Source organism: Choloepus didactylus, chromosome 7 (genome assembly GCF_015220235.1).
Source record: "Choloepus didactylus isolate mChoDid1 chromosome 7, mChoDid1.pri, whole genome shotgun sequence".
Classification (NCBI taxonomy): Eukaryota; Metazoa; Chordata; class Mammalia; order Pilosa; family Megalonychidae; genus Choloepus; species Choloepus didactylus.
In genome coordinates, this window is record NC_051313.1 from 31,130,906 (window position 1) to 31,707,621 (window position 576,716).

A 576,716-nucleotide genomic window follows, 5' to 3' on the forward strand; every position below is an offset into this window, starting at 1 on the left:
TTTCTTTGTCAGCAAGAAGATAAGGTGGCTGTTTGTGGGGAGTTGAGAGATTTTTTAGACTTGACTAATATTGTAGCTTTCCCTGAAGAACACAGGGCAGTGCAGGAAGGGGCTGAGTTTGGCTTGCTGGGGAAAGGCTGGTGGGATCACAGCTTGAATGCAGAACCTGGGCTTGGGAGGGAAGGAACTAACATCTGGTGCGGAGGTTAAGTGGATATATTTAAAGAGAGAAATAACCTGCCCTTAATCACAGAGACTTTACTGCAAATTCTCTCTTAATTGCTGCTTAACTATGAACAGGGCCATGGGGAGCTCCAATAGTTAGAGTATTGGAAGAGAATGAGGATCGAGCAAAGGAAACAGAGGAGGAGTGGCCTGTGACGCGGCAGAAAAACCAGGAGAATGTGGTTCCATAAGCTTCAGGGAGAGAAGAGTTTTTAGAAGGAGGTCATGGTCGGCTGGACCAAATGCTGAGAGGTTAAGCAGAATGAAGACTGTCCTAGTTTGCTAATGCTGGAGAATGCAAAACATCAGAGATGGATAGGCTTTTATAAAACGGGGGTTTATTTCACTACACAGTTACAGTCTTAAGGCCACAAAGCGTCCAAGGTAACACCTCAGCAATCGGGTACCTTCACCGGAGATGGCCAATGGCGTCCGGAAAACCTTTGCTAGCTAGGAAGGCAGCTGGCGTCTGCTCCAAAGCTCCGGCCTCAAAACGGCTTTCTCCCAGGACGTTCCTCTCTAGCAAGCTTGCTCCTCTTCAAAACATCACTCCCAGCTGCACTCAGTGAGTTCCCTCTCTCTGAGTCAGCTCATTTATATAGCTCCACTGATCAAGGCCCACCCTGAATGGGCGGGGCCACGCCTCCATGGGAACATCTCATCAGAATCATTATACACAGCTGGGTGGGGCACATTCCAAGCAAATCCAACCAGCACCAAAAATGTCTGCCCCACACAAGACCACAAAGATAATGGCATTTGGGGGACACAATACACTCAAACCGGCACATTCCACCCCCTGGACCCCAAAATGACATTATCTTTCCAAATACAAAATATATTCATTCCATCACAATATCACAAAAACTTAAATCATTTCAGTAACAAAAGTTAAGTACAAAATCCCATCAAAATCAGTTTAGGCTTGGTCAGTCCTAAGGCATAATTTCCCTCTAGCTGTGGATCTGTGAACTTAGAACAAATTATGTGCTCCCAATATACAAAGGAGAGACATTCATAGGATAAACATTTCCATTGCCATAAGGAGAAACAATAAGGAAAACAGGGTTAACAGGAACAAAACAGTTCCTAAACCCACAGGACAAACTCCCTTAGATTTCAAAGTCTGAGAGTCATTAACAGAACGATGTTGCATCCTTGGGGCTTGAGAGAGCGGGAGTCTAACCCTTCCTAAGGGCCTTTGTGGCAGCCCTTTTCTCTCCAAATGCTTGGATGAGTGCTCCAACATTTCCACACATTGGGGAGACCACCTTCTCGGCCCCACCCTCCTCAAACATCGGGGCAGCTCCCGGATTCCCTTCCATCTCCGGGGCACACGCTCAACCCCTTCAGAACAGTGGGGTGGCAGCCAGGCTCTCCCCAATTTCCTGGAAGTGTGCTCCACCCTCTTTGGGACCTGAGGTGGCAAAACTCTTTCAGAGCATTGAGGCGGAAAGCCCGCCCTCAACCTCCAGGGCAAACTCACCCTTTCCATGCATGTGGGCTGCTCCGCTCTCCCAGCCCGAGACCTCCTGACTCCAGACCTCAACCTCCATGGCTCTGTCTTTGAAAAGATTTTTCCTTTAATTTTTTCCTTGTCTGTCTCCTCCAGTCCAGACTGGCAATGGCTCTGTCTATAAAGATCTCGCAAAAATTCTGTTGGCTTTGCATGAAGCACACAGGGTTCAAAGCCATTAGACAATAGGACTTTCCACAAATCCTTTCTGCTTAACTCCTTTTCCAATCTTGGCTTGTACTGAAATGGCGGCTGGGTTCCATGTTTGGTTACATCCTCATGTTGGGCTGTAGCTTCTGGGATTCCACCCCCTGGAAGCCTGTAATTTTCCAAGCCATCAACTTCTGGTTTCTTTGAACCCAAGAGTTCAGTTCTAAGTTTATCTCTCTCTGCTCACATTTTACTATAAGCTGCAAGGAGAAGCCAGGATATGTCCTCCACACGTAGTCTGGAGATCTCCTCAGCTAAGTATTCCAGGTTGTTGCTTCCAGATTCTTCCTTCCATCTGACACGAGGACTCAATTTTGCCAAATTTTGTGCCACTTTAAAACAAGGATCACCTTTCTTCCAGTTTGCAACAACACATTCATCATTTCTGCTCAAGTCCTCATCGGAAGTATCTTTAGAGTCCATATTTCCACAAACAGTCTCTTTAAAGCAGTTTTGGCCTTTTCTATCAAGCTCCTCACAACTCTTCCAGAAACTCCCCCTTATCCATTTAAAAAGCCGTTCCAACATGTTTGGTATTTGCAAACTCAGCAGCAAAAGCACCCCACTCCTGGTACCAAAATCTGTCCTAGTTTGCTAATGCTGGAGAATGCAAAACATCAGAGATGGATAGGCTTTTATAAAATGGGGGTTTATTTCACTACACAGTTACAGTCTTAAGGCCACAAAGCATCCAAGGTAACACCTCAGCAATCGGGTACCTTCACCGGAGATGGCCAATGGCGTCCGGAAAACCTCTGCTAGCTAGGAAGGCAGCTGGAGTCTGCTCCAAAGCTCTGGCCTCAAAACGGCTTTCTCCCAGGACGTTCCTCTCTAGCAAGCTTGCTCCTCTTCAAAACATCACTCCCAGCTGCACTCAGTGAGTTCCCTCTCTCTGAGTCAGCTCATTTATATAGCTCCACTGATCAAGGCCTACCCTGAATGGGCGGGGCCATGCCTCCATGGGAATATCTCATCAGAATCATTATACACAGCTTGGTGGGGCACATTCCAAGCAAATCCAACCAGCACCAAAAATGTCTGCCCCACACAAGACCACAAAGATAATGGCATCTGGGGGACACAATACAGTCAAACCGGCACAAAGACAAAGAAAGAACCACAGAAATAGAATCTGGCACAGGTAAGGTCTATATGGGGAGGATGAGGTTGAGGAAGATAGGTTGAGGAAGATTTGCTGTCTCAGCAGGTAGGCATGGAGCGTGTGGAAGAGGCATTGCCCCTGGCTGCATCTTTCTACTTATTTCTTCTGTTGGCTGATGGAATTTTCTGTCTTTTCTTCAGACTAGCTTTTCTTTTTTCTTTTAGATGCAATTTTATTGAGATATATTGATATACCAGATAATCATCCAAAGTGCACAATCAATGGTTCATAGTATCATCATATTGTACATTGATCACCGCAACCAATATTTGAACATTTTCATTACTCCAAAAAAAAAAAATGAAAATAAAAATAAAAGAGTACCCAAAAACATACCATACCCCTTATCCCCCCTATTATTTATTTATTTTTTGTCTTTATTTTCTTACTCATCTGTCTACACACTGGTTAAAGGGAGTATCAGTTTCAAGGATTTCACAATTACAGAGTCACACCATAAAAGCTATATAGTCATACAATCATCTTCAAGAATCAAGACTACTGGATTACAGTTCAACAGTTTCAGATAGTTCCTTCTAGCTATTCCAGTACACTAAAAACTAAGAAGGGGTATCTATATAATACATCAGAATAATTAAATATGTCCACATTTTCCCCAGTCCCTCAAGGGGGCTTTGCAAATACTTTTTTGTTCTCTACCCAAATTACTCTGGGATATATTGGGGCATCACACTAACCTGTACACACCAACCAGATCTCACTCCCTGTTCAAGTTTGCATGTAATTACGGTGTTCTAATAAACTGACCATACAAGTTAAATTAGATAGTGTGTTATAGAAAATATACATTTTGCACCAAACAAACATCTCTTCCTTTGGTCTCACACAGAACTTGAAGTTTTAAAACACCAGCAGTATTGTCCTTTACCTTTAGTCCTAACCAGATCAGCTTCATTCATATCTTTAATTGAAGTCTGATCTCTTTTTCAGCTTTTTTAACAGCTGCTCTATGGGGTAATACTGACTTTCATAGCTGCAGAACTTTAGCTCTGACTCTCAGGTGTCACACAGATACCCAAACCCAGGGACTGACCCGGTTGTACACATAGAGCTCATCATCTTAGAATTTAGAAATAACCATTACTACTCAGGAATAGATGTGACTGGTCTAAGAGCTTACAATCTAGGAAGCTTTTCAATAAGCCTTCCCTTGGTAACCTATGCTCTCAAATTCAATTCTCAGAGTTTGTACATTATAATAGTCCATATTATTGAGGCATTATAACATTATAACATCAGGCTTATCTCTCTCAATACACTGTTCAGACTAGCTTTGATGCTGGTGCTGCACAGAGGGGTCTGGAAGCTGCCTGCCAATTATTTCCCATATCAAGATGAGCTATGAATGAGGTTGTCATAAATGTGGACATTTGTTAGAACTGATGAAAGCACATTTTTGTAATTGTACTATTAATTAAAGTCCATGGTTTAATTTAGGATTCACTGTGTAGTGTAGTGTAGTTCCATGGATTTTTAAAAAAACTTCTTCTATTACCATATATACAATCAAATATGTATTTCAGTGCTATTAATTGCATTCACAATATTGTGCCACTATCCCTACCATCCATTATTAAAATATTTCCATCATCACAAATAGGCACCCTGGACATTTGAAGCCTTGACTTCCCATTCCCTATCACCACTCCATCCCTTGGTAACCTACATTCTAGACTCTGACTCTATGAGTTTATGTCATAGGAATCTTATGTAGCTGATTTCATCATGCTATAACCAATTTCCTTCTTGGATACTGAGTCACTTCATTCCTCTCCTACATGCTTCTTATCCCTGGATTGTTATGAATGAAACCTCCTCAGGGGCTTTGTCAACCTGAAACCTTTTCTGACATTTCATGGGACATCTTGTACATCTTGTATATACGTCTCTGAAGTCAATCATACCTGGGTTCGAATCCTGGCCTCATCACTTGCTGACTGTAATGTTGGCTATTTTGCATAACACATCTATATTTCAAATTACTCATCAATGAAACTGAGATGAACTTTACAACCCACCCCAACAGGTTGTTTTGAAAAGTAACTGAGACAACCTTTACAGTGTCTAGCACACGGCAACTGTCGAATAAATGACAGCAGCTGTAGCTGCAGCTACAAAAAAATCTATACTATATTCAAAGAAAATGCTTGTACTGTCCTAAACAACAAAAAACAAAAAATAAAAAACTGAACCTGGATGCTCTGGGATTGGCATCCTTCCCTAATTACTGCTCTACTAATTACTTCAGCTCCACATTACCCACCCACCCTGCAAGTGATGGGAGAGTCTCCCTCCATTGCTAATGTTAGATGATCCGGTCTTGATTTTATTAAGGAGGCTACTGGGTTTCCCGTAGAAAAGTAAATGGGAAACTTAGATTTGGTGAATCCCAGAGTTTTCTTTCGCCCAGCTGAAAAAGGCATTTCTTCCTCCTAATCACAGCTCTAGTTGCATTCAGGAGGGACAAATTAGACCTAAGGACGTTGTTCTCAGGCATTCACTACATTCTGAACCACATGTGCCATGGAATGCTGGGCAAAATCAAGGCCTTTTGTCTTGTTATTAGCTGGTCTTGTGCATCCCAGAGAAATCTTGGAACCCCGAGTTCACAGCTTTGCTGGAGATTGTCAGCTGGAATAAGATGTTCAAATGATGAACACAAAGAAGAAAACATCCCTTTAAGGTAAAAATAGACATAGCTACTAGATCAAGTTGCAAACGAATAGGAGTGGCAGGATTTTTTATTTCTCTCTCCCTGGTGAAAATCACTGTTTAGTGTACATAGCTTAAATAGGATTTAATTCACAATTAGGTGGCTGGAAAGGTGGTCTCAACTTCCCATCTACAGACGGGTTTTGGATTCCCCTACGGTGAGTCCAAATAGCATCATCTGGAATAATATAGGGTAATATAAGGTGCCCAGGATCTATATTTCAGTTAACTTATATTTTCTTCCCACCATCTTGACTCTGCCTCTGTGGGGCACAAGCCTCTCCTGGCTCCTGCCTTACTACATTGGCCAAATATGTGAGCTGAACTAAGTCTGTCAGGAACCTTGTCTCCATCTGTCCATTTGCTGCAAGTGGACCACTCAAGCATTGACAGAACTTGAGTTGGTATAGAAGATCTGACTTTAACCAAAACTTCTGTTTAAGTTTTTTTGGGGACCTCAGTTTACTGCCTTTTCAGATTTCCATCTCGCAAATCAATACTTTGATTATTATATTCTTCTAAGGATAAAGCACATGAGAAAAAAGAAAAGCTTTGAGTTATTAGTAATCAAGATAGCATATAAGTATGAATTATTTGCTACATATTGTTATCTTTACCTGGTCATACTTTCCACTCAAGTGTGTTTCTTTGGATGAATGAAAGAATAGTGCAAAATTCTTTTTTTTTCCTGAAACTTCGGAAGTCAAAATGCAAGAGAAAGAGAAATTAAAGTAGATAATGATCCTACCATCGAAGAAAATAAGTTTTATTCTGCAGGATGGATGGCATGAGCCAACTCTTCTGGCAGTAAAACATTTCGCAGTGTTTAGCTAATATGGGAATCTTGAAGTATAGTGTTGACAGGTAAGGACATTGAAAAAAATAGTAACTTTTCATTTTTGTAAAACCATGATTTGATTTTAAAGTCATTGTCTTGTAGGAGTCAGTGTGTTCATTTAATTAATAGGTGGTATGATAATAGAAAATCTAATTCTATTCCATTTTTTAAAAGTAATGTGCATATGGCCTAGAGACAATATCTGAAATATACTCATTCACGCTCAGTAGAGTCTTCTCCTTTTCCTTAATGGCTTTAAAGACAAAAAATCAAATATAGTCACATTTCAGTTCTAAAGTAAAGAAACCTATTTTTTCTGAAATGCCCAAAGAGGCGGACATCGGAATGAAGTGGTGAAGTAGAAAGTCTAAGATGAGATGATGGCAGCAATGTGGCCAATTATTTCAGGAGGAATAGATAGAAAAAATATGAAGATGCCGCAAAGCAGATGCTAGTACACTCTCATTAGAAGCAGATGGGGATTACACTGTACCCCAAAGAAGATGTTCTACTTTATCATGATAATGTAAATAATGCAAACTGCATTAGTACATAAAGGGCTATTTCTTTACAGTGTCAAGAGTCAAGAAGAGGAGATTGCATTATGAACAGAAGCAATCTAGTCAACAAACCACAAGAAAAAGATGGGCAACTGCACCAAGGAAAGGTCAACTGTCCCAGGAGAAAGAGGTGCTAGTCTCATAGCACTCTCAGGGGGTTACACAGAGACTCACCTGGGCAGGACAGGGCAGCTTTTGCTTTAAAAACTTCTAAACTCTGATGATCCTGTCATTTGATGATTTTTATTTCCCCACATTTTTGCATCACAGGGGCCACTTGGTAAACTTTATTGACTGAGTGATTTATGTTGCTCCAATACTCAGGAAGAAAACAGATGCTCCTTCATCTTACAGTCAAGTTTAGTCTTCACTCAGTGGCAGGTGAATTGTTTTCCAAGGATAGCTGCTTCCGTGATTCTGATGATGGGGGAATACAGGCACTGGCAGCTGGACAGGTAGTACGTGGCTGGAGTTAAGAAGCCTCCACAGAGAAACAGAGGGCTCTCAACTCTTGTCCTAGTTTCTGAGGGCTGCTGTAGCAGTGTACCAGGAACTGGATGGCATAAACAACAGTAATTGATTCTCTCACAGTTCTGAAATCAAGGTGTGGGCAGGGCCATGCTCCGTATGAAACCTGATGAATCCTTCCTTGCCTCCCCTAGCTTCTGGTGTTTGGTGTTAATCTTTTGCTTTCCTTGGCTTATAGACCCATCACTCCCACTTTGACCATCACATGCTGTGCCAGTTTGAATGTATTGTCTCCCCCAAGTGCCATTATCTTTGATGTAGTCTTGTGGGGCAGACGTTTTGGTGCTGATTAGATTTGCTTGGAATGTGCCCCACCCAGCTGTGGGTGATGACTCTGATGAGATATTCCCATGGAGGCATGGCCTCACCCATTCAGGGTGGGCCTTGATCAGTGGAGCCATATAAATGAGCTGCCTCAAAGAGAAGGAACTCAGTGCAGCTATGAGTGATGTTTTGAAGAGGAGCTACAGTCAAGAGGGACACTTTGAAGAAAGCACAGGAGCTGCAGATGAGAGACAGTTTTAAGACAGCTGTTGAAGGCAGACCCTTGCTCTGGAGAAGCTGAGAGAGGACAAATATCCCAAGTGCAACTAAGAGTAACATTTTTGAGGAACTGCATCCTGGAGAGGAACATCCTGGGAGAAAGCCATTTTGAAACCAGAACTTTGGAGCAGACGCCAGCCACATGCCGTCCCAGCTAACAGAGGTTTTCCGGACACCATTGGCCATCCTCCAGTGAAGGTACCCAATTGCTGATGTGTTACCTTGGACACTTTATGGCCTTGAGACTGTAACTGTGTAACCAAACAAACCCCTTTTTATAAAAGCCCATCCATTTCTGGTGTTTTGCATTGTGGCAGCATTAGCAAACTAGAACACATGCCATTCCCTCCCGTGTCTGTGCTGTCTCCTCTCCCCTTCTTTTAAGGACACATGTTGTATTGGATTAGGTCCCACTTTAATCCAATGTGGCCTCATTTCAACTGTCACTTCCTCAAAGACCCTATTTCCAAATAAGGTCACATTCACAGACCAGAGTTAGTCCTTGATCATAACCTTTTAGGGGACACAATTCAACCCATAACCCCTGGCTTCAGCAGCTGCAGATGGACCATTGCAAGCTGTTAGAAGCACATCTTGTTTTGGGAGTCACATAGGCAAAGCTGGACCCGAAGATCCTCTTACATGCATGTGTTGAGCAAGAGTGGGATAATTTCCCATCTGCGAATCTGCCCTAATGGATTCAGTCCAGAAGGGCGAAGGTGGTTTACCTTGGGTGCCTACCAGATGCTTTCCTTTCTTCCCGCTTTGGGGTTATAATCAAGGAGTTTGTTGGTAATAGGGAGCCTCCTAAGGACAATGTATCCAAGATGCCCAAAAAGCTATTTGGCCTCTTTAATGGGAAGGGTTTACTGGGAAGGATCTGCCTTTAGCCCTCTGACCCTATTTTCTGGTGATCACAGGGTGGCCTCTTCAACCAAAGAATTATGCACTATGATGTTATCCACAGTATTTTGCCAGTGGTCATTAAGGCTGTGGCTCCTCACGGCTGAACATCTTTCTGTCTAACTAAACAACCTCCACATTTGCATGCGGTAGAAGATTTGAGATTTTCAATGACCTGATCTCTACTCTTCCCTCCAGTTCTCAAATTCTGTGTCTACGCTTGTGACCAAAATGAAAATGACGTCCTTGTTGTTTGGGAATCATGATTAGGAATTAACCTAACCCAAAGTCTCAGTCTTCAATGACGGTAACAAACTCCCCACATTAAGTTGTCCTCTATCCCTGACAATTTTCCTTTTAATTAAAATGCAGACTGTTAGACAGAAGCTTGGGAACATACAGTTATGTTATTCACTCAACCATTTGTGTGCATGTGTGACCTATTTAGCTTTTAAAATCTTATTTAATGCCAAAAACTACATTAGAGAATTCAAACAAAAGCTCACAGGGAGTCCCGTAATGGGAGTGTTTTGATTATTCCAGTGATTAGCCCATTTCCTCTCTCTTTAGTAATTTCATTTTGAAAAGTATTCATTTTAAGAACAAGTGGATTTTTTAAATTGCTTTTCTAGTTTGCTGTGAAATTGGCAAGTGGCCAAGCATCTGTGTCACTGTAGTTACTACTATTAGTTAACATTTATCAAGCCTTTTCAGGTACTGTGGAAGCAATTCTCCTTGCCTACAAAGACAAGGCTAAGAAAGGCACAAGTGAGACTCAACTTTGTACAAAAATATGAATTATCACTCATGATTCAATCTTTTAGTCCAAAGTCCCAGAAATGGTATTTATGGATACAAGTTGGGAAAATACCAGGTACAGAATGGTTTGGACCTGTTCCCGGCTCTCTGCCTCTTCCTCTCATGACAAATATCCATTCATTCATTTCTGTATTTCTTTGTCATTAGCATTTCTTGAAATATATAGGTTGTGTGGGCTTCTACTGTAATCTTCTATTGTAATTTACTTGTGAACAATTCCACCTGTGCCCTCCTCTTTAGGTTGTCAGGTTTCTTTCTTGTTCTTTTACTTTTTGACACTTTAGCAATAAACAGTGGTGAGGATGTTTGATGTTACCACTGGAGCCCCTCTCACTTCTCCTCCATGCTTGGCCAAGGATGATTCCAAGAAGAAGGCTAAACAGCAAGCGAAGAGCCCTGGCCAGTGCTACCCTCTGGGCATAAGAATCCAGGAACAGCCTCACTTTGGTGGGCAAATGGTCCACTCAGCTGTTCTGCCTCAGACAGTGACATCTGGTGTCAGAAGGACATGCTCTACCACGGGCTGCCCACCTCCATGGTGAGGGAGGTACCAGAACATCTCTTAAAGCTGGGGAGCTACACATCCAGGTTCATCTGGGACAGAACAGGTCTACACCTGTTGTCCAGGAATGATTTTTAATTATTAACAGTATCAATGGATTGGATAATGAATCGAAAGGGCAGTCTAGGTAAAATGCCCTATTGTAGCTCTCCCATTTGTTGGTTGACCTAACACGTATCTTTTTAGCCTGTACCATCACTTTGGGGAAATGAGTTCAGGAAGATTATTCCTCATTGTGTAAAGTAATACTTACCTTTATCTGTGCTGAAATTATCCTTCAAGCACTGTGGGATCATTCCCAGCTCTAACCATGAGACTGGGTGAACAAGCTGGTTTTCATGCTTGTTTAGATTTTAGTCCTATCCACATCAGGCCTTTGTCCATCCAGATGGAAGCCCCTAATCTTAGAGTCTGTTCCCAGAGACCCCCTCCCTCTGATCGTTAGTTTTCCCTGTTAATCAGGCTGCGGTAGTCTTGGGAGGTGACTCATCTGGCTGTCTGAAAAGCAAGGCACAATGGCTCAGCCTTTCAGGGACTGATGAAAAGCCATCTGGTAGGTGTGGGGCTTTCCAGCTGTATTTTAATTTTTTTGAATTAAACATTTTTGACTGCGTAGAGAATAAAGGGCAGAGACCCTGCCTAGGTGGCCCAGAGTGAGCCCTCCATTTATGTTTGCAGAAAGAGGAAAGACAGAAGAAGAAAAAAGTAAAAAAAAAAAAAAAAAAAAAAAAAAAAAAAAAGGAAGAAAGGAAGGAAAAAAGAAAGATCAGTGGACACAATTAAGAAGCACTATTAATAAATTCAGAAACACTATTTGCAAGTAAAAAAAGAACTTTTTGTTGTTTTATATCCTGGGACTGAATGTGAAGGACCAAACATTTTAAGCATTTGTAAAAAATTCCCCAGAAGGATGTGTTTAAGTGGACACATCAATTTCTTGCCTTCCAAGACCAAGATTTTTATGGGGAAAAAAAAAAAAGGGGGCTCAACAGAAGTAGAAGAAAAAGGGAACATTTTTAATAGACTATCTTACCCTTGTGTTTTGTATTTCTGGTTCAGAAGGTAGATACAATTTAAAAAAAGAGGTACATGTGTCTTCTGTGTGCAAAATGGTTTGCTGGGCAATTGAAAATAGATAAGCTGGGTCTGATTTCAAGTCCTGTTATTTAAGATATTATGATTTGTTTTCCTGTGGCATATCAAGACAGTAAATTACAGCTCTTCTGCTGAATTTTAATTGTTTCTATTTGTCTCACATGCTAATAGTCATGAAAATCATTTGAACACTTCCTTGTCTTACCATTGCAAGAACTTTCCAATATTTAGGAAACCCAGTTCTTTCTCTTAAGAAAATTGTAATTCATTGGGGAGACAGCTTAGACATGACACATATATTCATTGTATATAAGATTTGGACCCCAAATCTATGTTGTTTGGACATAGACTAGGTTGAAGTTCAACTTTGACCCAAGAGCTTGCTAAAAAAATGTAAACAAGTCCTTAGAGAAGTCTGTGCACTTTTAAAGGACACACAGTCTTCTCTACTTGTTTATTTCTTGAAGCTTATTCTGAACACAAATGACAAGAACACGTGAATTTATATACAGCCAAGTCTACGTACTTAAAAGGTTGCTGGGTGACTGGAGCTGCTGGTAGAGGGACAACTGCAAGATACCGTATAAGTTCTGAGCAGAAATATGAAGTTTTTGCTTTATAAACATTGTGCTCTGGAGGCATTCTAATGCTTTAAGTTGGGCATCCTGCCAAGGGCAGCTTACACAGAACCTTCTTCTTTATGAGAAACCGTTTCTTGGGTGTACATTTATATTGTCCCACATGTGTTTTAAATGTGGGCTTGGAGGCCGTAGCCTCAGGTGCTTAAGTATCCAGATAAATAATTAATTTTGCAAAATACGAACGAATTCAGTTTGGCTGTTCAAAGCTATAGCTCTGAGACTAACTGTGCCCTGCCTAATTTGGAAATACTTTCTTTCTGATTTTTATTTTGACATGTACCCTGCTATCTACTTTTGCAGCTATTTCTAGCATCCCAAGGGAGCTGCTTCAATGGTTGTCATAGTGCAAAAAAACACTCAAGAAAACCAAGCACTCTGTGCTTTCATAAAGCATTTATTTTTATTTGAAAACATTATACAGGCATTACATTGCCACAGCCAGTCCAGAGGGGAGCATGCAAATATCAAAAGTGGAGAGATTGTTCAACCTATCGGTGTAAATTGCTCTTTTGGTTCATATTTCCCATTTGCACTGTCAGGATTAGTGTGCTTTATTATGTGGCTTAACAATAGAATCCTACCCATGGGGTAAAATTTGTACTGGTAACTAGCTGGGAACTACTAACTGTTATAAATCAAAAAACAAACCCAAAACAAAGAATACTACATACTTGTCAAAAGGTTAATAGCACAAGTTAGCAATATCTAAACTAAACATTGAAACATTTTCATGGGACACAATGGTGCGAATTTTTCCATTGCTTGGCCTACCTGGTTGAGTATTTCAGAGTTTGAAGCTGTGGGAAGGTGGGACCAAGGCAGGGAGTTGGTGGGTAGGAAAGCTGTGGTTGGTGTCCCCAATCGAATTCTATACAAATTGCTGAAGTCTCATTGTTGAGGAGAGTGGCGGTGGATTTCAATGCTGAATTTTTTTGCTGGTGTCTACTGAGGTTATGCAATTTCAGAAACTAAAACAGCTAGAGTTAATGTTGTCCCACTCCCATTTCCTGCCCTGCCCCCAAAGGATCAATGCTTTCACACAGAAAAAGAAAATTTGTCCTTCGCCATTGTCTTTTTTTTCTGAGGGGTCAATCTGGAACGCCTGATCTCAGACAAGTCAATATGTTATCAACTTTCTAAATGGAGACAAACCACACGGTGAGGTACCCCAGAGACATGAAAATCATGTGCAAAGACAATGGATGATAAAGGGTAAAAAGTGAATTCATCCTAACATTCAACTTGGCTTCCGTACAATGGAGTCAATTAAAATATCCTATAAAATAATTCAGATGGCAACTTTTAGCCATCTGTTGATTGCAAACCTTTTTGAAATTTAAATTTAAAAAAAATCCCCAGTCCACTGAAAGGACTTGGCAATACTTTCATCCACTTGTTTCTCAAAAGACTTTACTAAGCGTCTACAAATTAGTATCATAAAACTGAATAAAAAAGACTATAACATTTGGCTTAAAATAAATACTAAAAATGCAACAAATCAAGCAAATTACACAAACCAAAGGAATGTAAACACAAAAATAAAACCACAGTCTTTAAAGGTCTTCGGATCTGAATGGACAAAAATATCAGAGAAAGGTATTTAATTGGTTTAAAAGGTAGCAGAGAGCAGAGGTTGGTGAAGTTGTTTAGATTTGATATAGCTTTAGCATTAAACTTTATTCCACACAGAAAATAAAACTTGGTTCTAAGGGGGTTAAGCTCAGATGACTGTGAAATCTGCATGTTAGAGAAGATACTTTTTCTTCCCCATCTCTGAGGATGGGTCCCCCCACCCTGCTCTTTCTGGTTTAGAGACCCCACTGTTGTTTCACTTTGCTTTCTTGCTTAAGATGTGATGATGTGAATTTCCCAAAGTTTCTTACACATTTATTTATTTTTTTTCTTTACAAGTCCTGTGACTCCATCAAGGATCTTTTTGAATGATACTGAAAGCAACCAAAGGTAAATATTTCATATACTAACAGGTAGAATCTATGTTAAATTATACAGGTCGGTGGTGTTTGTTGATTTCCTGTGTTTGAAAAGAAGGGTTATTTTAAGGGCAACAAAATTAGACCAGTGGCATATGAGGCGAAGCCTTATCAGGACCCTGTAATACTCTTTGTTGTGTCTTAATATATTAGGCTACTGAATGGGTGTCAAATATAACCAAAATGTCAGACTTTTACAACAGTGACATCTTTACCACCACAAAGCGGCCAGGTCAGGTGAGGTATTTTCGGAGACTGCTCCGCATCAGCGCGTTGGCTGTGGTAGGCGGTGGCCCAACCAAAGATGCTCCACAATAGAGGTAATTTCCATGCTGGTGTATTTCAAAAAGTGTTGCACAATTAAGAGGGGAGAGGACTGGGGCTTTTTCAAATGCCTTGAGCAATATCCACATTATCTAAAAAAATCTAAGAGAAGGAAAACAGAATATATTTTTCAAAGAGAGGATATAGGAGGGGCAGATATATATATATAAATTACCCTAAACACATATGATATTATTTCTGGGGTTTCCCATAAGCAACATAAATGGAATATTCCTTATACTTTTATTACAGGGACTTGATTAGCAGAATCATGTGGCACAACAGAAAGGTAATGGCCTGGAGTAATCAGAGACTGAAATATAAAAAGGCTAAAGTGTTTGTTTTATATCTATTCCTAGAATAGAGCATTATATGGTCAGTTGCCCCTCCCCACAGGGGTCACAGCACAAAATACATATTGAGCAGGCAATCCAACAGGTGACAGAGGAAACCACGAGCCACCGGGTCCCTAGGATAAGGAAATGTCTCAGGGGTGGAGTTCCTGTGGCATGCATCACTCAGTCTGTGCAAAAAAATAAAGTGTGATTCTTAAAAAGTGGCCTGCCATAGAAAAGTGGGATTTATGTGAACTACACACGGGTCTGGCAATAGTTCGCATCGGGAGTACAAAACATCCTCCCGAAAATCGATGTGATAACAGTAACAATGATAATACAAATCATAATAACACTTGCTTTTGATTCAAAACTTTTCACAGTAATTGATGCAGGGGGTTCGCGATCAGGACACACACTAGAGAGGCATCTCTCCAAGTCGGGTGGATCCGAGCCTGCGTCTCCAGTGATGCATCCCTTGGTCCTTTTCCAGGCTTTTGGGTTTGCTACCTTGCAGTCCACCTGCGTAGACTGCACCTAGTAAATACCTTTCTCTATGTACAATACAGAGATGTTGGGCGGACACATGGCCCCTGAGTGGTCCTCAGCGGGCAGGCGGCCTCATCCTAGGCCACGCGGACGTGCGGCTCTTCTTCGGACTCCTGGCCCAGGCTGGTGTAGGTGACTGAAGGTTCCACCTGAGCTGTGGTTGGTAAGTCCACGACGGGTCCCGAAGGATTGCGAAACTGCTTGTATACCCGGGGGTCCTGGGCTATGTATGTGGAGGTGGAGGAGTACAGCACCAGCCCAATGAGGATGGTGAAGAAAGACAGGAGGTAAAGTCCTGAAAACTAAAAACACAACAGTAATGTCATTGAGCAGCCACAGTGCAACCACTTAGTATTAATAAGGGACAGAGAGACGGGGTGGAGCTGTGGCTTCTGGGAACAGGCAGCTTGATGAACTGGCCAACGTTCTTGATACAAAGTGAGTTTTCTCTCTTTCCTAGACCCTATGGCTCACACAGAGGAACCCTACGCTAATGGTCTCTAATGCACCCGTCTGGGTGCCCGGTGTGCTGGGAGAGCTAGTTAAACACAAATTAAAATCCAGCAAGTGAAAAGCAAAGAAATTCTCCAAGATCACTCAATAAAGAGTTGGTCGTTTGTGGCTTCATTAAACCCAAAAGAAATATAGATATTACAACTAAGATTACATGAAACCCTAAAAACAGCCCCCTCATGGACACAGCTGTGCTGGGGTGCTCTGGTTTCACTCCAATCTGATTCAGACTGTCTTCCCAGTAAGAATTGTTGTTGACTTTGGGAATTTCCTTTGCAAGATTAGATTATCTTTGGACAGCAGGAAATAGTCTAACATTCTATATCTTCTTTACCACTTTGAAAACAAAACAGGGCTGTACATACAGCATTCTGCTTCATAAACTACTTGCTTGATAATTCATAGAATTTTGTGGGGAAAAATATTTGTTTTTAGAAGTGTTTATGAATTTGCAATGTTTTTGAAAATTTTCAACTTCTGAAATTTCTTAAGTAGTTACAATGGAAGTGGTGACTTCAGTAGTTATTGGTTGAGAGTAAGGCAACATGATGAGTGTTGCCGTTTGTATTATTTCATTCATTCATTCATTCATTCATCCATTCGTTTACTCTTTCATTTAACAAGTGGTTTCTTGTATGCCTTCTCTTTATCAAACCCTGAGCTATGTGCTGGGGAGAGGAGAATGAAAACATATGTTTTCTACCCTCAAGGACTCAATAGTCTCAATGGAGAAACAGGTACATACTGGCCAAGACAATACAATGCAGTTCGGCATGCCAAATCTCATTTTAGCCAACAGGTACTGACCCAGTCTTGACCACATCCTGTATTCATGGAGCAAAAATGGATCAATTTGATTTTCCTATTTTATTTTTTATGCTCTGAAAGAACTTAAAGCTGGTGAAAAGACAAAAACTTAATTGGAAGCTAGAAGAAAGGACAAAAAAAGAGCCCAGAAATTCTATCAAGTTATAAGGTTATAAATAAGTTAAAAGATGGAATAATTGGTAGACCAACAATAGGCAAAGGCACATAGAAAAGTCACAAAAGTCCCTGCTACGGTGGTTCTGTTTTTGTTTTTGTTTTAAACAGTAAGGTAGCTGAGACTAAAGCTGGCTTTATGATTTTTTTCTAGGGCATTCCTCACCCTCTCCCTCAGTTCCTTTATTCTTCACGTTCAAACCATATGATGATATTTCTCCAGGTGGCTTATATACTAGATTCAGGTTGCAACAGTGTCATTTAATTAACTTGAAATAATTAATTCATTTTCCCCATAGGAAAATAAATGTGTCTTATTCCTTGATTCATGAATTTGTTTATTAAATCAAAAAAGTAAAAGGAGACCACTGAGTAGTGTTGTATACCTCAGAAAATCTACCTATCTTCAAACACCTTTTCAACTTGCTTCCTGAAATTCTACATTCAAGAGTGTTATCCTTTCTCTGAACTTTGGTGAGTAAAACAGGTTTGTTCCTAACAATACCATCATTTCAAATATTTTTTGCATTGATGACTTTCATTTACAAAATTCCACTAACGTTTCACCAGTTTCAAGTGAAGAGCCTGGCACCACCCTCTTCTGCTCGCTGCACCCGAGCCTGCGTCTATGACAGAAGATGGAGACAGATTAAGAAAGGGGGGCCTTGAAGTTAGAACTGGATTCTAGCCCAAGAATAGATTCAGATTCTAGTGCCACTGCTTTCTAACTGGACATGTTTCTTAAACTTTCCAGGCCCAAATGGCCTTATCAGTCAAATGGGGACAATAACTGTATCTACTACTTGGGTGGTTATAAAGATTAAATTGAATAAACCATGTAAAGTACTTACTGCGCCTACTTTGCAGCAAGCATTCAATCCATATTAACTTCATTGTTTTTATTGTCCTTGTTATTATTACAGCACTCCTAATGCTCATAAAACCATTGCTTTAATCATCTTTCTCCCTCAGTCCCTTCGCTAAGGGACTGTGTCTTTCTTGACCAGTGTCAAGCACAGAACCTGGCAGAGTGCAGGCATCTAATAAGTGTTATTTGTTTTCATTTTGAATGAATGAACTTAATTATGGGGATGTTGAAGACTAAAGAAAGAAACATAAAAAGGCAATCTTTAGCAACTGTGCATTTCAAATTTTTTAGCTTTAAACGAGACAATCCAATGTCATTTCTCATACATAAAATGTTAAACAAAAACCATTTGAAAGGGAAGTCATAGTAACTGATCCTTAATTTTGACTGCAAAGTCACCTTCAAAGCTGGCATTAGTCAGAAGAGAGTAGTATGATGATGAACTGGGAGGGCAGATGGAGAAGGTAAGAGTCTGGGTAGAGGATGGATCAGTGGGCAGGTGTATGAAGGTGGGGTGGGCAGGATGTGGCACCTGCAGTGAGGTAAGGGTAGAGACTGAAAAGGATCTGATACAGAGCATCCAGCCAGAAGGATCCGAATTCCTTTCCATTTCTGATTTTGGCTCCCATACTCTGTCTGACTTGATCAATAACAATAACAAAGATTTAAATATTTTTGTAAATCTAATGACTTTACCATTGTAAGCAATAATACCTGAATGTACCACTTGAAAGGAACATCTCTTTTTTGGACATGGAACCATCAGGGTGGTGATAAAGTCATTAGAAGGTGATTTCCTGGGACATAGCTTTAGAATGATACCACTTATTTTACTCCCAATGCATTGCTATTGAATACATACAGAATTCACTCTAAAAGTGTTCAAAAGACAGATCGCATGGAATTTTATATGACAGAGGCATCTTGGGAGTCACCCAAGGAGTTTTATTAATAGACGGTAGAGAACGTTTTCATTTAATACACAAGCCCAAAAAAGGGAGCAGTAAGGCAAGTAATATGATTAATCTGGATAAACATTGAATATTAGACATGATGCCAGAAAAGTTCATTTTTTTTGAAAACACAAGAAGTTTCAGTTTTTTTTTTTTTCCTCTTTCTAGAGCGATAGAAAAATATAAAGTTTAATCAGAGGAGACTAATAAAATGACCCCCAGTTCCGGATGCTGCATTTAACCTGACAGAACATTTGTTTCAAAAACTAATCAATCAAACAAAGGTTCTGTATAGTCAAGGCTGCTTAACTTATTAACTGCAAAGAAATATTTCTAGTTCCCCAAGCAATGAGAACAGACACTGCTCTGGAGATGGGACTGAAAGCCATCTCAGAGTTGCAGGTAAGGCGAGTTTCAGGTAAAGGATCTTTGCCTCCATTTAAGAAAACAGGCTGCTGTCCTAAGCGTGCTTCATGGTCCTCTCCCACCCACACTGGCCCATCAGCTGACGCTGTGTATTCCGTGTGGCAGGCACACTTTTGCCTGCATTTTATCTAACTGCAGACACAGTTCATTTTGCTGCTGTCATTTTCCATCTTGATGGATCACTTTGCTATTAAGGGTCAGAAAGCACTCACTGTACATAATGAGAATCCCTGTGTATTGCTTAGAGCAATCTGACTGAGACACAAGCTATTGTACAGAATGGTGTGGTTTGCAAGACCGATAATAAGGCTGCACAAAGCTCTTTAACTTCCAGCTGGGGGCTGAACCTGGTTCTTAACTAGCTGGCATCTCAGTATGATTGCTATTTAGTTAATGGGGCATTCAGCACATCAATTAAGGACCGAGTAAATTCTCACTTTAGTTTTTGCATTAAAAATTTAAAAGTTGAGTTTTAATAAACGATGACTTTAATAGGTCTAAACCTATATAAGTATAAAACCATATGATTTGAAAGTTTTTTCAAAGTGCATTTATAAATATATCAACTAGAATATGTGAGGGAAAAGGCAGTTTCCAAGAGCAGCTTTCTTTTTCTATCTTGGCTAAAGAGATGGCAGGGAAGTAGAATGTATGTGGGCAATCCTCAGAGAGGCTTAGGATGGCTGAACAGAAAGAGACCCCGGGGTTAAGCTCTACTTTTGATGATTCTACATACCAACCACTTCTATATGGTGGGCCTGATTTTTCCTTCTTTCCTGGGAAGTGGACTTGAAGAGTCTTTTATGGTATCTGGCTCAGGACAAAATAGCTTTTCAAAGGTTTCTGATGTTGGACTCAGCATTTTTGTTAAATGACTCTACATGAGTTTATTAATGATCAGAACTAACTGTTGGTTTAATGGTTAATGAAAACTTAAAATCTTTTAGTCTTTATAGAGATGCATTCCTAGTTCCTATCTCCAAAAAACAGATGCAATGGAAAAACAAAACAAAACATGCCATTTGTGGGAGGTAGAGTAAAGAATGGAAAAGAGTAGTTGGGAGGTTAGAAAAGGGGAGTACAGGAGAATGAGACCTTGGGGTAAAGCTCCTGAAGTAATGTGCAGAAAAAAGGAGACATCTAGATCTAACTCAGAGAGCTGGGGAAGCTAGTTGGAAGAAGGGAAAGAAGCAAGTTAGTTTAGAAAGGAAAAAAATATAGATGAAAATTTCTCAATACTAGGAGGAAAGGTGACTTCATAACTGGATAATCAAAAGATAATTCTAAACTCAACCGACGTGTTCTCTCTCTCTCTGTACACAATACACACGCACACACATGCACATTATCTATGAGTCCCTACTTGCTGCCCTCATATGATCTGCCTTTTGAACTTGCATACCTATAATAAAGACATGTTTTTCTTGAAAGAAGATGAGTAGCCTGAGAGAACAACATCCTTGAAGACTTCTAAGTCTGACAGATGAGTGAAGAACCATGCTTTTGAGCCCTTGGGCTGACTATTATGAGTGGAAGAAGGAAACATCCAATATCTCAGACCATAGCTCAAGTACGGTTGCCTCGTTCAAACAAGGACCCTATTGAATCTGTGCTTACCGTTGAAAGAGGCATAACCATTTGGAAACCTGATGCTAGTAAGAGTTAAAACTGGTTCCTGAACTGCATAAGGAAGCAGGACAGAAATGAATTCAAGGGTTATTTTTAAGTGTTCTTAGATATGACTTTTCATATGAAGGTATTTCACACATACAAAGGATATGGGGCCAAAATAATGATTTTCCTCCCAGTTCTTATTCAGTTTGTTATTTTTAAAAAGATACAGATGTAATTAAACCTTTCCAGATTTTTAACTCTTTAGCAGGAAATATCTATGACAGTGGAGTTTGGGAATCTGCAAACTTAGGAGCTGCTTCACAAATAAATGCAACCATAGGTAAGTAGAACAATAAAGGGCAGCTAAAGGTCATTCCCATGGGTACACAGCATGGGCTGGAAAATGTTAGGTTCAAGAGCTGCTGGGAAGAATTTTTATGTGGGGAGATTGGCCTGGTAATTTCAGCAGGCAAGTCATGCTTGGGAAAAATTAGACTTCTAATGAAGTTTGTGAAAACTTTCCTCAGCTTTGCAACATACAACACAGGGTCTTTTCTCCTGTACTTCCACACTTTATAAAACGCACATATAAATTTAAATCAACTGGCACATCTAACCATGATTTCTAGACCAAGAAGGAATAAATAAGCCCAATTCTGTTTAAAACAGAACCAGATTACAGTTTGGAGTGCTTAGCATCAGGGTAGTTTAAAGATCCATCAGTGACTAAATAAAGTAAGATACCAATTAAAAGAGTGATTTTTAAGTGTGAATACGATAGGTTGATAAAATTGAATTTTATAGCTAAAAAGGGAGCCCAAGGTCTCCTGATCCCGATTTAATATGTGACTGAAGGGTGCATCCTTTGGGCAACAGTCTGGGAAGGGAAATGCCCATCAGCTGTGTGCCCTAGGGTGGGAAGGAGAAGACAGGTCAGCCGAGGCCATACATCTCCCGGCAGCCATGGGGGCCTTAGAGGGTTGTGGCCCACATCTTGCTTCTGGGAGTGGAATTTTTGGGAGCAGGAGGAGAGGAAGCTGGTCAGTGCTCTGCCTGGTCCACATATACTTCTGCTAGGTCTCAGCCAATGGCTACTTAGGGCAAGGAAAGGAGACAGACCTGGCTCCACTGAAAAGCCAACCCAAACAAGCTAATGCTTGACCTCCTAGTTTTGGCTCTGCACAAACTAACTTGACCATTTATATTATTATTAAGGTATTAAAACTGCAAAGGCTCTTCCTCTGGGTTTACTGAACTGGGAAAAATGAATTGTTTGGAGAGACCAGAGCTTTTTCAAATAATTTGGAATTCTCCAGTTATTGCTCTGTCTCCTACTTTCATCTCCTTTATTTTACCTCTTCCTCTTTTCCCCCATTTCCATTTTTAGAAAAAAAAAAATAGGCTAAATATCTCCAGTTAAATAATGCAGTACTTCTTTCTTCTAGACTGTAGCCAGAAAAAAAAATGACAAATGTGGGCATGGCCCACAATGTTCTAATACTCAGATTGGTTGTCTGTAGAGACCCAGAATACTGACACCGCCCCCCCCCCACTCCCATACTTTCTCCAATAAGGAGAGAGGAAATCATCCTAAATTCATACTAATCTCATCAAGACAGAAAAATAAATGAGTGAGTCCCTTCCTCAAAATGCCAAGTGATTTCTCTGTCCATATTAAAAGCAAATACACACACACACACACACACACACACACACACACACACACACACACCCAAACAAGGCAGTGCTAAGATTTAAATACTTGGGAAATGGTTTATCTTCCGAGTATTGTGTTGTTATAAAGAGGAGAAGCAGCCACGAGGGTCCTTGCCTCTTTGTGTGCCTGACCTGGTCACCCAGTGCAAGCCTGCGCCCCACACAGCAATTCTCTTTTGGTTTAAGAGGGCTTATGTTTGGTTTGCAAAACTAATTCATTTGGCAGTATAATTCATGCCACCAATCACAGCTCAGGCCAATGAGGGTTCTTTTACAGGCAAATATCTTCCCCTGTGGGTGATTTCACACATGAGTACAGCAACTGGGAGCTAAAAATGGATTTGTGGCATTATCTTTTATATGACAAATATTTTCCCTCGGTTTGATGAATTGATAGGAAAAATCCTTTTTGACGCAAATTTCCATTTTCTGCAGTCCAGCAAAAGAAGACCATTAAAGCCAAGCCAGAAGTGGAACAGAAGGCGCTTACTCTGTGGGAATGTTTAATTATAGGCTCAGTTACAACAAAGGCCACTGATGACTCACTGATGTCACCTTCCCATGCATCGTTCTTATTATGTCTAGTCAAAAAAGAAGGATTTCGTTTCTGTGCCTTCATTTGCATGTTTGGACTCTTTCATCACAAGAAATCCTTTTTACCTCCACACAACATAGAGGTGCGGCTAGCTCGGCTGAGGCGATTTTGCAGGAGACTGAATTTAAAACCGGTGAAACATACTTAGTTTGTAGATGTGGTAATGTTGCAGCTCAATACATCCCAAAGATCACCAATCCCATTTCAATGAAATCAGATTCACTGTTTACATGAAAATTGCTGACACTCAACATCTTTGATGTGAACTTTCAAAGCAGTTTCTCTTGGTGGCAAGTTTTAGAAACCAAGTGCTAAATGATGGGTTCCAGGAAGTATCAAGTGATGGTTCACAGTGGAGCTCTCGAGTCAGAATCCTGGGATTGCATCCATGTGCATTACTCTCTTGCTGTGTGATCTTGGACAAGCCACCTACCTCTCCAAGCTGCAGGTCACTCATCAGTCACCTACAGATAATAGCAATACCTGTCATGTGGGGGCTGTTGTGAGCATTACATGAGGTGATATATGTTAAGACTCTTGGTGTAGTTTTGCTTGGCACAGAGTCAATGTTCAATAAGTGTTAGCTACTGTTATCTTTACATTACAGACAGTAAATATTAAAACAAATATAGATGTAAAAATACTCAATAGCTCTCATTCTGAGAAGTTCAGCATAAATCCAGTTGGATTGTAGGTGCATTAATGGAACTGGCTATTTAAAGGAAGAGCATAGCAGTCAATCCATCTAGAATGGAAATGTTTTTCATTAATGTTGTGGGGACCCAGGGCCCGAGGCCCTCCCCTCCATAGTGGTTTCACATAGCTGCCTACTTGACCAGGGCAGAGGTTAAAAGTCATCAGACCTCCCCAGGGGAGGAAAAAATGTATTGTTAACAAAGCATTGAAACTCCCCTCCCCTGGTCACTGTTGATGACAATCTCCACACCCCTGTGTCACACGCCCCTGCGAAACTCTGTTCTCACACCCTCCTTGTCCTAACCCTTATAAACCACCCTCTAGCACCCCCTGTGCTTTTGCAGAGCACTAACTTCCATCTTTCCTGTCCTGCCGCTGCCATGGAACAAACCATCTCCTGTAAGTAACTCCTATTAAACTCATATCTAGCTCCGTACCTGGTGTGTTCTTTGTCCTAGGGCTAAGCTGGGTTGTGATAAATGCAAATAATTGACTCCTGGTGAATAGGCTTGATGTCTTATTTGTGTTGTTTTCTTAAAATAATGTATAATTCTTCTTTAACTTGTTTATTAATTTTTAGCAACTACTCATTGTCACAAACCATGTCTGAGCATCCATGATTACATGTGAGCAGTTCACTTTTTTTTCCCTCAGTATGGTAGGCTGAAAAATGGCTCCTCAAAAGATAGATACTTTCTAATCCCTGGAACCTTTGAGTGTTACTTTATTTGGAAAAAGGTTGATTGTCGATGTAATTAAGTTAAGGATCCTAAAATGGGAGATTATTCTGGGTTATCTGGGTGGAGCCTAAATGCAATCACATGTGTCCTTATATGAGGGAGGAAAAGGGAGATTTTAGATCCACAAAGGAGAAGGCAATGTGAACACTGAGCCGAGAGAGATTTGAAGATGCTGGCCTTAAGAGTGGAGTGCTGTGGCCACAAGCCAAAGCATGCTGCAGCCACCAAAAGCTGGAAGGGGAAAGGAACAGATTATTCTCTATAGCCTCTGGAGGAAGCATAGCCTGTCAACAGCTTGATTTTGGAACAATGAAACACATTTCTGGCCTCTAGAACTGTGAGAGAATAAAATTTTGTTGTTTAACAAAAGAGACATAATATAGTTTGTGTTAAAACAGAATCACTGTGGCTGTTGGGGAGAGATTCATTGGAATAAGGAATAGTCAGAAACAGGAAGACCAAGAGACTATGGTCTTGGACTACGATGGTGGCAGTAGAAATGCAGAGAAGAGAATCAATTTTGAAGGGGGTCCGTAGAATTTGCTGATGGAATAGATGTGGGGATTGAAAAAAAGAGCGATATTAAGATTGAATTCCAATTTCTGAAGTTGACTGTTTTTAAGACAGTTCTTTTTTTCTCTACTAATCAGTTAGCATAGTGCCTTTACTCCCCCATTTTCACATATTCATCTTTTTAATCAGTGGGCATTTACACTTAGCAACCTCTACAGTACTAATATAAGCTAACTGTGGTATGTTCTAGGTATAATGGCTGACAGCATTCAATCTATAAAGTTCTCCCAATTCTCCATTAATCTCCTTTCTTGTAACTTGAGAATTGTTCTAAGAGGGGAACAATTTTCAGGAAAGCACGATTAATAATGATTCTAAATTAAGCATGATAATCCAGGCAAACAAAGCTACTGTCTACTTCTCCCCTGGTATTTTCATATATATCATCTCATTTCATTTTTAAAACTCAACTCCTCTGAGAGGTACGGTGATGCGCCGAGGCAACGGGAAGTGGGTGGAGGTTAAGTAGTGTGCTTAGGTCTCAGGTCTCAAAGTGACACATGACACAACACCCAGACGCTGCGACCCTTGGCCTGGTTCTCTTACCACACTCTCCTAATTGCTTGTGTACCTGCATCACAAAGTAATTCTTTTTGTTTCTTCCATTCCCTACACGCAAGCTTCCAAGGGTAATCTATATTTCTTCTGTGTAGGGGAAGGACTCATTTAATTCTAACATATCTTGGAACAATCTTAATGGATTATTGATGAACTTGGGAGCTGTTCTTTCTCAATTCATAGAAGAAGTATTATCAGGGCTGGGGTGGGGAGAGGAAATTGTTGAGTCATTGACAAAATGAAAAATGAGCTCTCCTGCAACCATATTGGAATTCTATATTTTCTTCTCTGACATATACCTGATGGTGGCCGGAAAGACAGAAAAATGAAATAAATGGATGAGTAATTTATTTATAAAGATATCATGGTGTGACAGTTGTCAAGGAAAAAATCAATTATACCTTTAAATATGGTTTTAATACTCTTTTTTTCTCAATAAGGAGTCTGTACCTGCTATATACCTGCGACCTTCTTCTGAATAACCCTCACCACTCATTTTTAAATTCCAGAATATCACTGAGGAATATAGGCAATGGGCCCAGAACTTCTGGCTATTCCAGAATAAAATCTTACAATATCATTATTATTGCACTTTCACAGTAGAGTTTAATGCTCAGAATCCATGGAGTACTATAAAAATGTGACCAAGGCACCCACAACTATCAGTTTCTTCTTCCTGTTTCAAATTAAACTTTCTACCTATTACAAAAATAAAATTATCTAATGTCTTAAGACTTGAAAATAAAGTGAAATTTTAGTTATTATACTATTATATAAACACATTTTTCCCTCAAAATCTAGAGGTGTCCTCTAAATTTGACATCCACAGATCAATATATGTACAACCATCACTATGTCTCTCAATATATATAAACTTTTGAGGGAGATGGGAATGGTGAGACCTCAGCAAGCTATAAAGATACTTCTAACTTGGAAAGGACTTTGTGCATATAATAATCTCTTTTCTCTGGATACATGTGATTCTGGGAAAAGTTAATGTCATAATAGTATTGTTATTACTTGACATCATTTGTTTCTTCTGGGACACACTATACGTAGGAAATCAGTTCAAATGCTCTCCCTGTCTCCAGATGCCTATGCTTCCCAAACAGTTCATTGTTCTTTGTAAGCTATGGTTTTAATATCCCTTCCCTCTTGCATCTTAGATCAGGGCTACTGGTTTGCACTGACACAACACTCATTCCTTTAGGTAAAATGAAAAGAGTAAATCAATAAATTTGTGGTTTATTGAAATAACTTTAATAATCTTGATGCTCAAAAACTTTGTAAACATGTTGACCACAAACAGAAGTTAAAAAATTGAGAAAAACATGTTTTTGTAATAAGTGCGAAGAAATGATATGGACTGGCTTGATGCCAGCCAGATGAACACTTATAAAGACCCAGTGTACACGCTGCTTTGCAAATGGTAAGCTGAGGATTGGTGCCTGGTTACTCTGAACCTGGTTTCAATGCCTGTGCTGCGCTGCAAAGAAGTTTGCTGCTGCATGTGTCCAGCACCTCCCATGTCAGCTCTGGATCCTCCAATAAATGTCACGGTGGACCTGGCTCCTGAGCCTGCTCGTCAAAGGTATCCACCTGTGGTCCAGAGACTTTCAGGCCAATTGATCTTAGAGACGCTGGTATCCTCCACCTTTAAATGTATTGTGTACTATGGCCTGGCTATTGTGCATCAATTGTGTTGAAACAATTCCTCCTTTGAGCTTGTTTTGCAAGCCAGTGTAAACTGAGCATGCACAGAAACCTGTACTGGCATCCTTAGATGATCTTTGAGACACCAGGAACTAAAATCATCTCCCTCAGAACCAAAGTTGAGTGAATTGAGAGAGGCATCACAAGCAAATCCAATACAAGAGGTCCTTCAACAAGGAAAATCTGGTTGAAAGCCTGCCTTACCAAGCATGGGCAAATCTATGCCCAGCCAATCAAGCCACGCCAAATCAACCTTCTCCATAGCAGCACCTACTTCCCGTCCCTATAAAATCTCCCTTAGCCTCCAAGTCAAGGAGACAGATTTGAGCCTTCCCTCCTGTCTCCTTACTGGTCAATCTCGCAATAAAGCTCTTTCTTTCATCAAAATCTCCATATCACAGAATTAGCTCCTGTGTGCATCGGGCAGTGAGCTCTTTGCTCAGTAACAATATTGGCAACGTGACTAAGTGAGCAAAAATATTGCATTGAGCATTCAAACTAGAATTGTGTCGATGCTTTCAAGAGATAAATTTACTTTAAGTTTTAATGTGCCTTCATTTTATTATGACTACTACAGTTACATGATAAAACTGAAGATATCTCACTGCATTGTATGCATGCTACAGACATCCTTATAACAAAACTAACAGTGATGGCCTGAGATGCCACCAAGACCCAAACAGGATGCTAATGCTGCACCTATTCTAAAACTGAGTGGAAATAATTACAATTTCCTTCGAAAATGAGTCTTGCAACCTTGAAGTGCAAAGAAATTTGTAACAATATGTGTACAGCTTTTAGCAGCTTTATTAATGGCACACTTTGCAGAGGAAATGGTTGTTTCTTGGTACCGAAGACTAAGGAAAAAGCTTGGAAAGACAGTTATTGTCTACATCATGGGTTAGTAAATTAACAAATCTGGCAGCCTCCTGGTTTTGTAAATAAAGTTTTACCGGAACTCAGCCATGCCCATGGCAGAGCTGAGTAGTTGTGACAGAGAATATATGCCTGCAAAGCCTATAAATTTTACAGTCTGGTCTGTCACAGAAAATTTTGCTGACCCTCAGTTTACAACCATAAATATACAGATATGCAGACATAGCATGTGTGCTGATGATTCATTTCACAATTTTTCTGTGGGAGGTGTGGGAGGTGAAATTAGACAAAATTTTCTCTATAGAGGAGCGTTCTTATCAAATTTTCAACTATTTATGTAAGTTCCATTCTTCATTACCCCCATGGCACCAGTATACAGTAACTTCAGCATTGAACTGATTTCTAACCTCCATGCTCCCTTGAGATGTTCCTAGCAATCCCATCAATTCAGTCAAATAGCGAGAAAACAGTGGTTTGCACTGTGGGATATAAATGTTTTACTTTTCAACTGGCTTCAGCAACTTGAGATAGAAAAGATCTGCATCAATCAAAACTTTTTTGGCTTTTTATGTGAAAATTCCTAGATGATGTTCAGTATAGGAAACTGGAAGTTAACTTCTAGTGTTTCTCATAAGATGAAGCCATTCATTCAACAAATGACTATTGAACATCTGCTGGGCTGGACTCTGTATTAGGACCAGGAATGCAGCAGTGAAGGAGACAGGCTCGGCTCCAGTCATCACGGAGTTTAGTAGTTTAAAGGAGAGCTTGGTTTGTTCACAAAGGAAACCCCGATACGACACCATCTACAACTACTGGGTCCTCCGTAGGGCAACGGAAGCAGCTGCACTCCTGCGTATGACTACCTGCCGCCCTGGAGCATACAGAAAGAACTGGAAATGAAACTGGATATGTAACCAAAATTTCCGTTCAACTTATGGTTGCTAGAATTTGAGGTCACACAGAATGGTTTACAGTGTATTAACTTTAATAAAAGTACATTCAAAAATATATTCAAATGAGAAGGGAAACTCTGCATATGACTGCAAGTTAGTGCTTGGCATTCTAATGAGTGCATAGTTTCAGTTATGTAAAAATGATGAAAGCAGAAACAAAGAAATTCTTTAAGTTTTGTTCATGTGTGTTAATCACAACTGAGAAGAAACTGTTATTATCTTCTAATCAGTGCCTGGTTGCAATTTGTCCCATTTATCAGTGACAGGGAATTGTATTCAGATTTCAGATTTTATTTGAGGAGTTTGCTAGCTGTATTTTCAAAGAGAAAATAACTTCATGGTATTATGATCATAAAAATATTAAATCTTCATATAGTGTTTAAGCCATATATAATTTGAGCAACACTTAAAAGTGAGTAGAACTCGCAATACGAGCACTCAAAATTCTATCATCCTTACTGGAGGCATCATTTATGGAGTATTCAGTGTGTTAGACACTGTAATAAATGATATACTTGTACTATTTCATTTACTCCTCACAATTAATCCTTTGAAATGGATACTATTATGATCCCCATTTTGCTGATGAGGAAACTAAGATTGAGAGAGGTTAGGTAACGTTTGCTCAAGGCTGTATTTCTGGTAGGATCAGGATTCTTAACCAGGGGTCCCTATATAGAATTCAGGGGTCTGGGAATCTGGGTGAAAAACCTGAATCTTTATTTTAATTGATCTCTAACTGACATTAAGCATTTCTTCAATCATAAATACAAGCAATGGGTTGCAGTCATATTAGCAATACCTCAGACTTTTTCACCAATAAAAACCACACATATTTTCATATCGCACTACAATAGCTAAAGAATCTCCAAATATTGTTTACACTCATCACTGCTTTGAAATGACAGTAGTTATTAAATCTGGGTCTAGTTTTGGTGGTTCATACATTACAACACATTTAAAATATTTTGATAACTTAATTTTCAGGTAATTGGCCTATAGAGTTTATTTTAGGCATCTAAAACCATTGTGAAAAGGAATCTCTAGGCTTCACCAGACTGCCAAAGGGACCCACAGCACAAAAAACTTAGGGACCCCCTGTGAGGAGTGGAACCGGAATCCACACCCGTGCCTTCGACTCTGCAGCTCTGTCTGGGGCTCGCGACCACTGTGCCATTCTGCCCATCCTTGGACTGTGTTCACAGTTGGTGAACCTCCTTTCAGACCCTTTCTATGGACACACACACACTCACACACGCTTATGTTTGCTTGTGGATGTGTCAATAAAGGTACTGCTGAGTAGCAGTGACAGAAGGAAGCAGGATCACAGAGCCTCTCAGCACTTAATGGAAGGAACATCAAAGTCAAAACCAGTCAAAATTTTGGGTAGCAACCAAACAAGAAAAGGGGCAATATCTTATGCATAAACTTTGATAAGTGGCAGCCCAGAAAAAGTGCAGAAGATTCCAGCATGACTCAGCATTGCTGCTAACCCAGCACTACCTACTGGATATTCAGGGGAAGGAAGCAGAATTGGTAGACTCTTGAGATATTCTTCCAGTATGGGGAGAACTGATTGAAGTGATGATTGGGCAAACATAGGAAAAAGCCAAGGAAACATCCTCAGGCATGAAAACCCTTACTTCTTTAGATTCTTGGGGAAGCAGGGGGCATTGGGGCTTGCCATTATCTGGGACTCTATGGTGAAATGGGGGAACAGTTCAAGGCTGTACCCCTGGGAATGGGATGTGCCATAAACAAAGGTGTGTTCAAGTGTAAAGATAGCAGAGACAGTCTCAAACAAAAGGAACGCGGGTGATAACGCTTACAGGCTCTTTTGGGAAAAAACACAAAATTACTTAAGATAAAATGCAATCACCCAAAAGTTGGAAAAAGGACTTGTGCTGGGTTCAATTTTTAAAAACAAAAGAACAATGTCTATAAAGCTCTGAGAAAAAGAAAATGTAATCCAGGGAAGTTGTCCTTTGAATACAAAGATAAGAAATGTTTTCAAGGAAGCAAAGACTAAGGAAATACATCTCCTATGAACACTTCCTGACAGAACCACCACTAATCCAAAAACACTTTTGCAGTTGAGGTAAAAAGTCTCCCCTTCTTCGAGAAACTTTACTACTATCTTTTGGAAAATAGCCCCCTATAAATGGGCAAATTGCACTGTGCACAGCCTGTACAACTATACATGGCAGCCCTGCTTCGTGACAATACTAGTAGTAATGAAGTCCAGCCCATTAAGGGACAGAGCAAAATAAGGAATTCAGAAAAGAAGATTCTGCATTTCAGAGACTGGTGGTATAGCAAAAGTAGTAAATATGGAAATATGGCTTAAAAACCATGGTGATTATAGTTACAGAAGTTAACTGTTGAAAGGATTATTGATAAAAAACAATACAACAAAATTCAGGAAATGTGGGACAGGGAAGGATGCATAAAAATATTAATCCTCTTTCATAAAAGGGAGTAAATCAAAACTCTCAAACACTGAAATATATTAGTTGAAAAATGTGTCCCACCCATGGTGCCTCCTGGAGTTGTCTAGAATGGTGACTTTTCTTCAGCCTTTGATGTCTGAGACAATCTTTGTTCTTTACCTTGGTAAACTGATGCTCTCATTTCTGTGAGCTTGATTCATTAAAATTCTGATCCTTGGGAGATGGATCCATACAGGTCTGCTGACAAAATTAAGTATCTAAGTGTGCAGGATGGGGCCAGAATGTGCCCCTTGGTGATAGACACATCTCCCCGTGCATTCCCTGGGGAGACAACTAGCTGGTTTTCCCTGGCTACACCTCAATCTGACCTCTGGTTTTTCCATCTAGCACATTCCATTTTTCCCTTACAGTTTGCCCAGAAGTTGTGAACTCAAAATACCTATTGTGATATGGGGTTGATGAAGAGATTCATGTGGAAGGAACTTAGACTTCTGGTTATAATACTGGGCCTAATTCACAATATATTTCCAACTTCTCCAGTCCTTCCAATATTTCTGGTAAATGGAAACTGCAAGTGTGGTAGAGACTGCCATTTGTTCACTACACCTATTTTCTTTTCTTCCTGAACATATGTCTTGACTACATTTCCCAGCCTCCCTTACAATTAGGTGTGGCCGTGTGGCTGAGTTCTATCCACCGGAATAGGGAGGAGGTTATGTCTGCCATTCTAGATACAGCCATCAATGCCTCAGGTGTTACCCTCTGGGCTCTTCCCCTCCATCTGCCAGCTTGATACAAAGATTCCTGCCCAGCGGTTGGCAACTTTTTTCTTAAAGGGCCAGATAGTAAATATTTTAGGTTTGTGGGTCATACAGTCTCTGTCACAACCGCTCAATGCTGCCATGAAGGATGAAAGCATCCACAAATAACCCGTAAACAAATGCACATGGCTGTGTTCCAATAAAACTTTATTTAGAAAAAGAGGCAGCCAACTCACAGGTCATAATTTGCTGACTCCTGCACTAGAGGATGGCAGACCCACCAGACGGAAGGAGCCCGGCTTCCTGAATGGCTGCCTGGGAAGCCGCCCCTATCCCCACCCCCATCCCTGAAAGCTAGCAAGGAATTCAGCAAGATGGACACACTGTAAGAGGCTATGCTGCGTTACTGTGATGGGGAAAGCCAAGTTCGAACACTCACTGCTCCATCACCTTGGTATTTCATGTGAAAAGTCTTTGGGGCTTCAGTGATGCCAGTTTCCCCAGTTCTCTATTTTATAAGTAATAGTTTTAAAAATATGAAGAGGACCATAAAAAGCTAAGTATTAATTTTAAAATCTCCCATTTGTAATTATATTTGGTACTATGAGTTTAAAATACATAGCCTTTTAAGGTGCCATTCTTAAAATATAACAGGCTACTTTTGAGCGAATGCTTATAAGTAAGATGTGCTGTATTGCTCTTTTGCTCGCGGGCTGCCACAGGTCGAGGCTGCCTGCTCCGGCTTATAAAATGCAGCTACATTACTGACATTACTTGCTGCCACAGAGGATCAACAAGGTGGCCTGGCTCAAGAATCTGATCCACGTGTCATGAAAGATTCCATTCTTAATGCAACCTCTGCAAACTCCCTGGCACTGGCCCTCAGATGTTAAGGATGCTTGAAAGTGCTGTTATAGTCAGGTTTCGGTGGTTTGGAATCTCATTGTTTGTATTATTCTGCCCAGTGATTTTTGGTGTTCCTGTCATCTTTATTTATAAACAGAGAGTGAAGCACCTAGAACAGTGCCTGGTGCATAGTAGACACAGAATAAGTAAATATTTGTTGAAGTTACTTTAAATTTAGTGCATAATAATATATTATTAAATTAACCCCATGTCCAGAGCTACTAAATGTTTCCTGCCAATGTTCTCACAACAAAAACCAGTAAGAAAAAATGGTGCATGCGGGTGAAGGGAAGGGTCAGGGTGGGTCATGGGACTCTTTGCCTGTCCTCATAGGGTGTAAACTGGGTTGCAGGCAACTGAGCATATAAGAAAGTTTTCTGATTGTTTTTCAGAAATTATTCACAGCAATTATAAAAAGTGTTATCTGTTATAAAGATTAGACTGAAGCAAGCAGAATGTTTTCTAATGAAAAGTTTCAGATGAAATCCTAGAAATTTCACATGAATCGTTACCTAGAACTCTTGGAGCAGCTTTCTTGGATAAATGATTTTGAAATCCCTCTTGTCTTAGTTGTGAATATTTTGGATGATAAAAACATTTTCCTGATGTAAGAATACAGCTTCATGGAGCCTTTACCTTCCCAAAATACTACTCTTCAAACAGGACTACCCCAGGTTTCACTGTTCAGGGTAGGAAACCATATAAGCTAATGATCTAAGTGAAGAGTTTGAAGGGGACTTGGAAAAAACTTAATAATGGTCATTTTTCTCTATCAATTTTTAGTTTATTTTGATAAAGCTACAGAAACAAACTCTTCTTATGAAATTATTCTCAATCTTAACAATTATGGCAATTCTGTAGCAAAAAGGTAATGATAAAATGTGTGCAGTGTCTTCTATTTAAAATGTAGGGTGGAAGGTAATATCTTGCATATTCAACATTGGCTGCTATTTTCCTGAAGAATGTTCAGTACACGATGGCCTATGGTGAAAGAATTTATGAGTATTTTATTTTAACAGCTCTTGAATGTTTTGTATTTCTGGTTATCACCTAATAATTCTATTGTAAGCAACAAAGGAGCCAAGGAATTCAGTTGAAAATGACTGATAAAATATTTTCAAAATTGTTATACATGAGACCTCAGTTTTGCCTTTTTAAACAAGGAAAAAGTTAGAACTCACAAAATTTTTAAGGGTTACACATAGTTGCAAATCTTACAGTAGGATTAATAGTAAAAAATGGAATGAAATAGGGATTACTAATCCTGAACCATACATTTAACAAATGAAATGTATTATTGCTAGTCATATTTAGAAAAAAAAAAAAAACAAAAAAACAAAACACCCACTGCATTTTCCTGCTGGCCAAAAAATTAATATAATAAATTTTTAGTATATGGAATAAAAAAAAACTGTATGTGCCCTTAGATTATTGAGTAGTAAAAACAGAACATGTTAGCATCTCTTCCAGAAGGAAGAAGTGATGGGGAAGAACTAATACTCAGTTCTTGCTGTGTGCTTACTATATGCATTATCTTTATTCCCTGCAACATCTGCCTAAGGTGAGACTCATCACTTTGAAGCTTGAAGAGAATAAACAACCGGTCCAAAGTACTTGAAGAGTAAACAGAAGACATAATTTAAATCGGGCCCGTGTAACTTAGAACTCCATGCTCTTTCTGTCACACCATATTGCCTTAATGCACACTTCTCACAATAGATACTTCAGTGGTCTTCCCTGCAATTCATTCTCTCCCCACGTGACTTAGCACTTTCTTTATTAAAATCACATATATCAGCCCCCTGGAACAGCTTTAAAAATCAGTTGGGAGATACCCAGGGGTGTAAATCTCCCTGCCAACATGGTATATGACTCCTGGGGAGGATCTAGACCCGGCATCGTGGGATGGAGAACATCTTCTTGACCAAAAGGGGGATGTGAAAGGAAATGAAATAAGCTACAATGGCAGAGAGATTCCAAAAGGAGCCGAGAGGTCAGTCTGGTGGGCACTCTTACGCACACTTTAGACAACCCTTTTTAGGTTCTAATGAATTGGAATAGCTAGCGGTAAATACCTGAAACTGTCAAACTACAAACCAGAATCCATGAATCTTCAAGACGATTGTATAAAAATGTAGCTTATGAGGGGTGACAATGTGATTGGGAAAGCCATATGGACCACACTCCCCGTTATCCAGTTTATGGATGGATGAGTAGAAAAATGGGGGCAAAAAAAAAAGCACCCAGTGTTCTTTTTTACTTTAATTGTTCTTTTTCACTTTAATTTTTATTCTTATTATTTTTGTGTGTGTGGTAATGAAAATGTTCAAAAATTAACTTTGGTGATGAATGCACAACTATATAATGGTACTGTGAACAACTGAATGTATGCTTTGTGTGACTGCATGGTATGTGAATATATCTCAACAAAAATGAATTAAAAAAAATCAGCTGGGAGATCCAACAAACAGAACATGGAGTGTCTGCAGGGGAGAATGTGCTGTCTTCATTGCCCAGACATGGCTTCTGAACAGCATGTCTGCATGTCCCAGCTTAGAGCCAGTTCACTCTTGTCATCCTGGCATAAATGTTAATATCCTCCCCTGCCATGGTAGGCAGAAAAATGGTGCCCAAAGACATCCAAGTCCTAATCCCCAGAACCTGTGAGTCTGTCACCTTACATGGTAAGAGGGACGTTGCAGATGTGATTAAGTTTAGATGGTGAGATTACCCAGGTGAGCCAAGGAAACTACAAGGGTCCTTATAAGAGGAAAGCAGGTGTAAGAGTCAGCTGGAGGAAGGACCATCAGTCAAGGATGTAGTTGGCCATTAAAAGCTGGAAAGAGCAAGGAAACAGATTCTTCCCTCAAGCCCCCAGAAGCACCTATGCCCTGCTGACACTTTATTTTAGCCCAGAGAGATTTCTGATCTCCGGTAACTGTAAGATAATAAATTTGGGTTGTTTTAGCCACTAAGTCTGTGGTACTTTGTTACAGCAGTAATGGGAAACTAATACCCTTTCAATTTCAAAGGTGTCCTTGTTTGAACAATAAATCTAAGGTGATAGAGTTCATAATAGATCAAGCTCTGACCTTGAAAGCCAACACACCATCAAATTGAAAAGCTTCCATGTAAATCTCCCCCGGGTTCGGTTTTGAGGAGGGGGGGCGGGGCTCTGAGGTCAAGTAAAGCTCATTTCCTGTACATCCTAGGGATTGCTGTAGATTTATGGCTCTCCACTCAATAACGCTCTTTGGTAATAACAGAAATATATAACCACTCCTCACAAGTCTTGTAAAATTAAAGTTTGCGAGAACATATGCAATCTAGAGAGCCTGATTGAGAATGAGGTCGTTTGCCTGCCAGGGTCGTGGGCTTCACTGTCCTGCAGCACAGCGGTCAGCTCTGGATGCAGGAAAGCTGCAGAAATTGGACTGATGGGCAGGAAAAGGACAGATTTTTTCTGAGGATGGAAAGCGAGAAAAAAGCAAATAATCAATATTGGGCAGCAGATTTTCATTTAGTCATTTAGTTCTGGCTGGGGAAGCAATACCTGTGCAAAAATAGCCCTCTCCTGTCAACTCATGTGTCTTTACTATCAGACCAAAAGGGTTTTTGAGTAAAGACATTATGAAGAAGTGCAAGAATAAACCATAACTGTGGATCGTAGTAAAACCAAATCAGGTCTCTGAGGTCCAATTCCCAGGACTGAAGTGTGAAATCACACTTTCACATTATTCCCCTCTGATTCTTGTCCAGTCTCTGCTTGAACCATTCCCGAGACAAGTATCCCACTTTCAGTGGATTAACTGTTAATAATGCTTCTTTACGTTTTGCAATAATCTTAGAACCTTCACTCTTTGGTTCTAGTTTCACCTGCTTGCAGCGATATAAAGCAAGCCTTGTCCTGTGCCTCTCAGCCCTGGCTACACGCTGGAATTACCTGGGAGCCTTAAAAAATCTAATGCCCAGGCTGTACTCCAGACCACTTTATTCAGAATCAAGGACAATGGGACTCAAGCATCAGTATTTTTAAAAAGTCTTCAGGTAGTTACAATGTGCAGCCAAAGACTGAGAATCACTGTTTTAAACCTTCTTCCACACTACACTCTTTGTTTAGTGAAAGACATCCTCATGTGAATTGAAGCATCTCTTCCTTGGCCTGAGACTTTCAACCACTCCCCTGAGCGCAGACAATGCAAGGCAATCAGCAGTCCTTACTAGCAGCCCTGCACAGGAGGGGCCTTAGAGAGCAACCACTGAGTCTTGCCATCAATGACAGTGATGGGACTTACTTGATTCCCTTCATGCTGACGAAAGTATAACCAAATAGACTTTGTCAAAATTAGAACATTTGTGCTTCAAGGACACTATCAAGAAAGTGAAAAAAAAAAACAACAAAAAAAAAACCCATAGAATGGGAAAAATATTTGCAAGTTATATATCTGATAATGGTCTAATATCCAGAATTTATAAAGAACTCTTACAACTGAACAATAAAAATTCAAATAACTCAATTAAAATAGGCAAAGGATCTGAGTAGACATTTCTCCAAGGAAGATATATATAACCAGCTTCTTCTCCCATCTACCCCAAACACATACATATACACCATGACCATTTTTTAATTTTGAAAAATCTATGAAGATTTTTGCATTGAGTACCAATTACTCTTATAATTATAAAAGAATGTTCAATAAACATTATTTTTTAAATGCTGATGTTTCCTAGTGATTGTCACTACTGGTGGGATGCTACCGGGCTGCTGCTAAACATCCTGCAATGCACAGGACAGCCTCTGTAACAGAGAACAGCCAGTCTAAAATGTCAATAGTGCTGTGGTTGGGAAGCCCTGGATATAATACATTCAAGTCTAACCATTCCGTGGAAGACTATTCATTCACAAAAAATAATTGTTTAGATTAGTCATTTTCAACTCTGGCTCTATATTAGGGTATATAATGAATCCCCTGGAGACACTTGTAAAAATAGTGATGCCCAGGGATTTTCCAGACAAATCAGTAACAGAATCTCTGAGAGCTGCACCTGGACACAGCTGTGCTGCATCTTCTCTCCAGATGATTGTAACTTGTGGCCAGCACTGATAGCCACTAATAAATATTAAAATAGGTGGAGAATGTACAGGGTAAACTTAAATTAAGAATGTAACAAAACAGTATGCACAGTGTTATTTCTTTTTTATTAAAATACATGTGCACTGTAAAACGGCACCAATGTTTACTATCACTTATCTGTGTTTTCTGACTTTCCCACAATAAGTATGTATGTATTTGGAATAAATGATGCTAGACCACTCTGGAAAACAGTGTTTGGTCAGTTTCTTACCAAAAAAATGCAAACACCCTAAGACCCAGTGATTGTACTTGGGTATTTTTCCCAGAGAAATAAAAGCCAATGTTCACAGAAAACATGTACGCAAATGTTCACACAGCTTTATTTGGAATAGCCCAAAACTGGGAACACCCAGATATCCTTCAGTGGGTGAATGATTAAACAAACTGGTCCATTCATACCATAGAATATTACTCAACAATAAAAAGGAACTATCTATTGATATACCCAACTACTTGGATGAGTCTCCAGAGAATTATGCTGAGTGAAAAAAGTCAATCCCTAAAGGTTGCATACCGTATAATTCCATTTACATAACATTCTTGAAATGACAAATTTATAGAAATGGAGAACAAATTAGTGGTTGCCAGGGATTGGGAGGTGGGTGTGTGGGAGGCAATTAGATGTGGCTATAAAAGGGCAACATGAGTCATCTTTGTGATGCAAATGTTCTGGATCTTTACTGAATCAATGTCAACAGCCTGCTTCTGTTGTACTATAGTTTGACAAGATGTTACCATTGGCAGAAACGAGGCCAAGGGCACATGGGATCTCTCTGTATTATTTCTTAAAACTGCACTTGAATTTACAGTTACAAAAAGTTTAATTAAAAAAGATAATAGGAGTCAATTTCAATTAGTGTTTTATTGTGGTGGACCAATCCCTGCCTTAAGAAAATTTATGTTTTAAATAACAACCAGACATTCATGCACAGTAAAAAAATCACAATGCTCTAAGAAAAGAAAACATCCATTATACCTCTAAGTTGGCGAATTCAAGAATTTAATATTTTGAATACATGACTTCACTCCTGATGGCATAATGAGTTTTTACTACAGTTTTTTCTGCAGTAAAGTTATTTATCTTAGGTGACTTATGTTAGCAACATGGAAATGATGGGTGGAGAAGATGGATTTGGGGGAGAATTAGAATTTACTTGGTTTGGCAGCCTTCTCAATCCCTGATGCTTATAAAAGTGGAGAACCCAGGTCTAACCAAAAATCAGTGGAAATATGTGTGTGTGTGTGTGTGTGTGTGTGTGTGAGAGAGAGAGAGAGAGAGAGAGAGAGAGAGCCTCAAATAGGAAAGGTCACTGTTCAGGGACCCCTCTCAAAAATAGTGGCTCTCAAAATTTAGAGAGCATCAGTTTCACAGGGGGAGGCTGTTATTAATACAGATTCCCCCAGACCCTTCCCCAATATTCTGGTTCAGTGGCTCTGTGGTGTGGTGCAGGGATCTGTGTGTGTAGCAACCCCCACTGCCCCCCCTCACCACCCCCCACCAGTGAAACCAGCCTTTCAGAGTTGCCACTCTAAGGGACACTGCTATCTGGACTGCCTAGTCTGAACACCAAGAAGTTGACCATTGGCCTCAGTCAAAGCAGTGGGTTTCAGTCATCTTGCCTTAAGGAAGCTTAAAGTGATTCTTCTAGTTCAGGAGCGGATGAAGCCAATTACAGAATCTACTGCTAAAAACAGATCTCACACTAAGGAATGGACTGGATGTGGATGTTTAGTCAAAGAGAAGGGACGAAAAATGGTGGCCACTGCATTGAAGTGATAAGACCACAGCCATGAATGAATGGAAGGTGGTCCCAGTGTTCTGGAAAATAACTGGGGTGCGTGGCAGGGGATCTTTAGCGCAGATAGTGCTCCCACTACCTTAGCACAGTGGGCAGGAACAGCATGAGAGAAACACTATATTATAGTCTCAAGCTTTTACCCTATGAGGAAGCAGAGATTACATTATATAGACACAACAAATGTCAATGTATAACTATTGTCCAGAACTGAACAATTTCTTTAAGCTGTCATTTTTGCCAATGTACTGGGCAAAAGGGCTCCACATAAAATAGGGGCCTAAGCATTTTATCCCTGTCTGCAGTCATAGCAACCTTCTGAACGTCTCCAGTCTTTCAGATCTTCTCCTGGTCCTCCCAGCTATTAACTTTGTTTGCCAGCCTCTTTTCTATTCTTGACTGCCCTTCCCAGTCTTTTTGTTGGCTACGACTTTGGCTTCTCTCAACAATAACTTTGATCATTCACTCCAGCTGCTTTGCCTCTGGTCATCTCAAGTACATATTCTTTCAGTTCCATGTTTCTCCAGGAAACTCCCACCCCAGTTTCATCTTGTTGAAGTGTCCCATTAGTTGGCCACACAGGTGTGATGGTAATGTTAACTGGTGAAGTGCTTTGCTAGAAGTTGCTAGAGCAGTGTATTTTTGACTGCCTCTTTTTCTTTTGCTTGTCCCACTTGGTCTCATCTGCTTGGATGTTCTATATTTGGCCTGCTCCACTTGGGTGGAGGTCCACCTTGATCCTATGGGCCTAGTTAAGAAATGGCATATGGGTCTCTTCTCACATACCAATTCTAATTGATTGTTAATGGTTGCAGTGAGTGCTATGTTAAGGAAAATAGTGTACCTCAGTGTACCATAATCAATCAGTCGTGCCTGCCTTGGGTAAGGACAAGGGTAGAGTCTTGCTGTCCAAGAAACCACCATGTTTGGACTGCAGGGTTTCTTCCTTTCTTCTGGGGTAACATACTAACTGCTAATACTTCACAATATCTTTTTGCATTCCTTTACTCAAACTCCAATTTTTTAGTAAATAAACTATTTCTAATGCAATAACATTTTCCATTCATAATTGTTATAGAAATATCTGCAAAGCAGAAACTGCAGCAACTGTCTTTCCTCCAAAGAGAACATGCTCTGCTAATGCCTTTGACAGAATTCATTTTGTGGTTGTAGTTTGGAGAATGTTACAAATCTTCCCAGCTTTCGGATGACAAAAGTATAGCTTCTGGGCTGGGCTGAATGGTGTCTAAAAATCTGTTCCCCATAATTCAAAAACCCTTTTCTCTATGGCTGATTCTAATCTTTCACTATCAAATATCTGCAGTTACTCATCTCTTGCACCAAAATGTTGCCTCTGTCTCATGGTTGAAATGTGAATACCCAACACATGGGGTCAGCAGAGCAGCGTCGCATTGTCCCTACCTATATGCATTATTTCCTACCAAGCACCATCTTCACAAAGGAGCATCGACTCAACTTACCTTGTAGTGGAAGAGGAACAATCCGCAGAATAGGCTGTACAGATCAGCTGTGAGCAGAGAGAGGTTGACAGAAGTAGCGCTGGTTTTCTTTATGACGATTGGCATGAAGCTGTACAGACCAAACATGCAAGCACTAAAGCCAACATACAGCAGTCCTGGGGGAGAGCAAAGAGAGGGTGACATAAGAGCCTCCTCCAGGGTATCTTTAGTATCCGTGGTGGGCAAAAGGAGAACGGAGTACACCATCTATCATTCACAAAAGGTAGTTTTCCACCCATGTTCATTATTGGGCAATACTTAGCTAAAACATATGATAAAAAAGAGAAATTTGTGTGTGCAAAATGAACTTTCTGCTTCTCACTATGTAGCTGATATCCACTTCTGTTGGGAAGGAGTGCCTCTTAGTGGCTCTGCTCTGAATACTGGGCCAAGACTTCTGAATTCTATTCTCAATTATACCTTAATCAACTTTTGATATCCATGCATTTTAAACATTTTTCATTACTTAGTTTCCTATTTGCACAAAACAAACAAAACTGCTTGGTATCACACATGGCTCCTTAGGATGAATAACTACAGACTTCTTAAAATGGAAGGGCTTACATGGAAAAGAGAGCTGGACTTGGAGTCAGAATATCTGAACTGGAATCCTAACCGTGTGACCTGGGAAAGGCCACTTCATTGCTCCAAGCATAAGAGAATCTGTCATTTTCTCCCAGATCCTTGAATCCTGCCCCTGCCCCACCCCGTCTCCCACCCTTTCATCTCACATGTGGGCTCTGCTGTTTCATAAATAGTAGTTAAGGAAATGCTTTGTAGACCATCAAAGAATTGTCAGGTTTTGCGGAAGAGAAAAGAAAAGGTAAAAAGAGAAATATGCCTTTAAAGAGCTACATGGCCAACCTCCCATTTTCTATAATTCTGTCTCTCTCCATATAGTTAAATCTAGATACACAACTAATTCCATGAGGACTCAATTTTGTAGGCTTCCAAGCAGGAGTTTCTAGCTAAATCTAGTCTTTGTTCATCTCTCCCCAGATGTCCATACAGGGCAAATGTAGAAAAAATAGTGTTCATTTCTCAACCTGGAAAGAATAAGGCAGAGAATAGGCATAAATAATACAATTCAGTGGATCTTTGGGCATTATAATATAATAAAAGTAACTTTTTCAAGGGAATCCTTGTCTGGTGTAGGCCTTGGACAGGCTGCTTCATCTGAAGTCTGTGAATTTTGGAGAAATGAATGAGTACTTGAAATCCACACCATCTGACTATGAAGACAAGTGGTTCCTCCAAAGAGAAACTTGGTTTGTCCATATGAAAAGTATCTAAGGGTATAAATCATCATTCTAGTAAGTTTCTGATCCTGAGTTTAAGGAAAGCCACGTCAACTCTATATAAAAAATTATTTTGAATGTTAAATAAGGAATCTCAGTACAACAGCCCCCTCTAGTGTGGTTGAGGTGGCCTAATCGGAAAATGGAATAATCACTTTCCTGATTCTAGTAATGTAAAAGTCCTCATGTGCATATTCTGTCATAGTAACATATGGGTTTTTGATTCTCCTTCAGAAGTTTTAAGACTTTAAAAATGGTCAATTTTCCTGTACTTGGATTTCATGCTACTTATAATTCATTTTCCTTATAACCAAGAGACTAAAAATGCAATACTAAAATAACTTACGATGAATACACAAAAAGATATAAAAATTAATTTGGTAGTCCTTTAAGGAACCTAGGATTAACAGAATAGGGACAAGATCTATCCTTAAATTAATCCAGTAAACATAATCAAACTTGATCCGAACACAGCACAGATGCCAAAGCCTTTTACATGAGGGCATCAATGATTTGCAGTATACCATGAATGAGCTTTAAAAAATTCCAGAGTCCTCCCCTTTCCTCACCTTACCCAGGCCACCACTGACTCTCACCTGTGGGCTCTGACGTTTTGTATTCACTCATTTATTCATTGAGTGCTGACTATGCTGCAGGCACTGTGCTATGGCATGGACTAGGAATACAATGGAAAACGGGATAGACAAGAAGCTTAGAGTTAAACAACAGCAGATGGATGTTAGGGCTATCAAGGAAGAAAAGGGGTTCTTTAACAGAGAATGACAAGGATGGCCAGGTGAGGCTTCTTTGTGGTGGTGATATTTACCTCAAACACTGGAGAACCAAGAGGAGATTGCCATGGAGGAGACAGTGAAAGAATGTTTTAGGCAGAGGAAGCTGCAAATGAAAAGACCCTGAGAAGCGACAGAGCCTGGTGAGTTTCAGGAGCTGCTGCAGAGTCAGCAGTGACAAGAGATGAAGCTGGAAAATTAGGAGGGGATGGATTATGTTAGGGTCTTGTGGGTCTTGGAAAGAAATGTGTAGTTTATTCCAGCTGCAACAAGCAATGCATTGAGGTGTGTGAAGAAGGTGACTAACATAATTGGATCTACATTGTAAAAAGATGACTATGTCTACTCTGTGGAGAAGGGATGGGAAGGAAACCAGTTGGGAGTGTAGTCTCATAGGCCATGAAAGGGTGCTGGCGGCTTTGCTGGAAAAGGCTGTGGAGAAGGAACGTCTGTGAAGACACAATAAGTCTTGTTGATGGCTGGGTGCAGGTGGTGGGGACAGAAGGTGTCAGGGATACCCATGGGTCTGGCTGGTTTAAAAACTAGATGAATTCAGGCAACATTTACTGACATGGAAAGGACTAAGGGAGGACAGCTTTTCAGGGGGAAATAAAAATTTCCATTTTGAATACATCAAGTTTTAGATCCTATGTGTCATCCAAGGGGTACCTCCAGTAGGGAGTTGGATATACAATTTGGGGGCCTCAGAAAAGAGGTGTGACTTTACAAGTACAATTGGTGAGTGAAACGGATTAAGAAATTAGATACACAGTAGGCTTCCAACTCTACTAACCAGACTACTTCAGGATGCTTCAAGTGTAAACATCCTACATGTAATTAAAAAACTCCAGGAATTAAAACTGGGGATGGGGTGGGGTGTAGGAAATATATACATCATCACTTTGCTAGGTCATCCAATGTTTTTATGTGCTAATAAGTTCTTTTGTGAGCAATGCATTATCAGCCAAATGGACACATCGTTAAATTGGAAGCAGGAACGCAGTTTTGCTGCAGTTTGTTGATTTGCTGTCCTTGGATAAACACTAGCTGGTTAATGGACTTTAGCCAAGCATATGAAGTACCAACTTACTGACCACATAGGGTTTTCAAACAATTGATCAACATGATCAAACAAATGACCTGACTTATTTTTTGACTGACAACTACATAATGGCTGGAATAACTACATTCACAAAGTATGTGTATAATCATTTCTTTATTTTAAAGATGTTATCTATCACTAAAGATAGAATTTGGTCACTGTTATCCTCATTCAGTAAAGAGATTTAAACTGAAGATACTGAAAATAATAATATCAGCTAATATTGATTGAGTGTTTACTATATGTCAGGCACTTTGTATACAAATCAAATGAACTGAATATATATTGAATATATATACGGAATATAAAATGAACATATATATTACTTTAATTAATCTTCACAACAATATAATGCCATTGCTATTATTATCCCCTTTATACAGGTAAGGAAATAGGCTCACAGAGCATTTCCATCAGGAAATAGAGCCCACACAAGGTTTATGAAGCACAGGCTACAAAGGTAAATGTTTGAATAGGTCAAAGGGGAGACAGGGATGGTGAGGCAATGCAGAGATTAGCATGTTACTCTCTCCCTGGGAGCCAAAGAGGGACAGGAAGGAGTCATGTTACCAGAGGTCAGAAGTTAGGGGAGCCCAGCAGAGGCAGAACCACAGAGCAGCCTCAGCCATTTCTAGAGACCTGACCCACCCTAGTAGGTGAGGGCAGCCAGAGGGGGCAGGGAGAAATACCCTGGCTTCTCCCTTCCTCCCGCCCTCCATTCTCCCTCTACTGCCTCCCATTTGCCAAACCTAGCTGGAAGCCAGTTGGCAAGGGAGCCTGGGAAGTGTAGTTTGCAAGAATCAGACTCTGCAATGCAGAGCAGAGCATGATAACGGCAGGAAATGGATCTGAGAGAAAGTAAGCAAAGGGCCAGCATATAGACATTTAGTAACTTGTTCTCAGGTCATGCAGTCTGTGTGACTAAATCTCAAGCTCACAACCACTAACCTATGTTGCTTCATTACTATGAAGAGAAATAAGGCTTTGAAGGGGCATCCTATTTGACTCTAAAAAGCACTTCACTTTATATATAAGATCGATATATACACATATATGGTATATACATGTATATTTTATGCATCAGTGTATGTTGAATATGTTTTATTTTATCTCTTTCCTTGGGATCCCACTGGTGATCTTTCACTTTCCTTTGAGTATACTAGATGTTTAAAATATCTTTTTAATTGTTAAAAATAAAGGCTAGGTAAGAGAACTGAGGTGGTTTGGAGCTTATGTTCCCAGAAAAAAATGTTCTCAAGCTTAATCCATTCCTGTGGGTGTGAACCCATTGTTAAGTAGGACCTTTGGAGGGGGATACTTCGTTCAGGTGGGGCCCAGCCCAGTCAGGATGGGTCTTAATCCTATCACTGTAGTTCTTAATAGGCAGAGTGAAATTCAGACAGAAAGAGAGAAAGCCATGGAAGCAGGAAGCTGAAATTCAACAGAACCCAGAAGAGAATGGAGAGGCCAGAGAGGCCACCATGTGCTTTGCCATGTGACAGAGAAGCCAAGGATGAAGTATTGCCGGCAGCCAGCCCCGGAATGCCACAGTCTTCGAGGAGAAAGCATGGCCTTGATGACATCTTGATTTGGACCTTCTCTTAGCCTCAAAACTGTGAGCTAGTAAAAATTCCCGTTGTTTAAGCTGAACCACTGGGTGGTATTTGCTTGATCAGCCCAGGACACTAAAAGGATGATCTCACAGAACATATGCATTATGCTACGTTGGCAGGGCTTGCTCAGAGAGGGCAAACTAGTCCCATCACAGGCAGCCGTGAGCCTCTTCAGGTCACCTCAGCTCTTCAGGCCTCACATTCAACACTGGTAAAAAGAGAGGGTGTATTCTGAATTATCGTTCAAGTCCTTCTTGCTCCGTGGTCCCACTGTTACACCTTCAGGGGAAGTTATGGCCTCCAAGGACAACCAAAACCCAAACCAGTGATCAATCCCAACATCAAAGCTGAGGAAGCCCCTGTGGACCACACACCTGGGGAAGCCACCCCCCAGGCCACCTTTTCTTTCCTGCGACATTTGACTTCCACATCAGCTTAAATTTGTTTGCACATTCTTTAACACAATATGGCAAAGGGGATAAAGGGAATATTTAGGTTATTTATTAGATTTCTGACTGTGATGTCAACACTTGGGCTCCCCAGGAGGACTTTTAACTGGATTAGGTAATAAGTTTTACTTGGATTTCCTGAGTATATAATCAGAACCAGCCTTTCTGTTCAGTGGAGTAAAAAAAAAAAAAAAAAAACAATAACTGTTATCTTCTTGCTTTTCATTACTCTGTATCTTGCTATTGGCCAATGTTACAGGAAAATAACAGAATCTATTTAAAAAAATGCCTTCCAAGTTCAGAAAATATAAAATGCATTTCTTATCCAATTTATCCTCTTAGAAAAGAATTATTTTACTTTGAAAAAGTGGCACCTATGTGAGTTAGCCAAGAGATTGTGTAAGGTGGATTATTGATTTTGGAGAGAGGGAAAGGAGAGAAACTCACTGGCAATCATGGAAGATGAAGTCAGTCTTGCACTCTGGTCTCCTAAATAAAACAAGTGTGCTCAAGCCCTATTAGGTGACCTCCCAGAGATTGCAGGGATGCTTTGAGGGGATACTGACCCTCCCCTAATGCCTCTCTGCCTCTTTGGTCCATGAGTCGCAGTGAACTTAGTTTCCCAAAAGGGAAGTGCAAAGTCAAGCATGAAGCTTCCTGCTATGGTCTCCACTAATTCCCTTTTGCCTACAGTTTGTGAGATGGGAAGAGGTACGTCAGGACCCATCTTCTCTTCTTGTCATTCATTCATTCATTTATTCACTCATTTCATAGACAATTATTCACTGGATGATATGTGCCTAGAATTGAGCTAAACATTACAACTTGTAGTAGGTCAGGATGAGGCAATGAGGGCAAAAGTGGACTGGTATATATGAAAAAAATTCTAAACCCAGCCCTATAAATGCTTCAGAAAGAAAAGGATGAATATTTTATTTGGCCTCATTTCCCATCAGGAATTAAATAGATGGCTCTGTAATGTGGTCCTTTTATACCACCCTTCATCATCTCTTGCCACAGTAGAGTGACATTTTAATGGCAATAGGAGAGCTCAGAATAAAACCATCTTTTGATGATGCATTTAACTAACACTGAATTATAATAGAACCTTGGTGGATGGGCACATGACATCCACATAATTGGAGGACAAATTCTTTTTGATCATTGCTATTACTATCAATACCCAATTAATTTATACTCACGGACCACTTGATGTGAAGTGTTACCAAGCATGGGCAACATTTCATTTCCTGGTGCTGAGAATCACAAGGGCAAATGCATCTGAAATCTGCAGCTGATTCCTTTCCCAGTTGCCCTCCTCTTCTCTCCCCATCCCCTCCTTTCTATTGATTTTCATTTAATTATAACATTCTGCAGTGCCACTTGAGAGAAATTAAATGGCAGAACTGTGTGACAGATATAAGTGTTGGTCAGCCCTTGAAGTCACCAGAGATAAGCCCCAAGGAAAGCCAACATAATTCTATAGTTCAGAGTGAGCCTTCAGAGGGAATTATGTTAGCAGCAAGTCAGCCTTGGTTGCCTGGGGGTTGGAGGTAGGTACAGTGAGCAGGGGATTTTATACTATTGTTTTCCTTCCTCGAGAATTTGACAGAAGCTGCCAGTCACATCTAAGCTCATATAGCTGGAGGTGGCACAAGCAGTCAGCTTCAGCGTGGGGAGACACCAATATTTTCATCCCCTTTTGTATTCATTCTGCACATATTTTTCCAAGCAACCTCATAAGCCAAGGTCTGTGCTCAGTGCTGGGACCAATGCGTCTAGGTCAAGACACTGAGGGGACATCTTATGGGCTGATGGTATTAAATGTCAGTCCCTTATAAGGTGTGCTGCGTGGGCATTAGAGCACCACTTTGGGTCATAAAGTCCTGCCCTATTTTTTTTTTTTTTTTTTAGAGGAAAAGTTAATGTAGAAACAGGGAAAATCTGAGGTGCCATGAATGACAACTAGCTCCAAATACGAATGATATCTTCCACCAAATCCTTCGGAGGTCAATTAATCTTTTATTATGTGTAAACCACTCCCTTCTGAAAAGGTTTTTATGGTCTCAGACTGCCCATGACATTGTTGTCTTTTATACCTTTTTAAGTTCAGTTTTTCTCTTCACTAAAGTGCACCTTTTTAATGATCACACCAGTTCGGTGTTTACTGCTAGAGAGAATTGCTGTTTTTTATGTCCCACCACTGCCTCAGGGCATTTTTTCCTTGCTTTGGGCTTGAACCTAATAACACACTTCTGTGTCTGCCCTAATGGCATTTTGTCAGTGATAATGGGCAGAAGCTCAATTAGGAAACATTATGAATCACACAGTTCAGTCTCTTACAGTGTGCAGGAATTCCTAAAATGACAAGGGGCTTTCATTTTCTTTCTTTCCCTGCCATTCTTAAATCCCTTCATTGTTCGTGCCCCACTCCCACTGGCAGAGCTCTTCAAGCACTGTTCCCGGGTTCATGGAAGGCAGCATCTTAGGTGAGCAAACCTCTTACCTATTTGCCAGTCCCAGGGCACCTTTAACAGCTCCTTGTGCTCCATGATAGCTCTGCAAATTCAAAGAAAGTGACCTGATGAGCAAGACTACTATGTGCCTGACATCTTTTCCTTTAACTGAACAGATTTTTACAAATAATGAAGCAAGCCATTGAATTTTCAAAAGTAACCTTGGACCATGTGGAGGCAAGTCTAATTAGGCAGCCTGAGGTTCACCCCTGAAGTTCCTCTTTAGCTGTGCCCAGCAGGGGTGAGAGTGGACCAGTGGGCATAGCGGGCTCAAACCTTCCACCGTCTTTCTCTTGCAAACACTCTGCCTATAGCTTTTGTTTCTTCTTGTGTAGTTGCCTTCTAAAAAGTAAGCCATTGATTGCCAGCTTTGATGGATGGATTGTATCATATGTGGATATATCTCAATAAAACTGCTTTTAATAAAAAGTAAATGGCAAGGTTCAGAAAATTCCCATGCTTGCAGGTTTCATCAGTTTTCTGATGGAGCTTTCTGGAGAGCATTGGTTCTCAAACCTTAATGTACATAAGTTTTCTGGAGAGTTTGTTAAAACACAGCTTCCTGGGCCCCATCCCTAGAGATGTGGATTCATAGACCTGGTGGGGCCCATGGATTTGCATTTCTGACAAGTTCACAGGTGATGCCAGAGCTGCTCGTGTAAGAGGAGCATTTGAGAACCACTGCTCCAGAAGGGGACCAAGCAGGGAAGTTGGCACCAGTATGCCAACCTTACTTTGGCTCCAGTGTGCCCTCAAAGTCCCACTTGTCAAACACCCTTATGCTGCTTCCATTATTTGCACACCAGTGGTATAGTTCCCCAAAGGGCTCAGTCAGCTCTCATGGACTGTACCTGAAACAAATAAGTGCTAGCTCTCTGCATATAACTTTTGGTTGCAAGAATAATAGTCCATTGAATGAACCACACATCTACAAAATGTTGGTTATGAATAGTTGAATTAGGCAATTATTTTTCCTCTCACAAAGCTGAAGCACCAGATTTAGGAGCTTTAAAATGCCATTGCACTTACAAAATTAACTAAAATAAACCCTTTTCAGAAGTCTCCCATCTGCATTGTTTGTTATGGAGTTTTTCATTTGTATCTCAGGGTACTGAAATTTGGATGATTCTTAGAATTTGCAAAACATTTTCCATAAATAATTTCAGGCACTGAACCAATAATTACAAAGTACTTGCTTTGTAGAGGGAAATTTGATTATATCAGAATTAGTTGCTTTGTAGAAAGGAATTTAGTGAAATTAGACTAAAGGTTAATACTTTCATTCTTTACCCCTTACCTGAAACTAAAGTATCTGGTCTTTACTTATGGAAGGTTATGCTTTGTTTGACATTATTCTTACAATAAATTTGGAGGTACTAGTTAGTGGTGAATTTTATACACTTCAATGAAGAATTATTGCCAAACTGGGGCCTTTGACTTTTTGATGCTTACTGAGTGCATGCTGTATCTTCTACCTGTTTAAGGAAGATGGAAACTAATTTCCAGGAGATGCATTTGAAATACGTTTTACTTTTTGCAAATCCATGGACAATAAAAGAATGAAGTTATAAAATGGCAATTTTAAACTCTGTTTTCCCTATCAGCAGTTGTCACTGGTAAACAGAATTCCACTTTTCAGAAGGGTATTGAATCATGGCATTTGCTCTTAGTTTTTCTGGTTTCTAAGTAAGAGCCCTCTAGTTTGGGAGAATCAATGCACATCTAATGCTTTCTTTCAAATTATCTTCAAAATCCATGAAATGCTTTATAATAATTTATACTAAACTTATTTAGTTTGGAAGAAATTTACCAATAAAGATGCTTAATAAGACTCCAGTGTAGGAGGTTAGTGACAGTTTACAGCCTTGAATTTTACAAAATAAACTGACAAGCCATATCCCAAGGGAAAAAAATTAAGAATAAGTCCTAATAATTTCCAGTCTGAATTTCTTGTTATTTTTACTTACAATTGAATGCCACTGAAAAATGCCCCGAAGAGTCCAATCATACCCAGGAATTCCACTCGGCTCAGGGTTCGGATGATGTATTCTTCCCAGACATTAGAGATACCATAAAGCGTGGCTCCTCCTAAGACCAGAAGGTCCCCAACCAGCTTATTTTCCCCTGGGAACCAAAAAACAGAGGGAGCTTCATCAACATTTTCCTAACAAGAATCTAGCTTCCTTCAGCTATTCCTGACATGCTTATAGAAGTTCTATGATTTACCAACTGAGATTTAGTGAAGTTTTTTTTTTTATCTGTTCTTTAGATAGGTGCTGATATGAAACAATTGCCTCCATCTCCCCAGCTGGAAATTTTACTTAACTAGGGCAGGGACCAGTGTCCTTCAGACTGCATCCTTTCCACAAAGCTCAAAGTCTTCTGGACAGGTATGTGTCTGAATATATGCTAATACATGCACATGTTATACTGCTTCGGGGAACTTTCCACTTGGTGTGCATATGAAGGACAAACAGAATCTGTCTGAATTCCCACCGAAGAACAAGCAGGACCAGTCTGTATTCCCACTTCTGCTATACAGGAAGAGAAGCTGTAGCAGAGACAGTCAAGACTCTATTTCGATCACAGGCAAAATGTATACCTGCTTATAAAATGACAGTGAGAGGAATTATGGGTTAAGATTTTCAACTCCCCTAAAATAAGTAATGTAAGAATAAAAATATACATAATTCACTATCACATTAGTATTTTCCTTATGTCATATATGTTTGTGGTGGTTTGAAGCTGTATGCATCCCAGAAAAACATGTTCTTAAATTTAATGCCTTCCTCTGGGTGTGAACTCCTTGTAAGTGGGTTCCTTTTGATGAGGCTACTTCAGTTAAGAAGGTGTGGCCCACCTCAATCAGGATGGGCCCTAATCCTATTACTGGAGTCCTCTGTAGGCAGAGTGAAATCCAGACAGACAAAGAAATGCACAGGAAGTAAAAAGCTGAAATCAACGAAACCTGGAAGAGAATAGAGAGGCCAGGAGAGGTCACCATGTGCTTTGCCATGTGGCAAGCTAAGGACCAAGAATCACCAGCAGCCAGCCCCAGAATGCCACAAAGCATTGCTTTGATGATGCCTTGATTCGGAACTTGTTTTAGCCTCAAGGCCGTAAGCAAATAAATTCCCATTATTTAACCCATATTATGGAGTTTGCTTGAGCAGCCTAGTAAATGAAAACAATGTTTTAAACTCAATTTTGGTTAGTTTTAGTTACGTCCAATTTTTAATAAACACTTTGCCCAGATATTTTCTATAATTAGGTAAATTCTTCTCACTCCAGGAAGTGTGGAGCCAGTGAAGGAGGAGAGTGGGAATCAGCAGCTGGTGCAGCCTGCTGGTGGGCTCTGTGCCCAGGGGTCTCTGACTCTGTCATGGGGAGGCCAGTGGCCCTGGAGCTCAGCAGACATGCTGCTCTGGGACAGAAGAGGTGCAGGATGGGAAGGCTGTTATCTCCAGCACGATTCTAAGGGAGAGACTCACTCATCTCCTTGGATTCCCAAAACTGTAGCGCTGGATTCTCACTGTTCAGTTGGGAGCACTGAACATTTTCTAGGGAGTAACTTCATTTGAAAACACCTGGGCAGCGCTTGGGGAAAGGTCCCTTCATGTGTCTGTGGTCACCTTGGAAGATTATATATTTACTCTACATGGTGCCATGTTTTCTAAGGCAACTTTCCACTTCTTGATAAGTTTCAGAGATTGAGAAAGAGCACTTAAAAGGAAATGGTTTGCAGAAATTGCACTCAAGGGAAGGGAGCTGAGATTGAATCTGGCAGGGGTTGGGAGCTCTCCCAGGGTTCATGGGGCATTAGCCATCACTGCTCTGCAGATGAACTGAGAATTTGATGAGGCTCCGATGGGAAACCAAACCTGGAAGGGGGTCACTGGGTGCATCTTCTAGAGAAATTATGGTTGCTGTGTCAGTGTGTAATCTCTGGCAACCTGATTGATCTTTTTATGTGTCAACTATAAAATAATGACAAAACTTTTAATTTTAAGTAGTTCATTTTAGGAATGACCCATAAAATAAAATGTATCTTTAACTAAAATTATAAAATGATAATGAACATGATTCAGTCTCTGCATTCAGGAGACATTTCAGAATCTAGTGATGACATGGGATCATTATTATGGATATCAGTTATTGTTGTACTAGTGAAGTGTGGAAGTGTTCTTGATAGAATTTTTGGTTAATAAAACTAATGTTTTATGAATGGATTCAAGAAAGCTAAATTACAGTGAAATATTTCAGTAGGAATTGGAAGAGTATCAATCCGTCTTTTAAAAGTCCTAAAAAGAGGCCACATTGTTTAAGTGAATCATCTCACCAACCCCTTTTATTTCATACTCTTCATTTACAAAGTTCTGGACTATTCTGCTAACTGGCATTTGATTATGTAAGAAATCAGCTTACCAGCACCCTAAGTCTTCACCAGGGCAGTGCTAATTATTGATAATAATTGATAATAATAATACAATTTTTTTGTAACTTCAAGTTCAGAAGCATTTTCTAAATTAAGTGACAAAAGATTAAATATTAATTTATTATAATGCCACTGTTAAGTGTATTTGCCAATTTTCAAATAATTTTAAAGTTTCTATATCTACATATAGCAGGTATGTGAATTTACTTGATTAAATGTAATGAAATTAATCAGAACATAATTTTAACCAACCATACTAAAAATGAAACATTTGATATAATAAGTATTAGAAAGTACTAGGACTAATATTTCATATCTAAAATTTGTATTTAGTTAACTGGAAATTATAACAAATTACTCCATGTTTTTTGCATTGTTCATGCAGTAAATACTTGACTTGGTGATCCCAGTTTTTGTGTAACGTTCATGGGGAAAATGATACTCAGCAAGCCTGTCATTTATTTATGTATGAAACTACAATGAGCAATAATGTTTTGGGTAAATGGACACATTTGAAATTATAAGTGCATCCAACCCAACACCTTCCCTTTCCTCTAAATTTCACACCATCCATACTTATCTTATGGCACCCACCATACTGTTAACTTCCTGGTCTGCCCTCCACCCCAATTCCTCTTACAAAGTAAGGTTGGAGGGTGTGGACTGTGACTTACTCAGTTTTATATTCCATGTGGTGCCTAGCAAGGATCCTGGCATATTGCAAGCTCTCAATAAATGCCTAATTGAATTAAGCTGATTGAAAAGGTCTTAATCCATCTGTTCTAGTTTGCTAATGCTGCCAGAATGCAAAACACCACAAATGGATTGGCTTTTATAAAACGGGATTTATTTGGTTACACAGTTACAGTCTTAAGGCCATAAAGTATCCAAGGTAACACATCAGCAATCGGGTACCTTCACTGGAGGATGGCCGATGATGTCTGGAAAACCTCTGTTAGCTGGGAAGGCACGTGGCTGGCATCTGCCCCAGAATTCTGCTTTCAGAATGGCTTTCTCCCAGGACATTCCTCTCTAGGCTGCAGTTCCTCAAAAATGTCACTCTTAGGTGCTCTTGGGGTGTTTTTCTTCTCTTAGCTTCTCCAGAGCAAAAGTCTGCTTTCAATGGCCATCTTCAAACTGTCTCTCATCTGCAGCTCCTCTCTTCTCAGCTCCTGTGTGTTCTTCAAAGTGTCCCTCTTGGCTGTAGCTCCTCTTCAAAATGTCACTCACAGCTGCACTGAATTCCTTCTGTTTGTCAGCTTATTTATATGGCTCCAGTGATTTAATTTAGACCCACCCTGAATGGGTGGAATAACACCTCCATGGAAATTATCCAATCAGAGTCATCACCCACAGTTGGGTGGGGCGCATCTCCACAGAAACACTCAGAGAATTACAATCTAATCAACACTGATACATCTGCCCACACAAGATTACATCAAAGATAATGGCGTTTTGGGGGGACTTAATGCATTCAAACCGGCACAGCATCCTATGGCAAAGGTTTTGAGTGGCAACATCCTTCATTTCAGGCAGACTTGGGTTCTAATCTTAAAATGGGGTTACTGTGATAATAAAATGAAATGATACATGTAAAATGCTTAGCATAGTATCTGGCACTTAGAAAGTGCCCAGTAAATGGTGGTTACAATGAGTGAACTAACCAATCCCTAGAAATAACTTGTCACTTTGGGTTGGGCATTCCTCCTTTTGGATTGCTCCAGGATTCTAATAAACCCACTCATAATTGCTTTCTAAGAATTGGCTTTCTTGTTAAATTTTTGTTCAAGAGCTGGAAAAGTCATGATTGGAGGGACATTTGAGTATGTGTGGTGGTGGTGGGAGGAGAAGAGGGAAGGTTGTTTAAAATCACTACCCATCACCAGCTTAAGAAATAAATGCTGAATATTCACCATTGTGGATATTATTGACAGACTGTTGAGAGACAAACTATTAGTACAATTCATGAAAAGGTACCCCTTCCACTGAGTACATTTGAGTCTCAAATAGGCTGACCAACTGTTCTAGTTTGCCCAGGGCTGTTTTGATTTTAGCAGTGAAAGTCCTGAGTCTGGGGAAACTTCTGAATTTTGGGTAATACCGGACAGTTGTTCACCTAATTTACCATAATCAAATAACTGTACATTTCTTAGGAGAGTCACAATTACAGAAAAACAAGGATCAAGTAGATTATCAGAAAGAACACTGGCTAGATTTTACATCTAGGCCATCCCATTTAGTAACGATGTGCCCTTGCATAAGTCATTTATCTTCTCTGACCTTTGATTTCTTCGAGTGCAAAAATGAGAATAAAATATTTTCTTTGTGTAGTTAGGAAAATTAAATGAGATAATGTATGTGAAAGTACTTGATACTAGTGTGGGGTACTCAATAAAAAAAAATGTCACTTTTACTTGATTCTGTTTAATTATCTAGATCCTGGCAAACGTTTCCTTTGAAATAAATGTAAAATGTCTAATAATAAGAAAAACTTTTGTTATAAGCATTTCACGTCTTTGATGAATGAACCATGAGACTCAATAAATACATTATGGTAGAAAAAGGATATTTTGAAAAGCAAGAAATACTTTTTATAATAAGCTATTTTAATGGAGTTCTATCTTAATCCTATAACTTTCTAACCTTCCTTTTTATATCGATAAGTTTTCCCAGGAAAGGAGAAATGGCATGGAGATGTACCTCTCTGGCCTTACAAAGTCATTTTTTATACACTCTAACATCTATAATAGTCTCAGGAGCCACTTTTATCACATTTTTCTCCCCAACATCAGTAAATGCAGAAATGAACTTTCAGAGGAGCCTGTAATGCTAATATACAGCTAAGATGGCAAAGAGAGAAAATACATATATTAGGTACACTGGTTTTTACTAACAAACTTGAAAAGACATCTCCTTTGTACCTTTGACATGCATAAAATTGGAACCTAAGTGTAGCTTGTGTCCTTCCCTTTTTGTACACCACTCCACAGGCTCTCAAGCAGATTACTCCCTTATACCTACTTCTGTCTACAGTGGCTGAACTTACTGGTAAAATTTTCATCCAAAGCAATATTCCTGGAACATCATTCTGTGCCTTGACACTTAAATCTTGTATTTGGATTGTCTGGTGTCATCTAAAAAGTTTCCTTTGGTAAGGCTTAAATCAAAATGAGGAATTTCTGGATAGCTGATGAAGAAATATGCTAACAATGAAGAATTAAAACAGTGTGTTTAATTATGTTAAGGTCAAAATAACTTTGAACAGGCTGATATCAATGTGCTTGAGGACAAAATATTCAAAACTCCAAGCTAAGTTGAACTATGGATCAAACAATATAAAAGGGATCAAGTCAGCATTCTATTTTCCTGTGAAATCTCTTGATCTAGGGATGACAATTTATCTTGGGCTGAATGTCTGATTAAAGTTCAGGTGAGTGTCTGAAGTATTTTTGAAAAGTTTTATGTCCCTGGCTAGTTAATCCAATTGAATCAACTCTACCACAAGGCAAAAACAAATGGAATATATTTGATAATGATGAATAAAAATTTTAGGATTAAATTGACCTCAAAACCAGTGTGTGTGTGTGTTTTCTTTTTAAAACATTTTAATAATAACTTAAATTGCTGGCTAATTTAATGTTTTGTAGAGGGAAATCTGAGTCCAATCCCATACAATTTTTTGAATAATGAGCCTTTGGATGCTGTATTTTGGCTGGCCTTAGAATATAATCACCACGTACTTTGGCACTGAAGGTGCTCCACAACAATAAAAATTAATTCTGTTAAATACTAGTACTTCACAGTCAATAATGCAATGTTGCTGCGTATCTTAAACACATTCACATGAATAGATAAAAAACCACTCTGGTATGTTTTAGCCACATCTACATTGTTTTTTTTTTAAATGATGCCTTTGAAAGGCCCTCAAATGACTGACTTTCTTTTTCTTAAAGAGCACTCTTTTCTAATATCTCATTTGAAAGAAACTTTTTTTTAACAAGATTAGTGAATACAATCTAGTGAAGTCAACTCAAGCTAGCTTAACATTCCAGGCTTACACGTTCAGATTTATCAGGACAACTGTCTTTACTCTGTAAACTACAAGAAGATCTCCAGGGTGAATGACTGGAGTCATAATTATTGAAAGCATAATTTTCATAAATAAGGGGACATGCTTCTATTTAGTTTGTGTTTATATGGTGAGAGCAAAGGGAGAAAGCATAAGTAAATTGTGACATCAGAACAACTGGTCACATTGCATAAGACAAAAACACAGTCTGATTGATCCAAAGAGATTATCCCTATCAGAGTCACTATATGTACAGAGCATAAAATTGGCCTTTTCTTATGAAGTCTATTGATACCCATGGAAACACCATTTCATAGAAGAAAATTTGGGAAATGTTGGCATATGTTTTAGTCCATTTATTGGGGTGGGGACTGATTATTGATTATGCAGTGTAGACTGCGGTTTGTGAGGGCCGAGGCATCTCAGCAACATGGAAGCGGGAAGGAGACCTGGTCTAGTGGCTGGAAGCTTGGGTTCTAGTTCCTGCTCTGTCAACTTGGTGAACTTGGACAAGTCACTTGTCTGGTCTGGGTCTTATTGTTCTCGTGTGTCAAAGAAAAAAGGGGCTGAACAAAGTCTCTTTCAGCAACAAAACTGGTAACAAAAGAATAACTTAAGCGCCACTTAATGTAAAATGACATTCATTTTGGGTACTTCACATGACCTACTCTCAGAAGAGAAATGCCCCAGTTATATCTAATTCCCTAGAAGAAGGGACAATTCCAAGAACTATAGAAATGCACTTCCTATCTCATTCCTGATGTTAACAAAGTGGGGCATTTTAATTTTATTTTAAATTTATTTATTTATTTTTATTAGAGAAATTGTAGATTTACAGAAAAATCATGGAGGAAGATATAGAGTTTCCATATTAAGCCCTACCCCACACAGTTTTCCCTATTATTGATATTTTGCATTAGTATGGTACCTATGTTACAACTGATGAGACAATGTTCATATGATTATACCATTAACTGTAGTCTATAGTTCACTGTTTGTGTTTTACAGTCCTACGGTTTTTTAAAACCATACTGTAACATACGTATATATATATACACATACACATATATATATCCTAAAATTTCCCCTTTAACTACATTCAAATATGTAATTCAGCGGTGCTAATTACAATATTGTGCTACCATCAGCACTCTGCATTACCAAAACTTTTCCATCACCCCACACTCTGTACCAATTAAGCATTAACTCCCCATTCCCTACCCCCAACCTAGTCTCTGATAGCCTATATTCTAGATTCTAACTTTATGAGTTTGCTTATTCTAATAATTTCATATCAGCGAGATCATACAATAATTGTCCTTTTGTATCTGGGTAATTTTGCTCAATATGGTGTCTTCAGTGTTCACCCACATAGTTACAAGTATTAGAACTTAATTTCTTCACAGTTGAACAACATTCCATATGTAATGTACATATTACATTTTACTTACGCATTCCTCTGTGGATAGGCACTTGGGTTGCTTCCATCTTTTGGCAATTTTGAATAATGCCTCTATGGTCACTGGTTTGCAATGTTTGAGTCCTTGCTTTAGATTCTTTTGGGTAGACACCCAGAAGAGGGATTGCTGGATCATATGGTAATTCCATACTTAACTTTCTGAGGAAGTGCCAAGCTGTTTCCCATAGGTGCATTTTACATTTCCACCAAAAATGGACACGTTCGTATATCTCCACACCCTCTCCAACACTTGTAAGTTTTCTTTTTTATTTTTTTAAATAGTAGCCATTCTAGGGGGTGTTAAATAGTATATCATTGTGGTTTTGGGGGACCATTTTTTTTCTGTCCCAAAAGACCTTTGGTAGCATCAAAATTTTGATACATTTAAAGTTATTCATTTTTATTTTTAATTGTTGCAATTCTTTAAAAAGGCTCCTCTAGAAACCATGCTGATCTAGGCTTCCCGTAGCAGATTCATGGTAATTTGTAAGTTAGTCTTGAAGCTTTACCTTGTGATGAACTAGCTGCCTATTGATACTAGTAACCGCTTCCCAAAACAAGCAAACAAACAAACAAACAAACAAAAAAACACACACGGAAAGACTGAATTTAGCTTTCCCTCATAAAAATATTGAGCATTCCTAATCTGGCGTCCAAATGTTAAAAATTCACTGTTAAACCTACATATGGACCTTCACTCAATATTTTGAAATCTCAATCTTTCCCTGGCTTGATATCAGCCTGGCGGGAGGTGGGGGGCAGGCCTCCGTAGTTCATGAGTAAACTGACCCATGGCCATTATCACTAACCACCAGGTTGGCGCTGGTCTCCAACAATCTTCCAAGTGGGCCCTGACACTCAGTTATAAACACTGGATGTTTTGAATTCATGTAGAAGGGGCATAAAATCTGTATTTTGCTTCCTTTGTTCACTCGAGAAACATGTATTAAACACCTACTGGGTGCCACCATTAGGGGGTGTGCCGTTTTGGATGTATTGTGTCCCCCAAAATGCCATGTTCTTTGATGCAGTCTTGTGGGGCCAGGCATATTACTATTGATTAGGTTGGAATCCTTTGATTGAGTGTTTCCGTGGAGATGTGACTTAATCAACTGTGAGTGAAATATTTGACTGGATGATTTCCATGGAGATGTTACCCTGCCCGTGTTAACTGGATCACTGGAGTCGTATAAAAGAGCTCACAGACAGAGGACCAGAGGAGCTGCAGCTGAGAGATGCATTTTGAAGATGGCTGGTGGCTGGAAGCTGACACTGACATTTTGGAGAACACTATTTTGAAATGCAACCTGGAAGCAACCAGACACCAGCCACATGCCTTCTGAGCTAACGGAGGTTTTTGGACGCCATTGGCCATCCTCCAGTGAAGGTACCCTGTTGATGCATTACCTTGGACACTTCATGGCCTTAAGACTGTAACTGTGTAACCAAATAAACCCCCTTTATAAAAGTCAATCCATTTCTGGTATTTTACCTTAAGAACAGCATTAGGAAACCAAACGGGGTGAGGGAGAAAACATGACAAAAACACAGATGCTGGGAAAACCAGGTTGCTTATGTCCTTGTTTCTACTCGACCATGAACATTCCCTACTTGCCTTGCCCTCACAGGCAGAAAGTAACCTGTGAACACCCAGAGACTCACCTGCTCCCTGATGCCTCCCCACAAGCACATCGGCCCCCGCCATGCAGCCCATTCCAAGGATGCAGACGACAATGCCGACGAAGTGCACAGCCTTGTACCGGATCAGCAGGAAGAACCAGGAGAGCAAAATCACCACTGGGATCACAAAGCAGTCCAGGAGCTGTTGGGAAGAAGGTGGATAAACAATAGGAGGCTCAGGAGGGTAGTATGCCATGAGAAAAATAATGTAGCTCTGTAGAAAAGGTTATATGTTCCCCTGAACCTGCAATTTTTGTTTAGACCCAGAATGGTTGCAGTTAAAGCCAACTCTCTGAAACAAGCACAAATTAATCTTACTTTTTCATTTAACTGCAAACTTCTTCCAAGCTTTGAGGGAAAGAGGTGAAGGCTAGTCGATAAGGCAGCTGGGGGCCAAGATTCTACTGCCCCTGCTGTGTCTGGGGCAGCGTGGCCTCTCATCTTCCTCAAAGCTGCACCAGGGCCCACCGGAAGACATGAGGCATGGCGAGAACACGCAGATCTGAGCACAGGAGGTGAGGGTGCAGAGGTCTTTATAAATTATTAGAATTTAGCCAAAAGAACATCTCAAAGTTAAACTTAGTGTCTCCCAGACAACCATCTCCCTACCACCAGTAAAAGTTACTTTAATCTGTCCTTGAAGTTTCACTCTTAAAAGAAAAAAAAGATTGCTCTAAATATAAATATAATAGCCTCAGAAGTTTAAAAGTACTTCAGAAAGACTGTTGTAATGAAGAGTAAAAAAAAAGAGATAGAGCACATAAAAATTACTTTGATTTCATGTCTTACATATTTTGCACAAATTGTGAGATTTCATCTGACCAATGGAAGCCCCAAGAGTTGGTAGAAAGTTGGTGGAGAGTTCGCTCCATCACACCAGTTATGTTGTGAGATATGTGGTGAAATGAGAAGCACCTGGTGCCAGGAGTTTCAGAAGACCTGAATTTTAGTTGTAGATCCCCACTTGAAGTATGTGACCTTTGGCAAAGCACAAACTCATGAAGCCTCAAATTCCGCAAAGCTCAGAGATGATGCATGTAAGTGCTTTGTAAACTACAAGGTCCTCAAAGCCTATCTTCCAAACAGATGGTCTGGGCTCCATGGAACTGGAACTCTATTCAGTCTCTATAACACCCTGGTAAGATGCAGTGAGCTTTGTGTCCCCACTAGATAAACTGGATGTTCCACAGGACTCAAACTCCACGTAGCAAATGAAAAACTCAGGATCTTGTCCCACTGCCCCATATAACTCCTCCTCTAGAATCCTAAACAAGTGGCACCTACGACAAGCAGCCAACCATAGGGCAGTGATCCCTGATACTCTGTCACCCTCACTGTCGATGGCCTAGTGATCAAAAGTTCTGCCAACTGCATCTTCCAAGTGTCTCTCAAATCTACTCACCCCACCCTCACCCACTTCCGTCACCTATACTGGGGCTGCCTTCCTCTTCTACCTGGAATATGCTGTTCTTCCTGCCTGGTGCTTTCACTGCATCCTACCTCCTCCTGAAGGCCTGCACTTCACATCTGCCACCTCAGGAAAGCTGCTCTGGCCTCATCAAGCAAGTCCTGATTGATGCTTTCCTTGTATCCTGCACTTCTTTGTAGTGCCAATTGCAATAGTCCTTAACTATGGAATTACTGGCATAATGTCTGATTTCCCCACAGTATCTGCAAGTCTACGAGGGCAGGATTGTATTCCCAATACCCAGAACATGCCTGACGCACGTGAAATGTCCAGTATACAGTGACTGAACAAATAGATACTAGATTTTTAATGATCAGAAATATCAAAATGGAGTCTCCAAGATTCATCAAAGGCTGAATACTGTTTGTATATTCTCAAAGCATCCCTGAAAGGCTGAGTGGCCTTTTGGCACTCTAAAGAGCATTCAGAGTCCCTCTATCTTTGGAGCTTTTGTGACCTGTGCAGACAATCATGTTTCTCTGTGCACTGGTTTTCTTCTCCTTGCAAAAATGGGACAATCAGAATATTAAGCTCTCCCAGGGTTGCTGTGAGATGAAAAGGTGATGCAGGGGATGTGAATGCTAAGTAGCACTGGGATGGCAGGGGCTGATCCGAGAAGTCACAGCATTCCTGGAGGGGCTATGTGTAGAGGGTGGCATTGCAGATAGCATTGTACTACAGCACATAGTTGCCCACTGCACAGTTAATTAGCAAGTTAATAGTGAATGATCTTGTTGATGCAGTAATCTGCTCTAAGGCAGGTTTTACAACGTGTCACAAATGCTATCTAAACATATTAGGAAATTTCAGTTTGCCAGTGATAACTGTTCACTGGGCATAAAACAGTAGGCATTCTGTCTTAAAAATGGAAAATGATGGAATCAGTAGTTGAAATATTTATCTACATGCTCCACAACAGGGATTGCATTATCTGGCTGGAGATCCTGGGTCAGTGTTGCTGAAGGCCTCCAATCCTGGATTACTGAGAGCAAACCAGGCTATCATCCAATCTTTGGGGAGGGCTGAAGTGAGCCTCTTTGTTTCTCACATCATTAGAAATTTGAAAGCCTTGATGAGCCTGCGATCTATTCCCTTAATGGACTGAGTTGCAAAATCTTTTCAGATGGTGTTGGTCAAGAAGACTTTTAGAAAGAAGAGAAGGGGAAAGAAGGATACAATCCAAGACAGGGTTTCTGCAACACTGAAACTTGGGAAGCCTGGGACTGGGCGAATAGTAGGGCTCAATAATTGGTGGCAGAATGCATTAATGAATGGCCAGGCTCTTGGGATCACTGACTGTCAGGAGGGACATTAGACATCATCAAGGTGTCACTGGCAATTTGGGTGGGATGATTCTTCATTTTGCAAGACTGTTTCTTGCTGTCTGCAGAATATTTAACATTCTTGGGCTCTGACCACTAAAGAAATGCTCCTATACATTTACAAATGTCCCTGGGGGGTGAGTAACTCCCCAGTTTAGAAACACTACAACCCCTTCATTTAAAGTTGGAGGACTGAGAAGTCCGAAAAAGTGAAGTGATGTGCTCAAAGCCATCCAAATTGTTGGTATCAGCAGCTGTTCTGTCATAATGATTTTTTTTAAAACAATATTTTAATGAAGGTCAATGACAAATATTTAGTTGCTATAACTGGAGATCTCAACACTGCATCTGTAACTACAGAAAAGAAACCATTTAGTGGCTGCTGTTAGTAAATAGGCTATTATTTTCTAGTAATTTTTGCCTCCAGCCTTTCCTCTGTGGTCCTATAGCATAAAACAAACAGACAAAATAATTTTTTCAGTAGTTTCTGGTAGCTTAAATCCTTAGCAAAGTCGTGGTTAGAGTAATAGAAGAGAGAAGCATTATAATAGAATCCTATGACTGAGTGTTAAAAAAAAGAAAAATCCCCACCTCTAAATCTGTCATTAATGTGTTGACTAGATTGAATTTTCTTTGCATGTATTTATCTATCTAAAAAAGAAATTATAAAGTATCTATATAAACATACACAAATGAAAATTATTTCATAATCATGTTATGCTCTGAAAAGTTTCAAAGAACAGTGAGAACTCTTTCAGAAGGAATATGTTCATTACCCTTTAGATTTACATAGCATCTTTTGTCATCAGGATTTACAGTAATTTCACTCTTCTTATGTCATTAATCCTCAGGCAATACCTGCTAGAAAGGTGTCCCATCCCAAGGAATCTAATTTTATTGGTAGAGACGCTGAGGCACACAACGGCTTGGGCAAATTCTCTAAAGTCCTGGTGATAATGCAAGGATTATTATTATTTAAGCCTGGAAGTTTTAAATAGGATTTATAGAAGTTTGCTTTAAGTTTTTATTTATAGTTGGCAAAGCACTTATTTTACTTAAATCCTCATAAGGACCCTTTATGGGAGGCCTGACTATATTGAGTTTATAGATAAGGAAGCTGAGGTCCAGGGGTAAAGCAAGTTAGAGTCAGAGTTGGAGCTGAAATAAGTCTCTGGACTTCTAGATTGGAGCTCAAGAGCATCTTTCAGAAGTTACCTAAATTAAAAAAAACATCTGTGCTGACATTGTTTTTAGGTCAACAGACGAGAGTCAACATTAAGTAACATTAAAGTTGTGTGTGTGTGTGGTTTTTTTTTTTTACTATGTTGGAGGATCACAGCTTTATTTACCTTTGTTTTTTTCCCTCTCCCTTCTCTCCTTTTCTCTTTTCAGCTTCAGCCAATCTGTTAACACTGGGTCTTTCCCACAGTCTATAATTACACTTGAGTATGTGCACCCCCACCCCCAACCTCCACCTCCCCCTAATATCATCAAGCTTCTCTTTTCAGTGCTGCCACTATCATTCATTTGCCAGTGCTCCCCAGACCTTGGCAACCTGTGCTCACTCAGGATCCCTCACCCCCACCCTACCATGGTCCCTGCACTTTCCTGGTAGTGACAGTCTCATGGAGATGGCACATTTTCTGTGTGTCAGTGAAATCTGCATTCACAGCCTACCAAGCTTCATTACATGTTGTGCCCTCCCCCCCTTCCCCCGCCCCAGGTGTATCCCGGCATTGCAGAATGTTTTCCAAGTCTGGTCCACATGGGCTCCTAACTCTAAATCTAGGATTCATTAGGAACCCCATCAGGAGCCTAAAGCCTAAAGCAGGGCAAACGCTAGGAACCCCCAGGCCCAGTGGGGGGAGGTGGGAAGGGTAGGAAAAGCAGAGACTCCACTGGGTGGGCGGGGTTCCTGCCTCGCCCCTGCCCATGTGCGGCACCAGGCGCTATAGGCCTCGGGGGGGCTCCAGGTGGAAGCTCCCATATCCACGGGACCCTTACTCTTTGCTCTCTTTCTCTGTTTTTTCTTCTCCGGCCAAGCCCCTTCCGATGGGCTCTGCCAGGGACCTCTCTCTCAGCCGGATAGTGCAGCGCGGCACCCCAACTCTGCGGGCACCCCAGGGCTCGGTGGGCAGAAATGCCTGCACGCACCTGCCCAGCAACGCTCTCGCCTGTGGCCTGTTGCTCTGACCCCACCCTCCTCAATGGTGGGGAACTATTTTTAGTGCTTATTCTCCAGGAACTTCAGTTATAAAGTATTTCTGTGCACCAGGAGCGTTGAGCCCTGCTCAGTGATTTGTGTCTTCGTCCATAAGCTGTAAGCGCTGGAGGGCAGGAACGATTTTACCTGCCTTATCACAAAGCCCGGCTGTGCCCACATAAAGGAGTCTCGCAACAAAAATGTGATAAATAAATGAATGTTGTGTCGCCTGGCAGGATTATGAATTCCCTGACGCTACAGAAGGTGTCTCATTCATCTGTATGTTCCTTCACTGTCTCTGCACCGTCTCTAGGATTTAGCAGATGTGGGATAAATGTTAGCGTAATGAAAGAACGTGCCCCACCTCTCCCCCACCCGGGGTTTATTCATTCTCTAATTTTGCATCTCCCATGACTACCATTCTGCTAATTTTATTTACCATTTCTTGTACAAAATGTGGCTTTTATCACTTCAACTGCAGTTGCAGACTTTATCACTACCAGTGACTTTCAGAGTTTTACCATTAAAGTTATACCCACAAAGACATTATAGAGATATAGACACATCAACGAAATATACTCACAGAAAAAGGCCCCCAGGGGGTTTGGTTGGTTGAGAGCTAACTGGCACTTGCTTGATTATAATGACCTTTTTTTTTTTTTTTTACTTACACAGAATTTCATTGCACAGTCACCATCACGGAATTATAAGGTTGTTACAGTTAGATGCAGTTGTGCTATATGACCCTCAAAATTGATACTCAGTGATTAAATAAAGAAAATAATATAATTCCTGTCCCTATGACATATCTCATGACCACACAAAGCCCAACAACCTCACCTCAGTATCACACTTGGCATTGCATTCCTCTCTGTCTCTGTCTGGCATTGCCAGCAAAACATCTATACCATAGGGCTCCTCTGGTCCTGGCTGGTGAAGGAATTCAGTTCTACTAGACTTATTCTGAGTCATAATAATGTGCTTATTGCAAAATGGCCCATGGTCTCCCATGGGACTTGGTCTTGTTGAAGATTCATCAGCATACAGAAACCCCTTTATTCAAAACAACACTCTTTAGCTAAATATGTATATCTATGTATGCACACACATATGCTTATATTCAACACATTCTACAAATTCAAAAAGTACAGAAAAGTTTAATGAAGAAAACAAAAATCATTCATCATCACAGCAACCTGAAGTAATTACTGATAAGATTTTGATGTATTTCCTACCAGTTTGGAAAAAAGAAATTGAAATCACACTTTAAAAATAAGAGCACACAGTAGATCATTACCTCTTGTTTTTTTTTTTTTTTTTTTAATTTAACCTGAACCTCTACTATAAATACTTTATTATACTATTTGATTTAGCTCAAATTTTTTTATTGAGATATAATTCAAGTACCATAAAATTCACCCTTTAAAGGTGTATAATTAAGTGGTTTTTAATATATTCATAGAGTTGTGCAGCCATCACCACATCTAACTTCAGAACATTTTCATGATCTCAAAAATAAACTCCATACCTGTTAGCAGTCACTCCGTATTCCCCATTCCCTGCAGCTCCTGATGACAGCTAACCTACTTTCTGTCTTTAGAGATTTGCCTATTCTGGGTATTTCAAATAAATGGAATCACACAATATGTGTCCTTTCATGTCTGGCTTCTTTCACTTAGCATAATGTTTTTAAGCTTCATCTATATTGTAGCACGTCAGTACTTCATTCCTTTTTATTGCTGAATGATATTCTACTATATGGATATACCATATTTTACTTACCTATTCTTTAGTTGATTGACATTTGGCTTGTTTCCACTTTGGCTATTGTGAATAATCCTGCAAGGAACACATACAAACAAGCTTTTGTGGGGATGTATGTATTTATTTCTCTTGGGTAGATACTGAGAAGTGGAATTGTTGGGTCTTATAGTAACTCTATGTTTAACATTTGAGGAACTGCCAAACTGTTTTTCCAAAGTGGTTGGACTATATCACAATCCTGCTAGCAATGTTAGGGGGTTTTACTTTCTCCACATCCTTGCTGACACTTTTTATTATCTTTCTTTTTAGTTCTAGCCATCCTAGTGGGTATAAAGTGTTGATTTGCATTTTCCTAATGACTAATGATGTTTAGTGTCTTTTAATATGCTTACTGGTCATTTTTATATCTTCCTTGGAGAAATGACTATTCGAATCTTTTGCCCATTTTCAATTGGGTTATTTGCCAATATTTGTTTTTATAAAGTACTATTTTAAATCATTTTTCTATTTTTTGAACACTATTGTTTGTTCCCAGCTCTTCTTAAATATAAATGATGTTTCAAAGAACATGCTGGTATATAACGTTTGCCTATATCTCTGGATTTTTCCTTAGGATAGATTCCAAGTCAAGATATGACAGCTATTCTCATCTGTGTTTTCTTCCATTTGAAATTTACAGTCATGTTTTTCAAAGTCTTCAACCTTCTCCCCACTTAAAAAAAATTCCCAGGGATTTCACAGAATTTCTACAATACTCATGATCTTGTTGTCAAACATTAAATAAAGCCTTTTGGCAAACATCTACATCTTTCTATAAACTCTTATAGAATTTCAAATTAAATTTTGAATATGGATGTTTGGGTTTATTATAGTTGCTAGAAACATCAGTTGGAGATAAATTTTTTTTTTCCAAAAGGGTGCAGTAATGTTGATGTCAGAAAAACTTGGTAGAGGCTTTTGTTTGTTTTAATCAAAACAGAAATGTAGACGGTCATATAGCATTTACTTAAATGTTCTTTTTTAGGGCTCTTGTTAACTGTTAGGCAAAACTCCCCACCCCCAACATATGCACAACTCACCCTTAGAAGCTCTCCCACAACAGACATGACTTTTACATAATACCCACTCTAGGCTAACATAACAGTCTGAGCAAGGACAAAAAAATTTTCCGTGATGTAATAACCTCCCTGAAGTCAACTCCTTATCCTACCCTAACATCAACTCCTTATCTTACCTTGAGGTCAACTCCTTATCCTATCCTGAACAAACCAATCCCTTGACTCCACTTCTTACTTCTCTATCTTACCCAGAAACAATTATTCCCCCAACCCCCCTCCCAAAAAGCTATAAAAACTGTACTCCCACCTTTGTTCCGGGCTGTTGCCACTCTTAGCCTTCAGCCCACCCGCGCATGGCTACAATAAGACTTTCTCCAATTGAGCTTTGGTCTCTTCTCTTCAAAAAACCTAACATTAACATTCTTCCTTGACTTGGTTATGCAAAGTTTCACAAATTGATCCAAAGTATAAGCAAAATTCATTTTATTTTTAAAAGAATGAGTAACTGCCTAAAGGTGGAGGAAAAGACCAGTAGGCTACTCACTTCCTTTAAGAGAGGAAGTGATTTCTTCCAAGACGTCAAATTTTTAACTTAGATTTTACTACTTTCAAAGAGTTACCTTAATGCATGGAAAAAAAAAATCAGAGAGCTATAAAGTCATTATCTCATGGTATTTTATATTTTCTGACATATGCTTGGTAATAACATGAATGAAAATGACAAGGAAATCTAGGTAACTAACCTGGGAGAACTGTTCAGCAAATTAGTAACAGGCATTTCAGGAAATCTCCATAGCATTCCCATTTTGTACTTAACAAACCTAAAAACTCAGTATGGCTTGTTCTTTACCTTCAATTTATAGCCCTTAGATATCCTCAGAAGAGCTGAGGATAGCATTTCTATAAATTCTGTATTTACAGGCTGTCTTTTGTGTCTAAAATGCTACATGTACCATTTTCGTCTTTAATGTTGGGTACTTATGGTTCCAAGCACTTCTCCTCTCCTCTGGATTCTAACTGGCAGAAAACAATAGCTTGACCCATTTGAAATTTCCTTTTTATAGGTCAAATTGATTGAATACTGGCAATTTCACATGGCTCAACTAAGAGATTCAAGGAACCAAATGGGGATCAAACATCAGTTGTATTAACAATAGACCCAGATTGGAGAATGCTGTTTTCCTCCTTTCTCCTCCTCCAACTTAGCCTAACCCTTCCTAGGCAGATCTACTGGGGAAAATGGTTGCCAGAATTTGGACTCTGTCCCAGAGGTCCTTAAAGCAATCCATAAAGCAGGGAGAAAAGAAAAAATCCGGAGATGGCTCTTCTTTCCTTTTAGTTTTCTTTTAAGGCATAACAACTCCACCAAGTGGTACAATCACCCACTGGCTATCTAAATAGCTATTTCCCCATTGGGGTGGAGCAAGTAAGCAATGGAGAGAGAGAGGAAGCATTTTCTCCCATTCTCCCAGAGTTTAGAAGGGAGTGGAAGTTTAGAAGGGAGTGGAAGTCTTCCCTGGCCCCGGTGGGATCAGGAGTCCCTCTACCTTCCCTCTTTGCCACCCATGGTTCAGGTGACATATGCTCATGTAAGTGTTCATTTCTTGATTAAGGATCTACATATCATAATATTAGGCATAAAAATCTCTGGAAGGAGAAAATCAGAATCTATAAGAACAAAATATTAATAATAGATATCTTTGAATCTGGATAACTGAAGCTTCACGACCCCACTCCCAAATTTTCTGAGGTTTCCAAATTTCCCCTTGTAATAAAGCAACACATTGTGCGAGTATAAAGAACTATAATGGTCGGATTAATCTTTCTCCAAGGAAGTTGCTGGTTTATGTTACTACAGAAAAAAGGGGAGGGGAGGAGATGCTATGTAACTGTTCCAGGTCCAGCAATGCATAATGAGGAGGTGACCTCATCCTTCTTTCTAATGGTCTCTGCTCCTCATTAACTCTCCCCCCTCCGGCGATTCACAGGGAAAAGAGCCCCTCATGCTGCCCAGCTGTCAGATCGAAACCTGAGGCAACTGGTGGGTGGCTCCAGCCAGGAGACATTTCCCTACTCTCCCTTCCTCTGCTTCTAATTGGCAGTGATCCCTTGTTTCTAAAAGTGACATATATTATAAATTCATCTCCAGTGAGTAAAAACTGAAGCGTTAACAGAGACGGATCTTTAAAAAGACAAACTTCACAGACACAGCATAAGTCCTTTCTCACCGACAGTCCAGCCGAAGAAAGCTGAATATAATTTGGGAAATGCACAGTCACGTGCAACCAATAACCATTTAATTCTGTGTGGTCTAGTTATAGCCATCCCAGAGGCATTTTAAAAGCCCATCCTCTGTATAATCCCATGGGCAGCATCTTTCATTTGGCATATAATTTTCTGGAAAACAATGCCTCCCCTCCTATTTTTTTTCCCTGCCAGGGCTATTTTATTCATAACATGCCCCCTCCCCACCAACCAACTGCATACCTTAAGACTTAATGCTTAGGATTTACTGTTTCAAAATATTTATATTGGACAAAGTCATGTTTCTATCATGTTACTCAAGGGACCCAAACTACTAAAATGTGTCATCGTGCTATTTGACAGCCGTTTTCCAGGAAATGTCCTATTTTCAGCATTTAGAAAAAGATTCTCACCAACCCATTTCTTTGCTACTACCGATAAGGATGTAAACATGTCAATTTTATATGTCCCCTTGTGCCAGTCAGTCAGAGCTTCCTGCTTGTTAAAGCATTTCTACTTTGCTTTTTTGGCTCCACTCTCTAAGGGAGGGAGGGGGAGCACTGTCATGCACTGAAAATCTGGGACAAGTACCTGGAAATCTAGGTGACCGGAAGATACAGGTAATTAGAAGTCAGTGCTCTCTAGCTCTGCTGCAGAACAATCTGCCTCAGGTGAGAAAGGGGCTGTCCCAGAGGACAAATTTATTCTGGGTGAACACCATCCAAATGTTAATCAGCTTTAACAACAAGTCCTGATTATCATCAAACCAGATTCCAAAGGAAACAGCAAGGAATTAACATTTACTGAGTATCCACTATGAACCAGATGCAATATTAGGTTCTTATTATTTTTCTCATTTTACAGATGAGGAAATGGAGTCCTAAAGAGAGTAGATAACTTTCTGGAAGACACACAGTAGTAAGAGTCAGAGCTAGGATGCTCTCAGGTCTGCTAGTCTCCTTACACAAACCGAGCAAGCCATCAAGGTCCTGGTGGAGTAGAAACTGAACAGGACCTAGCTGTTACAATTGTCCGCTGGGTCAGCTTCAACTCAATCTAGCAGGCTTGGGGGCTCTCTCCTACACTGACAACACTGATGGGAACAAGAGCCAAGTCTGAGATTACTGAACAATGATCACTGATTGGGAGTACTACTCGGCATTTTTTATATTAAATAGGGTGTAGGTTTATGAGCAAAAGCGTATGAGAATTAGAATAAGTTGGTTTTAATGATGGGTCTCTGACATTGTGTGGCTTCTTGAGTGTGTGTGAAGTGGTTGCCTTAAGTCAAACAAGCACTAATGTGTAGTTCTTATTTATAGAATTCATGAACATAAGAACATTAATAATAACATTAAAGAAAGAACACATTTCAAAGCACATATTGAAGGAAATGAAAGGTTTCTGATAAAATATTAATTCTGCATTAATTTTGCATTACTTTCGATTGCTTCCAGCATTTAAAACAGCAGGGAGAAACAATTTCAGAAACTAGAGGAAAAAATCTTGTACTTTGGGGGTGGGGGTGTCTATTTCTAGGTCTACCTCACTATTATGGATTTTATTCACAGAAAGACAAAATCAGATTTTCATTTCCCTATGCTTTTATTTATTCATTGGCATATTTACTGAATGCCTACTATGTGCCCAGATTTTGCTATAGGTGCAGAGTGAACAAAACACTCTCAGTCTGGAGCCTCATGCACGTTTGTCCTTGAATACACCTGTCTGCCACCCAGTTCACAGTCAGCTTCCTTCCCTAAGGACTTGCCTCTCCATTCATGGAAACCCCCCAGCCACGTTGCTCCTTCCCTTCCTTTCTGCTCTCCCTTTTCTTCCTCTCTGCTGGCCATGTTCCTTTTGCCATGTAGGCACTTCCTGACATCACACTGGATCCCCAATTGCTCTGTAGCTATTTCTCTTTCCCTCTTTGCAGCCAGGCTTCCTGAAAGATTAATCAACAACCACGGCCTCTGGTATCTCGGCCCCCATTCCTTCTTTAAGCTGTGGAAATACTGGCAACTCCCTTTGCCATGATCACCAAAGCCATATTACACAGACGCTTTTGACTTCTTACCTGCTTTTGACTTCTTCTTGGTATTATTAGCCACGCTCTCTTTGAATTCTCTGCTCTCTTGGTTTATCTGACATGTTGTCTCTGTTTTGTTTTGTTTTTTTTTTCCCCTCTCCTATCTCTCTGGCCCTTCCTGCTCTCTTTTGGGGTACTCATTTTGTTCTTTTTGTCCCTCAAAGTTGGTGTGTCTGAGGGTTCAGTCCTTGGCCTTTTTGCTGTCACATTCTACATAGGCCACCCTTTGGCTCTCACCTCTCCTCTTCCTTTTCCACCAAACTTATTGAAAGAATTGCATTGAGCCACTGTCTCCATCCCTTCATCATCCATTCAATCCCTCAACCCACTACCATCTGATTTCTGCTTCCCAAATCCTATCAAAATACAAATACATTCTCTGTTTTTGAACCCAGCAGACACATTTTAGTTCTTACCCTTCTTCTTTAGGTGCTCTTAGCTGCCATGCTTCCACCCCTATGCCCTTCATTCCACCTCTCTGGTTTCCTTCTGACTCCCTGATGGGGTCCTGGTTTATGGGCTCCTAGACCTTTTCTCATCTCTTAAATGCCTGCCCTCACGGCTTTGCCATAGGGTATCTTCTCACATTTCCACATTTGCCCCAATGACTTCACCTACTGCTTTGGCTTTAAAAAGTCATCTCAAATCTGGGCCCATTTTTTAAACTCCATAGTCATATAACTACAGGCTGATCTGATGTGGATGGCCCATGGATGCCTATGGCTCAGCATGGCTCAAACCTAACTCATATACTTGCCCTCAGTTTGCTTCTCCTCCCATGATTCTTCTGTTGGTGAATGGGACCACTAGCAACTTAGTTGCTAGTGCCTGAATTCGAGTGTCTGACATCCAGGGGTCACGCCTTCCCTCTTGGAACACTTTTTCTTGACATTTATAATCATTCTATTGGTAATCTAATCCAGACCCATAACTGTCAGCTCCATCTTTATGAAAGTGACTCCAAATACATAATTCTACTTCCCACCTTACTCCTGAACTCCAGACACATGTATCCAACAAGCTGCCCCAAGTTCTCCCTGGCTGTCTGACAAGAAGCTCCATGTCTATATGGCCAGAGAAGAACTCTAGATTTAATATTCTAAACCTGCCCTTCCCTAGGTTCCTTAATTTCACAGCATAGCGTAACCATTCACCCAACTTCTCAGGCCAAAAACTAAGCAATCATCCTTGACTCTTCTTTTTCTCTCAAACTCCCCCTGCCCCCCTACATATACTCAGAAAATCATGTTGGCTTTATCTTCCAAATGTATCCAGTCACCTATGCTCACCTAACAGGTAGTGCCTAGCTTCAAGTTAGCACCATCTCTCACTCACTGGCCTCCTGTCTGTTTCCAGTCTTAATCCTATACAGTCAATTCTCCATTAGCAGCCACTGTGCTCTGAAATGAAAATCAGATCACATGAATCCTTTGCTCTAGCATTGTAATTATTTTCCTTAGAACAAATCCAAATGCCTTTCCATGACTCACAGTGCCTTATATGATCTAGCCCCTAACTCCCTCTTCAATTTCATCTGTTATTACTCATACCTTCATTCACTCTTTCCGTTTCTTGATCCTGCTCGAGCTCAGAGACTTTGTCTTTATACTGTTTCCTTTGCTCAGAACTCTTTTCCCCATATCTTTGTGTATCTCATTCCCTCAATTCTAGTGGGAGAGTCAGAAAATAAAAACTATGTATACCTTGGAAGGAATGCTACAAGAATGCCACCTTCTTCATGCTCTGTCTCTTGTGTCCATGGAAAAGTGTATACAATATATGCTTGATAAATATTTGCTGAGCCCACAAATGAATAAAATGTGGACTGATCCTTATTCTTTGCATACACATCAAATATGTCACCAAAGCTGTCTTTTTAGCTGTCTAAATTTCCTTAGAATCTCTTCACTTGTCCTGTCCTGCCTGCTGCTTTCTGATCAGGCCACATGAATGACTTTTCTAAACTGCAAATTTCATCATGTCATTTCTACCCTTGAAGCCCTGTTTCCATTGCCCTCAGAATTAAACCCAACTTCCCTAATGTCCTTTTGTCATCTGTCACCGACTACAACTTCAGCCTCTTCTTTGATCGTTTCTTCCATCAAACTTCATGCTGAACCATGAACCCTTTTCAGTTCCTTAATATGCCTTGGTCTTTCTTGCCTCATTTCTTTGCGCATGCTATTCCCCCTGCCTGTAGTTCTCACTCCCCTCTTCTGGACCCCTTGCCTGGCCCACTTCTACTAATCTTTCAGAGCTTGGTTGACAGGATACTTCCTCCAGGAAGCCCTCTTTGGCTCCCTAAGTTCCAATTAGGTGCCTCCATTAGGGGCTCCCACAGGACTCTCTATTACTGAATTGCACTTATCCTGCTTCAACACAGTCTCCCTTACTTGTCTGTGTTCCCCACTCAACTATATGCCCAATAAGGGCAGGCATTGCTCTCTCCTGAACTCAGTTCTATCTCCTATAGCTAGGATGGTGCTTGGCATACAGTAGAGTCCCTATAAATATTTATTAATCCATTAAAAAGTATTTATGGTGCACTCTCTATGTGCCAGATACTGTTCTAGAACATAAAAAATCCAGATAGTAAGATTTCCTGCCCTTTGGAATTTATAATCTCATGGAGTTCATAATCTGGTAGAGGAAGAGGCAGATAATTAAGTAAATATACAGTATGTCAGTGGTGACAAGGACTATGGAGAAAAATAAAGCAGGAGGGGTAGGCGTAGAGAGAGAGTGCCGAATGGGGCAGGAGATTGCAATTTAAACGGTGTGGTCAGGGGAGGATGCCCTGAAAAGGTGATATTTGAGAAAAGTCCTCAGGTACTTATTGCATTGCCTGGCAGCGTTGATGAGTGACAAAGAAAGTAATGAATAATTTCTATCATTCCAAACAATTTGGAGAAGATTTGCTGTCATTGAGATAACTGGTCCTGTAAAAAGCCGCTCACTGGGATGGTTTCTGCCATGAGCAGCTGCAGGTGAGGCCCTGTGTGGTTGCTGTCACGTCATCATCCTCTGGCCCAGAGTGTCCTGGCTCTAAACTGCTCACCCAGCTCCCCACTTAATGACCCCAGAAAATGCTCAGTCACACTCCGTCTTCCTGTTTGAGAGCACTTGAATCGAAAATGGCCACTAACTCAGAGCACATAAACAAGAGGGAGGACAGGAAGGACAGGCACAGAAATTACTCCTGCTATTTTCTCAGATGTTGATGTTTTATGAATTCTCCTTGTCCGAGTCTTACAAAGTCTCAGCAGGCTTTTACTGATCTGTGATTTCTGAACAAACGAATGCATTGCCAAGGGGAACAGTCTACATATTTTTGTTTTGTTTTTTCCTGTTTTAAGGACACTCTCCTAATTTAATCACCTATTACAGACTGAATTTTGTGTAGTGATTGACTCACAAATGAAACCAGTCATGGCACAGAGGTGTTTTTATGTATATTTATCTATGACGACAGCACAAAAGTGCTCTTCCAGGGAGTCCATTTAGGTGGTGTTGAGACAATTGGCATCTTAGTAAGCACTAAAAGAGGACAGCTCTCTGGAAGGATCATTTCAGAATGGAAACAGGAGCAGAAATGGGCAAGAGAAGCCTGTCCTTGCCTCCATGTTCCTGGTTGTTTTTGGAGAAGGTCCTCCAAGGGTCAGGGCCTCCAAACCTGCCTGTAGGGTTGGGAGGCATCAATTTTGTTTCCAACTGTATTCATTTTTTTTTTTAATTGCTGCTGTAACAAATTACTACCAAGGTAATGGTTTAAAAGATCACTAACTTGGGAGAACCTAAGATGGTGGCTAGGTGAGACAGGGCAAAATAACACCTCCGTGAAAAATACTAGATAAAAACCAGAAGGTGACCCAGAATACCGGTTTCAGCGATGCACCAGCTGGACAAGGTCTGCTAGAACCACAGGGGCCGTACACTTGGTGAAACCGGGAGTCTGCATTCTCAAATGAGTGAGTAAGCCAGCTGAAAGACCCGCAGCCATGCTGCAGTGTGGAGAAGCCAGGGATTGGCATTTGGAGATGGACTGGTTCTTTTAAAAAAAAAAACAAAAAGGGAAAAACCCAGGAGCAGCTGCATTTGCGACTGTGAAAACCACGCAGTGAAGCACGGCAGAAGCAGTCTGAGCCGGGCTCTCGGTGAATGGTGTGGAGGATAGCCTGCTGCAGATTCCCTCAAGGCCAGGGGAGCGGAGGGGAGAGCCGGAAGGAGAAAGAAACCCCGCTGCTTGCAGCCACTCCCCAGCGGGCTGGAGACACTCCTGCCCGGGGCCGTGCCCACAGCCCAGAGCAGCGCCAGTTGTCCCGGAGCTGGGAAGGAGGAACTGTGTGAGGAGAGGGGAGGGGTGCAGGTGCCCCATTCAGCCATATTTGCATCAGGCTGAGAGCATCCCTGCACGGCCCGGTGGCCCAGGGCTTCCCTTGAGGGACGGCGTACACTTGTGACGTAGCATAGCCTTCCCTCATCAGAGGTCCTAGAAGATTACAGCTGAGAAGGGGGGCCCACTCAGAAAACCCAGGGATGCTACAGTGGTTTGTGGGTCAGCATCAGAGAGGACTGGGGGCAGAGCTGAAATGGAGGCTTAGACTCTTGCAACAGCCTTGAATCTCCAGGAACACCTGGGAGGTTTGAATATTAAAGCTGCCCTGCTTCCCTAGCCACCCGGACACATGCCTCACATTCAGGGCAGACGGCTCCAGCAACACACCCAAACTGAGTTCACCAACTAAACCCCACAAGAATCATTTCCCCACACACCACAAGAACAAAGTTGAGAACTGACTTGAGGGATAGAGGTGACTTGCAGACACCATCTGCTGGTTAGTTAGAGAAAGTGTACGCCACCAACTTGTATTTCTGAAAAATTAGATTGGTATTTTTTTTTTTTTTTTTACAACTTGAAAGAACCCTATCAAGCAAAGCAAGTGCCAAGAGGCCAAAAACAACAGAAAATCTTAATGCATATGATAAAACCAGATGATAAGGAGAACGCAATCCCAAAGACCCAAATCAAAATATCACAAGAGACACAGTACTTGGCACAATTAATCAAAGAACTACAATCAAGGAACGAAAACATGGCAAAGGATATAAAGGACATGAAGAAGACCATGGAACAGGATATAAGGGACATAAAGAAGACCCTAGAAGAGCATAAAGAAGACATTACAAGAGTAAATAAAAAAATAGAAGATCTTATGGAAATAAAAGAAACTGTTGGCCAAATTAAAAAGACTCTGGATACTCATAATACAAGATTAGAGGAAGTTGAACAATGGCTCAGTGTCCTAGAAGTCCACAGAAAAGAAAATGAAAGAACAAAAGAAAGAATGGAGAAAAAAATCGAAAAAATCGAAAAAATTGAAATGGATCTCAGGGATACAATAGATAAAATAAAACGTCCAAACTTAAGACTCATTGGTGTTCCAGAAGGGGAAGAGAAGGGTAAAGGTCTAGAAAAAGTATTAAACGAAATTGTTGGGGAAAACTTCCCAAACCTTCTACATAATATAAATACACAAAACATAAGTGCCCAGCGAACTCCAAATAGAATAAATCGAAATAAACCCACTCCGAGACATATTCTGGTCAGACTCTCAACTACTGAAGAGAAGGAGCAAGTTCTGAAAGCAGCAAGAGAAAAGCAATTCACCCCATACAAAGGAAACATAAGACTAAGTAGTGACTACTCAGCGGCCACCATGGAGGCAAGAAGGCAGTGGCATGACATATTTAAAATTCTGAGAGAGAAAAATTTCCAACCAATCCAGCAAAACTCTCCTTCAAATTTGAGGGAGAGCTTAAATTTTTCACAGACAAACAAATGCTGAGAGATTTTGCTAATAAAAGACCTGCCCTACTTCAGATACTAAAGGGAGCCCTACTGACAGAGAAACAAAGAAAGGAGAAAGAGATACAGGGAATTTTAACAGACATATATAGAACCTTAATCCCAAATTACCAAGACACTCATTTTTCTCTAGTGATCATGGATCTTTCTCCAGAATGGACTAATATGCTGGGACATAAAACAAGCCTCAATAAATTAAAAAAAAAAAAAAAAAGAGATTGGATATACTCAAGGCACATTCTCTGACCACAATGGAATACAAACAGAAGTCAATAATTTGTGAATTGTAACTCCACTATTTACTTCCTACATGATATAAAATACACGAACTCTAATGACAAATCAGTGGTTTTGAACTCAATGTAAAATATATAAGTTTTGACAAGAACTATATAAAGATGGGGGAATGGAGATAGGAGCATAGTTTATGTGTCCTATTGAAGTTAAGTTGGTATCAAAGAAAAACAAGATTGTTACGGATTTAAGAGTTTAATTTTAAGCCCCACAGTAAACACAAAGAAATTATCAAAGAATATGACCATAGAGATGAAAAGTAGAGTATGGGTTAAGAGAAATGGGGGAAGGGGCAATGGGGAGTTAAGAAATGAGTGTAAGGTTGCTGTTTGAGGTGAAGGGAAACTTCTAGTAACGGATGGTGGGAAAGAGATAGCATTACAACATTCTATATGTGATTAATGCCACTAATGGAATGCTAGGGAGGGGGAAGAATGGGAAGATTTAGGCTGTATATATGTTTCCACAACTGAGGAAAAAAAAAAAAGGACCGTCTAAATAGATGACAATTGAATGCCAAGGATGACCCTGGATGGGTTCTGAGGATGGAGGACAGGAGGCTCAAAGGGACACAGTTGAGACATAGGAAGATTAAAAAAAAAAGGAAATATAGAATGTATGCTTTGTATCAATGTTGAATCTCTAGTACTTCTTAGCTACATTTAATGGGATTGCATAAAAGAATGTTCTTGTTCATGGGAATTGTATATGTGAATTATAGCTTTTGTTCAAGGATGGGTGCAGCTAGATCTCATATGTTCAGAAGACATAGCAATAGATGATGGATGATAGATACGGAGGGAGGGAGGGAGGGAGGGAAAGAAATACCGGAGTGACAGCATGTTAAAGTTGGTGGATTGGGGTATCAGGGGAGGGGTGTCAGGGTATGCTGGAGTTCTGTGTATGGGGTTTGTATTGTTTTTGCAAGTGTTCCTATAGCTTTGAATTTATTTCAAAATAAAATAAAATAAAATAAAAAAGATCACTAACTTATTATCTTACAGTTCTGGAGGTCAAAAATCCTAAAATCAAGGTGTCAGCAGAGCTGCATTCCTTCTGGAGGCTCTAGGGGAGAATTTGTTTCTTTGCCTTTTCCAGCTTCTAGAAGCCACCTGCATTCCTTGGCTTGTGGCCCCTTTCTCCATCTTCAAAGTCAACAGTGTCACATCTTCAAATCCCTCTCTGACCTCTGCTTTTTTTTTTTTTTTTTTTTTTTTTTTAATTCATATCTTCTCTTACTCTGACCCTCCTGCCTTCCACTTTTAAAGTCTCTTGTGATTACATTGGGGCAACTCAGTTACTCCAGGATAATCTCATTGTCTCCAAATTCTTAGCTAAATCACATCTGCAAAGTTTCTTCTGCCACATAAGGTAAGCTATTCACAGATTTCAGAGATTAGGATGTTGACATCTGTGAAGAGCCATTATCCTGCAAATCACACCAGCTATGTTCATGCACAATGAAAAGTATAACTTTAAACTGAGAATATTTTTCTTTTTTAAGGGAATAAGAAAATTGCCATTTTTTAAAGAGCATGGTGTGTAGCTGCTTACATATATAATCTTCTTTTTAACACACTGGAACTCATTCATCCAAACATGGCACTCCCTGGCACTCCCAGATAGGCACTCTGGAAGGTGAAGGATGTATTATAATGAAGCTCACGTCAGTCTGAAATTGCCTTCAGAGTACTCACTGGAATATCGTTAATGGAAACAACTGCTTGTTCTTTGAGTGTAGGTTTTATTTTTTTGGAAAGGAAAAAAATTCCCTAGTAAGCATGATAATATTTCCTGGATCCAAAGAAAGGATTAATTATAAAGAAACTTGCAAGACTTAAAAATTTACTCTGAAGGAAATTTTAAAAGAGAGATTTTAAAATATTTTGAACAATGGTAGCCATATTAGAATAAATGTATAAAATTAAAAGATAGGCAGTTTGAAGGATAATATGGACTTGAATGTATAAATTTTGCTATGTTTATTAAACTACTTTGTTTATATCTTCTATAATGAGTTATAGTTATTACTTCAAGGACATTTTTATTTGAAAAGTAAAAAGATTTCTTCTATAGAAAGATGTTTCTAATGAAACCACATGTAGTTTGCTTGTTTCTTAATTCTCATGTTACATTGCCTAATTATGGGAACTCTTTGTATCAAACCAGCTCTTTTCAAGCTCATTATATTTTCATTTTGTGTCCTCTAATTAAATCCTTGATAGAATACTGCATTAATTTTTAAAATGAGCCCCAACCAGATTATTGGTTTAAAAAATCCTAAAATCCTGCATTCAACACAGAAAATCTTTGACTTTGTCTTTCATCTCATCAATAATTTTAATGTTTCAAGAACCAGTGGGAGAAAATTGTAAGAAATTATCAATGATGTTATTTATTGAATTTTGCTTGGAGAAAGGCAGGGAGGATAACTTCAGATAAATTTTTTTTTTTTTATTTAATCAAAATCACTTTCTGTTAAGACTTACAATGCAACAGTTTTCAGAGTAAAGAAAAAGTTGAGTTTTAAAATTTTGTTTACTGGTCATTATAAAGCTTTGTTTATCTCAACCCTGTGATTTCTCTCTGTCTCTGTCACACATACCCTACAGGCACTCACTAAATCTTAAATTAATGAAATATTGATCAAAACTGTCCATTTGTACATTCACCTACCCACAATCCTATCACATTGTATTCTGTAGAGGACTTTCATGCTCTGGAAGTTTAATCAGTCAATGGCGAACAGTTTAATCTGCCTAAGCCTAAACGGGGGCAATACAGGTGGGACCTACTGTGCATTCCCTTCTTCCCCATCCACACTTCCTCCTATCCACCAAATATGCCAGTCTATGCAATTTGGCCACTAGCACTGAGAACTTAAATACGAAACTTAGCAAGTACCATAATACTGGAAGATAGCACTGAGAACTTAAACACAAAACTTAGCATGTAGCATCATACTGGATGATAGGAGTGTTCCACTTTCCAGTGACTCAGCATATGGAAAGAACACCTAAGGAAACAATGCTGAGTTATTATCCACAGCACAGAATAACTTCTCAACTTACATGAAATCATTGTTGTATTTCTCAATGTGTTAAAAATATGAATCATTTACAAAAACATATTTGGAAGTATTATTTCAGAAACATTCATTGCTGAAAAGGTGCACCTGTACCATAGGAGAAGTTTTCTTGGTTTCGCCCATCAAACACCAACATTCCAGGGCTTTAGAGTTTATGTGGCTCCTGGCACTGTGAAGGCAAAATTCCAAATAGTATATTACCATATTTGCTTGTACAATTTCTCCAGATATTTTCACTTCAAAACAGAGTAGGTTGAAAGAATTTTGTTTGTACCTAGCAACAATCTCATTAATCTTTATGACATTTCAGCTCTATTGCTGGGCAAATGGTCTTACCCAAGGTAACATAGTAATCTGTGGCAAAGCTAATTGGAATCTCAGTTTCCAAACCTTCTCTTTTCAACCCAAGTAAATTCTTTCACCTCCATCACTCTGCATGCAACTGTGGAATTCATTGCTCCTCTTACAATTGCTGTCCAAAAGTGAGAGTGTGTGAGGGGATGGGATGACTTTTTCTTAAATTTGATTAGTTGAAAGGATATATGAAGTGGGAAATACCTGAGTTAAGGGACCTGGTGTTTATTGATCTTCTACTATGCATTAGGTGCACTGCTAAGGTAGTGGGTGGTTCAACCTGGATGACTGTCACAGTGCGTCTCAGACAGGTGTGAGGAGGTTGAGAAGACCAACCGGGGCACTGTTAAAAGGTCTGTCTGTAGGAAGGACTGAGGATGTCTGAGGGTTAGTGTGCCGGTTTGAATGTATTATATCCCCCAAACGCCATTATCTTTGATGTAATCTTGTGTGGGCAGACATATCAGTGTTGATTAGATTGTAATTCTTTGAGTGTTTCTGTGGAGATGTGCCCCACCCAACTGTCGGTGATGACTCTGATTGGATAATTTCCATGGAGGTGCTACCCCACCCATTCAGGGTGGGTATAAATTAAATCACTGGAGCTATATAAATGAGCTGATATATATCTCCATATATATATCACTGAGAAGGAACTCAGTGCAGTCAAGAGCGACTTTTTGAAGAGGAGCTCCAGCCAAGAGGGACACCTTGAAGAACTCACAGGAGCTGAGAGAGTAGCTGCAGCTGAGAGACGGTTTGAAGACGGCCATTGAAAGCAGATTTTTGCTCCAGAGAAGCAAAGACAGGAAAAATGCCCCAAGAGCAACTAAGAGTGACATTTTGGAGGAACTGCAGCCTAGAGAGGAACATTCTGGGTGAAAGCCATTTTGAAACCAGAAATTTGGAGCAGCCGCCAGCCACCATGCCTTCCCAGCTAACAGAGGTTTTCTGGATACCATTGGCCATCCTCCAGTGAAGGTACCCGATTGGACACTTTATGGCCTTAAGACTGTAACTGTGTAACCCAAATAAACCCCTTTTTATAAAATCCAATCCATCTCTGGTGTTTTGCATTCTGGCAGCATTAGCAAACTAGAACAGATTTTGGTACCAGGAGTGGGATGCTGCTGAATTTGCAAATACCAAACATTTTGGAACAGCTTTTTAAATGGATAAGGGGAAGATTCTGGAAGAATTGTGAGGCGCTTGATAGAAAAGGCCTAAACTGCTTTGAAGAGACTGTTTGTGGAAATATGGACTCTAAAGATACTTCTAAGGCCTTGAGCAGAAATGATGAATGTGTTGTTGCAAACTGGAAGGAAGGCGATCCTTGTTTTAAAGTGACAGAGAATTTGGCAAAATTGAGTACTGGTGTTGGATGGAAGGCAGAATTTGAAAGCGATGACCTGGAATATTTAGCTGCTGGGATCTCCAAGCAAAATATAGAGGTAGCCTGGCTTTTACTTGCAGCCTATAGTAAAATGTGAGAGGACAGATATAAGCTGAGAAACGAACTCTTGGGTTCAAAGAAACCAGAAGCTGATGGCTTGGAAAATTCCAGGCTTCCAGGGTGTAGAACCTCAGAAGCTATAGAACAATGTGGGGATTTAACCAAATGTGGAACTGGACTGCCATTTCAGTACAAGCCAAGATTGGAGATGGAGTTTTCCATAAAGGATTTGTGGAAAGTCCTATTGTCTGACAGCTTTGACCCCTGTATGCTTCATGCGAAGCCAACAGAATTTTTGCTAGATTTCTATAGACAGAGCCGCTGCCATTTTGAACTGGAGGGGACAGATAAGGAACAAATTGAAGGAAAAATTTCTTCAAAGACAGAACCATGGAGGTTGAGGTCTGGAGTCAAGAGGTCTCAGGCTGGGAGAGCCGAGTCGCCCACATGCATGGAAAGGGTGAATTTGCCCCAGAGGTCAAGGGTGGGCCTTCCACTTGGATGCTCTGGGAGAGTTTTGCCACCCCATGACCCAAAGAGGGTGGAGCACATTCCCAGAGGAATGGGGAAAGCCTGGCCGCCACCCCACTGCTCTGAAGGGGTTGAGTGTGTACCCCGGAGATGGAAGAGAATCCAGGTGCTGCACTGATGTTTGAGGATGGTGGGGCCAAAAAGGTGGTCTCCTGTGTGGATATGTTGGAGCACTCACCCCAGTGTTTGGAGAGGAAAGGGCTGCCACAAAGGCCCTTAGGAAGGGTTAGACTCCCACTCGCTCAAGCCCCAAGGATGCAATGTCATTCTGTTAATGACTCTCAGACTTTGAAATTAATGGAGTTTGTCCTGCAGGTTTTAGGAACTGTTCTGGTCCTGTTAACCCTGTTTTCCTTTCAGTTTCTCCTTATGGCAATAGAAATGTTTACCCTATGACTGTCCTTCCTTTGTATACTGGAAGCACACAACTTGTTGAAGTTTCACAGGTCCATAGCCAGAGGGAATTTTCCTTTTGGGCAGACCATGCCTGTAACTAATTTTGATGGGATCATGTACTAACCTATTGTTACTGAAATATTTAAGTTTTCGTGATATTGCAATCGGATGAATGTATTTGCATATGGAAATATCATGTCATTTTGGGGTTCAGGGGGTGGAATGTGCTGCTTTGAATGTATTATGTCCCCCAAAACACCATTATATTTGATGTAATCTTGTGTGGGCAGTCAGACATATCAGTGTTGATTAGATTGTAATTCTTTTGAGTGTTTCCATGGAGATGTGCCCCACCTAACTGCGGATGATGACTCTGATTGGATAATTTCCATGGAGGTGCTACCCCATGCATTCAGGGTGGGTCTAAATTAAATCACTGGAGCCATATAAATGAGCTGATAAACAGAAGGAACTCAGTGCAGCTGAGAGTGACATTTTGAAGAGGAGCTACAGCCAAGAGGGACACCTTGAAGAATTCACAGGAACTGAGAGTAGCTGCAGCTGAGAGACAGTTTGAAGATGGCCATTGAAAGCAAACTTTTGCTCCAGAGAAGACAAGAGAGGAGAAATGCCCTAAGGGCAACTAAGAGTGACATTTTTGAGGAACTGTAGCCTAGAGAGGAACGTCCTGGGTGAAAGCCATTTTGAAACCAGAACTTTGGAGCGGATGCCAGCACGTGCCTTCCCAGCTAACAGAGGTTTTCTGGATACCATTGACCATCCTCCAGTGAAGGTACCCGATTGCTGATGTGTTACCTTGGACGCTTTGTGGCCTTAAGACTGTAACTACATAACCAAATAAACCCCCTTTTATAAAAGCCAATCCATCTCTGGTGTTTTGCATTCTGGCAGCACTAGCAAACTAGAACAGTTAGAGACTGCAATAAGAGGTAGTAGCAGAATTAGAACAATGAATGTCTAATTGTTTTTTGAATTATTTTTTGCTTCACGGCTGGTGGAGAAACAGGGGAATACAATGTTACATCTACCTACCACAAGCACACCAGGGGCAGGTTTTTTATTTGCACTTATAGGTGGGAAATCTGACGCTCAGGGAGAAAGAAAACAAACATCTAAGTGTATCTCACTTATTTATTACCTGCTTACATGAGCCACTGGGGCTGAAAATCACCAGGGAACCAAGGGGCCTTGCTTTAATGAAATATTTGTGCTGTCAATAAAACCTAGATTTACAGACCTGGTTCAAACGTCCTCTCTGGTGTCCTTCCTGTCGTGGGTGGGGTCAGTCACCCTCCTCTGTCACCCCATGGCATTTTGCGAACAGCTCCATTTTACCCTTCCTGTTGCATTGCATTTTTTTTTAAAAAAAAACAGATCTATCTTGTGATGACATAGGGATAAAAGTTTGGAAATTTATCCTCCCTCCCTGTCAAATCATGCCTCATGCAGCCTTCTACCTGTGAAACTGAGCCACGAGGACAAAGAGAACAGGTCCCTTATAGAACAGAGAGGCCATTGACCAGCTTTCAAATACAACACTGACTTTCTTGACTTGTTTAGCAAGGAAGACTCTAAAGACTCAGGTTAGGGGAGAGAGAAGAGATTCTAAATACCACAATCCTCCCTTTAACATATCAAGCATTGATAATGCCAACTATATTAGAGTTTTCTTCCAGAGCATGGAAGGTTGCTCTTTCTCCAATCAGGCTGAGGCAGGAGGGCCGGTGGCCCTGGCAGTAGGATGTCCATATGAGAAAGAAAAGAGGAGGAAAGTACTGGTCCATCCTACCCCTGTATTGTGGGAAGAGGAAAGGAAATTGGTGGAGGAGAAAAAAGGGTTGGGTCATATGTGCCCAGAGATGCCCTCTCTGGATGGAAATACCAGAGGGGGAAGAATGTTAGACAGTTTGAGGAGAACCCCAAAGCAAAGTGATGGTTTCCTTAGGGAACAGTCACACACCAACATGATGAGGCCACATGCAAGTATGACTGGAGGTGAAGTGTGGTTAGCAGAGGGAGGGCTGTGCTCTAGCTCCCCAGGAGACTCCTCAGCTCCTGGCTTGCTGGAAGATGTCCAGATGTCTGAGTGCTCCATAAGCGATGCAGGGAAGCTGACTCAAGGTGGCACGGATGATTCCATGTGGCAGAAGCCACTGAGGCTGGGGCCAAGTATGGTCACCACCAGACAGCCGGAGTTTACAGCATAAACAAGAATCTAGGAGGGGCCAGTCAGCAAGGAAGGGTAGGAGACTGCTGAGGAGCAGCGGACACCAGTGGAATGTCAGCAGCAGAATGGAGCAGCTGCTCCACATCGGACGCAACAAGTGAACACCCACCAGCCAGCTGGCTGCTCCACTGTGGACACTAGCCAAAGGATCACCATGAGGCCACGGGTCCCACAGACCTCCTAGAGACACACATGTCATCTGAGAGATGAGTATGGAGGGAAAACCATGAGGCTGAGCATTTGTCCCAAATCAACTCAACTATCCAGAGAGTTTTGAAAGCGGCAGAGGTTGGCAAGTTGTACATCCAAGAAGTCCTTCCCTTCCACCCATGGCTACTCAGCCAGCTTGGGGATATTTTGGGGAAAAGAATCACTATGAAGATCAAGTATAGGAACTAAAGAAGGTATAGTTACTTTGAACATCTAAGTGTAGCCTGAATGAATCTGCATCAATGCTATTCTACAACACTTGGGCTTTGGGACCTGGGATCATTTCTGCAATATCTGTATATCTCCAGAGCATAGTGGAGTGCTTAGAAGTGGTTAGAGTTCCATAAATGTGTCAATATGAATAAATGCATTTACCAACGATAAAACAACTAAAGGCAGCTTGTGTTGCCTTGCCCAATAACTGGCCTCCGGAAATTCATCCTTTCATTTGTGAGCCTATTTATTCAAGTATTAGATAAATTGTAAGCACCTGTTATGTACATGATGCTGTGAAGGAAACAAAAATGAATTATTTTTGTATTTATTCAAACATCAGAAGTCATCCATGTTTATTGTGTACCAGATCCCACCTTCGAGGACTTTACATGCTCCAAGGGGAGAAGAAATGTGTAAACACATTATAATATAAAGTAGAAAGTGACAGTTACCATAAGGGAAGTAAAAATAAACAAATAAAAAAATCCAGGCAGGATCAAATGCTTGGCTTCCTATCCTGCAAAGCTGTTGCAGAGTATAGTGGGGGAAATGGAGAGATGCATTTACCTGCTTTCTGACAGCTTTACCTGACAGTACCTGGGGTCCAGCCCAAGGGTCCAGAGTCAATGGAGGTGGAACATGAAACTTCCCTTCTGTAGAAGTCCCACAGACACATTTACAGATAGACACAGGGATGGGCATCATAAAGGAACTAAAGAGAGAGAACTTTAATGTGTTCCTCTGATGATGGGCAGGGGTACAGCATCAGGACAGTATGGTGACAGAAAACTGCACAGCACTTGATCAAATATTTAGATCTGAACTGCTACATATTTATTTTTATAATCATGGGAACAGGAAGTCTGGACCTATGAAATCTTAAACAGATTCAGAGTATCACATTATCTCTGAGGGAAGAACTTTGTCTGCTTTGAAAGCTTTGCCTTTAAATGTACTTTAAAATATGTCTTGAATAGTCATTAAACTTTGACAGTCCTGCACCAGGGACAGGTAAAAATGGCAAGGATAAGAAGGAATTCAGTCTTAAAAAATTGAGCTCATAAGTGTAAATTCAAGCCCATGGGACCTGTTTCTAATGTACATAGGCATGCTTTCTCTCTGGGCTCATCCACGGAAGTTGAAATACAAGTTGGCTGCAAATAAAAAGTCTGCTTAGTGACTTTCTCTGGTGAGTCACAACTTCTTGACTATGGGCCTGGGACCACAACTACATAAATCCTAAGAAAGGGAGGTACCTCTCTCCTAGGTCTCACAGAGCTGAATTTTCATAACACTAACTATAATGTATTCTGATTGTTAATGTAGCTATCCGTCTCCCCACAGGGCCCAGTTCTGGTCAGTATTTGTGTCTCTAGCACCTTGCCACATAGCACTGGCATTTTCAAATCAGCAAAGGCATATATAGGCCTAGTCTATTGGCATGGTTTAAACTTTAGACTTCAGTGATACATGAGACGGTACAGACTACCTGGCTTTTCTCTGTATCTGATACAGCTTAATTCTTAGCCTACTGAAAATTCTCAAAGTGCCAATCTAGAACTTTCTGATGGGATCCTAACAGACCACAAGGCAAAGGCATGGCCTGCAGAGAAAGTCTGCATTATGTAAAGCAATGAGAGAAGCTGTTGCATATGTTTTACATGTCATGTAGAATTAGTCTTGGCACTGCATGCCACACTGAAACATTGGGGGAAGGTGGCGTTTGCTATGTATCAGCCCCCAAGGTTCAAGTCGATAGACTGGGCAGAGAGTAAAATCATCAGGGCTGGAGAGTTTACTTTCTTGTCCTTTGCTCCTCATGGAAACGGCCTTTAAGAATAGAAAAAGCTCTGACATCTGCAGTGTTGGGGAGGGGATATGGCAGAGGTCCAGACCCCTTAGCATTATTAGTGAGGGTACCGGAAATTGTTTCCAACGTTTGTTAATTTTAATTATCCAACTATCATGCTTGAAGACACCTGTTTTCTTCTTATTGCACAGAAGCTCTAGTTTAATCTGTTTGCATTTTAGTACTGCATGACTGAAGAAAGATGAATAATCTTTGGGCCAGAAGTCATAAAGCTGCTATTTCAACTGAAAAGGTTCATGTAGTACAGTTATAGAAACAGTGTAGCTTTAAAGATTTATCCAAATGTCATTGCTAATCTGTCTCAAAGTCACAGGCACAATTCATTAATTCTCTATAAGTCAAGAGATACAAACCCACAAATATGCTGTTAAAATAAAATCCTTATAAATCCAACATGAGAGTGTTACCATTGTCTCTGTGCACTTTCCAATAAAGATAACAGTGGGGTTTCTTCACTTCAGTGTCTTTCATTCATTATCTTTTTCCTGCATAGATTTTTATCTCTTTTGCCACTATCAACTTTCTTTAGCTGTTGACTACAAAAGTAAAGTTAAAAAATATTTCCCCAAAAGATGTTCAGTATTATTAGCCTTTAAGGAGATGAATATTAAAACCACAATGAGATATCACTACATTACCTATTAGAGTAGCTAAAATAAGAAATGAAAACACCAAATGTTGGCAACAATGCAGAGCAGCTGGATCTCTTGCTTGCCTTGGTCATCAAGACCGGTGAGATCTGGCCCCTGCCTTTCTCTTCAGCCCACCCCAGAACACTCTTCTCTTCACTCTCCTTGTCCAGCCACATGACCTTCCTCAGAACCTCATCCTCACTGTGGTCCTTCTCTCTGGGGGCCTTAGGCATGCCATCTTCTCTGCCAGGACCCCTTTCCCTCCCAACCAGTCTTCTGGAGGGAATGTAAAATGATAAAACCCTCTGGAATTGGTTTGACAGTTTCTTATAAAATTAAAATGCAGTTACCACTTGACCCAAAAATTGCACTCTTGGTCATTTATCCCAGAGAAATGAAAACTTGTGTTGATGCTAAAACCTGCATGAATGTTCACAGCAGCTTAATTTGCAATAGCCCCAAACTGGAAATAATCCAGGTGTCCTTCAACAGGTGAATAGTTATACAGACTCTGGTACATTCAGACCATGGAATACTACTCAGCAATAAAAAGGAACCATTGATACATGCAACAATTTGAATGGGCTTAAGGACTAATTATGCCTCATGAAAAGAGTCAGTCTCAAAGGGCTAAATACTGTATGATTCCATTTTATATAGTGTTCTCCAGATGGCAGAATTATAGTGGTTGTCACATGGCAGACATAGGGATGGTGGGATGGATGTGACTTCAAAGGGACAGCACAAGGGAGTTCTTTTGTTATGTCTGATTGTGGCAGTGGTTACACAAATGTATACATGGGCTTGTACCGCATAAAACTACATGCTCACACACACACCCAACTGGGTATAGGTAAAAACTGGTAGAAAAAGTAAATATGGTCTGTCTTCTGGTTAACAGTTGTAGCAATGTCAATTTCCTAGTTTTGATAGTATACCTCAGTCATATAAAATGTCACCATTAGGGGAAAGAAGGTGAAAGATTCAAGGGACTCTGTATACTATCATTTTATCTATCCATTTTTTTCTTTATTAGAGAAGTGGTATGTTTACAGAACAATCATGCATAAAATACATGATTCCCATACACCGCCCCACCACCAACACCTTGCATTGGTGTGGAACATTTGTTACAATTCATCACAGCACATAATTGTACTATTAATTAAAGACCACAGTTTAATTTAGGGTTCACTATATGTGCAGTGTAGTTCATGGATTTTTTTAAAATTTTTTATTCTGTTACCATATATACAATTTAACATTTCCCCTTTTAATCACACTCAGTGATTAATTTTTTATTCATATTTCATTCACATTTCATATTTCAGTGCTGTTAATTGCATTCACAATGTTGTGCTACCATCGCCACCATCCGTTACCAAAACATTTCCATCATTCCAAATAGGAACCCTGGACATTTTAAACCTTAACTTCCCATTCCCTACCCCCATCTTGTACACTATATTTGAAATTTCCTGTGAGTTTATAATCATTTCCAAAATATATTTTTCCTCTCAAGGTTCATGTATCAATTGCTTGGGTCATTTAACCATAATTGTGATGAATGATGTGAAAGGGCAAGAGGATAAAACAAAAGTGGCTTTCCATGTCTTTTTGCTCTACATCTCTGCTTATGAGAGAAGCAGAAAACAAGAGTATTGGGCACACCGCCAATTTTTAATGAAGGGTCTCTTGTTAAAACATATGTGTTTCAGTAAAACCTGATCATTCCTTTCCTCAGAAACTTTCAGGGCTCTTTTTTACCTACAAAATTGAGTCACACTCTTCAATCAGGCATTGAAGGCCTCCTACAATATGGCCCCAACTTAACTTTTCAGCTGTTAACTTCCAACATCCTCTTCTGAGTACCCATTGCTTCAATCAGTTCTCCACGTCACAGCCAGAGTCATCTTTAAAAGTCAAATTTCATCACATTACCTTCCAATTTCAAACCTTCCAGGTGGCTTCCCATGGCACTTAGCCCAAACAGCCAACTGCTCTCCTTGGTCATCAAGACTGGTGAGGTCAGGCCCTTGCCTTTCTCTCCAGCCCACCCCATAACACTCTTCTCTTCACTCTCCTTGCCCAGCCACATGACCTTCCTCAGAACCTCATCCTTGCCATGGTCCTTCCCACCACAGGGTCTTGGGCATGCCATCATCTCTGCCAGGATCCCTTTCCCTCCCAACTAGTCTTCGACTCCTTCTCAGATCCACCACCAGGTCTTCAGGAACATCTTTTCTAAACTCCCAGTTTAGGTCAGGTTATTTTGACAAAGGTTCTCATAGAACTGTGTTGCTTCCCTTCTGAAAACTTACCCCCAATTATAATTATGCATCCATTTGTTGAATTATTTGATTAAAAGCTGCCTTCTCCACTTGACTGGAATCTCCCTGAGACTATTAGCAGAATCTGTTTTTGCTCACTAATGTGTTTATCACCTAAGAGGTGTGTCTTGAACATATAAGTCCTTCAGCAATAATTTTTTAAATGACTGAGTCAAACTGGGTTAGCCATTGTTCTCCAATCATATTCCTCAGGTTTTCTGCCCCTGTGGGCTTCTGTCATTCTGTTTATTCCATATGCAAAACTATACCCACTATTTCTTCTGCACGTTATGCAATCTATGGACCCATCTCAATGGCTCTATCTTGCCTTTGCTAGTGAGCATGATCTCTGCCTCCTTTGAAAATGGTAGCACTAGCATCTGTTCTCTTGCTGTTTTTGGTCTTACTATCTTTAGACTGTGTCTATTATCCCCTTTACTTGTTCATAAACTTCTGGAGGGCAAGGCTGATTCATTTCTGTTTACATCCTATGCAGTAATTACAGCATTTCTCAGGTGCTCAATAAATGTATTTTCCTTCTTGATTAATGTGAGTAAAAGCTATAGAATGAACACATATTATGTGTTCAATTAATGTTTCTAGAAACAATGGAAAATCATTATAGGTCCTTGTCAGTTCCACCCATTTGCAATCAGTAAGCAGAATTAAATTACTAAACAGGGGTACTGTCATGGCTCCCAGAACAAATGCCTTTGGTTCTGACCATTTATTATTATTTATAGGCTTATTTAGTGTAGGTAGCAAAATGGCTGCAATTAAGACCAGTTGACATTTCAGTGGAACTTTTTTTTTGCCTTACCATGAAATTAAAGTAAATTTGACTTTTTCACAGAATGCAGTATTAAGTAGCGTGTCAAACAGCTAATTTGAAAGACATTGGAGGACAGATTAGTGGCCATATATAACATTTGTTGAAATAAAGACCCAAGGATCAGGAAACCAGCTATGAAGAATAACTTGGTACTGTTCACACACACAACTTGAGGAAAAAAACATAGAATTTAAGAAACCAATAATTAGTTATTGCCTTTCAATGCCCAGCAGTAAAAAACAAAAGTCAACTTGAGACTTTTCTTCATGGGAAGAATCATGCATTATCAAAGGAGGAAGCAATTCCCTCCTCTGGGCTTGTGTAATCAGTTCTGCCATGAAGCCAACATTCTTATCTTCCTTTCCTCATCATACCTATATAGGCATTTCAGAAGCCTCTACATTCAAGTAAAAGACTGCTGGGAGTTTCTGTGTTCCCAAATACTGGAGTGGAGATCAATGCAATTTAATTAAATTATGTAAAGAATTTATTGTGTGCCTAGTATGTGCTGTGTTTTCTACTAAGTCCTTTTTTGAGAGAGAGAAATTGTGGGTTTACTGAAAAATCTTTCATAAAACAGGGTTCCCATATGCCACCTGTGCCAGTTTGAAACTGTTATGGCCCCCAGAAGAGTCATGATCTTTTAATCCAATCTTATGGGGTAGGACCTTTTGACTGAGTGTTTCCATGGAGATGTGACCCACCCAGCTGTGGATAAGACCTTTGATTAAATTATTTCCATGGATGAGTGAACCCACCCATTCGGGGGGGTCTTGATTAGTTTACTGGAGTCCTTTAAAGAGAGCTCACACAGAGAGCACAGGGAAGAAACGCCCCAGGATATGCTAAGTCAGGACCCACAGAAACTGAAAGAGCCGACATAGATGCTTGGAGATACTAGGAGATGCAAACAGAAGAACATTTGGAGATGCTAAGCTAAGAGATGAAACTCAAGAGTTTGCCCCAGAGAAGCTAAGAGAGGACCCCACCCCCACCCCCTCATGCTTAGAGAGAAATGCCCTGGGAGAACAAACAAGGATGCACAGAGGCTGAGAGAGAAAAGCTAAGAGAGACAGAAGTCCAGAGACAGTTTGGAGAAAGCCATTTTGAAACCAGGACCTGGGAGCAAAGGACCAGCAGACGCCAGCCACATGCCTTCCCAGCCGACAGAGGTGTCCCAGACGCCATCAGCCTTTCCTCAGTGAGGGTATCATCTTGTTGATACCACAGTTTGGACACTTTTATGGCCTTATAACTATAAATCTGTAACCTAATAAACCCCCTTTATAAAAGCCAATCCATTTCTGGTATTTTGCATAATGGCAACATTAGCAAACAGGAACACCACCCTATTATTAACGCCTTGCATTGTTGTGGTACATTTGTTTCTACTAATGAAAGCACATTTTAATAACTGTACTATTAACTATAGTCCAAGGTTTAAATTAAGGTTCACTGTGTTATACAGCTCCATGTTTTTTAAAAAATTTATTCTAGTAACATATACAGTTGATAATTTCCTGTTTAAACCACATTCAAATATACGATTCAGTTCTGTTAAGTACGTTCACAATGTTGTGCTATCATCATCACCAGCCATTACCAAAACTTTTCCATCCCCCAAAATTGAAACTTTGTACATATGAAGCATTAACTCCCTATTTCCTACCCGCACCCTGTCCCTTGGTAACTTATATTCTAGATTCTGACACCATGAATTTGCTTATTCTAATTATTTCAAATCAGTAAGACTGTACAATATTTGTTGTTTTGTGACTGGCTTATTTCACTCAACATGATGTCTTTAAGGTTCACTCACATTGTTTAATATCTCAGAACTTCATTCCTTTTTATGGCTGAATAATATTCCATTGTGTGTATATACCACATTTTGTTTATCTATTTTATCTGTTGATGGGCACTTGCGTTGCTTCCATCTTTGGCGATTGTGAATAATGACTCTATGATCTTTGGTGTGCAAATATCTGTTTGAGTACCTGCTTTAGATTCTTTTGGGTAGATACCTAGAAGAGGGATTGCTGGATCATATGGTAATTCTACACTTAATTTTTGGAGGAACTGCCAAACTGTTTTCCACAGCAGCTGCACCATTTTACATTCCCACCAGCAATAAATGAGTGTTCCTATCCTTCCAACACCTGTAATTTTCCGTTTTTTAACTAGTTGCCATTCTAGTGGGTGTGAATGGTATCTCACTGTGATTCCCTAATGGCTGGTGATGTTGAGCATCTTTTCATGTGCTTTTCGGCCATTTGTATATCTTCTTTGGATGGTCTTACCACGGGGCTTATTGAAGTGAGGTGGGAGATAAACTGTGTTTAGATGCACTGCAGCTATTCCCACAGCATTCATCCACCTCACCCTCCTTCAATGGGTGACAGCCATGAAATTAGGTGGGATTAACCCCAACCTGACTTCAGTAGTAGGCGCTGATTGATCTGAGCTGGTGATTCTCAACCAGAAATAGTACCTACCTGCCGGGGGCATGTGGAAATCCAAGGGGATTTTTTTGGTTGTTTAAAAAAGCTGGGTGAGACTACTGGCATATAGTGGTCAGGAACCAGCAATGTTAAATGATCTGCAAAGTAAGGAGCAACCTCACACCATGAAAAACTGTCTCACTCAAAATGCCAGTAGTACTCCCATTGAGAAACACTTGTCTAAGCCAATCAGAAATCCCATCCTGTACTGGTTCAGAGAATTCAGGTCTAAGCCAATTAGCTCACAACTTTCCCCTTGCCATAAGTGTGTTCCAATCAGACTAGCACTCTGGACTTTTGCCCAGTGGCTGTGGGGAAGCATTCTCTCTGTCTCTCTCTGGGTGTAAATGAAGAAGCACGTAGTCCCAATTTGTGCTGGCAGTGCTCTTAACACCAGGAGAGGAGCGAGCTGTAGGATAAAGCCAGCAGAGGGGAAAGAAGAGAGGAGAGATGGAAAAGAATATTGAGTCAGTTGATACACAATTCTGAAGTTAGGTGTTTATGGGGGCAGCTGTAGCGGGAGACAGCCTACTCTTTTTTTTTTTTTAATTCAGTTTTATTGAGATATATTCACATACCATACAGACATCCATGGTATACAATCAGCTGTTCACAGCACCATCATACAGTTATGCATTCATCACCACAATCTATTTCTGAACATTTTTCTTACATCAGAGAGAATGAGAATCAGAACAAAAACTGAGAGTAAAAAAGAACACCCAAACCACCCCCCCACCCATCCCACCCTATTTTTCATTTAGCTTTTGCCCCCAGTTTTCTACTCATCCATCCACACACTACAGAAAGGGAGTGTGATCCACAAGGTTTTCACAATCACACTGTCACCCCTTGTAAGCTACATTGTTGTACAATTGTCTTCAGGAGTCCAAACTACTGGGTTGGAGTTTGCTAGTTTCAGGTATTTACTTCTAGCTATTTCAATACATTAAAACCTAAGAGCTGTTATCGATACAGTACTTAAGAATGTCCACCAGAGTGACCTCTCGACTCCATGTGAAATCTCTCAGCCACTGAAACTATTTCGTCTCATTTTGCATGCCCCTTTTGGTCAAGAAGATATTCTCATTCCCACGATGCCATGTCCAGATTCATCTCTGGGAGTCATATCCTGCATTGCCAGGGAGATTTACACCCCTGGGAGTTGGGTCCCACGTAGGGGGGAGGGCAGTGAGTTCACCTGCTGAGGTGGCTCAGTTAGAGAAAGAAAGAGAGGGCCACATCTGAGCAACAAAGAGGTACTCAGGGGGAGATTGTGTACTCAGGCACAATTATATGCAAGTTTAGCCTCTCCTTTGCAGTAACGAGCTTCATAAGGGCAAGTCCCATGATAGAGGGCTTGGCACATCAAACCACCAGTCCTAATGTTTGTGACAACATCAGCATCAGTCCAGGTGAGGAAGTCCAACTCTTTCGCACTTTCTCCCAGCTCCTCGGGGGGGCCTGTAAATATGTTTTTTATTCTCTGCCAAAATTACTTTGGGATGTGAGACAGCCTATTCTTATACCCTGATTCTAATCAAAGAAGAAGGAGAGAAAGCAAAAGGGGAAATGGGAAGAGAGAGAATATTTTTATAGTGGAAATTTCAGACTGAATTGGACTGAATATCTTAGGGTGATACACACAAAGAAAACAATGCCAATGATTTTTGTTTCCATGATCTTTTTTCAGTGTATAAGCTTCTATACTGGAAAACATTAGAGATTTTAAAATTAAATTTATGATAAATTCACCCATTTCATGAAACAGTATACAGTATGCTAAATTGTTGGTGTAACTATTAAATATCTAAAGGTTTTTTTTCCCCATTTTTAAGCTTTATTGTATGAGAAATGAATAGGGAGGGAGATACCACAACTCCATTCCTGTGAAAGAAGAGATACATGCTTCATTAGTCTCCCTTTGGAATTTGCAAAAACTGCTTGTGTCTTTTCTTGGAATTCAGTGAGGTCCTAATGAAAGGAAAGAAATGTAACTAACTAGTGGAGTACTACAATAATGGATTAACCATATTTATATTTGGTATATTTATATTTAAATACAAATTTATGCATGATGATCTATCAGGAAGATTTATAAATTAATCTAAAAAAAAAGTCATAGTTCCTGCTTTCAAGATGCTTAAATTCTTACTATGAATACTGATGAGAAATAGAGAACAGAGGATGTGAGCATGTTCAAAAAATCTTTTTAACCAGAAGAAATGTTATATACTATATATGCAGGAATATTATGAGTCTCTCTTCCATAGTGGAGAAGATGGAGGTGGGGCAGAGAAAATAGGAAAGCCAACGTCAGGCAGATTAGGGCTTTTAAAGGTGGAGAAAATAAGGTTCCAAAAATGCAGAGAAAGGATTCTATACAGTTAAATAAAACAAAGAGCAGTGCCAGGAGGTAGACCATTACTTCTGGGTGTTCACTGGGCATTCAGCTATTGCCTTGTATCTCTTCCAACATCAGTCCAAAAGCCATGGAATTTTAAGGATTAACTAGGGAGGGAAAGATCAGGTCTCCCTTACTGTTCTCTTCCTGCTTCAACATGCACCATCACTAGGAAACCCACTCCTCAAATGCTCTCAGAATACAGAATGCAAATAGAAATGGTCGTGCCAAAATGCTTCCATTAATCACTTTTATTTCAAACAGACTTTGAAATTTATTTTGGAAATCAGGTGCTTCCCATCCAATCCATACAATCTAAATGTATTCAGGTGCTTTGTTTGCTTGTTTGTTTCTCCATGTTGTTATTATTGTTTCTAAACAAATTAATAGGATGTCAGGAATGTTGTTCAAGTATCAAATCTAAGCTGAATCTAATAAGGCAACAGTGATTTGTTTTCATCCTGGAGTTTTTGAATGGCTATGAAATTCGTAATCTTGTTATGAAAAGAGATAGAAGGGTGATACAGAATAGTCATGCTTATTATTTATAGGGTAATGAGGAATTTAATTGTCTGGCAAAAAAAAATGTGAAAACCTAAGTTAAACTTGGCAATTGTTTATGCATGTGTGTATGCGTGTGTGCATATGTGCACGCATATGAAAACCTGCAGGGAAAATCCCGCCCCTTCAGGTTGCAAATTCTACATATTAAAGAAAGCTAAAATAAAAGATTGTTAAGCACTTTGCTTACTTAATCAAAGTCTGTTAACATTTTCTAAAGAGTTATAAGATTAAAATGGATTTATTTTTATGCTAATAAATAATTCTCTTGCTGACATAAGATTAGTTGGTAGCAGTCAAAGCCACAAATTATTTTCCTACATTGTCAAATGGTTATTGCATTGCTTTCATTAAAAAGAGGAAAAAGATGTTCAATTACACTTGAATTAAGAAATATTAATAAAACATAAAAGTGTTTGTTATTTTTTATATAGCCAATTCCCCTCTTGTTGCAAAACATAGAGTAGTATTCAGATTCCCGAGACTAAATTGAAAGTAAACTCATCTGGAAATTATTGAAGCTGAGAAGGGAAAAAGAAATCTTGGTACCTGGATACTGGTGAGAGTCGTGTACTGGTAAGCCTTGACCACCAGGTAATTTGCTTCCAGGTCTATGAGTCCCAGGATCATATATTTCCACCATCTTCTTCGTAAAATTGCCAGGAGGTTTTCTTCTCCTGTGTTACGAAGTTAAAGACGAAATGGGTGAGGTTCTTGACATAATCAACTGTATATTAAAAAGAATTCTAAAACTTTGTAACATTATATTTTCTAACCATAACTTTACAAAACAGTTTAATTGAACAAATGAATCAATGTGTCAAAAACTCATGAATTTTACTCAGCTAATATCCTCACTGTAGATTTTGGCTCTTCAAGTTACTTTCTTAACTTTCTTAATGACCTAAGTAGGTCATTAGTTCACCATGCCAAACATTTTCTCACAGACATTTGAAGGAAAAAAATTAATTACATCACATGAAAATAAAAAAGGAAGGTGTGCCAGAAAGGCTGCATAAACACAAAGTCCAAATCATCCTAAATTTCAGGACTGTGGCAGAATAGATAGAAGTGAAAAGAGAGTATGCATTGAAAAAGGCTTCTTGGCAGCAGATCTGTAGTAAGGCTCTGAGATGCTTTGAATATTGAATATGGTATGTGGGTACTGAGGGGAGAGAAGAAATTGGGGGACAACAGCTCTAATCTTCAGCATCTTTCCTCTTAAACTAGTACCCTCAGAACAGACTTGGAATCCCTTAGTTACTCGTCTGTATTTTCACATTTATTTCAGGCCTGAAATAAACCTTATTTTTCAAGGAGGGGAGATGATGATGGCCAACAATAATGACTCTCTAGAGTTACTCCAACCTGTGGGGTCTTCTTTGGGGAGGTGGAATAGGTAGAAACTCTCAGTGAATGGTGACACTATTAACTATCTATGGCTATATAACAAATTATCCCAAAACATAGTGGGTTAAAACGAATATTTATTTTACTATAGTTTTGTGGGTCAAGAATCTTGGTACAGCTTAGTTGAGCGTCTCTGGCTCAAGATCTCCAACAACGTTTCAGTCAAGCTGTCAGCCAGGGATGCAGGAAGACAGTCTTTATATTTTATAACCAAATCTCACAAGTGATATCCTACCACTTCTACCATAGTCTATTCATTTTTTTTAAATGCAATTTTATTGAGATATATTCATATAACATGCAATCCTCCAAACTGTACAATCAGTTGTTCACAGTATCATCAAATAGTTGTACATTCATTACCACAATCTTTGAACATTTTCATTATGCCAAAAAATAAAATAAAAATTAAAATAAAAAAGAACATCCAAACATTCCATTCTCCTCCTCCCCCCATTGTTCATGTACTTATTTACATTTTTTAACACTCATTGTTTTTTTAACTTTTTCAAAAAATTACAAAACAAACAATAAAAAAACATTTCAAACAGACCCAAAACAAAGAAATAAGAAAAAAACAACCTAAAATACACTGCTTCCAACATGTTCCTCTCATACCCCAAGAAAATTAACAAACCATAACCGAACAAAGGAATAAGAAAAAGAAATAACCTAAAATAACTACATTGCTTCCAACAAATTCTTACCCTACCCCAAGAAAATAAACAAACTATAACCAAATAAAGGAATAAGAAAAAGATATAACCTAAAAAACCATGCTGGTGCCAAACTGTTCCTACCATATCCCCCAAAAATTAACAAACCATAGTCGTTCCTCAGCATTCCCAGAACATTAAGTTTACCCTCCATAACTTACCTGTTCTTATTAGATTATCATTCCCCCTTCACCATTTGCTGTCTATTGCTAGGTCCCGTACATTCTACAATATAAACCATTTATTTTACATTTTTCAAAGTGTTCACATTAGTGGTAACATACAATATCTCTCTTTTTGTGCCTGGCTTATTTCACTCAGCATTATGTCTCCAAGGCTTATCCATGTTGTCATGTGTTTCAAGACCTCATTCCTTCTAACTGCCGTGTAGTATTCCATCGTGTGTATATACCACATTTTGTTTATTCACTTATCTGTTGAAGGACATTTGGATTGTTTCCATCTCTTGGCAATTGTGAATAATGCTGCTATGAACATTGGTGTGCAGATATCTGTTCATGTCACTGCTTTCAGATCTTCTGGGTATATACTGAGAAATGTAATTGCTGGATCGAAGGGTAACTCTGTATCTAGTTTTCTAAGGAACTGCCAGACTGACTTCCAGAGTGGTTGAACCATTATACAGTCCCACCAACAATAAATGAGAGCTCCAATTGCTCCATATCCTCTCCAGCATTTGTAGTTTCCTGTTTGTTTAATGGCAGTCAATCTAATTGGTGTGAGATGATATCTCATTGTGGTCTTAATTTGCATCTCCATAATAGCTAGTGAAGATGAACATGCTTTGGCCATTTGCATTTCCTCTCCAGAGAACTGTCTTTTCATATTTTTTGCCCATTTTATAATTGGGCTGTCTGCACTATTGTCATTGAGTTGTAGGATATCTTTATACATGCAAGATATCAGTCTTTTTGGCAGATACATGGTTTCCAAATATTTTTTCCCATTTAGTTGGCTGCCTCTTCACCTTTTTGAAAAATTCCTTTGATGTCCAGAAGCTTTTAAGTTTGAGGAGTTCCCATTTATCTATTTTTTCTTTTGTTGCTTGTGCTTTGGGAATAAGGTCTAAGAAGTGACCTCCTAATACAAGGTCTTGAATGTTTCCCTACATTATCTTCTAGGAGTTTTATGGTACTGTCTCTTATATTGAGGTCTTTAATCCATTTTGAGTTAATTTTTGTGTAGGGTGTAAGGTAGGGGTCATCTTTCATTCTTTTGGATATGGATATCCAGCTCTCCCAGCCCCATTTGTTGACTACTATTATGTCCCAGTTCAGTGGTTTTGGGGGCCTTATAGAAGATCAGTCGACTGTAGATCTGGGGATCAACCTCCGAATTCTCAGTTTGATTCCATTGATCAACATGTCTATCTTTGTGCCAGTACCATGCTGTTTTGACTACTGTGGCTTTATAATAAGCTTCAAAGTCAGGGAGTGTAAGTCCTCCCATTTTGTTTTTCTTTTTTAGAATGTTTTTAGCAATTCAAGGCATCTTTCCCTTCCAAATAAATTTAATACTAGCTTTTCCAAGTCTGCAAAGTAGGCTGTTGGATTTTGATTGGAATTCCATTGAATCTGTAGATGAGTTTGGGTAGAATTGATATCTTAACAATATTTAGCCTTCCTATCCATGAACACAGAATACTTTTCTATCTTTTTAGGTCCCCTTCTATTTCTTTTAGTAAAGTTATGTAGTTTTCTATGTATAGGTCTTTTACATCCTTCATTAAGTTTATTCCTAGGTACTTGATTTCTTTATTAGTTACTATTGAGAATGGTATCTTTTTCTTGAGTGTCTCTTCAGTTAGGTCATTTCTGGTGTATAGGAACATTACTGACTTATGTGCATTAATCTTGTATCCGGCTACCTTGCTAAATTTGCTTATTAGCTCAAGTAGCTGTGGCATCGATTTCTCAAGGTTTTCTAGATATAAGATCATATCATCTGCAAATAATGACAGTTTTACTTCTTCCTTTCCTATTTGGATGCCTTGTATTTCTTTGTCTTGCCAGATTGCTCTGACTACCACTTCTAGTCCAATGTTGAATAACAGTGGTGACAGCAGGCATCCTCAACTCATTCCTAATCTTGGAGGGAAGGCTTTCAGTCTCTCTCCTTTGAGTACTATGCTGGCTGTGGGTTTTTCGTATATGCCCTTTATCACATTGAGGAAGTTTCCTTCAGTTCCTACCTTTTGAAGTGTTTTTATCAAAAAAGGATGCTGGATTTTCTTGAATGGTTTTTCAGCATCTATTGAGATGATCATTTGATTTTTCCCTTTTGATTTGTTAATGTGTTGTATTACATTGATAAATTTTCTTATGTTGAACCATCCTTGAATGCCTGGAATGAACCCCTCTTGGTCATGGTGTATGATTTTTTTTTAATGTCTCTTTGGATTCGATTTGCAAGTATTTTGCTGAGAATTTTTGCACCTATATTCATGAGGGAGATTGGCCTGTAGTTTTCCTTTCTTGTAGCATCTTTACCTGGTTTTGGTATTGGAGTGATGTTAGCTTCATAAAATGATGTACGTAGTGTTCCATTTTCTTCAATGTTTTGAAAGAGCTTAAGTAAGTTTGGTTTCAGTTCTTTTTGGAAAATTTGGTAGAATTCCCCTGTGAAGCCATCTGACCCTGGGCATTTATTTGTGGGAAGCTTTTAGGTGACTGATTGGATCTCTTTGCTTGTGATTGGTTTGTTGAGATCTTCTATTTCGTCTCTGGTCAGTCCAGGTTGTTCATGTGTTTCCAGAATGTCCATTTCCTCTACATTATCTAGTTTGTTGGTGTACAGTTGTTCATAGTATCCTGTTATAACTTTTTAATTTCTTCAGGATCCACAGTAATGTTGCCTCTCTATTATTTTATTTGGGTCTTCTCTCCTTTTGATTTTGTCAGTCTAGCTAGGGGGTTGTCAATCTTGTTGATCTTCTCAAAGAAACAACTTTTGGTTTTATTTATTCTTTTTTTGTTGTTGTTGTTCTCTATGTCATTTATTTCTGCTTTAATCATTGTTATTTCTTATACTTGGTTTAGGATTAGTTTGTTCATTTTCTAGCTTCTTTAGTTGTTCCATTAGTTCTTTTATTGTAGCTCTTTCTTTCTTTTTAATGTTTGCATTTACAGCTATAAATTTCCCCCTCCATATCACCTTTGCTGCATTCCATAAGTTTTGATATATTGTGCTCTCATTTTCATTCATCTCTATTTAGCAATTTCTCTTGCTATTTCGACTTTAATCCACTGATTGTTTAGGAGTGTGTTGTTTAACCTCCAGATATTTGTGAATGTTCTAAATCTTTGATGGTTATTGACTTCTAGTTGTATTCCATTGTCATCAAAGAATGTACTTTGAATAATTTCAATCTTTTTTAATTTATTGAGGCTTGTTGTATGGCCCAGCATATGATCTATTCTGGAGAATAGATGTAATGTAATGTTCTATACATGTCTGTTAAGTCAAATTCATTTATAACATTGTTTAGGTTTTCAATTTCTTTATTGGTCCATTGTCTGGTTGATCTAGCTATAGGAGAGAGTAATGTATTGAAGTCCCCCACAATTATTGTGGAAACATCTATTGCTTCCTTCTGTTTTGTCAATGTTTGTCTCATGTACTTTGGTGCACCTTGATTGGGTGCAATGACATTTATGATTGTTATTTCTTCTTGTTGAATTCTCCTTTTTATTACTATATAGTGACCTTCTTTGAATCTTATAACATCCTTGCATTTAAAATCTATTTTATCTGAGATTAATATTGCTATTCCTGCTTTCTTTTGGCTGTAGCTTGCATGGAATATTTTTTTCCATCCTTTCACTTTCAATTTCTTTGTGTCTCTGGGTCTAAGATGAGTCTCTTATAAGTAATATATTGATGGTTCATATTTTTTAATCCATTCTGCCAATCTATATTTTTTAATTGGGGAGTTTAATCCATTCACATTCAATGCTATTATTGTGAAGGCATTTCTTGAATCAGCCATCCTATCCTTTGGTTTTTATTTGTCATATATTTTTTCCCTCTATCTTTATTTCTTTTAATGTACCCTAACTAAAACTCTTTAGTTCTGAGCCCTTCTCTATACCTCTCTCTCCTTTCTTTTATTCTCCGCCAGTAGGGCTCCCTTTAGTATCTCTTGTAGGGAAAATCTCTTGTTAGCAAATTCTCTCAGCATTTGTTTGTCTGTGAAGCTTTAAGCTCTCCCTCAAATTTGAAGGAGAGTTTTGCTGGATAAAGTATTCTTGGTTGGAAATTTTTCTCTCTCAGAGTGTTAAATATGTCATACCACTGCCTTCTTGCCTCCATGGTGGCCGCTGAGTAGTCACTACTTAGTCTTATGTTGTTTCCCTTGTATGTGGTGAATTGCTTCTCTCTGCTTTCAGAACTTGCTCCTTCTCTTCAGCATTTGACAATCTGATCAGAATATGTCTCAGAGTGGGTTTATTTGGATTTATTCTGTTTGGAGTTCACTGGGTGTCTATGATTTGCATATTTAAGTTGTTTAGAAGGGTTGAGAAGTTTTCTCCAACGATGTCTTTGAATACTCTTCCTAGTCCTTTACCCTGCTCTTCCCCTTCTGGAACACCAATGATTCTTACATTTGCATGCTTCATGTTGTCCATATATCCCTGAGATCCATTTCAAATTTTTTGATTTTTTTCCCATTTGTTCTTTTGTACTTTCACTCTCCAAAACATTTTCTTCCAGTTTGCTTACTCATTCTTCGAGTTCATCTAATCTGCTGCTATGAGTTTCCAGGATCTTTTTAACTTGATCAACAGTTTCTTTTATTTCCATAAACTCATCTACTTATTATACTCTTGTAAATTCTTTTTTATGTTCCTCTAGGGTCTTCTTGATGTCCTTTAAATCCTGAGCCATGATTCTGTTGTTTGTGATCCACTTCTTTGGTTAACTGCTCCAGGTTCTGTGTCACCTCTGGTTTTTTGATTTGGGCGTTTAGGTTATCTGTATCTTCTGGTTCCTTCATATGCTTTAAAATTTTCTGTTGCTTTTGGCCTCTTGGCATTTGCTTATCTTGATAGGGTTCTTCTTGGATATGCAGACTTATTTGAACAATTTTCTATAATTTGGTGGAGTGCACTTTCCCTGACTTACCAGCAGATGGCACCCCCAGCCACCTATTACCCTCAAGCCAGTCGTCCCCAACTTCATCTGTGCAGTGAGTAGGGGGTCCAAACCTTGTGGAAGTCCAGTGCACCAATTTTCCATTTGCAGTTGGGACCACCAGCCCTGAGTGTGGGTGGTGTGTCCTGTGCAGTTAGGCAGGGAAGACAGCTTTAAGACCCAGAACTCTCAGCTGTTCCCAGGGCTGCAACTGTAATACCCTGGAGCTATTGCATGAGTCCAACCCTTCAGCTCAGATTCCCCATAGTCTGTCTCTGCCATGGGCCCACAAGTCCCTGGGATTGATGTAGGGCTCTTTGCACTCTCATTGGGACCCCACCTCTAAGCTGTGCACTCTGCAAGCCTCTGTGGAGGAAGCCATAGTTTATTCTTTAGAATAGGCAATAAGTCCAGCCCACCTTTTAGAGGAGAGAATTTCATGAGTGTATGCATACCAGGAGACTGGGGTCACTGGAGGCCATCTTAGAGGCTGCCTACCCAGTGACACATACCTTATTCTTATAGCTGTGCTTCAGCTGCCCCTCAAGAGCTCAAGTGAACCCCTGTCCCCACCTGTCTCTGGTCCACTCTCAGAACTTTGAGCTCCTTATTTTGGACTTTGGCCTGATTCCAGTGACCTCCACATGAAGTGGTCTTCTCAAACCCATGGAGATTTGTGAACACAAAGCTTTCCAGCCACATAGAGAATGTAGCATGGGTCATGGCTAATGGGCAACAGGAGGAAAGGGTCTCTTGAACCTTCTGTAGCCAACACAGTTTTCTCCTCTTGTTTTTCATGCCAAACTTCTCACAGCCAGGCACACTAAAAGTCTTTCTGTCCTGGTGAACTTCACTCCTCACTTTTCTAACTCTTATTTATCCTTCAAAATTCTTATTTATCCTTCAAAATTCTTATTTATCCTTCTCTGGTCTTTTGCCTGACTCCCATCCCCAAACAGGTAATGTAAATGTATGCCCAGCTCTGTATACTGCTTTTACATGATCGTGATTACTTAGAAATTTGCCTCTTCACTGGATTAGGAGTTCCTGAATGGTATATGCCTAGCATATGGGCATTACAGTAAGGACTAGCTACATGTTTAGGAATGAATGAATTAATGAGTTGTAAAAAGTATGAAGTACTATCTATCCAAATATCTCAAGACTCAGTTCTAGAATACAAGTTTTGTTTCAGATGGTGGCTGTGATCCCCAAGGACTTTTCTTTACAAGTGACTCATGTCGACGGTGCTCTTGTACAGCATTTCTGCCTCTTCTCTTGCCTATATTGTTGATAAATCAGCATACCTGGAAAGATTTATCTTGTAAAACAGAGATTCTCAACCTAACTGTGTATTTACATCATCTGTAGAGCTCTCAAAGAATTCCAAAGACTGGGCCCAGCCCCTAGAAATTCTGATTTAATTGCTACGGGGTGGGGCCTGGGCATTGAGCTGAGGATCAAATCAAGGGCTTTCAAACCATTGATATCCCACGGCCATCCTCAGGATGACTTGGGCTAGGAATTCCAAAGAAATACAACTACAGAGCAGTGAAGACTCTTCATACCAAAGAAACAACCTGAACACTTAGCTCAAAGTCTCTGTCCTATAATACGTGCTGTTTTCTTTGCTTGGAACATTCTTCCTCTAGTCTTCAAATAAAGGACCATCATAGATGCTTTCACTTTCTTGATAATCTTACCACCCCAGATCAGGTTGGGTTTCCTTCTATGTGCTCCTGTAATGCTCTTATTTACCCTACATACAGTATTACAGCAAGTATTACAATGACTTGCTTTCTTGACTCTTAACATTCATTAAATTATTAACAATTTGAATAGAATGATGTTGCCTTGGTTATCACTTTATCTCTAGGATCTAACAATGTGTGGTAGACAGTCAATAAATAATATAGAATGTCATATTCAATTATCTGAGAATCTCAGCAATGTTAAATAACATTGAAATTGAGTTACTTAAAATATACCTACTATAAATATTCACATTCCAGACAATGAAAATTGTTTTCTAGTTAGAATGCTGTCAACTTCTGACAAAATTAATTTGGTGAACATTTTACACAAAATATACTGTACACAGGACATAAAAAGGTCAATGGCATATATAACCTCAAAGTTGCAATTCTAAATTCACAAATACAATGAGGTCACTTCCCAGTTAATTTACACAATGCACAGAGAACGGGATTTGCCACACAGTCATACCTCAATATGTAGCACTGAAATCCAGTGCTGCTTGTTCCAGCAGTTGATAACACATAATTCATTACATACATTCAAAGGAACTGTTCTGCTGATGAAGTTTGCAAAGCAACCTAAAAAGATGTTTTCATACTGTTTCATTTCAAGTACCCGAAAACACACAACACACTTTCTTTGCAGAATTATCCAGGAAGGTAAGAGAGTGCTTTTTTTATATATTTTTGGCTGAGTAAAAAATGCAAGTCTTAAAAGGACTGCTTGGGGATTTATCTATGTGATGCCCATTAATAATGATGCACAATAGGTTATTAAAATTATTTCTAGAATAATGAAAATACATTCCTTAGAGCCCCTGTGTCAAACCACTTACCAAACCTTGGGAAACAGGGCCAACCATAAGAAATCCCAGCACAATTATTGGTAGGTCAATGCTTTGAAACACTTTTTTAAATAACTAGGAGAAAGGATGGAAACTTTGAATTATGTATTGGCATTTAAATGCATTCTGTTTAGTTTTCATTTTATTATCATATGTTGAAATAGAAATAAAAAGATTAGGGAAAAATGTAATAACCACTATGTAGCCTCTACCACAATTTAATAAATGTTAATATTTTATCATGTTTGCTTCAGACCCTTTTTTTGTGAGAAATAAAATGTTTCAGATGAAACTGAAACTTTTTTCTGCCCCTGTCAGATTCCATTCCTTCCTTCCTTCAAATCACCATTTGAAATTGTTTTGTATACTTCATGTTAGTGTTTCTGTGACACATTTTCTACATATGTATATATCCAAAATAGTATACAAGTTTCTTTGGTGTTTTATTTTTAATTTGTTATTCTAGTAACATACATACAACTTAAAAATTTCCCTTTTAACCACATTCAAATATATAATTCAATGGTGTTAATTATGTTCACAATGTTTGGTATCAGAACTTCATTTCTTTTTACAGCTGAATATTCTATTGTGTGTATATACTGCATTTTGTTATCTATTCATTGGTTGTGGGCACTTGGGTTGCTTCCATCTTTTGACATTTGTGAATAATGTCGCTGTGAACACTGGTGTGCAAATATCTGTTAAAGTACCTGCTTTCTTTTCCTATGGGTATATACTTAGAATACTCAGGTCATATGGTAATTCTATATTTAACTTTAAGGAACTGCCTGTTTTAGCTTCTTAGGCTGCTCAAGCAAATACCATGAAATGGGTTGGGTTAAACAATGGGAATTTATTCACTCACAGTTTGAGGCTGGAAAATCTGGCATCCCCACCAAAAATGAATGAGCATTCTTGTTTCTCCACATTCTCTCCAACACTTGTTATTTTCTTTTTTTAAAACAGTAACCATTCTAGTGGGTGTGAAATGATATCTCATTGTGGTTTTGATTTGCATTTCCCTAATGGATAAAGATGTTGAGCATCTATTCATGTGTTTTCTGATCATTGTACATATGTTCTTTGGATAAATGTCTATTCAAGACTTATGCCCACTTTTCAGATGGATTGTCTATTTGTTGTTGAGTTGAAGGATTTCTTTATATTTTCTGGATAATAAACCCTTATAGGATATTTGTTTTCCCAAATTTTCTCCCATACTGTGGGTTGACTTTTTACTTTCATGAAGAAGACCTTTGATGCTCAGAAGTTTTAAATTTTGATGAAATCTCATTTATCTACTTTTTCTTTTGTTATTCATGCTTTTGGTATAATCTGTAAGAAACCACTGCCTAACACAAGGTCTTGAAGATGCTTCCCTATGTTTTCTTGTAGGGGTTTTGTCCTTTGGGTTTTATAATTAGTTCTTTGATCTTTTTTGAGTTAATTTTTGTATATGGTGTGAGATAGGATCCTCCTTCATTCTTTTGCATACAGATATCCAGTTCTCCCAGCAGCATTTGTTGAAGAAACTATTCTTTATCTATTGAGTGGACTTGAGAGCTTTGTCAAAAATCAATTGGCTGTGGCCTAAGGGTACATTGACTGATGAAAAGAATGGGGAACAGTGGTGTATGAATACACTAGAATACTGAGCAGCTGCAAGAAGGAATGAAGCTGTGAAACACTCAACTAGGTGAGTGGATCTTGAGGACAGCATTTTGAGTGAAGTACGCCAGAAACAGAAAGACAAACATTATAATGCCTCACTAATCTGGACTAACTATAATGTGTAAACTGAGAATTGAATTTTAAAGAACAGCTTATAAGGAGAACGCTTATTGCAATGACCCCTAGACTGTAAGCTGTTACAGCAGTCATATTTATTCCTGAGTTGTAATGGTAATCTTATTCCGAGATGCTGAGCTCTTTGTGTATAACCTGATTGGTTTTTGGAACTTTCAGTAGCTGTGTGACACTGAAACTCAGAGCTAGAGCTTAGCAGCTATGAATATCAGTATTACCTCATATAGCTACTGTTAAAAAAGCTGAAAAAGTGTTCAGACTTCAATTAGACATATGAATGAAGTAGATCCAGCTGGGACTAAGGCAGATCAGGCCAAAGGGTAAAGGACATTATTGACTATGTTTTAAAACTGCAACTTCTGTGTGAGACCATGGGAAGAGATGTATATTTGGTGCATGATCTATATTTTCTGCAGCATACTAAATAATTTAACTTGTATGGTCAGTTTATTAAAACACCATAATTACATGGGACTTTGAATAGGAAGTGAGATCTGGTAGGTTTGTACAGGTTAGTGGAAATCCCAATACATCCCAAAGTAATTTGGACAGGGAATAAAAATATGTTTGCAGGACACCCCTGAGGAACTGAGGGAAAATGCAGAAATGTTGGACTTCCCCATCTAGGTTATTACTGACATTCTCACGAACATTGAGGACTAACAATTTAGTAGGTTGAGCATTTGATCTTGGGGCTTGCCCTTATGAAGCTTGTTACTGCAAAAGAGAGGCTAGGCCTACTTACAATTGTGCCTAAGAGTCTCCCCCAGAGTACCTTTTTGTTGCTCAGATGTGGCCTCTCTTTCTCTCTAAGCCTGCTTGGCAAGTGAACTCATGATTCCCAGGGGTGTAAATCTCCCTGGCAACACAGGACTTGACTCCTGGGTATGAGCCTGGACCCACCACATCATGGGATTGAGAAAATCTTCTTGACCAAAAGGGGGAAGTGAAATGAAACAAAATAAAGTTTCAGTGGCTGAGAGATTTCAAATGAAGTTGAGAAGTCACTCTGGAGGGCATTCTCATGCACTATGTGGATATCCCTTTTTAATTTTTAGTGTATTGGAATAGCTAGAAGGAAATACCTGAAACTCTGGAAATGCAACCCAGTAGCCTTGATTCTTGAAGAGGACTGCATAACTATGGAGCTTACATGGTGTGACTGTGTGACTGTGAAAACCTTGTGGCTCACACTCCCTTTATCCAGTGTACGGACAGAAGAGTTGAAAAACGGGAAGACAAACTAAATGAAAAATAGGGTAGGATGGGGGTGGGATGGAATTCTTTGGGTGTTCCTTTTTACTTTTATTTTTATTCTTATTTTTATTCTTTTTAGAATAAGGAAAGTCTCCAAAAATTGATTGAGGTGATGAATGCACAACTATATGATGGTACTGTGAATAGTTGATTGCACACAGATGATTATAAGGTATGTGAATATATCTCAATAGAACTGAATTTCTTGTTTTTGAAGTGTCTTCATTGAAAAGTTTGGTACATTTTGTCAAATGCCTTTTCTACATCAATTAAAATGATCATGTTTGTTTTCTTTCTTTGTTCTATTAATGTGGTGTATTATATTAATTTTTTAATTCATATTTATTGAGATTTGTTCTATTAATGTGGTGTATTATATTAATTTTTAATTCATATTTGTTGAGATATATTCACATACCATGCAGTCATACAAAACAAAGCGTACATTCAGTTGTTTACAGTACCATTATATAGTTGTGCATTCATCACCAAAATTAATTTTTGACATTTTCATTACCACACACACACAAATAATAAGAATAAAAATTAAAGTGAAAAAGAACAATTAAAGTAAAAAATAATACTGGGTGCCTTTTTTTTTTCCCCTTCCCCCATTTTTCTACTCATCTGTCCATACACTGGACAAAGGGGAGTGTGGTCCATATGGCTTTCCCAATCACATTGTCACCCCATATAAGCTACATTTTTATACAATTGTCTTCAAGATTCATGGGTTCTGGGTTGTAGTTTGATAGTTTCAGGTAATTACTACTAGCTATTCCAATTCATTAGAACCTAAAAAGGGTTGTCTATATTGTGCGTAAGAGTCCCCACCAGGGTGACCTCTCGGCTCCTTTTGGAATCTCTCTGCCACTGAAGCTTATTTCATTCCTTTCACATTTCCCTTTTGGTCAAGAAGATGTTCTCCATCCCACGATGATGGGTCTAGAGTCCTCCCCGGGAGTCATATTCCACGTTGCCAGGGAGATTTACACCCCTGGGTGTCTCCGAATTGATTTTTAAAGCTGTTCTGGGAGGCTGATATATGTGATTTTAATAAAGAAAGCACTAAGTCATGTGGGGAGAGAATGAATTGCAGGGAAGACCACTGAAGGATCTATTGTGAGAAGTGTGCTTTAAGGCAATATGGTGTGGCAGAAAGAGCATGGAATTCTGAGTAACATGAGCCCAATTTAAATTATGTCTTCTGTTTACTCTTCCTTTGTTCTATTAATGTGGTGTATTATATTAATTTATTTTCTTATATTGAACTACCCTTGCAAACCTGAGATAAATTCACTTGGTCATATGCATAGTTCTTTTAATGTGCGTTGGATTTGGTTTGCTAGTATTTTGTTTTGTATATATATTCATAAGGATTATTGGTCCATAATTTCCTTTTCTTGTGGCATCTTTAACTGGCTAGTAGCATGATGTTGGCCTCATAAAATGAGTTAGGGACTGTTCCCTCCTCTTCTATTTTTGGAACAGTTTGAGCAGGATTGGTATTAATTCCGTGTTTTCCTTTATCTCCTTGAGCATAGTGAGGATCATTTTTTAGTCTTCGGTATGTCCAAGTCTGGTGTTCTTCATTGATGGTTTCTGGATTTTTTTTGTTCCTTTGGATGGGCCATTTCCTCTTTCTTTGTCTTGTAATCTTTTGTTGCATACTGTTCATTTTAAAATTTAAATTGTTAACGCTGGGATTTAGTCCATGGTCTGTTCCTTATGTTTGTATCCAGATAATGACATGACAGAGACTTCCTCGAGTGCCGGGAACCAATCAACACAAAAAAGACCTTTCACAGTTTTTTTTAAATTGGCTCTGCACTGGTTGGTGCTCTCCTGCAGAGTTTAGCCCTCCTATTAAGAAGAATACCCCAAGTAAATGTGACACGCAGGATCCTCTCCCTCTCTTTTGAGCCTGTTTTTTTGTCCTGGGCATGTGTTTGTTTTTAGCCTCAGGAATTCTCTCATTTACAGGAATTCAAATGCCACCCTCTACTCTGAATGAAACAAACCTTCTCTTCTCCCCAGGTGCTCTATGGTATAACTTAAAGCAAGTAATCCTTTGCCCCAAATCACCACTTTGACTTAAACTCCTCTTATATTGCTTTAGCTATCAGCAAGCTGCCTCTGCCTTCGAGGCAATTTCTGGGAAGGCAAACCAGAGATGAGTTTCCTGGTTCAGCCTTTCAGAGTGCCACAGGATAGATTGGCACTGGCAGACAGGCACCATAGTATCTGCTTATGGGTTACTCAGCTCCCTCTGGAATAGGGCCAGGGCTGGCTTCACACTGCACCAGGGATGCTGTGGGTGAGGGGTCAGCGATCGGCCATGAGCTTCCCCTATGAGTTTTTTAAAGCTATCTTTTCTTGATTCAACATTCTCCCAATTACTGTAACCCTTTTCTGGGGTTCTGAGGGAGATGGCTCTCCCAGTTTTTGCTAGTTGTTCAGACATCTGTGGGGGGAATGGAAGGCTCTCTGGTGTGACTTTAAACTTTATGTGAAAGGGCTCATAATGTGCATATCATTCTTCTAGTTTCTTCTGTGGTTAGCATTGTTTTAGAAATTTAACCCTGTTGTTTCATATACAGATAGCTCATTTATTTTAAGTGATGTAAATTATTACATTTTGTGAGTATCGCACAATTTATATGGGCTCCCATTGATGGACATTTAAGTTGTTTCCAGTTCTTTTTGATTGCAAACAATGCTGCAAAGAAAATATTTGCGTATGTCTATCTGTATCATTGGTATAGAGTTTTAAGCTCTTTTCAAATTCTCTTTTCAAAGGACTGTAAGTATGCAAGTATTCACAAACGGGTAAAACATAATTAAAGAAAACTGTTCTAATTTCAAGTAGCAAAACATTTCAGCAACAATAACTACTTTAGGAATTGAGAACAGACTGAAATAACTGACAACCTTGACCTTGTGATTTACATGTAATTTCATTAAGCATCAACAGGATAATTCAAATTGATCAATTTATTTTTAATGAACACTTATATTGTATTTACAAGTGTTGGCGATGTCTAAATGCTTTGCAAATATTAAGTTACTGTGGCAGCCCAAGGCCTGGGCCCTCTCCTAAATGGGAATAAGACCTCAAGCACATAATAAGACTGCTTTAACCAGGACAAAATTCAAGAAAATAAACAATCTCCCAGAGGGAAAAGAATGTAATCATGGATGTAAAATGGCATTGATTGTATCTTAGTCTTGAACATTAATCTTAGGAAAACATCAGGTCTTAAGCCCCTTTAATGATTATACTAGAGGTCCAATGTCCTCATACTACATAGAATGTCTCTGTTCTAAAATCATATACATATTGCCTCTTGCACTCCTGGAAATGTGGATCATTTGTGTGTCGGAGGATGGCAGATAAATCCCACAGAAATACAGGGGCCTTCCACCTCAGTGAAATTTCTAGGTGTCCAGTGGTGTGGGGCATGTCGAGATATCCTTTCTAAGGTGAAGGACAAGCTGCTGCATCTGGTCCCTCCTACGACCAAAAAAGAGGCACAACACCTAGTTAGCCTCTTTGGATTTTGGAGACAACATATTCCTCATTTGGGTGTGCTACTCTAGTCCATTTACTGAGTGATCAGAAAAGCTTTAGTTTTGAGTGGGAACTGGAACAAGATGAGGCTCTGCGACAGGTCCAGGCTGCTGTGCAAGCTGCTCTGCCACTTGGACCATATGATTCAGCTGATGCAATTCTGCTGGAAGTGTCAGTGGTAAATAGAAATGCCATTTTGGAGCCTTTGGCAGGCTCCTATAGGAGAATCACAATGCAGGTCATTAGGATTTTGGAGTAAAGCCTTACCACCCTTTGCAGATAACTACTCCCCTTTTGAGAAACAGCTTTTAGCCTGCTACTGGACCTTCGTAGAGACAGAATGCTTAACCATGGCCACCAAGATACCATGAGACCTGAGTTGCCTATCTGACCTGCAAAGCCATAAAGTTGGGCATGCACAGAAGCACTCCATCATAAAATGGAAATGGTATATATGAGACAGGGCGCAAGCAGCTCCTGAAGGCACAAGTAAGTTACATGAGGAAGTGGCCCAAATGCCCATGGCCCTTACTCCTGCCACCTTATCTTCTGTTTCCCAGCCCACAGTTATCGCCTCTTGGGGAGTTCCTCACAATCAGCTGACTGATGTAGACAAAACTCAGGTCTGGTTTACAGATGGTTCTGCATGATATGCAGATGCCACGTGAAACTGGACAGTTGCAGCACTGCAGCCCCTTTCTGGGATGTCCTGAAGGAAAATGGTGAGAAGAAATCCTCCCAGTGGGTGTAACTTCAAGCAGTGCACCTGGTTGTTCATTTTGCTTGGAAGGAGAACTGGCCAGAGGTCTGTTTGCATAGTGATTCATGGGCTGTTGCTAATGGTTTGGCAGGAGGGTCAGGGCCTTGAAAGAAGCATGACTGGAAAACTGGTGACAAAGAGGTCTGGGGAAGAGGTATGTGGATAAAACTTCCTTAGTGGGCAAAAAAACATGAAGATATTTGTGTCCCATGTGAATGTTCACCAGAGGGTGACTTCAGCAGAGGAAGGCTTTAATAATCAGGTAGATATGATGACCTGTTCTGTGGATACAGTCAGCCTCTTTCCCCAGCCACTCCTGTCATTGCCCAATGGGCACATGAACAAAGTGGTCATGGTGGTAGGGATGGAGGTTATGCACGGGCTTGGCAACGTGAACTTCCACTCACCAAGGCCTATTTGACCACAGCCACTGCTAAGTGCCCAATCTGCCAGCAGCAGAGACCCACCCTCAGTCCCTGATATGGCGCCATTCCCCAAGGTGATCAGTCTCCTACCTGGTAGCAAGTTGTTTACATTGGACCACTTCCATTATGGAAAGGGCAGAGATTTGTTCTAATTGGAATAGACACATACTCCGGATATGGGTTTGCCTTCCCTGCAATGCTTCTACCCAAACTACCATACATGGATTTAGGAAATACCTTATCCACTGTCATAGTATTCCACACAGCATTGCTTCTGATCAAGGAACCCATGTCATAGCAAATGAAGTGCAGGAATGGGCACATGCTCATGTAATTCTCTGGTCTTACCATGTTCCCCATCATCCAGAAGCAGCTGGGTTGATAGAATGGTGGAATGGCCTATTGAAGACTCAATTATGGTGCCAACTAGGTGGCAATACCTTGCAGGTCTGGGGCATTGTTCTCCAGGAGGCTGTGTATACTCTGAATCAGCATCCACTCTATGGTGCTGTTTCTTCCAAAGCCAGGATTCACGCATCCAGGAATGAAGGTGTGGAAATTGAAGTGGCACCACTCAGTATCACCCCTAGTGACCCACTAGGAAAATTTTTGTTTCCTGTCCCTGCAACCTTAAGCTCTGCTGGTCTACAAATCTTAGTTCCAAAAGTAGGAGTGTTCTTACCAGGAGACACAACAATAATTCCATTGAACTGGAAGTTAAGACAGCCTCCTGCCCATTTTGGGCTTCTCATGCCTCTGAATCAACAGGCAAGGAAGGAGATTACTGTACTCACTGGGTAATTGATCCTAACTATCAAAGGGAAATAGGATTGTAACTACACAAGGGAGGTAAAGAAGAGTTTTCCTGGAATACAGAAGATCCCCTAGGGTGTCCCTTAGTACTACCATGTCCTGTGATTAAAGTCAATGGAAAACTGCAACAACCCAATCCAGGCAGGACTACTAATGGTCCAGAAACTTCAGGATTGAAGGTATGAGTCACCCCACCAGGCAAAGAACCACAGCCAGATGAAATGCTTGCTGAGAGTAAAGAGAACATGGAATGGGTAGTGGAAGAAGGTGGTCATACATATGAACTACAACCACATGACCAGTTGCAGAAATGAGGAGTGTGATGTATTTGATATCAAGTTTAATAGTGAATGTTACCTAAGGACTTGCACCCTATTCTGGAAAGATTTAGTCCATTTCCAGTTGTATGTAGAACAGCAGAGTATTGTTAGGCAAAACATATGTCTGTTATTTTGGTCTATTTAGAGATTAAGAATGGTTTAAGATGATGTGTACAGCTGCCAGGTTGACAAGGGGTGGATTATGATGGTTAGGTTCCTGTGTCAACTTGGCCAGGTGATGGTGTCCAGTTGTCTGGTCAAGCAAGCATTGGCCTAACCATTACTGCAAGGACATTTGTGGCTGGTTAATAAATCTAAAGGCTGGTTTATTAAATCACCAGTCAATTGATTGCATCTGTGTCTGATTACATCAATGAAGGGCGTGTCTTCCACAACAATCAGCTGGATTTAATCCAATCAGTTGAAGACTTAAGGGAGAAGAGAGAGAACTTTCACTTTTCTTCTTCAGCCAGCCAGCCTTTCCTGGGGAATTTATTGAAGACCCTCATCGGAGTGCCAGCTCATAGGCTACCCTATGGAATTTCTCTTCTTCAGCCAGCCTCTCCTGGGGAGTTCATCGAAGATCTTCATCAGAGTTGCATCCTTCTCTATGGAATTTGGACTCATACATCCTCACAGTTGCATGAGACACTTTTATTAAATCTCATATTTACAGATATCTCCTGTTGGTTCTGTTTCTCTAGAGAACTCTGACTAACACACTATCAAAGTCAGACAGTGAGACCAGGAGGAGCAAAAAAGGCAGCCCTTTAATGCTCTGGCTTGGGGGCCAAATGGGTATGGATTTGACCACATTCTGATTCTTGCTGTATGGTATTGAGGAACTCAGTTAATGGTGCTGAACCTCAGTCCCTATACTGTAAAATGGGGATCATTATATCTGTTTCAGAGGGCATTTTACATTAAGGGTCATATAAGTAATATGTTTAAATTAATATCTAATGCAAGGTATATGCATAAAACCTGATAGAATGGTGGACCTCTGGAATCCTGGAATCCTTGATCTACCACACACAAGCTTACCATGGGTACATATTATATAAAGGATGCTCCAGGAAAATGAATCCTCTTAATTACTTGCTAGGGCTTCAGTCACAGATCCCTATCTGGTTTGTCTCCTATCTTGGTGAGTTATACTGGATCACACTGAGTGATCCCCTAGATCTTACCACTTGATCTGTGAGTGGAGGCCTTTGAACACACCCCTCTTCCTGAGGCCCAAATGAGAGTTGGCTTTGTTCCCTGGGACCCTGGTCCCACTAGGTCTTTCCAGGTTGGGGGCCTCTGAGGAGGTGTTTCCAAGGTCCCTCTTATTACACAAGTTGTACATGATGGACAAGACTAAAAAGAGGAAACTGCATAGGAAGGAGGGATCAAAGAAAGCCAAGCGGAGAGCGATTTTGCTTCAGTTCCCGTTGTGCTCCCTTCACTTCTCTCACTAATGCTCCTACTGACTATTTTAGTTTCCAGGCTGCTAAAACAAGTACCATACAGTAGGTTGTCTTAACAACAGGAATTTATTGGCTTCAGAAGCTAGAAGGCTTGCTTCCTCCAAGGGTCAGTATCCTCTATCTGGCTGGCAATCTTGAAGTTCCTTGGCTTTACTGTCACATGGCAAGGAATATGGTGGCATCTTCGTATTTCTCTTCTGGGTTCCACTGACTTCCAGCTTCTACCTGTTCCCCATGGCTTCTCTTTCTTTCTGTCTAAATTTCATTCTGCTTATAAAGGACTCCAATAATCCAGATTAAAGCCCCAGCTGATTCAGTTAGGCCACACCATAAATGAAGTAACATTTTCAGCATAACCTATTTACAGTGGGTCCACACCCACAGGATCAGGGAATGGAAACTGAACACACCTTTTTGGAGACATGATTCAATCCCTAATGCTCATCCTCATCCTTCAAGACTCAATCCAAATGCTGCCTTCCCCCCCACCGCATGACACCTCCCCCAATTCTCTATCACCCCTTCCCTAGGTTCCCATGGCACTTATTTTTCTTTTTACGTATCCATGATTTCTACCATACCATACCTATCTAGTGACCAAGACTTAATTATTCGAGGTAAGGCACTGTTATAAAAGTAAGAAAACTGAATAAAATCTTTAAAATCCAGGCAATCATCTGGCTGTTTTCAAGAAATGCATCTGGATGCTTGGCCATCAGGTTGTGGACCAAACAAGTTGATAACCTATGGCATTGTTTTTCCTCTATTCACCTGGATTTTCTGGCATAGGAGAGGCATTGCTCTAAATTTAAATGGCCCTTAGATTTAGGTAACTGTTGAGAGTGATTTATTATCCATATGTCAATTGCAATATATCATATCAGAATATTCACCAACTGGTTGAAACTTCACCAAAAAAAAAAAAAAGAGGCTTATTATTGTTCAATTTCCCCAATAAAATTACTTCATGTCTTTGGCATTTGAGAAGAGGTGGGAATGAATATGTTTGAAAGAACTGGCTTCCTTAAAGCAAGTATTGCTTTTTAAGTAAGAACTCACAGGCATTTCCAGAAAATAAAATAACAAGGCAGATGAAGGCTGCCTGGCTTGTGATTTGGACAGTTTAATATTATTGTCAGAACATAATATTGGAAGGAAAATATGCAAATGAAGGAGAAATTACATAAAATAATGAAGGTTTGGAAAGAGATTTAAAAGCAACTAAAAATGAATCATGATTGCACAAGGTTTGGAAGCAGTTAGTTTAAGATGAGTATGTGAGAAAAACCATATATGCATAGAAAAGTTTGATTACAAGATAGGGTTCTTAACAGAAAGTTTATTTTATTTCTTTAAAAGTTACATTTTGGCAATAATGATTAAAATAAAATATTCTAGTTTAAATTATAAATTAAATCCATTGATTCTCCTGAGACCAAAAAATTACACATTATAATATGAAAATGTATATTTCAATTATGTAACCATTTTTAACATGAACTCTACCATTTAAACCTGAGAAGCCTTTTCTTTCTGGAATAAGTTGTTATCGTTTATGAAGCTAATGTATATGATTTTATGTAGCATATTTGTGTTCTATACTCCTCAAAAATATCCAGACTTCCTACAGTCCTCATGTATGTTAGGAGAAAATACAATTACTAGCAATTTTTTCTTTACTTCAGTATAAAAATGGATAGTAAGTTTGCCCAAATTTTATCATTAAAACAAACAGTTAAAACAAATGCATAGTCAGGCCAACAAACAGGATATTTCAGGATGTTTAAAATCCATACACAGAAACAGCATTTCAACTACAAAACTCTCTGTTGGCCAACACCTATGTGTGATTTGTCATTCTACCTCTTCACGAAAATATTGCATGAAATTTAAACAGCTCCCCTAAGGTGAATTTTAAAACTTGGTATACAAAGAACACTCTGTGAAAGAATAAACTTATTTGATTGGCTAAACACTGTCTCTATCAATAACTGAAGGAGAGAACTGAGAATCTTAAAAATGTTAAGTTGCACCATGATCAAACATGAACCAACACTTCTGTCCCATATTTCCAGTTGCAAGGGACACATTTCTTCCCATAATTCTTCATAAATGTCATCTAACACGTAAAATGTAACCCATTGAAGCTGAGCACCTCTTCCTACCCTAAACTCCATCCCAGTTTATGCCTCTTCTTGAACAATCCCTCCACCCCCCACCTTGGGGGGCATTTTAATTTTTCTGTCTTTTGCAGTTCTTTGTATGTGCAGCTTCTTGTTCTGAAAAGTCTCTTCCTTTTGAATTGGAGAATGATCTGCCAGTTGGTCTTTCCCTTGGGGCCACTGGTTGCATATCCAGGAGATGCCCTTCATAGAGAAGGCCCTGAGAATGGCGCCATGTGGAGTTGGGTAGCTGCAGCAGTGCCTTCTCTTCGGCACTGACACGTGCGGAGAGCACTGGGGTCATCCAACGGGGTCTAATCCAGGCTTTTCCATGCACTGGTTGTATGACGTTGTGACCCTCATTCAGCCTCAAGTTTCTGCATCTACACATTGGGGCTACTAGGCAGGCTGGCCTCCTTCGGTATTTGTGAGAACTAAATGAAACATTTGTACAATTCTTTAGCACAGGGTCTGGCAAGTAGCTTTTGCTATTATTATCTTGATTTTTTTAATCATAGCTGGTCTTTCCTCATGCCAAACCTCTTACATAAGGCAGCTTTATCTCAAATGCAAATTAAATTTGTCCTTCACCTTTTCAAGAGTTGAGTGTATATGAGAGGTTATCTCAGGATAAGCAGACCCCAGAATCCTCCAGGTGTGAATGCAAAGTAAAACAAATAAACTAGTCTCCTTTCCAGGTGATTCAAAACAATGTACATGAGTACTTGCCATCTTGAAAGAGTGTCAAAATTTTTTGTTCTATATCTAAATTTTCTGTCAACATAAAATATCACTTACAGCAGGAAATACTGCTCCCTGGATCAAAATGGTTAATGATAGGTTGGCTGTGTGTGTGTGTGTGTGTGTGTGTGTGTGTGTGTGTGTGTGTGTGTGTGTGGTGGATTCTTCGATTTGAAATTATTCAAAGCAATCATAATGAAAATATGTATTATATAAATCTCTTTCTTTATTTTCTTGGTGTGAACCTGCTGAGAGGAAAGTATATTTGTACTTTTTAATGACAAGAATATTTTCCTTCTCTTCATCCCATTTTGTGAAAAGTGACCCTATTTGCCTTTTGGAAGCTTCTTGTAATTGGCTCTAATATCTCCTGATATTAACAGATGAATCTGTCAGTTTTGTGAATTTCATTTCAAACAAAGAGCTGTGTGGTGGCTAATGACGCACAGTGTAAGGGGAAGAGGCCAAAGCAGGCTTGCCTCCGGACTCTTGCCACTTGCTGAGTATACTCAGAAGACAACATGACAGAAGGTGCCAGCCTGAAGCCTGGAGGGCTGACCCTGGGCTCTGTCGGGACAGCGTCTGTCATGATAGACACGAGGTCATTTCCAACAAGGGAAATTAGCAAGATAGAGTGCCAGTGGGCCAGAAGCCCTAGCCTGCCTCCTCTTTCCTGTCCACCCTCCCATCTCCCATCCCAAATGCCAAGCACAAATCTACCGAGGCTGCTTCTGTTAAATGGCATTTATTTTTTTGTTCAACACCATTTGGCAGGCACTGGGCCAGACACACCATACGTTCATTCTCTCTTTTATCTGTCATCCATATTCTAGGTTAAAAGCATGGAGTCAGAGAGAACCTGGGTTAAAGTACTGACTCTGCCACTTAGTGACTGTGTCACCTCGGGAAAGTTTACTTATTTAAAAAAATGGGACAAAAATTACTTACTTGAAATGCTGCAATAAGGACTAAATGAACAAATGTATATAAAGTGTCTGTCCTCTGGTAAACACTTGATAGATGACAGCTGTATTATTAACAGCCCTATGGGAAGGCAGTTTTCAGAACATGAAAAGGGAATGTAGAAGAAGTTAAATAATTTTTCCAAGGACTGTCTTGGCTTTCTTTTACAAAGTACTCACTACTCACACCCAAGGAATGATGCTTTTCATTTAATTAGCATCTTTCATAAAACAAATCAGATACATTTTTTATTTATACTATCTGTCTGAAATCAAGTTCAATAAAAATGAGAGAGCATCATAATAAGCAATGCGATAAAGGTACGCAGTACTTTTTTTTTGCAGGCAAGAGTACATAAATTTAATATGTTTCCAAATCCAAATAATCTGATAATTTGCCTATTTAGAATTTAAAAATTTGAACAAGAATAGCATTCAAACTTTCATACAAAAAAGGTATGCAGATGCATATTTGTGCAGACATGCAATATACTTGACTTGATCATAACTGCATGCTTATTGCCAGCAAAATGAATTAGGGCCACTTAAATGGCCTGTCTGACCATCTAGGCCCTGCAAAACAATTATAAGCTAGAACTAATCATTGTCCCAGTCCTCAGGCTTTGTGAACTCAGTCAAAGAAATGTGTATTTAGACTTGATGGTCTTTGTGTTTGGCCTGGGCTTCCCCTCTTCTTTCTCTGGGTCCTGCAGAGCTGATCCTACCTCCTTCAAAATCTGTGGTAACCCTGGAATCAGATCAGATGGGTACGCAGTACTTTGAAAATATATATTTTGCTCTTCTGTCTAAGAATATTCAAGCATGTATTTATGGGATTAAAAAGTCTCCACTAAAAGAAACCAGTGGTCTGTGGAGAAATGTCTGTCTGGGTCAGGAAATGTACAAGCCAAACCTGGGACATCTTGTCATACAAAAGAGCAAGAAAGTACTCAAAGTGTACAAGGTTTGCAACAAAAGGACTCAGAGGCCAGCCTGAAGAAGTTTCATATGAAGATAGTAACTGAAATGGATGGAAATGCATCAAATATATTGATATATAACAGAAACAGCAGCAACAAAGACAATAACCAACATCAATAAACAAACAAAAGAGCAGGTCACCATGGGAAGATATCAGTAAATCAACACATTAATTTGGTAAATAAAGGAAAAGAATCAAGGTTTTTTCCCTTGGATTCCTGTATGAACTATACCATGGATAACTAAATAGTGGATGAGGTGAAATTTACTTTTATTTATTTATTTATTTTTTAACCTAGCTAATAAATGGAGCATAAATGAAAGGATTAGCATATCATCATGTTGCAACCGCTAATGAATGATGGATGTAGGTCTTGAAGATCAAACTGCTGGCATTACAAAGAAAGAGACAACCAAGTATTAACTTTCACAGGCCTCCTGATAGAAGAACGAAATACCACCTAACAAAAAAATTAAAAGGTGAACCTGAATGTGATCAAGTCTCTGGACTCAATGATCAATTTAGAGGAAATACAGAGATCAGAGGAATATGTTAAAATATATTAGGAAAGATGCAATCAGGAAAATCCAGACTATGGAATAGGCTATAGCGTGGATAATCAGAGTTGGTTTATGGAATGGTAACAACAGCATCACCTGGGAGCTTGTTAGAAATGCAGAAGCTCAGGTCCCACCCCAGACACAGTGTCCTAGAATCTGCATTTGATCAAGTCCCAAAGTAGTGTCTATGCATATTAAGGTTTGAGAAGCACTGATTCCATAGGCCAAATGACAGTTTCTTCAACAAATAAAAATAAAAGAAGGGAAAACCTATAGAGAAAAACAATTTAAGAAAAATTTCAACTAATTACAATGTATGGGCCTTATCTGCATCCTGATTCAAACTATAAAAGAATTTATCTGTGAGACAACTAGAAATTTTAACATTGGTAGAATATCTGGAATAATTGTTAATTTGAAATGTGATCATGGTATTGTGTGTGGTAGGTTATTTTTAAGTTCTTATCTTTTAGAAGTATGCACTGAAATAGGTACAGATGAAGTGATAGAATGTCTATCTAACATTTGATTCAAAATAATATGGGAAGGGGGAAATGGTGAGGCTACAGATAAAATAAGCCAGACCATGAATTGAGATTTGTTGACACTGATATATTGGCCCATAGATGTTCATTATACTTTCTGTCTACTATTCTATATGTTTGAAAATTTTCATAATAAGAAACTACACAAAGAGTTTCCATTGTGAAGTGAGAGTTTAGCTAGTGGAGTGGAAAATGAATTTTGAGGGTATCCCTGCGTCTGTAGACTTGTCAATCATTACACCGGTGCGGTCACTCTTCTGTTTATAGCATCCTTGAATTGTAGGTGGTATTATTCTCCTTAGCACTTAGAGAATGCAGAAGTTTGAATTCTATTATTTCTATTTCCTCAATTTAGTCTTAGAGGTCAGGACGAACACTTGGCAACTCTTCCATTTGGAAGGTTTTGACAAGCTCTTAATAGCTAAGAACCTGTCTTGTTCATTTCCCTGCACTCCGTGTGCGGAGGTGCCTTGCCCTTGTGCTAATGCCAAGATGTTCCTTGTCGTTTTTATTTCACTTACAAGTGGTCTGTGGACTGCAATAGTCCTTACGGTGTGTTTTAGTTTGTTAACACTGGAAATGTAGGCACCTTAAAATGGGCTGGGAGATTTATTAACTTACAAGCTTAAAATTCTGAGGCTGTGAAAATGTCCAAATCAAAGCGTCAAGGGCAGTGCTTTCTCCTGAAGACCAGCTGCTGGAGATCCTGAACTCCGTTAAATGGTAAGGCACGTGGTGACGTCTGCTGGTCTCTCCCTTCTCTTCTGGGCTTTGTTGCTTTCAGCTTCTTGCTGCTATGTCTGTGGCATTCTCTCTGAGCTTCTGTGTCTTTCTCTTTCAGCTTCTCTTTCTTTCTGAATTTCATCCTCTTATAAATGACTCCAAGAAAGAGGATTAAGACCCACCTGGGGCACTTCTCAACTGAAATAACCAAAAGGTCCCATCCACAATAGATTTACACCCACAGGCATGGATTAGTTTTAAGAACATGATCTTCTGAGGTTCATAACAGCTTCAAACTACCACATGGGGAATCTTTTGTTGGTGCCGTGTAGTGTCTGCAGCAACGACCAGAAACTTCAGAAAGGGGCTGGTGGAGAAATCACTCTTCCCAAGGGTTAGTAGGGCCATCTTCAGTTAGGTAGAGACTATGAAGGAAGGGTCTGCTGAGCACAGTAGTAGCAAGCACAATGATGAGAAATGGTAAGGTTTGAATTGTCAGTGCCAAGAAGCAGGAGGAGAAGAGATGCCAAATAATAAGCTGACGTTCTAAGTGGAGCCTCATGTGTCACATGGAAAACACATTTAGAGTCGTAGATATCACAGGTCACAGTACTGGGGGGTTCCAGAGTGTACTTCTAGACTTAACCACATACCTGGGCCTAGAATAAGGGAGTCACACAAAATAAAACAAAAAAGCCTGTGCTTCAGCTATCTGTAGGACTGTATAAATGTTTATTTATTTCCTAATCAAATCAGACTTTTGCTCCCTACCCCCCAATCCCAGCTTTGTCTAGTCTGGTTCTTAAATTTGAGCTCTTAAATTTCACTCCAATTTAACTCACTTGGGGGAATTTTTAAAACTGCCTAATTTCATTAGGCTCTGCCCCAGACATTCTGACTCAGTAGGTCTGGGCTTGGGCTCAGGAACCTGCATTTATAAGAAGCCTCCCAGAGACTGTGATGCTGGTTGTATCTGATTATATTTTGGCATCTTCATTTAAGCCAACAAAAAAGTGGGACCTATTTATCCCCAATTTATCTCCAGGGTTTGCTATCTGCTTGGCTGGTGACTAGAATCAACTGACAGGTTAGCTTTTGTACAGGGAAAGATAACTGTAAATTTGACTTCCATTCTAAGTCAGTCAGAGCCCAGACAGTGGGGGGGGGATATTTATCTGCAGATGTACTATTAGAAACCTTGTCCCAAATACTGCCTTCTCAGAGAAGCTTTCCCAATTGGACCCATGTTGACATCTCTGAATTCTTAAAATCCATATTCACTGTTCTATTGATTTGGGAACTTAATTATATTCTTCTTTACATTATTTAAATATTACATGTGTGTATTTATTCTACCCTGAAACAATAGTAAATGTCAGGAAAGCAAAGCTTCTGTTTTATAATCTTTTTCTGTTTCCCTCTTACGTCGTAAATTATTGTCTGTTTTACAGATATCTATTGACCTTATACTACAAATAGATCCTGAAAGATATACAAATGTAAATATATTCCATAATACCTGACATCTCTATTTTTATCATCTTCTACTGTTTATGTATCACATTTCAGGGATATTTTAACTTTCCAAAGTTTGTATTCATCTATTTTATGACGTACCAACTATGCTAACAGTGATTCTGTTCATGAGACCTGCTAATATTCCATAAACAAAATGATCCATGTTAAAATTCATAAACTATACACCTTCCAAAGAAGTTCAATTTTACAATATAATAATTAAAAGCAAACACACACATACACACACACAGACACACACACGAAACCAAATAAACAGAACCCTAATGATCCATATTAGCTGACTTTCTTGAAAACTGTTTTCTTTCTCAGACATGTGTCCACTGATAGGATGTAAAGCTCTGAATAAAAGAACAGATATTTCTGAAAGGTGTCGATCTCTGAGACACAGCAGACAGCATGCACGATAACAACTTTCAAGTACTGCTGGGCGACAGTCCACTAAAGAAATTCATTTCCAGGACTTGGGGTTAGTTTGGGCAACCTCTGATGTGAGGGGAATGCTTTGGAATCAATCAAAATTGATCAAATGTGCCCCAGAAATCATGGGCCACATACCAGATTTTAATATGGGATCCCATTTGTCTGTGGATTTTTTAAGACACAGAGAATTAATATTTCAGTAGGAGCATAAGGGTGAATTAAGAAAACTATATATATTTCCAATTAGTAGTCAAGACAGGAGGTAAGGAGGGGGCATAGGCTAAAATAAGGATTTCTAATGTAAATTTGGAAGACAATTCAAGCTACTCTCTTGAGTATACTCTCCATACTAATCCCATCAATCTCTTTGTTTCTTTACTTCTTATTTCTTGGCTCTAATTCAAAGACCTACCTTGGCGTACTGTGGTCCCCCCACCACCCAATCCCCACGTAAATCACCTATGTGTAGATCTGACTGTAACTGAATCCAGTAATCTTTTGTAAAGGATATGACTGGAAGTCTGAAGGGTACCTGAAGGTTGTGGAAATTCACCTCACTAAGGAATGAAGCTACTAAGACTCTTACCTTCTTTGTAGGGAACTTGACTGTGTACAGATAGGGGGACAAATGACATATAGAGTGCTTCTCCCACTGGTTTTCTTGATGCACCGTGCCTGAAAGCATGGTCAGTGCTTCCTCCATTACCCTTGCTTAACTGTTCTCCTGAGAGGCCCCTGTAACTCTCATTTGTTCACTGATAATGAAAACTTAGAACCAAAATACCAGGATTTGAATTTACTTCAGATAAAGATCAGGCCATCTGTCCACTCTGTGGACTCGCTGTCTGTACTACCATCTGTACTACCAGCTCCAACTAGGTCAGGAGAAACTGGGTTTCACTCTTGACATCTTAGTCATGTCCCCAAGCACGTGGGCGGCCTTAGCAAGTAAACAGATAAATAAATAATGCTACAAGAATGCAAAAGAAAGAAACATTTCCAGGAGAGGAAAGTACCAAAATGACCTTGTGGTATCCTACTAGAGTTTAAATTGTGCTGCTGCTGTTGTATTTTTAAACCTGAAATTGGGAAAGGAAAAAGCAGAAGAGCAACATTTCAGCAGAGAATGATTCATGCACTGAGTTAGGATGAGGTGATGGTCTTTTGTAAATTCTGGGACTCAAGAGAGGTGAAGCTGTGGGAGAAATTTTTTCCCCATTGTTTTTGGCTCCTCTTTACAGTCATCCACATAGGATCTTCCAAATCACTAGATGCTTAGGTTAGTTAGATGACCAGTTGGGTTGAATCACTTTGGAATGGAACTCAATATAAGGCCACTCATTGTGGGAGGGGGTGAGAGTGGGAGTGGGACTTGTACATTATTGCATTCACACTGTATGGGGAACCTGGTTAGCTGCTATATTGGTTTTTATCTGAAGTTCTAGAATATACTCATTTGCCCATTTCACCTTGTGTAAAATGTGGTACTTGCACAATCTTGTGAAAAATTATGACTATAATAAAGATAAAGGGCTGCCATGTGTTCAGTATTTTGAGTTCTTCAAATAAAGACAAGAAAAAAAATCCCACACAGCAAATATATTATTGACAGTTAACGAGTAATCATTGCTAATCTTTATGATCTGGGTTTCTTTTAAATAAATTGCATTAAAGGCATCTGATACAATTAATTTCAATCATTTCCTGACCCCATTTGCTCTTCCACACTAAAACAATTAAAAAGCCATCTGCTGACCTGTTCACTTTCTCCAACAAATTTTGGGGGAAAGAAAACCTCTCTCTTTCCCTTCTATGCAATGTTTTATTAATAGAAAAAAGAAAATAAGAATTTTAAAGACTATAGAAATCTAGAACCACCACCAAACATTCAACATCTTTAAAATCTGTTAAGATTCCCCAAATGGACAGTGTTCACACTCCTTTGAAAAGCAATAATATGAAGTACCTTTAACATGTGCTATCATCTGTCAAATGAATTTCACTTTTAAGTGACAACCAAGTTTCTTTTATAGGTGAATGATGGATCTAGTCTTTGGTTCTCATTTAGAATATACCATATTCACTCTGCTGAAATAATCAAGTTTTGCCTTGGCCTATGGGAGTTGTCTAATGTACTCTGAAATCCTGCATCTACTTGCACTAAGAGTCATCAAATACAGACTAGAAAATTGTAAAACTCCCTGCAGGGATAAATAGGACCATTCTACATTAACAAAATTATTAACTGAATCACCCAAGAATTGGGCACATTAGGCAAATCCATCAAGCTGCCTCACCTCTCTCAGTCCCTCATATCTTTATTTCTACCATCTCCTATCATGAGAGAAGCATGTCAGTATGGTCCTTTTTGTGTCAAGAATTTATGCTAAAACACTCGAGTTCATCTACCTTTGTGGCCCACCATTGTTTCCCTGTCTTTGTTGCCTAGCAACAAGACCATTTTATCTATGCAGGCAAATAACTTTTAATATATACGAGTTAAAAGCACCTCTTGGTCTTTCTTTTATTTTAAAAAACTCTCAAAAATATCCTTTTCTCACATGCAGGTTAAATTGCCTCATGTTTTTGAGACACAAGGCAGCAAGGGGAAATTCACTGTGTTGTTTTCAGATCTTTTCTGTTTCATCTATCTCAATACGGTCTGGCCAAATATATAAATTCCCAAGGAACAGAACATGCCTGAATTCCAGAACACACTGTAGTCAACAGCTTCTTTTTTGGCATTTCAGGGACCCTGATCTACCCCAGTGTTCTCCTTGCCTGTTGAAAGGCTTGGTTTCTCCTTTGCCTCCCGATTCCAGGGAGCATATTATAAGCAAGGTCCCTGGAGAAAGGTCTTCAGACACAGCTGTTTACTGAAATACCTACACAGTGCTTGACAATCAATCACTTTAAAAGAGCTGACAGAGAAGGGAGCAAAAACTAAAGAGCAAAAGTCATAAATTTCATAAAAAGAACCAAGTATGTCATCAATTCTCTGTATCCCCCACTTCTACTCTCTACACACACACAAACACACACACAGCTTGCCACTTTTTATCTCTTTGCAATTGCTTACATGCTTTTCACAATGAACCTAGTTGCTCAGGAAAAGGAGCACAGAGAGCAGAGTGTGCTAAATTATGCCAAATTGCCATTGTGTTTGCTGAGAGGTGAATCCAGTACGATGAATGGTGAAGCATCCTCTAAGGTTGACGCCCCTGAGAGCTGAGTGCATACCCCTTTGCCTTTTGAGTTAGTAAGCTGCATACATTGGAGATTCAAATTCCTTTGGATGCCCTAGGAGATCCATGCACATGGATGCACTCAATATTCAATTTAGGATCTCAATCAATCAACATATATTTACTGTGTTTCTACTAAATCACAAGCCTTGCTGGGCAGTCTATCTTGGTGAGTTTTCAAATTCCTGTAGACTCACCAAGTGCCCATATCAATTCCCTTTTCTTTCATTGGTGATTGTGCTAGTTTGGATATATTATGTCCTGCCAAAAGCCATATTCTTTAATGTAATCTTGTGGGGACAGACATATTAGTGTTGATTAGGTTGGAATCCTTTGATTGAGTGTTTCCATGGAGATGTGACTCAATCAACGGCAGGTGAAACAGTTGATTGAATTATTTCCTTAGTGATGTGGACCCTGCCCATTCAGGGTGAGTCCTTGATTTAATCACTGGAATCTTATAAAAGAGCTCACAAACAGAAGAAACTCAGAGAAGCTGAGAGGTACATTTTGGAGAGCAGCTTGGAGAGACATTTTGGAGACGGCTGCTGAAAGCAGAGTTTTGTGACACTTTGGAGAAGCTAGCCCAGTGTTTGCTCCAGAGAAGCTAAGAGAGGACAAAATGCCCCAAGAGCAACATTTTGAAGAACAGACAGGAGCCGTGAGAGGAGCTGAACACAACCCAGGAGCAGCAGATGCCAGCCACGTGCCTTCCCAGCTAACAGAGGTTTGCCGGATGCCATTGGCCTTCCTTTGGTGAAGGTATACTCGTGTTGATGCCTTAATCTGGACATTTTTATGGCCTTCAGACTGTAAATTTGTAACAAACAAACCCCCTTTATAAAAGCCAATCCATTTCTGGTATTTTGCATAACAGCAGCATTAGCAAACTGGAACAGTGATTTTGTCCTTTCCAATTTTCTCTGGGAAAAAGACAGGCTGCTCTACAGATTCTGCCCTTTCTTCAGGCTGATCCATCATCCCCTTTTTAGTCAGGACAGGGGTATGATCCTTCAAATTCTTAGAGATGGCACTGGACTTATTACCCTTCACCTTCCTTTCCCCACTGTAGGTATCTGCAATAATTTGCATTTTTGTTTCTGTTATACCAGCCTAAAGTTCCTGTGGTAGCTGCAAAGCAACACACCCCCAAGGATGTCTTCCTGTGGTTTTCCAGTCCATGTTTGATATAATTTATCCACTTGGACCTAGAGCTGGACCCAGAAATACTATGGAGGGCCTCAACTGCAAGTTTGTGGGCATGCTTGGCTACTCATTGTGTAATGGGGAATACACTATCCAGGTGAAGTCTTTGACCTATATTGATATTCCGTACTTTACATGATGGATGTGTTGCCCCCAAAATTTGGTGTACAGAGACTTTTTTGTAAATATCATCACATTTTATATGTTCCTGGTCCTGTTGTTAGAACCAACAGGAGATAATATATCTATACAGATAAACAGATATATAGATATATAGAGAAAGTAAATATTATGAGATTTTTATAAGCATTGTCTCACACGACTGTGGGACTGGCAAGTCCCAGTTTCGTAGGGCAGGCTGCAAACTGGGAACTTCAGTGAAGGTTGTCAATGAGTTCCCTAGGAGAAGCTGGCTGGACAAAGGAGAGAAGGAAATTCTCTCTTCTGACTGCTGAAATCATCTCTTCTCCTTTTAAAGCCTTCAACTGATTGGATGCGACTTCTCTAAAGGCAATCTTCTCAGTTGATTGTAGATGTAATCAGCCATGGATGCAATCAACTTACTGAGGATTTAAGTCAGTGAAATACCTCATAGTAACAATCAAGCCAGTGCTTGTTTGACCAAACAACTAGCTACCATAACTTGGCCAAGCTGACACATGAACTTTACTATCACAAGCCTATAATGAATTATTTTTTTAAAAAGGGGGTAATTCCTTTAAAAAAAAAATTCCCTGTCAAAGTGCCAATTGCAGTCTCATTTAATCTTTTTAAGTGGTGATTTTCTTGATAGATTTTTGAAAAATTAAGCCCATCTACATGTAATTCCATGACAATTATAATAATCCTATGTCATAAGTCTATGGAAAACATTTCCACAATGAAGCATGACTGAACCCACACATACTTTTTCCAATAAGGACTTTAAAATCCTAAATCTATAAGATCTTTGAGGTCAGGACCATGTCTTACATGACTTCATATTTTCCTATAGAAATGTATATATCCAAACATTGCATCTTATATGTAGCAGGAAAGTAATATATTTTTGTTGAAAAATAAATAAATGAAGCAAACATCTTGTATCCTAAATAGTGGGCCTGAGATGGCTCTTGGTTTTAAAAAACTGAAAAACAGAAAAATGATATAGCAAATTGCCCATGGAGCCACAAAAGAGAACTGGTAATTTTTAACTTCTTGTGAAGTATCTTCAAAATCATTCTTAAGAACAAAGTACAATAAAAAATAAAGTATTCCATATGAAGTTGAATTCTTCATTTTCCTTCATGTCCAATACCATTTTCCCTCCACCCTCAGCAACAACCACTAGAGAATTTATTGTCTCACAATCATTTGTTATTCTTATATATATTTATATATATGTGTATGCAAATGTAAACATACCCAGAAATACGTTTTCATAAGAGTTTTATAAAAGTTATAATACTGTTATCATGCTCTATATAATCATTTTGCAACTTGCTTTTTTTTTTTAAAAGCCAAATTGAGTCTGGGATTTATCCATGTTGCATACAAATAAACCTGGTTCATTTCTTAAAATCTGCTGAATAGCATGCCAACTTTAATTTTCCACTCTCCCCATCTATGGCCTTAAATAGATGTTTTCGCTATTACAAACCACACTGCAATAAACATGTCTCTGCACTTGGGTATATCTTAATGTGGCATTACAGGTACACAAAATATGCACAAATTTTTACATTTTTAGCTCCTACCAAATTACTCCCCAAAGTGTAATGATTTTCATCCCACAGCAGAATTCCCTTTCTCCCCATCCTTGCCAACACAAATCAGACACGCCTCCATGTTCCTCTCACAACAGATGAGAGATGATCTCTCATCGATGATATATTTTTGGATGAAGATAATGAAACCTCCCAGTCCTTAAATGATTGCCAATACAGTGCCAAGAATTATGACATTTGTAGACTTGCTGATTTTAGCTATTTGCTATTAACACAATGGACTCTAATTAAGAGCTAAGCGAGAGAAAGGAGTTAAGAAATGAGAACTTCAACAAAACTGGAGTGCATTCTTATGCATCAATGAATTTTTAGAAGATGCCCAAAAGCATCCCAACTTGCCAGATTGTTAGCATGTTTATAGTAATGTGGTGCAGTAGCCCCTTATTTCTAAGTATTCTTTCTTCATTACTTATGGGTTTAACTTTTTACAGGTGAGATCTAGGTTAGATATGAATTACTTACTAACAGATTTGGTATTTTCTCACTAGGAGAGATTCCAAAGTAAGTTATGGTACCTTGTTCTCTGAGAAAACTGGACTAGTTATTGTTCTAAATGGTTTAGAATAGGATTACTGGGGGAATGTGGTTGACTGCTGACTATATGATTATTTCTGTAACAAGATTTTTATACTTGAAAGCAACAAATACAGTGTTGTTGTATATAGAAAATAAATTGTTGGAAGGTGGGGGGATTAGGTGTTAAAAAGAAAAGTATCAGGACTTCTGGGACATCTATGTAGCAAGAATAGGCCATCTTTTTAGGATGCAACTGCTGGGTGACACAAGACCAACTATTTTTATAGTTTGTCTCACTCCACTCAAGATTCAAAGACCTGGGAGGGAAAGAAACATTGGCCCAGCTTGGATTCCATGTTCAGCTCTTGAACAGGGTAGGACGAAGCCCCTTGAGCAAATTAGCTTAGTCCCCTAAAGAAAATCAGAGATACTCTATCTAAAATAGAAGGAATAAGATGACGAGTGCTCCTAAACAACAAATCTGCTACACGTGGAATGAACAAACATAATTAATGCCTACCGTAAGCCAGGCACTGTGGATGCAGGAATTGCCCAAGCAGACATGGTCACTGTGTTTCTAGGGTTTGTACGAAGCCAGTAGACTTGCAAACTGGGATTTGAGTAGGTCTGTGTGATTCCCATCTAGCTGTAATGCCTCCTAATGTAACCGGTTGACTGCTGTCTTTGGTATAAAAATGGATACATTAAAAACAAGTGACTGTTTTTTCAAAACATATCCCTTGTCCTGCAAATGCTCTTTTCCTTTTATACTTTCAATTCTTGCTAATGATACCTAATAAGTCTCAAACCTTAGAACCACCTTTGATTTTTCCCTTCTCCTTGCTCATTATATTCTACTAATTTTGAAGTCCTGACAATTCTATTTTCATTTCCCTAATCACAACCTCTATAATTCTACTGCTTTTATTCTAGTTAAGTCTTTCATTGCTTTTTACCTAAACTGCTATGCTAGTCTCCTAGCTGGTTTTCCCATTCTCTAATTCCAAACCATTGGACTCCCTTGCATATACCAGTGCTAGATAATTTATTGCCTGAGGAAGGAGAAGAAAGAATCAGGGAGGGAGGGCACTTGATGTTGAGAATGAAAATGTCACATACTTATTGTCATCTATCTTTTTGTTTGACAAAAGTCCATATGCTCTTCCTTCTACACATTTACAGAAATGTCCATATCTAAATAAAATTAATTCATTCCCTCCTTACAAAAGGAAACAAATAAAGGTCTCATCCAGTTATTAGGTTAAAGACTGAAGCTCAATGCTGAAAGTGCTGCTGCCATTGTTAAACCTGGAATTTGGATTTAGATCTATGTGTTCTAAAATCTCTGAGTGATGTGCTAGCCTCTCAGTCAGACTGAGATGCATAGCTCGTAAGGGTCTGGCAACCCTCCAAATGATAAGCTTAACCTCTCCTGACCAAGAAAGAGGCTAGGAAAACTACACTAAAACTTTCATTTGAGAAAGTAGAGAACTTTCTGCCTGGTACTGAAGTACTTCTGGACAGCTAATCTAGCTAATCCAATTTCTGAGGGGGTGGGAGGAGAGAGCTTCTCATGTCCAAGGCCTTCCACAGCCCCTGGTTCTTTTCTAGGGAGACAATGCTCCTTGCCCATGGTTCTGCATGGCCACACGTGAGATGGGCACAGGGGAGGAGTCCTCTTCTGTGGTCTGTACCTCTTTAGTAACCCACTTCCCGGGACTGGTGGATTGCTAGAGAATCAGATTGTCAAGGACCAGGAAGGACAGAATACTTGTCCTTTTTGTCAGGACATTCCAAATGGAAAGTGAGACCTCCAGCTATTTAATATTTTGTGTTGTGCTGTGATGTGTTGATTTGTGTCCTCTCATGATCCAGCTCAAATTTCAATGTTCCAGGACAGAATGTCCCATTGGCTTCACTTTGTTTATGCATCTAACCCTGATTGGGAACTGGGGCTCCCTAAGAGTTACATGACCTGGGATAGGAGCTAGAGTAGATTCCCTGAGAAATGTTTGGCTTCTATTGGAATTAGAGTGAATGGATGGTTGCTGGCTGACTAAAACCAAAAATGTCCACCCCATAAGATTTGTCTATATACAGTTCTGTTTCCTTTTAAATCGTGGATGGCTTTGCATTAAATTTGTTTTGAGAAAACAGTTAATACCCTTACCTGAGAAAGCCAATTATTTATATATCAACTAAGTTCTCAAATGCCTTTACACTCAATTGGGTGCAGTTCTGGCTAAGGTCAGACAAGGAATTTATTATAATAATGACCTGTTACCACCACCAGAGCTCCTAGCCCTACAGGGATAAGCAACATGAACATATTAAAATGCAGTAGTCAGCATAACTTGTTCTTGGCAATAGTTCTCCTCCTCAGGGTACATCCATATGTTCCTGGTTGTGGTTCTTCAATTGATCATGCATTCTTTAAGAACTGACATTTTGTAATGATATATGCCAGTCATCTGGCTCTTTGGGGTCACATTTACTCATTCAGCAAATGTTTATTGAATGCCTGGTGCACCTGGTGCTGCCTGTGTGGTTTATAGCAGGCACATAACAATTATTGGATAAATTAATGACTGCAACGTGGGTAGTGTGAAAATGAATTAGGCTTAGGTCTTTTACAAGAAGACCTTATGGTCTGGTAAGGGAGATATGAGATATAGACACATGCATAATTGTAGTACAAGGAAGAATGTAAGAAAGGCCAAAATAGGCTGTGGATATTCAGAAGAAAGAGGACTTACTTCCGGCAGGGGGTGGGGTGGGGTGGGGTGGGGTTGAATTCATGGGGCGGGGGGTGGGGGGAGGCAGCACTTGGGGTAAGGATCTGCTGTAACTTGACCCTTGCTGACGCACTGCTCTAGGTTGGACACGTGACATAACCGGAACCAAAGAGATACAATAAGTTGGACTCGAGTGACAGGGAAAAAGCTTTGCTCTCCCCCTAAATGACTAAAGCTGGAAGACTAAGGAACTGAGGAAGAGTTCTTGTAATGACAAGGATAAAAAAGGCTTGTCTGAGAGTAGATCTCCCCTCATTCTTAGTGGAAGCCAGAGTAAAGAGATGTAGAAATGGGAAGTTGGGTCCTGATGTGCCATTTGAGCCCAGGATCAAGCCACTAAATGGCCAGGCTACCCAAAGTTTCTCCAGCCTTTCCCTGGTTTTCATTTTGTTTTGTTGTTTTGTTTTTATTCAAGCAAAATAGAATCTGATTTTTTGTTACTTGTCACCCACCACGAGAGTCCCAACTGATAAATACTCCAAAGAAGACTCTCCATAGATTAACTGGTAAAATATTAACAGGAAAAAATATCTTTAGAATGAATTAGAAAATGAGGGGTAAGAAACATTTGAATAGATCATCTGGACAATTTTTAAATGTTGATAATTGTTGAGGAATAATAGTAATATTTTAATTATGTCTATTTTTAATTATAAGGAGGGCAGAAAATTTTTAATCCTTTTCTCATTTTCTGCTAAGTTCCTCAAGGCGGAAGAACTGATTGAACACATGTTTGCATAACTGGGTTCTGTTTCTTCTTTTACTTGCTTCAACTGTCTTGGAATGTCACTGTTATCACTCCCACTGATGCATAAAGAATAGAGGTAACTTCTTTAAATTAAAGTAGCCACTAAAATTAACATTGCCTTTATTAAGTTTAGAAGAGAAAAGGTGCAGACAAAAACCTCTGGACAAGGTAGAATCAGAAATCACTTCTGTTCCTTTTGTCATATGGATTCTTGGGGGATGGAATTGAGAGGAGACTGGGAAATTAGCATCATATTTAAGATAATAAAATATTTGTAAAAACTTGGTTAGGACATTAATGGACTCTCCTAACACCAGGGATATCATGAATTAATGCATTCTTTAGATATTTACGATAATTTTATTGCTCTGCTGGCCAGGAGTCAGTATTTATTTTTAAAGTTCTCAAGACTCCCAAAATGTCATGGTTATCAAAAAGGGGAAAATTGGATTCTCATTCCTGTTAATAGTATTTATTAGACCTCGTTTTCAAAATTCTGGGCATCTCAACACTTAATTGCCCAATTCCTGAGGAATAATAATAAATAAAACTATCATTAACTATTATCAATAAAAGTAATAATTACAATCTGCTTTTTAGAATATTTAACAGTTGCTTTAGAAAGCACTTTTAGAGAGGCTTTGTAAAACAATGTAAAAATGCCTATCATAGAATGATGTGTACACAAAGCAGGTATGAAAATTGTAAACACAGTGGTACTGTACGTAAAATAAAAACTCAAAATCTTAAAAGATTGATAGGCTCTAAAGATGACAACAAAATATTAACAGAGGTTATTTATGATTGGGTGGTGGCACAATGGGCATTTTTTTCTTTTTACTTACATGGATTTTCCAAACTTTCTTTAATAAGCATGAATTGCTTTTATAATTAAAAAGCATTTAGTATGATATTAAAAAATCTGTGCACTCTAAATAATAAAAGGGTTATTTTTAAAATAAATTTTCCTTGCAACATAAGTGTGAACTCCCATAATTTACAACAGATTTGTGAAGAAGGCAGAGAATGTTTTAATCCACAATATCAAATAATAAATGATATCTTGGTCAAAGAAAATTGCAAAGTCATTTGTCATTATTTTATGAGCATTGCTCACACTCTGTGGTAGGTTCTCATTTCAGTACCAGGTGTTTCTGGATTACAGTGATAAAATGACTTCCCAGGGTTGCAAATGAGTGGAAAATGAAAAAATTGGAGATCTCATCATAGCCTGGCTAAGCAGAGGGCATGGCGTGTCACGGAGAACAAGCATTAGCCCTGTGCCCCAGCTCCTGTGTGCACAGGCAGAGGAGGCTGGGTCCTGCATGAGGGCCATGGAGGGGGACAAAAGGGTGTTGAGGGGCACAAATGTAGACAGGCAGAGAGAGCTGTGAAACTCTAACTCTCCCTTGATGCTGCCACTTTCTTCTTCTAATGAATCCATTGCCCCTCTCCAGGGGCCCCGAGCTTTCCAGGTTTCTATTCATGGCAAAAATCATCACCCCAATCCAAAAAAGAAATAGTTTTCTATTATCCTTTAAGTTTAATTGTATTTCATTCATGCCAAGGTATTAACTCTGTTAAAATATTTATTTGTTAAAGACATTTATATCTAACAACATAAAAAGTCTTTACCTCCAATTAAGGTAATTCTAGGTGAGGGTAAAATATATGGGGTAGGTGTCGGGAGAAAAATCTCCTTGCCCTTAAATCAGAATAGGCCTAGTAGATCTGATTTGGAAAAAAAGAACACTACTTTAGCTTTTATTAGGGACCTAAGAAGGCCTGCCAACACTATCCCTCAACTTTCCTCCCTCTGATCCTGAATTTCATTTTTCCCTCCCCTCCTTGGGCCATCACCCTGACCCCATGTCTTTACATAAGTTGCCTTTAAGTAGAAGAGTATATTTCATACATACATATTAGAGAAACATAGCCACCACAGGTTGTTGTTCATGTGTTATAGTTGCTCAGAACTCCAGAAAATGACCGAGTCATATTCTACAGAACACGCTTCTTAGCCTCGTAACTTATTATATATGGATATTCTAAAACGAATTGTTCTTAAAATCAATCGACTAATCAACCAACAAAACCCAGACTCATCTGCTAATTTTTTCCTGATTAATTTAATATGATTTACTTTAATATGATTTTATTTAAATATGATTTGTTTAATATGATTTTCTGATTTATTTTAACATGCCTATTTTTTCTAACATATAACTTAAGAGTTTTGATTTTGATCATTTGTTCCAATCATTCCTTTCCCACAAGAAGCAGCAGATATTTTCTTTTTTTTTTCATTTTTATTGAGATATATTAACATACCATGCAGTCATACAAAGCGTACATTCAGTTGTTCACAGTACCATTATATAGTTGTGCGTTCATCACCAAAATTAATTTTTGAACATTTTCATTACCACACACACAAAAATAATAAGAATAAAAATTAAAGTGAAAAAGAACAATTAAAGTAAAAAAGAACACTGGGTGCCTTCCCCCCCCTCCCCATTTTTCTACTCATCCATCCATACACTGGACAAAGGGGAGTGTGGTCCATATGGCTTTCCCAATCACATTGTCACCCCTCATAAGCTACATTTTTATACAATCGCCTTCAAGATTCAAGGGTTCTGGGCTGTAGTTTGATAGTTTCAGGTATTTACTGCTAGCTATTCCAATTCATTAGAACCTAAAAAGGGTTGTCTATATTGTGTGTAAGAGTGCCCACCAGAGTGACCTCTTGGCTCCTTTTGAAATCTCTCTGCCACTGAAGCTTATTTCATTTCCTTTCACATTTCCCTTTTGATCAAGAAGATGTTCTCCATCCCACGATGCTGGGTCTAGATTCCTCCCCAGGAGTCATATTCCACGTTGCCAGGGAGATTCACTCCCCTGGGTGTCAGATCCCATGTAGGGGGGGAGGGCAGTGATTTCACCTGTCAAATTGGCTTAGCTAGAGAGAGAGGGCCACAGCAGATATTTTCTAAGGTCCCTCTGAGGTCTGTGCTTACAAGCCATGATCATGTCTCTTTTCTTATGCTCTAGGCTTGTCCTAAATGCAAACATAAATTCAAGTTTTTTCCTACTTTACCCATTTATTGTACCGAAAGGATATTTTTCCTGCTCCTCCCCTTAGATTTTCTCAATTAAGGGATTTCTGATTTACTAAGATAAGCTTTGGATTAATGTCACATGTCAGATCTTATATTAATCACTTCAAAGTTATTTCTCACTTTTTAAAGAAATTAAGGCAATCGAGTTGTTCAGAGTATCAGCTTCTCAGCTACAACATGTGATTAAAATCTTTGTATTTTCTAAATACAAAGAGCTTTCATAGGGAAAATCAACATCGATGCAAATGCCATGGGCCTGCCAGTTCACAGCACAGCTGTACTTCCATTTGTCTCCTGGTCACCCACAAAGGAGTGAAAGGTAGAAGTTTGGTTTACCCAAAAGATTGCCTTTGTGATACCAAAGGTGGGGAGGCTCCATCTCTCAAGTGGCCCAACCGCATGCTTGACCAAAAGATTATCAAAGCTTGGGGGAGTATTTTCTTTTTTAGAAACATATATACATAAGGTCAAAGTAGTCACATTGTTGTCCCATGGGGTAAAAAAATCCAGACGTTTCCTATAATTTTGCTTAGAATAATATACTCAATATTCTCAGTATGTGCATAGTGAGAACTCACAACTTAAAAAATTTGATTTCATGTCAAAAGTTCTGTCTGCTGGGGCTCTGCTCCAACCCACAGTGCCAAGGTGAGGCCCTCCCACCAGGAGAAGCCACAGAGAAGCAGCAGCTTTAGGGAAGGGAACAGTATGGCTCCTAAACTCTTTCTCCAAAATTGGCCCTTTATCAAAAAAAAATTTTTAAGTTAGCATGTTAATATAATGGCTAATAAGATGACAAAAAATATGTTAGAGATATGAAAGCCAGATCATTAGATATGTAATGACGGGAATCACGGGGTGGTGGCTCTTTTTAAATAGACTTTATTTTTTAGAGCATTTTTAGGTTCACAGAAAAATTGTGTAGAAAGTACAAAGAATTCCCACATATAACTCCCTGTGCTGGTTTGTATATTTATGTCCCCCAGAAAAAGCCATATTCTTTGAGGCATTCTTGCAGGGGCAGACGTATTAGTGTGTACTGGGTTGGAACCTATTGGTTCAGCGTCCATGAAGATGTGACCCACCCAACTGTAGGTGATAACTCTGGATAATTTCCATGGAGATGTGACCCACCCAACTATAGGTGATAATTCTGATTGGATAATTTCCATGGAGGCGTGGCCCCGCCCATTCAGCGTGGGCCTTGTTTAGTTTACTGGAGCACTATATAAGCTCAGACAGAAGGCGCTCACAGCCAGCTGGAGCTGAGACAGACATTTTGAAGACTGCCGTTGGAAGCTGATGCAGACATTTTGGAAAATGCCATTTTGAAAGGCAACCTGGGAGCAAGCAGACACCAGCTACTTGCCTTCCCAGCTAACAGAGGTTTTCCAGATGCCAATGGCCTTTCTCTGGTGAAGGTACCCTTTGTCGATGAACACTTTAGGGCCTTAAGTGTGTAATCAAGTAAACCCCCTTTATAAAAGCCAGTCCATTTCTGGTGTTTTGCATTCTGGCAGCATTAGCAAATGGAACCACTCCCCTCCCCACACACACACTTCCAGTTTCTCATAATACTAACTTGTTGTATTAGTGTGGTACATTTTTTACAACTGATGAACCAATATGGATAGATTATTATTAACTAAAGTCCATAGTTTACACTAGCTTTTGCTCCTTGTTGTGCAGTTCTATGGGTTTTGTCATGTATCCACCATTAGAGAACCATACAGAATAGTTTCACTGCCCTAAAAGTGTCCTGTACTTCGCCTATTTATTCCTCTGTCCCTCCTGAACTAGTGCAAACTGCTAATCTTTCTACTGTCTTGATAGTTTTGTCTTTTCCAGAATGTCATATAGTTGTAACCATATTAACGTTTTCATACTGGCTTTTTTTTCCACTTAGCCATAAACACTTAAGGTTCCTCTGTGTCTTTTGTGGCTTCATAGTTCATTTCTTTTTATTGTTGAATGATACTCCATTGTATGGATGTACCACAGTTACTTTATTCTGTTGAAGGATATCTTGTTCACTTTCACTTTTTGTCAATTATGAATAGAGCTGCTATACAGATTTGTGTGTAGGTTTTTGGGTGGACATCAGTTTTCAACTCATAGGTATACACCTAGGAAAAGAGTTTCTGGATCATATGATAAGTCTATGTTTAGAAAGAAACTGCCAAACTATCTTCCAAAGTGACCATCATTTTGCATTCCCATCAGCAATGATTGAGAGTTCTTGTTGCTGGATGGTTAGCTTTTATTTTTTTCTGCAACTTTTACTGAGGTATATTCATGCACCATATAATCCATCCAAAGTATATAATCAGTGTCTCACAGTATCATCACTTAGTTGTGCAATCATCACCACAATCAATTGTACAACATTTGCATTATTCCAAAAAGAAAAATTGCAAATAGACATAAAAAAGAGAGCCCCAAACACCCCACACCTCTTGTCCCCCACTATTGTTGACTGCTGGTATTGGTGTGGTACATTTGTTACTGAAGATGAAAGAATAAGAAGATATTACTGTACTTCACAGTAGGTATTCTTTTCCCCTTATACGATTCTATTAACTCTTTGTACAAGTGTCATACATTTGTTCTAGTTCATGAAAGAAGTTTTTTATATTTGTAGTGTTAATCATAGACATTGTCCACCACAAGTTTCACTGTGTTGTACATTCCCTTATTTTAACCTCTAGCTTTTTTAAAGGGTTTCTCCCCCTCCAGTCAACAGCATAGGAGCTTTTCCTCAGCTCACATTCTCTTTAGAATTCCTCAACACTGGTTTGCAATGTCCTATGAGCTACCTTCCCAGCATCATCCTGTCTTTATGGAGGATGGGGAATGTGCAGTTGGGACTGCATCAGGATAGAAGGGGAGCATCTTCTGGGGCTTCCTGGATGTTGCAGAAGCCAAAGAAATCCTGATGAATGAAGTAGAGGTGAGAGACAAGCACCCTTTCTGCTCTACTGGAAGTTCCAGAAGGGTCTTCTCCTGTTAGCCTGGGGCACCTCAGACTATTCATGGGAGCCTCTACTCTTTGGTCCCTCCTGCCTTTTCCTTGGCTTTCAGGGAGTCTTGGTGCTTAATATATGTAATTGACTGGTCAATGGACCATGTAATAAAAATATTCTTCCAACTGTTTTGAAAGCAGACAAAGGACAGAGGACTTCGTGGTAGATTGTAGTAATCATTACAACAGTTCTCAAAGAATCACACATCCTTGTATAATACCTTCCCACACTGATTAGACTAGGCCAGGGGATTTGCCTTGGCCAATGGGTGAATCATTAGCAAACATGATATAAGCAGAGGCTTGAACAGTGTTTGTGCATTGGGGTTTGCTCTTTGTTTGGTTATGATGGTGTGCCGGTTTGGATATATTATGTCCCCCCAAAAGCCATGTTCTTCAATGCAATTTTGTGGGGGCAGATTTATTAGTCTTTTGGTTTGGGTGGAATCTTTCGATTGAGTGTTTCCATGGAGATGTGACTCACCCAACTGTGTGCGATACTTTTGATTAGATTATTTCCATGGAGGTATGGCCCTGTCCATTCAGGGTGGGTCTTGATTAGTTCACTGAAGTATTTAAGAGAGAAGCTAAGAGTTGACACAGACCCAGATGCTTGCTGACACTTAGAGATGCTTGGAGATGCGGACAGAAGGACTTTTGGAGATGCTAAGCTAAGAGATGAAGCCCAGAATTTACCCTGTCCATTTTGAAACTCAACCCAGGACCAAAGGAACAGCAGACACCACCCATGTGCCTTCCCAGCTGACAGAGGTGTTCTGGATACCGTTGGCCTTCCGTCACTGAAGGTATCCTCTTGTTGATGCCTTAGTTTGGATGTTTTCATGGCTTTCAAACTATAAATTTGTAACCTAATAAACCCTCTCTATAAAAGCCAATCCATTCTGGTATTTTGCATAATGGCATCTCTAGCAAACCAGAACAGATGGGAACCTTGAATACTCAACGTGAACAAACTGAAGCAGCCCATTGGAGCATCCATGGTGGAGGACAGAGGTGCTTTAGGTGGCAAGCAGATATGTGAGTGGGATCATCTTAGACTGTTCAGCTCCTGTAGAGCCTTTGGATATCTGTGGCTGCATGAGTGAGCCTAGCTGAACCCAGCCCAAACTGTTAATCCAGAGAATTACGAGCAAATAACACAGCTATTGTTTTAAGTCACTAAGTTTTCAGAGAGCTTGTTATGTAGGGATAGATAATTGATACAGGCTTTTATCCACAATAAATAAAGAATACCAAATCAATAAGAAATGGACATAACCCATTAGAAAAATGGACAGGGGACTTGAACAGGTATTTCATAAAATGAGCTATCTGAATGGCCAATAAACATGTGAAAAGGTATTTATCTTCATTAGGCATAAGAGAAACACAAATTAAAAAAAAATATATTAAGAGCTGGTAAGGACTGGGGACAATTGTAATATTTTTGCCTTGCTGGTCTGCCAGTGGGAGTATAAATTGTAAAACTACTTGGGAAAATAAGTTGAATGTGTCTATTAAAGATGATAATACGTGCACACAAGGCCCTAGAATTTTTTCCTGAGTTTATACCCAGTGATGTACTGCTAAATGTTCGATAACAGGCTCTCTGGGGTGGAGGGTGGGGGTGGCCTGGGTTGAGGAAGACGCTGATTTGTAGTATTTGCTGATTTCCATGGGAAAAAGACTCCCACCATGCCCAATTTCAAGCTACCAACTTGATGTCACTGAACATGATGCTGGGAAAAGATGAAACAATTTGGTCTTGTGAGCTGGTACAAGCCAGCTCCAGCATACCAATGCATATATCCAATAGAAATGCATATAAATATTCACCAAAAGATAGGTACAAGAATGCTTAAAGCAGCACTCTTCTAAATGGCCCTGGAAAATACCCAAAATGCCCATCAACAGTAGAATAGATAAATCATGGCATATCCACACATCAGAATGCCATCTAGAATTTGGAATGAATGAATTATAACTGTATGCAATACATATGGATGAATCTTATAAACATAATGTTGACTGAAAGAGGCTAGACATAAAAGAGTATAAATGGTAATGACTCCACTTACACAGAGTTTAAAAAAAAAAAAAGGCAAAACTAATTGATGTTGCTAAACAGGGTTGCTACCCTTGGGAAGAAGGTAGTGATAAAAGGGATTATGAGAAGAGACTTCTGTTTTGGGATGTGGGTAATATACTATTTCTTGATTTGGATGCTGGCTACATAGGCAGATTCACTTTGAAAAAATCTCATGATTGATTCACAATCCTCTATGCATATTATGCTTCAATAAAGGTACAGAAATTGAAAAAAAACAAAAAGAAAAATACTGCCCACTTTACACATACAATAACTTTGTGATATGTTTATTCACCACTGAGAAACTTCTAGATTCAGTGGCATAAGAGTTTCTGAGTTTTGCAGAAAATGAAAATAGGAACTTTCTAGTAGTCAAGAATCAAGAAAGAATGCCTCATTTGTCCCATTATCACAAGACAGAGTGGCTTTTTTAAAAGGCAAACTTGATCATATTGTTCCTCAGTACAAAAAGCTTCCATGGCTTCCCACATGCAGTTACAATAAATTCTGCATTCTTTACCATAGTCTAGGAGGCTATGATGGATTGAATTGTGTCTCCCCAAAAGATATCTTAAAGTCCTAATCCCTAATATTTCAGAATGGAACATTCTTTGGAAATAGGGTCATTAGAAATAGAATTAGGCAAGCTTAAATGAGGTCATATGGAGAAGGTTGGGCCATTAACCCAATATGACTGGTGTCCTTATAAGAAAAGGAAATATGGACACAGACAAATGAGGGGAAAACGCAACGTGATGGATAAGCCAGAGAACCTCACGGATGGCCAGCAAACCACCAGAAGCCAGGAGAGAGGCATGGAACAGACTCTTCCCTACAGACTTAAGAGAAAGCATAGTTCTGCTGATATCCCAATGTTGGACTTCTAACCCCTACAAATGTGGAAGAACAAATTGCTGTTGTTGTAAGCCACCCAGTTTGTGGAACTTTGTTCTGGCAGCACTGGGAAACTCAGAGAGAGGTGCTGCATGATCTGGTGGTCCCTGCCCACCTTTGCATCTTCATCTTGTACCGCTCATCCCCTTGGTTACTCTGATACAATAACCCAGATCTTCTCCTCTCTGCTTCTCAAGCCCACTTATAGCTCATTCTCCCTTCCACGCCTGGGTATCTGCTGTTCCCTCTGCCTGGCTGTTTCCATGACACTCACACTATCTCTCTCTTTCAATCTCTCTCTCTTGAATTGGGTCTCATCTCAAATGACACTTCTTCAATGAAGTCCTTTCTGACCACCCTGTCTAAAGCAGGCCATCCACCCCCAAAATTACTTTCTATATTACCACCAAATTTATTTCCTTTTTGGCATCTATGGCTTAATGGTCCTCCCCACGAGCATGTAGTTCTCCAAGAAGGCAGGGATGCTGTCAACCCTGCTCACTGCTATATTACCTGACCCTTGAACTGTTCCAAGAGTGTAGTATTGCAGAATGTCTATTTGTTCCATTAATGAATGAAGCCAAGAATGGCTCTAAATTAATTGGTAAAAAACTGGGTGAGAGTGGACGACATCAGTCAACATGTTCTCTGCTGGTATGGTTTCCACAGCACAGTTTCAATTGCATGAGTGTGCAGTTGGGAGTAACAGAGTTTGCAGCTATTTCTCCTCCGGCATCTCTCCACTGACAGGCTTGCCTCCAAATCTTGACAGGAAACACACGTATCCATCTCTGTGATATGGTCACTCTCCTTCACAGAGCAAGGCTTCACTCAAAGGGCCTCAGGTGCTTGGATAACATAAAACGTAAATGAAGCCCTTGGAGGGTGGTGGTTAGATTACAACACAAGGGGATTGTAAGAGGCCCTCCTGAAAGGTGGCAGGATGGAATCAGTGGAAAAGACTAGGGCAAGCCACCTATAGAAGAGGTTGTGTGCCCTCAGTTTGTGAGATCCTGCCTTGGTTTCTGGAGAGGCAGCCCAAAAGGTAGGGCATCTTGTGTCCTTGGCATTCATTCATACACATTAACTGTGATAGCAGAGTGCTAACACTTGGGGGGATCCTGTTGCTCTGAGGAGCCTAAGCTTTGCTAAAGATAAACATAGTCCTCTGAGCCCAATGACCCTCAGACAGCAGCTGGCTCCTGCCTGATTGGGGTTGAATAGGCATGGAGACATGGCTCTCTGTGGGAGTGGATGCTAAAAGGTCTGAACCTCTTGTGAGATCTTGATCACTGTGTGAGGGCAGCTACGGAGCCTTCTTTTGACTGCAGAAACCAATAAGCCACAGGCAGGAACAATGGTCTTTCTTTCTTCGAGGAAGTTAGTTCTGGATTTTTACTTCATTGGGTTCTTATGCACAATTTGTAATAGAAGAGTCAATCTGTGGATTATTGTAGTACTGTTTCCTCTGCTTGGAACTCTCTTCTTCCAGATCTTGGTGTGGCTAAGCTCCTCATTCAGGTCTCAGCTCCAATGTCATCTCAGAGAGGGAGAATTCCCTGATGACCCAACTTAAAGGAGCCTTCCTTTAAGCGCCAGCTACTCTCTAACACAGTGGTCCCTTTGATGGTCTTTATAACATTTATTACTGCATAAATTCATCTGTTTTATTTGTTTATGTGGTTGTCTGCCTCCTTTCATCAGATTATTAGCTCCGTGAGAGCAGGAGCTTTATTGATTTCATAACTTTGGTACTGAGAGCAATGTCTGGCACATCGTAAGTGCTCAATAAATTAACTTATTCACCACCCAGTATGTGCCAGGCATTGTGCTGAGTATTGGAGATTCAAAAAGTCATTAGATAATGTAAAATGGGGCCACCACTTTGGAAAACAGTCTGGCAGTTCCTCAGAAGATTCAACATAGAGTTAATGTCAGATCCAGCAATTCCACTCCAAGATATAGACCCAAGAGAAATGAAAACATATGTCCACATAAAAACTTGTATAGGAATGTTCACAAAAGCATTATGAATAATAGCAAAAGAGTAAAAACAGCCCAAATGTCCTCAACTGATAAATAAATAACTTGTGGTATATTCATACAATGGAAAATAATTCAGCAATAAAAATGAATGTAATACTGATACATGCTACAAAAATGAATGAACCTTGAAAACATTATGCTAAGTGAAGAATGCAATCATTAAAGGCTACATATGGTATGACTCCATTTATAAGAAATGTCCAGAATAGGCAAATCTACAGAGACAGAAAGAAAATTCGTGGTTGCCTAGGATGGGGGAAGGGATTTAGGGGAAGTAGGGAGTGACTGCTAATGGGTATGGGGATTCTCTTTAGGGTGATGAAAATGTTAAAAACTGATTGTGGTTATAGTTGCACAACTCTGTGAATATACTGAAAACCATTGATCTTTATATTTTAAATGGGTGAGTTGTATAGTATGTGGATGATAGCTCAATAAAGCTGTTATTAAACAATTATCAACCATTCATGATGCTTGAAATTATTCATCATTCACTCTTTCAGCATGTTTTCATCCCCTACATTGTGACAGGCTCAGTGATAAATGATGGAAATACAAAGGTCAACAACTGTGGGTACCACCCTGAGGAGCAAATAATCTATTGAATTGTGGTCACTGGGTCAAATGCCCCACCTACTTTCACCTTTTGTAGAAAAAATCTGAATGTAAGAAATGGTGTGTAGTAGAGACTGCTACTCGTTCAGTAAAATCTACATTCTCCTATTCTCTCAGGCACACACCTTGATTAGGTTCTCCAGCTTCCTTTGCAGTTGGGTGGCCATGTGACTATGTTTTAGCCAATAGCTTATGAAGGGAAGCAATATGACACTTCCAAGTCTGGCCTATAAAATCTTCTTTTGCATGCTTTTCCATGCATTTTCCCCTTCTGCCAATGGAATGGAAATGGGCATGCTGATCTTGGAATCCAGATGTTGAAGATGGCAGAATCTCCACCAACTTGGGTCCATGAATGAATACATGGAGCAAATCCCCAATGAGGAAGAAATAAATCTCTAATACTAGGGTAAAGCTCAATGTTACCCTAACTTACACAATGGGGTGTGTGCTGGTTTGAAACTATTATTTACCCCAGAAAATCCATGCTCTTTTAATCCAATCTTGTGGGTGCAGACTTATTGTGGGTGTCATCTTTGGATTAGGTTGTTTCCCTGGAGATGTGAACCCACCAATTCAAGGTGGGTCTTAATTAGTTTACTGGAGTCCTTAAGAGAATTCAGGGAGAGAGACAGCTCAGAGCCGACACAGATCCAGATGCTTGGAGAAGGTGAGAGATGTTTTGGAAAGAAGCTAAGATGTGTAATCCAGAATTTGTCCCCAGGAGAAGCAAGCAAGGACCCATAAGACCTGAGACAAAAGCTCAGAGACATTTTGGAGAAAGTCACTGAAACCAGAAGCTAAACCCAGGAGAGAAGGTTCAGCAGAGCCAGCCATGTGCCTTCCCATGTGACAGAGGAACCCCGGGTGCCATCAGCTTTTCCTCAGAGAAGTAGCCACCTCTTGATGCCTTAATTTGGACATTTTCATGGCCTTAGAACTGTAAATTTGCAACCTAATAAATCCCCAATGAAAAATCCAATTCATTTCTGGTATATTGCATTTCAGCAGCTTTAGCAAACCGCAACAGAGTGTTTATAGAAAAACAAGAATATTGTAGTCTATGAGACAAATCTCTGAGCTTCTCCAGGTCTCTTAAAAATCTAAGCTTATTGGTACTGTTTTCTTCCAGAACAAAAGTAATAGTTTCATCAGACTTTGATTATACAGATGTTATTGCCTTTATTACTTAAACTTGGCTTGGTTTCTTCTACTTGTTGAGGACTACTGCTACTTTGGCAACTGGCAAGGGACAGGGTAGTAGTTGTGGATAAATACAATGGTGCAGGTAGGTGATGTTAAAAGAGAAAAAACATGGTGTTCATGTCTAAATTACTAAGAAAACACCAGGGTGGTGTACTAAAATAATTGTTGCCTCTTCCCTCCTCCCCAATTTCCCTTTCTGATTTACTTTGCCATTTTGTCTTTCATTCTTAACTGCTTTAAGACTAACCTTTCTAGTCATTTAAACCTGATTTCATTCATTATGTCATACCAGATGGGTGACAGACACTCTCCTTGGGATGGATTCTATCTCAGGGACCACAAACAAATTTTGATATTTGTCCAAATTAGTCTGTCAGGAAGATCAAATTGCTATGAAAATATAAAACTCTTCAAAAAACAAGCCACCAAAAAAAAATCAGCTACCATTTTGCCCACTCATTTGTATGAAAAATTGCAAATTAATTCCCATCATAATTTCTATACTAATTGACAAGTTCCAAATTCCTCCAACTGTACAGAAATAAGAGATGGTGGAATAAGTAAACATGGCAACTTTGTTGGCCTTTCACAGGCCACCGATGTTCAAAACCGTGTCCTAACAATCAGAGGGCAAAGGGAAGGGGAGGGAGAACAAGGGAGAGGAAACTATTGCCAGGCCAAGCAGCACCGAGGCTCTGGCTGCCTGTGAGTGACCACAGAGTCCCTGTGCTTGAGACTTCCCAACAACAGCTGCAGATGGAGAAGAGCCACCAGCCACTGCTTGAAGGACTTTCAACCATCACCAACAAAGTAGATGCCCTTGTATAAAAATGTAAATATAAACATGAGGGTGTATGTGTATGTATCGATATCTGCATATATATATGTGTATATATATAATGTGACATATATGTGTATATGTTTCCTCTCTGGGATGATATATATTAAGGTAATAACTGCGATTATCTCTGGGGATGGGAATAGGTTTTTTTTCTTTATGCTTAAATACATTTTCTCATTTTTCTAACATAAATTACTTTTACAATAAGGAAATAAGTATCTCATTCTTTACAATATAGTGGTTAAGAACATTTTAATCTTGCACTAATTTGTTTTGATATTTCAAATTCACTTCCTCAAGTGTAGGTTAGTCCAGGACAGTCCCAGTTTACTCTTTCCCCACCTGTTATTAGGACTCCCTTTCATTCCCCAGAGTGTCCCAGTTTGAAAGGAAAATTTTATGGTCGTTTTACTTCTGTGATATGAGATCACATGTTTACCTTTCTGGATTTCACAAATGAATTCCAAACTGATTTAACTGTCCAAATGAATCAGCAAATGAATGATCACAACATTTCTTGTCATGTACACTTACCATAGTGTAAGAGCCACGAGTCAATTGACTATTTCGGGGCGGTTGGGGAAGCATTCCAGAAGGGAGGATCGATGATGTAAGAATTACTCAATTCATTTTTTTCTTTCCTCTGTAAATTTTACATAACTGCAAGCAATTTACAGATTTTAGGGCCAAGAAGTGGCCTTAGATTTAAAGCAGCCTTTATCTTGTCTGCAAGTTTATCACAGAGATGCCTTTACACATCCTCCCCAGCCATCTCAGGGGCTCTCCCAGTGGGGAACCAGCTGATTCATAAAGTGAGATTTTCAGAAGTGAAGTAGGGTTTTTTCCCTCCTGCCTTCTTCCCTCTGAAAGCAGACAACTTAAAATATTAAAAATTCAACTCTGAATTGTTACAAGGATATTTGTAAAGGCTGAGTACGGTTTGGGCCTCAGACCATGGTCTTTATTCAGGTCAAAGCCTCAGGAGACAGAACATTGATTTTATAAAAATCTATCTTATAAAGCTCAGAATGTTTTATTCTTCTGAATCCTCTGCTATTTTATTAATTATCCTGGAATCAGATAGGGAAAGTTTTACTTAATCCCGAGGGATAGTGAGGTTGGTCTGACACCCTGTACTTTCTAAGACAGCTGGGGGAAAATAACTTCATAATAAGGTAAAACCTCTTTTTATTCATGTATTTTACAATAAAGGCATCACAAAGGCTTATTGATTTTTTTTTAAGAGAAAAATTTGAACATGTCTAGTTTCTCATGTCATCTGATTTCTAGATACTGGGAGAGTCAAGATACCTCTTAGGTTATCTAAGGGGAAAAAGGAAACATAGAAGGAGGGAAATGTTGAAGAAAAACTTTTCACGTAATTTAGGGTCTCACAGCTTTATTGAGCGACTTAGGAACCAGTAGCATCTCTTTCAGAAAGGAGAAAGGAACTCTGCTGAGGGAGTGGAAAGGGGACGCTCATATAGGGCAAACCCTGAGGCAAGCAAGGAAGTGTTCTGACCAGCTGACATTAAGTTTCCATTTTACATGGGGGGGAGGGTCTTACAAAATGAGGAGCAGATATACATTAATTAGTATGGTGTTCTTGTCCATTCTGATAAGCTATCTCTCCTGGACCAAAACTAGTTTTATCACCAGGGGTTGCTTATCTGCAGTTCTGTAAGGTATGTTGCTTTTTCCCTGAAAGTCCCTTTAGGTTGGTTGTTTTTGTCTTCTGGAACAGCCCTTCTTGGACAGGGGTCTTCTCCCCGCAATGCCCAATGCAGGCGGCCATTTTATTTCACTTAGAAGGAAGGCAGGGAAAAGAAACACAAAGGAAAAGAAAGAAAAGGAAAAAAGGAAAACAGGGCTAACAGCTGACTCAGTATCAGGCAAAATAACAAAGGCAGGCTTGAAACTGTTTTTTTCACACACCACTGAGCTACTAGTGCTCTGATAAGCTTAAAGGACTTGAACCAGAAGTATTGTTTTTCTTATACCATTTTTTCCCTTTGGCCAGACTTTAGTAAATGAAGAGGGCTTGAAAGACAGTAGGAACATAAATATAAAAGGAATTTTCTGAGGAACAGAAGAGCCATTCCCAAGATTGATTTTATCATTTTTCTGTGAGTCGTGTTGGTGTCCACAAGAAGCAGCAGATCTGCCCCTTAATCTGTGAATCTAAGCAATACTGTAGCATTATTGCTTATGTTCAGGTTAATGAAGCAAATGGATCCAGCATTAAATTTTTTTGGTAAGAGCTGACTGCTCAACAAGTTGACAGAATCTGAATTAAATTCATTATGTAGTAGTCCTGGAGGAACTGGGAAAGAATTTACGGCGTTCTTCTTGAAACAACTCTTCCTCTGGCAGTGGCGAAGGGCAGTGGCCAGCGTAGGTGTCCTCCCTGTGTGGAGCTGGTGAATGATTTATATGCAGAGAGAGAGAGGAGTTTCTCTGTTGCCTGTAACCAAGACTATTTTTAACTCTCAGCTGAGAAAATTCTGTTTTCTGGCTCTGGCACCTTTTAGATTAATATGCTTCCTAAAATTAAAATGATTCATTAGAATCTGTTCTTTGAGTGGGCTGGAGGCTCAGTGAGCACATCTCTCTTCCGAGAACCAAGAGCCGTTTCATCTCGAAGCCGCTGGAGAAGTCCCTGCAGCTGCACAGCCTCCCACATACCTGATAAGGAGGGGAAACCTGATTATGGGGCCATCAAAGGAAAAAAAAAAAACAACCCAAACAAAGCAAAGTGTAAGCTCCATTATCATAGAAGAAAGGCTGTCATGGCCTGGTGAGACAGTGCAGACAAAATTCAAGTGGCTTCAGCTTCTTTTTGTTGTTTCTTTTTTGGTTCTCTGTTCAGAGAGCTGCTTTCATGGGTTGGTTCGGGTTTTCAGGCCTCTTTTTTCTTATATTCAGGGAAAGGGAAGGTTGGCATTAATTGGCACAGTTGTCAACTTCAGCAAAGACAGTGAGGGAGAAAGAAATGGAAAAAAAAACATGCGTTCAACATGCATGGGCTCTGTTTGACAGAAAAGCAATTCTAGCCTTTGGCATTTTGGGAAAGGAAAAGGAAGAAGAGGAGTAGCGGTCAGTCACGTGCCTACCTTGTGCAAGGAGAAGTTATGTAAATTGTCTCATTTAACAGTAATAGAGGGCATGGACAGTGAACAAATGCCAACTTGTACACATCAGGAGAAAATGAGATCTTTCCAAAACACAGCCAGTTGAGATGGAAGGAGCGAGACAGCTGGGCACAGAAAATGGGGCTGATATGGGAAAAGGGGGCAAACTCTGGAGGGAAATGGGAGTCTTTAGAAAATATCTGTCCATACCAGTTTTAGAAGATGGCCCCAAACCCTGGGAAGATGGATTTGGTTCAAGTTGCCTAGGAAACTTATCATAAGCTGTTAGGAGCTCACTGGGCAGGAAAAGCTATACCTTTATTGAGTTATGGGGAGAGTTCTCAGAGTTCACCAGTTCCCCAGGGATGATCCATTTGTGGCTCCATTGAGGGAATAGGGGTGCCTGGCTTGGTCACCTTTATGGCCCCAGCACCTAGCCCCATACCTAGCAAAGAAAAGCAGCTCAATCAATGCTTGTTGAATTAATGCCATTAATGGTTAAATAAAACACATTTATCATTTGAAAACTGGGCAGTCTCTTTTACAGTAAATTTAGTCAATATGCAATACTTATGTTGTCTTAGGAATGGTTGGAAAAGAAAATAAATGGAGACTGGGAAGAGGGGAATAAAAAGAGCAACTTAGATGGTACCACAGGAAGAAATGCCATGGCAAAGCAGCTTTGGGGACCAGGCAAGATAAAGGAGGCTGAAGCAAAATACATTTGAGACCTGTGCTCCTGAGAAACATATATGTGGAGTGCCTTTTCCTGTGTAATCACTGTGCATGCTTTGGAGGTACAAAGGAGAACAAGACATTTTCTCTCCCCCCATCTGGAGTTCAAATTCTATATGGACAGAATGACATTAAACACGCAAAGGAGACTTAAGATACAGCCAGGGTGTATGTTGGTGTGTGTACATGCACGTGCGTGTGTCTCTGTGTGTGTGTGTGTAGAAGGCAACTCTGGACAGGGTGACCCAGGGGGGCTGAGGAGGGAATGTGACTATATCCTATGTGCTATGTCCTCTCCCTTGGGACCACTGAGGACAAAATTTGTGCTCCTCGATTTTGTACACTGCAGGTGTTGTCATGTAAATATAGAAAATCCTTTTTTTAGGGGGGAACAAAGCAGAGTTGAATAAAAAGAAAATGTTATTTATTTATTTTTGTGGCTTTGAATCTATTCATTGTAGATATATGTAACGAATCCTAATAAATACCAGACACTGTGTTCACTGTAATGAACAAGAGGGTCACAATCTTTGACATCACTGAACTTAAAAAAAATACCTTAGACCAGGGCTCACAAACCCAAGTGCCTACAGGATGGGTAAGAGAAATCATGGCTGTTTTGTCCAAAGGCCAAGCCGCAGCTCACTTCCAGGGGTGGCTGCCACCACTCACGGAGACCAGCTGTAGTCAGTTCTGATTTTCAACAGAAGCTGGAAATCCATATGATGAAAAGAACATTCAGGGTTTTACATGATGCCATGAAGGCCCCTACCCTGCTAGCCAAGGAAGGTTTTGCTAAAGTAACTGTGCGTCTGCATCAGTGTTATTGCACAGGGAAGAAGCCAGCTTTTTGCATTATTTGATTTTCCTTTCCTGTTGACTTTTGTGGCTAGATACTATTTTGAAACTTTTTTTTCCCATCTCCCTGTATTTTCCCCCTTCCCTTTCCCTTATCCAAGCTAGCGGCTGGCTTTCTGTTTTATTGCCTTGGGGGAAGTGTAGCAGGAACAAGGCAGAATCAGCCAGCAAATCTTTTGGCTTTCATTCTCTCAAAGGCTAAAACTTTAGGAGCTTTTTGCAGAAGAGGTAAAGGAAGAAGAATTTCCCAGAATAGGCAGAGTCTTGGATAACAAAGGGACAACATAGCACTTACCTCCTGTCCCAGGCAGGAAAGAAATTCCCCTCAGACTTGGGTGGAGATGATGGGGAGGAAAGGAGAATCACCGTGGGGTGCAGATGACTGAGGAGCCAGGCCCTGCCTCCTGCTAACAAGGTCACTGGTGCATCTAGGCAGAGGGGTCTCGAGGCAGCAAAACAAAATATTCCTGTACCCCAATCAGAGAGCTCCTGGACAAGAAGGGGCCAGGCACACAGGACAACAGATCACTCAGTAATAATGCAATCTCTGGGTCCCCCATGACTCATGGCCATGACCACAGAACCTCTCTGCCATACTCCAACACTGAAAAGATCCTGGAACCATGGCATGCATTTGGGTGGCACCCAAATGCAACCAAGTGACAATTCCTTGTTCCTCATCAGTGGTACCTAAAGTTAAAATAGATTGATCCATAGAAATTATAAAGATGTGTTATTTCCTGCAAATCTGAGAAGGTGAACTGAGGTTTGAACCCACCACAGTTTTTTTATGACAGACACCACACACTAAAGAGTCCATGTTTTCATATAAAATCCCTCCTGGAAGCCTTCTTTCGATTAAACAGATCTGGCACGTATTTATCTTTTCTGCCACTAATTGTATGCCCTGCCCAGCAGACTCCAAAGGCAATACTTGCTGCATCCTCCCTAGAAAGTCAGGTCTTGGGGGGACTGATTGGGAGAAGCAGGAAGGATAGGATGGGGCATTCGTTGCCTGCCCACAGCATGCTCTCTGGGTGCTGGTGATAGATTTCCCTTAGTGTGTTCTTTCCCTTCACAGAGTAGCCAGAAGCCATGCCACACTGTGGTGAAGCTTGGAAACTTCTTGGACTGTGTTTCCAGGAAACCTGCTCTACGTGGTAGAGCTGGATTCCCTGTCATTCAGAAACATTTTTGGAAGTCATGCTCTTAATCATTACTCCAGGATACAGGCAAAACCCAGCACTATCCTAGGCAGACCAGACATAGGGCCTCAAACCCCCACTGTGGAACTCTGTTGGGGAGGCCCCCTCATGGAACATGTCACATTGTGACTTGAGCTCTGGGCCTTATCAGGAAAACATTATCTCCTAGAATATAGCTGGAAATTGCTATTTTCTAAACCACCCAGAGGAATTTGAAACAGTATCCAGGGTAAGTGCTGGGCTGATCCACTGGCAATTCGACAAAAGTCTTTGCTGAAAGATCCACTGTCCCAAGATTGGTGGAAAGATAAACAATTTCTATTTTCTGATACTCAAAGCCTAGGGAAATGGGTGAGGGCTGAAGAGTGGAGTGTATTTGTGCTCTTGCTTGTAAGATGGAATTCAAACAAAAGATAAAAAACAGTAGATTATGGTGGGAAAAAAAATGGGGTCACAGTAATATGTAGAACACTTTGGCTGATGTTCAGTTAATTGCAGAGTTTGTCACAGGTCAACGGTCCACTAAGCCCCATTCCAGAAAGGCATCGTTAGCTAGGTTGGCTCTTCTTGAATTAACTGTTTGAGGTTTTAGGTAATAAAAGCTTATTGAGAAACACATGCTTTGGACTCTAAGGACATATTTTTAAAAGAGTGTTTCTCGATGGCCATTGTTAAGAATTGATCTCTACTCCCATCCCTGTCATTTCATGGGTTCCAGCCAAGTTTTCTTTAAAAAGCAATTTCTTCTTCCACGCATGCCTTAGCACCAGGAGAAATTCTGCTCTGACACCTTTCCTCTCTGTCATCAATAATGGCTCTCAACCACCCAGATGGAATTCACCTCTAACCTTCACTTCAGAGAGTGGAATTTTAGTTTAAATTGTGACCATAAAACACACATACACATGCCCTCCAATCATTTGCTATCTGTCATGAGTTTCAAAGCCACCCTCGTAAGCTGCAGAAAATAAAGACCGTCACTGCTGTAGGTATTTCAGGACATCTAGAGTTCCCATGATGGATTACAGCAATCTGATCCATACAGTTTCTCTCATTTGGAAACAGATTTTGAGAGAAGTGTTTAAAAGTTTTAGAGTCAGACCAAAGGGAAATCTTTCCCAAGTGAGCCCTTCCAAAAGAACAATAATAGGTTTTAGTTCATTCATTTAGACAGAAGAAAGAATCATGAAAATTACTTAAGTTGCACTGTAATGGTCCTTGAAGATTAAATTTGGTCATGAAAATGTACCATCATGGTCATTTCGCACTACAAGGTTTTGATAAAACTATATAAGTAAATAATGTGCTACAAATGTTTTTGTGAATAGTGTACATTACATATATATATAAACAATAATGTCATTTTATAACAATGAATGTAGCCACTCATATCCATTTACCTTTTGATTGTTTTTTAGTTGACTTTATTCTTGGGTTTATTCTGATTTTTAACGGGACTTCTGAAGCCCAAAGAAAGAAGGAAGGATATAATAAAGAATAGGTGGAGAAAACAAGTCAAAGTTGCTTCCTTAAAAAAGAATTAGCAGACACACTTTACATTATTCCTTGATCTATCAATTACTGAAAAAATTGCCCTAAAAATCTCCCACTTTGATGGTTCAATTTTTATTTGATCTATTTTGAATCTATATTACTATGTACTGACAAGTTTGTGTTTATTTAACTTTTTTATTAACTAAAACTGCGATCAGTAGGTAGTGAGCCTTCTTATAACTAACTACTATTTTTGTCTTCAGGTTTTTATCAAATATAGCCACAGTAGCTCTCTTTGTGTTTACTGTTTTGCAAGTTTATTTTTTCCATTCTTTTACTTTCAACATTTTTATTTCTTTCCATTTGTAGTTATATCTTTTGTAAACACCACAAATCCGGGATATCTTTAATTCATTCTGATGATTTTGTCTTTCAATTGCAAATATTTGTGCATTTACATTGATTGATATTTCTAACATATTTTTATTCATTTTTGGACTTTTTCATTGTCTCATTTATTGTTTCTTCTCCCTGCTGCACTTTTGACCTTTTCCTGGAGAAGTCCCCCCGCCCCTCCCAGTAGGTTTTAATTTATGCATTCTATTTCTGTACTTTTTAGAAATGATTACTTTAGAAATGTAATATTTCAGTGTCTAGGATAAATTTTTCTCTTCTCCAAAATAATACAAGGAACTTGGAACACTTTAATAGCAACCACCTCTTCCTGAATTACATGCTATTGTTGCCATTAAAGTTTTACACAATTAATATTTGTAAATCTATTTTTACATTTATCATTTTCTTTACTTACCGTTACTTCTTCCATCTTAGATCTTACTAAAATCATTTTTATTTTCCTGAACTACATCCTTTGAAGCTCCCTTACTGAGGATCTGTTGGTATTGAACTCTATTTTTATTTGTCAGAAAATATCTTTAGTATACTCTTTATTTTTTTCTTTTTGCTAAAAAATTCTTTTATTTCCAGCTAGATAAAATCCTCCAATGGTACACATAAGGTTACATATTATAAGGTCCTTCTTTGATAAATGTACTAGCTGCAAAATCCATGATTAATTATTAAAGGTATACCAGGACAAACATCTTTTTCTCTTAAGATATAATTTAAATGAACCGTTAACATACAAGCCAGAGTCTGGTTGACATAAGTGGAAAGCAATTCTTCACTTATGGTTCCAGAGCAATATCGACCTACCGTTCCATGATGAGATTCCACAGGTCAGCAGGCAGCAAGTGCCTCCAGCTCTGCCTGTTGACCATGTAGATATTTGCTATTGGAGCAGTGACCTGTTTCTTCTGTGAGAAAGAGTTATGTGCAGGCAAATAAGAACTACATATGCAATGTGAAAAGTATTTCACAGAATGCAACCATATTCAGGCAAATTAATGGTCACTAGAATGAAAGCCCCATGAACATAGACCGATCTACTGTTCATACTACTGGGTGTTCTGGCACCTTTTCTCCTGGACACTCAATAAATATGTGTTAAATGAAAGTAAGAGTAAGAGAATAAACTGTATCAGTTGTCTTGGTGCCCAGCATCTGATTTTAAGATTGAACTTTAATTTGTGAGGTTTACTGAGAACCTATTTTTGTTTCTTCAGAGTGAATCCTTCTATTTGGAAAGCCATTCCTTTTCTTAAGGACCTTTAAATTCTTCATTAGCATTTACAGACTCCTTGCAGAGGCCAGTATTGGGGGTTCATTGGCTCCAAAGAAGAGCACAGAGTGGTCCATGGAGTCAAAGTCTTGATTCATCTCTTGAAGTAAAAAGGCTGTTTGGCTCAGAATTTTTAGGATCTAGTTTATTCTTCACACTGTATCTTTCCGTGGCGACTGTTATCTCCCAAGCCCCAAATAGCTTCTGGGAACTCACAGGTTGAGCAAGATACTTCTTCATGAAATCTCATTTTGGTATCAACTATTTCCAGTACCATGGCTCCCTCAAGACTTGAAATTGTTGATTTCTTGAAGTTCTGTCCTTCACAGGGTTCTCTACCTTCTCCTTGAAGGTAAGGTTCTTGTTTCAAGGCTGATGCTGGGAGCTCCCACAAGGGAAATTCCTGGAAAATTTCTATTCGCTTTTGATTCTCACACCATCTCTCTCATTCCCCAAAAGGCTATGGTTGCAACTCTGGAGACACATTGGAAAGTTTCTAAACTCATCCTGGTTAATCATAGGAAGATGTCCCTCATCAACTGGGGTTAAAACTGGCTCTTCCTTTATGAAGTTGAGGTCAAAGTTACCGACATCTTCTCGGGATTTGATTCTGGGTCTGAAAGGTGGTTCAGCTGGGCCTAGTAGATTTCCTTAAAGAAAGGAGTCTCAAGATGGTGTGCTCACCTCCCTGAGTCAGGTTCCCCAAGCGCACAGTGGGGTTCTCGGTCATGAAAGATTTTAGGATCCCTGTGGCATCTTCGTGGAGCCAGGTAGAGTAGACCACTTCATCATTCAGTATGGCCTCAAAGAGGTCATCTTTGTTCTCTGCTTCAAAGGGCACATGGCTGGCACAAAGCATCTCATAGAGCAGCACACCCATGGCCCATCAATCCACCACAGGCTTGTAAAGCATTTCCTGGAGGATCTCTGGAGCAATATAGTCGGGCATGCCACAGAGTGTGGCTGTAGTGACACCATTACATATCCTCTCCTTGCACATTCCGAAGTCTGCCAGTTTACAGTGACCCTCATGGTCCAACAATACACTGTGCAGTTTCAGATCTCTATAGATGATTCCCTTCTCATGTAGGAACATGAGTGCTGAAATGATTTCTGCAATACAGAAATGAGCTCATGCTTCATCAAAACAATGAGGCTTCTGAATATGAAATATCAAGTCTCCACCATTCACAAACTCCAACACAAAAAACAGATGATCAGGGGCAACAGAATAACTGGAGTAAACCCTCTTTTTTAAAGCACAGTTTTATTAAGTATGCAATTATGGGTTTTCTTTCCTGTGAACAGCTGGAAGGTATTATTCGACTATTTTCTGGGTGTTATTCTTTTGTGGGGGAATTTCTAACTCCTCTTTTGTCATTTTTAAGATCTCCGTTATTTGGTGTTTTGCAGTTTTATCATGATGTGTCTAGGTGTGATTTTCCTTTCATTATTTTGCATGATATTCACTAGACTTCCAGAACTTAGAGGTCTGGGTCTCTCATTAATTATGAAAACTTGGTTGTCATTATCTCTTAAATAAGTGCCTCTTCCTTTCTCTTCATAATGCCTTTCTAGAATCAGAGTTCATGATGCACCCTCTTATTCTACCCTCCATGTCAATTAACATGTTTCATATTTTTGTCTTTATATTTTTGTGATGTATCCTGGATAAATTCTTAAGAATTTACTTTAGTTCACTAATACCCTCTTTAGTGAAATCTAATCTGTTGTTTAATCTCTACATTAAGTTTCTAATTTAAATTTTTAAGTTTTTCATTTTTAGAAATCCTATTTTATTCTTCTGCTCAGGTCTGCCTGATTAGTTTTTGATAGTCTCTTTCTCCTTTGTCATACATTGAATACCCTCATTTTCCTCTTTTATTTCTTTGAAAATATTAAACACATTTACTTTATATTCTTTATGATAATTCCAATATCAGTAATCTTTGCAAGTCGGTTTCTGTTGTTTATTGTTATGCTAATTGTCACTCATTGTGGTTAGTTTCCTCAGTTTGTTTAGCATATTTTTTAAAAGTATGAGCTTGTATCCTTAGAACTTTATCTGGGGGGATTCTTTGAGGTCTTCTTTAAAGTGCATTACTCTAAAGGGGATTTGAAATTGTTTATGCCAGCTACCTGGGGAAACTACTAATCTGGGACTATTTAAAATTAAATTTCAGCCTCAGGCTTTTTGAATTCATACAGGTAGTATGATTTCTAGCTCAGATATGCATGTTTGTGGGTTTGTGGTTAGAAATTCTCAGAGGAGAATTTTGGTTCTTTGATTGTGCCCCAGTCAGAGCAAAGTTCAGACAGACACATATCCCCACTCTCTATGCAACAAGTTTCATCCTCATTCATCCATGAGAGGGTTTCCCTTTGTTAGTCCTGGCTTTACTCTGAGTCTCTGATCCTACACCTCACACTTCTTATGTTTTTCTTTCTGAATGCCTACAGGTGGGCCTGCTAAACTCAGGCTCCAGACTAGCAGAATGAGCTGATGTCTCAGGTAAATCAGCACTAGTGTGAGCATGTCCATCTAGATAAGCTTCTGGTCTCATTTCTGATTTCTACAGATTTACAAAATTTCAATTTTACTGTACAATCTTAGGGGTGCTGTACTAGGAAGGATTTCTCAGAATATATATCCTATGTCATGTTCATGAACAGAAAAAATTGGAAATCCTAATGTGACCATTCTGAAAAGTGCTCACTGTCTAGATTCCAGTAACATAAAATAGAGGCTAGACTTGGCAATAGTAGAGAGGACAGTAGAGAAGTAATTCATGTACAGGGGATAGAATTCTTGAAATCAACTCAAAAATTATTTCTGTAATAAAACTCTACTTCCTCAGTCCTCAAAATGGCTAGGAGAGGCTCTGTTGTTCTAGGGTGCTGACACCCAGATCTGTGTTTTGAGAAGCAGCACAGCCTATGCCCCTCTCCTGAAAACTCCTGGGATAAGCCTGGCTCCAGCCAACTTCTCTAGTCCTCAGTGCATGGGAATGGTTAGAGTTGGGATTTAAACCAGAGGCAATTTTAGCTTATTCTCTGCCTAGAAAACAGATGAATCAATTCATTCTTATCTATTATGCACTAAAAAGTCTTCATTAAAAAATTTAACAATGTGGAAATAGCCTCTTTATTATGACTCCCAATAAAAAATTTCTTAAGGAAAATATTCAAGATTAGTTTGCTAATAACCTAAGATTAGTTTTGGAAGACTGAGTAGCAGGACCTCCATGGGTAAATCTGATTATGTGTCAATCACAGACCTGGGTTTTTAGTGCACAAATCTACTCATAGAGGTAATGAAACATCTGGAAAAAGATAAGAGTCATCTTTGGGAGAAATCTTATATCTCTCCAGTGATCATCTGGGTCTCTAATAGGTACTGTCAGTCTTCTCTAGTTGACTATGGTTAGGATCAAGGTCTTCACTGAGCTTAGCATGGGAAATTTTCTCTATATCTAGGGAAGAATGGAAGAGAGAAGGCATCTAGACTTTATTTGCATGCTTCTCCTTAAACTATTTGTGATCCCCCATTTAAAAACAAATGATAGGATATAGGTATTATGAGAAAGATAAAATATGCTATAATTCATTTTAATGTTTAAAAAAAATAACATGCACTAAAAATAAATTCTTGTAAATAAGATGTTTAAAAGAGTTGAATGCAAAAGTAAAAGGATATGAAAACTTCTTAAAAGCAGCTATAGGAATGCAGAGTCCAAAGGTGAATATATCCTCCCACACAAGGTCAATCAGCTGGGCCCTAAAAACAAGGCCCTCTGTCAGACAGGTGTGGAAGTGAGGCACAAAACATTCCAGGGTGGAGAACAAGGGACGTTAAGGAAGGCAGAGAGGTTGGAACTCTTCAGGGTAAGGGTCAAAACTCCAAATCACCAAATCCCAGGAGGTACTGGTATCTAGTAGTGTAAGTATCTGGGGGATCTGAATAAAAAGGACAGGGACCAGTGGTGGGAATCTGGTTAGCTGTTTTTCAGATTTAGGAGACACCTGAGTTGCAAGATTAGGAAAGTTACTGTTGTACGAGTAGCATCTCCACCACTTACAAAAGCATGAGATAGTTCACCACCGCCCTTCCCCAGTACTGCAACAAGATGTTTAGCAATTCAAGGCAGGTAGCAAAGAAATGAAGAGGAATGGGGAATGATGACTTCATAGGCAGCACTTAATCTAGACATTGCTTCCTTCCTGAGAAAAGCCAGTGTAATCTATATGACCACTTTCAAACTGGAGCAAGGGAAAAACATTCCTGGGTAACAGTTCTGGCAGAAACCATTTTTTGGAGTTCATGGTAGAGTCTAAAGGGACTTGGAACCTGCAGGTAGCAAGTTTAAAAAGGTCAATAGAACAACGGTACTATAATTGAGGAAGATTCTGCTTAAAGTATGAATGCTGCCTATTATTTTAAAAGACTGAGTTCTCTGCAATTTGTAACCAGTCTGTCACAGGTCAAGAAAATGAGTTATTCAGGGGATAATTAAAAAGAAAGTGTGGACCGGTGTAGAATAGAAATTTCCCATCCAAGCTTCTGACATTTCCCTTCTTAAGAGGAAAATTCTTAAAGAGATTCAAGAAACATGCAACTCCTCCATGGAGCAGGAAGGGAACTGCTTAACTGAAAAGTAAGGGGGTTGGGGGAAGGGGCAGGAATCCTCTCCTTTACTTTTTTGACCATTCCAGTAAGTTTTAGTTTAGTAGGAGAGAGCAATAAGGAGGTGTTAGAGAATAGTTAAAATAAATTTTATCTAAGATAGCAACAGGATAGGAAGGCTTGCTCAGAAAAGATGAACTTCTGTTGGTTATACTATATTTAGCAGTATATAATTTAGAGCTTCACATTTTTAAGGAGTGGGGAGAGATCAAAGAGAGTCTGGAGGTATACAGTGAAAGCTATGATACGTATAGAAAATAGGAGCTATGAGAAAAGCTTTTAAAAGTGTGTATTGGTCCTTAATCAAAGATGGAAAGGTTTTGGTGATTTAATATGACTTAAGGTGACTCTGAGGAATACAAAAGGTCATTAGGAAGAAGTGAGTTTAAAATGCACGGGCAGAAATTTGGTCAAGAATCAGAAAAAAATCTTTTACCAAGTAAAATGTTATGGAATTAGCTGCTTAGAAAGTTTTTTCCTATTATAAGGACAAAAATATGTAAGAAGGTTAATCAATCACTTTTTCATTTGGAATTACTTAAGTGCAATGATCAGTGAGCGAAATTTAGCAAGTGCACATTTAAAGTGTATAAATAGGAATGCAATATTTAGAAAGAAGGAAGTGATCATTCTGCTCCCACTCTGAACAGCAGGGAAGTGGGTACTTCTTTCGCAAAGGGAAGTGGACTAAATGGAAGATGCTGAGAGGAGAGTAATCAGTACGGTGGAGGGATGAATTTTGAAGGACTGGGGATGTTTAGCCTGGAGGGAAAAACTGCATATGAGGTTTGTCTCCAAATATTTCAATGACTACAGTATCTTGTAAAAGAGGAATTTCGTATTCTATGGGGCCAAAACAAATCAAGCTAAGACAATTGGTAGCAACTAAAAGGAAACAGATTTTAGCTCAATATAAGGATGAAATTTAATGCGCAGGGAAGCCCAAAGATGGAATGCATTTCCCTGGGATGCAATGAGTTCAAAATAAGTATAATCCAGGTCCCAGGAGTGAATGCTGTAGAATTGGAGACTCTACCATTGGAGTAGGTGACACCTAAAGTCTCCACCAACATGTTTTTTTCTCTATTAAGTAGTCTTGCTATAAACAAGAAAAGCTATTTTCCATCATTGGAACTGCCTGAAATTACATTACCAAACTATGAAACTGTAGTCACTACAGATACTCTCTCCAGTAGAGTTGAAGTATTTGGTCAAAACAAGCCTCTTCTCCTGACTTGCAGGTATATATGACTTTATATCTTCTGCTCCAAGATGCTGCTACAATACCTATTGCAAAATGTTGATTTTTAAAATGACTGACCATATTTGCTGGCAATGTGCATGTGTATGACTGAGATGATGTGGTGTTTGTGAAGATGAGGCTGCTTCATGTTACTGTGTTTGAACATATCTAAGTAATGACATGTGGAGTCACAAAATATCAGATACCCTTGGTAGTGGGAAACCACATAAACCTTTTTCTCTTTTTTTGGTAAACCAAATTAGTTTCTTAATGTCACTGTGATCAATTCATTAGAATATTTTGGCCTTTCTGATAGTATTCTTTGAGTTAGAAAGAATTAGAATATCCTGAATTTGTACATTTAAAGCTTTGAATTTATTACGTTACTGCCAATGAGGATTTTTCAGGATGGAGGAGAGCTGACAAGGATTCTTGACATGACTTTTCACATCCCAAGTCTGAGAAATGAGATCAAGGAGAGAGGGCCATGTTGAACTACTCCACTGAACTTGTCTCTCCCTAATTTCTAATTTGCCAATTCATGAAAGACAATAATGTATACGGATGTATGCAGATATATATTATATATGTGTAGAAAACAGAAGGTTATGCAGAAAAATGTTAAAAGTTATTACTTGGTGAACTGCAGGATATGGGAAATGAAGGCTATGATTTTACTTTCTATACTTCTGTACTGATTGATTTTTTTTGAAAAGACCATTCATTGTTTTAACAATAAAAGTAAATTCTAAAAATTAAAACCTTAAAAGCTAACATGCCAAAGACACATGGCAACACACAACAAATATAATGAGGTATAGGCTGGGCTGAACGTGTTGGAAAACATTCCTCTCATTTTCCCCAACAGTGAAGTCATATAGCCCTAGCTCAAATCTTGGCTCTAATTCTTACCAGCCATATGATTTTTACTTGCCTTCATTTTTTTTTAAGATAAATAATTCAATATTTATTATGAATGTTTACACAGTAACATCAAAATAAAGCTCAATAAGTTACATAGTTATTTTCTAAAAACAATGAAAAAAATGTAAAGCTGAAAGAGTAGATATGACATCATACCCAATGTTTAAAAATATAGTCATTTTTTAAACAGATTTGCATTGATGATTTTTATGTGAACGAAACATTTTAAATATCTAAAAACAATCTTTCTTAATGCATTAGATATTATCTAGAGGCTAAATTTTATTGCACTTAACATATATTTGGTTTGGGCTATTTGATCAGGTATCATGCAGAAAATTAAATTATGATTATGAATTTAAATGATGCCTTCTCTTTTAAAGGATATTTTCACTGTATATAGACTTACATGATGACAGCTACTTTTCTTTCAGCACTTTAAAAATGTTGTTACAGTTCTTCAGGCCTCTGTTGTTTCTGATGAGAAGTGTTGGTTTTTCCTGGTGTGTAACATGTCTTTTTTTTTTTTTTTTTCTTTTGTTACTTTCAAGATTTTCTCTGTCTTTGGTTTTTAGCATGTTGGCTATGATATTGCCAGATGAGGTTTTCTTTTCTTTTATCCTGCTCAGGATTCAGTGAAATTCTTGAATCTATAAGTTAATTTCTTTCAACAGATGGGAAAAGTTCTCAGCTATCATCTCTTCATTGTCTCTCTCCTCTTCTTCTGGAACTCCAATAACAACACATGTTGGATCACTTCATATTCTACCTACATCTACATCTCAGATTCTCTATTTTGATTTTGTTTTTTTCTCATTTTCTTCACTCATTTTTCTCCTGTGTTTAAGTTGGATACTTTGTATTGACCTATCTTCAAGTTCACTGATGTTTTCCTCAATTGAATCCTATATTCTTTGTTTCTGATAGTGTTTTTTATTTCTAGCTTTTCCACCAGACTATTTTATAATAGTTTCCTGGATTCTACTGAAATTCCTCATTTCTTCTTAAATGCTGCCAACCTTTCTACTAGATCTTGAGATTTTATTACAGTTATTTTTAAGTCCTTGTCTGATAATTCTAACATTTATGACAATTCTGCTTCCGCATCTATTAGCATCACCTTTGACCATGTTTCACAGTCTCTTGCTTGTTTACATGACTAGTAATGTTTTGTTGGATCTGAACATTTTGTAGTAAAGACGGAAGGAAAACAACATTTATCTTCTAAATAAGAGCATGTCCTTTTTCTTGTGTCAGGCTGCTCAACTGGGGAGGCTGAATGAATGTCATCAGGGGGTCTGGGCTTTATTACAGATTTAGTTTGACAGTTCACTACTGGCTTCAAATTTTTTGAGTGCAGGATCAATACACATCCTTCTTCAGGGCTTGGGGTCTGGGTACTGATGAGGTTCTGGAGACTCTTTGCATTTTGTAACAGCCAAGCTACCAGCCTTGTGAACCACTAAAGGTATATCTCTGCTTTACTGCTCAGCTGACTGCTGTTTGGGGAGCTGGGGGAATTCCCATTGATCTCTAAGCCTGTCTCAGGCTTTCTGCCCCTGTGGAGATTTCTCTCTGCTTGGAATGCCCCAGAGGGATTTCCCTCAGCTCTCCTGCCCTGCCTCCAACTCTTATCAGCTGAAAGTATGGCATGCCTCAAATCAATTTCTCTTGGATAACCTGCCCTGTTGCCCTAGAAAGGATGGCTTCCATGCATTTGAGGAGGCATCCCATACCTCAGGTAAGAGCTCTTTAGCTCTTCTGAATACCTCAGCTTTTGGCACCGCCCTTCTAGCATCAGGTGAAGACCCATGGAACAGTTTGCAGGTGGGTATAGACCTGCTCAGTGGTTGGGGTCTTTCAGAATTGTACTCTGTCATAGCAGCCCACACGTGGCTATCAAAACCTAAGATTTGGCTGTTTTTTTCCCTACCTCTCTCGCTAATGGCTTCCTCCTCTTGCCACTCTGCCAGCATGAGAGGAGCTAGGGATCTTTTCTCTCCTATGATGGGAGTTTTCTGGAATTTCATATATTAGGTTTCTTTTCATTCTTACCTTTTGGGTGGGTTCAGAATCTTGATTTTGTGGCTTAGCTTACTTGTTTTGATTGTGAAAGTGAAAGCGATGAACTTTGTGACTCACTGTGTAATAAACAGAAGCAGCTATGTATTTTTTTGTTAATTATCATTTCCAAGCCCCAGTTGTTAGATCCCAGAAGAAACTAACATGTAGAAGGAGTTTCTGACCCAGGGGCCCCGCAGCTTATCTCACAGAAAACAGGTGCCCCATAAACTAAAGAATGAAGGCTGTTCAAAACTGTTCAAGGCTGTTCCAGCCACAGTGGTGCCTCAAAGGTGGGTAAGGCAAGCTCAGATAGGTCCATAAGACGAACAACCAAAAAGGCCTGCTCTCTCTAGTTAGAGAACGCAGCTGCATTCCTAAAAAGAATATTGTCTCAGAACTCTACCAACCAATCAGCCCAAAACTAGATAGGCACTCACCCAATCGAGGCACGGAACACCACAGCAGACACCCTTCCCAATGTGGCTTCCTTTTTTCGTTAAAAGATGCTGCTCTCAGATAGACAGCTGGACCCATTATCTTTCTTTCTTTCTTTTTTGCTGGCTCCCACCTGCTTTCTTCCCCTAATAAATCTTAAACTTTATACTTAAACTTTGACTTGCTGCATTGTATGGATTCCTGAACAACTCCGACATAACATTTGGTGCCGAAAACCAGGGACGGAGGTTTAACTAAAGCTTGAGTCTCCGGCCCCTCAGAGCAATGGGGCAGCCTTCCAGTCAACTCTGTTCCCTGAACTACACAGCCGTTCAGGTTTCCATGCATTCAGCGGCTTGAGTCCATCAACTCAGACCACCTTGACGTGATGCCAGCTCACCCACACAGCTCTCAAATATCTACAACTAATTCAGCCCTAGCTAGGTAAGTGCCATCTTTCTGTCCAGATTCCCCCTTGAGAGTTTTGTCCGGTGTCCTGTGGACACCCTGGCCCACCTCTGTGTGGTGCCTCGGCTCGCTTTAACGTAGCGCCTGGCTTCATAAGCCTAGGAAAACCTGAGCGCTCAGTCAAAACTCTCAGACACTCTGTGAGTGTCTTTCCCCATTGCAGCAGTCAAAGTAACCTGGGGGACGCCTTGGGCAAAAGACTGCATGCATTTTCTGAACCCCAATAGCAAACTGAGGATGCCTGCTTTGTTGTTGCGGCAGTCGTGTGGATCTGGGCCGTTAGTCTCACTTGAGCAACATTTTGGGTGGCCTCTATAAGCCTCTAAAGGAGCAGGGGGGACCGTGGGGGTCTCACGGGGGATCTCTGTAAGCCTCTGACAAGCAAAGCTCCCTACAAGGAAACCGTAAGCCTCTAAAGGAGGGGGGGGGCGGGGGGGGGGGCTGTGAATCTCCCACAGGTGATCTCCGTAAGCCTCTGACGAGCAAAGTTCCCTAACAAACCTGAAGCCTCTCAAATTTCTTAAATAATCAGTCACTTTTCAGTGACTCCAAAACTGAATTTCCTCCTATATCTACTCCCCTCCGATGTTTAATCCACAATCTTAGTAAACTTCAATTAAAAGGGGAAATAAAAGCAAAAAAACTCATCCATTTTTGTAATACAATTTGGCCACAGTATCCTTTAGAACAACAAAAATGTTGGCCAGAAAATGGCAATTTTAATTGGCAAATTCTCACTGAACTTAATATTTTATTCAGTGCAATGGCAAATGGTCTGAAGCCCCTTATTCCCAACCTTTCTGGACTCTCCGATCTCGGCTATCTTTGTGCCACTCTTTCACCTCCTACCAAATCCTCCTCCTTCACAAAAAAAAACCTAAGTCTTCCACTTTCCTTTCTACAAGAGTTAACCCTGAAAAGCCTTTAAACAGCTTCTGCTTCTTTAACCCTGCAAACCATCCCCCTCATAACTATTCTCTCCCTCCCAATTCCTCTCCAACCACTTCCACTCCCCTTCCCTCGCCCTTAACCCCTTTCGCTCCCCTCTCCTCATCCTTAACCCCTTCCCCTCCCTTCTCATCCCGTCGCCACCATGTCCCCTCATCTCCCACTCCAGCCCTCCTCTCCCAGGCAGGGGGATACAGCGCAAGCCCAGAGTGCACATGCCTGGTGCAACCGTAAGATAAATGAATAAGGCAAAAACTCAAATTACTGTCTCCTGCTGTTTTACTACCAATCCCTTCCTTTCCCAAACCTACCCCCATCCCTAACAACATTTAGCCTCTAATTTACAAAACACTAAATTTACATCCCAGTAAGCTGCTTCAATATATAAATAAACTCCTACTATGCAGTCTCTCCAAAGCCTTATCACAAGAACAGTCACTCTCCTTAACTACCTCCAACAAAAAGGATATAACGTTTCCAAAAATAAAAAAACAATTTTCTAAGCCACAAGTCACTTACTTAAAAATTTCCCTCTCCCCTAACAAAAAGAAAACTTATTTCTCTATTTAATGCAAGATCAGGTAAGCCTAACTATTTAAAACCGTGTTTTAAATGCCCTAATCCATGTCTCGTGGGCTGTAAAGCTCCCCTCAGCTGTCCAGAAATTTTTCCTAGAGCACTGGGACTGGGAAGTCGAGGTGGAAGCGCCCGTCGAAGACAAACACCAAATGCATCTGAGTTAAGGCAGCACTGCAATTGAAACTTTCCCTGTGCTTAGTAAGTGTGTAATTTTTTGTTTATTGTATTCACTTTGCTTTCTTTTGTTTCAATTAGTCTATTGTGTAGTAAGGCCAATTAAGTTAATCCAAGGGTCATGCATGCAAACTCAGTGGGTTTAAGCTCCACTAACCGTAACCCCAGATTTATAGTTCTCCTTTTAAATTTTGAGCAGTTTAAACAATTTGCATTTGTGTAAAAAACCAGTTAAATTTAAACAGCTCCTACTCCTATGTTCTGTCTTGATAATTTCATTTGCTATTGCTCAGCGATGGGAAACTCTCAAAATATGCCAATTACATCTCCCTTAAAAACTATTCTTAATAATTAGTCTGAATTTAGAAAGTGTCATTAAAATTGTTAATGAGCTACAGCTGCAGCCAGCTGGCCTTTATGTGTGGTATGGCTAGCTATAGCAAACTGTCTCAAGAAAGACAAAGAAATCTGTAAGTTAAAAGAAAAGTTGCAATTTAAAAATATGTGGACTTCCACCTCTGCTTTAATATAAAGCCTTCCAAAGCAATTAAATAAAAGAAATAATAATGTAAATGTGCTAGCCTATCAGTTTTTAAAATGAAGAAGTCAAAAAGACCTAGTCAAAAGGGTCCTTGCAATAACCTAAAACTGCTAGAAAGACATCAAAAGTAACTAATACAACTTAAAAAACAGCAAAAGTGCAAATTATCAAACCAGTGTCATAAAGTAATATCTCTACTGAGAAACCTAATAATAAAAACTTTAACTCCCTCTCTCTATAAAAATTAAACAGCTAAAAAGCCTTGTTATTCTCAGCTAATAATTTGTGTTCTGATGGTAAAAAACCAGTTATTCCTTCTAATATAAAAGCATATTTAACAAAATCTCACCCTAAAACACTAAAATACAATTTCTAAATAATAAAAAGTAAAAAGTCTTAATAGAATAACTAAAACAAATGATTCATATCCTCCAAGTTCTATATTAAAAGTTTATACTTCAAGACAAGCTAAGCAGTTAAAAGCCATAAATATTTTTTTTTAAAAAGCCAAAATATTGTTTATTACTGTTTCAAAATGCATTAGCTAAAATGTTTTAAATATTTAGCATCATTTTAACAAGTTTGATTTTGGTGGTAATAGCATGTTGTATTGAAGGTATAAAGAATGTTTTTTTAATTAAGAGGAAAAGAAAAATGGCTTTGTCCTAAATGACTCATTGTTTAGGAATGTGGGATAAAGCCTGGATAGATACAAAAAGTTGCAAAACATTTGTAGAGTAAAAAATTTATTTCTGTAGTCAAGGTTGAAAGATAAATACAGAAAGCTGTAAGAAGTTTGTAAAAACAATTATTTCTGTGGTCAAAGTTAAAAAATGTTAAAAACTACTAACAACACTTCTTAACAATAGAACCTCACAACTTAAAGAAAAAAAAAAGTGGTTTTATAAAACAAAACAGCATTAAATATTTCAACCACCTCCCAAAGCAGTAATTAATATTCAATGTTGTAGGTATGTGCCTAATAATTCACAAAATATAAAACATTCCTCACTGTACTGCAAGCTCCTCACTTTACGGTCTCCTGCTATTTTTATTGAGAAAAAGCTTCCTTAAATTATTGAGGTGTTATTTCTTGATAAAAGATTGTAAAAGTGTTTTTCTAAGTAATCAGTGTAGGATGCAAATAGTCTCTTTTATCAAAATAACTTCTTGCACTTTATGTTATCATTATTATGTCCTTGATCGTTTATTTAAATTCTTTTATTAAGCACTCTTTACTTTTAAATTATTCTCTGTCCCTATACTATACTCTTATTTGAATGGGAGGTTACTTAACAAAACGCAAACTGGCTAAACGACAACCTGATAAAGCTCAGGACTTTTCTAATAAAAACCATAGGTTTAAAGTGTAACAAACAAACCTGTAACACAAACACAAAGTCCCTTTAACAGCCTTGTTTAGCCAGTAAATAAAACTATGTTTACTCATTTTATACTAAATAAAACTTTGTAAATGTATAAAAATATTATTTGTTTTCTAAGCTATCCATGCCTCAAATAAATGTATATAGAGAAAATATCTTCAATTCAACTTGTCATCAAACCTCAAGTATTAACAGTATTAAGTTAGCAAACTACATTAAAAATAATAAGAATATTTTGCCAAGTAATTAATTAAATTAAAAAAAATACTGCTTCAAACCTATTAACTTTTAACATTTTACTTTCTCAAGGTCAAATCTTAAAGAATATCTTTTTATTCCCAACAATTACAAAGAATTTGTTTTTTCACCTTGAAAAAATATATAAACTATTAAAAAATGATTAAATTCACGTAATATGTTATAAGTTGCACAAGAAATGTTTAGACAATGTTATAAAAATTAAAAACTTCTAACCTTTGGGTTACTGATGTGCATAGCATCAAACAAATACGTAGTATTGCTAGTTATAATTTCAGTTATTTTTAAAGTGTTATCTGTCACAAAAACAGCCAAATTTCCTTGTAAGTTACATTGTTTTACTCTAATACTTTTCTAAAAGTGCTTGCAGTTAGCTACAAATCAAAGCTTCATCTTCAACAACAGCAAAGAAACACTTTTAAAAAGAAGCAAGGCAAGTATATAAATTATTTTCTACCCATTATCTAACATAACCCTAGTAAAAATGTAAAGAAAAACTAGACCTCTATTTTAATTGAAGTGCTTGCACATTTAAACCAAGCTCCAAGTACTGTGCCTGCATGCTCTCTCCCCATCAGAGTTATTGGTAAGACCCATTTCTGTGGTCCCTAAAGCTATAAGGGTGTCAACCACATCACATGGACGTGCTCCAAAAGTAGACAGAAACATACTGTTACTGCAAACACCTTTTACTACAAACACCTTTGCCTCTGCCTACCAGAAAAGACTCAATTACTTTAGCTTTTCAGTGGACACTGCCTCCAAACTGGCTCTGCTGCATAGTGCCAGAGGATGCTATAAAACAGCCCAGTGGAACCCTAAAGCCCACCGTCCTGTTTCCCAGAAGACCAACGATGCTGCACTACAACTGGATAAAGAAGATACCTCCCAGAGCTGTAACTGCCAGTATGATGTGTTTGAAACCTAAAAACATAATTAACACCAAAGTCTACTCCTGTAAGGGGACGGCATGTATGGTATTGTAAACTTAACACCCAATACAGCTAAAGAAAAACTTGAGCATTCATTAGCATTCAGTGCTACACATATATACCAAATATCTTCAATATTAAATCATATGTAAAATAATAATAATATTAAAATTATAATAAACTATATGCATTTTCTAAGTGGTTAATAAATTTACTATAAAAAAGAAAATAGCCCTTATTACCATAGTTTTTATTCTGCTTGTCATTTGCTTATCTTGTTGTTGCCTATACTGTATCTGTGAGTTTATGTACAAAACATCTAAATTAATACAAAAACCTTTTCACCCTTGCTCAGCAAAAAGCAGTTACAAGAAAAAAACCTCTGCCCACTTTCCCTTTTATAAGAGATGCTCACAAGAGACCATTTCTTAAGAATAAGACAATGTCTCATAAAAAAGAGGATTTAATTGCTAAGTAAGTCTGAGTAAGTAAGAAATATTCAACAAAACTTTCTCTCAAATTTTCCTTCATTCTTTTCTATGCAATATTCAATAAAACTTTCTCTCAAATTTTCTTTCATTCTTTTCTATGCCTCTACAAGCTATTCTACTCCCCCTTATGGGGCCAGTAATTATCATTATATTAATTTCCTTTTTGCTCCCTGCCTCTTACAATGTCTAATTAAATTTATCAATAGGTGAATAGCAGCTGTAACTTACCAGCAAAATTCCAAAAACATGCTCCTGCTACAACAAAGATTTGAAGGTCTGCTCCTGCCGCAAGAAGGGCCTCACTACCAGCTGGTTCCAGCAGAAGATATCCAAACATCAATTTAATAATGCTAAAGCTTAGTTCAAGGCAACTACCCCCAACTATGACCCCGCCTAGCCAGAAGCAGTTAAAGAAAAGAATGACGCCCTAGCTCCCTGCAAAAAGCAGCCTTGAGCTAAGTTAAAGCCTTAACCCTAATACAGCCCAGACTTTTGCCAATTTTATTAAAAGCAAAAAGCAGGAATATTAGATCCCAGAAGAAGAAACTAACATGTAGAAGGACTTTCTGACCCAGGGGCCCCGCAGCTTATCTCACAGAAAACAGGTGCCCCATAAACTAAAGAATGAAGGCTGCTGAAAGCTGTTCAAGGCTGTTCTAGCCACAGTGGTCCTCAAAGGCAGGTAAGGCAAGCTCAGATAGGTTCATAAGATGAACAACCAAAAAGGCCTGCTCTCCCTAGTTAGATAACGCAGCTGCTTTCCTAAAAAGAATATTGTCTCAGAACTCTACGAACCAATCAGCCCAAAACTAGATAAGCACTCACCCAATCGAGGCACAGAACACCACAGCAGACACCCTACCCAACGTGGGTTCCTTTTCTCATTAAAAAATGCTGCTCTCAGAGAGCTGGAGCCATTATCTTTCTTTCTTTCTTTTTGCTGGCTCCCACCTGCTTTCTTCCTCTAATAAATCTTAAACTTTATACTTAAACTTTGACTCGCTGCATTGTGTGGATTCCTGAACGTCTCCGACCTAACACCAGTGTGCCGGTTTGAGTGTATCGTGTACCCCCAAAACACCATTGTCTTTGACGCAATCTTGTGTGGGCAGATGTATTGGCGTTGGTTAGATTGCAATTCTATGATTGAGTGCTTCCATGGAGATGCGACCCACCCAACTGTAGGTGATGACTCTGAATGCTTTCCATGGAGGTGTGGACCCGCCCATTCAGTGCGGGCCTTGATTAGTTTACTAGAGCACTATATAAGTTCAGACAGAAGAAGTGAGCTTGCTACAGCCAAGAGGGACACTTTGAAGAACACACGGGAGCTGAAAGAGAAGCTGCAGCTTACAAAGATATTTTGGAGACAGCCTTTGAAAGCAGACTTTTGCTCCAGAGAAGCTAACACAGGACAAACGCCCCAAGAGCAACTGAGACATTCTGAAGAGGAGCTGCAGCCTAGAGAGGAACGTCCTGGGAATAAGCCATTTTGAAACCAGAATTCCAGAGCAGATGCCAGCCATGTGCCTTCCCAAGTAACAGAGGTTTTCCAGATGCCATTGGCCATTCTCCAGTGAAGGTATCCAATTGTTGATGCATTACCTTGGACAATTTATGGCCTTAAGATTGTAACCGTGTAACCAAATAAACCTCCTTTATAAAAGCCAATCCATTTCTGGTATTTTGCATAACGACAATATTGGGAAACCAGAATACCCAGTTTCTTCATCTGTAAAATGACCTATAGGATTGTTGTGGAGCCTAAAGATGATGTAGCTGTGTAGTATATGCTCATTTTCTTTCCCTTTCTCCCTTGGGTAGTGCTTGAAGTGCTGCATTGTGTGATCATAAAATCAAACAAACACACTGCACTATTTCCTTCTCCCTCATTTAATTGTTCTCATCTCCTTGTTAACTATCATCCAAACTGTAAGAACTGACTTTTCACCATTTGCTTCAGAAAATCTTACTCATATTAGAGTACAGCTAGTTTTATTCACAGCTCTAGCTTAAGTAAATTAATAGCTGGCCCTACAGAAGCCACATATAATTCAAAACTAACTCTCAAATATCATCAAATAGATTAACATTTTAATGAAACCCTCCAAGTTACCAATTTGTATCTCTGGGGACATACAATGATCTATGTATGTAGATAAATGAATATTATTTGACCACTGTCCTCATTTTTTCAGCCATGAAATCTGAGCCACAGAGATATTAAGGTGACCTGTTTAGGGAAGAAACATAAACCAGAGTGGCGCCCATCCTTGAATGTAATTTTAGCATCCTGATTCCCACAGCAGTCACCTAAACCACACTGCTAAATTACCCTGATTTGGGTTTACTGGAACCTACTGCCATGTCACATTCGTTATTTTCTGAAGAAGATACAAGAGGCATATATATTAACAAATCCACTTCATTTTTTGTAATAGACATTAATTAAAATGCCACAAGAGTGCAGAAAACCATATGTAAATGACACCATATGTAAAACCATATGCAAATACTGAGTTCTAGAAATAGGCAGGATATATTTGGGTGATGGGCACAACCCTGCAATGATATCAGCCAAATTTTTTCTATTTCTCTCCAATCCTTTCCTTGTATTCTGCCTTCTAAGCATAAGAATGTTGTTGTTGTTGTTGTTTCAATGGAGATTCTGATTAAATTCTAGCTAAACTGATACAAGTGTTTGGGTTTACATGATGCCCTAAAGGATTATTACTGATGTCATTCATGTGATCACAAGCTGTGTTTACAGCAATATAGAAAGCTAGGCTTGGGGAGTATTAATTGCCCTACTCATTACATTACTATAAAAAGGTTTATGGATGATATAAATTTCTGTATTATTACTCTAATGCTCTGGCAATGGCGTTCTTCCAGAGGAAGACATCACGGGGTTCGTTTGTTTACCCTTCTTAGCACTAATTCATGAGATGAAAACAAGAGACTGAATGAAAGAAAGAAGGAAAGGAGCCCCTGGGACATCCTCTGATACCAAGAACAGACTGTGCGAGGGATCATTCTCATTTCACATTTTTATTTTGGGATTTAAAATTTATTTCATCTTGCCAATAAATGTATGGCAGGATGTGCACTTCACTGGTAATCAAGGAAATGAAATTTAAAACAATGAGCTATTTTTCATTTTTCATACAGACAAAAATATTACTGATAATATCCAATGTTGATAAAGAAGTGGGGAAATGAGGACTCTCAAATATTGTTGGTAGGTTTTTTGAATTGGTAATGGCTTTTGGGGGAGGAAATTTGGTGGTATTTACCAACATTTAAAATGCCCCCTGGCTCATATAACTTTTTAGAAATCAAAACTGCAAGATATGCTCACGTATATTCAAAGATTTATCTACAAGTTTGTTTGTAACCATTTGAAAATGATTGCAATTTTCTCACATCAAACATTGTCTGAGTCTCTTGGCTTTCTATGATTCTTTTCTAGTATTTAGCAGTATTTACAAAGTGGCCATCTGCCTTAGAAGCAGTCTAACAAAGGTCTTAGAAGATTTAGTTCTTCAAAATAAAGAAAATTTATTTAAATTTATTTTAGCTCTCAACCAAACTTGATTGATTTTAATTGGAAGTTTTATATGAAGCGATTAATGAGGTTCTTTCAGTTTAGCAATAATGATGTATATAGAGAGAGAAAGAGAGAGAGACAGATAGATATAACCAAAGATATTCCTTAGGAAAATTAGTACCTAAAATAGTAAGTTTTTTTTTTTTTTCTATTAGGATGAAAGTCTCCCATTTGAAGTCCAAGGCAACTTGGCTTGCACTTTAGAAGACACTAAGCTCAGAGAACAAAAATCAGAATATTGTATCTTTGGCCTTCTTTCCTCAAGTAGACAGGCTAATTAGAAAGCAGTAAGAGCAACATCCTGGTATCTTGATTTTGAGCTTCTTTGAATCCTTGTTAAAAGACGTTATTTTGGTTCAGAGAATGAAGCAGAGAAGGATTGGACACTGCAAAGAGAAAAGAGTAGTGAGGTGGATGGAAGAGGAGAAGTCACTGCCTTTCCAATAAAAGTTTGGGGGAGATAAGGGAAAGGGAGGCCCCGAAATCTGTGCTCATGCAATTGCAGGGACTCTTTTACTTGTCATTCTTCCTCCCTTTTTTGTGAGCTTTGGGGGAAGCGGGATTTAGGGAGACCGTCTTTACTCAATTTAGTATCCTTCACACCTGGTAGCACAGTGCCTTGACAGATGAAGGCTTTCAAAAAGCATTTGTTGAATTAATGAATGAAATGGAAGGAAGGAAGGAAGGAAGGGAGAAAGGATGGGAGAAAGGAAGGAGGAATAAATGAATGACCAAGGAAGGTAAGAGGACTGAAATTTTAGATAAGATGTAATCAGGTCATAGCCCTCTGGAATGTTCTGTATTGTGTAACCATGGGCAGAACTAAAACTGTAAAACTCTGTATGCTGGAGATGAGGTGGCATTCTTGGCTTGCTTACCAAGTTGACTACTGCAGTTTACAAATACTCTGATAGAGGAACATATTTATCAACAATTTTCCTCTCAGTTGTCTAGTCTACTCTACATATCTGACACCAAATAAACAGAATGAGGGATTGAGAGCTATTAAGTTCCCATATAGTAAATAACTTACTATTTTTTAACAGTGCAGAAACTTCTACCTTATGTCACATAAGTTCTGCCCATGCGTTTCTCTGTTTAAAAGAAGTTACTTACCAAGTTCCTTAACTTTATTTTTAGAAATTGAGTTATTTGCTTACTTCTGAATGATCTTAGTTTCTTTTAGTCTAACAAAAGTTTAAAAATCCATAGCTTGCTCAAAGCTGTGCTATAATGCTCCCGAGTTTAACACTTGCACAGCTGGAAATTTCGACCTCAGCAAATGACATCCACTAAGCCAAAAGTTGAAATGTGCTTGTAGGTACAGAATCTGCTGCTTTGAATTTGGTGAGCCCTAGTAGTCCACTGAGTTTGTCTGCAGCGTGCTCTTCCTCCTGAACAGTGGCTGAGTTAACACTCCATGATCTACGAAAGTGTGGCCATGGTCCATTCTCAGCTATAGGATGATATGCCGGGGGCCACTTCCCTGACTTTTTTCCTCCAAGGTTTTGTGTTCTCTCAGGGCATTTTGCAGCTCTTTTACATCTCATATTATTTTAATGCTTTTCTTCTCCACACTGCTTTTTTTTTTTTTTTTAATCAAATGGTGGTGATAGTTATACAGAGAATTCAAATGATGACGTGATAACAAGTGATGAAGTGACTATGGGAAGTGTTTGTTTTTTAAAATGTTTTAATATTTTGTTAGAGAAGTTGTGGGTTTACAAAACAATCATGCATAAGATTCAGGATTCCCATATACCACCCCACCTCGAACACCTTGCACTGGTGTGGAACTTTTGTTAGAATCGGTAACAGTACTTTATTTATAATAGTACTATTTTTTTTAACAGTAGTTACCTTTGTTACAATTGATGAAAGATTATTAAAATTGTACTATTATCTGTCATTCATAATTTATATTAGGTATATTTTCCCCATATACTACCCTATTTTTAACATCTTGTATTAGTATCATACATTTGTTATAATTCATGAAAGCATTCTTACACTTAATAGTATCACTATAGTCCATCGATAAAATACGGCTCACTGAGATGTACAGTCCTATATTTTATCCTTTAATTTTTATTCTAGTAATATATACTTCCTAAAGTTTCTCCTTTTAACCACATTCACCTATATAGTTCAGTGTTGTTGATTATATTCACAATAATGTGCTACCATCACCACCATCCATTTCCAAATCCTTACCATCAATCTAAATAGAAATTCTGTATAAGTTAAGCATCAACACCCCATTCTCTAACCACAATCTATCTCCTGGTAACCTATGTTCTAGATTCTAACTCTATGAGTTTGCTCATTATAATTAGTTCATATCAGTGAGATCATAGAATATTTGTCCTTTTGTGTCTGGCTTATTTCACCCAACATGAAGTCCACAAGGTTCATCCATGTTGTCACATGCATTAGGACTTCATTCCTTTTTATGGCTGAATAATATTTCACTGTATGTGTAAAGGACATTTTATTTAGACATTCGTTAGTTGGTGGACACGAGGGTTGCTTCCAGCTTTTGGCAATTGTGAATGCCTCAATGAACATCAGTGTGCAAATATCTGTTCGAGACCCTGATTTCAGTTCTTCTGGGTATACACCTAGTAGCGGGATTGTTGGATCATGAGGCAATTCTGTACTTAGCATTCTGAGGAACTGCTAAACTGTCTTCCACAGCAGCTGCACCATATTACATTCCCACCAGCAATGAATGTGTGTTTCTAGTTCTCCACAACTTCTCCCACACTTGTAGTTTTCTGTTTTTTTAATAGTGGCCATTCTAGTGGGTGTGAAATGATATCCGTGGTTTTGGTTTGCGTTTCCCTAACAGCTAGTGATGTTGAGCATCTTTTCATGTGCTCTTTAGCCATCTGTATTTCCTCTTTGGGGAAATGTCTATTCAAGTCTTTTGCCCATTTTTAAATGGAATTGTTTGTCTTTTTTATGTTGAATTATAGGATTTCTTTATACATTCTGGATATTAAACCCTTCTTGGATATGTGGTTTACAAATATTTTCTCCTATTGAATAGGTTGTCTTTTCATGTTTGTGACAAATTTCTTTGATGCACAAAAGTTTTTAATTTTGATGAGATCCCATTTATCCATTTTTCCTTTTGTTGCTTGTGCTTTGGGTGTAAAATCTAGGATACCAGTGCCTACCACAAGATCTCAAAGATGCTTCCCTATGTTTTCTTCTAGGAGTTATAGAGTTCTGGTTCTTATAGTTAGGTCTTTGATTCATTTTGAGTTAATATTTGTATATGTCACGAGATAGGGATTCTCTTTCAATTTTTGTATATGGTGTGAGGTAGTGGCCCTCTTTCATTCTTTTGCATATGGATATCCAGTTGTCCCAACAACCACTTTTTGAAGAAATTATTCTTTCCCAATTGAGTGGACTTGGCAACTCTGTGAAAAATCAATTGGCTGTAAATGGGAGGGTCCATTTCTAAACTTTCAATTTGATTCCATTGGTCAATATAGCCATCTTTGTGCCAGCACCATACTGTTCTGACCACTATTACTTTTTAATATTCTTTAAGACCAGGAAGTGTGAGTCCTCCAACTTTGTTCTTCTTTTTCAAAATGTTTTTGGCTATTTGGGGCCTCTTACCCTTCCAAATGAATTTGATAATTAGCTTTTCAACAGTAGGCTGTTAGAATTTTGATTGGGATTGCATTGAATCTGTAAATCAATTTGGGTAGAATTGACTTCTTAATGATATTTAGTCTTCCAATTGATGGATCAGAATGTTCTTCCATTTATTAAGGTCTTCTTTGATTTCTTTTAGCAATATTTAGTAGTTTGTGTTCAAGTCTTTAAATCCCTGTTTAAATTCATTCCTAGATATTTGATTTTTTAGTTGCTATTGTAAATGGAATTTTTTTCTTTATTTCCTTCTCAGATTGCACATTACTAGTGTATAGAAACACTACTCATTTTTGCATGTTGATCTTGTAAACTGCCACTTTGCCGAACTTGTTTAATAGCTCTAGCAGCTTTGTTGTAGATTTTTTGGGACTTTCTATACATAGGATCATGTCATTTGCAAATATTGAAAGTTTTATTTCTTCCTTTCCAATTTGGAAGCCTTTAATTTCTTTATCTTGCCTAACTGCTCTGGCTAGAACTTCCAGCACAATATTGAATACCAATGGTGACAGCTGGCATACTTATCTTGTTCTAGGTCTTAGAGGTAAAGCTTTCAGTCTTTTGTCATTGAGTACAATGTTAGCTGTGGGCTTTTTATATATGCCCTCTATCATGTTGAAGAAGTCTCCTTTTATTCCTATTTTTTGAAGTCTTTTTATCAAGAAAGGATGTTGGAATTTGCCAAATGCCTTTTCTGCATCAATTGAGAGGATCACATGGTTTTTTTCCTTTCTTTTGTTAATGTAGTGTATTAAATTAATTGATTTTCTTCTATTGCTCCACCCTTGCATACCTGGGACAAGACCCACTTAATTTTGGTGTATAATTCTTTTAATGTGCTGTTGGATTTTATTTGCAGGTATTTTTTGATGATGTTTGCATCTATTTTCATAAGAGAAATTGGTCTGTAATTTTCTTTTCTTGTAGTATCTTTATCTAGCTTTAGTATGAGGGTGATGTTGACCTCATAGAATGAGTTAGGTAGTGTTCTCTCCTCTTCAGTTTTTTGTAAGAGTTTGAGAAGGATTGGTATTAATTCTTCTTGTAATGACTGGTAGAATTCACCTGTAAAGCCATCTGGTCCTGGGCTTTTCTGTTTTGGGAAGTTTTGATAACCGATTTGGTCTCTACTTACAATTGGTCTCTATTTATTCTATAGTCAGTGTAGGTTTTTTGTGTGTTTCTAGGAATTTTTCCATTTAATCTAGGTTGTCTAATTTGTTGGCATATAGTTATTCATAGTATCCTCTTAAGACCCTTTTATTTCTGTGGGGTCAGTAGTAATGTCCCTCCTCTCACTTCTGATTTTATTTGCATCTTCTCTCTTTTTTTCTTTGTCTAGCTAAGGATGTGTCAATGTTATTGAACCTCTCACAGAACCAACTTTTGGTTATGTTGATTCTCTTTATCATTTTTCTTTTTTTTAATTCTCAATTTCACTGATTTCTGCTCTAATCTCTGTTATTTATTTACTTCTACTTTCTTTGGGATTAGTTTGCTGTTCTTTTTTCTAGTTCCTCCAGGTGTGCAGTTAGGTCTTTGATTTTAGGTCTTTCTTCTTCTTTCTTAATCTAAGTTTTTAGGGCTATAACCTTCTCTCTCAACCCTACCTTTGCTGCATCCCATAAGTTTTTATATGTTGTTTTTGTTTTCATTCATCTTGAGGTATTTACTGATTTTCCTTGAAATTTCTTCTTTGATACACTGATTGTTTAAGAGCGTGTTGTTTAACCTCCATATATTTGTGGATTTTCCAGTTTTCTGGCTGTTACTGATTTTGAGCTTCATTCCATTATGGTCAGAGAGAGTGCTTTGTATAATTTCATTCTTGTAAAATTTATTGAGACTTGTTTTGTGACCCAACATATGGTCTATTCTGGAGAATGATGCATGCACACTTGAGAAGAATGTATATCCTGCTGTTTTGGGGTGCAATGTCTCTATATGTCTGTTAGGTCTAGTTCATTCATCTTATTATTCAAGTTCTCTGTTTCCTTATTGATCCTCTTTCTAGATGTCCTACTATTGTAGAAATGACTCTTTCTCCCTTCCTTATTGCCAGTATTTGTTTCATGTATTTTTGGGGCACCATGTTAAGGTGCATGATTATTTACAATTGTTACTTCTTCATGGTGGATTGCCTCTTTTATTAATATAAAGTGTCCTTCTTTGTCTCTTAGAAGAGCTTACATTTAAAATCTTTTTTGTCTGCTATTAATATAGCTATCCCAGCTCATTTTTGGTTACTATTTGCATGGAATATCTTTTTCCAGCCTTTCACTTTCGACCTATTTATGACTTTGGGTCTAAAGTGGGTCTCCTGTAAACAATATATAGTTGGATCATGCTTTTTTTTTCTGTTCTGCCAATCTGTGTCTTTTGAGTTTAATCCATTAACGTTCAGTGTTATCAATGTGAAGGCAGTACTTACTTCAGCCATTTTATCTTTTGGGTTTTATATGTTATATCTTTTTTGTCTCCTTTTTATCCTTTTCATTACCCTTACTGATAATCTTCATTTCTTCACACTACTCCCAGCCATTCTTTCCTGCCTTTTCTGTTCAACTTGCAGAACTCCCTTTAGTATTTCTTGTAGGGCAAGTCTCCTGTTGTAGAACTCCTGCAGTTTCTGCTTATTTGTGAACATTTTAAACTGCCCTCCCTCATTTTTGATAGACAGTTTTGCTGGATAAAGAATTTTTGGTTGACAGGTTTTCTATTTCAGTACCTTCTGTATATCATAGCACTGCCTTCTCACCTCCCTTGTTTCTGATCAGAAATGGGCACTGAGTCTTATCTGGCATCAGTTGTGTATGATGAATTGCTTTTCTCTTGCTTCTTTTAGAATTCTCTCTTTATCTTTTGGCATTTGACATTCTGATTCGTATGTTTCTCAGGGTAGTTCTACTCGGATTTATTCTGTTTTGAGTACATTGTACTTATTTGACATGTATATTTATCTCTTTCATAACAGTTGGGAAATTTTTGGCCATTATTTCCTCAAACATTTTTTCTGCTCCTATTCCCTTCTCTCCTCCTTCTGGGATACCCATGACATGTATGTTTGTGTGCTTTGTGGTACTACTCAGATCCCTGAGACACTGCTCATTTTTTTCCCATTCTTTCCTCTATTTGTTTTTCTGCCTGTAACACTGATTGTCCTGTCTTCTAGCTTGCTGATTCTTTCTACTGCCTGTTCAAATAGTATGCCTCTAATGTATTTTTAATCTCTTCCATCCCCATAATTTCTGTTATTTTTCTATTTGCACTTTCAAATTCTTTTTATGTTCACACAATATCTTCCTAATATCTTTTATCTCTTTAGCTAGATTTTCCTTCATTTCCTTGAATTGATTTAGATTTGTTTGAACTTCTTTGATAAGTTGTTCCAAATTCTATGTCTCTTCTGAAGTTTTAGTTTGTTCCCTTGACTAAGTTATATCTTCCTGTTACTTAATATGGCTTATAATTTTTTACTGATGTCTAGCCATCTGATTATGTTGATAAGTTTACTCTGAATTACTCTCTTGTCCAGAGTTTCATTGTTGATTGGCTTTGTGTTAAGGCTCTTCTTTGATGCTTAATATGCCTTATTCTAGAACTTTAGAATAGCCTGTGTTTAACTGTTATTTTTTCAGCTCGTTTTCATCTTGTTCTTGCCCTAGAAATGCAGCACAATCTTTGAGATTGCATTTATGTGCAGTTGTTTCACCTCAGCAAGCTTCCTTTCCTCTGTTACTTCTCTGGGAATCTTAAAAAATCTGTTCTCTTTGGTTTTGTACACAATTTTTTCTCCAGCTCCTAAGATTTGTTTAAATTCTCTCTCACTCAGTGCTCCATTTTATTTGCAGTTTTCAGTTCTGGGCACCTCCTGTCTTGCAGCAGTTCAATTTAACCCCCCCCCCCTCCTTTTTTTTCTCTTTTTGAGGGTTTTCCACTTCTGGTTTCTTCCCCATTAGGGATTCCACACCAGAGAGCCAGATGGCATGAATAAGTGGGTCATTCCAAAAAATACGATTTGTATTTAGGTGGTCCAGCCAACAGAAACTGGATTGAGTGAGTGCACCATTTTCCTGCTGTGGCTTCTCTTTTTCCCCCTAGAGGCCTTTATGCATGTGGTTCTCTCATGTGGTCTGTGTTCTGCCCTGGGCTTCTACGGACTTAGGACCTGGTTCCTGGATATAAGTGAGGCTCTAACAAGCTCCTCCTAGTGTTCCTAAAGTCTGTGACCATGGTGGGAGGGAGGGATCCTGTCCTGTCCTCTCTGTCTCTGAGGGACTCCCAGGCTGCATGGAACTGAGTGAGGGGAGGGAGTGGGATGGCATTTGGGGATGGCAATTTCCTATCTGATATTTTCTTTTTCTTTGCTTCAGCATTTGTGGAGTTTTTCTCTAGTCTCTACTGTCCTCCAGAATTTTAAGCAAGTGGGGGTGGCCTTCTATTCACTAAATCCCTGGGGAGGTTTTCTCAGAGGATGTCTTAAGTTGCCATTTTTTGATGATGTCACTCTCCCTGATTTTATTTTTTTACTTTAAAATAGAAACAATGTTCTTATCTTGTTAAAAAATAGGAGCAAGATTCCTTTCAATGAGTTCATCCCAAAACAGTTCTGGTCCTTGTAGTAGTTCGTTAATAAGATTAGATCTCTGCTTATAGACTTCTTGAATGATGTTAAAGTATTGTGCTGCTCACTGATTAGTCCAAATAATTAATGGAGACTTGGGGTTTTGATTATGAAATAGTGACACAATTCTCCTTGTCAGAACATATCTGTTGGAATGGTAGGGTCTTCTAAAGCATCTATGGCCTGGTTCCTGAGAACTGATTCCTTCCCTGAAATTTTCAGGGAAAGAAATGCCATCCCTTCTTTGCTTTGGCCAAACCACAATTTCTATTCCCTTAACTTCTCCAGCTGTCATGTACCTGGGTCAGCAGGCTGAATTGGGAATGACCTTCCCAGAGGGTTCAGATCTGCTTTGCTTTCCATATGCATATTCAGTTGGTTACAGTTCACAGATGCATTGTGCACATTGTGGAAGAAAAAACATGCAGGCGAAAATGTGATCAATCTTAGTTTACAACATACTTTATTTTAATTGGTGTCGTTGCTCTGAGCCTTTTCTTGAGCAGGGAGTGGTTATTTGCAGCCATGGCTTAAACTGAATCTGGATTTTCTCTGCAAAGTCAGGATTTGTAATGACAGTCTTGTCTCAGTAAAGGGAATGGAAATGTTTTTCTTCCCATTTCTGCCATTTGTTTATCAGTTAAGACTTTGTGAGAAGAAAAAAGCTGCAGTGAAGAGAAAAAAACAGGAGATAGGAAACACACACACAAGCAAGGGGGTGGGGGAGAGAGGGTGAGAAGGGATTCCACTTGGAGATTTCATGGTCCTAATCAAAATTCTAAAACAAAACACTCCCTCAGTTCTGGGGCAAGTGCTGGTCTATAGTTTATTCTCTTAACCTGGCAACTCTCTCTTCTCTTTCCCACACCTGAAAGTGCAAGAGTGCCTCTGGCTCCTTCTGAACAAAGATTCTGGGTGCCCATTGTTTCTCTCAGCTTGGCTTTCTCTGGCAGAAGGGCCTCCATCTACACAGGGAAGACAGGGGTCTAGAGCTAGTACATTTTAGAGGTAGTCAAACACAAGCATAATGATTATTTTAGGGTGTTCTTTCACTCATATTGACCACAGTAGTGTTAAGAAAGCACATAAAGCTACTACTCTTCTTTTTTTGGATCCCTCTACAAATCAAACCAGTGTCCACTCTGATATACAAGGACATGAGAAGAGCATAAATGTTGGAATATGGCTATTGAATTTCCAGGCCCTTATGGTTGAATTTATTCACATTAAAAGTGATATGTAAAACTTCAGAGTTGGTGGGCAGGAGAATGAACATTTCAAAAACAGATCTGATGCTGATATGGCAGCTCATATTTACTGAATGCTTTCTATTTCTATTTGCCTGCTCCCTGTGTTAGGTGTCTTCCAAACATCACCTCATTCAATCCACATGAAACCCATAAAGCAGTTATTATTATTATCCTGACTTATCACTTGAAGAAATATTGTACAGACAAGTTATGGAAACTTATCAGGATGACTCATTGTCTCTTGAATTTTGATAAAATGGAGAAACAGAAAAAGTATCAACCCCAATTATTTGAAGTTATATTTTAATTTTGTGGGCTTAAGCAAAAATTTCTAAAAATGATTCTTAAATATAGATATTTTCTTAAAAATGACTAATTAGGTAGTTAAAGGTAAAAGAAAGTGCTACTATGCTATTTCTTAGAAAGAAGAACGTGTCAGCCATATTTTAAAAAGTGGCCAGAAACATAAACTCTCATAATATTTTCTTTATTTGGAAGCTATTTTTTTTTTTCTGTTTTTCCCATATAGGTGGCTAAAGGGGCTCAGTCACTCCCATTATAGTCAGAACCCTCCATTTGCAAGCATCACAATTAAACTTCGGTGAGTTACACAATCCTCCTCTTAGTCCTCTAAAATCTCAGAAATTGAAATCAGTGCAACCAGATGATCCAAAAATGTGTAGGCAGTGAATTCTGATCTAAAAGTAATCACACTAATCCTGTGAAGAAGAGAAAAAATTGTTTGCTTCTTCCCGCCCACCCCCCACCCCTGCATATCTCATGCAGCAGACTGCAACAGTGTCTGCAAGATGGCTAACTGCCGAGTCTTTGATTTAATGAAAACTTAGAGAAAGCAATTCAATTCACTGCAGGGACTGCTTTATTCTTCCATTATGATTCTTTTTTAATGAGAAAGATGATTGTAAGGATAAACTCTATTTCTCTGAATTTTTACATTAATTACATACAAAGCACCATTTTGGCAGAAGGGGACTTATCTCCTTCAGGCAATACAGTTATCATCTTGTAACCACCCTTCAATCTCCCACATGAACGCCGGAGCTGCGTGCCAGGAATGAGTATTGCTCTATGCCAGCTCTCAGCATGGATAGATGAATGCTTAAAGATTTTCAGAATTAACAGTCAACACTGACTCCAGATAAACCAAAGAGCAAACCCTCCCAAGCTGTTTGAAATGAAAGAATCAGAAGGGCATCCATTAATGAAGTATTTGGGGAATGAGGGAGGATGATGGATAGTTTGCATGTGTGTATGTTTGTGTGTGTGTGTGTGTGTGTGTGTGTGTGTAAGTTTATATAAAAAGATGGTTTAAGCTTTTATTAAGAGAGGGTGGTGTTGCATACTCATGCCAATTTCCTGCCATCTAAATGCCATTCATTGTTCTAAGTGATACTGAGAGATCTGTGTAAGGTTATCACTCTATCTGAGATTCATACACATTAGTACAAATAGGATATGCACTAGTGGGTACTATCAGTTTGACAGACTGTGGGAGACTCAGTTTTGTGCATATTCACCCTGTAAGCCTGCATATGTTCTGGAATGTGTGTGTTTTATGCAATGTTTAATGGATTATGACTCTGATAAATAACAGTTCATATCACACGAGCAAGTTCCTGGGAGTAAGTACATTTTGGGAAACTGTCTTCAATGTTCTAGTCTAAAATGATGTCACAATGAAGTAGGAAGTTTAAGGTGCTTCCTAATATCCTTAAGTGACTGAAGGAGTAGCTTATACAGAGAGGAAACTCTGGGCCCAATAGTATTCATTCATCGTGGTAACCAGAGAATAACAGTAAACAGCCAATTAATTTTCTTTTTCTTTCTTTATTTGGTCAGTTATGTTGAAGTATACTTTACATACAATAAAATTCACCCCTTTTAAATGTATAGTTCAAAGAGTTTTGATAAGTGTATGTAGTGATGTAACCTCTTCAACAATCAAGATACACCAAAAATTTCCATCAATCTAAAAAGTTCCCTCATGCTTCTTTGCTGTCAATCTCTTCTTCTCCCCACCTCCAGACTCTGGCAGCCACTGAGCTATTTTATGTCCTTGTAGTTTTTGCCTTTTCCAGAACATCACTGAAATGGATTCATACAGTATATAAGTTTTGTATCTGGCTTCTTGCATTTTAGCGTAATGCTTTTGAGATGTATCCATATTGTGGTGTGTATCAGCAGTTCATTTCTTTTTATTGCTGAGTGGCATTCCATTAAATGAATTTACCACAACTTGTTTATCCATTCACCATTTGATGGGTATTTGAGTTGTTAACAATTTTGGGTGATTATGAATAAAGCTGTGATGGACGTTTGTATCCCCTCTTTGTGTGGATGTTATGTTTTCATTTCTCTTGGATAAATACCTAGGAGTGCAATTGCTGGGTTTCATGATAGGTATATGTTTAATTTTATAAGAAACCACCAAACTGTTTTCCAAAATGGCTGTACCACTTGGCATTCCCACCAACAATGAATGCGAGTTCCAGTTGCGCCACATACTGGCAGGTAGTTTTGCTAGAACTGGGTTCTAATTTTCTCTTGTTATTCTCTGTATCAACTTCACAGCATGATATATGCTCACACCTGCTCTTCCCTCTCAAACCTGCTCTTCCCCCTTCCCAGCAACATACACACGATTCCCATGGAGTATCTCCCAAGGATTTATCTTAGAAATCCCCAAGGAGCAACCCTCTACACAATGGGGGCTAAGGCACTCCAATCATACTTAGAAGTAAAAATAAATGTGACCAACAAGGAATAGGAATGATGGTTTGCCAAGTTATTTCCCACCAGGGAGACTTTTTGAGAGGCTCCAATGAATATTACCTCACCAGACTTAGGTAAGTGACAGTAATATTTTGCCCATGACTCCCTAGGGAATGATAATTCCGTATTTACGTTTGCCAAGTGCTTTCTTATCCTGCCAACCCTCGAACAGTCCCTTCTCCTCAGTGATTTAGTCAAGGTTATCTAGAGAATTGGAAACCGAGCTGGGTATGGATAGAACTCAGGATTCTGCTCTGAAGAAATTTCAAGTTCTAATTTAACTTTTTTTCACTGCTTTTGCCTGTGTTTTTGAGCACTTTTGCTAAGCTTTAAAGGAAATTCCAACGAGGCAGGGGGCGAAGATTCACAGAGGTAGAGCAGAACTTATAGAACTGTGGAGTAAGATATGCGGGTGACTCTAGGGCCCAACATACTGGGAAATGTCAGGTACCTTAGCTCTCTGAAAGGCCTATTTTGTTCCTTATGAAGTTCTATTAATTTCTTTTAATAACATAGATATTTTTAATCTTACATTAATGGTAACTGAGAATTTAGCCTAAATAATTGAATGTAGGAAGTGTAGTGTTTCTGCAGAGAACAACTATGAAGCCTGGCTTGGGTTGGAAAAGGCAACAATTAACTTCTGATGTATGCTTCCTCAGCTCTGCTCTACCCACCCCCTCCACCCCCCCAAAGGAGGAATACTTTTTCGGTACAAACTCTGTGAAGAATATTTATGTAAAATGCCAGGGCTGCGGAACTGCATCATTATGTACAACTATTGTGTATAGACAAGGTTGTCATTTTATATATTTATCTCATCTCTTCTGCCCTACTTGAATGCTCTGGGTGAGGAGGGGGTGGGGGGTAGAGGAGGCTGGGAGAGGGTGAGTGCTTGCAATACCTGAGCTAACTTCCTTTCTTCAGCCTCATCCTTTAGACCTGAGATTTGAAACTAGAACTCTAGGATTTCTGTCTTCTGGAATTTAATGTTTAAAATGAGACTATTTCTCATGAAGAGTAAAGCATGCAGTTTATTTTTCAGTACTCTCTCTCTTTGAAAAAAAATCAAAGGGATCATTACACATAGTGAGTTTTCTTTTTTATAAGTGCTCTATTACTACTATTAGAGACTTGTTTCATTTGCACACTAATGCAAAGAAATATGTAAATGATTCAATAAATACTTTAATGTCTATGTTTCAAGAATTTTCTGGAAAGCAAAATTCATGCAATACTCATTAAATTGCTTTTAGCTGGAAGCTTGTTTTTTTTTTCAAATTTGGAATAACTTACAAAAATACCTCTCAATGAAAAAGCAAATGTGTAGAACCAATAACCAGGAATACTGAGGTTGTTTGTACTCTAATATTGCTCAATGAGAGCAACATTTTATTTTATTTCAGGCTGTGCATGTAAAAAAGAAGCAGACACTTCTGATTCTATTCATGCTTTCATTACCTCAATGTCCTGTTTTACTTTACTTAAGGATTGCTCTACAATCCTTACCACCCCCAGCAGTGAATAAATTGTTTGTGGGAAAAGGAAAAGGAATTAAAGGGAGAAGAATTGAGAAAAATGACAGAAGAAGAAAAAGAGGAGGAACTTATTTACTATTTTAAAATTTTGTGGTGTATACATATTCTGAAGGTAAAAACTGTCAAAAGAGGAAACATAGGAATTTATTATTTAAAAACTGCTGAAAGTAGTTCTGGAAAGCATCAAGATTCTTGTAATAATCAGTAAGAGAACTTTATGGGCAAAAAGTTTGATGTTGCATTTTTTTTTTCTTGATGAGAAATGAGGAATTCATCTTTTGAGAATTTTCGATGCAAATCCACAAGGTTTTGGAAGCTTCACGATACCTTCTTAGTTATATTCCCGAAGCTGTTCTTTCTATGTACAAATGAGTTTGGATTTTAGGCATCATTTCAGTGATTACATTTTAATTGCCTGAACAACTTCTCAAAAGTGGTGACAATTAACCTATTGAAGTAATAGCTATCCAAATTTTACCTAAATTCTCAAACTTTACACAATGTCAATGGAACTAGTTACTGAAGTACTTTTCTAGACAGCTCTATTACTCAAATTCTTTGTTATGAACAGCAAGAATTTTAGAACCTATCTGGAAGAAAACCCAGCTGCAACCAAGGAGAGGGCTAGTTTTAAAATTTTCCAGTAAGAAGCAGGTTCTTTAAGGAGACAGGAGCTGAATTCTTGTAGGAATCAACTAATAAACAGGGGGCACATTCAAATGTCCAGTCTGGAACTTATACTGGAACCTGCAATTTCAAATTCTTTTTTCATTAGTCCAATGCAAATTTGATGGGGAAAATTCAAATTAACTTTGAAGTCAAGTTTTTGGCAAAGTTTTGTAATAATATTACTCAATGCTCTTTGAGAGCTTCTTGAATTTATTACATTGTGTTCAAATGTGATGCTCATAACTTTTTAGAAGTTGTGTGATTAAACTTACAAAGAAAGTGTTGATTAAAAACGTATTGCTGTGTCTAACTTCTTGCTGTTATGTGCTCTTAAAGTGGCATCAAATTAATATGGTGGCCCAGCAGAGTAGGTGTTGTCTGTGCCAGAAGAATTAGGAAGACCAGTGCCTTGCTCAACCCTAACCTGCAGCCCTATGGGGACAGTAGTCAGGGGAGCACGAGGAAGGAGAAGAAACTGTGGCTATCAGAGAGCCTCTTCTTACTCACACTAGACCTTCCATTCCCTTCTTCTCCTTGCTGTAGTTTGTTCCCTCCCAGATCTCGAGGTGCAGGAGTAAAGAGAGTATTAAGTCTCAGAACATGGTACTGAATCAGCCTCTACAAAATTAATGTAATTACTATGTTGATTTCCAGATGTTAGCTTAATGCCAGCCTATAAAAGCCTCTAAAGATGAAGCTTAAAACAGACAAATATTCTGAGTAAATAAACACCCAAATAAAGATACCCCAGCAAACGTAGTGATAATTTGAAGGAATGGTAAAAATCACCAAATAGGGTATTTTAGAAATTGATTCCAGCTCCCACCGTCTGGGATGGAGAGTCAGAATTTTCTCAGGCTCCCTTCAGACTTTTCTTTCCAAAGTCGTGCTGTTCCCAGTCCTTGGCCTCTTTCCATTTGTGCCTCCCTCCTAACCCACTTCCCCCTAAAATGTCTATGAAAATAGCCTCCTGGCTTCTCACTAGACTTTGCAACCACAGGGCTGGTTTCTCATTTACGGCTTCAAAATTCAAGGGAAAAAACCCTCCTTTGGTTGAAAAGTGTCTCCTGTGCCCACTCCTCCCTTCTCCCCCCTCTTGCCTCCCATCCCCTGAGCCTTGGGTGGGAGGCAGCGTGAGCCCTGGCTTAGGATGGACCCTCACCACACTTGAGCTCTCCCAATTCCTAATACTAAAGCTTTGAGTGGGTTTCCGAGGCTGACTGAGCTTCAGTTTTTGCATTTATAACATTTTGGATAATAACACTTCTTTCCTCTGGTTTTGAAGGAATAAAAGAGATAATTCACATATATAGTGGCTGTTACATTATAAAGGTTTAATAAAAGATAATATTATTGTCATTAACTTTGGGTCTTTTTCTCCATTGAGATTTCTAAACTTTTCTAGTCTCTACCTGTAACAATGAAATTACTCTCTCTGCCTCTTAGAATGGCTTGATTTTTTTTTTGTTTGTTTGTTTTTCCTGATGCAAGTCATTATTAAATCTCTAGGTGCCTGTCAAACAGGATAGACAAGACCACAAAGACTGCTTGCAACGTCTTCTCTAGTAGTATAGACCATTTGAGAAGATAAATTCACTACTTTCCAATGAATTGGGGGAGGAGGATAATATTAGAATGTTACAAAATTGTTCTTAATTTATTCTTAATATTCTTAATTATAATCCATACTGGGCTAAATAATTCTGTTCTTTTAATATTGATTTATGCATACATCAAGGGATTTTTAAGTCAAACTGCACAGCTCTCTTTTCTAGAAATGTCCAAGCTATACATTCCTCATGCTAATAGTTTCTCATAAGTGAATTTCTAACTATATGCCTTCCCCATTTCCTCATTCCTTCAGTCTTTCTCTGGACTGAGGCGCCAAGGATAAAATTGTGGGGAGAACTTTTAGATACCACATTAGATATAATTCAACATTACCAGCTTGCAAACCACACTAAGGAAACACAACTGAGTATCAGTGTCTATAACTTTTGCTGGGCTTCTCCAGTAGTCTGAGCACCTGGGTTTTAGTTGGAATTTTATTCTTCAAAGTAATTTAAATGTTAAATTTTTTAAAACCGATGTTAAATTTTATAAATGAACACCAATAACACCAATTTTTGAGAAGTAAATGGCATTAGCTTCTCTAATACTATAAAGCAAATCTAAAATTAAACTGGAATTTAGTTTCTACTTGTTCATTTTTATCTCCTCCTCAAAGATGAAATTTAGTATTGGCCAAATCATTGTAAATTAAGAAATATTATTTTGAACCCAATCCAAATAAGGTAGTACAAAAATTAAGCACTGATTAATAGTTCTTATAAAGGTAATAAAATATGATTATGATTAATGTGTACTCTACCCAGTATCCTTATTTATTATTAAGATATGTAATTGTATCCCAAGCTATTAATGATTATTTTTCAATGTATAGTTCACAGCAGATAGCTGCTATTAGGGGAAAATTGTTGGCTATTTTAGAGCCAACAGATTAAAAATTTTTACACCAGCTTCAGTGATGTAGTCATAAAGCTCTGAAGAGTAGCCTCCAGGAATATGCACCAATTGTCCTTTTAAAAGTTTTTCCTGCATTAAATCTTGGAGTGGCCAGTCAGGATTTGCTTTATTGCTTTAGTTATTTTACATTTAGATAGAAGAGCTCGCCTGACTGTTTGTGTAGGTTTTTTTTTTCTTGTGTGATTACTACAGTTATTTGTGTTTACTTCCTTGTGTCAGTTTCCCAAAGACCATTTATTTGTCTGTGATTCCCTTGGATTTCCAGGAGCTAGCATTGTTTAGGACAGCTACATTGGGCCTGTTCAAGATTCTAGGAAAACACTCTATTTAGATTCACTGAGATGTCCAAGGAAGGTTAACAGGAATACAAATAGTGAGCAACTGTACATTTCTGCCTATACATGCATTTCCTACTTCCTGCTGAATTCACACAATCTATGCTTCTTTGTGATTTATTCATTCATTTTGTTGGTTGTATCACTGCAAAACAGAAAAGTGAGATTTGGAGTTTCAAATTGTTTTATGGATGCTATAAGAGACAAAAAGTTACCTGGTCGTGGCTCATCATTCTTATAGCTGTTTCTAAAGGAGAAACCAAACCACATTCTTGGTGTTTCCGCATGCTTACCTTGTCTGACGGCTAGTGTGGTGGTATAGACCAAGAAGAGAAGGATGTAATTGAGGAAACTCTGGAAGACGGGAGTATTGGCATGGAAATCTTCTGACAGGTACTTGCTGGTCAAGCCAATTCCACAAATAAGGAGGGACAACACCTGGCCCAGAGCCACCGAGATTAACATCTCCCTGAGAAATAAAGAGAAACACAGCGAAGATCAGCAAGAAGTCCATTAAAACAAGAGCAGTTAAAATGTAGTAAGCACTTGTGCCATGCACTGGGCTAAGTGCAATCAACGTTATTTCTTTTAATCCATCACAGCAGTCCTATGTAGAAGGTGAAATCATGACTGAGGTTTTTGCAGAGGAAGAAGTCACAGCTTGGAGGGGTTAAGAAATTTTCCCACGGTCACACAGTGAAGAAACGGCAAAACAGACTTGTGACCAAATCTCTCTAATTGAACCCAGCCTTTAGCCACTGCACCTCAGAGCCTGTGCAGAAAATTAACGCCAACTTGATGCCCACCATTGCATTAACAAAGAGTTTAGCAACACTGAGAGGGATCAGAATACTGCCCAAAAGGGACCATATTCCACCCGCACCTCCAGTAAAGGGAGACTATTTCCTTCACAAACCAAATCCTGGATCCAGGAACATTTAGGTGAGAGGGCTGTGCAGACCCCTGAAATCCAGGAAAAACATGTCTTGTCTATTCCCAGACTTTGGATCTCAGTTCACTCTAGAAAGAGTTAGTAAGCATTAGTCTCTGCTCTCCTCTATTCAAGTTACAAGTGCCTGCACATTAAAATTGCTATTCATGAAAGAAATTCTGTGACCAAGGTAGTGTAATAAAGCATTTCAGATTATGTGAATATTTCCTGTGGCTCTTCCATAGGCACGTCCTATACACCACTGGAGTGGGGACGAGAGGGAAGAGTTAAGGGGTTCACTTGGCACAGGGAAACAAATGCCCACCCAGGCTTTATTGTCTTATGTAAACACACACTTAACCACATTTGGAGGCAGGAAGTGCCCCTGGAAATACAAAGCAGGCTTCTGCCCTCCCTGAAAGTCCCATCTGACTTTCTGGATTCACTTATAGAAACACAAATATAAAGCAAGCAAAGAGCAGGACTTCTAAACAAAAAATCTTTAGGCAGAGGATCTGTGGGAATTACACGACGTATTTCCTCCCATGTGGCAGATGTGAGCCCATCACTCTGGAAAGGGTGCAATGACCCAGGCAGTACCTCAGTGGTATCTTTTTTTCTAAAAAAAACATCATTCACATTTTGTTAATTCAATATCCTTCCCATGAGAAGGAAAAATTGTGGCAAGGCAACTGGGCCCACTGGAGAAGAATATCGTGAGGTTCACTCATAATATATTAGTATTAGCTCCTCATTGGTTGCACTGAGTCTGGATATGGGCCCCTGACCTTTGAATTCAATCTCTATAAAGAAGTAAAAAAGACATATTTTTAAAAATATATATTTAGAAACATCAGGCCTATGCTTAAAATCCTACGACGGTTCCCACAGAATTCAGTGACCCATAACGCCAGCAATAGACTGCCTGCAAAGATGGCGGTTAACATTTCCTCCCATCCATCTACTTTCAAGCTGCTCCTCCAAAAGGGAGGTGGGGTCCGTTTCTCCTCCCCCTGAAGCTGAACTGGTCTTGTGACTTGCTTTGACCAACAGTGTGGAAGAAGTGATGTCATGTAAGTGCTGGGCCTAAGCCATACGAAGCCCTGCAGCTTCCATTGCTTTGTCCTCCTAGGACGCAGATTTTATGTAAAGAAACCCACTCCAGACCAGAGTATAGAGAGAACATGTGGAAAGAGAGAGACCCAGTCAGTCACAGCCGCCTCAACCAAAGTGTCAGACATGTGAGTGATGATTTTGTATCATCTGCTCCACTTGCGCTGCACCAAGCCTACACCACAAGCAGCAAGACAAACCATCCCCAGAGATCCTCCAACCAGTTGGAGAACTGTGAAAAATAAAAAAACAGTTATCACTGTTTTAGGGCACAAAGTTTGTGGTGGTTTGTTAGGCAGCAATAGACAACTGAGGCAAAGCCCTCAATACCCTCCCTGCCTTCCCACGACCCCCGGAGCACTGCCTCCTGCTTCCCCATATGACTCTACCATGACAGAGTTCCAGCCCTACAGAGCTGCTTGCACTTCAACAATGAGTCCCAGGCTTCTTTGCCTCCATTCTTTTGCACATGTTATGATTTCCAAAATGTTCATCCTGCCTTTGTCAGTCTGAATTCTGTTCATCCTTCAAGATCTGGCTCAAATGTAACCTTTTTTCAAGCATATTCCCTGCCGTCTCTTCCCTGGGATGTATCTCCTTTATTACTCCTACCCATATCGTAATTACTGCTTTTACAACACTTCCCCTCCGCCAACTTGTACAATATTCCTCATTGTATCTAGAGTAGAGAATACCATTCAGAGGAAGTAGAAAATGGAGGGATTCAAAGACACTGCACAGGTAAGACAAGGCAACACTGAACAAGTTATCGGAATAAAAGGGTGATAAAGGAAAGAAAAGTGGAGGTAGAGAGTAGTACCAGGATTAATTCAAAGGATTTTAAGCTGGCCTAAAAGAAGTGGGATATCCACTTACAAAAAGAATGATAAGGAATTGGTTTTGGTGTAAAGATAATAGCTATTTTAGGTATTTTGAATTTGATCTGCCAGAAAAACTTCCAAATGATCTAGCAATATTAGAAACATGAAATCAGGATTTGATAGGGAGGTGAATCAGGGGATAAATATGTGGAAGTTGTGCATATAAAAATGATGCTAAAGGAGACAGTCGATCATCCAAGGAAAGGAGTGTAGGAGAGAAAATAAGAAGGCCTAGGGGAAATCCTTTGGGAAATCCCAAAATTGGGGTTGGCACAGGGAGAAGGGGCACATCACTGGAGTCAGAAGGGGTTAGAGAGCTATGAGGTGCACCAGGGTAGTTCTTGGTGCCAAGGAAGCCAAAGGATCAGAGACTGTCATGGACAGAATGGGTGTAATATTGAACGCTTTTTGGAGGGTAGACAGAAAGAGGAATGTCAAGAGGTAATTTTGAGGTCACAGTCAGCCTTTAAAAGACCAGTTTTGGTTTGGTTAAGTTGAGGGTACCAAAGCAATACTGGTATCATGGAAACCAAGGAAACAGAGATTGTCATTGAGGTGGTGACCAAATGGATAGGAAGTGACAAGGAAATAAAGTTGTTGACCGAAGAATTTTGAAGAATTCTTCTTTGGAAGAAGTTTGATCTGGCCCCCACATAGCACAATAACAATGATAGTTAAAATAATAATGGTTAAAATGACTTAAAAGTTAATTTAGTGATTTTCCTATAACTGGGTCACTCAGTTATTTGCATAATAACTTACATCCTTAAGTGGAAGAGAAATGGGTACTCTTACAGCTAATGTACCAGCAAGTTGCTCATGATGCTGATCATGTCCACCGGAGAATGCTGTATATGGAGTGTGTGTCTCCTTGGGAAAAAAGACTAAAAGTCACTGCTATAATACAGTAATTCCTACAGATCTTTACATTACAGTCATGGTAATCAAAATCTTGGCAATATCAAGTGCTTTTCCTGAACCAAATCAAGCCCCCCCTTCCCAAAGATAGATTACTTAAGTAAGAAAATAAAATTTTAGTCCTTCTGATGTATATGTGCTATTCTGTTATCAAATAGCCTTCTATATGCCTGATGCTATGTATGCAAAGATGAATGACATACAGTACTTCTCATCTGGGAGCTAGTAAACCAGGATTTTGGAAGTGAGTTCCCAAATAACTTACTCCAAAATGGAGCCAGTTAAGATGAAATAACAATACTTCATTAAGTTCTTACTATGTGCCAAGCCCTGGGCTTAAATTTACACATATTATCTTAATAAATCCTCTTAATAACTTTACAAGGCACACACTATTATTACTGTTTACAATTTATAGATAAGTAAACTGATGCTTACAGAGGTTAAACAAGCAGCCCAAAGTCACAGGGCTAGCAAGCAGAAGAGTTTGGATGGAAACTCGGTTATATGATTCCAAATCCTAACTTCTTAATTAAGATGTGCTATCCCACCATTATGCTTCCAAAAAAAAAAAAAAAAAAAAAAAACTCTTTGTCCTCACAGACCATCAAAAAGCATAGTGCTAAAAACCCAAGTGACTGGTTTCCAGAAATATTCTGGAGAATGTGAAGACAAAAAAAAGCTGGACAGACTCACTCTGATGAAAACTCTTCCACGGAGACATCTCTAAATGCATGCCTTTCAATAAGAGGTCAATGTAAGCCTATTCTTGTCTCCAGCCAAACAACACAGCAACTCTGCTGTATTCAATTTCTGCTTTTTAATTAGCGGCCATGTCATTCAGCTGCTGCTGGTATGATTTGATAGAGAATGCAAATTATGGTTTATTGGTCATGCTAATGAACATGACATGTAAAACAGGAAGGAATGGAAGGAAACTTTTATCAGATTAGTTTGTGTGTCCTTTCCTGACTGGAGTGAGCTAGATTTTGTAGCTATTGCTAGTGAGCTAGTCACTAGAGTCACCTAAGCTAAATAAATAAATAAATAAATAAATAAGCAATATAAATATACCTAAATGTCAACACACTGCTCACTGTATAATGTGACATCCCCACCATACCACTCTCCATCAAATTCTCTTTTGTTCTCTTTTGGCACAGGATGAATCAATTTGGTGATTTGCTTCACAGAATGTTCCCCCTACAATTCTCTCTGCTTTAGGATTTCTTCAGTTCATTTACTGCTGCCCCATCCCTCCAAACTATTTTTTCCCTTAGGTAACCACTGCATTAGATCTGTGAACCTTACATCTAACTTCTCACCTCCTTAAGCACTATCTTCTCCAAAAAGCTACTCCCTGCTCCTGACGGTTGGGTTAATTGTCCTCTTTTGTAAGTCCCTGTGTCTACTTGTATCCTCCACACAGTGTATCTCATGTGCTCCTTCAAAGAAGGAAATGCATTTTATCCATTTCTATGTTCCTGGTGCCTGGAATGTATGAATGAATGAGTGAATGAATGAATTTACAAATGAACAAATATCTGTAAATGAAAATGGTGAAATCTTAGAAGATTTGAAAGACGGCTGCTTGTTTTAGCTTGAAAAAAAAATTAACTCTGAAAGACAAAAATGACCTTGTTTTTACTGTATTCCATCTGCCAGTCAGATACTGAGATTAATAAGCTATTTTATGGAGCATTTCTGAACAAGCCTCGAAAGGTGCTCTCTTGCAAAAATGATGCTAAATACGGTGGCAGGTGGAATTTTGCACAGTGAGCTGTTGGTTATTCATGTACTATATGGAATAGCACAGCAGATGCATTCTAACATACAATATGTAGTTTCTATAATTTTAGCAGCAGAAAAGGAGAGTAGACTATGATGCAAAACATTTTTATCCTCTTTGTTTATACTTTTAAAAGGACATCCTATCCACTTTAAATTCAGAATGACTAGACAATGAAAAATGCATGAATCTCAGGAAAAACTGTGCTTCTGGAAGCTGAATACCTGTTATAATAGACCGGGTATTCATAAAGTCTGACATAGCCATTATCACCAGCACTTTGTTCTGTTAAAGAAACAGACTTTAGAATTTTGTAAATAAACTTGTGTTACAAATTAGATATTCAAAATAATAAAATTTAAAATAAAACAATAAATGAATCTCATTTTCCCCCTTTAGTTATAAGAATACATTCTTTTGAAAGGTATGAAGAATGTCGTTGTCGATATAGTGTTGCATAATCTTATTGCTTTGAAATTCTTTGGCATGAGAATGAAACAGTTACATTGTCATCCTGAATTTGAGCACATCATCCTTTCTGTGGCAACATCTTCATTCTAATAACTAGTCTCAGGCATGTCAATGTCAGAATCTGTGCCGGCATATGAATTCTGCTATGTATTCATTCAGATACAGATACTGCTTTGACTAAAAACAATATGACTTAAACATGGAGAAACATGCATTCTGCTATGTTCTGTGACAGGACTCTTGTTTTCAGAAGTTAGGCGATTGGCTTCTTGAAGCTTTTTGCTGAAAGGTTACATCATGTCAATTAAACCTCTTTATAAACAGGTTATTTGGCAAGAGAAAAGTCCACATCCTCAGATGTTTAGCATTAGTTGTGGTTTCTTTGCCTCAGATTCTGTATTCATGGGATTGAATCTGTTCTCTGATTCCTTGGTATTTTCGTTTCCTAGGCTGCTCAAGCAAATACCATGAAATGGGTTGGGTTAAACAATGGGAATTTATTTGCTCACGGTTTCAGGCCAGGAAAAAATCGCAATAGAGGCATCATCGAGGTGAAGCTTTCTTTCTGAAGACGTGGCATTCTGGGGCTAGCTGCTGGCTCCCTTCGGGCCTAGGTTCATCACATGGCAAGGCGTGGCGCCCTCTCCCGGCTTCTCCATTCTCTTCTGGGTTCCACTGAGTTTTACCTGCCTGCTTCCGTGGATTTCTCTCTCTGTCTTAATTTCATTCCACTTATAAAGGACTCCAGTAACAGGCTCCATCCTAACTGAGGTGGGTCACACCTTAACTGAAGTAGCCCCATCAAAAGACTCTACTTACAATGAGTTCACACCCACAGGAATGGATTAAATTTAAGAACATGTTTTTCTGGGGTGCATACAGCTTCAAACCACCACAAGTAGTATCTGTTGCTTTGTTTTGTATTTCATTAGATGTAGGAGACCAAGAAAGCCACAAAGAAGTCCTAAGCATAATGACTCACTGGATATATGAGGTACTAAGCAGAGACACTTAAAACCAGTGTGGAGAGGACAAGTCACAAATGCACATGTGTGTTCTATATCTAGAGAAGTAGCATAAAACAGTGAAATGAAGTCCCTCGCTCCGTGTGTTTCTCTGCTGCCTCTTCCACTAATTCAGCTCCATGACCTAGGGCATCTTCCAAAATGTGCTTGAGTTTCTTCATGTAAAATAAGGATATGATAATTGTCAAGTGTGTCCGACACCTCTTACGTGTCTCACCTGCCCCCAGGGCCTCTGGACACTTAACTCCAGCCCCAGTCATGCTGCCATGACCTACCATGACCAGCTCTGCATAGACCACAACCAGTAGTGTGTGGCACAATCCAAGGGCCCTGTGCCTCATGTCCATGGGGTGCACCTCATGCCTTCTGACCTGGGCTTTCCCAGTTGATACTGAGGGGTCAGACCTTGTGGAAACCTGCTTGGTGCCCACAGATGAGCATCTAGGAACTGCAGGGACATTACCACACTTGACCAATGGGAAATTAAAGCAGGCAAATACATTCTTCCTCCTTTCTTCCCCAGGCAGATTTTTCCGAGAAGCAGTCGTTTACACAGGCTCTCCAAAAATGACCCTGCCTCCCAGAGCTCTCGGTTGTGGGTTCTGCACCTGTGTGTTGTCTTGGCCTCTTTCCCCTCCTCACTCCTGCTCACTGGATTGCACTCCTTAACAAAGTAGCCACACATAAGCCTCTGCCTCCTTTCTGGGGAACTCAAGCTAAGACATTGAGCTTTTATGTTTCCTTCTACTCCATAAATCTGATTTAGTTTTAGAAGACACTGGTGTCTGCACATTGACTCTTAAAATTATATCTTCAATCTTAAAGTCTATTCCTTTTGTGTATTTGATTGAACTCTTTGGTAGCTGAGATCCCAGCAATGTTTACTCATTTATCATGTGCAAACTCTGTGGGTTTGGGGATAAGCCACAGGGAAATAGATCAGTCCGTAGCATTTGCTAAGGACTGCTGGGTGAAGGTTACGAGAATGAAACACTTGGTCACTGCCTCCAAGAAGCTTAGATGGACTTGGGACATGCATTAGAGAAACTATCTGAAATACAAGAGAACATAAAATTAACCATATGCTCAAGTAAATCTATATAAAACTGTAAGACATTATTGGGATAATTTCAGTCTTTAAAATTGGGTAAAGCAGATCTGAAAATGTTTCATGGAGAACATTGTTTTGAGCCATGTGTGTATGGGGGGGAGGGGGGTTTAATAATGAAGGAGAGATAATTAGGTATTGAGAAGTTGGAATGTCATTCCAGGAAAGAAAATGCCTTGCTGTCTCAGAAGCAGAGACTGACACCAAGTCACTGGGCTGGCCAGGGTATCATCATCATAATAATAGAAGAGATGGGTAAAGAGAGGTATGTGGCAGAGGAACTACAAACAGAATAGTTTTAATTCAGTAGGAATCGTTCTTTGGATTTTCTGAGCAAGGGAAACAGAGGAAGTTTTTGTCATTATGTCCCTAAATTTCTCAACTCATTTCATTGGAACTAAATCCTGCTTTTATTATGGGGAAAAACATTTCCACATGAGGCAAGGCTGAAGAACCAGATATCTCTTTTTGCAAGTGAGGCGTCCTGAAACTCCATTAGTTTTTTTATCTCCCTCCGATTGACGCATGCTAAATATTTCTGCTCTTTCATCCCCAAATTGCAAACCTGCAGGGTTCTAATAGTCATTTCTTCAAACCTTCAGCATGGCTTTCCATGAATCTTTCAATATTATTCTTTGACAGAGGAATGTATTTTAGTCTGTTGCCATCTTGTTTTCATTGATTATTATATAGCCATTTTTACAATGATAGAAAAGAGGAGGAGTTTACTCAATAATATAAGGATTTTGATCCTTTATAAATAAGTAAAAAAAATCCCAGTTGAGGGTAAACACTTATTATTAAGTTTAATGGAGAGAACCTAAGTTGGCGGCTAGGTGAGACAGGGCAAAAAAACACCTCCATGAAAAATACTAGATAAAAGCCAGAAAGTGACCCAGAACACCAGTTCCAGTGATGTACCAGCCAGACAAGGTCTGCTAAATCTAAAGGGACTGTGCATTTGGTGAAACCGGGAGTCTGCATTCTGAAATGAGTGACTGAGCTGGCTCAAAGTCCAGCATCCGCACTGCGGTGTGGGGAAACCATGGGTTGGTGTTTGGAGATGGACTACTTCTTTTTTAAAAAAAAAACAAAACAAAACCAGGAGTGGCTGTGAATACGGTGGCAAGAACCACGCAGTGAAGCATGGCAGGAGTGGGCCTTGCAAACGCCTCAATATCTGGCATGGAAGATAGCCCTTCCCACACACGCTGCTAATTGTCTCAGAACCAGGAGGGCAGAGGGGAGCCAAAAGGAGAAAGAAACCATGCCCCTTGCAGCCATCTTCCTGGCGGGCTGGGGACGCTCCTGCCTAGGGCTGGAGCCACAGCCCAGAGCTGCGCCAAAAAACCCAGTGTGATGGGGAGTGTTTCCCGCAACACACGCAAATGCCACAATATCGGCCGTGGACGGTGGCCTTTAGTGCATCCACAGCTAATTGTCCCGGAGCTGGGAAGGCGGAGCTGTGCAAAAAGGGGGAAATTAACACGCTCCATTCAGCCATCTTTACAGCAGGCTGGGAACGCCCCTGCACAGCCTGGCGGCCCAAGGCTTCCCTGGATGGTCAGTGTGCACTTGTGACATGGCACAGCCTTCCCTCAGCAGAGGTCCTGGGAGAGCATGGCTGGGAAGGGGCGCACAGAAATCCCAGGGACCCTATGACAATACCAAGGACTTGTGAGTCAGCAGCAGAGACAATCTGTGGCAAGACTGAAATGAAGGTTTAGACTCTTACAGCAGTCTTAAATCTCCGGGAACACCTGGGAGGTTTGTTTATTAAAGCTGCCCTGCCTCCCTAACCTCTCAGACACATGCCCCACATTCAGGGCGGACAGCACCAACAACACACCCAAACTTGGTGCACCAATTGAACCCCATAAGAATCAGACCCCACAAAGAATCACACCACAAAGACAAAGTTGGGGAGAACTGACTTGAGGGGAATCGGTGGCTCATGGATGCCATCTGCTGGTTAGTTAGAGAAAGTGTACGCCACCAGGCTGTAGATCTGAAAAATTAGAGATTGGTGTTTTTTCATATCCTGAAAGAACCCTATCAAGTAAAGCAAATGACAAGAGGCCAAAAACAACAGAAAATTTTAAAGCATATGATAAAACCAGATGATATGGAGAACCCAAACCCAAACACCCAAATCAAAAGATCAGAGGAGACACAGTACTTGGAGCAATTAATCAAAGAACTAAAGACAAACAATGAGAGCATGGCACAGGATATAAAGGACATGAAGAAAAGCATGGCACAGGATGTAAAGGACTAGAAGAGCATAAAGAAGAACTTGCAAGAGTAAATAAAAAAAATAGATGATCTTATGAAAATAAAAGAAACTGCTGACCAAATTAAAAAGATTCTGGATACTCATAATACAAGACTAGAGGAAGCTGAACAACGACTCAGCATCCTCCAGGACCACAGAATGGAAAATGAAAGAACAAAAGAAAGAATGGGGAAAGAAATCTAAATGGATCTCAGGGATATGATAAATAAAATAAAACGTCCAAATTTAAGACTCATTGGTGTTCCAGAAGGGGAAGAGAAGGGTAAAGGTCTAGAAAGAGTATTCAAAGAAATTGTTGGGGAAAACTTCCCAAACCTTCTACACAATATAAATACACAAAGCATAAATGCCCAGCGAACTACAAATAGAATAAATCCAAATAAAGCCACTCCGAGACATATTCTGATCAGACTGTCAAATACTGAAGAGAACGAGCAAGTTCTGAAGCAGCAAGAGAAAAGCAATTCACCACATACAAAGGAAACAACATAAGACTAAGTAGTGACTACTCAGCGGCCACCACGGAGGCGAGAAGGCAGTGGCATGACATTTAAAACTCTGAGAGAGAAAAATTTCCAACCAAGAATACTTTATCCAGCAAAACTCTCCTTCAAATTTGAGGGAGAGCTTAAATTTTTCACAGACAAACAAATGCTGAGAGATTTTGCTAATAAAAGACCTGCCCTACTTCAGATACTAAAGAGAGCCCTACCGACAGAGATATAGAGAAATTTAACAGACATATATAGAACATTACATCCCAAATCACCAGGACACATGCTCTTCTCTAGTGATCACGGATCTTTCTCCAGAATAGACCATATGCTGGGACATAAAACAAGCCTCAATAAATTAAAAAAAAAACTGAATTTATTCAAAGCACATTCTCTGACCACAATGGAATACAAATATAAGTCAATAACCATCAGAGACATAGAAAATTCACAAACAACTGGAGGGTAAAAATGAGGGGGAGATGAAAACATTCCCAGATAATCAAAAGCTGAGGGACGTCATCACCAGTAGATCAGTTCTATAAGAAATGCTAAAGGGAATTGTGCAGGCTGAAAGGAAGGGACACTAAACAACTGACTGAAACCACATGAAGAATTAAAGATTTCCAGTAAAGATCACATGGTAAATATAAATACCAATACTACTGTATTTTTGATTTGTAACTCCAATATTTACTTTCCACAGGATCTAAAATACATAAAGTGTAATGATAAATCAGTGGTTTTGGACTTAATGTAAAATATGTAATTTTTGACTATAACTACATAAAGGTAGGGGAATGGAGGAATATAGGAACATAGTTTATGTGTCCTATTGAAGTTAAGTTGGTATCAAAGACAAACAAGATTGTTATAGATTTAAGATGTTAAATTTAAGCCCCACGGTAAACACAAAGAAAGTATCAGAGAATACGACCATAGAGATGAAAAGTAAAGTATGGGTTATGAGAAGTGGGGGAAGGGGCAATGGGGAGTTAAGAAATGAGTGTAGGGTTTCTGTTTGGGGTGAAGGGAAGTTTCTAGTAATGGATGGTGTGAAGGTGATGGCATTGCAACATTCTAAATGTGATTAATCCCACTAATGGAATGCTGGGGAGGGGTTAGAATAGGAAGATTTAGGCTGTATATATGTTTCCACAATTGGAAAAAAAAAAAATCAGTCTAAATAGATAATGACAATTAAATGCCAAGGATGATCCTGGATGGAATCTGAGGATGGAGGAGAGGAGGCTCAAAGGAAATACAGAATGTAAGCTTTGTATCAATGTTGAATTTCTTGAAATTCTTAGCTGCGCTTAATGTGATTGCTTAAAAGAATGTTCTTGTTCAAGGGAAGTGTATATGTGTATTATATTATTTGTTCAAGGATGTGTGCAGCTTGCTCTCGTATATTCAGAAGACAGAGCAATAGATGATAGATGATAGACAGGGAGGGAAGGCAGGAGGAAAGAAAGAAATGGTGGTGTGATAGGATGTTAAAGTTGGTGGATTGGGGTATTGGGGAAGGGGGGTCAGGGCATGCTGGAGTTCTGTATATGGGGTTTGTACTGTTTTTGCAACTGTTCCTGTAAGTTTGAATTTATTTCAAAAAAAAAAAAGTTTAATGAAAAAAACTTCTAAGTAATGGGTTGCATGACTTTAAACATAACCCTTCCCCACAAAAAACCGCAGCGACTATCATTATATCATAGTTGCTTGATTTAAGAATTGCCTGCTTATATTCTGTTAGGTAATATCTCAAGGCATACTTTACACTTAGAGCAAAGTCCGTCTTTAATAAAAGTGGAAGTAAATCCATGTTTAAAATTGTTGTGTTGACAACTACAATTTTTAGTTAATTTTTTTTTTACATTTGATTAGTTTTCATTTTGTTCTACTTTGAAATGTGAGTGATAAAGAAAGTTCAGATTAAGAATAAGAAGTTTTGATTGACCAATTTTTTGGTGATTTACTTATGGTATTGGTATTATTGTCAACTCTCAGCTTTTATGAAGGATCATATTTAAGTCAACTGTCCTCCTTGTGAAGTTTAGTAGGGTAAGTGATATAGTCTCTAAATCTTTTAACTAGACATGTAAACTGGGTGAAGTCAGGGTGCTCCCTTGAACCCTTTCCATTAACAGAACATCCCCTTCTCTGTCAGATAATCTCATTTATATTAAAAAGATTCAGTCATTTAAAGGAGCCAGTCACAAAAGATCACATATTATATGATTCCATTTGTATGAAATGTCCAGAACAGGCAATTCTATAGAGACAGAAAGTAGATTAGTGGTGGCTAAGAGCTGGGGCTGCAGGTTGGGGTGGGGAGTGGTGAGGATGGGAAGATAAGGGAGTAATAGCTAAAGGGCATGTGGTTTTATTTTTAGGTGATGAACAGGTTCTAAAACTGACTCTGATGATGGCTATGCATATCTGCAAATATACTAAAAACCAGTTATTGTACACTTTAAATGGGTGGATTGTATGGTATGTGGATTAAATCTCAGTAAAGATGTTTTTTAAAAGAGAGAAAGAAGAAAGAGAGGGAGGAATAAAAGAGAAAAGAAAAATACAATTAAATGGTACTTCAAACAAAATAAAACAAAAACAGGGACCATCTGACCTACAAACTGAGTCACTGCACCAGTGTCAATCTGTGTGTCAAAAATTAGGAAAGCTTAATTACTTTCTTATTTTTTTCATAGGTAAAATAAAGGTTTTTTTCTTTTCACATAGAAATAATGATAGTATTTTCTTCCTGGGTCCCAGGGGATCATCCTGTGTACCCCCACTTTGCAGACAACTGACTTGGAAGGTAAGTTTTTATTCATTAGCTTGGCACAAAACAGCCTTTGCCCATCTTCCTCCAGAGATCCAGCACACTATGGTGTAAGATTTGAAACTGGGGAGATCCAGATTTGTCTCTTGACTCTGCCACTAACTAGCTGGGACTCATTTTTGTCATCTGTAAAACAGAGATAATAATATGTTTCTCACAGCACTGTCATGAGGATTAAATGTGATAGTTTATGTAAACTGACTACTACAGTATCTGGTTCATGGTAGATGCTCAGAATAATAGCTCTTATTACCGCTTAGTACACTTAGAAATATCAGTACTCTTACTGGTCCTGTAAGATTGTGTTATCATACATTTAGAAGAAAACTAAGGAAAATGTTACCAACATGCATCCTAGACTTATTTCCTCAAATTCTGAATAATAAATTTATACCTGAATACAGAAAATTTAAGGGACACCTGCTCTTCAGAAATTGGAGAAGGAAAGCATAAAATAAACTTACAGTCTTACATGATATGACTATTATGAACCTAACAGATCTTAGTTTTAAACAGGAACTTCAGACTCTAGTTCTCACACCTGCTAACATCTTCTTGGAGAATATGAAAGAGGTGGTGACCTTTTTAGGCCAACTATGTCGCAGTTTTCTTTCATTATGCATTTTTAAATGACTTTGACATTTTCATTACAAAATGGTTTTAACTCTGTATTTTGAATTATGTTAGTGAAATCCTGAAGCCAAATGACAAACATCCAACTTTAAAATCTATTGAATAAATAAAAAACAAGAAAGTATGTAAGTGGTCTGGTGATGCACTCTCTTTTAAAATAATGACCCAGGTCAAAATTCATTATTTTATCACATATTTACCAAATTTTTATGCATGAAGTATAGTGTATTAGTAGTAGAGCAAATTGGGAAAATTAGATTCCACTAAGTGCTGAACTTCTTCACACACACTTAAAACCTGCTCAAAAAATGTGTAATCAACTGAGATCATCAATTATGACTTTTACTTGAAAGAACATGCATGGAATTTAGAGTAACTAAATGGGGAAGCCATGTCTCATTTTAGAAGACAAATGTATCTGGCTTTTGCTTTCATGTAATAAAAGGATTCTCTGACTGGAGGCTAGCTGACATTTCTCTTCATCATTCTTTGGATCAAAAGATGATTCCAATTGCCTTGTTACAAGGACCTGACAATAAAGGAGTAATTTTATCTCAGAATCTCTGAGATTGCCTTGAAAAATACCTTGAAATTATACCAATATCCAATTTTTGCAGCATGAGCTAGACAAAAGTTATTCTAGAGGAAAAGATCTTCTGCATGAACGAAAATTGGATATTTACTATAATTAAATGTTATAATGACTGGGAAGAAATTTGATATGCTGAGATTTCTATTGCAGGTATTATTCTAATAAACAAATCTGTTATTGCTACTCCTGTTCTAATGTGAAAGAGGAAAAGGCAATTAGAAGAAAAGAATGTCCTTAAGTGGGAAATTCCAAGAAATTCCCAGTTGCCTTTAAGATGGAGGAGAACAGAAGGATGTACCAATGACAAAGAAAGCTCCTGAGATAAGGGGATCTATGGAGGATTTTAAAAGACCTGTTGGGGGAAGGGAGGTATGGTACATTGAATCATATTATCTACAAAAGACTTGATCTTAATCGTAATTCCTGTGGGTCTGAACCCATTGCAAATAGTATCTTTGAATATGTTAAGGCAAGTCAGGTGTGGACTCATTTGTAAATAGGATCTTTGGAAGTCCTATTAAGGTGTGGCCAACTGAATCAGGATGGGCCTCAATCCATATTACAGGAAGTTTTATAAAGAGAACAAAACAGAAGCCAGAAGTTAGAGAAGACCATAGGGAGACATCCGAAGTCAGAAGAAACTGGAAGCGCAAACACAAGGAGAGAGAGAGATTGCCATGTGACAGAAGGCAGAGATATAAGTCAAGAAATCCCAAGGATGGTGGCAAGCCAGAACCAGGATGCAGCTCTTCAGTTGAAAGCATGGCTTTGCCACCACCTTGGCTTTGGACTTCTTCTAGCCTCAAAGCTGTGAGCCAATAAAAGCTTGGTATTTAAGCCGACCCACTGTGTGGTGTTTGTCTGGCAGCCTGACAAACTAAGACAGGACGGTTTGTGGAGAGAGAAAAACAATAAAATTAAATTTATAAGTATGTTGGTTGATGGAGAAGATTTAAATCATTTCAACATTTTTAAAGTTATGTAGACTAAGTTTTGCAGTAAAAACTTCAGGCAAAACAAAACAAAACAAAAAAACTACTAAAAACGTCAGAAGATTACAAACCAAGGATTCAATAGAGCTTTTTATTCTGAAAATGAGGACTCCCATTAAATTCATATTCAAGTAATTGAATATTCAAGTAATTGGCTTGCTCACATAGAAGGAGTTACTGCTATGGCTGACAACCAGTCTCAGGTGCCAAGTTGTGTGAAACCCTGCCACTTTCTTTAAGAACGAGGAAGAAAATAAGTGAACATAAATTGTACACTCACATTGCTCCTATTTGAGATCATTGTGGAAAAAACACCTGTTAACATAACGAGGCATGCTTTGAAATACCTGGCTTGGTGAAACGTAGTCCCCACAGCTTCACCATAGCTTTGCTCTGATCTGCTTTCCTCGTGCAGCCCTTTTACAATGTGGACTGGTGGGTAAAGCAGTCACTTATTGCTCTAACTGAGACCTTTACCTTCTTTTCTCTTACTTCAAGATGGGGTAAATCCAAGTAATTCCAGAGTTTTGACACATTTCACCTAGCTCATCTGTTTCTCTCAGTAAAGTCTGCAAAGATGTTTCCATATTGAGGGTAACGGTGGCATCCAGTGTGTGTGGCAAAATGCTAAACGAGAATGTTAAGATTGTGACTTTCAAATAGAAAAATGGTCTCATTCACTTTTTTAAAGTTTCACCTAAGAAAGAAATTAAATAAAACTTCAACAGCTGAAAAATGAACACTCAATAACCATAACAATTTTTTAGTAAAGGTGTACTTTCTACCTAGCTCCCCCTCCACTTGCCAGTTCTAGGAACCATCTAATGCTCCTATGATATAATGGCCAGAGTGTTGCAGCCTGAGAGCTCAGAACCAAGTAGAGGCATCATCATAGCTTTGGCTCACTGGTAAATCAAGAGGGCACTGGGATCCATAAGATGTAGGGAAAAGACATTCTTTACTTTGTTTCTGGGATCACAAAAGCATCTTGCCTTGGAAGATTTCTGCTTCATTAAACTAATCATAGTATCCAACAATCCAAAAGACAGTCCTGTGGTTCTCTCCCAGAAGATGAACTATTCCACAGTCAGCATCTGTGGGGGGTTGAAGCTGTATATACCACACACATAAACATGTTCTTAAATCTAATCCATTTTGATGAGGTTATTTCTGTTAAGGTGTGTCCCACCTCAATCAGGATGGGTCTTAATCCTATTACTGGAGTCCTTTATAAGAGAATGAAATTCAGACAGAGAGAGAGAGAGAGAGAGAGCCACAGAGGAAGCAGCCAGAAGTTGAAATCAATAGAAAAGAAGGAAGAGACCAGAAGACACCACCATGTGCCTTGCCATACGACAGGAACCAAGGATCACCAGCAGCCAGCCCTAGAATGCCACAATCTTCGGGCAGAAAGCATCACCTTGATGATGGTTTGATTCAGACATTTTCTTGGTCTGAAAACTATGAACAAATAAATTCCCATTGTTTAAGCTAACCCACTGCATGGTGTTTGTTTGACAGCCTAGGAAACTAAAACAGCGTCCTTCCAGTAATGCTCAGAGTACCCCTGTAGTGTCAGGCACATTGAGATTGTGTGCACCAAGACCAATTGCATCCAGTAAGGCATGGCTACTCCTTAATGTGAGAAACAATTTCCATACCTTTTAATATTTTGAACTATCCCTAAACAAGAGGCTTTCAAACTCCATCCTCTGTTCCCTTGACACCCTAGAGTTTCATTTGTAACTGTGAAGGTGATTTGAATAGAGTCTAAATATAATTTCTTTTCCTTTATTGATCCATTTATGTATATGTCCAATGGAAAACAAGGGAGGGGATAAATGATGTCCCTTTTGGAAGTATAACTGAACTGATATGAAGTACCTATCTCACAAGTGCACACACTGCCAAAGAGATTAAATTCAAATGAGTTGTGGGTGGCAAGCATAATGAGGAGTACACATTCTGTTTCCTTTAGTGTTCCTAAAGACCAGTTAGTTTACACGTGAAATGGATTATTTTGGATAGAATATTGCAGGGCCAAATAACAAATCCATTATGTCTTTAAAGTAAAAATAGCAAATGAAATGAATCAAGATACAGCATGTAAAATGATGTATGCATTCTGTTGAGTTTAACTGAAATCTAATTAAGTTACTTAGAGTGAGATAAATTAGATTGTTTTTAAAGCATATTTCAGATAAACCTAATGAAGTTCTATGAGTGAAAAAGGCAGAATGGGCCTGGCTTAATGACTCAGTTGCTGATACATTATTTTCTTTGAGTGAATAAGAGGTCAGTCAGAACTTGGGTCATTTCTTCCTTGAGTGAGACAGATATAACATTAACTGGGCTAAAAATAGACCATTTCTTACTTTATGTTGATAGTAAAATAATTTTTTGAGGCATTTAGTTACGTGGTTTGGGTCCTTAGATATTTTTTCCTCTCAGGTTTTGAGTTCCCTGGCATCAAGATAATTTCTACTGCAAAAGGAAATGGGGGGCCAAAGCAAATGTTTATTGAAACATCCTCCTTTTCTGGCTTCTGTTTTTAGAATCCCATGGAGGGGATTTGTGTCAGGGGTAGGGAAGGCAGAAGTTGACCAAAGGGAGGAGAACACAGAAACAGTAAGTTAGGGGAAGTTTTCCCAAGACTAGGGGAGATTCTGCAAGTGATGGGGACCCATGGCCCACCCCTGGAGCCACCCTGGGGAGGGAAATGTTGCTGACATCCAGGCAGAATGGCTTGGTAGGCCATTTAGAGGAGCTCTATCCCAAGAACCAATGTTTCCCAAACCCCAAAAGCTTCTGGATTCCTAGGGTTATGCAAGCTTGGAAAATATTCACACTGGCAGTCCAGTGTGTTTTGATAGGCATAAGACCCTGAGTCATCTGTTTGGTTCTAAGAGTGGGCAGAAGTAGCAGCAGTGGAAGGTGGGTATGGAGTGAATGGGGAGTAGAGTGGGGTAGCCCGACCAAAAGGTCGAGACAGAATTTCCTCTAAGCCCAGAGCTAAGAGAACTTGAAGTCAGATTTAGTTTGTTTTTTGGATGCTTACGGAACAGAGGCTCTCAATTTCTTCCTATCTTTTGAAAAGTTCATTCCATTTTTTTTTATTTTGAAATAAATTCAAAGTTATATGAACAGTTGCAAAAACAATACTAGCCCCATACACAGAATTCCATCATACCCTGACCCCCCCTCCCCTGGTAGTTCAATCCACCAACTTTAACTTGCTGTCACATTGCTATTTCTTTCCCTCCCTCCCTCCCTCCCTATCATCCATCATCTATTGCTCTGTCATCTGAACATGTGAGAGTTAGCTGCACACATCCTTGAGCATTCACTATAATTCACGTATACACTTCCCATGAACAAGAACATTCTTTCATGCAATCCCATTAAGCACAGCTAAGAAGTATAATAGATTCAACAATGATAAAAAGCTTACATTCTATATTTCCTTTTCCTTACATCTCAACTGTGTCCCTTTGAGCCACCTGTCCTCTATCCTCCTGTCCCATCCAAGTACATCCTTAGTATTCGATTGTCATCTAGTTAGACTGACTTTTTTTTTTTTTTTCAGTTGTGGAAACATATATACAGCCTAAATCTTCCCATTCCACTCCCTCCCTAGCCTTTCATTAGTGGGATTAATCATGTTTAGAATGTTGTAATGCTCTTTCCCACCACCCATTACTAGAAATTTCCCTTCACCTCAAACAGCAACCCTACACTCATTTCTTAACTCCCCATTGCCCCTTTCCCCATTTCTCTTAACCCAAACTCTACTTTTCATCTCTATGGTTATATTCTCTGATACTTTCTTTGTGTTTACTGTGGGGATTAAAATTAACCTCTTAAATCCATATCAATCTTGCTTTTCTTTGATACCACCTTCACTTCAATAGGACACATAAACTATGTTCCTATACTCCTTCATTCCCCCACCTTTATACAGTTGTCTAAAATTACGTATTTTACATTGAGTTCAAAACCACTGATTTGTCCTTAGACTTTGTGTATTTTATATCATGTAGGAAGTAACTAGTGGAATTACGGTTCAAAAATTATTGACTTCTATTTGTATTCCATTGTGGTCAGAGAATGTGCTTTGAGTATATTCAATGTTTTTTTTTTTTTTAATTTCTTGAGGCTTGTTTTATGTCCCAGCTTATGGTCCCTTCTCGAGAAAGATCTGTGATCACTAGAGAAAAGTGAGTGTCCTGGTGATTTGGGATGTAAGGTACTATATATGTCCATTAAAATTCTCTATATCTCTTTCTCCTTTCCCTGTCTCTCCTCCAGCAGGGCTCCCCTCAGAATCTGAAGTAGGGCAGGTCTCTCATTGGCAAAGTCTCTCAGCATTTGTTTGTCTGTGAAAAATTTAAGCTCTCCCTCAAATTTGAAGGAGAGTTTTGCTGGATAAAGTATTCTTGGTTGGAAATTTTTCTCTCTCAGAATTTTAAATATGTCATGCCACTGCCTTCTCGCCTCCATGGTTGCTGCTGAGTAGTCACTACTTAATCTTACGTTGTTTCCTTTGTATGTGGTGAACTGCTTTTCTCTTGCTGCTTTCAGAACTTGCTCCTTCTCTTCAGTATTTGACAGTCTGACCAGAATATGTCTTGGAGTGGGTTTATTTGAATTTATTCTATTTGGAGTTTGCTGGGCATCTATGCTTTGTGTACTTATATTGTGTAGAAGGTTGGGGAAGTTTTCCCCAACAATTTCTTTGAATACTCTTTCTAGACCTTTACCCTTCTCTTCCCCTTCTGGGACACCAATGAGTCTTAAGTTTGGACGTTTTATTTTATCTATTGTATCCCTGAGATCCATTTCAATTTTTTCGATTTTTTCGATTTTTTTCTCCATTCTTTCTTTTGTTCTTTCATTTTCTGTTCTGTGGGCTTCTAGGACACTGAGATGTTGTTCGGCTTCCTCTAGTCTTGTATTGTGAACATCCAGAGTCTTTTTAATTTGGCCAACAGTTTCTTTTATTTCCATAAGATCTATTTTTTTATTTACTCTTGCTATGTCTTCTTTATGCTCTTCTAGGGTCTTCTTTATGTAGCTTATATCCTGGGCCATGGTCTTCTTGATGTCCTTTAAATCCTTTGCCATGTTTTCATTCCTCGATTGTAGATCTTTGATTAATTTTGCAAGGTATACTGTATCTTCCAATATTTTGGTTTGTGTGTTTGGAGTTGGATTCTCCATATCTTCTGGTTTTATCATATGCATTAAGATTTTCTGTTGTTTTTGGCCTCTTGGCATTTGTTTTGCTTGATAGGGCTCTTTCAAGTTGTAAAGAAAAAGGGATATCGATCTAATTTTTCAGGAACACAGTTTGGTGACATACACTTTCTCTAACTAACCAGCAGATGGCGTCTGTGAGTCACCTATATCTCTCAAGTCAGTTCTCAACCTTTTTTCCGCTTTGTGTGGGGAAATGATTCTTGTGGGTTCAGTTGGAGAGCTCAGTTTGGGTGTGTTGCTGGAGCTGTCTGCCCTGAATGTGGGGCGTGTGTACAGGTAGCCAGGGACGAGGGGCAGTTCTAATGTCCAAATCCCCCAGGATCCCGGAGATTCAAGGCCACCCCGAGAGTCTAAGCCTTCATTTCAGTTCAGCCCCAGCTTCTCTCTCTCGCTGATCCATAAACTACCGGACTTAGCGTAGCGTCCCTGGGTTCTCCGAGTGGATCCCCCCGCCCAGCCGCGCTCCTCCAGTAGCTCTGCCAAGGGAAGGCTGTGCTACATCATCAGTGCGCACCGTCCCACAAAGGAAGCCCCGGCCCGCTGGGCCATGCAGTGCGGTGGCGCACTCCCAGCCCAAAGCAAAAATGGCCGAGCGGGGCGTCTCAGCGCCCCCCTCCTCGCACAGTTCCTCCTTCCCAGCTTCGGGACTACTGGTGGGGCTTTGGGCTATGGGCACGGCCCCGGGCAGGAGTTTATCCAGCCCTCCGGGGGCTAGCTGCTAGCCGCGGGGTTTCTTTCTGCTTCCGGCTCTCCCCTCCGTTCCCCCGAACCCAACGGTATCTGCTGCAGGCTATCTTCCCAGCCAGACAGCAAGAGGCCAGCCCAGCCCGCTCTTGCTGTGTTTTACTGCGTGGTTCCAACAATTGCTACTGGAGCCGCTCCTTTTTTTTTTTTTTTTTTAAACAGCCAGCTGGTCTCCATACGCTGAACCCTGGCTTCCAGCCAGCTTATTCAGTCGTTTCAGAATGCCAAATCCTGGTTTCACCAAGTATACAGCCCCTCTGGAGCTGGGAGCCCTCATCCAGTTGGTGCACTGCTGTAACTGGTATTCTAGGTCACTTTCTGGTTTTTAGCTAGTGTTTTTCATGGAGGCATTTTTTTGCCCTGTCTCAGCTAGCCGCCATCTTAGTTCCCATTCCATTTTGATTAGCTAAGAAGTCTCTCATGAGTAATACGTCTTGCTTACCTTGCTTACCCCATCTTTTCCTACTGCTTTGGAAAATGTGTAGATTTTATTGTATGCAAGGACTATAGATTCTCTGGCATAGGATGGACAGGGTAAATTCTGAAGGGGTGTGGAGAGGCAAAAAAGGACGATTTACAAAGCCAAAAGACACTTACATGGTGTGATAAAGGATGAATGAGAAGTAGAAAAGGGATCATGTAGAATAATATTTTGAAAAGCAGAACTATTCATATGACATGTGTTTTTTTAAAACTACAGCATATAAAATAGTAAGAGTGTGGGTTAAGATCTTACAAAAGTTGCAAGTATTCCTTCCACAAAGGAAGATCAGTCTTCCTACTGCCTAATCTATATTATACAGCCAATCTGAGAAGGCGAGAAATGAGGCCCTTTAAAGAACAGATGATGACTGCTGTGATACATATTTCATAAAAGGCTGAATATATCTCAGTGCTGTCTGAGATATATTAATGAGAGAGTTGAGAGGTACCAGTTTTTTCACTGACTCACCCTTTCATGTTTGGTGGATAAACTGTCAGTTCAGTTGTCAATCCCAGAACACATCTGCAAGCATTTTCCCATTTGCCATTTATGGAAATATGTATTAAAATCTATGACTAGAAGTAAAGCAAAACTCTTCCTTGAACTGCTTTGGGAGTCTTTAAGAACAAAAAGGGAGGGGTAGGAGTCAATGGGTAATAAGGGAGAAACAAAGCTCCCTCCTTTACAAGTGAATAAATTCCTTCAAGATATAAATACTAAAAGCAAAAAAAAAATTCCTACCAATACATGCAGACATGCATGTTAGCATTAGAGACCTAAAAACCCCAAACAGAGATAATTAAATAAACCAGAGGATACTTGTTAATGAGATATGTTAATGTTTCAGCACTACAGAAACAGTTCTACCACTGTGTCTCTTCAACGATAAAAAAGATTAACAGAACAGTGGATTAGTAACTATAGATTACAAGCAAGGTAAGGGTTGGGAGACTTCTGAATTCTTCACAAATACTCTGAGGTAAATGGAAACTATTGCTAATACTAGGAGGGTTATAAAAGGATATAGCTTCCATGATGCTAATTTACAGTATCCCCTGCCAGCTAAGGGGGTGGTTGGGGGGCATTGTGCAGAGAGATACTGCATGCCCACAACAGGACATCACAGGGAAGGCGCTGTAAGGGAGACCATGTATCTCCATGTTCCTTGGTTGTTGATTCCAACTCCTGTAGTCAAAATGCTGGCAATAACCTGAGGGTTGTGAGCCTATGTTGCCTGGTCTTTCCTGAAGCCCCAGTGCATAGAGTGGAAACCCAGGGAGCTCAGTCTTTTACAGGATCCCCAACCCCACACCATCACCTCCAACTATGTGAGACAGGTGGTTGACACCTGGCCCCATGCTTCCCTCTTTGGCTGTATTTGCAACAGAAATGTGTTGAACTGAATGTGAACTTCACGCAGAATATTGGTTGTACTTAGTGTCAGAAATCACCCAAGTATGTTGTTCAAGCTCCAACCTCCCTTCGCTCCATGGGCAGCAGAGGTCTTCTGAGTATTTGGAAACCAGCAGGCATTTAATATGTGCATATGGAGACAAATGCTGAGATCCAAGTGGACTGCAGAGCCAGTAGGAAATTCAGCTGGGCTGCAAACCAGCCAAGCCAAATTAAGAGCCTGGGCAGGATCCCATAGTATAGCCAGCACAGATGGCCTGTACCCTATCCTACATCTAAATCCTTCCAAGAGTGGAAGTTTCACAGTGCTTTGATCCTCCTCTTTATTTCACATGCTTTCTTTTTTTTTGTTTTTTTTTTTTTGTTAACCAACATACACAATGTTTCTGCTATAGAAAAAATAATACAGAGTCCAAATAGCATTGAGGTTTCTTGAATGATATTTTGGAGAGAATGATAAGATTGGCACACTAGTTATAACCTGGAGAGTAAATATGAAGGATAGAAGGATTAACTTCTTGGTTTGTTAACAGGTTAGTAATGAAGTGACATAATGGAAATTTGTATGTTTCGTGTGTTGATGATGCTCTGGTAAACTTGTGAGTCCTGAACGTACTTGAACACTAAAGATCCAGGTGCATGACAGTATACTTTCAAAGTGCCTAGCATGGTGCCTTAGCGATTTCAAAACTATAAATCATCATGAAAAAGGGACTTGTTTCCCCATAGGCCATAGGAAGTGACATTCTTGATCTTTACTTACTTGACCCTCTCTGTGAACTGATTTAGCCTGGATCAGACCTTCTGTTAAGAAGTAAGCACTGCAATTTTATCCTTCACTTTGTTTAAACAGTTAGATCTCAGATTGACAGAACAGAAAGTAAAAATTCAAGATTGTATTTATTAAACTTGCCTAATGCATGGCATAAGGCTAGAACTCAGCACTGTTTACTGACCAGTCTTCATGAGCCACCTGCTACTGTAGCAGCTTATTTGTGGACCAACATGGTTCTCTTGATACCTTTGCCCCTAGAATGCTGAATTAGAGCTAGAGGCAGACATTTCTAATTCCCCTTTTCCAACTGGACTTGACAGATGATAAATGATAAAGAAAGAGTTCCAAAAGTAGGGAGGAGAATTTCATAGCAAGTAAAGAGAGAAGGGACTAGAAGATGCAAACTATTTTCCACGCCGAAGCAAGACCTTCACCTGGTCTGGCACTGTTCACTCGGAGAAGACCCAACGACCCCCTTGAGGAGTTCACCTATGAACACGGTATCAAGGTCTATCCTGCACAAGCAGCTGCTTCTTTTTTCTGGTGAGGCTGTAGATCCAGGGAGCAAATCACAGATGACTTGTTCTAGGAAAACATCATTTCAACTGTAATGCAAAGACCTCTTGTTCTTATAAACCACATAACTCCTGGGGTTGTTCTTCCCAGGGATTCAAGTTCAGTCCAGTTGCATCTAATATCCAGATGCAATCTTGCTGATTGATCTTTAATAACTTCCAATTTCTTCACTGTTTGTTCTTTCAAAATGGGCTGTGTTTCATCTTCTAGAAAGGACATTGATAGACGGACACACACAAGCACATGAACACATGGCAACCTCACATTCAGGCTGCCCTGATGGTCTTAGAGACACTTAGGAAAGAAAAGGATCAAGGCACGGGAAGGGATGGGTGTTCACCACAAAGGCTCTCAATGGAGAGAAAGGCCAATGCTTCCAAGAGGCAGAGCACTAGATGGTTCAGTTCAACACTACCACGGCAGGCAGTGGACGTTCAGAGTGACCCCCAGTCCTGAGAGTCTAGATAGAGACCATGAGGAGGGAGGTCACAGAGGTGTGTGTGGTCACCTCCAGGGATCGGGTGGCCCATCAGGAAACAGAAGAACCCACTGTTTTGACATTAAAAAAAAATCTATAAAAACAACAACGAAATGGTGTCCTGGATCTCTACCTTATGAGAAGGAAAAGGAAAAAAAAAATCAGAAATTATTTCTACTTCAGTGTTGAGGGTTGTTTTCTGTATATTTATCTCCAAAATCAAGGGAAGATGTTCTTCCCTCTGGTAATTCTGCACAATGAAATATTTCTTTGCCAGGAACATTGGCCTATTTTATTCTATCAATATGATTAACCTTTCTATAAACTTGTTCTAAGTGGAAATTTATTTTTTTCTATCCAGAAATATTGCCATTTATGCATCCAAAAACTAGCTCCAGTGGAAAGAAATGACTCTTTTTTTAAACCTAAAAATAGTTGTGCCACTTAATTTTGCAAAAACCTTCTATGTCAAGGCAACAGTTTTCAGCTCACCGTTAAAATGCATGCATTTCACCACACTGAGAATGCATGATTTTGTAATTGGGTTTCATTTCCTTTTCTTTCTCTCTTTATTCTTTGCCATCAGCCAGGTTCTGTAGGCAGAGCTCTGTGGACCAGATCCTCTCCCTAGATCCAGGGGGCAGATCACAGATGACTTGTTCTAGGAAAACATCGTTTCAATTGTAATGCAAAGACCTGTTGTTCATATAAACCATGTAACTCCTGGGCTTGTTCTTCCCAGGGATTCAAGTTCAGTCCAGTTGCAGCTAATATCCAGATGCAATATGCAGGGAAGACTATGGAGCTAGATATCAGCCCCTTTCCTTCCTTCGCTGGGGGGAACCAACTTCCCCACCATAGCCCCCTTCTCAGTCCTTCCTTTTCCACTCCTACAACTTCCTATAGAAGCAGCACAAGCTCCCGTGTTGTCTTGGCCACTTAAGAAATCCCAATAACTTTATTGATGGCAAGGTGATAGCCGGGTAATATGCCACCTCTTCTACATTTCAAAAGATAGCAAACTGAATAAAAAGGAATGACTACAATTATGGAGCTTGACAAATAAGTAGAAGAGATATTTGAGGACAGGGTCTTCTAGACACTGCTCAAATCATATTCTACAGGTAAATATTTGGGAGCATCTAAGAGAAGGTGCCACAAAATGAAAGGAACTAAAACACCTCTACTCAATCATTCTTTATTGAGAGTAGAAAGTCATTTTGGAGATTTCAGTTCTTACCAGATAGTGATAATAATGATCATATATTATAACAGTTATTAAGCATTTTATATGTGCCGGGCATTCTAAAGGCTTTACATGGGTTAATCCTATGACAACCTTATGCAGTAGTTTTATCATTATCCCTATATTTCAGATGAGGAAACTGAGGCACAGAGTAGTTAAGTAACTTGCTCAAGATCACACAGCCAGCAAGTGACAGAAATGCAATTCAAACTCAGTCTAATTCCAGTGCCCAAATTCTTAACCACACACCATACTGCTACACACAGTCTACCACAGACACACACAACACACACATATACACAAACACATGTTCCACTTCCTTACTTATATCTCCACTTTCATCTTATTTCATTTTTTTTCTCTCTTGTATGTTTTTGCCCCCACTAAATCTGCACTACTGCAATTTTTACATCACTCTGATCCAAAGGGCTATGGAATGATGTGAGATGGGAGCCTGGGAAGAAGAAAGAAGCCATAATCCATTTGGAAAGACCTTTATCTATTTGCTTGTGTTTCTTTAAAGAAAAGCTTCTTAAGAGCGGGGCCTGTCCTGTGAATTATTTACTAAATCTGTATATCCACTTCTTGAGGTCCTTACAAAATAGAAAAGTAAATGATAGATTATGTACTTGGCGCTAAGGGAGTTTTGGGGCTGAGGCTTTCCAAACAAAAGACTTAATATATTATATGGTGTGCTGGTTTGGATGTATCATATCCCCCCAAACTCCATGTTCTTTGATGCAGTCTTGTGGGAACAGATGTAGGGGCTGATGTATTAGCGTTGATTAGGTTGGAATCTTTTGATTGAGTGTTTCCATGGAGATGTGACTCAATCAACTATGAGTGAAACACTTGAATAAATTATTTCCATGGAGATATGGATGTGGGTATTGATTTAATCACTGGAGTCCTATAAAAGAGCTCACAAACAGAAGAACCTCAGAGCAGCTGCAGCTTAGAAAGACATTTTGGAAAACGCCATTTTGAAACACAACCTAGGAGCAAGCAGACGTCAACTATGTGCCTTCCCAGCTAACAGGTTTTCTAGACACCATCCGTGTTCTTCAGTGAAGGTACCCTACTGTTGATGACTTTGTTTGGACATTTGCATGGCCATAAGACTGTAACTTTGTGACCAAATAAACCCCCTTTATAAAAGCCAATCCATTTCTGGTATTTTGTATAAAGGCAGCATTAGCAAACCAGAACATAAGGCATTAATTATTTCTAGAAAAGCTTGTTTAGGAGAAAAAGATCACTGATCTTAGCATGGGATGAAATGTTCATCTGTAGGCTGATATAGATACATATTTAGGTATTATATATTTGCATATGTGTATATGTGTGCATAAAATAATATGTAATGTAATGTAATGCAATGCAATATAATGTAAAAGAGAAAATTCCCCTGTCTTTGAATGCCAGAATGCAAAATTTAGAGTTTCTACATCAGCAAATGTAAACTTTATTCAATTTATACCCATCGAAGTAGAAAAAGTGAGAACATCCATGTTTTAAAAGGTGGGGCAAAAGTTACATTGTCCTGAATTGCTGCTGGCATTGTTTATCAAGATACAATAATGTTTATATTCTTTGACACTCCCAGGAATTCCCTACTTGAGAATATATTATAAGGAAGTCATCCAAAAGATGGAAAATTAAACTTGTGTCTTGATTACTCATAAAATAAAAAATCGGAGATGACCTAAATGTCATTATAACTTAATGGTTCACTAAGTTATAGTGTATCAACTTGATTGAATAGTAAGCAGCAATTTCCTATCATTACCTAAAGATTACAGACATAAAAATGCCTAAAATATAATGCTGAGTGAAAAACACCTTAATACAAATCATTTCTGTGTTTTGATTATAACTGTATTCAATTATTTTGTGCATATTGATAGAGGTTTTTTCTCCTTTTCTGCATGTGAGAAATTTGGTGCAATAAAATATTCTTACTTTGAATCTATTCTCCTCTACGAATTTAAATGTGGAGTAACTTGGAATTGTAGGGAAAATATGATGGGTTAAAAGAATTTGTGTATGTTTGGGGAAAGTATGTTGTTGGAATGATCAGTAGAAATGCCAACTACTCCCAACCTTCTATTTCAGCAAGACTGACATTTCCCATTCATGATGTGGGGGCAATGCTTGCTACTGTTCCATTTCTATGGACATTTTATGAAGATTAATTAGAAGATTATAAAGTGTTCTGAAGTAACTGCATGAAAACTTTCCTAGTTAAAGGAAACATTAAATATTTATAAAATCTTTACATCCTTTCTCCCTTTATTGGTTTTTGTTGTTACTTTTATTTATATGATTTATGGTCACTGAGCCCTTTATTATAATCTACCTTAAATCCTTTCAGAATGTAGCACAGTATAAATTATAAAGAAATAATAACAGTGCTTCAAGCACACAAAGTAGTGGCAGTTGTCTGAATATAAAAATGCGGATACATTAAAAAAAAAATTACTGCTCTGAGGGATATGCATTCCCAGATTCCTGAATATTTGTCATTGTGTAATGTGATTGGCCAACAGGAATTGTGCATTTGGTGTGAACTGCCTGGAAACTACAAATACCTTCCTCTTAAATTACAGCTTCCTCAGAATGCACAATAAATCAGATTATTCTTCCACTGGTTTCTGAGAAGGGCTCTATCTTTATTTTGCAAATGAAGAAACTAAAGCACACACTTCTTAAGAAGCCTGTCTAGACTAAAAATAGCTAAAATTTATAGAAATCATACTATATGACAGGCCCTTGCATAGCACTTCACATATACTAAGTCATTTAATCTTCACAATGACCCACTGAGGAAGGTACTATTGTTAATTTCCACTTTACAGATGAAAAAACAGCTAAAGAAGGGTTAAACATTTTGCTCAAGTTTCCTAAATAGGAAGACAAATGTCTCAAACTGCCCAACATATGATGCCACAGTTGCCCAGAACATACTGCCTAAAAAGTTTTAGAATTACAAAGTGTTTTTCAAATATAATATAGTTTAGAAATATAAGCTACAGTATATTTAGGGGATGGAGAGTTTGGAAGGCTAGTGATGATACATCTGAGGCAACAGGCAACCTGGCAAATAGAAAAATGTATGGAAGTTGCCCAGTATCCTGTGTGCCCAGCATTCAGTGTAGGTATTCCTACATCATGCAGCTTCACTAGCTATTAAATTCTGTCAGACAGCACACAGTATAGGATCCTATGTTTCACTGCATTAGATGCAGATCCTCATTCTGATGTAGTATTTATCGTAGTCATCATCAAAATTAAGGTTGGGACTTTTCATTTCATATCCTCGATTCTTCCCTTTCTCTCACTCCCCAGCTCCAATCCATCTGCAACAAAATTCTGTTGATTCTCTTCTCAAAACTACTCTTGAAATCATCCCCTACCCTCACCACAGCTGCCCATGCCCTGATCTGAGCCACCATCATCTTTCTTCTTGTCCCCTGTAACTGTCTCCCTCTGGTCTCTCTGTGATGGTTAATTTTATGTGTCAACATGGATAGGCTACAGTCCAGTTGTTTGGTCAAACAGTAACCTAGAGGTTGCTGAGAAGGCATTCTATAGACGTGATTAGCATCTACAATCAGTTGGCTTTAAGTAAGGGAGACTGCCCCTGACAATGTGGGTGGGTCTTATCCGATCAGTTGAAGGCCTTACAAGCAAGGAACTGAGGTTTTCCAATAAAGAAGAAATTCTACCTTAAGACTGTAATATCAACTTTTGCCGGAATTTCTAGCCTATGGCTCAGTCTATAAATTTTGGACTTGCTGGCCTTCCCAATTGCATGAACCAATACTTTAAAAAAATCATATATACATACACTCATGTAGGAATATATACACTTCTTGTTGGTTCTGTTTTTCTGGAGAACCCTGACTAATACACTCCCCTCCCTTCAACTTGTTCTCTAATGCAGTAAAGGAATCTTTAGGAAACACATCATGTTAACTCCTTCATTTAAAATCCTTTGATGCAACGAAGACAGAGGGCCTGAAACCTCCTCATTTCTCACATTCCTCTGGTAGTCTGGCTCCCCCACAATGACAATGCCTTCCACACCTGGGCCTCTGTGCCTTCCTAATTCTCTGCTCAGAGTGCTCTTGCTTCACCTCTTCTCAGGTCTTCATGGATCAACCCAAGTGACGCCTCCTTAGAGAAGCCACTTCCCATCTCCCCACCTAACTTAAGGCCCTGATATTATTCTCTACCACTTCCTCACCAAGGATTTTCTCCAAAGCACTAATCAACTAATCACAGTCCATAATTATTTCATGCATTCATTTCTTTACTTATTTATCATGTGTCTTCCCCTATAGACTTTCACCTCCATGACACCCTCCTGTTCAGTGTATCTCACCTACCTAGCTCCTTACCTCTCACATGGGAGACACTTAAAAATACTTGATAAATGATTTAACAATCTAGAAAACATTAGGAAAAAGGAGCAATAAATGTGTTACACGGAAATTCAAAGATGAAATCAAAATGCAGCCTAATGCAGCACTTATTCTGAGATAGGGTCTTTACTAAAAGTTTTACATGAATTACTTCATCTAATCCTCACAACAAGCCTCTAAGGAAAGTGCTATTTGTATTATTTTATATACGAGCACTGAGGCCCAGAAAAGTCAGTGGCTGCTTATTAGTGACTGGAGCACTGGGACTGTTATCTTTGAAGGCTTAAACACTAACTATCCTGTCTCTCCAGGTAAAACTCTGACTGTATATGTTCTGAATTTATTTTCTTAAAGAGTTCTAATCCAGTTTCACTTCTAACTCAAATCTCAATTTTATGGCCAAATTCTAGCAGAAGTGTTATCACCCTAGGAATGAAGCCAAGCAAGCTGAAAGAAAGCACAATGACTATCCACAGGCAGTAGCCCGAGAGCCTCTCCAGGCCACTGGAACCTGCCAGTCCTCCCTGCTCACTGGTGTGGCTGATCGAGAGTGGGCGTCATGATATTAACAAGGTCACATATTAAATATGCCTTATCTCCAAAATATCATCAAAATCGTAGATGTCACCTGGCTCGGCTTACTTCATCTCTGGTACACTGGCAGCACAAACCGCTCATCTTAGACCCATGGAAAGGTAGAACCAGTTTGGGATTCTAGTTATGAGGCTTTCTGCCGCAATGTGGGAGAGTTCTTATATTTTATGAATGTTAATGAAAGGGAGAAACTCTTTGGAGGAACAAGGCTATGAGGCTTAACTGTATATTGCCCAAGTGAGCCCAAGAATCCTCAGAATATGCTCACAAATATCAGGAGCAATCAGAGTCTAGTTCTTGTTCCCCCCAAGACTTTCTTAAGGGCAAAATTTGCTCATGAATAACTATGTATCTCATATAAACCTATTACATGTATGGTGAGCATGTGGTAAAAAAACCAAATAAAAGAAAAGTGTTGACAATTTTGCATATATAATTGGTATCTGTTCCCAAATAATTGAGTAAAGCTAAGATAACATGAAGGGAAAAATGACACATTACTCTCTATGACAATAGATTTTAGCTGGTAGTTTTCATCGGTAGCCAGAAAGTAAAGCTTAATGTCTAATTCTGAAAATACTGTTTTCTTCTTATGTTTGCTAAAGAAATGAGTTCTTGGTTTTTCTTATATACACACACACATACATGCCTGCAACCACCTATTTATAAAGCTGTGTATCTGAAGTCATGTAAGTTTGTGCAATTAAGTTACTTATGCAGCCAAGATCCTGGAATGCGGGAGTAAATATCAGAAGTTGAGCTGCATGATGCCCTTCCAGCATCTCTTTTGTTCCTTGACCTACTTGATCAAGTTTTGCTTCAATACAGTTTACTGTTCACTTATCCTGCTGCCATTTATTTTGTACACTGCAAAGAATGTTGAGTTGTAATAGGTCAAAAGCCATAAAGAACAGCATTTAAATTGTAACTGTTTGTTACTGTTATAGTTTTGCTTTTCTAATGATATCTCTAGAATACATGGAATTTTCTGTAGTGTTCCTCAAACTAGATTTGAGTCTATACACTTGAGTCCTACCCAAGAAGAAGGGAGGAGAACTTGTAAATAAGAATTTGGGGCTTTTTCCAGGCTTAGAACCCTTCATGTGGTCATGACAGGTGACATTGGAGCATCACCTGAAGTAGGTCAACTCACCTGGGCCCAAGCTCAGAAACAACTCCAGGCCCTGAGAGGCCATCCAGGGGGAGAAACAGAGGAGGGCCTCAGGTTCTCACCTTCCTTCAACTGGGGAAACAGGTGTTTTATATTTTTATAATTTTTTATTCCTTTCCTCTGTACGGAAAGATAGGTTTGTGAAGGCTCCAATACCATAGACGGGCCTCTTGGATTCCCAGCCTGGAGAGCACAGTCCTGACAAAGACAATTTTTACCCCAGCACTTCCATGATTTTATCTTTTAATCCAAATCAATCAAATTTAACAGTTCTTGTCTTGATATCAAGGGCAATTATGTGCTCATTTAAGATCATGGGATTTTGAGAGATGAACTGACCTTAAAAAGTGATATATTTCATATTAGAGTTGAGATTGAAACTCCAACAGGCTAAGGGATAATCCAAGGCTACAACTTGGATTAAAGGAGCAAAGCCAAAACTGGAGCACAGATAACCCTGTTTCTTAGTTCACATGCCATTTCTCCATATCTCCTGGAGTTCTAAGTCCTTGAGGAAACAGGCAGTCCCCTGAGAGTATCTCTCAGAGGCAAATTCCACTCAAGATGCAGCTTTTTTCAGGTCTCTGATATGGGTTTCCACTTACGATTGCATATGTCAATTCGTTGCGTACAGGGCTGCCACTTAACAAAAGACAGCTTGTTGTGAGCCCACTAAACAGGCCCCTATGGGACTTGTTTGCAAGGGCATCACTTAGTCAAACTAAAAGTAAATGCCTCTAGCATTTTGATCCAGAGGGTCCAGAAATTGTCCATAAGAGGGTAAAAATGGGTGTTTGGTCCAAGTAAGTTGTTTCAGAGAATGGTGGGATGTTCTGACAAGTGGTAGTAGCTCACTGCAGCCTGCATAGTGTCAATTAAGAATTGTTTTCCATCCTAAACATGGCAGTCTGCCATTCTTTCAAGGGTCATCAACCAAGGATTGCAGAGATGCATCGAGTCCAAAACTGGCATTTTCCAAACCATTAGAGTATAGAACAACAAAGTGCAGAGAGGGGTCACCTGCTTAAAGTGCACCTAGGCAATTTTTTTCTTGTCATTTATTAAATATCTGTCTGTGTAGAGCCCATCTCCATGGCAACTCCGTAATATCTGTCATTAGGTATTGAACTTCTAAGACTGGCCTTTTAACAACTACCAAATATTTTACCTTTGATTGTCAATTCTGCCCAACAATAGCTAAGTGCTGGAGTTAAAAGCAAAGTGCAAGTTTGGGTTGAATTTGCCTATTAATTCAGGCAAAAGTGAGATTGTTTTCCTTTAAATCTTTTGGGTAATTGCCTTAGCCCTCCACTTTAATTGAACCCAGAGAAGTGTTTCTCCCAAGGCTTTGTCTTGAGCTTGTAGGTAGATATTTATTATACACCAGAAATGGAACATAAAACAAGCTAAAACAAACCAAAAAAAAAGGCCTTTTGAAAATAAATCCTATTCAGGCCACCAATTACCTACTCTCGCATCCCTGAAAGTGAAACCTGATCTTTTTTTCCAGCTATTAGATGAGTTTGCTGCTGCCAGCTAGTTGTGTAATTTCATCTCTTCTGTCAGGTCTCTGCTTCTCTCTAACTTCCTGCTTTTAGCCCATAGCCTTGGACTCCTACAAGTTTGATAAATATTCCAAAATTTTCAATGCTCTTCCCTGTGCCTATTCATCACTGAGCCTCTATTAGGTGTTGGGTATTTTATTTTAAAGCCAGCTCTTAATTATTTGGACACCAATTAGCCAGGGTCTGGAATTAACCAGGCTCTTTGCTTTTTCTCCTTTTCTTTCCTGCTGCCTGCCTTTTGGCCACAGCACAGCTTGTTAGTCCCTTCATGAGGGAATGCGGGACAGGATTGGGATGGGGATAAAAGCCTGGAGCCTCAACTAAGTCCACTTTGTTATTTGTTGGCAGCCCTGGTTAAAAGTTTGGTAAGGTAGTGTACTCAAAGCACACAATAAAAGTAAACTTTCTTTATCATGCACATTTCATTTACTCAAGCTCTCCCAGATTCCCATTGCTGGGGTTAAATTGAAAGTTGGCTGAATTGCACTTGGTGCCTTACACGATGGCAGGGAAAATAAAGTTTCTCTGACTTGGTAAAAGTTCATTAATGAGGAGCTTTGCTTGGTACTGAATCCTTTCATGTCAGCAAGCAGAAGGCAATCAGCCACTGGAAATCAAGCCATGACACTGTCACAAGTGCACCACAGCTGAGCTGAATGGTATCAGCTAATAACAGAGTTTATTTTTCTGTGGCATTTTTTTTAATAAAAGGAAAAAGGGAAAAAGAGAAATGAGGGAATTGGAGTAAAGATGCCCTTATATGGGACCTGCTCAATATGCCCTACTAAATTCTTCAGTGACAATATACTATCATATCATAATTTTGCTTCAGACTGAGATTCAAAAATAAAATGCTTCTGGGCCCTAAATTGCATTCTAAAAATAAAGGTAGGAGTTCATTGTAATCAACTTTCCATTTTCTAAGGGTAATTTTCAATTTTAAAGAAAATATCATTTTGAAATGGGGAAATCTCTTCCTTATAGGATTTGATGGCATTGTTGGATTTTGAAAGACTAGAACTGCTATTCAAACATAGGGTCTACAATGAACTTATTCTGAAATCCTCAATTGTACTGCTATTAAATCATCTAATAATTTGTATTTTATTTGTATTGAAAGATCTAAGAATTATATTTTCCCTCATGCCTACTATGTTTGTGGTCAATGTGCCTGAAAGTCTTTCCCTCAACTGAGGAAAAGAAAAAAGAGAAAGAACTCAGAAAATCATATAAAAGATAAATTTAGATATAAAGAGGAATTCTCTACCTTTGGGGAGGATGTTAAGCATCAGAATGCATCTCTTAAGTTCTCATTCTTAGAGATGCATGTCTCATTCTTAGAAATGCATCTCTCGTTGATGTGAATAACTTAAATGTGATTCTTTGTGATGATGGGGCGGTTGGCTGAAATGTTCCTTCAGGAGGTAGTATTTGTGCAGTGGGGAAAAATATGGCCGGAAGAGCTGGGTTCAAATCCTGACTCTGCAACTTATTGTTGCAGAGTGGTGTGACCTTGAGTGACACACATACATAATCTCCATGGGCTTCTGTTTTCTCAACTATAAAATGATGGTGATGATGATAACTCACAGTGGTTCTGTAACAATTAAATTAGATCAGAATAAAAAGTACTTGCTGCCTGTTTCACAATACATTTTCAAAAGGTGACAGTTATTTTTTATTAAGGTCCCTTTCAACTTTCTAAAACTAAGGTAGTGCCACAAGAGTCTAACTGGTACCTCTCAATACTTCCAATCAATGCTTAATAAAATAAAGCAATGAACATCCATCTCCATGTTAATGGTTATCATGGTAAATCAGGGATAGACACAAGCAACCAGTGCAAAAGGAAATCAGTTTTCACCCAATGCTTGGTTTTTTTGATAGCTTATATCTCTGAATTTCTTTTCATTGTTATATATTTTTAATGTGTTTAATTGGTACCCTGTCTATTTACAAAAAGATCTGAGAGCTATTAAAATAAGAAAAATATATTTCTGATGGAACAGTTAAAAACTTGAACTAAAAAGAGAGTTTAAAGGACAGGAGTAAAAAAAAAAATCATCATGCCAGGAATTAGAGATAATGAGTTACTGCAATTGAGACTCGTTTGACATTGAGAGTCCTGGCAGCCAAGGCAAAAAGGCTCCTTTAATTATTAAATTATTTAAGGACCTTAATGGAATTAATTCTGCTTGTATATCTTCAGTGTGGAATCTTCCAAGGTCTTGCTGCTCCTTGCCTGGAGCTTCAACTTATTAATAACCCTCAGCCTCATCAATTTTTTTTCCACTCAGTTCTTTACTTTTAATGTATGATGCATTGAAGGTTTGAGCCCTTGTTCATTATTTTGAATTCCCTTGAGAAAAGGTGAGAATTATGAGTAATCAGAAAATATAAACCAAAAAACTTATGTCCAAAGGGTCTAAACTGTAAGGAGAAAATAGCCAAATCCTTCCCTCCTAAGCTTATATGTTTATATATAAAGGAAAATCTCTACCTTTGAGGGGACTATAAGCATCAGCATGCATCTGTCAGGGTATTATGGGCTTATCTTTAAAGATAAAATAAGCTTTCATTTATTCTTATGATGAGTTAAATGTGATTCTGTGGATGGCTGACATGGTCCCTAAGGAGACCAGAAAAGCAAGTAGACATCCTGGAATCATCCAGATAGCCCAGGCTGCATCAGTCTGGCTTTAGTTAAGTCTATTTATAGCAACATTGCTTGATTTTTAAAAACGTTTAGTTCTGGATGCAATTCTTTGGTTTTGGAGAATTTCCATAGTCTCAGGAATATCAACACCACATTCTACAGACTGCCTACTTCATCATGTCAGGCACTGTGCACTGTGGGAAACCATCTGTGTGCTTACCTTTGGTAGGTAAATTAGCCAAAAAGAAATGCGGAGATGCTCTTGCATTGGGGGCTCATCTGACCCAATCTGAGCCTAGAGGCTGGAGTGCTCCTTTGTTAGAGCTGTGGCCAGAAGCTGCTATTTTGTTATACAAATTGTATTTTCTAGCTTATGTCTCAAAGATTATCCTTTTCAATATGGAATCTTATTATTTTCACCAAGACTTTCATCATGTTTGCATTCCTAACTCATTTGATCTCTTCTCTCTCCATCTGTTGCATTCTCAATTTATTAAGCTTCAGTAGTGTAAAATGTAAGTTATGTAATGTGAATTGGATACTGTTCTAGTTTGCTAATGCTGCTGGAATGCAAAACACTGGAGATGCATTGGCTTTTATAAAAGGGGGTTTATTTGGTCTTAAGGCCATAAAGTGTCCAAGGAAAGTCATCAACAATCAGGTACCTTCACTGGAGGATGGCCAACGGTGTCCAGAAAACCTCTGTTAGCTGGGAAGGCACGTGGCTGGCATCTGCTCCAAAGTTCTGGTTTCAAAATGGCTTTCTCCCAGTACGTTCCTCTCTAGGCTACAGTTCCTCAAATATGTCACTCTCAGTTGCTCTCGGGATGTTTGTCCTCTCTTAGCTTCTCTCAAGAGCAAGCATCTGCTTTCAACAGCTGTCTTCAAACTGTCTCTCATCTGCAGTTAGTCTCTCAGCTCCTGTGCATTCTTCAAAGTGTCCCTCTTGGCTATAGCTCCTCTTCAAAATGTCACTCTCAGCTGCACTGCGTTTCTTCTGTTTGTCAGCTCATTTATATCGCTCCAGTGATTTAATTTAGACCCACCCTGAATGGGTGGGGTAACACCTCCAGGGAAATTATCCGATTAGAGTCATCACCCACAGTTGGGTGGGGCACATTTCCATGCAAACAACCTAATCCTAAGGTTCCAACTTAATTCCCACTACCATATCTGCCTTACAAGACTGCATCAAAGAATATGGCTTTTTCCGGGGGACATAAAACATTCAAACCAACACAGATACCCACAAAAGAAAAGCCACAATGCTCTTGATGTCCCTCAAAAAATATGCAACTATTATTTCATTCTGTAAAAATTAGTGTAATATTGCATGTTTCCTACATACTTCAGGTAAACTGCCATGATGATTGAAATTGTGTTGGGTAATTCCCATGGGTACCTTATAATATACACAATGGTGCTGAATAAATACTATGTGGTAATGTCTTCTAAGCACAAAATTATTGTGCATTAAACAGCATTATCATAGATTAGCAAGTAATGTGTAAATGTCTTTGCTCTTTAAAATGAGAATAAATTGTTAGTGCCAAATTATTTTATCTCATCTTGTATATAAGCATCCTATTTAAAAAAAAATTTTTTAAAGCAGAACACTTAAACCTACACTTCTTTTCTTCTAACATAAGATTTAGTGACCATTTAGAAGTACTGATCTTATTTTTAAATCACTCTGTGCTTTGAGATCTATAGTTGCATAGCTTTATCAACATCTCTCTAACACAAGCCTGACGTTCACCTTATGATATTTTAGAGGAACTTCTGTCAAAAAAGAACAGTTTATTATCTCTTAGCTCAAGAAGAGAATCCTGTCTGGACTCTGTAGCAAAACAAACAAACAAACAAACAAACAAAAAAAAAAAAACAAACCCCAAAACAACAAAAAGCATTATCTATCCCTAGAACCTAGAACCTGCCATTTTCTTCGCAGGCTCTTTTCATTTACATCTTGTCAGGGGATCAATAAGTCATTGGTGTGGAGGACACAGCGGTGTACCTTATGCTGTGCTGGGAGAGAAGGCAAATTAGCTCCAAGTCCTGTCCCTTCCCAAAGAGTCCTGCACCATTTACCTACAAGATTTGTTATTTCCTCCATATATGAAAGGTGTTCATGAGAAATCAGAGAATCCTGGATTCTTTCAAATATCTGCTTTGAAGACAAATAGCCCAATTAGCAAACAGGCAAAAAATTTGAACAGGAATCTCTCAAGATACATGAATGGCCACAAGCATATAAAAAGATGCTCTACATTTCAAGTTCTCAGAGAAATGCACATTAAAACTACAATGTGATACCACTACATACACACAAGAATGGCTAAAGTTATAAAGACTGATATTACCAAGTGTGGACAGGGATGAAGAGCAACTGGAACTTTCATACATTGCTGGTGGAAATGCAAAATGGTATAGCCATTTTGGAAACCTTTTAAAGTTAAACATGCATTTCCCCTGTGACCCAGCAATTTCTACCTCTAGGTATTTACCCAATAGCAATGAAAATGTCCACACAAAAATGTATATGCATTGTAGGATTGTATGTTATGTGGATATATCTCAATAAAATTGCATTAAAAATGTATATGCAAATGTTCATAGCAGCATTATACATAATGTCCAAAAATTGGAAGCCACTTGACTCTTCCTCAACTTGTGAATGGATAAACAAAGTGTGCTATGTCTATACCATGGAGTGCTACTCAACAATAAAAGGTACAAAGTACTAATAAATACAACATAGATGAATCTCATAAACATTACACTGAGTGAAAGAAGCCAAACAAAAAAGAAAGTATTCTATATGACTCTATATGAAATTCTAGAAAAGGCAAAACTTCAGTGACAGAGGTAGATCAGTGGTTGTCCACATCTGGGGATCTGAGGAGGGGATTGACTGCCAAGGGGCATGAAGAATCTTTTAAGGTGATAGCAATATTCTGTTTCTTGATTTTGGTGGTGGTTGCGTGATTATATATAATTACCAAAATCCATCAAACTATACACTTAGCATCAATGAATTTATTGTGTGTGACTAACATTTAATTAAAAATTTTATTCTGGACTGTTTTATTGTATGTGACTAACATTTAATGAAAAATTCTATTCTGGACTGTTTTCTGACTCTATTTATTACAGAGTGATAAAGCTGACTCCAAATTGTTGACTCTAATTACCAAGAAAATCAACTCTTGATAGTCTCAGAAGTGCCCACCCTCCATGAGTGTTCCGATGAAACATGCCATTCCTTTTCCTTCAGCTTCTGCTTTCAGAATGCAGTTCCTACAAGTGTCCATGTCTGGTTCTCCACCCACCCCCCTCTGTGTGTGTGTGTGTGTTCTATGCAATAAGCTCATTGCTACTAGAGGAGTAAGCTGCTCCAGGAAATGTGTATCCCTTCTCTTAGAAAAATGTAGTCAGAATTCTTAAAAGACTCTCTTCTTAAAATGCTTGCCCTGATCGAGGTAATGCTATTTATGACGGAATATATGCAAATCAGGTTGTTGGTACAGCAAAGTATAAAATCACTCATCTCTCACTCATCTGCTGCAGATCTGAAAAACGACCATGACATTTCAGTAAAGGAATAGGAATGAGGCTTACATGAAGCCTCAGATACCAGAACTCGGATCTTTTGTGTCAGTTACAGAGATTGTATATATATATATATATATATATATATATATATATATATATAAACTGTTCGAAATTACAATAGGCTGCCTTATTAAATGGGGAGCCTCCCTTTACTACTGATGAAACAGAGGTTGGAGAAACGCTTGTGCAAATATCGTAGATGTTAGCCCAGCACCAGCTAAAAAGGGAGACTGCACAATTTCCAAGGTCTCTCTCAACACTGAGATTTTATTCTTCAAGTACATCATTAAAGACCTTCTCATCTACAGTTTCAGCAATGTCATGGGTCAAGTTCTAGACTGCACAGGGAATAAGCTGGTGATCACACACTGATCATTTAAGCAAGTTTGAAAAGTTGTCCCTGAAGAGCAGAAAGAAATAAGAATACATTGGCAGGAGTCACAGGGTCTAAACAGGGTCTAATGAAATCCCACCCCTTTTTATTAAGAATGTAAATTTCAGAGACAACAGAGAAGAAGCAATTTGAAAAGAGAAAACTGAAGTTATAGAAAGAAAATGAGAGAATATAGTATAGGTCCCTGTACATGAAGTAAAGTCACTGGGTGGTTGAGAGGCAAAGTTTTCTGAGGAAGACAGGGAGAAAATGAGACTGGAGGACCAAGAAAATATACAATGGAAAACAGATGCATGAGAAGATGTTTGAGCAGATGCAAGTGCCAACATAAAATTAAGCATCATGGATGGGTTAGTCACATGTTCTGTCTCTCCCCAGCAACTCAGAAACAAAGAAATCAGACAGTGGGTGACCTAAGGTTGAGAGTAGAGTTGAGTGCAATCTCAGCTCAAGATCAAGGAGGAGGAGATAATACCAGCTGTGGAACAGAGCATCACTGTTGGAGTAAACTTTGAAGATTAGTGAAGCCAGAAGAGTTTAATGGTGTGGGTAAAAAAGCAGAAGGTCCTTAGAGGTCTTGATGAAGAAAGAGACTAGGAATAATCTCAACAATAACCAACATTTACTGGTATTTTGTCAAGGGGTTTTACACACATGATTTAATTTAATTGCCACAACTTTGTGATGCATCATCTCCTCATATTCGGGTTAGGAAACTGAGGCTTGGGTAGAATAAGCGACTCCCACGAGGTCACAAGGCTCATTTAGTGAGGCTGGGATGTGAACCAGGTCTTCTGATACCAAACAATCCCATTCTCTTCCTTTCAACCCTACTGTCTTTCCTGTGTTTAGAGACCAGTTTCTACTGGGGTGGAACGGAGAGAGAAGCAGCACACTTTTAGTGACACATTTTTCACAACAGAGCTTGCCATGTTCCCCACTGGGTCTTCTGCACCCAGCAAGAAACCCAGCACACAGCAGGTACTCAGTAAATATAAATGAATTAAGAGAGAGGCAGCACAAGTCCTAGAAGGAAAACTGTTCTGTGAAATAGCTTGTATGTCATGGAAATATGCAATGAATTAACCACCTCAAGTTGATGTTCCTTTATAACAAATGCATAAACCATCACCCCCAGGTTTGTGACCCACGCATTTTTCAATCTTTTTATTTGCTGCATTTTTATTGCACTGTTTTATCCAACTTGAAATTTGTTTTCCGTTTTTGTTTTTAAAATAATTGGTCTGTAGAGATGTAACATATTAAAGTCACAGCTTAGAAGGATTAATATGATACTTTTTATCAATTGCATTTAGCATGAGATGGATGCTAAATCACTTTTAAAATAATACGCATTGCCAAGTCTCTTTCATTTTGGTGTACGTTGCTTATTCTATGCATCTTAGATGAGAGTAAATATGGCTTGAATTAAATTATGGGTATATGCCGAGATGGCTTGGAGCTTTGTATTCCAGAAAAACATGTTCTTCAACTCAATCCATCCCTGTAGGTGTGAACCCTTGTAAATAGAACCTTTTGGTGTGGTTATTTCAAGTTGAGGTGTGGCCCAGCTGAATTAAGATGAGTCTTTAACCCTGTTTCTGAAGGCCTTATAGGGAAGGCCACAGCGAGCAGAAGCCACAGAGAGCAGCCAGAAGCTGCTGGAATTCAGTGGAACCCAGAAGAGAAAGGAGAAGCCAGGAGAGGCATCTGTGTGCTTTGCCACATGGCAGAAAAGTCAAGGACCAAAGATTGCCAGCAGCCAGCCCCAGAATGCCACGGTCGTTTGGGAGAAAGCATGGCCTTGATGATGCCTTGATTTTGGACTTCTCCCAGCCTCAAAACAGTAAGCCAATAAATTCTCATTGTTAAAGCCAACACATTACATAGTATTTGCTTTAGCAGCCAGGAAGCTAAAACGCAAGTATTGCATAAGTCTCCAGAAGAAGGATTTTATTTCTATAAATGCCTTCAAAGTGGTCATTAAATTGCAAAATGTTGACACACTTGTATCCACTCTATAATCCAGTGGTCTTCTGGATGTGTGCCCCAGATCTACAAGCTTGGTCATCTTGAAGTCAATCAATGTCCAGATTATCAGCTTCCCTATGAACACTTTGAACCTTTTGTTGAGTGTCAGTCATTCCTTTACCACCTCTCACAATCTCCTTTCTCCCACTTTGCAAAAGAAAGGCATACCTTCCCACCCATCCTACCTCTCATTGTTGCTGAGAGCCTTAGGATTTAAAGAGTTCTTTTGGGAGCTTATTAAAGGGTCCCTTTAAAATACTGTGTCTGACAAGCCTTCTTTTATCATGGCACTGAGTCTGTCTCTCAGTTGCATATTGTTATGTATTTGAATTATATAATTTATTTGAAGTACTTCAACGAAGAAGTGAAAACTTCCATGTTTATTCCCAACAGATCAACACTAATCTTCAAAAAACAAAAAAAAAAAGAACAAGTATGGAGGTAAGTTGGTGTTTCATATTCTCTTTCTATTCAGATATGAATAAGAAACATTTTAACTTTTTATCATTTTAGTATTAACAGTTTTGTTCACTTCAGCCAAATGTTTATTGGACACGTTAAATCCATATACATTTTTTGACTTGGGTAGAAGTCCACTTGCTGAGTGTTTGTCAGCAAATTCTCTGCTCTTTTATTCATCCGTATTCTTTGTAAGATTTATATTAGTCTAACAGAGTTATATTGTGGATTTGGGGGGAAATATGACAAGAAAATTTCAGAGGTAAGGTTAAGAACAAGGAGAACTCTCTCTATAGCGATATACAAGCCCCAAGTTCAAAGCAGAACTTGGTATAGTGCAAAGAACACACCAAACAAGAGGTCTTCTGCTGGCCAGTTTCAGCATCTGTAAAATGCATCATCCATCTTAAAGTCTGGTGATGAAACCCCAAAGAAACCACTGATGTTAAACTGTTGTGTCGACTGTAAAACACTATAAATACAAGCATCTTTATTGTAGAATAAACAGATTAGAATTAAATGGAATCATCATAACCATCATTCCAGCTTTGATTCCTTCCATCATCTCACCTTTTCTCCTTATTAGTACTGTTGTTTTTTTCTACTTCCACTCATCATGGTACACATTCTATCTGCTCCGTACACCTTCCTTCTCTCTAGCAGCTCTAGGAATTTATCCTCTTCTGCAAATCTTCCCTTTATCCACCAAACTTGTGATGGCTTGCTTTGACAATGCAAGCATGAATCACTCTTCCAGGGCACTGTGACAAGCTTGTCAAAGAGGAATTATGGATAAAGTCACACCTGAGCAAATCAGCCGGACCAGCCACAAGGTTTGAAACAAAGCTGTGTCTGAACACAATAGAAAAGTGACCTTGATGGCTATCCTTAAGGTCAAGGCTAACCTCGTTAACTGTAGATGCACTGTAATTCTATTTCACAAAAGCAGTGGTATCTTAGATGCTGCTTTTCTGAGCAGTCGCTTTACTCTTTTAACATTTAAAACCTTAATCCCTTATAATGGTACCCACAGTCTGTTACAATTGTACAGAAATGCACTTGCAGTTATGACCCATCGCTTGATTAGAAGACCTCAGCAAAACTCCTGTCAGAAAAGGTAGCACGTTGTAAATACTATTAGTTCCTGTTTTATATCAATGCAGAACTGTGCTGACAATAAAATCAACTGGTTAATACTCATTGCTATCTGAGGCAAGAACTGAGAGAGCCCTTAAAAGAGAACTGTGAGTTAAATGAACTAATGACTCAGTGAATCGGTTTGGGAAGAACAGTCTGGGCACCAAATTAAAAGTATCTAAAACAAACGCCTTCTGTGCCAAGTTCCTTGCACATATCCCCAGTAGTAGATTTGCATACCTATTAAGTGCAACCATAATCACTCCATTTTTTGACAATTTAACTATTTGCTTACATCTAATGAAGACACCAGATATTTTAAATAAACTGTCTCCCGGCATTGCCCGTGATTCCAATTGAAATAACAAGATAATCCTTTTCTAAACCTAAATGTGAGATGTGGAATTAATGCAAAAGGCAATAAGGAAAGCCTTCCACAAGTTGACAGGCATTTGGTAAACAAGCCACAAGGAACAAGACTTTGATCCACTGGAAGAAAATTTAGGAAGCCAAATATCTTTGAGGTGAAACTGAAGAACAGAAATGCAGTCAACGCCATATATAAGAAGTCAGGGGAAAATAAAACAATAAATCACTTGGGGGCTAAAATATTCCAAGAATATGGACCAGATGTAGGAAACAAGCTGGGACATTATTATGTTGATAATATCAAGTTCAGAAAGAGAGGAGTTAAGGTGTAGTGGTTAAATCTTTGGGCTCTGGAGTCCAACACTGAGTTCAAGCACAAACTCTGTCACTTAAACTCAGCAGCCTTGGCTAAGTTCTACAGCACATCTAAGGCTTAGTTTCCCCATTAGTAAATGGAGAGGATAGTAATACCTCTTTCTTATGAAAACTAGTTCATATAATGCATATAGAAGGGGTTGATTTAAATTAGCTAATAGTATTTTTGCTTCATTATTTGTAGTATTATATATTATATTATGTTGTGTAGAAGACAAACAAGTCATTGAACATTGCAGGAGTGTTTAAACAGATGACACTGGAACTAACAAATATATTAAGTTACAGCATAGAACAGAAGAGAGACAATTATACGCTTTAAATAAGTAAAGTTGCACAGAATTATTAAATGACATTGGACAACTACATATTAATTCTGGGTTCTAAAATATGGTGAATTTGGTGAGGAAAGACAGAAACATAGTTAACAGGTTAGAAAACATAACCTAGGAAGAAAAGTAAGGAAACTCAAACCACACTTGGAAATATAATACAAATATGCTACGAAAAAAAAAAGGCAAAACAAAATATTAAGGGATCTGGGGCATAGCTGGGAACCTGGCTGTTTCTACCGTCCCAGAATGTTATGAGTTTTTGTTCCTTTGTGGGACACATCATGATATAATTGTACATTTGCTTGTGTGGTTTACTGAATAACGAGAGTCTGCTCCATGAGCATCTGTGTTTGTGTTAGTGCTCCAGGGTGTCCCCAGCATCTAGAATGGTCTCCAACAAAGAGAGAAGGTCCTTAATAATTATTTATTGACTGAAGGATTAAAGATGAAGAATAAACGATAAGTTATTAAAAAAAAAAGTTTCCTGAGGGCTGCGAAAGCCCTGGACCGTGTCACTAAGTCAGATGGTGACATCTTCTGCCTGAATGCTGGTGTGTCTGGCATAGTTTCTGGGTTGTCCTGTCAAAGGTCAAGATGGATCAGCCAGTTTCTCAATGTTCCTCACAAATTCCCATCTTGCTCTCTGTGTATTTTCCTCAAGGACAGCTGGACCATATGTACTAAGACAAATTTACATTGTTATGTCTCAAGGGAAGTTCAGTTTTTTATGCCTCAGCATTATTGTCTTCTTTCATTCAACAAATGTTAGCTGAACATCTATATTTGGGACACTGGTGTTCTTTGTTCTAATATATTGCGGGTCGTTCCACCATATATGATTTATTCTGACAGCAAGACAAGGTAACAGAATAACTCCTCTTTCTGCCATACACTTTTCCTAAGATATTTAGCTCGACCTCATTTTTTGTGTTTTCCCATTAAAGGTTCGTACAGTCTCCAAGGCTTACATTCTAAATGTTAGATGTTGGACCCCTAATAAAACCTTCATATGCGGCTGGAAGCCCCCGGCCGCTGGGAGGCCGCTTCAGCCCGACGGGCCGGGGCTGTTGTGAGACCGACCGTCCCGCACTGAGCCGGGCCCCGGGGTCTCCTGGCCGAGGCCGCGCCCTGGACGCCACGGGAGGAAAGGTGCGCGGGGAGGCCACGCCATCCTCGGCGCGGGGGTCGCGGGAGCCCCCCCGCCGCGCTGACCCCTCCCCGCAGCCTGCTCAGTATGGAGGAGGGGGTCGCAGTCGCCCCCTGGGGACACAGCCCAGCCGCAGGTGGGCCATGGTGCGGTCACAGCTCCTCCTGGAAGGACAGCCCAGGGCGGGGCGCAGAGCAGAGCTCCGGGTGCGAGGCCTGGGTCCCCGCCGAGGGTGTGGAGAGCGGACAGACATCGTGGACGGGCCCAGAGCCCCACGTAAACCTCACCAGAGGGCCCCAAGTCACAGGGTTCTTGAGCCTCAGCAGGTAAACGACCCATCCCAGGGGTCCCGTCAGGCCCCCACCCCAGCCTTGCTCAGTGGGCAGGGAGAAGGGCACACGTAAGCACCCCGCTGTGAGCCGCCCCTCCCGGGGCTGGCCTGGCCCCAGCACTGGTGGATGCCGATTTGCCTCGCCGGCCGCAGGCAGCCACGTGGCAGTGAGCTGACCGCCCTGGGCGGCTTCCATTGCGGAGTTTCTAGATTCAGGTGTGTTTGTCCTTCCCACACCAGCCCTGGACCTACCGAGTCCTTAGAGCTGCTGGGGGACCATCCCCACCACCACCCCGAATCCGCAACTAGTGGCTTCATTTCTGAGCAGAGGGACGGGGAGGGGCCGGGGACCCCATCCTGCCGCCCCTGCCCTGGCACCGACGGCTCAGGAGCGGCCCAGCCTGGTCGGCCGAGCTGGTGTCGCCCAGAACCAGCAGAGCCACTCAGGGTCCAGGAGCCAAGGGTTGGAGGCAGCGAAGCTTCTCCCCATCCCGCGCGGCCCTGGGCGCTGCGTCCTGCCCTTCCTCTCCGAGCTGTGCTGTGGGGGGTGGGGCCTGCCGGAGGTCACCATGCCAGCTCAGCGACCAGAGCCGAGGCCCACTGCCCACTCTGGGTTCCTCACTCTACACAGTGCATGGAGCAGGGGGCTTACAGGCGACCGGGGTGTCTCAGGACCTCCCCCCCACATGCTGATGTGTTCATGGGAGACCCTTGAACCCCAGGAAGGCAGGGGCCACAGGGGCTTAGACCCCCAGGAACAAAGACAGGTCGCCCCACCAGGGGGAGAACCCCAGTATCCGAGACACTCGCTGGAGGTGAGGCCAATGTGGGGTGGGGGGGCACTGAGCGCAGAGGGTCACAAAGTGCAGCTGTGGCCTGTGACCTGAGGAAAAGGGAGGGCAGCTTCGGCTTGCGTTTCTGGTCTGGGGTCATATGCATTCATTCCCCCCTTTTCTTTCCACCTCCTCCATCCTCCTGTTGTGTATCAGACGTCTCTGCAGTGGGTGATTCCAGAATCTCCTCCGTGGATGCAGATACTGGGCAGAGCCTTCACGAGAACGTGGAGATGGACGTGCCGAGAGGGTGGGCGTGGGACTGGGGTCCCAGACGCTGCCTCCCCTTGCCACGGCCAGGGTGGGCTTGTCGTCCCCTGCCGGGAAGGGAAGGAGTGTTTTAGCCTGGGCTTCCTGGGCCCAAGCAGGGTCCCATGGAATGTGGGTTTGAGTGTCAGGACGAACGCACGGCTGCCCTGCAGCCCCCCATGCCCACCCATCCAGTAACAGATTCCCCAGCTTCTTAGAGGATGTGCCCTTGCCCTGCCCATGCAGTTCTGGTGAGCTGCCACCCACCCCCTGCCTGGGTCTTAGCTGAGGACAATGGACAGTCACAGACCCCAGCCCTCAGCACAGGGAGTGAGCCAGCAATGAGACAGCCATGTGCCCCACCAAGCCCTTCCCTGGTACTTGCTGTGTGGACAGAGAGAGAACCCCGCTTTCCTCCTGGGGAAACAAGCTGGGCTAGGGCGGCCAGGCCCTGTCTGAGTGCCCCTACCCCATCCTCCTGCCACATGGGGGAAACACCTGCACTGGAGAGAAAGAGATCAAGTCACAGAGAAGCAAAGCCGAGCAACAGAGAGGCAGGGGAAAGCTTGGAGGGACAGACAGACACCTGAGTTCTTGGAGGCCCAGAGGCCAGCGCTGACGGCCATCCCAGGGCTGACCTCTTGGCCCGGCTGCTCTGACCTGGGATTTCATTGCTTGTCACCAAAAGAATCTTGAGGTGTGCTGGCCCTGGCGAGTGCTGCCCTCAGCTCTCCCAGTTCCCAAGCAGCAGACCCACCCCCCAAGCACCCCCAGCTCCAGGACCTTGCAAATACTTGGGGTGTGGGGGCAGCCAAGGCCTGAGAACCAGAATAGGCAGTGGGATTTCTGGAGGCTCCTCCCAAAAGCCCTGCACACATGCTCCAACGCAGACTTCCAGCAGAAAAACTGCAAGACTGCAACTGTTTGACAGCAGGGTCTAATTAAATATGCCACCTTTCCAGAGGCCTGGGCAGAGCCGGGGCATGGGCACAGCTGCCCAGGGGAGCAGTGCGCAGGGCACGGGGGGGACGAAACGTGCATGCAGATGCTGTCCCGTGCATGCGCCGGCGTGGGTGGTAACAACTGCAGAGAGAAGGGCCTGGAAGCAGCTGCCACAGCCCACCCTGGTTCCTCTGGGCACCCACTGCCAGGACTGGCACCATTTCACTTTGGACCTCATCATGTACCTCGGAAATGTGTTGTTGTTGTTGTTGTTTTTTTAACAAGCATATGCCCCTTTGTAAATTTTAATGCAGTGTAACACCAAAAGCACGAGCAACAAAATAAAAAATAGATATTGGAGACCATCACAATTAAAAACTGACTACTTTGTGCTTTAAAGGACATTATCAAGAAAGTAAAAAGACAAGCCATAGAATAGGAGAAAATATTGATAAGTCACATATCTGATAAGGGTTTAGTATCCAGAGCATATATAAGGAACTCTTACAACTCAACAATAAAAGCAAAACCCATTAAAAAAAAAAAAAAGGCAATAAGCACATGAAAAGATGCTCAGTATCATTAGCCATCAAGGAAATGCAAATTAAAACCATAGTGAGACACCACTTTGCACCCACGGGGAAGGCTACTTTTCTTTTTAAAAAAAGAAAAAGAATGAGTGCTGGGAGGCTGTGGACAAACCGGAGCCCCACCCACCATGGGGTGGGGAGTGAAATGGCACAGCCTATGGGAAGGTTTGCTGCTTCCTCAGAAGGTTCACCACCACTTTCCCACAGGACCTGGCAAGTCCACTCCTAGGTGAACACACAAAAGAACCGAAAGCAGAGATCCCAGTGGATATTTGCACACCCACATTCATTGCGGCTTTATGCACCACCAGGCGACCCAAGTGTTCACTGACAGATGGACAGATGAAAGAAAGGTGCCCCTCCATGCAGAGGGATATTATTCAGCCCTGAAAAGAAGGGCAGGTGCTGATACACGCCACAACGTGGAAGAAATGCAAAGATATCATGTGGAGTGAAATAAGCCAGACTCAAAAGGACAAGTATTGTATGATTTCTTTTATATTAAATACTTAGAATAAGCAAATTCAAAGACGGAAAGCAGACAACAGTTACCAGGGTGGGGAAAAGGGGGTGGGGAAAGGGGAGTGGGGAGTGTGCCAGTTTTAATTTATTATGTCCCCCCAAACGCCATTATCTTTGATGTAATCTTGTGTGGGCAGATGTATCGGTGTTAATTAGATTGTAATTCTTTGAGTGTTTCCATGGAATATGCCCCACCCAACTGTGGGTGATGACTCTGATTGGATAATTTCCATGGAGGTGTTGGCCTGCCCATTGGGTGCACTATATAAGATCAGACAGAAGGAGCGAGCTTGCCACAGCCCAGAGGGACACTTTGAAGAAAGCACAGGAGCTGCAGATGAGAGACAGTTTGAGGATGGTCATTGAAAGCAGACTCTTGCTCCGGAGAAGCTGAGAGAGGACAAACAACCCAAGAGCAACTAAGAGTGACATTTTTGAGGAACTGAAGCCTAGAGAGGAACGTCCTGGGAGAAAGCCATTTTGAAACTGGAACTTTGGAGCAGATGCCAGCCACGTGCCTTCCCAGCTAACAGAGGTTTTCTGGACGCCATTGGCCATCCTCCAATGAAGGTACCCAATTGCTGATGTGTTACCTTGGACACTTTGTGGCCTTACGACTGTAACTGTGTAACCAAATAAACCCCTTTTATAAAAGACAAAAAAAAAAAAAAAAAAAACCTTCATATGCAACTCAAGCTTGATCTGGAGCACTGTCTACTTAGAATAGCTAGTAGCAAAAGTTTATACATGAGCCTTGAGCAGCAGCAGACTCTTGTAAAACAATCTATTTTCCCTTACCTCTGGTATGGAAAAGAATCAAGACAAGAGTGGTTAAGGAAAACCTCCTAGATGTATCGGTCAATGCTTTTGGAATCCCAGAAACTAGAATTCCCCAAGTGACTCTAGCCCTTGATTGTGGCCAATGACTAGGCACACTCACAAACCTCTGGACAGCTCAATTTTCCCACATGCACAACTTCCATTTACATGACCCATTTTCAACTCTGAGGAGATAAACCTCTTAAATCCAGTTACTTCTAACATTTACATTTTGATGGTTTGGAGGCTTTATGGACCCCAGAAGATCCTGTTCTTAAAGCTAATCCATTCCTGTGGGTGTAAATCTATTGTGGGTGGGACTTGTTGATTAGGTTATTTTGGTTGAGGCATGCCCCAGGTGGGTCTTAATCCTCTTACTGAAGTTGTTTATAAGAGCATGAAATTCAGAAAAAGACACAGAACACAGAGAGAAAGACATGTAAGCTGAGAGAAAAAGCCACAGAAAGGGAGAGGAAACCACTGAAGCCAGAAGCTGAAAGCAACAAAATCCAGAAGAGAAGGGACAGCCCAGCAGATGCTGCCGTGTGCTTTGCCATATGACAGAGGACCCCAGGATCGCTGGCAGCCTAACTCCTCAGGAAGCAGGTTTCATTTTGATGATACCTTGATTATTTGAACATTTTCAAGCCTCAGAACTGCAAGCTTGTGCACTAATAAATCCCCATTGTAAAAGCCAACCCACTTCTAGTATATTGCATTTCAGCAACTTTAGCAAACTAAAACACACATTTTATCAAAAGGGTTTGCTTTACTTTTTCTTATCTGCTTCCTCTGAGTCTCAAATTTTCTGTTATGATCTCCTGATGATGAAGTTGTTCCTACATACGATGTTGCATTTTAAGTTAATCTGCTCTTTGACACACTCCTTCATTAACTTTCTCTGTTTTCTCAGTTTTCTCAACTTGAAACTGTTATAATTTACCTAGCAGAAATACTTTCAAAGGAACACAGGCATAAAGGACTTTAGAATGATTCAAAACAAAGAAAAGTAGTAAGTATTGCAATTTAATCTTACGAGAATTTTAATTTTCCCAGTGTGAGAAAATAATATGCCCATAAAATGTCATTGTAACATAAGAAGCTAAACTCATTTTCCATCTACAGTTTGATAAGAAAAAAATTAATGGATAGTAGCTGATTGATAGTTTTCAGCATGGGGAAAAACATGGTATAAATGGGCTCCAAAACAATTCCCCAACCTACGCTCTAGTATTGACAAAGTGCAACAGCAGATAAGGTATTTTAGGGAAACAACTGCTCTAGAGAAGAGATTTCCAAGTAATTTCGTTTCCTCTAATAATACACCAAAGGTATTTATACATGCATATATTAGAAAGTATCTGCAAGCAAAGATATCCTGGCACTTTTATATTTTTGAGGGCCCTCTGATTCTTAAAGAACTTTCTAACTTCTCCCACCACAAGAGACACTTGTTATACAGGCAGATTGTCCCAGGCCCTAAAATAGGGGTAAATCCCATCTAAAAAGTCCACAGTGACTTTTTAAGATTCTTTAGGAAATTTATCTAGAGGAATCTTAGGCACTGGCATTAATATGATGTCTGTGAAAAACAAGTCTTGACCTGACAAAATCCCTCTTTGACTATAAAAGAATTAAGAATTAGTAAACCTGTAGAGTAAATATCAAGTTCCAGAGAGAGACTGGACTGGCATGGCAAAAACAATGAATTCTTTGTCATTTGGCAGCAGCAGAGCTTTTTAGTGAATCAAATACTTGAGTTATAAAGAATTACAATGTACCCTAGACACAGACTGCCCATCTCCAAAGAATCTGTGGATAGTACACCAAAAAACTGACACTGTTTATTCCTGTTGGAATGATTCAGAAAGCATTTCAGCCTTTTGCAGCACTTCAGAGTAGGATCTGAAGTTCTCATTCTGCTAGAAAAGTAGGGGAATTAGTGGCTAATAAAGTTCTCATATTGATAAAACTTTTTTGACCCTGAAAATGTCTATAATCCTCCCTTATTTCTAATATCATTCACAGTACCATCTCCACTGACCAATCTCTTACAGACAATTCTCATTACATAAACTCACATACATATACACACGCAGACAACAGACATGCTCATATCTTGTACATGCAAGTAGGTGCATGTGTCTAACTTACACAAAAGTCCCAAAATGGCCAAGATTATTTTGAAAGCATTTTTTATTTGCAGAAAATTTTTTCTAATCTCTATCTCCTTCTCCTCAAATCTAGGATCAAGCTAAAATATTTTCCCAGAGAAAAAGAAAGACTCTAACACTGACAGGTTATGAGTTCATTTTTCTGTCTTTGTTGGGCAATGAAGAAAATCTTCCCTGATCTCTGTTATTATTAGATCTGCCAACATTCCAGCTGAGGGAGGAATACCCAAGGAAAATTAATATTTGCATATGAGCCCCAATTCTCCTCCAAGGTGATACTGAGTCCATATGCAGCCCAAATGACAATCGGAGCAAGTAAAGGAGTCTGGAGTTAAGAGGGCAGGCTGCAGAACGGGGAAGAGAGAATAGAGTAGTAATTGATGCAGTTATTAGAAAGAGGGAAGTGGCTCTTGTTTTGTTTTGTTTATTTTTTGTTTTTCCTTCGAGCAGGTCCACAATTAAACCACTTTAAATGTTGATGGGAAAGATCCAGTTTTTTGTCCATCCATCCACTAATTTAACAGGGATTTCTTCAGCATCTACCATGTATCAGACATCGTATAAGCACTAGAAAAGAGCAAAAACCACAGCAGGCTAGATCCCCACTCTTACTGAGCTTGCCATTTAGTTGGAGAAAGCAGGATAAACAAGTAAGCAAATGAGATTAATTTCAGTTAGTGGTAAATGCTGTGAAGAAAATAAAACAACACAATGTCAGGTAGTGGGGTGTTATTTATATAAAGAGGTCAGAAAAGGCCTCTGTGAAGAAATGACATTTCAGCAGAGACAGAAATGATGTGAAAAAGCCTGTCATGAAATGACAGGAGGCAAGAGCTTTCAAAGCAGAGGGGACTGTGAGGCAGGAACACATATCTTGGTGTGTCCAAAGGGCTGAGTGATCCAGCCAGCGGGTCTGGAAAATGAGGAAGGGGAAATCTGAGAGGTGGGAAGAGCACACAGGCCACAGACTGGACAGTGAAGTCTACTCTAATCAGTACAGAAATGGTTGTACTGTTTTTCAACAGAGGGAATGGAATGATCCTACGAAAGCTTTAAAACAATTAGTCTCCCTGTCACATGGAGACAGATTATAAGGGATCAAAATAAACAAAAACCTAGTAAGACTAATTAAGACAGCTATGGCACTAGCACATGTGAGAGATATGTAGCAGCAAAAATGGTGAGGAGTGATCAGATTTACGTCGAACAATGGATGTTGCGCTAATAGGACTTGCTGATGGATTACATGAGGGTGAAAGAAAGACACAAGGATCCCATTCAGGATTTTGCCATACACAACTAGTTGGCAACTAGGAAAATGAAAACACAGCATTGGGTTGGTGTGGGAAGAGGAATCAAGAATTCTGTTGTACTTCAAGAGTTCCTGTTGAAAGAAAGATATTGATTATAAATTAGACATAAAGGATAATTGATATTTTAAGTTCCCAGAGAAAGCAGAGGGGATAGGATTTAAAACCTAGGTGGCAGGGTCAGCATTAGATATAAGGAGGACCTGCTGTTTTATTCTAACAGGAAGTGGGGGAAGAGGGAATGGGTACTGAGTCATGGGTTTTCAGGCTTAATTAATAACATTAGTAGGAGCAACACTTAATTGTAGGCTTGGTGTTCTAGTTTGCTAATGCTGCCGAAATGCAAAACACCAGAGATGGATTGGCTTTTACAAAGGGGGTTTATTTGGTTATAAAGTTAGCCATAAAGTGTCCAAGGTAACACATCAATGATCAGTTTCACTGGAGGATGGCCAATTGCATCCAGAAAACCTCTGTTAGCTGGGAAGGCACATGGCTGGCATCTACTCCAAGTTCTGGTTTCAAAGTGACTTTCTCTCAGGACATTCTTCCCTAGGCCTAAGCTCCTCTTTAAAATGTCACTCTTAGTTGCTCTTGGGGTGTTTGTCCTCTCTTAGCTTCTCCAGAGCAAGAGTCTGCTTTCAACAGCCGTCTTCAAACTGTCATCTGCAGCTCCTCTCTCAGCTCTCTGTACATTCTTCAAAGTGTCCCTCTCGGCTGTAGCAAGCTTGCTCCTTCTGTCTGAGCTTTTATAGTGCTCTAGTAAACTAATCAAGGCCCATGCTGAATGGGTGGGGCCACACCTCCATGGAAACTATCCAATCAGAGTTCTCAGCCACAGTTGGGTTCAGTGCATTAACATGAAAACAACCTAATCCAAACATTCCAACTTAATCCCCATTAATATGTCTGCCCCCACAAGATTGCATCAAAGAACATGGCTTTTTCTGGGGGACATAATATATACAAACCAGTACACTTGGCACTGCATTGTAATGGCTACGAATTTGTCTACAAAATACAGGGAGTCAAGGACAGAGGATGATTAAGATTTGGGGATACTGAAGACCAGATAAAATCAAGAGGATTTCCAGGTATTGTTGAGGATCCCTTTGAGGTCAATGATCATGAATATGTAGTATCTTCTTCCATGTATAGTTTTTCCTTAAGGAGCACACTGCTGGTCAAGAACAGACATGCATTAAGCATAAAATTGTGTTTTTCTAGAGTTCAACTTTTATCAGATTGGTATGATGAAAATACAGAGAGGGCAGAAATTAGAGGTATTGGAAAGAGTACTACTAAAAAATAGACCTTGGAATCTAAGATGCATAAGGATGTCTGGGCAATGAGGAAAGAGGTCAATGAATTGGAGAGAATGACGGGGTATACAGAATGTCAAAGAATGGTCATGGAGTGAGAAGTGGGCCAAACAAACCAGTAAAAGAGAAGGTTTCAGAACAAATGCAGAATGTTTGAATTATTTACTTTTGAGGGGGTGATGGCAAGGTCCTGGGGAAAGTCATGGAGTTAGGTTTGTGAGATGGCATGTAAAAGATGAAGGAAGAGGGGATAAACAGATGAAAGAACCCAGAGTGTTGAATAGGTTGTTCTCAGTCATTGTGGTCTTACGTGAGGTGGAGATGGAGACTCTGAACCAATTACCAAAGTCTTTAATGAATGTGCAGGAGTGGGAGTAGAGGACAACTAGAAGGGAGGTTGGCACTGAGTATGAGAAAATGGTATGTTCACAAGAAGAGGGGTTGAGTCACAGTCTGGATGCAAGGAAGCAAACAAAGCCGCAGATCTACCACCTCATCCTGAGGAACCACAGATGCAAAATAATATTCAGCTACTCTTTGAGAAGACTAAAAGAAAAGCAGTATCTTCAGAAGAAAGCCAGGTCGAGGAGTAGAAGGAAGGCTTTGAGAACAAGCTGTGGAAAAAGGGATGGGGAAAAGCGGGGGTGAAGGAGCAGGTCTAGAGGATGTAATGGAAGGAGTCAGGAAGGAGAGATGCAGGAGAGGTGAATGTCTAGGACAAGGGTGTTTAGAACATCGTGGTCTCAGTAGAGACCAGAAGGACTGGACTTGGAGAGGAGGAGTTGCTCTATGAGCTTTAAACAGAGGAGAGAGACCATAGCTTTGGCCTCAAGGGTCTTTTTAACTTGGGAGGACTCTGGACTGAATGGCTAAAAATCACTAGACTGGGTGACACTGTTCCAACCCTTTGCAGCTCTGGCCCTCAGGAACTATACTGAGTCTTTCCAAGATGCTACATTCTATTTTCAGCTCTTTATTTATTAAAAAAATAAATCATATTAGGAACTACATTTATCCCCACCCTCCCCCACCCCCCCCTTCTACCTATTTGTCTGACGTAAAACTTCTGTGGTGGCTGAACTTAAGAAATGAATCACAAACACCAAAAATAATGTTACTAAAATATACAATTCTCCATAAGTTGAAAAGGAAAATAGCTAGTATTTATTGAGTATTTATCATGTGCCCAGCATAGTGCTTCATATATTATATAATATGCATAAGGATCTTATGAGCCCAACATTATTATTTACATTTTCTGAATGATGCAACTGAAAAATTATGTTAGTTAAATAATTTGCCCAGGATCACAGAACTAATATATAGTGAAGTCAAGCTTTGGTCTTTGGCAGTCTCATTCTAGAGCTTTATGCTATACAGCCCCAGAACCACACTGGACACACCATCTAATCCCTAAATATCCCTTCAGAAGATTTAGATAGAAGTACTTGGAAATGTAAGACAGAAAAGAAAAAAGAAAGGAGAGAGGGAGGAAGGGGAAAGCCTGACATGATTCTGAACTGGTATGCTGCATTTAAAAGGCTACATGGGTAGCTCTGTGTCTGGATACGCAGTGTTCAAATATGTTTACTTGCTAAAAGTGAATCTGTAGGAGGCATCTGTTGATAAAACATAGTTATCCACTTCAAACTCTGAGAGTTTTTTAGGTAGCATTATTTTTAAAATAACTGCTGACAGAATCGAATGATGGAAAACAAAAATGTTAAACCGAGAAACCATTTCAAGGCTGCCAGAACAATCGCCTGAGTTTGGAGGAGCTGCATTTGTAAACAAAGCAATTCAGGACAGCAACCCACCCTTTCAAAGGTATGCTCTCTCCATTCTCAGTTGGGAATCTGCAAAGGGAAAGGAGCTCAGAGCTCCAGACAAGCATCTTTCTCTGCAAAGACTCGGGCAATTTCATGGATCAGCAAACACAGTCTTGGGTTCATTCAGCAACATGTGGCCGGCAACCCAGGCATTTCTGTGTTCACCAAATGGGCAGAAGGTGCCCATTAGGCTTTTTGGACCTGAGCATGAAGACTCAGCTGGCTAGAGTGGGGGGGCACAATCACCGCTGGTGCCACTGCTCCACCGACTCACCCACGAGCAGAATCATCCTTCTGCTTCCGCAGGTGTCAAGGTAGGAGAGCCAAGTGGCACTTAGGAATCAGCTGGGCTCAGCAGTGGCTGCTTCTTCCTCATCTGAAGCAACCAATTTCAGAGTAAAGGCAGTCATGCCACGATATAAGTGTCACTCAGCATTCATGGGCATTTTAATCCCTCTCACCCAAAGCTGTCACAGTAAAAACACATAGCTGATTGTTGCATCTGAATATTAACCCATCTTTTTTTTTAAAGAACATGACCACAGACACAGGGGACTGGTGGTTTGATGGGTTGAGCCCTCTACCATAGGTTTTACCCTTGGGAAGACGGTTGCTGTAAAGGAGAGGCTAGGCCTCCCTGTATTTGTGCCTAAGAGCCTCCTCCTGAATGCCTTTTTGTTGCTCAGATGTGGCCCTCTCTCTCTAGCTAAGCCAACTTGAAAGGTGAAATCACTGCCCTCCCCACTACGTGGGATCAGACACCCAGGGGAGTGAATCTCCCTGGCAACGTGGAATATGAACCCCGGGGAGGAATGTAGACCTGGCATCATGGGACGGAGAACATCTTCTTGACCAAAAGGGGGATGTGAAAGGAAATGAAATAAGCTTGAGTGGCAGAGAGATTCCAAAAGGAGCCGAGAGGTCACTCTGGTGGGCACTCTTACGCACAATTTAGACAACCCTTTTTAGGTTCTAAAGAATTGGGGTAGCTGGTGGTGGATACCTGAAACTATCAAACTACAACCCAGAACCCATGAATCTCGAAGACAATTGTATAAAAATGTAGCTTATGAGGGGTGACAATGGGATTGGGAAAGCCATAAGGACCACACTCCACTTTGTCTAGTTTATGGATGGATGAGTAGAAAAATAGGGGAAGGAAACAAACAAACAGACAAAGGTACCCAGTGTTCTTTTTTACTTTAATTGTTTTCATTTTAATTATTATTCTTGTTATTTTTTTGTGTGTGCTAATGAAGGTGTCAGGGATTGATTTAGGTGATGAATGTACAACTATGTAATGGTACTGTGAACAATTGAATGTACGATTTGTTTTGTATGACTGCGTGGTATGTGAATATATCTCAATAAAATGAAGATTAAAAAAAAGAAAAAAAAAAGAAAAAAAAAAAAAAAAGTCTTTAACCTTGCTGTAAATTGCTTATTGTGTACTAGTTTACTTCACTTAAACCAGCAGCAAGGGACCTAAAGAGAGGACCTCCACAAGCTTCCAAAGCCACAATAAAACCCCATCTTTCTTTGCCTTGTAGTTAGTGAAGAGTAAAGGAAGCATGTGAATGAGATGGCAAAACCAATCAATCCTGCAAACGTTCAGGGGACTCTGATGCCTGGGCAGGCCAAATTAAGCACCCCATCTCCTCTTCCTCCTTCATGCAGGAAATCCTGATTAAACTCATCAGATTTGAGCAGCTTCCATTTCCAAGAAAAGAGGGCTTGCACATAATAGAAAATCCCATGGTTTGAGTGCGTTATAAACACAAGTGTGTAACCTGTGAATTTTCATAGCAGCCAGCCCTTTAAAATGAAAGGCTCCCTCCATGCCCAACAGGCTCCCTTTCAGAGGTCACCCCCGCCCGCCTTTATTTATACCTCCTTGCTACTTTCTCATTTGCTTGCCCTTATTTGGAAAGACATACACTAATCACATGCAGACAGATTTTCATGGAAGATTGCTTCTTCTGATGTTTCACCCTTCCCCTCCCCCATCCCGCCCCTCATTAATTTTCATTCTAGAAGTCCCTTGGAATTAGAACAGCTCTATCTCTACCCCTATTATTTGCAAGTACCTCGCTACAGTCCTCAGTTCTTCGATAGTCATTATTTTCAGAGTTGCACTGGGTTAATTCAAGCATTTTCTCATTTACATGTGAACCAGCCCAATTCACAAGACCTGTAATTTACATGTGGGGTGTATAAAAGCTGCAGAGTCCTACGGCCCTCAATTCACACAGCGAATCTCACTTGGTCTGTCTGCCTTCGAGTTCACCGCAGTGACTACGGGGCTGTCCTCCCCGGCAGCCTCCGCTGGGTAGCACTCTGAAGCATACTCCTGTTTTAGACACTCTCTCCCCAGCGTTACCTGACTTATTTGTGGAAATTCCATGAGAAAATTCTCCCCCTTTCAGGGGCAGCAAGTCTATTTCCTGAAATAGAAATAGCACTGCTCACCTAAAAAGTGTAAAATTCACACGAGAACTGGCATCCCTGTCCCACCCACCCTCTGTGCTGGGCTTTTTCAGCGGCCTTATTTGGTTCAAAACTTAGGGACTGATTTGTCAAAGTGCAAGAGTGGCGTGCCCTACCCCACCGGGATGCCAACGAAACGGTCTGGCATGATGTTTACAACTTAAAAGCCCAGGCTTTGGCTCTAGATGGCCTTGACCCATATCCTGCCTCTGTCACTTACTGCTTATGTGACCTTGGGCAAGATATCTAACCCCTCTGAGCCTCAGTTTCATTATTTATTTTGAAAAGGGATATTTTAATAATAACACCGACCTTATTAGGTTGTGAGGATAAATGCGTTATACGTACAACATGCTTTCAAGTGCCCATAATTGTTACTTATAGACAAACTAATGCATTGTTTTTTTCTATTAATAATAACCAGGAAACATGTAATACATTGTTTTACCTCTCATTTACTATCATATCAAATCACAGCTTTTAGACACTTAACCAAAGGCTGTTTCCATTGCTATTTTAAGAGGATAAGACAGAGAAAGGTGAATGCCTGCTCAATCCACCATGCCTTAACCACAGCCAGTCATGGTGCATCTTCTCCCAAAGTAGCTGTAGAAGGGGGGATCCACTGATGCACAATGGCACTGGCAGTCTCAATTCGTGGCTGCCCTCAGATGTGCCCTTGGCCCCTGGGCCATTTTCAGTCTGGGGATTCACCTCTTCAGTCCCTTGGCAGTCCGGCTCCATTTATATGAGAGATTGCTTGACTGAGCATTTCAGACACTGAGAGTCAGCTATAATCACTGAGTAAAGGGGATTCTGGGACAGGGAGAGAGAGGTTGGGAGGGAGAGACAGAGATGGGGGCAGGAGGAAGAGAAAGAGAGAGAAGGAACCTGATGCCTTTTCTTCAGTTTGTATAGCTTCCCTAATTGACAGCTGTAGCATCTAAATCAGTAGTTTCAGCAATCTTCCATGAAAATCTGCCTGCATGCGATTAGTGTATGTCTTTCCAAATAAGCGCAAGCAGATGAGAAAGTAGCAAGGCGGTATAAAGTTGGGGGTAAGCTCTCAAGGGGAGTACGTTTTGTGAAGAGAGAGTGTTTTATTTTAAGGTCTGGCTGCTCTAAAGTGAGGCACCCCAACCGGCAGCATTACACCTGCTGAATCAGAGAGTCTGGGGGTGGGGCCCAGGAACCTGTTTCAACAAGTACTCTAGGTGATTCTGATGCCTGCTACAGTTTGAGACACACTGATCTAAATGATTTTGTCATGACAAATGGGGTTGCCATCACATCAGAAAATCTTTGCCTGGCTTCGCTGCATTGCTGCCTGTACCACCATCCTGCTGAAATCTCACAGGCCTCTCTAACCTATAGGAGATGCAAGTCCATCCCTCCCACTATAAGCATAATTTCCTCTGACTTGCCCTTCTTCACATAACTTCCCAAGCAGGGGTACGTTTACTAGTGATTTTTTCTCCCTTTGGCTTATGGCCCATGTCAGGCCATCATTCATCATTCACAGAAAATCCTAGAGGTTGCATGAGCCAGACACCTTACAGAAAAAGCCAAATTCACTGGGGGTGCAGGGTGGGGTGGGGTGGGGAATAAAGGGAAACAGAGAGGGATACACTAAAGAAGGGACAAAAGACCGCCCTCTCCTACTTCTCTTCATGTGGTTTAAGAAAATAAAATGTAAAATAAACATGTGCAATGTCTTATTTTATTTCTTTCACATCAATGGTACCCTTTGTCAGATTATTACAAATTAAATTCCCACCTCCAGTCATTTTACCTGAGGGCATATCATTAGATAGATTAGTTAAGTCATCAAATAAGAATATTTTGGAGAGGATACAGGTAATGGAGGCCTTCTTAGAAAGCCTTTCAAGGATGCTATCTGAATACAAGGAGGGAAATGTAAGAAAAAGACACGAGACAGGAGTGAGAGATAAAAGCAAAATGCTGTCAGAGGTATGAATAAAAAAGCCAACAGAAGAACAGTGGCTCCTTACCATGAGGTCCATTAGCTACTTACTGTACCAGTGCACAAGGCAAAAGGCTTTCTGGCTCAAGGAACTGGGTTTCCATGGAAAAATGGCATCACAGTAACATCAGGAGACTTGAATTCAGATCCTAGATTGATCTAGAGTCTCATTATGTGCCCTTATTTAAAACATTAAGACATGCTGGGCTTGAGTTTTCTTAAATGTGGCAGGAGGGTGATAATTCTTGCCCTATATACCTCACAAGGTAATTGTAAAAATCGAAAGTAGGCATGTATATGAAAGTGCTTTGCAAACTCCTATACATACATGAAGTAATAACATAAGTTCCATGAGCACGGAAATTTGGCTGATTTGTTCATTGTATCCTCAGCACCTAAAACTGTGCCTGGCAAATAATAGATACTCAATAAATATTTATTGAATGAATCAAAATACTATTACTATTATTTAAGAGTATTCATGTCAGAATGAATTTTCTGTTCACTCTGTCACAACACAGTGCACAAGCCATATATAGATTAGTAGACCTATTTCTAGAAAGGAGACAGGTGGTACCTAGAAATGAAACCTATTCATAATTAGATGTGAAAAGATTAAGGAATACCTATACCATGCCTCCTCACTTAGGAAGATTGAATAATTCACTCTGGAATAATTACTAGGTAACTGGTAATTGTTTTGGATGATTATTACGGATTAAGCTGAATGCCATTTTTAATGGATTAGTATACTTTGTTTAAACAATACAAAGTATGACTATTGTGGCATTATGAGCTGTTGGCAGCAAAATAATTCTCTAAATGAGATTTGTGATTTGAATACTATGTCATATAAAGCAATCTTCAGAGATAAAATCACTCTTGTCAGAGTCGGTGCTAGCTGTGCACTCCACTTCTCATTTGTGACATTTAGACCAAAATGGCTTCCATCGCTCTCTGGGTCCAACAGGAAAGGAGACAAAGATAAATGTACACACTCCAAAATATAACTGATTGGAAACCTCTTAGAAGAAAACCAAGGCCTTGGTTGGAGCTTGATAAGACAATCAGAAATGGGGTTGAAGCATTTAAAAAGAAGGGAGCAACTGTCCTCGCCTGGGACCCCTCCTTCCCTTGGAAGCAGGCATTCATTTATTCAGTCAAAAACATTTATTAAGCTGTACCGAAGGTAGCCCAGTGGAGCTGCAGCATAGGACAAAAGGAAGGGGGAAGGTATGAGGCCAGAAAGACAGAGAAGGGTCCAATGAGGGAGGAGCTTGCATGTCTGCTTCAGAGTTTGGCCTTCATTCTGGGAACATGGAATCAGCTGAGTGGATTTTAAAAGGGAATGGCAACTTGGACTTACAGAAAGATCACTTGGGCTGCAATGAGAAAACCCTGAAGGAAGCTTACAGAGGAGGAAAAGAGGCCTTTTAACCAAAGATGAGAGTAAGAGACTTCCAAGATTCTCAACTGAGGTAGAGAGGACACAAGAGGAGGGGATGGGAACAATTCAGCAAATGCTAAAGAAGTAGAACTGACGGACTTCATGACAGATTCTTTGAGAATAAAAGGGAGAGTGAGTCTTCTGCCTGAGTCAAGGCAGGGAATATCGACATAGTGGATAAGAACAAATTTGGAGTAAGAGTTACACCATAAATAACAGAAAATGCTTCCCTTCATGGTTCTGCAGTTTCCTATAATGTTACCTCATGTCAGCAGTTAGACATTGTACTAATAAATGGTCCAGAAGGAAGGCAAGTGGTGTATCTTCCTTAGCTCATTGAAAGTTTCACAATAGCAAAGTCCCAGAATGAAGAGAACAAGAGATGAAGTGTGATCCCTGACAGCCAAGCCTTGGGCTTTTGAAAAATAATGAAGGCCAATCTATTGTGCATTTGAAGGGGATTTTACAACAATGTTTGGGTGACCAGGGGCTGCTCGGTATGAGACCAGCCAACACTGAATCCCCAATCACTTTGGAAACTGGGCCAAGAGAACTATGATTATATATTTATAGACCAGGCTTTTCCAAAAAAAAAGATTTGAGGTGGTTAAAAGAGACAATGTGTCTACAAAGATTTGTTTCACATGTGGTTTCTTTCTTTACAACTCAAATTCACTTTCCTTCCACTATGCCTTAACTAAAGGAAATGTGGATTCAGCTACAGGGTGCAAATTTCTAGGCCACGTTGTACCAAGGCTTACCTAAAAATATCTATTCCCCAAATGTGTTGGTGTTTCCTTATTTTTTCATTACTTATTAATTGCAAATTCAGCTCTGAGTCAGCAAATTGCTTGACTAAAGGAAGAAGAGATTGGAACAGAGAAAGTTCAGATGAACAGGATTTAGTAGGAATATTCAGCTTCCTTTCCCCACTTCAGTGAGAGTATAGAGCCCTCCAAGTCTATGCCTCTCACATGGCACATATTCTCACATTCCTTCTTCTGTTAAAAAGAAAATCTGTAAATTGTATAGTGCTTGGAACTCAATTGATAATTAGATTGAGCCAAATGAACCATCTCAACCATAAAGAGAAATGTTGATGGCGGACCCCCATCTAGTCCATAACCCTCTTCCACCACTCCCAATCCTTCTGCCCCTTTTCAGCTTGCACTTTCTTTTTTCTTCCCTATTTGTTTCTTTCTGACTCCATCTCCATCCTTGCACCATCTCAGCCCTCCAGGGCAATAATTTCAGAGTCCACTTCTTCTTGGGCCCCTGAAGGCCCTTATCAGGTATGTCCAATTTGAACACAGAATCCAGTGATGTTCCTTTCTCATGGAACTAAGTACTGATCTTCATAGCTCTTTACCTAATGACAAACAGGATGAAGAGGACTGACGGCAACTTTTTAACAAATTAAAAAACCTGTGGACCAAGTCGTCTAATTTGATAGGCACAATCGCCCCATGAGTTAGGAAATATCAGCCAAATTTTACAGATGAAGTGAGACTCTGAAATTTGAATAACATGCTCAAGGTTATATATCTGCATTCCAACAGGTTTGAGCCATGCTCTTCAGCCTCTACCCCATGTCCTTTGTCCAGCACCAGGCTCTCTCCTCACGGAGATGTTCAATGCTGACATCTGTTTTGAATAAAGAGCATAAACACAGATTAATGATCACAGACCTCTAGAGGGCATTAACTACTTTCCAGCAATCCAACTCTATTTCCCTGGAAAATCTGCTTTGTCTCTCTTTCTCCTTAAACTTTCAATACATTCTTTCACATTCCTCACTCTCAGTTGATGGCCTTTGCTTCATATTTCACTGAAAACAGCAGCAATGTTGTGAGATCTACATCATTTACTTATCCCATACGTTACAACCCCCATCATCTGCTCACACATACTGTCTTCCCTGATGTTTCAGTGGAAGAGCATTTCTTGCTCTGATCTACACCAGCCTTCCACTTGTGCCCACCATCCCATCTCCTGTCACCTACTCAAGCACTTTCCTCCTGAAAATATCCCTTCTCTCTTTTGTACATCTCAATTCTCCCGTGGATCATTCCCACAGTGGAGCATCATGCCAAAGTGCCACATTAAAACCGAAGTAGCAACAAAACCCCATCCCCTCCAAACCATCACCCCATTTCCCTCCACCTCTCCACAGGAAAACTTCAAAGGCTTGTCTATACTCCACGCATCCACTCAGGCTTTTGTCCCCACCTCTCCACTAAAAATGTTCTTGTCAAGGACAGCCATGACCTCTGTCTTGTCACATGCAATGTTAATTATGAGAGTCCTCTTCTTACTCCTCTCTGCACTTCTTTCCCTTTGCTTCCAGTGTACCTCACTGTCCTGGTTTCTCTTTTTCCTCCCTGGTTGCTCTTCTCCTGCACCCACTAAAGGTTAAGGGCCTTAGTACTTGGTTCTTCAACTTCCCTCTCTTTGTTTCACTCCCTTAGTAACCTCATCCCATGAGCTGTAACAACCCTCCAGATATTAAATGCTAATAGACATCTCATATTAACAAGCCCAAGAGTAAATTCTGTATTTCCCCTCCATTCCCACCCAAATGTATTCTTTCCTCGACTCAATTAAGGACCCAACATTCACCCAGATTTTAGGGCAGGAACGTGTATGTCATTCCATCATCCTTTATCTCTCTCTTTCCCTCACCTTCAAATCCAATCCATCAAAAGTCCTGTTAGCTCTTCTTTCAAACCATATCCAATTTCTAATTGCTTCTGACCATCACACCCTTTCCCTCCCTAGTCCAAGCTTGTCATCTTCTTCTGCCTGGACAACTCCAAAAGCTTCCTGTTTAGTCTCCCTCCTTCCACTTAGGCTCCCCAGAGCCCATTTCTCCACCCAGTAGTTAGAGGGATGTTATAGAAAACATTAGATCAATTACATCCTATTCTCCCACTGATTTCCCATAGAGTGAACCCCAATTCCTTGTGATCTAGAAGGTGGAACTTCATCTGGATTATGCTGACCCTTCTTGCCTTATCTCCTACTACTCTTCTCCATCCTCACAGTCCTAGGGCCCATCGGCTTTCCTGATGTTCTTCAACTATGCCCAGCCCATTCTCACCTCAAGGCCTTTGTATGTTCTGTGGCCTCTCAGGGCAGGATTCCCCCATTGTGGCCACCTGTCTTCTCATTATTCAAAGTTCTGCAAAAATGTCACCTCTTTAGAGCCGCCTTTCCTGAGATCTCAATTTAAATAGCATTCTACCACTTCAGATTTATTTCCAACACAGATCTTGTTACTATGTGAGTTTACATAAGTTCTTTATTTACTAGGTTATTGTCTGCTTCCTTCCATCATGATACAAGTTCAATGAAACAGGAACTCTGTCTCATTCACCACTGCACCCCTATGAGAAGGCGTAGAAGGTTCTCCAAATCCATTTGCTGTCATTATGAGTAAATGGTAGTACTAGGAGATTTGACTTACAGGATACTGACCAGTTAAACTACAGTCACTATGAGTTTCTCTATATCAAAATTCTTCTAAAATTTATACCCCATCTTGGGATGATAACATATGCTAGCCATGGTCCCACAGAGACACAGTCCCTGACAGGGTTTTCATAATTATCTTGACGTCTTTGGGTTCTAAACACCCAGTCTTACTCAGTCTACATCAGAGTCATTTCATACTGCTCAAAAGCAAGCAGTAGCTAGACAGATTTTAAGGCATTCCAACTGATCAATCTGTTTCCAAGACATTACCAGCTGCTGTTTTAATCATTTATGGGCCCATTATAGCTTTTAGGCTTTGAGTCAAGAATTGAGGCATTGTTTTTTGTTTTGTGAAATTGGCTTATGGAAAAAGGACTTTCCTTCCAATTTTGCAAAATCAAATTGCAGGCTGGTGGTTATATGGGAGAGAGCTGTTAACAGAACACTCTGTGATCCAGAGATGCCCCAAGGTTCAAGTCCATGGTGGAAGAGGGGATTTTTACTGGCAATACAGGCATGAAAACAGATGCACAAGGTCTTCCAAGTGTCTATCTCTGAGCAGCACCACTGCAAAAATATGTTAGGTAGCAGCTTGAGGCCTCTTTGTGTTTGCTGTTGATTTTGTTTTTTAGTTTGGAGATTCTCCATTAATTTACTGTTAGTTGTTAATGCCACCCTCTCTTTCTGAGTTGGGTATCCTGAGCAGAGAATATCACAAAAATGAGCAAAAGGAAATAGAAATTAAGTGTAGTGTTTTATAGCCAGAAAGGATTTTGGAGGTATTGAGTACCTAATTCCTTTCAGGACTGAGGCCCATAGATGCTGAATGACTTGCCTAATCTTCCAGACCAGGATCTTTTGTTTCTTTTACAGACAGAAGTATAAACTTTCTTATGGCTGCTGTTACGGTTTGCTAATGCTGCCGAAATGCAATATACCAGAAGAGGGATGGCTTTTACAATGGGGATTTATTAGCTTACAATTTACACTTCTTAGGCCATGAAAAATGTCCAACTCAAGGCATCAGCAGGATACCTGCACTGGGAAGACAGGCTGCTGGTATCTGGGACACCTCTGTCACATGGGAAGGCACATGGCTGGCGTCTGCTGGTCCTTCCCTCCCAGGTTTCATTGCTTTCATCTTCTAGCTTTAGTGGCTTCCTGTTTTCTGTGGGTCCTCTCTTAGCTTCTCTGGGGCTTTTTTCTGTGAGCTTCTCCTAATTTCATCTCTTATAAAGGACTTCAGTAAAAGGATTAAGACTCACCTTGGGGCAACTCTTCAATTGAAATAACCTAATCAAAAGATCTCACCTACAATAGGTCTGTATGCACAGGAATGGACTAAAAGAACATGGCCTTTTCAGGGGTACATAACAGCTTCAAACCACCATAGCTGTTTTATGGGACGCCAAAAATGCATAAAGTGGAAAATCCTCAGGCAGCACTTCTAAGAAGACTCTTTCAAAACAGAACCCTTAAATTTCTTCCCTGCCCTTCTGATCCTCACTCCAGTCTTCCCCATCTTAGTAAATGGCAACAATAAAGTCATCTAATACTCAGGACAGAGTTCTGGGGTCACCTTTCATTCTTCCTTCTCTTTTCTTTAACCCCAGTATCCCACCCATTAGCAGGTCCTGTCAATTCTATCTCTGTGACACAAACTTGCCATAGGCACCATCTTTCTTTCTGCAATAGCTAGTTAAATGTTCTCTCTGCTTCTACTCTGGCATCCAAAACCCTGTGGTAGGTCCATTTCTCCCTAATCCTAGGGCTGCTGCTAGCCCACAGGGCATCTCTATGTAAATTACAAAATGGTGCACCCTCTGAGTGGATGAACCATTAAGCTGGGTCTTGGTGAATGTGCATGTCCTTGTGAATTCACATATCTTTATGCTAATTATGAAAGGCTTTTCTTTCTCCCCTTACTCAGGCTAACACATCTGTATGCCAGGGTGAGTAGCTTGATAAGGCTTGATCAAATTGGTTTGAGCCACATCTCTTTGGCTAGATGTCCTTGTTCAGTGTACAACCTTCACAGGCAAACAGTAAGCCAGCCCCTTACTCTAGCCCATTATTCCTTTTCAAGACACCCTATTTGTTGCCATGATAAGAATTATCACAAATGGAGCTCATTAAATATTTCTTATATGAAAAAAGGAATGGATAAATGTTAACATCCACTCCATGGATGAGGCATGGGGTGAGAAAAAGGCAGAGATAAACTAAGGAAAAAGCTGCTTGGTTGCCGGACTCAATGCTTCTTTCAAATGGGGCTCTTCCTCAGGAAACTAATTTTGCAGCCATGATCAGATGGCACCCTAAAGTAAGAGCAACCCTCTGTGGTCTACCTTGCATTATCTACTGTTTAGTACAAAAGGGCCAGGGATGGAAACATTTACAAGCTATAGACTCTGTTCACCAAGGGATTACGTTTTAATATAAGGGACTGGAAAAAAAATGGATAAAAGAATACTTCACCATGAATAATAAATGAGAAATTAGTGCTAGGAGCAAACAGTGCATTGGGAGTTCAGATGGCAAGATCACCATGAAAAATATATGAAAAGATATACATTTTAATAAGGTCAAATAATTTAAGTAACCATTAAAAGTAACTATTAAAATAACCCAGTGATTATATTAGCCATACCAATGATTGACCATATTGTACTTTAAGAATATATGTAACTATAAAATGCAATTTAAATGTTTATTGCTTTCATTGCCATTCTAAATTTAGGATATGTTTATTGCTTTCATTGCCATTCTAAATTTAGGATAAGATTCCAATCCAAATGGAATATTTGTTGAATGATTACTAGGTACAAAGCAAGTGCTTGATGCTTTAGGGTGAATAAAGGTCAACACGATAAAAGAATGATTTTACAAGAGGCTCCCCATCTTATTTGAGCAAGAGGGGCTGGACACAAGTAATATTAACACAATAGATACAATAAGTAAATATAAATGTTGTCTTACAGAGAACTCCAGCAGCCCAGACCAGGAAAACAATGGGTGGTATTTGAGTTGAGCCTGATGGATGAGTACGATTTGAATCAAAGGGACTGGGATAAAGGCTTGGAAGGCAAGCAGTCAAGCTGCTTTCTAAAGCTGTAGGTAGGGGAGAGTCAAATGAGTTGAGTCCTGGAACACTGGGGTTGAGTCTAGTCAAGAGCAGATCAGCAGAAATAATCTTGCCTTCTTGCTGATATTTCATCTCTAAAAGGTTAAAACAGAGGCCAAAAACAAAGCAAAACAACTACAGGCCTGTTAGTGTGGACCTAATTCTGACCTTGGGTTCCAGCTACTAAAGGGAAATGGAAGCCCTGGGTCAAGGGGTCCCAGCATCTCAGCGTCCCTGGGGGTGAAGGAAAGGGAGACCAGAGGCAGACACACAGAGCAGGCTTTACAAACACAGATAGAAAGCTGAGTCAAGGCAGGCATGATGCATTTTCCAAGACCATATAATTTTGAGTGAGCCTAAAGAGTAAGAAAGGAGAGACCAGAGTAGCTGGGTGAGGAAGCTCCCAGATGAACCTCCAGATTTTAAAGGGACATGCACAAAATATGGAGAGGACGTACAATAAAGGAAAAGTGTCTAGCAGACACAAATTAGAACACTCAGGAAGTTAAAGAGTACAGTAAACTGAGGCTTGTGAAAAATACACAGGTTAACAAGAAGAGCTTCCTAAATTTGAGCTGATATCCAAAGACCATTGGAGGTGGGAAGACTGGGCTGGGGCAGATGCTCCAATGCTACACCCCTACAGTTGCAAGCAGAACTCTTTCACTCCTCTTCTGCTTCAGTCTTTGTCAGTAAGAAGGATATTCAGAAGGAAAAGGAGGAATGAGCTTTGGGAGGAGAGAATTGATATGCAAGGGAGATGAAGGGCTATAAAAGAGCACATAGCTGCTCTAAGTGAGTTCAAGTATACTGACCTTGACAAAGCACATCTCAGTGTAACTGCAGAGCTTGCAAATGAGCAGACCTGCTGAGGCTGATCTTAGAGAAAGCACAGAAAATGGAAGAGGAGAAAAGACAGGAGATGGGAGTATGCTGGCCTGGACAGTTTCACCAAAAGGAAGGAGGAGTCTACAAACTGTAAAATGGACAGTTTGACAGCAATCTCAGGAAAAATTCTCAGATGGGTGAATTATGCAATTAAGAAGGGAAAATTAGATTATCAAAAGTCGGCATAGATGCACTAAGAAAAATTTAGATAACTGTAGAATTTCAGATTTGGAAGGTTTAACCACAAAGCCCACCACATATTTAAATTTCCACAAATTTATGGCCCAACCTGTTTAAACACCAACTTATTGCTTTTCAAAGCAGCTCATTCACCTTAGACATAATCATCCAGAGCAAGGTGGAAAAGCAGTGTAGTAGTCTCAGCACAGCATATCTTGAAGATAAGTTAGAAAACGATAGGCAGGATGATTGCACACCTAGATAAATTTACATTTAGTTGAAATAGCCTTTACACAAAAAGTGTACTGAATGAAAGGTCTTATTCTAATTAGCACCAGGGAGAAACCAAGGAATTTGGCCCAAACTGGAACCAGCAGGCCCCAAAGATGTCAGAACCAGCTGGCAGCCCTAAAAGTGGGCTACTTTAGCCACAGACTTGTCTAGGACTGTCCTGGGCAAGAGGTGGCTTCATCCAGTGGGAAACATTCCTTAGGACCCCTTTGACATGAACCCAGACTCCAGGAGTAAAATAGGCTTTGGGTGTGCAGATGGGCGGGTAGTAAGGCACTCCCCGTCTGGTTCCTGAGTGCCCAGCACGGGTCTCCAGGACCAGGGATGTCCCCCCCAGCCCCATCTCTCAGGCTGCCTATGACTGGCAGTGAGCTGATAAAACAAATCAAAGAACCAAGAAGCTAAAGCTAAGTCTCCCAGTCTTGTGACACTGGCGGAGGACAAGGAAAGGCCTGAACCTCTCAAGACCACCTGCTTGTTTGTTTTCCTAGTACTGCAATTTCAAATTTGCGTTTTCTTTTCTGTTATGATCATTCATCATCAGATGGGAGGAGCTGCTCCAAGGACATTTACAAGAAATGAGGGACAGGATGGGAAAAGTAGGCAAAACAAACCAGGGACAGAAGTGATGAGATCTTGAAAGGCGGGCTGCTGAGTTCCCTGTAGTGCCAGCTGGAGAAGGGAGAAAGTGTCCCTATTTCCCCAGGAAGGCATCCTGTCCACCTTTGCCCTCTGCCCTAAGTATGCCTTTTAGTAATCTGCCCATCCTTTAAATTCTTCTTCTGCATTCAGCCTTCCCTTATCACCAGAGCCAGAGTCCTGATCACCCAACTCTGAAGCCCCAACTTTTTGCCTGGGTACTACTACTTTAGTGCCACCTAACTGCCCCACATACACTGCAGGGTTTTTTTTGTAGTTATTTGTGTACCTGCCTCATCTCCCTCACTAGAAGGTAACTCATTCACAGGCTGATACGGTGTTTAAATTATTCTGTATCTCAACTCATTAGCATACAAAGTAGAGATGAGAGAAATTCAGAGAATAGCCTTATATTGTTCAAGAACTTTTAGAAATGCCAGTGAATGTGCATATGTAAAACTAGAGCTAAAATAAAAATCAATATCTATTACATTTTTGTAAAGTATCTATTCCAGCTTAATATGCAAAATAATCAGATGGAGGAGGGGCATCTGTGATTTCTGTGGTTAGGCCTTTTCACTTAATTTAAGAGATTAAAGCCTCTTTTTGTTTTGTTTTGCTTTGTTTTCTTTTATAAAGCCACAGGTGACAGATAAAGAAGAGAGGAAGGGAGCTGGGGATCAGTGATTCAGGCTTTGAAGCTGGGCAGAACTGGCTTGGAATCTTGGGGGCAGGAAATACTAGCCTTGACCCTGGCCAAGTTACTTAAACTCTCTAAGACAGGAAATCCAAGCCACTAGCTCATGGCAGTTTTGAGCTTAGAATGGTATCTGTCCACACCTAGTGTGCTACAATATGTGTGCTTGTGCAGACAGACAGCAGACTGGCTAAGGCTCAAAATTCCATTCAAAAACCTCAGTATAAATGATGCAATCTGGAGAACGGCAAAGAGGGCTTGCATTTGTGAAGCTGAGAAAGGTGTCTTTAATAACTTGAAGTGCCAATAATGACTGCTCTTAAATGATACTAATTAATGATAGTTAAATTGCAAATTATTGTTTGTCAAAAGCCAGAAGTCCAACTTCAGTTGTACCATATATTGTCAAGTACCAATCAAGATCTACCATAGAACATTGTTAAAAGGCATACCATACAACAAAGAAACTAAGTACGGGAGCATAGCTGGATTTACTAAAAAAGGATTCCGTTAATTATTTGCTTTCAGTATCTGGGAGGAAGTACCTCAAAGAAGATTTTAATGATTTTTGAGTTACATATTTCTTTTTACTTTAACATTTCCTCATTATTTCTTTTCTTATAAGCATCACTAACAGGTTTTAGGAAGCTGTGGACAGCTCAAGTTCAAGGTCATATTCCCTGTACAGGACCACTTCTGCATACATATATATTTGGATAGCATGATTTACTTATTACTTGACCACTTACATCAGCTCATTTATCTTGGAAGAATTTCCAAAATGCCTTTTTGAGTATCTGTCCAAACTTTTGTTTACAGCATCAACTCAGTTTGATAATATTAAACGCAGGAAAATTGTGTTTCCATTTCAGTCACATATCCTTCCATTAAATACGCGCAGCCAGATAAGAAACTTATTTGTGCCCCAGAAGTGCCTGAAGCAGGATTCCCCACAGATTACAAAGTTTAACAAATGCTAGGGTTGGGGAAGGCAAAGCAAAATCATTCAGTTTGTTCTTTTAATGTAAAGAGGACAGAGATCTGTTGCTTTTTCCTGCCCAGCAGTCCCTCCCCTTTTACTTTGGGGAACCACTGTGCTTTACTCCCAACTGGTCTCGGGGGAGACACTGGTGTCCCCAGTCTCTTGTGAGTCCAGGGATGGCCAGGTTTTTCAGGCCAATTGGAGCCTTTGGTAGACAAGGACTCTTTTCCTTTGGGTTGCTGAAGGGACTAGGCTTACAACTGTCGATGATCACCTTTTTTCCTTGCCATTTGGAAAGAGCTTTCTTGAGAATGAAGCCAACACAAGGAGCAAAACAGAGCTGAGAGACAAAGAGACCGAGCTCTACCATTTTTCCATTTCTGGGTTCAGCTGTATCTGAAGTTCCAACTTTTGGTCTTCTATGTTATGTAAAAAGAAAGAAAGAATTCCCTCTTTTGCTTGTTAAACTTGAGTTTTTATTACTTGTAACCAAAAGATGCCTCATTATAGTTCACAATTCTTTAAGGAAAGGACAGGTGTTACCAGTCCTGACTTCACTGCGACATATACTTACATACATATATACATAGCATAGGGGGAAATGCCATTTTAAACTTTTTATAATTCCGTTTTATCTTAACAGTCAGTGTTTAATTTCTTAAGTTCTCTTTTTCTATCAGAGGTAAGTGCGAGGTCCTGTTTGTTCCTATTCCTTTCTAAAACTGTTCCCTGAGCCTTCAAATTTCAATCACTTCTATCAATACCTACCAGCATCTATATACATAAAGACATACACATAGTTTAAAACATCTTTTAAACTATGTTTTGTTCTCATCTGTAAAGAATGGTGAATCTCACTCGGGGTTGGGGTGTGAACTAGAATCACCTATTCAATTTTTAAGAAAATCATAATTGCCAGAACCCAACATCAAAGCTGTCTCTAAGTCTCAAGGTTGAGTTCATTGTAGTTTTGAAAGCTTTGTCAGCATTTCACTTATGTACTACAAGTTTAGGAAGCACCTGTAACTGGTTTAGGCAGGTACCTTCTTGAAAATAAGCGAATGGACTAAGTCAGTGGGTTCCAAATCTGGTTGACCATCTGAATCGTGAAGAATTCTTTAAAAACATATATTCTTGAGGCAGAACCAAGGAGATTTTGATTAAATGAGTCTTTAAAAAATGTTCAATGTTTCCTCAGGTAATTCTGATGATCAGGCAAGTGTAAGAATGACTAGATTAAATGACGGGCCAAGTCCTCCTCAGTTTATGATTCAGCCATTTTGCAAAAACAGCCCTTACAAGATAAACACGGACTGAGAACTCATGAAACTTGGAAGGCCTGGTACTGACATTGTGCATTTACTTGCACAATGCTGCGCTGGGCAGTGAAAAACCAGGCAGAGAGAAGGGGCCAGGTCCTAGCACCCACAAAACAAGAACAGATAAGGTTGTTTTAAAGGAAACATAAACTGAAAGGCAGTAAGTTCGGAACTAGTCAGATTCGTCATTCTGGTTTTTTTCCTATGTGTGCATTCTTGTGTGTGTACAAGTGTTGCCCTAACATCTCTACATTTCTAACTAAACCTGGTAGAGGTCATTTAAGTGAGGAATTTGCTTTTATTCCAAAAATTTCAGTGAGCACCCCTTGGGAGCAAGTGGAGGTAAATGAGAGCAAAAAAAGAGAGAGGATTGAAGAGAACATTCTATCTGAAGCCATGAGCTTCTGAAATTAACCATGATAAAGAGATAGAGCAGAGAAACTTGCCTCACCACTTCTAGGTTGAGACAGGGTTCTGCTCTGAAAATAAACCAACATAGACAATAAAGGAGTCAAGGGGGCTGGGAGTTACTATTCCCAGGCAGACAATGGGTGAAATAAGTAGAAGGGCACTGATGTGCTGCTGGTAGGAATTTCTTATCAACTTTTTCTCTCCCCACTGACTGATAACAGCTTTTTCTGCCTTACTCTCCAGCCCAAAGACATTGGAAATGCTGTATACAATAGCTCACTGTTTTCCTGCAAGATGATGATGCATTTTAGCTCTGGAGCCACTAGGAACCCAAGCATAGCAACAAGGACTCCCACTGTCTTCCAATCACTATTTAAATCAACCTAGATGAGTCCCTGCATATGCTACAAGCACTTTCATTTTATTTCAAACCTGGCTTAGCCTCTAATAGCTCAATTAAGGTCACACCAAAGCCATTAGAAATCAATAATCACGAAAATAGTAGTTTCAACTTCTGCAGTTCTTTTTACAATGAAGTCAATTTATCATTCTTTACCTTTAATCACACTGTTAAGGTGTGAGATGTACTTTAATCTGACAATACTCACCATACCTGAAAACAGACCCTACTGTCCCATGTGCAGAACTGATCAAGCCAAACATGGCCCCCTCTGCACCACAGCAGTGTGGCTTCACCAAAACCAGAGCTGAGGTTGTGGAACACAGGGGCAGGGCAGAGAAAATGACAAAAATTTGGCCAAATAACTGGTTGTGGCTTAGAGCTGTGTACCCCAGAAAAACATGTTCTTCAACTTAATCAATTCCTGTGGATGTAAACCAATTGTAAGAAAGACCTTTTGATGTTACTTCAGTTAAGAAGATGTGGGCCACCTCAATCAAGGTGGGTCGTAATCCTTTTACTGCAGGCCTTATAGGTAAGGTGAGAGAGAGAGAGAGAGAAGGGGGTGGAGCACCACAGGGAACAGCCAGAAGCTGGAGGTCAACAGAATCTGGAAGAGAGAAAGGAGAAGCAAGGAGAGGGTGCCAAATACATTGCCATGTGACAGAAAAGCCAAGGACCAAGGAACTCTGGCAGCCAGCCCCAGAATGCCAATCTTCTGGGAGAAAGCATCACCTTGCTGACGCCTTGATTTTGGACTTCTCCTAGCCTCAAAACTGTAAGAAAGGGTTAAGTTTAGCTTTCACATAGAGATAGCATGGAATAGGGAAAATGGGGGCAGAACCAGCTTAAACAGGCCATGTGGTAAAGGGAAGAAAGAGAGAATCTGCGCCAGCTCCTTATATGGAAAAGTAACCATGGTTACTGGAATGTAAAGAGATATGGGTTAAAATCAGAGGCGGGAATTCCCAGCAGGAAATTTAAACTAAATGAACTCTCTCGGATAGGCTGTACAATTCAAAATCTCAATGATGTCCTAGTTGGCTCTCTCGGATAGGCTATACAAATTAAAATCTCAAAGACGGGCTAGTTAGCGCTCTCGGATAGGCTATAACCTCTGTAGTACCCAGCCAATGGGGAAACAGGGGAGGGGCCTGCACATCAGGAATAGGAGATTAAAACATCGCCATGTTCTTTCTCCCACCGTGCCAGCCCACCACGTTTTTGGCTGCGTGCCCTATCTTGCAAGATCGTAAATAAATTCTTTCCTCCGCTAGAACCGAGTGAGCATTTATTCCCTTACAAGTACCGCTTCATTTCCGACAAAAACCATGAGCTAATAAATTCCCATTGTTTAAGCCAACCCACTGCATTGTATTTGTTTTAGCAGCCAAAGCTAAAACACTGGTATCACTAATGTAATGGGGATAGTAGTTTTGGTACATTACACAGAAGCATTTTTTTTTCCTGCCCTGCAATTCCCCACTTATCGATTTGATGGCACTTATTAGTTCAGGGGTTAGTGGATACAATCTAGGAACAAAGAAGAGCTCAGTTTTGAGTTTCTAGCTCAATGTTCAAAGTGAGATAACAGTTTTGAGTGCCTGGCTTTGTTGAAAGTAAGAGTCTTTCTAAATTCCAAAAGAGCCCCTTTATATATTAAAAGCTAAGTTTGGAGATCTGAGCATGCTTTTCTGCAAGCTTTAACATAAAAGGCAGGAGGATATGGTGCAGGGAAAATTCCTGGCAACAAAAGGGGGAGTAGAAAGTTCTTCTGTTACTGGTGGACAAGATAAAGGAGAGAGGAAGTGAGATTCAAGTAATCAGATGTCACCCCCTCACAGGGCTGAAACCTCAAAGCAGAGAGCTTTGAGGTAATTGCAGAGCAGGGGAAGTTGTGCCTTTGTCCAGGGAATAGCTCAGCAACATTTAAACCCCAGCGTTCAGCCAGTAACAGGACAGCATATGAGAAAAGACTGAGGAAAGGCAGAGAAAAAGATCTAGGAGTCTCACAATACCCTGTACACTTTAACGAAGTATGGAGTCAGCGGTCCAGGTTCTCAGGCCTCGAACAGGAACAAAAAAAATGCCAAAATAAAAAGTGGAAAAAAAAAAAAAAAGTGGCGCCCTAGCAGCCTGAGAAAAGGATCAGAAGGCTGCATAGTAATCGAAGTCCACTGCAGTGACCGTGAACTTCAGCAGTGGATGCCCACAGTACACACACAAAAAAACTAGCTCTCAACAGCAGAGGCTCAGGATGCCCAGTGTTCAGGCAGAGTGAGGGACATTTTCACAGAGGTCAGCAAAGGCTCAAAAGGCAGCACAAGGAGCAGAGGGGCACCAATGCTGAAAGGGTACACAAGCATGCTTGGGGAGGAGAAATGGTAGAGGAGACATTCAACTCTTACTAATTACCCCTCAAGTGACAAAAGTTTTAACTGGGACTGTATTATCTGTGAAAATCAAAGTACACTCCACCACTATGGGAATAAAGTTTCAAGGGCAGGACAAGAGCAGTTGTGTAAAATATGTGTGTGCAGGTATATGTATGTATATTTTATGTACATGTGTGTAAATTTTACTCCTCTAGGCGTGTTCCTCTCTCCTACTAAACCTAGTGTGTGTCTGTAAAGGCTTTTGGCCCTCAGTCTGACATGGTGATATGGTATCTATTGCTATTTTCCCCACACTGTTTCCAAGGCATGTATTCTTTTTACGATTTTTCATAGTATTAAACAACAAAAAACAAGTGAATTTGCATTGTTTCCAAATGTCTGCCCCCAAATTCCATTCATCCTTCTTTTTATTAGTGGCCTATGAGGTTTTCAATCTCTTTGCTCTTTCACTGCATTGATTTTGAGCTGTCTCCATGAAAGGGCATACATTTGCCTTATATTCTTTCTATAAGCCTTAGAAATATAGAAATAATTAATACCTATTTCTCTCATCCATTTATTTAAAAAATAATAAAAAATACTCCACCAATTGTGCCATGCATTTGAGGTGATATCAGTGAAATGAATCATTAAACAACAACAACAACAACAACAACAACAACAACAACAACAACAAAACCAGATCCCACTGCTTTAGTCTTTGCAGGACATCAATTAAAGAGATACAGTTACTTGACTTCCTTCATTTTGTATGTGTGTAATCCTAGAAGACAGAACTTAAATTGACTACCAATGCTAGCTTAACCTTCTACTGAGAAAAAACTTAGTGAGCTAGAAAATTAAAACACAGGCAGACTAGGTGAAAAAAAAGGGTTAAGTAATATATTTATGGTTGGATGTGAGGGTATTGAGACTGTAATTTCTTGCTATTTCAGAGTTTCCTGGGAATTCACTTCCTCTATATTAAATGTAGCTAATTTATTTTTCAGTCTGCTGATTCTGCTTAGCATTGGAACCTCCAGGGGCAGCTGTGTCAGCCTTCAGTGTGCTGACAAAGCTTCCAAATAATGATATCTTAAATTCCCAACCTGCTTTCCAGCATTAGATCATATATTGCTTTGTTGAAATTGAACACTTACTTACCACTTTCCATGTTTGTTATGAGTAAACTAAAATCCCCCAAAGCCTTCTAAGGTCAACTGGACAAAAACGTGTCTTTAAAAAAAAAGTCTTTTGATAGAATTTTATCCATTCTATTGCCAGCAGTGAACCTATAAACTGTCAACTTAAGTTCTTGAAGGTCATTTCCCTGTCTCTCTTATAGACTAGTCAAATGGTTATATCCATTTTCGTACTTGGAAAAGTGATACACTGGAAAACTATGACATGACAACAGAGCTCACAGGTTCTGCATGGATCCTCTAGAGCTTGCTCTCATTCCATCTGCCCACAAGCCTTGACCCACACAATTCCCTGCAGAGTCTTTCCTGAGCCTGGGCTTGGGTTCTCCCCTGCCCCTGCGCACGTGGCACTTCGGACCTGCATACATTCTAGTGCTTATCTTGTCAGTATTGCTGTTTGTTTACAATGAAGAATATGCCAACACTTTATTTGCAAACACACAAAACCAGAAGAGATCAGTTCTCAAAAGTGCAATCCAACACAGTAAGATTTCATAAAAACACAGGATTTGGGGATAATGGTATAGGTGGAAGTGGGGAAGGAAGCTTGGACAGTCATTCCAAAGTAACACTAGAATTCCACAAAAATAGGCAAAAAAAATTCAAAGAAGACAAAAAAAGAGTTAACCCTATATTTGATAAATATAATGAAATAAGGTTACAATAATTAAAACAGTGTAATAAGGTGAAATAATCAATCTTGTCTTCTGGAAAATCATTCTATAATTGCATTTAATAATTTAGTCCATAATAAAGACAATATTTTAAATTCCTGGGGAAAATATGAATTATTTAACAAACTATATTGTAAATAAATGGCTAAACAAAGCATCTCACCTCATACTTTAGATCAAAGGTAAATTTTTAATGAGTTAAATATTTGCAGGTAAAAAGAAAGCACAAAAAATACCACAAGGAAATATAGATGACTATTTCTATAATTTGGGGTAGGAAAAAATTTTCTAAGTATGACACAAAAAGTTGATAGTATAAAGCAAGAATCACAAACTCAAATAAGTACAGGGCTACAGAGATAACAAAAACAAGTGATTGTCAGACTAGGTAAAGAACTCTGGTTTTTTTTCACCATTTTCTTATTAAGCTGTTAGTAGTGAAGGTGACACTTAGCTTCAGTATCAAAGAGATATGAAGGAGAGGGGTGTAGCCAGTGTAGAATAAGGGGTCAGATGCTCCATCCATATAGACAGTTGCGTGTGGAAATAGAGGCTCTGACTTATCAGATCTGGTAAGAAAAACCTATTTTAATTGAGGGTTTAATTTTTAAAAAGTCATTGTGTGGGGCAAAGAAAAACATGTGATCCACCTCATGAATTACTAGTTTGCCATGAAAGAAAATATGGATAAATTTGACAATATAAACTTTATTCACCAGCACAGCATAAAGTAAAAAACAGGTGTGTATAGATAATAAATTTTTAAAATCTATAAACATGAAGAACCGCAATCAGTTTCAAACAGCAATGAGATTGTTTCCAAATATAAAGCAGATAATAGATAAAATATATTGAATTTATGTAACCAGGATGCCCTGAAACTCAAAGACTAATGTACAAACAAAAATACAAATCTGGCTTTAAATATTATATTAGTCAGGGCTTTGCTGCTGTTTGCACATCTAATTACAATATTTGTCACCTTAATCTTTGCATGAGGCTCCTACTGCATCTTGGTTTGCAGTTATGAATTGTTCCTGGGAGAAAAAATCTGGATATATGACCACAAAATCTGAAAAACTGTTTAATAAAATTAAAAAGATGTCAACATAAAATTAAAAGCAGGTTTTCTTTCAGAATTAACATTAGTTTCCATTTATTATGTAGATTGAAGTACTTATTGCCTCACTATTAATGTATTGTGGCAATTAATACAAAACCACTGAAGAAACTAAAAGTCATCTTAAAATGTAATTAGAAGTTTGTTCTGAGTCCCAAGGTATTGTTTTCTGACCATTCATAATCTGAACAACTTAAATAAGATCTTGAATGCAGGTCCAAAAAGAATTCAATTGATCAACTGAAACAAATGTTTGGAAAATTCAAAATTTCCACTATACAAGAACTATGCTTCATTCTCATGCATTCAACTGCAAACATATAGAACAGGGCTATCTGAATAATGCATTGAATAGTAAAGCTCTGGCACTTTGTAGCAAAGTCAAAGCATCTGTCCCAACACCCCACACCAAATATCCACCTTTTTAATCTACATATCTTGAACTAATTAAGTAATCGCAAATCACATTACTTTGTGCTATGCGGAATCACCAGAACCTCAAACTTGCATTCTAATCCTGAATAAGATCCTATACAGAGAATAGGAGAAGACTTGGATGATTCCTTACCACAAATGAAGACAAAATATCGTCAGGTAAATCAAGCTTATGATGTGCTTTTCAGGCAATTACACCCAGGGACAGTGACTTTTAAAGAGAAATTCAGTCAACATTCCATGATGAGAACATGATAGTGTTGCCATTTTCACAACTCAAATTGCCCCACTTCCTTCATACAGACTGGAATTGTCTGGATGTACAACAACCAAAGAGGATTGTAGAGGATTGAAAGAGGCATCAATCCCTTACATCTCTTTGCATATTTCAGGGCACAGAAAGTAGTAGTCTGTAATGGAGGTGAAACTAGAACCCAAATTCCAACTTCTGGTACAATGCTCCTTCCCCACTGCAAGGCATAATTAAAAAGAAAAATACTATAATAGGGAGACTTCAGAGAAGATGGTGGATAGGGAGCTCTAGGACTCAGCCCTTCCACCGAAACAGCTGTTGAACAGTCAGACAACCGTTCTGGGATTCTAGAGGCCAGAAGAACATGGTATAGCATCCAGAGAGAGCAGGAGGAAGAGGCTGATAATCTAAGGTGGAGAAGAATGAGTTGGTCTCCCTAGGCAGCGGTTGCCAGTGCCCCTCCCCCACTCTCATGGTTAGCTCACTGGAGACAGAAAGGGATGCACAAATCCTCTTCCCAAAGAACAAGAAGGACACAACCAATCACTGATCACAGCTTTCGATTAGCAAAGACAGATCACTGGGTCCCAGCACTGAGCTAATGTTTCAACCCACTCTGGACAAAGGCCATGGCAGCCATTGCTTCAACCCCACCACTAACACAGGGAAGGGGGGTATATGTAAAGCACAGTGCTTCCCTCAGGGCTGCAGGTAACAGTTTGCTGAAGGGCTGCATTTCCTGGGTAAGCCAGGGAAGTACAGCTTTGGGAAGCCATCAAAGAGGCTTTTGGCATCCTTCCTGATCCTCTCCCCAGGGTAGTCTGGAGCTGGTCTGTGTCCCTGTCATGGGTCCCTGGCCTGTTTGGGCTTGAAAATACTGACTTGGGAAAGTTCTCTCCAGGGTGACCCTCCTCCCAGAATTTTCCCTCCAGGCAAAAGCAGCTAGAGAAAATAAAAGGAGAGTAAAAAACTATAGAGGCAAAACAGAAACAAACAGAAGTGATCAAGATTCCCAGAGAAGGAACAGAGGAAAGGAAGCTTTCTACTGGCGATGAAACAGTTGCACAAAAAGTTCAACTTTAAAAACTGTATTGCATATCTAGGGCCAGGACCAGATGAAATCAAGCTGACAAAATAGGATCAGTTAAACACAGGTTATTCTAAAGACCTAGAACAAATTGAACCAAGCATCAAAGAAGAACCTTAAAACAAGGCAGTCAAGAATAAAACCTTAGGCAAGAGGGAGAAACTAACCTTCAGAGTAAATTCATCAAGATGATCAGATACCTAGACATCAGCAAAAAATTACAAGCCATTCTAAGAAAAAGGGGAACAAATTAAAACTACAGAGATTATGGGCACAAAAGGCACAGTAATGGAGATTTAAAATATACTAGAGGCATACAGCAGCAGATGTGAACAGGCAGAGGAAAGAATCAGCAAACTAAAAGTAGGACAATTGAAATCTTACAGAGAAAAGAAAAGAAAAATTGAGCAGGGTCTCAGGGATTTAAATGACAGTACAAAGTGCACAAACATACATGTCATGAGTGTCCCAGAAACAGAAGAGAAGGGAATAGGGGCAGACAGAATATCTGAGGAACTAATAGATGAAAATATCCCAACACTTATGAAAAACATAAATATTCACGTCCAAGAAGCTCAATGTACACTAAACAGAATAAATCCTAATAAACCTACTTCAGGACACATACTAATCAGAATTTGTCAAATGCCAAAGATAGACAACTCTGAAAGCAGCAAGAGAAAAGAGAATCATCATATACAAGGGCTCTGCATTAAGACTAAGTTTCAATTTCTCATCAGAAACCATGAAGGTAAGAAGGCAGCAGTATGATTTATTTAAAGTACTGAAAGAGAAAAACTGCCAGCCCAAAATTCTTTATCAGCAAAATTGTCCTTCAAAATTGAGGGAGAGTTTAAAATATTCACAGATAAACAGAAACTGGAAGAGTTCATCCTGAAGAGGCCTACCCTACAGAAAATATTAAAGGGAGTTCTGCAGGCTGAAAGGATAAGTCTGGAGACAGTGGTTGGGAGTAGTGTGAAGAAATGAATATTATCACAAAGGGTAACCAAAAAGGTAAAAGAGAGCCAAAAAAGATATGACATATAAAAATAATTGGCTAAAATGGCTGAAGTATGTATTGCCTTTACAATAATAATACTGAATGTTAATGGAATAAACTCCTCAATCAAAACACACAGATTGGCAGAACAGATTTTAAAAAGCATGATCCAACTATATACTATTTACAAGAGAGTTGCCTCGGACACAAAGACACAAATAAGCTGAAGGAGAAAAGTTGGAGAAAGATATTCCATGAAAATAGTAATCAAAAAAGAGCCGAGGTAGCTATAATAATAGCAGAAGAAACACACTTTAAATGCAAAACTGTTATGAGAGACAAAGAAGGACACTATAAATGAATAAAAGTGACAATCCACCAAGAAAAAATAACAATCATAAATATTTACGCACCTATCCATGGTACCCTAAAATATACGTCAAACACAGCAAAAATGAAGTGAGAAACAGTCACCTTTACAATAAAACTTGGAGACTTTAGTACACCCCTGTCATCAATAGAACATGCAGACAAAGGATCAGTAAGGAAACAGAGAACTGCTGAATAACAAGATAAGTGAACTAGACCTAACAGACATATACAGAACATTGCACCTCAAAACATCAGGATATATACTCTTCTCAAGTATGTGGATCATTCTCCAGGATAGACCACATACTGGGTCACAAACCAGTCTCAATAGGTCTTAAAAAGATAGAAATTATACAAAGCACTTTCTCTGACCATAATGGAATGAAGCTGGAAATCAATAACAAGCAGATAATTGGAAAATTCATAAATATACAGAAGTTAAACATACCCTTAAACAATCAGCAGGTCAAAGAAGAAACTGCAAGGGAAATCACTAAATATCTCAAGATGAATGAAAACGAGAACACAACATATCAAAACTTATGGGATACAGCAAAAGCAGTGCTGAAAGGGAAATTTATAACCCTAAATGTTTACATTAAAAAAAGAACAAGCTAAAATCAAAGACCTAACTGCACTTATGGAGGAACTAGAAAAAGAACAGCAAACTAATCCCAAAGCAAACAGAAGGAAAAGGTATAACACAGAGTAGAGCAGAAATTAATCAAATTGAGAATAAAAAACAAGAGAGAGAATTAAAAACCAAAAGTTGGTTCTTTGAAAAGATCAGTGTGTTGGTTTGAAACTATTATGTACCCCAGGGAAGGGGCCGTGTTCTTTTTTTTTTTTCTTTCAATCCAGTTTTATTGAGAAATATTCACATAGCATATAATAATCCATGGTGTACAATCAACTGTTCACAGTACCATTTTATAGTTGTACAAGTCATAACCCCAATCTATTTTTGAACATTTTCCTTACACCAGAACAAATCAGAATCAGAATAAAAAATAAAAATTAAAAAAAAAAAAAATCCCCTCCCCCATCCCACCCTATTTTTCATTTAGGTTTTGTCCCCATTTTTCTACTCATCCATCTCATACACTGGATAAAAGGAGTGTCATCCACAGGGTTTTCACAATCACACTGTCACCCATTGTAAGCTACATTGTTATACAATCGTCTTCAAGAGTCAAGGCTACTGGGTCGGAGTTCAGTAGTTTCAGGTATTTACTTCTAGCTATTCCAATATATTAAAACCTAAAAAGTGTTACCAATATAGTGCATAAGAATGTCCACCAGAGTGACCTCTCGACTCCATTTGAAATCTCTCAGCCACTGAAGCTTTATTTTGTTTCATTTCGTATCCCCCTTTTGGTCAAGAAAATGTTCTCAATCCCATGATACTGGGTCTAGATTCATCCTCAGGAGTCATATCCCATGTTGCCAGGGGTATTTACATCCCTGGGAGTCAGGTCCCACATACGGGGGAGGGCAGCGAGGTTACCCGTCAAGGTGCCTTAGTTAGAGAGAGAGGAAGGCCATGTTCTTTTAATCCAATCTTGTGGATACAGACTTATTGTGGGTGGAATCTTTAGATTAGGCTGTTTCCATGGAGATATGACCCCACCCGTTCAAAGTGAGTCTTAATTAGTTTACTGGAGTCCATAAGAGAGCCAACACAGACGGAGATACTTAGAGAGAAAACACCCACAGACATTTTGGAGACAGCCATTGAAACCAGAACCAGGAGAGAAGCTAAGAGATGAAATCCAGAGTTTTCCCCGGAGAAGTTAAGACAGGACCCCCAGACGCTTCAAGAAAAATGCCCTGGGAGGAACAAGCAAGGACACACAGAAGTCCAAAGACATCTTGGAGAGAAGGGTCAGCAGACATCTCCATGTGCCTTTCCTAGTGACAGAGGAACCCCAGATGCCATCAGCCTTTCTTCAGAGTCAAGGTATCTTTCTCTGGATGTCTTAATTTGAACATTTTCATGGCTGTAGAACTATAAATTTGTGAACTAATAAACCCCTTTATAAAAGCCAATCCATTTCTGGTATTTTGCATTCCGGCAGCTTTAGCAAATTAGAACAATCAGTAAAATTGACAAACACTTAGCTAGACCAACAAAGAAAAAAAGAGAGAGTGCAAATAAATAAAATCAGAAAAGAGAAAGGGGACATTACTACTGACTCCACAGAAATGAAAAGGATCATAAGAGGATACTATGAACAATTGTATGCCACAAATTAGACAACTTACATGAAATGTAAAAATTCCCAGAAGCATACAAAAATGCTATACGGACTCTAGAAGAAACAGAAGGCCTTAGCAGACCAACTACAAATAAAGAGACTGAATCAGTCATCAAACATCTCACAGCAAAGAAAAACCAGGACCAGATGGCTTCACATGTGAATTCTACAAATCATTCCAAGAAAAATTATTACCAATACTACTCAAACTCTTCCAAAAAAAATTGAAGGGCAGGAAACACTATCTAACTCATCCATGAGGCCAACATCACTCTCATATCAAGGCCAGATAAATATACTACAAGAAAATAACACTGTACACGAATTTTCCTTATGAATATAGGTAGAAAAATCATCAACAAAATACTTATAAATTGAATCCAACAGAACATTAAAAGAATTATACACCTTGATCAGGTGGGTTTTAACCTAATAGCTAGATATGTTGAGCATCTTCTCATGTGATTTTTAGCCATTTGTATTTCTTCTTAGAGAAATGTCTGGTCAAGTCTTTAGCCCATGTTTTAAATTGGTTACTTTGTCTTTTTATTGTTGAGATATGTAGGATTTCTTTATATATTCTGCATATTAAACACTTATCAGATATGTGGTTTCCAAATATTTTTTCCCATTGAGTAGGCTGTCTTTTCAATTTCATGGCAAAGTCCTTTGATGCACAAAAGTTTTTGATTTTGCTAAGGCCCCATTTATCTATTTTTTCTTCTATTGCTTGTTCTTTGGGTGTAAAGTCTCAGAAAAAAAGGGTGGACACAAGGAAATCAATTAATATAATATACTACATTAACAAAACAAAGGGGAGGAATCACATGATCCTCCTGATGGACACAGAAAAGGCATCTGACAAAATCCAGCATCCTTTCTTGATATAAATGCTTTGAAAAATAAGACTAGAAGGAAACTTCCTCAACATGATAAAGGACATGTGTGAAAAACTCACAGCTAACATCGTGTGGAATGGTGAAAGACTGAAAGCCTTCCCTCTAAGATCCAGAACAAGACAAGGATGCCTACTGCCACCACAGTTATTCAACATTGTGCTAGAAGTTCTAACCAGAGCAATTAGGCAAGGAAAAAAAATAAAATAAAAGGGATCTAAATTAGAAAGGAAGAAGTAAAACTTTCAATATTAGCAGATGACATGATCCTATATATAGAAAATCCTGAAAAATCTACAACAAAGCTCCTAGAGCTAATCAATGAATTCAGCAAAGTGGCGGGAAACAAGATGAATCCAAAAAATCAGCAGTGTTTCTACACATTAGTAATGAGCAATCTGAGGAGGAAATCAAGAAAAAAATTCAATTTACAATAACAACTAAAATAATCAAATATCTAGGAATAAATTTATCCAAGGATATAAAGGACTTGTACAGAAAAAACTACAAAACAATGCTAAAAGAAATCAAAGACCTAAATAAATGGAAAGACATTCCATGTTCATGAATTGGAGGACTAAATATCATAAAGAGGTAAATTCTACCCAAATTTACAGATTCAATGCAATCCCAATCAAAATTCCAACAGCCTACTTTGCAGAAATGGATAAGCCAATTATCAAATTTATTTGGAAACTGCCCTGAATAACCAAAAACATCTTGAAAAAGAACAAACTGGAGGCGTCACACTGTCTGACTCTAAAGCATATTACAAAATCACAGTGAGCAAAACAGCATGGTACTGGCATAAGGATAGATATATTGACCAAAGGAATCAAATTGAGAGTTCAGAAATAGACTCTTAGGGTCTATGGCCAATTGATTTTTTTTCTTTTTTTTTTTTTTCTGCATCTGTCTATGGCTGATTACATTTTTTAAATTAAGTTCAGTTTTATTGATATATATTCACATGCCATACAGTCATCCATGGTGTACAATCAACTGTTCATAGGACCATCATACAGTTGTGCATTCATCACCCCAATCTATTTTTTAACACTTTCCTTAAACCAGAAAGAATAATAATAAAAAATGAAAGTAAAAAAGAACACCCAAATCATCTCCCCATCCCACCGTATTTTTCATTTAGTTTTTTGTCCCCATTTTTCTACTCATCCATCCATACACTGGATAAAGGGAGTATGATCCACAAGGCTTTCACAATCACACTGTCACCCCCTGTAAGCTACATTGTTATACAATCGTCTTCAAGAGTCCAGGATACTGGGCTGGAGTTTGACAGTTTCAGGTATTTACTTCTAGCTATTCCAATACATTAAAACCTAAAAAGTGTTATCTATATAGTGCGTAAGAATGTCCACCAGAGTGACCTCTCGACTCCATTTGGAATCTATCAACCACTGTTTCATTTCATTTCGCATACCCCTTTTGGTCAAGATGTTCTCAATCCCACAATGCCGGGTCCAGATTCACCCCTGGGAGTCACATCCTGCATTGCCAAGGAGATTTATACCCCTGGGAGTCAGGTCCCATGTAAGGAGGAGGGCAGTGAGATCACCTGCCAAGGTGTCTTAGCTAGAGAGAGGGCCGCATCTGAGCAACAGAGAGGTACTCAGGGGGGGACTTTTAGGCAGAATTATGCAGGTTTAGCCTTTCCTTTGCAGTAACAAGCTTCATAAGGGCAAGTCCCATGGTAGAGGGCTCAGTACATCAAACTGCCCATCTTCAATGTTTGTGAGAACATCAGCAATAATCCAGGTGAGGAAGTCCAAAATTTCCACATTTTCCCCCAGCTCCTCAGGGGGCCCTGCATATATATTTTTATTCTCTACCCAAATTACTTTGGAATGTGTCACTATTTCACTCTAACCTATACAAACCTACCATTTCTCACTTCCTATTCAAAGTTCTATGTAATTGTGGTGTTTGAACAAACTGATTATAGAAGTTATACTGTTTAGAAAATATAGATCCTGCACCAAATGAACATCTCTTCCCTTGGTCTCACATGGAAGTTGAGGTTTTAACACACAGTCAGTTTCAACCTTTACCCTTTTGGCCAATTTATTTTTGACAAGCTGCCAAATCCACTCAACTGGGAAAGAACAGTCTGTTCAACAAACGGTGTTGGGAGAATTGGATATCCACATGCAAAAGAATGAGGGAGGACCCCTTTCTCAAACCATCTACAAAAATTAACTGAAAATGGATCAAAGACCCAAATATAAGACACAAGTCTTTAAAACTCCCAGAAGAAAACATGGGGAACCATCTCCAAGACCTCATGGTAGGCATTGGTTTCTGAGACTTTATACCCAAAGCACAAGCAACAAAAGAAAAAATAGATAAATGGGAACTCATCAAAATTAAAAACTTTTGTGCATCAAAGGACTTTGCCATGAAATTGAAAAGACAGCCTACTCAATGGGAAAAAATATTTGGAAACCACATATCTGATAAGTGCTTAATATGCAGAATATATAAAGAAATCCTACATATCTCAACAATAAAAAGACAAAGGAACCAATTTAAAAAAACGGGCTAAAGACTTGACCAGACATTTCTCCAAGAGGAAATACAAATGGCTAAAATGCACATGAATGCATATGCTCAACATATCTAGCATTAGGGAAATGCAAATTAAAACCACAATGAAATATCATTTCATACCTAATGGCCTCTGTTAAAAAAAAAAAAAAAAAAAAAAAAAAAAAAACTACAAGTGTTGGAGAGGATGTGGAAAAATAAGAGCAATCATTCTTTGCTGGAGGGGATATAAAATGATGCCATGGAAGACAGTTTGGCAGTTCCTTAGGAAGCTAAGCATAGAATTACCATATGATCCAGCAAGCGTGCTACTAGGTACATACTTAGAAGAATTGAAAGCAGCAATTGGAACAGAGATTTGCACACCAATGCTCATTGTGGCATTACTCACAATTGCCAAAAGATGGAAGCAACCCAAGAGTCCATCTACCAAAGAAAAGATAAACAAGATGTGGTATACACATACAATGGAATATTATTAGGTCATGAAAAGGAATGAAGTTCACAGATGAACCTTGAGGACGTTATGTTGAGTGAAATATGCCAGACAGAAAAGGACAACTATTACATGATCCTACTGTAATGAACTAATTATAACAAGCAAACTCATAGTTAGAATCTAGAATGTAGATTACCAAGAAATAGATTGGGGTTAGAGAATGTGGAGTTGATGCTTAACTTGTACAGAATTTCTGTTTAGGCTGAATGTAAAGGTTTAGATTGGATGCTGGTGATGATAGCACATTACTGCGAATGTAATCAACAGCACTGAAATATATAGGTCATTGTGGTTAAAAGGGGAAACTTTAGGAAGTATACATTGCCAGAATAAAAATTAAGACATTAAACATAAGACTGTACAGCACAGTGAACCCTGTTGTAGATTATGGACCATGCTTATAGAACAGATAGAAGATTCTTCCATGAACTATAACAAATGTATGATGCTAAAATAAGTTGTTAATAATAGGTTGGTATATGGAAAAAATACACCTAATGTAAATAATGGATCATAAATAGAACTATTTTAATAATCTTTCATCAATTGTAACAAAGGTAACTTCTGTTAAAAAAAAGTACAATTAAAAAAATTACGCTATGATCACTTGTACCAAATGTTCCATACCAATGCAAGGTGGTGGTGGTGGGGTGGTGTATAGGAGTCCTTTATTTTATGCACAAACTATTTTGTAAACTCAAAACTTCTCTAATAAAAAATACTACTATAAATGAAAATCACATTGTCTATGGGAAAAAAGTTAACGTAATTGAATTACAGGAAACATTTTTCAATTTTGAAAAGCAACTTGTTCTGACAGCAGAACAATAAAAAATGGGCCATATTTATTTCCCTAAATTTTAATATAATAAATTTTTGTTTGCATTTACATTAGAAATCAATTTTAAATTTGCATTTGTTGGACTAATTTAACAAATTTGTCTTATGTTAGATAAATCATTAGTTAGTATTCTTAAAATATGAGGCTAGAACTAACAATGTATACTATTGTTATTTAAATAATGTCAGAGAATTATTTTCAATATTGACACTGAAAATAATACTAACATGTATCTGTTTTATAGGTCAACTATATTACATAAAGTTTCACTTATACAGCTCATTTTTATTCTAGTCTATATAACTAAATATTTTTTATTTTATGTTCATAACTGATTTACTCATGTTATGTATTTATAGAGAATATTTCATTTGTTCTGTTTCGCTTGGAAAGCCATCATAACTCTATGAGTTTGTATGATAATTAATTTTATGTATCAACTGGGCTAGATTATGGTACCCAGCCTCGTTGCTTCTGTGAAGGTATTTTGTAGATGGGATTGTACATCTGCAATTAGGTGACTTTAAGCAAAGGAGATAAACATCAATAATTTGCGTGGGCCTCATCCAATCAGTTGAGGGTTTTAGGAAAGAGAACCGAGGGGTCAGAAGGAATTCTGTGTCAAGACATGAACTCCTTCCTGAGTTTCCAGACTAAGGAATTTGGACAAAAGACATGAACATCACACTTACTTGAATTTACAGCCTCCAGCTGCCCTATGGAATTCAGATTTGCCAATCTCATATGAGCCAATCCTTATAATAAATTTCTTTACATATATCCTGTATATAATGTATAATATCTATATGTATATCCTGATAGTTCTATGTCTCTGGAGAGTCCTGACTGTTATGGTGGTTATTTTAAGTATGCTCAATCACTTATCTTTAAATAACTACCTCAAAAGTATGTGATGATGATTAAAACTCATCAATTGTGAGAGTAAAAAACATTCATCTTTAGCCATGGAAGGAATCCTGGAAATTTATCTCCTTTCTTAGGGTACACTCCAGGAAAATAAGGAAATAAAGCGTGGAAGTGGAAGAGAAAGACATGAGATCCAGGACTTCTGGATGCAATGCAGGAGGAGAGCAAAGGGAAAACCTAGGGTAACGGCTGTGCAGCAGAGACTAGAGAGGACCCCCCCCCCACCCCGATTGGAGCTGAATAATGGAAGGCTCCAGAAAAAGAGAAAAGAGGCTTAATAGAATATCTACGATGAAGGCTTTGAAAAAAGATACGGATATGATAATGGCAAAATAGGGCAAGAAAAAAACAGCAATTAGAAACTACAGGAAAAGCAAATGGCTTTACAGGAAAAGAAACTTATACTATATAACTGTGTGAATGATATTTACAGTTAATAGAGTATACAGTAATGATCAATTCAAATAAAAATAGCAATATAACCATATTGGAAGGTTAGGAGAGGGAAGATGGACTTGTGTAAAAAACATCCAAATCTTTATCTATCATAGCAGAAAGTTAATAGATGATTGTCTAAATAAAAAAAAAAAAAAGTAGGAGAAAAGCCATACTACTCAGAGATACTGAGGTAACTACCAGAGGAAACAACTAAAACTGCTTAAAATAAATAACTTGGGAGGTGGTAAGCTGGGATGTGGTCCAAAAGGAAGGAATTATTTTCCATTATAAAAATTTGATTTTTTTTAAATTTAAAAAATAAATATGTGTGTGTTTAGTTTTGAGACTGTATATACTTCTTCTTACAGGACTTGTATAGTTCCTATATTTAACTACTATCCAAGAGCTTAGAACTTACTGAAATCGTTTAAAGTAGACTTCTGCCTCTTTATGCAAGATTTATGTTCTCACACCTACTGCACCACAGAAGAAACATAAATGCCATGGGGAAATAAAGCTCGCTAGATAAGATTTAGTGTCAGTTACTGTTTCACTGTCATTACCTCTATCTGAAGGTAGAGGTGAGAAGCAGGTTGCTTTTTTATCCTATCTTAGGTAGACTTTCCTCAGCCTTCACTGCATAATATATTATGCATCAATTAAATTACCTTTAATTAAATGAACATTCTAGCACAAAAGACCTCATTTTGAATGAGTAGCTATATACTGGAAGGCTCTGTTCTTTCAGACACAGCAGGGACAGGCTTCATTTGAAAGTGCTTTATGTTGGGAAAACTGTACCTTCCCTATCGTTCAGAACTGGTAAATAAGTATAATTATTCCTGATACAAAGAATAGTTTAATAGTCAGATATTAGCTAGGGAAACCAATAAATGTGCCTTGCTAATCTTTGCTATGACAATCTTCTGCTTTATTTTTATATGTAATTCATAAAACTGTCAAAGTTGAGTGACAGACTGAAGCTTCAAGAAAATAACTCTTCCTAGACTAGGGAATTTTAGTAGAAACATCTTATTACTTTGGGCCTAATCCTAGACACATTATTCCAGGGGGAAGTTTCTTGACAAAAAAAGATGTTAAATAAGATGTCTGTTTCCTCTCTCCTCTCAAACACATATTTAAGGAAATACTATTGAGTAATGTTGAAGTTCTAGCCCCTGGTACTGCTGAGTGTCATCTTATTTGGAAACAGGGTCTTTGTAGATATAGTCAAGTTAAGAAGAGGTCAAACTGAGTTCTGGTGGGCCCTAACATAATATGATTAGTATCCTTACACAAGCCACGGAAAGGCACAGATTGCTGGCCAAGATTCCTCCTCTAGAGACACTGGGGAGAGCATGGCCCTGCTGACACCTTGATTTCAGACTTTCTATCTTCCAGAACTGTGAGAGAATACTTGTTTCACACCACCAAGTTTGTGGCACCTTGTACAGCAACCCTAAGAAACTAATATAGTGGTCTTCAGATGCAGAGACAAAAAATAATTCCATGATGTCCTTGTGCATCCTCAAGATGGACTTTGAAGATGATGTGGAAGCTTTAGATTTGATCTGTTCTGCAATGAGAATTTAATGCTACCTACATATGAGGGGGAAACAGTCAAAAACAAAATGAATGGGATTAAAAGGAAGAGATGTGTATTATGCAAATAAGGTGGATAGTTAATATCCATAAGGATTAAATGACAACAAGTAATAAGCAAGTAATATCATAATATAATAAGAGACCTCAAGTAAATGTGACTGCTTTATTTTGGCAGAACTTGAAATCATGGCTAACACCTTTTTAAAGGGAAACCATTTATATATCACCTTTTATTCTCTTTACTGTTTCAATTCCACATAGGGAGTCAAAATCATTTAGTTGACTGCTCACCAAACTTCTGTCATTCTAGTACAAATTTATGACATTTGCCATACACTATTCATATTATGAACTCAATATTTTTCTAAGTGATTTACTTAAAATTTTTTAATTTATTTTTTGTTTTGGTAATATATATACAACATAAAATTTGTTATTATAACTACTTTTAAGTGTACAATTCAGTGGCATTAATTACAAATTTACAATGTTGTGCTACCATCATCACCATCCATTACCAAAACTTTTTCATCACTCAAAACAGAAACTCTGTACCCATTAATTTATTGCTTTACTTTTAAACTTAGATACCTACTTGAGGCCTGTTCTAAGAGCAAGATAATGGAATTGGTTATATTTAGTGGTATTCCTATCACTTCTTTGTAAATTCTATAGCATACAGTAAAAAAGTGACATATGAAATTGAGATCAAGCAGATCTGAGTTTAAACCCCAGCCCTGGAGCTTGCAAACAAGGTAACTTAAGTTAGTTAGTTAGCCTCTCTGAGCCTCAGTCTCCTGATATGTACAAAATAATAAAGATACTTTCCTCACAAGGTTGTTAGATTTGGATAAGACAATATATGGAGAATGCCTAACACATGACAGGTGCTTCATAACCAAAGACCCTTTTCAATGGTGTATTTCCCTTTGGATGAGGCTTTCTCCAACTTCTTGAGGGGGCTAATGAGAAAAAAGTTTCTCCTGAGTAAACCTCACCGCCTTCATCTTTTTTCTTCTGAGAAACGGTAAATGCATGCCAGCAGAAGTTTCCCTAAGCAAAAATTGTGCTGTTTTGGTCAAGTTGGAAAAGAGTTCAAATGAAGGAGCATTTGTCTTGCCCCAGCTGGGGGTGGGTAGAGAGGGGGGAGCTGACTCGGAACTCCATCCCAACCCGGAAGCCTCTTAGCCCCTTCCTCCTGGTTTCTCTCCTACTTTACCTGAGACAGAAGAGAAAAATAATTATTCCTCTTATACACGTCCAACCTTAATAGAAACTGTACTGTAGCTTCTGCCCTCTTTATTTCCCTAAATTAAAAGTGCAGAAGCCCAAATCTTAAATTAAAAAAAGAGAAACTCTTCAGTCTAAAAACATCTTCTTCCAGCACTTAATTTTTTGATTCTCATTTTTATGCTCTCCCATCTCTCTCCTTATGTCTTAATTTGCCGAGCTGCTATCACAAATACCACACAATGGGTGGACTTAATAAAAACTTATGGGCTCAAGTTTGGAGGCTAAATGAAATCCAAAATCAAGATGCCTGCAAGTCTTGCTTTTTCCCTGAGTCGGAAGCATTTTGGTGTTGGCTGCCAGCAATCCTTGAGGGTCCTTGACTTGCATCTCTGCCTCACAGCAATCTCTCTCTATGTCTGGTCTTCTGGTTCCCACTGACTTCTAGCCTCTTCCTCTAAGGTCTGCTCCAATTTCTGCCTTCCAGTTTCTTCTCTTTATAAAGCCTCCAGTAAAATGGATTAAGACCCACCCTCATTCAGGTCGGCCACAATTCAACTAAAAATAATATCTTTAAGAGATCCTATTTGCAACTGGTTTATACCCACAGGAATGAGGATTAAGATTAAGAACATATTTAAAAATTTAACTCAATGAACCACCTTCCTGCTCAAACTCACAGCCTCTCTCAATCCCCTTTTCACTTCAGAACTCTGAGTCATCCAATCCTTATGCTGCACTCTGGTTTGTGCCTTTCTAAAGTATTCACATACATGTATGCATATGTATACATAGTTGTTTATAACAAAAAAAAGGGTGTTTCTAACTCTCCATTGGTCAGACATACACTTGTTTATTTTGCCAGCAGTCATGGCTGGCAATTGCTAGTTCAGACTTGCTTTCCTAGTCTCTCTTGTGATGCATTCTGGGACCTGAATATTTATAACCTAACTTAGAGTCTATGCAGAGGGACTAGATTTTCCTTCAGGGCAAATCTAATTTCCATTAAGGGAATAAAACTGAAATCTTGTCCTCGCTGATATGAGATTAGAACAAGTTAGCTAACAGAGACAGACACTTCCGGTTGCCCTTCCAACCTTCTGCTGCCCCCTCTTGTTAACAGAAAACTGTTTTTGTTCTAGAACTGGCCAGCCAGGTACTGCATGCCCCAGCTCAACCCCAGTGTTCCCAAAAGGTGATCTCCTGACCAGCAGGGCAGCATCACCTGAGATCTTGTTAGAAATGCAAATTCTTGCTCCTCAACCCCCTCCCCCACCAACAAATCAGAAACTCTGAGGGTACAGCCCAGCAATCTGTGCCTCTACAAACCCTGAGAACCACTAGTAATTCAATGATTCTCAATTCTGGCTGCACATTAGAACCACTTAAAGCCTTAAAAAAATTCTTAGGCTTGAGTATCTCTCCCAAAGATTCTGATTTAATTGTTCTGCAACTAGGCATTGATTGTTTTTTAAAAAATGAAACCAAGGTTGTAAATCTCTGGTCCTACCCAATAGATGATGATCCTGATCTCTTTGCCAGGAATTGGTTTAGGCATGGACTCAAGATATAAATGGGTGTGGCAAGGAAGGGAGGCACAAGGGTAACAAGAATTCTTCTGGGAAAGCTTTCCTACATTTTAAAAAGGATCACGAGACAGTGAATTCCCACTTCTGTCCTGGATAATGCTGATGAGGACATAATGCCTGGAGGGACTTACAGACATGAGGGGAAAAGCCTAAACCATTGGACTTTTGAATTAAAACCTGAAACTGACAAGCTCAAACAATAAATACTCTTTTAGCTTACTCCACTTTTTTCTTTTTTTTGGTTGGGTATGCTTGTATATAAAAGCTTCCTAACAAATACACCAACTGATCTGAACTTATTAAAGATTTGTGTCTAATTCTGTGCTTTAGCTGAATAAAGGTGATCTTTAGTGTTCCCATAGTTCCAAACTGTATGAATTTTAAAGAGGATGCATTAAAAAAGAAGTTTTCTTTAGTATTGGAAGATGTTCTAAGAGTCATATTTCAGGGATTTTTTTTTTCCTCTAAGAGAAATTGCAATCTAACTTTAAAAGATAATAGTGGATTGAGGATTGTGGCAGAGTAGGAAGCTCCAGGAATCAATGCCTCTACCAGAACAACTTTTAAACAGGCAGGAACAGTCTGAATCAACTATTTTGAAATTCCAAGTCCAGTAGAACACTGTGCAACATCCAGGGACAAGCAGGAGGAAGATGCTAAGTCATGGTAAAAACTGGAGCACTGAACTCTCGGGGCAGTGGCTACCCTTGCCTAGCTCCTAGATTCAGGGTAGGCAGCAGTGAAGTACTCACCCCTGGCCCTGGTGTAGCTTGTTATTGCCAAGGTGGGATACAAAGACCTAGTTCCCCAAGATCCAGGGGTGTGCGGTCCAATAGTTGACAGATGCTTTTGATTAACTGCTTCAGACTGCTGGAGTGCCAGGCTCTAATGACAGCCATTGTTAAAGCAGAAGAGCTTTAAGATCCTTTCCAAAAAACTGTGGAAAACTTTTAAAAGACCTGCATTCACTGGGCAACAGAAACATCCATTCAAAGAGCCATAGGAGAAGCTCGTGGCACCCTCACTGCCTCCTCCCTCACCCCCTTGCCAGGGCAGTGTGGAGCTGGCTGGCACTCCCTCTGTGGATTCCCAGCCTTCTACCAGCTGGGAAAGACTGACCTGGGAAACTCCACTCCAGTTTGCCCTCCCACTCCTTCAGGTAAAAGTAGCTTCAACAGTGAACTCAGGGTTGAATTATGTACCCCAGGAAAAAAACAACACACATTCTTAATTTTAATCCATTCCTTTGGGTGTGAAACCAATGTAAATAAGACCTTCTGAAGATGTTGTTTTTAGTTAAGGTGTGCCCAACTGAGTGCGGTTGGACCTTAATCCTATTACTGGAGGTTTTATGAAAAAAAAGCCACATGGAGGAGCAGAAGCTGGATATATATGGAACCCAGAATCCAGAAGAGAAAGGAGAGGATGTCACCATGTATTGTCATGTGACAGAAAAGCCAAGAACCCAAGGTTTCCACCAGCCAGACCCAACCTGTTATCTCCAGCAACAGACACTTCTGTGCTCCAGGCATGGATTTCAAATTGCCTTCTAACCCTCTACATATATTACTATAGGGCCCTCAAATTCCATATATCCTCCCAACTGCACCCCAACAAATCTGCTCCTCTTGCATTTCTTCTCAGTTTATGACCTCATCAGCCATTCCATTGTCCTTATCTTCCACAAACAGCTGGTCACAAATAGCTCAACTCCATTTTTTCAATATCTTTCAACTGTATCCCTTCTCTTCTGTGCCAATGGCTACAGTCCTAGTTTAGTGTTTCTCAAAGAGTAATTTCAAACAGTGCACCAAAATCCCCTATGGTGCTTGTCAAAATTCCTGGAACCCAAACTAGACTCAATTGAATCAGACTTTCAATGGATCAGGGGGCTAGGAATCTACATTTTAAGTAAACAGCCTAATTGATTTTCATACTTCCAACTTTTATGAACTATTCAGTTTGCTGATGCTGCCTTTTTGCAAAACATCAGAAATGGATTGGCTTTTATAAAGGGGGTTTATTTGGTTAAACAGTTACAGTCTTAAGGCCATACAGTGTCCAAGGTAATGTATCAACAATCAGGTTCTTCACTGGAGGTGGCCAATGGTGTCTGTTAGCTGGGAAGGCATGTGGCTGGTGTTGGCTCCAGAGTTCTGGTTTCAAAATGGCTTTCTCCCAGGACATTCCTCTCTAGGCTGCAGTTCCTCAAAAACGTCACTCTTAGTTGCTCTTGGGATGTTTTTCCACTCTTAGTTTCTCCAAAGCAAAAGTCTTCAAACTGTCTCTCATCTGCAGCTACTCTCTCCACTTCTGTACATTCTTCAAAGTGTCCCTCTTGGCTGTAGCAAGCTTGCTCCCTCTGTCTGAGCTTATATAGTGCTCCAATAAACTAATCAAGGCCCATGCTGAATGGGCAGGGCCACACCTCCATGGAAACTATCCAATCAGAGTCATCATCCACAGCTGGGTGGGGCGCATCTCCATGGAAACAAAGAATTACAATCTAATTAACACTAATATGTTTGCCCATACAAGATTACATCAAAGACAATGTCATTTTCGGGGACATAATACATTCAAACCAGCACACTCCACCCCCTGGACCCCAAAATGACATGATCTTTCCATATACAAAATACATTCATCCCACAACAATATCACAGAAACTTAAATCATTTCAGTAACAATAGTTAAGTGCCAGATCCCATCAAAATCACTTACAGGAATGGTCTGTCCAAAAGCATAATTCCCCTCTAGCTATGGGCCTGTGAAATTTAGATCAAGTTATGTACTTCCAAGAGACAAAGGAGGGACAGTCATAGGGTAAACATTACCATTGCCATAAGGAGAAACTGAAAGGGAAACAGGGTTAACAGGATCAAAACAGTTCCTAAAACCCACAGGACAAACTCCATTAGATTTCAAAGTCTGAGAGTCATTAACAGAACGACGTTGTATCCTTGGGGCTTGAGAGAGCAGGAGTCTAACCCTTCCTAAGGGCCTTTGCGGCAGCCCTTTCCTCTCCAAACACTGGGGTGAGTGTTCCAACATATCCACACATTGATGAGACCACCTTCTCGGCGCCACCCTCCTCAAACATCGGGGCAGCACCTGGATTCTCTTCCATCTCCAGGGCGTACTCTCAATCCCTTCAGAACAGTGGGGTGGTGGCCAGGCTCTCCCCAGTCCCCTGGGAATGAGCTACACACTCTTTGAGGCTTGAGGTGGCAACACCTTTCCTGAGCATCGAGGTGGAAGCCCACCCTAGACCTCCAGGGCAAACTCACCTTTTCCATGAGTGTGGGCCACTCTGCTCTCCCAGCCCAAGACCTCTTGACTCCAGACCTCAACCTCCATGGCTCTGTCTTTGAAGAAATTTTTCCTTCAATTTGTTCCTTGTCTGTCTCCTCCAGTCCAGACCGGCAGTGGCTCTGTCTGTAAAGAGCTCACAAAAATTCTATTGGCTTAACATGAAGCACACAGGGGTCAAAGGCATCAGACAATAGGACTTTCCACAAATCCTTTCTGCTTAACTCCTTCTCCAATCTTGGCTTGTACTGAAATGGCAGCTGGGTTCCATGTTTGGTTACACCCTCATGTTGGGCAGTAGCTTCTGGGGTTTCACCCCCTGGAAGCCCAGAGTGTTCCAGGCCATCAACTAGTTTCTTTGAAACCAAGAGTTCATTTCTCAGCTTATCTCTGTCCTCTCGCATTTGACTATAAGCTGCAAGTAAAAGCCAGGCTACTTCTTCTATATTTTGCTTGGAGATCTCATCAGCTAAATATTCCAGGTTGTCGCCTTCAAATTCTGCCTTCCATCCATCACCAGGACTCAATTTTGCCAAATTCTCTGCCACTTTAAAACAAGGATCACCTGCCTTCCGGTTTGCAATAACACATTCATCATTTCTGCTCAAGGCCTCACCAGAAGTATCTTTAGAGTCCGTATTTCCACAGTCTCTTCAAAGCAGTTTAGGCCTTCTCTATCAAGCTCCTCACAGTTCTTCCAGAATCTTCCCCTTATCCATTTAAAAAGCCATTCCAACATGTTTGGTATTAGCAAACTCAGTAACACCAGCGCCCCACTTCCCTGGTAGCAAAATCTGTTCCTGCTTGCTAATGTTGCCTTTTCGCAAAACACCAGAAATGGATTGACTTTTATAAAGAGGGTTTATTTGGTTACACAGTTACAGTCTTAAGGCTATAAACTGTCCAAGGTAATGTATCAACAATCGAGTACCTTCACTGGAGGTGGCCAATGGCATCTGGAAAACCTGTTAGCTGGGAAGGCATGTGGCTGGTGTCTGCTCCCGAGTTCTGGTTTCAAAATGGCTTTCTCCCAGGATGTTCCTCTCTAAGCTGCAGTTCCTCAAAAACGTCACTCTTAGTTGCTCTTGGAACGTTTTCCTCTCTTAGCTTCTCTGGAGCAAAAGTCTGCTTTCCACGCCATCTTCAAACTGTTTCTCATCTACTGCTACTCTCTCCACTTCTGTGCATTCTTCAAAGTGTCCCTCTTGGTTGTAGCAAGCTTGCTTCTTCTGTCTGAACTTATATAGTGCTCCAGTAAACTAATCAAGGCCCATGCTGAATGGATGGGGCCACACCTCCACGGAAACTATCCAGAGTCATCACCCACAGTTGGGTGGGGCGCATCTCAATGGAAACACTCAGAGAATTACAATCTAATCAACCCTGATATGTTTGCCCACACAAGATTACATCAAAGATAATGTCATTTCAGGGAACATAATACATTCAAACCAGCACACCTAAGGTCAGTTTTCACTACTGGCCTGAACTTTATTCTTTGGTCTTTACATTAGTCTTTCTTTTGCTAACAAATCACCACTGATTACCAGTTTAAAACAACACACATTTATTATTTCATTGTTTCTGTGGGTCAGGAGACCAAGCCTGATTTAACTAGATCCCCTGCTCATGGTCTCTCAAGTCTGCAATCAAGGTGTCAAGCCTCATTTGGAGGCTCAACTATGGAAGAATTGACTTAAAGCTATATGAATAAGGGCCCTGGCTTCTCACTGACTGCTGGATGGAATTTGTCCTCAGATCCTGGAAGCTTTCCAGTTTCATATCACTTACTTTTTAAGCAACGATAAAGCAAAGTTTGTCTTTCTCTCTTAGATGTTCTATTGACTTCAAATAACAGGGGCATGCTTTTTGAAGATGTTAGATATCTGATGCTATTTTAAGTAAATTTCATAGTATTAAATGATTTAAATTAGAAATAAGCCCAAGTCCTAATGTTGCAAAGATGTATTTTCCTAAGGTTAAATAAAAAATATTTCCAAATTCTATGATGCTCTGTAGAAGAATCTCAAGGGGTCCTTGTTAAAAGTGCAAATTCTGGAACTTCCCCTCCTCAATTTCTTTTATTTTTTAGGCAGTTTTATTGAGATGTATTCACATACCATAAAATCCATCCAAAGTGTACAACAATGGCTTTCAGTATAATCATAGAGTTGTGCATTCATCACAATCAATTTTAGAACATTTTCACTACTCCACAAAGAAAACCCTATACCCCTTTGCAGTCACCTCTCAATCCCTCTATCCTGCCCTACATAACTACGAATCTGATTCTATCTCTACAGATTTATTTATATTTACATTCTATACAAATGGAATTACATTATATGTAGTACTTTGTACCTGGCTTCTTTCACTTAGCACAATGGTTTTTTAATTATTTTTTTAATTAGAGAAGTTGTAGGTTTACATAAAATTCATATAAAAAGATACAACATTCCCATTGTGCCAGTTTGGATATATTATGTCCCCCAAAAACGCCATGACCTTTTAACCCAATCTTGCTGGGTAGAACATTTTGATTGAATGTTTCCATGGAGATGTGACTCACCCAACTGTGGGTGATACCTTTGATTAAATTATTTCCATGGAGGTGTGGCCCCCACCCATTCAGGGTGGATCTTGATTAGTTCACTGGAGTATTTAAGCAAGAAGCTAAGAGTTGACACATACCCAGATGCTTGCTGACATTTAGAGATGCTTGGAAATGTGGACAGAAGGACATTTGGAGATGCCAAGCTAGGAGATAAAGCCCAGAATTTGCCCTGGAGAAGCTAAGAGAGGACCCCAAGATGCTTAGAAAGAAATGTCCTCAGAGAAAGAAACAAGGATGCAGAGCTGCTGAGAGAGAGGAGCTAAGACAGATGCCCAGGGACATTTTGGAGAAAGCCATTTTGAAACACAACCCAGCAACAAAGGACCAGCAGATGCCAGCCATATGCCTTCCAGCTGACAGAGGTGTACCAGATGCCATTGGCCATTCTTCAGCGAAGGTATCCTCTTGTTAATGCCTTAGTTTAGACACTTTTCTGGCCTTAGGACTGTAAATTTGTAACCAAATAAACCCCTGTTATAAAAGCCAATCCACTTCTGGTATTTTGCATAATAGCAGCATTAGCAAACTGGAACACCCATATACCCCTATGAAGTTGACACTTTCCATTGGTGTGGTACTTTTGTCACAATTGATGAAAGAATATTAAAATATTACTGTTAACTATAACCATAGTTTGCATTAGGTATATTTTTCCCATATACCACAGTATTATTAACACCTTGTAATAGTGATGTACATTTGTTATAATTCATGAAAGAACATTCTCATATTTGTACAATTAACCACAGTCATCCACAACAGGGATTACCGTATTACACAGTCCCATATTTAACTCTCTAACTTTCCTTCTAGTAACATACAAAACCTAAAACTTCCCCTTTCAACCACATTCACACACATAAATCAGTGCTGTTAATTACACTCACAATAATGAACTACCATCACCATTATCTATTTCTAAACATTTACACTCAATCTTAATTAGAAATTCTGCACAAAAAGCATCAGTTTCCCACTCTATACCCACATTCTATCTCCTGGTAACCTATATTCTAGTTTCTAACTCTGTGAGTTTGCTTATTATAATTAGATCATATCAGTGAAATCATACAATATTTGTCCTTCTGTGTCTGGCTTATTTCACTCAACATAATGTCCTTAAGGTTCATCCATGTTGTTGCATGCATCAGGACTTCAATCTTTCTTACAGATGAATTATATTCCATTGTATGTATATACCATATGTTGTTTATCCATTCTTCAGTTCATTGGCACTTTGGTTGCTTCCATCTTTTGGCAATTGTCAAGAATGCCATTAAGAACACTTATGTGCAAATATCTTTTTGAGTCCATTTTCAGTTCTGGGTATATACCTGGTAGTACAGGTATATAATATATAATATAGTTTAGGAAAGTATATACCTAGAATTGCCAGTTCATATGGCATTTCTATACTTAGCTTCCTGAGGAACTGCCAAGCTGTCTTCCACATTGGCTGCACCATTTCACATTCCCACCAGCAAAGAATGTGTGTTCCTATTTCTCCACCTCCTCTCCAACACTTGTAGCTTTCTGTTTTTAAAATAGCAGCCATTCTAGAAGGTGTGAAATGATAACACATTATGATTTTGATTTGCCTTTATCTAATAGTTAGTGAAGTTGAACATCTTTTCATATGCTTTTTTAGTCATTTGTATTTCTTCTTTGAAAAAATGTCTATCAAGTTTTCTGTCCATGCTTTAATTGGGTTGTTTGTATTTTTATTGCTGAGTTGTAGGATTTCTTTATATATTCTGGATATCAAAACTTTATCAGATATGTGACTTCCAAATACATTCTCCCATAGAGTAGGTTGTCTTTAAAGATTCTTGACAAAGTCCTTTGATGCACAAAAGCTTTTAATTTTGATGAGGCCCTATTTATCTATTTTTTCTTTTATTGCTTGTGCTTTGGGTGTAAAGTCTAAGAAATCACTGCCTACCACAACATCTTGAAGATGCTTCCTACATTTTCTTCTGGGAATTTTATTGTTCTGGTTCTTATATTTAGGGCTTTGATCCATTTTGAGTTAATTTTTGTCTATGGTGTGGGATAGGAGTCCTCTTTCATTCTTTTGCATATGGATATCCAGTTCTCCCAGAGCCATTTATTGAAGAGACTATTCTTTTGCAGTTTAGTGGATTTGACAGCCTTGTCAAAAATCAATTGGCCATAGACCTGAGAGTCTATCTCTGAACTCTCAATTAGATGCCACTGGACACTATATCTGTCCTTATGCCAGTATCAAGCTGTTTTGACCACTGTAGCTTTGTAATATGCTTTAGAGTCAGGCAGTGTGAGTACTACAACTTTATTCTTCTTTTTAAAGATCTTTTTGGCTATCAGCAACCCCTTACCTTGCAAATAAATTTGATAATTGGCTCTTCAATTTCTGCAATGTAGGTTGCTGGAATTTTGATTGGAACTATGTTGAATCTGTAAATAAATTTGGGTAGAACTGACATCATAACAATATTTAGCTTTGCAATCCATGAATACAGAATATCCTCCCATTTGTTTAGGTCTTCTTTGATTTCTTTTAGTAATGTTTTTTAGTTTTCGGTGTACAAGTCCATTACATTCTTGGTTAGATTTATTCCTAGATATTTGATTCTTTTACTTGCTACCCCTCCTCAATTTCTGATTCAGTAGATCTACATTTTTAACAAGCACTCCAGCTAAACTTAATTGAGATAACCTAAGGCTCCTGCTTTGGTAAACACTGCTTATAGGAGATAATGGGAAATAAACATATATGTTAGTGTAAATGTTTTTTAAGACTATAGACAAAATCTTTGAACATTATTATAAAATTACAGCAAAAGACCCCTTTTGATTACATTCGTAACGATTTGTCTACTATCAAAGTTATGCAAAAATGAATACGGAGGCGGGGCAAGACGGCAGACTGGTGAGCTGTATGTTTTAGTTACTCCTCCAGGAAAGTAGGTAGAAAGCCAGGAACTGCGTGGACTGGACACCACAGAGCAATCTGACTTTGGGCATACTTCATACAACACTCATGAAAACGTGGAACTGCTGAGATCAGCGAAATCTGTAAGTTTTTGCGGCCAGGGGACCCGCGCCCCTCCCTGCCAGGCTCAGTCCCGGGGGAGGAGGGGCTGTCAGCTCCGGGAAAGAGAAGGGAGAACTGCAGTGGCAGCTCTTATCGGAAACTCACTCTACTGATTCAAACTCCAACCATAGATAGAATGAGACCAGACACCAGAGAATCTGAGAGCAGCCAGCCCAGCAGAGAGGAGACAGGCATAGAAAAAAAACAACACGAAAAACTCCAAAATAAAATCGGAGGATTTTTGGAGTTCTGGTGAACATAGAAAGGGGAAGGGCCCTGAGGCGCATATGCAAATCCCGAAGAAAAGCTGATCTCTCTGCCCTGTGGACCTTTCCTTAATAGCCCTGGTTGCTTTCTCTCTTAGCATTTCAATAACCCATTAGATCTCTGAGGAGGGCCCGTTTTTTTTTTTGTTTGTTTGTTTGTTTGTTTTTTTAAACCTTTTTTCTTTTTCTAAAACAATTACTCTAAGAAGCCAAATATAGAAAGCTTCAAAGACTTGCTATTTGGGCAGGTCAAGTCAAGAGCAGAACTAGGAGAGCTCTGAGACAAAACGCAATAATCCAGTGGCTGAGAAAATTCACTAAACACCACAACTTCCCAAGAAAAGGGGGGTGTCCGCTCACAGCCATCATCCTGGTGGACAGGAAACACTCCTGCCCATCGCCAGCCCCATAGCCCAGAACTGCCCCAGACAACCCAGTGTGACGGAAGTGCTTGAAATAACAGGCACACACCACAAAACTGGGCGTGGACATTAGCCTTCCCTGCAACCTCAGCTGATTGTCCCAGAGTTGGGAAGGTAGAGCAGTGTGAATTAACAAAGCCCCATTCAGCCATCATTTCAGCAGACTGGGAGCCTCCCTACACAGCCCAGCAGCCCAGAACTGCCCTGGGGGGACGGCACTCACCTGTGACATAGCACAGTCATCCCTCAACAGAGGACCCGGGGTGCACGGCCTGGAAGACGGGCCCACTTGCAAGTCTCAGGAGCCATACACCAATACCAAGGACTTGTGGGTCAGTGGCAGAGACAAACTGTGGCAGGACTGAACTGAAGGATTAGACTATTGCAGCAGCTTTAAAACTCTAGGATCACCAGGGAGATTTGATTGTTAGAGCCACCCCCCCCACTCCCTGACTGACCAGAAACACGCCCCATATACAGGGCAGGCAACAACAACTACACACGCAAGCTTGGTACACCAATTGGACCCCACAAGACTCACTCCCCCATTCACCAAAAAGGCTAAGCAGGGGAGAACTGGCTTGTGGAGAACAGGTGGCTCGTGGACACCACCTGCTGGTTAGTTAGAGAAAGTGTACTCCACGAAGCTGTAGATCTGATAAATTAGGATAAGGACTTCAATTGGTCTACAAATCCTAAAAGAACCCTATCAAGTTCAGCAAATGCCAAGAGGCCAAAAACAACAGAAAATTATAAAGCATATGAAAAAACCAGACGATATGGATAACCCAAGCCCAAGCACCCAAATCAAAAGACCAGAAGAGACACAGCACCTAGAGCAGCTACTCAAAGAACTAAAGATGAAAAATGAGACCATAGTACGGGAGATAAAGGAAATCAAGAAGACCCTAGAAGACCATAAAGAAGACATTGCAAGACTAAATAAAAAAATGGATGATCTTATGGAAATTAAAGAAACTGTTGACCAAATTAAAAAGATTCTGGACACTCATAGTACAAGACTAGAGGAAGTTGAACAACGAATCAGTGACCTCGAAGATGACACAATGGAAAATGAAAGCATAAAAGAAAGAAGGGGGAAAAAAATTGAAAAAATTGAAATGGACCTCAGGGATATGATAGATGATATGAAACGTCCAAATATAAGACTCATTGGTGTCCCAGAAGGGGAAGAAAAGGGTAACGGTCTAGGAAGAGTATTCAAAGAAATTGTTGGGGAAAACTTCCCAAATCTTCTAAACAACATAAATACACAAATCATAAATGCTCAGCAAACTCCAAATAGAATAAATACAAATAAACCCACTCCGAGACATATACTGATCACACTATCAAACACAGAAGAGAAGGAGCAAGTTCTGAAAGCAGCAAGAGAAAAGCAATTCACCACATACAAAGGAAACAGCATAAGACTAAGTAGTGACTACTCAGCAACCACCATGGAGGCGAGAAGGCAGTGGCACGATATATTTAAAATTCTGAGTGAGAAAAATTTCCAGCCAAGAATACTTTATCCAGCAAAGCTCTCCTTCAAATTTGAGGAAGAGCTTAAATTTTTCACAGACAAACAAATGCTGAGAGAATTTGCTAACAAGAGACCTGCCCTACTGGAGATACTCAAGGGAGCCCTACAGACAGAGAAACAAAGAAAGGACAGAGAGACTTGGAGAAAGGTTCAGTACTAAAGAGATTCGGTATGGGTACAATAAAGGATATTAATAGACAGAGGGGAAAAATATGGCAAACATAAACCAAAGGATAAGATGGCTGATTCAACAAATGCCTTCACGGTTATAACGTTGAATGTAAATGGATTAAACTCCCCAATTAAAAGATACAGATTTGCAGAATGGATCAAAAAAAATGAACCATCAATATGTTGCATACAAGAGACTCATCTTAGACACAGGGACACAAAGAAACTGAAAGTGAAAGGATGGAAAAAAATATTTCATGCAAGCTACAGCCAAAAGAAAGCAGGTGTAGCAATATTAATCTCAGATAAAATAGACTTCAAATGCATGGATGTTTTGAGAGACAAAGAAGGCCACTATGTACTAATAAAAGGGGCAATTCAGCAAGAAGAAATAACAATCGTAAATATCTATGCACCCAATCAAGGTGCCACAAAATACATGAGAGAAACACTGGCAAAACTAAAGGAAGCAATTGATGTTTCCACAATAATTGTGGGAGACTTCAACACATCACTCTCTCCTATAGATAGATCAACCAGACAGAAGACCAGTAAGGAAACTGAAAACCTAAACAATCTGATAAATGAATTAGATTTAACAGACATATACAAGACATTACATCCCAAATCACCAGGATACACATACTTTTCTAGTGCTCATGGAACTTTATCCAGAATAGATCATATGCTGGGACATAAAACAAGCCTCAATAAATTTAAAAAGATTGAAATTATTCAAAGCACATACTCTGACCACAATGGAATACAATTAGAAGTCAATAACCATCAGAGACTTAGAAAATTCACAAATACCTGGAGGTTAAACAACACACTCCTAAACAATCAGTGGGTTAAAGAAGAAATAGCAAGAGAAATTGCTAAATATATAGAGATGAATGAAAATGAGAACACAACATACCAAAACCTATGGGATGCAGCAAAAGCAGTGCTAAGGGGGAAATTTATAGCACTAAACGCATATATTAAAAAAGAAGAAAGAGCCAAAATCAAAGAACTAATGGATCAACTGAAGAAGCTAGAAAATGAACAGCAAACCAATCCTAAACCAAGTACAAGAAAAGAAATAACAAGGATTAAAGCAGAAATAAATGACATAGAGAACAAAAAAACAATAGAGAGGATAAATATCACCAAAAGTTGGTTCTTTGAGAAGATCAACAAGATTGACAAGCCCCTAGCTAGACTGACAAAATCAAAAAGAGAGAAGACCCATATAAACAAAATAATGAATGAAAAAGGTGACATAACTGCAGATCCTGAAGAAATTAAAAAAATTATAAGAGGATACTATGAACAACTGCATGGCAACAAACTGGATAATGTAGAGGAAATGGACAATTTCCTGGAAACATATGAACAACCTAGACTGACCAGAGAAGAAATAGAAGACCTCAACCAACCCATCACAAGCAAAGAGATCCAATCAGTCATCAAAAATCTTCCCACAAATAAATGCCCAGGGCCAGATGGCTTCACAGGGGAATTCTACCAAACTTTCCAGAAAGAACTGACACCAATCTTACTCAAACTCTTTCAAAACATTGAAGAAAATGGAATACTACCTAACTCATTTTATGAAGCTAACATCAATCTAATACCAAAACCAGGCAAAGATGTTACAAAAAAGGAAAACTACCAGCCAATCTCCCTAATGAATATAGATGCAAAAATCCTCAACAAAATACTTGCAAATCGAATCCAAAGACACATTAAAAAAATCATACACCATGACCAAGTGGGGTTTATTCCAGGCATGCAAGGATGGTTCAACATAAGAAAATCAATCAATGTACTACAACACATTAACAAGTCAAAAGGGAAAAATCAATTGATCATCTCAATAGATGCTGAAAAAGCATTTGACAAAATCCAACATCCCTTTTTGATAAAAACACTTCAAAAGGTAGGAATTGAAGGAAACCTCCTCAACATGATAAAGAGCATATATGAAAAACCCACAGCCAGCATAGTACTCAATGGTGAGAGACTGAAAGCCTTCCCTCTAAGATCAGGAACAAGACAAGGATGCCTGCTATCACCACTGTTATTCAACATTGTGCTGGAAGTGCTAGCCAGGGCAATCCAGCAAGACAAAGAAATAAAAGGCATCCAAATTGGAAAAGAAGAAGTAAAACTGTCATTGTTTGCAGATGATATGATCTTATATCTAGAAAACCCTGAGAAATCAACGATACAGCTACTAGAGCTAATAAACAAATTTAGCAAAGTAGCGGGATACAAGGTTAATGCACATAAGTCAGTAATGTTTCTATATGCTAGAAATGAACAAACTGAAGAGACACTCAAGAAAAAGATACCATTTTCAATAGCAACTAAAAAAATCAAGTACCTAGGAATAAACTTAACCAAAGATGTAAAAGACCTATACAAAGAAAACTACATAACTCTACTAAAAGAAATAGAAGGGGACCTTAAAAGATGGAAAAATATTCCATGTTCATGGATAGGAAGACTAAATGTCATTAAGATGTCAATTCTACCCAAACTCATCTACAGATTCAATGCAATCCCAATCAAAATTCCAACAACCTACTTTGCAGACTTGGAAAAGCTAGTTATCAAATTTATTTGGAAAGGGAAGATGCCTCGAATTGCTAAAGACACTCTAAAAAAGAAAAACGAAGTGGGAGGACTTACACTCCCTGACTTTGAAGCTTATTATAAAGACACAGTTGCCAAAACAGCATGGTACTGGCACAAAGATAGACATATAGATCAATGGAATCGAATTGAGAATTCGGAGATAGACCCTCAGATCTATGGTCAACTGATCTTTGATAAGGCCCCCAAAGTCACTGAACTGAGTCATAATGGTCTTTTCAACAAATGGGGCTGGGAGAGTTGGATATCCATATCCAAAAGAATGAAAGAGGACCCCTACCTCACCCCCTACACAAAAATTAACTCAAAATGGACCAAAGATCTCAATATAAAAGAAAGTACCATAAAACTCCTAGAAGATAATGTAGGAAAACATCTTCAAGACCTTGTATTAGGCGGCCACTTCCTAGATTCTACACCCAAAGCACAAGCAACAAAAGAGAAAATAGATAAATGGGAACTCCTCAAGCTTAGAAGTTTCTGCACCTCAAAGGAATTTCTCAAAAAGGTAAAGAGGCAGCAAACTCAATGGGAAAAAATTTTTGGAAACCATGTATCTGACAAAAGACTGATATCTTGCATATATAAAGAAATCCTACAACTCAATGACAATAGTACAGTCGGCCCAATTATAAAATGGGCAAAAGATATGAAAAGACAATTCTCTGAAGAGGAAATACAAATGGCCAAGAAACACATGAAAAAATGTTCAGCTTCACTAGCTATTAGAGAGATGCAAATTAAGACCACAATGAGATACCATCTAACACCGGTTAGAATGGCTGCCATGAAACAAACAGGAAACTACAAATGCTGGAGGGGATGTGGAGAAATTGGAACTCTTATTCACTGTTGGTGGGACTGTATAATGGTTCAGCCACTCTGGAAGTCAGTCTGGCAGTTCCTTAGAAAACTAGATATAGAGTTACCATTCGATCCAGCAATTACACTTCTCGGTATATACCCGGAAGATCGGAAAGCAGTGACACGAACAGATATCTGCACGCCAATGTTCATAGCAGCATTATTCACAATTGCCAAAAGATGGAAACAACCCAAATGTCCTTCAACAGATGAGTGGATAAATAAAATGTGGTATATACACACGATGGAATACTACATGGCAGTAAGAAAGAACGATCTCGTGAAACATATGACAACATGGATGAACCTTGAAGACATAATGCTAAGCGAAATAAGCCAGGCACAAAAAGAGAAATATTATATGCTACCACTAATGTGAACTTTGAAAAATGTAAAACAAATGGTTTATAATGTAGAATGTAGGGGAACTAGCAATAGAGAGCAATTAAGGAAGGGGGAACAATAATCCAAGAAGAACAGATAAGCTATTTAACGTTCTGGGGATGCCCAGGAATGACTATGGTCTGTTAATTTCTGATGGATATAGTAGGAGCAAGTTCACAGAAATGTTGCTACATTAGGTAACTTTCTTGGGGTAAAGTAGGAACATGTTGGAAGTTAAGCAGTTATCTTAGGTTAGTTGTCTTTTTCTTACTCCCTTGTTATGGTCTCTTTGAAATGTTCTTTTATCGTATGTTTGTTTTCTTTTTAACTTTTTTTTCATACAGTTGATTTAAAAAAGAAGGGAAAGTTAAAAAAAAAAAAAAAACAAGATAAAAAAAAAGATGCAGTGCCCCCTTGAGGAGCCTGTGGAGAATGCAGGGGTATTGGCCTACCCCACCTCGATGGTTGCTAACATGACCACAGACATAGGGGACTGGTGGTTTGATGGGTTGAGCCCTCTACCACAGGTTTTACCCTTGGGAAGACGGTTGCTGCCAAGGAGAGGCTAGGCCTCCCTATGGTTGTGCCTAAGAGCCTCCTCCCGAATGCCTCTTTGTTGCTCAGATGTGGCCCTCTCTCTCTGGCTAAGCCAACTTGAAAGGTGAAATCACTGCCCTCCCCCCTACGTGGGATCAGACACCCAGGGGAGTGAATCTCCCTGGCAACGTGGAATATGACTCCCAGGAGGAATGTAGACCTGGCATCGTGGGACAGAGAACATCTTCTTGACCAAAAGGGGGATGTGAAAGGATATGAAATAAGCTTCAGTGGCAGAGAGAATCCAAAAGGAGCTGAGAGGTCACTCTGGAGGGCACTCTTACGCACACTTTAGACAACCCTTTTTAGGTTCTAAAGAATTGGGGTAGCTGGTGGTGGATACCTGAAACTATCAAACTACAACCCAGAACCCATGAATCTCGAAGACAGTTGTATAATAATGTAGCTTATGAGGGGTGACAAGGGGATTGGGAAAGCCATAAGGACCACACTCCACTTTGTCTAGTTTATGGATGGATGAGTAGAAAAATAGGGGAAGGAAACAAACAGACAAAGGTACCCAGTGTTCTTTTTTAGTTCAATTGCTCTTTTTCACTCTAATTATTATTCTTGTTATTCTTGTGTGTGTACTAATGAAGGTGTCAGGGATTGATTTGGGTGATGAATGTACAACTATGTAATGGTACTGTGAACAATCGAAAGTACGATTTGTTTTGTATGACTGCGTGGTATATGAATATATCTCAATAAAATGAAGATTTAAAAAAAATAAAATAAAATAAAATAATATAAAATAAAAAAAAATGAATACTTCAAGTCAACAGTAAAATTTTACAAATCTGCAACATACTATGGTGGTAGTTTATTATCTTAGTTTTATTAAATTAGTCTACACTGTAACAATATAATTCTATTAAGTTTAATTAGCTGAAAATTTTTCATCCACTTTTTGGTAAATCTTACAAGAAGGTATCAGTACAATTTTTTCTTTGTTGAATAGCAATACTTTTATTTCTACAGTTTAGCATTTCATACTCAGAATGCATTATTTGGTTGTATTCACTGCCTGGGAGTCAGCATAAGGCAGAATAAAACTACAGTCTACCAAAAACCAATGGAGAAATCTATAAAAAGATACTAAAAATAAATCCAGAGGCAGAGCAAGATAGTGGCATAGGAAGGCATGGAATTTATTTAGTCCTCCAGAGCAACTAGTAAATAGTCTAGAACAACTGTTTGGGGGACATCCATGATTGGACACACATGGTACACCAATCCAGAATAGGTGGAATGGCTGAGATCTCAGCATAAGAACTGGAAACCTGATACCAAGTGCATCCTCCTCCTGAGACCTGGGCCAGTCTGGTTTGAGAAAATCTGATTGGGGTGATCAAGGAAACTAGATGCCTAGATAATAAAAAATTATGAGTGACACTAGGAAAAATGAAGACATGGCCCAGTCAAAGGAACAAAGTTACACATCAAATGAGATACAGGAGTTGAAACAACTAATTAAAGATGGTCAAGCAAATCTTCTAAATCAAATCAACAAGCTGAAGGAAAATGAGGCAAAAAAGATGCAGGATATAAAGAAGATGCTGGGTGACCAACCACAAAGAAGAATTTATAGCCTTGAAAAAACAAATGGCAGAACTTATGGGAATGAAAGGCACAAGAGATGAAAAACATAATGGAGACACACAACAGCAGATTTGAGGAGGCAGAAGAATGGATTCATGAACTAGAGGACAGACCATCTGAGACCTACACATAAAAGAAAGAAAAGATAGGGTAAAGAATGGAAAAATATGAGCAGTGTCTCAAGGAACTGAATGACAACATGAAGCACATAAATATATCTATCATGGCTGACCCAGAGGAGAAGAGAAGGGAAAGGGGGCAGAAACAATAAAGGAGGAAAAAATTACTAAAAATTTCCCATCTCTTATGAAAGACATAAAATTACAGATCCAGGAAGCACAGCATACTCCAAACAGAACAGATCCAAATAGACCTACTCAAAGACACTTAATAATCATATTATCAAACGCCAAAGAAAAAGAGAATTGTGAAAGTAGCAAGAAAAAGCAATCCATCACATACAAGATAAGCTCCATAAGACTATGAGCAGATATCTCATTAGAAACTGTGGAGGCGAGAAAGCAGTGGCATGATATATTCAAGATATGTAAAAAGAAAAATTGCCAACCAAGAGTCCTGTATCTGGCAAAAATGTCCTTCAAAATTGAGGAAGAGTTTAAAATATTTGCAGACTAAGAGACACTGAGAGAGTCTGTGAACAAGATACCTGCTCTATAAGAAACACTAAAAGGATCAATACAGACAGACAGGAAAAGACAGGAGAGAGAGGTTTAGAGAAGAGTGTAGAAGTGAAGACTATCAATAAGGTTAAAAAAAAAGAGAGAGAAAACAATAAAAATAAAATAAGATATGAATTTTAAAAACCAAAAGACAAAATGGTAGACAGTAAAGATTACATTGAGTGAAATTAGCCAGAAAGAATTGGACAAATACTGTATGGTCTCTGTTCTAGTTTGCTAATGCTGCCGGAATGCAAAACAACAGAGATGGACTGGCTTTTATAAAAGGGGTTTATTTGGTTACACAGTTACAGTCTTAAGGCCATAAAGTGTCCAAGGCAACACATCAGCAATTAGGAACCTTCACTGGAGGATGGCAATGGTGTCCGGAAAACCTCTGTTAGCTGGGAAGGCACGTCGCTGGTGTCTGCTCCAAAGTTCTGGTTTCAAAATGGCTTTCTCCCAGGACGTTCCTTTCTAGGCTGCAATTCCTCAAAAATGTCACTCTCAGTTGCTCTCGGGGTATTTGTCCTCTCTTAGCTTCTCCAGACCAAGAGTCTGCTTTCAACGGCCATCTTCAAATTGTCTCTCATCTGCAGCTACTCTCTCAGCTTCCGTGCATTCTTCAAAGGTCCCTCTTGGCTGTAGCTCCTCTTCAAAATGTCACTCACAGCTGCACTGAGTTCCTTCTGTTTGTCAGCTCATTTATATGGCTCCAGTGATTTAATTTAGACCCACCCTGAATGGGTGGGGTAACACCTCCATGGAAGTTATCCAATCTGAGTCATCACCCACAGTTGGGTGGGGCACATCTCCATGGAAACACTAAAAGAATTACAATCTAATCAACACTGATATGTCTGCCCACACAGGATTACATCAAAGATAATGGCGTTTTGGGGGACATAATACATTCAAACAAGCACAGTCTCACTAATATGAACTAACATTAATGAGCGATCGTTGAGAGTGAAAGTAGAGAACACAGGTTATCAGGAGATAGAAAGAGGGTAGAGATCTGGCATCTAATGCTGAAGGAGTACAGACTATTCAACAGTATTGGCTCTACAGATCCAGAAATGGATAGAACAATACCGTGTGATGGTAGCACAATATTGTTAGTACTCTGAACAAAGATGAATGTGAGTATGGGTGAAAGAGGAATGCTAGGAGGATGTAAGACACCAGAAAGACAAAAGATAAAGATTGGGACTGTATAACTTACTGAAACCTAGACTGGCCAATGATGGTGATTAAATGTACAATTATAAGAATGTTTTTACATGAGGGAGAACAAATTAATGTCAACATTGCAAGGTGTTGAAAACTGGATGGTATAGGGGAAAAATACAATCAATGCAAACTAGAGTCTATAGTTAACAGTAGCGTTGTAATATGCTTCTGTTAACTGTAACAAAGGCAATATACCAAAGCTAAATGTCTATAAGAGAGAGATATAAGGGGGTGGTATGGGATTCTTGGTGGTGTTATTGTATGATCTATTCATTATATTTTATTATTTTACTTTAATGTTTTCTTCTACCTTTTATTTTTTTTCTTCATTTTTTCCCTCCTTTCCTCTCTCTTTGTGGAAGAAATGGAAATGTCCTCATATAGATTGTGGTGGTAAATGCATAACTGTGATTATATCAGGAATCACTGATTGTTTACTTCAGATGGATTGTATGATATGTGAATAAAACTGAAAAATAAAGAGGGATACAAGTGCTAAAGCAAATGGGGAGAGAAGGATGTACCTAATCACTGCTGGTGGGAAAGTAGAATGGTGCAGCCCATCTGGAGGGCAGTGTGGTGGTGCCACAGGAAACTAAGTATGGGGTTGCCATGTGGGCTTGCAACCCTGTTATTGGGTGTATACTTGGAGGAACTGAGAGCAGGGACATGAGTGGATATTTGCACACTGGTGTTTGTGGCAGCAGTATTCATGATCTGCAATGGATGGAGGTGGCCTAAGGGTACATCAACTGATAAACGGAATGGCAAACTATGGTGTATCATACAATGGAATACTGAGCAGCAGCAAGAAGGAATGAAGTTGTGAGGTATGCAACTAGGTGAATGGACCTTGAGGACAGTATATTGAAAGAAATTAGCCAGAAATGAAAAAACAAACATTATAATGCCTCACTAATATGGACTAACAATAATGTGCAAACTCTGAGAATTGAATCTGGGAGATGGGTTATCAGGCTTATTGTCAAGGTTCCTAGATTGTAAGCTCTTACAGCAGTCACATCTATTCATGAGTTGTAATGGTTATTTCTAAATTCTGAGATGCTGAGCTCTTTGTGTGTGATCTGGTTGGTCCCTGGAGCTTTGGGTGTCTGTGTGGCACCTGGGACTCAGAGCCAGACTTCAGCAGCTGTCAGTGTTGGCAATGCCCCATGCAGCAACAGTTAAAGAAGTTGAAAAGGAGATCAGACTTTGATTGGAGATATGAATGAAATGGACTTGGTTGACATTGGGGTAGATAAGGCTAAAGGATAGAGGATAATACTGACTGTGTTTTAAAACTTCAGCTTCTGTGTGGGACCAAATGAAGAGAAGTTTATTTGCTGCAAAATCTATATTTTCTGTAGCATACTGTATAATTTAACTTGTATGGGCAGTTTACTCAAACACCCTAATTACATGGAACCTTGAATAGGGAGTGAGATCTGGTTGGTTTGTACAGGTTAGCATGAAGCCCTGCAACAACCCAGAGTAATTTGGGAAGAGAATAAAAAGTATTTGTAAAGCCCCCTTGAGGGACTGGGGAAAAATGTAGAAATATTAAACCTCCCCACTTGGGAAATTCCTGATATTCTCACAAGCATTGGGGACTACAGTTTAGTAGGCCAAGCCTCAATCTTGGGGCTTGCCCTTATGAAATTTGTTATAGCAAAGCAGAGGCTAAGCTTACTTATAACTGTGCCTAAGAGTCACCCCCAGAGAACCTCTTTTGTTGCTCAGATGTTGCCTCTTCTCTAAGCCAACTCAGCAGGTGGACTCACTGCCTTCCCTCCTATGTAGGACATGACTCCCAGGGGTGTAGGTCTCCCTGGCAATGTGGGAAGTGACTCCCAGGGATGAGCCTTGACCTGGTACCATAGGATTGAGAATTCCTTCTGGATCAAAACAGAGAAGAGAAATGAATCAAAATAAAGTTTCAGTGGCCAAGAGATTTGAAACGGAGTCTAGACGTCATTCTGGACATTACTCTTATGCATTATATAGACATCCCTTATTACTTTTCAGTTTATTAGCATAGCTAGAAGGAAATATAAGAAACTGCTTAACTGCAATCCAGTAACCTTGATTCTTCAAGATGGTCATATAACTTTATAGCTTATAGGGTATGACCATGTGATTTTGAAAACTTTATTGCTCATACTCACTTTATCTAGTGCATGGACAGATGAATAGAAAAATGGGGACAAAAGTAAATGAATAATAGGGGGAGTGGAAGGTTATGAGATGTTTTGGATGTTCTTTTTTACTTTTATTTTTATTCTTATTTTTATTTTTCTGAGTAATGAAAACGTTCAAAAATTGACTGTGTTGATGAATGCACAACTATATCATGACACTGTGAACAACTGTTGTACACTTTGGATGACTATGGTATGTGAATATATTTCAATAAAATTGCATTTAAAAAATTCTTTACAATGTTGGTGACAGTAGCACAACACTGAACATAATTAACAGCACTAAAATACATATCTGAATCTGGTTAAAAGGCAAAATTTTAGGTTATAAAACTGGTAACAGAATAAAAATTTCAAAAAAAAAAAAAAAAACCATGGACTACACTACACAAACACAGGACCCTCAGTTAAACCATGGACTATAATTAATAGTACAATTCTAGGAATATGTTTTCATCAATTGTAACAAATGTTCCACAGCAATGCAAGGTGTTAATAACAGGGCTGTATATCAGAAACCTGAATTTATGCATGACTGTTTTATAAACCCACAACTTCTCTAATAAATAAAAAAGTTGAAAAAAACTAATCCAATCCTGTCTACTTTTGATTATCTCTTAGTTTTTTCAGAAAGCAAGTTACATATTTTTGGAGTATGCATTAACATTCTGAATTTACTATCTTGCACTAAAACATCCCAAAATAGGATTTCTTTTTTTTTTCTATTCTGCCTGACTGGGACGTTCTGTGTGACCACATTTAGGGGATACAAATCTAGAGAAGCAGAAGGGACAGGATTTTATACTACTATCACTCTGTACCCCTTATCAATGTCTGGTGGAGGACCATGCAGTAATCTAGTATTTTTCCCTGTGGTAGATAGAGTTAGTTCAGGTAACAATGGAGACCTTCCTCTCCACCTCCTTCCTAAATTATCTAGATTAACTGTGTGATTGTTCTCTATTGCATCAATTCAGGTTGCAAGTTTTGCATAGGTTTCTTGTGCTATGGGTTTTCAATTTAGCACACTTCTATCGACTAGCCAGTAAGTGCAAGGCACTGAGGGGAATGAAAATATGTACCATACAGAGGTTTTTAACAGTTAGAAAGACATGACTGCATATACAAAATATACATGTGGTGTAATATAGAAAATAATCAATTCCTCAGGGCAATTATACAGTTCAGGACACAAGTTCAGAATTTCACCTTTATTATTATTCAAAGGGAATTAGGTCTGAAGTTGGCAGGCACCAGGGGTCACAGGTCACTGGCAGAATCCAAGAAGATCTGGGACTTTCTAACAAAAGCATTCACTATGCACTCATAGGGTCCACTAAAATCCAGCTAGACTGACTCACATTTGACTTTCATTCTTTCATTTTCCCCCATGTCCCCAACCTCCCACCCCCAGCCATCAGCTACATAATAAACTAGTGCTGTTCAGCAGCCACTATCCAAACACCACAGGAACCCAGGACAATTCCGAGGGGTACTGCAGGGTGTAATGGGTATTGGTAAGTGTGCTGTGGTTTTGAACTTATTATCTATGTCAGGCTAGGACACAAAATTAATGCCCAATTCCTAGAGTTCCATTTAATTAAAACAATCAAAACCTGCAAAAAAGCTAAGACCATGAGTCTGTTTTCTCCAATTTAGGCAGACACTTTCTTTATATGATTGGTCATGTCACTCCCCTGTGTATTATTATACCTTCATGGATTTTTTTTTTTTTTTGAATTGATACAGAGTTTTCAACAAAATTATTCCAAGTTTCTTTTCAGGCATTTGCTAAAAACATCAGCACCCTGCTTCTTCAGACTGCAATCAGCAATACTGGAAACAGAAAATCAGTTCCTTCTCCTGGATGAAATTTAGAAGGATTATGGTTATGTACATCAATTACTCACAACAGTCAATACTGAGTGATAATCGAGAAGGAAGAATGATTTCACTGTGTGAGAACACTGGGCACAGTCTGGAACAACTGTTTGGGGGACATCTGTGACTGGACACACATCACATACCAGCCTGGAAAGGGTGAAGGTGCTGAGACCACAGCATAGAAACTGGACAGGGTCTGCTGAGAATTAAAGGCACTACACCTGTTTACACTGGTGGGGAGCTACAGGCTGACTAGCGCCAACTGCAGGGAAAGACAGGAAAAGCACAGAGTCTAGAGGCCTTACAGGAAAATCTGAGAACCTGCTGGGTCTCATCCTCAGGGAAACTTGATATTGATTACATCCTACTCCTGAGACCTGGGCCTGCCTGGTCTGGGAAAATCTGTTTGGAGTCGATCATATCTGGGTAGACCCTCCAAAAAAAAAAAAAAATTTTCCATGTAGGCAGGGAAGAATCAGAGTAACAAGAGTGGAAAAACTCTGATCAGTCAAACAGAAACTATGCTAAGGGTCTAGAATAAGTTGAACTGAATGCCAAAGAACAGATAGAGAACAAAACCAACCAACAACAACCTAGGTAAAAGAGTGAAAACAACCTCTAGAATAAATTAATCAAGGAAACCAGATGCCTAGACATCAACAAAAAATTATAAGTCACACTAGGAAAATGATGATATGGTCTAGTGAAAGGAACAAACTAACACTTCAAATGAGATACAGGAGTTGAAACAACTAATTAAAGATGTTCAAACAAACATGCTAAATCAATTAAAAAATCAAATCAATGAATTGATGGAAGGTATGGCAAAAGTGATGAAGGATATAAAGAAGACATGGGTGAACATAAAGAAGAACTTGAAATTTTGAAAAAATAATTGGCAGAACTTATGGGAATGAAAGGCATAAGAGAAGAGATGAAAAATGAAATGGACACTTAAAACAGCAGATTTGAAGAGGTAGAAGAAAGGATCAGTGAACTAGAGGACAGGACAGGAATGGAAAAATTGGGGCAGAGTTGTCATTCAAGGAATTGAATGACAACATGAAGCACACAAATTACATGTCATGGGTGTCCCAGAAGAAGAAGAGAAGGGAAGAGGGGAAGAAAGAATAATGGAGGAAATAGTCACTCAAAATTTCCTGTCTCTAATGAAAGACTTAAAATTACAGATCCAAGAAGCACAGTGTACTCCAAACAGTATAGATCCAAATAGACCTACTCTAAGGCACTTATTATGTCAAACACAAAGAGAGAATTATGAAAGCAACAAGAGAAAACCCATCCATCACATACAAGGGAAGTTCGATAAGACTATGTGTGGATCTCTCAGCAGAAACTATGGTGGTAAGAAGGCAGTGGTATGATATGTATCAGATACTGAAAGAGAAAAACTGACAACCAACAATTCTAGATCCAGCAAAACTGTCCTTCAAAAATGAGGGAGAGTTTAAAATATTTTCAGACAAACAAACACTGAGAGAGTTTGTGAAGAGTCTGCTCTACAAGAAATATAAAGAGAGTACTACAGAGAGAGAGGTTTGGAGAAGAGTATAGAAATGAAGACTATCAGTGTTCTAGTTTGCTAATACTGCCGGAATGTAAAACACCAGAGATGGATTGGCTTTTATAAAAGGGGGTGTATTTGGTTACACAATTACAGTCTTAAAACCATAAAGTGTCCAAGGTAACACATCAGCAATCGGGTACCTTCACTGGAAGATGGCCAGTAGCATCCGGAAAACCTCTGTTAGCTGGGAAGGCACGGGGCTAATGTCTGCTCCAAAGTTCTGGTTTCAAAATGGCTTTCTCCCAGGACATTCCTCTCTTGGCAGCAGTTCCTCACAAATGTAACTCTTAGTTGCACTTGGAGTATTGAGCAAGAGTCTGCTTTCAACAGCCGTCTTCAAACTGTCTCTCATCTCCAGCTCCTGTGCTTCCTTCAAATGTCCCTCTTGGCTGTAGCTCTTCTTCAAACGTTCACTCTCAGCTGCACTAAGTTCCCTCTGCCCATCAGCTCATTTATATGGTTCCACTGATCAAGACCCACCCAATAGACGGGCCAACACTCCATGGAAATTATCCAATTAGAGTCATCACCCGCAGTTGGGTGGGGCACATCTCCACAGAAACACTCAAAGAATTACAATCTAATCAACAGTGATAACATCTGCCCACACAAGATTACATCAAAGATAATGGCATTTGGGAGATACAATATATTCAAACTGGCACAATCAGTAAGGGTAAAAAGAGAGAGAGAAAAAATAAAAATAAAGATAGAACATACAAAATCCAAAAGAAAATGGTGGATAGTAACACAAAATTGTAAGTTCACTGAACAAAGCTGAATGTGAGTAGGGTTGGAAGAGGAATGCTAGGGGCATATATGACACCAGAAGGAAGGAAAGATAGAAGAAAAGACTGGGACTGTATAACTTAGCAAAACCAAGAGTGGACAATGATGGTGATTAAATGTACAAATATAAGAATGTCTTTACATAAAGGAGAACAAATTAATGTCAATATTGCTAGGTTTTAAAAATGGGATGGTATATGAAAAAGTACAATCAATGCAAAATAGAGTCTAAGGTTAACAGTAACATTGTAATATACTTCCATGAAATGTAACAAAGGCTAAATGTCAGCAGGAGTGGAATATAAGGAAAGGGTATGGGATTCTTGGCGTTATTGTTGTTCTTTTTATTTTATTTTATTTTATTTTATTTTACTTTATTTATTCCTCATTTTCCCCCTTCTTCTTTCTTTGCAGAAGAAATGGAAATGCAAACTGTGATGTATGCATATAATGGGATATTGAGCAGCTGCAAGAAGGAAGTTGTGAGGCATGCAATTAGGTGAATGAACCTTGAGGACAATATGTTGAGTGAAATAAGCCAGAAACAAAAAGACTAAAATTATAATGCTTCACTAATATGGACTAAGAATAACATGCAAACTCTAAGAATTGAATTTGAGAGCATAGGTTATCAGAGGAAGGTTTATTGTAAAGATTCCTAGATTGTAAGCTCTTACAGCAGTCACATCTATTCCTGAGTCATTAGTGGTTATTTCCAAATTCTGAGATGCTGGGCTCTTTTTGTAAAACCTGGTCATTCTCCGGAACTTCAGGTATCTGTGTGACACCTGAGGCTCAGGACTAGAGTTCTACAGCTATGAAAGTCAGTATCACCCCATACAGCAACTGTTACAATGCTGAAAAAGAGACCAGACTTCAATTAGAGATATGAATGAAGCTGATCTGGTTAGGACTAAGGCAAATCAGACTAAAGAGTAAAGGATGATATTGACGGTGTTTTAAAACTTCAACTTCTGGGTGAGACCAAAGGAAGCTATGTTTATTTGGTGCAAAATTTATATTTTCTGTAAGACACTATCTAATTTAACTTGTATGGTCAGTTTATTTGAACACCATAATTACCTGGAACCTTGAATAGGGAGTGAGATCTTGTTGGTTTGTACAGGTTAGTGTGATGCCCTGATACATCCCAGAGTAACTTGGGCAGAGAATTAAAAAAGTATTTTCACAGCCCCCTTGAGGGACTGGGGGAAAATGTGGAAATATTAAACCTCCCCACATGGGGAATTCCTGATATTCTTGCAAGCACTGGGGACTACCAATTTAATAGGTAAAGCCCTTGAACTTGGGGTTTGCCCTTATGAAACATATTCCTGCAAAGGAGAAGTTACACCTACTTATAATTATGCCTATGAGTCACCTCCAGAGAACCTCTTGTTGCTCAGACATGGCCTCTCTCTCTCAGCCAACTCTGCAGGTAAACTTACTGCCCTCCCCACTGTGTTGAACATGACTCCCAGGGGTGTAAGTCTCCCTAGCAACATGGGACATGACTTCCGAGTTTGAGTCTTACCCTTGCATTGTGGGATTAAGAAAGCCTTCTTGGACAAAAAGAGGGAAGAGAAAGGAAACAAAAGAGAGTTTCAGTGGCTAACAGATTTCAAATAGGCTTGAGAGATCATTCTGGAGGTTATTCTTATGCATTATATAGATATCCCCTTGTAGTTTTTAGTGTATTGAAATAGCTAGAAGGAAATACCTGAAACTGTTGAACTGTAATCCAGTGGCCTTGATTCTTGAAAATGATTATATAACTATACAGCTCTTAAGGTGTGACCGTGTAACTGTGAAAAACTTGTGACTGACACTCCCTTTATCCAGTGTATGGATAAATGAGTAAGAAAACAAAGACAATAAATAAATAAATAAATAATAGGGGGAATAAGGGGTATGGGATGTTTTGGATTTTTTTTTTTTTTAAATAATGAAAATGTTCAGTGGTGATAAATACACACCTATATGATGATACTGAAAACCACTGATTACACACTTTGGATGATTATCTGGTATGTGAATATATCTCAATAAAACTACACACAAAAGAAACACACAAATACCACTCACATCCTAAAGAAATAGTATCTTAACATTCTCCTCTAATACTTAAAAAAACAAACCCAATTTTATAGAAATTACCAAATAATTTGTATGTGGTTGAAGCTTTAGGAGTTAATGGTTTCTTCCCCATTTTTTCACTTATCATCCAATTATTTGAACATCATGAACATTCAACTTCCTTAAACAATTAAAATTAGAACATCTGGTATGAAATTTTTATAAGGTGAGGTTTTTCTTTTACTATTTTATATGGTATGATTATTTAGAACTACTCTGTTTGGCTCAAAATCATATATTTTCATGCATCCAAAATCTCATTCTGATGTTCTTATCAGAAAAATAAAAATGGTCTCTTCCTTAAAAAAAGTTCAACTCCTTGTCAAGGACTCTATGACCAATTTTTATGATCATAATTTTTAAAACATAATTCATTCAACTCAGTGCAGTCCAGTTAAGCATTCTGTTACAGAAAACAACTTGAAATAGGTGCAAATGAAAAGCATCTTACAATCCCATTTAAGTTTGTCTCTTTTTAGATTTCACTCTGAGAATATGTGACCCCAGAGGATCACAGCAAATGTTAATTTAGCAATGTTAACACTGACAAGAGATGTGCTTTCTTCTAACTATAAAGGTCTTTAAACTGAAGTTCAGGCACCTTCCCAAAGTGACAGATTCTGCAGACACTTAGTCATTGGTAGGAAAATCAGTCATCAAAAACACTCTGAATGCTATAAATAAACCATTCTTTACTTCTAGTCAATTTTTCTAAATATAGGAATAATTAAATATTTACCTAAAAATAGTGGAAGAGAGGTTTAAAAAGTTTAAACTACATGGAGAAACCCCAAGTCATTTTAACATCAATATTTAAGATACTAAATACATAAACACTTAACTGTAATATCATATAGATACATAAAGATATAATGTATATGTATATCTATACCTACATATAACTTTTATCTATAACTATATATGTATACTATAGGTCTTACAAGAAACATCATGTATCCAGTTTTTTAATGATAGTGTTTTGTGGAATCTATCAAGTCAGCAATCTTTAGGAGTTCATTTTTACTTGCAAATTCAGAAAAGGAAACAAAATACATCAAGAAAAAGCAATTTTAGAGGGATAGGAATTGGGGCCAAACAGGTTGCACAATCTATTTCTTCTAAAAATAACCAACAGAAGGTCTGGCAGCCTATCTTAGTTATCAGCAGTTTTCCTTCATTAAACCTAATTGCTATGCGGAGGCCAATTCAATCGATGCATGTTCAAAGCAATTTCAAGTTCATGATGGTGGCCTCCAGCCTCTCTGGGGAGTAGATGGTCCATTCACCTTTTTATGTTCTCCTTAGTATGGGGAAGCATTTTAGACTACTAATGACTACCCATTCTCTGAGTGTCACTTGGCTTGACCTTGGTGATAAATTTATCACACAGATTTGCAATACATGTGGAATTGTGAGACGCAATGATTTGACTGAAGAGACAAAGAAAAAGAGAAAATGAATGAATGAATGAATGAATGACCAGGCTGTGGTGCCCAGGCTTGGGCTTTCAGGTCACGCTGCCTGGTTTCAACCCAGGCCCTCCTTCTTCCTCTCCGTACAACCATGGGCAAGCTAATTAATCTCTCAGACTCAGTGTCCACATCTGTAAAGTTTGAAAAATAGAAGCACCTGTCTTATTGTAAGAATTAAATGAGTTAATGCATATTGGCTATTATATTATCTGTTTTATGAAATAGCCTCAATTCAAGCTGGTGAAATTATAAGGGATTGTGTCTTATTTCACAAAAATTTAATCTTTTCATGAGTCATTCATTTATTCATTCATCTATTTCATATTGCCTGATTTTATACTGTGAAGCCTCTTTTGCTTATTAACGTGACCATATTTCATCAGGTGGGTATTAATACCTAAGGTTTTTTAATATTTTAGAGCAAATCCAAATGATAACACCAGACACTGTAAATAACAAGCACAATAGGAATGTGGATATCCTTTGTGTTGTGACAGAAGGGCAATTTTTAAACTATTGTTAAAAACAGAATATCACTAAATTTTTTTTATAAAAAAACAGCAACATCAAATGTAGACTTATTTATATTTACCAGGAATAAAGATGCATCATATATGATCAAATGCATTGAATAAATGCCTATCTACATGTATACTATGTTGAAACATAATACTTCGTAGATTACAGTGATATAATAATTACTATTATCATTGAGTGAGTGTCTAGTATGTGGCAGGCACTTTATATCTGTCATCCTATTAAGACTCACAATAACCCAATAGTGCAAGTAGTATTATTCCATTTACAGACAGACAGGTTAAATCAGATAGCTACTAGGGAGGACAGCGAGTGTGTTTTTCCTTGTTTGTTATGTTGACTTTTATCCTTCTTTTATAGGCCCTTATAATTAAGATATATTCCTCCTAACCAGATATCTTCATACCTCCCTGTTTAGAGTACAAGCTATTTGAGAGTATAAACAATGTTTATTTTTAAACATTGCAGCCTTAAAACATTTTATAAACTTTACGGGAGCACAATATAGTGTTTCTTCTCCTACCTAAATACTATCATTAGATTAGTAATACATCTTTCAATCAGTGGCCTTGGTGATTGCTATAAGGGCTATTCACAAATGCTGGATATCTTGCTCTTGGTAAATGGAAGAATTTTAGAATGCTCTGCTTGCTTGAAAGTGGTGTGCTTTTAAGTGGACATGAAAAGAATCACTTTTGGCAGAAACTTCTGGAGCCAGCACATGGTTCCCCATGCTCTCTTCTTGCATCAGCAACTGTGAAATCATGGGTGGAGATGGCACCTCCGTACCTGAGCTCCTGGGTATCCATGACACCAATTTGCAAAGAACATGTAGAGTGAGCAAGAAACAAACACGGTTACGGTAAGCCAATGAGATTTTGGAATTGTCTGTTTCCACAACATAATCTAGTTTTACCATCTGATATAGCTTCTTAGAATCTAATCAATGTGGTATTAACCTTAAGATCCTAATTTAATGTTACAAAAGGTCAATTTCTTTAAGAGAAGAAAGAAAATAACCTTTCCTACAGCACTTAATAGCACTTCACAGGATGGAAGCCCACAGAATAAGACTGCGTCTTCCTTAAACTGTACTCTCTTGCCATCTTCCTCTTTGTGCTACCCTAGGCATGAATTGGATAAGGGCAGGAAGTTGTAGCTAACATAATACAGCAACCATGCTCTTAAGTGTACTCAGTGTACCAAATAATGTGATCTGATATTTACTTTTTTATAAGGGGGTCCAAGGTTGACAGAAGTACCAGCTAATTACCACTGTTCTGCTGCAGTGACGACGACGAGAGTACCAAAATGTGTGGAATGCATCTTTACTGGGCTTAGTGATTAAATGTTATAGTGTATGCCTTCCCACATCCTGAATAACCAATTAAATTATTTTTATATTGATGAATTGCAATAAAATCATCTCTGATGAAAATAACCTCATTGTGGTTAACCTTGTATTATCAGAAGAATATTTTTAAAGCCTCACAAATAATCGCAGTGGGAAATGAAATATTTTGTTCTATCTTGAAAAGATTATGTATAGCTTCTTGGTATTGACAGCAAATTTCTCCAGATTCTATGTTTTGAAGCTGAGATTTTCATTTTATTTTCATTGCACTGAAACTAAATTAAAGCTGATCTTATTATAGAAAAAGAATTGCATTCTATTTTAAGAACTGTTCTCACAATTCCAAGCCACTGTATTATCAAAGGCCAATGGAAAAACAGTAAAGATTTATTAGAAAGAAAAACATGACTACCAATAAATAGCACTTTTAATAAGTTGACTATTTCATGGTACTTAGAAATCCCACAATAGAAATATCCACTTATCAACTGTGAAGTTGCCTTGCAAAGTCCTAATAGCTTGATGAATAATGCATTCTCCAAGCACTTTCATACCCCCCATTCGTTCCATAAAAAACTCAAAGTGGTCGGCAGGAATGCGTACAGAGCAATAGAATTTAAAAAAAAACAAATGAGGAAATGGGGTCTGTTATAGTTTCCCTGCTGTTAAGACAAATACCTCACAATGGGTTGGCCTAAACAATGGAAATTTACTGGCTCATGGTTTTGAGGCTAGGAGAAGTCCAATATTACTGTCAGTTCGGCTGTGCTTTCTTCCAGAAGACTGGCGTTTTGGGACTGGCTGGTGGAAACCTTGGGTTCTTGGCTTTTCTGTCACATGGCAATACACATGGTGACATCTTCTCCTTTCTTTTCTGGATTCTGGGTTCCATATATGTCCAGCTTCTGCTCCTCCACATGGCTTTCTCTTCATAAAGCCTCCAGTAATAGGATTAAGGTCCAACTTCATTCAGTTGGGCAGAAATAACATCTTTAAAAGATCCTATTTACAATGAGTTCACACCCACAGGAATGGATTAAGATTAAGAATGTGTGTGTGTGTGTGTTTTTTTTTCCTGGGGTACATAATTCCACCTGCCACAGTGTCTATGAAAAATTATTGTCTGGAAATAATTTAAGGCCAGGAATGAGATTAGCTCCTAAATTGAAATAATAATTTACACAATGCACAGGTTCTACATAATGAAAACAAATCAGTTCCTGGGTTTCCTGGTTAATGGAATGTCTTTGGAGAGGGCAGGGCTGAGTTATTGGAGGAAAGAGGGCTGTCTGGTCCTAGACCTCCAAAGTTTTTAGATTCTTTACCCCATCAGTAAACATATTTTTTAACATGCACCCCCCAACACACACTACATGTGTGTAACTGTTCATAAATTGTCTACATTTGCATCTGTGCCAATATATTATATACACTAAACTGTGTGAAAAAGAGAATTTATATAAAATAATCAAAGCTATAATATTTTCTTCCTCTGCTCCAGAGAATCATTCCTCCTTTCCATTCCTGCCAGGGCATGACAGCAAGCAGAAAGCACACTGATCTTTCCAGCCCCTCGGTGGAAAAATTCCTGCCAATGAACAATCTCTTCCCTCATCCTTCCCTAGCAGCCCACCTACCTTTTGATGTTAGCGCCCTCAAACATGTGACAGAGGAGGCTGGCTGCCCTCCACAAGGTTGCTATCTCTAAACAATAAAATCCATACCTCAAACGTCTTTTCCTGCTTTTTACACCCAGCTGTCTCCATTCCTCAAAGTTTTCCCTATGAACAATCATTGACTTCTACCAATCAAAATCCTGGGCATAACAACCAGACCTCATTCTTGAGTTTTCCCAGAAGCTTTTCATAAATTGGGATTTTTACAGTATTTTACTTCCAGCATAGCAACCTCTCACTACATCAGAAAAGCTTATTAAAGAAGAGAGAGAGAGAGACAGAGACAGAGAGACAGAGAGAGAGAGAGAGACAGAGAGAGAGAGAGAGAGAGAGGGAGAGGGAGAGGGAGAGAAATGTAGAGGCCAAGATGAAGGCAAAATTTGTTGGCAGATTACTCTCATAACAAATTAGAAAGATGAGACTTGTTATTTGTGGGTTTCTTTCACTACACTTTCTTCGACAGTTAATTTACATTAAGTCTGCAAATTTCTGCTGTACAATTGCTGTGCCAGAATCCCATAAAACTCAACCTAATTCTCAGAATTCCACAGCATCCCTGCCTCCTGCTCGTGGTCATCAAGGTCACTGAGACCATCAGACAGATCCTTTGAGTTGGCGGGATGTTCATCTGTCCCGGGAGCTCATGCCCATGCAGCACTTCCATCTAATTTCCCTATGAAAGCCCATATTAAAGAATTTGAATGGCAAATTGTATATCTCCAGCATGACTTCAGTACAACTGCACAGTAAACACTAATCAAACTAATTCAGTGCTTAATTTCATTTGCCCCTGCTAAATGGTTCATGTGATATGGCAGCCTTAAGGCAGCCTTCTCATAGATTCTGGAGTTTAAATTTACACAGGGCAGAGTTCATCACTCCCAAATGCAATTACCTCATTATCTCCATATCCATATGTGGAGAACTAAATTAGGACCAGCACACGTTTCACCTTTAATTTCTCACTCTCCTTGTTTGCTTATTATTTTTAAGCAATTGTTACTAACAAGGTAAAAAGAAAAGTTGTCCTGCTTGTCAGCACTGCCAAATAAGATGGTCTAATAAACAAAAGAGCTCATTGCTTAACAAACCATTCTTAATATTTTCCTTTTCTTACTTTTTCCAACTGCAACAAGATACAATATGAAGACCAACTGCACACTACCCTAGGGCATTAATTACCAAGAAAGTGATTATCCAGCTCAAGGAAATTCACATAAAAAGTCTTTATATAAATACAAACTATTTTTCTCTTCCACACTTGAATACCCACACTATTCTTGGGTTCACTGAACTAGAATATAAGGTATCAACTTCACCACTTATAATGATCGAGTTGACTGTGGCTATTTTGGTGCCTGAGATGGAACCAGATATGAGTTGCAAAACTGTCTTGCTTCTATCAAGCGTTTATGGATTGATTTAGTATCGACTGAATAGTCATAGTTTCAAAGCACCATCCAGAATGTGGAAGAGGACTGCCTTTCTCTGGAAACTTGTGACCAACTGAAGGAAAGTATCAAAATTTCTTCTTTTATGTTTCTTTAACCTGAAATATTAAATAGATGTCATAAGACTAGCATTGTTCGGGAGATGTATATGAATCTGCTCATACTGAGTCAGGATTTAGTTCCTGGAAGAAACAGTATTAATTTTTAATAAAGGTAGGAGAAGGCTGTTACAGTGAAAAGGATAAAAAACATGAACTAAATTTTATTATTTTTTAAGAATGATTTAAAATTAAAATCAGATATTTAAATTGTATTTTAAGCAAAAGCCATATTAATAGTAAAACCAAACCTAAGGATAATTTTATATGCTAGAGAAAAAAAGATACAGAAAAAACTGACCTCCATTTATATAGAATCTGTAAAGTTTCATAAATGATTCAAATTGGCCATTGATTATTTCCAGTTTTAATTTAACTGTCTTGTTGACAGACTCAATACCCCAAACCAGGATAAACCAGTAATTGATGAATGGGGGATAGGTAAGACACAGAACTAATTACCGTCTTTCCAAAATGCTAACTATAGGCAGAGGACACCATTGGGTGCCCCTTTCCTCAAAGTCTTCCTTGCACTCCCTCCAGGAAGAAGGATTTGCTGATCTCATTGGTCTGGTTCCAAGACACTGACTAGCCAGGCTCATTTGCAAATATAGTAAGAGCTCACTTATGCCAGTGTAGCTCTCTTCTACTTCCTTCTTCCTTGCAGCTGGATTAAAACTCACTCTGGACCTGTCTTTACGGCAGTTCTGGAGTCAGCTTTGGCTTTTTCCTTTTCTCCTGATTCTCCTGTTGGGAACCATAAGGGCTCTCATGAGATTAACCCAGCAATGGCAGATCCTGAGATTTTGGGGTAAACTTAGTAGAAAGGAGACTACCTTTGGAACTAAGTTATGAGCTTCAACCCAGTCACTAAGGAATCATCAAGTAATCAGCCTTTGTCAGTCCTGGAAAGAACCAAATCTCTCGAATGAAGCATCCCCAATATTCTCAGAAGATATATCAGTACTATCTGACCCACTCTGAATTGACTTAAAACCCTTAATATCTTGCTGCCTCACCAGCACTGAAGTCTGAGAATCTTCTTTATAAGGTCCTTAAGTCAACATTCCAGAGACTCTCTCCAGGTCTTACCTGCCGCTGGCTGTTCCAGGTACTCCTGCCCATTTTGGGGTCTATCGAGTCTCCCCTCCTGCCACCAGCTACCCCCATCCTTCAGATCACCACTTCAGTTTTGTCTGGTTGGTTCTTGGGATGTTGCCCCTCCAGTTTCCTGATCTCCCTTTTCTTCTTACTTTGTGGACTGGATGAAACAAGGGAGATGTATTCCTTCCTTGTTCCTACCCACATGTTGTCCCTGAGCTCCTTCTCATTTGCAAAGAGAATTCAGACAGAAATGAAAAGGCCTTGAGCAACTGAGGACCTAGCTAAAACCCAGGGGATTAGGGCCCCTCTTGAGAGCTTTCATGTAGAGGACTGTTCCAAGGACAAGGTTTATTAGGAAAGAGGTGAACCAGCCCAAGAAAATGCCACACTAACTCCTCTTCCTCTGGGAGCCACAGAGGTGGTCCCTAGTGGACCTGTCTCTGACCCTGACTTCTGACTATGAACCAAGGCCCAGCCTGTCATGGACACAGAGCAAATGTGACCCTCGCCTGTGACCACCCTTCAGCCTTCCTGCTTTGGTCATGGGTGCTGGTCAATGATTGGATGCTTTACCAACCAGACTAGAGAAAGACAACCTTTCCAGGAATAATTTATTGGATTGAAGATTTCTCTCACTATTTTATAAGGTAACCAAGCATTATTGTGATTTATGTTGTGATCATCAAATTTGGAGGAAAAATCAAATAAATTCTCCACTTGAAAAGTAGGTCCCTTCCTAAAATGAAAACTTTTTCTTCGAATACACATTAGAGGCCAACAATAATGATTTGAGAGGTACCCAAAACCAAAGAGGCTTTTATTCCCAATGTTAACTATACTACCAAAGCCAGGTTTCTTACATTGAAAATTGCCTACAAAAAAAAAACTCACATTGTAAATATTTCAATATTTAATCAATGAAATAACTGATAAACCAACTAGAAGTATACTACAATGCTTCATGATTTACTGTTTAAACATAATATTCTCAACAATGCATTTAATCATTCAAAACTTAAAGCAGAATTTAAAAGACTAATAAATCTGTAAATACTGATAAAGTAACATCTACTAATATTATAAACCAAATATTAATACCCAAATATTAAAACACAAACACTTTCAATACTCAAACATATTCATCAGTTGATTGAAAAGCTGGGAGATGGACTCACACAATCAACCTAGCAGCAGGCTTCTCTCATACATTTAGGGAAACAGAGCTTCCCAGCATGCCAAACCTGCTTCCATCCGTTGGCATCAGAGAGAGGATGAAGTGACAGGTAAGATGGAATATCAGAGGTACCTGAGGAAACAAATCCTACAAATCTACATGACCTTTGGCGCCAAACTGGCACATTGAGAATGCAAGACTCTGACAAATGAGCTTCTCTAATTTCAGGCTGTAATTGTGCCAAGAGGAGGGAATTACATTCCTAGAAGGAAAATAACCTTTATATGCTATCCCAAAGTAAAAACATTTCAATCACTCAGTCAAAAAAAAAAAACATTCTTTAAGTATTCTGAAATTGCAGTATGATATACGACTAAAACAGTATCCTATTTATTTCCATTCACACAATGGACAGACATTTATAAGAGAGAATTCTATTACTATGCCATCTCACCCCAGCCAAATAAATTCTGTTCCCAGAGCTCCTTCTCTCTGAATACTTCTTTGTCTTGAAAGTGCTTCTTTTGCCCCAAAAGCCTTGCTCATTGCTAATGAATTGCAAAAAGTTATGATGGCCATGAGAAAGAAATCAAGGCTCCAAAAGATAAATGGTTGAAGGATATTAACAATTATCACAAAGGGAGGACAAAATTCAACAAGCACATGAAATGATCTTCAGCCTTACTATCAAAGAAATACACATTAAAACAACAAAGTGCCATTTGTTATATATTAAATTAGAAAAAAAAGAGAAAATGCTCAGTGCTATCAATGCACCACAACAGAAATTTATTGCTGATAATGGTGTTAATACTAGATTTTACTATTTTGGAACATTAAATGACAGTATATATCTATAATCATAAAAGCATTCTTTATCTTTGACCCAGTAACAACTTATTCTAAGAAACCTCTCAAGCATAGTAATATATGCATGGAAATGTTTATTGCATAAATGTCTATGATACCAAACATAAAAACACTAAAATTAGGGAAATGTTTAAGTACACGGAGTCACTTCAGTTCAGTAGTATACAAATATGAAGGCTATAAAAACAACATCAAAAATGTTAATGATGCAGCGTTAAGTAAAAAAATAAATATTCAATTATATGCTCACTATGATTATAATTGGTAAAATATACATATGGATATGGACAAAGACTGAAAAGAGAAAATACTTTAAATGTAATCAAATGTGTTCGGATGCTGGGATTAGGGAGGGTTTATTTAATGACTTTAAGTATTAATATTGTCATAATACTATTTTCCAATTTAAAACAAGTTTTGTTGGGATAAGGAGGAATTTTTTTCTTCCCCAGACATTTGGATTACTTTCCTGAAGGCTAGAGCTGTTTTATTCGTTTCTGTGACGCTAAGCATTGGCCTAGTTCCCTACAGAATCATCATATATCCTCATTTTTCAGCAATAATGTAGATTTCTTACGCATCTTAAAACCTATTTAGTAAAAGAATGCATTCTCACTTAGGAATGCAAGAGAGCAGGGAAATTTCATAAACTGAATTGTTAGTCACTAAAAATCTGGAGTTAGGGGTCCTTAAATGAAATCATCTTCTTTGGGCAAGTTTTCTTATCAGATAAATTTGCTTTGCAAAATTAAGTCTCATCGTGATTATTTATGGAAAACCTTTACACTGACTGATCAATCTGAAATGTGGTATCAAAGTTAATGGTAACTGTACTTGTGCCACACTGATTTAGATAGGGTGTTTTGAGAGAAGGACAAACATTCTTTGAATATGACAGTTTATAGAAAAGACTACCTCTAAAATTTCCACTCATTTAAATGTTTATCTCCTGAGAACCCTATTGTGAATACACATTACGAAAGGACTCACTCAATTTTCCAGAAAAGAGGCTCACTCATATTAACTCAGAAGTAGGTCAGACTAAATAGCTTTTCTCTTAAATTAGAAAAAATAATGTATAGAAGTAATATATAGAAATTGATGTGCTTAATTGCTGATGACAAACTTTTTTCCTAAATCTTCACTTCATTTTCGCTTTTCTCACTGGTTAGTTGAAAGTAATTTGAAAAGAAGGTGATAATGTCCGAGAATGTTAGCTAACAACACATTTTAAAATTCTGTTCTAGTTTCCACTTATATTTTGTATTAACAGGGCTTCTTTTAAATTCACTTTTTGAGTACTATCCCATCCACAACCTACTTCTTCTTGGAGCGCATCTATGAGGTAGTTACTGCGCATTGCTTTTATTTATAAATAAGGAAGTGAGTCAGAATCTCAAGGGCAGTGAAAGTTCAGACTCAGGGACTTCACTTAACTTCTTCGGTCTCCTGTTAGCATTTAGGGATTTCAATGTTTCTTATTATTTCTGTGGTTTGAGATTGCATGTGAAGAAATCTCAGGACCTGCCGTTGCTGGATTCATCTCATGGGCACTCTTAGGGTTCCTAAGCAGGAGAGTAAGGAGAGAAGGAGGAAGCCAAAGCTGACTCCGGAACTGCCCTAAAGATTAGTAGATAAAGTAGCTTTTTCTGTAATGGTTTTGTTATGGGTAGTGTTTGCTATCAAGCTTGTTCAGAAAAATGGTGGTGGTGGAGAGGGGTCATATCTAGAGTAGGGAGGGCATTCTCTGCTAGGCAATGGCCTAGAGAGGAGTGCAAAATGAGAAGCAGATTCCCACCTAGGGTCATGAATTATGGCAGACTGGCTAGAGACTAGCCTGGGAGTGTTGGGGTTGTGATAAAATTAGGAAAGTAGTTTGAAACCAGGTCATGGAGAGTGACTTCAGCAGAGCAGTGACAAAAGAGCTTGTAAAGGAAGAATACAGAAGAGGCCATGCATTGCCTCCACACTACTGCCCTAATTCTCCTTAGCACCACATTTAGCGTCAAGGTAATTTTCACACATAAAACCTTACGCAGCAAAACAAGCCATTAAGACCCAAAGTCAGTGGAGCCATCTCTCCTGCAAGAAGCCTTGATTATTCTGGTTCCCTACTTCACTTTGTGGTTCCACCATAACATTTTTTTTAACTCAGTTTTATTGAGATATACTCACATACCATACAATCATGCATGGTGTACAATCAACTTGTTCACAGTACCATCATACAGTTGTGCATTCATCACCCCAATCTATTTTTGAACATTTTCCTTACACTAAAAAGAATAAAGATAAGAAAAAAAAAATAAAATTAAAAAAGAACACCCAAATCACACCCCCACCCCCCATCCCACCTGTGATGGTTAGGTTCATGTGTCAAGTTGGCCAGGTGATGGTAGTACCCAGGTATCTGGTCAAGCAAGCACTGGCCTAACCGTTGCTGTAAGGATGTTTGTGGCTGCTTGATCAACCAGAAGGTGTGAGCAGCCACCTTCCGGATTTGGCCTAGTAGACAAGCTGCAGCCTGCCCTTGAGTTCCCCCCGCCCATCGAGTGGTGCCAAGATGGCGCCCACATCCTGCTTCCGGCTTCTGATGTATGTAACCACCCGCTGTATTCACCAATCATGCTTGTGTGCGTGGCGTTAGCCTATTGGATACACGCAAGGTTTATAAGAAAGTTCCCGGGCAAAGCTCGGGGAGACAGCCCACAAGGAGCCGTACCTGACGGCCGCATCGAGGTTGTTCTCCCCTGAGGTGTCTCGCCCCGGGTGGAACCTGTAAAGATGATGATCGCCTAGTCCCATTAAAAGTTTATCTGCTTTACCACCGCGAGTCCTGAGTGATCACAAGTGCTCCGGGTAAGACGTTGTCCGCACCCTCTCTCCCCTTATCTCTCTGGTCCCCATCGCCGGCCGACCGAGGACTCGAGGCGGGGCGGAGAAGCGCCGGACAAGTGGTGGCCCGTACGGGGAACTTCGAACCCGCGACCTCATTTGCGTTCCCCTCGCCCCGACGGAGACGTGCTCCCGGGATCCGTGGTTTGACCTCCGCGACTGATCACCGCGAGAAGGTAAGCACCCCCTTTCCATACGAGGACTAGGGCCCGTGGGCGTTCAGGTAGCCCCGGGGACTCGGAAGAGCTCTCCGAGTGATTACAAGACAGTGCCGGCTGCAAGCATGGGGCAGTCCGGGAGTTCACCCCTACTAACCCCCTTAAAGACCCTTTTGAAACAGTGGGGTATCTCAGTTAAGAGAAGCTCTCTCCAGCGATTTTTTGATGATGTGGCCACTTTTGCCCCCTGGTTTCCTTGTTCTGGCAGCCTTAATCTGCCCTCTTGGATGAAACTTGGTCGTGATATAGACCGAGCGCGCCAAACGGGTGTCTGTTTGGACCCGATTCTAGTCCTTATATGGGAGACTGTTCGTGCAGTACTTGAGTTAGAATCAGCCACAGGCCTAACTACGCCTACCGCCTTGTTGCAGGCGCGACATGCACTCCAAGAGGCTCAGTCTGTTTCATCTGCGGAGGGCTCCCATAAGGGCAAGCCGCCGGAGTCGAGTGCTAGTTCTGATAATTCTGACTCAGAATCTGAAAGTGAGGCAGATGAAGGGCCGGAAGCGCCTCCGCTGATTGACCTAGAGGGGCCTCCTGTCTCACCCACGCGGCCCTCCGCCCCACCAGCAACGGCTGCTGCGCCTCAGAGGATGCACCTGCATCCGGTGGATGGTTTCAGCGGTTCCGTAAAGGGCCCTTATAGAGGGCTCCCTCTGGCGGACATGCCGAGTACATACCCTAACCTTCCCGCGCAATGCCCAGAATCCCCACCCGACTACGCGGACCCTCCGCACCCTTCACCCAATAGGAGGCATTTTTGGAGGTGGAGCCCTTTTACCACATTCAGACCTTTTGGCGTTCTTGGCGGCTACCGACCGCTGCTCAATGAACCCGAACCAGCCTCCGAGATGTTCCCAGTCATTATCAATCAGCAAGCTCGTAATCATGAACCCTATGATTACAAGCTCTTGAAGGAGCTGAGGCAAGCCGTCCATCAGTACGGCCCTAACGCCCCTTACACCCTGAATATGGTTGAAAACCTCTCCGCCCTAAATCATACACCTGCAGATATCCTTCAGCTGGCTCGCTCTTGCTTGCCTCCTGGCAGGTTTATCGATTGGAAGGCGTGGTTTGAGGAGTTAGCTGAGGAACAAGCCGCAAGAAACGCTGTGGCAAGGCACGGCGGGTGGAATGCGGATATGCTTTTAGGGAAAGGTGCTCACGCCCAGAATCAGACAGGATACCCCCAGGAGGTTTATGCCCAAATTTTTCGCTGTTTCATAGGGGCTTGGAAAAAATTGACAGGGGAAGGAGAGGCGCAGGCTTCGCTTAGCGGCATACACCAGGGTCCCACAGAACCTTTTGTAGATTTTGTAGCGAAAATGCAGACTGCGGCTGAGAGGATTTTCTCAGATCCAATGGTTGCAGAAACTGTGGTTAAGCAGATGATTTTTGAGCAATGCAATAAGGAGTGCAAGGTTATCCTGGCACAGAATAAGGGAAAGAGCTTGACAGAGTGGGTTCGGCTTTGCAGGGACGCTGGCAGCCCGTTAACTAATGCGGGGCTGGCTGCTATGTTAGCCAGCTCCTTACAAGTAAACACAAAGGACCCCAGAGCTTTAGAGGTAAAGCCAAAAAGATGCTATGGCTGTGGCCAGTCTGGGCATTTTAAGAGAGACTGCCCCAATAAAGATCAACCGCCTGCCGTTCAGCACCTCCGCGGGCCACGTGCAGTCACTAGGCTGTGTGGCCGCTGCCACAAGGGGCCTCACCGCGCCGAGGACTGTAAGTCAGTCTTCAATGCGCAAGGAGTACGCCTTTCTGGTCGTCCTGAGCAAGATTTAAAAAACGGGCAGGGGGTGTCCACCCTTGCGGTGGGCCCCCAAACACACCAACGGACGATGCGGCCCCCATCCAGACCCGCGCATCTCCCGGATCAGCAGGATTGGACCTCCGTGCCACCTCCGGGCTCGTGCTAACCCCAGCTATGGGAGTCCAATTGGTGGGGACCTCTTTCAGGGGGCCCCTTCCAGTAGGAACCGTGGGGCTTATATTAGGGAGAGCATTCATAGCGTTAAGAGGATTAACAATTGTGCCAGGTGTTGTAGACTCAGATTTCACGGGTAATGTCCAGGTTATGGTGCAGTCTCTGCAGGGCACTCTGGTCATTGCAGAGGGCGATAGGTTGGCACAGCTTCTGCTCTTGCCCAGCCTGCATTCAGTCTTTCCAAGCAAGCCAGGACAGAGGGGGAATAAAAGATTTGGGTCCTCCGGAGAAGTTTTTGAGGGTCTTCAGATGTCCCTAGAGTCTCGACCCATGCTGACTCTTAAAGTACAAGGCCGAGCCTTCCTAGGTCTGTTAGATACTGGAGCCGATAGGTCGATTATAAGACAGCAAGATTGGCCCCCCGCTTGGCCAACGAACCAAGCGGAAGACACCATCAGAGGGATCGGCCAAATCTCAGCGCCCATGGTGAGCGCCATTACTCTCCATTGGGAGGATGAGGAAGGGCATCAAGGCAGTTTTCAGCCTTATGTGCTGGCCCTGCCTGTTTCGTTATGGGGAAGAGATATTCTAGCTCAAATGGACGTGACTTTAACCACTGGTTACTCTCCAACTTCTAAACAGTTGCTGAATAGAATGGGATATGTCCCGGGCAGGGGGCTGGGAGCCTCCTTGCAAGGGCGCGTGAAGCCCATTCAGGCTGACTCTAACCCCGGTAGACAAGGCCTGGGTTTTTCCTAGGGGCCACTGAGGGTGCATACCCGCCTACACCTATAAAGTTAACATGGAAAGTTAAGGCTCCAGTCTGGGTACCTCAGTGGCCCTTACCTCAGGAAAAACTTTCAGCATTGCATGCTTTGGTGTCAGATCAGTTGGAGAGGGGGCACATCGTCCCTTCCACGTCACCCTGGAACACCCCTATCTTCGTCATCAAAAAGAAATCAGGTGCGTGGAGGCTTTTACATGATTTGAGGGCCATAAATAGTTGCATGGAGCCTCTAGGACCTGTCCAGATGGGGTTGCCCCTTCTCTCAACTCTGCCGGAGCGGTGGCCTGTTGTTGTCATAGACATTAGAGATTGCTTCTTTTCTATCCCACTTCACCCTGAGGATGCCTCAAAATTTGCTTTAAGACAGACAACGGCCCGGCTTACGTTAGCAAAGCTTTTCAAAAGTTTTGTGATGTTATGGAAGTTAACCTAAAACACGGCATCCCATACAACCCTCAGGGGCAGGGTGTCATCGAGAGAGCGCATAGGACCATTAAAGAACTATTGCAAAAGCAAAAGGAGGGAATAGGTCATGGTCTGTCCCCCAGGGCCCAATTGTAGGTCATGGTCTGTCCCCCAGGGCCCAATTGTCTGCCGCCCTATTTACATACAATTATTTAAATGAAAACGCATCAACCATGACGCCTGCCCTACAACATACCACCCCAGGTCCTCCGCATAGAGGCCTGGTCCGTTGGAGGGATGTTCTGTCGGGGCAATGGAAAGGTCCTGACCCAGTGCTCAGCTGGGCCAGAGGCTCTGTTTGTGTCTTTCCCCAGGAACCAGGACGCCAACCAGTGTGGGTACCGGAGAGATTGGTGAGAACCGTGCAGTCGCCTGAGAACACCAAAGAACTGCAGCCTGACGGGTCGTTAAACCCCCAACGTGACCTGTTGGATCCAGTCCTCAACTCGCGTGATGAGCGGTCAAATGATGTCGACGGTGTCGACCACTCCCCAGCAGACCGGGAAGAGGGCCAGGAATATTGACCTTTTTTCCCTCCTGGTTCTCTTGGCCTAATCTGACCAACTGGGTTCTTCTTGCTGTGGGGTTATTAGTAGGTTTGATCATTGTTAAGAGTTTGCTGGAGCGTTTGTTTCAAAGACAACAGCAATTACGTGTTACCGCCATGATGGCCATGTCCTCTGCCTGTAACCCTCCTGATAACTATAGTCCCTCTGCCCAGCACCCATCCCAACCACTCGAAGCTGGGCATTCGGGGGTAAGGTTCGCAGCTAAGTATATGAAAAAATCTCGTATATAAACATTCGGTACCAGTGGCCCTAATTTTTGTCTCAGGTGGACCTCTTACGCAGAGTCCTAGTTGTGGCCAGACGGGACCCTTGGCGTTTGCACAGAGGCTCCTAGTGACGCCCTCGGCACTGGCTACCTTCTCCTAATCCTCCTGTCCCCCAGTTGCGAGACTGAGTACTGCAAGGAGGGCCACGTGGTTTCCGGCTCACGGGTTCTCCGGTCTCTATATGAAGTGAGCATTCTGGTCGGTGCCAGAGGTCCCACCTTGGTATGGCCGGGACCTAGTCCAGACTCCCCAAAGCACCAAAAAATACGTTGTGGGCCATCTTGGTCCACGGGAGCACATTCATCACTGGAGACACTGGGGCATAAAAAACAAAAAAGGGGGAGATGTGAGCAGCCACCTTCCGGATTTGGCCTAGTAGACAAGCTGCAGCCTGCCCTTGAGTTCCCCCCGCCCATCGAGTGGTGCCAAGATGGCGCCCACATCCTGCTTCCGGCTTCTGATGTATGTAACCACCCGCTGTATTCACCAATCATGCTTGTGTGCGTGGCGTTAGCCTATTGGATACACGCAAGGTTTATAAGAAAGTTCCCGGGCAAAGCTCGGGGAGACAGCCCACAAGGAGCCGTACCTGACGGCCGCATCGAGGTTGTTCTCCCCCGAGGTGTCTCGCCCCGGGTGGAACCTGTAAAGATGATGATCGCCTAGTCCCATTAAAAGTTTATCTGCTTTACCACCGCGAGTCCTGAGTGATCACAAGTGCTCCGGGTAAGACGTTGTCCGCACCCTCTCTCCCCTTATCTCTCTGGTCCCCATCGCCGGCCGACCGAGGACTCGAGGCGGGGCGGAGAAGCGCCGGACAAGAAGGCTGGTTTATTAAATCATGAGTCAACTGGCTGCAGCTGTGACTGATGACGTCAATGAAGGGTGTGTCTTCCACAATGAGAGAATGCAGTCAGCTGGATTTAATCCAATCAGTTGAAGACTTTTAAGCAAGACAGATAGAGGACCTTCACTTCTTCCTCAGCTGACCAGCAAAGCATTTCCTGAGGAGTTTATCTAAGTTGCCAGTTTGTTTCCTGAGTTCATCGAACATGTTCATCAAAGTTGCCAGTTCACTGCCTGAGATGATCGAACACCTTCATTGGAGTTGCCAGTTTACTGCCTGCCCTACGGAATTTGGACTCGCACATACCCACAGTTGCATGAGGCACTTTTATAAATCTTGTATTTATAGATATCTCTTGTTGATTCTGTTTCCTTAGAGAACCTTAACTAGTACACCACCCTATTTTTTATTTAGTTTTTGTCTGCATTTTTCTACTTATCCATCCATATAATGGATAAAGGGAGTGTGATCCACAAGGTTTTCACAATCACGTTGTCACCCCATCCACCATAACTCTTAACTCTTAATAATACTTGTCTTGTATTACCCCTGTTTTTTCCCATGTATAATCTGGCTCATCACCTATATTGTGAATTCCAAGGAATAAGTATTACATATTTTACATCTCTTTTTGTATTCTCTCCAGAGATTTGTACCGAGGTGGCTGTGTGGTGGGCGAATGACAAATTTGTACTTATTAACTTGCCTCCTAACTACGACATTTGGAAATTTCTTTTATTTATCTTTAAAAAAAATGCAAGCATCACACTCATTACAATGTATAATTAGAAAATTACTCAATTATTCAGTGAGGTACTGAGCAACAGTCAAGTGCAAAGCTGTCAACAGTGCTGGCTCCACAATAGACAGTTAGTAAGAATTGGTGCATATTAAATAAAGGAACAAAAGGAAGTGTACCTCAAGCTCACTTTTAAGAAAATTAAATAACATGTTTCTAAGAGAAATGAATTTGGAATGATAATTAAACAGGTACAATTCTTAAACAGGTAATGCTTCATAAATGGTAAGAAGTTGACAATCCAGGTAACTAGGAATTTGACTTTGGAGGTAAATTTTTCATCTGGAGAGCACAAATTCTCAACATAAACGGTCCTTTAATGAAGTATGTACAATTTTTTCTACTACTTCATTTGAGAGCAGAAGGGATGTCAATGCAATCATCTTTAATGTTAATTACATCCTGGGGACACCCAGGAGTCATCTGCTCAAGATGTTTTCTCTTCCCTATAGCAACAAGGAGCCCATACTCATTGTGTTTTCCCTCCATGCCCCAGTTTCTTCAATCAAGGTCAACAGCTAAGGGTTGATAAACATCGTGCTCTGCCTACAGTATCCTTACTATAATGGCCACCCACTTGTCTGAGGTTGCGGGTCAAGCTCCTTAAACACGGTCTACAAAGCCTGGCCTGACCTGGCTCCACCTTTCTCTTCAGCCACAATTCTCCCCATTCTCCCCATTCCCTCTCCCACCCAGGGGTCAACAGTGAATGTCCTCCAGTTCCTCCAGCCTTGTGCTCTCTCTCCTCCAGACCTTTCTGACTGTTGTTCCCTCTGCCTGAAACACTTCCTCCCCTTTCTTCTTTTGCCAGGATAATTTCTGTTCTTTCTCAGCTACCACTTCAAGAATTGTTCCCTGGTCCTGTGCCTCTCTCCCACAGTGAAGTTTAGCAGCACCTCTTCTAGCTTCTCATTGTCCTCGGAATTTTATCACTACTCTTACTCCACTGTGAAATAATTGTCAGTTTGGGGTTTTTGTTTTGTTTTTTTTTAATCCCTCTACCACATAGTAAATTCCATGTAAATTCCTTGTACCACCTTGTTACTGCTATTATGTTCAGTACCTACTGTAAATTCTGATTATTAGACTTTCCAGTGCCTATTGTAAATTCTGATTATCAGGATTTCCTGAAGATAAGGGAGCTGAAGTAGATAAACTCCTGCCAATACAAACAATGATGCTATAGTGGAAGTCACCATGTGCCTTTAATAAAGTCCAGGAAAAAAAGAAACTTTTGATTTCAAGGCACAGCTACATCTTTGAAGAAATGTTTCACGACGTTTACTAAGCCAACATTATTCTTTATCAAAGATAGTATAAGCTGACTACAAAAAGTTCATACCTACTAAAGATTGCTCAAATGCTCTAGAAACATTTAGTAGTTGCAGCCATCCCTCAAGGGCTCAAAGCCTATACTGAGAACACCAAATCTGTTTGGGATGAATGCACTAGAATTATGTCAACAAACATAATTCCCTTTCAAACTGGGACTGGATGATATAAATTCTTTGTACCTAACATCTATAAAGATAAGAACAATAAAAGAAAAACTGCCACATCCCACCTTAACATGTCTATAATAGAATTACCAATCAATCTTAATTAATGGGATAGCAAAACAGCAGAAAGTTCCAAAAATTAAAATAGAACTTTCATTTTTCAAAATTTGTTGTCATCCTGTTTTCAGCTGGAAAAAACAAATGGTGTATAATAATCACTGGATTCTCTGTGAGTATCTCTTTTCCTGGATTTATACAAAACTTACTTAGAAAAACACCTTCAAATCTCCAGATCCTGACATTTAGTTTAGTAAATGACTTGCCCCCCCTGAGTCACAGTTGCTCTCACATGAAAGAAATCCCCTGAAACTGAAAATTTCAGCAGAGAATAAAATGTTTTTCCATGTCTAAACTTTTATTTTGGGAACCATCTCATTACAGAACCAGAGTTCCAGGCAATCCAAAACTTGAGTTTAATTTTAGGTTGGACAAAGTCAACTGGGGGTAGGATTTGGGTTTGTCCCTCCTCATGCACTTTATGTTTGGTTAAAATCAGAGTCACCTAAGGCAGTGAAAGCAGTGGCTCTGGAGCCAGTGGCCTGATTTAGATCCCGGTTGCACTAATTAACAGTTATTTGGCCTTGGACAAGTCATAACCTCTGTGTGCCTCAGGTTCCTCAGGTATAAAATATGGATAATCATGGCACTCATCTCTTTTTTTATCCTTTAAGAACTAAATAATTTACTGCAGGTAAAACACTTAACCTCATATCTGGCCCGGTAATCAGTATGACAAATATCAGTTGGCATTTTGGGAGTTATAAAAAAAATGGATTAGTTGCCAATATTTAAAAATCAGAAGAGTTCCTATAAAAGGGAGATTTCTGACTTCTTGAAAAAGTGAAAGATCAATGTTGTGGATTGAATTGTGCCCCTACAAAGACACACCAAAGTCCTATTTCCTGGTGCTGTGGATGTGAACTCACGTGTAAACAGAATCTTTGAAGATCCTACTTAAGATGAATCGGGGTGGGCCTTAATAAAATGTGACTGGATACCTTATAAGCGGAGGAAATGGGGCACAGTAGGAGTAGCAGACAGAAGGAAACAGATCTCCATGTCAGAGGCAGAGAGTGAGCTTTGGACTGCTGGCAAACCCCACCAGAAGAGTATGGAAGATGCTTCAAAGAAGCATGGCCAGCCAATACTTTGATTTTAGACTTCTAGCCCACAAAACTGTAAGACAATAAATTCTTGTTGTTTAAGTCAACCAGCCTGTGGTGTTTGTTATAGCAGCCATGGCAAACCAAGGGTTCTTAAGAGTGACTGAGCCCCATTAATGCATCTTTTACTGGCTTTCACCCCTTCTCAATCTTACTTCACCTCTCCCTCATCAAGCTTCCTGGGACCAATTCCCAAATAAACTAAACTCTACCCAACTTCTTGCCTGAGGATCGGCTTAGAGAAGAATCACTACTACTCCTTCCCCCAGATCAGAAACTGCTGAGAGATGAATATATGCAGCTCTCCAACTCCCACAGACCTCTCCACTTATATCATACCTGCACAGGCACTTTCCCACACCTAATGTGTTCACTCAATTTCCCTGCTTGCCAGTGTGGACCTGTGAGCTTATGGTACACAAGCTCCAAGTCCCCTTAAATTTAAGAAGGAAACCACTGAGTGCAAACAGGGGCAAGGACTTGGCTGCTCAGACAGAAGCTCGACCCAGTCTAGAACACAAATCTTATGACTCCTAGTCCAGGGACTTTTCCACTATGTTGACTTGCCTCTACCACTCTTTATAAACAGCTGGTGAAAGAGGCCTGATTTCTCCTGCAATCTTTGCTGCTTGTAGCAGGATTTCCTAAGGCTGATGCTTCCATCTACTTTCTTGTCTTCCCGCTTTCCATTTCCTCCTCTCTGTTTGCACTTCAAGTAAAGAAGGCACTAGTTTCCAGGGGAGAAACAAAATATGAGGTAGTTAAGACACAAATAGGAAGGCTTCTCTATTTAGCACACCCAGACACCTCCCCATCCAGCCTTGTATCCACTGATGCTGATGATTAGCAGGGGAAGAGAAGGGTCAGAGCTGGCCAGCCCTAGAGACAGGGCACTCAGAGATCAGGATAAAATTCTGGGAACCTGCAGAGAGGAAAGGAAAGAAAACAGAGATTTTTTTTTTTTTTTTGCAATGAGGTTAGAAGACCAAATCTGATTTTTTTTCTATCTTAAAAATTTTATTTTTAATTGAAAAGTGTGGATAAAACCAATCTTAGTACATCTTAAGAGAGAAATTTGAGTCATAAAACTTAGTATCCTAGTTTCACTATCTAAAAGTCTGTGTAATCTTTGGCAAGTACCTTACACTCTGGGACTCACATGACAGATGGGTATAATATAGTCTCTGCTTTACCCATCTCACTGGGATATTGCTAAGATCAAATGAAATCATGTTTGTAATAGTTACCATATATGGAGACTTTACAATACTCCTGGCACTATTCTAGGAGCTTTACATGTATTTTCTCAGTTAATTCTCATAACTTTGGGATTGGTTCCTATTACCTCCAATTTTTCACATAAGGAAACTGAAGCTGGAGGGGCTTAGCCACAACCCTTGCTCACACAGCTGTGAAGTGCTATACCTGAAATTCAAACACAAGCCATTCAACTCCAAAGACTATGTCCAAAGCACCATAATACTCATTGCAAAAACACTTTGTAATAAGTCCTGACATCATGAAGTTCACATCTGCAGCATTATCTAATTCATTTCTTATTTCCAGGAAAGACTGCCAGTAACTCATCAGAATACATAGGTATGTAAAGGAGCCTCAATAACAGAGTTTATATTGGCTTCATGGCACCATAGAAAGGCCTTCTTGAAGATATGTTATATTGTTATTCAATTTTGAATAGAGTCAGATCTGAGACAGAAATCAAATTTTACTTTGTCTGAAAAAGTAAAGGTATTAGAAAAAGTAGAGGTATTAGTTTAGTCTAGTTTTAGAGATGTCAGACTTTGCTTGCAAAGCCAATTCACTTTCCAAAAGGGCATGTATGTGTAGATCGCTGAATTATTTTAAGAAAGCGTTCACAGATTTTTTAAATGCCTGTGAATATTAAGTATTTGGCTTCAAGTAATTGGAGTATTTTATAATAGAGCATGTTTATATCCATCTGGTTGAGTCATAACTCCACAAAAAAAAATATATTCTGCCTGTCCACCCACTTTCCTCTTTAGTTAACTGATCTCAGAGTCAACCCAAGAGATAACCAACATCTGGAAAAATGAATCAAGGATGGCAATGTCAAAGACAGGAGAAAAATTAACCAATTTCCCCCATTCCCCAATAAAAATCTCAATAGATTAAACTCATCTACATCGTGTATGCTCTTATTTGAGAGGCTACTTATCTATGATACTGGAGTAGGACCTATACACTTAGACATTGCCTCTTTCCCCCTCCTTCCAGAAACACAATCTTAACCACTCGCAGGCAGAAGAGATCCAGTAAATCCCAAAGACGTGTGAGTCAGGTGTGTAAGCTTATGTGCATGTGATGCGGAAGAAAAGGAGGAGTGTGAGATGCAAGTTTAGAGATTCAGACACATAGCTGCGGGAGTTAAATGTCCCAAAGTGAAGACCTGGACTTCAGAGCTACTACCAGTTCTGCTCACCAAACATCCATCGAAGGCTTCCTTTAAGCCAGGCTCTATGCTGTGCTCTTGAGACTCTCTTATACACACATAGCATATGCCGCTTCAGATATTCTTCACTCAGACCACTAACGACTTATGTTCATAGCTAGCAGCCTAGGAAAGCCTTCCTATGTTTTTCTTTTCTAGTGGCAAAGCATGCCTGATTTCAAAATCACTCACTACGAGTGATGCAGCCCTTGCTGGAAGGAACAACTCCAGAATGTGTGAGATTTCATCAATTCTGACATCACAAAATCAATCATTTAAGAGTCAATTTGTCAAACGAGAAGTTCTCTGAAAGTTCATATTTTGCCTCTGAAAGAAATGGCATAACAAAATAATTTAAAATTTTTTTTCTTGGAAAATGCTCTTCATATCCACTAGTATATGCAAGTCTTAGTCTTGAAATATTTATTTAAAACATGAAGTATTCACAAACTTCCTTTCTCCCACAGCTTCTAATTTCCTCTCCATATTCCTAATATCTTAGGTAGAGAGATGGGTTAATTCTACTACATGATAAAGTGCTAAGAAAAAGAGAATGGGGAGAACAAGGTACAAAACGAGTTAACTGGACCGTGGAGGAAAGCAGTTTGGGGTGTGAGGAAAGTGGATGGAGGAGAAAGGGAATTTCATAAGCATGTCTGTGGACTACTTTTTTATCCTCTCCAGCATGATAATTCTTCATTATTTTGGCTATTAACTGTTCATCACTCTGGCTATTGAACTGTGCATCTGACCACACTCAGGCTGAACCACGCGTGTCTAGATGTGATAAGAACTACAGAGAGAAAGGGAACCGCCACCAGCACCTCCCAGTCACAGCCTCTCAGCTGGAGGTGACTCCCGCTCAGAACACCTCAGAGAGCATCTCCCCTAGATCCGAAGGGAAAAGCACTGGAGAAGAATCCCAAGCAGATATAACAGACGTAAAGAAGCCAGAGAAATAGAGAAAAATGAAGAGAGGAAAGAATTGTTTCACTGTAGGAAAGAAGAAGGGAAGAATATGAAGGAGGAAAAAGCGATGACAGAAGCGGGTATAGGGATGCCAGAGAAGATGGTCTTGACTGAAACTCAAGTGTGGTAGATAGAGGTTCACCACAAACAAGGGAGCAGCCCCAAAGGCCTACAAATGGCAGGCAAGACAAGAGCCTAAATAAGCCGTCTCGGCGGGAGGCGTCAGAGCTAGACTGAAGGGGAGCGGCCCGCGGCAGGCACTCTATGGGTGCACACACACTTCCCCTTCAGCCTGCGGAGGCTGCAGGGTAGGGGCAGCATCCTGGCATCTAAAAGCTGCCACTTCATCGCATTTGGTTCAATCAAGAGACCCACGAATCATCCTTTTTTCCCTCCTCCATCAGTAATCACCACAGACTTGTCAAAACCCAGAGGAATAGGTCATACCTTGTACATACAATAGAAAAATCAGATTCCCCTAAAAGATCTGATTTAAAAGCAATTCTGAAGGCAGCAGCAGAGGGAAAAACAATTTTACTTGTGGATCTGAGCAAAGGACTTCAGGATATTTCTTCAGACTGTCTGCCTGGTACAGCTGACCAAGTCAAAAAGTTAAATTTTCTGAAAGTACAGAACTGCACAATACCTTTAAAGGACTTTGAGAACAAAAGAACACTTCTGAGAGCAAGGGAATATGTTTAACTCCCCTAATCCCAGATTTGCATGGAAATAATCAAGAAAATATAAAAACATGGGGAAATCTATATTCATGTTCCTCATTTATTGAATTTTTACTATGCAGCAACTGCAGCTCTAAATACCAGGTACACAGCTGAGCATACGATAGGCATGATCCTTCCTATTCTATCTGGGACCTCAGAAAGATACCACTTACATGCCAGAAACTCCAGCACCTTTTGCTACATAGACTGCAGAAAGGGTCAGATCAAGGAAAACTTCAAGGCCTATTCAAAACTCTCCTCTGCAAAAGAGCTAATAAAACCCACCCACTCTTCCTAACTCAAGGGTAAAGGTGGTTCTTGGGGCAAGTGGATGCAAGGAAAAAGCCAGGCTGGCACTTAATCAATGAATTCAGTACTCTATTAGTGTATGGAGGATCAAAAAATCAGTTAAACAAATTTGTAAACAATAGTTATCAATGCTAAAATTCTATTTATTTATTCTTTAACCTATTTATTGGGTATCTTTTAGGGGCAGAACATGTGTGTACTGCTAAGGCGCCTATGTAAAAGTGAAAGGCATGATTCTGTTTTCATATGGCCAACATTCTACCTAGCGAGATGTCATCCTTACAAATAGAACACTAACCACACAGGATACACAGCAGCATCTGCTAAGTACCAATTGAGCGGTAAACTCAATAAGCAAAATAGGTGTCTTGGGTATGCTTCAGGAACTTCCAACAGCCATGTTCAAAATGGAACTACAGTTATCCCTTCTACATTGTGACTTCTGCCATTGTAGTTTTGATAGATCATGAGTCAGCATAAGAAATTAAATGGGAATTTGGGGGGAGTTTGAGGAAGCCACGATTACAGCGTTTATGAGTCGACAGTAAGGCATATCAAGAAAAAAGAGAAGGAAATACACGAATTGGTTGCTGCAGCTACACCAACTGAAAATCAATTGCATAAACTACGAGAGAAGCATCTCTCTAGTATAGAAAGTGCAACATTCTTTTGGGTGCAGGATTCTAATAAACAAGGCATTCCAGTAGACTTTGGCATCAAATGGAAAAAGTTATGTCCTTATATGATGCCCTAAAGGAAAATGATGGTGAAGGGTCTACCCCTATGGATTTTCAGGCCAGCAAAGGCTGGTTTGAACATTCTTAAAAAAGGTTTAGCCTATGCAATGTGAAAGTAATGGAAGAGGTAGCATCTGCCAATCAAGAGGCAGCTAGGGAATTTCCTGTAACCTTGAAGCAATAAAAATTTTATGTGGATTTTCAGATCACGGGGGCACCACACCCCTAACCCCCGCAATGTGGAAGGGATAACTGTAGTTATTTTTTCCGTTAACTGTGTTCCTCCTTCTCTCTTTTCTATTTCAGTTCATGAAGGCTCCATTCACCCCCTTCCAAGCAAGCCCTTCCAATATGTTCCATATTCAGTTGGTCACCAAAATCTCAAGTTTCTAAGGAAGAACTGTCCCTTAAATCCAGCTTTTCCTGTTCACTCAACACTGCCATTGCCTAAATTCAGGTCCTCATCCTCATTCATTTGGACTCTTCCAACAGTCTCCTCTGTGCCCTCCCATTTTCTTTCTATCCCTTCCAAAGATCATCCTCCATTGTGCCAGCAGGGAATGATCTACATTTCTGTTCTCCATTATATAGAAAGTACAAACTCCTCTGGAAGGCAAGGAAGGCCCTGTAAACCTCCTGTAACCTAATGCCCAAGTTTCTGGTGATCACCCTGGACCTTCCACCATTACTGAAACTCACAATGCCCCTCACGTCATGATGTCTGAAATGGCCTCCCTCACCTTCCCAATTCAGCACACTTCTACTCATCCTCTGAGACTCCATCTCAGAAGGGTTCCCTGACTTCCTCAGATCGAGGTGGTTGTTTCTTCCTCTGTGTCCCTGACCAACATGCTTCCTTTTCCATTGGTTATAGAATTTATCATGCTGAATCATAATTATCCACTGATGGCTATCATCTTCACCAAATAGTGTGCTTCTCAAGGACAGGGGTATTGTGTTATTTTCCATATTTCTAGTGCCTGGATCAGTACCTGGTACATAGTGAGTTCTCAATGAATAACTGAGTTCCAAAGAATGAATGGATGGTTATATAGAAAAGAGAAAAATATGTCATATCAGAGCAGTAAGATAAGACTTCAAGGAAGATCTTGGATTTAAGCTTCAATTTAAAACTGGGATAGGAGTTGGACAAGCAGAAATGAGGCAGAGAGTGTCCATGTAGGGACCAAGAACAAAAAGGTTTAAATAGAGGAAATTTAAAAAATTGTTTTAGAAGCAGAGATCTGTTTGCTTGGAGCAAATGATTGTGAATAAATCTTAAGTTCTCCTGACAGCTGATTAGGGATCACATTACCTCATCTCTGATTACTTCTCTAACCCACCACCCACCCAAACTCTGGCTCCCCTCCACCCACTGTGACCTTAGTTCTGTTCTACCAATACAACAAGCTTTCCTGCCTAGGGATCTTTTTCTACTGCATTTCCCTTTGCCTGACTACAAGATTGTTGAAGGGTGTTTAATGTTGAGTTATAACGTGATCTCTCCAAATGGGCGTTCGCTGCTACCCTCACTAATGTGGCCTCAGCCCCACCTTCTCTATCAGAACACCCTGCTTTATTCCTCCATAACGGTCACTGCTCTTTGAAATTTTTATGTATTTATTTTATTTTTGTGTAATTCCCTCCCACTCCCCACCCACACTGGATTTTTAGTATCTTGATGCTGCCTGGCATATAGTAGGCCTTCAATAAATATTATCTGAATTGCCAAAGTATTAAATGAGGCCAAATATCAGGGTGAACAAGGCAGTGGAGCACTCTGAACTGAAATGTATGGGAGGGGGGGGCATGGGTATTGTACTACACATATTTTGAATGGAAGTAACATTATCAAAAATGTATATTTAAAATTATCTTTGAATAACATATTCAAAATACATTTAAGACAGCAAGGCGCTGAAATAGGCTGCTGAGAAACTCCCAAATATTTAACCTTCTTTATAAATCTTATATATTTTAATCAGTTATCAAAAACATGTTTTTAAATAGCCAATTCAGTTGGGCTTTACTGCCACCACTATAATCAGCCCCAAGGTTTGCATATTCTAGATTAATGGTACCACTGGCTTTGGTTTTTTTTTTTTAGATTAGCATTCTAATATTCTTACAAAAGCACAGAGAATACTCATTTAAATCTTTTCATAATCCTTATAATACTAGTAAAAGTCAGAATAGCAACCAGTGAATTCTAACTTGTATTTATGCCCTAGAACCAAAATAAATAAAATTTAAAATAGGCCTAGCTGATCAAATTCAGTGCAACAAATATTTATGAACAGATGAGGTTTGGGTTCCTTCCCTTGTAAAAATCTGGCCTAATTTTTAGATTTGGGAGTTGAGGAAATGAAACAACACCCACATACCAGACACAGGTTGTGACTTCAGCATATATATGAATATACATAGCAACTGTATAGTTAATCTTAACAGTCGGCAGAGTTAACATAGGTCAGAAATTTCACCTTGGGGCATGATACATAAAATGATGAGGTTATATGAACTACTTTTAAAGTCCTTCCTGTCTCAAATATCTAAGATGCCTAGAATAATCAATTTAACTATGTAATCAGTATCTCCACTGATGGATCAAAGATATTTAAATGCTTCCAGGACTACCTTTGGTATTTATGGCACCTCATCACTGCCTTATTCTTTTCAGAAGTAACTTTTTTCTTTATTCATAAAAGGATACTAGATAATTTTCAGTTCTGTCACAGCAATTTAAGTTCCCTAGAATCTATCCCTCCCCATTGATCATAACTATAACCTCTGAGAAAAACAGAAAAAAACAACAAAAATCCTACTTGCAGACTCTGAAAAGTAAACAAAAGCAGGAGGACTATAGAGGCAGCCAAAACTTGGAGAAGGGACCAGCATGAGGTTAGTTTCCCAGTTATTTTTCCCTTTTATGACATTGCTCTGAGCGTGGGCTCCAGTCAAAGAAAACCTCTGCAGTGTAGGCAGGTTAAACCCCTACAGAAAACTTGCCACCTTTCTAGCCAGAAGAAAAGGAAAAAGGAAACCCTGTCACCAGACAGTGAGAAAGGAATCCGAGAAGGTAGAGACAGCGAAAGAAACACTCAATTCTATGTATACTCACGCATGTCTCAGCCTAACTCCTGAAACATTCATACATGTGGGGAGAGACCCAAACCAAATAGCAAAGGCTTAGGTAACTGAACTGAGATTTGGACCACTGCCAACAGAAGGCAAGACAGAAATTACAATCTGACCCTAATGAAGTTTTGATTGCCTACTAAAATCAAACAACATTCTTCAGAGGATTATAACAGAACCCAAAGTCAACACAACATGACATTCACAATGTCCAGGGTACAATCCATAATTATCTGACATACAAAGAATTAGGAAAATTTAAACGAGTTTGAAATGAAATGATAACCAACAGAAGCCAACCCTGAGATGACTCATTTGTTAGGATTATCAAAGACACTAAGGCAACGATTACCACTATGCCACATGTATTTTAAGGTAAATATACATGAAAGAAATGGAAAGAGAAAGGAAATCACAGTAGAAAAATTAAAAGTAGAAAATTAAAAGTAGAAAAATTAAAAGTATAAAAGTATAAAAGTAAAAAAGTATAAAAAAAGAACCAGCGAGATCTTTTTTAACTGAAAAACAAAATATCTGAATAGCAGAATGGCAATGACAGAAAAAAAGGTAAAAAAAAAACAAAGTGTTATCAATAGAAATTATCCAATCTGAAGAACAATGAGAAAATGGAATGAAAAATGAACAAAGTCTCAGAGACTTCTGAGACAATACAAAAGATCCAAAATACTTGTCATTGAAGACCCAAAGAGGGAGGAGAAAGAAATTGAGGCCAAAAAAATATGTGATGGAATAATGGCTGAAAATATCCCAAATTAGGATAAAAATAAAAACACTGATTTACAGATTCACAAAACTCAACCCCAACATAATAAATTCAAGGGAAGTCATTCTTAGACATAACATAAATAACTGAAAAGCAAAAATAAATAAGTCTTGAAATGAGCTAAAGAAAAATGACACTCTACATAACAGGGGAACAAATATTCAAATAATTGTGTATTTCTTGTCAGAAACCATGGAAGCTAGAAGACAGTAGAATATCTTCAAAGTACTAAAATAAACACACCGTCAAACCAAATTCTATATCCAGAAAACATATTATTCATGAATGAAGGCAAAATAAATATTTTTTCTAGAAAACAAACACACACACACACAAACACATAAACACAAATCTATTGCAGCTAATATATGAGTTCAGCAAGTTTGCAGTATATGACCTCAAGATAAAAAACAGTTGATCGCTAGATAATAGCAATGAACAATCCAAAGATGAATTTAAGAAAACTATTCCATTTACAATAGCATTGTGCCGGTTTGAGTGTATTGTGTCCCCCAAATGCCATTATCTTTGTGGTCTTGTGTGGGGCAGAAGTTTTTGGTGCTGGTTGGATTTGCTTGGAGTGTGCCCCACCCAGCTGTGGGAGATAATTTTGATGAGATGTTCCCATGGAGGTGTGGCCCCACCCATTCGGGGTGGGCCTTGATTGGTGGAGCTATATAAATGAGCTGACTCAAAGAGAGAAAAGAGAGTGCAGCTGGGAGTGATGTTTTGAAGAGAAGCAAGCTTGCTAGAGAGGAACGTCCTGGGAGAAAGCCGTTTTGAGGCCGGAGCTTTGGAGCAGACGCCGGCTGCCTTCCCAGCTAGCAGAGGTTTTCCGGACACCATTGGCCATCCTCAGGTGAAGGTGCCCAGTTGCTGATGTGTTACCTTGGACGCTTTGTGGCCTTAAGACTGTAACTGTGTAGTGAAATAAACCCCCGTTTTATAAAAGCCTATCCATCTCTGGTGTTTTGCATTCTGCAGCATTAGCAAACTAGGACAAGCATCAAATAAAATAAAATATTTAGGAATAAATTTAACAAAAGAAGGGCAAGACTTGTACCAAAAAGTATAAAACATTGTTGCAAGAAATTAAGGAAGACTTAAATGAATAGAAAGATATCTCCTATTCACTGATGAGATGACAATGTTTTTATGATGCTATACTCCCCAGATTGATGTGCAGATTAAACACAATCCCTATCAAAATAAAAACCTTTTCAGATAAAGAAAAGCTAAGAGAATATTTTTTTGCCAGTAGACTTTCTTATGAGAAATGCTAAAGGAAGTTGTTCAGGCCAAAGAGAAATAATATCAGAGAAACACTTGGTTCTTGAAGAATAAAGAAAAAACATCAGAAATGGGACATGTCTAGTAATGTACAGAAGTCTAGGGTTTCCTTTATTAAGTTCTTTAAAATAATCTGACTGTTTAAAGTAAAAATTATAACATTTTCTAGTAGGTTTTTCAATGTACGTAAGATGCAAAACATATGACAACTATAAAATAAAAGACAGCAGGAGGGCATGGTAATAAAACCTATATGACATCAAGGTTCCTATTTTTTAACTGAAGTGGCACAATATTAACTCTAAGTAGACTATGAAATGTTAAGTATGTATATTGTTAATCCTTGGGCAACCAGTTAAAAACAAAGCAGAGACATAGCCAAAGCCAATACATAATTTTAAATGAATACCAAAATATATTCAAATAATCCAAAACAATTCAGTAAAGGGGGAACAGAGTAACAAAAAAATAGCTAAGCAAAAAATAAATTTAAAAAAAAGACCAATACTTCCAAATTTTTAATGATTATATTAATGTTAGTGGTCTAACCTCTCCAGTGAGAAAACAAAGACTGACAGAATGGATAAGGAGTAAGACCTAACTATATAATGTCTAAAAGAGGCAAACTTTATATATAAAGACACAGAGAGGTTGAAAGAAAATTGAAGGAAAAAAAGTATAATATGCAAAGATTAATTATATGAAGGTAGCAGTTGCTATATTAATATCAGATAAAATAGGCTTCAAACAAAAGTATTATCAGACATAAAGACATTTCATAGTGATAAAAGTACAAATCATCAAGAAAATATAGCAATTATAAATTTGTATGTGCCCGATAACAGTGCCTCAAAACACATGAAACAAAAATTAGCAGAATTGAAGTGAGAAACAGACTATTTCAAAATCAGAATTAGTGGATTTAACATCCCTCTCTTAGCAACTGACACCAAGGTAGACTATGGACTGGAATTTAAAGTGAATCCTCATACATTTAAAAGGATCAAAATCATACAGAATTTGTTCTGTGGCCACAATGGAATTTAATTGGATATTGATAACATTAAGATATCTAGAATAACTTCAAATATTTGGAAATTAAACAATGTATTTCCAAATAATACATGGACCAAAATCACAAGAGAGAATAGAAAATATTTTGAAGTGAGTGACAACAAAACCACAACAATATAAAAATCGTGGGACGCAGTCAGAGCAGTACTTTGAAGGAAACTTATGACTTTAATACCTACAGTAGAAAAGAAGAAAAGATCTAAAATCTAAACCTAAGGTTCCACCTTAAGAATCTAGAAAAAGAAAAGCAAGGTAAACCCAAAATAAGTAGAAGAGCAAGGAAGTAATAAAGGTAAGTAAAGAAATCAATGGAACAAAAAATACAGAAAATTAGAAAAGTCAAAGTTGGTTATTTGAAAAGATCAACAAAACTGACAAACACCTACCTACACCAACGAAGAAAAAAGAATAGTGACAGAATCCACCAATATCAGGAAAGAGTTATCAACGCAGATCTTACAGACATTAAGAGGATAGAAGAAAATACTAAGAATGATTTTATACCAACCAATTTGATGACTTAAATGACATGAACAAATTTCTTAAAAACTATAACAGCAAAAATGACACAAGAAGAAACAAAAACTGAATAGCACTCTATGTACTAAAAAAATCGAATTCCTTGTCAAAAGTTATTCCCCAAAGAAAACTCAAGGACCACGTGTTTCACCTACAAATTTTATCAAACATTCAGAGAAAAAATAGCACCAATCTTATGTAAACTTTCAGAAAGTTAGAAGAGCAGGAAACACTGCTCAACTTGTTTTACAATGCCAACATAATTTTATACCAAAACCTAAGACATTGAAAATTATATCTTAATAAAGCTATTGAAAAAAATAAAACACACACAGGGAGCTCAATTACTATGTACCTGTAAAAAAAAGTCTTGGACCTAACACAAATAACTTTAGTTACAGAAAAGCCTGGAAGGTCAGTTATAAAACTGTCTCAGGGAAAATCTATAGCACAAGTTGTGCTCCATGGTTAATATTTTAATGATTTTATTTTATAGTAGAGGTCAGCAAGCTCCAGTCCACAGACGAAATTCAGCCTGCAGCCTGTTCCTGTATTACCTGAGAGCTAAGAATGACTTTTGCATTTTTAAAGGGTTGTTTAAAAAAAAAAAAAAACATGAAGTGATAGAGACTATGGTGGCTCACAAAACCTACAATATTTGCAATCTGGCCCTTGACACAAAAAGTCTGCCATCCCTCATTAGAGTAACAACTTTCTGGCAATAAGTTATTTTATGGTTCCACTCTCAGGAGGGGAGGATCGGCAGAAGTCTGAGACCAGGACTCCTATCTGCCCTCCTGTCTTCTTCCCTTCACTTAGCTTCTGCCCGCCCCCACCATTGATGAATTCATTTATTCAGTATGTAGGAAGCTCCGATTATAGCAGTCACTGTGCCAGTACCAGATGAACAACATAGGCAACCCAGCCTTCAGCGATGTAAACGTGTAGTGAATGAGTCAATCAACTGATCAATTGATCAAGGAAATCAGCACAGTTGTACCAGGACCAGGCGGTTAACAATGTGTTGGGTCAAACTAGGAGGCCTCGTGGGCTTGCTCCATCTTCTCATTGTTGACCCTAACTCTGAACTTCTCCCTAAATGAGATGCTTCTCTGGACCTGAGGTATCTCATTATAACAGAGATAACAATACCCTTCAAGGTAAAGGATACATTAATGCGAATGTATACAGATGCAGATATAAGATAGTGTTCTCACCTTCTCTCTTCCTCAGCTGGAATTTTTTAAATTGTCAATCCTTCTCGCAAACTGAGGCTCCTTTTTAAATTTCTTATTTAAAATTAAAACTAACATTAAGGAACATTAAGGAAAGATAATGCCTAGGAGGTTTTGTTAATGCATCCAAAAATAACTCCCTGTTTTAAAAGTTAATGTAAAACCCCAAATCCAAAGGATATGCATCTTAATGTGTTGAAATCATTAGCTAACATTTATTTAGCCACTGACAATTATTATGGTTCTAAATCCAAAGGGTGTAAGAGATATTATAAAAAGGAATCAATGGCAGAATTAATATTGGCAGAACATAAAATGCCATTCAATAAAATGCAATAAAGGTCATTTTCTGAATAAAGTAAGCTTGCCAGGGTAACATACATGTGAGAGTAATGAATAAAACCATCACGTATACAAGGCAACAAGGGGGCCAAAACAATCAGAATGGTTTGGAGATGCAGAAAAGGTGTTCCCAAAGAAAAAAGAGACACAAGACCAATGGCACATAAGTAAGCTTCAGTCCCCATGAGAGGTGAAAAAGTTAAGAAAAACTAAACAAGAATGATTATAAATCTGAAGAAGTTAATTGAAGGGGAAGAATTTAAAAATGCCTAACATACAGATTGAAGATCAAGGTCAAGAAACTGAGTTGGCTCATGAAAAGCATTTACTATGTAAAGACCTTAAAAGCTTTTGTATGTTGTAGGAGAGCACGGTGACAAATGATAGCCTAAGGAAAAGAAGTAGACTGAATAATATCAAGTTGCTTTAAAAAAAAAATCACCAACAACCTTTCTAATAATCATGTTTATTATGCTGGAATCACTTGTAACAGTTACATCAGGTTGGAAGAGAACCAACTTGCATTGTGTACATAAGTTGTTCAAGGTCTGATTCCTATGATTACTTCTACTCCCAAAGAGTGGGAGAGAAAAGAAAGACAGGGACAGAAGAATGGAGGAGAGATGTTTTAAGTTGAGGCATCTGCACACACACTACTTCCTTTAGGACAAAGATTGTAACTGGTTCACCCTCACATTTCCAGTCCCAAGCACTATGTCTGACATACATGGGTCATTAATCAAGATTTGCAAAATGAATACATTGATCAAATTAATGAAAAATTGACAAATCACTTTGCTTTGTGTCATTACAGCTATAACCTGACCCTGTTCTCACCCCTTCTTCTTTTCTCTTTTTTCTATGTCCAAAATTCAATGATTATAGAAATCGGATTTTAAAATATGAATAAAAAGTGTTTTCCCAGATGGATTACAAAGATGAATAACCAAAGAGAGAAAATGTCTCTGAGTTTATTGAGTCAAATTAAGCATCTGTTTTTAACAACTATGAAATATGATCCCCCCACACACACACACACACACACTTCCTCCCAAATAGCTATCTAGGTAAGAACTCCAGCCATGCTTCGTTTAGATTTGTAATAAGATTTTAGAGTATTCATTCGTCATGTACCCATTTGAAGCCACCTCAGACTAACCAATTGCTATAATAGTCCTTTGATCCAACAGGTTCATCTAAACAACTGGGAATCTAGAATTCCCTCCATCTCAGAGCTGTGTGAACCATTTGCTAAAATTAATCATCTTCAAATTAGCTAGAATTACAACAGATCTCATATCTGACCTTGAAAGTAACATTTCATGCATATGTAACTTATATTTTAAGACATACAGTAACAAAAATTACTGCTAAATTTTGGATGTAAGGGACAAAGAAACCAAGTTTTATAAAAAAAAAAAAAAAAAGTTTCCTGACTGCCAAAACAAATACCATACAATTGGCCGGTTTAAACAATGGAAATTTACTGGCTCACAGTTTTGAAGCTAGGATAAAACCAAAACTGAGGCATCAACAAAGTGATATTTTCTCCCCAAAGACTGTGGATTAAAGCCCAACCTGATTCAGCTGGGCCACACCCCAACTGAAGTAACATCTTGAAGAATGAGGACCAAGACCAAGAACATGTCCAAACTGGGGTACACAATTCAATTCACCACAAATCTGTAGTGAACAGGGGCATTCCAAATCACATCTGTCACAAAAATATGTTAATTTTCACTTCTAATTTCATTGTATTTAAAAATAAATCCCAATGATGTGGATATTTTACATGCTATTGCGGAAAAAATATCAAGGCCTACTTAGAGGACATTTGTTTTCCAAGAGTGGACAGATTGTGGAATGACTCTCTTTTATTAAAGACAGCAGACTGTCTCTTAAAATATAGTTATGAAGAAAGCTTCAAATGGAGAAATAAATCACCAGGGATCTCTAATTTTATAAATCATACTTGATCAAAGACCTCCAACAAATCCATGTTCAATTGTTTGGTAGGAAACCCATAAATATGGGGGATAGTCATTTTTTTCTCTATCTTCTCTCCCTCCTCCCCACCCTCAAAGACCCCCATATTCTTTATCTATTGCTCCCAAACTCTGGTATGTGCCTCAATGTCTCTCCTTTTTTCCCATAGCCTTAGCCAGTTTGCAGTATGCTCTCCTTGGCTTCTACTTGTTTCTCCAGAGTCACACGAAATCATGCTCTGCTTTTCCAGAATAGGTCAGAGCAGAGACCATTCTGGCAAAGTCTCTGCATTAGTAACAAAGTGGAGGATCTGGAACTCTCAGACTCTGCTGGCGGGAATGCAAAAGGTACTGCACTGTATAAAACAGCTTGGCAGTTAAATACACATTTGCCACACAACAGGTATTTACCAGAGAGAGATGAAACAACATCTGTTCAAAGACCTGCACTTGTTTATAGCAGCTTTTTTATAATTGCCAAAAACTGAAAATAACCCTAATGTCCATCAACTGGTGAATGGATAAATCAATACAATGGCATACTTGAGTGACAGAAAGGAATGAACTGATTTCCCTACCCCCACTACTTTATACCCCACCTATTAACCTCCTTTCTCCCACCCCTACCCCAACCCATTCCCAGTTCCCTCTCCTAACCCCAGACCCCAGCCTCTCCCACCAACCCTCCATCTAGCTACTCCCTCCTTCACTCCAGCCCAAGAAAACAAACCCCTTATAGATCGGATTCCCTGGTCGACCCCGTTCAAGAATCCCCATGATACTGTGAGATTTCATCCCAGAAAGAACTAAAAGCCAGCTCCTGTGCAATGGAAACAGCATGACAAGGTGCTAATTTGGACCAAAAACACACTGAGGTGGAAACTGGTGACTGAATCATAGGAAACCCAGGAAGCTAAGCATTACCAGACCTGAGATTGGTCTGAGTTGGATCAGAGCAGGCAGGTGACATCTTCAGCTAGGAGCTGAAAGGGTAGATGTAAACAATTCTATAAAAACTTTTGAGGAGCCAGAGAAAGGACCTGAGTGCTAGAGAATTAGAGTTACTGCTGTGGTCCTCCGAGAAGTCAAAGCAGAGCTCCCTGCCAGCAAGACTGTAACTGGATCCCTTTCAGTGCAGATTCATCAGGGTGGGCAGCCAGACCCCACTCTGGCTCCTGGGACTGGCCGGTCCAAGCCTGCTGAGGGATGAAACCTATTCATGGTGGCCTTTCCCGGGAGATAGAGGGAGGGCTGAAGGCAGTGCTGTAGGCCTGGCCCTTCCCCTGCCTCCTGCTGGGCCCCTGAAGAAAGAACAGCAGCATCACTGGGAGACTTGACAAGCTGCACTGGATGGGCTGGATGAGCTAGATGGCCTGCATGCCCAGACGGTCTGCCCCAGGAGATGGGAACTACCAGTGCTGGATTTACAGTAGCTCATCAGAACTTCTTGAACATAAGATCTGGAACTGCAGGCCCCATGTGTTCTCACTGACTGAACTAGAGGCAGCTCAACCCATGACTAAGAGGCAAAAAGTGGAGTGTTAGAAGATGGGGGCAAAGCAGTCCTTGGCTCCCACGGAGGTGCTAAAGGATCTTTGCCTCAAAGAGGCCACCCTGGACAAATTCCACACCTACCTCATTAAGAAGGTCAAGGAGATAAAACATTAACTGCTTCCATGCCTAAGAAACTGAAGATTCTTGCAATGCCAATCCAATATATTAAGAAGATCCTTAAGGTGATGCAGCCGGACTCTTCTTGTTCAAAATTTGAAAGTAAATTGCACCTAGGGAGGTTTGCTCCTCATCTGAGCCAGAAGGTTAATCTGCACAGACTACTCTTCTCCCACATCCACATTTCCCACATGTCCCAGCGAAAGAGGGGCAAAGTGCTGCCCAGTTCACCTCTCAGTTCCTCAGTCTGCACCATCTCCATGAGTTGCATTTGGATTCCATCTCCTTCCTGGAAGGTCACCTGGACTAAGTGCTCAGGTGGTTGAAGACCCTCTCCATCACTATCTGCTTGCTTTTGGAATCAAACCTGACACATCTGTCCCTATGCCCAAAATTCAGTCAGCTGAAGGGCCTACATCTGAGTGGCATCAGCCTGACCAGTATAAATAAGTCCTGGGCCCCTCAAGATTCTGCTGGAAAGAGCCTCAGCCACCCTCCAGGACCTGGATTTAGATGTGTGGGATCATGGACTCCCAATTCAGGGCCATCCTGCCTGCCCTGAACCACTGCTCCCAACTAAAGGCCCTCAGCTTCTGCGGAAACCCCATCTCCATAGCGGTCCTGGAGAACCTGCTGAGGTTCACTGTCGAGCTGAGCAAGTTAAACCAGGTGTTGTATCCTACCCCTCAGGAGAGCTCGAGGACACCAGCAGGACTCCCCACTCAGGGAGACACTCAGCTCCATGCCAGGCTGGGGTGGATGCTGCAGGAGGCAGGATGACCCAGCATGATCTGGTCCAGGGCCAACTCCTGTCCTCACTGTGGCAACAAGAGTTTCTTTGACCTGAGACCCATCCTGTGCCCCTGTTATATGCCTGTCTAGCTGCGTTGCACACACCAAAACCTCCACTCTGAGCACTTTAAAACTGAAACCCAGGACATAAGTGCATCGTGAAGAAACACACAAGCCTGTTTCAGACAGCTGCTCAAAGGGAATAGGAAAAGGAATGGTGATCCGGTGGGGGCGAGGGGATGATGTTGACATGGGGGGGTTGATGGGACCCAAAGGGACTATGTGTCTCTAGAGTCAGAAATATGAATCCGGCTTTCTAGAGGGGAATTGGGACTTAGTACTACTATCTTGGAGTTCTCCTTGCATGGAAGATTATAAAGAAATGGTGAGAAATAAAGGAAATTTCAATGTAAAAAAGAAAAGAGGAATGAACTACTGATACATGCATCAACAAAGGTGAATCGGAAAGCATTAAGTAAGAGAAATCAGGTACAAAAGACTATATACTATATGATTCTAGTCATAAGGCATTCTGGAAAAGGCAAAATTATAAGAACACAAATCAGATTAGTGGTTTCCAGAGGCTGGAGGGATGGGGGGAAAGACTGACTTCAAAAAGGGCACAAGAAAACTGCTTGAAGTGATGAAAATGACCTATATCTCTCTATATTGTGGTGGTGGTTACACAACTGAATACATTTGTCAAGAATCACTGAACTTTATACCTAAAAAGCATGTGAATTTTACTGTATGTAAATAATACCTTAATAAACCTGACTTAAAAAAAAAAAAATCAGGGTTGTTTCAATAACAGGAAAAGGAAAAGCAAATCTTTTACTTTTCTCATTCCAACTTACTTGTTACTTTTATCACCAACCATCTTCATACTAAAAATAGACTTCCCAACTCCCTAAATGACTACCTTCTAAATTTTTTAAATAATAAAGGCATGGTTAAGACTGGGTCTGAAAGTTTCTTGATGCAAATAAAATTGGAATAAAATTTTACACTGCAAAAATATCAACAACTTAGGGAATCAGAATATTAACAAAACAACAAATTAAGTGGAATGCTAAGAGTGATGTCAATACTGTTATTAACATAGTAGAGTCCAACTGATTTTTCCCATTTAAAAAATGGGCAGTCACAAGCTAAAATTGGATTATATATATAAAAGTATAGCCACCCAATAAATATACTATTTATAAATTCACCTTGAAGAAAACTAGCAGTTCCAATCAAACTGAACTCTACCTGCACCTAGAGTTGCCTTTGTTTCCCCACCACTAAGTCCTGCTGTGTTCCATCTACAGGACCTGCCATCCTCCCATCCAGTCACATCCAAAGTCTTTCCATCCCTCAAGGTCTAGCTCATACATCTATGTCTTTAAACATAAGACATATCCCGATGCCTGTTAACAGTGGGGTGTATTTGTTTGCAAACCATCAGATGAAATATTCACAAATTCAAGTCTTAAGAGATCCCAAAGTCCAAAGCTGGAACAATTTAAACAACAGAATAAATGAAGTAGTATGGAAGTATAACCCAAGGTATCAAATAAACATTCATGAGTCTGTATACGTGTGTGTGTGTGTGTGTGTGTGTGTGTGTGTGTGTGTAATTGACTAAATAAATAAATAGGGGAAAATAGACAAATAGACAAATCTCCCATGCAGGGAAATGCCAAATAATTTATGTAGCGCTTCTACTCTCAAAGAGGTGGAGCATAACTCTCCACTTTGTAAGTGTAAATGTGGTCTATGCATAGTGACTTCCTTCCAAAACCTACAGTAAGGAAAGGGAAGGGGGGTGGTAACTCAACAGTGGAGATATCCAACACACACTACCTCAGCCAGGTGATCAAGGTTTGGTTAATATCAAACCTTACAGTGATGATAAGATGTGTTGATAGCATATACCTGTGAAACGATGTCATGAGAATGGCACTTTTCTTCCCCAAACATGTAACTCCAGTCTAATTATGAGAAAACCATCAGACAAATCCCAATTGAGGGACATTCTACACAATACCTGACCAGTACTTCTCAAAACTGTCAAAGTCATCAAAAACAAGGAAGTGTAAGAAGCTGTTAAACGAGCCTAAGGAGACATGACTACTAAACGTAATGTGGTATCCTAGATGGGATCCTGGAATAGAAAAAGGCATTAAGAAAAAATGGAGGAAATCTGAATAATTAATAATAATGAATAATCAGTGGTTCATGAATTATAACAAATGTACCAAACTAATGTAAAAGATTAATAATAGGGGAAACTGGGTATGAAGTGTATGGGAACTCAATACTACTTTTGCAATTTTTTCTGTAAATCCAAAGCTGTTCCAAAATAAAAAAATTATTTCAAAAATACACAAATTTGAAATGTAAATAGTTATCCTGAAACACAAAATTGTTCTATGCAATCAAGATTTCAGTTATATCATGTGAGATTCATCCTAAATAGAAACACATCCCTGAACATATTTCACTCTCCTGGGACTCTACTCCTGTAGTAAAACTTGCAGATGACATTCCAGAACAAACTAACTTGTATTTTTAATATTTATTCTAAGATTGTTGTATTTAAATACACAATTTAGAATATTGGCTTTATTATTGTGTGTGATTTCAACTTTATCTGCAAAGAATAACTGAAGAGATGAATGATTTCTCTTTTCTCCTTGCCCCTTCCAATTAAAGGGTCATTATATTTTTCTATTAGTATTAAAAAGGCTTTTATGTTCTTAATTTTCACAATCCTTTCAAAATAAGTTGGAAAGAAATTCGACAATGGTAAGATCCTAGTCATTTTCCATTGCTAGAATTATGAGTTTCTCTTTTCGCATCAATTGTATCTATGTAGAAATTAGTGTAGTAAAAAAGAACTGAGAATGGACTGCTTTCTATTTAGTTGGGTGATTTTTAGGATGGGGAGTAACAGAGTATATTCAGATGCTGTGGGAGTGATCCCCTAGAGTCACATAACTCACCTCTGTCTTGCTAACTAACCTGGAGCAAATCACAACACTGGGTCTTAGATTTCTCACTTAAAATGAAAAGATTATAATTCATAGTCATCTCTAAATTCTTTGGAGCTACAGATTTAAAGTCTGAGTATAATTTCACATTTGCCTTTCAAATAAGTGCAGTGAGCCTGATTCCCCAGTAACCCCATAGCCTCTCAAATGTAGATTCTCTTTGAAATGAATAGAAATAGAGATGGGAGTTTATGTCTCCACAATAGAAAACTGTGCTGTAGAAGATATGACTCATTGGGACCAGTATACCTATTCAACTTTGATTTCAAATTTTGTTTCTTGTTCCCTTGACTAGGGAAATGGTGTTCAATAAGCTAAAGCAGCAAAAAGAAGTGAGCATGCAGGTAACTTCAAAGGGAAGGGAAAAGATGAAGAGGAAAGCTTCACACCTTTCTAAGAAAACAGAGGATTTTAAGAAAAGAGTGCTTAAAATGACAATCTTAATAATAATGTTGTTTCAGAATTCACCACAGTCATCACAGAGCAGAAAGAGTGATGTAAAATTTGAGGCCAGACAGACCAGCATTTCCAATTCAACTGACACAGATGAATATTGAGGGGCAGCCCTTAAATATATCATGCCACCAAATTCCTTCCCTGCCCACCACTTCCCCAGCATCCATCATTTTTATTACCTTAGTTATTTGTATCTTTGACAAAAGAGAACGAGGAAGGAAAAAGACATTCAAAGAAAAATGTTCACATTTTTTCTCAGTAACTGTATTCTCCTTCGTCTCCAAATGGTTTCCCTACTGCCAGGACCAACTTCATGTGGGCGTGAGATCTGTGCAGTAACATAGGGCCCCACAGTCAGAAGGACCCAGAGCTTTGGTGTAATGCTCTGCTGTGGCCATCTCAAACTTCTTAATTTCTGAACAAAAGGTCCCATGTTTTCACTTTGTACTGTGCCCAACAAATTATGTGGCTGGTCTTGCCCATTGTCTTTTAAGATGTCTTGTTTTGACTGTCACAAATCTCCACCTACACTTCCTTCCCCTACATTCAGCAAAGAAATTTTACTGACTACCTACTAAATGTCCGGATTGATCCATTGCATTCTCTATGTCTATATGTGGGTGGTTGAGAATTATGGGAAAAAATTCCCCAACTCTGTGGCCTTAAGCCACCCCACAGCCATGATTTCCATTCTCTGCCACGTGCTCTTGACTGTCCAGAAGACTGTTTCCCAGTCAGCCGTCTCCTCTATTCCCAATGATACCAGTTTCCCTAACCCCTATCACCTTCCCTCTCATTCTCAGGTGAGAGCTTTGCCTTTCTCTTCATGCATGTCAAACAGGTCTCTCAGACAACATTTCCCAAACAGCAGTCCTCACCTTCCCACCCAAGCCTCTCCTCAGCCAGTATTCTCTACTTTGAGTCATGTCATCACTTCCCTCTTGACCCTCTGTATTAGTCAGGGTTCTCCAGAGAAACAGATCCAAAAGGATCTATATTTATCTTAAGAGATTTATTATAAGGAATTGACTCAGGCAATTTTGAGGGCTGGCAAGTCTGGATTCCATGTGGTGGATCAGAGGCTGGAGATTCCCAGGGGAGCGATGCTGAAGTCTTAATCTGAGTCTGCAGGGGAGACCAGGGAGGAGTGGGAGGTGGAGTCTCAAGGCAGAATTCCTTCTGACTCTTGAAACCCTCAGTTTTCCCTCTAAGATCTCCAACTAATTAGATGAGCCCACCCACATTGCTGAGGATAATCTCCTTTACTTAAAGTCAACTGCTTGTAGATGCTAATCCCATCTACAAAATACCTCCAAGTAACAACTACGCCAGAGTTTGACCAAACAACTGGAGTATAACACAGCCAAGCTGACCCATAAAATTAATCACCTTATTGTCTCAACCAAAAACTTAGTAGCTGTCCTTGACCTTCCTCCACATCAATTTGGTTCTCAAGTTTTGCCACCTTAAAATATCTTTGAATCTGTTCACATTTGTGAATCCTCTCTGCCAATGCTATAATTAGTACGCCCATAATTACTTTCTTGAGTAACTACAATAGTTTCCTAATTAGTCCCAAGTTTCCAGTCTCAATTTTCTTCCCAATCACCAAATCTATTCTCATGTTGTAGTCATAAAGTATACTGAAAATCTGATTGTGTTCTTTGACATATGGGAAAAAAAGGGCCACAAACTCCTCCCATCTTATATGTACACCCCTAAATTGCTAAAAGCAATTTTAGCAGTCCTTCCATCAAGAAGTAGAGTCTGTTTCTTTCCTTCCTTGGTTCTGGGTCAGTCTTGTGACTTGCTTTGATCAACTGATTGTGGAAAAGTGACATTGTAGGAATTCTGTAACTCAGGCCTTCAGGCCTCCTGAGGCCTTGCAGTGCTCACTCACTCTCTCTGTCCCTCTCTTTCACCTTGGACAGAAAGGCCCAGCCCAGATTATAGATAGCCCCAAGAGCACCAACCACCAAGCATGGGAGAGAGATCATCTTAGATCATCCAGCCATGGTTTAGTTACCAAATGACTATAGCCAGCTCAGCGACCTCAGGAGACCAGCAGAAAAAATGCTCAGCAACTCAAATTTCTGACCCCCCAAAATTATGACCAAATACAACTGTTTTTGTTTTATGTCAGTATGTTTTGGGGTAGTTTTTTATGAAACAATAGGGAGCTGTGTGTGCAGAGTTCCATGAGGACATAAATGAAGGCATGATCTCTCTTATTAGGTTATCCCAGACACTAACTACCCTTAACAAAAATGGTATAATTCTGCATATCAAACGGATCCTCATGTTCTGTCAGAATAGCACAAGCCCTGAGTTCTGGGGTCATGTAGGTATTCACTGTGATAATGTTATGCTATGTCCACCAAGGCCAGGCCTGTGGTGCTGACATTCTATCCCAATGCAGAAAGCCATAAGGATGTGCAGGTTTCTGATCTCACTCAGGATGCTTTGTACTGGTTGCAGGAGAAATTCCTCCAGGCATAGCCATAGCACTGGATGAAAGGTTGCATTTTGTTCTAGTTTGCTAATGCCGCTGGGATGCAAAACACAGGAAATGGATTGGCTTTTATAAAGGGGGTTTATTTGGTTACACAGTTACAGTCTTAAGGCCATAAAGTGTCCGAAGTAACATATCAACAATTGGGTACCTTCACTGGAGAATGGCCAATGGCGTCCCGAAAACCTCTGTTAGCTGGGAAGGCACGTGGCTGGCTTCTGCTCCAAGTTCTGGTTACAAAATGGCTTTCCCCCAGGACATTCCTCTCTAGGCTCCAGCTCCTCAAAAACGTCACTCTCATTTGCTCTTGGGGCGTTTGTCCTCTCTTAGCTTCTCTAGAGCAAGAGCCTGCTTTCAACGGCCATCTTCAAAATATCTGTTCAGCTACAGCTAACTATGAGCTCCTTCTGTCTGAGCATATATAGTGCTCCAGTAAACTAAACAAGACCCATGCTGAACGGGCAGGGCCACACCTCTCTGGAAATTATCCCATCAGAGTTATCACCTACAGGTGAGTGGGTCACATCTCCATGGACACTGAACCAACAGGTTCCAACCCAATCCACACTAATATGTCTGCCCCCACAAGAATGCATTAAAGAATATGGCTTTTTCTGGGGGACATAAATAAACAAAACAGCACAGCTCACCAGTTCCCACAACTGTTTTCCCTATTCATTGTCCTACTTACAGCACCCCAGACTAGGATGCTATGAATTATCGTTGACTCTTACCTCTATTTTATCCTCCATATTCAATTTCTCTAAAATCTCATCACTGCTTGTTTCAAAACGTCTTTGATTTGTCCTTTCTTTTCACTCTCAGGTATCACCCTTCTCTCCATTGTAAGTCTCCAAGTGAATTCAGCAGTAATTCCTTGGTTAGTCTCCAGACTCCAGTCTTGGGCCCTCCAATAGTTTGAAGTATAGCATTCTTGCCAATTTGCTTAACAAACTTCTTTCTACTTTTTCCACATGTAAAAGTCTCTAATAATTCCCTGTTTTCCATTTCATCAAGTCAATACATTCTATTTCACTTTCAGGGTCCCCACCGCATAATTTCACCCTCCAAATCTATCCAAACTTATTTCTCAGTATTCCATTGTATATACCCTTCTCAGCCCTGCAGTCTAATTTTCTCAGCTACACTGAGAGTGCTCAATCCTACCCCCTGCTCTTGGCTGGTCATGAACACTCCTTCATCTATCCTTTGCCATATTTGAATCTGTCCTCTGCCACCAGCTCAAGTCCTACTTCTTCCATACAGTTCTGAACCCTAAATCAGAGACATTCTAATCCTCCCTCTAACCTAAGTAGTTGTATGGACCCAAATGAATGATTTCCATTTCTGCATCTACACTCTAAGGGGATTGACCTTTCAGGTGTAACACTGGAGAATTCAGTAATTCTTTCAAGTCTCCAATCCAGACCAAACCTTTTCTTCCTGGTCTTCCCTTGCATTTATTATAAACATGACCCATTCACTTCAGTCAAGCACTTCTTGTCTCAATGTTTCCTTTATGATCATTCTCCTTGACTTTTCAATCATCTACTATACTTTTGGGGGCTGAGAACACATCATATTCTATTCAGGTGACCTTATGACACTTGGTACATAATTAGCAGTCAGGAGATTCTAACCTGCAAACTAGTAGGTTATAGGCAGATACAACACAGCCTGTGCATCCTATAGGAGGTGGTTAGTGTTCAGTCTGAGTTCCATAATAAGTCCAGCATTATATTTCCCAAAAATGATGTCTCTGAGAAAGGGAACAGAAAAGGCAACAATGAAAAGGACGCACTATGGGTAAAAAGGAGAAATACCATGTCTGTTTTCATTGAGTCTTCGAATGTGCCACAAGCCAGCTTCTAATATTGTTTCAAATGCTGTGACATTTGTCTACCACTTTTAAAAACACTCTTCACTGGGAAAAAACATCCATTTTGGTGAATTAGATCCATCATGATAAAGGGTACAACACAAATACGATGAGGGTTTTGTTAAAATGACTTTTCACTGAAGACAAACAGCAATGGAATCAAACAATATCACCACTGTCCAGCTATTACATAAAAATAGATCTATGTTTTCCCACCAGCATTGCCCAGGGAGTTCCATCTGAAATAAGGGAGTTTAAATGGATGACGGTAGAGTCATTTAGAACAATGTCTTATTCTTTGCAGTATATAATCTGAAACAGGGACAATGGAACTATTGGAAAGATGTATATAAGGGTTATTTGTGCCTAGAATCTAAAAACCAATATTAAATTTTTAAAAGTTTCTCTCCCACATACCTCTTCTCCAACCCACAATATGTCTACAAGAAAGTTTGACCGCATTGTGGATGCTAAGTATCTTCCAATATGCTAATGGAACATAGCTATGCCCAGGAAAAAGAAATCCTTTAACTTGTTTCAACTATCAGTTTCTGCTTAGTAGCTTATTATTCTTTATACATACTTATACAGAAGATACATTCAAAAGGCCATACCACAAAAATGTTGCATTATTTGGCACTGAGAATGTCAGGTAAAGGTTTATATTTACTATATAAAATGAATGTAAACATGATATAAAATGTATTGACAAAGTAAAACACTATTGACAACGTAAAATACCAAATACGCCATATATTTGAAAATATGTGTTCTAAAATCAAAACTGTATTTGTTCAAATCCAGTGCTAGGGAGTACCAGAACTTAGAAAATTTCATAGTATAGAAACCATGTCATAAATTTATACTTGCAGAAGTTTCAAACCATTCTCTTTCCGGAGAAGTGAAAAAGTACACGGAGGTAGCAATTCCATTGTACTTCCTTGAATTGACACATTCAACTCAAAGAGCCAGAATGGTTTTAACAATTTTAAGTCTACTTTGACAGTCCTCATGAAAGCATTACTTTTACAAAGCAAACTGGAATTCTCTGTCACAGTATGTAAACTGGAGTGTCCTCAAAACTGCCCACATTTAGAAAGAGCCAGCAAAGGTCAGTCAATCCAGGAGTGTGCAAAGTGTGGCCTAACAATACAAATTTGGGCATCATTCAGCTGCAATGGGTCCAATTAACCACACATCATCAGTGAGCCCCAGTAGGGTTAGTAGCAGAGCATGGGATTTATCTGATGAGATTTTCCTACATAATACTGCTCACTATCATTATTTTTATTAAGAGAAACAATCAAAGGTCTCTGTAAAGTCTTATGTCTAGATTCCAAAGCATAAAACCCTCAGCTTACATAGAAAGGCATGTTTAAAACATCCCTACCTAAAGAAGTTTGACATTAATAATACTGACAACAACAATGATATGTATAATTTCCCAATTGACAGTGTTTGGGACATACATAAAATAATCAGTCATTTAATTGTATAATAACTCTGTAAGGTGGAGATTGTTGTGCTTATTTTCAAATGATAAAAGAGATGCTAAAAGAATGGAGGAACTTAACACAGCTACTAAATGGTAGTGATTAAACTCATCCTTTGATTACAAGTCTAATGCTTCTTCCACTTCAAGTATCCACATTCCAATAATGACTACTCAGGAGGCACCAGATGAACTGTTTCTATGTCACTTTGGGTTAATGCTGGAGGATTTTAAAAACAAAGTGTAAAATAATGATAAGGCCCATTGACTTCTTTACGCATTTTTAAAAATTGATCTTATATCAAGTTGCTATTAACTATTCTACAAAAATGGTTCACTGCAGTCCTGTCCCTCTCTTATGATGATGATCTCAGAAAACGAAATTAAAAGGGAACTTAACTTCGAGCACTTTATTTAACAAGCAGAGCTTACATAAGTATGCATAAATAATACCCTGGAGCTATTTTATACAAAAGCCACAAAAGATCTACTACAGATGAGTGACAGAAACATAATTAGTACAAGCTAATGCAGTTGCCAAGTTGCTATTATTTAGAAGAGCTCTCTCTAGTTCAAGTTGGGTTTTGCTACCTACTCAATACCACAGTCAGCAGAAACTGAAGAATGGTGACCCAAGTGCCTATGATCCTGCTGTGAATTCCTGGTGTTTTCATTAAGCACTGTTGAGAGGCCTCTAGTGAGAAGCTACATTCCTAGCCTGACTTGCCTAGGACAACACAATGTGACTCCCCCCACCCATCCCCACCCCACCCCACACAAAAAAAGAAGAGGACAAAGGCATATGGGTCATTCCTTTCTTGGGAAATTTAACACCAGTGACAATCCCAAATTCACTTTGGACTTGCTTGCCCCTAATTTCCATAGCCCAGAACTCACCTTGCTTGTGGGAAGGTCCCAGGGATCAATCGTAATTTGGCCATTGGATGTACTCTGTGCCTACAGGAGACATCATTCAGACCACTAACGGTTTCAGTCAGTTCTAGAGTGAGCCAAACTAAGCAAGACATTGCAAGACATTGGGCCTATTCTCCCTCTCCTTGCGTGGCTCCTGAAGCAACTGTTACTTTTCCAAAAATCTCCCTGGGAGGATCCTATTTTGCAGGCAACACCCAAAGTGCTCAAGTATGCTTCCACGGTTTAGTATAGGAGTTCAGAGACCATGTTGGCTCCAATCTCTTTGATCTCTTGAGACAGCCTCAGGTTAAAAGAAAAAAGCCTGCAATTTCATCACAAGAAAAAGAGTTTCGTATTTGAGAGAATTTTTCTGGTTGATGGTGATGGTGGTTGGTGGTGGGAATTTTGAGCACGGATTATCCCTCCAAGGGACAAAATGGCTTGGAGCCTTTTCATTTTGAAATGGTCATTAGAAGACATGCTTTTTTTAATTGATATATGAGGTTTTTTAATGCAGTTTTATTGAGATATATTCACTCACCATACAAACTATTCAAAGTATACAATCAACAGCTCACAGCATCATCACATAGTTGTGCATAAGAAAACCCCATGATCAATTTTAGAACATTTTCATTACTACAGAAAAGAAGCAAAATAAAAAGGAAAACCCAAATCCTCTCTTACCCACCCCACCCCCCTATTATTGACCCACAGTATTGGTATATTATATTTGTTACTGTTGATAAAAGAGTATTAAAATATTACTGTTAATTATAGTCCATAGTTTGCAATAGGTTCATTTTTCCCATATACCCCTCTATTATTAACTCCTTGTAATAGTGTCGTACATTTGTTCTAGTTCATGAAAGAACTTTTTTTTGTTACTGTTAATCTTGAATGTTGTCCACCACAAGATTCACTGTGTTATAAACATTCCCATGTTTTAACCTCCAACTTTCCTTCTGGTGACGTATGACTCTAAACTTCCCCTTTCCACCACATTCACACACTATTCAACACTGTTAATTATTCTCACAATAAAGTGCTACCACCACTTCTGTCCATTTCCAAACATTTAAGTTCAACATAGTTAAACATTCTGCACATATTAAGCAACCGCTCCCCATTCTTTAGCTTCATTCTTTAACCTGGTAACCTATATTCTATGTCTATGAGTTTACATATTATAATTAGTTCATATCAGTGAATGTTTGTCCTTTTGTGTCTTATTTCACTTAACATAATGTCCTCAAGGTTCATCCATGTTGTCACGTGCTTCAGGACTTCATTTCTTCTAACTGCTGAATAATATTCCAAAGTAAGTAAATACCACATTTCATCTATCCACTAATCTGTTGATGGATACCTGGGTTGTTTCCATCTTTTGGCAATTGTGAATAATGCCACTATGAACATCGGTGTGCAAATGTCTGTTCACGTCCCTTTTTCACATCTTCTGGGTATATCCTGAGTTAACAGGACTGTCAATTCATAAGGCAACGCTATAGTTAGAGAACCCATGCTTTTTAACCTCAAAAGTGCTAGTATGTGCCTAAAAGTTTCTTAGATGAGAAAAACCAAGGACACCAGCAAAGAATTCAACACTGATGAATTCAAGCATTAAGCAAATATTAACAACCAGACATGGTGCAGGCATTGATTCCACAGAATCATCTTCACAAAGCAGCTAGAAAGCAAAGTCCTTCTATAAAAATAGAAGTCCTTGAACAAAGAATATTTGCTGTTTGACCCTAAAATGTTGATTTAAGAAATGAATTCTATTCAATTTAAAAAGAATAGGACATAAATCATGCTACCTCTCCTCCCCACCCATGTTGATGAACTAGGCTAGAAAAAATAACTTTTTAAAATGTATAAAGGGTTTACAGAATTCAGATTTCTTATCCTTTTTTAGAGTACTATACCCGTGGAAAACAATACTATATAATGATATTTTTTTTCCTGCACTAAACATGGAACAGTAAATATTCAGCATGTTGATGACTCCCAAGTTTGAAATGATATAAAAGAAGCATGAGTGGTGGCAGTTATAGCTGTAAAAACAGTAATAGCTGTAAAAACACTCACTCAAAATACAGGGGACTGGATGGCCCACTTCAGGTACTACTTGACCCCCTGGGGATGGTGTAGAAGCATTCCATGGGAGAAAACATTAATGCTCAGAACAGAGAAAGATTCCTATAAAAACAGCAAACTGATTCTAAGTCTCAGGTGTGGGAAACATCAAGAGAGTTGAATTCTGCAGAAGCAGAACTCACTGAGCAGGACACTAGAGAATGGGAGCATGTTTCGGAAGTTGGTTAGAGCTCCAAAATCAGTTGTGGTTATCTATATTTGATAAAAGTTTCCTTGATTGAAACTTCCTGACTCCAGAGCTTTAGATTAATTTTGCAAATCATCTTAACAATGGGTACATGCAGATTTATATAGCAAATAATGACTGGGTTTCTTAGCTCTTCAGGGCACTAAGAGAAGCATCAGCTACATCTGAGGAACTGTGTTGAATGTAAACATGCACAGTCCTTGTAGGTAATGGGTTTTTAGTCTAAAAGAGAAGTGTGTGTGTGTGTGTGTGTGTGTGTGTGTGTGTGTGTGTGTGTGTTCCTTAAAAGAATTTGGAGGCATGATGTGATTATTTCCTGCTAGAAAATGGAAGTTTTCATTTGGGCTGGTCCTTGAAGATTGAGGTCAGATATAAATACAAGACTTGACTTTAGGAAACTATGCTTAGAAAACAGTGGGAACCACAGCTCAGCTGGTTAACAGAATGGGTGAAAAGAAGGGAGGCAGTGAAAGGGAAAAGTCAGCCTAGTGATCAACCAGGACATGAAATTCCTTCAGTTTGGAAGGAGGAATTTTTAGACAGGTCTCCATCCTGCTCCTGGCTCTTCAACTCAGCCTGATCTACCTAATGATCATATACCTGTCAGCCAATACCAGTCAGTCGCAGAGAGCAACTAGTATTAAGGCACCCAAGGTCCCTCTAGCTTGCTCTCACTCAGTTTTTATCCAGTGTCTGTGACTCCGAACACTTGCTCTGTGACTGATATCCACATCTTCACTTCTGCTGCCTTCACATTCGGCATTCCCATGACTCTCCCTGAGAAGCAGACATCAGCTCTTGCCTTTAGATTTCAGTTTACTTCCAATTCTGTTCTCAGAGTCCCCAGTAGCCTCAGCCTTTTGAGAAAACCACTTTTGCTTTCTGTCATGACCACCCAGCCCCAAGAAGATACCCAAATAGAACTTGAAGAAGATTACATGAGAAATGGCAACTTTGACTTTGGATTTCAAAAACTGAATATCAAAATGTATTCCCAGTAAATCTAAGTTTGCCCTTTCTTGTGCTCAAAATGTTACCATGGTTAATACATCCTAGTATCATTTGTGGATTTCTCAACAGTTTGGGGTCCTCCATTTCTCACAAGTCACTAAGAGCCCAATTTCAGATTCATTTCCATGAAGGAATCTCCCAAACCACTCCAACCCATGAAGCGCATGCCTTTCTCTGAATCCTGTGAACCCTCAAAATAAAGCACACCTTTTGGGATCTTCATGATAGTCAATCACTTAAGCACCCACGTTGTGCTGGGTGTTTTATATACAACTCATTTTATCCTGACTATGCTCCTTTACAAATGAGGAAAATAAAATTCAGAGGTCAACCACTTGGCTAAAATAACTCAGCTAAGAAATGTTGATTCAAACCCAAGTTTGACTTGAGGCTATTATTTTTCCCACTATGTAGTAGTAGCAATCTTAGATCATTCTGTAGTATTTTTTTTTCTTGTAAGTCTAGACTGTAAATTCCTCCTGTTCTGAATTCTCATAACACCCACTAGGAGTATTTTGGTGCCTAATTAACTATATATGTACACAATATTTAGTGTGACTGGAAATTTGCTATGTTAGCGGGAAAATGAATGTCATTTGATTTCACTTTTATCCACCAACAGTTGGATGGATTTGCCATATAGCTGATAAGCTATGACTACGGGGTGATAAAACAATCTATTCCATCAATTCAAAGTGGTTTTAAGACATTGCATGCAAGATTCTGTGAGGTTTTCGCAATTTGACTGGCTGTGCCAAACCTGGATTCCTGGTTGTACTTCTCCTCAGCAAAGAGCATGGTAAGTATAGAAAAGGGGAAATGCACTTTCTTATCTACAGATATATCTACCTGAGAAAACAATTATTTAAATTTACTTTTTAAAAGCCTCCCTTTTCACCTTAATTGGAAATATCATGGTTTCCCTTTATTCAGGGTGAAGGATATAAGTCTCCTCCAGGGGAAAGTCATGCTAAATAGAAATTATAACATCTCACCTCATCTGACCTCGTAATTCATACACTGCAGATCAGTGTTGAAAGGTCTGCTGCTCAGTCTCCCAAGCGCCCCCAAGAATGTCATATACACAGAAAGCTGGCCCCCGGATGAGCTTCAAAGTCCCCATGTGGGCACAGCGGTGAGCTCATCACATCAGGCTAAAAACCAGCCTTTGTTCAGTGTCACGTCTTGCCTTAGCAGGAGATGGTTTCCTCACAATCACATCCATTCATAAGGGAAGAGCACTGGGGTCCCATGAACAACTCTTCATTGAGCCGCAGAAAACAGGGAAATAGCTGCCGTGTTTTCCCAGTGAAGCTATTAATATTTAAGTTCTGTTCTCTAGGGGAGACCTAAGAACTCAACCCCTAGAGGGCTCTGATCTATTTTCATGGTTACTGCTGCACTAATGAACAAATAGCTCAAAAAGAAAAAAAGAAAAAAAAAAAAAAAATACATATATCCAAATACCAAGTAACTTCCAAAGAAGGCTGGTTTTGGCAAAAAGACGTTGCTTGCAAAACTTGCAGCTACCACTGTGAATCACACAAAAGGTTTTGTATTTAAGGGGAGTGCTCAGCACTAATTTCCATTTTGGCCATTGAACATGTTATTAATGAATGATGATGTTAAAGTGATAACACCTGTAAAATGGTGTATATCTCCGAATTCAGAGCTCCTGCAGTATCTCACCATTCTCAGTGAGTTAAAGAAAGCAAAGTGAAGCTTATTCTCACTTCAGGGAGGTTAAATGATTTGCCAGCAGCCATTTAGCAAGTTAGCAAGTACAAATAAGGACAGCAGCAACAGGACCCATCAATAGGTATGGGCTGACACAGGGACCATGTGATCTCAGCCCATACTTCCAAATCAGGACAAAGCTCCAGAAACGTGGGACAAAACCTTGCTGGCCCTTCTTCCTGCGGTATCCATGAGGGATTTTTTTTCCATTTAGCTTATTTTGTTTCCTTTATCCCAGTCATTTATTCACCCTCTATGCTGTCTCCTGTGATAGTTCCAAGTTCTGGTGGAAAATGAATGACATGACAATTGCTAAGTTTATTAAAAGGTAAACAGTATCCCAAGTCTGGTTAATAAAGAAATACCTACACATTTCACTGTCTTTTCCTCTGCTTTTCTTTGGCCTCCTGTTTCTTTTTTCCTCTCTCTTGGTCAGTGATATTACTAGTAAGAAGATACCACTTTCATAATAGTGAAATATCAAAAAGATGTTTTCCTAATCCTTTCCTTCCAGATTTCTTTCTTTCTCTTGAAATCCTATGCATGCTCTTAACCCTGTTGTTAACAACACTAAAAATATTAACATCATTTTTTAAAACTTTATGATATGTAGAAGGTGTTCATTCTGAAAAGTCAAGGACTATTTTTGCTGATTGGCCTATAAGAAGTGAGACCAAAAAAACAAAAACTAAAACAAAAAACAAAATAAAACCTGATCTCTTCTGCCCAGGCCTTTTGCCTCTAAGGTTTCTCAACCACGGCATTATTGACATTGTAGGATGTTTTGCAATATTCCTGACCTCTAGCCACTAGATGTCAATAACACTTTCAAGTTGTGACAACCAAAGATATCTCCAGACATTGCCAAATGTCCCATGGGCACTGTTTAGAAGCGCTGGCATAGAATCCCTGGCCTAGAACCACTGCCTGCTTGTCTATATGTTTGTGTGAGTTGGACAAGGGAGGAGTTGTTTTGGTTTTTGTGCATGTCATTCTTTTGTTGTAGAATCAGGGAGGTGAGAGATTATCTTCTTTAATAATGTCTACTCACCTCACATTGGTTTTGAGAGAATTGCTGTGAATAATCGATTGACTAAAGGATTCTGAGTGCCCTATAAGAAAAATAAAACCTGAAAAAGAATAGCAAAAGCATTGAAGGGTGAGATTAGTTTATGTTTACTGAGTGCACAGCCCAGATTGTATTTTTGATCTTTTTTATATATTAAGAAGCCAACATTTTGGGGCATCTATTTATTCACAGGCCATACAAATTAGGCCTAATAAAATGGTAAAAATTACTAAGAATAGGAGTTCATTCTGGAATTATCACAAGCCACATTTAGTTTCCCTGTGTTTGTCTTTATCACAACGATGTGTTAGTCAGACTTGGAAACATTAGGAGCGTTTTTTATAAGCAACTAATTAACTCATGCAATGCATTAATATTGAAGGCATCACTGTCATCTTTTATGAGACAGATGTAAAAGTAAGTGGCATTCCTGTTCTGAGATAATACAAACTGATAAGAGGCTCTTGAATAGAACCCTTGTGGCAAAACATCAGTAAATCTTGGATCCATACTTAGGCCTAGGATATAGAGATGTACTGGATCACCAAGGAAAATATACCATGTCAGAGTCTGTAATTAACGCATTAAATACTACACTTTCTCTATGTACTATCAAAATAAAATTTAGTCAAGAAGGATTTTTTAGTCAACTCCCACTATAAAAAAGTACATTTTATTTTAAAAAGAACACCAAATAATAATATAGGTATCACATGGGCACATGATTTCTACCTTCAGGAACTGATTGTCAAATAGGCAAGCAGTAAATTTTCAAGTTGTGACTTCACTAGCATGCAATTTCCCTGTAAACAGAGTAACAATATTGCCTGGAAGCTAGATGCCTGACATTAGCAAAATTTACTCTTCAGTGGACATAGGTGGAATGTAAATCTAAGAGAAAATATCTGAAAATATGGTTAGACCCATTCAAATCAAAAAATCTTTTAAGAAAATCAGAACAAAATTTACACTAAGGAATTGAGATTGTCCATAGTGATTTTACTGCATGGATAATTATAAGCAAACTTGAAAACAGAAATGAGAGACTAAAGAATAGAGAGAGTTAAAGTATTTTACAGAGCTGGAGTCAAAAAATCATTGGATTCAGAGGAATAGTCCCTGATTCAAATCGCTTTCTTGCTTCTAACTACTATGAATCTGGGCAAAATCACCAAATCGCATTAGTGTGGGGCACAGAAAGTGAAAGAAGAGATCAATGTTTTCAGCTTTTCTGTTTTCCTCATACCTACTTTCCCAAACCAGTTCTATACAGCTTTCCTTAGATTTAAAAATGGTGAGTGGGCATAACGAGGCTGGACCAGTTGGCACTCTGGAATTTCATGGCTAGCATGACTCAGCACACATCCTCACCTCTGGTATCTTTGATTCCTTTCTGCATTTTCATCTAACCATCTGTAAAATAAACACAATTTCTAATTTTAGAGAATAAAAGGACACAATGATCATTAAGATTGCTTTAATCTGTCCAACCTGTCTATTCTCTGTCCTTGAAAGATGGAGCCATGTCTGCCGTGTTCTCTGCTGGATCTCCAGCACATAGCACAATGCCTGGCACATGAATAAATGAGTAATTCTACATATGAAAAGTGACACAATAAATCTCTTTCACTTGATCTGTTGACCATACATACAGAAAATGATAAATGGCACATCAGGGCAGTGCATAAGTGCCAAAGGAGAACCACAGGCGATAAATATTTGTAAGGGCTGTCTATATTTTCTCCAATGTGGTATGTTCAATAATTATAGTAGTGCCATCTGAACTTCTTTATATAGGGCTCTAGTTCTTGCTAACAGAAATGAAAACATGAGTGGAAGAGCCAGATTCTGAGGAAAAGTACAAAGAAACCAAACTCCAGAAGGAATTTGGACAGTGGAAGCAAAATATTCAAAATTGTTATTCCCCACAGCAACAGACAGATTTTTTAATCTGAGGCTGTTACCATCTGCAGTTGTCACTGACCATCTGCTTAGGTCTAATCTGGTCTGTCACTAGCATCGTCTATAAGTATAAATCCTGTCGTTCCAAGTAAAATTCCAGAAAAGGTTCTCTTACCCAATGTTAATCCCTCTGAATCACACACTGAATTTTTGTCCTCAGCCTGCTGCAGCAAGAATATTAAAATGTTCCACAAGGTCAGGCCCAAGTCCCATCTAAGTGCCCAGAGAGGATGGCAGCCACACACTTCACCTCTTGTAGTGAACCTCCCCATAATCCAGGCTCTGCTTGGTTTTTTTAAATCAAATTTGCAATTAATTAAAATATCTACCCCAATGTATCAATGTCTTACATGGGTATGGGAGACAGAATTCTAAAATGATCCCCCAAATTCCAGCTCCCTGGTATACATGTACTGCATAATCCTCTCTCCTTGAGTACAGGTGGTACCTGTAAATATGATGGGATAGTTGCTGCCTCTATCAGGTCATGATTACATAAGACTGTCATAGCAGACTGGAAGGGGATTGGAAGACAGAGACACACTCCTGCTGGCCTGAAAGAGAGCAAACATACGCATTGTGAGAAAGTCTACAGGGACCACAGGAAATAAAGGTAGCCTCTAGTTACTGTGAACAGCCCCCTGCCAACAGCTAGCAAGAAAATAACGACCTCATTCCTACAACCCCAAGGAGCTCAATTCTGCCAAAAACTTGACTGAGCCAAGAAGACCCTGTGCTCCAGATGAGAATCACAGCCTATCCTGGTGAAAACCGTAGCAGAGGACCTCGCTAACCCATCCCTGGACTCCTGACTGACAGAAACTGTGACACAATGAATAGTGGTGATTTCAGTCACTAAGTTTGTCGCAATTTGGAATGCAGCAACAGAAATCCAATACAATGGGTAAAGAAAGTCATGAGCACATTATGACAGCAAGTGGATGTATGATTAGAAAGGATGGGCTCCAGTTAACAATGGTTGGACTGTCCTTTAATACTCAGAGTCCTACTTGGTATGGGGAACACAAGGCATTGGCAATCAGTGGTGCTACAATAAAGTCACTCGACCACAGGCATTATAGCCAAATGGCAGAAAACAGGCTCTGCATTGTCTAGCACTATATCCAGCATCTAGTAGGTGGTCAATAAATATGTGCTCTCAAATTAATAAATGTAAATAAAATAAATCTACCTATTACTAAATAAAATGTTCTCTTTCTTAAGAATTAAGAAAATAATGAGCATATTTCTTTGATGATTCAGTCTGCACTTGATAAATTTTGTGATATCGGGAAAGTATCACCATTTTACCATCTCTGTTAGCTGGGAAGGCACGTGGTTGGCGTCTGCTCCAAGTTCTGGTTTCACAATGGCTTTCTCCCAGGACATTCCTCTCTAGGCTGCAGTTCCTCTTCAAAATGTCACTCTCAGTTGCTCTTGGAGTGTCTGTCCTCTCTTAGCTTCTCCAGAGCAAGAGTCTGCTTTCAATGGCCGTCTTCAAACTGTCTCTCATCTGCAGCTACTCTGTTTCCCTGCATTCTTCAAAGTGTCCCTCTTGGCTGTAGCTCCTCTTCAAAATGTCACTCTCAGCTGCTCTGAGTTTCTTCTGTTTGCCAGCTCATTTATACGGCTCCAGTGATTTAATTGAGACCCACCCTGAATGAGTGGGGTAACACCTCCATGGAAATTATCCAATCAGAGTCATCACCCACAGGTGGGTGGGGCGCATCTCCATGGAAACACTCAAAGAATTATAGTCTAATCAACACTGATACATCTGCCCACACAAGATTACATCAAAGATAATGGCATTTTGGCGGACATACATTCAAACAGGCACACCATCTATGTAACAGAGTGATTAAAGAGTTACGCTTCTCAAGAGTTACCTCTGGGGAGGGAATTCAGGGGGTGGCTATGGAAGGACATTCACTTTTTATTGTGTTTATTTCATATTCTTGGAAATTTTTTCAGTACGTTATTATTTTTATTAATAAAAGAAATACTCTAAAAATAAAAAGTTCTATTTAAGAGCATGCCTAAATCAAACACTTTTTAAATTTAAAATCACAAGAGAAGAACCTCATAATGTTTTGTTCATAACTCTCAACAACTGGCCACTTATAGTAATGATGATCTTCCCACTCAATAGATAGCAAATCTTTTTGAGGAGCTCTTTTACTCTGTGCTCCAGGGATGCAAAGACACAATATCCTAAAGACAAACTAGAACATGACAATAATAAGTGAGTATCTACCATGCCCCAAGCATTGTGCTAAGTGCTTTACATATTATCTCATAAAATTTCCCCTCAAGGAGTTTCAAATTTATTTGAAGAACTCAAATATGATTATAAAACCATAATACTCTAGGCAGCATATACAGGGAAAGGTGGGCTGGGCTGTGTGTAGCCAAAGCAGCAAGTGAAAATCAGCAGAAGAAGCATCCTATGGCAGGAGTGATGAAGGCTGGAGGACACCAGGACCCAGTGTGGCTGGATCAGAAGTGGGTTCAAGGAGGAAGAGAGCTGTGGTTGCATGATTGGCTGGTGCTGGGTCAGGGTCTTGGAGAGCCAAGTTATGAGGTTTCTAATTCATTCCAATTCAAATCAGTACTCATTTATTGTATTTGGGAGAATACTGTGAGTAATAGTAAGCTGCTAAAGCTTTCTCAGGCCAAAGTGATTTAAGTTGATTAACTCACAGGATAAGCAGAAGAGGCTGGAGCAGAGGAAATAAGAAGATAGGAGAAGCATACAGGGGGCCCAGTAGTGGTCCCAGAGTAGAATGATGAGAGTCTAAAATAGGGCAAACATAATAAGGCTGGGAAAAATAGGAAATATCTAAAGATGCCATGGAGGATGAATTAAAAGGAAAAGTTTAAGTGGTTGGGGGACCATCAGAGAGGAACAAGAAAGACACCAAGGTTTCAATCTATGAGACTGGGAGAAAGGTGGTTTCACTGACAGAAGGAGGGAAGACACAGTTCATTGGCCCCCAAAATTTCTAGAATAATAGCCCCTAAGTGTCACACTGAGGCTTCCTTGTGACTGGCTCTGTTTTCTCTCTGCTCCACAACCTATGTGTATGTGAGCAGACACACATACACATTGGACCATGCTACGTATGGGCAGTCCTCTGAAAACACCAGGTGGTTCCATAAGGCCATGCTTTCCCCCTTGCTGCCCCAGAATGCCTTTCCTTTCCTAGTCATTTCTCACATCATCTTTCTGTGTCATCTCCTCTGGGAATCCTTCTCAGATCCACCAGCCTAATTTAGACTTTTCTCTTGGGACACCCTAGCACTCTGTCACGACGTGCATCAGGTTGCTTAATTTTTACTTCTGTGTTTCTCCACCCTAGACTGGGACAGCAAGGGCCATATTGCATTTGCTTTTGTATGTCCAACAACTAGAACCATCCCGGGTATATAGCAGACATCAAAATTCCACTTGTAGAATGAATTTTCAGTTGAGTTTTACATGATTTTTCAGGTGATGGTAGAACAGAATCTAGTATGATTAGAACTTTCTTTTTCAAACTAATGGTTGGCTTGTTTTATAAGGATTTGACTTTCAGATAATAAGTAAAATAGCTACGATTTAACCATGTACTTTCAATCACTGCTAAAACTCTATTTTAAAACAGAACTTCTTTGTGCTAAACAGAACCCAAAAAACCTTTTGCTGATATTATCTCCACAAGAATATATAGAGAGTTCACCACCCAATTTCAGGATCTGAAATGAACAAAAATAAAATCTTCAAAATAGTGCTCCCTAGACATCTAAATTATCCTGTGAAATCATCAACTGTCAAGAAGAAATATGCTTAGCTAAAGAAAATGAATGGAAAATAGCCTGGTATACATTTATCAGGATTGCTAATGACATTTTAAAAGTACAGGGCCTATATATAACAGCTGCCAAATAATAATAAAAATAATATCACTGATTTACATTGTTAAGTTACTTCCATGTGCATTTTTCATGTGAGCCTCACAATAGCCCTGTGAGGTAGCCAAAATATCATTATCCCCATCATACGGAAAAGGATACTGAGGGTGACTCAGCCCTGAACCACCCCTCCCACCTCATTCCTTCTTGGGACCATGGACTCTGCCTCTCATTTTGACTTTGCTTTTCTTATCTCTATCTAGCAGGCAGGGGGAGCTCTGGGTTTTGTGAGGTCTGAAACTTTGTAACAATTTGGAGTGTATTTTTTTAAAAAAAAGAATACAAGTTATTAATACAAAAGTTAGATGTGAAACATAACTTTTAGGGCTTTATGTATATTAACTCATTTAATCTTCATAGCAATCCCATATAGTAGCTACTATGATTGTCTCCATTTCACAGATGAAAAAACTAAGTTATGATTTAGGCTTCCTCTTCCTATGATTCTCTTCTCAACATCTGGATGACTCACTCTTAGTTTATATCCAGAAATGTCCCTTGAGAAGCATGCCAGGTCCCATACTTCTAACTAGGGCAGCACCATGCAAAGGACAACCACCTGGCTCACCCAGCCTACGGACATCACCCAACCAGACACCACCACCTGTAAGCTGCTGCGGGATAAGGACCCAGAACCTTCCAGAACCTCCTATGCCTGGGCTTGTGACTTTCATGTTATCATGATAACTATGGTGATAATCATGTCTATGGAATCTCAGAAACAATCCTCGTTTCATTATTCTGGGTTTGTTGGAAAAGTCATCTTAACCTCTTCAGATAGCCTGTTGTAGTTTCTTAGGCTGCTTAAAGCAATACCATGAAATGGTCTGACTTAAGCACTGGGAATTTATTCACATTTTGAGGCCAGCAGAATGTCCAAATCAAGGCATCATCAAGGTAGTGCTTTCTTCCCAAAGGCTAGCTACTGGCGATCCTGGACTCCTCTGTCTCATAGCAAGGCACATGGCGGTTTCTGCTGGTCTGCCCCTTTTCCTTCAGGTTTTGTTGCTTTCAGCTTCTTGCTTCCATGGCTTTCTTGGATCCTGAATGAGGTGGGTCACATATTAACTGAAGTAGCCTCATCAAAAGATCCTACTTTAAATGGGTTCACACCCACAGGAACAGATTAACTTTAAGAACATGATTTCCTGGGGTACATACAGTTCCAAGCCACCACACAGTCATAAGCCTATATACACACAGGGACTCAGTCATGCCACAGCAAAGGAAAGTCCGAAGTAGCAGAGCCTTGAAGTCTCATGCATTCTAAACTATGTTACACTGAGATCCACCTGACATTTTACAATTAAATTTCTTTGGATATAATTTAAGAGAGCCTCACTGCCAGTTCATGCAAGATTCTATTTCCTTCTAAAATAATTTGTAGAATAATATCTATATTAGTTGATTTGCTGCATAGAATTTAAATATTGTGTGCAGAGATAGCAATAAAGCAATCTTTTACAAAGCACATATAACTGGAATAATGTACAACCAATCCAACAATAGCATGTTTGGGATTGTAGGAATGACTACCAAAGTTTTTTGAGATTCTCAAAAGTAATTTTGAGTTTTTTCTTTCTGATATCACTTTTTTTATCTCTCACATTCCTTTTATCCCAGACAATTAGAAATTCTCATATCATAAAAAAGATTAAATTTTTGATAGCAAAAAGCACTTGAGATAGGGGATAATACGACTGTGGGAGAGACTATTATTTAAACTAGAAAGAAAGAAATTTTTCTTAGTGCAATTGTGCAAGTTTTTGCTTTTGCACTCATCTATTTCTGAAGTTTGTGCTAAATGGTTGCAAAATTTCAACACTGAAACATTCCCTGTGAACATTTAAAAGATATCTATAAATAAGGAGTTCTCATACTCTTGTCTTAATTGTGGAGCTTTCAGGGCAAAAAGATATCATACCCAGCAGAAAATTATTCATACACCAAAATATGGAGGAAACAAATGAGCATGAAAGTCTTTATAATGTTCACTTAACCATGGAGAACACTTGTTTCTCCAAAGATGGGAAACAGAATTAATGAATCTTCCAGGATATTTTATTTCATTTAGAATTTATTCAACAGTGATCATCTGCTCTTGTGGAAAAAAAAAGTACTTTCACTTCTCACACACCTTCAAATAAAAAATGTTAGGTTTTATGATACATGCATTCCATCCTTTCTACCAAAATGTCTAAGTAAATGTTTTGGGCCATTTCTTTTGCAGAACTTGAATCTGTTTTCCCATATGTGTATGCGAAAAATGTGAATTTGGCATCCATTTATTGCTTCATTCATTCAAAAAATATTTATTTAGCACCTGTCATGTGTCAGGTCCGCAGGTCCCAGGCACTGGATATACAAAACATCCCTGCCTTTGTTAAACTTAAAGTCGAATCCCTCAAATTCTCAAAGGTCCTCACTGGTATTTGGTAAAACATCTGGATCCATCTGTCCAATTCATCCTCCCAAAGAGAAAATACATTTGGAATTTTTCCTAAAGTTTACAATAAATACTAGCAGTGGAAAATCAGAGAAGCACTTCATTTATTTAATGAAAGAAGAAATGAGTATTAAATCTATTCACCAGTAAGAACAGCTACTTTGCAAAATAATAAGTTCCATGACACTGTTAGTATTCTAGTAGAAAGAGAAATGTCAAGCTGGATGAGGCTGAAGATTCAGAAATACTGCAAAGGAGATTTCTACATTAGGTGAGAAATCAGGAGAGATGACCTCTAAGAGTTATTCTAACTCACATAGTGCTGGTGCTGTCAAATTTGACTTACAGACTAGAATATCTACTGACCTGCCAAATATACCAATGACAAGGCATTGATATTCACTTTGTAAAAGCATTTTAAGTTGCATTAAATGGTTTGCCTGAAAACTGTAAAAAAAATAAGGAATACAAATTTCTGATGAAGAAGTTACTCAAGAAAATGTACACATGCTCTCATCTGTCTTAGTTTTGGGGGGGTCTCTAAGGATTCTGATAAAATTTAATTTTACCAAATTATTTCAATATGCCAAGGGATATTCAATCAATCAATAATATTATTTTACCCTATTTTTCTTACAGACAAAACATAGTACTGCAGTAGCTGAGAACTCAGACTTTGCAGACTCAGTTTAAATTCCAATATCAACATTATTAGTTGCCAGTCTTTGAACAAGTAGCTTACCCCTCTGAGCTTCAGTTTCCTCCCCTGTAAAATGAGGCTACTAATAGTACAAATCTCATAGGGTTGAGTTGAGGACTTGAATCGGCAGAAAGAGGCTCTAGGAGGAGGTACATGAAAGGTTTGGGGGACAAAATAGCTCCACAAAGACATACACATACTAATCCCTGGAACCTGTGAATATGTTATGTTTCATGGCAAAAGGGACTTTACAAATGGAATTAAGGTTACAGACTGTAAGAACGAGAGAGTATCCTAGATTATCCAGTTGGGTCTAATGTAATCACTTGAGCCCTTAAGAGAACTTTCTCTGGCTGGAGTCAGAAGAGGTAAGCAGCAGAAGGAAGGTCAGAGAGATTCAAAGTGTATGAAGGTTCAAAGCAATGTGAATTGCACGTTTGAAGATGGAGGGACAACATGATGAGCAATGCAGGTAGCCTGATGGAGCTGAGAGGCTCCTGGCTGACAGCAAGGAAACGGGGACCTCAGTCCTGCAACTGCAAGGAACTGAATTTTGCCTACACCTGCGTGAACCTGGATGCACACAAGGAACTGAATTCTGCCTACAAACTGAGTGAGGCTGGTTGCACATTCTCTCTCCAAGCCTCCAGGTAAGAGCCCAGGCCAGCTGACACCTTGATTTCTGTTGTGTGAAACCCAGCCAAAGCGACTTGGACTTTGGACCCATACAACTGTGAGTTAACAAATCTAGGTTGTTTTAAGCTGATAAATTTGTGGTAACTGATTATGGAGCAACAGAAAACTAATAAAAAGCCAAACTGCGGATCTGGACTCATCCTAGGACTGGAACTACCTGCCTTCTGCATCACCTTTACTCACAGCAAACATGGATCAAGGGAAAGCATTTTGTATTATGGGTAAATACGTTTCAGTTAATGAAACAACAAAGAAGATGAGGAAAGCTGTCAGAAATGAGACTGCTCAGATTTCTCAGGCTTTTCATCAGGCTACGATCTAAATTATACTACAATTATGAATAGGTGAAAGCTGAGTCATCCTCCGGGAAAATAATAAAGAAAAGTTCTCAAGACATGACTCCAAATTCTTCTGCTGTTCTTGAAACGTGCAGAAGGATATAAAATGACTAAAACTCCCTTATTCACCACTATGTGTATGTGTCCAGCATGCAGTAGTGCTCAATAAAGGTGTATTAACTGGATAAACGAAAAAATATTTACAATGACTGGAAGCAGAGAGCTGTTACTATGCTTTTCATCGAACTGATACTTCTGTAACATCATCTGTTTAAGGAACTGATGTAATTTCCCAAAATCACAAATATGCCTTGGCTACAGGTTACATGGAACACATGGTTAAAGGTAAACATTACCACAGGAAGCCAATGCCTGGGATATGGCGGTTCAAGGAGGAAGACGCTGCTGTTCAGGCTCCAGAAGAACTAAATACATGTTGGCAGTGGCCCAGTTCCAACCAGGCATCCATGAAGGCAGAGAGAATATTTTCTATGGATTGGCTCATCAGGCTAATGGACTGTTGGCACGTCTCTCCCAGGGCAGTTGAAACTTCTGAGGCAGACAGAAGAGAAAGACCGAGCTCGCAGATCCCCAGCTTTCTTTGCATGAATGGCTGCATTATGTGCAGATGTTCAGTGCACTTCCACAAGATTTTATGGTTGAATAAGTGGCATTATTATGGTGTGATTTGACCAGAAATGAAGCATGGTCCAATGCCATCTGCAAAAATCCCATTTTTCTCATATGGACTGTAGATGGGTGAAGCTAATGAAAGTAAAATACTCTTATGAAATACCGATGACTCCTGTAAAGGCTATCAATTAATTTCAAAATAAGAAATGGAGTTTTTCTCTGCACCATCCTAGCTTTAAAAATCTTTCACTTCTGACTGTTTCTTCATGGCATTTAAAAACTAACCTTAAGCTGTTCTGTTAAAAAATATCTCTCATACAAAAATAAATGGAGTTGAATAGAAAATATTTCTAATGGACTCCAAAAGTCAGCAATTTCTCTCAGTCAGAAAGGTATGTTATGTACAGAGTTGTCAAATTTCCTAATTTAACTCTGCCTGTGGACAAGGTCATCAGACCTGCCTAGATGGGGTTGCCAAGGATAGATTTTGCATTTATCAAGTGATAACTGTAGGAAAATGAGAGGTAAAAAGGGAAACAAATGCATAGGAAGGGAATAGGGAGAGAGAATGTTAAAGGAGTGGTTGCAAAATCCATATCTGCTCCAATGTGCAGGAGGTATCAGAATATTAAAAGAGGAAATGGAATGATGATGCTTTTGTTTTTAGACCATCCTCTCTTGGAACACTTCAAATTCAATGATGCCAAATAACTGGTAAATGAAAATAAACAATCTCCTGTGTAAAACAAAGCATTAGTCAGAAGGCATACAGAAGCTAAAAGGATAAAAAATAAAGGGAAAAATTTGACTTTAATAGCAGATCTCAGGATGGGGAAGGGCTTCTAAGTAATGAACAGACGCTAGAGAATATATTGATAAATTTAACTATATTAGTTTAAATCTTTCTATATCAAATATGCTATAAAATTAAAAGGTAAAGAAAAACAGAAATAAAATATTTCTAACAATTGCAAAATAGGTTGATATCCTTAATATAGAATAGCTCTTACAAAAATATTAATATCATGAGAGAAAAATGCTCAGAGGACATTAACAGACACAATGGAAAAAAGGCCAAATAAATATATGAAAAAAATTATCTCACTATTAATCAAATAAATGTAAAATAAAACAATGTACTATTTTTCTATAAATGAGAAAAGTTGTTTTTTTATTTCTTTTTAAAATAACACCACTTGGACTGGCAAAGGTACTGAATGAGAGACAGACCTACTGGTGGGCATATGACCAGATCTAAGTAATCTATCACAAATAAAAATCAGGAATGTATTAAAAGACACATGGAGCAGGCAGTTCATGGAACCTAATTTAAGCATATAAAACTGGAAACAGGAACTAGTTAAATATAGCCATGCCTCAGTCATTAAAAATGTCTTCAGAGGCTTCTTAATGGCATGGGGATATATATTCATGATGTAGTAAGTGAAAAATCAGGATAAAAAAAACATGTTCAATATCTAAATTTAACTGCAAAAAATTATCTCTAGTTATAAAAGAAAAACTCTAGAAGAACAACACATCAAAATAGAAACAGCACTTCTCTTTGGGTTGTGCAGGGAGAAGTAGCGCTGGATCACTCAGCAAGTGGTTAGGTTCTTTTCTGAAAGAATGTTATGATTTAAATATATATATATATATATATATATATATACACATACACACACACACACACATATATGGGAACTTTATTTTCTTTATGATGTTTCTGTAAACCTCACAACTGTTCTAATATTTTTTTTAAAGCGAATTAGTCACTATGAGAAAAATCAGAGCATGGTTGAATTTTACATTTACTGTATAGCTTATTATTGTTTTCATTTTGAAATACAAACATGGGCTGAGTGCATTATTTCTTCTCTTCTTTGCTCATGTCTTTGAATGTCTTGATCTGGTCCTGGTTAATACTGATCTTTATTTTCTTCTTTTATGTTTTCCTGCATTTTTAATAATTTCTGCAATTGGAATGCCCAGTTAATCAAGAAAAACAAGGTAATAATCACCAAACCACTCCCTTTATAAAGCCACACCTTATTTTTGATATTTGGAGACAATACTACCAATCCTCACATGTTGGCCAAATATCAACAAATCCTGGTCATTCATAAAGACTTAGAGCAGAAGCAGCAGCAGACTCAAGGGATGGGACCAGCTGACTGACAGGGTGGACAGGACCAGCCAACTGACTAGTGGATGGGACCGGCTGACTGGTGGATGGGACCGGACGACTGACTGGTAGATAGCAGCAGCTAACTAGTGGATGGGACCAGCTGACTTGTGGATGGGACCGGATGACTGACTGGTGGATGGGACCAGACGGCTGACTGGTGGATGGGACCAGCTGACTGGTGAATGGGACCGGATGACTGACTGGTGGATGGGACCAGCTGACTTATGGATGGGACCGGCCAGCTGACTGGGTGGATGGGACCAGCTGACTGGTGGATGGGACTGGACAAGTGACTGGTGGATGGGACCAGACAGCTGACTGGTGGATGGGACCGGACGACTGACTGGTGGATGGGACCGGATGACTGACTGGGTGATGAGACTGCCATCCCCAACTGCAGCCAATACAGAGACCCCAGCCACCCCAGCCTTGTCTGGACTTTCTCTTCCCCCTCCATGTACCCTCTAATCTATTAAAACAGCTAACACTTCAATAAAAGGCAAGAACAGTTTTAAAAGGACTAAGGCTACCTCTTCACCTTCTTTTATATGCCCCATGGTGCCTAACTCAAGGCAGACACAGTAGGCACTTGTTCCCAAAGTAATTGCAAGAATCAAATGAGCTGGTATACATGCAAACACCTGTAAACTGAAAGTTGTGATGCAAATGCAATCAACAAGTAATTGATGAGTTGCCTTGAGCCATATTATTTTGTAAAGCAGAATGTCTTAATACTTTTGTAAATCTTGAAATTATTGAAATAATATAATTCTTCAGTTACCCAGTAATTTCTATTGGAAATTTAACTACTAGATAAACCAAAGAAGACACCTACTCAGGGGAGAGGAGGAGGAGCATATGGGAAAACTCAGCCCAAGTGGGAGAGTCTCGTCTAATACTCTGACTTCCCATGGTCACTGCCTCCAGAATGAGACAGAAATTCCTCAGAACTTAGGTCCAGTCGAGAAATAACTCTGACTCCAAAACTCAGGATTCAGCATTCTAATTGTGCACTAAAAATTGGTAGCAGTAGGATAGGATAAAGAATCTTCACCTGATTTCTTTTAAAAAAAATTAATGATTCAGGAGTTCTTAAAATAAAAGCCATCCACTTTACCACTTTTAGCTAAAGGAAATGAAAAATGCCAGCTGCCACTTTCCACTTTTTAAACCACCTCAGTGAACTGAAAGGGCTTATAATGTCCCAAAATTGAATGCCTGAGATAAAATCTCCTCGAATTATTTTGAGTAGGAGGCTTTTATCTCCCAGACATGCCACTTTACATGCAGAAGAATCCCAAATTATCTGACAGGCTACAAGTGGCAAACACCTCCCCCTCTGCTGACAGACTTTCAGAAAGCACAGTGAACAAGTTTGACAGTACAGAGAAGGTTCTCCCATATTGGGATAGAGAAAGAAATAAAATGTGTTCAGTTAAAAATGGTACAAGGATGCTATTCATGTTCTGAATAGAGGCAGACACCTGTTATTCACCACAACGCAATACTGGAGTTGCTGGGGTTGGAGAGTGGGTAGGGAGAGAAAGGGACCCTTACAGAGGTGATCTATAAGAGATCACTGGCCAAGAATTATATGGAATTTGAGTCAAATCATTCCCATGGATAATACCAACTTCCTTGCTCATACAATAGGACATTGATAATAAATCTTAAGAAACCAACTTTCCCCCGTATTATGTAGCTATAGTGTTTCTCTTCTTCAAGGGCAACCTTTTGTGTTGGTGCATTCTTCAACATCAAAGAGATCAAACAGACTTTAAGGTCAGGTTGGTCAATACTAATTAATAGGTACATCTATCTCTGATGATCATAGAATATCACTGAAACAATTTCCATATGTCTGACATCTCTCCAAAGAAGCATCATCTTGATTCATTTCATATGATGCACAGTCACAAACAAACTGGAAGATTTATGAGTTTCGCTATATTCTAGCTGGGTTTCCCTTCTGTTTTTCTCTTAAGAGAGGTCTTCTATAGCTCTGACAAATCATTAAAGTTCTGACTCAAACTAAATTTAGAAATGTAGAATGGATTATGATATTATATTATTCTAGATAGGCTTGCCACGTTGAGATAGATGGTAACTGACTGCAACCAGAAAACCCACCATCTTGCCTCCCGCCTTTGGAAAAAATCATACTGGAGCGCTAAGTGACTCAAACAAGAGACACTAATTGTTTTACTCATAGTTACTAATGCGGGGCACCTTCTCCTTTAGGTGCTGGGAACTGGGCACTCACTGGGGACCAGCCCCACACGATCCCTGGCACCATGGGGTGCTTGTCCTCCTGACTGCTCTAGAAAGGGTGCTGGGTGCTGCAGGGTTCTCCTCTCGGTGGAGCTGGGCATCTCGGTCATTCCTTTCCAAATGACACCACACCTCAGGCTTCAAAACTCCTGAAAGAAAAGGTATTTCTTCAGCTTTAGAAAGTTCACTGCCTGGAACGAAAAATTTGTAATTCTGTATTGGCAATGAAAATTGTTATCGGAAAGACCTAAAATAATGTATTTTGGAGAACTGACTGGCATAAAATGATTCACAAGCTTAATCTTCAATGTGTCTGGCAGAGAACCGCTCTTCACTATCCAAGGGGCTTATATCCTTAGAGCACAATAATTATTGAACTATTACTTTATCTTTATTCCACCAAGATTCCCTCGCTTCTATCCCACCCCATCCCATTTCTAAGCAAGTAACAAGGCTTTGTGATGCTTTGCTTGAGGAACTGGAAAAAAAAAATACAAACAAGTTCAAAGGCTCTGGTAAAACTCTAAATCCATGCAGTCTGTACTGGGGTGTTCTGAAGGAAGGAGGAGAGAGAGCCTGAGCACCTCAGGGAAAGAACTAGAAAGAAGAGCACTAGGGCATCCCCAAACCTTTGCCAGGACCAGGGCAAGAGGACAAAAGGAGGTTCACATGGTCATCTGAACAGTAATTCAAACATCATTAAGTCAAAAAATGAATTATAATTTCATCTAACCTGTTTAAGTTAGAATTTGATGAGAATAAATTTCTTGTTTATTTCATGGTTTTGATCAGTAATTAGATCCTCATTTTAAAAAGTTTTGTGATGTCCCATTCTTGAATTTTATGTTGATCATGTTCAACCAAATTTTCTCACTTTTATTGCTTTGCTTTTTTAAATATAAGCAAACAACCTCTTAAAGATTTATCTATTCTCTTTTCTTTTCAGCTTTCTTCTCTGAGTTTTATTTTCATATTTTCTGTTTCAAAGTAAATCTCAAGTTGTAGTCATTCTAGAATATCTAATTTCAAATAAAGTTGTACTCAAATTATATGACAATTTAATATATTTTCATGAAATTATAAATTAAATATAAAAAGTTTAAAAATAATTTTCCCATGTTTTCAAAGAAATTGTTTCTTCTAAAGTACTTTAAATATGGAAATATAACACTAAAATGTATAAGAATGAAAAAATATACCATGCAAACAATAGCCATAACAAGAAAGCTGGTATGGCTTTCATAATGCCTGTCATTGTAGACTTTAAGATAAGAGGTACCACTAGAGATTAAATGGACAATTTATAATGCTAAAGGAGAAAATCCACCAGATAGATATCATAAATCTAAATTTGTATGCAATCAATAACAGAGCTTCAAATTATATAAAGCAAAAATAAACAGAATTAAAGAAGAAATAGACAAACCCACAATCCTTATGGGAGACATTAACACATCTCTCTCAATAACAAGTAGAAGAAGTAGACAAAATAGCAATCAGAATATAGAAGACCAGAACAACACAATAAATCTGACCTAATAGACAAATATATAGACATACACAGAATATACAGAAATTGATATATATAGAAATATACATTCTTTTCTAGTGTGAACAGAATATTAACCCAAATTGACCATAAGCTGGTTCATAAAGCAAGGTTCACCAAATTTCAAAGAACTGAAATGATTCAGAATATGTTCTCTGAAAACCATGAAATTAAGCCACAAATCAATAACAATATGATTACCAGAAAATCCCCAATTGCTGGGAAATTATCTTCTAAAGTAACCTAAATGTCAAAGAAGAAACCACAATGGAAACTAGAAAATAGTCTAAACTTCCAGGAAACAGTTAAAGTAAGGTTCAGAAGAAAAGTTGCAACATTAAATACATATATTAGAAAAGAAGAAAGGATGAAAATCAATGATCTAAGTTTCCAATTCAAGAAGCTATAATAAGAACAAATAAAAGTCAAAGAAAATAGAAGGAAAAATATAATTAATATAAGAGCAGAAATTAATGAAATAGGGAAAATGTACAATAGAAAAAATCAACTAAAAATCATTGCTTTAAAAGCAAAGCTCATCAAAAAGGATAATTTGACCCCAAAAAATTACCAACATCAGGCATGAAAAAGAAAAAAATCAATACAGATCCTTAACATACTAAAAATATAATGAAGATATTACAAATAATTTTTGCAAATAAATTGGACAATCTAGATAAAATGAACAAATTCCTTGAAAAACAAAACTTACCAATCTTATACAAGACAAAAAGAATTTGAATATTTCCATATTTAGTAAAGATAAAGAATTCATTATTAAACTGACAAAGGAAACTCCAGTCCAGATCATTTTACCACTGAATTTCCCCCAAGAACTTAAGGAAGAAAGGATACCAATCATCACAAATTCTTCCACAGAAGAAAAAAGAGGGAATAGTTTCCAATTTCCTTTATGAAACCAGATATTTTATATACCCAAACTTGACAATGCCAGAGAAGTAAATTGCAAATAAATCTCTCTCATGAACAAAGATGCAAAAATCCTAAAAAAATATTAGCAATTTTAATACATCAATATTTGATACATAATGAACATATGACGTTTATTCCAGGAATGCAAGGATGGTTTAATATTTGAATATCAATCTAATTAATCCACAGCATTAAAAGAAAAAATGAGAGAAGTTACATGATAATTTTGACACATGCAACAAAAGTATCTGATAAAACTCAATATTCATTCCTGATTAAAAAACTCTTAACAAAACTGGAATAAGGATGATTTTCTTAATGTGTTAAACAGTAACTACAAAAGAATTTACAGTAAACATTATCCTAATGGCCTGAAATTGAAAGCAAAGCAAAGATGTCCACTGCCATCATTCTCATTCACCACTGTATTGGAGGCCAGTGCAATAAGATAAGAAAAAATAAATAAAAAGCATAAAGACTGGGAAGGAAGAAAGAAAACTCACTATTCATAGATGTCATCACTTTGCATGAAGAAAATCAAAAAAAAATCTACTAAAAAACTATTATATATAATAAATGAATTTAGCAAGGTCACTGAATACAAATCAACATACAAAATAGTGAATTTTATCTCTAAATCAGCAACAAATAAAAAATAATATTTAACAAAGATAACCATCTACAATAGTATCAAGTACCTAAGAATAAATCTAATCAAAGAAATTCAAGACATTCATGCTGAAAACCACCATGTAACCTTATTGAGAGATTTTAAAGACCTAAATACTTTGATCATAGATTTGAAGACTCAATGCTGTAAAAACATCAGTTCTTCCTAAATTGAATTACATATTCAAGGCAATTCCAATCAGAATTCCACTAGGATTCTTGGTGAATACTGAAAAACTAATTTTAAAGTTGATATGCAAATGAAACACCCAAGAACAGCCAAGGCAATCTTGAAGAACTTGTTATAAAGTTACAATACTTAAGGCAGTGTGGAATCAACATAAGCACAGACAGATGAATGGAAAGAGCCTAGAAACTGACCCACACACATATAGTCACCTGATTATGACAAAGGTTGATCCTGCAGGATGAGGAGAAAGGATGGTCTTTTTAACTAAGGGTACTAGGTCAACTGGATACCACATGGAAGAAAATTAATCTTAAGGATGTTTCAGGACCTCAGGAGGGATGGCTGCATGCAGCATCTTGGGAGGCTAGGAGTCAGGCTTTGGCTTGCCAAGAGCTACAGGAAAATCAGTATGAGATAAGAAGGCTGGGGCAAAGGGCATTTCAGAGATAATCAGTGTGAACCAATAACCAAACACTCGAAGGACTTCCAGATGCTTTCATTCTCACTAAGGCTCTAGGTTCCTCATCACAGCCCTCACGGAAGGGACCTTTCAAGTATGACTGAAGCTGAATTTCACATCTGCTCTGCAAGATGGGAGGTAGAGTGCTCAATGACAGAGCTAAGTTGATTTAAAGAAAATTTTAAAATGAGATATTTCTTCTACATAAAGATTCATGTCCACTATATATCCATGTATGTGTCCTCTTATTTTTGTGCTTACTTCACCATCTCAAGATCCTCTAATGGTGGCCATTTGCTATTAAGTGCATGAGTTTTCCAGTTATGATTCAGCACAGGATTTCTGTGGAAAAGCAAGAAAGACTCTTTGACATCCTTTAGTTTGGAGATACAGCAATAGCTATACAATCTCAGTAGTGGCTAAGAATTCTCTGTATCAGAATGGAATGGGGTCTCTTATTGAGACCCTAAGATCAAAGAATCACCTCTTCTAAATTTCAGGCAAAGAAATATGGAACATTAATGTTATCCAAGGAACACTGGGATAACATTCCCAAGGAACTGACATCAAAGCAATCTAAAGAATAGGTTTATTTATTGAGTACTTACAATATTTCAAATACTATGCATTGGTTCAATTTAATCAAGATTCACATAATTTTACAACTAAAAAACTGAGACTTCCAGAGAAGAGTACTATGAATATTCTCATTTTTATGTGCATGGAAATCAAGGCTTGGTGAGAGAAAATAAAGCAACAAAGATTATTCAAGTGGTAAGTAGCAAAGCCCAGACTTGAACCTAGGTCAGTCTGGTTTCAATGTCCATGCTTTATGCTATCCCTTCTTTTTCTAAAATTGTCAAGAAATTATTTTTAATGATATTGGCACAGTTTATTTATCTACTTTTGCTATATAAGGAAAGAAAGAGTTATGTGAAAACTTGAAGGGAGGTGGATTATCATTAACTGATAAGTGTTTCCCCCTAAATCCCTTTGTGCTATTTTCCTATTATGGCATATTTGCAGTTTTTAAAGTTTCAGGTGCAAATTTAGAATAAAATACTTGTTTCCAATTTTTTCCACTACTATGCTTGTGCATTCATTAATGAAATACTGAGATTAAGCAGAAGGTTATCTGCCTGATACAGCCTTTGCATTTCTCCATGCTATGCAGTTGTCTAAAAGTAACTGGCAATGGTAAAGTCAAATAATTTTAAAAATTTCATTACTAATGAAGAGGATACATTGTTTCTAGACTCTTCATTATCCATGGAAATATGATGGAAGACCTGTGAATGTTTGCCAGGGCATGTATTTCCTTGTTCTCATCCTCCCCTCGGTTCAGGAGAAGTGAGGCTGCACTATAGGTACTAAGAGGATGTAATGTCGCTCCCTGGGGGCAGCCTCCTGCCTCCCAGAGTCCAAGGGGCTGCACATGCCTGTAACCCAGACATGGCTCCTGGAGGCCCTGGTGCATACAGTGATGGTCTTCATCTGTGAGAGAATCACTGCATTTCTTCTATTGACTTTCTTCCACTGCCTTCTCCTTCTGCCTCCTTTTTTGGTTCAATGTCAAAAACAAACAAACAAAACAAAACAAAAAACACCCATGACTCAGGAGCCCCATCATGCATCCAACATAAAGTCTTCTCCCCCAGATAATTCAGGTATTACTGCTTCAGTTTAATCATTCATTCAAAAATATTTACTACACCCCTGCTACTTGCTAGATGCTAAGGATTCAAACATGAATAGCAGACACAATCCCTTCCTTAATCGCCTCACAACTAGTTAGGGAGAAAGACATTAAGCAAATAATCATACTGATCGAAGTATAATCACCTGACCTAGTCAGAGGCAACAATGAAAAGATTCCCAAGGAACCGACATCAAAGCAATCTGAAGAATAGGTTTACTCATTTACTCTTTCACTCATTCAATCTTCATCAAGTATTGATTAAGCAATAACTATATCCCTGGCAACTGAGAATTAGTAATGATTAAGAAGCAAAAGGACTTAACTAGTGACGGGAGATGAGGGGCCCCATGGTAAGTCAGACCATGGAGAGGTGGGGGATCAGTGAGGGCAGGGGACAGAGAAAGAGGGTGTGGCGGGGGAGAGCAGGATCCGGACCAGGCCACATGGGCCAAGTGGCCTTTTACTTTTATCCAAAGCACAACATGAAGCCACGGAAGCATTTTAAGCAGAAGACTGACATGATCAGAATGTATTTTGAGGAAATCTCTCAAGCTACAGTTTGGAAAATAAATTAAAAGAGGGCATGCTGGAACTCAGTGGTTGCAGGAACATCAGTGTCCAGGCAAGAAAAGAGATCAGCCTGGTGGAGAGTGGTTGTGATGAAGATGGAGGGAAGTGGGAGATGTGAGAAAATACTTAGGGAGAAGTTTGAAAATAATCCCTGCATGTGAAGCACCATTTCCTTTTTCATATTCACGAGTATATGAAACCCAGGATCATAATGGGATACCTTGTGGCTCCTTCTGCGATACAATCTGCAAGGAAGCCTTTGCTCATAGAGAATGCATGAAAAGGAAATGGAACTATTGATAAGCTCCCAATTCACCTGACCTTGAACACACAAGGTGGAATATAGAGGTATCCACATTGCAATCCTTGGAAGTTTTAGGGGGTTCAGAGGCTCACCCTAAGCCTGGGATCAGAGTCTGCTTCAGGGCACCTGATCAAGCAGCTGTTAATTGCCAGAGAAAACCAAAACTGAGGAAGCAGATAGGTATAAGGCACAGGCTTGTTCTTTTAACACTTTTGTAAGAGGGACCACTTTAGTGGTTTATGAGGAGTGTCCTTCTGTGCTCCCTTAGCACATTTTTCAATCACTATAAACCCACCTAATTGTGAAAATCATCTCCTCATGTGCCTGTATCTCCCGCACACTGCCTGGCACATTTCCAGCCCTGCTCAGTCCATTGTGATGCTCCATCACACTAACTGCCTTTGGATTCCATAAGACACCCTGTATCACATGAATGTTTATAATGAATTTCCCCTTTTCATTCAAGCTAGTGAAATTTTCTGTTCCCTGCCAACAGGTAAGCCCTCACTTTAAGGCAGGCAGCCAATTTAAATGCATCTATAGTCACTTTAATTTTTATAGGAATTTAAAGCTGCATAAAAAAATTAAAGTAATTTTTTTTCTTCAGTAATCAAAAGACTTACAAGTTACAAAGAACAGAGTCAAAGGGTGGAGGTACCATCAACAGTTTCTTTGAAGACACTTAAAATATGGAGAATATGCTTAAGAGTATGTACATACAGAAATTTATACCACTCAGCTACAGGTATCCAACGGCTGCAGATAATCCTTTATGCTGCTTAATGAACATCTTGGGTTGCTCCAATTTGAAATGTATAATGTAATGACTTTTTAATTGTTGCATTTTTCTACATGACAACTCTGCATACAAGTTGAATTATAAATTCAGAGACTGGCTTTCAAGCACTTTCTCCCTCCATGTACCCATTCCCCCTCCAGGTGAAATATGAATTGTCTAATTTTTTTTAGCTGAGTACTGCCATTAAAAATAGAGAAAACTAAATGATTATATTCATTGCTCATTTAAAAAGCTCGAGTTACAGGCACCAAAATTCAAAGCAGTATTTTACTCTATCATCCCCCTGTGACTCAACCTCTCTTTCAGTTCCAGCGCACACTCACATTGGTTTGTTTACTCAGCATTTACCATAGGAGGTTCATCACATATGTACTAAGGGAATGGGGAAAAAAGCAGTGTCCTTTTATCCTCACATATACTATATCAAAGTCTCAGTTAACTGCAGAATTTGATAGATTACTTATTCATTTAAAGAAAAGATACATCAAATTGTGATCTCTATTATGTTCAGCTTTACTATGCAATGGTGTGCATTCATGTACTGTCCAATTTAATGTGGATGGAGAAAAAGGCAATGCAATTATAGAAATGGATTGAGTTTTCAGCCAATAACAGAGGCAAGTTAGTGTCACGATGAAAGGGCTTTGGGGTCCACATCAGACAGACATGTCTCTCAGCCATTACTTCCTACTTGTTTCAGTCTGGTCTATTTGCATGGTTTCTAAGCCTCAGTTTACCCATCTGTAGAAAGGTAGTATCATTGTGAGGATTTCATGAGCTATGTCAATCACTTAGTCTAGAGTAAGGGTTGGCAAACTTTATCTGTAAAGGACCAAATAATAATTATTTAAAGCTTTGTGAGCATATTATCTTCATTACAACTACTCAATTCTGCAATCGTAACACAAAAGCAGTCATGGACAGTACATAAACAAATGGGGGGCTGTGTTCCAATAAAATTTTACTTCTGGACACAAAAATTTGAATTTCATATCATTTCACATATCACTTCCAATTTTTTCAATCATTTAAAAATGAAAAATATCATTCTTTGCTTGCAAACTGTATGAAAACAGGCAATAAGCCTGCCCCATAGCAAACCCTGAATAAATGTTACTACTGCCATTAATAATAATAAATAAAGATAGAGGAGGATTGGTGTTATTGTCAGATATATAAAGAGATTTTTTTCTTGAATAATTGTGTTTTTACTTTATTCCTGAAGTTTAAGCCACAGTTGGAGGGCAGATTATAAAAGGACTTTTTGAACGGATGCCTGGGAAATGGATAGAAGTCTTAGACTCATCCATCACCATTCTGCTGGTGACTTCCCTTTGAGACCAAGGGAATACAATTACAAGTCTGCTGACAGAGTGCAGTAAAGGGCAAAATTATATATATTTTTATTCTACACAAAGTGACCTTGTCCAAATCTATTTAATTTAATGAAGGAATCAAGAAAGGTAAGGCAGATGAAGAAACAGGTGAAGTTTAAACGTCACCACCTCAGTAAGCTATTGGTCAGAAGGTTATGCCAGATAATTAAGATCATATAGCTAAGAACCCAAAGATGCAGAAAGATTAATAAATTTGTTTGTGCAGACTCTCCCAGGTAATGTCCCAAAATCAGAATGGTTAATTTGCTGATATTTTTAAATGAGTGATGATGTAGAGAAAACTTGGGGGGTTGAAAGGAATATGTTTTCACTTCCGTTTCGTATTCATTCTCCATGGGTTTTAGTTTGGGATCCATATTCATTATCTCTGAGCAAAAGAGATAACACAAGCACCAGAACCTATCACAATTGCTTTCCCTTCTAAGAAGTCCTCAAGATAATGATCATATCATTCTGCCCCTGAAAGTCTCTTCCAGTCAAAAAAGGAACCCATTCTAAAGACTGAGCTTCTCAGAGATTCCCTTTGCCCATCCATACCATGAATTTGGTTCTAATTAAATGTCAACTCATCATCCCACATTCTTCACTACAGTGCTGTTGTCAGGGAAAACTGAAATCACTTCTACTCTTCTTATTTTCATAATGTTTTATGTATAGGGGAATAGCCAGAGAGAAAGAAGTCATTTTCTCAAATCACAAGAGTCTGCATTTCTCAGGTTTCCATGCTAATCCAAATCCTCATTAGACATTGACTTCTTGGTCTCCTTTCCTACATTCTGCATTTCAGTAACTTTCAGAAATATTCATTGTCATCTCAGAAGGGAAAGCTGATAAAAAAATAATACATTTCAGAAATACACTGAGTAAAGTTAGAGTCAAAATAACTTCCTTTCCAATAACCACTTTTTAAAAGACAGATCAGAAAAGGCTACTTCATTTAGTAGGAAAAGGAGAAAACTTAAATAAATATATCTTAAATATAAGTTTGAAAGAAACATATCTAGGGATTATAATAGATTACAGATTAAATATTAATCTGGCATGCTGTTATTATCCTTAAAAGCATAAGCATGGAGCTATGATGCTCAAATATGCAGATACTGCAATGCCTAGCTTATCAGACTCATTTCAGTATTTCTTAACATCAACTTGGCAGCAGAGGCAACATAAAGTCTATAGAGAATTTCTATCTCCCATACAATGATCTTTTGGCAAGAATTTTTTAAAGGCAATGAAAAAGCAATCCTGACAACCACTCTAAAGGTTATAAGGGAACAGTGTAGATACACAATTTATTCAGCCACTGCTACACTCTTTGGTACAGCTTTGAAAATTTAAAGCTTCAAGTAGAGTATAAAAATAAAACACTAGTCATTAACCATAATCCATTTCATTTGGCTTATGTTCCTTTTCACCATTGCTAAGTAAAGCTAGTAGCTCATATGGGTCAGTTACCCTATATACATCCACAAGCTCACAGGTAATGCCTGGGAACAGGACCACACAGAAGCATCTAACAATATAATGCCAATGCTCCAATCAGAACTGTGAAGCTGAAAAGTTTCTCTCATGGCCCTTTGACTCTAGCTGTCACCTCCCAGCCCTCCCTCATGTCACTTGCCTCATGTACCATTACCAACCAGGTAGAAGCCCCTCCAGTCAGCCTTCCTGCAGTCTTTCTCTGGCTCTTGTTCTTAAATGTTCAAAGGATTCTGCCTCAGTTTTAGCCCTTTTCACTCTCTCTGGGTGATCTCCTCCAGTACACACCTTCAACCATCCCCTTGTTTATGTAATAACCATACTTCTATCTCCAGCACCATCTCTCTTCTGCACTCCAAGTCAGTATTTCAAACCACTTCATCTGGATGTTCCACCTCTAACCCAACATGGACAAAATATAATTAATATACTTCTTCCCCACCTCCCAAACCTTCTTCTCCTTGATTCCCTATCTTATTTAAGGACAACCTGAAACACCTAGCCACACTGAAATCACAATGAAACAGGAGATCCGCTCCTCTTTCCCTACAATCAAAGCTTCCCCTACAAAGCTTTCTCAAATTTACCCCTTCCTCTCTGTTCTAGTTTGCTAATGCTGCTGCAATGCAAAACACCAAAAATGGATTGGCTTTTATAAAAGGGGGTTTATTTGGTTACACAGTTACAGTCTTAAGGCCATAAAGTATCCAAGGTAATGCATCAACAATCAGGTACCTTCACTGGAAGATGGCCAATGGCGTCTGGAAAATCTCTGTTAGCTGGGAAGGCACATGGCCGGCGTCTGCTCCAAGTTCTGGGTTCAAAATGGCTTTCTCCCAGGATGTTCCTCTCTAGGCTTCAGCTCCTCAAAAATGTCACTCTTAGTTGCTCTTGGGGCGTTTGTCCTCTCTTAGCTTCTCTGAAGCAAAAGTCTGCTTTCAACAGCCGTCTTCAAACTGTCTCTCATCTGCAGCTACTTTCTCATCTTCTGTGCATTCTTCATACTGTCCCTCTTGGCTGTAGCTCCTCTTCCAAATGTCACTCTCAGCTGCACTAAGTTCCTCTGTCTGTCAGCTCATTTATACGGCTCCAGTGATTTAATTCAGATCCACCCTGAATGGGTGGGGCAACACCTCCATGGAAATTATCCAATCAGACTTATCACCCACAGCTGGGTGGGGCGCATCTCCATGGAAACACTCAAAGAATTACAAACTAATCAACACTGAGAAGTCTGCCCACACAAGATTACATCAAAGATAATGGCGTTTTGGGGGACACAATACATTCAAACCAGCACACTATCTTTCTCACTGCCCCTGCCTCTACATCATGTTTTTTTATTATAGATCACTAACTGGTCTTTTTACGTTCTGAGCCTTGTCACTTTATAGTTTAAAATTATGCAGGATTCCCTGTTGCCACAAGGTAATGCTAAACACCTCAGCAAAGCAAAACAAACAAACAAAACTCATCCTTCCCTATATCTTAGTTCCTATCCCTCCCTCTACCTTGAATGCATTTTAGGACCTCCTGTTGAACTCCTCCACACTTGCCAAGGTTTAACTCAAATGCCACCTACTATGAAAATCCAAATGGTCCCTATGCATAATTAATTGATTCTTTATCATCCACTCTTCAGTACTTGTGATATTTTTAAATATTTCTAGTGAGCGTTTACCAAAATGTACTCTTATTATTTGTTCCATATTTGCCTCCTCTAAACCTTGAGCGCCCCAAAGCTAGAGACGTAAAAAGCCCAACAACCAACAGAGACCCTGGCATAGGGAGTACTCAACATATATCCAATATATAAATGAATGAAAACAGAAACTACTTCCTGTTCAATTTTTCCCTTTTCTTAAATCTCATTAGTAGTATTTCTAGAAACTGTAATATTCTCCACTGAGATGTGTAATTATTGAATTAATTGTACACCTTAACATACCATAAGAACTGGATGTCCAACTTAACTCTTATACTTCTGCAAGGATATCAGGGTTTTGTGACATGGGAATAATTAAGGTCTCCTCAGGAGTAATCAAGGGTGTCTGCAGCTCCCACCAAGCCCCCATATTTCCTTAATGATATAGCTCCTAGAATCCCAAACTTTGCAGGAGCTTGGAGATCATCCAGTTCAATGCCCATCTGACCAGCTGCACCCTGGTGAAGAGGTTTGGGTGTTGGTTTCCAGAGCTTCCCCTCACATGTTTTTTCACATTAGTGAAGCTGTTGAGAGTGAGTTATAAGTAGACCCTCTGGCCACTGCAATCTTATCTGTGAGGATTTAGATAACTGTGCAGGGCAATTGGTTCTACAGCCACCATCTACCTGGACAAACAGAAACCCATCAATGAGTAAAAAAGAATCTGAGGCTCCAATTTTAACAAAGAGGAAAAGGAATTTCATACTGCTCTCAAAGCAACCTGCTACCACAGTGAAGGGGAAAAAAATCCCGAAAATTAATTTTTGCTGGTAGAGCTAAGAGATGCATGAATCAAATATTCCTGCCAAGATGTACAAAAAGCTCTATCATCCCATCATGCTGGAAAACAAAAGGTTCCAATATTGGAAACTGAATCAGTTAGGTCCATTGGATAGAAGTTAAAGGACAATGACAGTGACGATCATGCAGCACGCCCTGGCAGAAATAGAACTGAATCCTGTCTCCTGCTCTGCTACCACAGATCCTCTTACAGAAACCTGGGCTAAGAGCCTATGAAAAGAGAAGGAAGAAATGATAATAGAAATTTAATGCCTCTGCACTTTAAAAAGAGTGATTTAAGCAAGATTTTCCCTTTCTGATGTAAAGGCAAGACATGGCAGGACTGGAAACACACCAGTATGCTGATTGCTAGAGAGCAAGCTGTGTTAGTAAAAGAAAAAGAGCTATTAATACTTTCTACATCCGGATGAGGTGAAATGAATGCATCTCAAATCTACTTCTGTTAGAAAAAGGAAAAACCTCCTGAGGCAAAACTAATCCTTAAACTGTATCTGCTGGTATTTGATTTACATACCTAGTAAAATCTTCTTAACAGTTTTCAAGGGACCAGAAAGTAACACCTCATAAGGAAATCTTCTAATAGGGTAATGGAGAGCTGTGACTTTATGGACAGTACAATGAAAAGCGCACCAGTCTGAGTCCTGGGGTACTAGCACTGGTTTTTGAATTAGAAAGACTTCAAGTGCTTTGATATAGGAGGTAATCTGAAGGAAAAAACGTGCTCAGGGTGAGTTGGGTTTCTGCCTTTCAATGGCTTTCCATCTAAAGACCATATGGCTTCTACCAGCAAAAGTGAGTCAGACAATAGTACAGGGTCAATAGAAGAATATATTCACTTTATGAAAAAGAATTAATAACACCAGGAATGAAGGGAAGAGGTCAACCCTGGGTGGGGGGGGGGTAGGAGCGTTGAGAGGAGTTCAGGAGGTAGGTGTAGGGAGAGGAGCAGAACTACATGTGACCTATAATGTGAAGTGAAATGATCCATGGGACAAGGGGAGGGTTGTCAGGCAGAAAAGACACTGGGTGCCCAGTTAAATTTGAATTTCAGATAAGCAAACTATTTTGGAGTATAAGTATGTCCCAAATATTGCATGGGACATATGTATACTGGAAATTATTTTTTAATACAAAATTCAACTTTAGGAGGCATCCCAAATTTTTATTTGCTAAATCTGGCAACCACAGATGAGGGAACTGGGGCTCACCACGGCCATAAACAAGAGCATGAGAATTGAACCTGATCTGTAACACACAAATGAAGTGGATTTCCTAGAGAAGAGAACAGAGTGTTAAAAGAGTGGAATCTGGCAAGAGAGAACAATGGGTACCTCCAAGGAAAGATGACCTAGGTCTGAACCAAGCCAGAAGAAGGTGCCAGTGCAGAAGATACCGTGAAAGGAAGAGAAGTAAGATGTTTGCCATGAGCAAGTATGTACTATAGAAAAATAATGCTTAGACTACATGGCTTACTGCTTCATGATGCAGATGAAATGAGATGCTGCGCTGGTGTCCCCAAGAAAGGGAACAACTACACCAGCCTGAAGAAAAACACTAAGTGATGTGGTAAGGCAGACTTGGATTTAGAGATACACCCCAAGCATCTGCTAATCTGGCAAGAAAGATTTATTATCTTGGCAAACTAGAGAGACCGAGGGAAAGGGAGAGAAAGAGAATAGAGTGAGAGGTTGAGAGGGAAAGAGACTCATTTTCCAAAGAAAGCAGAACCAAAGAGAAAAATAGGTCCTTGTTTTTGTTATCTGATATTCTAAGGCATGAAAAACATGAGGCACCTCTTTAATGCCCTGGGGGAGAAGAGAGGTCCAAAAGGATAAGAAGTCAAGTTCAATCCAGAAAAGCACACCTGAGACTATGAGACAATTCACTCTGAAAAATTAGAGAGCACTAAGTGATTTATCTATTCATTAGTTCAATAAGCTTCTGAGCCCTTACAATTCAAGTAAAACTTAAATTGACTCCTGATCAACATAAAAATAAATTGGTTTTTTTCTCCTCGATATTTATTGTTTCACCTGATTGCTTCTCCTGGAAATCTTTTACTAAATAAAACTAAAATGTTAAAGTGACAGCCTCTGAAAATCTTTCCTTATCCTAAAGAATATTTTGGTAAGAATTACTCAAATGTTCTATGCATTAAAAGAAAAATAAATGACAGAAACCACAAAGGCATTCAATAGACTTAAGCACATAAAGCATAAATCTGCTCATATATATAAATTTTTAAAACCATAAGCAAATAACTGGCAAAGTACAAACCAGAAAATATCCCAAATATAGTACATCTATTATAATTAATCTACATTACCCTTATACTATTAACAGCACATTTGAAAAGATAAGAAAATCCTCCACACCACATAGAAAAGTGGGCAAAAGTTATGAACAGATAATTCTAAAGGGGAAATAAAAATGGCTAATGAACACAGAAAACAGTTCACTTCCCTGTCAATCAAGGAGGACCTAATCACCTCAATCATTCGCTAACATTTTCACCTATCAAAGTAGCTATTACTTCTAAAAATTAAAATATTCAATTTCACTGAGGGTGGATTTTGAGGGTCAGACCCTCTCCTATTGTGTAAATTGGTAAAAACAAAACAAAACTTCTAAGAGTAATTTGGCAGTATATATCAAAAGCCTTAAAAATGACCATATTCTTTCACTTAGGAATTCTACTTCTAGGAATCTATCCTAAAAAAAACATCACAAATATTGTCAAAAATATACCATCAAAGATACTTATCACAATATTTTTTATAATGGGAAAAAAGAAACATAAATATTCTTTAATAGGAGAATGATAAAATTGGAATATTAGACAGCCATTAAAATTGAACTTAAAACATATTAAATAAGCCTTGAAAATACTTGATATAATATTATGGTTTTCAAAGTTTCACACAAAACTATATATCTGTATATAGTATGGTCACAACTATATATGAAAAGAATGGAAGAAAATACACCAAAATGTCCTGTGATTAAATGAGTTGTGGGATTATAAGTAATCATTTTTTCCTTTAGATTTTTTTCCTCTGTTTCCTGAGGTTTCTAAAATAAATGTGTACTACTTTTTCAATCAGGGGAAAAATGGAATAGAATTAACTTAAGCTAAAGAGCTTTGTTTTTTTTTATAACAAGGAAAATAGAAACCTGAATTAATCCTAGAATAGGCACAACTTAAACCTGTACAGCCTGTTATTTAGTACACACTTAACCATTTACAGTTATATATTTACATTCGCAGATTTCCTTCTGTCCTGCAACTCTTTATCTATCATCATCCAACAGTAAAATAAATAGATTTGCTCCCCAAATCTATTTTCTCCCAAAACTGTTTGCCATGTAATCTAACAGGTGTATTTGGCTCCTTACCATATGAAATTTGTAAAATTTGAAATGTGAAATTATTTTGCTAAAAGGAAGTCAACTAGCAGTTTTCTTGTCACCAAAGTTTCTCACACTTGACCTTAAAGATAAGAGATTTGAGTAAATTTATTGTTGCCACTTTAGACATGAATATGAATTAGCGCCCTCTTGTGAGCATGGGGTGAAATTTAAAATACATATTTAAAGCTGTAAAGCCTAATACACCCTGTTATTTAGTAAATAATTAACCATTTATATTTTTATATTCCCAGACTGCCTTCTGTTATGCAACAGAAGGGACTCCAGTGCATTTCAGCCAGAGGGTAAAACACAGAACTGTGCTCACCAGACAGAGAAGGTCACATGCCTCAAAGTCAAGTCATTCCAGAATCCCTGATTATTTAGGTTTTCAACATACTTGTATGGGAAAGTGCCTGACATCCAATGAGTTTTGGATTGTCTTAAAATTCACGAAAGGCAACCCAAATGTTCTCTAGTACTGCTGCCACTGCTAGGGCGGGTTATCAAAGTGGAGGACATGATAACCTCCTCTGGGGCAAATATGTTCCATTGTGCTCACAAGTAAGGGTCAGAATTTCCAGAGAAGGAGACAAATCTTTCTGAAATGAAGGAAGATAGTCAATTCTGTAAATACTTAAGGTGAGGGGTCCTAAATTAGTACTTAAAAATAAAAATAATAAAAACAATATGTTAAGTGAGAACAGAATCTACATTAGAGATAATTTAGAATGGAGATAAGGACATCTTCAATACAGTACAAGGCACATGTAAGACAAAATGAATTCTCCTTTACATAATGGTACCATCAACAAAAAAAAAAGTGAGCAAGACAGAGAATCGTATTTCCCATCACTTCACTCTGGGGGTTACTTACTGCACCTTCCTACAGTAATATCACATCTGACTGACAGGCTGAGATATGCAATTAATTATAACACATCAAGGTGGGAGGATCATACTAAAATGAAAAGAATTTCTCAGAACTAGGTGCCATGTCTTTACTTCAACAACACTGCAGCCAATCAAAGATTAATTGGCATACCTGATTATGGAGCTCTAAATTTGAGAAAGGCAGTATGTTGTCTTTAGGCATTTATAATTTAGTTACCAATAATCACAACTTCTTTCTTTTTTAAATCAAACACCTTTAGCAAACTACATTTTTCTAGCTATGTAATATTCTTTTATTTTGAGGATGGATATTATCACTGGAAGGTGGGTAATTGTGCTGGAAAATAATTTTAATCAACTCATTTCAATGTATCAATAGAAGAAAGAAAATATTTCCCTTGCCTCCACTCATTTGTGCTGGTAAATTGAGACTTGCAAAACTCAAAGGTTGTAGATTCCAAATAGAGTTGGCTGAGACTAGTGGCTCTCAAGGTGTCATCTGGAGATCCTAGGGGATCCACAGGATCCTTTCAGGGGATCCACACAGTCAAAACAATTTTCAAAATATTAACGTGTGATTTGCCTGTTTCACTCTCATTCCCTTACAAGTGCATAGTCCAAATTTTACAACAGATTGATGCAGAAGCACAAATGTGAATCCAGACGTCTTCTATAAAGTCAGACAAAGAGATCTGTAAAAATGTAAAACAATGCCATTCTTCTCATTGAATTTTTTTATTCAGGAAAATATAGGTATTGTTCATAAAAATATGCTATTTATATTAATCCATAATGGGTTTATTTTTATTTTAGATAAATTGATACTTAAATATTTTATTTTTAAATTTCTCAATTTTAATTTCTAATATTATCAATTGATATAATCCACATTTTAAAAAAGCCTGTTAAGTCCTCAATAATTTTAGAGTGTAAATGGGTCCTATAACCAAAATGCTTCAGAACTGCTGTCTCAGACCACTATTTTGTCTCGGTATGGAAAAGCGATATTAATGTTGAACTCAGAGGCTCCCAAAGATATGTCTGGATTCTCACAATTAAAGCAAACATTTGCTTTGCTCCAAAGTTGAAAGGCATTTTTGTTTGATTCTGTGCTATTCAGATCCAAATTATATTTCACTGCAGTGCAAAATTACATAACAAGAAATTTTCAAATATCATATATTCATCCACTCAACAGAAATTTACTATGTATCGGTAATTACAACCAAGTTTGGTAAATTTCTAGTTTGGGGAAATAAATGGTATCTTACCAGCCTGAAAAAATATATGTGGCTGTCTTTAAATAATAAGTTCTAATATTTATTATGTATACAGTATGTGCTAGACATTGTTCTAAGTGTTTATTGGCATTAACTAATTTACTCCTAACAAGGACTCTATGAAGTTGTGCTGTTATTATTCCTATTTTATATATTAGGAAACTGGAATACAGAGAAATTAAGCACTTTGTCCAAAGTTCAAGAGCTGCTAACTAGAAGGGACAGAATTTAAACCAACAGAATTTGTGCACTTAACCTCCACAGTGTAACTGGCACCACCCAGCAATGTCTCAGACTAGCTAGTTGCACATTACTACAGCAAAATCCAAAGTAACTTCAATATTCATTGAAGTTAGTTTACTTTGGCAGACCTGGAAGTCTACCAGCTTCCAAAGAGTCATCTGCATACATTCAGGAACATCTATTTTTAGGTAGGTAAATAAATAAATGAACAAATAAATAATCTCTCACCAACTGTATTTTTAAAAATACCACAGTTGTAACACCCATCATTATATTTGTACATCAGTAACATCCAGATATTTGTCTGAAAAGAAAAACAGTAGCCCTAATTCTGCACTGAGGTTCTAGGAGTGGATAGCTCTTCAGTGGACATGAGGTAGAATTACAGCATGTGGTCCACCTCCCTTGTCCTCAAGGAGACAACAAAAATAACTGGAAAAAAAACACTAACCTACAAATACTATCTAAAAAGCATATATAGAAAATCAAGGTCATGCATGTCTACTATATTCTAGAATGTAAAGGGGATGGTGTCTTCAGCTAATGTGTTTCACGAACTGTTGTTAAGGGCAAGGAGACTATCTCTGACAGCTTGAGAGCTGCAGTGTGCTCCTGCCACCATTACAGTCTGGAGAGTTCCTTCGAAAGACAGTGGGTCAGAGTGTGGGAGCCACTGGTCAACTCTATGAACAACACACTCAACTTCAGACACTGCAGTCAGCAGAGGCACTGGCATGACAAAGCACCACCCAATACCAGCACATTCAATCCGATTACAATAATCTCAGCATTGAATAGGAAGATAAAAGTCACAAAATTCAGACAAAATCACTAAAAGTTTATGAACTTCATGAAAATGGGGTGTGTTGCCTTTACAAGTTAAAAAAAAAAAGACATCTATTTGATCTATGTGGTCTGATTAGCCACATAACTGTTTGAATACCAATTAGCTCAACTATTCCAGGAAGCAATTTGGCAATATGTATCAACCCTAAAAATATCTCTGTGCAGGAATTACACTTCCAGGAATTTATCCAAAAGGAATGATCAAGAATGTCTACACAGATTTACATATAAAATACTAACAAAAGCTATGTATATTTTAGAAAAAGAAAAATACACAAAAGATGTTATCTGGATTGTGAAATTGCAAGTCATTTTTATTCGTTTTTATATTTCAAAAGTTTTGCCATGACCATATATTACTTTTATGAATCAGCAAAGAAATAAAAACAAATGTTTTTATTTTTTTACAAAAATGACATCTCTGGAGTTCTGATCACAAACTGGAGGAAAAATCTGTGTGTACCTTCTTCTCAATCAATCCTTTTCTAAAATCAGGATACAGATAAAGAATATATTTTTATCAAAATACACACAAAGTTGTTTCAGTACATAGGTGAAACTTTTTAAATATATTGCAAAGACGTTTATAATGAAAAGGTGAAAAGTTTTATAATAAGAATCCTTGTTTCTCTCTTCAGAAAGGACCCTCTCTCTCAGTTTGTTTCTCTCAGCTGAAATGCATCCATCCAAGACTAAGAGACAAATAGGAAACATACTCTGGCAGACCTGGAAGTTTACCAGCTTCCAAAAGAGTCATCTGCATACATTCAGGAACATCTGTTTTTAGGTAGGTAAATAAATAAATGAACAAATAAATAAATAATCTCTCACCAATTGTATTTTTAAAAATACCACAGTTGTACTGAAATTATAAAAGAACTTTCAGCTAACAGCAACAAAACATTTCCTGGGCTATAAGGGCTACCCATATAAAAGAATCATCACCTAACCCTTCTATGGAACAAAATGGGTTGCTGGTGAACTTATATGATAGAAAGATGAGAAAAAGAGATTAATAGACAGTCAGGTATCAGTGCTGCTAAAATAAACTTTCTGCGTGTGTGGCTAGAGTTATTTCCAATAACAGTGGTTCTCAGACTTTTTAGTGCATTAGAATCATCCGGAAAGCCTACTACAAAGTGGACAAATAAAATCCATTGTTAGTAAAGCCCTAATATGGAAAGCTGTTCTCAGTGAGAAACCCCAAAAACATCAGCTAACCTAGCAAGATTTTTACAAAATAAAGAAAAAAAAAAAAGATTCTCATAAGAAAATAGGCATATTAACCAGAATAGGGATGAAAGAGTGAACAGGTTGCTGTCTGAAGCACACATGCAAATACACTTCTGTAGTACTCCAAGCAAACAAAAGCTGTCCAAAAGGGTGGAATACTCAAGTACAATTCACATAAACACCTGAAGTCAAAATGATTACCAAAACCGATGCTAATCTCTCTGATAGTTATGTTCTCTGGTTAAATATGTAATAATATTTACCAGTACTCTGGTTAAATATGTAATAATATTTTCATTCTTTGCAATATTTCATTATTTCTGTCTCACACACACATAAGTACTCATACATATCCAGCTCTAATCCTCACTAAGAAATCTAAGAAAATATTAAAAACAAAGGAATGTTTGAAATAAAGATGAATTCATATTTTTTTATTATGTTCATATAGGATTGAAACGACTCCCCAAAGCTACTCTCAGCTCTTTTCTTCACATGGTGTTAAGGTAGCAAAAGGTGATTTTGGTAAGAACCTCCACCAAGGGGCAGTTTACTGAGCTACCTTTTATTAACTCATTCATCTTGGTAGACTGCTTGACTGATCCTTTTGCTCTAAGTGGCTTGTTTATTTAACTGAACATTAATGGTTCTTAGCACTCAGAAATTGGAAAGCAAACAATTAGCTTTCAAGAAAAGAGTAAACGGTGGCACAATAGGTCGTTTTGTCAATCAAGTTGAATAAACATGATCTTGAGGTGTTAAGAGACCATCATAAAGACCACAGAATTATTTAAATAAACCACAAAACAGGCTGTGAACAGAGTGTCAGAAGGAGCAATCTACTAACTTCCATATTCTTGGTAGGCAATTACCTAAATTGATAAAACACTCTTCAGAGGCGTTTTCCGATTATATCATCCTGTTGGTTCCCACCAAACATTTTCCAGCAACACAGTGTAGGTTTTCTTCTATACTCTCAAAATGGATTTTTGATTTTTTCACTTTTTCCTATGATACCTTCTATCCCTTCTTCCAGTTCTTTCCTATGTTTAAAAGTTAAGTTTTCCTTTCATTCTTTTCAACTTCTCCTGCTATGTATTCTAGTAACTTCCTATTCTTATACATGTCATACTTTTATTTTTGCACATACTTTCAACATGTATTTGGATGATATAGACACAGTAATGGTCTCAAATATATCCAGCATTGGCTATTTACATTCCAGTGAACAGAATTTTGAGTGGGCATTTTCCTCTGGTCTCAGAATTGAGGGATAAGGTCCAAAGGTGAAACAAACCCAAGAAATCACATTTCCTAAAAGAAACATTGGAGAGCTAACCTGGAGTCACACACATTTCGTAAAAGGAGGCAGAACCAACACTTCCACCCCAGCTGGGGCAGAGGGAATCATGGGAGTCCCTAGCTCAGTGAAGGATTCCATGGGGGAGGAAAGAAGGATGGATGCTTTCCCCTCCCTAACACAAGTGGGAGGGCCTCAGAGAGATTCATTCCAAAAGTCCATGGAAGAAGGGGAAACCAATATTTTGTTCCTCAGTTGGACTTCTGCTCTGGCAGCAGCCTTGCCTGTTTCTGCCAATATGAGTATGGTTCTTGAGAACTGAAGAGAGATACGGGGCTTCGAAAGGCTTGCCATTGGCTTAATAGGTGCTCTTACTGCTTGGCATGGCAAGGATTTGTGAACTGTCCATGGGTTAAGTATACATCATTGAAGGCAATTAGACTTGTGCCATATTACTAGTGGTCCGCCAAAGAGACTCAGTCAGGTAAGGCTCAAGAGGCAATGGGGTAAGCATTTGACACTGGGGCTGAGTAGGGAGAAGTTGGTCAAACCAGATGTGATAGTGCGATTCATGCATCAACTTGGCCAGGTGACGGTGACCAGTTCTCTGGTCAAGCAAGAACTGGCCTGTTTCTGCAAGGACATTTCATGGCTGGTTAATAAACCAGAAGGCTGGTTTATAAATCATCAGTCAATTGATTGCATCTATGGCTGATTACATCTATGATCAACTAAGGGAGTGTCTTCCTCAATGAAAGAATTCAATTCATTGAACAATTTTAAGGGAAAAGAGGGAACTTACACTTTTTTCTTCAGCCAGCCAGCCTCTCCTGGGAAGTTCATCGAAGACCTTTATCAGAGTTGCCAGCTTGCAGCCTGCTCTACGGAATCTGGACTCATGCATCCTCACAGTTGCATGAGACACTTTTATAAAATCTCATATTTACAGATATCTCCTGTTAGTTCTGTTTCCCTAGAGAACCCTCCACATTAGGGAGAGGTGGAGTTGAGAAGCCCAAGAAAGTATCCACGTGTTCTCCAGGAGAGGCAACTGCTGATTGCAGACCACTTAGAGACATCGTCAATGGCTAATCACTGTCAGCCAAAGAAATAGCAAGAGGAAAGACCTGGGCTTCACTCAGTTCCCAGATGAAGCATTAGCCTTTCTCCTTCTTGAACCCAACTCTGAAACTCGCCTAGAACAGCGAGGATCAGGTGTGTAAATAGTAGGTCAGGGCCCACTCTCCCCCACCGCCAAGTCCCTTATCACAAGTGGAGATACACACTGAAGGAAGAGGAAGTTCTGAATGAAATATGAGAGTGAAATTGTAAGCTGGACTGGCTAAATTATTAATATGCAAAAGAGACCGGAAAGGTTAGAGATGCTCCCAAGATGTCATGAAGGGACAGCTGGGTACGAAGAATGTGAGAGCACAGCTGAAAGCAGAAACAACAACAACAAAAATCATATCTATATGCAACCAAAGTGAGGCATATCAGCAAAATGATTAAAACAGGAACAGGATGAGAAACTGAAAATGAAGAAAATGAACAAGATTCAGCAAAAGATCAGATTTAGGAAAAAAATGTCTAGAAAGACTTTACAAGTTTAAAAAGCATCAATTAACAGTTTCTTTGGAAATGTATACTTTCACATTTTGAAATATACCCTCTTTTCCCTCTAGTACACATTGATTATTTTTAATAATTAAAATAATTTATGATTAATTTCATCTTCAGAATATGTTTTTTTAATTCATAACATTTTTTGTGGCATGTGCTAACCTGAAGCCAGGGTTAGAATCACTAGCACAAAGACTCCTTAAGAGTGGTATGCAGCCAGAAAATGAAAATCATCACTATCCATTAAGTCTTTGCTATATGCCAGAACTTAGGGTGCTAAGCACCTTGCATACGTTGTTTATTAACGTTGTCTCATTAAGCCCTATGAGATAAATTCTACTATGCCCATTTGTGGTAGACTGAATCATGTACCCACCAAAAAAGACATGTTCTTAATCTTAATCCTAATCCATTTGTAAACAGGACTCTTTGAACATATTTTATCACATAAAGTGTAGACTCATTTGCAAATAGAATCTTCAAAAATCCTATTTAGGTACAGCCAAACCAAATCAGGATGGGCCTTAACCCGTATTTCCAGAGGCCTTACAGAGAGAAGCCAGAAACCAGAGAAAGCCAAAGGAAGAAGCCAGAAACAAGAAGAGCAAACAGAGATTGCCACGTGATGGGAGGAAGAGATGCAAGGCAAGGAACCCCAAGGACTGTGGCAAGCTATCACCAGAATGCTACAGACTTCAGGGAAAAAGCATGGCCTTGCCCACACCTTGATTTTAGATTTCCCAGCCTCCAAAACTGTGAGCCAATAAATCCCTGTTATTAAGCCAACCAGTGTGTGGTATTTGTCATCTGGAAAACTAAGACCATTTTACAGATCAGCAACGATGTGCTTGAGCCAGCTAATGTGCCTATTGGTAAATATTCAGGAATTTTGTGAGCCACAACTGTTGGTAGATTGAAATCAGCAATGGTAGAAGTATCACGCCATGGAAATCAGCAAATGCTACAAATCAGGGTTCCACCCCACCATCCAGAGATCCGATTTACCAGGACACCACTACATAAAGAAACTGGGACTTAGAGAAGTTAAGAAACTTGCCCAGATCACACAGCTGAGACATGGTGGAGCCAGGCGTTAAACCCAGGTGTCTCCTGATCCTGGGCATATGTTCTCACCCATCATGCACTCCACACTTACAATAGAGCTTTCCACTATTATAAAAAGTAGTCCCCAAATACCTAGGTCCCTACCTGAGATTCTATAAAAGATGCACTCACTAAGTTTTATCTCTCAGAAACTTAAATCCACCCAAGTGTTCCTATGCCAGACAACTTCTAAAACCCAGAGGCAACAGCCTCCTTAAGAACAACAATCAGATGCAGCCCCCTTCCCCATACTGTCAACACCCCCTTTCAATATGAACAAGTTAGGGTGCTCACTGCCTAGACACCCCTGAAGATGGAGAAGGAGATTAAGTGAGAGGAAGGGGTAGCAACAAACAGGATGGGATTTAACAAAGGTCTATGAATACTGGAACTTTAAATAAATATCTGCATTTTTTAAAATGCTGGGGTGTTGGAATAGCTGGAGGGAGGTAAATGACATGGCAACCTATAGCATTCTTTGAAATTTACTCTACAGCTACTCACTGAATTGTGCTTTGAAAGTCTTCACCTTTCTGTATATACCCTATATTTCATAGTAAGGAAAGAACTGAAACTAGAACTGTAACCTTAACAGTTTTTGAAATTACCTATATAACTGCTTGTTGAGCTGTACATCAAAACTTAACAGCTTTCTGTATGTATATTTTACAATAATGGAAACAGCTGAAAGTGTGGAACTGTGACCCATGATATTCTTTGAAGTTTGTTCTCTAACTACTTGTTAAATCATACTTTGAAAATTATCACTGTAATGTATATATGTTAAAGTTCACAATTTAAAAATGCATTAAAAAAGAAAGTGGGCAGAGCAGCCCATCACAATTAAGGAATGCCCCAGGCTGATCTGGAGTCTCATTTCTCAATGTTTCTCCCTAGCACATTATACACTGAAGATGCTTTCTTCTTTGATCATTCATGAAGACCCTATGTCTTGCAGCTGACATGAGCTGGCAGGCCCTCGGGGAAGTCCAGTCTCTGTCACGGGAGAGGAGGGGTGGGCATTAACATCTTCCCCACATTGTTGCCCTTTCCAGCCAAGATTTGTTCGTAGAGAAAGAGATCAACATCTGCTCTCTGGGGTGTGCAGACGACTAAACAAGACCCCTTGATTTTACAGCAAAGAGAATGAATCTTAAAACCTTTTGTGCATTTGTGTGTTTGATAGTGGTCAAGGATCTGCAATTTTAAAAGCAAGGCAGGGGTCATTTCAAAATGCAAACACGCGGAAAGATCCACAGAGTTTTAATAAACAAAGTGAAAAAAAAAGCAGTAATTCTCACTGTCCTACAAAATGTTACGCCTGGGATTTGATTTTTCCATATTAAAATCCTGGGGGAATATTTTATGAGCTGTGCTGCTTTCTCATCCATCCACAGCAATGAGGATGCAGATTGGTAGACAGGATGGGAAAACAAGACCCCTGTCTCTTTCATATATGTGGTTACACCTGGGCTGACAATGGATTGATCCCGAATGCTAAAGAAATATTATATCTTGAAGACCCTAAACCTCTACATGGAAACTGAAAGACTGAATCCATAATATGAACATCAGTAAATATTTAGATGTTAGACATATAACTCAGCAGCCTCAGTAGTATCACCAGACACTGGTCCTCACACACATGGATAGCAATCACTTTGGGGCATTTATTTTATTTGCAAGTTTTTTTCTGCCATGACTGCTTTATCTTACTTTGACCAAGACTTTCCTCCACAAATATTTATCTATAATTCATAGACTAGGCATTACAGGCTAGACATAAAAATGCAAAGAATGGCTACTGACTTAATTGAGTTGAAATAGAATTAGAAAAAATGAAATTTGTCACACATTAATATGGTCAATACTGGGAAGAAATTCCTCATTTTGCAGTGAATTGCTAGGAAAGATCAAATTGTATATGTTGCATTGTACGCCTAACATGAGACTTCAGAAGGAACTAGTATTTAGATTAAAGAAACTGACAGTGGACTCAAGAAAAATGACAGTCATGTCCCTTGGGAAACACTGTGTATCTGCACCTTAAGTGAATTGAGCACAAAAGGCAACTGAGAGAAGGAGCAGGGAATGAAGAGCCCTGACACAGAAGCCCTGGAAATCACTTCCCTTCTAGACCCGACCAACTGACTCCAGAGCTGGAGACCGAGCTCTCGTCTATTAATCAGTCCTTTGTCTGCCTGCCCCAGAGTCAGCTGGGAAGGAAGGGATCACAAATTTTCCATTTGGTTTTATTAAATGTTCCCATCCTGTGGAGATAACTAGAGGTCTTAGTGTCCTGCCTGCAATTGTTCTGGCTTTCTGAACAGTTTCAGTGATAAAGCAGAATAAAAATGTTACCCGAATAACTGAATCTGCCAGAGATTCTGCAGTTATCCATTCATGGACATTCAATTGTCTCATTTCCAAGTTTTTCATGGCGTTCCTTCTAGGGTTTCCCATTATAAATGAACCACCACCCAAGTACACAGGATAGAAATAAGGGAAACACACTAGACCTGAGGGAAATTTGTAGTCCACCTAACGAAATATAAGACATTCTGATTCTTTATTTGACCCTCTTTCCATTGTTTTATTTTTCACCAGTGTAGACCAAAGCAGATGTTGTAATGCTATGTTAGGTGGCGACAAGTTAGTCAAAAATGAGTGACTCAGAGCAGGGTGTCGTGATGCACATCATTCTCCTGAGCTCTTACATGAGACTGAAGAACAGATCCCCAGATGCAAATAGCCTGGTAAATGAAAGAACGCAAGTTTCATACAACTACATAGAAGTAAGAAACAAAGAATGCAATCTGCTCTCAAGTACCCTATCACCCCGTATTTTCTTCCTGTTCCTCTGGTCAGCTCTCTCATACCTGCATGAATAATTTGTCCCTTCTCCATCAAGCCTTAGTTTACATGTAACTTTTCTTTCCCAAAGAGAAGATACTTCATCCATACCCCATCCACTTTCTTTGGGGAAATACTAGAGGAAATGCTTTCCAGCTCCACCTCTCCCTTTTCTGCATGAGCTCCACGATATCAGGACAAATCAATTTCAGTTTTCCTTATGTGATGTTGGGACTAAGAAAGCAGAGGTAATCAGATGTCTTATTTTAACATGAAATATATTATAACTTGCAAAATTATAATTCTCCCACTGATCCTTCAAAGTAAGCAAATGGACAATGAGCCTATAATAAAATACAATCCAATCTGTAACCATGTCAGGTGGCAACATTAAGGAGTTGAGGGGTGAAATTTCAAGATGTACATGTTTATGCATAAACAAGGACATTTAAAAATATCTTCAAAGGAACATGATGGCTTATAAACTGTTTAAATTATACTCAAGGTAGTGGCAGTGTCTAAATCCACACATCTAGGAATGCACAGGTAGAAAGAAACAAATACAGATAGTGCTAACACTTGTCTTCCCACATAGATTGCTAATTTCTAGAAGGCAGAAAGCGTACCTGACAGGCTTGCCTTGTATCCCCACCACCTGACTTGCGCACAATAGAAGCTCAGTCAGTTTTCCATTGGACTGAATGAATCACCCTTGAAAGACAATAAGATTACAGTGGAAAGCATGTGTATTCAGAACCAGAAAGTACTCAATTTGAAGGCTGCCTCATCAGTTATTAGCTGTTGTCTTAGATTCCACAAACCAGGTGGCGTAAAACAACAGAAATGTATTGTCTCACAGTTCTGGAGGCTGGAACTCTGAAATTGAGGTAGGGGCTGTGCCTTCTCTTACTCTGCTCCATGCCCTTCTCCTGGTGTCTGGTGGTAGCTTGCTCGCAAAGCATGACTTCTCTGCCTCAGTCATCACGTGGTGTTCTCCCCTACATATTTGTCCTGCCTCCTCTCTACTTCTTACAAGGACACCAGTCATACTGGATTAAGGGCCCACTCTACTCCAGTAGGACCTCATTTTCTCATTTTAACTTGTCTGACTCCATCTGTAATGACCCTATTTCCAACTAAGTCCACACTCTGAGGTACTGGGAATCAGGACATCAACATATCTTTTGGGAGAAACACAATTCAACTCATAACGTCTGTATATGACTTCAAACAAATCTCTCACAACTTCAGGTTTCCTCTCTTTAAAAATGAAGATGGTAATACGTAACTCATATTACTTTAGAGAATATAACTGAGAGAGCACGTGAATATGTTTAGCACATAGTAGGGGATTAAAAATAATTATTTCAATTTGTAGGCACTATTTATGCAATTACATATGTCAGGTTTCATATGCACTTTGAATCTACCCTACAGTGTCCCTTAGAAACCTCTTGATACAGTAGACCATTCTTCACTTGTATGTAGAAAAGAGGAATTTCAAATGCTATAGTTTTCCTTTCCATATTGCATGTATTACTTAGCCAAAAAGATTGTTTATTGAGTCCTATTTTTATATCTATGTATTTATGTAAAAATACATTTTATTTATTTCTCCTACTTCTCAAGTATGGCAAGGTATGTCCATTTCCAATGCTCGAATTATTTTCTTTCCCCTCAATATGACACACTGAACCTAGATGGAAATCTCTTTGCTGTAGAACAATCCTGAACATGGGGGAATTTTGCCTTTGGCCCCCAGAAGACAGGGATTTAGTTATTGAAGAGTCAAAAAGCCCTTGTTACATGGAAGTCTCACAAGTCCAGCAGACAGCATTTTGATAAAGTATGCTTAAAAAGCAGGGTACTCAGCTCTCAAACTCAGCCATAATAAAGAGCTGGGGGGGCCTCTTCTGTCTAATCAGTATGACTGTGCCCAACCCAGAACCTTCCCAGGAAATAGCACTCACATAGTGTGTACAATGTGCACTATTCTGCATGCTTTATTTAGATCAGCTCAATAAACCTTCTAACAGCCCTATGAATATCCCCATTTTATGGATGAAGAACTGGATGTACAGAGAGTTTAAGTGATTTACCCAAGTGGAGAAATCAAGATTTGAACCAAGCAGTCTACCCTGAAGCCCATGTACTTAACAATTCCACCAAACTACCTCTCCAGGGTATGGATTCCACAGCCATGGAACAAGTTTTTCAGGGGTTAAGAAATTCTCAAAAATGTAGAGTTCTACTAAATGAACACAGATTTTACTATGATCTTTCCCTGAAGCTCTTTGATGCCCACTAGGAACTGTCTTCAAAGTGAGAGAAAAACTAAGCATTCTTCTCTAAATGGCATAAAGAGATATTTTAGAAGCCAACACCAAAAATTGACAACCCTATATAAATTTCAATTAGCCATTTAAACTTTTAAATCTCTCAGAAAATATTCCAAAGGGATAGTGGATGATACAAGAGTATTTTTCAGAAGTTTCTATCAAACCTCTCAAGTAAAATTCAAGCCGTTTGGGATACTTGATAGAACCTATTTTTAAAATTCCAATACATATTAAGTGCCCTTATGATGCTTTGCACTTTGATGCTCTCTTTTTTTTCTTTAATTCTTACAGCTTTCTCCAAAGCACAGAGAGCCAGGGTGGTATAGCTGTAGGCTCAATAACCTCTGAAAACCGAGTGTGACAAAGGTATTTCTATCCGAGATGAAGAGTAGCCAAAAAGAAGTTAGATCCAAAAAATATTAAAATATTCACACAGGTGACTGGGGTCATTCTTTCTTCTGATAAATATTTATTTTTTACCTGGAAATACATCTGGAAAAGATGGGGGGAAAAAAAAAAACAATAACATACTGGATGCAGAGGCAGAATCATAAATCATTAAAGATACCTGAGTCGTGAAGGGAGCGGCTCACAACGCATGTGTCTAAAGAAAAACCACCCTTGCCAGTGCCAAGGAAGCCCTCACTGCAGGCTAACACTGCTCCCTGGACGAGAGTGGAGAAAAAAGATGTCCTCATTCATCCTCTTTCCTTTTTCAGAAAGCTTTCATTTTGATGGTAAGAGTTATGACAAATGCCTGGCTTTGAAGATAGATATTTGTTTGAAGAAAGTACTAAAAATGTGTGCATTACAAAGGATGGGCTTTCCCTGCCCTCCCCGAGATCTGCTGAAATTTTCACTTTCACAGCTTCTGCTGAAATCCTAACCTACCAACAGGGGCCTCAGTGACATTTGGCACATCCTGAAATTTTCCAATGAGAGATTAAAAACCTCACTTGTAGATGCTCTAAAATGGCCTCTGCAAATGCCTCCAATTTAGTCAGCGGCTGCATCAGATGGCAGAGTTCGGCAGTAGCCCATTAATGAGGCCTGGATGCACTCAGACAAAGGAAGAGTCATGCTTTCAAGCTCGAGTTTTATCAATGAACTGACTAGATTCCAGACACTGTTCCTCCGTTGCCTAGTAAAGGAACCTTCATTGAGGGTTTAATCACAGTTTCACATCCACAATGGAGGGGCCAGAATCCTTCACTGCGCGAGGCAGCCCAGCAGCACATCAAAAGACAACACCATAGCTCTGCATGGCCCCCTATATATTCTCTCCAGCTGGGCAAGGCAAAAAGACCAGAGCTTGCTCACCTCCTGGGAAGGCCTGATGCCCACAGTGCCCCAACTCTCCACTGTCTATACACTCATGCCAGTCACCGAGTGGAGACAAAGAGCTTGAGATGCTCCATTCTGCTTGCCAGGGAAACCCCTGCCATTCTGAAGCTAATATCTATTTGAGAACTGAAGGACAGGCACCCGTGAACTACCCTGAGGTGTCAAAAACAGAAAGGACCTGTGACAGTGGACTCGGAGGCAGGGACTATAGTCCTGATATTCCTGTAAAACAGTTTATACACAGCTCCCAAGTGGGCCCTCCCCACAGCTAGCTGGTTTAAGCAAGCACAGTTTTGGTCTCTCATGTCATCCCTCTTAAAGATTATTGTATTGACAGATGAATTTCCATAGCTATAAAATGCCAGCACATATACTTTTCAGTCCCTAATTCTATGCCAGGTCTAGCTTTATAACCTTGAACCACCTTCAGGAAGAGCTGGGTCCCTGCAAGGTTATATACTTGTGTTCAGATACCAAACTCTCAATTGATCAAAATAGCAGAGGCCACAACTGAGCCAGACATAGCCTGGAATGAACAAAGTGGTTAACACTGGAGCCAAGCAAAAATTTCACTGAGCATGAGTCCCAACACAGCCCCCATGGTTCTCTCATCCTCTCTAGCTCCTGATTATGATAGCCTCTTTCTTTCTACCTGAGGTTCCTGGTGAAGTGGGAAGGTGGGGAAATTTTTGAAACAGCAATAGGGGCTTGGGAGTTTCATCCATAATTGTTGACTGTGGAGCAACAAGCCTCTTCTCAGGATCCAATGTAGCAATAGAGAACTAGAAGCCAGAAGCAATAGAGTCCCACACTCCAGAAAGTTTCACCGAGTCCCATGTGCAAAGACTATGTCTGAATATAGTAACTGCAGGGTAGGACGGTCCTGATTCCAAATATGCAGCCCATTTCTCAGACCACTTGGCAGACCATGCATTGGACAATGGATTCCAAGTTTTAGCTTTGGAAATCAGGTCGCTATAATTTTGGAGGGGAATAAGTATTACAAAGCTCAGATCAAGGATTGATTTCCGCTTGCAATTCCCAAAGGGTGCTTCTCCTAGCAATAACAATTTTAACAATCAGGAGTTTCGAGTTCTGAGATATAAAACCAGGATTCTACAATAGACTGAGTGCATAAATGTCATGTATCAAACATTAGTCAACTTAATGCTAAAAGGAATGTATTAGCTATACGAAAGAACTTTCTCATGATAGATTTTAAAAATAAAGTATCAGCTCCTACATACTTGGAATGGGCTGTGGAACTTAATTTAATATTAAGGCTAATAGGGAGTTCAAAATAAATTATAGATGAGTTAATATTTTCAAAGAATTACAATACAATAAAATATGCTCACCACTTCAAATTTTGTACTGAGCATATATTAATATTCAATGAGTAAGAATACCTTGAGATTACCATTATATTTCTTACACATTTAACCATTTACATAGAGGAGGAAACTGAGGCACAGAAAGACTTCGCCTGTGAAAAGACACTACCAGACCATCTGAAAGCAAAGTATGGATCAAGAGTTATGGAAGTTATGAGCTTACTTATTTCCATAGACTCAGATGTTGAGACGTAGTAGACAGAACAAACATCCAGTTGAAAGAATGATACTTCTCTGTATCCCCACCCCTCCTTATGTGTGATCCTTTAATTCTGCAGATCTAGATTGAACAACATCATTTCCTATGACACTCTAAAAAGCCCTCATCTTCTTGATCACCATGTTTACCATGCTCACCAGCAGTGGTTGTTCAGCCGGCTTTCTCACTACTATGCCACTTTTATAAACCACTACAGAGTTAAAGCCATCACAACCTATTAAGATTACAAAAAAGCATCAAACAATTTTAATGGAATTCAGAAAGTGTTCATTTTCTTGAGTCATCGAGGTTTTTCATAATTGCTCGTTTAACTTAAGGCTGTAGCTATGAAATTTGTGGGGCTGAAGATCCTCTTCAGGCCTTCAGGAGCCTAGGAGATATAAAGAACTATTTGCAGCATGACAAGCTCCCTAGTTGGTACCTGTGGTTCCAGCATCCCATTCAGTTCATGCTCCCTTCCACTCTCAAAACTACCAGACACCTTCATATGCCCGGTTGGAAATGTGAATACCCCCCAAGCCCCTGGATTGACTGGGTCCCAGGACCGCATGATCCTGTGTGTTCTCTGAAATATTCACAAATAAAACAAATATAATGCCTACATCCATGACCTGCTTTTCCAGTCACTAGCTGATCTTTACAAGAAAAACAGCAACGACTTCCAAATTTGGTGAGGCTTTGCTGATGCTTCTGAGCAGGTGAGAGGATCCATAAGAAGGATTTTTTTTAGGGTTTGATGTGTGGATTTGTAAAATGAAATTTCAGGCCTGCTCCATATCACTGTCCACCTTTGGAGATATACATCTGTCTCAGAATAAATTATGCAAGAATTATACAAATACTCGTTTTTATGTATATATACATAAATAAATACATGTATAGATAAGTATGATTCTCTACATATAGAGATACATATGTATCTAAATAAATACATCTATAGAAAGAGAAATTCAATAAAAAGTAAAAGCACAGTTCTTCGAGTAATAAAATATCTAACGGCAAGGTTGTCATATGATGACTATGTAAGAAAACTTCAGCATATGTCCACAAAAGACATTAAACTATTAAGCCTTTGATTTTTAGAATGAAAAGGATTTTTAGTTCCCATCTATTCCATACTCTGCCTAATATAGACCAAACTGATGAGAGAGAAGGGGATATCAGTGACAGTTATAAAATAGCCTTTCTACTAAAAGGCAGAATAACAATAATACAAATAACTAATAACAATTACTCTCTACTATGGTTTTAGCAGAATCTTAACCCAAAACAAATAAATACCCCCGATGAGTGGCTTTTACAAACTGTCCTACAGAGCCCCGCGAACGGGAGTGGGTGAGGAAGGGCCATTTTCTCCTTCCTCCCCACTTCTCTCCACCTCAGAGCAGCTACAGTTGTATCTGGTTTATACGCGAAGGTTCTGAGTAAGATTTTACTTGAAATCATTTTTTCTTGAAAATTAGAATCCAATAACTAATCTGCAAAAGTTTTCACCCAAATTGACTTCTCCTTCAGTTCTGTTGGGCTAAAGATTATAAATGCAGCAAAATAGGATTTTCTCTATTTCCAAGAATGATTAAGCCAAGACTAAATCAATCCTCTCCTGGTAAAGTTTTTGATTAGTCTTTTGGGATGCTTTTTTCTTGTCTTTGTAATTAAGAAGAAACTACCTCTAGTGTGATGAACACCACGGGGAAAAAGAGATTTTGACGGTTGCTGAATTTCCCCCCACCCCAGTGTATTTTATTAAAGGTAATCAAATGGATTTAAAGACACCAGCCAAAACTGAGGGAACAGAAGGGGATTAATCAACTCAAGTTAATGCCAGGTGGCTTCAGAAAAAAAATCTCCTCTTAAATATTTTATTCCATAGCCCTGTACTTGACAGAGTTTCCTGAGAGAAGTGAATCCTTCAGTGTTTAAGGGAAATAAGCTACGGAAAGGGGAACAACAGATATGCAAAACGTAAAGAGCACCAGCCCAACTGTATAGGTCTCCAGAGGAAAAGCTGGTTTCACAGTCCAATTAAAAATAAACTTAAAACATTCAGTTTCTCAACAACATCCCCCATCTCCCCACCTGAAAAGGCTCAGGCACACACTATCATTTCCTTCTTCACCTATGACTCCCCCACCCTAAACACACGCACACACACACACACACACACAGGGGAGTGTGAGCAAAGGATTCAATCCATCGGAATGCTTCACACCACGGAAGCTATTGTTCTGTCAAAAAGAAAAAGGGAAAAAGAAAAAAAAAAAAACCCTAGAGAGATTCATTCATTAAAGCTGCAGCAGATGGCTGCTCTGCAGACAGGGCTCAGCATGAGGCGGCGGCTGGTAACCAGGGCCCAGGCAACCTTCACTCCCAACTGCACCGTAAAGTTCCTTTCAGAAGCTCTGCATTCCACCGGGGACACTGTGCAGGGAATCCCTTGGGCTTAGAGGACAACTTTAAGCACAGTCCACTGGTAACCAAGATGACTCCACTTCTGTATCCCACCCACCCTGTCTGTACCATCGTCATTCTTTGGCAAGGGTTTAGGCTTCTGGCAAAAAGAGCATTACCGTGGGATCTTTGAACACTCATCTAGGGTTAGACAGAGTCTTATTCCTGGCACATACCTTGTTCTACACACCACAAAGAAGCAAGCTTGTAAACTATTCTTAAAAAGAAATTTGAAAGAACAAAAAATGAGATCATGCCTTCAATTTGCGGAAATGTTTTCATTTACTTTTTTCTTTTATTTTTGTATTTCCTTTTCAATTTTGTATTGTATCTTATAAATACTCCCAATTTCCCCCACACTAACAGATTCCACTAAACTCACTAAATTTCACTTTATTTTTCTTTAAAAAGCAAATCACACTGCTAAATTTCCAATAAACCCATTTTTTTTTCCATGTCTGGAACAGTTTTATGGCCAGAACTTTATCTGAAAATCAAGACCAAATAATTAAGTCTTTCAACCTCAAACCCAGCAGAAAACCTCATACTTCTAATACAACTTTAGATTTGCTCCCTAAGAAAGATGAGTATGCCCTTCTTCTAAGCACTGAATTTTATCCCTAAATCTGACTTTCCCAGCCTTCCTCTGAAGCCCTCATAGTTCATTCTGGAAGGATTCAGGGCTCTGCACAAACTACAAAATATCTTCTTTTTCACAGGTCAAATTCATGCTATTGAAATATGTTCCTTAGGAAGAGAAATGTTCCCATTCAGGTCTAAGAATAGAACATTCACACATAAGTGAACAGAAAAAGAATTCATTCAGTTGTGCATGTCTGTGATTTTTATTTTAGTTTAGACATATTTTTTAATGTATTCTTTGACTATATGTTAAAGAATTTGAAAAATTTCCTAATGAATGACTTTAGACTATGTAAAAGTCCCTTATTTATCAATACTGACATCTCAACACATACTTCCTACTGTGCCTTCATTGTAATTTTGGGAATTATAATTCCCAATAGTGTCCACTTGAGAAGTAACAGCTTTGCTCACGTTTATTGTTAATGTTTCATATTCCATTAAAATTTAAAAATTATTTCAGATGACTTCCCTATATCTACCATTTTCGTTTTATAATGGAAATTCTCTGTTTTACTTGAATTTATGACTACATGAGCCAGGACTGTTTGAAGTAAGTCAATGTCCAGAGTCACGCACTTTGGTCTTCAAGCCACTCCATGGAGAATGAGCCCCCTTAAAAGAAGAGACTTTTATATACCAAGGACCCAGCATGGCATCTAGCACAGAGTAGGTGCTCAAATGTTTCTCACATAAAACTGACAAAACCACTAGTCCTTCATGTTAGGAACTGGAGAGGCAGCAGAGCACAGTGACCAAAGCTCTGGCTCTAGAATGCAGCCGATAAGAGGTTCAAGCCTCAGGGCAAGGGCAGTTTGGGTTCCTTGTGCTCTGGAACATTACTTAATCTCATTCAGTATCCAAAACCTAGAAGTTATAGTGGAGTCTAGAAGAAATGCCAGCTCAGGCATGCCCCTGCCAGATGTGTAGCACCCAACTATTGTATTGCAAATCAAAGTCAAACTCCTTGCTAGGGGGGAATGTGAATGAGCTGGAGGAAAAGTTCTCTAGCAATTTATTAGAGAAGATAAATAATCCCTAAGCAGAAACAACATCCAGAAGAAAAAGACTGGGGCATGAGCATGAGGAAAGGAAATGAGCAGTGTGGAATCAAAGGACCTATGGACAGGCTGTAAATGGGAGACTGTAATACAAAAGGAAAAGCTATGCCAATAGAGTCACTCAAAAAGTGGGAAACTCTGCCCAAGGAGGGGGACTCCAGATCTGCTAATGGAGAAGTATTTCATCCCACAGAACACTAAATAGGACTCACAGGCACTATTGAGTGCAAGGACTCCGGTGTCTCCCCGAAGAGAAACACGTTTCTGAAGACGAACAAACACCGATCATCTGTGGCTAATCTGCAGGTGCACCATCTTCCTGGCCCAGAGTGTCAGAGAAATGAAGGATTTTCCCCATGCCACCCACACAATTCATTCACAACTCACTGGTAGAAACCTACAGTGATAGGTCAAGAAACCAAAAGCCAAAGAGACACAGGTGAACAGGTGACATTTTCAAACCTTTTTCCACCTGAAAGTGATAATTACATAAAGGAAATGAGCATGTGAGCTGTGAATAGAAGGTTCCACACACAGTGTTGAAGGGTAGCAGTTTTTTTTTTTTTCTGAGCCGTGGCTCATAATACCAGTATCATGGGCTCCTGTGAGGGGTGAGAGGATATCTCACATAAACCAAGGGTTGGCAGAAAGCTTGCCAGCCTGATAAACAGATTTTAAACTCAAAAATTTGAAAGTAAGAGAAAAAATTATCAGAAAAACATTAAAGACCTTGTAAAATCCGAGATGATGGAGGACTGCAGGTAGGCCATGGAGGAGAATAAACAATAATCCATAATGGAGGAGGATTCTAGTAATTTCAAGAAGAAAATAATGGCAAAGAGTGTTAGGACTAACCAACTAACACTTTTAGCATCAGATGCACACATATTATAGCTTTACCACTTGCTAGCTGAATGATTCTGAGCAAGTCACTTAATCTCTCCATGCCTCAAGACATCTGAAAAAGTAGAGTCAAACTGTATCACTTCCCTATACATAGACTGCTAGCAGCTCTTTACTGTAGTCCTTTACTGCTGTTTGGTTGTGAGAATTCAGTGAGTAAATACACATAAAGCATTAAGAATGGTTCATAAAATGGCCTGCATAAGCCAGCCCTCACCAACTCTTCTCATTTTGGTAGAACTGGCCTCATATGCCTTCTAAATGCCACAGTTTCTGTTTCATGCTATTTTGCCCATACATACTCTGCTTCCCTGCATGGAAAATCCTTTGCCCACTAATTCTCTACAAAACTCTTACTGATCCTTCAAGACTAAGTTTGAGTGTTACCTCTTCTTCAAAACACTCTTCAACCCTTGTCAGGGTTGCTCTCTCCCTGGAGTTTCTTTAACACATACTTCTTAATCTCTACTATAGCACGCATCAGCCTGCATTATAATTGTCCATATTCACATTAGCATGGGATTTCTCTCAGGACAGGAGTTTGCTTATTTACACTTGTATCCCCAATATCAAGTGCAAAGCTTAATATGTAGTAGATTCTAAAAGAAGTTTGCTAAATAAATGAATAAATGGCCATGATGATGAGTCTAGACCCTCAACCAGAACCCAACATACTCTTACCCTCAAGCACCAGGAGAAAAGTATGTAATTGGGAGTCAAATTAGAGAAAACTTAACAAATCCTTCCCCCAAGCATATGAAAACCATCTGAAGGGCAGTGGGCCAAACGTCACCTTAAAGTAAAAGAGCAGGTAATGTTTACCCAGTATCCAGGATACCACAGCCTAAATCATCTTTCAATCCCAAGTCAATACAAAGTAATTAGAATTGGTACATCTTCAGTGGCAAATGTTGGGAAAAGAATGAAAATGTTATTGCTTCCCCATCCCCAGTTCCCATGCTAACTTAGTTTCACTACATTTTCTTGGTTTTCCCTACCCCACTAGTTACATTTTCTTATAGTCCTTTACTGCTATTTGGTTCATCATAAAAAGAAATACAGGAACATGAATTAATCCAACAATATACAAAGTGTTTACTTATACTACTCGTGATAGCTACTTCCTAATCCCCTTGGCTTGTTCTTCCTTATCCTCCTTGGTTCTCTTTTCTTCATCTACACTCAATCCCTTGGACATTTCATCTAGTACCATGGTTTTAAATATCAATTCTGTAATGACTCCCAAACACAGACGACTCTCAAACAGCCAGACCTCTCCCCTGCTCCAGACTTCTACACTCAACTGCCTACTCAACATCTTCAAGTGAATACATAACACAATCCAAATACAGCACTGAACTGCTGACCCTCCCCCACTCCTGCTCACTGCAACCGTCCCTCTCCTAGTTGATTACCATTCCATCCTTCCAGTTATTCAGAACAAAAACCTTGATGTCATCTTCTCTCCTTCTCTTGTACCTCACACCCAATCATTCCAGAAATCCTGATGTTTCTACCTTCAAAATATACCCAGAATCCTAGCACCTCTCACCGCCCACACTGCTGTCATCTTCTCGCCCGATTACTGATGCCACCTACAATTGTTTCTTCTCAAAACAGAAGCCAGAGTGATCCTTTGTAAGAGAGTTCTTATAAATCAGATCACATCACTCCTCTGCTTAAAACCTCCAGATGGCTCTCATTTCACTCACAGGAAAAGCCAAAGTCCTTATGATGGTCTGTACTGCCCTCCTCCAATGATTAGTTTCCCTTTTCTCTCTCTAACCTCTTTTCCTGCTATCCTCCCAATTCTCACCAGCCCCTGTGGCCTCCTGACTATTTCTTGAACCACCTGACACCAAAACCTTAGGCATTTGCACTTATAGTTCCCTATCTCCTTGGAAAGTTCTTCCCCCAGGTATGCATATAGCTTGTTCCTTCATGTTCTCCTGGTCTTCGGTCAAACACCAGCTTCTCAGTGAGGCCTTCCTTGACCACTTGATCTAAAATTTCATCACCTTTTCCATTCTTCTTATCATACTTCATACTTCTCCCTAGCCATTACCTCTATCTAATACACCACATATTTTATTTATTTATTTATTTGTTTGTTTGTTTATTTATTTATTTATTTATTTTATTTTTTCTTCCCCCATATGGATGGAAGCTCCATGAAAACAGAAATTTTCATCTAGTTTGTTCACTGCTGTTTCCCTAGAATCTAAAAATGTGCTTCGCACATAGTAGGCACTCAACAAATACCTGTTAAATGAATGAACCTGCAAAATGAGTAGCTTTCCTGCTGGAAACCTCTTTACTTTTTCAAATAAAACAAACGACAGTATTCTATAACTTCTTAAAACATCTGCATTCTGTATAAGGTGACCTAAATAATCTTCATGCCCAAAATGGTCACCATTTTTCTGAGGACATTCATCCCTTCTTTGGTTAACAACACAACACACAAAGTTTCCATTTAGTCACTAATGATTTTCGACTAGGTAAACCTTTTAAGAGGGTTTACATGGAGGCTAAAGAGACCTTGCTATAATTACCTCTAATGGGACACATTATATGATATTTCATACTTATGACAGAAAACTTAGTTTAAATTGGAAAGCAATATCGTGAATTTGAAGAAGACAGCCCTGAACACATGAGCCAAGTATTTATACAAGCTCCACCCCTCAAGAGCTCTGTGAGCAGAACACCAATCTCTCAAAACTTCAGCTTACTCATATTTGAATTAAGAAGCACAGTATCAGCCATCCTGTCAACTTAGGGTTATTGTGAGAATTAAATTTGTACGGCAATTTATGTGTTGTGTGTTATGTGTTATGTATTGAATTTTATTCCCCCAAAAAGATATGTTGAAGTCCTAATCCCCAGTATCTAAGAATGTGACCTTATTTGGAAATGGAGTCATTACAGGTGAAAGTAGGCAAGTTACAATGAAGTCATACACAAATAGGGTAGGCCCTTAATCCAGTATGACTGGTGTCCTTATAAGAAGAGGAGGGGAGACACAGACAGCGGCAAAAAGAGAAGATGGCTACATGATCATGGGGGCAGAGACTGAGTTATGCTACAAGTCAAGGAATGCCAAAGGTTTCCAGCCACCTCTAGAAGCCAGGAGAAAGGCCGGGAGCAGATTCTTCCCTACAGACTTCAGAGGGAGCATGGCCTTTCCCACACTTTGATTTTGGCTTCTAGCATCCAGAACTGTGAGACAATAAATTTCTGTTGTTTTAAGCCACCCAGTTTGTGGTATTTTTATCATGGCAGCCCTAGGAAACCAAGAGAGCAACCAAAATTTTATTTGTATTTTGTCATTAATATTAAAGAAATAATTTTAAAATTCACATTTTGGAGCAGGTACAAACCCATTTACACTATCCTCTTCCCCTACTCAACCTTCTGCCAAAAAAAAAAAACAGTCTCTGGAAATGAATTGGGAAGAGACCTATAATTAGGAGTTGGAAGTTAGGTGAGAGGAAAATGAAGGGAAATAGGTGTTACTGGGGAAACCATTATAGTTTGTTTTCCTTGTACACTTTGTCTGGTCAAAATAATGAAGCTCAAAAAAAAAGAGTAAGAGTTTTAAAAAAACAACAAAATAAATGTAATTACTTTCCAAATTTTTTGCAGCTTGTGGAAAATGCTCAACATTTTAACATCATTTTCTCTTGAGACCCTTGTCTCTCTCCTTGCAGTGTTTCTGGTTTCAGCTCTTCTGAGATCCATCACTAAAAGTTCATTCTGGGGAACCATAACATTGACCAACTTACGTTTTCCCCAAAATTAAAAATGTCCCTCCAAATTGAAGGGGAATACTTGTTACCACCCAGAAGAGAAGCATTTCCCATTACAATTCTGCTGAGACATCACCCAGCAACTCAAATACGCAGAGCATCCATGATGGAAGACAGCAGAGTCTCGTCAACCCAGCACTACCACAAGCATGACTTCACTTGGAAACCAGAAGATAGAGGAAAGGACAGTAGTTCTAATTTTTAACAAGTGATTATTTTAAACACTTGCAACTCTCTCTAAAACAATCATCATGAGCAGTTATCTTTAATTTTTCAGAAAAGATGTATGTTATATCATCCATCATTATAAGAGCATGAACCTGAGTCAGCAAGCCTGGGCTTCCAATATGAGTTACTCTCTCTAAATAACAATCTCCTCATTCGTAAAATGGAGTAATGAATATTGCCTACCTTGCAGGGTGCTATGAGTATTAAATGACACAACCTATATAGCTAGTGCTGTATAGATAGCAGCATACTTGTGACTATAGATGAAAAAACTCAAACAAGGAGAAAGGTCCCTCTTGTTGTAGCAGAGCATTCCAAATAGGGCCAACCTCATCTATATATGACTTAAAGAGAGTGGAAAGCATACCTCAGCTGAGACTGGACAGCATCAGGGAACAAATGGACAACTGCCATATGACCTGTGGATAGGAACAGCTCTGGCCATTGGAGATCAGGCATCTTGCCCATGTGCTCTGCCAACGGGATTTCCCAGCTCTACCCTCCCAACCTGCAAATCTGCTGTGCCTTTTCAAAGCAGATGCAGCTACATTTTTGCAAGAATCCAGGCTATTTGAGAGCATAGTAAAAACACTCTGATTTAGACAGCATAATTGAAACTAAATATAAGAATGGCTTCATAGAGAAAGAAGAATCACATCTTGGAAACTGCTTGCAAATTGCTCTTTAAAACTGGAATCCTGTAAAGTTTAGTTAAATTTCTCTTGTTTGTATGCAGGCATTCTCTCTGCAGAACAGATGCAACCATAAAGATGGTAGTAAAGTAAGTTGCAACAAATCAACAAATACTTATGTGCTTACATTTAGAACATATTCTCACTGTGTGTGTGTGTGTGTGTGTGTGTGTGTGTGTGTGTGTGTGTTGTAGGGGGATGGGTCTCAAAAAACAAAGTTGAAAACTTTTTTCAGAAAAAAAGCAAAAATAATAATTAGCTTGCCAGTCTAATAAATTCAGTCAGGTTTTTTTCAGTACATTTTCAACTTTTCAGTTATTCCAATTCCATTATGTCTCTGTCTAAGCTAACAACAGAATTTATGCTATATTTGGTGATGAAGTAGGATATTTTGACCTCACAACTTTGACCCTAAGAAATAATCTGTCCCTTCCCTGCGCTCAAATCTTTTATCTTTTCCTTAATAGCTTTTGAGTTGGGAACACTGTGTCTAGATAGCACGTAGTAAGCAAAGTGATTAAAAAAAATAGACAAGTGAATTGGACTAGTAAATTCAATTACAGAAATAATTATCCACAACCATTCATATTTCATTTTGAATAGCAAGCAGAAATATGTAACAATGAGCATCAAATATAATTTCAGAAAATTATCTTTTAATGGCCACTTATTCTCCTTTTCAGAAATAAATGACAATGGAAACATCATTTTGTTAGTGTACTTCTCACACCTGAAAAGCTGGATTTCACATCTCCATGAAGAGACTGGATCTGTGGATAAGGAAAGGAGGACTCTCATGAAAGCGTTGCTGCCAGAATTCATGCTGCTGCAACTAATGCCTATGATGTGTGAGATACTATCTTTAATTCAGATTTATGTTTAACAGACCACATACAACTAAAGGCAGATGAGATGACAACAAGTGATGTAAAGCTAAACGTATTTCTTCCAGAACCATCAAAACCAATGGTTTTGACATAAGCTGAGGTTCAGGAACATTTTCAGACCTGCAAATATGAGAAACTTTAGTTTTGTCTGGGTCTGGCCAGTAGTCTCCATGTTCACTGCAGAAATCAAAGGAAAAGATTTCTCCTTCATAGAACATTCAAAAGAGAGTCAACTCTTTTGGCAAGAATTTAGGTAATTTCTATTGCATGATTATTTCACGTTTCTCTGATCTACTACTGATGTATGTTTAAAGCCAAGACGTTTACACAAAATATCACACTGACATCAGTGTCCTTAGTCTTAACAAGTGGCATTTATTCAATCTATTTAACTTTTTCTGACATTAAAATTTTCAGATTTTTTTTTAATCCAGTGAAAGTTGGAATAGAAAATGTTACCAGCACACCCAATGACAACATGTATTTTGCTCATGGATAATGGTGTCACTTGCCTTAATTCCAATTCGTAGACAAGGGCGTCACTGGATACCTTAGCAGTTAATATATTAGAAAAATGACAACCTCTTTTAAATTGCTTCAGAAAATGTGTTTTTTAGTTAGCTCCACAGATCTGGTCCCAAAGTGAACTATCAATCAATAATAATGATCTACCAATTTGTTTACAGATACATACATCACATTCAAATGGAATCTGAAAGAAAGCAACCTATATTTTGGAAATTCATTAACAGGCTCTGTAGAATCCAATACAAAATGGATCAATAGCAAGATCAGTGCATTTGGCAGGAAAAGTTGTCTCAAAGGCACTTGAAATGTGTTAGAATTAAAAGAATTTGAGGCTGGCATGGGATTTTGACAAAGGATAAATCATGGCCTGAGAGAAATTAATCATACATTGCTCATGGATGACTAAGAAAGAAATAAAAACTATCAGGTTTTTATTCATTCCTAAATGTAAGACTAAATAACATAAAACAAAATTCATGCCAGTTTAAACCACATGTGTTCTCCTGCTAATGGCAGCGATAACTACAAAACTGATCTTGGAAATTAGGTTTAGTAGAAATAATAAACACAAAACTGGCAATGACTAACAATTGAGGGAAGAATTCAATCTCCCTGGTAAAATTTCAATCATGCCAATATTTGACCAAGAAGTTGGGATTTCGTAGAAATAACAATTTTGATGACAGAAGCTATAATCGCTGACATTTTAATATATGTCACAAAATGGAATAATGCCTTAAATTATTCTAAACATTATACAAAATATAAGTGACCCAATGAAAGTAATTTCAATGAAATAAAAATAAACATGGAAAAAATGGAATTAACTGTTTCGTACTGAATGAAGTCTGCGTTTAGAAAATACTAAAATTACTAATTACTAAAAATTTTAAATTCATGACCATGAAGTCATGAACATCCTCAGGATCAAAACATTCTGTATCAAACTGGTGTTGATTTTGACTACTTATTCAAAAAATTGTTCTCCATGCTTCATTTTTTGCATAATTCATATTATATATTCGAATTCTGTAATGACAATAGACTCGGGTCCAAATCCAAGAATGGGAACATGGACTTTGTGGTAAGTGAGACTTGGGTCCTCCCTGCACCACTCACCAGCTCTATGTTCTGAGGTGAGTGAGTGAAGCATCCCTGGGCAGAGAACCAACACCTGTAAAAAGACATAATATCATTTTTTTAGGGTTGCTAAGAGGATTACTTGAAAAATCTTATAAAATGCACAAGTTATTGGTCTTTCTGCCACTTGACTCTCCTCCCTGATGATAATGCTTATGACCTTGATAAAAAGATATGCCTGGAACATGGTAGGTATTCAATAGGAGACTACTGTGCTAATGATGATATGATAAAGAAGACCATCTGCTTGGCTACATAGGCAATCAACAATAACTACTCAGTCTCATTAATTTCATCAGTGTTTTCCAGATATGGAATGGGGTTCCCTGACAATAGTCTGTTTTTTTTTTAAAGCCTGGTTTCATTCAGAAAAGCCTCAAGTAAATAAGAAATATTTTTAACTATATGTAGTTCCTTGAGCATAGGTTCAAATCTTCTGTGGTACTTGAACATCTCACTCAATGGAATGAATTTGTTTTGGAATTGAAAGCTAATCTGTTGCATTTCCAGCAACCAAATCAATAATTTCCAAAGGCAAATAGAATATCGTATGAAAGAAAGGAAGGAACGTCATTGGCAAGTAGGTATGTCACAACCAGATGAGCCACACTTGATGTCTCTATGATTCTTGCTTTACTTGAAGGATCAGTTGTTGTAGTAGTTGTCATTGGTTTTGCTTTTGTTATTGATTGGTTTTGACTTTAGGATTTCATCCACTACAGATGAGCAACCCTTACTCTGTAAACCTTTCCACCTTGATCACAGAAATAGAAGAATGAAAACAGAGATTTTCCCTGAATATAAACAATATGGTAAGAATAATTTGCTTCAAAACATTAAACAATACCAGAAAGATACTTGTCCTTTATTACAGGAAGCATAAAAGCCTAAAAATAATGTATTGTAAATACAGTTTTCCTCAAGAGGTACTGGAGCTTTCATTTTACTTTAGAAAACACTTTATTTAATATGGCATTTATAAATCAGAAAGATATGTGTATAGTCTTAAACTGAAGCATAAACAGCAAAGCCAACTCTTTTGGTTTGGTAAAGCTGCCAGAATGCAATAAACCAGATATGGGTTGGACTTTACAAAGGGAGTTTATTAACTTACAATTTATAGTAATTAGGCCATGAAAATATCCAACTCAAGGCATCAACAGGTTGATACCTTTTCCGAAGAAAGACTGCTGGCAGTCCAGACTTCTCTGTCACATGGCCAGGCACATGGCTATGTCTGCTGGTCCTTCTCTCCTGGGTTTCATTGCCTTCAGCTTCTGGCTTCAGTGGCTTCCTCTCTTAGCTTTTCTTGGGCTTTTTCTGTGAGCTTCTCTTAATTTCATCTCTTATAAAGGGTTCCAGAGTAGGGGTTGATTAAAACCCACCCTGCAGAAGGCCTCAACTGAAATAACCTAATCCGAAGGTCCCCCCATAATAGGTCTGTGCCCACAGGAATGGGTTAAAAGAACATGGCATTTTCTGGGGTACATAACAGCTTCAAACTACTACACCAACATAAAGGCACCAGGTCTTAAAATATTGGGGTTGAAGAGAGACTGTAATCAGGGCTCAAATTTGATGTCCTGCCTTTAGGTCAGTGAGCACTATATGGGTACAAATGCAAGTTGCCATTACTGGATTTCTGAGAGAAGTTTACAGATTATGAGACATAATCTAAAACATCCAGAGGCAATAAGTAGAGACAGTCTTACTATAGAAGAAATGCCCAGATGACACTCAGGGATAAAAGGAACGTCATCCTCCACCAACACTCCCAACAGAACGAGCTTACTGTCTTCTTCTGATAGTTAACAGAGGCAACACCGATTCTGTCCCTCTGGGCATTCAGCAAATTGATTTACAAGGGATCAAAACCAATGAGGCCAGAAAAGAGCTATTTACCTTTATGTATTTTTCTCTCCCTACCACACTCATTTAGAAATGAAAAATGGCTTCTCTGATACTTCCTCCACACCATTGCCCACACATGTACTTGGCTAAAAAGCCATGGTTAATTGCCAGCATGGCTCTTTAATCAACAAGGTGCATGGGAAAGGCTGACTTTAAAAAAACACCACCGTGCGCTCCTGGCCTGGCACAAAGAAAACTGAAGTTGCACACACTCTTTCCTCGTTGGCCTTTCTCCCTGTCATCCTAGGTGGGGCCATGGGGTTGCAAGACCCCAGGACAGGGGCTAAGGTCCCTCTGCCCCACCAGGGCAACACTGACAAAGTGATCTGCACCTGCTCTGCTTGCTTGGTCCTGCCTCTCTGGGCTAAGTTAAAAGAAGAAAAGGGAAGTACTGTGAACATAAGCACAACCTTTCGGTTACTTAATAAGTCATCACCTCCCTATTTTTCTTCCTCATCTACATACTCAGTGGTAGAGTCTTTGTTATATTCCTCGTTTATACCTTTTGGGTCCATTCCAAATGGCACTTCTCAGGAAACTGTTGGGACAAAGGATTCCAACTGATTCAGAAAATTTTGAGTAATCTTCAGTGAGTGCCAGGAAATTTCAAAAACAAGCTATTTTTTGCTGACGGTTGTCCCGAATGCCCACATAATGATACCATATCTTAACTTGCTGTTTAAACATAAAAATATTAGAAGAAGAGCTCCTGAGGAAAAGAAATAAATGTTAAAATTACTGGTGGTACTTGGCTGGGCAGAAGCGAGACTCGAATCTGTCAAGTAAGTGGAGCTAAATGATACTTGTCCTCAAAGTACCTACTTGCATCCCCTGATTTACATTAGGGCTGAGAATTCTTCTGGGAGGGGAAAGCCACATGAATCATGTCTCCATTTAGAGTTCAGGCCTTTATAGGCACATCCAGTTGAACTTTGGAGGTGAAAGGTACAGGATGCCAGAGTTCAGGAAGGACAATGGGAACTGTCTGCAAGAGGAAATCCACTCTAAGGGCAGCAAGCTAGGGGACTTGAGGTCAGGGGGAGAGGGAGAAGGAATTATTGGCACCGCATTCAGTTGGTACTTAAATCCATTCAAAGTTACCCTGTGAGGAAAAGGACTATGTGTCCTGGCAAAGCCACAATTAACTCTGCCACAATTTCAGCCCAAGACCCCATGATCTGGGACCCCTTAGCTGAGTGCTACCAAGAAGGTAGAAATATCCTCCTTCCCACATCCCAAGAGTAGGCCAAGCCCTCTGAATACATGGGGTTGGAGCTTATCGTAGCTTGAATGACTCAGCAGGGTCTGCTTCCCCAGCTAGGAAACTGCCAACCAAGGGAGCAAGGCAAGTTGGGTGGTTGTGGGCCCAGGGCAGCATGGAAGAAGAGGAAAGCAGCAGGGAGATTCCTGATAATTTATGAGGTGAGTGAGGCAACTCTCTAAAGCTACCAGGAGAGACTAGCACTTCTGTCAGAACAGGTTGAGGTTTAGAATAGGGAGATTTAGTTATTAATGTAAACATGATAGAGTGCAGTAGTATTAACCAAAATCATGAGAGTTGATATTTTTTTCTCATTCTGTAAAACAAGCTTACCCAGCTCAACTTCAATCAGGTTTATTTCTATGTAATGTTCCTGACAGACTAACTAGTATTTGGGAGGGATAAGAAACTTTGAATTTCAGAAAATCATCACACATACAGACACACACACACACACACACACACACACACAAGTGAAGAGATAGGGAAGTTGTGACACTTAGGTTTCTTTTTAGGCCTGCTGCCCAAGGCCTGATTTCCCTTGACACAAGCTTGATTTCCACAGGCTTGTATATAACTTTTATGTCATAGATAATTGGACTAGTCTCTAAAAAATGGTTCAATCCTTGGTGACCCATGGAGAGGAGATTATGCCTCCAAAATATGGGTGTGAGATGGCATGGAGAAGGAGATGGCAATTGGAAGAGCATTTTGACCTAACTCCTCTCTCCCATGAGATCAATCAGAAACTGTAGGGGTCAGGAGAACAGAGGCTTTGGCACAGAGGCAGTGTTCAGCCTAAAATTCATAGGGCATTTTCCTAAACCTGAGTGCATTCTGAGTTTGAGCAACTCAAAATGGAGACGTTAGAAATTGGGACGATCTTGCTTTTGCCCAATGAACTCATCATCTCTATAAACGAAAGCAGCAGTATTTTTCGAACTTAAGTCCAATCATTAAGTAACTCTTCTATGTTTTTATAACATAGACGTTAGGAGAATTTTTTTAGATATTCTGAGTTAGAGGCCTGCTGTGCACAGTATTTCTTGATTTATTATCTGTTTATTCAACATGAAAAACCCTGGGGAGGGCAGAATTAATTTCCTTAAATAAATGTTTGATTGCTATGCCTTAAATTGGAAAGGATTTAAAAAAAAAAAAAAAAAAAAAAACAATTTCTATTGTGATAAAATATATATAACATAAAGGAAAGGAATTTTTAATGGTTGATAATGACACCAAACTGATCATTAAATTGTTTTGGAAAGATGAATTTTTAAACAACTATTCATTCTTATACAAAGAAGATCCCACTAGACCAGGGGCAAGATGGCGGCATAGAGAGGAGTGGAAGCTAAGTAGCCCCCTGGAACAACTACAAAAAACCAGAAACAACTAGTAAATAATCCAGAATAACTGCAGGGGGACAAACGAGACCATCCACTCATCATACCCCAACCTGAATTGGGAGGAATGCCCAAGAACACAGCATAAAATCTGACCTGAGCATGTTCTGGTCTGGGAAAACTTCATTTGGATAACCAAGGAAACCATGCCTACACAACAGAAAATTACAACCTACACTAAGAAAAACAAAGTTATGGCCCAGTCAAAGGAACAAATGTACACTTCAACTGAGATACAGGAATTTAAACAACTAATGCTAAATCAATTCAAAAAGTTTAGAGAAGATACTGCAAAAGAGACAGAGGCTGTAAAGGAAACACTGGGCGTATATAAGGCAGAAATCAAAAGTTCAAAAACACAACTAGTATAATCTGTGGAAATGAAAGGCACAACACACGAGATGAAACACACAATGGAAACATACAACAGCAGATCTCAAGAGGCAGAAGAAAACACTCAGGAACTGGAGAACAAAGAAGATCCCACTAACAGAAGGCTGTAGAGTATATAAGCATTTATGTGTTACTACACCGTTCCTGCAATGTAGACTTAATTTCTCATAGTATATTGCATACCTTCCCTACTTCTTTTGTGTGTGAACAGATGCAAACAAAGTTAATTATCAGGATTGTGGAACAAGTTATCATTCATACCAGTGTGGTATATTGAATGAATTTGAAGCCAGAGAGTTGTTAGGTCAGATCCAAGCTCCATTACTTACCTGAAACCCATAAGTGAGTTGAGCCTATTTCGTCATCCTCAAAATGAGAATGATTACCACTACCCTACAGTAGAATCGCACAGATGCATCCATGAGAATCACATGAAATGCTGAATCATGTGACTAGCATCACTGTTAGAATGCACATATGAGAGTTGAAGAAGGTGCTCATATAAAAAGTAATTAATAAAGTCTTTTATAACTATGAAGAAGATAAAAATAATCCACACAACAATAAATACAATAACAATAATAAATTGGAATCCACTAATTCATTCATGTAGATGACTACAGAAACCATCAATGAAAGATTCATTGCCTTGAAATCCAGAATTGGGATATTCTTTCTGGGACATTTAAAAAAAATAAAAATTGTTAAAAAGAACTGTATACTTTTTCTAATTAAAAAAGGTAGGGAATTAGTTCATGATGGCAGACCATGCTTTTATATTTGTCAATTCCCATCTCAATTCCCTAAAAATAGCAGAAAATATGTTTTTAAAAACAATAAATTCACAACAGTGCTGGAAAACAAGAATGGGTGGCATTAACAGAAATTTTGAGGATTTCAAAAATAAGAAAGATTGACAAAAGCATATTGATGGGGCAAACCACAACTGAGATGACACAGGAGGTAAATCAGTTGCAAAAGTCAGAGCAACTTAAGGACACACAAAACTCAGAGATGCCAAACAAGGTAGCGGGAAGGAGCCTTGAGGAAAGTATCAGAGTCATTAGCTGTTGAATAGTTCAGTATATCCTACCTCTCCACTTTCTACAACCCCAACCACCACCACCACCACCACCATCAAAGAGCAGGAGCAGTGGCGTTCAGTCCTGGGCCTGAACACCATGTGTGGAGAGTACACTAGAGAAGCACTTGGGTTGACAGCGCCCAAGAGGAACAGAGAGTCCCCATATTCAGAAGTGGAGCATTTGAACATTATGCCAGCAGCAAATTCCAGCTCTCCTCCTCCATCAGAGAAGTCAGCTTCTAGTAAACAGAAACATTATCTACCAAGAAATAAGGACTCTCAACTATAAAAATGAGCACATGCAAGAATCCCCAGACATTTCAAGAAAACCAACCCCATATATGAAGGCATCAAATTCAATAAAAAGTAGCACCAACATCTAAATAAACAGACTCATTGGAACAAACAGAAGGTAACTTTAAAGGAAATATAATTAATATTTTCACAGGGATAAGAAAGGCTATTACACCCAGTATTAGGATTAGGCCATATAAAAAAATTTGAGATTCTTGGAAAATAAATATATGATTGCAGAAATTTAAAAATCAATTGATATACTGAATAGCAAAATGGACAATGGCTTTAGAATAAATTATCCAGTTAGATAAAGCCATAGATACTCCCAAAGGCACTGCAAAGGGACCAAAAAAAAAGAAAAAAAATGCCAAGAATGTGAGAAAAGTTTAGAATTGGTGAAAGCTAGCTAAGTTCCAGCATCTACCAAGTAGGAGTTCCAGAATTAAAGAACAGAAAGTATTTCTCAGAATTAAAGAAAGCCATGTTTTCAAATTGTAAGAGCCTAGCAAGGGCTCAGCAGAATGAATTTTGAGGGGACACACTGTGATGAAATTTCAGAACAAGGATAAAGAAGGAATCATAAAAGCTACCAGAGAGAAAACTAGGTTGCCTACAAAGAAACAAGATTCATTTTAACCTCAGATCTCTCATTGTCGGTTGTGGATACTAGAAGAAAATGGAACAATAACCTTAAAGTTCTAAAGGAAAGTAAATTTGAGCAAAAAGCTATTCTCAGCCAAACTAGTATTCAAGGGGGAAAAACAGGCTCATTTTTAAAAAAGGAAGAACTTTGAAATTTTACCACACATATATCCCCTCTAAAAGAATTACTAATGTACTTAAGTAAAACAAACAAAAATAAATTCATGAGGCAGACACGGAACACAACTTGATCATTATTGAGAATGTTATATTTTTCCAAATAATTATTTACACACAAATCTAAGTTTTACTGACTTCTTTGATCATTTATATTTGTTTAAATGGTGACTGCAAAAGTATTAAGTGTCAAATGGGGGGGAGGGGTCTTTGCAAATGGAAAAAGACTAAAGAAAAACAAAAACCACTGTTTGCTTCCTGGAGTGGGACCTTTCATGAAATGTACTGCCCAGGGTCATCCTGAGAAATAAGCATTGCTCTCCTCTAGGAAAAGGATTCTTTGGAATCCCAGGGTTTAACATGGTTCGTTGAAGGAAGGAAGGAAGGAAGGGAGGGATGGAGGGAGGGAGGAAAAGAGAGCAAGAGAAAGAAAGAGAAATGTAAAGAGTTAAAGGGAAACTGTATCACCCAACACGCTAAAAGTGATGATCCTAAATGATTTTTTCAAAGTCAAAGCCGCAATTAGGAATGAAACTTAGCATTCCTGATTGCCAAGTTTGCACTCAACCCACCTCTTCTCTCTAACTTAACTTTAATGTAAATAACACTGAAATTGTTATGATACTGTCCCCAACTAAATTAGACAGTCATATATACTTACTTCACCAAAGGACTGGCATGTCATAAAATGGGTTAAGTCAAGAAAGGAGACATCAAAACACAAAGTCATTCACCACATGGGAAAACATGTTAGAAGTGAAATTCCTGTGCCCTGGGAGCTTCATTTCCCCAGTGATGTGTACATTTACACTAGAATATGGAAACCACCATTTTCATATGAGATTAGTTACAAAGCTCTGCTACCTTATTGCACATGTACCTAATTTTTAAGCCTGTTTTAAGACTCATTTAAGAAGCGTGTGACTTTCTAAGTTGCAGAGCCTCCTGCTCTCAGACCTAGCTCTGTTCTGGGCTGCTGCAGGCAGCCTGCCCAGGCGGTGATTCCCCACAGCCCCCCAGAAGGCTAAGGCTCTGAGGAGATGCTTCAGGGCTTGCATCAACCATGACACAAGAAATTTTCCAGGAAATTAAGACTTAACATATCTGAGATACTTGGTAGTTGCTTATCAGTTGAATATAGTGTTGTTCCAGGTAAGATGTCATTTAGGGCAAAAAGAATTCCACTGTCTAAAACACTTGAAAATAACTGGACAAGGAAGAAGTGAAGGCTTTGTACTAAAACAGTCCTTGGTTTGAATCTCAACTACAGTATTGTCCACATGAGCTTGAATAACTTACATAACTTCTCTGAAACCCACTTTCCTCATCTGCTAAAAAGGAGTTGGTAACGGCTACTCAAGAAGCCTGTTATTCAGATTAAATGACATGCACAGTGCCAGAGCTTGGTAGATGCTCATAAAGTGTTAGTTCCTGTAACACAGTCACATTATCTCCACTGATCATAGTTAGAAGAAAAGTGTGAGGAGCGAGGGAGAAGTCACAATAGCCAGCTAATTCTTCAGTGATGTATATTAAAACTATTTGGACAACAGTAAGTTGAGGGGGTAACTTCTCCTGAACGAGGTAAGTCTAAATACAGATTAAAAAAAGATCAAATTATGTCACCTTTGATCTAGAACAATTATTATAATTGGTCTTAAACCCGCTTTCCCTTCTGTGGCTCCAACTGTGGTTAGAAATTCATTGACTAAGATACTGAAAAAATTAAAAAGCTGTATTCAGACTTGTTTAATGAAAGGACTACTGAAAGGAGCGAAGAAATAAGGCAGTGTATTTACCAAAGAGTAAAATCAGTTCAATAGAATAAAGTGGTAGGTTTTCTTGGTGTATTGTGCGGAAGGTATTTGAGATATCTAGGTTAGTTTTCACGTCAGAGGGCTCCATCAGGTCAAATTGTGATATCAAACTCTGTATCTTATCGTTGAGTCAAACATAAAAAAATTGTATATCTTGAAACTTTTTGAACAACAATATCAGGGAGAAAAACATTTTCATTTAAATTTGATATATAAAGGTGTGTTGTTCTCTTATGTTTGAAGTCTCTATGTTAAGGCCAAATATTGTCCCAAAATAAAAAACTATGAATTTCAAAATTGCAAATTGAATTCCACCAAAAGCAACTTCACATTTACTGATATTGGAATTCACTTTACAAGTGACTTGAAAACATCTACTAAAAATGAGGTAAAACTGCACTTGAAAGATTGAGGCTTCTGTTTATAACTATTAATTTTTTTTTACAAATATAGCCTTAATAATTATTGAGTAATCCTTATAAAAATTTGTTTCCCCAATACCATCATACAATATTATCTTAATATGAAACCTGGATTTGTTCTTCCTAAAAACACCTCCACCATACTCGATTGTTTCCATTAACCATTTTATAATAAATTCTTTCAATCACAAATGGCTATATATCCCAGCCAAATATAGCACATCACACTTCTGAGAGATGACACAGAACTATCTTTAAAAGAACTATCTTTAAAAGGATTGGAAGCTATGGGTTTTGACCTATAAGGAGCAGTTAAAATGATGAACCCTATCCTTGGTGATAAATGGCAACTGCTCACCATAGTTTAAATTTCTGAAATCACCCTTAAACTTCTCACACCCCTTGTGAGCCTTTTTTCTGTAGTTCATGAATTTTCCTCCACAATGCCTTGCTCTGTCTCAGCAGACCCCTGCTCAACAGTCAACCTTCAAAATAATTTCCTCTTTTATTATTCCTATTGAATAGAAATCAGTGGTAAATTCCACTTGAATTTGAAAGAAGACATAGGTCAGGAAAAGCAGAGGAACATATGCCAAGGCAGCAAGCACTGAGCTCCAAGTTCTGGCACCGGGTCCTAGAAAGTGCATTGGCTATTTAGAAACTGAATGCAGAATATTCATAAAGTGACAGACCCCACCATGCCCAAGTGTATTTTGCAATTTGTTATCACAAGAGCCCTCTCTGTCCTATACAGTGCTTGCCTAACTGCTGTTCAACCTTCTGGCGCTCGCCAGTGGGAAGGGAGAGGGCAGGGCCATCAGAGTACAAAGGAGCTTTCTCTATCCTTCTTTCCATGAATGAGAAAAGGAGGAAAACATCCTTTTTTTTTAATTCTCAAAATCCAAGGTGCCCAAGGGGCAAGTCTAACTAGTGTTCTGGGTAATTTACAGGGACTTTTATTCTCCATTAAGTACTATGGCAACCACTATATCACAAGACATCTATGCTTACTCAGAAATACTAGAAATGTGGTATACCTTCTTCTAAAAAAATCAGTGCTTAAAAAGGAAATGGGAGTCCCCTGAGTGATCTTGTTTCAAAGACAATTTGCTACTCTAAGACAATATAATTTGGACTGCTTCATAGGGTGGCTTTTATTTGCAGAGGAGAGGGGAGGGGAGACAAGAAAACAGGAGGGAGAAAGGTCTAAATCCTGAATATGGTATAATATGGTAGGCACTGAGAAATTAATAAGGTATAAATATACAAGGTTTATAACTCCTCACAATGTATGCATGTCCAAGAAGCAATATGAATGAAAAAGAGAGGAAAGGAATCATAAAGAAACGAGCACTTGTATCCACATCTGTGACATTATCTCAATATGCATCAGATCCTTTTCAACAACATCAGAAGTCTCTGTGCAATTCCTAATTGTGAAGCACAAACAGCAAAAGTCAAACAAGTTCTGAGCTTATTCTTAGAACGTTGGTGAAATGAACATAAGAAATTTGTTTTGTTGCCACTAGTTTTCTGAGGAGCAACTTCTAGAAGCAGAAGGTTAGGAAGCAAGGAGGCTAGGGATGTCAAAGCACAATGGATGGGTCCTGGAGGAACTGCTAGACAGCCCAGCCCTGGAAACCCAACCAAATAGGTGTGCATGTCTCTTGGATCAGAAGAGCCTTCTAAAGTTCACATTTGCCAACCACTTTACAAAGGAAAATTTGGTCAACCTCAAGTTACTCCAAGTTCTAGAAGTCCCACGTGCTGTTTTCACATCCTGAAAATGTAATATCATCCTTGAGGAGACATGATTTGAAAGTACTAATTTGGACCCAAAATAAGTTTTTAAAAATGAAGGAATTAGCAGGGACTAGAACAGATATTTGCATATCAATGTTCATAGCAGCATTATCGACAATTGCCAAAAGATGGGAACAACCCAAGTGTCCATCAAACCATGAATGGATAAATAAAATGTTGTATATATATACAATGGAATATTTATTATGCCGCAAAAAGGAATGAAGTCCTGATACACATGACCACATGGATGAATCTTGAAGACATCATAAGCCAAGACACAAAAGGACAAATACTGCATGACCTCGCTGTTTGAAACTATTAGAATAAGCAAACTCATAGAGTCAGAATCTAAAATATGGGTTACCAGGAGATGGGGTGGGGATAGGGAATGGGAAGTTAAGGCTTAAAATGCACAGGTTTCCTATTTGGAATGATGGAAATGTTTTGGTAATGGGTGGTGGTAATGGTGCAATTAATAGCACTGAAATATATAGCTGAATGAAATTAAGGGGGGGAATGTTAGATTGTTTATAGGGTAACAGAATAAAAATTCAAAAAATAAATTCATGGACTACACTACACAGTGAGCCCTTAAAAAAAAAAAAAAAAAAAAAAGGGACTTGGATATCTTGGCTTTGGCTTTCCCAGAAGAAAAGCCTCAATCTGTCTGACATCCAGTTCATTTAGCTTTTTTCATCTTGGACTTGGGTACAGAAAGTCAATTCATCTGGGTGGGCCCCATAAGAAGCTTTAAAAGGTTTCTGTTTGTTTGCTTGCTTGCTTTTGTTTTGTTTTGTTTTCACCATCTTTGTTCGTATAGTATGATGGTTAAGATAATAGACTCTAAAGCCAGTCTGACTTCAAATCTCAGCTCTCCTACTTGCTGTGTTATCTTAAAATTTGTATGCCTCAGTTTCCCTCTTTGTGAAATAGGGATGATAACCATTGGGGGGGGGGGGGTTGAAAATGTATTAAGGCAAAAATACTGACAAAGCAGAGCATTTCCCAGCTCAATCTGGAGGCAACTCTTTAGCCATAGTTTCTCAAACACCAGTAGCAAAAATTAAGCAGATAACTGTCTACAGTAGGCCCTTTATCTGTACAGCATGCAGCAAGGCTAAAGACCTCTATGCTAGGTGAATCTAGTCCTCCCCACTATCTGTGAAAATCCAAAGTAAATTTCAGAGAAGCCTGAGTATGCGCTCCCCTACCTTCCCCTCACTTGCTTTCTAAGCGATTCACAATTAGTTAACATCTATCTGCAAAGTGAAAAGGCCTTCTGGGAGATTTGAATGCATCTGGAATGAAAGACTGTCAAATAACATGCCAGGAAGTGACTAAAGCATATGAGAGTGAACACGATAGGGTTTAAGCCATTAGTCAACCATTAGCTCAGAGAGAAATGAGACACATTCACAGCAAAATAGATTGGGTAACTTGAAGAACGTCTTTGGGCATTGTCAAGACAAATGAGCTGCAGCTTTACCATGCCAAATTCCTGAGACCGGGATGCTGAAAGGAGAACAACCACTTGTCCACTAGTATTGTGGCTGGTGGTGGTGGCAGTGGTAACAACTTTACTGGAATATACACTAGTGTAAGGAAAAAGAGCAAAATGTTATCTGAAAGACATTACTTTTGCATTGCTAGCAAGAATAGACCTAAGTTCTGATACATGATTGAGGCACAATTATGAGCATAACTAAAATAAATGCTTGCCAGTTTCAAACAGTGCCTGTTAACTTTCTAGTAACTAAAACAAAAGAACAGCTCATGTTTACTGAATATTAACTGTGGGCCAGGTGCTTACAATATATCCTCATACACTCTCTGTGGGGATGATACTATTAGAATCTCCACCTGATAGATGAGGGTATAGAGGTTTAGAAGGATGAAAGGGTAAAGGATTCAAACCCAGGCAATCTAACCCAGAGACAGTGCCCTTAACCCCTCTTCTGTGCTGTGCCCTTTAGAAAATTACCCTAGAAAATTCTCTGAGTGCAGCACACAACAGATTGCTTTACTCCATAATTACTCAGATTCCTTCATTTGCTCAAAAGAATTTACTGAGCATCCACTGTAATGGAAATCTTGCTAGAGACTGCAGGGAGTTACTAACAGAAATAAGGCTGGACCCTGCCCCCAAAAGCTCACAATCTAGTAGGAAGATAAGATTAGAAAACAAACTACATTGCAAAGTGGTCAGTAATCAGTTGTTACAAAGGATGATGTGATAGGAGCATTAAGTCACACCATGACCTTCCCTAATGCTGTGTCTTTGTTGTTTAGGTGCCTACTAAGAAGCTAATTTTGCATTAAGATTTGGAAAAGCCAGTCTGCAAAGGTCCTATGCTTCGAATCAAAGGAAAAAGTAAAAACTGCCATACTTAAACTCTAAATAGTTTAGGACTTTCTTTTCAAATAGTCCCAGGCACTCAAACCTGTGTTCCCACAAAATGGCTTCAAGGTGTCTCTGTCCACTAGGAAAATGTAAGACTGAAACACACAATCCAGTCCTAGGAGGTATCCACTGGGAGCTTCCCTTCAGAGGAGGATTTCACAGGGCTGGTGGGTGCTGGAGGTCAGAGAGTGGCTGTGCATTCCCTCGGTCCACCTGTTCCAGTGCCACTTTCAGTCACGATGCCCTGACTCCTGGTTTCCTACATGTTCCAACCCAGAGACAGACCAAGCCCCAGTGGGAGTCAACCACAGAACTGCAGGTCTTGGATCTATGAATTAGACCAGGAATAAACACATAGTCCAAGCAAGGCCAAGATCCTTTTCTGAAATTGCTATAAGGTTCTTGCTATAAGGCTATGAACCCTGCCTTCCTCATGAAGAGAGACTGCCTGCAGGATAATGTTAAGAAGAAATAAATAGATTCCGGAGATGGAGCAAAAAAAAAGCATCCAATGATAACATCCTTTCAGCCTCTGCCTAACACTGGTCACCTTGCACTTCCCAAGGACATGAGACAATAAATCACATGTCTGCTCATCCCAACTTGAGGTAGGTTTCTATCACTGGGGGAAAACAAAATGGTACTGACTAATACATGCCCCTATGGCCCTGAACAATTTAGCAGACCCCTCTGTCTCAACATCATCATGGTTAAAACGTGGGTGAAGCTTTTGTGAGGATAAACAGGATAATGCATATAAAGTACCTGGCAGAGCAGCTGATACCTGTCAATTCCAGGACACTGGAGAGCTATCCACATCGCTAATTCTGTCACCATCACCACCAACATCACCATCGTCATCATCACAACTGCCTAGCTGTTCCCCAACCCTTTTGCAGTACTGGCCAGAACATAACCCCTTATTGTAGATGATGTAGAGCTCACTGAAGCAAGTCACTACTGTATTTGCTCAACTTACACAATAGTGTTCTAAGAAGCATGAAATATCTCAGCTGTCTTCATCAAAGACCCAACTCAGGCATCTCACAGTGGAGCACATGAACATGGAGCCAGCTGATATGGATGGCTTACACTCTACCAACCTCTGAGATACACTGAATTTATGATCAGAAATTTACCATAGGAAATGACTGTTCTGGAGGCCCCGTTCTCCTCTCAGCACTGTGCATGCTATTGTTCTCATAAGTCCTATTTTTCAAAGCATTAAGTTGCTATTGTTCTCATAAAGTCCTATTTTTCAAAGCATTACGTTACTGTGTTTTTGATTTGGAGGGGATTTGTTTGTTTTTAAACAATGCATACAAAAAAATCTGATTGGGCCTTCCCTAACTAATATTATAAGCCAAGGCTCTGGGTACAGGAATTGATTCAGGCTTAGAAAGCTGAAAGCAATGCATTATCTCCAGTGAAGCCGAGAAATTTCCTCCATGTTCAGCAGGGAACAGTGTCTACTTTATCATCCACCCTCTGTTAATGGCCATTTCTATATTTTGCTCTTAGGTACTGCCCATTAACAATGGGGCCAAGCTCCATGCTAAGCACTTCATATATATTTTCTTGATTATTCTTTCTGACAATCCCCTTTTCTACTTAGAAAACACTCACAAAGCAATGTGTTTCTGGAAGAGAAGGGATGAAAGCTACATATTTTGGATGAAATGGGAATAGAGGGAAACCTTGCCAAGAGCCTCTTAAAAGCTGTAACACCTGCTGACTAAAAATAGCCACTTACCCAGCCCTAAGAAAGAATCTGTTCTTTTCTTTCAAACTCTGGCTTGAGAAATCTATCTCCATGAATCAGTTCATCAGCCACTGATTAGCTTCTCTGATTTGCTTCTCTAATGACTGCAATAGAAAATACAAGGCTGCTTTGTAGGCAGCTAATGGAGGAATTCACTAACCCAACCCACAAGTGCCTATGGCCCAGGCAGAAATTTTGCCCCCAGAACTGAAGCTTGGTGGAAATATATCCATCCATTCACTCTCATTCAGTCATTCACTTACAATTATTTGTTGAATACAATGACCTGCTATATGGCAGACACTGTTCTATGGAGGCAGAGGGAGGCTGGCAAAATTTCCCACCCTCTAAGAAGCTCTCCTGCTTTCATCTAGAGCTTCCAATTGTGTCTCCGCAGAACGTCCTCACTGCAGAGAAGCCCAGGTCTTTTAGAAGCCCCTGCTCCTTGCATCCTCCTGGACCAGGGCTCTTTCTTGCTCTGCCCTATACATTCAACACCCTTTCTTTCTTTTTCTCCTGAGCTAAAAATAAGCACACCTTCTATTTACTACTTTTTGTTCTGATTTTTAATTCTGCTTCTCCCAGGAGAAAAAGTATTGAAGATTTGTTGCCTACATGATAAATCCAAGTCCTGCTCCTAAAGAAAATATGATAGCACCATAACTATACTTGCCTCATGATTTTCAAGTGCTTCTCAACTCCCAGACTCTGATCTAACTCAGAAAGAAGTTCTTCCTCTGCCTCCATTCTTGTGTCTCATCTTTGCATGCTTATTAGGCTAAATATTAATAATTATAATGGCTAAAATGTTTCAGGCACAGATCCAAGAGCTGTAAATGTATTACTAATTTAATCCTCCCCAATAACCCTGCAAGGTAGATGTTCTTATTGTAATTTCACAGATGATAAAACTAAAGCTCAGACAATGTAAGTAACTTGTCTGAACTCACATGGTTGGTACATGAAATGAAATCACAGACTTACCACTAGCAAACCCAATTCACCTTGATCTTATGTAGTAATTACAAATAGAAGCCCATGATTTGAGATGAGAGCTTAAAAGTACATCTGTGTTAGTCTGAAGCTGTTATGTACCCCAGAAAAGGCCATGTTCTTTTAATCCATTCCTGTGTGTACAGACTTACTGTGCGTGGGACCTTTCGGTTAGGTTATTTCAACTGAGATGTGAACCAACCCATTCAAGATGGGCCTTAATCCTTTACTGGAGTCCTTTATGATAGGATGAAAGATCGTAAAAACCCAGAAAGCCCCATAGAAGCTGAGAGACAAGGACATACCAATAGAAGCTGAAAGCAACAAAACCCGAGAAAGAAGAACCAGCAGATGCTGGCCATGTATCTTCCCATGTGACAGAGGTGTCCCAGATGCCAGCAGCCTTTCTTCAGAGAAGGTATCCTTCTGTTGATGCCATAATTTGGACATTTTCACGGCCTTAGAATTGTAACTTGTAAGCTAATAAATCTCCATTGTTAAAAGCCAGTCCATTTCTGATATACTGCATTTTTGGTAGCTTTAGCAAACCGAAACATCATAACTCTCCATTTCTTCTCTACCACTGCCTCCTAGCTGGACTCCTTGTAACCAGTATTACTGTCCTCCAACTCAAAGTCTACACTACAGACAGCCAGATCTTATACATAATAATTGGTCATTTACTCTTCTGCTTAGAGACTCCAAAGCTACTCAGTAGTCTTAAGATAAAGCACACACTCCTTAATAAACTTCTAAGGCCCTGAATGATGTGGCCTCTACATATCCCTCCAGCTGTTTACACCTCTCTTCCTCTCGCATGTGGCCACAGCCATCTGAACCTGTTTCTTTTCCAGAATGTACTAAGCTTTGGCTCCTCTGCCTGAAACATTAATCTCTATATCCCCATTGCCCTCTCCTCCCTTTATTCCAGCTAAGTCCTCCACATCCTTCAGGTGTCAGCTTAGCTGGCACATACTCAGTTGCCTTCCCTAACCCCTTAGACCAGGTTCTCCTATTGTTATTCACCATGAGAGATCTTTCATATACCCAGTGCATAGCACCAGCCTGGCACAAAGCAGGCTCGAATAAATGCTGATCTAACAAATGAATATCAGAATATCATATGAGTGGCATGATGGGGGTAGCCTTTCATCCAACACTCCAATCTCTTCAATTTAGCTATCTAATCCAGACTAGCCCAGGATTATCAAAGGTGCCTTCTGGTTGTGCTACAGAATGGAGTGGATATCCATTACTTCTACAAGTCACATTCTACCCTCTGTGGATCCACATCCTGGGCAAATCAGCCCTCCACAATACAGAATGGAGCAAACCTGCCTCTGATCTTCCTTAACAGAAGTGTCCAGACTGAAAGAGATGAAAAGGCCCTGGCTGGTATTCAAGGAAGGTCATCAGTTTCAGAGCAAAGTCAAGTATCAGTTAAGGATGCTTTACAGCTGCAAGTAAAACAAATCCCAAATCAAACTGCTTAAACAGACAGAATAATTATTATCTCCCATAATGAAAGTCCAGTGATAGGGCAAGCTCCAAGCCTTTGGCAGTGCAGTCAGTTGTTCAATAGTATCTTCGAGGACCTAGGTACTTTCCCCCTCTCCCCTCTGCTGTCCTCATCATCAGTGACATTCTAAGGCTGGTTTTCTTCATGGCCATAAAGTGGCTGCCAGGAGCAATCAGAAACAAGACGGCTGTTTCCTTGTTCAAATCCAGGGGGAAGAAAGAGAGAATCTCTATCCCCAACGTCAAATGTAAGTCCTTCTCTTCAATCTGATTGACCCAGCCTGAGACCTTCACCCATCCAAGACCAATAACAATCTCAAGGCCCTGGAGTCCAGCAGCTTACACTAACCATCTGGGGTAAAATGGATGCACTTGATGAGGGAACCAACAAGAGACTCCAGAGAACAAAAACTCCAGTGTCAGAGACAGAAATGAAAGAACACACTTACCTTGATCAAACACAATTATGTTTTCCTCTTTCTCTGTGAGATAGCTCCTGAAGATGTCACAGGGAAATACCCTATATTCCTTTTGAATGTGTGGTTGTACATCTTCTTGCTGACACTATCTTCTCTTCAAGTTAATCATCTTCCTCTGCAAACCTGCTCATGTTGAGTCAGCATTAAACATTTAGAGGCTTATTGCTTACAGCAGCTAAGGAAACTGCTTCACCCAACCCTGCACAGAGGCAATACAAACGACATCAAGAATGTAAGCCAAATGGCTTCATTACTCTTTTTTATATAGGCAGATCTTTGATAATATCATAAAGCAGAAGTTTCCACTCCACATTGGATAAAACATCTTGCTCTAGTGAGGCAACAAAGGCTAGAGGGGAAAAGAAAGGCTGTCACAGTTAGCAACCGTCTGGAACTACCCCGCTCATCAAGGAGTCACATTTGTGTTTCTGGAGCAGGGATTTAAAAGCCAACCAGGTTAGATGACACTTTTAGGAGAAGTTGTATGCTAATGTTCAGTGAAGATAACTTGTCAAGTTAAACTCTTTTGTAGTTTCTCTAAATATAGGCAGTATCTAATAATTCCCTAGTTGGAGTTCTAATCTACCACACAGGATATTTAACTTCGAAACTCTCTCTGCATGGGCTGTTTATCTCCGGGACATAAGCACATATGAACTACTACTTAAATGGCTGGGGGTACCAGCACATGAAGAAGAAAGTCTCTCTATATATATTTACATATTTATATATTTATATATTTACATATTTACATATGTTTTAGAAAAACTTCATTTGATTTGTAAGAAGGTCTCTGGGCTTTATTGTCATTTATAATCATAGATTATAGAGCTGGAAGGGGATTTAGTGACCATGTATTTCAAATGACCTGTTAAAATTTTCATTGCTGTCACATAGATATATCCTCAAACATTTACTGACCAACGTGTCTCTGAAAATCTTCTGGTTCAGGTGCTCCCTGATCCCACTGGTGGAGGGTCCAGGACATATTTTAGAGATGATAAAGTTGACCTCTGGTGCTCTCCCACACTTGTGTGCTCTTCTGCCCTAGCCCAAAATGCTTAGAGTGAAACAATTTCCCCTACAGTCAAAATTCAGCCAGACCTGCCCTCATGCTCAGTGTCCCATGTTCCAAAGATGTCATCAGTCAATGCTAACATCCTTCCCTGTTACTGATTTCTTAAGAGGAAAACAATCTAATTAGTAAATTGAAATAACTCACTAACTAGACTACAATATTCTTGAGAACAGAGACTCTTAGCTGTAATTGCATCTCCTAACCACACTTAGAACTATGCTTTCCTGAAAGCAGGCATGCAAAGGATATAAATTTAATTCCGTCTAATTCTCCCAGGGTGATGCATTTAAAGAAGAAATTTAACTCAAATTAATTTCCAACTGGTAGAAATTGTTTAGGAAGCTATTTATGAACAGAAATAAGAAATTTTGTTCTCCCTTCTCCTTGCTTACTTTGGGCTAAGGCTTCTAACTATCATATGACCTCTTGCCTTTCCTTGTCAGTCCACTCTAACTACACCTTTAATTCATTAATCAAGTATTATTCAACATCTATTATGTTCAAGCACTGTGCTGGGCCCTGGACAGAAAGCAATAAACAAGATGGACATGGGCTCTACCTTAATGCAGATACCTCAGCGATCAGTTTTTTTCTTCCCTATTTTTTCCTGGGCTTTTTATCCGATAATAATTATAATGCTAAATACAAGTTTGAGTAGGACTTTCTGTATTCAGATAGTATTTTATATATATGGTCTGTAAACCTCATAACAACCTATGAGAAGAAATTATTGTGCACATATACAGATTAAAAACTGAGGCCCAAGATCAGAGCTAAGATGCTAACTTAGGCAGTGTACCCTGTTCTTAAATTCTACTCTGCTGACTATAATGAGCTTCAAGTGACTTCTGTTTTCATTTATACAACTGATTTTCCCATAGAAAATTTCTTCACAGAGTTGAAAACTTTGGGCAAAGAGGGTTGGTAAAAGGTGCATTGTTCTAAAGTATGTGTAGGACTTATGCAGCGGCACCCTGAAGTGTTTTTCTAACTCTGGCACCACTCAAATTCTCTTTATACGTTTTCTATATCTTACCTTTCCATAGATCAATTTTTATCAAAAGCTAAAATTTAACCAACACGTACTCCGTGCTAGGCATTATCACATACATCATCTGGGAAAATAAAATCAATTTGCCAAAAATAAGTTCTCTTTTGAAAGAGCCCTAACAGATCATTTGTGTCTTCATTTAACAAATATTACTGAGTACCTACTCTGTGCCAGGTTCTATGTAGGGTGTTGGAAAAAAAGAACAATGACTGTCCTCATGGACTTAGAATCATTGGCAGGAATCAGACAAGTAAATAGCATAGTAGAGAGTGTGAATGACAGCGAGCACATGGAATAGGGCAGCTAACTCAGACTTGGGGGAGTGTCACCAAGGCTTCCAGATGCATCCACACCTTCGTGTTTCAGCTGAACAGCTACAAAGCCTTATAGACTGAGCTTCCATATTACAGTTTATCTTTAGATTGTACTCTAAACCACTCAGAGTTCTGCCTAATGGCACCTAAAATTGAGAACTGATAACTTTATAATGCCATTCATGGCTTTACATTATTCATTTCTTAAATTGTAAATATTTCCACAGAAAACATTAATACTTCACCAAAATAGTGCTTTTGGCATGTGACATCCTGTGATTTTTTTTTTCGTTGTTTGAACAGTCACTAACATCTGCCTAATATGAGTCCAGAAACAACATTCCATGTCCCTTGAAGTCATTTCCTTTAATGGTTAAAATAGTAGAGCACTATTAAAAATACAAGGCTAGTAGTTCTCTACAAGGTTTTTTCCACTAGCATTCAGACACCTCCATTTCTTGTCTATGTTTTAACTCCCCCAACCACACTTTGGAAGAGTTGGTAATAGAATATATCAGGGAGTGGAAACTTCTGTTTTAGAAAGAAAAGAGTGCACTGAATACTCTGGTCCTGTCACTGCCTGCCCAATGGAAACAAAAAAGGAAAAGAATCCTCAGGTTCCTAAATCCAAGGAACTGAATTCCAGCTGTGACAAAGGAAGGCAGACAGATGACAATTCTCCTAAGATATCTTTTGTTGTTTAATTCGCCAACCAATAGCCCAGCTGTGCCGGTTTGAATGTATTATGTCCCCCCAAACGCCAATATCTTTGAAGTAATCTTGAGTGGGCAGACCTATCAGTGTTAATTAGATTGTAATTCTTTGAGTGTTTTCATGGAACGTGCCCCACCCAACTGTGGGTGATGACTCTGACTGGATAATTTCCATGGAGGTGTTTGCCTGTCCATTCAGGGTGGGTCTGAATTAAATTACTGGAGCACTATATAAGATCAGACAGAAGGAGCACACTGCTACAGCCAAAAGGGACACTTTGAAGAAAGCACAGGAGCTGCAGATGAGAGACATTTTGAAGACAGTCATTGAAAGCAGACTCTTGCTCCAGAGAAGCTGAGAGAGGACAAATATTCCGAGTGCAACTAAGAGTGACATTTTTGAGGAACTGCAGCCTAGAGAGGAACTTCCTGAGAGAAAGCCATTTTGAAACCAGAACTTTGGAGCAGATGCCAGCCACGTGCCTTCCCAGCTAACAGAGGTTTTCTGTACACCATTGGCCATCCTCCTAGTGAAGGTACCTGATTGCTGATGTGTTACCTTGGACATTTTATGGCCTTAAGACTGTAACTGTGTAACCAAATAAACCTCCTTTTATAAAAGCCAATCCATCTCTGGTGTTTTGCATTCCGGCAGCATTAGCAAACTGGAACACCAGCAAATGGCAGTCCTGGTGCACCAGTATATTCTATAAACATTCTATTTGCATATTTTCCACAATCACTGTTTACTTTGACAAACGGATATCCAAAATCAGCAATCTGATACCCATTGCTATAAATGCTGTGAATGGTGTTTTTCCTCTGTCATTGTCCAAAGCATGCTTCCAGGTTGCAATCAACTTTGGGTATAGGGAGGTAATAATTATGGTCTCTTCACATTGGACTCAAATAAGTCCATTTATCTGCATTAGAGCTAAAAATTGATCAATTTCCTAAAACCAGGACAAGCAAGCACCTCATCACCTATAATTCTTTATGTTTAATAGCAACCAGCTTTCACTAGGGAGGGTTAATTCAAAATGGAAATAAATGGGAAGTCTCAAGGAAAAGGAAACAAAGTTAAAGAAGAATTCAGGCATTCTTGCCCAAAAGGTAGCAAAGTCACACAAAGTGTTAGAGTCAGAGGAATTAAAAAGGGTAAGATTTTGAAGCTAAGTGACCATACTCATTGTTACCTGAGACTGAAGTGCTGTAATGAAACCATATGTGGCTCAGGGAAATGGGGGGAAAAAGTCTTTCTGGGGTGGCTATTCTCTAAGTGCATTCACACTTTCAGATATAGCTAACTCATAGGTAATTCCACACTGATTATTTTTATTTGCTTAGGTGATGTCAATTCAGTGTGGCACCAAAATAAAAATAAAACACATTAAAAATAAGTAATTCATTTTCAGAAGACTTGAATTATTTATTTTTAATGTATTTCATTTTTATTTTGATACCACACTGAATTTATTGATGGATAAAAAGACAAATGGATAGATGGATAGATATAAATAGACTGACAGAGAGATACAGATAGAAGGATAGAGAGATGATTGATACAAAGAATGATATAGAAAATGCAGAAAAATGTTAAAATTTATAGATATGGGTATCTGAGGGGAGGCAGTGGCATGTGGGAAACAAAGAGAAAGGGACAAACATGCAAATCAATCAATCAATTCTTCTTGAACTGAGCCAAAAAAAAAAAAATTAAAAGGAAATTTGGAAGCTATTATCATATAAGAAAGACATATTACTCCAAATGGCAAACTATGTTCTGCCTAACGGTCTAAGAGTGTGTGTGTGTGTGTGTGTGTGTGTGTGTGTGTGTGTGTGTGTGTGTGAGAGAGAGAGAGAGAGAGACAGAGAGAGGAGAGGGAAACAGAGCAAGACAAAGAGAGACAAAGTCAGATAGATGGATAGGCAAAAACTCATTACAAACATTATCTAACACTGCATCTATTGTTTGGGAAATAATATATATAATATTATATATTTTATAAATAATAATATATATTATATTTTTGTATTTATATATGCCCTGAAAGATTGAGAAAGGAAAAGTAGGAGGTAAAGAAAAAGTCCAGATCATCTTCCTTTGTCTGTCTTTTCTGGGAACTCATAACATTTCCAGAGACAATAATGACCCAGACTTTATGATGAAATCCTCAGCACTAAGGGGTGGCTGGGGGTGCTTAGGTTACCCCATCTCTCCATCAGCAGATGGGGTTAGTACAAGCAAGCACACAATCTTTGTAAATGTGTATTCCTGCTATGAAACACCACTTGAAGACAAGTTCCCTAACCCTGCTTCCAACCAAATGGATGCCCCTAAGTATTCCCATCTAGCAATCCTGGAGCCATTACTGAATGAAACAAATAGCCGGAACATGTATCTCATCCCAGCATTCACTGGGTGGTGGTAGCTTTTGTATTTGGTGGTTTTTGTCATGCTTCAGACATACCCCTCCCACTAGCTATAAATTGACTTGCACTATTTTCGGGGACTGATCACCTCCTCTTAGACTGGCTTGAATGCCTCTCGAAAGTGTGGCAGTACTGGAGGGAAAATAGTTAATCATTTGTGAAGCTGCAGACGTCCTCGCTTTGCCTACACACCCTCCCTAACAGATCTCCTCCCATGCTCCATCCGCCGTCCTCCGCACCCACATCCCCCCGCCTCAAAGCCCCCCTCTCTTCGAGCAGTCCCCCCCACACACACCGGGATTTTCCGAGTCCCCTCCGCCGCCCGTCAGCATTCCGAGGGGTCTGTAAGGCTGTCTGTGGAGTAACGGGCTCCTCTCTGAGAGGGCAGTGTTTCTCCTGCCGGCAGCAGGATCCCGAGAGGAGGGACGCAGACTCCAACCACCCCCGGGAGCACAGACGCACAAAGGGCTCCTCTGATCCCGCGGGCATCTGGGCTTCCCTCATTAGCACATTAAAGCTACTCTGTCCCTTCCCTCTGAGCCGCTCTGTCCGTCCGCTGCCCGCCTCTGAGGAGCCTTTTAGGTCCACGCTCATTTTGAAACCTCCCGGGTTCAAGAGGCACTAACCCCTTTCCCGAAGCCTGTCAAACTCTCCTTCACAAGCCGCAGGGACCGCGGAGCCCCGTCTCTCCGGACGGTGCAATTAGAAAGCGGAGCATATGCCTCGTGTCAGCTCAGCCTGTCCCAGAAGAGGATCTCTTTAAAATCACACATATAGCACAACAAATACCAACAATTAAATATATCTAGCTTAAAAAAAAAAAAACAGAACACAGTAGCAGACGTGTCTTATTAACAGATCGGAGCGTTTCTACGTTTCAATTCACACTCTGACACGGCAGGGAGAGAAAACGATGTTGCCAAAGCAGTGAGTTTGCAGAGAAGCAAGGAAGCAGGTCGGCATTCACTACAGGCGAAGGCAGCGCAGAGCCACGGAAACCCAGGCTCTCTTTTTAATTTTGTGACCAGGATAACGACGGTATAGTGCTGGGCAGTTTCGCCCCTCCCAGATATTCCATTTGAGAATACCGAAAATCCTGCAGGAAATAGAAGGTTGGGATTATTTTAGCCTGTTTATAAAAGAGAAAAGTGAGACCCTCAAAAGTTAAGTAACTTGTATGGGACAGAGAACACATCACATTCTAAAGTCGCCAGACAAAATCTCTAAGTGACCTTTAATTCCCTCCTCTCCCTCTCACACCCCACTCCCTAATATAACAGGTCCGGAGTCCTACAGAGCTTCCTCAGAATGCCTGCATACTTCCCAGGCTTCTGAATAGCCCCACCTCTTCAAAGCTGAATTCCCAGATGGTTCTTGATTGCCCCTGGGGCCTAGATCTGGTTCAAGGGAGACTAAATAACATCAGCTTCTTTCTGCCCATTAAGCACCCCCACCCCCACCACCACGAATGCCACATAAGCACAATCCTGCTATACTTGCTTCCTAAGTTTCCTTTCATACTCTTCAAAATGATTATTTCCCACTTCTCTCTTTACAAAGGTTCTACATCCCTTTCCCAACACCAGCACCTCCCTTCTCAATTGGTATCCTTGCCTCAGAGTTCGCTGAAAAAGAGTGACCTGACAGTAATTTCCTTTATTCCCACCACCAAATCTGCTAAATCACCTTTATACCCACATTCCCTGCCTTCCGTCCGATGTCCTGGCTCCTAGCCAGGCCAAACTCTCCCCCCCCCCCCCGGGTGCTATGGATCCCACCACCTTGAGCCTTCTCAAAGACTTCCCTCCTTTTATCCGACTCTTTGCTGCATATGCATTTCTCCCTCTTCTCATCAGCACACAGACCTGTTATACTATCTCTTGTATCAAAAGGTTCTCCTTCACTCTGTTCCTCATTAGGGCAAAACTTCCCAAAAGTCATGTTCTGACCCCCTCACTTCCCATTCCCTCCTGAAACTATTCCATCCAGGCATCCTTCCACTTTACTCCTCTGAGCCTGTGTTCATCATGCTCCCAGGGTTCTCCCATTCTCCAGCTGTCATTTGATCTTCCCACAAGACATCTCAAAGTAAACCTGTCAGAAGGAAACTCTTGACTGTTCTACTTACAAATGTGTTCCTCTCCCAATCTTGCCCACCTTAGTACATGGCATTGTCATTCACCAATTGCTCAAGCTCAGAAAACCTAAAAACGTTTCTTTATTCCTCTCCCTCATCAAATCACTCATTCAGTTCCAAGGGTTCTACCTCCCAACACAAACCATTTCCATATGCAACCATTTCTTTCCACCTCCACTGTTACTCTTCAGTCCAAGCCTCCAACATCTCTTTCCTACAGTGGCCACCTCCCTCCCCTGCAATCCATTCTTCAACAGCAGCCAGAGTGATCTTTTCAGAACATTAACCTCCTTAAAACCTTCCAGATGCTCCTCACCATACTAAGAATAAAACCCAAGCTCTTCTCCCTGCCTATGGGGGCCCTCAAAGTTCTGGTGCCTGTCTCCCTCTCTGACCCCTCCCCTTCCACTGTCCCCTGCTTGCTGCGTTCCAGCCTCCCTTTCTTTCAGTTCATTAAGCTCTGCTTGCCCCATCTTTGTATCTCTGCCTAGAATACCCTTCCTCCTGACCACTGAAATTAAAGACTCACCCATTACCTCTCTGTTACATCACTCACCTTAATTCTCTATGTGGTATTTGCCATTATTGGATATCTTTTGGGTGCATTTCTTTGTTTATCGCCTGTCCCTACTAGTATATGGGCTCCATTCCTGCACTATCCCCAGTGTCTAGATTGTGCCTCTCACCTGAATCAGCAATTATTTGTTAAATGCTTTAATGACTCCTAATCTCTGCTTCTCAGAGCTTGGGGTGAAGTCCTACCAGGGGTCTGGACTTCATGCCGGGCCCCCAAGTAGCCTTGACCCGCCTTTCTGTAATTCAGACCCAGCATCTGCTCTCCTTATCTACCTGATACCTGTAGCACCCTTCACCCATCCCACTTATGGCCCATTCCACAGATCTAGGCTGCTGACCTGTACCCTTTCTCAGTTCCAAACAGTTTCCCTGCCTAACATGCCAGAAGGTTCTTTTAAGGTGGAAGCCCCAGCCAAACTCCAGGCTATTTAGCTGAGGCCTCGACACTTAAATATAGCTATTGTCAGAACTGCTGTGCTGCCTCCATGCCAGCAGCTGGGAATTTACAGATTTCCAGGGCTATGAATGGCACCAGCCTAATTCATGAATCTGCATTTAGATGCATATCCAAAATCAAAACTGTTCTCAACTGAACATTAAGGTGGGATGACTGCTTCTCTGTGGTAAATGAGCAGCTGCTTTTCAATTCATTGCAGACAATATTTTTGAAAAATATAATAAAAATCAATTACTAGAAAAATGAAATGGGAGAAAACAAAAACTTACAAAAACATGAGGCCCGAATTTTTAATATTAGCAAAAGACATACAATATTCTGTTAAATTTCTATGGACATTCCTAAATGCTTACTCTCCGTTTCTGTTCCTGTCACAGCCTGCTCACTCAGCGTACGGATCAGCACAGGTCTGCAGACCTCGCTCTTAATCAAGTACCTGGTTGCTGCCTCCCGGACATCTCAGTAGCTCATGCAGCACCTTAACCCCTTTTTGCCGTGGTGAGCAGCTTCTAAATAACCTTCCAACAAACAAGTATTGGACACCCCATATGTTTCAGGTGTAACTGGGTGCTTTCCCAAATATAATATAATCTTCCTCTTCCTGGCCCTGACCCTGGTCCTGATTCTGTTTGAATCACAGCACCTTCCTCTCCACCCTGACTGCTTCCACCCCATTTAGGCAGCAGCTTCATAACTGTAGTAGCCTCCTAACTGATCCCCCAAAATCCAGTCCCTCCTCATTCCAACTACCCTATAAATTCTGCCCAGCAAATCATCTTCAGGCATATTTCCTATCATATGATTTCTCTACTCAATAAACTGTACTGATAATAAATGAAGTCTAACTCCTAATCCCCATCTATTTCATTCCATTGCCCTTTATCCCTACACATCCTATGATAGTGTTAAACTGGGCACTCAAACCCCTCCTCCCACCTCCGGCCTCCATATCAGGTTCATTCTTTCTCTCACTCCCCCACCTGTAGTTCTTATCCCACCCATCTTTCCATGCCAAGGACAAATGTCATTCCCCATCCCTTCCAGTCCGTCTCCAGCCAGGTATGGGCTCTCCCTTCTCTGTAGTCTTATAAAAGCACTTGGCTGCATGACCATGCAAAATGGTTTCCCCACCTATAAAAGAATGACAATAAAAACTTTTGTTATTATGACCATGGCATATAAGATAATGTTTTATAACATAAATTTGTGTTTTATAACATTTTATAATGTAAAATTCAAGAATCTGGGCTACTGTCTAAAAGCTCATTTTAACCCAAACACTCTCGTTAGGCTTGAAAATCTAATCCCTTTTGAAAGGTGGTATATGTTATCTTCATCTTTACTTTATTTAAATTACCCCTTGACAGATTTTATTGAATAAGTACATCAGAAGCAGATGCAGATGCATCATCAAGGGATGCCTAGAAGCCAGCCCAGCCCATGACTGTGATTCAGCAATGCCCAACCCATAGTAGATTCTCAATACATTCATTGAATGAATGAAGGAAGGAAGGAAGGAATGAGGGAAGGAGGGCACCAGAAGAGTATTTGTCTTATACAATAGATCAGAGCACTTTGTGTTTTCTCAAAGTCAGAGATTTTAGGAATTATAGCTCTGCCACTCTAAATCTGGATAGAATTGGCATAAATTGATTTTAAAAAATCTGTTTTGTGCTTATTCAGTCATAGCAGGCTTCCCTATTTGTTTAAAATGGTATGATTGGTGGCTTAAAATCTCAGAAGTTACAAATGGTAGTTAAAGTATTTTTTAAGTCATCACAGAATCACATAGGTCTTAATGGGAAGGGGAGGGAAAAGGAATATTGTTTTAGCCTTTTATCTTGTATAAAACAGTAATTATTTTTGAGAGAAAGCTCAAAATTTAAATTCAATAGAAAACAATTCTTTAAAATTTTAAATGATAGTATACTTAAACTAATTCCACTCATGTTGCCACTAATTGAGATGTGACTTTTTTAAGAAAATACTTTCCAAGGGATATTTATTTTCATTGTTTTCCTTGACATTTCCTATGAAATTTCTTCATAAATATTGTATATTCAAGTAGTCCCTGTAAAAGTCAAAATGTCAGAATGAGAACTTTATATGGATTGCATATTGAACAACTTATTTATACGATTCCAGTGTCTAGGCTTTTGGAAGCACCCAGTTAGACATTAGAATAAAAATTCAGATTACAGATTATGATTCACTCCAAATAGCAGTACACATGTCAAAACCCCCAGTTAGATTTGGAGATCCTTCAGGCCAAGAATGATGTTTCTAATGTTTGTGTCTTCTAGAAGAGAGCTCAGCACACAGTAAGTACTTAAGAAAATGAAAGCATACCTGTATCTGTTCATGCCACTGACAAGAAATACACCAAATATTTATAGGTTTGTTTCCCATGTGCCAACCAGGGTTTACCTTCCTAAGTATACTTCTTTAGAAACATAATCAAGAATTGATGTATTTGCACCATGTACAGGGAATGCGCATTGGCCTGAACTCAAATGAATGAGGAAGCTAAACTAAAACCTAGTGGTGTTTCTTCCACATTCTGCATTCTACATTTATGAGAAATGGCAACTAAATAATAAATAAGCTCTTGCATTAAGAAACTTTAGAACTATGTGGGCAGCCAGCCCAGTTTCCTATACCCTCTACATCTACAGCCACATACAATAAAAATAGGCTTCTATTATGATGGTCCTGAGGCACTGAAGGATCTCAAAAATAGTAAAAGGTCCAAACAAATTACAAGAAGACCTATCTATTTTATTGCATGTTAATTTATTGGAAATGTATCATCTTTATCCAAATTAAACCAAATATTCCTTTAATATGAACATTTATTTTCTCCAAGCATTGGTCATAAATAGAAACATACCAGATGTCCTTTTATTTGTTTCATTTTTTCCTTTTAGTTAAAAATAAAGGCATCCTTCAGACATTATTTACTACATATCTTAGAAATGTCTGCTTTTAATCACACCATCCAGTTCCAATTGGAATATTTTATATCAATTATCCTCATTACTCACTTATCTTCACCTTTTAATTTTGACATTTGTTAGGAGAGGCAGCGTCAGGAAAAGTCTCACTATCAATTTCTAAATAAAACTTTTCTTACTTGATAAGAAAGGATCAACTAAATTATAATCTGTCTAGATCAACTAGATTGAATATCTAATTGAGGAATAATCCTGTTCCTTGGCAGCTATTCTGCTGGTTCTCCATGTACCATCCATTTTATTTAATGTCTTAGGAAAGACATTAAATGCTTCCTTAATGCTCCTTGGTTTAGAATTCAAAAAAAATCTAATTGGAAATTGGAAATCGGTTGGTTCCAAATCAAATGAATCCCAGGGTCACTAGTCCTTCCATTCTAGTGATTGAACACACCCACTGCAAAAGGCACAAAAAGGAAGAAACCCCTTTATAACTTGAGACAACTCAATGTGTTTCTTGTTGGGAAGAAAGTGTATTAAAACTAGAAATGCAAGATTATTTTGTCAAGAATTGAAAATAACATTCAAGAGGAAAAAGGTAAATAAAGCACACATATGCAAAAACCCAAAACAAAGTACCACTCGTTTTTTCAAAAGCATGTCTTCAAATGACCATTTTAGAGGAGAAAATCTTCAGACACTTTACTATATAGATCAGTATCTAGACTCATATGTTTCTAAGAAATCTACCTGTATCAGCAGTTTCTGAGAGAGGGTCATCAACAGTTTTTCCTTGAAGTATTTCTTTTTTGTCACATCTTGCTTGCCTGTGACACAGTAATAAATACTATACCACACCAAGGAACAAGTGAAGAAGAGTTTGCCATAATTTTCTCCTTGTTTGAGCCAATGCATTATTCAAAATCTTTGGAAATTAAAGAAATAATAATTACCCCAGCATTTAAATCATCCTGAATGTTTTACATCCCATTTCCAAAATAACTTGGAATAGGATGAGGGAAGAATGTGAAATACCCCATTAACTGGTTTAAAAAATTATCTATGATTGTATGGTATGTGAATATATCTCAATAAAATTGCATTCAAAATTATCTGACACCTCCTCTTTTACCAAAGTCTTGGATACTATTATATCCATATCCAATTGCTTTAAAGAAAATGAGTAGTCGATCAGTGAGTTGCCCCAATTCTCAAGTACAAAATTCAGCAACCCAGTTCTTAAAAGCCTTTAAAGTATGGGGAAAGGACATGGAGCTATGTGAAGGAAATAAAATGATGCAGGATATGTAAGGCTGATTTTATTAAGATAACCACATTTTTATCCTAAACTCCATGAGAGCAAGTACTTTTAATTAATTATTAATCAATACTTCTCTCTTTATTCCTCAGTAGATAGGATATAGATAACGTATGCATAGGTAGCTACAAGGTTGACAGGTAGCTGTTGTGATAGGCTGTGACTAAAGGGAGGCAGTTGACAAGCTAAGCCTGAGTTGCACAGTCTAACACTCCTCGACCCACTGCACCAACCTTTCAGTCCTATCCCTCTGCCTCAATGGAGTGCAGAGAGCTGACTGATGCAGTGACCCCATTGGGTCATCAGAGAGACTCCCCCCAGGAAGTTCACAGCAATAAAATACTCTAAACTTATATTTGTATCCCAAAAGTTGGAAGGATATTTTTTATTTAGCTCTTGCTTTGGAATTTGCAACCAGTTTCTGCTAGCAGCTAAGCTGCTTCATATTGGGGAGGAGATGAAAAGAAACAGTGGGAGCCCAGAAGATAAGTGGATAGGGCACAGCCGGTGAAGAAACGGAGGTGTTAAGGCGAGAGGAGGTGGAAAAGAAGGAGAAAAAGAAGGAAAAAGTGAGCAGATCTTAACTTTTTAGAAAATGACCAAAAATGCTTAGGATTAGACCCCAATGGTCCTGCCATGTAGACTTTCCTAACTCCCAGAGGGGAGCCACACCTAAGCACCGTCACAGCATCTCTAAAATTCCACTCTGCCCACACTCTTGCTTTTACTCAGTAGCCCCTACTAATGCAATCTTCTGTCGACAATTACAGCACAAAAGCCAAGCCAATCAGCATGCCAAAAAAATTATTCCATTGAGAATTCTTAATGCATTCTGATTTTTGCTATGTTCTTACTAAATATGTTGTTTCTCAAAAGAAATATTTTCTTCTTCTTGTTTAAGGATAAAGAAAAGTAATTTACTGCATACAAAATATATTACAAATTCTGAACTTTGGAAGACAAATAAGTGATTTTAGTTTAAGTCTGAAAGCTATAACCCAGGATTCCATTCATAGATGTGCCTGTGATTAAATGTCATTAACTTAACCTTTCAGCCTAAATTCCTCCTCTATAAATTAGGAATTGTACAACTCATGCCACAGGTCAAAGAAGGCTTAGTAAAACACCAAGCTCTACCCATGATATACCCTGATTTCACTTTATTTGCCAATGTTGCTGCCACAGACCCACAATCATCTTAGGCAACAAAAATGAATTGATAAATGAGTCTGTGTGGAGCTTTATGCTTTCCCAGGTATGTTTTTCAGCATTACTTATCAAATTCTCAAAACCATTGCAAGGGAGGTAAGACAAGCATCATAAAACACTTTTCCAAGTGAAGAAACCAAGACCCAAGGAAATGATGGGCCAGATCACATGGTAGTGGCAGAGGAATGGTAACAGCCTAAAACCCCTTACTCCTAGCTCAGCTATGGTGATTCTGGACTCTAAGATTCATTACATGTCAAGGAATAACCTGCACAAAGTTTTAACCTCAATAAAAACTTACAGTTAGGCAACAATAAGTGAACTATTGCATACGAGTTTCCTAGTTTGATGAGAGCATTAAAAATTAAAAAATAGGGGGAGGCAGGGCAAGATGGCAGACTGGTGAGCTGTAAGTTTTAGTTACTCCTCCAGGAAAGTAGGTAAAAAGCCAGGAACTGCGTGGACTGGACACCACAGACCAATCTGTCTTTGGGCATACTTCATACAACACTCATGAAAATGTCGAACTGCTGAGATCAGCGAAATCTGTAAGTTTTTGCGGCCAGGGGACCCGCGCCCCTCCCTGCCAGGCTCAGTCCCATGGGAGGAGGGGCTGCCAGCTCCGAGAAGGAGAAGGGAGAACTGCAGTGGTAGCCCTTCTCGGAAACTCATTCTACTGATCCAGACTCCAACAATAGATAGACTGAGACCAGACACCAGAGAATCTGAGAGCTGCCAGCCCAGCAGAGAGGAGACAGGCATAGAAAAAAAAAAAAAAATAACACGAAAAACTCCAAAATAAAAGCAGAGGATTTTTGGAGTTCTGGTGAACACAGAAAGGGGAAGGGCGGAGCTCAGGCCTTGAGGCGCATATGCAAATCCCGAAGAAAAGCTGATCTCTCTGCCCTGTGGACCTTTCCTTAATGGCCCTGGTTGCTTTGTCTATTAGCATTTCAATAACCCATTAGATCTCTGAGGAGGGCCCTTTTTTTTTTTTTTTTTTTTTTTAATCCTTTTTTCCTTTTCTAAAACAATTACTCTAAGAAGCCCAATACAGAAAGCTTCAAAGAATTGCAATTTGGGCAGGTCAAATCAAGAGCAGAACTAAGAGAGCTCTGAGACAAAAGGCAATAATCCAGTGGCTGAGAAAATTCACTAAACACCACAACTTCCCAAGAAAAGGGGGGTGTCCGCCCACAGCCACCATCCTGGTGGACAGGAAACACTCCTGCCCATCGCCAGCCCCATAGCCCAGAACTGCCCCAGACAACTCAGTGTGACGGAAGTGCTTCAAATAACAGGCACACACCACAAAACTGGGCGTGGACATTAGCCTTCCCTGCAACCTCAACTGATTGTCCCAGAGCTGGGAAGGTGGAGCAGTGTGAATTAACAAAGCCCCATTCAGCCATCATTTGAGCAGACTGGGAGCCTCCCTACACAGCCCAGCAGCCCAGAACTGCCCTGGGGGGACGGCACTCACCTGTGACATAGCACAGTCATCCCTCAACAGAGGACCCGGGGTGCACGGCCTGGAAGAGGGGCCCACTTGCAAGTCTCAGGAGCCATACGCCAATACCAAAGACTTGTGGGTCAGTGGCAGAGACAAACTGTGGCAGGACTGAACTGAAGGATTAGACTATTGCAGCAGCTTTAAAACTCTAGGATCATCAGGGAGATTTGATTGTTAGGGCCACCCCCCCTCCCCGACTGCCCAGAAACACGCCCCACATACAGGGCAGGCAACACCAACTACACACGCAAGCTTGGTACACCAACTGGGCCCCACAAGACTCACTCCCCCACTCACCAAAAAGGCTAAGCAGGGGAGAACTGGCTTGTGGAGAACAGGTGGCTCGTGGACGCCACCTGCTGGTTAGTTAGAGAAAGTGTACTCCACGAAGCTGTAGATCTGATAAATTAGAGATAAGGACTTCAATAGGTCTACAAACCCTAAAAGAACCCTATCAAGTTCAGCAAATGCCAAGAGGCCAAAAACAACAGAAAATTATAAAGCATATGAAAAAAAACAGATGATATGGATAACCCAAGCCCAAGCACCCAAATCAAAAGACCAGAAGAGACACAGCACCTAGAGCAGCTACTCAAAGAACTAAAGATGAACAATGAGACCATAGTACGGGATATGAAGGAAATCAAGAAGACTCTAGAAGAGCATAAAGAAGACATTGCAAGACTAAATAAAAAAATGGATGATCTTATGGAAATTAAAGAAACTGTTGACCAAATTAAAAAGATTCTGGACACTCATAGTACAAGACTAGAGGAAGTTGAACAACGAATCAGTGACCTGGAAGATGACAGAATGGAAAATGAAAGCATAAAAGAAAGAATGGGGAAAAAAATAGAAAAAATCGAAATGGACCTCAGGGATATGATAGATAACATGAAACGTCCAAATATAAGACTCATTGGTGTCCCAGAAGGGGAAGAAAAGGGTAAAGGTCTAGGAAGAGTATTCAAAGAAATTGTTGGGGAAAACTTCCCAAATCTTCTAAACAACATAAATACACAAATCATAAATGCTCAGCGAACTCCAAATAGAATAAATCCAAATAAACCCACTCCGAGACATATACTGATCACACTATCAAACACAGAAGAGAAGCAGCAAGTTCTGAAAGCAGCAAGAGAAAAGCAATTCACCACATACAAAGGAAACAGCATAAGACTAAGTAGTGACTACTCAGCAGCCACCATGCAGGCAAGAAGGCAGTGGCACGATATATTTAAAATTCTGAGTGAGAAAAATTTCCAGCCAAGAATACTTTATCCAGCAAAGCTCTCCTTCAAATTTGAGGGAGAGCTTAAATTTTTCACAGACAAAGAAATGCTGAGAGAATTTGCTAACAAGAGACCTGCCCTACTGGAGATACTCAAGGGAGCCCTACAGACAGAGAAACAAAGACAGGACAGAGAGACTTGGAGAAAGGTTCAATACTAAAGAGATTCGGTATGGGTACAATAAAGGATATTAATAGAGAGAGGGAAAAATATGGCAAACATAAACCAAAGGATAAGATGGCCGATTCAAGAAATGCCTTCACGGTTATAACGTTGAATGTAAATGGATTAAACTCCCCAATTAAAAGATATAGATTCGCAGAATGGATCAAAAAAAATGAACCATCAATATGTTGCATACAAGAGACTCATCTTAGACACAGGGACACAAAGAAACTGAAAGTGAAAGGATGGAAAAAAATATTTCATGCAAGCTACAGCCAAAAGAAAGCAGGTGTAGCAATATTAATCTCAGATAAAATAGACTTCAAATGCAGGGATGTTTTGAGAGACAAAGAAGGCCACTACGTACTAATAAAAGGGGCAATTCAGCAAGAAGAAATAACAATTGTAAATGTCTATGCACCCAACCAAGGTGCCACAAAATACATGAGAGAAACACTGGCAAAACTAAAGGAAGCAATTGATGTTTCCACAATAATTGTGGGAGACTTCAACACATCACTCTCTCCTATAGATAGATCAACCAGACAGAAGACCAATAAGGAAATTGAAAACCTAAACAATCTGATAAATGAATTAGATTTAACAGACATATACAGGACATTACATCCCAAATCACCAGGATACACATACTTTTCTAGTGCTCACGGAACTTTCTCCAGAATAGATCATATGCTGGGACATAAAACAAGCCTCAATAAATTTAAAAAGATTGAAATTATTCAAAACACATTCTCTGACCACAATGGAATACAATTAGAAGTCAATAACCATCAGAGACTTAGAAAATTCACAAATACCTGGAGGTTAAACAACACACTCCTAAACAATCAGTGGGTTAAAGAAGAAATAGCAAGAAAAATTGCTAAATATATAGAGACGAATGAAAATGAGAACACAACATACCAAAACCTATGGGATGCAGCAAAAGCAGTGCTAAGGGGGAAATTTATAGCACTAAACGCATATATTAAAAAGGAAGAAAGAGCCAAAATCAAAGAACTAATGGATCAACTGAAGAAGCTAGAAAATGAACAGCAAATCAATCCTAAACCAAGTAGAAGAAAAGAAATAACAAGGATTAAAGCAGAAATAAATGACATAGAGAACAAAAAAACAATAGAGAGGATAAATATCACCAAAAGTTGGTTCTTTGAGAAGATCAACAAGATTGACAAGCCCCTAGATAGACTGACAAAATCAAAAAGAGAGAAGACCCATATAAACAAAATAATGAATGAAAAAGGTGACATAACTGCAGATCCTGAAGAAATTAAAAAAATTATAAGAGGATATTATGAACAACTGTATGGCAACAAACTGGATAATGTAGAAGAAATGGACAATTTCCTGGAAACATATGAACAACCTAGACTGACCAGAGAAGAAATAGAAGACCTCAACCAACCCATCACAAGCAAAGAGATCCAATCAGTCATCAAAAATCTTCCCACAAATAAATGCCCAGAGCCAGATGGCTTCACAGGGGAATTCTACAAAACTTTCCAGAAAGAACTGACACCAATCTTACTCAAACTCTTTCAAAACATTGAAAAAAATGGAACACTACCTAACTCATTTTATGAAGCTAACATCAATCTAATACCAAAAACAGGCAAAGATGCTACAAAAAAGGAAAACTACCGGCCAATCTCCCTAATGAATATAGATGCAAAAATCCTCAACAAAATACTTGCAAATCGAATCCAAAGACACATTAAAAAAATCATACACCATGACCAAGTGGGGTTCATTCCAGGCATGCAAGGATGGTTCAACATAAGAAAAACAATCAATGTATTACAACACATTAACAAGTCAAAAGGGAAAAATCAATTGATCATCTCAATAGATGCTGAAAAAGCATTTGACAAAATCCAACATCCCTTTTTGATAAACACACTTCAAAAGGTAGGAATTGAAGGAAACTTCCTCAACATGATAAAGAGCATATATGAAAAACCCACAGCCAGCATAGTACTCAATGGTGAGAGACTGAAAGCCTTCCCTCTAAGATCAGGAACAAGACAAGGATGCCCGCTGTCACCACTGTTATTCAACATTGTGCTGGAAGTGCTAGCCAGGGCAATCCAGCAAGACAAAGAAATAAAAGGCATCCAAATTGGAAAAGAAGAAGTAAAACTGTCATTGTTTGCAGATGATATGATCTTATATCTAGAAAACCCTGAGAAATCAACGATACACCTACTAGAGCTAATAAACAAATTTAGCAAAGTAGCGGGATACAAGATTAATGCACATAAGCCAGTAATGTTTCTATATGCTAGAAATGAACAAACTGAAAAGACACTCAAGAAAAAGATACCATTTTCAATAGCAACTAAAAAAATCAAGTACCTAGGAATAAACTTAACCAAAGATGTAAAAGACCTATACAAAGAAAACTACATAACTCTACTAAAAGAAATAGAAGGGGACCTTAAAAGATGGAAAAATATTCCATGTTCATGGATAGGAAGGCTAAATGTCATTAAGATGTCAATTCTACCCAAACTCATCTACAGATTCAATGCAATCCCAATCAAAATTTCAACAACCTACTTTGCAGACTTGGAAAAGCTAGTTATCAAATTTATTTGGAAAGGGAAGATGCCTCGAATTGCTAAAGACACTCTAAAAAAGAAAAACAAAGTGGGAGGACTTACACTCCCTGACTTTGAAGCTTATTATAAAGCCACAGTTGCCAAAACAGCATGGTACTGGCACAAAGATAGACATATAGATCAATGGAATCGAATTGAGAATTCAGAGATAGACCCTCAGATCTATGGCCGACTGATCTTTGATAAGGCCCCCAAAGTCACCGAACTGAGCCATAATGGTCTTTTCAACAAATGGGGCTGGGAGAGTTGGATATCCATATCCAAAAGAATGAAAGAGGACCCCTACCTCACCCCCTACACAAAAATTAACTCAAAATGGACCAAAGATCTCAATATAAAAGAAAGTACCATAAAACTCCTAGAAGATAATGTAGGAAAACATCTTCAAGACCTTGTATTAGGCAGCCACTTCCTAGACTTTACACCCAAAGCACAAGCAACAAAAGAGAAAATAGATAAATGGGAACTCCTCAAGCTTAGAAGTTTCTGCACCTCAAAGGAATTTCTCAAAAAGGTAAAGAGGCAGCCAACTCAATGGGAAAAAATTTTTGGAAACCATGTATCTGACAAAAGACTGATATCTTGCATATACAAAGAAATCCTACAACTCAATGACAATAGTACAGACAGCCCAATTATAAAATGGGCAAAAGATATGAAAAGACAGTTCTCTGAAGAGGAAATACAAATGGCCAAGAAACACATGAAAAAATGTTCAGCTTCACTAGCTATTAGAGAGATGCAAATTAAGACCACAATGAGATACCATCTAACACCGGTTAGAATGGCTGCCATTAAACAAACAGGAAACTACAAATGCTGGAGGGGATGTGGAGAAATTGGAACTCTTATTCATTGTTGGTGGGACTGTATAATGGTTCAGCCACTCTGGAAGTCAGTCTGGCAGTTCCTTAGAAAACTAGATATAGAGCTACCATTCGATCCAGCGATTGCACTTCTCGGTATATACCCAGAAGATCGGAAAGCAGTGACACAAACAGATATCTGCACGCCAATGTTCATAGCAGCATTATTCACAATTGCCAAGAGATGGAAACAACCCAAATGTCCTTCAACAGATGAGTGGATAAATAAAATGTGGTATATACACACGATGGAATACTACGTGGCAGTAAGAAGGAACGATCTGGTGAAACATATGACAACATGGTTGAACCTTGAAGACATAATGCTGAGCGAAATAAGCCAGGCACAAAAAGAGAAATATTATATGCTACCACTAATGTGAACTTTGAAAAATGTAAAACAAATGGTTTATAATGTAGAATGTAGGGGAACTAGCAGTAGAGAGCAATTAAGGAAGGGGGAACAATAATCCAAGAAGAACAGATAAGCTATTTAACGTTCTGGGGATGCCCAGAAATGACTATGGTCTGTTAATTTCTGATGGATATAGTAGGAACAAGTTCACAGAAAGGTTGCTATATTATGTAACTTTCTTGGGGTAAAGTAGGAACATGTTGGAAGTTAAGCAGTTATCTTAGGTTAGTTGTCTTTTTCTTACCCCCTTGTTATGGTCTCTTTGAAATGTTCTTTTATTGTATGTTTGTTTTCTTTTTAACTTTTTTTTTCCATACAGTTGATTTACAAAAGAAGGGAAAGTTAAAAAGGAAAAAAGAAAAAAAAGAAAAACAAGGAAAAAAAAAAAGATGTAGTGCCCCCTTGAGGAGCCTGTGGAGAATGCAGGGGTATTCGCCTACCCCACCTCCATGGTTGCTAACATGACCACAGACATAGGGGACTGGTGGTTTGATGGGTTGAGCCCTCTACCATAAGTTTTACCCTTGGGAAGACGGTTGCTGCAAAGGAGAGGCTAGGCCTCCCTATATTTGTGCCTAAGAGTCTCCTCCTGAATGCCTCTTTGTTGCTCAGATGTGGCCCTCTCTCTCTGGCTAAGCCAAATTGAAAGGTGAAATCACTGCCCTCCCCGCTACGTGGGATCAGACACCCAGGGGAGTGAATCTCCCTGGCAACATGGAATATGACTCCCGGGGAGGAATGTAGACCCGGCATCGTGGGACGGAGAACATCTTCTTGACCAAAAGGGGGATGTGAAAGGAAATGAAATAAGCTTCAGTGGCAGAGAGATTCCAAAACGAGCCGAGAGATCACTCTGGTGGGCACTCTTACGCACACTTTAGACAACCCTTTTTAGGTTCTAAAGAATTGGGGTAGCTGGTGGTGGATACCTGAAACTATCAAACTACAACCCAGAAGCCATGAATCTCGAAGACAGTTGTATAAAAATGTAGCTTATGAGGGGTGACAATGGGATTGGGAAAGCCATAAGGACCAAACTCCACTTTGTCTAGTTTATGGATGGATGTGTAGAAAAGTAGGGGAAGGAAACAAACAGACAAAGGTACCCAGTGTTCTTTTTTACTTCAATTGCTCTTTTTCACTCTAATTATTATTCTTGTTATTTTTGTATATGTGCTAATGAAGGTGTCAGGGATTGATTTAGGTGATGAATGTACAACTATATAATGGTACTGTAAACAATCGAAAGTACAATTTGTTTTGTATGACTGCGTGGTATGTGAATATATCTCAATAAAATGATGATTAAAAAAAAATTAAAAAATATTTTCTGCTTTAAAATGTAAAGAGTCAATGCCAAAGCATTCATTTATACTTATAAGAAAAGAAAAAGATGCAGGTATTCATAAAGAACAGGAAACCCACGTGCTTTGTACTGAGCCAGCATCTTCTTGATTTATTCTGCTCACTATCTTTTAAATGCAATATTTGTGGAAGATGTTGTTCAGGGCTACAAATCAAAGGAAAGCAAAGGCTTGACTTTCTAAACTTATGTCTCACTGCAGCATAAATTTCTTCTTGCTTGATAATAATGGAAACACACAAGTACCTACAAGTAAGTTAATATACATTGTCTTCACAGGAGAGTCTTGAATGATTTGGGTTTTGATATAACCAAACTAAACCATAACCCCAAAATGAGAATATTTTCCAAGTCTCTATTTCTGTACATATTTTGTGCTAGCACTAGAGCTTTAAGCCCCAGACAATTCAATACGAATTTTTAGGGGAATCTGGGCTATCAAAAACCCTGCAACACAGAAACCTGTATGAACAGAACGACAGGAAGTGATACCCCTACAGATGCACCGAAAAGCACACACGCACCCAAATAAAAACACAAAATCCATTCTATGTGATTTTCCTTTAAAAAAAAAAAAAAAACGTGGCAGCTCTTCAACCATGTCAAGTTACTTAGGTGAAAGTCTCTTTTACATCACAGTCGAGTCAGAGGAACCAGGGGAGCCCCCATCTTCTCGGTAACTCGGGTCCTCCCCCTAAAACGTTCCTGTCCTTGATCGATCCACTGCGCAGATTCCAACACTGGAAGCCCCGGCGATCGGCGTTCGCCCCCTATGGCTTTAGGGGGCTCAGGAATAACCCGGCGCCTCCTTCTCACACCCTTCCCGGAATATTTTTGCACTTTGCGTGGGTCTGGTCCAGGCCTCTAGCCTCCCTTTCCCTGCTCCCAGCCGGGAAGAGTAAGAGCGGCGACGGGAGCGACAGGCAGGAGAAGTGCGTCCCCCTCCCGCCGGCAAGGGGGGTCGGAGCGGCCGGGGCCGGGAGGGCGGCAGCGCGAGGCCGGCCACTTCCACGCCATCGCCGCAGCCCGGCGACGCGCCGCCTCACTCCCAGGGTCTCCCCTCCGACCCCCGGGCGCAAAGCTGGGGTGCGAGTAAAAAAGGGAAGTGAGGCGACCCCCGTGTGAGAGGGCGTAAGTGCGTACACACACAGGACAGCTGGGTCCTCAAGACCCGCCTCTCCCCGAATTCCCGCCTAAGACCTGCAGGCAGCCCAGACGCTTCGCTGCTCCCCGCGCTGGGACAAGGCTGCCTCGGCGGGCCGGGATCCCCGCGCCCTCTTCGTCAGCGCGGGGAGCGTCGCCGCCCGCTCTCCCGCTTCTCCCCAGGCCCGACCCCGTCCCAAAGGGCCTCCGGGGCCGCCCAGGGTGGAGGAGAGCCCCGCCCGGCGCCCGCAGCCCCTGCCCCAGCGCCCTCGCCCAGCGCGCCGCCGCCACTCACCTGTTCAGCACTTTGCGGATCCTCTGGAGCACGCCGGCCCGGGAGGAGGCGGACAGGCTCCCGCCGCTGCCGCTGCCCTCAGCCGGCAGGTTCTCGATCGTGGTCACCACATGGTTCGGCGGGGCTGGCGGCGGCGGCGGCTGCAGCTGCTGCTGTGGTGGCTCGGGAGGGATCATCGCGGCGGAGGCGGCGGCGCGGAGGCTACCAGAAGGCGACCGGGCGCATCGTGCGCCGGCCCCGGGCCCGAGAACGCGCAGAGGACCCGGCCAGCGGCCGCGGCCCGGAAACGCAGGGAAATACCCGCGACTGTTGCCGCCGCGGCCGCCCAGCCCGCCACTCACTCCTCTCCAGCCCCAGGGTGCGCACCCTCGCTCCGGGGCCGCCGCTGCCGCCTCCCGCCCTGGCTCTTCCCGAGCGCCGTCCCCCGAGTCCTGGCACGCCCCGCGAAGCGGTCGCGGAGGGAGTCGCGCGGGGGCGCCGGGCGGCTGGGCGGCTGAAGGAACACCCCGCGAGGAGAGGGGATGGAGCTCCTTCTCTGCCCGACCCCAGGTCTTCTCGGGACGAGCCGCGACAGTTGTGCTGGTGACGCCTCAGCCTGTCCCCGGCTCTCTCGGAAAGCTGCCGTCTGTGTCTCACGAAGTGAGAGACCGAGAGTGAACCCGGAGAGCCGGGCGGGGGCACCGCGGCGGCGGCGGCGGCGGCGGCGGCGGCGAAGGGGGGCGAGCGCGGGGGACACACACTCCGCTCTCGCCAGAGGGCGCTCCCGAGGCCCCTTATTGCCCCCCGACCTTCTTCCCAGTCCACAAGAGGTCCACCGACTGGATTTGGGTGATTTTTTTCTTTTTTTCGGGTAGGAATGAGGATAGGTCCTCGCTCCCTAGTTGTGCGGAGGGGATTCCTCGTTCCTGCTGGAGCGCCGCAGGATTCAGTACCACCGGCCCAAACTCGAGTATCCTAAATGTTACACCTACCCACACCATAATGGGCTCTGAGGAAAAGGAAGGAGAAACAACTTCTCACAAAGAACTGATTCCGGGAACTGGGAAAAGCATATCAGACCAATTCAGAACGTCTCTGTTCAGGGAAATGTAATCGTGTGAAAGGAACATAGGCAGATTTGAGTTCCAATTGCGCCTCTGAAACTTACCAGCAGAGGGATTCCAAGCAATTTACTTAAATTCCGGGACACTTTCTCCACTGTGCCACAAGGCTACTTGCTGTTGTAAGAGTTAATGAAGTGAATCTCCCAGCAGAGGGGGTTGACATCTCCTTCAGTGATGCCTATGCCTGGAGGACCACCGCCCCCAAAAGGGAAAACCCTTGTTAAGAGTCTTAGACCTGGACCAGACGATATTTTTACCAAAGGAAACTGACTCGCGCTCCGAGGAATCTCCCATATCTTTTGCTCCAGATCACAATTAATAATTGACTCTTGAAGAGACATATTTTTTTCACATTTTCCTTTATCTAGATTGCCTGGATAGGGATCTTACAGTGAAATATGATGTGCATTTTTATTGTTCTGTTTCAGCAATGTGTGGAATTATTTGCCCTGAATATGTTTTCATAGGTAACTTTGTTTACACAAAGATATGCAAATACAGCCACTGAATCCACATAGACTGGAAATGAGCAAATAAGAATAGTTGTGATAGGATTTGCCACAGAAAGGAGGTTTGGGAGAAAATAACATTGAGAAAAGGAATGGACCATGTCTGATCAAAAGGGGGGGGGGTATGGGAATCAAAAGAAGATAAGATTCATTGTTTAGTTCAGAAGTAAGCTCCCGTCCCCTTCTACAATATAAGGATTCCTTATATACTTTTTTTAATCATCAAAAACCTGACAAACTAGGTATCCAGAAAATCTCTTTAATCTCTATTTCAATTTATGTAAAACCTGGTTACTATCTGAAATATCCCTGAGGTCTTTTTCTGCAAGAATTAATCCAAATTAGAACATTTTCTGTTTTGTAATTGATATGTCCCATTCTTTCTTTAAAAACATTTATTCTCAAGTTTTTCCACCTCAAGAGTTGCCAAGGACGCTCAAAAGAATTGTTACAAAGAGGACGAAGGCTTGTAACCTCAAGGGCATTAAAATTCCAACAGTTCACAATGAATTTGCCCTTGGTGGACCCACCAAATGTAGAAGAACTAAAAATGCACTTCAGCTGAACCTGGCAGCAAATCATGGTAGGAGTCTCTCTATTAAAACAACATTCGTAGTAATTTCAGGTGTATGCCTTGAATGATTGGTTGCTGCAGTGCCTTCTACCTTTGCATTTGGCTTGCTTCCCTTGGAATGTTTTTGGAATTCCTGTGCTGCTGCAAATGCCCAGTGGCCCTTATTCCTTCCTTCTGTCATTCTCTTAACCTTTTTCTTTTTCTCTAAGTTTCATTGAATCTACTCAACATGCACCACGAAACGTATGGCACCTAGAATAATCAACTTCAGAGTTTTGATTCACATAATTGAACTCATACAAGAAAGCAGAAATCAAAACTTGTGGGAAATTTGTGGGTGGGAGAAGGAAAGATGAGTAGACAGGCAGGTCTTTAAATTTATATCCAAGAAATGGATAAAAGATTGGGAGATCAAAGTGCAGTACTTCAGTGAGCATCCCTCATCAATAAAGAATGTCTGTAGATGGCATTAGTGATATTAAAAATAAGCACAAAGCAGGGAAACACACAATAGACAGCAGGCCTCAAAGACTGTTCATACCTCTTACATACCTTTTCTGTTTATTTATATAATTTTTTTGTTTTGTTTTGTGTTTTCCAAGCATTCTTTTGGGAGAAACAGAGAGTACTGTTTGTAATTTGTAAATGATCTTTCCTGCTATGAAAAATGGATAGTTAGAGAAGATTAGCATTGTTAGTTGTTGATAAGGCCTAATTTTGCTGGGCCAGACTACGTTTTGATAGATTTAAATTTTCCAAGCATGATTTGCAAAGTATTCTATTCCCAAAAGCATAGAAAATCTCTTTCCACAGAGAGCTTTCCATAGTCAGTAGAGGCACTAATTCAGTAGTATCAGTTTCCTTTAAATGGGTCAAGATTATTTCAGTATCCCAAGACATTAACAAAAAAATCTGTGGATAATGCCTCAGAAACTCGCACTATTTCAAATACAATAAGTTACCAATTATCTGTGAAAAGGAGAGAAAGACTCTCATATAAACCCAGTTAACCAATGACTTCAATATTCTCTCCCTCTAAACAGTTTTATTCACAAAAATATTGACACAAATTTTGGAGTAAAATAGTAGCGATTCATGTTGAATATTTTCACTGACTTCTCAGTGGGTATCATAGCATGTTGTAGTAGAAACTGGAATGAAAGAACTCTTAGTTCCAGTTCCAGCTCTATTATTGACTGGATGTTGCTAATCTGCAACAAAATATTAGCAAACCGAATCTGACTACATGTAGAAAGGATTATATCAACTAATATTACACACCAGATTAATAGAATAAAGGACAAAAACATACAAGCATTTGACAAAATCCAAAACCCACTCATAATAAAAAGCTCAACAGACTTAGATTAGGAGAGATTTTCCTCAGTCTCAGAGAACATCCTCCAAAGCCTGCGGTGAACGTCATACTTGAAGTGGAAAGACTGACTGTCCCCTGCCTCCTCTCCCCAGCACTCCATGGTCAGAAACAAGCCAAGAATATCCACTCTCACCACTTCATCCAACACTGTACTGGAGGGTTCTAGCAAGTGCAATCAACAAGGAAAAGAAATAAAAAGCATTCAGATAGGAAAGGAAGAAGTAAATTTAATCTGTTCACAGGTGATTTTACCCTGTATGCAAAAAGATCCTAAGAACCCACAAAAAAATCTATTAAGACAAATTAACAAGTACAGCAAGGTTACAGGATACAAGATCAATATTCAAAAGTCGATTGTTTCTATATAATAGCCAGAAGAATCTGAAAATGAAATTAAGAAAACAATTCTATTTACAGAAGCATCAAAAAGAAAAAAGTGAATATATTTAACACCACTGAATTATATTCTAGAAAGTGGCTAAAATAACTACTTTTAGGTTACCAGAATAGAACTGTACAACAAAAAGAGTAAACACTAATTTAAAAATGGCTTATAGTTAATAATATAATTATAATAGTAATGTTCATCAATTGTAACAAAGATAGAACACTATTACAAAATGTTAGTAATAGGGAAACTGTGGTAGGCACTCTGTGCTTTCTGCATGGTTCTTATGTAAACCTACAACTACTCTAATAAAATAACGTACTTAGGAATAAATTGGATAAAGGAAATGGAAGCTTTATACACTGAAAATTACAAAATATTACTGAAAGAAATTAAAGAAAATATAAAGAAAGTGATAAACATCCATATTCATGGATTGGAAATCTTGACTTAATATTGTTAAGATTGCAATACTTCCCAAATTGACCTACAGGTTCAATACAATACCTATCAAAATCTTATCAGACTGGTTTTTGCAGAAATTGACAAGCTGATTCTAAAATGCAAAATGTCTAGAAGAGTGAAAACCATTTTTCAGAATAAGAACAAATTTGGAGGACTTTCACTTCCCACATTCAAAACTTACACTCATACTACAGTTATCAAGATAGTGCAGTACTGGTGGAGGGATAGATATGTAAATCAATGGAATAAAATTGAAATTCCATAAATAAATTCTTAAATTTGTAGTCATTTAATGAATTGCCGAGACAATTCATTGGGTAAACATATCTTTTCAACAAACGGTACTGAGACAATTAGTTATCTACATACAAAAAGATGGTCATAAGACCTTGCCACAGCATACACAAAAATTAACTCAAGGCCGCAGTTCTGGGTCGGGGTCTCCGAGGTCTTGTAGCAATGGTTGACCACGTCGTGCTCTACAGCGGCGCCAAGATGCCCATCCTGGGTCTGGGCACCTGGAAGTCCCCTCCAGGCAAAGTAACAGAGGCTGTGAAGGTAGCTATTGATGTTGGGTACCACCACATTGACTGTACCCACGTGTACCAGAATGAGAATGAGGTGGGTGTGGCCATCCAGGAAAAGCTCAAGGAGCAGGTGGTGAAGCGTGAGGACCTCTTCATTGTCAGCAAGCTTTGGTGCAGGTACCATGAGAAAAGCCTGGTGAAAGGAGCCTGCCAGAAGACGCTCAGTGACCTCAAGCTGGACTACCTGGACCTCTACCTTATTCACTGGCCTACAGGCTTTCAGTCTGGGAAGGAGTTTTTCCCATTGGATGAGGCAGGCAATGTAATTCCCAGTGACAGCGATTTTGTGGACACATGGGCGGCCATGGAAGAGCTGGTAGATGAAGGGCTGGTCAAAGCTATTGGACTGTCTAACTTCAACCATCTCCAGATCGAGAGGATCTTAAACAAACCTGGCTTAAAATATAAGCCTGCGGTTAACCAGATCGAGTGCCACCCGTACCTAACTCAGGAGAAGTTACTCCAGTACTGCCAGTCCAAGGGCATTGTGGTGACTGCCTACAGTCCCCTTGGCTCTCCTGACAGGCCCTGGGCCAAACCTGAGGACCCTTCCCTACTGGAGGATCCTAGGATCAAAGCAATCGCAACCAAGCATAATAAAACCACAGCCCAGGTGCTGATCCAGTTTCCCATGCAGAGAAATGTGGTGGTGATCCCCAAGTCTGTGACACCTGAGCGCATCACTGAGAACTTCCAGGTGTTTGACTTTGAACTAAGTAGTGTGGATATGACCACCTTGCTCAGCTACAACAGGGACTGGAGGGTCTGTGCCTTGATGAGCGCTACATCCCACAAGGATTACCCCTTCAATGCTGAGTTTTGAAGCTGTGGCTGCCAGCTCTTCCCCGAGTAACCTCCTGTTTTTCCTGTCTCCTTTTTTCTTGCAAGTGTGGTGTGACCTGAGTCCCTAACAGTGCATTAGTAGCCTGATGACTAACCAGCAGGGGTTTGCCCAGCTGAATGGGGGGTCTAAAGAGCAGTGTCTGTGGATTAAAAGTCTCTTCCAGTTTTCTTTGCCCTTTCTTTTTGCCTAACTAGGAAATACAACTTTGAATACTCTTTTCTGACCAAGGAGAGGTAAAATCTATAATGTCAAAATAGTGCCACTAACAGTTGGGTTTTTGACTGCTTAGAATTGTATTCCTTTCAGCCAGACTTCTCCTTGCCTCAAATAAAAAGTGCTTTTGTGAGCCACAAAAAAAAAAAAAAAAAAAAAAAAATTAACTCAAAATGGGTCATACACTTAAATGTAAGATCTTAAAACAATAAAAATTTTAGAAGAACATACAGGAGAAAATCTTCAAGACCTTGGGATAGGCCGATATTTCTTTGATACGGCTCCATAACCATGGATCCATTAAAAAAAAAATTGATACATTAGCCCTCATGAAAATTCAAAATGTTTGCATTTCAAAAGACACCATTAAGAAAATAAAAACACAAGCAAAATACTAGGAGAAAATATTTACAAAACATATATCCAATAAAGGATACATATCCAGAATATACAAAGGACTTTTTTTTTATGTTTTTTATTGTGAACTTCAACATATATACATAACAGTGATAATTTTCAAAGTATGATTTCACAAGTTGTTAGCAAATTTCAAAGAATGTCATGGGTCACAGTTCCACAACTTCAGCCATTTCCATTATTGTAAAATATAATATAACATATAGAAAGTTTTCAACTCACGATGTACAGCTCAACAAGCGGTTATATAACTAATTTCAAAAATTATTATGGGTTAGAGTTCCACAGTCTCAGCCCCTTCCCTATAATGCAATACAAGGTATATACAGAAAGGTGAAGACTCTCAAGGCACAATTCAATGAGCAGCCACAGAGCAAATCCCAAAGGATGCCATAGGCTTCAGTTCCACCATATTATCTACCTCCCTCTAGCCATTCCAACACCCCATATAATTATATGAAGTTTCAGTATTCATAGACATTTGTTAAATCTTATCTTGTTCGTTGCTACCCCTTCCTCTCACTTAATCTCTTTCTCCATCTTCAGGGGTGTCTAGGCAGTGAGCACCCTAAGTTGTTCATACTAAAGGGGGGGGTTGACAGTATAGGGAGGGGGCTACATCTGATTGTTGATCTTAAAGAGGCAGTTGCCTCTGAGTTTTAGTATTTGTCTGGTATAGGAACACTCTGGTGGATTTAAGTTTTTGAAAGATAAAACTTAGTGAGTGAATCTTTTATAGTATATCAAATAGGGCCCTAGGTATTTGGGAACTACTTTTGGAAAGGGCATGGCATACTGTGGACATTTGGGATGTCTAGCTGGAGCTTGGATTAGAGAAACCTCCAGGATAGCCTCTTGACTCTATTTGGGATCTCTCAGCCACTATGACTTCAGCTTGTTACCTTTCTTTTCCCCCCCTTTTGGTCAGGTAGGCATTGCCAATCCCTTGCTGCCTTGGCCAGGCTCACTCCTGGGAACCATGACCCATGTTGCCAGGGAGATTCATTCCCCTGGGAGTCATGTCCCTCATGGGGGGGAGTTTATTTGCTGAGTTGGGCTTAGAGAGAGAAAGGCCATGTCTGAGCAACAAAAGAGGTTCCATGGAGGTGCCTCTTAGGCATAATTATAGGAGATCTCAGCCTCCTATTTACAACCCTAAATTTCACAAGTGCAAGCCTCAAGTTGAGGGCTTCATTTATTAAGTAGTGGATTCCTAACTTCACTTAATCTATATTTTATCCCAAGAGAAATGGCTCATTTCTTACATTATCTTCAATTTGTTGTACAATCATCATCACTCTCAACTTTAAACAATTATCATACATAATATATCCCAGAACTCTTATCAGCTACTATTCATCCCTAGTATTAGTGACAAAGGACTTTTAAAATTCAGTAATAAGAAGACAAAAAAAAACAATTAAAAAAGACCAAAGATTTGATAGAGATTGCACCAAAGAAGATATACAAATAGTTAATAAACACATAAAAAGATGACCAACATCATTAGTCATTAGGGAAACACAAATTATACCCACTTGAATGGATATAGTAAAAAAGACAAGACAATAACAAATGTTGACAAGATGTAGAGAACAGGAACGCTCTTAAATTGCTTGTGGGAATGTAAAATGGTAGTCATTTTGGAAAACAATCTGGCAAGTTCTTAAAAAGTTAAAGATAAATTTATCATATGACCCAGAAATTCCATCCTAGGCATCTGTGCAAGAGAAATGAAAACATATATCCATACCAAGAGTTGCACATAAATGTTCATAGAAACATTATTCATAACAGCCCTAAATCAGAAACAACCTAAATATTAATCAATTGGAATAAAGAGACAAAATATGGTATACTCATGCATTAAAATATTCAGCAGAAAAAGTGAATGAACTGATAAATGCTGACATGGATGAACCTCAAACACATTATACTAAATGAAAGAAGCCAGAAATAAAAGACCACATGTTAGAATATTCCATTTACATGAAATATTCAGAAAATGCATATCTTTGGAGAAAGAAAGTAGATTAGGGGTCACTTGGGGCAAGGGGTGAGAACAGGGATTACCAATAAACAGGCATAAGTGGGTCAATGAAAATGCTCTAAAACTGATTTATTTTAAGGATTCTAAAATTTGTTTAATTTATTAAAATCATTTAATATCACCACTTGATATGGGTTTTATGATATACCTCAATAAAGTTGAAAAAAACATCATTTAAATCCTCAGAGAGATAAGACTGGAAACTTACAATAGGAACAGAATGACACAAAAAAGTGAAAAGCCAGAGAACTCTTAGAAACTGAAATGTTTAAAAGAGAAATGAAGAACTCAGTGGATGGTTTTGAAGATAAAACTGACAAAATCTCCAAGAAAGCACTAAAAAAAGATAAGAAAGTGAAAGAATCAGTCAAGATGGTCCAGTATTTGAAAAACAGGGATTCCACAATGAGAGAACAAAGAAATAGAGAGGGAGGAAATAATAAAATAATTTTAGGAACTGAAAAAATATGATTTGACAGTCTGAAAAAGTTCAACACAATAGAATAAATTAGACTAAACCCAGTGCATTATTATAAAAGTTCAAAATTTGGGGACAGAATATTCTGCAAAGTTCCAGCAAGGAGCAAAGAAACTACAATGGTTTTGATCTTCCTAACAGCTATAATGGAGGTCAGCAGTAGTGGAGCAGCCTTCAAAATTCAAAAGGAAAATTATTTTCATTCTACAATGTTATACCCAGTCAAATTATCAATCCATTGGGTGGGAAGAAGAAAGATATTTTCAGACATGCACAATCTCAAAATATTTATCTCCCATGCACCTTTTATCAAGAAGCCACTTGTTGAAGTACTTTACCAAAGAATAATGAAGAAAGAGAAATAAGAACAGGGAGATCCAACACAGCATAGAGGCAAAGGAAATACCTGGGATAATGGTTGGAGATCCTGAGATTACAGATATGCACAAGTATTTAGGACAAATATTCTACATGGGAGAATGTCTGAAGACTCGAAGAGTTATTTTCAAGGATCAGATTGATTCAAATTACCTGATGCATCGTAACTTCTTAGAGTAAATTTAGACAACTGGTAGAGAATTTGCTGTTGAATTTAAGTAAAAAACAAAATTTAAGAAAATGCTAATTATTAACTCCATGCATAACCAAGAGTTGTTCAAGCAGGAGAAGAAAACTAATCATAGTTCACTAATTATCTCAGCTCTAAATAGTGTTTACAGAATCACAACAATGCAGACACTGAATTTTGATCTAGGTGAATATTTGACAGATGAGAGGAGATGGTGTATATCTATATTTGGGAACAAGACAAAAGAAAATCAATCCCACAGCTTCCATAGTGAGAAATACATAAACAACACATAAATGTAAAAAGAAAAAAAAATCAAGCAGTAGTAACAGAAGCACGTATTTAGAGCTACAGAGGTCAACACCAACGAATCAAACTAAGAGGGTTGAAAGTGCCTACCTCTGGTGAACGGCAAATGGTAGTGAGGGAGTAAGATCACTGCTGTTTTATTTAATAAACCTTGTAGAATTGTTTGACTCTTAAACCTTGTGCAGATATAACTTTGAGAAAATGAATTTTTTGAAAAAGAAAGGAAAAAACAAAACAAGTGTAACCCAGACATTTGTCTCACAAAATGGCTCCACCTCCTTTCCTGTGATTCTAGTGTAGGAGGAGGGTAGAAATATATTTTTTTGAAAGAAAGATCAGACATTTTTTTTCCTCACTAAGTTGGTATCTTCATGGTGTCTTCTTGAGGAAGCTGCAGCTAAGGGGAGGGGGGGGAGCAGAGGGAGGTAGAAGTCAGTATCAAGAGCAGGAACAGTTTCTTTATTAAGCAAATAAATGGCTGTTCTAGTAAATCCACACTGATTCATTAATTTGCAACTTTTCTTCCATTTTCTAAAGACATTTGTATTTTCCTCATTGATAAACCTTCAATATCCCAACAGATTAATTTAGTTGCAATCCAATAACACATTCTTTTCTTTTAAGTTGACAAAAATGACAGAATATTAATAAACATTGAGCCATCATCTCCTAGTTAACAAACTGTTAACAGCAAGAAAGGAAAGGTAGAAAGATAGTAAGATTTTTTTCATTTTACAAACCAAAAGTTAAACATAGTTGAGTTTGTTCATTCAGATGGGTTTAGAAGACATTCCTTTTCCCTTTAGGGTTACACAATCATCTTATATCAATTTTATTAACATGTAGAGTTTAAAATCAATGGTAATAAATTATCCCATTTTGGATATATTTCAACATTGAATTCTTGAACATTTAAAAGGTGAATCATCTACCTCCAGTCCAGTAATAATTTCTCTTCTACTTCTAAACTCTTTTTTATTTTAAATTCTTTCTACTTATTCTCTCCAATAAATACACAAAAATATATTTGTGTTGTTTGGTTTACCTGGAAATGCAAGTGAGTTTCTAATTTTGTGCTAGATTGTTTTTCATTTTATGACTCAGACTTAAGCATGCCATACTCTCTACCTGGTGGTAAACTTTATAGAGGCTAGAAGCTTTACTGAAAGCCCATCTCTTCCATGGCAAATCCAGTAAAAGCTGATCTTACCAAGGTCAGAAGACCCTGTAAGCATTAGTCATTTGTGTATTGATCCAGTCCTAAAATAATGCCTCTATCAGCTAGCACTGAGGTTTGTACAACTCAGGGGGAAAAAAAAAACCCTAGCATCAATGTTCTATTTAGTACTAGTATGAAGGCCACAGATTTATGGTGGGACAACAAAATATGAATATTATCTAGCCTTAGAAACCAGCTAGTAGTCTTATGTCAGTATCAAGTCTTGAGACAAACTGATCCTACTGCATTAGCTAGAACATGTCCAGCTGCAAGTAGATGAAAACCTGACTCAAATGGGCTCACAATAGGAAATTTACTATCTTGAATAACGAGAAGTCCAGAGGTCAGGTAGGAGCCACAGTTGGTTAATACTGTGGCTCAAAGATTTCATCACAGGCCCTGATCTTTCTTTCTTTATCAGCCTCAGTGAGTTGGTTCTGAACTCAGCTTGGTTTTCCTGTGGATTGCCCGAAGATTTCAGTTCCAGGTGTCATATCCAAACACACAACATTCAGAAGAAGAAAGGAGTCATGTTTTCCTTTCTGGAAGTACCAGAGCAGACTTCTCCTATGTGTCACTGGAAGGACTGGGTCACACACCCAGTACTAGACTATTCAGGCAAGAAGGATGACATTACCATGTTTGGCTAAGACTAAAGATCTGGGCGTAAAGGATGTTTAGGAGTCATGCTTCTCGCTCCTGTCATTCTCCTACTTGAACTCCCAACCAAACCTACCCAGTGTGCTCACTGGAAACCTACTTCTATTATTCTTTTTTAATTTTTTGGAAATATTGTTACATTATCAATTTTCTGTTCTTTCTCCTGTATACAAAATTTCTTCCTTGTCCTGTAGATATCCCAACATGCTCAAGTGTCTCATCCTACAGTTGATACATTCTCTAGATCCCATGTCACCCTCCCATTTCTCATCACACCCTCAAAACCAAACTATTGAGCTTGCTAACACATTTTCCCAATTTTACCAACTTTCCTTCACTTCTCAACCAATATGGCTTCTGTCCAATAGCTTCTCATAAAATGCTCACCAGATTATCAATGATCTCCATGTCCTCAAACCCACCTGTGTTTTTAGTCCTCATCTCAGCTTTTGACAATGTTAACTAATCCCTTTTCATAAAAGAAACTCTCCCAAGGAATAATCATGACCCACATTCTCCTGGTTTTCCTCCACTGTATCTTGTGTCTCTTTCTTGGTTTCCTCTATAAGTTCACCCTCCTCTACCCAGCCATCAGATCTTCTTGGTTTCCGCTGTATGTTAATCCTTCTCCACCCAGCCATCAAATCTTCTTGGTTTCCTCTTGTGCTGGTTTGGATGTATTATGTCCCCCAAAATGCCATTATCTTTGGTGCAGTCTTGTGTGGGCAGGAAACATATTGGTATTCATTGGGTTGGAGACTTTTGATTGGATGTTTCCATGGAGATGTGATCACTCAAATAAGGGTGAGATCTTTCACTGGATAATTTCCATGGAGGTGTGTCCCTACCCATTCAGCATGGGCCTTGATTAGTTTACTGCAGCACTATATAAGCTCAGACAGAAGGAGCAAGCTTGCTACAGCCAAAAGGGACACTTTGAAGAATGCACAGAAGCTGAGAGAGTAGCTGCAGATGAGAGATATTTTGGAGATGGCCATTGAAAGCAGACTTTTGCTCCGCAGAAGCTAAGAGAGGAGAAATACCCAAAGAGCAACTAAGAGTGACATTTTTGAGGAACTGCATGCAGCCTAGAGAGGAACATCCTGGGAGAAAGCTATTTTGAAACCAGAACTTTGGAGTAGATGCCAGCCACGTGCCTTCCCAGCTAACAGAGGTTTTCCAGACACCATTGGCCATCCTCCAGTGAAGGTACCCTATTGCTGATGGACACTTTATGGCCTTAAGACTGTAACTGTGTAACCAAATAAACCCCCTTTATGGCCTTAAGACTGTAACTGTGTAACCAAATAAACCCCTTTTTATAAATAAACCCCTTAGCAAAATAACAGCAATGAGCTGCAGGCAAAAACAGTTGCCAAATGGCCTCACATTTTTCAATTGAATACCCCAAATTCATCTATGAGGCTAACCCCATTGGATCTCACATCCTGATTATTTGTTACCTGCAAAATCCCAAGCCTCTTAAATCATCAGTCATCACTCAGATACAATTATAATTAAAGATCCTTTAATCAGACCTAATCTTCCCCCTTTCCTACATCCTAAACCTTTCCACTATGCCCTCTAGAACTCATGATATGTTAAAACTTTTCATCCTCAGCATCTTCACCTTTTACCCTAATTGAAATCTCAGTATCCACTAAGGACTCAACTTCCCTTGCAACCCTTTCAAGTGGATACTGCTTTTTTCTCTTATATCTTACTTACCTTTGAGTCCAGAAGTAGGAAAGGTAACTTCTTGCTCCCTGTTGCTGCTTTCACACAGTTTCTCCTCCCACTTCCTTAAAAACTCTATCTCTTGAAATTCAGGACATCACATTTGACAACCCGCTACTTTTCATTATTGTTCTCTTCTACTGAGATGTTGACAATTCCCTTCATTAATTGATCATTTTAGCACCTGATTTCACTGTTTCTTACCATGCCTATTCCTATGACTACTTTCATTTCAAGTTCCAAATAAATGTTCCACCCAATACCTTGGTGTCTCTGTTCCTTGACTCCAGTGATTTTCCTTTCACCCTTCCTTCATTTCCATGGTGCCTCTCAAGAAAAAAACCTAAGTGCCCTCTGAAATATAGATATCAAAACATCCTGTTCTCCAAAGTACACCTCTAGTACTTTCACGCTCCCATTTCATTGACTTCATCAAAACTGATATTCATCATTTCCTCTCAAGTCCTCAATTCCATCCTCACAAAATTTGGATTCCATGGCCCAGTATTACAATCACTTCTTTTCAAATTACCTTAACATCTTCCATCTATCTCACAAACCCTACCTCATTTAATCTGTTTTTCTACATTTTCTATGTGTGTACCTAGCAACTGAATGTTGCTGAAAGAAAACACACAACCATGTCAAATGATCTCCTTTTTAATTTCATGGCCACAAAACTCAAATGGTTATGCATCAATTTCCAGAAATGCTATTAATCTTCCTTAATACATTCATTCTTCCTCTCTCTACACCACCTCCTCTCTGCAAACTTGCTTCACTCCCTCCTCGACAAACACTTTTAGTATCTTATCTCATTCCTCACTGAGAATCAAAAGCAATCAGACAGGAGCTGCTTTGTCTTCCTACCACTGTAACTTCCAACCTACCTCCATCTGTAATCACTCTCTCCACCTTTCCAGTGAAGAAAGGGTCTCTCCTCTCAAAGGGCAACCTTCCACTTGTGCTCCATCCCTAATTGTTTACTCAAAGGATTTTTCCCCTATAATAATCTGTGATCTCCCCTATATCATCAGACTTCCCTCTCTATTGTTCATTCTATGATCATAAAATCATATACTGGTATCTCCTATCTCAGAAGAGATATCTCATAAGGTATCTTCCTTGATCCCTTATCTACCCACACTTCCAAATGCCACCCAATCTCTCTACTTGTCCATAGTCAGTGTTTCTACTTCCTCACCCTTCTTTAACATGTTCCACTACTGCTTTGGTCTCCACCTTTCCACTGAACAGTTCTGTCAAGATCACCAATGACTTCTCTGCTGCTGGTTTTAATTGTTAATCCCCCATCCATATATTATTAAATTCTTCAATATATTCAACAGAGGAATCACTCCTTTCTTTTTGAAATTCTTTCTTCTCTTCTCTTCTCTTGGTTTCGGGACCCAGTTTTTCTCCTCCCTCACTAGTTGCTCCTTATTGAGTCTCATTTCCAACTCTTATTTCTCTGTTCTTTCTCCAGCTGTTGGAGAACTTTGAGGTTTTATCTTAAGACTCCTTTACTTTTCCAGCTACACACTCCTACTGGGTCCAGTCCTATTACTGTATATACTCACAAATTTATACCACCAGCTCTTCCTTCTTTCTTGACCCCCAGGCTCATATGTCTGCCTCTTTGAAAGGTCCTCTTGAATTTCTAATATGTATCTCAAATTTTACACATCTTAAGGTCATTTTCCCCATCTCAGAAAATGGTGTCAACATCTACTCAATTCTCCAATAAAAACAATGTAGTAGTCACCTTTGGTCCCTCTTTTCCTCATTTCATTGTCCAATCAGCCCACAAGTCTATAAGCTCTGCTTTTAAAACCTAACACCTTTATATTCCTAGCACATTAGAATATGCCTTGCACATAGCCATTGCTCAAAACAAAATTTGCTTTAATGAACTGAATAAATAACTCCCACAGTAATGTCTTTGACCAAGTTTTTCCTCTGAGCTTTAGACACGTATTCAATAGACTACTCAGAGTCTCCACATAGATGTTTGAAATGAACTCCTCATGTTATCCAGCCAACCCACCCCAATTTCTCATCTTCACAAGCATTGACTGACCTTCTGGTCACTCTGCCTCTTTTGATTACCATTTTTTTTCACCACCTTGGGCCTGCTATTATCCTACATTATTTCAGAGCCCATGTAGATTACTCAACAGCACCCAGGTCCTTTACTTCCACATCTCCTAGGATTTTTACCTCCACTTCAGCAACTCCCTCCCATGTCCAAATCTTGGACCTTATCACAAACCAGAATTACTCCTCATCTGAAGTGGTCTCCAGCCCTAATCAGGTCCTCGGTGTTGCCCATTGTTTGTTATGCTTCACTGGCAGCTATTTTGAATAATCCTGACCTCATTAATTCTATCCCTATTCCATATACAACCACCACCTCCATCACTTCCACCACCTTTACCCTCACAATCAGCAGTTACTTGCTTCCTACCTTTTATCTTTACAAGCAAAGCAAAATAAAATAAGCAAACCAACTAAAACCTCTCTCAATCCAATGTAACCTTCTACAAACTTGATAAAAGAGAGCTGCACACTTTCTAGCTATACTTCCACCCTACTCCATTCACTCCTTAATCTGCTTACTAAGGTAACCAAAAACTTCCGCATCTCATCCATTTTCTGAAGCCAAGGGACCTTTTTCTGTTCTAATTTTACCTGAACATTCTGTAGCATTTGACACTGTTGAGTTGCCTCTCCTTAACTCTCAACTCTTTCTGCTCCTGGGAGAACACTTTTCCTGTTTTCTCCACCTCTGTGGTTCTCCATCTCTTCTGCAGGCTTTCCCCTCCTGCAACTGTCTCTTAGCTCGGGGCTTTGCCCAGATCTTCAGCCTTGGCCCTCTGCTACCTCACTACTTGCATGGTCCCTGGATGATCCCATCCACCCATTTGACTTCAGTTGCCGTTTGCTAGTGCTAATGAGTCTATTTCTTTCTTAAAACTCTCTGGTAATCTCTAATCCCAATATTAGTCGTCCCAGCGATATGTCAGAAAGGCTGTGTTGCAAATTCCACCCACCTACCCTAGTGGATGACACTATTCCCTACCCAATTGCTCAAGTGAAGACCTGGAAGATGCCTATTCTATGCCCTCTCACTTACCCCATAGTCATCAAGTCTTGCAGTGTTATTGCCTAAGGAGCCCTGCCCCTGTGCCCCCGATTTCTGCCCCATTACATGGTTAAGCATTGTCCAGGTTCTTATCATGACTTGGTCTGGTCACAACCCTCTGCATTGGGTTCCCTGCCTTACTTTGGCCCTGCTCCAACACTCCATCCACCAAGCTGCCAGAGCTCTCTATTGAGAACACAAATCTGACCCTGTCATTTCTTTACTATTAGCCCTCCAATGGCTCCTACAGCTTTAAGGATAAAAAGTTCAAATCCCTTAGCTCAGTGGAAAGCCCATTCATATTCTGGCCATTTGCCAACCCCTTTTCTTCCTGTTCTACAAGCTGAACACTCTTTACACAGGTGAACAGAATGCTCAACCTCCCTCCTGTGTGGTACTATTTCTGGCCTCTCAACCTTCCCACATGCTGCTTACTCTAAATGCCCTTTCCTCCTCTCTGGGTCCAGCTGGTACTTATTTATTCTTCAAAGCTTAGCTCAAGAGTCACCTCCTCCAGGAAACCTTCCCTGAACTTATAGACAGATTAAATACCCTCATCAGTGCAACCACAGCAGTGTTGGAGTGCAACATCAGTTTATCTAAGTGCCTTACAAACTTATAAGCTTCATGAGCTACATTACCTTGTCTTGTGCAACTTCTATCCTAGCACCTAGTACAGAGCCTGGAATGCAATAAGTATGTGTTAAAAGACTAACTGATGATGAACAAATGGACTTAGGAATTTTTCCTATACATTCCAAAATCAGATACTATTAAAAGAAAAAAAAAATAGATAGGATCAGGCCTTAACTACTAGGTTTCATTTAAGGTTGGAAGGAAAATGCTAACTTGAAAGGAAATACCTCCTGAACAAACATATTTCCTTTCCAAGCAGGATAACATTTTAAGAAAACACCATGAGCTTTCTAGAAATGCAGAAAAGTAACATGTTTAACTTTATTTAAACAGAAATTATTCCTGTAAAACCCTGGCTGTCTTTTATATTTTTAGTGTCCTAGACATAAATAAATGACTCATTCTCATGAAGAGGCTTATGGAAAATTTGTCATATTCAGGAACTCTCTGTATGTATATTATCTGACTTTGATAGCAAAGTATTAAGCAATGTTACATTTGTAATGCAGCTAACAAGGCAAAGTGCAAAGAAGAATCGAGCAATACCTTGGTGATTGAAATCAGCATAAACGAGCTTCATAATTCAATCCCAAAAGAATTTTCTTTAGTAAAGCAGGTTATTTTAGACTGCATTATTTGAATAAATTAAATTCTCAATCTAAAATCTCTTTGGTAGCAGTGGTAAAAATGATTTAAAAAATCATTTTTATTTAGCTTTGGAAAGCTTTGCATTTTTTCTCACAGCTTAAACATCCTTATATGTTTCCTTTTGGCTAATACTAAATGTAACTTGCTTTCTTGAGCATTTACCAGCCTAGTGGCAAAAAGCTGCCTATAAATGTAATGAGTGCAGGAGGAAGCAGGGGAGGGTGTTTAAATATTGGCTTCGTGTATTTGAGTTTAATTTAAACACTGGGTTTGTCCCTTAACAAATATTTCCTCAACACCTACAATGTGCCAGGCTCTGTGACTGACTCGGAGGTACAAAGATAATTAAGACAAGTGTCCCTGCTTTCCAAGAATTCTCCATTCTAGTGAGCGAAACATATCCACCTTCAACCAAAAAAACCATTATATGATTAATATTGTGCTGGAAGAATGCATAATGCACTATGAGGATAAGGAAGCAGGAGTGAGGCACTTCATGTAAAACAGAGTTGGGGAAGCAGAGGGGGCAGCAGAGAGTTCCCCAAGGATTGGATCTGACCTTGATGGGTGCAGACAGTTTCACCCAGAGGTGAGAGCAGGAGGGCACTCCTGGCAGAAGTAACCAAAGAAACAAAGGCCCGACAGACAGAGGAGAAGGGCACCCTGTGTTCAGAAGTGATGAACAATGTGCCTGAGCTCAGAGGATGCAGGTGGTGGTAGCAAGGGATGGATCTGATACGGAAAGTTCATTTAACAACTGAATTTCCCAGGATTCAGTCATTTGCAAAATAAATTAATAAATTTAGCCCTATCCGTGTACCAGTTATGTGACTATTAACTTAATATTGCTTTAAATGACTCTTTCTAAAATCTAAATCGCTACTTTAGCTTCTTTTTAAGCAGTAATAGCCACGAAATTACACAATTGAGGTGCTAATCACATTTTTGTACTATCCATAAAAATAAGAATAAGTAAGAAATTATGAAATTATTCTTACTGCTTGGCTCAGTACCACCTAAAATCAACTCCCCTGCCACCAGGAGCATACGCGCCATACCTGGGGAAATCCTGCTTTTAATTAACAGGTAACATGAAAAGAAACAGCTTTTACTATTGCTTTTATTTTCCAAGTGTGGGGGAAATGATGCCTCTATGAAAAGATGGTCCAATAAAGCAGTTTTGAAATTCCTATAGAAAGCAAACAGGTAAAGTTTGAAAATGCTGAGAAACAAATGATAAGAGAAGAAGTTAACTGAAAGAGGCAAGAGAAGGAAGGAATCACATGATAGTACAGAGCGAAAAGCTCTATTGGGAGACAAGAATTCAGTCAGAAGAGCAGGCTGATGTGTAACCTGAAATCGATTAGCTCTTATGTTGACCAGACAGTAGAACTGCACTGTCCAATAGGGTAGCTAGTAGTCAAACATCTATTTAAATGTAAATTTAAATTGATTAAAATGATAGAAAATTAAATTTCAATTCCTCAGTCTCACTGACCTTATTTTAAGTGCTCAATAAGCCACATGACTACTGGCTACTTTATTGGACTGAGCAGATATAGGACATTTCGTTCATTGCAGAAATTGCTATTGGACAGTGCTGCACTAAATAAATAGGAAGCCAGGACTTACCATTGTCAAACTATAGGGTCTTGTGCCAGTTTGTATATTTATGTCCCCCAGAAAAAGCCATATTTTTTAATGCATTCTTGTGGGGGCAGACGTATTAGTGTGGATTGGGTTGGAACCTATTGATTCAGTGTCCATGGAGATGTGACCCACCCAATTGTAGGTGATAACTCTGATTGGATAATTTCCATGGAGACATGGCCCCGCCCATTCAGCATGGGCCTTGTTTAGTTTACTGAGGCACTATATATGCTTAGAAAGAAGGAGCTCATAACTCCCTGGAGCTGAGAGATGCTTTGAAGACGGCTGTTGGAAGCTGATGCAGACATTTTGGAGAATGCCATTTTGAAATGCAACCTAGAAGCAAGCAGACGGCAGCCACATGCTTTCCCAGCTAACAGAGGTTTTCTGGATGCCAATGGCCTTTCTCCAGTGAAGGTACCCTTTGTTGATGGACACTTTATGGCCTTAAGACTGTAACTGTGTAATCAAATAAACCCCGTTTATAAAAGCCAGTCCATTTCTGGTGTTTTGCATTCCAGCAGCATTAGCAAACTAGAACAGACCTCAAGGAGAAGACTCTTAAAATGAAACTAAAAATTACAGGTCTAGATACATTTTCCTCAAAGGACAATTAGAGGCAATGCCTCAATTAGTAGGGGAAACCTGGCTTTCCACAATCAGGAATAAGGCCACTGTTCTCATACAAGCTTTTGATGCCTAACTTGAGCATAATTAACAATGGAGAGACGTAAAGTGCTAAGTAATCTTAGAAACTCCAAACTTTCTTATGCTGCTGCTCAAATTCCCTAGTGCAGCTTCTTAAGAATTAAATAACAAAATCTCAGTGAAGATTTCAGATATTGAAGTCTATGCTTCTAGAACTCCAGGTCTCTACTGAGTGCCAACTATGTCCCTAGCCCAGGTTATCTTACCAACAGACAGATTATCTCACCTTTCATCATATTTAAAGATTTCTCCCAAACCTGTGCATCCTCTGATTTTTCCTTTTCAGCTTCCAGAATATAATTTTACATAGTTGTTTGTTTACTGTGACCATGTAATTACTTTTCTGAGTCCGGATTATTCTGTCAGTAAAAATGAAAGAATATCTGCAGTAAAGACTATATTAAATGAAACAGTACATAGAAAGCACTTACTACAAACATAGAAAATGCCATTAAAGACATGTAATAAATGCAAGAAATTCTTTTCCATTTACACCAGAGTTTTCTAATGGCTATAGAGTTGCAACGGTTATCCCAATCTGTGAGCTCTCCACTTGATATACGACAACCTCTGTCTTAATGATAATTGATCAATCAACAGTCATTAAGTGTTTACTTTGTGCAGGACACCAGTCTATAAGAGGTCTATAGCATTGTTGTAAAGTATAAAACATGACTCCCATGTTCAAAGAACCTCAATCTAGAAGAAAATAGAAGTATTTCAAGAGCAGTCATCAGAGAGAATAATGGAAGTTGTGATTGACATCAGTGATAGTCTAAAAGCCATGCCAGGGCCACCACCATCACTGGAAACAATGGCTAAACAGTGGATAGAGACATCAAGGCCACAGGCATATTTTGGTAACTTACCATTAAACCTTTTAACACCCTTCTGAGGACCGGAAGGATCTGGAGTGGAGGTAGTGGGGAGAGTCCCAACATTGGCAAGGATGAGGGCTCAGTACTCAAGACTGTGCTGTCAAATTAGAGAAACATGTTATTGAAACATGGACTGTATGAATGTAAGAACTGGTTAGATTCACACAAAAGTTTATATGTCATATTCATCATAAAGGCCCTAAAAGCAATGCACAAAATATAACTTGTATAGAAATAATCATTAGCACTTTTGGTGCAAGGCTGTGCCTGTTAGAATGTATTATGTCCCCCAAAATGCCATTATCTTTGATGTAATCTTGTGTGGGTAGAGGTATTTAGTGTTGATTAGATTGTAATTCTTTGATTGAGTGCTTCCATGGGCATGTGACCCACCCAACTGTAGGTGATAACTCTAATTGGATAATTTCCATGGATGTGTGGCCCTGCCCAGACAGAAGGACAAACTTGCTACAGCCAAGAGGGACACTTGGAAGAATGCACAGAAGCTGAGAGAGTAGCTGCAGATGAGAGACAGCTTGAAGACGGCCGTTGAAAGCAGACTCTTGCTCTGGAGAAGCTAAGAGAGAACAAACACCCCAAGATCAACTGAGAGTGACATTTTTGAGGAACTGCAGCCTAGAAAGGAACATCCTGGGAGAAAGCCATTCTGAACCCAGAACTCTGGAGCAGATGCCAGCCATGTATGTGCCTTTCCAACTAACAGAGATTTTCCAGACACCATTGGCCATCCTCCAGTGAAGTTACCCAACTGCTGATGTGTTGCCTTGGACACTTTATGGCCTTAAGACTGTAACTTTGTAATCAAATAAACCCCCTTTATAACAGCTGATCCATTCCTGGTATTTTGCATCCAGGCAGCATTAGCAAACTAGAACAAAGGCTATGACATAACCTCTCCAAACTTCCACAAAAACATCTGTAAAATACCAAGAAAGACATGTGAACTTCTGAAACTACGATATAAAATGACAGTTGATCAAGCACAACTTGCGAGGAATTTTCTCTAAACGTGCTACAGATAAAACAAAATGCCCAGAGAAATCATATGATACCCACATGATAACAGGGAGCAAGACAACTTTGCTGTTCCCCCACTGTTTAATTACAGGGTCAGAAAAACAACTGCAATCAGGAAACTGGTCCAGTTTCCATCTGCCATGTGAGTGATGCTTCTTAAGTAGTCAGAGCCCCTTCTCCGCCTCATGCTTCCTTGGATGTCTCTTTCTACTGTCACACAGGGATGGCTACTCCCAGGTGGGGGTGGGGGGTGAAAAGACTGGTTGTTATGCATGTGGGGGCTTGGTCCTAATAAAGTATTTAGGTGAAGTGTCAGGAAGAGCTGATAACAGCATTGGTGGAGATTGAAGTTTTTGTGTGTGTCATTTACTCAGACAGCAGAAAGCAGGGTTAGGCTAAGATCTTTCAGTTCAACAGAACACCACAAGAAGCTAAACATCTGAAAAGAGTTTGTGCACCAAGTATTACCCAGCTGTATTTTTGAGAAGGGTTTTCAACTAGTGCCCAAGGGCAAAAAGAGTCAAGCCAAGGGTAATTGACAAACTCTGTTGGCAAAATACTGGGTTTGGATTGAACTATCTCTCAGAAGTAAGAATTCTCAAAAAAGGAAAAAGCAATTCAATTCTACATCAGTCAGAATTATTGGCTTCAAGCAACAGAAATCTAACTCTCTTCAACAACAACAGCAAAGCATTTACTGCAAGAATAAAGAGGGAGGGGGCTTTTTCTTTCATTCTTTCATTCATTCATTCATTCATTCATTCAAGTCTTCAAACTCATATGTGCCAGAGACAGTATTACAGACAGCAGTGAACAAGAAAGTCAAAGTGCCTCCCTTGTGTAGTTTGCATTCTAACAAATATTTAATGTAATATCCATTAGCAATAAAACCAGTAAAGAACAATCTATCACAGTAAGGGAAGATGGAAAAAGTGTGGAGGATGTGCTGCCATGTTGGATAAGGTGGTTAAAGAAGTACTTTCTGAGGATGTGACTTTTGAGACCTGAATGAAGCAAAGGGGGCTAGCTATGCAAATATCAGAAAGAAGGGAATTCCAGGCAGAGAGAACAAGTACAAGGGGCCTGAAATGGAAACATGAGAGCAAGAAGGCCAATGTGGCTGGAGAGGATTGCACAAGAAGGGTGGCAAGAGACGAGGTGACCATGTGCCCAGTGAAAACTCCAGTTCTATTACCGAGGAACATAGGAGTAAAAAAGAAAAACACAAGATAGTTGGAACAGAAATAATAGTTAAAGACTAAAGATTTTACTGAACATAAGACTTAAGTATACAAACTGAAAATGATCACAGATCATATTCTATATCTAGATTCAAAGACCCATTAAAATGTGACTGCCACTGTATATGCTTAGAAAAGGACTGAAAAAAAATGACCTAAATGTTAACAAGGTTGTCTTCGGATGGTGGAAATCTGGGCCAATTTTTCTTTCTATATTTTCATGTATTGCAAATATTTGTAATGTATGGCTATTTTAATGAATATATAAACATTATACAAACTACTATGACTTAACAGTCGTCACCACCAAAGCAACCATAGCAGACCGTGCCAGCTATGTCTGCCCAAGGGCATTCAGCCAAGAGGGCAGACAAGGGCTGAAATCTAGACCTCACTCTGTGTGCCCTGATATCTAGCTGTATCTGCCTGTGACAGCCCAGTTCTGTACCCCTCCAGAGGGGGAATCTTTAAATAACTGTATCATGGCACCATAAGGGCCAGAGGTGACTCTGAGCATCATTTCTGCACACACCCCACCCCCTACAGCCACATCAAGACTAAATAACAAGATGGATGGCCCTTGTCTGAGATCCTTATCGGCCCCTTAGAAGTGGTCATTCCCAAACTTCATTCAGTTCTTTATGTTAAGCCATCCAAGAGGTCTGAGGCTCAGCAATGAACTACTTATTACCAGTAGGCAAATGGCAACAGAGATTGAAGGGTCTATAGGCAATAAATTAAAGGGGAATATGCTGCTTTACATAACAATATGAATGACTATTTTGACTGTGAGGAAAACAAGCCTTGCAGATTATTAGACCAGTGAGGAAAATGTTTCTTTCCTTCTTTAGAGATTTTAGACTGTGCCGCATATGAAGTATTTGTCCTTTGGAGAAGTCTGTGTGTGTTTGTGTATAATTCAAGTTAAGTATTGGCAACTGCAAGAGTAAACAGGTATGCTTATTCCCAATTCCCAATGGTAAGGAGAACCTCAAAAAGGAGAGATCTGGAGTGTCCATACCATCCTTTGCCCTTCTCTCCTGTCCCCATGTCCTACTAGAGTTCCTGGGTAAGAAAGACTTACCCAGACATGGAGACATGTACTGCTGAGAAAGGTGGTGGATCCTGGCTAAACCACAGAGTTTCTGAAAGATGAGTTCACATGGCCGAGATTAAACGAAGGGGGTTTTCTAGTGGAGCATTCAGACATGAGAATGTATAGCAAGGTTACATTTTGAAACTTGAGCTATGGAGAAATGGTATTTAATGGGGAGTTTTAAATATTTTCCTGTTTACAATGTCATTCTCTTTGGTCATGCCAAAACTTCAGGAGAATCAAATGAAGACAGGGATGGTGGAGAATACGGACACGCAGTAAAGCGAAGTGTGACCTGCCCATTCCTCCCTCTGTTGGTTCCCTTGCAGAGGAAGCCACATTCTCTGAAAGGGACCATGTCCAGGAGTGTCAGGAAGTGACTGGAAGCAAAGGGACCAGGGTCTGTGGGGGAACTGGGAGCAACCGCAGCCGTCTGTGAGACAGAGAAACAACTGTCGTATGGGGAACTCAGCAGGGACATAACACAATATTCCTCCTTTCTCGATAAACACCAGACCCAGACTTTTCTACAAGGGCACTTTTGGCATTTTAATGGAACAATTCTTCCTTTTATAGGACTGTCCCGTGCTCGGCAGGGTATTTGGCAGTCCTGCTCCTGCCAACTAAATGCTGATAACTGGGCATCCATCTATTTCAAATCTCTCATGCCCAGCCACCACTTACTTCACGAAGACGTCTATAAAATATACTTTCTTCTCTGTGGGGTTTCACAAGTATCGAAGAGTGTGATCATCTTGTCAAAACGTCAAGCCCCTTCCCATGCCGCCATTGTTTAATTGTCAAGAATGCTGAGAAAACATACATAAGCCAGAGACAAATGGCCTAACTCAGTGACAGTGGGAGAACCACTTCGGTTAGAGCAGTCAAGTTACGTGTGGAGGAAGCTAATGTTCCAAAGACAAGGCAGGCCGGATCACATGTGGGGAGGGAGACTGTAATTGTTAATGTGTCACTATGTTAAAAATAATTGGGGGATTTTTTAAGGGGAAAAAGTCAAATCTTTTCAAATGGGTTTTTTTTTCAAAGTACTAAATTTCTGTTGGTTGACAAGATAAAAGAGCAAATTCAGGTGTTGGTGCTGCTGCCTAATGAGATCATTATGGGGATGTGTTGGGTGTGTTCAGCAGTTAGGGTAGAGGAGGTTAGTAAAAGGGGAGGAAGGAAGAAGAAAGAAAATGAAAAGAGGTTTTTTTTTCTTCAATTAATTAACTGTTTCATCTTATTTAACCACACACACACACACGCACGCACACACACACGCTTTTTCTCCCCATCAGAAGCATAAAATTCTGCTTTTACAATTTCCAAAAAGAAATGAGTAAAAGAGACAGGTAGACCTTTAATGCTATATGACTGCCACTCTTTTGTGTTTTTTTTTCCTTTCTTCAGAAAAAGTAATGAATCGATAAGAGAAAAATGTTCCCATTGTCCAACTGAAAAGGTTTTTTGTTCAGTAAAGCACAGCTGGGAATTATAGGATATATTCAAAGGGTCAGTTTTTTACCCCTGTCCTTGGAGAAAACACATGTATGTGGGAAAACCAACAGGAGGGAAAAGCAAAGAGTGACAAAGAATGACGAAAACCCTCTGTTCCTTCATTTTTAGGAACATTATGGTTGGCAGCTTCAGAACTCCTGAGTCAGCCTTACCACCCCTTTAAACACCACCTCCCCTTTGAAGGGGATATCAGGTTTACAATCTGATATCCATCTGCCATCAAGGGGGGAAAGTGACCTATTCATGGGAGTCGTTGCTGTGGGTATGGCTTGCTATTCTCTAACAGAATACGGTAAAAGTTTCTGAAAGCAGGGAAGAGATGGAATTAAAATGGAAGAGCGCATGGTTAGAAGAGAGGGTGATTGTACAGCATAAGGGTTTTATCTTACCAGTAAAGATGTGAACATAAAGAGCTGATCAATTCCTGCAGGAAAGAAATCACAGTCAAAGGCCCTCTCTTCAGTGTCATACCCGTGGCCCTAACCCACTTCAGGCCCATATTAACAAAGGAAATAATCTGAACGAGTGGGATTCCATGACGATCCAGAGAGGTAATTTAAGCCATAAAATCATCAGTCAGATAGTTCTCGTATATCAAAATTATTTCTGTTAATACTTGATAACTGGGACAACTATAACATAAATTAATACTTCATTTAACTTACATTCTATTCTCTTTTTCCTACTAATAATTGGGGTTTCCCAGAAAAGATTAAAAAGCTTGTGTTCAAAAGCAATAATCATAGATTTGAGGCCCTTCTCATCCATAATTATATACATTTTTCCTAGAGTGAGAACAACTATATCATGTCTGATGGTGACGTCCTAGTATTTGCCAGACCATACGGATGAGTAAAATATTTTAATTGTATAAATATTGACTTTAAATGGACTCTTTCACCTCCAGTGAACTTTAATCAGACTTTGATGTTTAGTCATAACAAATGACCATGAATAAAAAAATCTCCTGGTTATACATTGTAGTTAGGTTCTTAGAATCAATCAATTCATATGTAGTTACATTGGTGTATTTTAATAAATATTTTAAATGGCTTAGTAATTTTCCACAAAACACAAATATGCTTCTAACTCAATATGCTTCTAACTTTTGAGAAGGAACCAAAACTTCATTACATGTGATATTTGCTACAGAAATTGGGAGAATTTGGGCTTAAAGCATAGCTTTTGTGTGTTACCCAGCATAACTGATCTTTGAATTTTAATCAGCATTAGATATCATTAATGCAGATGTCAGAGTAAAGGTAAGAAATCCAGTTAAGTAATTCTCACATCCCAGCAGTGAATTATTTAGAATGCATTTTTGATGGGGTCATTTTTTATGCTTAAAAAATCTATGAATAATGAAGTACCAGTCACGTTTATAATCTGCTATCCATCTAGCATCAGTGGAGAAGTTTGGTTGGGGTCTGGAGGGGACTATTTCATTTGCTTGTTTGCTTTGTCTTACCTTGTTTCTTGGCAAAGACTATAATTATAAAACTTAAAATGTTTAACTTATTTTATACAATTCATCCTATCAAAAAAGAACTTTAATTTTGAGAGTTTTTGATAATTTAAAATTTTTCTCAGTATTATTGCTTATAAATGTAATGCAATAACAACCACAAACAGGCAACTGACTATGGCAATGACTATGCAATAAGGAAAAGTAGACAAAGCACAATGAAATGGGAGCATTTTGATAATATCCTCCCTCTAACTGCTGAACCATAAGCAAACATTTACTCCCATTTTTATATGCCCCGCCCCACATCAGCCTCTTCCTTAGCAAGAGAAAGTCCAAAATTTGACCTACATCCCTAAATCTAACCAATATTTTTAAAATGAAGGGTTGGGCTATAAGTACTACAAATTCTAACAAAATATGTTTTCATATAGTTAATATTTGAGTCCTACATGAATTCTGAAATTTTTGGAGAATTTGTTTTGCCAAGCACTGTTCTGTTTCATAATTAACCTTGCAAACTAAATATACTTCAGATTATTCTAAAATGTGGGGAATTCATTCTGACTCTATCATGATCTTTTGCCCACCCTATTTGTTCTATGGCACCCTTTCAGGACAAGTTGATGACAGTGTAGAAATCTAGGGCTGCATTAGTTTATGAAAACATCATATATTAAAATGCTTAAAACTTTGTGCAATTATTGCACTGCCAGAGGAGGAGGAAAGTAAAGTGAAAACTCCAGAGATGGGTGTGCGCACAGTCTGGGACAAACTGGCTACGTGACCTTGGTCATGAAAATTTTTCCAGTGTTTCTAGGGTCATGCAAATTTTCTGCAGTAAATAGTAAGAATTTCTAGTCAATACAGCAGATGAAACTAATGTGACAATACATACATACAAATAACATATAGAAATGCCAGATAAAATATAATTTCAAATCATTCTTTTTACACCCATAGAACTTTAAAGTAAGGAAAAGATGTCCCTAGGTACCAGAAACTATGAAGAAACTTAAAATCAGAGGGGTAACTAAAACTAAGCAGCCCTGAAGAACATCAGAAGGAGACATGGGTTACAGGTTGGGGTCTATGCCTGAGAGAGGACTGCGGTTGAGGCCAGGCACTGTGTGTTTACTAAGACCCTGGAACTGAGCTGTCTGCCTAAGGATAGGGTAGTCCAAGCCATGAAGCTGAAATAGGAAAACTCTGCTCACTGGCTCATGAAAACATCATGGAAGTAGGCTGGCAACATTGGTTGATGGATGGAAAAAATGTCACCACCCAACACAGGCCCAGCTCAAGATGGTGGACTGAGAAGCTTCAGGGCTCTATCTACCCACAGAAGCTTCAGACAAGCAGAAGAACTGGCAGAAACATTTTTCTCAAAGCTCCAGAAAACAGTTAAAGGATTGAAGTAACAAGGAAAGCACCAAATCAAGAAAAAGGTGACTTAAAAGCAGTGGGATTTCATGGTGCCCTGGTTCATCCCCTCCACAACCCCTTATTGGCTCAGCACAGAGCTGGCCCGTGCTTCCAGTGCAGGTGCCTAGTGCCAGTTGCAGAGGGAGGTAGCAGAATAACCCTCGAGCACATACTGTGAGAATGTGTGTCTGGCCCAGTCTGTGTGTTGGCAACGTGAGAGATTGAATCAGGATGCTTGTCACAGACTCACCGAGCCAGAACTTACCCTGTGTGTAGAAGGCAGCTCACAGAACTCTCCCACAGAATTCTCTGGAAGAGCAGTCAAGTCAAGGCTGCCTAAGGCAAGGGATTGCTGGCTGTAGGATATACAGTACAATGCCCAGGACTTTGAGGAAACTGTTTCCTGGGAAACAGGGGCCATTTGTAGCCATGTAAATCGGAGAATCGCTAGGGCCACACATGCAAACCAAAGAAAAATCAGGGAAGCCTCTATGCTTTGGCCTCGAGTTATTATCTAAACTCATGGTTTAGATAAGCTCTGAAAGAGAGAACTCACACAGCTCAATCTGCAAAGACTGGGAAAGATGCTTGTTTTTTCCATTTTTTGTTTGGTTGGTTGGTTGTTGTTGTTAGCTCCTGGCATTCAAAGAAAGCTCAGTCATAAAACAAGCTAGATATAAGTTTAAGTAATAGATGCCTCAGAGGCTAAACTCCAGTGATAACACATTAAATGTCCAGGTTGCAACAAAAAATTACAAAACAAACAAAGGAACGGAAATTGATGGCCCAAGCAGAGGAGAAGATTGAAGCATTATAAACCATCAATGAGAAGGATCAGATCTGGGGCATTCCAGACAAAGATTTTTTTAAATGCTCCTAAATATGCTCAAGGAGCTAAAGGAAAATATAGACAAGGAACTAAAGGAAATTGGGAAAATAATAGGTGAACACAATGAGAATATCAGTAGAGAGATGGAAATTATGAAAATAAACAGAGTTGAAGACTACAGGAACACAGAGTTAAAATTTCTTAGAGGGAGAATTGGAGTAGAAATCTAACAGTAGATTGGAGAAGAAAGAATCAGTGAACTTAAAGTTAATACAATTGAAATCAGTCTGAGGAGTAGAGAGAAGAAAGAGTGAAGAAAAGTGAGCAGAACCTGAGAAACCTGTGGGACATCATGAAGTGTGCCAACATACACATGGGAATCCCAGAAGGAGAACAAAGAGCAAAAGGAGCACAAAGAATAGTCCAAGAAATAATGGCTGAAAACTTCCCAAATTTAATGAAAGACATGAATATATACATCTAGGATGCTCAAGAACCTTCAAACAGGATAAACCCAAATATATCCACACTGCACCATATTATAACCAAAATGTCAAATGCCAAGGATAAAGAGAGAATTCTGAAAGCCACAAGAAAGAAATAACATGTCATGCACAAGGGAGCCTCAATAAGATTAAAAGGGGATTTCTTGTCAGAAACCATGGAGCTGAGAAAGCAGTGAGATGACTGCAAAAAATTGTCAACCAAGAATTCTGTATCCAGCAAAACTGAATTTCAAAAATAAAGGTGAGTTTAAGATATTCCAAATAAACAAAAGCTGAGGGAGTTTGTCACCACTAGACCAGCCCTAGAGAGATGCTAAAGAGAATTCTGTAGGTTGAAAGGAATGGACAATAGACAATAGATCAAAGCCATACAGAGAAATAAAGATCCCCAATAAGGATAACAACATGGATAAATATAAATACAATAGTTTATATTTTTGATTTGCAGGTCCATTTTTTACTTCCTATAGGATCTAAAAAGCAAGTGCATAAAATGCAATGATAATCAGTGGTTTGGGACTAATTACGTACAAACATGTAATTTGTGTCAATTACTACATAAAGTGGGGGGTCAGAGGGATGTAGGAACATAGTTTATGCTATTTAAGTTGGTATCAAAGTGGACAAGATTGTTATAGATTAAATCTTACAGTAACCACAAGGAAAATATCAGAGAATATGCAAACTCATACAGACAGAAAGTAGAGTGTAGGTTGCCAGGGGTGGGGGACAGGGTCAATGGGGAGTTAATGCAAAATGAGTGTAGAATTTCTGGTTGGAGTGAAGGGAAAGTGATAGTGATGGATGGTGGTAAGGGTACTGCAACATTGTGAATGTGATTAATCCCACTGATTAGTAATCTTGGGAGGGGTTGGAATGGGAAGTTTTATGTTGTATTTGTTTCCATAATTTAAAAAAAGAAAGGAAGGAAGAGCAACTAAAGAGATATTGATTATTAAATGCAATGCATGATACTGGATGGGATATAAGAATTGAGGAGAAAAAGCTCAAAAGGACATTATTGGGACATAAGGAAAAAATGGAATTCTTTGTTGGGGGGGTGTGTTATTTTTTTGCAACTGTCTTGTAAGTTTGGCATTATTTCAAATTAAGAAGTTAAAAAATAATCCAAACTTTATTTTCAGCGTGGTATTTTGGAAAATTAAAAATTCACTGTCTTAGTTTGTCAGGCTGCTATGACAAATTTCACACAATGGATTAGCTTAAACAACAGATATTTATTGACTCACAATTTTAGAGTCCAGAAGTTCAAATCAAAGCTTTGCCTAAAAGGCTTTCTTCCTCTCACAATCTTTAGAGTTCTAACTGGCCAACAGTCCTTGGTTTCCTTGGCTTTCCAATTACATGGTGATGTCCTCTCCTTTTACTTCCTGGTTCCTGCTAATTTATGACTTTCAGCTCCTCCCTGTGTTTTTCTCTCTGTGTCTAAATTTTTTCTACTTGTAAAGGATTCCTTTACTCAAGATTAAGGTCAAACATCATTCAGTTGGGCCACACTTTAACTAAAATAACAACTTCATGCAATCCTATTTACTATGGTGTGGTGACTTGGAATTAACTACCTCAGAAAAACATGTTCCTAATCCATCCCTGTGGATGTGAAAACATTGTAACTAGGACATTTTGATAAGGTTATTTCATTTAAGGTTTGGCACAACTGAATCCGGCTGGGTTTTAACCCTATTACTGGAGCCTTTATAGAGAAGGCCACAAAGATAGAAGCCACAGAGAGCAGCAAGAAGCTGAAAGTCAATGGAACGCAAAAGGGAAAGGAGAAAACACAATCATGCACATTGCCATGTGACCCTGAAGATTGCTTACCAGACAGAAGATACCAACCCCAGGAGGAAGCAAGGCTTCTAGACTCTGAAACTGTGAGATAAATTCCTGTTGCTAAGCCAATCCCTTGTATGGTACTCATTTTAGCACCTTGGAAACTAAAACAAATGGGTTCAAACCCACAGAATTGTATATCAAGACCAAGAACATGTCTACACTTGGGTACATAATTCAATACACCACATCCACAAACAACACATTCCTTTCAGGACCCGGCTGATGGGTTGCTTTCCCTGGTGAGTGGCAAAGGATGCTTAAACCATAAACAAGCTTTTGTAATAGGCCTACACGTTTGTTAACTTTGGAAAGCACACATTTGAGACTTTTCATCAGGATAATTAACTCACTCTACATTTCTAGGCATGAAGAGAAGTCCTGGTCATATTGCCCTATCACTTTTGCCCAATCACTGTGCCATGGTGGTTTTTCGACTTAAGTTTGAACACAACATCTTTGTTGAGGCTGCAGTACTATTTAAACTCCTCAACATCTTCAGGCAGAGAAGTAGTATTTACCTAAACCCAAGAAGTTCTGGAGTGGTTAAATATTTAATTCAACCAATATACCCACCTTGCAGTGTCCATGGTGCTATATGTCCCTGCCCTTCCAGAACACAACAGGGGTCCTTAATGCCCAGAAAAGATAAAACAAGTACCATCAAGTCCAGGCACCACAGCTTTGCTTGGATTAGCTTCCAACTGCCTAGTAATGTGCCATGCATGGAATGACCATATAATTTATTACCCAAACCAGGGCATTTGTGAGAGTGAAAGGCAACCCTAACAGGCAGGGTTGCAAGAACAAAAAGTATAAACCAGCACTGCCCATAGAACCAGGCTGCATGATGTGTGGTCACCCCAGTGTGCACAATGTGTTACTGATAGGCATGATGATAATAATAATGCTCTTATAGAAAAATGGGTCCAACATATTTTTGCATTTTGCATTTGTTATTAACCCCCTGACTGTGAAGCTGCTGTTTATTTTCATCCTGTCTCACATTTTTGGATTTAGTCTTAGTTAAGGAAAGTTTTCTGCTTGACATAACAAAATGCCATACTCAGTCACAGGCCAATGGGCTGTTTCTGTTACTTATTTGTTTTCTGGTGAAGGCTTTGTCACCAGTGTTCAATTTTGTTTGCTAGAGAAACTTGTAAAAATAACACCATCTGAGAATGTCAAGGTCTTTCTGTTTCTGTTTTCTGAAATTCATCTATTTCTAGAGATCTATCCATAACCACCAGCTTTGCTTTTCAGTCTATTTTTTAGCAACCCTTTGCACTGGTGTTGATGTTTTCAGGATAAACCATGACTTTTTTTGAGCTAGCAGTTGCACATGACTGCTGGCTGCGAGTATTTGGGAAAGATGAGTCTAAGTCTTTATGCCCCCTCACAAAAGAAGTATGCTCCATCGTTGAGGATACCTGAGTTCCATTCTCAAACCACAAAGTGGTAGTTTATATATTATAATACAAATATATAACATAGCACCAGAATTATGTGGTTGCACTGCTATTTGACAGCATAATGATTATTTAATATCTTCCATACTAATTTCACATATGCATGTAGATTCATGCAAGTCTACCCTGCCAGACTTTGCATTCCTGTCATAACACTTTTTTGTTATTTCACCATAGTGTCTCAGTTTCTTCTCTTGCAAAATGGAATTTTAATCATATTGTTATTCTCTGATTTTAATAAATAAAGCAGAGTGTTGTGACAACCTTTGGGAGGAAATTATGACCAAGGAAATGCATTAAAATTTTCCACTACTGTAAACACAAAATTGCAAATCCAAACCAAATAAACTTTCTTCTTACTTCCTGGAATGTCCAAAAGATTTGTCCAACTTTTTTGCTTCTCTTATACCTTGAAGAAGGATTCACAGGCCATCTGCAGCAAATAAAAAGCTAGGTGAAGGTTTAGAGGCACATGCCAGAGCCTCACAATTCTGAGTTTATTGTTGTGTTCACCAGCTTTGTACTTTCGTTCAACATGGAACAAAGAAATTATATATGCCATGAACATGCTTAAAAATACTTTTTAAGTAATTTTCTAGTTAGGATGAAAAATGATCTGGGCAGCATAAACATTGGAAAAAATAGAATTTTGTTTGGTTTTAGGATATGATACCTGCTGGATTCACAAACATGGACATTCGCCAGAAAAACAGCGTTTAACTCTTTGAAAAATGGGATTTCATTTGGTTTTAGAACATGATGGGGAAAACGGCTTTATAGGTTTTTGAAAAGTTATACTTAGAAACTGTGTAATTAAAAATTTCTCATTTACTTGTTTATTCAGTCAGCAAATATTTATCAAGTGCCTGCTATGTGCTAATAACTGTTTTAGGTGCTGAGGATTTACAATGAACAAGACAGACAAAGTCTCTGCCTTCATAGAACTTAAATTCTAGAGAAGGAGACGGATAACATACAATTAAGCAAATAAAAATACAACTTCGGGTAGTAATTGTCAAGGGCTATGAAATTTCTGAGATTTTACCTCATGGGTGGTGGTAAAAGACTTAAAATTTTACATCCAGAAAATATATTCTTTAAAATTGAAAGCAAAATAAATATATTTTCAGATAAACAAAAAAAAGGGGGGGGGGAATTGAACAGCAGACCAGTGCTAAAGGAAATATCGAAGGGATTCTTGAGATAGAATAAAAATGTGATCCCAGATAAAACAAAAATGCAGGAAGAAATACCAACATAAAAGGTAAATATGTGGGTAAATCCAAATTAATATTGACTACAAAAATCAATAATACCTTCTGGGATTTAAAATAGTTGGACAAGTAAATACATTGCAACAATGGCACAAAAGCAGGAGGGGGAAACGAGAAGGTTCTGTGTTGGTTTAGGTCCTTCAAGTAACTGCATTAGCTATGCAAGAAATTTGTTGGGGTAATACCTGTGAGGAAAAATGGAGAGCAAGCTGGAAGGCCAGGAGAGCTGTCAGCCCACGAAACAGATCTGATCCCAGGTGAAAAAGAAAGGGAAGGCAAGAAGACTGGAAGGAAGCAGGTGGACTGTGTGCATTTCTAAGAGAGGTCAGCAAGACTGTGGGGACGCGTCAAGCCAAAAGTCATGGTAAGATGACTTTTGAGTCCCTTGTCTCCCAGGAATAGGGATCCCTGCCATACTCAGACATTGGCTGGGGGCAGCTGGGAGAAGCCCGGCCTTCATGTGAACACAGTGATAGATTTCAGATTTCCCCAGTGGAGATCTGCATTCTCACAGCAATGACAGGTTCAAAGCCTTACATGGGATGCAGTTTTAAATTCTATGTTAGATCTTTAATGACTCAGGAATGCATGTTGCCATATATAAGGTAACCAGTAAAAGAATAGTAAATGAATGTATAACTAACAAAACTAATAGTGAAGCAAAATGGAGTAATAATAAAAACAAAAAATACTTGACTAATCCAAAAGAAAATACAGAAAATGGAATATAGAACAAGAAGAACACATAGAAAACAAATAGTGATATAATAGATTTAAATCAGAATATAGAAGTAGCTATATTGGAAGTCAATGGACTAAATAGTCTAATTAGGAAATAAAGATTGTTAGACTGGGAAAAAAAAGCAAAAATCAACTATATGATGCTTACAAGATACACCTTAAAAATAAGAACAGAGAAAGTTAAAAATAAGAGAACGGAAAAATCATAACATGCAAACCTTTACCAAAGGAAAGCTGGTAGGGCTATGCTAATACCAAATAAAGTAGACTTTTAAGGCAATAAGAATTATTAGAGATAAAGAGGAATATTTCATAATAATAAACAGGTACACCTGGAGGATTTAACAATTCTAAATTTTATGCACCTAATAACTTATATATGTATGACAAAAATTGACACAACTAAAATGAGAAACAGACAAATCAGCAACCAAATGGGAATATTAGTATTCCTGTCTCAGTAATTGATGGAATAAGAAGATGAAAAAATCAGTAAGAACACAGAAGATTTGAACAACATGGTTAACAATCTGATTGATCTACATAGAATTAAACACCTAAACTTTAAATTACATGTCCTTTTCAAGTGCATGTGGAACATTTACCAAAATTGACTACATGTTGGACCATAAAACATGTCAAATAATTGAAGTCATTCATAATATTTTCTGGACACAGTGTAATTAAAGTAGAAATCAATAACAAAAAGATAACCAGAAAATGTCTCAAATGTTTGGAAATTAAGCAATACTCTTCTGAATAATCCATGGTTAAAAACATCATATTGGAATTATAAAAATTTATAATTAAATGCTGGAGAAATATATAAAAATATGTGGATATCAGCTAGAATATAGAAGGAAATTTTTAGCCTTATGTTCTAGTTTGCTAATGCTGCCGGAATGCGAAACACCAGAAATGGATTGGCTTTTATAAAGGGGGTTTATTTGGTTACACAGTTACAGTCTTAAGGCCACAAAGTGTCCAAGGTAACATATCAGCAATCGGGTACCCTCACTGGAGGATGACCAGTGGTGTCTGGAAAACCTCTGTTAGCTGGGAAGGCACGTGGCTGGCGTCTGCTCCAAAGTTCTGGTTTCAAAATGGCTTTCTCCCAGGATGTTCCTCTCTAGGCTGCGGTTCCTCAAAAATGTCACTGTTAGTTGCACTTGAGGTATTTGTCTTCTCTTAGCTTCTCCAGAGCAAGAGTCTGCTTTCAACGGCCGTCTTCAAACTGTCTCTCATCTGCAGCTCCTGTGCTTTCTTCAAAGTGTCCCTCTTGGCTGTAGCTCCTCTTCAAAATGTCACTCACAGATGCTCTGCACTGAGTTCCCTCTGCCCGTCAGCTCATTTATATGGCTCCACTGATCAAGGCCCACCCTGAATGCCTCCATGGAAATATTTCATCAGAGTTATCACCTACAGTTGGGTGGGGTGCATTTCCGTGCAAATCTAATCAGCACCAAAACGTCTGCCCCACAAGACTGCATCAAAGAATATGGCTTTTTCTGGGGGACATAATACATTCAAACCGGCGCACCTTATATTTATTAGATTAAAAGTTAAGGCTGATTATATGGTGTGTGAATTTATCTCAATAAAATTGCATTTATAAAAAAAATGTTAAGGCTGAAAAATTAATGTCTGAAACATTGATCCCAAAAAGTTAGTAAAACAACAACAAATTAAACCCAAAGAAAACAGAATGGAAATAATAGACATAGAATCAGAAATTGCTGTAATAGAAAAGATATACACAGTGGAGAGAATCAACAAAACTAGAAATTGTTTCTTTGAAGGGACTAATATATTTTTAAACCCTTGGCAAAACTAATTTTTTTTAAAAAGATGAAGGGAAGGAACAAATGATATCAAAATAAAAAGGAAACACCAGTATAGATCCTACATAAATGAAAATATAGTAGAAGAATAGCATGAAAAATTATACAATAAATTTGATATTTTAAATAAAATTGAAAAATTCTTACAAAACCATAGCTTACCAAAACTGTCACACACACAAAAAGAAATAGAAAATCTGAATGGTCCTATAACTATTAAAGGAATTGAATCAATAGTTTAAAACCCTCCCAATATGACTTTGATACTTAAAAAAATACTGAAAAGAACATTATTTTTAAAAGGTAAATTACAAGTTAATCTCTTACAATGTAGATGCAAAATTCCTAAACAAAGTTAACAAATCAAATTCATCAAACTATACATAGGATAATATGTCACTAACAAGTTGAGTTTAATCCAGAAAGTCAAGGTTTACAAAACATTTAGAAATGTGTACATGTAATTCACCACATTTATAAAAAATAGAAGAAAACTCACATAATTATCTGAATAGATGCAGAAAAAGCAATTGATAAATGAATCATTCATTCATTCATTCACTCATGCTTTGGGGAAAAAAAACCCTTAGCAAACTAGGAATAGAAGGGAATTTCATTTATCTGATAAAGGCTATCCACAAAATACCTGCAGCAAACTTCACAATCATTGGCAAAGTGTTAAAACCTTTTCCCTGAGATGAAGAATGAGAAGAGGCAGACCATTATCACCACTTGGATTCAACATTATACTGAAGATCCTATCCTCAGAGCAAGTGAAAAAATGAAAGTTATAAAGATAGGAAAGAGCATGACAACATGATCATTTACATAGAAAATCTAAAGTAGTCTATCACTAAATTGTTATATTAGTAAGTGAACTTACCAAAGTTGTTGGATTCAGGGTCAATAGACGAATTTCAAATGTATTTTATCAGCAACAAAAATTAGAGAATGAAAAAAATTTTGAGTGATACATTTATAATAGTGTGAATGAACATACAATACCTAGCAACAGACCTAACAAAATATGTGTAAGGCATATACACTGAAAACCACAGAATATCATAATTGAAAAAAATTAAAGCAATCCTAAATAAGGAAAAGGAGAATATACCATGCATATCAACTGAAGAGTTCAATTCTGTATAAAGATTTATCTCCAAATTGTTTGCAACAAAAATTTCAGCCAGTTATTTTGTGGAAATTGATGAACTGATCTCAACACTTCTATGGAATTACAAAGGCCAATGATAGCAAAGACAATCTTGAAAAAGAGCCACGTTGGAGGGCTTACACAACCAGCTATTAAGCTTCATTATAAAGCCACAGTAATTAAAAGTGTTGTATTGATGCAATGATGATAAAATGACCAAAGGGAAAAATAGAGGGTCTGGAACAGACTCATACCTATATGGACAATTTATGACAAAGTGGACACTGTATGGTGGTGGGAAATGATGATGTCTTTAATAAATAGTGTTGGGTTAATTGGATAATCATAATATGCTATCTGTGTCTATACTGAAATGCAATTATATAGTTACAATAATGTAAATATTTTAACCCTCCAAACAAAGCAAATAAATGATGGCTTATTTAGTGTGATACATAAAATGTAAATGTTATCAGTTTTTATAACATAGAAGTTCAGTTAACAGAAGTGGAAAGAAGGACTGGGAAGAGGACAACTGCTAATACCCATTCTTCCAGTACAAAGTTGGGGTTTGAGAGACACTGCTATAGTTGACCAAATTAGAAAGAAAGTATGTAATTTGAAGCCTCAAAGGAATTTAAAATAGGGATGTAAATTTAAGTTTCTCATCACGAATTTACATAATATATTTCCCTTAATATACTATATTTAAATAATGTCATTAAATCACATTTTTTAAATGTATCCAATGGAATGTAATACAATAATGATTTGATATCCACCATCATCCACTTAAAAATACATGAGCTAGCTCTTTGATGGTTTGAAATTTTGCAGAGTTCCTTTTTCTTTTTGAACTTGTATTTCAATTCCAATTTCTCCACACAATTTTATTCTAAAGTAAAATATTTTATGCTTCCTAGTATTTTACTGATAACCCTATTTTACTTCTCAGCAACAAGTAAATATATATGTGCATACATACATATACGTACACATATATATGCATCTTTATATGGAAATATTGTTTAAATTATGTTGAGGCTGTAAGTCAGTGGTCAGCAAACTTTTTCTTTAAAGGACAGATAGTAAATGTTTTAGACTCAGGAACCATTTGGGTTTTGCCCCAACCACTAATCTCTACCTTTGAAGCACAAAAGTAGACATAAACAACATGCAAACAAATGGGCATGGCTGTGTTTCAGAGAAATTTTATATACAATAACAGGTGGTGAGTAGGATTTAGCCTGTGGGCTGTAGTTTGCTAAACCCTGTTCTAAGTGATTAAAAAAAACTTTACTGTCAGACTGAGGCAATGTTTAAGAATCAAATCTACTCTGAGTTTTCATTTTCATGAATGTAGGTTTTGAAAACCTTGTTTATGTATATACTGTTACGGTGCCCGCGAGTTGAAGTTCAAGACAGCCAATTAGAATTTAAAAAGCCTTTATTAGCCAGCTGGCGACTGCTCAGCTTAACTCCCTCCACACAGGGAATTCAGTGAGCAGCCCCGACCTGTGTGCGCTGGTGCCTTATATAGACAGAAACCGTATTCTAGAAACGCAAGCAAGCTATTCTAACAGAAACAGAGTTGGCAGTTAGCTCTTGATTACAAAAAAACAATTTTACAAAGAGTTTCACTTGGAACTGGTACAGTTATTGATTGTTAAAGAGTTACAAAGGGTTTCACTTGGAACTGGTGCAGCTATTGATTGTTAAAGGGTTATGCTTGGCTGATGTGTGCAACTGCAGTTTCGCTTCCTTTAACTGGTACAGTCTCACTCCCCCCTCCTCATGGCCTAATGCTGTTTATACAACATTTTTGCTTTGCAGATGCTATAGGATTAAGGGGAAAGGGGACCCCACTTCATATACAACTATAAGGGAAAGTGTGTTAGTTTTCAGTCTGCTAAGACGTATAGAAACCACCCAATGGGTTGGCTTAAACAACAGGAATTTATTGGCTCACAGTTCTGAAGCTCGGAGAAGTCCAAAATCAAGGTGTCAGTAAGGAGATGCTTTCTGCCCAAAGACTGTCATGTTCTGGGCTAGCTGCAGGGATCCTTGGGTCCTTGGCTCTTCTGTCATATGGCAATGAACATGGTAACATTCTCCTTTCTCTTCTGGGTTCCAGTGATTTCCATCTTCTCTTCCATGTAGCTTTCTCTTCATTAGCCTCTGTTAATAGGATTAAGGCTCAACCTCATTCAGTCAAGCCACACTGTAACTAAAAATAACATCTTCAAAAGATCCTATATACAGAGGATTCACACCCACAGGAATGGATTAAGATCAAGAACATGATTTTTTTTCCCCCTGGGATACATAATTCAACCTACCAAAGAATGAAAACCATTTTGTTTTAGCAATGTCACCAATTTTCCAAACTCCTTAAACAAACTATGAATTGAGACTTAGCAACCAAAAAATGTAATGTTTTATCAGCTAACAATCTGATTAAGTCTTCTGTCAATTTGATTGAAAGCAGAACTGTGAAATGTGCAAGGCAAATGCTATCTTGTCATTAGAGTCATTCACTTTCTCAACCCCAACATTAGTATTTTGAAATCTCTCTCTCTTTGGCACTGTGAGGACACCCTGAGACAGTGCAGCACAGGAAGATTAAGAAAGAATTGGAAGTAAACCTTTCTTTTGTAGAGCAAATGATGGAGACTATGGAAGAGGGGGTAGGAAACGAGACTCAGCCCTCCATCTCAGGTGCTTCCTCACAGGTTCTTTTTCAGGGAGATCCATTTTAGCATGCAATACATAGGGAAACTGAGGAGCCCGAAAAGGTATGCTTAGTGCTTTCCATGTCTGCATATCCCAGAGATACATACCCCAGTTTTTCCTAAGTGAACTGGTTCTTTATTTTTCTGGATCCAAATCCCTTTGAGAATCTGATAGAAGCCCTGGACCATCTTCTACAGAAAATTGCACATACACGCATACTCAAACTTTTTCATACAACTCAGGGAATTTACAGACCATCTTGAATTGCATTCATGGACTCTCCATTAAGAAACTCTGGCCAGACCCAACAACTTAATTTGAAGGTGAGGAACTTAGACACAAATGAAACGGTGTAAGTAAGGTAGCTGGGGAGAACACACATTGAGTCCCTGCCCAGGGGAATCACTGAGGTGGGGAAAAAGTACCTTTCCTCTCCCTCTTCCTAAAATCATTTTGTCTACTTTGTTCCTGAAGTAGGATTAGAGTTTGGGTAAATAACTTATTTAATTTAATCAAATAATCAAATGTCCATGTCTGTAACCACATCTTTAATTCATTTGTCATTCTGGCATATTATAAAAAGAGTCTTTGTCCATGAGTCCTAAACTTTGCAGTGTTCACTTGAACAGAAAATTCTTGATGTTGTGTTTGAAACAAATGTTTATGGAATAGGAAAAAGATTATTTTGACGGGTTATCTAAAATACTATTAGTTCTGAGGCCTCAAAACTGTCCCATCTTCTCCAAAGCACTCCCAAAGCCAAGGTCACAGAGCATATAAACAAGCCATGATGACAATACAGCCCAAGAGCCACCTCCATGTGGTTTGAGAATGGAACACAGGTACACAGCTATTTTACTTTTGAGCTGCTGGGAAAGGAAAATAATTTTTCATTTGCCTGTGGGACCTGTTAATGGTATTCCAGGAATTAAAATAATAACACCATAGGCTCAAAAATGAATCACAGGTACTTGATATATGCCTCTGGTTATTTTTGTTTTCATTGTTTACAAGCCTGGATTTTTTTTTTGTCTTTAACAAATTGACGACTCGCTCATTTAGATATGATGTAAAGAAAACCAAACTTCACATCACTAATGCAATGGAGTGAAAACATGGAAAGGTACATCCATTTCATTACAAAGCCTTGATATGATATTAACATTTGCAATCTATGGTACATATTTTATGCACTAAATGTAGTTTTTCAAGATCTTGAAAAAATATTATTAAATACTTCACTAGAAATTGCTTCCATGTTCTATGTGCCTGTATAAGATGGTGGTACTAATCAGGGTGATTTTGCTCCCCAGGGTCATTTGGCAACATCTGGAGACACTTTTGATTGTCACAACTAGGGAAGGTTTGTGCTATTGGCATCTACTGCGGAGAAGCCAAGGATGATGCTAAACATCCTACAATGCTCAGGATGGACCCTCAGAACAAAGAATTGTCAACCTCAAATGTCATAATGCCATGGTTGAGAAACCCAGGCATAAGCTTTCATGAGTAAATGTGTATTTATTTTTATGACAATTGCATATTCTCTTTGAGTTTATATCTATTTCTGCCAAAGTAAATTAAAATGTTTGAAAACTCGTCTTACTTTGCTTGTGTAAACACTTTTATGCAGGATCAAAATTTCACTGATAATAAACGCATTATTTCAAGTATTTTCATGCTATTGGTGTTGTGTGAGATAAAAGTTTGTTCAGGAATATAAGAAAGGGCATGTAGGAAAATGAAGAATAATTAAAACGAAGTTTGATCTTTACGGATATTCAAAAGATGTGTTAAACACATTTAAGATATTCATAATTCCCACTTCTTTATACTTTAATCATATTCCACTTTGTAATGTGGCTTCTTTTGCTAGTCAAAGAGATATTTTTAAAGATAAATAAAAATCAAAGGTATGTTTTAAAAATGTACCTATAGATGAAGTTTTTCTATCTCTATCCTTAGCCTGAAACTAAAAGTTTCTACAACATTTTTTTTTCTTTTTTTTTTTCTTTTTTTTATTTTTTAATCATCATTTTATTGAGATATATTCACATACCACGCAGTCATACAAAACAAATTGTACTTTCGATTGTTTACAGTACCATTACATAGTTGTACATTCATCACCTAAATCAATCCCTGACACCTTCATTAGCACACACACAAAAATAACAAGAATAATAATTAGAGTGAAAAAGAGCAATTGAAGTAAAAAAGAACACTGGGTACCTTTGTCTGTTTTCTACAACATTTTTAACTGAAGATCCATAAAAATGGCACCCCAGCAAATGCAGTGCTAGTATAATTGATCAAATCTTTGGTAGTTTCTGAAAATAACTGCAGACAACAGAATCCCTTCCAGCTGGTTCATGATGAAAAAGATCTTTTAAAAGATATTATGTAATATACAGAATATCTTGGAGTGACCAAGTACTGGACTTGAGATCCACACAACCAGGAATAGAGAAGCCAGAAGAAATGCTGAAACACATCTGTTTCAGTTTCCTAGGTTGCTTAAAGCAGATATCATGCAATGTATTGGCTTAACCAATGGAAATTGCAGTTTGAGGCTGAGATAATGTCCAAATCAAGGAATCATCAAGGTGATGCTTTCTTCCTGAAGACCAACTGCTAGTGATCCTTGGCTCCTCGGCCACATGGCAAGGCACATGGCAGTATCTGCTGGTCTCTTCCTTCTCTTCCAAATTTCTTTGATTTCAACTTCTTGCTTCCATTTATAAAGGACACTGGTAATAGGATTAAGACCCATTCTGAATGAGGTCTTAACTGAAGTAGTCTCATCAAAAGATCCTACTGACAATGGGTTTACACTCACAAGAATGGATTAGATTTAAGGACATGTTTTTCTGGAGTACATCACAACACCCCTGGACCTTTCCAGGGAAGCACAACCGGGATGCCCTGTGACACCAAGTCAGAAACTCCGTGATAGCTGACCCAGAAGATCTGGATGCCTCTGCCTTCATTTGTTCCAGCAGACACTCTCTCTGTGTGTACAGCAGCCACCCTTTGTTGCACACTTCTACTTCCAGATCAAGTGTAAATGGGGCAGCTCAGTGAGTGCAAGATTACTTGCATTACCCTGTCTGCTAGGGAGTGTGAAAATGTTGAGCTCAGCTTTTTAATCTTCATAATTCCAAAAGTCAAGTGAAAAGGGATTGGAATGGGAGCTGAGTGAGCCAACTTCTCATATCTGCCACAGTACCAAATTATTTTAGGACACATCAGCATTTTAAAAATATTTATTTTATAACAGCCTAATTGGGTTCTAAAGCTGTTATTCATAATCCTAGTTTTCATGTTTGTGTATTTGCTACTACTGCTCCTATATTTGTTTATCCTATAGATGCGTTCTTTTCTAGAATATTGATTTCATTTATTTATTCCATCAACAGATATTTATTGAACTCCAGGCACTGAGCCAAGTTCTGTGGATACAGCAGTGAATTAAAAAAGACAAAAATCTCTATCCTTGTGGAGCTCACCTTCTAATAGTAACTCAACAAATCAGTTCAGATGAGGGTCAGCTACATAAGTGAAAATAAAATAAACTAAACTCCTGAAGTTTCAACAAGACAGAAATTTATTAGTCTTTTACCTAAAAGAAGACTGAAAGTGTGAAAGGCTGCAAAATAGCTCCACTTCTCCACCCCTCCCTGTGTCCGTCCCTTTGTTAGATAATTTGCAGTTCTTCCCACTGAAGAGGTGAATCTGGGCTGGCCGTAGGACTCCCATTGGCCAACAGCATGAGGCAGAAGTGCTGGTGCTCCAGTTCCAAGCCTAAACCTCGAGGAGCTGTGTCTGTGTCACTTGCTCTTTTGTGCCCCTGTCATTACCACGAGAAGGATGTGCCCAGCTGGCCTGCTGGGGGATGAGAGTCATGTGCAGTAGAGCCAAGTCCTGCCAGCTGCTCGATTGAGCTGCCCGATCGACCCCAGCCTGATCAAGTGATCTCCTGCTGCCCACCAGGTGTATGAGAAAGCTTACGTCTCATACTGAATCCCACGTGTGTGTGCCAAATAAATATTTGTTATATGCCACTGAGATTTGTGGACATTTCTTACTCAGTGCTATTGTGGCAATTTGATAACTGATACAGGAACCAAGCAGTCTGAGGCAAGTACAGCAGCTCAGCAGTGATAGGAACCCAAGCTCCTTTTATTTTGCAGCTCAGCAACCTCAGTTTGTGGCTTCTATTTCATGGTCCAAGATGGCTACTTTAGGGTTGTTTTTTATGTGGATATTTTAAGGACATTTCTTGGAAGTTTTATACAGGAATTTTATAGTCACATCTACCTGCAAGGATTGGGGACTGGAAAATATAGTCTTTATTCCTATTTTCTTATGCCTATATCAAACTTGGGGACTCCATTACTAAGGAAGAATGATACAACATATATTGTAGGACAACTGGAAGTCACATGTGTCAATAAAACATGCTGACGGGAAAAAAGTTAGCTGTTTCCCCACTTGTGTTCACCTTTAAAACTCTTACAAATTAGATCTGTTTTCTAATCTTAAGATATGTTTTTTTTTGCTAGATTGCTAAATTATAGTATTTAATAATTAAAGAAATAATATTTATAAATCAAAAATAGAATTTTTTCTATGGCATTTTACTATTCTAGACAATTATACTTTTTACCAATGGGACAAAGATTTTTTTTTTGGTAATAGTACAAACAGTGTTGCAACAGCCTAAATAATTCAGCCAGGCTTAGCAAGTGTTAGGACAAAGCAGCGTAAGTTTTTATTTTAAGTGGTCATCAAACATACCAACAGATTCCATTTTAGCTGAATGACAAGCTTCAAAAAGACATTTTGTAGTACTATGAACAGACCAGAAGTGGCAACATGGCAAAGAAATAGCTTTGGCACATTTTTTCTAAGGCCGCAGTTCACCTCCAGCCTGCAGAATTCACCTGACAATATGTAATCAGCTGTATTCTTCAGTAAGGAATCTAAACTAAGTAAAAGAAGATGTGCAAAAATTTTAAAGTATAATTTCCCCTCTTTCTGGGTTCTCAATTCCAAAGTAAAACTCTAAGTTCATTTGAGCAGAGCTACATTTTTAAGGATGTTAAAGGAAATTTGCAGATTAACTTTGGACACATTTTACATGCATGCAGGAACACGCTCACATGCATGCACACACCCATACTCACACACACTGGCTAGAAATTGAAATCATTTTCTCCCACCTCCACACACCTTCCTTATAGAACCTACTCATGTACCCTTTTCAGAGTTCCGGTTTCTACAGTCTCTGCAGCGTGCAGTGGGGCAAATGACTGGCTATAGGTGACTGAAACAGTAGGCAGACACTTGACCCAAGATGGGGAAATCTCATAATTCTCTCTTCCAGAAATTTATAATTGAGATAGCAACTGTAGGCAGACTCTGTTGGGCTCTTCAAGTGGAACAATTTGGTACCCTAGGCCTTCTTCAGTACTGGGTATCAGACTTCAGGGAGAGGGGAGAATGAAGCAAACAAGAAGAAAGGAACAGTTTTTGACAGATCATGCAGCCCAAGATTGAGAGAGAGTGAGACAGAGAGACAGAGAGACAGAGGCAGAGAGAGATATTAGTTGTCTCAGTTTTTGATGCCTTACCTGGCTTCATCAGAAAGCATTATATTCTAGTTGATAAAGTTGTTTCCCTTGAGATATGGGCTAACAATTCTGAAACCACTATACATGTATAGTGAAAATGAACAATTAGGTAAATGGATTGTGGATGGGTGGAGCTAAGGTTCTCACCATTGGAGTGGGAAGTTACAGATAAACACAGTAAGAAGACTAGAGTATCCATATGGTAATAGATTAGAGTTGGATACATCAGTATAAACTCATTTATAGTTTAATATACATGCAGATGGATATTGATATATACACAGATAATATAGACACATATATTTCCTTGCTCTCTTAGCTGAGAGAGCCTAAAATTAATGACATGCCAGTAGCAACAAATACTCCTAGCACCCTGATCTTGGTTTCTAATACCATTCTCCACTAAAAGAAGCTAGTACTCCTTGGACAAATGACTGATTCTAAGACTGGGGCAGGATATACACATGATGAGTATGGAGAATCTTGTAGTGTCAGAAACTCAGAAAGTGTTTCAAAAAACACAACTCTACAATGATGGGGTATGTCAAAGAGACACCATAGTCAACTATAAGAGCTCCCAATGGCCAAAACTGGAACACTGAGCAACAAAACAAATAAAGCAGTATTGGATTATAACCCAAAATATAAAATGAATATCCATAAGTCAGCACTGATATAAACAAATAATCAAATACGTAAATAAATGAGAGAGACTAGAAAAATCCCCTGTGCAGAATTCTAAATAAATTATGTAGATTCTCCGCCCTCAAGAAGGTGGGACATAACTCCTCACCCCTTAAAAGTAGATTTTGCATAATGACTTCCTTACAAAGAGTGCAGTATGGAAAGGGACAGAAGAGAGTAACTTTACAGTGGAGAAACCTGACAAACATCACCTCAGGTCAAGGTCAACATCAACGAAGATGTCATGGTTCTGGTGCATACATCTGATATGATGGAATGAAAATGGTACTTTAGCTCTGTAGTTTTCCTCCCCCAAACTCATAACCCAGTCTAATCAAGAGAAAAGCATCACGGGGTTTCTGTTCGGGGTGATGGAAAAGTTTCAGCAGTGAATGATGGTGATGGAGGCCCAACTTTGTGAATGTACTTAATACCACTGAATTGTGTATTTGAAAAGGGATAAAAAGGGAAATTTTAGGTTGTATGCAAGTTACCACACAGATACACACAAAAATCCCACAGAACTGTATAACACAAAGAGTGAACCCTAATGTAAATAGTGTGCTAAAGTTAATAGAATACTTATAATAATATTGTTTCATCAATTGTGACAAAAGTATGGCCCTAATGTAAAATGTTACTAATAGGGAAAAAATTATGTGTGAGAGAGGTGGGTATATGGGAATTCTGTATATTCGTCATAATTTTTCCAAAAATTTACAACTACTTAAATAAATAAGTAAATAAGTAAATAAATAAATAAATGAAAGAAGACAAATCACAATTAAAAAACATTCTACACAATACCTGACCAAGACTCCTTAAAACTGTCAAGGTTATCAAAAACAAAGAAAGTCTAAGAAATTGTCACAGCTAAGAGGAGCATAAGGAGATATAATGACTAAATGTAATGTGGTATCATGGACTGGAACAGAAAAAGAATATAAGGTAAAAACTAAGGAAATCTGAATTAAGTATGAACTTTAGTTAATGACAACGTACAAATATTAGTTCTTTAAATGTAACAAATGTACCACACAAATGTAAGAAGGTATTAATAGGGAAAACTGGGTAAGGGTATATGGACTCTGAACTAACTTTGCAATGTTTCTGTGAAACTGAAAGTATTCTAAAATTAAAAGTTTATTAAAATCATAACAGAAACTGAATATCATTGTAGGTAATTATCACTCAGCATCATATTGCGTCCTTCTCTGTTCATTGGAAATATCCCTTCTGGGATCTGCAGATCATGAAATATCAACACACAGTTTTCATATAAAGTGAAACATCTTAGAGACACGTGTCCTAAAAAAAACAGAAAATACTTAATGGCTTTATATGTTTTTTTTATTGTCTTCTTCCATGTCAACAGGACACATAATGAGGCCTACAGTGTCTTGTGTAGAAGAGAAAATATTCCCTCGACTGCAATCCTAAAGTCTATTTCAGCCAGCCTTACTGAAAAAATAAAAAATAAGAAAACAAGAAAAATCATTGACCAACATCTATGGTTCGTGGCATAGTCACAGAGAATATTCGCCTTGGGAAGGAAGGCCGATGTAAGCAGCTATGTTGGATGTCTGTAGCACACAGCTGTAGGATTGAAAGTTCATGCAGACTTCTTCTCTTGCCTTCCATGAGATCACAGAATATATCAGTACAGCTATAATTTTAGCTCAACAAACATTTGTTAGGCGGTCACTAAATAAAAGATAATAAAGAACTAATGATTATTAAAATTCCAACTTTAAAGGAGTTTATACTGAAGAGAAGAGATAAAGTTATACAGCTAATGACTATAATAAAATATGTAAAATTTTATATATGTAGTGATGGATGGGAGTACATATATAAAGAAATCAGAAACTATGGTTCTTGAAATGTAATAGCTCCGATACTGCTTAGGGAAAAAAAAGAGAGACACAAACATGTGAAAAGAATTTAAGAACATATTCAAACACTGTAAGAGGATAGGTCTAATAAACATAACTCATGTATTTAAGAAACGTGTTTTCTGAAGTACAAAATCGTTCTTGCACCTCTCCTTCTAACTTATAGTAAACAGAATTGACAGTAATGGGCATTTTCATAAGTATCCAAAAGAAAACTTTGCTAAAGTCCAGGCACCTCACAAATTTCTTTTCCCCATAGTTCGTTTTGGAACCTTGAAGCCAGCTAACTCCCTTCACAGCACTTCTCATTATCATCCAAAATGCAAACACTTGGGATCATCCATCCATCCATCCTTTTTCCTACCTTTATTCCTACCTTCCAGGTCCCTATCTCCTCACTTCTGAATTATAGCCTCTGAATAAACTCTTTTCCTTCCAAGGTGTTTCCCCACCTCCTTTTCCTTGAAGTCTTTCTAATTAGGGTCCAGTCTATGGTAAGCACTTTTTCTTCTGAGCTCTCCGAATCTAAGTCCTCAATCTCCTCTAGGGATCGTTACTCTGTAAGAATTGTTTCCTATTTTTTCTTATTTATTTTTTCTTACTTGTTTTTGTGCTCCCAGAACCTAGAAAAGGGCTTACTAAATGTTGAATAAGTGATTGAATGAACACAGAAACAACATATTAGAAAATGCAAATTAATGTGGTAAAAATTGTGTAGGTATATGGTTTAGAGGAAGGGATGATTGAATTTGGATTAGAGTTAATTAAGCAAGCCTATAGGCCTCAATTGAGTAAACCAGAGGATTCATTCTGAATGTGTGATTTTTGTCATTCAAAATGGAAAAAAAAAAAAGGTGATTAAATTTGCTTCTTTTTCCTCCAATCCCCTTGAGTCCCTGAGAAATTGAAACAATATCATCAGGTTGATAGCTTCTCTATGAACTCTCTACACTTATATATGTGGAAAATTGCACTTGCATTGAGAGATGGCAGCAAAGAGAGAAGAAACAGCAGTCTTCACTAGCACCCACATGGTCAATAAGAGGCAATTCACACATTTGGAGGTGTGGGAACTGACAATCAGCTGCATTCTGAGAACTACATTGCTAAAATGAGAATAGAGAACCAAAATGTGGGCTCATTCAGAGCTTTCCTGGATTTCATTGACAGGTGAAGAAATCAACAAAGATAAAAACAGAACCATCATATTATTTTCCTCATCAGAATTCACATGTTGAAAGCAGATGTCCAGTGATAATTTAATGAGCTAGTGGGCACTTATATTTTGTGCCCTTTATGTATGTATGTTATACCGTGATAGAAAGAAAGTGAAACAAAAAGTGGATCTCCATGGCTTAATATTATGGAACAAGGAAAATCGCACATAAAGAGCCACAAGTTAAACTTCCATTTATAATTATCTATGTAGTAGAGATCAAAGAGGAATTAGATAATAACTGAACACAGAACAATTTCCTGACTTTACTTTCCAGCACAACTTTTATTCAAATGGCATTGCTGTAGGAAAATAACAGGCAGTAATCATGTTGGCAATCTGGTTATGAGCATAATTCCATATTTCTTAGTCCCCCTCTATAGTAGAGATGCTTTAAAAGACACTTGCTAGAATCAGTATTTTCTAGGGATGTAATTGAGATATATGTATATATATTTACACCTGTTTCTCTGCATTTGAGCCATTTGGGAAATAATAGAAAAGATACTATGCATGGGAATCAAAATATCACCTTTTGTACTGCCTGAGCTGATATGGAAGGAATATGGCTTAAATGTGCAGCAATACTGTGTTTCTAATATTGCACCCTAGAATCAGACAGGCTCACCCACCCTGTCTCAGGCAAGGCTGGGCATCCACAGGCCTTCCCAGGGGCAGCCCCCCCCCCCCCCCCCCATAATTTAACAATATGGAGAACCAGGCAAGACCATATACTTCCTGTGGATGGGCACTCCTAAAAAGAAAGGGAGTGGAAGGGGGCGTCTCTACGTGTGTAATTCCTCCCAAATTCACCAATCAGGTAAGATTGAAAGCGAGATGGATGGAGAACAAGAGTGAAAACTGACAAGAAACCCAGAAAGACAGCGAAACACAAAATGAGAGACATTGGATGTTATACTAACAAAAGGATATACAGTGTGGACAGTGCCTTAAACATTCTCAGCAGTTAAAAAAAGTTATAAAAGATTATTGCTGTTACTATAATTACAGGAAAGTTCATTGCTGTTTCACAAAAAGGCAATGACTAACTATATGTTTTGTTCCATATCTATCTGTTATACAGAAGCTAACAGCTATGCATTAATGGTTGCCTCAAATCCCAAAGGGGTGTGAGCTGTATGATAACAGAAAATGTTATATTCTCATTACGCATGTAAGGTGTGATGTGGAGCAGAAAGGCACATGTCAAATGTGTTTAACTGTCTTCCATTGTTTGTCATCTTGTGACATTTTTAAGCCAAGAAATACATGTAAAGTTCATAACAATTTAGGTGTCATGGCTTTTTATCATTTTTTTAAAAATTTGTTTTAAAGCTAGAATTTTTATTTGATAGTTCTGAGGTCAAATGTTTAATATGGGACATTGTCACTGCTGTGTACTTCAATCTATAACCACTGCCATTAAGATTTCAAGTGACTCTGGTTCTGAAGTGCATTGCCTCTGGTTTGCATAATGCACAATAGATTCATTGTTGTGGCTTACTTTGCATAAATCAATCTTATTAATATCTTATTAATCTCCTTGCTTTCCAAGGTCTTGAATCAAGTTAATTATCTAAAGGAGGAAGCCTGCCAGGACTTAGGCTGCTAGGAAAAGCTGCATAATTCTACTTGGCTTTTCAATAAAATCTGTACTACGGAAGGTCACATGATTTATTAGCAAATTTTAATTCTGCTGCCGCTTTGTTTCCTGAGAAAACAAGAACATAGATTTTTGCCTACATGTAGTATGCAGAGAATGGGAGTAGAGGGGTTAAAGAAAAAAGAAGAGCATCCAAGCTGGGACAATGAATCACATAGATTCCCTTAATGGATATTCTAGTGACAGTGCCAGTTTGAAAAACAGTACAAGCATTGTCCTTATTAAAACTTTTGGCATTACACATTTTATTCTGTTAGCATAAAGATGAGGTGACACTGAACTATTATAGGTGGCAGAACTTCCACTGAAGGCTAGTTTGATGATGCTGACAACCACCTACCCTTGTTGGTGACAAAGAGTGGACCTGCAAAACCCAGATATAGGATTTCCCCAACTGATTCTGCTTAGACTCATCTGGGGCATTGCATGAAACCACAAAAAAATCACTCAGAAAATAAGGTTAAAAATGCTGAAAAACACAGAGGCTCATCCTCCTTAGTGTAGCTTTTTTGAAAACTGATAATGGCAGCCACAATCAAACAAAATATGAGTTTTCTGACAAGACACTTGTGCTGTTTTAAATGTATTATGTCCCCCAAAACACCATTATCTTTGATGTCATCTTGTGTGGGAAGATGTATTGGTGTTGATTAGATCGTAATTCTTTGAGTGTTTCCATGGAGATGCAAACCACCCAGTGGTGGGTGATGACTCCAACTGGATAGTTTCCATGGAGGTGTGGCCCCATCCATTCAGTGTGGGCCTTGATTAGTTCACTGGGGCACTATATAAGCTAAGGCAGAAGGAGCGAGCTTGCTACAGACAAAGGGACACTTTGAAGAATGCACAGAAGCTGAGAGTAGCTGCAGATGAGAAACAGTTTGAAGACAGCCATTGAAAGCAGACTCTTGTTCTGGAGAAGCTAAGAGAGGACAAACACCCCAAGAGCAACTGAGAGTGACATTTTTGAGGAACTGCAGCCTCGAGAGGAACGTCCTGGGAGAAAGCCATTTTGAAACCAGAACTTTGGAGCAGACACCAGCCACATGCCTTCCCAGCTAACAGAAGTTTTCCACACACCATTGGCCATCCTCCAGTGAAGTTACCCAATTGCTGATGTGTTGTCTTGGACACTTTATGGCCTGAAGACTGTAACTTTGTAACCAAATAAACCCCCTTTATAAAAGCCAATCCCTTTCTGGTGTTTTGCCTTCCAGCAGCATTAGCAAACTAGAACAACACTTTATCTCACTTTTCACCCAAAAAGATGTGTGTATTTCTTCTGATCGCAGTACCATGGTTTTTCTTGCTGGCCAAGTATACTAGAGCTGCCTATTTTCTCGCCACCCAAAAAGTAATCTGCATTTCATCAAAGCTCCCTGGATCCTCTCTATAAAGTTTAGCAATAAAATAGTTCTGGAAATGGGAAAATTTCTTTTCATTTACATGAATGAAGTACAAGATAATTTAAATAAGCAAAAAAATTAATATGTTAACAATACCTTCCTCTCCTACTTTACTATCTTCCACATTTATGGTGAACCAGTAGTGGGGTTTGAGGGTAGATTTTCTTGGAAATCTTAGAAATTTATCTAACAAACATTTATTATGCACCAACTGTATCTGTCTCTGTACTGAAAACTAGGAACATGAAGTTAAAATCATTCATTTATGAATTTTAAAAAAAATGTATTGAGTATTGGACTTCCACTTGGGACCATGACAGAGTAAATAGTATTGGACTTACTCTTCCACCCATAAACTATTATAAAACTGGACAAAATATAAGGGGAAACTTTTTTCATGTATTGTACAATAGAAAACACTGGCTTTTGATACTTGAAAGATAGGAAAACACACAAGATACTTGAAAGATAGGAAAATTCACCTCAGTTTTATTCCTGAAGGCACTTTCCTGAAAATACAGGGATGTAGACTCTAGGAGAATAATGGTCTCACTCAGCTGAGAAAGCACAGTAGTTTGGGGCTGTGGGGGTGACTGGATTCACACGTCATGGTACAGCCAAGAGAAAGCACAGAAGCCTCAAGGAGGGGGATTCACCTTGGGTACTTGGCTGAAGGCCGAACTGAGAATAAGCAACATGAGACACCAAGACACTAGCAGAGAATGGCTACTGGGTATCAGAAAGCCAAACAAAGATACCAGAATCATGTCATTCTAGGCGAGGCTGAAGCCTCAGCCATTTCAGGGTTGAGAGACTTTGCTGAGCACATGGACACTGAAACAAAACCCAGACAGGCCAGGTCTTAGGAATAAGAAGCACTCCCTAGAATAGGGGTCATGAACCATGACAGACATACAAAAAATAGATCTGTCTCAGTAAAACCTGATATCAATTCAGACAGGGTCAAGAGGATCCACCAGTAATTTTACCCTCCTGCCAGAAAAAAACTCAATATAATAGTGACTCCCTACAATTTATCAATTACAATTTCAGCATGCAAAAAAAAAAATTACTAGACATGAAAAAAGAAGTAGGAAAATGTGAACCATAATCAAGAGAATAAGCCGGCAATAGCTCCAGACTCAAATATTATCCTGATGTTGGATTTAGAAGATAAAGATTTTAAAAATCTATTCTAAATTTGTTCAAGAGTTCAAAAGAGAGAGAGGCGGAGCAAGATGGCAGACTGGTGAGCTGTATGTTTTAGTTACTCCTCCAGGAAAGTAGGTAGAAAGCCAGGAACTGCGTGGACTGGACACCACAGAGCAATCTGACTTTGGGCATACTTCATACAACACTCATGAAAACGTCGAACTGCTGAGATCAGCGAAATCTGTAAGTTTTTGCGGCCAGGGGACCCACGCCCCTCCCTGCCAGGCTCAGTCCCGGGGGAGGAGTGGCTGTCAGCTCCAGGAAGGAGAAGGGAGAACTGCAGTGGCAACCCCTATCGGAAACTCATTCTACTGATTCAAACTCCAACCATAAATAGACTGAGACCAGACACCAGAGAATCTGAGAGCAGCCACCCAGCAGAGAGGAGACAGGCACAGAAAAAAAACAACATGAAAAACTCCAAAATAAAAGCGGAGGATTTTTGGAGTTCTGGTGAACATAGAAAGGGGAAGGGCCCTGAGGCGCATATGCAAATCCCGAAGAAAAGCTGATCTCTCTGCCCTGTGGACCTTTCCTTAATGGCCCTGGTTGCTTTGTCTCTTAGCATTTCAATAACCCATTAGATCTCTGAGGAGGGCCCGTTTTTTTTTTGTTTTTTGTTTTTTTTTTGCTTTTTTTTAATCCTTTTTTCTTTTTCTAAAACAATTACTCTAAGAAGCCCAATACAGAAAGCTTCAAAGACTTGAAATTTGGGCACGTCAAGTCAAGAGCAGAACTAAGAGAGCTCTGAGACAAAACGCAATAATCCAGTGGCTGAGAAAATTCACTAAACACCACAACTTCCCAAGAAAAGGGGGGTGTCCGCTCACAGCCATCATCCTGGTGGACAGGAAACACTCCTGCCCATCGCCAGCCCCATAGCCCAGAACTGCCCCAGACAACCCAGTGTGGCGGAAGTGCTTCAGATAACAGGCACACACCACAAAACTGGGCATGGACATTAGCCTTCCTTGCAACCTCAACTGATTGTCCCAGAGTTGGGAAGGTAGAGCAGTGTGAATTAACAAAGCCCCATTCAGCCATCATTTCAGCAGACTGGGAGCCTCCCTACACAGCCCAGCAGCCCAGAACTGCCCTGGGGGGACGGCACCCACCTGTGACATAGCACAGTCATCCCTCAACAGAGGACCCAGGGTGCACGGCCTGGAAGAGGGGCCCACTTGCAAGTCTCAGGAGCCATACGCCAATACCAAGGACTTGTGGGTCAGTGGCACAGACAAACTGTGGCAGGACTGAACTGAAGGATTAGACTATTGCAGCAGCTTTGAAACTCTAGGATCACCAGGGAGATTTGATTGTTAGAGCCACCCCCCCTTCCCTGACTGCCCAGAAACACGCCCCATATACAGGGCAGGCAACACCAACTACACACGCAAGCTTGGTACACCAATTGGACCCCACAAGACTCACTGCCCCACTCACCAAAAAGGCTAAGCAGGGGAGAACTGGCTTGTGGAGAACAGGTGGCTCGTGGACGCCACCTGCTGCTTAGTTAGATAAAGTGTACTCCACGAAGCTGTAGATCTGATAAATTAGAGATAAGGACTTCAGTTGGTCTACAAATCCTAAAAGAACCCTATCAAGTTCAGCAAATGCCACGAGGCCAAAAACAACAGAAAATTATAAAGCATATGAAAAAACCAGACGATATGGATAACCCAAGCCCAAGCACCCAAATCAAAAGACCAGAAGAGACACAGCACCTAGAGCAACTACTCAAAGAACTAAAGATGAACAATGAGACCATAGTACGGGAGATAAAGGAAATCAAGAAGACCCTAGAAGAGCATAAAGAAGACATTGCAAGACTAAATAAAAAAATGGATGATCTTATGGAAATTAAAGAAACTGTTGACCAAATTAAAAAGATTCTGGACACTCATAGTACAAGACTAGAGGAAGTTGAACAATGAATCAGTGACCTCGAAGATGACAGAATGGAAAATGAAAGCATAAAAGAAAGAATGGGGAAAAAATTGAAAAAATCGAAATGGACCTCAGGGATATGATAGATAATATGAAACGTCCAAATATAAGACTCATTGGTGTCCCAGAAGGGGAAGAAAAGGGTAAAGGTCTAGGAAGAGTATTCAAAGAAATTGTTGGGGAAAACTTCCCAAATCTTCTAAACAACATAAATACACAAATCATAAATGCTCAGCGAACTCCAAAAAGAATAAATCCAAATAAACCCACTCCGAGACATATACTGATCACACTATCAAACACAGAAGAGAAGGAGCAAGTTCTGAAAGCAGCAAGAGAAAAGCAATTCACCACATACAAAGAAACAGCATAAGACTAAGTAGTGACTACTCAGCAGCCACCATGGAGGCGAGAAGGCAGTGGCACGATATATTTAAAATTCTGAGTGAGAAAAATTTCCAGCCAAGAATACTTTATCCAGCAAAGCTCTCCTTCAAATTTGAGGGAGAGCTTAAATTTTTTCACAGACAAACAAATGCTGAGAGAATTTGCTAACAAGAGACCTGCCCTACTGGAGATACTCAAGGGAGCCCTACAGACAGAGAAACAAAGAAAGGACAGAGAGACTTGGAGAAAGGTTCAGTACTAAAGAGATTCGGTATGGGTACAATAAAGGATATTAATAGACAGAGGGGAAAAATATGACAAACATAAACCAAAGGATAAGATGGCTGATTCAGGAAATGCCTTCACGGTTTTAACGTTGAATGTAAATGGATTAAACTCCCCAATTAAAAGATATAGATTCGCAGAATGGATCAAAAAAAATGAACCATCAATATGTTGCATACAAGAGACTCATCTTAGACACAGGGACACAAAGAAACTGAAAGTGAAAGGATGGAAAAAAATATTTCATGCAAGCTACAGCCAAAAGAAAGCAGGTGTAGCAATATTAATCTCAGATAAAATAGACTTCAAATGCAGGGATGTTTTGAGAGACAAAGAAGGCCACTACATACTAATAAAAGGGGCAATTCAGCAAGAAGAAATAACAATCGTAAATGTCTATGCACCCAACCAAGGTGCCACAAAATACATGAGAGAAACACTGGCAAAACTAAAGGAAGCAATTGATGTTTCCACAATAATTGTGGGAGACTTCAACACATCACTCTCTCCTATAGTAGATCAACCAGACAGAAGACCAATAAGGAAATTGAAAACCTAAACAATCTGATAAATGAATTAGATTTAACAGACATCTACAGGACATTACATCCCAAATCACCAGGATACACATACTTTTCTAGTGCTCATGGAACTTTCTCCAGAATAGATCATATGCTGGGACATAAAACAAGCCTCAATAAATTTAAAAAGATTGAAATTATTCAAAGCACATTCTCTGACCACAATGGAATACAATTAGAAGTCAATAACCATCAGAGACTTAGAAAATTCACAAATACCTGGAGGTTAAACAACACACTCCTAAACCATCAGTGGGTTAAAGAAGAAATAGCAAGAGAAATTGCTAAATATATAGAGATGAATGAAAATGAGAACACAACATACCAAAACCTATGGGATGCAGCAAAAGCAGTGCTAAGGGGGAAATTTATAGCACTAAACGCATATATTAAAAAGGAAGAAAGAGCCAAAATCAAAGAACTAATGGATCAACTGAAGAAGCTAGAAAATTAACAACAAACCAATCCTAAACCAAGTAGAAGAAAAGAAATAACAAGGATTAAAGCAGAAATAAATGACATAGAGAACAAAAAAACAATAGAGAGGATAAATATCACCAAAAGTTGGTTCTTTGAGAAGATCAACAAGATTGACAAGCCCCTAGCTAGACTGACAAAATCAAAAAGAGAGAAGACCCATATAAACAAAATAATGAATGAAAAAGGTGACATAACTGCAGATCCTGAAGAAATTAAAAAAATTATAACAGGATACTATGAACAACTGTATGGCAACAAACTGAATAATGTAGAGGAAATGGACAATTTCCTGGAAACTTATGAACAACCTAGACTGACCAGAGAAGAAATAGAAGACCTCAACCAACCCATCACAAGCAAAGAGATCCAATCAGTCATCAAAAATCTTCCCACAAATAAATGCCCAGGGCCAGATGGCTTCACAGGGGAATTCTACCAAACTTTCCAGAAAGAACTGACACCAATCTTACTCAAACTCTTTCAAAACATTGAAGAAAATGGAACACTACCTAACTCATTTTATGAAGCTAACATCAATCTAATACCAAAACCAGGCAAAGATGTTACAAAAAAGGAAAACTACCGGCCAATCTCCCTAATGAATATAGATGCAAAAATCCTCAACAAAATACTTGCAAATCGAATCCAAAGACACATTAAAAAAATCATACACCATGTCCAAGTGGGGTTTATTCCAGGCATGCAAGGATGGTTCAACATAAGAAAATCAATCAATGTATTACAACACATTAACAAGTCAAAAGGGAAAATCAATTGATCATCTCAATAGATGCTGAAAAAGCATTTGACAAAATCCAACATCCGTTTTTGATAAAAACACTTCAAAAGGTAGGAATTGAAGGAAACTTCCTCAACATGATAAAGAGCATATATGAAAAACCCACAGCCAGCATAGTACTCAATGGGGAGAGACTGAAAGCCTTCCCTCTAAGATCAGGAACAAGACAAGGATGCCCGCTATCACCACTGTTATTCAACATTGTGCTGGAAGTGCTAGCCAGGGCAATCCGGCAAGACAAAGAAATAAAAGGCATCCAAATTGGAAAAGAAGAAGTAAAACTGTCATTGTTTGCAGATGATATGATCTTATATCTAGAAAACCCTGAGAAATCGACGATACACCTACTAGAGCTAATAAACAAATTTAGCAAAGTAGCGGGATACAAGGTTAATGCACATAAGTCAGTAATGTTTCTATATGCTAGAAATGAACAAACTGAAGAGACACTCAAGAAAAAGATACCATTTTCAATAGCAACTAAAAAAATCAAGTACCTAGGAATAAACTTAACCAAAGATGTAAAAGACCTATACAAAGAAAACTACATAACTCTACTAAAAGAAATAGAAGGGGACCTTAAAAGATGGAAAAATATTCCATGTTCATGGATAGGAAGACTAAATGTCATTAAGATGTCAATTCTACCCAAACTCATCTACAGATTCAATGCAATCCCAATCAAAATTCCAACAACCTACTTTGCAGACTTGGAAAAGCTAGTTATCAAATTTATTTGGAAAGGGAAGATGCCTCGAATTGCTAAAGACACTCTAAAAAAGAAAAACGAAGTGGGAGGACTTACACTCCCTGACTTTGAAGCTTATTATAAAGCCACAGTTGCCAAAACAGCATGGTACTGGCACAAAGATAGACATATAGATCAATGGAATCGAATTGAGAATTCGGAGACAGACCCTCAGATGTATGGCCGACTGATCTTTGATAAGGCCCCCAAAGTCACTGAACTGAGCCATAATGGTCTTTTCAACAAATGGGGCTGGGAGAGTTGGATATCCATATCCAAAAGAATGAAAGAGGACCCATACCTCACCCCCTACACAAAAATTAACTCAAAATGGACCAAAGATCTCAATATAAAAGAAAGTACCATAAAGCTCCTAGAAGATAATGTAGGAAAACATCTTCAAGACCTTGTATTAGGCGGCCACTTCCTAGACTTTACACCCAAAGCACAAGCAACAAAAGAGAAAATAGATAAATGGGAACTCCTCAAGCTTAGAAGTTTCTGCACCTCAAAGGAATTTCTCAAAAAGGTAAAGAGGCAGCCAACTCAATGGGAAAAAATTTTTGGAAAACATGTATCTGACAAAAGACTGATATCTTGCATATATAAAGAAATCCTACAACTCAATGACAATAGTACAGTTGGCCCAATTATAAAATGGGCAAAAGATATGAAAAGACATTTCTCTGAAGAGGAAATACAAATGGCCAAGAAACACATGAAAAAATGTTCAGCTTCACTAGCTATTAGAGAGATGCAAATTAAGACCATAATGAGATACCATCTAACACCGGTTAGAATGGCTGCCATTAAACAAACAGGAAACTACAAATGCTGGAGGGGATGTGGAGAAATTGGAACTCTTATTCACTGTTGGTGGGACTGTATAATGGTTCAGCCACTCTGGAAGTCAGTCTGGCAGTTCCTTAGAAAACTAGATATAGAGTTACCATTCGATCCAGCAATTGCACTTCTCGGTATATACCCGGAAGATCGGAAAGCAGTGACACGAACAGATATCTGCACGCCAATGTTCATAGCAGCATTATTCACAATTGCCAAAAGATGGAAACAACCCAAATGTCCTTCAACAGAACAGTGGATAAATAAAATGTGGTATATACACACGATGGAATACTACGCGGCAGTAAGAAGGAACGATCTCGTGAAACATATGACAACATGGATGAACCTTGAGGACATAATGCTAAGCGAAATAAGCCAGGTACAAAAAGAGAAATATTATATGCTACCACTAATGTGAACTTTGAAAAATGTAAAACAAATGGCTTATAATGTAGAATGTAGGGAACTAGCAATAGAGAACAATTAAGGAAGGGGGAACAATAATCCAAGAAGAACAGATAAGCTATTTAACGTTCTGGGGATGCCCAGGAATGACTATGGTCTGTTAATTTCTGATGGATATAGTAGGAGCAAGTTCACAGAAATGTTGCTATATTAGGTAACTTTCTTGGGGTAAAGTAGGAACATGTTGGAAGTTAAGCAGTTATCTTAGGTTAGTTGTCTTTTTCTTACTCCCTTGTTATGGTGTCTTTAAAATGTTCTTTTATTGTATGTTTGTTTTCTTTTTAACTTTTTTTTTCATACAGTTGATTTAAAAAAGAAGGGAAAGTTAAAAAAAAAAAAAAAAAAGAAAAAAGAAAAACAAGGAAAAAAAAAAAAAAGATGTAGTGCCCCCTTGAGGAGCCTGTGGAGAATGCAGGGGTATTCGCCTACCCCACCTCCATGGTTGCTAACATGACCACAGACATAGGGGACTGGTGGTTTGATGGGTTGAGCCCTCTACCATAAGTTTTACCCTTGGGAAGACGGTTGCTGCAAAGGAGAGGCTAGGCCTCCCTGTATTTGTGCCTAAGAGTCTCCTCCTGAATGCCTCTTTGTTGCTCAGATGTGGCCCTCTCTCTCTGGCTAAGCCAACTTGAAAGGTGAAATCACTGCCCTCCCCCCTACGTGGGATCAGACACCCAGGGAAGTGAATCTCGCTGGCAACATGGAATATGACTCCCGGGGAGGAATGTAGACCCGGCATCGTGGGATGGAGAACATCTTCTTGACCAAAAGGGGGATGTGAAAGGAAATGAAATAAGCTTCAGTGGCAGAGAGATTCCAAAACGAGCCGAGAGATCACTCTGGTGGGCACTCTTATGCACACTTTAGACAACCTTTTTTAGGTTCTAAAGAATTGGGGTAGCTGGTGGTGGATACCTGAAACTATTAAACTACAACCCAGAACCCATGAATCTCGAAGACAGTTGTATAAAAATGTAGCTTATGAGGGGTGACAATGGGATTGGGAAAGCCATAAGGACCATACTCCCCTTTGTCTAGTTTATGGATGGATGTGTAGGAATGTAGGGGAAGGAAACAAACAGACAAAGGTACCCAGTGTTCTTTTTTACTTCAATTGTTCTTTTTCACTCTAATTATTATTCTTGTTATTTTTGTGTGTGTGCTAATGAAGGTGTCAGGGATTGATTTAGGTGATGAATAATGGTACTGTAAACAATCGAAAGTACAATTTGTTTTGTATGACTGCGTGGTATGTGAATATACCTCAATAAAATGATGATTAAAAAAAAAAAAAAAAAGGTAAAGAGGCAGCCAACTCAATGGGAAAAAATTTTTGGAAACCATGTATCTGACAAAAGACTGATATCTTGCATATATAAAGAAATCCTACAACTCAATGACAATAGTACAGTCGGCCCAATTATAAAATGGGCAAAAGATATGAAAAGACATTTCTCTGAAGAGGAAATACAAATGGCCAAGAAACACATGAAAAAATGTTCAGCTTCACTAGCTATTAGAGAGATGCAAATTAAGACCACAATGAGATACCATCTAACACCGGTTAGAATGGCTGCCATTAAACAAACAGGAAACTACAAATGCTGGAGGGGATGTGGAGAAATTGGAACTCTTATTCATTGTTGGTGGGACTGTATAATGGTTCAGCCACTCTGGAAGTCAGTCTGGCAGTTCCTTAGAAAACTAGATATAGAGTTACCATTCGATCCAGCAATTGCACTTCTCGGTATATACCCGGAAGATCGGAGAGCAGTGACACGAACAGATAGCTGCACGCCAATGTTCATAGCAGCATTATTCACAATTGCCAAGAGATGGAAACAACCCAAATGTCCTTCAACAGATGAGTGGATAAATAAAATGTGGTATATACACACGATGGAATACTACGCGGCAGTAAGAAGGAACGATCTCGTGAAACATATGACAACATGGATGAACCTTGAGGACATAATGCTAAGTGAAATAAGCCAGGCACAAAAAGAGAAATATTATATGCTACCACTAATGTGAACTTTGAAAAATGTAAAACAAATGGCTTATAATGTAGAATGTAGGGAACTAGCAATAGAGAACAATTAAGGAAGGGGGAACAATAATCCAAGAAGAACAGATAAGCTATTTAACGTTCTGGGGATGCCCAGGAATGACTATGGTCTGTTAATTTCTGATGGATATAGTAGGAGCAAGTTCACAGAAATGTTGCTATATTAGGTAACTTTCTTGGGGTAAAGTAGGAACATGTTGGAAGTTAAGCAGTTATCTTAGGTTAGTTGTCTTTTTCTTACTCCCTTGTTATAGTCTCTTTGAAATGTTCTTTTATTGTATGTTTGTTTTCTTTTTAACTTTTTTTTTCATACAGTTGATTTAAAAAAGAAGGGAAAGTTAAAAAAAAAAAAAAAAAACAAGGAAAAGAAAGGATGTAGTGCCCCCTTGAGGAGCCTGTGGAGAATGCAGGGGTATTTGCCTACCCCACCTCCATGGTTGCTAACATGATCACAGACATAGGGGACTGGTGGTTTGATGGGTTGAGCCCTCTACCACAGATTTTACCCTTGGGAAGACGGTTGCTGCAAAGGAGAGGCTAGGCCTCCCTATGGTTGTGCCTAAGAGCCTCCTCCCGAATGCCTCTTTGTTGCTCAGATGTGGCCCTGTCTCTCTAGCTAAGCCAACTTGAAAGGTGAAATCACTGCCCTCCCCCCTACGTGGGATCAGACACCCAGGGGAGTGAATCTCCCTGGCAACGTGGAATATGACTCCCGGGGAGGAATGTAGACCTGGAATTGTGGGACGGAGAACATCTTCTTGACCAAATGGGGGATGTGAAAGGAAATGAAATAAGCTTCAGTGGCAGAGAGAATCCAAAAGGAGCCGAGAGGTCACTCTGGTGGGCACTCTTATGCACACTTTAGACAACCCTTTTTAGGTTCTAAAGAATTGGGGTAGCTGGTGGTGGATACCTGAAACTATCAAACTACAACCCAGAACCCATGAATCTCGAAGACAGTTGTATAAAAATGTAGCTTATGAGGGGTGACAAGGGGATTGGGAAAGCCATAAGGACCACACTCCACTTCGTCTAGTTTATGGATGGATGAGTAGAAAAATAGGGGAAGGAAACAAACAGACAAAGGTACCCAGTGTTCTTTTTTACTTCAATTGCTCTTTTTCACTCTAATTATTATTCTTGTTATTCTTGTGTGTGTGCTAATGAAGGTGTCAGGGATTGATTTGGGTGATGAATGTACAACTATGTAATGGTACTGTGAACAATCAAAAGTACGATTTGTTTTGTATGACTGCGTGGTATGTGAATATATCTCAATAAAATGAAGATTAAAAAAAAAAAAGAAAAAAAAAAAAGACATAATGCTGAGCAAAATAAGCCAGGCACAAAAAGAGAGATATTGTATGTTACCACTAATGTGAATTCTGTGAAAAATGTACAATGTTTTATACTGTAGAATGTAGGGGACCTAGAGATACCAATTAGTGGAGGGGAATGATAATCTAATAAGAACAGATAAACTATGGAGGGTAATCTCAAGGTTATGGGAATGCTCAGGAATGATTATGGTTTGTAAACTTTCTTGGATATAGTAAGATCATGTTGGAAGCAACAGAGTTCTTTTAGGTTTTTTTTTTCTCTTATTCCATTGTTTTCTTAGGGGTTGTTAATTTTCTTGGGGTATGGTAGGAACATGTTGGAAGCAATGTAGTTATTTTAGATTATTTGTTTTTCTTACTCCTCTGTTTGGACATGGTTTATTAATTTTCTTGGGGTATGGTAGGAACATATTGGAAGCAAAGTAGTTATTTTAGGTTATTTGTTTTCCTTAATCCATTGCTTTGTTTGAAATGTTGTGGGGTTTTTTTGGTTGTTGTTTGCCTGTTTGTTTTTAATTTTTTGATAAACAAAGTTAAAAAATTGAAAAAAAAAAAAAAGACTTCAAAAGAAAATATGTACAGAATGAGCAAATGGGTGGGGGATCTCAGCAGATAAATGGAAAATACAAAAAGAACTAAATAGAGATCTTAAAACTTCAAAATGCAATCTCTGAAATTAAAAATTCAATGGATTAGCTTAAAAAGCAGATTGTACATGGTAGAAGAATGGGTCAATGAACCTGAAGGCCATTAAATAGAATTTTTCAAATTGAAGAATAAAGAGAAAGAATATTGGAAAAAATTAACAGTGATTAATTTTTATGTGGGACAATATCATACCCTTAGGTGATTGGAGTCCAAAGAGAGAAGAGAAAGAATAAGGTAGAAAAAATACTTGAAGAAGCAATGGCAGGAATGTTTCTAAATTTGATGAAAAAGTAATAATCTCTATATACAAGAAAGTCAGATAACCCCAACCAGGATAAATACAAAAATAACCACACTAAGGCCCATTATTTTCAACCTACTGAAAAATAAAAGGTAAAGAGAAAAATCTTAAAAGTATTCAAAAGGAAAAAGATATATTATGTATAAGAAAATAATGATAAGAATGATAGCTAAGTTCTCATTAGAAAAAAAAATGGAGGCCAGAAGACAATGGAACAGAATCCTGAAAGTGATGACAGGAATGTTTTAAAATCTTTCAACCTGTAATTCTATATCCAGTGAAAATATGATTCAAAAACAAGGAAAAAAGACTTTTTCAAATACAATTAAGCAATCCTTTTTCCCACCAGACTCTTATTTTAGGAAATGCTAAAGGAAGTTCTTTAGAATGAAGGGAAAGACTACATAGAAGTCTGATCTACAGGAAGGAATGAAGACCTCCAGACATTTTAAGTACATGTGAAAATACAGAAGTCTATTTTTCTTTTCTGAATTTCTCTTAAAAATTACTCTTTAGAGAACAAATGATAAAATTGTATTGGAATATTTATAATGTATGTAGAGGAAAAATATATATGGCAATGGCACAAAGAATGTATACTCTTACAAGTCTCTTAGATGTTATTTGAAGGAGTACATGGTTTATTTTAAGTAGGCTGTTATAACTTAAGGATACATATTGCAATCCCAGAGCAATCACTAAAAGAATAAAACAGGGTTATAGCTAAAAAGGAAGAAAAGTGGAATTGTAAAAAAGCATCAATTAAACCAAAAGAAGACTGAAAGGGAGGCAAAAGAACACAAAATGACAGACAGCTCAAGTAAAAGGGTTTAATCCTAACCATGATAGATTGTGTTTCCACATGTGGCCACAATAGTATCTTCTGTAATGGGTCTTTGCCACTATGCCAGTTTGGGTATATTATGTCCCCCCAAAAGCCATATTCTTTAATACAATCTTGTGGGGACAGATTTATTAATCTTTTTGATTAGGGTGTGATCCCTCGATTGAATGTTTCCATAGAGATGTTATGGACTCACCCAACTGTGGGTAATATCTTTGATTAGATTATTTCCATGGAGGTGTTACCCCACCCATACAATGTGGATCTTAATTAAATTGCTGGAGTCCTGTAAGAGCTCACAGACAGATGGAACTCAGTGCTGCAGCTGAGACAGACTTTTGGACAGACGCTTGAAGATGCAGACAGAGGACATCTGGAGATGTAAGCTAAGAGACGAAGCCCAGAGTTTGCTCTGGAGAAACTAAGAAAGGACCCTGTTCTGGTTTGCTAATGCTGCTGTTACACAAAACACCAGAAATGGAATAGCTTTTATAAAGGGGGGTTATTTTGTTACAAAGTTACAGTCTGAAGGCCATAAAATGTCCAAGGTAAGGCATCAACAATCAGGTACCTTCACTGAAGGATGGCCATTGGTGTCCAGAAAACCTCTGTTAGCTCGGAAGGCACATGGCTGGTGTCTACTTGCTCCCAGTTGGTGTTTCAAAGTGGTGTTCTCCAAAATGTTGCTCTTGGGGCATTTTGTCCTCTCTTAGCTGCAGCAGCTCTTCAAAACGTCACTCTCAGTTGCTCTGCGGTCCTTCTGTCTGTGAACTCCTTTATACGACTCCAGTGATCCAATTAACACCTACCCTAAATGGGCAGCGTAACACCTCCACGGAAATCATCCAATCAAACGTTTCACTCACAGTTGACTGAGTCACATCTCCATAGAAAAACTCAAAGAATTCCAGTTTAATCAACACTAATACATAATACATCCAAACTGACGCAGACCTCCAGAGGGTTAGATGCACAGGAGCTGAAGAGGCTGAGAGAGACAAGCCCAGAGACATTTTTGGAGAACGCCATTTTGAAACACAACCAGGAAACAGCAGATGCCAGCCACGTGCCTTCTCAGCTGACAGAAGTGTTCCAGACGCCATCAGTCATTCTTCAGTGAAGGTGTCTTCTTGTTGATGACTTAGTTTGGACACTTTTATGGCCTTAGAACTATAAATTTATAACCAAATAAACCCCCTTTATAAAAGCCAACCCATTTCTGGTATTTTGCATTCCAGCAGCATTAGCAAACCAGAACAGCCACTCACATCAAAAGGTAGAGTTTTTTCTCCATCCCCTCAAGTCTGAGTAGGTTCTGTCATTGCTTTGCCCAATAGCCTAAGGCAGAAGTGGCAGTGTGCCTGTTCCTGGCATGATCCTCATTGTACAATTCATGCAATGGAACAGTACTATGCAATAAAAGGACTGACCTACTGAAAAAATCCCAAAAACAGTATGTTTAAAGAAAGAAGCAAACACAAAAGAACACATAGTTTGTGATTTCATTTGTATAATGATCAAAAACAGGCAAATGTGATAGATAATAGAACAGAGATTCTCTGTTTGGGTGAGAGCTTCCACTGAGGGAAATTTCTCAGGGATGGAAATTTTCTGTAACTTGGTTGGATACGTAGGTGTAGATATTTGTTAACTTCTCAAACTATGTGCTTAAGATCTTTACATTTTACTGTATGTTTTAGTTCCATACTGCTGCTCTATAAATTACCACAAAATTTATGGCTTAAAACAACACAAATTTATAACCTTACAGTTCTGAAGGTCAGAAGTACAATGGGTCTCATTGGGCTAAAATCTAGGGGAGAGCAGGGCTGTGTTGCTTCTGGAGGCTCTAGAGGAGAATTCATTTTCTTGCCTTTTCCAGCTTCTAGAGGTTGCCCATATTTCTAGGTTTGTGTGCCTCCCCGCTTTCATCTTCAAAGTCAGCAATGGCTGGTTCAATCTTTCTCACACCACATCACTGTCTCTGACCCTCTGTCTCCCTCTTCCACATTTAAAGGACCCTTATGATTACATTGGGCCCACCCAGATTATCCAGGATAATATCCTTATCTTAAGGTCAGTTGATTAGCAACCTTAATGCCATCTGCAACCTTAATTTCCTTTGCCAAATAATATATTCACAAGTTCTGGGGATTAGGACATGGACATTTAGGGGAATTGTTTTTCTGCCCACCACACTGTATGTAAATTTTACCTCAGAAAAAAATATTAAAGATTTTATTGATAATGTTGATTTAATTGATTTTTTAGTAGAGCTTTATATACACAAAAAACCACAGAAATTAAGATTTCACAAACCCTGGTAAAAAAATACTTGTTTTTCAACTATTGAATGTCAGGCATAAAATACCAACATTACCTTACAGGACAATCCAGTCCTAGTTCCAGACACCAGGAGACGCAGCCATCCATTTGGAGAGTCGGCTTCTGTATAAAAAGACAGAAGTTTCCTCAGAAAACATGATTTGGTTCAGGAGGAGCACTTGAGAGCTTTTCCTGATTTATTTTGGATAAGTTATTTATATTGTTGTTCCTTATGAAGCTGAAATACATTATTTTAAACCAAAACATATGATATTAGAAATGTCACCAAAGAGAATATATTTCCCCCTTGCTTATTATTTTGCTAAAGGTTTATAAAAGTCAACACCAGAAAATATTATGTGTTGCACCATCATTTCTTACATTTTTAAATAATCAAAGGCTCAGTATTCCTCATAACTTCATAACTTCAAGCATACAGCCTTTGAAAAAATTAAAGACATTGCATTTGACAGTGCTTGGAGGAGAATAAAAGTGATGCTTTCTTGTGATTCCCTCTGCCTAAGATATTTATGTTCCCTTAGGAAATAAATGCAGGAGCAGAACGTAAATGCACGTAGGGCTTCTGACCCCCCTCTTATTCTGGTTTGTGTTTCAAATATCATAACTAAGACTTTATAATTATTTATAACTTTGTCCATAATGGCAAAAATAATTTATTCCATTGAATGATAAGAATGATTTGATTAAATTTATATTAGAGAGTGATCATAATAGAATTAGAACCCAGACATATATTGCAATAATCTCTTTACTTCCAATAACCTACTGATGAATATCTTATTTTAAATCATTTGCTGTTTTGAAATTGATATAACATGTGATATGCCTCAATATTAATAATTAGCATCATAATCAGGTTGTTTTTTTCCTCCATATAGTAATACTTTTTTCAAAATTATAATAGATATATTCATAAAGCCTTCTATGGAGAGAAATAAGAAAAGGCTTTTATATAATGGACATTCAAGAGCCTTAAAGAAATAGGGACAGCCAATGGAATTTGGTGGGGTCAAAAAGTTTAAAGGAAAGATACAGATACATAAAAATAGGGTTGCTACTGGCAGGCTGTGCCCAAGAAAAATCATAGCAATGTTGCAAATGTAGGGAAAATATTGGGCAAAGAAGGAACAATAGAACCTGTGGATGGTTCTGATTTGAAAAAATTAACTTGGACTGGAAAACTTAACTGATCTGACAAAGCTACATTACATTGAAGAAGTAATAATAGGTCACATGGTAATAATAGGGAATTGTTACCTCACCAGTCCAGAAAAGCAGAACATCTAATCATGAGAGTGAAAGACAAAATCTTAGTAAAGGACAAATAATTGTCTTTTAGAACAGGAATCTTTTGAAACCCAAGAAGCCTGGAGATAACACAGTTCCTCCAAATCCTGGATAAATATCAAAAATAATGAGGCCTGGTGGGGAGCAGGGGAGATGGGGACAGCATACTTTTAAAATGAAAAGATTTTTAAAGAGAGAAAAAAAGAGAAAATCTAACTAAAATTAAAGTGCAAAACAGAAATTATGCAGAAACCTAAAGAAAGAATTCAAGGACAACATTGCAAAGGAATAAAAATGTATTGTTTAAAATTTCAAAGGAAGATAAGTAGGTACAAATTCAGAGAGAATATTTCTTAGTCATAGAACAAAAAGTGAAATCAGTAGATTAAAAATCAAGGGCAAAATGTGTTTGGCTTTTTAAAAAACGTTTTATTTTGAAATAATTTCAAACTTACAAGACAGTTGCAAAAATAATACAAACTGTAGAGAACTCCAACATAACCCCACAGCCCCTGTGCCAGTTTGAATGTATTATGTCCCCCAGAAAAAGCCATATTCTTTGATGCAGTTTTGTGGGGCAGGCGTTTTGGTGCTGATTAGATTTCCATGGAGCTGTGACCCACCCAACCGTAGGTGATGACACTGATGAGATATTTCCATAGAGGCGTGGCCCCATCCATTCAGGGTGGGCCTTAATTAATGGAGCCCTATAAATAGGCTGACAGGCAGAGGGAATTCAGTGCAGCTGTGAGTGATGTTTTGAAGAGGAGCTACAGCCAAGAGGGACACTTCAAAGAAAGCACAGAAGCTGCAGATGAGAGACAGTTTGAAGATGGCCGTTGAAAGCAGACTTTTGCTCTGGAGAAGCTAAGAGAGGACAAATACCCCAAGTGCAACTAAGAGTGACATTTGTGAGGAACTGCAGCCTAGAGAGGAATGTCCTGGGAGAAAGCCATTTTGAAACCAGAACTTGGGAGCAGACTCCAGCCACGTGCCTTCCCAGCTAACAGAGGTTTTCCAGACACCATTGGCCATCCTCCAGTGAAGGTACCCAATTGCTGATGTCTTACCTTGGATACTTTATGGCCTGAAGACTGTAACTGTGTAACCAAATAAACCCCCTTTTATAAAAGCCAATCCATCTCTGGTATTTTGCATTCTGGCAGCATTAGCAAACTAGAACAGCCCCCCAAACACCCAGATCCACCAATTTTAACATTTTGCTGCCTTTGCCATATCATTCTATCTTTATCTATATCTATATCTATAGCTATAGCTATTTATAACTCTTTTTCTGAACATTTTAGAGCAGGTTGCACACATCATACTCCTTGAACATATAATACTTCCATGTACATTTCCTAAACAAGAATATTGACTTATATAATCAACTGAAGTGCAGTTATCAAGTTCAAGAAATTTAACATTGATTTAAAACTTATATTCTATGTTCCAATTTTTTTGTGTCCCAATAATGTCCTTTTGAAACTTTTCTCCAATATTGGATCCTACCCAGTATCCTATATTATGTTAATTGCTATTATGTCTTTAGTTTCTCTTTCTTACTTTTTTTTAAATTGTGGAAACATATACACAACATGAATCTTCCCATCCCAACCCCTCTGAAGTGGGATTAATCACATTCACAAAGTTGCAGTACCCTCACCACCATCAATTACTAAAATTTTTCCTCACCCCATACAGAAACCCTAAACTCATTTTGCATTAATTCTCCATTGCCCCTGTCCCCCACCCCTGATGTGTACTCTACTATCTATCGTTCTCTAACAGTTTGCATATTCTCTGATACTTTCTTTGTGGTTACAACGGGGTTTAAATTTAACATCTTAAATCTAAAACAATTTTGTTTGCTTCAACACCAACTTAACTTTAATAGTATATACAAACTATGTTCCCATACCCCATCTCCCACCTTTATGAATTTCTTGTCACAAATTACATGTTTATACATTATGTAATATATATAATGATTTATTTCATTTTGTGCTTTGGCCTTTCAGATCGTGTAGGAAGTAAAAGTTTAGTTACAAATCCAAAATGCAATAGTTCTCGTATTTATACCAGAACGATAGATAGTAGAGTACACATTATCAGGGGTGGGGGACAGGGGCAATGGAGAATTAATGCAAAAGAGTTTAGGGTTTCTGTATGGGGTGAGGAAAAATTTTAGTAATTGATGGTGGTGAGGGTACTACAACTTTGTGAATGTGATTAATCCCACTTCGGAGGGGTTGGGATGGGAATCCCATGTCATTGACTTTTTTTGGAGATCATTATTTCTTCATGTGGCTTCAGTCAATTGTTCAGTGCAGAACTCCCTGCAGCATTTCTTGTAGGGCCAGTCTAGGGTGGATGAAGTCCTCAGCTTTTGGTTACCTGGGAATGTCTTAATCCCTTCCTCATATTTGAAAGGCAAGGTATAGAATTTTCATTTGGCAGTTTTTGCTCTCAGCACTTTAAATATGTCATCCCACAGCCTTCATAGTTTCCAATGAGAAATTGGCACACAGTCTTATTGAAACATGTCTTGTATGTGACATACTACTTCTCTCTTGTGGCTTTCAGAATTCTGTCTTTATCTGTAACATTAGACAATTTGATTATAACATGGCACCATGTGGATTTATTTGGGCTTATCCTATATGGAGTTCGTTAAACATCTTAGATGTGTGTATGCATGTTTTCCATTAAATTTGGGAAATTTTCAGTCATTATTTCTTTGAATAATTTCTCTGCTCCTTTCTCTCTTTTTTCTCCTTCTGGGATTCCCACAATGTAGATATTATTATGCCTGATGGTGTCCCACAGATTCCTCAGGCTCTTCTCACTTTTTCTCATTCTTCTTTTTGCTCCTCAGACTGGCTGATTTCAATTGTCTTACCTTCAAGTTCACTGATTCTTTCTTCTGCCAGCTCCAATCTGCTGTTGGAACCCTCCAGGGAATTTTAAATTTCTGTTCCTGTGGACTTCAGCTCTGTTTGTTTCCTTTTCATAATTTCCATCTCTCTATTTATATTCTCTTTATTTACTGTTTTCTTGATTTCCTTTAGTTCTTTGTCCATGTTTCCCCTTAGCTTTTTAAGTATATTTAGGACCATTTTTTTTTTAAGTCTTTTTCTGGAATTTCCCAGGTCTGATCTTCCTTATTGATGGTTTTAAAGCTTTAATCTTCCCCTTTGCCTGGGCCATTGTTTCCTATTTATTTGTATGTTTTATAATCTTTTAATGAAACCTGGACATTTGGATATTTTAATGTGTTATAACTGGAATTTAGACTCTGGAGCATCTGTTCATTAAGTTTATATCCAACTAGAGTAATGGCAAGTTTTCTTGAATGTCAAGACCTAACATAAAAACAAAAAGGAAAAAAAAAAAAAAAACCCACCTTTCCCAGTCTTTGGAGATTGACCTATGGTAAGTGCTCTCCTTCACAGCTTACCCATATAATGAGTTTAGAGAACAGCTCCAAACCAAAGAGTAGGGACCTCCCTGGCCTTTTCTGCTCTTGAGTCTTGTCTTGCACATGTGCATTTGGCCCTATAAATTCCCCCATTTACATGGATAGGAATGCCCCCTCTTCCCTAGGAAACAGTTTCCTCACAGTCCCAGGCATTGAACTGTATGTCCTACAGCCAGCAGTCCTTTGCCCCAGGCAGCAGGATTTCCTTGCTCTCCCATAGCATTTAGGAGATCTGTGTGCTGCCTTCTACACACAGGGCAAGTTCTGGAGCAACGAGTCCCTTAGGCCACCACCAGACAGATTGGGCCAGACATACATGCCCCCAGCATGTGGACAAGGGTTACTCTGCTCCATGTGGAACTGGGACCAGGGATCTGCCCTGGGAGCATGGGTGGGCTCTGCACCAAGAAGGTGAGGAGATGGGGGAGGGGCCAGTCAGGGGGCACTCAAGATCCTACCACTTATTTTTTTCAGAGAAGTTGTGTGTTTACAGAACAATCATGAATAAAATACAGGATATCTCTATACCATCCCACCACCAACATCTTCCACTGATGTAGAGCATTTGTTACAATATATGATAACACATTTTATAATTGTACTATTAATTAAACTCAATAGTTTAACATAGGGTTCACTATGTAGTGTCATTCATGGATTTATTTTTAAATTTTTATTCTGTTACCATATATACAATCCAACATTTCCCCTTGTAATCATATGCAGATACATATTTCAGTGCTGTTAATTGTGTTTACAATGTTGTGCTACCATCACCACCATCCATTACCAAAATATTTCTATCATTTCAAATAGGAACCATGTACATTTTAAGCCTTAATTTCCCATTCACTATCCCCCTGCCCTGTCCCTGGTAACCTAGATTTTGACACAATGAGTTTGATTATTCTAATTGTTTCAAATCAAAGAGATCATGCAATTTTCGTCCTTTTGCATCTGGCTTATTTCACTCAACATGATGTCTTCAAGGTTCATCAATGTTGTCACATGTATCAGGATTTCATTCCTTTTTATGGTGAATAGTATTCCATTCTATGTATATATCACATTGTATTTACCCACTCATGGATCAGTGGACACCTAGGTTACTTCCATCTTTCGGAAATTGTGAAGAATGCCATAAACATTGGTGGGCAAATATCTATTCTAGTCCCTACTTTCAATTCTTTTGGGTATATACCCAGTAGGATTGCCAGGTCAAATGGAAGTTTTATACTTAGCTTTCTGAGGAACTGCCAAATTGACTTCCACAGCAGCTGCACCATTTTACATTGCCACCAGCAAAGAATGAATGAATGTCCTCTCCAACACACGTTAATTTGTTTTTTTTGTTTTTTTTTATTAGCAGCCATTATAATGGTTGTAAAATGGTATCTCATTGTGGTTTTGATCTGCATTTCCCTGATGGCTAATAATGTTAATCTTTTCAAATGCTTTCTGGCCATTTGTATATTTTCTTTGGAGAGACGTCTATTCAAGACTTTACCAATTTTTATGTTGCTACATTGTAGAATTTCTTTATAAATTCTGTATATTAAACCTTTATTGGATATGTGGTTTCCAAACATTTCCTCCCATTGTGTAGTTTGTCATTTTGCTTTCATGATAAAGTCCTTTGATGCACAAAAGTTTTTAATTTTGATGAGGTCCATTTATCTATTTTTTTTTCTTTTGTTTCTAGTGCTTTAGGTGTAAAGTCTAAGAAACTATTGGCTAGCAATAGTTAGAAACTGAAGATGCTTCTATGTTTTCTTCTAGGAGTTTGGTAATTCTAGCTCTTAAATTAAGGTATTTGGTCAATTTTGAGTTGATTTTTGAATATGGTGTGAGGGAGGGATCCTCCCTCCTTTTTTGGAAATGGAGATCCAGTTTTCCCAGCACCATTTATTGAAGAGACTATTCTTTCCCAATTAAGTGGTCTTTGCTAACTTGTCAACAATCAGTTGGCCATAAATATGAGGGTTGATTTCTGAGCTTTTGCCTGGAGGGCAAATTCTTGGAGGAGGGCCACTCTGGACAGGACTTTCCCAAGTCAGTCTTTCCCAGCCAAAACAGGACCAGGGTCCCATGAAGGGGGCACTGACCAGTTCCAGAGTGCCCTGGGCTGGTGATCAGGAAGGACTCTAAAATGTTCTCCTATGGCTCCCCACAGATGAGCTTTCTTGGCCTGCCCAGCAAATGCAGCCCTTCAGCTAACTGTCCCTTGCATCCCCAAGAAAGTACTTTGTCTTTAAATCTCTACTGCCTCTGCCCCTGTCAGGGAAGGGTTGAAACAATGGCTGCTACTGCCTTTGTCCAGGGCAAGTTGAAACAATAGCTGCCCTCAGAACTGGGAAGCTGCAATCCAAATTCACTAATCAAAAGCCATGATCAGTGACCAGCTATACCCACCCCTGTTCTCAAGGAAGAGGATTTTTACATCCCTTTCTGTCAATAGCAATTAGCCAGGAACTGGAACCACAGTGGCCTGTCATGAGAGTGCGGCATGGCCATTGGTAGCCACTGCATCAGAGAAAGCAATTTACAGATTTTTGCTATAATTTATCTACTCTTTCCTCCGCTCTTCCCTGGATACTGTACTTCTGGATGTAATGTTCTTCTGGCTTCTGGAGCTTCAAGGTAGTTGGCTTCAGGCATTTCCTGCCTGTTTAATGGTTGCTTTGGTGGGAGGAGTCCTGGAGCTCCCTACTCTGCCATCTTCCCTGGAAGTCTCAAGATTCTGACACTTTTAAGTGGCCTTTTTCTGGATTCAGTGCTCATTCTGTTACTGCATTCCTTTTCTGTTCTCTGGAGCTTTAGAACAGTTGTTTCTACTGCTCTGACTGGTTGTTCAAAGTTTCTGTAGGGGGACAGAGCCCCGGAGCTTCTCACTCCCCATCTTAATCAGAACAGCATCTGGCTTTTGTTTAGAGCATTTAGCACAGTGCCTTGAGCGTGATGAGCACTCAGTGGAAAATGCAACTATTTGATAAATATGTTGGTCTTTACTTAGGAATAGCTTAGGAATATTTACATCTTCATAATGCTTCTTGAAGCAGGTAAATCAAAGATATTAGATTCCAGCCTTAATCAAGATCTTATAAGGTAAGGTGGAGATAAAAATAATTTGTTTTATTTCTGAAGAAACTTGAGAGTTTCATTGTAGAATAATTGACAAAAAGTGATATTTGAATTCCATAAGACTTCTGGGTTAGGATATGATGGATTCACCTTAAAGTTCATCCACATGAAAGACTCCAGTGGAAATGCTGGGTTCTAAAGTCAGTGTCATTTCCTTACCTGCAAGCACGGTTACTGGATACATGAGTAAATAACCAAGATGGGAAAAGGAACCTGGTTTTTGTTAGGGGAAACCCTCCCTGACTGATCAGAGCACTTTAAGATGTTCTTTTTAAATACTGTGCTGGTTTGGATGTATTATGTTCCCCAAAATGCCATTATCTTCGAAGAAGTCTTGTGTGGGCAGGAAATGTATTGGTGTTGATTGGGTTGGAGACTTTTGATTGGATGTTTCCATGGAGATGTGATCACTCAATTGAGGGTGAGATCTTTCATTGGATAATTTCCATGGAGGTGTGGCCCCGCCCATTCAGCATGGGCCTTGATTATATAAGCTCAGACAGAAGGAGTGAGCTTGCTACAGCCAAGGGGCACACTTTGAAGAATGCACAGATGCTGAGAGAGTACCTGCAGATGAGAGACAGTTTAAAGACAGCTGTTGTAAGCAGACTCTTGCTCCGGAGAAGCCAAGAGAGGACAAACACCCCAGAGCAACTGAGAGTGACATTTTGAAGAGGAGCTGCAGCATAGAGAGGAATGGCCTGAGAGAAAGCCATTTTGAAACCAGAACTTGGAGCAGACACCAGCCACGTGCCTTCCCAGCTAGCAGAGGTTTTCTGAATGCCATTGGCCATCCTCCAGTGAAGGTACCCAATTGTAGATGCATTACCTTTGACACTTTATGGTCTTAAGACTGTAACTATGTGACCAAATAAACTCCCTTTATAAAAGCCAGTCCATTTCTGGTGTTTTGCATTCTGGCAGCATTAGCAAACTAGAACAAACACTTTGTTCTGATCACCTCCTATTCATCCCATTGGTGGATCTCCTGCCCTAAATAGTAGGAGATGGCTGAACACATGACACCGGACTTTGGACAGAAGAGATGGGCAGCTGTTTATTAATACACTCACAGTGCAGGGGAGGAGGGCACCACATCCATGAACAGAACAAACCAGCAGGGATTGTGAGAGTCAGACTTTGCAGTGGCCAGAGGGTGGGGTGACCTTTGTTCCCAGCAAGAGGATGTGATTGGCTTGTTTGAATAATTTCACAGGTTGGCAGGGAGGTGAAGCTTGTTAGGTTCAAGACCAATGGGGGTGCGACTGGTCTAGCTGTGAGGGGAATTAGCTGGGGTGGGGGGTGGGGGGTGAGAGCCTTCCCTAGCTGGGAGGAGGTCATGTCTGGTGAGAGCTGGGGAACTCACAGCTAAACCTTTGGACCACTGTGAGGCTCAAAGATGTCAAGGTTGCACTTTAATATTGCATCTTAGTATCAGGCCTTAAAATACAGTGATCAAACAAAAAGGTACTAACTCCCTAATTTAATTGTTATTATACTCTCCTCTATATATACAGTGATTTTAATAGACAAGGTTCTTAATCCAGCATAAACAAATACCCTAAGACATATTACAGTAATCCGTCACCAATCGGTGACTTGAAACCCATCCACTTGTTTTCTCCTTCATATTTCAAATTTCTCTTTCAAACTGCACACTCCAAATACCCCATCCCTGTATCAGTAGTGCCAACAATGTCTGCAAGCATCCTGGAAAACACATCATCACCAACAGAGAGACATTCAGGACGGTTACCCTTTTAAAATCACAAGCCTGTAAAAACATTTAAGGAAGGAAAAAAATAAAACTAAATTTCAAATTTAAAAATCTTTTTTTTCCCATGGGCATTGCAATACTTAACACACCAAAGAATGTCTTACTGACTTGTAGACTAGGAACATGAAAATTAAATCAACTTTCAAGTTCATCCCTGAAAGAGTCTGAGCCACAAAGCAATAAATGATCAACTGGCTGTCCCCAATCCTTCTACACATCACTTAAGACAGTTTTCAATGCCTCACAATTCACTGTCATGGCCATTTTGAACCATCCCTGTGCTTTAGGACTCAGGATAATAAAGACGTTTTTTGCATTAAGAAATGTTTCAGAATCATGTTCTTCACATACATAGTTTATAAATATGTTTTCACCTTGTTTACATGGTTTGAGATTGTTGAAGGAATAATGTAATCCAGTTGAGAATTAATGTTCCTCCAGTTTGAAGGGAAAATGAAAGGCATGGAATGAAGTTGTTACATTCAGGGCAGGGCCTCCCAAGATTGACAGTGACAATTAGAGACCTGAGGGTTATATGTCTCCTCCCCACCACCTGGCTACCAGATAGCATGTTAAATGAAAACAAGTCAGACTGAATTGTGCCACACGTGCATACAGTAATAAGCAGATACAGAAACGGTCATACAACCTGTTCCTGTAAGCTCCATAACATCTTCACTCAGAGTGCCCCGACTCTGAAAAGCACCTGTAGGAAACTCCAAAGCAGATGATGTGATAATATTTTGCAGGCAGGATCAATAAGCCTTCTAGTCTCCCATTACTGGAGGGACAAATGACTAAAAGTTTTAAACCTAAGGTGTCACTCCAAAAATGTTATGCTACTGCATTTACTGGATGCTTGTTTTGGTCCATAAATAAATAAACAAACAAATAAATAAAGATACATATTTATAAAAGGATGAAAATGTCTGAAAATCTTTCTAGTCAACCATATACCTTGCATACCACTCATTCCTCTGGCAAAGAATTATTTGTAATATCCCTTTTGCCAAATAACAAACCTCCGGTGCAAATTTAGATAACAATAATTAAATAGTTATCTCTGGAGTAAGGACTTCTAATCCTTTAAGTAGACTCTAAATTATAGACAATATAACAGAGGCCAGGCCACTTCCATTTTTTTCAAAGCTACCGTTATATTTCAAAGCTACCATATATGAGGTTATATATTTTCTGTCTATTTTCAGTGTGCATATTCAAAAAATCATTTCTTCAATATAAAAATATATGATAGAACATTAATTCATAGTCCATTATAGTCAATGTGGTCTGGGAATGTGGTGTAAATTGAACCTGATGATAAATGTCTTCTTTCAATGTTGTTGCTATATCCCTGGGAAAGTTGGACAGCTTGATTTGGAGATGAAATCTGCTTTGGCCTGCTAAAGTTGCCAAAATGTAATATACCAGAAATGGGTTGGCTTTTACAATGGGGATTTATTAACTTACAAGTTTACGGTTCAGAGGCCTTGAGAATGTCTAAATCAAGGCATTGTCAGGTGATGCTTTCTCTCCAAATTCCAGCTACCAGTGATTTGGGACTCCTCTGTCACATGGCAAGGCACATGTGATGTCTGCTGGTCCTTCTCTCCCAGGTTTTGTTGCTTTCAGCGTCTGGCTGCTTCTCTCTTAGCTTCTCTGGCTTTCCTCTCTCAGCTTCTCTTGCTTTTCTCCCTCAGCTTCTCTGCAGCTTTTTTTCTCTGTATTTTTCTCTTAGCTTCTGTTCCTGAATATCTGTCTTCCGTCTCTTTTTCTCATCCTCTTATAAAGGACTCCAGTAAAAGGGTTAAGACCCATTTGAATGAGGCAGGTCACATATCAACTTAAGATGCTATTCACCAAAATATCCTACTTATGCTGGGTCCACACCCACAATAGGTGCACACCCACAGGAATGGATTAGGTTTAAGAACATGATCTTTTCTGGGGTACATAACAGCTTCAAGCCATCATACCAAAATCTGAAATTGAAGCCCAGCATATGAAGAAAGTCCTGGGCAAAACAGTACATCCAGTACCATTTCTTCAGCCATAACACAGGTCTTGATTCATAGAGTCTCCAAAGAGGTCCACCTAAGTCAAGGTCATGATGCTTTCAATTATGTCATGCTGCCTTTCATGTGGCCACACACATCATCTGCCTGGCCAGGTGTTTGGTCCAACCCAGGATGGCACACGTAAAGTCCACAGAAACAGTCCCCCTTCCGCCATTCATACAGCTTAAATTAACCAGATGCATGTTACCTTCACTGCCATTTTAATCTGAACAAAGCAGGAAATAACGGAAAATTCACCAAAACTGGATGAATATTTTTCAATTAATCCACTAGTGGAATGAGGTGGGCATAATTTGATCACAGGCAATTCTTAATGCCTTTAATGAGTTGTTAATGATCTGCCAATAACTAATCCCCGTGAAGAAAACTCTTTAGGAGTTGCTATTACTAAGATTAAAGGAAACTACATTAAAGTGATAGGGAATAAATGTTTCCCACTTTTGTCAATCCCTCTACACATATACCATCACTGAAAATTTTTGTTGTTTTGTTGTCTGTTAGTAATTAAACTAAAATACCAGAGGATCCTTTAAAAATGTGAAGTAAATCTCCAGGAAGGACCTGGGACTCTATTTAGAACAATACCTTAAATTAAATTGTAGGTAGTATTTACAGGGAGTCTATTACCACAAGAGCTCATTGCATTGTATGTATGCAAAGGAGCCAGAGAGTGATCAAGAAGTGAGTGGGGAAGGCAAAGACAAAATGCAGAAATAGCATAAGTGATTTTCAGCCCTTCTCCAAAGTGAAGTTTCCCTAAACCTCCTTCTACACTATCATAAAGATTAGGAAGCTCTTGGTTTACGCTTCCTGGCCTCTGGGAAGACTTCACCAGAAAAGGATGGAAAAGTAATATATTCCTATTTCCTGGGGCCATGGGTATCTGTAACCTCTTGTAGAAGTACAATCTAATTCAGAGATTTAATTGGACTGACTTAGATCCCTCCAGCCTAACAGAGCCTATTTCCTCCAGCCCCCTCCTGGCCCAGGGTTCAACTCTCAGGTCAGTGACAGTCACGTGGGACTCCACTCTTCCTTGAGTGGTGCCTGCCTGGAATCTCCAGGACAGACTCACCAATTAGCTGAACACCTGCTGGTAACTCGTCCAGAATTTATCGAAACCTACTATCAAAAACAGGCTAAATGCATTTTATTTTATGCCAGGTAGGGCTGCTGCTAAGTTCAGGAACAATTGCACAATGTTAAATTGCATAATAGGATGAATGGTTGTTTCTCCTGGAACCAGTAGATTGTTTGCAGTCTGTCTCCTATCTAGGACATGTGTGATGGATAAGAGCTCTTCTTATGGATTTTAATATCTAATGTGAATAAGACACTTGGAGTTTTAGGAAACACATTTCCTTGATTTCACATTAAAAAACATATATTCTCATATTTTCTCTTTGAGTGTAGGAGACTGTGATGGTTTGAAGCTGTTAGGTACTACAGAAAAATCATGTTCTTAAAGCTGATCCATTCCTGTGTGTATGGACCCATTGTAAGTGGGGTCTTTGGTGAGTAGGATCTTAAGTTAAGATGTGACCAATCTCTTTCAGGGTGGATCTTAATCCTCTTACTGAAGTCCTTTATTTAAAAACAAAACAAAACAAAACAAAACCACATACTTTAAGTGGTGTATTAAAATTACTGAATATGAACATTAGGGACTCCATGAAACCTGGGCTAACGGGAGACTGTAGATAAAATGAAAGATTCACCAGAAGACATCTTGGGGGGAGAGATGAGGGTGGGTGGGTGGGGGATGGGGGTGTGGAACTTGGCTAATGAAGCTAATTAAAAGCAGCGTTCAAATCTGCTTTCTACCCTCATTAACAATTAGCAGGGCACTGGCCAGAGTTTGCATCCTAGTTTAACCTTAACAACATTCTGTTTGCTCTTTGTATATTAAAGCCTTGTAAGGAAATGTGTTTCAATCAAAACAGAACATGACATAAAGGAAAGAGATGTGGCCTTTGTGATATTTATCACACTTTTTATGGTATCTCTGTAAAATACAATGTATGTAGGCATGAAATTGTTTTTGTCCTAATGTTGCTACTGCCATGGCAAAGGAAAAAGGAAAAAAAAAGGGAAAAAAAACTCAGGCTCATAGCAGTTATTGTGTAGAAATTTCCCCTGACTTCTAATTTGCTAAATGAAGAAAACAAATCTTTTATTGATGATATTTGCAGAGATATTTACTCTAGTATGGTGTATTTAAATAATAAAAACTTGAAAGAAAAAAAACGGCAGAAACTGCCAGAAAATGAATCTTGCAAGGTGGCCCAGCCATTCCAGACAGAAGTGAGCTAAAGCACACAAACCCACCCCAGCAACCCAGCTTTCTTCAGAGGTTTCCAGTGAAGTGACAGCAGCCCTAGGAAAACAGAACTAGCTAAACTCACTCAATCTGGACCTCCATTTCAAAGGCCAATATGAAGGGCAAAATGAACAGAACATTAACCTCAATTATAATTTTAAAACCCAAAGTTTGTCCCAGAGATAAAGAAACATGAGGATGTGTTCCATGTTGGCAAGGTGATATCTGTTCTGTACTCATACTAATTTGATTTATTCACATGTAAAAGTCATTCCTAGTACTGGGATGTGTTTGAATGGATTCACCCAAGTTTTCTTAGCTCATCATGTCTATGATCATTTATGTGACAAGAGAAGAGCTCCGTAAATACAAAATAGAGACTAGCAAACCGGCAAAACAAAACTAAAAAATACAATCTTGACCTTATGTTCATATGTGGCCATTGTTTAACTGAACTGCTTGTGGTGCAAAATGGGTTATTAATTTTAAAAGCTAAGTATGTAGATCATAGGTAAGAACATGTGACATGATTCATTGATATAGCAATTAAACTTCAAATTCTCTTTAAATTTCCTATTTTAAATTCTGCTTTGAATACTTGGATGTTAGATTCTAAATATCAGACATCTCATTTTCCAAGTGATGAAAACAAAAATCTTCTGGGTTTCCTTTTTCTCCCCCTTTTATAAACGTACAAATTGAAATCATGGCGAGAAACTGAAAAAGATTTTCTATTTTTTGACACCAGAATTTACATATTATGTGAACTAACAAAACAGACCAGAAATATTTTTCAAATGATGCTAAACATTCACATTAGAATGCAATGTCCTAAATCCTGAATCCACGTGCCAGCACTATTAAATTTGCCCAGGGTCAGCCTCCTGCTTATGGGCAGATGAAATCTGCCTTCAACATTGAATCCTGCTGCAGGGTCCTTGAAGACTACTGGAAATATCCATTTAAAATAAAACAGCATTTTTCAGTACCTACTAGGGAGGGATTTTTCCATCAGGACTTCCTCTAGATTTAAAATTACCTCCGAGGAGTAAATTATAAATTTTCAGAGTAAGTTTTAACATAAAATATTAAGTTCTGCCAGCATCTACACAGCCAGCCATGTCGACATCATACCTTTTCCTAAAGAGACAGGAAATCTGCAGAGTTATCAGCAGTAAGATCATGAGCCTGCATCTTCTGGACTAAAGGGCCCAGAAAAATCTTTCTTGTTTGATCAGGGGGAAATCCACTTAATAATCTAATTTTTTTCCTATGAGCCCTGGAAAGATTATCCTTGGGATCCTCATACACACTTACCTAAGCGGTAAGATGAAAGAGCTAGACCCATCATAGCCACTGTTCATAAAGCACTTGGTATGGTACCTGGCACCGTTGTGCACCTTGGCATGTGTTAACCCTTTCAATTCTCATAATAACCCTACCAGGTAGGTTCTATTGTTATCCCGTTTTACAGGTGAGGAAGAGGAGGCAGAGAAGTGAAGTAAACTTGCCCCAGGTCAGGCAGCTAGTTAAGTGCAAGACATGAACTCAGGTGATCTGGTTTCATAACCAAAACTCTTAACCACCACATTCTCCAGAATTCCCACAGCGACTTCTTTCTCGAGACTGCCTCCGCAAATCTGCAAACCTGCGGTTCCTTTCTGTATGTACCCGGCTCCCCATCTCGCTCCCTGAATGAAATCCTGGGCAAGCTTCATGGGCTTTCTCTCAGAGAATAAAAAGGCTTCCAGTAACTTCGAGGCATAAGAACAGTGACAATTAAGTCCATAATCGAGGGGTTCCAATGTAATAATATTTTTTTAAAACTTCAAACAAGCTCCTACCACCCCTCCTAGCTAGCGACTGCTGCAGGCATTGAGCTGGAAGAGGCGCTGGGGGGGGGGGGGGACTGCCTCGGTTTATTCTGCCTGTTCCCCCGTCCCCCCACCAGCCCACCAGCTAACCATGGCTTCCCCTCTCCGGGCTTGGAGATTTGGGAGAAAAGAAGCGGAGGTAAGGGAGGGCTGAAGTCGGGGTAGGGGCCTTCCTTGACACCACGGAGCCAGGGTTGCTTGCTCTGGCTATGCTGATGTTCTGATGTTTAAAGCTGCTCTGTCTCTGGCGTGGAGCTCTGGAGAGCCCTTGGAGAACCCCCCATCCCCATCCGGCCGCTCCCTGCGTTACCGGACGCCGCTCCTGTCTTCCAACTAGCTTCTAGTTGGAAAACTCCCCTTCGGTCCTGCCTCTCAGTAATCCACCCCCACAGACCATCCTTTTTCTGTTTTCTGTGCCAAGAAAGACAGCCTTTCTGTCTGTAGATCAGTTGTTTCTCAGGCCCACAAGTCCCACACCTCGTCCGCGGGAAAATGTGCCCCTTGGTTCCGACCCTGGTGGTTTTCGGTTGTTTCCCAAACCACAGCTGTCTGCTCTGCGGCCGTGGGCTGACACCTCCCCGCCCCCCGCCGCACTTTGACCCACTGGACCCCACTGCAGGAGACTTATCCAGCCCTCTACTGCTCCCTTGAAGCCGCTCTCACTTTGCTGGAGGTGAGGAGTAAGCTTCTTATGTCATGTCAGCATAACAACCACCTTCTCAAGACAACTCTCCCATTTCCAAATTCTGCCTCCCTACCGTTCTGTAAGAGCTGGATTCTGGTGATCAGTCCCAACATCTGTGAGTCTTGCTTAGAGGCCCAACACTGCCTTTTGGAATGTGGGATTCATTGGCATTTATTATCTCGGGGCTTCCACTGAAAATGAGACTTTGGAAGATCTTATTTTAACATCCTTTTCAACTTACATTAGGGAGGCAGCTGGGCCTCGAAGGTAAAAGTACCCAAAAGGAGTCAGTGGCCCCAAGTTTTAGTCCTGATTCTGCCAAGAATAGTTCTGCAACCCCTAGGAGTCCCTTTGCCTATTTGAGACTCAGTATCTGCATATATCAATTAAAGGGTTGGTTTCCATCAAAGATTCCCAGAGGGCTCTCAAAAGAACACGAGCACCACAGGGTACTAATGGTTGGGTCATGGGAATAAAAGGATTCCAAGATCAAATAAATTTAGATAATAATCATCAAGCTAAAGTTAAAATATGTTCTTTAGTATAGGATTTCTCATTCATGTGCATTACAAATCTGTGCATTACAAAACGAAACATGATATGCTGTAGTTCTCAAATGTTTTCACCATGACACCTTTCAGGGAGTGCTCTATAACCATTTTATTGTCTTCCTCAGAATAAACTTTCAGAAAATCTGGACTTGTGAACTCTCAGTACGCTCCCAGCTCCCGTATCTTAGAATCCACAAACATTATGGCCCCATCAGGTGCTGGAACACCTATGCCAGCTGGGCCACCACTCTTGAGCATGGCAAAATCATAGCTGTGCTTGGCAGATGTGGGTGGCTAGCAAGGAAGAAGCCTTGCTTTATATAACAGATTTGGTTGTCCAGAAACAGATGCTGAGACAGTCTGGCATACAGGGAATTGTTAGGGATCAACAGCCGTAGAAGGAAGAAGGAAGAAGCAGGTTGGGCAGAGGGAAAAGGCTAACTGTGAGGCAGGCATGATGCAGGCTTAGCCAATCCCACAGTTTCCTCCGGAGTAAATATCGCCCATTGGAGTTGACCCACATCAGGCCAAAATGGTCAGGCCTTTTGGCCTTGACCAGTCAAGCCCTTGGGTGAGGTGAGGTGGTTGTCTGCATCTGAAGCAAACCCTGAAGGGGCAGCTGGAAGCTGTCTGTGGACAGCTGGAAAAAAGTCCTCCCTTGCAGGGGGGTCTGGGCAGTGTGTCTCCATGGCTGCACACTCTACTTACTTAAGGTGAGCACACCCAGGCTCCAGTTGGGCTGGGGAGAATATTGGCTGTGGAAAGGAAGGATCCACTCCCCTTTTTATCCTCAACTGACTCAACGAAGGTTAGCATGCCTTGTGAGATACAGGGCCTGTCTATAGTTAGGTATCCTTTTCCAAAGTCAACGGAAGGCAAAAGAATCCACAGAACTGCCACCATAAAGTGTTAAGCCATTTCCTGCACTTTTCTCTGCCTCTTCCCTCCACCAATAGAAACTCTCGATCTCATACACTATTTGAATGGAAGTAAATGAAGAATACGGCAATAATAGGAGAAACTAATTTCAAAACACAGCTATAGCATGTGTTATTAGAATAATTTTTATTCTATTTCAATTTTATGTTTATGGAAATTGGCTGTACAATTTAACACCTATACCTAATTAAAAGACAGATCAACACAGGTGCCTAAATGAAGAGTGACTTATGAGAGTGCTGGTTTCTAAGTATGACTAGAAAGAGGCAAAAGATCCTATCAGGGTAACATCAAAGTCAGCTAGAGCTCTGAGTGAATACCAAGGCCAGCTCCAAACCTGAGAGCCAGATGGAGATCAAGGAGGGTATTTTAAAAGCAGCCTCAGAACACTCAAAACACCCACTTCCTTGGCTCAAGAAGAGTCTCAAAAGCCCCAAATTCTATCTTTCCATATGTTAGGTGAGGCACCCAAGCTGTGAGTATGGAAATGAGTAGACCATTGCCTCTTCAACCTGAGCTATTTATGGAAAACCAAAGGGTAGGTGATGCTGAGTGAGCAGGTGGATTTTAGTAAAATGTTTCCCTGGCTGCTTTAATTTATGCAAAATCCAAACTGAAGAAAGCAACATGATGCTAATTAAAGCTGTGGCTTAGAGTTTGCCAAAACTCCTGGCTTTGATGAATGAAGCTTTCAAAGCCCCCCAAGTTCATGGATGAGCTAACAGTCAGCCAGAACCTCATTCAAAGTTTCTCGAATAAAAGAGATTTATTATGTCTCTACAGGGTAAGTCCTAAATGATGTTAAAATATTAATCACAATGATCACTGTTTAAAATTTACTTTCAAAATCCAAAATATTCTAGATATTTGTATAAAATATTCAAAAGATATGGAAACAATCCAGACTGACTCTCTGAGCAATGGTTGGATAAAATCCTGGTAACCTCTGCTCCCATCTGGTGATTCTGTGAAACAAACAGTTGGTCTCCATCAAGGCATTTGATGGCAGATCTAGTCATTGAAGATCCAAAGATCAAGTAATCCAGGGAGTATGAATTATTGAGGAATTTCAGATCAAGAGCCAGAAGACACCATGAGGTTATTTATTTTGGAGTAAAATGTGCTCTGTCTCCTTGTAGTCCACAGATCACGTGTAGGGGGACTTCCTGGCTGTCTTAGTTTGCCAGGTGGCTATGACAAACATCACACAATGGGTTAGTTCAAACAATGGAAATTTATTGACTCATGGTTTTAAGGCTAGGAGTCCAAAACTGAGGTGTCAGCAAGGTGATGCTTTCTCCCCAATGTCTGTAACATTCTGGTGCTGGCTGCCTACGATCCTTGGAGTTCTTTGACTTGTATCCCAGCCTCGTGTGACATGGCAATGTCCTCTCCTTTCTCTCCCAGGTTCTGTTGACTTCTGGCTTCCAGCTCCTCCCTGTGGCTTTCTCTGATTCTGGCTTCCAGTTTCTTTCTCTTTATAAGGCCTCCAGTAAACTAGACCTTATTCAGTTGGGCCACATCTTAACTTAAAATAACCTCTTCAAGAGGTCTTACTTAGAACAGGTTCACACCCATAAGAACATGGATTGAGATTGAGACATGTCTAAATTAAGGTACATAATTGAGTCTACCACACTAGTGTTCACCCAAAAGAATGCCCTTCCCAGTTGCCTTGCAGACAGGTGGGGCCATGTGACCAGTTCTAATCAATTGAAATGTGAGCAGAAATGACCTGTGTCATTTCTGGGTTGAAGTGGTAAAAAGCTCATTGGTGCTTCCCCTATCTTCCTTGTCTGCTTCTATTCTATAGCAATAGAGGAGGCTATATGCTCCAGATGGTACAACCACAATATAGCTGTGTTTCCATCAGCCTGGATCCCTGGGAACCCTGATTCCTGGATCCCCTCTCTTGCCTTACATGTAACTATTATCTTGAAGTTAGTGCCATCTCCCACACTGCTTTTATACTTTTGCCATATTTATATTTGTCCATAAACATATACTATTCGTTTTCATGTATTTAAACTTTAAATAAATGGTATCTTACCACATATATATTGGTCTACATATTGCTTTTCACTTATGTGTTTTGACATTTATCTATGTTGTTACATGCAGTGCTTATAAAATTGAATGAATACACCAAAATTTGTCTATTTTCCTATGGATAGGCATTTAGGTAGTTTCTAATTTTTGCTATTATAAACAAAAATTATAAATTTTTTGCTTCAATAAATACTCTTACACAAGCCCCTTAGGCACATGTTTAAGAGTTTTTCAAGATTTTGCACTTCAGACTGGAATCATCAGATTGAAGCATTTGGACAGTTTTATCTTTACGAAATATTATCAAGTAAAAATACCTAACACAATACAATTGTTTACACTGTAGGAAGGTGCTATCCAAATATTTTCATTTATTCCTCATACAAACCCTATGATGCACTTTAGAACAGGCCTGACCACATGTAGGCTCTATATAAGTTGTGGACATTACTATCATCCTTGTTTTGCAGATGAGGAAGTGGAGGCTTGAGTATTTAAAGAAGCATGACTGTGATGGTTAAGTACATGTGACAACTTGGCTAAATTATTGTGATGGTTAGGTTCATCTGTCAACTTGGCCAGGTGATGGCATCCAGGTGTCTGGTCAAGCAAGCACTGGCCTAACCGTTACTGCAAGGACATTTGTGGCTGGTTTATAAACCAGAAGGCTCGTTTATTAAATCATCAGTTGATTGCATCTGTGGCTGATTACATCAAGAAGGGAGTGTCTTCTGCAATGAGATAATTCAACCAGTTGGATTTAACCCAATCATTTGAAGACTTTTAAGGGAGAAGAGAGGGAACTTTCACTTCTTCAGGCAGCCAGCCAGCCTCTCCTGGGAAGTTCATCGAAGAACTTCATCAGAGTTGCCAGCTCACTGCCTGCCCTATGGAATTTGGACTCATGCATCCCCACAGTTGTGGGAGACACTTTTATAATATCTTATATTTACAGATATCTCCTTTTGGTTCTGTTTCCCCAGAGAACCCTAACTAATAAAGTTATGGTGTCCAATTGGGCCAACTGGACTCATTGTTACTGGGAGGGTATTTCATAAATAGATTTACCTCTATAATCAGTTGGTTGCATCTACAATCAACAAAGGAGATTGCCTTCAGAAATGTGTGGAGCCTCCTCATCCAAAAAGCTGGAGGTTTTAGAAGCCTGCACTGAGGATTTCAGATATCAGAAAAAAGAATTTCTGCCTCTACTTCAGTCAATGAGCTTCTCCTGGGGTATTCAACTTTACCTCATCAGCACTTCCAGCTTGTTACTTGCCTTATGGAATTCGGACTTGTCAATCCCCATGGAAGTATGAGCCAATTCCTATAACAAGTTTGTGCTTCTTTGGAGGACCCTAACTGATTCAGTGACTAATGTCACACAGCTAGCAAGAGGAAGAAGGCTGTCTACACAGTCCATGCCCTCAAACACGACTCTATCCTCCCACTGGGCCACTGTGGTCCAGAAGAGTTTCCATTTTCCCATAGACCTGCAAAACTTGCTATTATCAGGCTTTTCCATTTGTGGCAATCTTTGCATGGGAGATATTATTTCATTATTGTTTTAATTTTCCTTTTCCTAATTAGAGGTTGACAGCTTTTCATATGTTCATTGGCATTCAGGTTTTCTCATTTGCTGTGCTTGACTAGTCACACATTTCTTTTGCCAATTTTATGTTGTTCTGTCTGTCTTTCAATTATCGATTCATGGTGTTTTCTCCATACCCTAAATGTTAATTACTTGTCAGTTATATTTATTGCAAATATATTTTTCTGGTCTGTAGGTTGTACTTGAACCTCTTTAAATATCTTTTCTGATGAAAAAACTTTCCAATGTTAATATAATCAAATTTTTGAACTTTTTTTGCTCATACTTTTTGTGCCTTATTGTTAATAAATTCTTCCCTACCCAGTGATTATGAAGATATTCATCTATATTCTCTTCTAAGCATTTCAAAGTTCTGTCTTTCATATTTAATACTTTAATCATCTGGAATTTATCTTCAACTTTGCCCACTGCTATTAAATTGTACTAACACTATTCAATAAAGTCCATTCTGTCTCTACTGATTTGTAGGCTACCTCTGTCATATATCAAGTACTACTTTGAGTGTGGGCTTTTGCTGAGCACTATTCTGTACCAATCTCTTCTGTTAAACTTTTTATTTATTCCTGGGAAAAAGCACCACCTTATGTTACTATAGTTTTATCTGAAGTGCAAGCCTTCCCCTCTCTTCTCTTCTTCAAAATTGTTCTAACTCCTCTTGGCTCTTAACTGTTTCATAAGAATTTCACGATCAGTTTCTTCAATTCCAGGAAAAACTCTATTGGGATTTTTATTGTAATGATATTGAGTTTATAAGTATTTTCTGGGAAGAAATAACATCAATTACAATATTAATTCTTTCCATCTATGAACATGTATATACTTCTATTTATGCAGGTTTTTCCTTAGGTCCTTCAGTAATATTTTAAAATATTCACCATAGATAATGCACACATATTCCTTTCCATGTATCTTCAGTTTGCTGCTGCTCTTGGAATGACATCTTTTTTGCCTATTTCTCTTTCTCTTTGGTTATTGCTGATATAGCAACACAAAGGATTTTTGCAAGTTGACTTTCATAAAACATGTTTGCTAAATTCTTTTATTATATAAATTTATTATGTATAATAATTTATAAAGTCTTTTTCTCAGCCTTATACTTCACTTCTTTTGTTTGTCTTACTCACATTGGCCAGGGTTTCCAGTGAAGTCTTGGACTCAAGACAGACAGAGAGAGGAGCATGCTCAAAGTCACCCAGGTAGATGACAGATAACCCAGGGTTGAACACCAAAATCTCGTCTCCTTGTCAGTAAACATTTTTTGGTAGGAAATTTACCCCTTGGCCTTCCATTAGATTATTAGATCAGTTTTAGATGACTATACCCAGTTTTTAATTAAGTAGGAGGATAGAGGCAATCACCAAACATTAAAAGTAGGTTGATAATGAAGTAGTAAAGTTAATATATTACTTTTTTGCATTTAAGCAGCCATGTGAAAGCTTCATTACATGCTCTGAGTTACACTGCTTAGCAACCACTCTTCAAAAACTGTAGTCATCAATATGATCACTAACAATGGCGTGCCAGTTTGAATGTACTATGCCCCCCCAAAACCATTATCTTTGATGTAATCTCGTGTGCGCTGACCCATCAGTGTTAATTAGATTGTAATTCTTTGAGTGCTTCCGTGGAGATGCACCCCACCCAACTCTGGGTGATGACTCTGGTTGGATAATTTCCATGGAGGTGTTGGCCCGCCCATTCAGGGTGAATGTGAATTAAATCACTGGAGCACTATATAAGATCAGACAGAAGGAGCAAGCAGTGACAGCCAAGAAGGTCACTTTGAAGAATGCACAGAAGCTGAGAGAGGAGCTGCATGTGAGAGACAGTTTGAAGATGGCCGTTGAAAGCAGACTTTTGCTCCAGAGAAGCTAAGAGAGGACAAATGCCCCAAGAGCAACTTAGAGTGACACTTTTGAGGAACTGCAGCCTCGAGAGGAACGTCCTGAGAGAAAGCCATTTTGAACCCAGAACTTGGAGCAGACACCAGCCACATGCCTTCCCAGCTAACGGAGGTTTTCTGGACACCATTGGCCATCTTCCAGTGAAGGTACCTGATTGCTGATGTGTTACCTTGGAAATTTTATGGCCGTAAGACTGTAACTGTGTAACCAAATAAACCCCCTTTTATAAAAGCCAATCTATCTCTGGTGTTTTGCATTCCAGCAGCATTAGCAAACTAGAACAGATTTTGGTACCAGGAGTGGCATGCTGCTGAATTTGCAAATACCAAACATGTTGGAATGGCTTTTTAAATGGATAAGGGGAAGATTCTGGAAGAATTGTGAGGATCTTGATAGAAAAGGCCTAAACTGCTTTGAGGAGACTGTGGAAATAAGGACTCTTAAGGATACTTCTGAAGAGGTCTTGAACAGAAATGATGAATGTGTTGTTGAGAACTGGAAGAAAGGTGATCCTTGTTTCAAAGTGGCAGAGAATTTGGCAAAATTGAGTCCTGGTGTCAGATGGAAGGAAGAATTTAAAAGCGACAACCTGGAATACTTAGCTGAGGAGATCTCCAAACTACATGTGGAGGATGTACCCTGGCTTCTCCTTGCAGCTTATAGTAAAATGCAAAGAGAGAGATAAATTTAGAACTGAACTCTTGGGTTCAAAGAAACCAGAAGCTGAAAATTAAGGGCTTCCAGGGGGTGGAATCCCAGAAGCTACAGTCCAATGTGAGGATTTAACCAAACATGGAACCCAACCACCATTTCAGTACAAACCAAGATTGAAGATGGAATTATCCAGAAAGGATTTGTGGAAAGTCCTATTGTCTGATGGCTTTGACCCCTGTGTACTTCATGCGAAGCCAACAGAATTTTTGCAAGATCTTTATAGATGGAGCGGCTGCCGGTCTGGACTGGAGGGGACAGACATGGAAAAAATTGAAGGAAAAGTTTCTTCAAAGACAGAGCCATGGAGGTTGAGGTCTAGAGTCGAGAGTCCTTGGGCTGGGAGAGCGGAGTGGCCCACACATATGGAAAGGGTGAGTTTTCGCTGGAGGTCGAGGGTGGGCCTTCCACCACAATGCTCCAGAAGAGTTTTGCCACCCCAGGCCCCAAAGAGGGTGGAGCACATTCCCAGGGAATTGGGGAGAGCCTGGCTGTCATTCCACTGTTCTGAAGGGGCTGAGCATTGCCCTGGAGATGGAAGGGAATCCGGTGCTGCCCCAATATTTGAGGAGGATGGAGCCGAGAAGGTGGTCTCCGCAATGTATGGATATGTTGGAGCACTCAACCCAGCATTTGGAGAGGAAAGGGCTGCTGCAAAGGCCTTTAGGAAGGGTTAGACTCCTGCTCTCTCAAGCCCCAAGGATGCAACGTCATTCTGTTAATGACTCTCAGACTTTGAAATCTAATGGAGTTTGTCCTGTGGGTTTTAGGAACTGTTTTGGTCCTATTAACCCTGTTTTCCTTACTGTTTCTCCTTATGGCGATGGGAATGTTTATCCTATGAATGTCCCTCCTTTGTATATTGGAAGCACATAACTTGTTCTAAGTTCACAGATACACAGCTAAAGGAGAATTATGCCTTAGGACTGACCATGCCTATACTTGATTTTGATGGGATCTTGTACTTAACTATTGTTACTGAAATGATTTATGTTTTTGTGATATTGCAATGGGGTGAATGTATTTTGTATATGGAAAGATAATGTCATTTTGGGGTCTGGGGGGGGTAATGTGCCAGTTTGAATGTATTATGTCCCCCCTAACGCCATTATCTTTGATGTAATCTTGTGTGCGCAGACCCATCAGTGTTAATTAGATTGTAATTCTTTGAGTGCTTCCATGGAAATGCGCCCCACCCAATTGTGGGTGATGACTCTGATTGGATAATTTCCATGGAGGTGTTGGCCCACCCATTCAGGGTGAGTCTGAATTAAATTACTGGAGCACTGTATAAGATCAGACAGAAGGAGCAAGCAGTGACAGCCAAGAGGGTCACTTTGAAGAATGCACAGAAGCTGAGAGAGGAGCTGCAGGTGAGAGACAGTTTGAAGACGGCTGTTGAAAGCAGACTTTTGCTCCAGAGAAGCTAAGAGAGGACAAATGCCCCAAGAGCAACTTAGAGTGACACTTTTGAGGAAC

General features: G+C 39.2%; 2 protein-coding genes across 4 annotated transcripts; one reads left to right on the forward strand and one right to left on the reverse strand.

The window, feature by feature from the left end:
• Positions 1-12,711: 12,711 nt before the first annotated feature.
• SLC35F1 (solute carrier family 35 member F1) lies at positions 12,712-482,358 on the reverse strand. The gene is made up of 8 exons (XM_037844150.1): positions 481,682-482,358; positions 197,824-197,999; positions 99,776-99,903; positions 61,275-61,434; positions 51,617-51,773; positions 49,640-49,692; positions 41,842-41,996; positions 12,712-15,836 (listed from the first exon to the last, which is right to left on the reverse strand). Exons 1-8 carry the CDS (start codon positions 481,855-481,857, stop codon positions 15,612-15,614), a joined length of 1,230 nt encoding a protein of 409 aa, XP_037700078.1. The 5' UTR covers positions 481,858-482,358; the 3' UTR covers positions 12,712-15,611.
• A 4,184-nt stretch (positions 482,359-486,542) lies between these two features.
• On the forward strand, positions 486,543-487,650 carry LOC119539834 (aldo-keto reductase family 1 member B1-like). 3 transcript variants are annotated; one of them, XM_037843657.1, is made up of 2 exons: positions 486,543-487,100; positions 487,278-487,650. In XM_037843657.1, the coding sequence occupies exons 1-2, from the start codon at positions 486,558-486,560 to the stop codon at positions 487,506-487,508; spliced, it is 774 nt and encodes a 257-aa protein (XP_037699585.1). In that variant the 5' UTR covers positions 486,543-486,557; the 3' UTR covers positions 487,509-487,650. The 3 variants fall into 3 exon arrangements, with proteins under 3 accessions (XP_037699585.1, XP_037699586.1, XP_037699584.1); XM_037843658.1 differs by having other exon boundaries at positions 486,543-486,986; positions 487,299-487,650; XM_037843656.1 differs by having other exon boundaries at positions 486,543-487,650.
• Positions 487,651-576,716: the final 89,066 nt, after the last annotated feature.

What these genes read in the sequence shown, in the direction of transcription:
- SLC35F1 (XM_037844150.1), bottom strand. Translation starts at nt 481,857, where the DNA reads ATGATCCCTCCCGAGCCACCACAGCAGCAGCTGCAGCCGCCGCCGCCG. An exon ending in CACACTAGCCGTCAGACAAG is followed by an intron (nt 99,904 to 197,823) that starts GTAAGCATGCGG and finishes TTCGTAACACAG; the next exon opens with GAGAAGAAAACCTCCTGGCA. An exon ending in CGACTCTCACCAGTATCCAG is followed by an intron (nt 61,435 to 99,775) that starts GTACCAAGATTT and finishes TCTTCCCAACAG; the next exon opens with CTCCTGGACTGCTTTGTGAT.
- LOC119539834 (XM_037843656.1), top strand. Translation starts at nt 486,558, where the DNA reads ATGGTTGACCACGTCGTGCTCTACAGCGGCGCCAAGATGCCCATCCTG.